The sequence below is a fragment of the Leopardus geoffroyi genome, chromosome A3 (genome assembly GCF_018350155.1).
Source record: "Leopardus geoffroyi isolate Oge1 chromosome A3, O.geoffroyi_Oge1_pat1.0, whole genome shotgun sequence".
NCBI lineage: Eukaryota > Metazoa > Chordata > Mammalia > Carnivora > Felidae > Leopardus > Leopardus geoffroyi.
Window position 1 is genome coordinate 35,481,624 of NC_059336.1, and position 485,239 is coordinate 35,966,862.

The following is a 485,239-nucleotide window of genomic DNA, read 5'->3' on the forward strand; positions in this document are numbered from 1 at the left end:
GCTCCCTTAAAGCAAGGTATGACCATGTGATTACATTCTAGGCAATGGAATGTCCAAGGAAGTATACAGAGGAAATTTTAGTAAACCTTCCTTAAAAGATTATCAGTTGTCTCTCTTTTGACCCATTTCTTCCTGTACCTTTTGCTCCTTCATGGTGGCCCGACCATTAGGAGGTCTGAGAATGAAATCCTTTCTAGGCTGGAGAAAACTGAGTCTCTGAGACCAAAGAATAGCCTACCAGCCCTAGAGCTATGATCCCTGGATTTTTCTTTGACAGAAATACACTGCTATCAGAGTGCCTGGGTGGCTCAGTCCATTAAGTGTCGGACTCTTAAATCTCAGCTCAGAGCTCAGGTCTTGATCTCAGGGTTTAATCCCCACATTGGGCTCCATACTGAACATGAAGACTACTTAATTAAAAAGAAAAGAAATACACTGCTATCTTGTCTAAGCCACAGTTATTTGGGGTTTTCCATCTTTTACAGCCAAACTTCATCATTAGTGATGAGCATTTCTAACAGAGGGATCAGTAAGAGCCAAGGGCCTGAGGCAGGAGAATGTCCAGAACGTGAACAGAATGAGGAGGTTGAGAGATTGTAGAAGAGGCAATAGTGGCCACGTCATATAGAGCCGTATAGACTTGGTTTTTTCATCTGAATGAAACAGGAAGCTGCTTCAGAGTTTTGAAAAGAGAGTGACATGGTCTTACCTACACCGTGGAGTCATTCTTGAGTCCATGTAAAGAAAAGCTATGACAGGAGCAAGACACAAACAGGGGGTTAACTAGGTTTTTATCCAGGTAAGTGGTGATGGTGGCAGAGACCAGGGAGATAGCAATAAAGATGGTGAGAAGTGGTCAGATCATGGATCTAGTTTGAAAGGAGAGATGGCAGGATTTGCTGATGAATTGAATGTGGTATCTGAATAACTGGAGTTGCTGCTAACTGTAGTGGGGAAAGTTGGGAGGAAGCGGGGATTTAGGAAGTGGGGGCAGGTGGAAATTAGAAGTTTGGTTTGAGACACTGTATTAGTCTGGGTTATCCAAAGAAAGAGAACAAGTAGAGCGTGTGTGTGTGTGTGTGTGTGTGTGTGTGTTTTGAAGGTAGTCTGGAGGCAGAACCCCTGCTTCCTCAGGGGATTTCAGGCTTTTCTCTTATGGCCTTCAAGTGATTGAATGAAGCCCAGTCACATTATGAGAATAATCTGCTTTGTTTCGAGTCTAGTGATTTAAATGTTGATCACATGTTTAAAACATACCTTTACTACAACCTCTAATCTGGCGTTTGACCAAACATCTGGACAGCACAGCCTAGCCAAGTTGACATATAAAATTAACTATCATGAACATGTTAAGTTGGAAATGCCTTTGTATATCCCAGTGGAAATGCTGAGTAAGCATTTGATTTACTTGAGGTAAACTTTGGGTCCATCGATATACACATTTCGTTTAAAGAAACAAGATGGAATGATATAACTAAGTGTAGGAAGAGAAGAGAATAGATTTGAGCACTGAGCGTTCCAACATTAACAGTTAGGACAGATGAAGAGTAACCACCAGAGGAAATTGTGAAGAAGCCAGAGATCCGCTGGACTCACCAGGACAGGGCAGTGCTCTGGAGGCCAAGGCAAAAATGCTTCGAGGATGAGGAAATGATCACTGTGTCAAATTTTGCTGATAGGTCAGGTAAGACCCAAGAATTTGTGATTGGATTTGGCAACTTGGAAATCATGAACAACCTCATACATCAGTTAGGATTCAACCAGAAAAGAGGAAATAGTAGAAGATACACATTAAGAGACTTCTTGCAAAGAATTGGCTTATGCAATCGTGAGGGTTGTCTAGGGAAGTTTGAACTCCATTGGGCAGGTCATCAGGAAAGATAGTCTGGAAATCTCAGGCATCGGATAAAGCTTGTGTTCACAGGCAAAGTTTTTTTTTCTTCAGAGAAGACTTGAGTCCTTCACCTGATTAGATGAGGCCCACCAGATTACCTCAACTATCTCCCTGACTTAAAATCAACTGATTATGATCATGGGCTTTAATCACATCTACAAAATATCTTCACAGCAACACCTAGATTGCTATTGGATTGAATAATCTAGCCTAACCTAGCTGACACATCAAAAGACCATCACACCTCAACAAGACCAGCCTCAGTGGATTATGGGAATAAGAGCCCAGCTGAAGCAGGTTCAAGAGAATGGGAAGAGTGAATGTGGAGATGGTGTCGGCAATTATTTCAAAGAGCTGTGCTATGAAGAGAAGCATAAAAATGGAGCAGGGACTGGAATAAAATTGGAATGTGGGTTAAGTGGTTGAGGGAAGACATGGCAAGACCATTGGTAGACAGAAGCTTGAGGAACTAGAGGCTTTGCTGTTAGAAAGTCATTTTAATGGACACTAAAACCACCAAGAAGATGTAGGAATGACAGAGGGTGATAGTGAGTCAATAGCTAACATATCCAGGGAATGAGAACATGCCCCAGGTTTGGGTCAGGGGGTGACAGTGCATGGTGGTACGAGAAAAAGTACTGGAGTTACAATCTGATGACATCAAATTCAAAGCTGGGGGAATAAGGAAGTTAGAAAAAAAGAAGAGAATCATCTGGGAAGACAGCAAGTAGGAGTAAAGAAGACACACATCCATATTCAAACACAGCATGGGGAGTTTGAGGGTATAGCCCTCTCTTGAGAGGGATGCACAGAGAGTGGTGTCCTCATATGAGATCCAGATCTGAGCTAGAGCAAGCAGGTGAGGGGAATTTTCAGAGAAATTAAGGATTTATGGGAAATGCTGATAGTGAGTTTCAGAATATGGGGGTGGAGAGGGGAAATGACATCAGTAAGGGGGTTTTTAGAGCCACATTAGAAACAGCTGGGGTGGGGGGCTAGTGCCCTGGGGTGTCTGACATTGGGAATAGTCTTGGTGGTTTCCAGGAAGATGGTGATCATGAGGCTGTGAGTGTTGAGGAGTATGTAAGGATGAGGGAGTCTGGCCGAGAGCACAAGTTCTGGGGCCCTGTTTTCACTCTTACTGATGGGGATATCAAAGCTGGAAGCAGGGGAGTTGTATCCCAGCACTTTATCTCCCTGGGTCTTGGGTTCCTCATTGGAACAATAATTTGGTTGCAGAAATTCTCTGCAGCAACTTCCAGCTAACCTGTGATTTTTTTTTTTTTTTTTTTTTTTTGAGAATAGAAAGAAGGGGAGGAGGCAGAGAGAGGGTGAAAGAGAATCTCTTGAACCAATGTGAGAAATCAAGAGTCGGATCAACAGTTGGATGCTTAGCCAACTGAGCCACCCAGGCACCCCAACCTGTGATTCTTTAAAATTATTCTGTATCTCGTGTTTGGTATAAACATTCAATTCCCAGAATGTTCACTTTTCGCAACTTTTAGTCGCAAAATCACTTTTAATGCCTTCTGGGCCTGTCCCATGACAACATTGAAAGAGAACAAATACACTACATGTCATTTGTACCAGGCTCCTCTAAAGAACAAGAGGGCAAACTAATCTACAAAAAAGCTATTGACTTTCCCCTGAATTTATGAAACTATATAAGAGTTCCTGCACACACTTTCACTGACATCTCAGAAAGCTGTATTCAGAAATAAAAGAGGCCCTTACTTTCCTCCACCCCTCAATCATTTCCACACCACAGGTCAGCTTATGGCAGCCTCCAAGCCATGGTACCCAAGTTGAAATGACTGACCCCTTCTCTAACCTTCCAGCCCCACCCCCTACTCCATCAGTTCTTAAAATGGGGTCCCTGTACCTGCAGCATCAGCATTACCTAAGAATCTAGTAAACATGCAAATTCTCTTGCTGCACCACACACCTACTGAATCAGAATCTCTGGGGGTGGGACCCAACAATCTGTGTGTTAACAAGCCCTTCAGGTGATTCTGATGCATGCTCAAGTTTAGGAACCGCAGCTTTAGACACAACACACAGTTTGGTCATATGGAATACCCCCTGGTTCTCCTAACTTTTGTACTCATTTATATCCTGGTACTTGACGCTATTCCTTCTGCTTGGGAAATCCTCCCCTATAGTATGTGCCTCTCATACCCTTCTAGACTAGTTTGACCATCACCTCCCCTGGGAAGCCTCCCCACTGCCAGGCTAACGGAAACACACCTCTCTCAGCTTCCAAAGAAAATTTCCTGCCATCTTCCACTTAAGCATTTATTATGTTGTTTCCTATTTTTTTCTTTTTCTTTTAATAATGTTTATTTGTTTTTGAGAGAGACAGATAGACAGATGGTGAGCAGGGGAGGGGCAGAGAGAGGCAGAGACACAGGATCTGAAGCAGGCTCCAGGCTCTGAGCTGTCAGCACAGCTCAAACTCTTGAGATCATGACCTGAGCCATGAACTGAGCCAAAGTCGGACGCCTAACCAACTGAGCCACCCAAGTGCCTCCTATTTTCTTGATCTCTGGTCTCACTTCTAAAGAAACAGGCTTTATCTTTCCACATTCAACAAAGTTTTAAATGATTATTATGTTTTAGTGAGTATTTAAGGCATTAAGAAATCAGAAGTTTAAAAAAAAAAAAGATCAGGGGCGCCTGGGTGGTGCAGTCGGTTAAGCGTCCGACTTCAGCCAGGTCACGATCTCGCGGTCCGTGAGTTCGAGCCCCGCGTCGGGCTCTGGGCTGATGGCTCAGAGCCTGGAGCCTGTTTCCGATTCTGTGTCTCCCTCTCTCTCTGCCTCTCCCCCGTTCATGCTCTGTCTCTCTCTGTCCCAAAAATAAATAAACGTTGAAAAAAAATTAAAAAAAAAGATCAAAACACTTGTTCTACTGAAAGTGGCCAGACAATAATGCAAATGGCTGTACTTCATAGTACTGTATTTTATTGATTTAAAACCACATGTTTTTCCCTCACTTTTAGGATCTGAAGTCAAAATAAGTGTTAATTGATGGCATACCATGGCTTAATTGGCATCTTTTCTTAGTGGTGCATAAAGTAATAGTGTGTTTCTACAATAACATGACAACCTTAGATTCGATGAAATACAGAATGGTTCAAAAAAAAAGTGATATGTTATATGGGGAAAAATTAAGCTACAAAGTAGGGTGAGGGGTATAGCTGTCAGGAGAGAGAGGGTGTCTTTGGAAATAGAATGTCCGGGGAAGCCCTTTCCGAGACGGGGACGTTTGAAGACAGATGTGAGGGAGGTGAGTGACAGATTCATGGACAAACGGAGGGGGTGACCAGAGCATTCCAGGTTGAAGGAATAGTAGGGGAAAAGTCTAAAGACAGGAAAATGCCGAGTGTCTTGGTCTGTTTAGAATAGAGCTTAGAACAGTCTGATAAATACCCACAAATGTTTGTTTGTATAATGGACATCAGCCATTGGTAATGTACAGATACTTGCAGAATATGATGATTTCCAAGTATTTTACTTCCATGTACCTGTGGGCAGCGTGACTCTGGGAAATAACAAAGCCTTGACAGAACTGTGTAAATCAGAAAACCTTACTTTGCATCTGTGGAGTTCCAGACCTTATTGCAGGTGTTGAGAATACAGAGATGTATTAAATGTGATCCTTGCCCTCAAGGAATTCTTGTCTAGCAGAGAAAATAGAAAAATAACCACAATATAATGCTATTCAGCTATAGTCAGAGGTGTGTGAAATGTATTATTATAGCCACTTAACAAGGAACAATACCTGTGTTCATCCATACTCCTGTGAAGGTCTATTTCAAAGGGAAAGTGAAGAGCAGCCTTTTGGACCACATCAGTTCCTGATCTCTTATCAAGCCTCCTAGTGTCAAGGCACAATAGATTGCAACTCATACACAGAACATTCTTAAGAAAAAGAACTCCCAAAATGGGCCGCTACCTTAAAAGTTACATTCCTGCTAATGTTGTTTAGAAAATAATAATGCATCAAAGGGCTTAAATGATAGAGCAAGCTGTCCAACAAATGCAAATTGCCACTCTAGCCCAGCTTGTGATACCTACAATCTTCTAAAATGAATCCCTCCCTATCTTTTAAAAGGTAGAATAGATAGCCTGAATCAAAGCTGGCTTTTAAGTGGGGCAGAGTTAAGGAATCAAGTCCCATGGGCTGGTTTCTCTCACTCACTTTCTCAGTTCTGATCTTCCCTATGTTACTAGAAAGTTTGTTTCTTCATGACAGAAGTTCAAATTGTCACCTTTAGCAGCTCCAGACCTTATATTCTCTTAACTAAGTCCAGAGGAGAACAAGAATACCTTTCCCAAGAAGACCTGGGAAATACCTCATCCTCCTTTGTAAAGTCAGATATTGATCCCTAAATCAGAAATCAATAAGCAGATTCAAGAGTGCCAGGATTGGGGCACCTGGGTGGCTCAGTGGGTTAAGCATCCGACTTCGGCTCAGGTCATGATCTCGCAGTCCGTGAGTTCGAGCCCCGCATCAGGCTCTGTGCTGACCGCTCAGAGTCCGGAGTCTGTTGCAGATTCTGTGTCTCCCTCTCTCTGACCCTCCCCCGTTCATGCTCTGTCTCTCTCTGTCTCAAAAATAAATAAACGTAAAAAAAAGAAAAAAAAAGAGTGCCAGGATCCCATGGGCTGAGTTAGAGATAGGGTTTCCTTCTAGCAAAGTAGGATATAGTTAAAGAACGTGGATGCTGGAGCCTGGGGGAGCAAAACAAGAGATGTCCCCTAAACATCCTTTCAGAACATGAACCTGATTGATCATCACACCAGTAATATCATGGCCTGGAAGAATGAAATTCATGTCCATCTCTTTCCAGGTGAAAGAATTCTCTAGACATGCCTGTCTCCTAGAGAAACCACCAGACTTGTGTGACTCTTGAGTACTTGAAAGGTGGCTATTCCAGATTAGAAATACCAGATTTAAAACATTTAATACAAAAATACAAAGTACATTTACATTTAATACAAAGTATAAAATAGCTCATCATGGGGTGTCTGAGTGGCTCAGTAGGTTAAGTGTCCAGCTTCGGCTCAGGTCTGATCTCACCATTTGTGAGTTCGAGACCCGCTTAGGGCTCTGTGGTGGCACTTTGGAGCCTGGAGCCTGCTTCAGATTCTGTTTCTCCCTCTTTCTCTGACCCTCCCCACTAGCACTCTGTGTGTGTCTCTCTCTCAAAAATAAATAAACATTTAAAAAGTTAAAAAAAAAAACAAAATAAAATGGCTCATCAGTGTTTGTTATTAGTTCAATGGTGAAATGTTGATAATTCTGGATATATTCCATTAAATAAAATCTATTCTCAAAATTGATTCTACCCTTTTCTTTTCTACTTTTTAAAACGTGGCTACGAGACTCATAGAAACAGAGAGTAGAATGGTGATTCATTACCAGTGAGTAGGAATAGAAGAGATATTGTTTAAGGGTACAAACTTTCAACTAGTCAATATAGAAGTCCTGGAGATCCAGACCACACATATAGACAACAATATTGTATCATCATGAAACACGCTAAGGGACTAGATCTTCATTATTCCCACCACATAAAAAGAAACGATAATTATATGGCGTGACAGAAATGCTAACTATTGCTACAACTGCAGTCATACTACAATATGTAAATGTATCACATTAACATATTCTACCCCTTGAATTTATACAAGGTTATATGTCACATATATTTCAATAGAAAATAAATACATAACAATTTAAGAATGAAAAGTGGCTCCCAGAACGTTTCAAGTTAGAATTGTAGTTTGCATTATATTTCTATGGACCGTGCTGCTGTAAGATTTCCACCAGGCTTGGAGCAGACCATTCATTTGGCACTGTGATTCACAGAGTGTGGTTCCCTCTGACCAGAAGCATCAGCATTACTTGGGGGCTTGTTAGATACGTAATTGCTCAGTCCCTTCCCAGACTCACAGAATCAGCATCTCTGGGTGGAGCCCAGCCATCTGTTCCTAACAAGCCTTCCAGGTATTTTTCTTCAGCAGCTTCCCTGGTGAGCCACACAGCTAAAAGCACACTTTACTAGCACTTCTGGAAGTGGCAAAATCAACTTTGCAGAAAATCAGGTTGAGTAAGTTGCTAAGCGATTTAAAATGTTAGTTTTCATGTTTAAAATGTTGAGAAATAGACGTGAATATTGAAGCCAAAACAAGCCTTTGAGCCCTGGAAGAAAGCCCCTTGGGGTGGGGGAGGGGAGAGGTAAATAAGTAGCCTGTGATTTGGGCTTAAAATGAGAGATTGAGCTATTTGGCATTATAAACTAAGATTTATTGAAATTGATTCTAAATGTTTGGTTCTAAACCTGAACCCCGCTCTTTGTGGTAGAGCATTATTATCAACTCCATTTTACAGGTAAGGAAACGGAGTCACAGCAAGGCTCATTAGCCGGCTCAAGGCCACATCTGCTGGGGCCAGAGTGAATCTGGCTATAGAGCCCAGGGGTCTGAAGCATTGTACTCACAGTATTGTGTAGGCTCCAGGGCATATCTCAGCTGATCTGCAAAGGGAGTTAATTCTCTACTAGTTCTTCCTGGCTATTAGAATCATTTGGGGACACTTAAAACTGCATTCCTGCCAGGCTCCACTAACTAGCGATTTTCATTTCCTTGGGATGGAGTGGTTTCAGGGGTTGCTGCAGAGCTCCCCGGGGACCTCAGAAACACCTCTCATGGAGCAGATGATGAAGATGAAGCGGGAGACACACCGTGTGGAGTCAGCAGGAGTCAACTCGGGCTCTGGAAATTAGGCCAGGGCTTCTCCAGCTGCAGAGGTGCACAAGTCCCCTAGGTAACCTTTTCACACGCAGGTTCTGCTGCAGTGCGGTGGGTGAGGCCGGAGCTTGTGCAGCAGCCAGGTGGGGGAGATGCTAAGGGTCCACAGACCACACTTTAGTATTGGGGCAGTGCACTAGCTTGATGCCCTGACCCTTGTGGCAGGTTCCTGGCCAGAGGGGCCTTCAGAGTGGTCCACTGTCCAGCAGGAGGGGAGTAGGGCAGGTTACCGAACCCAAGTGCACGCCCAGAACGGGGATTCCTCATGGCAGGCCTGAGGCCCTGGGATGAACACCTGGAGCACAGCCGGGAGTTCCTGCTCCTGAGACCTGGGGGAAATTCTGGCAAGCTGAAAGGAAAACACCCCACAGTTACGGCCCTGAAGCAGGAACCCCAGTGATGCCACCCATCTCCCCTTCAGTTGTCCTCACCTCGCCTAAGCGCAGCCTCGCGTTCTCCCCTCGCTCCTTGCTTCCTCACGCGCCTGGCCTGTCTGAACCTTGGAAGAGGTGCGCGGACAGGGACTGCCGACTTTGTCTCTCCCCGAGGCTCCTGTCTTTCTAGGTCTCCCTGGAGGGTAGGACAGCCGGGATGCAAGCTGCTCGGTGTGCATTTTCCCTTCTACAACACCCCTCGCCGCTCCCCTGACTCTCCACCCCTGCCCCTCTGTCTCTCTCCAAAATCCCCAGTCCGAGGCCAGAATTGGACTTTAGATGGACCCGGAATGAAAGCTTTCCCTCACCCCCTGCGGCTTTCACACCCTCCCCCCACAGGGTCCTTCCTGAGTCCTGCCCTCCTGCAGCCACCCGCAGGAAAGGATGCCAACAGCGCGGTGCAGGCGGACGCGGACGCCCAAGGAAGGAGGCGGGGCCCGGGGGCCCGGAGCCCCGGAGAGCCGCCACCGCACTCACAGTCACGCTGTCCCCGGAGACCCGGGACGCGGCGCCTGTGCCCAAAACAGAAAAAGGAGGAAGGGATAACTTCGTGTTGGGGACGGAGACAGAGGGGGCGGGGCGGGGGGGGGATTCGAGGTTTTTCTCTAAGATCTGTTTGTCGCACCCTCATCCCCCAACCCAAATCCGGCGGCCAGAGCCTCCCACCCGGCCCACGCGGCCATCCGGCTGGGTCCCGACGCGGACGGCCCCCTCCCCCAGCCCCGCCACCCCAGGTTCCGGCCCATCAAGTCGGGAAATGAGACGATCCATCAGCCGGCCCTGCGTGCCGGGCCGGAGGCGTCCCCATCTGTGCGTTTCGCAAAGTCACCCGGGAGTAACGGCGCGTCGGCAGCCACCGAGGCTCCCGACCTCCGGGTGACAGAGGTTGGCGAACGTTGCTTTTGGTGGTTTTGGTGCTTTGGGCTCCAAGGCCCATTGGTTTGGCTTGGGATTCCCGAAGCTGTGGCCGAGGCCGTGGCTACAACCTCCAAAGATCCGACTCTTTCTCTGACAACTGAAAGGAAAAAAAAAAAAAAAAAAAAAAAAAAAAAAAAAAATGGCCCGGGAGAATTAGAAACACAAAGAACGTCCCGGGGAGGACACAGATTTGGGCCTAGAGACAGCACGTGCGGGTTCCACCTGGGCTGCTGGGCCGGGGGATACCTCAGACAGCCAGACCTGGGGTGGCAGGGGCCTGGGGCATTTCACAGGCAGGGGAAAGCTGAGGCACCGCAAATTTGCTTTTGAATTAAAAGATAACCATAGGTTCGCCATACAGAAATATCCGAAGGTTAATGTTATTTTTCGTGTTACTATAGGGGATTTAATGTTGTTTTTATTTTGAGGGGACTAAGAGGAGGGTATCCACGGTGCTCTTCTGGTGTGGGGCCTCCCAGAGTTCTTACCCGGCCCTGTCCACCGAAGAGGAGAGAGGTGTTGACAGGACGCCCTCTGGAGCCGCCAGAAAGCCGGTCCTGCGTCCGGCCGGCAGACTGGACCTGCACCCCAGGCGGGATCCGCGGAAGGGGCGCAGGAGCATCGTCTGGGCGCGAGATTTGCTGCTGAGAGGCTGCCCCCCTCCCCATTGTCCCTGGGGACTCCCGTTAAGGCAGAAGCCTGAGCTTTTTTTGCACTTGCAGCCTGGGGTGGGGAATGCCCTCTGCTCCCCACCCCTTCCCCAGATTGATTGATTGATTCATTGATTAAAAAAAAAATTTTTTTTTTTTTTAAGTCGAACCTAACCTCACAGCCCTGGCCATATGAGCCAGTCCACCTACTGACCTTCTCGTCCCGGTCCGGAACCTGCGGGTCCAGGGCGGCCGCCAGTCCCGCCCGCAGAAACCGCTTGCTCCCGGGTGCTCGCCCCGAGCTGTCTGCGCGCCACTTGGGCCTCGTGTGCTGTCTCAGCTTCGATCTCCTCTCAGCAGAATCCGTTCTCCGTCTGGGAAACCTCGCGCGGGTCCCAGAATTGTCCGAGGACCGAGCTGCGGCGTGATACCCCGTGCACCCCTGGCCCTGCAGCGCGCATCCTCACGACTTCTCTTCTGGAATCCAGACCGCTGGGGCACTTAGGGGCATTTTCCTCCGGTGCGGATACAGCGCTGGCGGTTTGGTCAGGAAGAAAAGAAAGCGATGCCTGTGTAAACAGGTCTCCTCTCTCCCCAAGTTCAGCATCCTACACCCCCCTCAAAGTCTCCCGACTTTTCTCGGGTGGAGGAAGGACCCGAGAGGCCCAAGGATCGGAGAGCGCCGAGGTCTCACAGCCCACCTACCTCGCTCCAACATCGTGTTTGGCAAGATTTCCTGTGCGGCGCAGGAGCTGCGAAGAAGGTCTCCGGGGAGGCAGAGACACGCTCTGTGCTAGGAATTTTCTTCCTCCTTTTTCTAGTCCTAACGACCCTCCACGCCCAGACACAAAAGACCCCGCAGGTTCGGTCGCTGTGGCCGAATTTGCTCAGCCCCAGCACCCTTGTAATTGATCCCTCTATCCCGGCTTTGGAGCCGGTGTGGACTTGACCTTTGCATCTGGACCGGGTTTTTCTGTCCCATGTCTAGACCTGGAGCAGCTGCGCCAATGTGTCAGAAGTCCAACCCAGGTGCCAGGCTCCAGTGTCTTTCTCAGGTTGAGGTCCTTGCGAGCTCTGGGCGCAGGCAGGTAGACGCCCGCAGTGGCGCGCATCTCCCTTTGCTCCGGCAGAAGCTCCCAGGTCTGGAGTCTGCAGCCTGGGCGCCGAAGCTCCAAACCCGGAGCAACCGGGCTCTCCTGCATCGGTGCCACCCCAAGGTACTGACACAGGCCACAGGCCATGTGCCCTGACCAGCGCACACTTCTTCCACGCTGAGACAGTACGCTTTAATAATGGAATTCACAGCATGTTTTTCCCTGAAGGAATTGCTCAGATCACTTCTCAACTAAGGTCACTAAGAGACGCATTGTGTTTCGTCCTGGAGGGATTCCTTTAGGAAAGGCATTTTCGGAGCTACTGCCCTGAAATTGTCGCTCTTCATAACTAGCATATTGCTTTCTAGATTGCCATTCCAGGCACCTTTGCAATACACCGAAGACTCCTTCCTCTTTCTCTTTCTTGGTTACTGGAGCATCTTTGCAGTGTTTTCACAAAAAAGTCACAGACATATCCCAAACCTACAATATCAGAACACCTGAGGGCATTCCAGAATTCCAGTTCTGTCCAGCAATGCTTCCTTCAAAGCACAACAGACTGGCCACCCCACTCTCACCCTCCCCTCCCAGAGGCAATTAATATAAATTGTCCTTAGTCCCAACACATCTTCAAGTGATAACTTCAAATAGGCAATTAAAAGAGTAGCTAACTGGGGGACCAGAGATGCCGGTAACATGATTTTAAGGAATTGCAGCATCTGAGAATTCAGGCAGCAAACTATTTTAAATGAGCTTGCCTAACCCTGAGACACATGGAGGTAGTTGTTTTTCTTGCAGAGAAACACTCCTTAAAGAATTTTAAAACTTCTCCATTGACTCTTGTTTTTGTTTGTTTGTTTGTTTGTTTGTTTTTTGTTTTGTTTTGTTTGGCAGAGAAGTTCCCTGCTCCCACGTTAAGCTTTTCCTCTCTGCTAGGAAAGCAGAGAGGGCTGTACTCCAAGGCCTAAATCTTACGCATTGAAACTTAGTGGTAACTAACTTAAAACAAGTTTAAAAATGGTTAACTAATTACTGCCTCATTTGCTACTGAACTTTTCAGGAATGACTACCAAGCCTTACCATCTGCTTATTCAGGGTTTGCTTTATGGACTTTGTCTTCCCCTCCCCCCTCACATTTTCTCCTCTGTGAAGGCATTTATTCTAAATGAACCCATAAAAGGACATTTCCTAAGGACTTAGCATAAACATACTTTGCCAATGAAAGAGCCATTATTCTGGTGCCTTGTCTCCTCCACTGGTTACCCTCATTGCAGAAACAGCTCTTGCTTCATTAAAGTAGGTGCAGGAGAGACCAATGAAAAGAAAGGATGAGGGAAATTTTACCAAGGTCATGCAAGCTGAGTGCATCAGAGGCACGCTTCACTTTCTCATTCTTTGCAAATATTCTAGGGTTTGGAAACTTCTGCACAAAATATTCGTGTGTACACTTACTTTTCAGTTCTTATCCAAAAGGGTTTCTATCCTAGAAAGGGTTTGAAAGGCAGTAAATAAATTAAATTAAATAAGTGTTCAGTGATATGCTGAATACAAGAAAAGGTTTTGGTAAGTAGTAATTCCAGCTTGACATCTCTGTGAACCTTGTCCAGGTTAGTTAAATTATCCCTGCTTCTGTAATCCTTGTGTGCTCCCAGTGTGTGTGTGTGTGTGTGTGTGTGTGTGTGTGTTGGAAGAGTTGGGGGATAATAGGGCCAGGGTACATTTTTACATTTCACTGTAAAGTGGACTGAAACATCAACAAGCCAAATTTCAGCTGTAACAAAGCCTAGCTTTCCCCTTTTGAAGTTCACAAATATGGTTTCTAATCAGCATTTTTTCTGATTTTTGTAATTTTTTGCTTGGTTCTACAAATCCAAGTCAATTATTTGTGTGACTAAGAGATACACCTAACAATTTGAATATTTAATTTTTTTAGAATAAGGTTTGCATATGCATACCATATGTAGGGCATATTATCACATAAAGACATTAAATAGAGACTATGTAGTCTATAAAGGATTGTGAACTTCTGGGTCTAACTTCTTCTTTAATGCAAATTGATAAACATGGAAGGATGAAGAGTTACATCTTTGTACTGGCTTTCCTATTTAATATATATTTCTTACATTAGCAATGCCAAGGGCAATTGTCTTCCTTGTCTTCCTTGATACCAGGTCAATCTGTCCACGTTTTTCAAAACCCACCTTCTCCAAGAGGCCTCCTTTGGTCAGTTCTACCCCACCCTGGGGATGGCTGTCTTACTTTACCTTTTTCTGTGTGTCTATGCCCACCTTGTGCCACACAAGTCTACATCTTCATGTATCTTCTTCTATTCTCCCATCTAAACTGAACGATCTAGACACACAGGAGCCTCTTCTTCCACTACTGTGAAATAGTAACCACCCAATGGCATGTGATTCATTAAGGCCAATCCAAATAAGTAAGTACACAAATTGAAAAGAATCCTTTGAAGGACATAGAGGATCTAGAGAAGATTCCAAGGGCAACATGCATGGGTTATACTTACCATTGACATTTTGTTTTGACCACCAGCAGCAATAATGAAAATTGACACAACCGTTATCCACAAGAGTGTACTTGTTTATGCTAGCTTCTCCTACTTTCTCTCCCATTCAATAAATGAAGAATGGAACAAATTTTGGAAAACTTTGTTACTATCTTAAAATATGATTTAATGGTGAGTTTTACTTGCTCTTTGCTGATTTCAGAGAAGTGAAGATTTTTTTAAAGCTTGATTAGAAAGTTATTTAATTAATGTAGGTGAAAGTTGTAGGAAAAATGGTCCAATTGTTATTGCAACACAAGAATCACTGAGGACAGATAGATAAGTTAATGGATCTTTGTAAGCTACCTTTAAGATTAAACACCTAAAAGGAAATTTAATTATGTTTTGAGGATGATCCTTCCAGGAAGAAAGAGTTAAAACTGCTTCCTTTTTTCTTTTAACTCTTGAAGTACTCTCTGGTGTCAACAAAGAGATCATGTATGCCAGGTATAGAAAGAAACCATTTCAAAGGAACGGCCATTTGATTTATAATGAAATCAATAATCAACTACAACAACTTAAGATTAATGACCCATGCTACTTCCCATCTATGTTTTCTTATTAAAGCAGATAATCATCAATTAATTCAGGCGATCTTTTAATAATCTATAAATGAGGACATCTGCAATAATGTATCACAAGAAAAATTGTCATAATCTTTCACAGACATCTCTTCTACTTCTATAATGGTATTTGTTTATCTTTGGGTTCCCAGAGCACCAAACATAGTGCAAGTAATAGGTATTCAGTTAATGTTTATGATGAAATTAATTTGTCTTTGTTTTGAATGATGTTCTACTCATTAGTTCACTTGGCCTAACCAGCCATCCCCTGAGGTATTATTCCAGTTTTTCAGTTGAGGAAAATGATAATCTGTACAAGGTCATAAAGGTAATAAATTGTGAACACTAAACTAAAATCTATCCATTTCTTTCCTCATTAAAGTACTGGAGGGAAAGATGGAGGGAGAGAGAATATAAATGCTTCATTACATATGTCTCATTGTTTTTAAAGTTTTTATGATACTACAGGAAAATGTGTAATAGCAATTGCTAAGATGACAAATTGCAAGGCATGTAAATTTTGCAAATTGCAATCATAATAATTGACTTTTATCAATCACAAAGGCCTCAGTCCTTCTGTATATAAACATTTATGCAAAGTTCTTGAAAAATGCTTGAATGAAATATACCAGATAAAAATGAAGATATAAAATATAGTATTGATTTAAATATTACTTCCTAATTTGAATTGCTATTGATCTTATTAGAGACTTTGGGTTTCAGCTTGTTATTTGGTCATTGAATAAAGATTTTATGGAAATGAAAATATAGTATATTTTGGAGTCAAAGTATTATATAAGGAAAAATGAAGATGGTCCCTATGAAGTTAAAGCATGTGATTTTTCTATTTTAATTCTAACTGACCATGTGACACTAGGCAAGGTCATTTAATTTTTCTGAGTCTCAGTTTTGGGAGTGTACAACCACCATAAGGCAAATGTTCCCTTGTCTACCTTCTAAGGTGGTAAGGAGGATAAAATTTGACAGTGCATGTGAAAATACTTTGCAATTTCCCCCTTAATATGATATTGTTTATTTTATGACATTATATTACTGATTATTCACATAATTAAATATCCTGTAAGACATGAAATATTTGGACATCAATACAATTGATGAGGACAGCATGTTCATTGCTGAAAAAGCTGTATTCTGATTTATGAAGCAAGAAATTTTTTAAAAAGCAAGCTACCAAAAATGTAAATATAGGAATTAGTCCAGTAGTATATTTTTGTCCCACTGGATGCTATAGAGCAATATGTGTGTAATGTCTATGTTTACAAAAGTAGGTGACATTACTGTCCTAAGAGACCCTAGACAACCCTCACAAACTTCAGGTTCACTTAACATTCTTCTTGGCAGAAAAGTCGCAATATAATGAGTGAGGGTAGATGACCCCAGAGTTTAGAGCCCTCATGCAGTCAGAGAGCAGAACTCACAGAAAATAAGCCAGAATACTGCACTGACTGACGGCCTCATTTAGGGAGGCGTCAATTTAACTTTAAATCCATTAGCTCATTGAGAGCAGAGGAGAGAAGGGGATGTCTCCAAATGCAGGAAACTGTTGCCATAGCATTTCCCTTCTCTATTTCTGCCTACTCCTCCTCCCCCAAAGCAGCAACAATTTGTGTTCTACCGTTTTCTTTCAGGAACCAGAGGCATTTTCAGCAACCAGGACTCCAAGGATGTGATGTCTACACCACCTAATAACTGTACCTAGTAGGGATATCGAATAAGTCTGAGAGTGCTGTTAAGTTTCTCAGGACACAATCATCTCTGCGGATGCAATTGCAGAACAGGAAACAGACTCAGGGAGAATTTTAGCCCCCCCCAAATCTCATTGGCTAGCTGCACTAGCCAAGCCACAACAATCACTCCTGCAACACAACCGATCCCTTTCAGTACTCGCAGCCGTGGACAGCTCCCTCACCTCTCGGTCGGTTCCTCCGCAGTGAGCCGACTCGCGTTCAGCCTGCACGGGTCGGTGCGGCACCCGCCACCAAGTCTTCGGCAGCGCGCAGAGAACACGCGCTTCCCCCCGCCTCCCTCTCGGTGCCCCCGCCCCTCGCTCACCCCGGCTCACTCCAGCGGCGACTTTGAGGGATTCCCTCTCGGGCGGCCTCTGCAGCAGCACATCTGGCCTCATTCGCTGCACGGCGAGCATGGATCTCCGAGGAAGAGCCTTTTCCAGCGTCTATAGACTTCGAGTTCTCCTGATGCTGTTCCGTGAGTAGCTTTTGGGCCACAGCGAGGGCAGGGTGCACTATTTGCAGAGAATAGAACGAGCAGAGCAAAACCAGTAGCTTAAGGTCAAAATGTGGCCCTTACGTTTTGTTATTTTCTTTCTTCTTTGCGGGCGGGGTGGAGGGCCTTCCCGCCAGAGGCAGGGAATTCCCCAGAGGGCCACACACCTGTACCGCACATCCCAGACAGAATGCTATACGAGCCTGCTTTGTGGGGTCTGAGCATTGGCAAGAAAGATTTGGTTTTAAAAGCCTAAGATGAAGGAAAAGACCAGTCGGCTTACAAAATAGTAAGGATTTAAATTTTAAAATTTTATTTTTATCATAAATTAACAGCAACGGAGTTGAAATTGTCGGCGCTAGGTTAGGGAAATGGCTCGCAGAGCGCACAGCAGCCGGCAAGGAACTTTATCACCCCAAAGCCTGCAGACCACGATCTCTCCACCCCTGTGCCCGCGACGCGTGGGCTCACTGAGCCCGGAACCGAGAGGATTTTTTTTTTTTTTTTTGGTTTGTTTTTCCGCAGATACAACGGCTGGAATCATGGCAGAACAAGAAGTGGAAAATCTCTCAGGCCTTTCCACTAACCCTGAAAAAGATATATTTGTGGTGCGGGAAAATGGGACGACGTGTCTCATGGCCGAGTTCGCAGCCAAATTTATTGTCCCTTATGATGTGTGGGCCAGCAATTATGTCGATGTAAGGAACCTTTTCCCTCCGGGCTTACTCCTAGGGCTCCAGGGGCGAAGGGCATCCCCTTTCAAGGACCCAGGAAGACCTGGGTCGCCCGCCTTCCCCCTCTGTGCCCCTGCAGGCTTCTCCCGAATGCTGCATGGGGGTTCCGGCTTGTAACGCCTTCTGCTCGCCCTGCCTGCTTTGAAAGTAATCCCCCTTTCTCTGCTTCCCTAACGGCCGGGTCTGCACGCAGAGCAAGCATCTAACCGCATGTTCCGGGACCTGCGAGCGCGCGCGCAAAGGAGCGCTCAGGCGTGCCACCCCGAGTTTGAATGCGCTGCCCTTTACAGCCCCCGCGGAGGCCGGGTGCGCTGAGGGGGTGCGGGGCGTATGTGTTCCCAGCTGATCACGGAACAGGCCGACATCTCCCTGACCCGAGGAGCTGAGGTGAAGGGCCGCTGTGGCCACAACGAGTCGGAGCTGCAGGTGTTCTGGGTGGATCGCGCGTATGCGCTCAAAATGCTGTTTGTAAAGGTAACCCCGAGGGGGACGCGCAGAGGAGGCTCTGCCCACCTCTGGGTGGATGTGGGCGGGGGCCGCCCCCAGGATTTCCTCACCCAAAAGCCGCCCGCGGGGACGAGTGACACGCGCCTCCCTCTTGGCAGGAAAGTCATAATGCATCCAAAGGACCCGAGGCGACGTGGAGGTTGAGCAAGGTCCAGTTTGTCTATGACTCCTTAGAGAAGACCCATTTTAAAGACGCAGTCAGTGGTGAGTAAAGGCCCCAAAGCTGGGGAGGAAGCCTGGGAAAGCCTGGGCACTGCAGAGAGCCCAGGCATGAAGACCAAATTCCTCAGGAAATTTATGGAAACAGATCCTGACTTTGCGCTCCCAGGCCACGTCCGCCCTGGGCTTTCTCTCCAAGGTAGAGGAAGCGGGAGCACCTGCGTGTCCTCTGGACTTTAGGCCTTGTAGATGAGCAAGGAACCACGGGCCTAAGGATCAGCCGGTAGGTCACCGTAGCCTGATCCTCGATGAGACATCTCTTGAGGGCCTGTCTTCCCCCTGGCTGCTTCAGGAGGATCTCTTATGATTTGTCCTTTAAAGGAGCACCGAGAAGCTAAATTTTCTCCCCCCTGCACCCTGGTTTTTCTTCTTATGCGCAGAAACTTGAAAGGGGCAGTGTGACTCCTTTTCTCGGTTAGCCTGCAGTATCTTTTTGTTCGTGGCCCTATGGCTCACACTCGGTCTTCAGTCATTGACTGCAGTCACCCCAGAGCAGATTCTGAACCGTGTCCTAATTTATTAGCTTTTCCTGCCCATCGGTCCAACTCTCCCAGAGCCTCCAAAAATATTGTGGCAAGAGCAACAGCCATTCCCCAAATAAAAATGTTCACATGTGCAAGAGCCATCAAAGACCACATTCAAATTAATTAACCAACCTATTTATTTAGTAAACTGTGTAATCTCCTAATGAGGCCTTCCATCACCTGGGCACTGGTGTTGGGAAAAGATTTTTATTGAGCACATGAAAGAATGTACGGATCATGTCTCCCTTTCCACCCCTTTTTATCATTGCAGTAAAAAGAGCATTTTCTTCTCTTCATCAAAATCCATATTCAAACACTTCTCCCAGTTAAATTAGATACCTTCCTCTCCAAAAAAGGGAAAGAGGGGGAAAAACAACAAACATGTACCTGAAAAGGAGAAAAAGGGGCAGCCCTGCAAAGAGTGTATATGTGTGCTAAGTCTGCCCAGGGCACCAGCAACCAGCCCGGCTTTGTTGAAGATCTTTAATTCTGTGTGGGCCAGTGTGAAATGTGGAAAACCACGTCACTGTTCTGTTTCTTTGAAATCTCCATTTTCAGGTTGCATATAGTAAACAGAGTTGGGTTTTAGGTATCACTCTCCTTTTCCAGAAAAGAAATTTCAAATCAATGTTTAAGGAACCCCTGCTCCTGAAAGAAGGGGAGTGCCTGTCCTTTGTCACCACTTGATGCCCTCTGCAGAGCTCCAGCCCCAGCTCGTCAACACAGAGGATCAGAGAGGTTTCTGGAGCTGAGAGAGAGAGAGGCACAGGAGGTTAGGAGGTTAGGATTCTTCCAGAAGTAGGGGCCTAACCATTGTTTGGGGCCTTCCCTGCAGCCGGGAAGCACACGGCCAACTCACATCACCTCTCTGCCTTGGTCACCCCAGCTGGGAAGTCCTACCAGTGTCAAGCTCAGCAGACCATTTCACTAGCCTCCAGCGATCCACAGAAGACAGTTACCATGATTCTGTCTGCGGTACACATCCAGCCTTTTGACATCATCTCTGATTTTGTCTTCAGTGAAGGTAGGTTGGTGGGGATCAGTGTGGGAGGAGGAGACAGGATGGAGGGAAGGGAAGGCTGACTTCAGGGTGGATGGGGAAAGGGACCTGCCAGGGCTTCAGGCTGTTACTACTTGTATTTTCTTCAGGCTGACACGACACTTCCTCTCACTATAATATTTTAGACTGTGAACTGATCAACCTTCCTCAATGGTTCTTTCTTCTCCCTTCCTCCTTCACTTCATTCTTTCCTCTCCCACTTTCCCTTCTTTGGTCCTTCCCTTCTTTTTATTTCTTTCCTCTCTTCCTTTTTGTTTGCCAAGAGAGGAACCTTGATAGGGAAAGAGGTAACAAAGACCGTTTGGAAAAATATATATATAATTTTGATGCAAATTTCCCAATGAAAAATCAGCTAAAAATCTCAAACACTTACATAGAGAGCCATGGATTACAGAAGGGCCTCTGCTTCCATGGGCCTTCACTTCTCCATGTTATTTCAGGTAGTTTCAGCTGTAGTTTCTACCACTGTGAGTCTAAGTTTTTGTGTGGCTAGAATGCAATAGGGGTGTGTGTGTGTGTGTGTGTGTGTGCTACAGAGAGACTCATGGAGACCTGCCTCCCTCTAGCACTTACCTTTGTGAGGAGGGCTACCCTTGAGGCTTCAGAAAAGCAGGGGCCCCTGATCTTTTCCTCCTGGGGTGTGGAGAAAGGCTTCTTCTCAGTCTGTGCTTGTCTCTGAAAGGGGGTCAGGCAGGATATAGCTGAGGCAGATTCAGGACATCCACATTCTCTTGGTTCTCTGCATCCCAGCAGAAGTTGGGCACAAGGGGAGTCCACATTTCTGTAATTAACTGAGTCTAGCAACAATTTTTACCAGGCAAACGTAGGGTGAATCAATTTTTCAATTCATCTGGAGAAGGTTGTTAAAGATGGTTTGATATCCTGTTTATTCCTTGTGGCTAAGAAATGGGGAGAGATTCTCATTGCTTTGATTCTCATGCCTTCTTTTGGAGTGGGGATCCCCAGATGAATACAACTATTAGAACATACAGGATATCAGGGAATCCCCATCTGTGTCATACACAAATCATTCGATCATTTCCCAGGGAATCCAGCTTTCATAAAATTCCCCTCCCAATTCAAACTATACTGAGTAGAATATATGCTCCCCTCCCCCAATACCATGATCATTTAAAGACCATTTGAACATTCTTAAGTTAAACTGTCTTTGACAGAAGACCCTACCTCTTTTTTCATCTTTGTATTTTTAGTGCCTAACACAGTGCTTGGTCCACCGTAGATGCCCAGTTAACTTTGGCTGAATTGATATCCTGAAGCTGTGGACACAATTAACAGAGACTTCCAAATGCTTGAATACCAGATGAATCAGGATTTAATATGTTTAGTAAGTCAGTGCAGTACTTACTTCCACACACTTGGGGAAGGATGGGCTAACTGCATTTTCTTGGATCTTCACAAAATTGAAATTAAACTCACAAGCGTCAAGACCTTAGTGTTTAAAAAATATCTGTTTGATTACATAAGTAATATAAAATATATTTATAAAATATAACAGTGTCTTTCCTCAACTGAAAATATTAACTATAATTAAATGTGATTGGACTTATGATTACTGATGACCAGGAATTCATTATGAACATCCTGGACTGTGTAGAATCAGCCCCCAGGGTTCCTACCACAGACACGTTTGAGTTTATGCGGGTACTTTTCATAGTCTCTAATTACTCTTTGTTTTTTACTGGTCAGCTGTTCTTAGGCACTTCTTTACTGGTTGGTGCTATCTGTGCTGTGATGGCTGCTTTTACTAGGTCCTTACTTCAACCTCACCCCAGTTGTTCTGGGTTATTTCTACACAGTTGCTGATAGTCATTGATGAGCTGAGAAATCAAATCTCATCGGTGTTTAGAATGGTATACAAAATAAGAGTAAATGAACACTGAATCAGGCCCAGAGCTGGTTTCCTGAAAATCAGTGAAGTTCATAGCATGGACATCTTGGCCTTCTTTGTTTGAAAACCAGGTTTTATTCACTTACAGGTCCTAGAGGGGCACGGTTGCTGGGTAGACTTAGAGAGTTTGTAAGCATGTAGAACTTTCTAAATGCAGATGTATTATTAAGCACAAGCAAACTGCACTTGTCTCAGGCTTTTCTGGGTAATAATTAGGATGTCCCCTCCTATATGGTGCCCTGGGGCTCAAAGCTCCTGCTCCTGGGAGGAGGCAAGCCTCATTCAGAATCACTCACTGGATCCGTTTGCCTTTGTGTGGCAGGGGTTCCTTTGTTCCTGGCTCCTCCCATTTGTGCCTCTCAGCACCTGCCCCCCACTGTGTTTTGCAGGGGATCATTTGATTTGATTTGGTAGAATCCAAAAGATTCCTTTTAAGTGCCTTTTGGGGACCTGGGGCTTGCCCCCGCCCCTGCTTTCCCAGAAAAGAAGCTCAGGAGGCTCTGGATGAGTAGCCTGCACCCGCGTAGGGAAGCGGGGGAGTGGGGGAGGGGGCCATATCTGGTCTTATAACTGCACGCCTACTGCAGGGTATATATGTGGGTTTGGCACGTGTGTGCGGGACCTATAGCCACAGGGTTTCCAATGAAGAAACCATTCCCTGTGTAAGGGGGCCATACTGGCTGTCTGAAGTTTCACATCTGCCTGTTTAATAGACTCTAAAGCAAGAAAGGGTCAGTGAAATGGATTACTGGATACTCACAGCATTGAGAGCAGCTCAAATGGGGGTTGACGTCTTTATCACTTAAATCCCTTTAGTGCATTGAGCTCGGCTACTACGCTTATCCTCAACAGAAGTCTCTTAGCCCAGCACGTCTCCAACTGCCGTGTGCACAGGAATCTGTAGCTGCATTGTGCACGACTGTGGTAATCTTGTTAACATGCAGAGTCTGGTTCAGTAGGTCTGGGGGCGGGGCCCAAGATGCTCCATTTCTAGCAAGCTCCCTGGTGATGCTGCTGGTCTGTGGAATACTCTGTGTGTGTGTGTGTGGGGGGGGGGGGTGGTTGAGGAATCTTGAGCTGATCAAGGAAAAGATATGACCTTGAGAGGCAATAATACACAAGTTTTATTGAGTGGTGCTTGGACAGGGGTGCATGAGAGCAGAAGCTGCTCAGAGCATGAGACTATCCAGAGAGAGGCATATGGGGACCACCAGCCAGAAGGGAGGAGGGCAAAGGACCTCCTGGCAGGGACAGGGGTACTGGGGAGGGGGCTTACATGTCTAGGCAATATGGCTCAGCAGCACGGTAAGGAGTCTCTGGGTCAGAGAGCTCTGAGGGGCAGCAGAGGCCAAGGCCTATCTTATCAATGGGTAACAGCTGTTGGGTGAGGTTTGGTATGCAAAGCAGGCAGGCTCTAAATAGCTAAAAATGTGCTTCTTTGGGCTGGTTTTTAAATAATTAGATGTGTAAAAATTTGAGTTTGGCATGATAGGCTTTAGAGCTAATGGTCTCAGCCTGCAGTGAAGAAATAAACCACCTAGGGGCCGATACACAGAGGCTACTTTGGCTCATTTCTATAACCAATACACTTGTATGGTAACGACCACCCTGCAGTTCAAAGCACCTCATGTCTCTCAGTTGGGGTTGATTAACCTGTCCTTCCACAATTAAGTCCTTAAAGTGTGTCCCTTTGTGGGCCCCCTGGAGATTCCTGGCTGTGATGGATGAGGATTGCATCACTGATAAGCAACAGATCAGCCTGAGAATTTTAACGGCTTGAATTAAAGGCAACTTTTATGCATAATTTCAAAAGAAACATAACAGAATGCAAAGGGTATCTCTGTTCCCCTTTGTTTTAAAATTTTTAAAGTTTATTTATTTTGAGAGAGAAAGAGAGAGAGAAGGAGAAGGAGCAGGGGAGGGGAAGAGAGGGAAGGAGACAGAGTCTCTGCACTGCACTGTCAGCTCAGAGCCTGATGCAGGGCTTGAACCCACAAACCTTAGGATCATGACCTGAGCTGAAATCAAGAGTCAGACACTCAACCGACTGAGCCACTCAGGCACCCAGTCTCTGTTTCCCTTTGTTAAAGATTCAGGTTTAAAAGCATAAGAGACTCTTAAAAACTGAGAACAAACTGAGGGTTGATGGGGGGTGGGAGGGAGGGGAGGGTGGCTGATGGGTATTGAGGAGGGCACCTTTTGGGATGAGTACTGGGTGTTGTATGGAAACAAATTTGACAATAAATTTCATATATTGAAAACAAAAAAGATTCAGGTTTAAAAGGCATTTAAAAGTGACCACGTATAGGCTGGTCCCTTTTTAATTCTCAAGGGGGAAAAACAAGCAAACAAACCTGTAAAGAAGGTGCTGAGATCCCAGATGACGGCAGAGAAACTGAGGCTCAGAGAAGTGAAGTTATTGGTGAAGTCTGCCCTTCTAGTGGTTGCCAGGGCTGGGGCAAGAGCCTGTCTTGGGGTGTCAGATTCTGAGCGCTTACTCAGAGCCTCAGCTGCTCCTAATAAACATGTGAGCACAGGAGGCACCTTTACACAGGTTGTTGAGTACCCTGAATTCATGAGCCTTTTATTAGTGTTCCTAACAGCATGATTGGAAGATGCCACCTCATCTGTGTTTTAACCACCTGTGTTATAGTGGAAAGGATCGTGCCTTACCGTTCTCTGTACACCAGCCCTCGGTAGGGCACCCTGTGGCTGGCTGCCACGTGCAGGAAGGCTTAGCTGATGCTGATCCACAGCATTGTATAGACCTGTGACTTACATAGCACCTCCCAGCATGCATAGTTGCTCCTCAGGGTCTCCTGGGTATGCATCTAGGGGGAGATAATCCTGTTATGAACACTGCTGAGAACTGTGTCAAGGGCAGGAATGTGGAGCCCCAGTGTAGGGCTATGTAACTAGCCAGTTGTAGAATTCAGTGTTCCTGGTACTTTCCTGGAACATAGTGTTTTAGGCTGGGTTCCCCAAGGAGCAGATCCTAGGCAAGCATGTAAGTGCAAGTAGTTTATTTAGGAAGTGGTTCTAGAAAGCACTGGGAAGGGCTTGGGGAAGTGAGATAGTAAGGCAACCAGTACCCGTGCATTAGTGAGCAGGTTTCCACTGTGGGCACCTGGGGCTGACACTGCTGGAACCCCCCGAGAGTGTAGAACCCATGTCAGAGTTATCCAGCCTGAGAGGTGGGAACAATGCATTTACCCATCAACTTTTATCCACCACTGATGGCTGCTGGGGTGGGGGAAGAGCATTGACTCTCTGGGACTTCTAAGCTGCCTTGTAGGCAAAACCCATTGCAATGTGTGAGAAAGTGACTGCCAAGGACACTGTCTGGATGGGTCTGTTACACGTAGGTTCTGGGGTGTATGAAATTTCCTGCCCTGGCAGAGCTTATAGGATTGTGAGAAAGATTTATACAACTCTTTCTTGTGCATGCCATGTGCCTGGTGCACAGTGGCATCAATCAACAACTGCTTTTATTATCTTATTTTAATTGCTACTGCTTACATCTTGGTAAAATTATCTGCTTGTCTCCAGCCAAAGGTCTCCAAGGCCCATTTATGCTCTTTCTCAAAATACAAAACACATTTTGCTGCGGTTACAGGAGTCCAGAACTAGCCCAGAGAAAATGGGAAGAGGGGCAAACTCCTCCCTCCAGCTGTCCTGTCAGAGAGTGGAAGAAGCCCAATCAGCCCCTTCCTTGAACAGGAATAGTCTGGGGTGTTAGCAGACCTGGAGAGAGCAGGTAGCTTGCCTTTTTGCCTACTGCCCATCTCAGTGTTTTCATTTGGGGAACAATGAAGAGTTCTTGTGGTTGGTTCGCCTCAGGGAGTAAATACACCATTGAGATGGACATAAAACCATCAAACACACAAAAAATGGTGGTCATCAAACAAACAAGTGACCAAAAAAACCCAAAAAACAAAACCATGGACTAAAAATGAGAACTGAAGATGGATCAGAATTTCAGCAGCATTGGATTTATGGTTGAGGGTACCTTATTTGGCAATTGGCAGCTGGCAGTAGATTAACCCTCTGTTGTCCGATCTGTCTTTATCTGGTTCTTTCCAATGGCTAGACTGGTTGTTGTCTTTTCCAGCCATATGCCATCGTCTTCAGGATCTGTTTTGTGCACTTGAGAACCCTGAGCCCAGCCAGGGCAGAGGCACGAGGGACCCCACGCCCTGTGGAGGTGAACAGGGAATTAGGGGCCTCTGAGCATCCAAAGCCAGATTTAGTGTGGTCTAAGCCAAAAGATGTTCTTCTCCTAGGCAGAGCCTAGAGCCTTCCTGTTTCATAATCTGTGGGTTATATAATCAATTTATGGCAAAGGATCTTAACCTTGGGGTCCATAAGGGTTGTGGATAGAATTCTGGGAATGTGTGAATTTCAGTGGGAAAAATTTATATCTTTCTTTTCGCAAATTTCTAATTTTTGACATTCCCTTCAGTCATAAATGAAGATAACAACCCACAGTAGTAATAGTGGTGATAATTAATGAATAATTAGTGGTGACTTTCTCACCAATAGAAATCACAGATATTTTCATCCCCCATTTGCTTATGTAGATCTTGCAAAGTAACAATGATGCTTCTTGTTATTTTGCAAGCCCAACCAGTATATGTACTAATAAAGGGGTACATGTATTGCTTTCTCCCAACTTATTTAAACATATTTTGATAGCTGAATTTCAGTGTAATATCTTTCCTTCATAATTGTGTGTGTTTTATCTTTATGCATTTGTAAGCATGATTCTGAGAAGGGTTTTCAACTGGTTTGCACCAGTTTCATCATTACTGGTGCAAAAAAAGATGGCATCTCCTGCCTTAGTAGGTCATGGCCAGCACTGTTTTAAGTTAAAGAGAATAGACTGGAGTGGAAATTATCAGATGCATAGGGTCAGGATAAGTATTGTTTTGTGAAAACTTGGTTTTGGTTATGTTTGTCTACCTATGTTCTGAGTTGCAATGTAAAACACTATTTCCCCTCGGGGTCAGAGGCAGAGTTTGAAATCACTGGCTTGAGCCTGAACGCGGAATGTGTGACCCTCTTGTGTGAGCTCCCGGTCTCTCATTTAAAACCCTTGGGGATAGATGGGTTTCAGAGTTCAGGATTTTTGAGACTTTAGGAAGATAATTTAGTGCATAGTCAATATATTATGGAAAACCCCAGAAGAGTCCAGGCAGCCCCCTGTAATCAAATATATTAATATATCTGTTTCTTGCAGTGAAACACGTGAACCTTCATGCTAAGTAGGATGCATGAAATCACGGGCATCCTACATTAGTTCAAGTGTTGCTGCCAAATGCATGATACAAAGTGCTCTGGGTTTCCAGAGCTCTGTGGATTTTGAAAGGGTGGATAAGGGATGGCAGACTTGGGAATGTCCCCTTATTTGACCACTTAGTGGATGTGGATGGATGAGGATGGGGATTCAGTATTTTTCATGATAATTTTTGACATCCCCTTATTTCCCCATGATTATTTTTGACATGTCTGTAGTTTAATGCTCCCTTTATATACCCCTTTCTGTAGTGAGTTTAGTTCAGGTTTTTTCCTAAGGCACAAAAAATAATTTTTAAGAAGTAACCCACAATTATAATGCTAAGTGAAGTAAGCCAGAGAAAGATAAATGTTATGTGATTTCTCTCATATGTGGAATTTAAGAAATAAAACAAATGAGCAAAGAAAAAAGGAGACAAACCAAAAACAGACTCGTAACTATAGAGAACAAACTGGTGGTTACCAGAGGGGAGGTGGGTAGGGGATGGATGAAATAGGTGACGGGGATTAAGAGTACACTTGTCATGAGGAGCACTGAGTGATGTATAGAATTTTTGAATCGCTATATTGTACACCTGAAACTAATATAACACTGTATGTTAACTACACTAGAATTAAAAAAAAACACGAAACTAAACCACAATGGTATTTTAACCATAATTTTTTTGGTCAGAATATATTGTGCTTTTCCCCTCTGCCTCCCTTGAAGAATGGGATATGAGATGTTATTCTCCCATAACTATACTAAAGTTATTATTTAAAGATAATACTCTGGGGAGCACCTGGGGGACTCAGTCGGTTAAGTGTCATGGCACAGGCCATGGTCTCGCAGCTCATGGGTTCTAGGCCCACATTGGGCTCTGTGCTGACAGCTCAAAGCCTGGAGCCTGCTTCGGATTCTGTGTCTCTCCCTCTCCCTCTGCCCCTCCCTTGCTGGAGCTCTGTCTCTCTCGCAAAAATAAACAAGCACTTTTAAAACATTTTTTAAAAAGTTAAAAAAAAAGATAATACTTTGGGCAGTATGATTCTGATACCAATTCGGATGTGTGGGTGTTTTTCCCAACCACTGAGCAATTCTCTGACAGCAGCTGGGTGTTCTGCAATTCAACTCACTGCTGACACTACCTGAAAATACCATCAAATCCCACGGGTTAAGGGCTCTCTCCTACAAGACTGCTCCTCATCTCCATTTCAGATATCAACTGCAAGTCCAGACTGTCACTTAGGTTTCTGATCAACTTATAATCAGAGGTTTCCATGATCTTCTCCTTGAATTCTAGAGAGCTTCACAGAACTCAGAGATATATTTTACTCACTAAGTTACCAGTTTATTATAAAAGGATATAACTCAGGAACAGCTATATGTAGGAGATGCATAGGGTAAGACACAGGGAAAGATGGTGGAGGTTCCAGGCTCTTTCCAAGCCCACCACTTGTCCCAAATCTCCATGTGTTCACTGACCAGAAGCTCTCTGAATCCCATCCTTTGGTGTTTTTATTGAGGCTTCATTACATAGGCACAGTTGGTTAAATAATTGGCCATTGGTGATTGAACTCAAGCTCTAGCCACTTTCCCCTCTCTGGAAATCAAGGGGGTGGGGGCTGAAAGTTCCAACTTTCTGGTCACAAGTTTAGTTCTCCTGGCAACCAGCCCCTATCCTTAGGTGACCTAGGGGCTTTCCCAAAGTTACCTCATTAGCTACAGTCAGGTGTGCTTGAAAGGGGCATGTTATGAATATCAGGGTGTAAGTTTGCGACTAGTACATAGAAAATGAGCAAAGCCCACAATCTACGTTGACATTTCACAGGCAACAGCCTGTTGGGGAAAACAAATAGTTTTTGTTAATAAAATCCCTACCCCAAGAAACCCCATTTCTACTCATTTTTCTCTTCAAAGGGGCAGTGTGGTATCATGGGGGAAAAAGCAGCCTTCTGGGTATGGAGCTCTGGGCCCATAGCTGTTCCTGGTGCTGCTGTAACAACCTTAAGACTTTTCCCAGGGGAAATGGGTATGTTGGGCTGCAGGCCGATACTCAAAGTGTGGAACTCATTAGAATTTAATCAAATAGTCAAAAATAAAAGTCCCCTACTGATTCTTTTTAGTCCTTCTGATTGTAATAAAGAGATATGCTCAATTTAGTGCCAATAATAGGTCCTTAGCCCTTCCTTAACATTTGCCAAAATGTCTTTTTAAAAAATCTTCCCTGTAAAAAAATCTCTTCTTTTTCCAATCAGGAAATGTATGTATGTATGTATGTGTATGTTTACTTATTTATTTTAAACACTTTTGTTCAGGTTGTAATTGAAATACAATAAACTTCACATATTTAAGTGTATGATATGAGAAATTCTGACTTAGGAATACACCTATGAAGTCATCACTACAATCCAGAAAAAACAACATATCCATCCCCCCTGAAAGTACCCTCATACCTCTTGGTAATAAGTATGACCCTCACTGAATTTTCAGAAATTGAACGTACCTCTGTGACCAGTACACACAGCTCCAGAGCCCGGAAGCCCTCTTCCTGCCCCTCTTCTGATTCTGTAGCCTCTAAATGCCAGTAGGTCAGGTCTGCTACTGACCTGACCCTACCTCTACCCCTAGCTCATGTCTGCTAACTGCCCCCCCTGATTGTGCTGTTGAATTAGGCTGTTGGAATTCAAGTTGGGGCTTCATTTCCCCTGGGAAAATTACTTAGCTTCATTCTACCTTCCAGGTAATGGGTATAATAACAGTATTTATCTCATATGGTTGTCATGGGGATTAAATGAGAAAATCTTTGTGCTTAGAACTGAAAGTTAATTTAGGAACCATGTGTATTAAATATACAGCCTTTATTTTATTTTTATTTTTGACAGAGAGAGAGAGAGAGAGAGAGAGACAGAGAGTGTGCACAAGTGGGGAGAGAGGCAGAGGGAATGGGAGAGAGAATCTTAAGCAGGCTCCACTTCAACTCAGAGCCTGACTTGGGGCTCGATCTCATGACAGTGAGATCGTTACCTGAGCCAAAATCAAGAGTTGTATGCTCAACCCAGGTGCCCCAAGTATACAGCTTTTCAAAAGCTATATGTTTGTCCATAATCTTCCAGACTCTAATTACTAGAATAAGCTCAGGCCTTATTCTCCTTTCTGCTGGCCTCAGGAGAGGTGAGACAAAGGACTGTGTCAACATGGAGGAGCCTGGCACACAGCTGGTGCTCAGTAAATGTTTACTGGGTCACCCTGACTTAAAAACTTGGTCTTTATGAACAGATATCTAAAGCCTGTTTTCTCCGGTTGTGGCTCATGAGCTTGGTGAAGAGGCCATCAGTTACCCACAAGGAGCAAAGAAGCCTGAGCAAACGTTTCCTGGTTTCTAGGAATGTAGTTCTGCTCAGATCTACAAACTATGTGACCAACACGTTGCCCCAAATTGTTTTTCTGGTTCTAGTTAAAAATTGAGGCAAAGGGCTATTAAACTGTCTTGGGGGTAAGAGAGTAAAATGGAGCAACACCAACGTGCTGGTAACATTTTCTTTCTTGATCTAGGTGCTGGTTACATGGGATATTCATTTGTGAAAACTCATGAAGTTCTGCACTCTCTTTTTTAAAATTGTAGTATAATTTACACATATCAAAATGCAAAAATCTAAAGAATTTAGCTTGACACATTTTTTTAATGTTTATTTATTTTTGAGAGAGAGAGAGACAGGGAGAGAACGAGTGGGGGAGGGGCAGAGAGAGAGGGAGACACAGACTCTGAAGCAAGCTCCAGGCTCTGAGCTGTCAACACAGAGCCCAACGTGGGGCTCAAACTCATGGACCATGAGATCATGACCTGAGCCGAAGTTGGATGCTTAACCAATTGAGCCACCCAGGCACCCCAGAGCTTGATGCATGTTTACATGTACTTGCAACCATGTAACTCTTACCTAGATCAAAATACAGGATATTTCCATCACACTTGGATGTTCCCTGTCCTGCTCCCCATATATAAGCACTTTTCTGATTTCAATCACCATAGACTTAGTTTTACCTGCTCTTGAACTTCATGTAAATGGAATCATATATATGTACTCTTCATGTCTTAGAGTTTTCACTGAACATAGTATTTTTGAGATTCATCCATTTTGTTATGTGTTCATTCCTTTTTATTCATCCCTTTTTATTATTAATATTCCATTGTTTGTTTTTCCATTCCACTTTGATGGACATTTGGATTGTTTCCAGTTTTAAGCTATTGCGAATAAAGTTTCTGCGAACATTTATGCTCAAGCCTTTTTGTGTCCATATGTTTTCATTATTCTTAAGTAAACATCTAGGAATGGAATGCTGTGTTAGTAGGTAGGTAGGTGTATACTTCCCTTTATTAGAAACTACTGGACAGTTTTACAAAGTGGTTGTACCATCTTCCACTAACAATATATGAGTTCTAACTGCTCCATATCATTACCAACACTTGATATTTTCAGTCTTTTTGAAAGCTCTATATTGTGTGAAATTCTCTGTGTGTACATATACTTCAATAAAAAGTTAGAAAATTAAACCAACAATAAAAATGATGGTGGCTGTGTTTAATGCTGAAACTCTGAAAATTGAAATCAATTGTCTGGATGTTTTATTGGCACCTGCCAGGAATCCAATGACCGACTGTTGCCCTGTTTAACTGATACATTTTATTTTTACCTTGTGCAGAAATATTAAGTGGTTCATCCTTATGGTTGGTTGGGGAAGCATCATTTCTAAATAAAAGAGTCTCCCCAAATGTTCCTTGAGAAATCTTTTCACCTCCATTTCTCTTTTTGTTTTGATAGGAGAGCTTATGATTTAAAATGTTTTGACAGGAGCTGATTTCTTTTCTTCTTCTTTCCCATTTCAGAACATAAGTGTCCGGTGGATGAGCGGGAGCAGTTGGAGGAAACCTTGCCCCTGATTTTGGGGCTCATCCTAGGCCTCGTCATTGTGGTAACACTGGCGATTTACCACATCCACCACAAAATGACTGCCAACCAGGTGCAGATCCCTAGGGACCAATCCCAATATAAGCACATGGGCTAGGGGCCATTAGGCAGGCAGCCCCCAAATCCCCCTATCCCGGCTGGGTCAGGTAGAGAAACAAAAGCACTTTTCCACCTTGTACATGGGATACACCAACATAGCTACAATGCAACAGGCCTGGGTGTCCAAGGCTTGCTTGGCCTGCGTCCATGCTTAAACCCAGGGATGGGCGGGGGGGATTCTTTTGGATTCATGGGGTAAATGGCAGACATTCTCTCCACTCTGGGGAATGAGGAGGGAAGGGTCAGCCAGGCTTCATGCTCATGGTGGCTTGGCTTTGACTCTCCAAGGAGCAACACATACAGCTCAGAGGAGTATCTGGCTCGAAGTTTAGGGATTGAAAGACACTTCTTTTGGAAAGACACCCCTTTGGGTTCAGAGAAATGGGGGGTGCTTCGCTCCCTTGGCCTACCTTATACAGTTGTCAATGCACACAAAATACAGCATCATGCTCCCTACAGCAAGACCCCTGAAAGTGATCCTTGCTTCTGGCTGGCATTCTGCATGTCTAGTGATTGTCTTGGGAATGTTTCACTGCTACCTGCACCCAGTGACTTTGCAGCACAAGAACCTGTTTAATGTAACTATGCAGAGCTGTTCGGACTTCATAATGTGTCAGGTCCAAGTAAGGGGACCTGAAGAATCAATCATGTGAGTTTGTTTTTCAAAATGAATTAAAACACACTACTGTCTAACATTTGGCTGCTTTCTTGAAACAAGAAAACAAAACTAAAATGGTTTCTTTGGCATTCAGAGAAGAGAGAGGAATGTTGAAGATGGGCTTTCATTTCTGCAAGATGAGAGCAAAGAAAGGGCAGGGAAGCTGAAAGACGGAGGTTGGTTTTTCCAGGTGAACAAACATGGAATTATTTTGACAAAGATAGTTTTAATAATGGTGCCTTTTGAATAATTGGTCTACTATTGTTTTTGATGTTTCCTGGTCTTGAATTTGGCATTTAACTTCAGATTAAAAAGCTGGTCTCAACATGGTAGCCTAGGATGAGTTGTATTTGAAGTAAAATATAATTTGCTGAACCTTTCTAGAGAAATGGACATAGTTTGAATTTCACTCACTTTCTAAATAAGCATTTTTCTGAAAAATCTGAGCAAGGGTAGGAGAAATTCTTTTCTCCGGTGTTAGGTGGGAATCTCTCCGTACCCCATACCATCTCCATCGTATGAAAGCAACTCATGTGTTCATCTCCCCAAGTCTTCAACTGCTAAAAGTAGCGTATCCTTGGAAGTCCATTATCCCAGCAAATCTTGATAAATATCAGTCAATTGCTGTTTCATTACTTGTTTGTTTGCTGCTCTGTCAATCTGCTAGTTTCTTCCCCTGCACTCTCTCTCTTCAGTGCTCACTTCCAGTGAGGAAGAAGCCCTGGTTCCTCATAACAGTTGGACATTGCACAAGGAAAAGGAGATACCTTCTATCATCTGCCATCTTGTCACTCCGTGCCCCGAACTTGACATTGCCCTTTCCTTTTAAAAAAAATTTTTTTTCAACGTTTATTTATTTTGGGGACAGAGAGAGACAGAGCATGAACGGGGGAGGGGCAGAGAGAGAGGGAGACACAGAATCGGAAACAGGCTTCAGGCTCTGAGCCATCAGCCCAGAGCCTGATGTGGGGCTCGAACTCACGGTCCGCGAGATCGTGACCTGGCTGAAGTCGGACGCTTAACCGACTGCGCCACCCAGGCGCCCTGCCCTTTCCTTTTTAGCATCTCATGTATTTTTTAAAAACTTCCCATTTATTTGGAACCACCCAAGAATCTGGGGAGAAATGTTCACTTAGATGTATCAGTGAGTTACCCTTGCACTCTGTAACCCCTTCAGAAAAAAAAAATTTAGACCTGACTCACACTTCTCAATACTCTGTATCTCTTTACTTTTACAAAAGGAAATTTGGGTCTTTTAAAAATTTTACTTTCACAAAACATAGGATTCATGATTAGTTTTTGGTATTGTCATTCATTCATTTGTTCAACAAACAGGTTTTGAGCACCTACTGAGCAGTCTCTTGTGCTGAATATACAGGGGTAAACTGACAACTTTGAGTCTATGGGGGAGGGCTGACATACATACACAGGTTGTTCTAAAAAGGACAAGTGCCCTGGCTCTTTTTACAGTGTTGTCACATGGCCACATCCCTGTGTTTAAGCTGATTCATTAAATCTTTCGAGATTCCAACTTTCTTAATTCTCAAATTCCAGTGGCTTTTTTACCTGCAATATGCAGTATGTATATAAAGCCACATTACCATGCCTATAATTGCTATAATCACAGCATCTTTATCTAGTTGTCCTAAAACTAGCTCAGCTCAAACTGAGCCTAATTTAGCCTAATTTCTTTGATCCTCTCCTTATTTCTCTCAGTCCTGCCTTTTTCTTATCAACTCAGTAGAATAAAGGGGAGCCTCCTGGTGAGGGCAGGTGCAGTGGTCTCTGGGTGGATAACACAAGGTGTCCAGAGGAACTGACTCAGCCCTGGATCTCAGCCTGGGCTCCATTCATGGCCATTCCCATTGTCCTGCATTTCACGGCAGCTCCTGTACCTGAGTATAGCAAGCTGAGATGGTGGCTCATGTATCTGCATTGCTTCTCAAGCTCAGAGATAAGAGAGAAAACAGACAGACAAACCACAGATGCTCAATTACCCTGTAACTGTCATTTTTTTTTTTTTACTGCAGTTTTAAACACAACTGCCTCAGGCACAAAAGGATGCTGTGTCTGGTTGCTGGTCTGCCTGCCTGGAAAAGCCAGGCCAGATGAACCATATGCAGGTTTCTATTGGGGGAGGGGGGCTGAGTTTGAATTAAATTTTGAATGTGCTTCTTTGCAAGATTCCCCCATTATGGGGAAATAGCTCCCAGTGAAGCTGCCTCAGGGAGCAGGGGAGACTGTTCTCCAGCCTGAGAAGGCCTTCTAAGCTATAACCACTCACTTCTCACCAATTGTCCAATCTTTCTGTTAACAAAGACTTGGCAACGCCGAGTAGGTGTGGGAGACACCTGAGAAACAGGAAGGAAGAAATGGGTGGGAGAGGGGAGAGGTGGTAGGAAAGCCCAGCAGTGTCTGTTGGAGGCAGCAAGCTGTGTGCTCAGGAAGGGGTGTTTCACCGGGGAGGTGGTCCCAGCTGGCATTGGGCGCAGTCACTTCCCGGGAACAAACACCAGAGTGACCAGAACCAGGCAGATGTAGCTTTAAATCAGCGTGTCTCCAAGAGCAGTTTGCAAGCAGCTTTGGCATCAGTCATCCCAGGGGGGCCAGTTTAAAACATCAGTTCTACTGGTGCAGCCACTCTGGAAAACAGTGTGGAGGTTCCTCAAAAAATTAAAAATCGATCTACCCTATGATCCAGCAATAGCACTGCTAGGAACTTACCCAAGGGATACAGGAGTGCTGATGCATAGGGGCACTTGTACCCCAATGTTTCTAGCAGCACTTTCAACAATAGCCAAATTATGGAAAGAGCCCAAATGTCCATCAACTGATGAATGGATAAAGAAGTTGTGGTTTATATATACAATGGAATACTACTTGGCAATGAGAAAGAATGAAATATGGCCTTTTGTAGCAATGTGGATGGAACTGGAGAGTGTTATGCTAAGTGAAATAAGTCAGGCAGAGAAAGACAGATACCATATGTTTTCACTCTTATGTGGATCCTGAGAAACTTAACAGAAGACCATAGGGGAGTGAAGGAAAAAAAATTAGAGAGGGAGGGAGGCAAACCATAAGAGACTCTTAAAAAGTGAGAATAAACTGAGGGCTGATGGGGGGTGGGAGGGAGGGGAAAGTGAGTGATGGGCATAGAGGAGGGCGCCTGTTGGGATGAGCACTGGGTGTTGTACGGAAACCAATGTGACAATAAATTTCATATTGAAAAAAAATTTTAAAGTACAATTAAAAAGGGGCACCTGGGTGGCTCAGTCAGTTAAACATCTGACTTCGGTTCAGATTATGATCTCACGGTTTGTGCGTTCGAGCTCCGCTTCGGGCTCTGTGCTGACAGCTCGGAGCCTGAGCCTGCTTCAGATTCTGTCTCTTTTTTTATAACATTTAAAAAAAATATTTATTTATTTTTGAGAGAGAAAGAGACAGAGTGTGACTGGAGGAGGGGCAGCGAGAGAGGGAGACACAGAATCCGAAGCAGGCGCCAGGCTCTGAGCTGACAAAACAGAAACTGACACGGGGCTTGAACTCACAAAACGTGAGACGGTGACCTGAGCCGAAGTCGGACACTTAACCGACTGAGCCACCCAGGCGCCCCCCTCTCTCTCTCTTTTAAAAAAAATGTATCCTCCTGTCATTCCGGTGATTTCAACAATTTCCTTTATGCAAGCTTGCCCTGGAGGCACGTAGGGGAGGATCCACATTTTATTTCACGTCTGTAGCTCTATGGCCCTGGGTATAGTGCCTGGTATATACCTGGATAATGGTGGCATCAGAATGAAGCTGGCCGATATTGGAGCTCTATCTTGGCTAGTGGTTTTACCTAGAAGTGCTGTGAGCAGGGAAAGCTATGCCCAGATAGAGGATGGCACACAGCTCCCCACGCCCCCCGTGTCCAGCTGATGCTCCCTGGGACAACCGTACCCAGGTCTGAATGAGTATGCATGGCAGTGGCCTTTTGAATTCATGCACTTCCGTTACAACTGGAACTCTTTCCTTGGGAGGTGGAAATAAAATAGGGAGGTCCATAAGAGACTCCTAAAAACTGAGAATAAACTGAGTGTTGATGGGGAGTGGGAGGGAGGAGAGGGTGGATGATGGGCAATGAGGAGGGCACCTGTTGGAAGGAGTACTGGAAACCAATGGTGTTATATGGAAACCAATTTGACAATAAATTTCATATTAAAGAAAAATAAAACATCAGTTCTAGAGAATCATCCCAGACCGATAGAGAATCTCTGTGGTGAGACCTGGAATCTGCAGTTTTACTATGCTTCCCAGTTCATTTTGATGCAGGGTATGAAAACTGGTGAAAAAGCCTTTGCTCTCAGCCTACCTGCAACATTATCCACATTATCGGGCTTCTCTCTGTTTTCTCTCCTGAAAATGGAGCTTACTCCCTAATCTTTGCAAAGCTATTTGAGGATTCATGACAGTATATTTAAGTCCCTAGAACAATGGCTGGCATGCTGGAAATGCTCCATAAAAGCTAGTTTTACTGACATGCTTTCTGGCACAATTCTTAACATGCGTGTTCAAATGTCACCTGCCATCTGAGTTCAGGAAAGGTCCAAAGGGACTGATGTGGGGGGGTTTTAACCTAGCACCCACAGTTTTCCATGTCAATTTATTTTGAATTCAGAGTATGTTTCTATGCAGGGATTCCCTGCTCCCCCAGCCCAAGAAACCACTGGGGGAGGGTGTCAATTGATAGGGGTTGGGGAGACCATCAGAGTCCATGAACTTGTAAGGGAAAAAATTATACCTTTAGCCTTTACCAACCTGAAAAGAAAGGTAGCATTTGCTTCAGTTATGAACATAGGCACCAAAGCACTACAGCATAACCAGGAACCGTGTCATCAGTAGAAATCAACGCATTGAACCTGTTGGAGATATCTTTAAAAATCACATATATTATGCTAAGTGAAATAAGTCAGAGAAAGACAAACACTGTATGATCTCACTTATATGTGGAATTAAAAAAAAACAAGTTGACAGATACAGAGAACAGATCAGTGGTTGCCAGAGGCAAGAGATAGGGGGTGGGTGAAATGGATGAAGGGAGTCCAAGTTACAACTTTTTAAATTTTTATAACATAAGTAAGTCCTGCAAGATAATGTATACCTTGGTGACTATAATTAATAATACTTATTAATTAATAAGTATAATTAATAATACAATATGTATCAATAATACTTAAGTATAATTATAAAATAATACAATACAGATTAATATACCATATTGTATATTTGAAAGTTGCTAAGAATAAATCTTGCAAGTGTTCCTAAGAAAAAAAAATTGTAACTATGTGTGTTGATAGATGTTACCTAGAATTATCATTTCATAACAAATACATATACATATAGCAAATTATGCTATACACCTGAAACTAATATGTCAATTACCTCAAAAGAAAAAAGTGACTGAACTTGTCAGGTTGTCTGCTGGGGAAGGATTCACAAACACTCATATGACAAATGAGATAACAAGTATGCGTTAGCATTGACTGACCATATGTTTTCTGGATCTTGGTCTGGGTGCTGAAGACACATCAGTGAACAAACTGAGTAAAAATTCCTGCCCTAACAGAACCGAAGTCTGTGTATGTGTGTGTGTGTGTGTGTGTGTGTGTGTGTGTGTGTTCCATTCAGGTAGTAAGATTAATGTACTGACATTACCTAAAGTTGGGAGCCTTGTTTGGCTCAGTTAAAATGGATCATGGAAGGAAGATCTTGAAGTCTCTTCTAGCTTTAATATTTTTAAAATGTTGACAATGGTGAGGCATAATTATCAAAACATTTGCTACGTGGGCAAATCTTTCAGGCTAAGAAATCCCTTTGCCTTTAAAAAAGTATATTTTGATCTATAAATCAGCAACCTTTATAGAATTTCTCAAGGCTTCTCTTTGTGTCTTTCACTTTATCTATTTATGTAGGACATGTTGTCAGGGTCTCAGGGTCTCATATTCCCTCAGCCCTTCTTGGAGGCCATGTGCTGAGCGTTTCTGTACAGGCTTCCCATGCCTCTCTCTGTCAAAGGGAACAAACTTTGCCCATATATAGGGCAAGATAGAAGTTCAGGAGTTGATATCCTTGGAACAACTATCAACCAATGAGGAGTAGGAGGTGGTGGATAAATATCCAAACATTTTCACCCCCAGAAGAATGATTCTACAGTGTCTCTCCCAGAAAGTCTTCACTGGGATTGAGCCCCAGTTACCCACAGTGGTACACCATTCATTAAAAAAGGGTTTTTAAAAAACTTACCTCCCTTCTTCATGTCACTTCTCCACTCTGCCGTGTGAGAGAGCTTCTGGCATCATCTCCCAAATAAAGTACTTGTATCTAAGTCTCTGTCTTAGGTTCTCCTTTTGGCAGAACCCACACTAAGGTAATATATTTATTTGACCTGGAAATCCAACTGAAAATGCACACATGTGAAGGCTCAAGTTGACCGACTTTCCTGAATAATTTGGATTTGTACTACCCTGTGTCACTTTCACAGAACTGCTCCTGCTTGTACATCTTGTACCTGCTTCAGACTGAATCGATCCTTTCTCTGCCTGGAACCTCATTACTGTTTCTTTGATGACACAGTGCTATTCATTTGACCAGTTTGACCAAAGAATCTGAACTCATTGAGTTGTTAACTTCATGGGATGATTTTATTTTTTCAGTAATTGCTAGTGTGTTCTTCCCAGTGGGTAATGGGGACACAACCATAAGTCAGTGTGATTCCAACTGTCTAATCCATTTAAAAAAATCGATCTCATTCGAATTCAAAATAACTCCCTTCTCTTTTGCTTGGGCTAAACTTGTATCAGAGAAAGAGGCAGCAGTAGATAGGAAGTGGCAGAAGACACAGTATGCATTCTTAGTCTCCTTTTCTTTCTTCTAGACCCTTCATGCAAACTATGGGGGTGTCACACTAACACATGGCCCAAATGCATAGGGAGCAGCCAGGAAGGGAGGTTCCAGTAACCCAGCTGGGCGTAGCCAGCCACCTTGGAGATTTTGTTGGAAGAAGGGGAGAGGCTGAATGTCATTTGTGTCAGCCTGAAGACTACAGCCTCTGCTGTTTAGAGTGGTCTTGGTGTAGATGGTATATGCAGATTTTAGAGTAAGGTTCAGCTCCACCCTCAGCCCTTCACCCTGCAGAAAAGTAGCCTTATCTTCCTTTAATTTCCCCCATGGTGCATGCCTCCAATGCACTCTCCAAGGGAGGCATCTCATTACTTGGTTAATGGTTTGATATGTTCCCTGTTCCCTCTCCATTATCTATCATAGACAAAGGGACCTCTTCTTCCATGTTCTGTAATGGCTTCCTGCCTGGGGGAGGAAGCTTCCAACTTTCTCTTCCCTGGCACTTAATATACTACATCCTTTCTCATCCTGCTATCTCAGGCTATTTCCTGAGGGTTTCCACCACCTGAAATTTCCAGGTGAGAAATAAGCTCTTTATATACAAGTGTCCCTCTCAACATCACAGGATAAATGTCAATGTCTCTCTGGTCCGCCAAAGAAGAAGAGGCACCCAATACTCTCTTTCCAGCTGCCAGAGAGCCACATACCTGCTCTGATCCAGAATAATCTCCTTTTTATGTCTCTGTTGGTAAAAGCCTTCAGATCAGTTCAGCATCTTTGACACAGGAAAAAGGTGTAAGGGTCTTTAGCCATGAGCCTGGCTTTCCTTGCCCATGGCCTTCCAGAATTTAGTAATTTTGTTCTCAGTTGTGGTATCTTTACCGCAGTCTTACACCATCTGTAACCTCCAGGGATGGAAATATTTATCTTTGGTTCATGTCATCATGATGTTACATATAGCATTATACTCACTCATGTACATTCCTCAAGATCATAAAGAAACCATTCTTGGTTACTCAAGAAAACTAATTTGGGAAATCGCTGGATGTTCTAATAACACGATGGGAAAAAGGCAAACATTTATTTTTATTTGCAGTTTCTGCCAATAGTGCTCACAAAACCTCTTAAGCTACAGTAACTTTTGGTAAACTCAATGAATATTTATAAAATACCCAGTGATAAGAAAATTACAGAAAAATTTCCATTACACCGTTGAAAATGTTTGGAATCCAAAATCCACAATTTTCTGCAATGGTTTTCAATATTTGTTCTGGTTAAAAAAAGATTTCTTTCTCTTTCTACTTCTACATAGTCCTGGTTAAATTAATACAATCTGTCCCATGAACTTTTAGGACGGCCATTTTCTGGATTTAGATTTTTATTCATACATATTTATATCAATATTTTAATATTTTACATAAAACATTGCTTTGCTATGTTTTATGAAACAAAATTATAGATCCTATTTATGGTGAGACATTTCCAGTTTGGGGGAAAAACTGAAAATCTAATCTGTAGAGGTCATTTTATGCCTTCCCCCCCCTTTTTTTTTAGCTATAATAAATAATTAGCAACCTATTAATTACAAAAATTCTTAATTATGCCTAGAGCAACCAGAGCATTTTCATACATTTCAAATCCTTTTTGTTACTGTATGTGAAGTCATTAAGAAAAGCCTCTGGTTTTCCAGTTTGGTAACAAATGGCTTTTTTTTTTCTGATGCATAATTAATAGAAACTAATGATGACTATGTAGCTCTTCCAGAGTTTTTAAAGGCAAATCTATATTGGCCTACAGTTAACATGCAAATTCATCCAACAAGCAACACAAAATGTATTGTAGTCGTCATTCATTGTTATCAACATTCAAGAAGATCTAGTCAGCAGTACATCTCTCCTATGTCGGAAACACATTATAACATGGTCACAACTGAAGTCAGAGCACACCTGGTAAGATACCCCCTTCCTAATTCATCCTCAACTTCCAGCACAACACATGAACAATAGCAATTAATACTGTGGTACAAAGGTAAATACAGACAAGAGTTTGGTGTGCTAGCATACAGAGTTTTAAAAACAGTGACAAACGAACCCAAACATCTTGCCCTGTTCTCTCTCCTTTCCCTTGGTGAGACTGGAATTCTCACAGTCTTACTTAAAACATTCAATTTGGGGAACTGAGTCCAATGATCGTAGCACTGAAATTATTCCCGTGGAGGGAAATTTGGCCACAAGGGGACGCCATACCTATCTGAGAGAGGGCACTCTGGGGACCACCCTGCTGTGCAAATACTGGCTTGTGATTAATAGCCTTGAAGGAAAATTTGATTTTTCCCCATATTTAGCTTTATCCCAAGGAGTAGCATGGTGGCATATTGTGGCTCAAATTTTATTTTATTATTTTTGGTTGGATAAGTGAAATGTGTGCCTCCATCACCATCACTCTTAATTCTTCCTCCATCACATAAGACACTTGTTAAGATAAGAAAGATATTCTACTAAAGCTGACGGTGATTGAGAGTCATTCAGTATTCAAAGTTCCTAAAGAATCGTTGGTTCTCTGAAAGGGATAAAAAAGTAGGAAAGGCTTTTGTTCAAACTCTTGCTAGTAAACAATTACTTCAACTGATACAATGGCTACGTGACATCAAAGTACTATAAATTATCAAAACTATCGTACAGAAAAATTACAAATTCATTGCAAAATACATTACACTGCTACCATTAAGAAAAAAGTGCTTTTTGTTTTCCTTTCTTTTTTTTCTTTCTTTCTTTCTTTTTTTTTTTTTTTTTTTTTTTTTTTGCCAGAAAAGTATTCTTTCAATATAGAAAATCCTATGCGTTACCCTGCATGTGGCTAGGATATATCGTAACGGAGTTTGTACTGAGTCCTTCTGATTTGCTGGATGAAGGGCTGAAAAATATAATAATGACTTATTAAAGCCTTGTTCCAAATGATCATGCCAGCTGTCGGTGGAGAGATGCCTATTTAAGACACAAGAAGATGCCCTGGTCTGTTGAACCCTGCCTGTCATCACATTGTCTCACCAATCAGCTGGGTAGAGTCCACAAGACTCTTTCATGTTCCTCATGTTCTCCTGAATTATTCTTATGTCCTCATCTAGCGCTTCCACTGAATCCTTTGCTCAGTGATGTCTGTATTGTCTCATGAGGGGAACGATGCAAGATGGCGGACCTGCCAGTTTCAAGAATGGATGTCCAAGGAGTTCCTGGGCTGTGGCTCTTTGTGAGGGTTCCCTCACCAGCATCAGGTCTAGGAATCCCCGGAGCACTGAAGAAACCTGTGAGAACACAAGATTCCATTCTGACGACTAACACAGAAATGCAACTAGTTCCCCTAGAGTGGTTTCCCAGCCAATTTCCAGTTAAGTCATTCTATCAAACAACATTGAATTCTAGAAAGTCAGCTTAAGAAGATAGAAGTTATGTAAGCAAAAAGCAGGTACTGCCTTTATTAACATAAGATGTTTTCTTTACCTTCTTCCGGTTTGAAATAATATGAGCAAATGACATGGCAATAAAGAATGACAATCTGCTGACTAAAATGAATAATAATAGAAATAACAGCATTATGAAGTGCTTACTATTTATAAGGACTGGTCACACACATATGATGAAATGTGGTACAAACATGGAATAGTTTTATTTTTCTAACTGCAACCATCTCGGCTTTGTGGACTCCCCCTTCTTGAAGACAAATAAGCTTCTGTAGGGTTACCTGACACAGATAACATGTTTTTCTGTAATTCATTATAATTCACTTTTTGAAGTATATCTTACATACATTCAAATGTATAAATATGACGTGTATGTTTTACAGTAGTATTTTTCTATATATTTACACCTAATTACTCTCCAGCCCCACCAAAATACAGACCATTTCTACCACTCCAGGGGCTGACCTCTGGCCCCCTTCCTGTTAATACCCATCTCCCTGCAAAGGATTACCACTCTCCTGACTTCTAATAGCATGAATTAACATTGCCTCTTTTGTCCTTTATAGAAATGGAGTCATATACCATCAAGTCTCCTCTTTCACCCTCTTTCACTGGCTTCTTTCACTCAACATTGCATCTGTGGGATTCATCCTGATGTATGTGGTAAAAGCTTTCTCCTTTTCATGAATGCTGTGTAACATTCACTGTTAAATTGTACCACATATTATTTATCCATTTGGAAAACAACCTTGGGCAGTGTCTAATCTTTAACCATTAGGATTAAGGCTGCTCTTCTACATGACATTGAAGAACATCACACCATTCTTTTTGGATGTGGGACTCTTTTGATGTCATGCTATTTTAGCCATCTTTAATTGTGTAAACTTATTCCAATTTGGTCAAGGTTTTAACCTCCTGTTCGTTTCAAACAGTCTCCTGGTTGTTTTTTGCTTGTTTGTTTGTTTGTTTTGCAAGTTCACACAACTATAGGGGTGATTCAATTGGGAGCTCTTCTCTAAGACTTCGGTATGGGGGAAGAGGGTAATACTGCCCTAAAAGGCAGCCTTACTTCCTCTCAGTGCCATGAGGCAGAGGGCAGGGGAGGTGTGTGTCTGGGTCAGTGTTATATCATCTCATGGGAACGGCCCCTCCCAGCAAGCCCTGTCCCTCCACCCGCACTGGCAGCTACCAGAGTGGTAGTTTTCGTTTTTCTTTAAAAAAAAGTTTATTTATTTATTTTGAGAGAGAGAAAATGTAAGTGGTGGAGGAGCAGAGAGTGTAGGGAGAGAAAGAATCCCAAATGATCCCCACTATCAGCTCAGAGTTGAATGCGGGGCTCGAACCCATGAACTGCAAGATCATGATTTGAGCCGATGTCGGGTGCTTAATCTACTGAGCCACCTAGGCGCCCCAGACTGGTGGTTCTTTGACTCAGCATCATTTTTTTCTGAGCTTGACCCTACCTGGCAATCCTTAGGAAACAGGAAAGATCCTACTTGGTCCCTTAACCATGCCCTTCATGGCCCGTATGATCCAGTCCCTGCCCACCTCTCTGACATGTCTTGTCTTCCTCCTTTCTCTGGCTCACTTTGGTCAGCCACAGAATCTTTCCATTTTGGCATAAGGCCTTTGCACCTGTTGTTCCCTCTGCCTCAGACATTTTTCTCCCAGATCTTTGCATATCTTGCTCTGTCTTGCCATTCATATTCCAGTTCAGTTAATCTGTCCTCAGAAAGGGATTCCTTCACCCTTCAACCTAAACAAGCTCTGAATCCCCTCTCCTGCATACTCCACTGCATTACAGTGTTTTATTTGCTTGATAGCATGTACCACTGTCTGAAATGAATTTTGTTCCTTCATTTGTTTATAGTTTACCAACTGACTCCCCAACTAGAACACAAACTCTATGAGACTCAGGAAATCTGAGGTCTTGAGCTACAATATCCCCAGTAATTAGGACAGTCCCCAGTATGTCACAGGTGCTCGGAGAGGGAGTTCTTGTGGAGTGCCCGATTTACTCTTCTAGCCAACCCTACAAAAGAGGAGCCAACTGTATCCCATTTTACAGATAGACTTCAGAGATGGAGAGGCTAAGTACCTAGCCCAGTGAGTGAACAGGAAGAGCAGAGATTTGAATCCAAATGATTCGAATTCCAAAGTTCATGCCCATAAACCAGGATCTACTCCTGGGGAGGATAGGCAAGTCTTTGAAACTACAGAGAGAATGGAGAAGCTAAGAATGACTTTGAACTTCAGCAACACATGCTGTTTCTCACCTTGTGTAGGTCCTTCACTCTTGGAGGTAAACTGTCCCGAATCCTCCGCATTGCCTGGAGGGGGGGCTCATTGAAATAGGGGGGCTCGCCATCAATCATTTCTATCACCATGATTCCGAGGGACCAGATATCCACCTGTTAGGGACAATCCAATGGTTATCTCAGGCCAGGAGAACATTCTGAAATTCTGGATGTGTCTAGGGGACCCAACAGATTCATACCCATTCATAAATTAATGTGGTATTTGTAAACTCTCAAAATTTACAACACAGATTTATAAACTGAACTGTTGAGTTATAAAGTTTTTGCTAATGGTCTTCATTTCTTTCTAAATGTGACTTCAGTGAAGATTCTGTCATTTAGGTACACATGAATATGTTAACATTCTGGACCTCAGGAGTCCAGAACTTTTTTTTTTTTTTTTTTTTTTACTGTTAACTTTGGTGTTTACAGGCCTATCAGGACAGACGAGGAAAACACCCAAAGTTTTATACTATGAATGTAGAGAAGAAAGTTGCATTTAAAACCATAAAAAAGGGAAGCTGACATATTCATAACAAACTGCAAAAAGCTACTTTACACAACACGATATATGCTGATCCTTTTATTAATTTGATTTTTAAAAATAGTTCTTCTTTCTCTACTTTGGAGTTATTTCCTTTGCATTTTATCATTTTGAAGCAGCATGCACAACACTCTGCTTTGTAAAAACATTTTCAGGGAATGGAGAAAAGAAAAGGAAGGGATGACAAGCAATTCTTTCTGAGTAAAGAATGGGAAGTCAGGACAACGAGAAGCCATCGCTGTGCTATAAATTCCCAGTTACAGCCACTTCCCTGTTACAGCCTCATTATACCTCTTATCAGTTAGCTGCATTCCTGTTATAACCCTTGCTGTAATCTTCACTGAGAATTTATGCTCTTGGGACCACAGTGATAAAAACAAGTACTCATTCAAGGGCGAGCAAACAAGGAAAGAGAGCAGAGTCTGCCTTCACTTCTGCCAATATCCTTAGTTCACTGGTCCATGCTGCCTCTTCATGCTTCTCCTCTCTTAGAATCACCTTCTGTACCATAATGTGTGGAAATGTTGTGTGCCTGGCCGGAACGAACTCTTTGCTGCCCTGTGTGTAGACTTGTGTGTCTCAGAGCTTCACTCATGCTACTCCCTCCCTAGAAGGCTTTTCCTCCACTCCTTCTGGCCCCTTATTTTCACATTTCCAAACCTTGTCCCTTAATAGATTAAGAGCAATTGTTTCTTTTCCAAGGGAAACAGAAATTGTGCCACATTTTAAAATGTTATAATATTCATACGTAATTTGTTTCTCTGGGAAAACATTTGTTCTCTGTCCCTCTATGACACCTGCTCATCTGTGCATCTCTGGCTACTTTTCAAGTTGTACTGCCTTGCTTTGAGTGTGCCTGCCACAGAGGATGCGATTGGAGTTTGTGTGATCTACCTCCCTCACCCTCAGTGTCTGTTTAGGACCTCAATAAATGCCCCTGGGTCAATGTTGTGGTGATTTCGTCAATAACAGCTAGTCCCCTTCCCGCCACAACCTCCTCTGTGACAAGTCTAGTGAATGGGGTCAAAGGTGGAGTCCAAAGTCATCACCCTGATCTGTGGTCATTAACTCTCCCAGAACCACTGAATCCCTAAGCCTGCTGTCCTGCCACTCCCAAACAATGACTGTCACCCCCTTACCTCTGTCCCATAAGGTAGCCTAGAAATCACCTCAGGTGCCATCCAGTAAGGAGTGCCAACCAGTGATTTCCTCTTCGGCACCTCTTTAGAAACTTGAGCACAGAAACCAAAGTCAGATAGCTTTATCTGAAAAGGAAAGGAATATAACAAGGTAACAATCTAATAATACCAGTTTCCAGATGGAGAAAGAGAATTTCAAATTCAAAACAAAATAGTCTCATGAACAGGCCTTGGAAATATGGGAGGTGGTCAGACCCTTTTATTGAAAAGGCACGATCCATTTTAATGGAAAAACCTCTCATGGCTCCACCAGGGTTGACTTGCAAATGTGAAACCAGAAAAATTTACAAATTACACTCCAGACAACACATTTGTTAAAATTCAAACACACAACTCTAATACTTAATATACAGATGATGGCTTAGTGTAAGTGAATTGCTATTCTTCACGTGAGTTTTGTAAAAACTGCTGGAATTTAGGTTGTTTTGCATTGAACATATTTAGATTTCCAAGTACCATGAGATGATTAAAATCGTCAACCACATTTCTATATTTTAATTAATGCAAATATAGTGTTGGTATGGTTTGGGGTGGGAAGAGATTGAAATGCTTCAGATGGAATGCTATAGAAAGCTAGTTTAATGGAGAGATGATTTTTCTCCACTGCTTTGGCATATCAAGCATCAAACCCAGATGAGTCAGATCATAGACTTCCCATGTGGTATAAAGAGAGACCTGTGGCCATAGTAGCTGGTCCATAATCCTTGCTGCCCTATTGTAAAAGGAATCTACAATTCAGAGAAGTGAAAATCCTATAGTCCAATCCTTTTTAGCCTGGGATTATTTGCAGAAGAAGACAAAGAGCAGTGATTTGATTATGGCAGGTCCCAATTTATTATATATCACTTCCATCACCCAAGCAGATGGTGGTGGCCTTCAGAAATATCTAAGTAGCATACACCACCAAACAAACAAGGGAGAGGAGAAGCCACATGTATCTGTGTTCAGAGGTAGTATTCAAAATATTTAATAACCAGAATCATCTAGATCAATTGGAATCTAGACATAAAGTTGAGCTGTGTCCTGGAGTTATCCTAGGGCTTTACTATCTTTAATGAGGCACAGGCATCCCAGTAAAGGGCTGTCATAATGGGGGATACTCCAATCACTTGAAACAGTGGCTATTAACTAACAAGCATGAAAATATTGCAATATTTTAATATGGGTATAACATAGTAGTGAATACTGGCTGAATATCAACCTTGGCTCTGCTCAATGTGGCCCCCGTGGAGAGATGGCACAACAGAGTGGATGGCAGAGAACCTGAGGCAATGCTTCTGGCTTCCATGGTCTTGGTCTACTGTGCAGGGGCCCAGAGCTCCTGCAGATCTCAGTGAGGGAATGAGGAAGTGGTTGACATGAGGAGCTTCAGGATGGCTTTCAAGACTTGAAGAAAGAGGCTGGATTTGTGAAATGCTGCAGAAGACACCTTCCTGAAAAGTCCAGTAGCTGTGTGACCTGTTAATCATCAGTAGTCACCAGTCTTGGTAGAAGAAGCCAGTTATGCCAAGGCAGGGACCAGAACGGAACAAAATGGGTCTAATATCCTTTACTTTGAATTCCCATAAGCCACATTTGTCCCTTATTCTCCCAGACTCTTTGAGAAAGAGGGGGGTAGGAAGTGGTAAGATGGAGTAGATGGTGGCCAAATCTGAAAGACTGAGGTTCTAAGGTATCAGCTGAAACTTATAATAATGTGGTTGAACTTTGACAGACAATGTTTAAATTATTTAAGCAGGCTAAATTTAATGGACTGAATTAAAAGTCTTTTTTCTTTTCTTTTCTTTTCTTTTCTCTTTTCTTTTCATCAATGGAGTTTTGTGAAGAAGTGCAGATCAGTTTTAAGAAGCAGAGAAATTAGGGGCACCTGCGTGGCTCAGTTGGTTAAGTCTCTGACTCTTGATCTTGGCTCAGGTCATGATCTCACGGTTCATGGGATTGAGCCCTGTGTCAGGCTCTGCCCTGACAGTGCAGAGCCTGCTTGGGATTCTCTCTCTTAAAAATAAATAAGCATTTAAAAAAAAAGAGGCAGAGAAACTATAACTGATAGCGCATGCATGTGTGGTTATTTCCAAAGCTTTGGTGTGAATAAATTTGCAATCCTACTATACAGACAGTGGAGGAGGAACAATTTTGCCAAAGCATTTTTTTTGCCTGTAGATTTTAAAAAATATGAATTAAGGAGGTGAATATATCAGCATTTTGGTATTGGCAGCTTTTAATACCTCTAATGTGGCTTTCTTCTTCTAGACATAAAAAAAAAAAAACCCAAAACTGCCAGACTAATAATTATCTCGGCAATATGTAAGGTGAGAAACTGAAACTCAACACTAGGAAGCTAGGCCTGTTCCTCTGTTGTAGAAGTGCAACTGCTTTTACATGATTTTTTTTACTCATCCAAGGACATAAAAGAGACAATTCTCTAAAAGAACATAATTGCACACAACACTCTTCCAAATAAATCTGAAAGTAGATAATGGGAACTTAAGTAATGAGTATAATAAAGTACTGTAGGGAGATCTTCAAAGCAAATCACACAGACTGTAAGCTGAGCCTTATTTGAGATAGAACTGTACAGAATGGTGTATTAGGAAACACTCTGTCTCACTAATGCAGTTAGGCTAAGAGACTTGTAGCTAGAACATGGCCAACCCCTAAAAAAAGGAGGAGATGCAGCCTGTTCCCCATGGGCCAGACAAGAAACCAGAGCTCAGAGCTCAAAGCTGCTCTTTAAAGTTGACATCTTGTTCATCTCAGTGTGCCCTGGCTAGGAATCAGGGGCCACATAAAAACATGGGTGGTGCCTGGGGGGAGAGTCTATCTACAAGATAGCTACAGGTTTAAAAGAGAAGGTAAAACTCTCATTTTTTAAATTGCATACACTCTAAAGAATTCATGCATCTGCTCTAGGTTTTGCTAAGGCAAACAGATGGATGCTTTTTGTGCCTGGTTCCTGGGTTCTTCCTATAAGGCAATGGTACTCAAAACGTGTAGCATCAACATCCCCTGGGAACTTGGGAGAGATTCAGGTTCTTGGGTATCATCCAGTCTGGCTGAATCAGAATCTCTGGGGTGGGGACCCAAGAATTTGGTTTTTGGCCAAGGTTTTATGCTCACTAAGGTTTGAGAACTTCTGTTTTAAGAAGAACAATGGCCCAGGGACAAAGGAACAGAGAAGGGTAACAGAAGGGGCCAGATGGATGAAGGTGTCTCCAGCTTCTTCAACTCCTCAACCAGAGAGGAGAGGGAGGCCAACACAGCAGCTAAGGTGGACCAGTATAGTGGCCTCAGCCGGCTCCTCTGCCATTTGACTAAGTGGGACAGGGTGGGAGCTTGCCCAAGACTGTACAACGGTATTAGAGGAGGACTCAGACCCAGTCTCCTGACTTGTCAGGCTGTGTTTCCTATGTAGGAAAAGCCACCTCTGTGGAGTAGCAGGGGAGAGAGAGCACACAGAGCCTGGGTATATCTCAGAGACAATGGGAAATGAATGAATTTATGCAAGGTATGGAACATGTTCCCATCTTTCTTCATTTAGAAAGAGCTTCTTGGAGATAATCTTCAGGTCTTCTAATTGTTAAAATTCCAGTTATTTGAGAGACAAAAACACTCAAATGCCTAAGGGGGCCAGGCAAATTATCAATGAATTTAATGGGTTGGGTGGAGACCATGGAAAACTAGGGGTACATGCCTTTGGTGAAGAGACACTGACTTCCAGATGATTGTCAGGGCATAGTACAGGGGGTGTGGAATAGTCACAGGCCCTTGTTGACATCTATGGCCACTTTTCTACCCTTTACCCTCATTTTAAATCCTGTGAAAGAGAGGGTACAAACACATTACATTATCTTTGGAGGTTGGATTAGTTCAGCCCTTGCCCCCTCTGAGCACATTGTGAGACAAGGATTCAGTGCAAGTCATTTATTGGGGAGACATAGGAAACACCAGTAGTGAAACGGAGATATATAGCAGGGAAGGGAAGGCAGTCAGTCAAAGGTTAGTTACCACTGTGGGAACTAGAGCTCATTCCTGATGAGGAAGTGTGGGAGACCACAGAACATGTGCCTCAGAGCTAGTCCACACAAGGACAAGAGAACTGGGTATTTCTACAGCAACTCCCATCACTTAATCCTGGGCTGCTCCTAGGGAACGTGAATGTTAATTCTCTGGAATTTCTAGCCTTCTGTGTACTGGGAGAACAGACTGCAGTAGCTGGAGAAAGTCCCCAGAAAAAGGGATGCCAGTGGTGGCACTGGGAGGTAGAACTAGTGAGCAATGAAAGACGGAGTCTGGTGAAGATATGGGTGTGGCACCAACAGCATTCTCCAAGGTGCTATTCACCCTCATCATACCACCGCCATTACTGCCATGTGTGAATTCAGAAAAAGTGTTGTCGGATACTTAGATTTTTTCAAATGTTTATTTATTTTGAAAGAGAGAGTGCATGAGAGCAGGGGAGGGCAGAGAGAGGGAGAGAGAGAGAATCCCAAGCAGACTCTATGCTGTCAGCACACAGCCCAACTGGGGGCTCGATCCCATCAACTGTGAGCTCAGGATCTGAGCCAAAATCAAGAGTCAGATGCTTAACCGACTGAGCCACCCAGGTACCCCAGATACTTAGATTTTTTATTTTTTATTTTTTATTAAAAATTTTTTTCAGTGTTTATTTTTGAGAGACAGAGAGAGACAGAGCATGAGTGGGGAAGGGGCAGAGAGAGAGGGAGACACAGAATTCAAAGCAGGCTCCAGGCTCTTAGCTATCAGCACAGAGCCCAACACAGGGCTCGAACCCACGAACCGTGAGATCATGACCTGGGCCGAAGTCGGTCACCCAACTGACTGAGCCACCCAGGTGCCCCAAAGATACTTAGATTTTTTAAAGGAAGACAGGAATCTGAAATTTTATGTGAAACGTCCTGATTCGTGAATTGTGGCAATCAAATTTTAGTTAAAAAAAAAAAGGGCCATAAAAATCACCGTGTATGTCCCTTTTCAATATAGGCACTTGGCTTAATAGATCATGGGTTTGAATGCCATTCTAGCCAATGAATTTGGTAAAAGTTAAATCATTCAGTGTCTAGTGGCTCCTAAGTATCATCTCTCAAATGTAAGTCTGGGGCCAAAGAAAGATCATAGATGAATTTAATTAAAAAGGGGGTATCATCCTCTCTGAGCATCTACCTTGTACCTGGTTTTCTTTGACCGGTTTTACACAGATTACTTCATGTAATTCTTGCAACTGCTCTATTCATTTTCCTTTTCAAACACCAAATACCACCCCCCTCTTCCCCCCGCTAAATGCGAATTAGTGACTCACTAGACATTATTTCTGCCACAGAAAAACAGCGAACAGTTTAACTTTGATAGCAAATCATTCCCTTCTAGTCTTGGAAGAGGCCAGAAAGGATTTATCCTTTTAAAAGAAACCTGAGCAATTCACTGTCTCTTCTAGATTTTTTATTTTGAAATAATTCTAGATTCATCAGAAGTTGCAAAGAAATGTGCACACAGTCTTCCCTCCTGCTGGCATCTTATACAACTGTAGTATAATATCAACACAAAGAAAGTGGTGTTGGTACAGTCCATAGAGCTTGCTAGGATGTAATCATTTATACATGAACTCATTTATGTATGCAGTGTGTGAGTGTGTGTAAATACTTTGCAACTGAATCATATTGTAGGCTTGAGTAACAACCCCCACACTCAAGGTACCCAACTGTACTGTCACCATAAGACTCCTTGTGCTGCCCCTTTACAATCGCCCTGTAGTCCCTCACCCCTGCAACCACTAAGCTGTTGTGCATCTCTGTAATTATGTTATTTCACAAATGTAATATACATGGAATTATGCAGCATGTATCTTTTTGAGATTGGCTTTTTCCCCCCCAACTTAGCACAATTTCCTTGAGGTTCATCCAAGCTCTTACATGTATCACTCATTCATTCCTGTTTCTTTTTGCTGAGTGGTATTCCATGGTATAGACAAATCACCATCTGTTTGACCATTCACTCTGTGAAGGACACTTGGGTTGTTTCTAGTTCTGGATTTTTATAAATAAAACTGCTATAAACGTTTGTGTGGAAATTTCTGTGTGAAAATAAGTTTCCATTTTTTTTCTGGAATATATGCCTAAGAATGCAATTGCATGGAAAGTCCATTTTTAGTTTTGAAAGGAACTGTTTTCCAGAGTGTTTACTATTTCACATTCCCATAAGTGGTATTATCACTATTTTTCATTTTAGCCATTCCTCTAGGTATTAAGTGGCATATCCTAGTTTTAATTTGTACTTCTCTAAGGGTTAATGATGCTGCACATCTCCCACCAAGAAGAAAACTCAGTATACAGCTTATGTGACAATGTTTTCCAGAAAAAGCCAACAATAATATCCCCCAGCCCATGAGCTCTTCTGACCATATAACTCAATCCTCCTCCCACTGGAGAGGGTTTTACATTCCCTCCTCCTGAGCTGGAAGGCCTGTAGCTGCAGGAGAAGTGGCCTTCGGGGACTTTGAGGCTGGGTCATAAAAATTCCACATGCTTCCATCTTGTTTTTTTGGAGTCCAGCCTCCAAGCTGTAAGGAAGGCCACCCAGAGAGGTCACATTGTAGGTGTTCCAGTTGATGGCTCAGCTGTGCCCAGCCACCAGCCAGCCCTGACTACCTGACATGTAAGTGAGGAAGACTTCTAGATGCAGTGTCTCACCACAAGTCAGGGCAGTCCTGGCTAGTAGAGCCCAGCCAACCGCCAGAGCCATGTAAAAACACTGAAGTGACTTTCAAGACCCTAAGCATTGGAGTGATTTGTTACAACAACAATAAGTAAATGAGAATGTTTTCTCCACTATCATTCTAATAGTATGAAACAAATTAGTACAAAATTTTCTTGGAGTAGCCACACTCTATCCTGATTTTTATTCTTTTTTCAAAATTTTTTAGTAATTTATTTATTTATTTTGAGAGAAAGGGTGCACATGAGCAAGCCGGGAAGGGACAGAGAGAAAGGAAGAGACAGTGCAAGTGGGACAGAGGCAGAGAGAGGGAAAGAGAGAATCCCAATAGGCTCTGTGCTGTCAGCACAGAGCCCTATGTGGGGCCCAATCCCCTGAACTCATGAGATCATGACCTGAGCCAAAATCAAAAGTCAGATGCTCAACCAAGTGAGCCACCCAGGTACCCCTTGGCTCTCATTCTTAAAAAAAAAAAAAAAAATTCCTTTCTCTACGGAAACTGAAGAAGCCCACTAGAGTCAATATGGTGTGTGTGTTGTCCTGAGGTGTGAATGAGCACACTCTGGGCAACATGGCCAAGAGCCACAGGATCCACTCCACATGCTGCTTGTTGCCTCTTCTGGAACACTCTCACCCTGACAGCCATTGCACCTACTCCCTCAGTCTCTGCTGTAGCATCATCACTTCAGGGGGACTTCTATGACCCCACACCTCTATCACTTTGCACCATATCCTTACTTTGCTTAAATTAATTATCAAAAACTTAGTGCTTATCACTGCCTGCCTGGGGATGATTTTATTTGTGGATTTATCCTACCCCCATGTCCCAAATAAGCTTAATGAAAGTAGCAGTATTGCTTTGTTCACCTGTAGGACCTAGAACTCCCCTGGCACAGAGCAGATATTCAGTGAGTATTTGTGGAAGGAGGGAGTGAGCAAACCAGTAAGACTAAAAGCACTTACCATGTGCCAGCCCCCATGAACCCTTTGCTGGGTACATGGAAATGCAGGACATGTTTGAAGCATAGGTCCACCCTCAAGAATGACACTGAATGATTTAATAACCTTTTGTACATTGTGGGGAGGGGAGATCTTTAAGCTGATTTAAATGAATTATCTTAGTCTCATGTCTGATTTTGACATCTGACATGTACTTGTAGCAAGGAAGTCTTTGTCAGCAGTCTCCAGAAATAAGGGGCAAAAGTCTGGCTTGAAACGGCCCAGCTTTTTCTTTTTCTTTTTTTCTGTAAGCACCAGTCCTGAGGGCCAAGCTGTGGACCAGTTCAGTGCTTTGTAAATTGTGTTCTGAGGTCATGGAACCTTGCATAAGTACTTTCCTGAGTCCGGCCAGGGGAAGGTCCCAACCATTTCCCATAGCACCCTGTCTGGGAGAATGTGCAACATGGCCACATACCATTCCTCTCCTTGGACCCACATCCCTTTGCAATGTGACTCTGCATCTTCTCTCATCAACAGGTAGAGTCTACTTCCCTATCCCACGCATCTAGGCTTGACTGTGTGACTTATTTTGCCCATAGGGACATTAGCAAACAAGATATAAGCAGAGGGTTCAAAAGTGTGCATTGAAGCTTGCCTCCCTTGCTCCTGCTGGGAACCTTGTCATAGACACCATGGAAATAAGCCTGTGATAGTCTTCTGGGAGATGCAGGACACATGGCAAGTGCCGGTCGAAGGAGTGAGGCCATCAGCAGCAGGCTGGCCACAGAAGCAAGAGTGAGCTCAGCTGATGCCACATGGAGCAGAGACAAGCTGTTCCAGCAGAGGGCAGCTCAAATGCTGACCCAGAACTGTGAGCGAATACATGGTTGTCTTTTTAAGCCACTAAGTGTAGAGTGGTTTGTTATGTAGCAAAAGCTGACTAAGGCATACTCCCATATCCTCTTAAAAAAAAAATTCATGGGGCACCTGGGTGGTGCAGTAGGTTAAGCGTCGGACTCTTGATCTCAGTTCAGATCATGATCTCACGTTTCATGAGTTCAAGACTGGTATAGGGGCTTTGCGCTGATGGTGCGGAGCCTGCTTGGAATTCTGTCTCTCCTTATTTCTCACCCTCCCCAGCTTAGGTGCTCTCTCTCTCTCTCCTTCACAATAAATCAATAAACACTTAAAAAAATTCAGCCAGAGTAATGCAAAAAGCAGTACTTAAAACCGCCCATTAAAAAATAATTCCAAGTTTGCAAGTATGCTATACAGGGAAATGTGGGGGAAAATGGGAAATGGTATTAAGGGTGATCTTTATTCTGTCCTTTATACTTTTCTGAATTTCCTGAATTTTCCACAATAGAATTGACAATGTCTTCAAAACAAAAGAGATTTCAAAACAATCTTTTCCCTTGAGAAAAGCCAAAGTGCTTTGGCAGTTTCTTCTGGCTGCCCTCTGATCATTCTTGGGCAATTCTAATGCGACATGAACATTTTCCACATGGCTGAGGTTTTAAAAGACAGGTATATTAAAGGGACAGCTGGCTCCCTACATGCCATGGCCATTACCTCTGGGGGGAGTTTCAGGGAGGTTAAAAGGGTCTAGATGATGAAAATCTATGCTTCAAAACTCTTGCATCTAACTAAGACTGTCTTGAAACGTCAACTCATTCATCCCCTGGCTATTGTATTCTATATCCTTTTGTAACCCAGCATGGCTGATGAGTTTCAGCAGAATCCCTTGAGCAGGCTGTAGTAATGGGAAATGCAGAAATCTGGGCCTGGGGATAAGCTAGTGTGATGGATATCTTTTGTTTGCCTTTCCAGATCTATTCTCCTCCCTTCTCTGAGCCCTGGGAGGCCAACCTGTGTTGACCTTACTGATGGCTTCTGATTGGGTTCAGCCAATGAGGAGAACCTGTAAGGGACCAGAAGGAAGGAATGAAGTAAGGTTGGGCATTTATCCTCCCAGCTCCGATCCTACAGATTTACCGTGGTCTGTCTTCCACCAAAGATCAGAGTTCCTGCCAGGCATCCCACTTCAGACAACAATGTTTATTTTCAGATTCCAGTAGCCAGTTCCCTGTCTCACTTCCTCAGGCAGGGGGTAGTAAGAGTGGCACTCCATTCTAGAGTACCACACTAATCCTCATGTTCTCTTCCTTATGACTTGTCTACATCTGCCGACACGGTTATTAAACTCTCCTCAAGTTGTCTGCTGGAGTTTGTCTCGTATTTCCCTCAGGAACTCTGAGAGATATTACAGACATGCACAACCCCACAACGAGGGTGGACAAATCCCCAGAAAAAGTCTTCTCTTCTCCCCCAACAAAAATAAGAACAGAGAAGAAAAAGAAATTTTCATAGTTTCTATTACTTCCTACACTCATTGTTAAAGGGGAAAGTCATCCATCAAATTCAGATCACAGAGAATTCTGACTAACAGGATGACACAGAATAGTAATTTCCTTTTGGCGAGCCTTCTGGGAAGGGCAGTGGGTGACTTGTGAGCAAGGAAACTTAGAATTATGAGAAAGTATTCTTTGGAGGAGAATGCCCATGACAGACAAAGTGACAAGGTAAACCATGGAGAGGCCAAACATGAAATCTTACCCGGCCATCACTTGTCAGGAGGATGGAGTCACTCTTTATGTCCCTGTGAATCACTCCTTGATTGTGAAGGTAGGAAAGAGCTCTCAGAACTGACAGACAGACGGTGGCTATCTGTTCTTCATTCATTCTAGAAAGGAAATAACATTTAAGGAGTGAAGACAGTTTTAAGAACATCTTTGAAATGATCAAGAGAGGCAGTTCCCTTGGTTCTATTGTACCAGTCCATGCTCTCCAGCCCATGTCTGGAAAATCTACAGGCAAGTACAAAGAAATCTTAGAATGTGACTCCCAGAACCTAAGGCTTGGCACTGATGATGACAGGGACCAAATATAAGCCAAAGGAAAGAGACCCCCCCCCCCACTGCTGGCTTTTGGGTCATTAATGCAAATGTGCTTCCTTAGACTCTCATGGGTAATTCCTTAGGTATTGCCTAAGTCCTCTTAGGTATTACCAGAGTCCTACAGAGAGAGTGTACTGAATAGAGCCAACGTTTCAAGTATGCCTGTTAGGTGACCTTGACCAAGCCCTTTTAACTTCCTTTGGTCTCTTTTTTTCCTCATCTTGGAAATGGGGACATCTATGGTTCTCTTCAAGGCTGTACTCAGACAACACAGTCTTTGGATCTCAAAGATGCCCTAGCACTAGCCCTGTCTCTAGGGGCTAGAGATTCCTGTTGCTCTAGGTCCTTCCATCAAGAAGAAAACTGGCCTTAGTTAGTTACTAATAACTGTGAATGGATGACACTTGAACAAATGGATCATGGGTATGGGAAAGGCAAGCACAGCACTGGATATGTGCTCCCACATATCATCGCTGCACCCTTCCAAAGAAAGGTTCTGGTTTCAGAGGAGATTGAGGTCAAGTAACCTGCCTTAGGTGTCACACAGCTAAGAAACTGACCAGACCATGATTCTAACCCCACTTGTTTTTTAGTTTAGACCCATGCATTTCCACTGTCCCCATGGCATCACGCTGACATTGAAACTCATATGAATGGCTTTTCAGCCACTGAGGAACCTAAGTGGGAAGAATTATTTGAATAGCAGGGGCTTCTTGGTACCCTCAAAATGACGCAAGGAGGTATCTGCCTAACTCATCTGGGTATAAAACTTCCTTCCTGTCACACACAGCGTGAGGCCTAGACCAGATAGCAAATGTGGAAAGAGCTCCTAAAACAAACCGTCATACAAAAAGAGAACACTGTCAGGAGAGATAGAGGGTGTGACTGACCAGAGCCCAAATTTAAGGACTGACTTGAAAAACAATCCCGAGTAACTCTTAGCTCAGCAGGACAAGGAAATGGATGACCCTGAATTTGTGTCAGTCTTGTTGATGCCAGCAAACCCTGAGTAAAATTAGGATTCAAAGTAAAATCCAAAGAGATAACCAATTGGGAGAATGTTGAGCATATAAAGTGAATGGGTATCCCTTCTCTTCAAAGAGACTTCTTCCAGTAATGCATCGGTCTGTTACAAAGGCAGGCAAGAAGAAATGGTCTTGTCTGGGAGAGTGGAAACCTACAACTTCTGTGTTCTCAGTTTTGTATGAGTGGGCTGGTTGTTGCGCTTTATTGTTTTCAGATGACAACTCTCCCATCTGCCCACAGCAGAGCCCTCAGAGGTCTAGAGCATCATCAGCAGGGATAAGCTCAAATATACCTTAAAAATAATTCAAAAGCAACAATCACCTTCTCTAGTAAAATTCATTCTTCTTGATTCCATGGGATTCGAGTTATTTGAAACAGGCATAAAGATTACTTACAGGTCAACTGCAACAAAAATTAATCAAATCTGAGCCCCCATCACTGACTGAAAAATCACCTTTAACTGGCATATGTGACAAATGCTCCTGATTCTGAATTCAGTGGCTTTGAAATTTTTGTACAGGATCCACTGTAGAAGATTGTGCTTTCCTACTCTTGCAGGAAGGAAGCCTGAATTGGGATAAAGATGCTTCAGTTCTGTAGTCAATTCCAAACTCAAATCTTGGCTCTGTTTTGAAGAGGTGCGTGGTTTGAAAGGTTACATGAGTTAATGTATGAAGTGCTTGGCATTTCCTTTTGCCTTCTAGAAAAATCAGTAGGATGTAATTTAACAAGATGCTAGGTAGGGCCAAAACTTTGGCATGCATAGGAAATTCCTGAGATTCTTTCTAACAAGCCTCTAGGTGATATTATGCTGTGATTCCCAGACCACACTTTGAGTAGCAAGGGGTTAGATATTTAACTAATCAGTCAATCATTCAATGAAGCATTTATTGAATATCTCGTATAGGAAACTCTTTGAATGATTTAAGGATTAAAGTCTAAATTCAGGACTAAAAGGATTTCAAGTTCTAAATATTCAGTGTTCCTTGACATACAACTTCTCCCTGCTCTCTGGAGCTACTCCACTTTCAATGGAATATTACTGACAAAACTGGATGGAGAGAATAGGAGAACATAATGGATTCCAGAGAGACTAGCTCTTAAGTGGATCCCACTGACACACAATAAAAACTGAAAGAAAAAAAAAACCAAAAAAAACCCCAAAAAACAAAAAAAAAACCCACCTTGACAAAAAGAGGGCTCTAGAGAGACATGCATAGCTATCTGAAGCTCTCCAGGACAAGAAAAAAGTTCTCTCCTTTGGACATATTCTTATTAATTTAGACATAAGTCACATTTGCCTTATGCTTAGGTTTCTTCAGTATATTTTTTTTCTACAAGTTAAGATGATCTTATGTATTTTTTGGGTGGTTGTGTCCAATGGCTATACCAACAGAGATCTGCCATCTGAAATATCGGTGATAAACGTTCCGTGTCTTCCCTCATGTTCTTTTGTTTTTACATAGTCTACTACAGACCCAGAGCTGTAGGGGGTCACAATGGACACATCATTTGATTTTAGTGGAGAAACAGCAGCATATTCTACCCCTCACAGGGCCTCCCAATACCTTCTTGCTATTTTGCTTCCCGCCTATTGTTCATTTGGATTCACTTATGATTTAGGCACCGTCAGCTAACATTCAATGCCTCTCCTTCTTTAAAATCATCCCCTAATACTTTGGAGTTTTATTTACTACCAAGAACAAATTTAAGTTTCCCAAATGTAATGTGTTTTTTCAAAAAATAGGTCTGTTCCTTAGTCCCTTGCTTCCCCAAGGCAGTCCATGAATGAGGAGAATTGGTGTCATCTGGGAGCTTGTTAGAAGACAGTATCATGCCCCTTCCTATTGAATCGAGATCTGCATTTTACTAAGACCCACAGGCACTTTGCATGCACATTAAAATTTGAGGAACACTGTCTTAGCACACACTCTGCCTCAAAGCCCTTTTCCCCCCATTTGCCTTCCTGGGAAACTCCTGTGTATCTCTCAAAACTCATCTTGGTTATCACCTTATATTGGGAATCTTTCTTTACTCTCCCTGTTAGAGATATTCAGGTATTCTTCTTTGCTACTTGTATACATCTTTCTAATTCTGCACGGGTATTATAATGTATTTATTTCTAATCTGTGACTTCCTTGATGGAGTATCTTTGAGCCTTAATCCTTTGTATTTTTGTATCCCCAGCACTCAGGAAACAGCTTGGCACATCAAAGGTGATCAATAAACACTTAATGAAATGACCACAACTGATACATCAGGGAAACAAGGTAACAATGACAATTAACCATTGTTACTTGCAAGACTATTTAAAAATAGAATTGAAGAATTTCTATTATGTAGGTTTCTTATTATGACATAAAACTCTGACTAATTTCCCACCTGCCTCCTCCTTACCCAGGTACCCTTGGTGGCCTGAACACATAGCAATAGCATGGCAACTCATAATAAAATTTAGTTTTTTAAAAAAAATATGTAGGAATGGGAAATTCTATTATTTGGCACCAAAGCCCATTCTCAGCAGCTTTCTGATTTTAAATCATTGGGTATTAATGAATTTCTGGAGCGCGAGGAGAATAGAATGTTAATTGAATGAATGAACTACATACATGATATTACAATAGGCACTTAGGGAACATAAATAAAAAGGGTCACCCTATTCCCTGACTTCCAAGGGCTCACAATTTATAGAGTTCATAGAGATAGCCATTGAAGACTTACCCTGGAGTAGATAATAAGCACTTGGAATTTTTTGTCTGGATAATGAAGAGACATACCTGGTATGAGTGACAATGTCTGTCAAGGCACCACCTTCTAGAAATTCCATGACCACCCAGAGCTCGTCGCCAACAAGGTAGCTGTTATACATGTCAACCACGTTGTCATGGTGGTAATCCCGCATAATCACAACCTGGGCAAATGGAAAGATGCTTTTTGACTTGTGACGGTGAAATTTGGCTTTCTGTTCTCTTGTGGCCACATCTGTGCTGTGAGTACAATTGATTAAGAAATATTGATTTGGGGGGAGATTTATTCAGGAGTCTACTATAGACAAAAAGACAGCATTGAAGGCAGCTAGTAGCAATAGAAAGGAATCAAGTTAGTAAATTCAGAGAAAATGGCAGAGCACCCAGGCACTGGGTTTGGGGATAATAAGAGTGAAACAGGCAGAACCCTGGCAAGGTTTGTACTCATAAGAGGGAGTTTTGTTGACTGTTCTGGGGGGAGGCTATTAACAGGGGGGACAGGATTCTAAGAGTCTCCTTCAGACTACTCTACTATTGGTTAACCTGGCAAAAGCATCACCAACTCTAAATTATAAATGAGTAAATGATAAGTAGGTCTCACAAGTGAATGAAGTAAACACTAGGTGTGGGGCCACATGAGGCTAACTTAACATCTTGGGAGAAGATCTGGGTTGAGTGTGAGAGAGGTTTGGGCTAAATACTGATAGGTCTTGAGGGTAAAAGCAAATATGACTCAGGCATATAAAAGGCCAACTTGAACTTGCTTACTGGGGAGAGCGTCCAAGAATTGCTGCCCTGTGGCTGCTTCTGGTGACATTTTCAGAATTAGTGCTGAATAATAAATTACAAAGTTATCTATGTTATATTGCTCTGTCTGCTCTAGCACTGTGATTTGGAAATAAGTTCCAGAAATCAGCATTGTGGAAGTGACAAACTGAAGCCCACCCACCTGGTGTTCTCGATGAAATGTGGAACATAGGAAAACATGAACCCATGGGGGCTGAAGACATGTGGAGGCCACTGATGGCCTCACATGAGCCTCCATAGAAGAGGAATCCAAAGTCACATGTGATTGTATTTTTATAATGTCTGTTAGGGGATATGGGTGGTATATCCTTTGCTAGAGACTGACATATTATCTAACATTGGAATCCTGACTTGCTATCTTTAAGACTTAAATTTTCCATCCACAAAAGCTCATCTCTCTTCCCTAAGCTCTCATAAAATTGATGAATATTACTACAGAACATTTTGTGTCCTTAGACACAGGAACTCATGTTTTTCCACCTCTGTGCATTGTAGAGCTCTCAAGTGTAAAAGGGGGATGAAGAAGTGGAAAATATTTGAAACAAACACATAGAAAAAGGTTAATTCCTTAACATATCAATAGTTCTTACTTATCAATAAGACAAATGCTACCACCCTAATTGAAGACTGTGCAAAGGACATATGGTTTAATGAAGAAATAAAAATGGCCTATTAACACATAAAGATAAATTCAGCCTCGCTAGTAATAATAGTGTTAATTAAAGCAAGAAGATTTATTTATCTCTATCAGATTAACAGAGATCACATGACAGTATCCAGTGCTGGTAAGGATGACATAAGACTATATCAGTGAGGGCCCTCATTGTTACAAACTTTCTGTAAGTCAATATTTTATATTAGTTTCTCTAAAGAGAAAAAATATAGAAATATTGAAATATTAAAGTAGCTATTTCTTGGTTGTGAGATTATGGGACATTTTCTGTATTTTCCACAGGAAGAATTCATTATTACTATAGTTAGGAAAACATATCTTAAATTTCCCAAAGAGTGATAATCTGTCACTAAGCTGACCTCTGTTTATTGAGATTATTTTTTAAGTCTTTAATTAACAAAAAATTTAATGTCTATTTTTGAGACAGAGAGAGAGAGAGAGAGAGAGAGAGAGAGAGAGATTGAGAGATGGAGACAGAGCTGTCCAGCACAGAGCCTGATATGGGGCTCGAACTCATGAACCATGAGGTCATGGCCTGAGCCAAAGTCAGACACAACCGACTGAGCCACGCAGATGTCCCTGTTTATTGAGATTTTTAAAAAATGGCTATAAAGGGTATATACATGGTATCACCACCATGTGTAAAATGTATATATACATCTACATAGACAGTGTAGCATGAGGCTTTGGAATCTGCTAGAATTCAAATCCCAGATCTATCATTGACCTGCTCTATGACCCTGGGCTAGTCACTTAACCTGAGTCCAGGTTTCCTCGTTGCTATAGCAATAACGTCGGTCTCATAGGGTTGTTGTGCAAATCAGGCCATATCAGTGCTTAGCATAGTGGCTGATTCACATGAAGTACTTTGTAAATGTAGCAGCCATACATGCATAGAAAAAGACCAGAAGGATTATGGGGGCACTATTTTTTTTTAAATATATGAAATTTATTGTCAAATTGGTTTCCATACAACACCCAGTGCTCATCCCAAAAGGTGCCCTCCTCAATACCCATCACCCACCCACCCCTCCCTCCCACCCCCCATCAACCCTCAGTTTGTTCTCAGTTTTTAATAGTCTCTTATGCTTTGGCTCTCTCCCACTCTAACCTCTTTTTTTTTTTTTCCCTTCCCCTCCCCCATGGGTTTCTGTTAAGTTTCTCAGGATCCACATAAGAGTGAAACCATATGGTATCTGTCTTTCTCTGTATGGCTTATTTCACTTAGCATCACACTCTCCAGTTCCATCCACGTTGCTACAAAAGGCCATATTTCATTTTTTCTCATTGCCACGTAGTATTCCATTGTGTATATAAACCACAATTTCTTTATCCATTCATCAGTTGATGGACATTTAGGCTCTTTCCATAATTTGGCTATTGTTGAGAGTGCTGCTATGGGGGCACTATTTTTGTATTTATATTTTCATTGCTTTCTAGTATCCTACACTGTATGTGTAATATTTTTGCATGGGAAATAAATGTTACATAGGAGAGAAATAATGATCTGAACACACCACATACCTCATTAAAGAGCAGTTCTCGTCTCTGTTGCTTGCGGAGGTCCATTTTCTTCACTGCAACTTGTTTCCCTGTGTGTTTCTCAGTTGCGATGCACACAATGCCGGTTGACCCTTCTCCGATTTTGATAAAGTTGTCCAAGTATTCTCTGGGGTCTCCGGGGCTGACCACCAGCTGCAGAGCAGCCCGAAACTGTTCATGGGACACCCTGGAGGGCTGCTGGTCTGAAGAGGAGCCCCAGCTGGGTGGGGGGTAGGTACTGGATGAGATACTCAGAGAGCTCAGATAAGAAGCTGTGGAGATGTACTGTGAACTGGTCTGCAGGGAGGGGTGGTGGTAGAGGGTGGCTTTGTGGTACCCAGATGGGTACTGGTGGCTGCTTGAGGAGTAGCCTGCTTTGCTTTGACTTTGAGGTAGTTTGGTGGGCCCCCTGGGGTAGGTGTCAGACCCTGACAGCGGAGGGCTGAGGACCATCTGTGCTCGATCGTAATCCACCTGGGAAGACAGACACGGATGGAAAATATTCACATGCTAGATCTGAATGCCGCAGTCAGTGAGCCAACCCACAGTTGGCCTGAATGAAGAGTGCCATTATACAACATGGTCGTGGGTGACACTTACCTTGTGAGGTCCCAGGTTGTCCCTGCTTCCACCATTTACCTACCCTCTACCCCCATCCAGCCTCTTTCTTCCCCTTTCCCTACTAAAATCCCCAGAAGCAGACTATGAGACCTGGATTTGAATATAAATGGTGAGAGGTGATCCCAGGAGTTATGAAGTGAGACAAGGAAGGGGAAAACCAATAAAGGGTGAGTCATAGACTATGATGGTTAATTTTATGAGTTAACTTGGCTAGGCCACGGCATCTGGTTGTTTAGTCAAAAACTAGTCTAGATATTACTGTGAAGGTATTTTTTAGATGTCATTGACATTTAAATGAGTAGATTTTGAGCAAAGCAGACTGCCCTCCATAAAGTGGGTGGGCTGCATCCAATCAGTTGAAAGCTTTAAGTGAAAAGACTAAGGTCATCCACAGAGGACTCATTTTCTCTGTGTGTGTGTGTGTGTGTGCGCGCGCGCGCGCACACACACACACACACACACACACACACACACACACACACCCCTACTGGTTCTGTTTCTCTAGTGAACCCTAACAGGCACAGCAAGTTACCAATGAAACAGGGAACCTAATTCCACTAGGTAACTCTGCATCCTCAGAGACTATATTAAGCATGTACCTGGGAGTTATCCCATCTGAGGGACAGAGAGCTGGAATATTTATGCACCAGCTCCCTTTAAAACACTGTTTAACATCTGCTTCCATGGATATTAGTTTCCTGGCACTTCTGGCCTGCCATGTTCTGGGCTGGGTAGGCTCCAGTGGGTAGAGAAAGCTCTTAGAACCAGAATTTCTCAATTTTGGTACTATTGATTTTGGGGTCCAGATAACTGTGTGGGCAACTGCCCTGGATATTGCAGGATGTTTAGCAGCATCCCTGGCCTTTAACCACTAGATGCCAGGAGCAGCCTCTTCTGCCAGTCATTACCAGCAAAAATTTCTTGAGATGTTTTCAAATATCCCCAGAATATGGGTAAAATTGTTCTTGGCTGAGAACTACTGCTTTAGACAAAGGAAAGCAGTGTTGGCAGACAGAAGCAATAGGTGATGAAGGGATATGGCTGGGCAACAACTGTACCCACTGCTCCTAGGAGAGGGCTTTCTCCCCCCTCATCTGAACCACATGGAGAGTTTTAGTTAAAATGTGCCTTATCCAATGTGTATTTAGGCCTTGTTTTCTTTTTTGGGAATATAAGATCCCATTTGTCATTAACGGGTGTTAGTCTTCAATGAGATAGGGATAGAAGGCCTTTGTCCATGCTTTTGAACCCATCTACTGGAGGGGGAAATGTACTATCCACACATATAACCTAGCAGATATATGTAAAAGGAAAAATATGGTTCCCTGTGCTAAGCAGCTTTTCAGTATGGACCATAAGGTAAGTACAATGCTCTCATCAAATATGTAGAAATATAATTGAGAGCAGCCAAAATTTGCAGGGCTGTATGTGTGAAAGGAAATTTGGTCATCCTTCAAAAGGATTCTGGCAGAGAACACTTTACTCTGGTAATTAAGGATGGATTGAGGGAACTCAACAGAGGAATATAAGGAGGGAAGACAGAACAAGGGTAGGGGAAGTCATTGAGGGGTTTATATGATACTTGATGTACAGCCAGCAATTGCTCCCTGAGAGGTATCAGGAAGGATCTTTGACCAACCCTGGAATGGCTGAGGTCATGAATATACCACATCGTGCCACATTCACCTCCTTGCACAGGATAGAATGCACTAATCGATCAATGCACTCATATATAATATTCTGATGACAACACAGTGCTGGGTACACAGAAAGCTCTCCAAAAAGATTTTTGATTATATTAACACAGCACCCTAGGAAATCTCTACCACTCTACTGGGATGTACAGGAAATGACACGTATATCCCCCCACCCCCCGTCTATCTCAAGGATCTATATCTACTCTAATATATGGATACTGGCTACATGTAACTACTTAATTGAAATCAACAAAAAAATTAAAATAAAAAATTCAGTTCCTCAGTTACATTATTCAGATACATTTTAAGTATCCAATAGCCACACATTGGACAGCATGGATATACAACATTTTCACCACTGCAGAAAGTTCTACTGGGTAGTACCTTTCCAAATAAATTCATTGCTCCCATGTAGTACATTCATGAAGCCCACTGATTAATCTTTGAGCAACTGTTAGGTGCTAGGCACCATTTTAGGTGCCATGGGAAGGTCCAGCAGTAATAAAAATGGATGGTATTTCTGCCCTCTTGGAGTTACATTCTAGAGGAGACAGGTAATAAACAAGAAAACCAATAAATATACAGTATGCAGTCCAGTATTAATAAAGACATGAAGAAAATAAAACAAAGCAAGGGGCTTGAGATTAATGAGATGCCACCTTGGATGTAATGGCCAAAGAAGGCCTCTCTGAGGTGGTGCCATTTGAGCAGTAACCTGGCTGACATGAAGAAATAGGCCCAATGTCTATGTGGGGAGGGGTAGTCTGGGGAGAGGGCACAGCACACACAGAATTCTAAGAAAATACAGGCTTGAGGAACAGCACAGAGGTTCTTCTAGAGTGCAGGGGAGTCATTTTGGAAAGATGGCCAGAAAAGCAGCTAGGAGGGGATCATGTACACCATGGCAAGGGCACTGGCTGTCACTTTGAGTAAGATGGGAACCATTGGAGGTTGCTGAGAAGAAAAACATGAGCTTGATGTTGATCCTGATCTGCACGCTGGAGCAGAAAAGACCTTTGTGGAAAAAGAGGAAACAGGAATGCCTGTTAGCTTATTGTGGTCCGTGTGAGTTGAGATTAGATTGGCTATTGTAGTTGGGGTAGTCCCCTCCTACACTGTAGCAGGCTCATCTGTCTGGCCAAAAGAATTTAGTGGAAGTGATAGCAAGTGCCTTCCATGACCAAAAAAGATATTGTGGCTCCTCTGCCTTCTCTCTTGGATACCTGTCCTGGTTTTCTCTTGCTGCCATGTCTTGAGGAATTCAATAGAGAGGTCCAAGTGCAAGGTCTCCTGCCAAGAGTCAGAAACTGAGGTCTTCCACCAACAGCCATATGAGCCATCCTAGAAGTGATCGTCTGGTCCCAGTCAAGCTTTCAGATGACTAGACCTGGCTGACATCTTGACTGCAACCTCATGAGAATCTCAAGGCCAGAATCATCCAGCTTAGTAGTAAGTCACAGAGAAGTGACCCAAAGAAACGGTGTGAGGTAATAAATAAATAGTAATAAATGTTTATTATTGTTTTACATCATTAAGTTTTAGAATAATCTGTTACACGGCAAGAGCTAATTATTACATGGGGGAAACAAAGAATTCCAGCATGGCTGCATTAAGTTTGGGAGAACCATCAAGCATCTACGCAGAGATGTTGCTTAGGTGACTTAGACATGCTTTGCGTCCAGGAAAGAGATGAAGCTAAGACACGCATCTGGGCATCACTGGCGTTTAGTTGGTATTAAAGCCATGATGTTGCATGTGTAAAAGAAAATCCAAGGACCCCAACATTCAGAGACCAGAAAAGGCAGGAAGATGTTGCATAAGGGAGCATAGAAGAAGTAGCCAGTAATGTAGGAGAGAAAGTAAGGGACTAGGTGGTCCTGAGTCAAGGTACGAAAACATTTCAAAAAGGAAGAAGTAATGAAGCATGTCGAATGCCATGGAGAACTGAAGTAGGATGGGGCATGTTGCTCATTGGATCTGGCAATATGGTGGTCACCTGGAAGACAGCAGGTGTTCCAAGCTCCTGCTTCATCACACATCATCACACACCTATTCCAGAAGTCTGGCAGCAAGAGTTGAACACAGTTGGCTCCTTAAAATTCCTACCATGGCACCATTCTCACTTCTTTTGCACTGTTCATTGGCTCCCAGATGACAGTGCTGGCCTGTGCTCATCCAGCAGTGAAGTCTTTCCTAGTCATGAAAACACCAGAATCTACTCAGTTGAGTTCACCACTCAGGCAGCCTTGCACCACCCAGCAGGAACAAGGGTAATGTGAAGCCAGGGCCCCATCCTGGCTGTTCAGCAAGAGAACACATGCTTTTGAGGGACATACTTAGGGTTCAATTCTGACTCTGATGGCTTTAGTCAAATCGCTAAGCCTCTCTGAGCCTCAGTTTTCTCATCTGTAAAATGGGCATCATAAATACCTCCCTCACAGGGTTTTGATGAGGCTAAACCTAGAGCAACCTAATGTCTAAGAAAACAGGCCCTGGGTTCAAAAATGTTTTCTGCCATTTACACATTGTGTGACATGGGGCAAGTTATTTAAACTTCTGCACTCCAGTTTTCTCATCGGTAAAATGGGAATTGTAACAATAGTAACTACCTCTTTAGGTCATTGTGATCTCTGAAGGACTGAATGCACATCAAAGGATTTGAATAGTGACTGGCCAATATACTCTACATGCTGGTATCATTATAGAAAGTCCTTAGCATAGTGGGAATGCAAGAGAAAAGAAATAGTAAAATATTTTTTTAAAAGCCCAGCTAGCACTTATTGAATATAATATACTGGTAGCATATGTATTCCTATACTAATGTATAATGTATCCTCAAAACAATCAGCAAAGATGGTTTTAATTATAATCTACTGAATACTGTATTATAATTAAGATGCTGTATTTGAAATCACGCTGAATTTGTGCTATACTCAGGGAAAACTGGTTTGTTTCTGTGATGTGGGGAGGGGGAATAAAATGTCAGTGTGAATTAAACAACTGGGTTCTTCCCTTAAATTAAGTTTGAGATTAGCCAGGCCCAGGCTAATTACAAGGCCAGCATGTGAGGGGAAGCGGGGTCTATGACTTTTATTTTTGAAAGTATGTCCTGGGAACTATCACATGGCCTCATCCCGCGGTGTCTTCCGTGGAGGCCTGGCTCCTGTACTTTAAGCGAAATTGAATTCATTCCCCACAAGCATGTGTAACTGATCTCTGAAGATATATTAAAAATAAAAATCCAGTAGGAATCGCAAACACCACTCCATACCACATCAGGCCACTTCTCTCCTTTACCGACTGTCAACAGCATTATCCGAGTCTACTCTTAGCAGCCAACGTGTGGCATAAAGAAAAGGATGCCTGCCTACATGAATGGGACCATTTCCAGTCAGAGAGGGAAGGCTGAGTTGTTCGCTGGGAGCTAAACATCTTTGAAATTAGGTCTTTGAGACAAAACCGTGCTACTGTTTTTCATGCCTGCCGGTAAGAGGCACAGACTCAAAAAAAAAAAAAAAAAGTGATGGGTGAGGAGCAACCACTCTCACAAGAAACAATTTTTGAACGAAACTCGAGGTGCACCTGTAGAAGGAGAATTGACTGCTTCCAGGGAGAGAACATGTGGTCCTCCCTCCAGGTTTCCATCGGTTCAAGGAGAAGATGACAAACAGCTGACTTTGGGAAGGAGAAGTGAATGTCCTGGCTCAGGGCCACCATGTTGCTGACCTATAGCCTTCAGTTGGGTCATTAACCCACCCAACTGTGGGTTCCATGATGGTATTGCTGGCCTATTTGTGCCAGCCTCATTCTTTTTCACTCTGAGAGTCAAGAAAGGGGAAATTTATCCCATTTTATTGTGGATAAAATGGAGCCTCAGGGAGGTGAAACTATCCCCCCAACCCCCGCCACTAGCCATCCAAGGCAAATGGCCCTCCATTCCCTCAAGAGGATTGCACAACCCAGTTCTTCTTCTGCTCAGGTCAGTCTTTCACTCCGAGGGGGAGGATGTCTAGATGTCCCAGGTGCTAGGCACATTGGCACTACAGGCCTGCATTCTTGCCTGTCTTGACATTTCTACCATTACTTGTCACCTCCCCGCTCTGTGTAATCAAGGCTGAGACACTCACTCCTTGAAAGAATGCAGGGGCATGTTAATGGGAGCCAAAGCAGGGCCCCTTCCATTAACCAACTGCTCTTTTAGAAGTCTATCCCTGTAGGAGTGATACATATAAAGGTTAATAATGATAATTGACATTTGCTGAGTGGTTTCCATGTGCCAGGGACTGTTTTAAACACTTTATATACATAGATGCATTTAAACCTCAGGTTACACAATGAGATAGGCCCCATAATTGTTCCATTTTACAGATAAGGAGACTGAAGCACAGTGAGTTCAAGCAGCTTATGCAAAGGTCTGAAAGCTATTTAGAAGTAGAGTTGGTTGGGGCGCCTGGGTGGCTTAGTCGGTTAAGTGTCTGACGTTGGCTCAGGTCACAATCTTGCGGTTTGTGAGTTCAAGCCCTGTGTTGGGCTCTGTGCTGATACCTCAGAGCCTGGAGCCTGCTTCGGATTCTGTGTCTCCCTCTCTCCTTGCCCCTCCCCTACTCTCTCTCTCTTCTCTCTCTGTCTTTCAAAAATAAACAAACATTAAAATAAAAAAAGTAGAGGTGGGATTCAAATTCAGATAATGTCACTTTAGAACTTGGGCCTTTGATACGTTGTCAGAGATACCCTTCAGTGATAAAAAGGTAGACATGGTCAGAGCAGAGGTGGGCATGGTGTGGAAAGACAACTACAGAGCAAAAGCATGGTTAAAGTATTTCACCAGGGGCTCAGATGTCTGGGAGGCCAGGAGCAGAATGCTAGAAATACAAGGGCCAGAAAATGATGAATGATAATGCCTGGGGTGGTGAGGGAGGTGAAGATAAATTAAGTTTGTTTGTTTGTTTGTTTGTTTTTTTTGAAGTGTTGGCTTAGAGAAATCAGCTCAAAATACACAGCAAAGAAATAACCATCACAGCAAAATGAGCTGATCATCTATGTACAGAACTCATCACTTTCATTATTGCGTTGGCCAGACCAGAACTTTGTGTTCACCTACAGTAATTTCCTTTCTTTTGCTAAGAAGAAAGCAAGCCCAAGCTTTCTTCTGTAACAAGCCCTCGTGGCCCTCTTACATGGTCCTTAAACTGCTCTAATTATTTCATTGTCTCACTCTAAATAATCTTTCCCATGATACCCTATATTTGGAAGTGGGTGAAAAAATCTGATGAATTTGTTCATGTATATTATTTTGCACAGACACACACGTTTGTGCATGTAAGCAAGGCTTTCAAAGGAGTAAAGCTTGACCTGTGTGATCTTTTTCACAACTGATCTACAAATATATATTCTAGAAAAAAAAAAGTACATTCAGAGTGTAGTATCTTGAGACGGATATAGATTTTAATCATTTAGTGAAACCACAATGCAGTAGAAGCAGGCCAATGAAAAGTACAGATATTTAACAAGCAAATCCAATGTACCTTTCCAAAACATCTATGTAAGTGATTCACCTCTGAAGACATTGCAAGGGCACAGGACTAGAAGCAGGGGTGGAAAACAACACCAGAAAGGCTTTCTTCCCACCCCTCCTGAGAGAATGGTCCTGGGATTTTGTGAAAGAGTAACTTCATAGAAATGAGACCATGGTCCACATACTTTTAAGGGGGGGACTTCCAAATGGCAAGATGTAATAAGAGCAGACTAGACCGTTTTGCAAATTATCACCGAACCTGCCAAAGTGCTTAGCTGCAGTGCTATGAGACCAGTAATTATCATTGAAAATCGAATACGTTCTGAAAAGGAATTCTCTCTACGGGATTCTTTAAAAACACTAAAAGAACTTATATGCAGTTTTGGTTTGCTTCCTCTTTGAAATGCTTAGTAACATGCATTCGTAGTTTAGGTTCCATTTTTTAGTTGCCTTCAAGTATATTAATTCAAGAAATTAATTCTTAAAGAACTGTGCCCTTTCATGTCTCTATTCAAACTCAATCAAAACATAAGGGCACAAAACAAACAAAAGGCTATATTATAAGGGCATAAATAATCCAGGGCTAACAACTCAGCTGGACTACCCTTCGACAATGAGCACAACGTCTCCAAGGATAGGGTCAGACACAGGCTTGCGATGTATCAAAATTATAAATAATTATAGCAATGAATTCATTTAATCAATCAATTTCACCAGTGGTACGCTGGGGTGGACGGGCATAAAACTCCACACAGCTATCAATTGCTCCGATTACAGCTGGCTGTCAGCCAGAATTCCCCTGATCCATGTTCGTTAAATGCACATTAATCTGAATTTGGCAGTGTAATCAAGGACCTAACTGAACTGTGAAATTGAATTCTGCAGTAGAACATCATTTGACCATTTTATGCCAAGGCTGGAAAAAAAAAAAAAAAAAAAAAAAAAAAGGTTTGGTGGGGGGAGGGCGGGGGAAAGAAAAGAAGGGAAAAAAAAGTCCTGAGGCAGCATCTATATGTTCACCGTGGTCTTCCGTACTGGTGACAGGGAGGCTGTGGCTAGGTTGTGCTGGACTGGGTGTGTGTGTGTGTGTGTGTCTGTGCCTGCAGAATGGGGACTGCGGAATGCTCAGTGAAAGATGGACAGTGTCTCTTTCCACTTCCCACAGAGCTACAAGGGATGGGAGGCAGCTGGTTCCAGTGCCTGAGTGTGATGCTCTAATACACCTTTGCGGAGTACAATAAAGCAAAGAGACTGCTCCTCTGAAAAATGAAACAGCCAGACTGGGTGTTGTTTGTTCTACGTAAATCAAATGTGGGATAAAAGTGAATCACAGACCTCTATCATCTGAACAAGGAAAGGACATCTGAAATTGTCCTTCCTTGACTCAAAGGGAAGTGTAGCAGTAGCAGCCTCGGCTTTGGGAAAGGAGAATGACTGCCCGTAAGAATTCCAGGGAGAATCAGTAACTAACTTTCTCTGTAGGGACATGTTAGAAGCTGGCAATTAGGGGAAAGGGATTCATTAAATCCTGTGACTTGAATATGTATTTACTCTCATGTATCCCTCTGGTTGTTCTCTGCCATGCCAATTCTCCTTGCCACGAGCAGGAATGGCACTGATGGGAGCTATTCCCCATCTGCCCTCAGGTGGGGGGGAGGTTACTGCACCCTAATACAACTCTTGCTTGAAGCAAGACTTCGACAATTGCCCAGCCATGGTCAGTTTCCTCCGATTTACTTATTTCCATTTACAAAATGAAATGGCCCTATTTCATATTTGCCCTGCCTAGATGACGAAGGGACACAGCACACAATATTGAGCTGCCATTCAATTTTGGTAAGAGAAGCAAGCATATGCTATCACCGCCAATGAGCAGTGGTCATGAGCAGGTCCTACTTGGAACCTGAAGAATCAAGGTGTCTGCTTAAGGTTCTGATGCAGGGGCCTTGGGAAGTAGGTTACCTTCTGGATAGTCAGACACTCGCTGGATTTCCAAACTGCATGTAGCAGGGAGCCATGCACCATATGTGTTTTGCAAGGAGATCTCCCACGCCATGAGACTGGATTCCTATTTAGGCATGCAGGCAACTTACACCCCTTATGACATGAAGGAGGAAGAGTCGTGCTTTACCCTGCCTTACAAAATATATGGCAAATGCACACTGAGACAGTGTGGACAAGTGGGTTATGACCTCTACAAGTAGGGAAAGCTTAAGGAAGTGAATAAATCTGTGATCAGCAGGCTTAAGCATACAGGTATTTCAGGCTCTTCCTCCACCTCTGAATTGGTGTCTTCAACCCTCACCCCCTGCCCCCGCCCCCCTTGCTCCTCCAGACACAAAGAATGCATTTTCTGTTCAAGAGCAGATTACTAAGACCTGACACTGGCCACCGCCTGCAGCTACAGGGGTGGGAAGGGGGTGTCTGCACCTCTGGGGATTGGCTCCCTGCTGCAGAATATGGTTCAAGTATGTCAGGGCCTCCAAGACAGCCAGAACACATTGCCAGGTTAGATGAATTTCATTTTAATTTGCTAATGGCAATCTCACTCATAATTTACTTTGAACCATAGGAATATTCATGGGAAGATATGTCCATTCATATACAAACAACCCCTATAGTCTTCCTGCCAAAGGGACAGGTGTCTGAGATGCTCTGAATCACCTTTTTGGATGTTTTATGAGCCGGAATCAACACCCTATACGAGCCCATATGTAAAGAAAAAAATCAAAATAATACCCACTGTTATATTAAGCGATTAGCACCTCTCTTTCCTTCCCTCTCTTCCCTTGACCTCTGATTTTTGTTGCAGCTCATAAGAGTTTACCAGCATTCCCATTGCCACAGGATCTCTGAAAGTGTTCAGCTGGAATCCTTAGCAGATAAGAAGCTGAAGTTTTGTTCCTGAACCCTGGAAGAATCTCGGTGTACTAGTGTGTCACAAAGAACAGTGAGTCATTCAATTATTGATGCAGGAAGATGAAGCACATTAGTTCAGCTTTTTCCTTCCAGGTAAAGCAAAGGAACAGCTGAGCAGTGAAAAACCATTGCAGTGGTGACCCCAGATCTGGGGAATCATGCCAGTTTTCTTGCACCCTCTCTCTCCACTCAGAACTCCTTAATATGTCATCTGTTTGGGATGTCCTGGATTGCAGCACTGGTCACTTTGCTGCCCAGTGTAGACCAGATGCTTGGGGTAACATGGAGGGGTTGGCTGGCAAGAACCATCATGACTGGAGATGTAGTTACCTATGATGATTCTTGCTTAAAAGCTGCTAAATACTCTGCTCTCTTAACATCTGGCCTCTATGGGGAAGTCTGAGGATTTCATGTCCATCCTATAGAGTAGAGCAATTGGTAAGGTGGCGGGATTGGGGTCCTTCAGCTAGCTCCGTCACTCAGGAGTCGCAGGGCCTTGAGGAAGGCACATAGCTACTCTGGCCTTCTGTGACCTGCATCTCTAAGGTGAGGGCATCAGTACTTATGAGTCTGTGAGGGCAAAGTCACATGGAACTTGTTCCCATGTTTTGAAAAAAAAAATGTAACAGATTACACAGAGAGAATGTTTCTATGGCTGGTGTTAGCAGATATGGGGACATGTTTTCCAACCAAAAATATTCCAGGGAATAAGGGCTAACACTGAGTGCCTGCCATGTGATAACTCCTTTACATTTACTGATCTTTTTTAATTTGTAGAAGAAGTTCAAAGTAGGTATGGAAACACTCTACAGATGAGTGAACTGAGGCACAGACAAGATCATAAAGCCAGTAAGTGCTTAAATCCAGAGAATCGGATTTTAGAACTTGTGTTCTTAAACGTCTTTTGTAATGGGTGAGAACATCTGGACTGTCATTCATAAAAGAGAATAACACCATCACTCAAGGTAGAGTATATATGAGAGTCTCAGGGATCGTTACTTTTTTTTTAATTTTTAAAACATTTATTCATTTTTGAGAGAGGGAGAGAGGGAGGGAGAGAGAGAGAGAGAGAGAGAGTGCACACTGGGTAGGGCAGAGAGAGAGGGAGACCAGAATCTGAACCAGGATCAAGGCTGGGAGTTGTCAGAACAGAGCCCAACATGGGGCTTGAACACACGAATCGAACTGCAAGATCATGACCTGAGCCAAAGTTGGGTGCTTAACCAACTGAGCCACCCAGGTGCCCCAGGGATCGTTATTCTTAATGCCTCTTTTTGACCAGTGATCCCAGTTTTTTGGCCACAAATCAGTCTGGGTGATACTAAGGAGCTTCTCAGAGGACTTCACCCTACCCTACCCTACAGAGAGAATAAAGGACAGTTCCCATGTACCCCAAATCCGTCTGTGACTCATCACCCATTTCTCACCAGCAAGGTGAGGGCTGACTGTGGCATATCTGAGCCCTGAGGCCTCATATCCATCTTTTTCCTCCTCAGTTTTCTTCTGTGGAAACAGGAATGTTCTGGAATAGATCGACTTTGGAGTCAGATGGACCTAATTTTGGATCCTGACTCAGCTGTTTACCTTCATATCCTTGGGAAGTCGATAAAGACTTGGCTTCTGTCTTTCAGCTTTCTCAGGGTAAAAGGGAGATGATCCTGAAGTCTTCCAGAATCGTCATGAGGGCTCAATGGGGGTAATGCTTGCAAAATGTTTGGCACAGTGCCTGGAATAAGGTAACCCTCGGCTTCATGTCACAGCTGCCATCTGGTATGCTATACATACAGATACATGTGTGTATTCATAATCAGGCTGCCGCAATTATTAACTTATATAACCCTCACACAACGTGATTGTCCCCATTTTATAGATAGGGAAGTAGAGTTAAGCAATTTACTCACCCAGTTGTAAGTGGTAATGTCAGGACTCAAATCCAGGCAGTCTACCTCCAGAACCTACACCCTTGAATGCCAAAAGGTACTTGACAAATAGTTAGCCTTGAACCGTGCTTCTCAGCTGGGACTGATTTTCCTCCCTGCTGCCCCAGAGGTCATTTGACAGTGTCTGGAAATATTCTGGATGTTACAGGAAGAGATGCCACTGGGACTTAGTGGTAGAAGCCAGGGATGCTGTTAATCATCCTATAGTGACAGCTCCTCCCCTGCAACAAAGAACTATCAGGCCCAGGATGTCCACAGTGTTGAGGCTGAGAAACCCTGCTCCTGAGTGGGACAGTACCATACAACCCTAGGGCACTTCACTGTTAAAGGTATTCAAAGGAGCTTGGAAGGAGGCAGGTTGAAGGCTTGGTGCCTGCAGAATTCCTGTGCCAGTGGGGATATATCCAAGGTCTAGCAAAGGGGCCGAGCCCGGACAGCTGGATCCCAGCTTGGCTATGAGCTGACCTGGCTATTACCGAGCCTCTCAGAGCCCCAGTTTCCTCATATGTACAAAGCAGGCAAGAATTGCTGTCTTCCGGGACTGTGAGGCTCAACAAGGCAACACATGTGTCTGGCACATGGCAAGTGCTTAGTGAACTGGCAGAAGTGTGATTACACCAGGGGCTTCTCAGAGGCTGGAGCCAGAGCAAGAAATGGATTGCTGGGTCAGCACTGATACACGCGAGCTGGCAGCTGCCTGCTCCCTGGAGAGCCCGGGAATGAGCAAAATCAGAGGCATGGTGACAATATCTTCAGTCAGTTTCCCTCCCTGTAAAGCAGACTTGTCTGCAGGGAAGGGTGGAGGGCATTCTCCCTCCACATCAAGCTTTTTTTCTTTTTTTTAAAAAATTTTTTAACGTTTATTTATTATTGAGAGACAGAGAGACACAGAGCATGAGCAGGGGAGGGGCCGAGAGATGGAGAGATACAGAATCTGAAGCAGGCTCCAGGCTCTGAGCTGTCAGCACAGAGCCCAACGCGGGGCTCGGACTCACAAACCGTGAGATTATGACCTGAGCCGAAGTTAGATATTTAACCGACTGAGCCACCCAGGCTCCCCTCAAGCTGTTTTTATAGTTGTGTAGTATGAACGGGTTTTTTTTTTTTTTTGGCTTTATTTACCCCCCAAGGTTTCATCTGCCTTGTGGCAGCCAAAAACATTCAAAAGTAGGGAGACAGATGCTATATCTACAGATTTGTAACATCCTTGATTCCTGTCATGTCAACAGGAAAATTAGGTAGGCAGATAACACTGGAGGAGTTATTTCTGTGAGTTAATGTTAGTATTTTTCCTCCTTTAGGCCAAAATGTAAAACTGGTCTCTCTCTCTCACATACACACAACTTTCCTCCTCATATTTGCTCTATCTGGAAACCCACACAAATTTGATCCTTTCTCTTATTATTTGAGATGTGAACATTACCCACCAGCCTCTAGGACTTTCCATAAGGCAAAGCCAAATTATCTGAGTCGTGATCTCTATTTCTTCCCTCAGCAGGAAATCCAAATGTGATTGGTAGATTTTTAAGAGTACAGTTCTAAAGACACAGGCACCGAAGTCTTTTTAGAGAGATGTTATATTTTTAATCAAGTAAACGTTTTAATTACTAACATGCCTCCCACCACCTACCCTCCCACAAAACCTGCCCGTGAATTTCTCGTGGGTCCCGTGTGACATGGAACAGCAGCTTGCTCCTTCAGAGCCCTTGATTATAAGGGCTGAAAAACTCTTGGTAGAAGTTCCCAAGTGTGAATATGTTGTCTTTTTTTTTTTCCTGAGCCACAACAGTTTCCTCATTATTTCTGTTACAGATATATCTTTTCTGAGCCACAATAGTTTTCTGCATTGTTTCTTGCACTGTTTCTGGGTTTAACAAAACCAGATTTCAGAGTAGGTCTGCTTTGCTTTATAGTTGGAAGTCTGCAGGAAGAAGGACCCAGCAAGGAATGAAGCAAATTATCCCTTCCCTCCATCCTCTTCCTACTCCTCTACCTAGCTGAGACTTCTGGCGGCCACTGGGGCCCCTCATGGGTTTTAGTGGCAAATGCAATTAATCCCCTGAAATCACGTATGCCCTCATAAGGGGAAGAATATGGGACTAGGAAAAACACCAGATCTGGATTTTGTCCTTGTTTTGCAACCAACTAATTATGAAACCTTAAGTATGCCACATGACACTCTGGACCTCAGTTTTTCCTCCTGTGAAATGGGTGGGCAGGCACTGTTGGGGGTTATATTAAATCCCAAATGCCTCTAGGATTAGGTTAATGAGAAAAATGAATGAAGTGGACTGAGAAGGGCCTCTCTCCTCTAATGGGTCAGCCTTTGCTTCCAGCCAGTTCCATTTCCAATGCTATGTGTAAATTGTGCCCAGGCATGTCAGATCATCCCATTTTTTTAAAAAGAGAAGGCTGAAAACCAGAAGTTGAAGATACTAAATGAAATATCTTGATTTTTCAGAAGCTGGAGATGACTTATTTTGTGGACCCAACAGGTCAATGGGCCAAATATGGCCCCAGGGCTGAATGGTTATTGTCTCAGGACAAAGCTTTTTCTATGACCTTGACACAAACAGCTTCCTACCATAAGTGTGCAACTACAGCACACATGCACAAATCACATTTGACCCCAAACAGCCAAAGCAGTCCTGAGAAAGGAGAACAAATCTGGATATTTCAAACTATATTACAAAGTTATAGACATCAAAATGTATGGTATTGGCATAAAAGCAGACTCATAGCTCAAAGGAACAGACCAGAGACCAGAAATAAACCCACAAATATACAGTCCATCAAATTTCAGCAGAGGAGCCAAGAATATACAAATGCAGAAAGGATAGTGTTTTCAATAAATGGTGCTGGGAAAATTGGACAGCCACATGTAAAACAATGAAACTGGGTCCCTATCTTACTCTATACATAACTCAAAATGCATTAAAGACTTGACTGTAAGACCTGAAACCATAAGACTCCTAGAAGAAAAAGAGGGGGTAATTTCTTGGCATTGGTTTTGGCATGATTTTTTGTATTTGACACCAAAAGGCAACAAAAGCAAAAATAAACAAGTGGGACTACATCAAAATAAAAAGATTCTGCACAGCAAAGGGAAACATCGACAAAATGAAAATGCACCTATGGAATGGGAGAAAATATTTGCAAACCACATATCTGATAAGAGGTTAAAAAATATAGAAGGAAGTCATTCAACTCAACAGCAAAAAAAAAAAAAAAAAATCCCAAATAACCCAATCAAAAAATGGACAAAGGACCTGAATACACTTTTTTCTAAAGAAGATACACAAATGGTCAACAGGTACATGGAAAGAAAGGTTCTAAACATGACTCGTCATAAGAGAAAATCTAAACCACAATGAGATACCACCTCACACCTGTGAGAATGGTTATTAAATTAAAATTTAACTCTAAAATAAACTTTATTAAAAACTTACCATGTAATCCTGATTATTTTTTTCCTTTTCTATAGATCCATGTAAACTTTGTTAGAATATAGGAACCACTGTAATTACTCTATCTAATGGTTTATGATCATATGCTCCTTAATAGAGGACAGTACGATATGAGCAGACTATTTATTAGTAGTGTATCAGAACATCTTTCAAATAAATATTTTTTTGTCTTTTAATCAGAAACCCTGTAGGGGATCTCCAAAGACTTGGATTTTAATGAATAAATGTGCCTTGCCCTACATCCTCTGCCCTTGGGGCTCGTGGATAGAAATCAGGTAGGGTTTCGATATAGACTCTCACTTAAAAGGTGAAGCATCACATTAGATCTCTGTGAGAAGGTCATGTTAGCACCACCTTTGTGGGGTGCCTGCACATAAGAAGGAAGGAGGCAGTGAACATAACATTACCTTTGGAATGCACATTGTGGGCTCGGACAGGCGAGGGTAGGTGTAGGAGTTGTACGAATGTCCTTGGGGGTGGGTTTTAAATGCACTTGCTCCGAAGGGCATCATTGGTTCCTGGAGCCCCGAACCTGACCTGGACCTTTGCCGCATGGTGGGCTGAGGGCTGGTCTGATTCAAGTATGATGACTTTGGCCTCCTATCATAGTCATCTAGGCTGGGTCCCCACTCGCTTTCGCTGAACACCAGACTCTCCTTGGAACACCCGCTGGTCCCCGCAGTTCTAGAAGGCGTGAATTGGAATGGATAATCTAGAGGGGAACTGCTTGAGGCTCTCTGGTACTCCCACTTGAGCTCATTGTATTCACTTGGTTTGCTCAGTGAGTCCAAGTGTGTGTGATAATCAATGGGAAATCTGGCAATATCGGATTTCAAAGGCTTCATCTCAGAATAGTAGGCTTCCCCGTGTTTGGTCTTTGTGACATGCCCATTTTGCTTGGCGGCATGGCTGCCTTTATAAAACGGATCCAGGTCATCACCATAGAGACTCTTTTCTCGATACTTCTCAGTGCTGTAGTCAGCAGTGGTATCGGACTCGCTGGAATACTGCGAGAAGGTGATGAAGCCATTTTCTTCCCGATGGCCTTGACCGTAGCTGGAGGCTCCCTGGTCTGGGGTGGGCGGGCTTTCTTTCCTTAGGGAGTTGGAGCGAGTCACAGAGATGTTGTCGAAGTCCTCAAGCAGGCCGTTGATGGAGGTTTCTTTGCACGGTTTATTTCCTCTAACGATTGTCTGGGAACAGTAAAGGGAATGCCATTTAAAGAAAACATTTCATGCTTTCAAACTGATATTGCAATCCCACCCTTACTCCACTGAGGAAAAAAGACCCCAGGAACATCCCCTAAAAAGTGATAAAAATTGATCGTTTCAGTGGTGAAATAAGTCAAATATTATATAACCTTAATTGCAAATTTGCGTTTACCTATCTCAATAGAGATATCAATTAAACATCAAAAAGCCATTTAGAAGACTAAGCAATCACTGTCTTATTTACTAGTTAGGGGAAACCTCCTCCCTGGTTCCTCTCCTTAAATAATAAGCCCTAACCATCTAATGATAAGCTGATTATAATTTTAAGTCTATAACTGGTTTTAAAAAGCATATTATTTCTTACATTCATTATTCATATTATTTGCAAAACGAGTAAGTATTGTCACTTGAGTATTAACATACCCAGGAATGGGCGCACATTTTTTTTACCCTTTTACAGAATTCATAAAAATTGGAGTTACTAGATTTTATAGAAAAGAAAGGTATTTTCTGAACTACACTGAACAGCTTGGAGATCACTTATGAGATTTTATATGTGATCACCTGTGATATTTTCATTAAGCATCTAACTGTAATGCTTGCTAGAGCCACACTTCTGTATCATCATGGCTGAGGTCTGGATGGCTTAGTAGTTGATGTGGTTGTTGTACTTGAACCTTAGTGACAAACTGCCGAGCCCAAATGTTCCCCTTAACGAACCTAAATAACACCAGAATACCAGGAACAGAAAGAAATCACAAACCACTTACAAAGCCAGTCAGCTGTGCCTTGACAATGACAAGGTTTGCAGCAAAATACGATGGGGGTGGATAAAAGAACAAAGAACAAAGTGTTGTGACTTCAGACTTCCAGAATTTTAGGAGAAAAATACCTTTGAGCAAGTAGCAAAGGAGTTCAAAATCATCTCAGTATAATAGAGGATTTCAAACTAGAGGCAAAAGTCAAATTTGTCCTAGAACATATGATTTATAGATCAGTGAAAGACAAGGTTTTCTGTTTTTCCTATCCAATCAGTCTTGGACTAATACTTTTTGTCTATACCCCTTTCTTTTAAAGTTTTTTATTTTTTTTTTAAACATTTATTTATTTTTGAGAGACAGAGACAGAGCAAGAGAGGAGGAGGGGCAGAGAGAGAGGAAGACAAAGAATCTGAAGCAGGCTCCAGGCTCTGAGCTGTCATCACCGAGCCCAACGCGGGGCTCGAACCCACAAACTGCGAGATTATGACCTGAGCTGAAGTCGGTTACCCAACCGACTGAGCCACCCAGGCACCCTTAAATAAACTTTTAATTTTGGAATAGTTTTAAATAAACTGAGAAGTTGCAAAGAGCATACACAGAGCTCTCATATACCCCTTACTGTATTGTTAATATCTTGCACTACTATTAACTAAACTCCATAGTTTATGTGAATGTCACTAGTTTCTTTCCCCAGTATTCCAGGGCCCCATTCATGATACTACATACTTATTTGTCATGTCTCCTTAGTCTCTTCTGGTCTGTGATAGTTTCTTGGATTTTCCTTGTTTTTGATGACCTTGACAGTTTTAACAAGTGGTGCTCAGGGGTTCTGCAGAATGTCCCTCAACTGGGTATGTGTGATGTTTTTCCCAGGGTTAAACTGGGGTTATTGGTTTTGGAGGCGATCACCAATTATATCACATCGTATGCAGGGTGCATACCATTAACATGGCTTCTCCCTGATGATACTGACCTTGGTCACCTGGCCCAGGTAGTGTTTGCCAGGTCTCCACACATAAAGTTACATTCTGCTTCCTTTGCTGCTTTCTCTACTGCACCCTTTGAAGTAAGTCACTCTACCTCCTTGAGAGGTATGTCTACATAAAGTACATGGAATTCTTCTGCACAGATTTGCATACTCTTATTCATTCATTCATTCATTCATTCATTCATTCATTATGTTCATTTATTTATTTATTTTTCAACGTTTATTTATTTTTGGGACAGAGAGAGACACAGCATGAACGGGGGAGGGACAGAGAGAGAGGGAGACACAGAATCGGAAACAGGCTCCAGGCTCTGAGCCATCAGCCCAGAGCCCGACGCGGGGCTCGAACTCACGGACCGCGAGATCGTGACCTGACTGAAGTCGGACGCTTAACCGACTGCGCCACCCAGGCGCCCCTATGTTCATTTATTTTTGAGAGGAGGAGGAGAGAGAGAGAGAGAGGGAGAGAGAGAACGTGTGCTTGCAAGTGCCTGTATTCATGCACAAGTGGGGGAGGGGCAGAAGGAGAGGGAGACACAGAATCTGAAGCAGGCACCAGGCTCTGAGCTGTCAGCACAGAGCTGATGCGGGGCTCGAACTCACGGACCGTGAGATCATGACCTGAGCTGAAGTCGGACTCTTAACTGACTGAGCCACCTAGGCGCCCCCCACCCCCAGTTCTTTTTAAATCACTGAATAGTCTTCCATTATATGGAATGTTATGGTTATTTGTGGAGGAGGGGTATAAATGGGTTGATTGCCCAAATAGGTGATGTTCTGTTTGAGGATTTCTCAGAGAGAAAAAGAACCATGTATCACACATACATCAGAACCTTTTCTCAGAGTAACAACATCTATGCTGACCCCAATGGATGAACTGAAGAAATAATACCTTTGAAGAGAGAAGGGGAAGTAGCTGGGAAGAGGAAAGGAGGAAATGGACATCTTTTGATACATTTAATATGAATGCTAGCTAACTCATCCTCAAAAATATCAAGCCCATTTGAGTAGCTTTCTAGTGCATTTCAGTTGTATCTTACCTGTTTATTATTATTTCTCTCTTTCATTTGCTCAAAGTGCGTTCTCTCTCTCTCTCTCTCTCTCTCTATATATATATATATATATATATATATAGAGAGAGAGAGAGAGAGAACGAGAATGAGTGGGGAAGAGAGACTGATAATCTTAAGTAGGCTCCACGCTCTGCACGGAGTCCCACATGGAGCTCGACCCCATGACCCTGGGACCATGACCTGAGCTGAAATCAAGAGTCGGATGCTCAGCCGACCGAGCCACCCAGGCACCCCCTCAAGGTGCTCCTTAAAACCCTTTTGGACATATATACTCTTATTTTCTGTGGATTTAAACAATTGGCCTCTCCTCTTCAATAATGTTTTGCACAAATTTTTAACAAAACAGTATTAATTTGTTTATATCACAGTGGATAAAGTCTTTTCAGCCAGCATTCTAGACAGAGATTATACTCTTGCACATTCCTATTCTCTATCAACAATTAGCAGATTGCTTAATGAAATGTTCTCAGTAATTCATGGTCTTCCCCAAAAGTAGCTTCCTGGTATTTCCAATCCTGGGCATCTGTGTTGACTGATGTATAACATGAATAAAGACTGTAAGGTATGCCAAGGTCTTCAAGTAACTTCTCAGTTACTGGACCTGCTTGGATAATCCTTTAGCAAAAATGTTATCAAGACTTTCTGTGAGCTTGACAAATAATAGCTAACTATATTAGAATTTTTCATGGTCAGTGTTATCTTTGGGTATATACTGCAGGGAAAAAAAAAACTTCTCTAAATTCTATCCATCTTAAACAATATTTCAGTCAATCTTTCTTGTCTGCCTTCACACCTCCCATCTCTGAATACATGAAATATTCAACTCTGGGACCACAGAATCACTTCCAGTTTTTTAATGTTGGAAGGAATCTAGAGGGCAGCTAGGTAGGCATACTCCTTCCTTTACTGAGTACCACTAAAACTCAGAGCTGACTTTGCCCACTGATACATAACAGACCTGGGATTCAAACTCCAATCCTCTCCCTTCCAGTCTAGCATGCTCTCAGTCTCTCTCTCTCTCAAACCGAAGTATGGCTGACACACAATGAATGTTATATTACTTTCAGGTCAGTCTAGCTCTCTTTCCAAGGTACTCTTCAGACTCATTTGAATAAAATAGCACCAGTTGGCAATGCAAAGGTTTGGTGTGTGACATCATAATCCATCAACAATGGGTTAATAAAGTGCACATTTTCTATTGTGTACTCCATCCCTCTAGCGATAAATTGTTCAGTTTACAGCATATGGACAATTGCAGGTTCTGGTCTCAATTTCACCCACATTTGTTATGTGATTTACTTTCATCCTTCTTTCATTACCCATTCTCCAATTTATAAAAAGGATACTATCACTTGATATTGATACTGATTAATACCCAGGAATCGTAGAGGCTGATGGAGGGAGGGGTTACATAGAAGTTTTGAAACATACTATTGTATGCACTTCCTTCATGTGGACACAAACTTGTAAATCTGAAACAAGTTAGGAATATTAAACACAACTCCTAAATGAAGGCAAGTTAAAATGTGAAGATTATATAGTAAAGAAAAGATCAGAGAAGAACAGACTAAAACTCTTGGAAAGTTTTCAGGGAGGGGAGAATTGTGAGCTAGGTCCAGGAGGAAATAATAGATATACTTGGATGGTGACAAAAAAAAAAAAAAAAAAGGTAATTACCAGCTCATCACTTACTAAATGATTGAGACACAGAGATGATCAGAATATGTTAACATGCCACCATCTTTGGGCTATGTGGATAATTATGATAACAGAAGAAAGCATTCCCCACTCATATCAAATCAGCATTTCAATCACTTGTCCTTTGGAATTTATATCCAGAGAACTTGTTAGTTTATCTTCAGCAAATTAATAAATGGCTATGATGGGGCTGAACTATCAGTTTTAGAAATTCACTACCAAGACACAGATATTTAGAAGGGGGGAAAAATCCTTCCCTGTGTGATTCTTTTGTGATCAGAGCATTGTTGAGTACCTCCTTTGAAACTGCTCAATCCTTTAAATCTTCCAGTTTTCCAACTAAAATTTTCCAATTTCATTTATGAGCTGAATGGGCAGATGTGAAACTCAGTCACTTGGTTTCTGAGGAATACTGAGAGAAATGAATTTAGATGTCACAAAGAGGCACCCATCTATGTGTCTATCATCTATCAATGTGTCCATCCAACTGGCTATCTATCCACCCACCCATCCATACAATAACATCAAAAGCTATAATGGAGATCTGTAATATTTCTATATCCATACTATCTGCAAATATTTTTTTTAATGACTAAGTGATAACATAATGAAGGCCTGTTTGGGAGAGAGCCCTTTCTTTCCCTCATTAGTTGTGCTATAAATATACTACATTTGGAAAATGAAAAACCAAACAATCATAAACACCTATTTCACAATTTTGTCCCCCAAGTAAGTTAATTTAGATTTTTTATGGGAGATTAGAGAGTCACTGTTTTAAGACATGAATTAATCTGTGACCTCAGAATTGGGAAGTCTGCTGTTTCTGTGCACTTATCACTGCACACCCAAAGACATGTTCAGTTTACATGCAGAATTATAGCAGTAAACTCAATAAACAGAATTCTACATACTTGTTGATGTGGAAGGAGAAATATATGGTTATGAGATAACTACTATTTAGAAGAAAAAATAAAGACTATCATTGAATAAGAAACACTTTTAAAAAACAATGTAGTTTTTTATCCTAGTTTTGAATCAGGCTTACAGCATTTATCAACTGTGTGATAGTGGGCAAGTTACCTAACCTTTAAAAGCCACGGTTTCTTAATCCATAAAACGGCAAGAATAAATCTTTGTCTCATTGGGTTAATGTGATTTAATACAATAATGTGTAAAACAGCTGGCATGATTCCTGGCATACAGTAAGCACTAATAAATGGTAGTTATTTAACTATTTTATAAGTTAAAATTTACTTTAAAATTAGGTTGATAATAATTAAAGAAAAGAAGAAAGATGTAAACAATGGAATAAATCAATCTCAGCTTTATGCAATGGAAGGAAAAGAACTGATGTTTTAGACTTTTAAAAACAATTATTAGGGGGCGCCTGGGTGGCTCAGTCGGTTAAGTGTCTGACTTCAGCTTGGGTCATGATCTTGTGGTCCATGGGTTTGAGCCCCGTGTCGGGCTATGTGCTGACAGCTCAGAACCTGGAGCCTGCTTCAGCTTCTGTCTCCCTCTCTCTCTCTATCCTTCCCCTGCTCTCACTCAAAAATAAATAAACATTAATAAAAATTTTTAAAAATGATTATTAGTAACTTTAGATGCAAAATACAAATTTCCTGAGTTTAAAGATATATCTTCAGCTAATTACAATTGTTATATATTTCAAAGAAATATTCCTTATTAGATATAAAAAATGGAATACTTTCAAAACATGATCAGCACTCTACTGTAATCCTTCTTAAAGATGTAATATCTGAGTCCTAAAAATGAACAAAATTAGACTTCCTATTATTTACACTGAAAGATACATACGGAAAAAGAAGATTAATAGAAATACAGTAAAATATTGACAGTGGTCATCTCTAGGTGGGGAGATTAAGTGTGACATAGATTTTAAACCCGCACTTGTCAAATCTTAATGTGCACACAAATCACCTGAGGATCCTGTTAGAGGGAGAGTCTGATTCAATAGGTCTGAAGTGGGGTCTGGGATTCCGCATCTTGAATGGGCTCCCAGGCCGTGATAATCCTGCTGGTCTGCTGTTCACACTGTGTACTCAATGGGGTTAGTGCATTTTCCATATTTTCTACAACTAGGGTACTTTTATAATAAAACATATTAGACTGACATATATTTTTCAGTATAATATGATCCAGGACTTTATATATGTGTGTGTGTGTGTGTGTGTGTGTGTGTGTGTGTGTGTGTATGGCACTAAATATATATTTTATTAAATATATAGTATAATGTTAAATTTGTATATCTATATAACATATATCTGTATACATATGTATAGTATTACATATATATGTATTGTGTTAAAATTATTTGATGTTACAGTTGGCTGCTGGGAGCTACACTGTTCAATGTTTTCCCATTCTCTACAAAGGTGAAATATTTCCTATGTTTAACCAAAATGAATACTTTGAAAGATTTCACTATTTTGGCACACCTGCTTCTATAGCATCATGATCTTATTATGAGGCTATAAATCTCAGAGTTATTGATGAATAAAACTCGAGTACTATGGAAGTGAAGGTGTGGTTGCAGACATTTGCAAAGAAGAAAATTTCATCTATAGCAAAAACAAAACAAACAAAAACCCAAAGACACTATAATAACAGGCTATAGAAGACACAGTCTTTTCTTGGATCTCCTTTTTAACATTTGGAGATGTTTACAGATGGTGTAACTGTATTACTCTTAAAGGAGCACATGCTTTTCTCTCTTTCAGTGAAAACTATTTAGTCGGTGTTAAAAAGCAAGGGCTTGCAAAATGTAAATATCTGTTAGAAATAAACTGTTGACCTGTCTAAAAAGAATAGAAAAAAAGAAGGGTTTGGTAACCTTATTTAATCAGGAAGACCAGTGAAACTAGAACCGAGGTAATATTTGTTTCCCTAACACAGGTTTCACTTTAAGGAATCATAACACCAAAGCAACAATAGTGAAATCCAAACATGCAATATTTTACAACATGGTTTAACCAGGCTTCAAAATGTAAGAACTACTATTTATGGCTGTCAGTATCTGATGTTTATTAAAGCAAGATTGTGCACTTTTAGAGATCAATAATATAATGGCAAGAGTATCGCTGAACTTCATGCTGCGGAACAGCCAGGCATTAAAAATCAATGCAACCCAACCTATTTGAGTTTGACACCCTGGTTCTCATTGCCTTTCCATTGTGCCTGGACCAGCTCAGCGTCTGCTCTCTTGTTGACAGCGGCCATATTTCATGGTGCTCCTTCCCCAGGCTGCCGGCCAGTGATAAGCTATAATGGATCTGTCCGTAAGAACAGCTGTCTCCCCTTGTTCTGGGGAAGAGATGAAAAAGTGCCTCTGCTCTCACAGACTGTATTAACCTTGACAATAATGAAGTGTGTAATTAACAGCTTTGCCCTAATAAGACCTTGCCTTTCTTTTTAAAAAACAATGTCTTCTATCCTCTTCAAGAATGTGTTTCATTTTGTCTTTCTGGGTAAACACTTCTCAGGAGGTCAATAAGCTAAACATTCCCATGACTCAAGAACAAACCAAGACTCTCTCAGAAAGTATCTACTTTTAACAATTTATCTGAATTCTCACGCTGTTTGCAGAGAATCAGTTGCCTTGTTTTTATTAAGGAATGTGGTTGCAAACAGCTGTGTATGTAACAACAACAAACGGATTTGACATACTTGAATCCTTATGGCAAGAAATGCTAATTCTCAGCTGGATTTTTATACACTAGAAGACTCAGATCTTCTATTTTCTTTCAATGTAGAAAACACTTTTTTTTTTTTTGGTAACCACAGGGGGTAGGGCTAATTGAGTAGGTAGGTGAAATTCCATATTCCTAGAAATGTGAGAATAAGGGCAGAACATCTCCAAGGGGCAGCAGGGGTGCAGATTCCTTTAAAAAATTTTTTTTAATGTTTATTCATTTTTGAGAGACAGGGAGAGATAGTGTGAACAGGGGAGGGGCAGAGAGAGGGAGACACAGAATTTGAGCCAAGCTCCTGGCTCTGAGCTGTCAGCACAGAGCCTGACATGGGGCTCGAACTCACAAACTGAGATCATGATGCTTAACCAACAACTGAGCCACCCAGCAGGGGTGTGGATTTCTAATCATTAAGATCTTTTCAGTAAATATGTAATGATCATATAGAATACAAATAAGTCAATTCCTTTATTAACTAAACGTTATATTCTGCACAGATTATAATAAAGCCTAGTGTATCTAAGAATGACTTTGTGAATTTAGTAAAAGGCAAGATTCCTCATTAACTGGAAAACAGTCTGTTTGCCATTTTTCTCTACCTCGTTAAATACAGTGAATCTAACACATTTAGTGACCAGTTTCGTACAAGGATAATCCCTAAAGCAGACTTTCTATTTATTGTTAATCTGGCAAAGCAAATGCAGTTTATGGCCCTGGTTCTTGCTGCTTAGAATGTAAAGCAGTCATGCTGAAGTCAACTGAAGTCAGTTTGATCAGAGGTAATATAAGTGTTTCATGGATGGGTTTGAAGTCGGTTTGAGACTATGAGTGTTATAGCTGGGAATTTAACTATTATTTACTTGTGGTGTTCTGGTTTAGAGTGTAGGCAGCAATGAAGTAGGACTATAGAAGTATTTCTGTTCATTGATTTATTCATTTACTGAAACAAAAAGTTGTTTCTAAGGGCAGGGAGTACTTCGAGATGAGACAAGATTCCACCATGTATTTCTTTTTTTTTTTTTTTTTTTAATTTTTTTTTTCAATGTTTATTTATTTTTGGGACAGAGAGAGACAGAGCATGAACGGGGTAGGGGCAGAGAGAGAGGGAGACACAGAATCGGAAACAGGCTCCAGGCTCCGAGCCATCAGCCCAGAGCCTGACGCGGGGCTCGAACTCCCGGACCGCGAGATCGTGACCTGGCTGAAGTCGGACGCTCAACCGACTGCACCACCCAGGCGCCCCCCACCATGTGTTTCTTAACTTGGGTAGTACATATAAGAATTTAATGTTACTCTTAAACTTCTCATATGCCACATTCACATCTTAGTCTGGGTTACTCAAAAGCAGATCTGAGGCAAAGGCCCGCACATGAGTAGTTTATTTTGGAAAATGAAGTTAGGAACTGTAAGGGGGTGAAACAGAAAAGGGGAAGCCCATTCAATGGTATGTTATCAAGCTGACTATCTGTGGACAATTGGGGCTCAGCTCTCTTGAAGAGCTGTGAACCTGTCTCAGAACTGGCCACTCAAGGGACTGAGGATGGAAGTGTTCATCCACCTGCTCCCATCTTCTGTGTCAGAATGGCTGAGGGGATTCCCATGTGTGTCCCACAAAGTGGCAGTGAAGAAACTGCCATGTCTGAAAGCAAAGGTAAGTGGTGCAATGGGGGTGAACAGCAGGTTGCCTCAGCAATGGCCGGAGTGAAAAAGGCTGGCCTAAAAGACATGAGATGGGACACAAGAGGCATCAGGCATACCTTTTTTAGACAAAGATTTCACAATAAAAAAATTGAAAATGAAGATGGATGGGGTCCCCTTCTTGTAAACCAACTGGCACAGATACCAGTATGCTTGACTGATGTGGCAGATATTTTAAGTGGCCACCACAATGGGTACTCCCCTTCCATTGTGTAAAGGCATTGCTGCAAAGCTGTTCCCAGCCAGGGACCACATTTACCAGGAGCCTTTGCATCTAGACAGACAATGGGACCAATTCTCACCCAAAGAATGGGAGCAGGATGTGATATTTATCCTTTCCAGGCCAATGCCACAAAGAAATGCCTTTTCTTCTCTTTATTTTCCTGTCTGCCAAATGAATGGAGAGGACCTGGCAGGATCCTCTCAGTTGCTAGGGGATGCCAGGGCCACATGGTAGAATCTTCCTTGCTAAATGACCACATGGGATACCATGCACTGGTTAGGAAAATCCACAGTGGATACTAAGTGAATGATAAATAAACTTCTATTTTGTTGACTTTATTTACTAAGATGTATGGGTTAGTATGTCACAGCAGCTGGAATACCTTAAGTAGTATAATAATGATGATGACAGTGAATCTAGAATTAGAAGGCAGACCAGGAATTAAAGAGAGCAGGTAGGGACAGACTTGATCTTGATGTTCCTACCACGTGTGCCCACGCTGACTCTCTGTAACTGGCATCAGTCATGGGGCACAGGACATCCACAGCAGCTCCAGGAATACCAAGGAAAGCAATGTCAGTTATGAACCTTAACCTAATTTTCCAAAATAAACTCACATATAAGCCTTGGTCTCAGCTCTGCTTTTAAGGAACCCAGCCTAAGACATGCCTATAGTACACAGAAGGCTTAAAGAACAGTATTAAATTCTTACATGTATATGCACTGAGATTGTCCTGGTAGAAGAAATGACGTTGAGCACCTGAGTCCTGAGACAGAGCACTGAAAGCTGTGAATGGAAGTGCTTGTCTCAGCTTGATTTTAGGTATCAACAAGAAGGTGACCATGTCTGAACAAATGTTTTATTTTTCAGTATTTCAGGTTGAGATATAAACCCACACAGGGGAGAGGAAGAAGCACATTCATTAGAGCATATCACAAAACCCAACCTTGTAGTTTGATATTAATCTCTGTGATAGACAGCTTGTGAAATGGGAACAATTACCCCTCCCCCCACTTCTATGTAATGTGACTTTATAGTTCTTCATACTGGGAGCTGGTGAAGTCTATGTCCCCGCCCTTGAATAGGAGATGGCCATATGGCTGGCTTAGACAATGGAGAATGGGCTTAAGTGACATTATCAATGCTTAGTCTGGGTTATCAGAAGCCTTGTCAGCTGCTATCCTCTCCATTCCCTGCTTCTTCCAGGTGAACAAGCTTGGGCTGGACCACTGGGAGATCCAAAATGAGCCATCCTAGATCAGCCAGCCCCAATTCACCCACGTGCCCCTTTCCTCCATGATGACTGGAGCAGGGAGAGGAGGTATAAAAGCTAGGAGCTGGGCCCATTTATACTAGAGCAGGTAAAGCAGGCTGCGGGAGGAGGAAAGGTTTGTGTGCCTGTGGGCAGGGATGGCAATTCTTAATGTGGCCAGAGAAGAAGGCATTTGTCTGAATAGAATTTCGTGAGAGTTGAGTGATAGGGTGGCAGGCTTCTCTTCACTTGATCTTAGCCAAAAGGCCGAGAAGCGATGCAGGCTTCTCTTAAGTGGGGATAATCAGGAAGCCATTCTCCATCTGCTTTTGCCCACAGAAGGATGAGTCAGTACGAAGTACTAACAGGGGCATGGCCGAGGCTTATCTCTGAGTCGCTTTTAGTTTCTTGTGGCTAAAATTATTAGAATTTGCATAGCTTCATGGTTAGAATTTTGGTTCTACTTACATAGACTATAAGAAAAATCATTCAAAAGTGGGCATTTTGGCAGTTGTGCAGTTTCCTACCATCACTTAAAAAATCTTGGGCCATTAGATATCAGGGTACTGCAGTAAATTTATGTTATCTGTAAGTTGAGGTGTCTGTCTCTTCCTGTTCTAAGATTTGTTCATCCTATCTTTTAAAAGTCTTTATTTATTTTTTTTTTTTAATTTTTTTTTTCAACATTTATTTATTTTTGGGACAGAGAGAGACAGAGCATGAACGGGGGAGGGGCAGAGAGAGAGGGAGACACAGAATCGGAAACAGGCTCCAGGCTCTGAGCCATCAGCCCAGAGCCCGACGCGGGGCTCGAACTCACGGACCGCGAGATCGTGACCTGGCTGAAGTCGGGCGCTTAACCGACTGCGCCACCCAGGCGCCCCTTAAAAGTCTTTAAAAATTCATGTCTTAATAGATCAAGAACTTCAAAAATGTGGCTATAAGAAAATGTAAAATTGAATATTGGTTTGCATTGTATTTCTGTTGGACAGCATTCATCTAGAGCGGGAGATGGCAAGCTATGGTCTGTGGGCCAAATCCAGCCTGTTTTTGTAAATAAGTTTTACTGGAACACAGTCACATGCATGTGCTTATGTATAGCACGTGGCTGCTTTGGGGCCACAATAGGCAGAGTTGAGGAGTTGTGACAAGAACCATGTAGCCCATGACCCTTCACAGAAAAAGTCTGCTGACTCTTGATCTAGAGTGTCACCAGTTGTCCCAGCTCCTTTTTTGGGGGGAAAAACTGTTCTAGTATTTGATTCATGGGCTAAAGAAAGAGGTAGCAGGAGGGAGAGAGGGCGAAAGGGAGAGAGAAGGAGGGCAGGAAGGAGGAAGAAAGAAAGGGAGAGAGAGAGAAAGAGAGAAACGAAGGGAGGAGGGAAGAGAGGAGGGAAAGGAGGAGGGAAGGGAGGAAGGAAGGAAGGGAGAAAGGAAGGGAGGAAGGGAGGGAGGAGGGAAGTAAGGGAGAAGGAAGGAAGGGAGGAGGGAAGGGAAGAAGGAAGGGAAGAAGGAAGGGGGGAAAGAAAGGGAAGAAGCAAGGAAGGGAGGAAGAGAGGAAGGAGGGAGGAAGGAAGAAAGGGAAGAAGGAAAAGAAGAAAGAAGGAAGGGAGGAGGGAAGGGAGAAAGGAAGGAAGGAAGGAAAGAAGGAAGGGAGGAGGGAATGGAAGAAGGAAGGAAGAGGGGAGGGAAAGAATGGAGGAAGAGAGGAGGGAAGGGAAGAAGGAAGGGAAGAATGAAGGAAGGAAGGGAGGGAGGGAGGAAGGGAAGAATAAAGGAAGGAAGGGAGGGAGGAAGGGAAGAAGGAAGGAAGGGAGGAAGGAAGAGAGGAGGGAAGGGAGGAAGGAAGGAAGGGAGGGAGGGAGGAAGGGAAGAAGGAAGAGAGGAGGGAAGGGAAGAAGGAAGGGAGGAAGGAAGAGGGGAGGGAAGGGAGGAAGTGAGAAAGAAAGTAAGGGAGGGAGAAAGAAAGGAAGGGAGGGAGAAAGAAAGGAAGGGAGGGAGAAAGAAAGGAAGGGAGGGAGGAAGGAAGGAGGGGAAAAAGGGAGGAGGGGAGGAAGGAAGGGAGGGAGGAAGGAAAGGAAGGAAGGAAGGAAGGAAGGAAGGAAGGAAGGAAGGAAGGAAGGGAGAAGGAAGGGAAGAAGGAAGGAAGGAAGGGAGGAGGGAAGGGAAGGAGGAAGGAAGGAAGGAGGGAAGGGAGGGAGGAAGGGAGGGAAGAAGGGAGGGAGGGAGGGAGAAAGGAGGAGAAAGCCTCTTGGTGAGTTGAGTATTTCTATTTGTCAGTGGGATAGGGTCACTTGGCACCAGAAAAGCACTTGGTTCATTTATAATCTGCAATTCAACAGCAGAAGGGTACATGAAACACAGGTCTTCCACTTCTGAAGCAATTTTACTTGTGAGTCAAGCCAACTGACTAGAATAAGAGATTGTATCCTGTTCTGAAAAGAATTTTCAAGCAGCAGCAATCAGAGATGCAAGCTGCTCGAGTTCTTGTTCAGTGTTAGGCGTCACAGACATGATGGCATAAACAAAAGCTCAGCACCCGCCATGGAGGATGTGAACTTTATATAATTTGTGAGATCAATGAAATGGCTGCCAATATTCCACAAATGGGTTTAAGAGAGCTTCTAGTCACTAACATTGACCTAAACACCGTGTGCCAAGACAATTACAGGTGTTTCCCCCATACTTCATCCTGGCAAGACCCTGGGATAGATGACATTATTACCTCTTTGCACAAAGAAGGGAAATGAGGCTCAGAGAGGCCAAGCAACTTGCCCAGTATCACTCAGCTGGTAGTATCAATGCCTCCCAAAATACGTGAAAACCACAGCACAGCCCATCAGCATCCTCAACTTGAACCTCTGAGGGTGTGGGAAAGGAAGCACGGCACACAGGAACAAGCTCCACCCACTCTGTGACACAATGAGAGTAACATAAGCACACCCCACAACAGGGTCATGTTAAATATTTCCAGGAAGGAAAGATGTTTAAAACTCAGGATTATGGGAACTGGGGAAAAACAAATTGATTGCTCTTTGGAATGGTTAGCCTTTACAGCAACTTCAAAATTCCATCACTGCAACAAAGGAAACATCTTCTCACCTTGCATTTGGTCAAGATTCTGACATTTAAAATTTAATAGCTAACAAAACGTGTAGTCTACACATCAGTTGCTACCCTACCCTTGTAAAAACACCAACTAGTACATGATTCGTGAAAAATTGGGCATATGCAACGCCAAATGTCAAAATTTTTTGCTTGCCTATAGATGATATAAAGATGTACAAAGCATATTTATTTTTTCCATTTAATAATTATTTATTGATGTTATTGCCCCCACAGACCTCACATTCAAACAAGGGAGGGGGTGGACATTAAAAAAGCTTAATAAGTCAATACAGTTCACCTTTACTTAACATTCTATTTCCAGAGACATCTGTCTTCCCTTCTACTAGATCTCCAAGGGCATATTTATTTTAAATTTGGTCAACAAAATTTTACCTTTCAGTGTCCAAAACTCAAATTTTTTTCCACCTGACATTTTAAGCAATTTTAATAAACATTAAAATGATCTCTTCAAGGCATGATAAATGTTAAGAAACTTGTTAATCTGGAAATAAAACTGCTAAGCATTTAAATAACATTTTAGAGTATAAAGTTGGTATTGTAATTATGTACTTATATTTCAGAGATGGACTGGTCTTCGATGCCAAGAAAAAAGTATGCTTCTATGGGGAAAAAAGTGGAGAAAATCTGGGCTCTAAATGTTCCAAAAGTTTCAGAAACACTGAACTTCAAAGTCCATTAAATATTAAGGTCAGCTTTACCAAACATTCCTAGCTATTAGTCATTCATTTCTCTTCAGTGATTGAAGTCAGAATGATGATGATTACCTCCAGGGGAAGATGTTCACTGGGAAGAGGCCCAAGTGAATTTGGTGGGTGATGAAAATGTTCCATCTTCATCTGGGTCATGGTCCCATGAATACATACATATGTAAAATATTGCAAGCTGTATAATAATGATCTTTTATGTAAATTATTCTTTTGTTAAAATACATTGGGGTGGCACAAAAGCACATGATTGCTTGTCTTGTCCAGAAAATATGTAGCATCCTGAGGGCAGCCTCTGCAAAAGTGGGACGGTGGATATATCCCAGTATCAGTGTTTGCCAGGTGTTGGCAGGTAGGGTCAATATGGGCTACAACGTGGATGAATTATGGAGTTTAAGTTGGAAGGCAATTAATAAAGAAGGGGCTGACAGGGAAGCATAATGCAGTAGCATTAGAAGACTAGAGGTCCAAGGGAAGAAGAAGAAATCTTGTGGGGACTAAATGGGTGACTTTGTGTGGGTGACTCAGTCAGAGAGGAGGCGAATCTGATCAAAGGTATCTTTGATTTCACTGCAGGGGTACCTGGGTAGCTCAGTCAGTTAAGCATCTGACTCTTGATTTCGGCTCAGGTCCTGGTCTCATTGTTGGATTGAGCCCTGAGTCAGGCTCCATGCTGGTAGCTTGGGATTCTCTCTCTGCCCCTCACCAGCTTGAGCATGTGCACATGCTTTCTCTCTTTCTCAAAATAAAATAAGCTTTAAAAAGTTAAAAAAAATTGGGGGGGGGGCTGCCTGGGTGGCTCAATGGGTTAAGCTTCCAACTTTGGCTCAGGTCACGATCTCACGGTTTCTGAGTTTGAGCCCTGCATCAGGCACTGTTCTGACAATTCAGAGCCTGGAGCCTGCTTCAGATTCTGCCTCCCTCCCTCTGCTCCTCCCCTCCTGGCACTCTCTCTCTCTCTCTCTCTCTCCCTCTCTCAAAAAAATAAAAAATTTAAAAAAAAATTTGGGGCGCCTGGGTGGCGCAGTCGGTTAAGCGTCCGACTTCAGCCAGGTCACGATCTCGCGGTCCGTGAGTTCGAGCCCCGCGTCGGGCTCTGGGCTGATGGCTCAGAGCCTGGAGCCTGTTTCCGATTCTGTGTCTCCCTCTCTCTCTGCCCCTCCCCCGTTCATGCTCTGTCTCTCTCTGTCCCAAAAATAAAAATAAACGTTGAAAAAAAAATTAAAAAAAAAAAATTTTAAAAAAATTAAAAAAAAAACTTAAAAAAGATATGAGACTGCACACTGAATATTCTAGTAACTTAGCAAATACCAAAGAAACAATGCTATCACAAGTTGGGAGGCTGTTTTCATCCTTAATTTCTTTACCTTTCCGATTAGTGGAGTCTAGTGCTGCTCTCCCTGCTTACTTGGCTCCCCCAGAGAAACCTGGAAGTCTGTGAGGCTCTCTTTCTGCACAGCAGAGGTGCTAAGTCATTTCTTTGATTTATATAAGCTACGTACAGGATAAAATCATGTGGTTTCTCCTTTCTTTTGCAAAATGAGATCACTTTTTCCCCAAATATATCCATCTATCCATGCAACCATCCTTCCGTCTATTCAAGATATAAGAGTGTTCCCGTTGAAAAGCTTTTATGTCTTTGAAATTCAATAACAGGTTTAAGAATGCACCAGGAGGTTTTCTAACAGCTGAGTCAGTGACAGGTTCCTCTTTACCTGGCAGCTTCAAATGCAGTGGCTCTCAGCCATAGCTGCACACTGGTCACCTGGGGGAGCCTGTGAGCATTTATGAAGCCAAGGCCTCTTCCCCACACCAATTACATCGCTGGTGGTTGTTCCAGGTGTCAGTAATTTCTAAAGCTCCCCAGGTGAGTCCAATATGCAGCCAAGTTTGGGAATGGCACTACTAGTAGACCTTGTCCCCTTGCTACTCAGAGTGCGGCTTGGACCAGCAGCCTACGACACACCTGAAAGCCTGTGGGGACTGCAGATTCTCAGCCCCCTCAGCCAGAACCTCAGAATCAGAATTTGCATCTTAACAAAGACTCCAGGGAATTCATGTAGACACTCAAGTCTGAACAGCACTGGTAGACCATGTGCCTGAGGTCCCCTTTTCACAACTCAAATGATTTCAATTCAACAGAGATTTTGAAGGTCAGCCAATTGTGTGAGAAATACATACATACACACGTAGACATATACGCACACATCTAAATATGCAAAGATCTATAGATATATATTCTCAAAAGAAAAAATACCCTGTAGTCCTTAAACTCCAGATTAATAGGGTCATTTCTTTGTTTTATATTTAAGAAAAGAAGAGAAGAGAAAAGAAAAGAAAAGAAAAGAAAAGAAAAGAAAAGAAAAGAAAAGAAAAGAAAAGAAAAGAAAAGAAAAGAAAAGAAAAGAAAAGAAAGAAAAAGAAAAGAAACTGCTCCCAAACAGAAAGGGGAAAACGACTGGGGCGTACCACAAAGGGCAGCGCTGGGGTATCACGTTCCTAGAACCTGTTTTATGACTTTAATGTTAGAGCACATTTATCCCATTAAGTCTTCAAATAATCCCTGAGGGAACATTTAAGGCTAGAATGCAGGAGTCTGAAGAGTTCATTGGATAATCTTGTTCACTCATTCGAGGATATTAACAGAACAGCAAGAGCCCTTGCGCCAGCACAAAGAGATAATCATCCACCTTTCTCCTCTAAGTGGGATGCCAGCTCCCAGGACAAGTTGAAAGGGATTTTACAACTCCCCTTCTTTAAATATAACTTAGATAAGGCTGGACACACACACACACACACACCCCACAAGAGACTCAAACAACATCTCTCCATTTTCCATCAATCACGTTTCACATTATGAACAGATTTAACAAAAAGACACTCAAAAAGCATGAGATCCAGTCCTGCTTTTGCCCTAGAAACTTTCTTGAAGACACACTCACTAATGTCATTCCGTGTCCCCACAGAAAGACCTCATAAAACTTTTATTTACAAATAAGAGTTAGAAAGCTTTGTTTTCCTGCAGGAAAGACACTCCTACTCCCCTTTCCTATGGATAAATACTTAAATTTTTTTAATGTTTATTTTTGAGACAGAATGTGAGTGGGGTAGGGGCAGAGAGAGAGAGGGAAAATCAGAATCTGAAGCAGGCTCCAGACTCTGAGTTGTCGGCACACAGCCTGACACGGGGTTCAAGTCCACGAACCACGAGATCATGACCTGAGCCAAAGTTGGACGCTTAACCTACTAAGCCACCCACGTGCCCCATAAGTAAAAACTTTGTTAACTACTGGATTCTCAGGAGGCTTGAAATAAAATCAAATTTATAGCTTAACTATTATTATGTTCATGTGTGAGCTTTGCACATTTGTGTTTTTTCATTGTCTTTTCTCTCTTCCATGATTTATATTTTTCTGGGTCGTTAATCTTTTACTGTATGTATAATTTGCAGAATTTTTATTAAGCGGGGTTTCATTGTGTCTTAGTGCCAATCCTTTTTTGGCAGCAAAGTAGCTTTTTAAAAACACTCCTCCCAATCACCAGTTCTAGTGTTTAACCTTCCTTTCTTACAAAAACACATTTAAATAATTCTCAACAATTTATAAGTCACTTAACCCTACCCAGGACACTGGAGCAAGGTCGTCAGTTAGGGTCTTCTGAAGGTTGTTTTTACTCATTAGGAAAAACTAGCCTCTTGCACAGAAGGAAAATGTAATAAAAAGCTGCCATTAGAGGTGGCTCAAGGAGCTTTCAAAAATCCTTATGCCCAGACCATACCCAAGAACAAACAGGTGAGAATCTCTGAGGTGAAGCCCAGGCATCAGCATTTTTAAACCTTTCCCAGGTGATTCCAAGGAACAGCCAACATCGAAAACCAGGGTCCCCAGGGAATGTTTAACTTCTACCATTAATGCAAATGCCCTGGGCAGCAAGTTAATTTGCATACTCTAACTCAGCAGGTCTGGCATGGGGCACAGTACTCTGAATTTTTCTTTTTCTTTTTTAAGTTAAATGTTTATGGAGAGAGAGAGAGACTGCAAGCACATGCGCATGAAGCAGAGGAGGGGCAGAGAGAGAGAATTCCAAGCAGGCTCTGTGCTGATGCAGGGCTCAATGAGATCATGACCTGAGCTGAAATCCAGAGTCAGATGCTTAACCGACTGAGCAACCCAGGTGTCCCAAGATGCTGAATTTCTAATAAGCTCTCAGGTAAGGCTGCTGGTCTGCAGAGCACCCTTTAATTGAAAGGTCCCAAAGAACGAAATCAAATTCCTTGGGTGGTTGAGCTGGGGTTTGCATACTTCAAGGGGATCACTAGATCATAGAGCACTGGATTGTGAGTTCAGCAATCTGGGATCTAGTCCAAGTTTTGTTGTTGGCAACTCTGAAGGCTTCATCAAACCCCTTTCCCTTGCTAGGTCTATGGTTCCTGTCCCTACTGATATGATCTGCCTGGGTCCCTTGAGCCTCCAAAATTCTATTGTCTTGAAGACTCTCTCCATGTCTCAGCTTCTCTGAAAAGTTACAGCTCCCACAGAGCACTAAATCTGCAAAGTAGCTGGCTTGATTGGAAAAATAATCTGAGAAGTACTCAATGCCTGAGAGAGAATATTCTGGGCACTAAGTGGAATTTGTGTATACTTTTCCTATACTTTTAAATCTCTAGAACCAGCACTGCCCCGCTCCTGTAAACGACTTCTAGATTAGATACATGAGCCTATCCTAACATAAACCATTTGGTGTCCTGACAGAGTTCTCTATTAACAATGTCAAACTGTGGTATGTTGATGCAAAAAAGTTGCCAGTTTTCCTCTCCTGTCTGTATCCAGGTCATCTGCAGTGAAACTCTGCACATCAGGAGATCGGGGCCATTTCAGTTCTCTCTGACACTGGCTTTGACCACATGACTTGCTCTGGCCAACACAATGCAGCCAAAGTGAGGCTGTACCTATTCCAGCCTACCGTTTCTAGAGACTGGGCAGTTCTGGACCCTGCCCAGCTGCCTGAGCTAGCTTAGGGGAATGATGAGAGACTTGAGGAGCAGAAACAAGCGATCCCAGCTGAAGCCATCCTAGCCCAGGCAGCCCCCAGCCCCCTCAAGAGCTGACTGTAGACCCATGAGTGAGCCCAGACAAGACTAGAAGAACTGCCAGCTGAGCACAGCCAAATTGCCAACTTGCAGAATTGTGAGAGACAAATGCTTATTGTTTTAAGCTCTTTAAAAAAATACTGTGATAAAACAGAACATAAATTTACCTTTTAACTACGTGAGAGTGTGTATAATGCAGTGGCATTGGGTACAAACTGCTGTGCAACCATCATCACCATGCATTTCCAGAACTTTTTTCATCATCCCAAACAGAAACTGTACCTGTTAAAAAATACCGTCCCCTCCCCCCACCCAGGTCCTGGTAACTTCTAATCTACTTTCTGTGTCTATGGACTTGCCTATTCCTGGTCCCTCATATAAGTGGAATCATACAATATATGTCCTTTTGTGTCTGGCTTATTTCACCCAGCGTGTTTTCAAGGCTCATCCATGCTGTAGCCTGTGTCAGAATTTCCTTCCTTTTTAAGACTGAATAATATTCCATGTATACACCACATTTTGTTTATCCATCACCTGTTGGCTATTATGAATAATGCTGCTGTTAACACTGGTGGACAAGTATCTATTTGAGTCCCTGCTTTAACATTTATTCATTTTTGAGAGACAGACAGAGTATAAGCAGGGGAGGGGCAGAGAAAGAGGGAAACACAGAATCCGAAGCAGGCTCCAGGCTCTGAGCTGTCAGCAAAGAGCCTGACACAGGGCTCAGACCCACGAACCGCGAGATCATGACCTGAGCTGAAGTCGGATGCTTAACTGACTGAGCCACCCAGGCGCCCCTATTTGAGTCACTGCTGTCAATTCTTTTGGGTAATACTGATAAGTAGAATTGTTGGATTGTATGGTAAGTCTTATGTTTAACTAGCAAGAAAACACCTAATTGTTTCCCACAGCACCTGCACCATCTTGCATTCCCACCAGCAAGGCATGAAGGTTCCAATTTCTCCATATCCTTGAAATACTTATTTTCCATAGAAAAATATTTAGCTATCTACACCTATGTATACTTAATATATATCCTAATGAGTGTGTAGGAGTATCTCACTGTGATTTTTAATTTGCATTTCCCCAGGGACCAGTGATATTGAGCATTTTTTTTCCAAGCACTTATTGGCCATTTGTATATCTTCCTTGGAGAATGTCTACTCAAGTCCTTTGCCCACTATTCAGTTTAGTTGTTTGTTTCTGAGCTGTGGAAGTTCTTTATATATTCTGGATGTTAATACCTTATAAGACATTTGATTTGCCAATATCTTCTCCTACATTGTGGCTTGTGTTTTCACTTTTTTGATAGTCTTTTAAAGCACAAAGTTTTAAATTGTGACAACGTCCAATTTACCGATCTTTTTTTCTTTTGATGCCTGTGCTTTTGGTGGCATATCCAAGAAATCATTACTAAATCCATGTCATGAAGTTTTTCTATGTTTTCTTCCAAGTGTTTTATAGTTTTGTTTTGTTTAGCTCTTATGTTTACGTCTTCGATTCACTTTGAGTTAATTTCTGTATGTAGTACAAGGTAAGGATCAAACCTCATTCTTCTGTATGTGGATATACAGCTCTTCCAACACCATTTGTGGAAAATTTTGTCCTTTCTCCAATGTATGGTCTTGGCACCCCTTCAAAAATCATTTGAATGTGATATATGTGAGGGTATGTTCTTCGGCTCTACATTCTGTTCCACTGGTCTAGACATTTATCATTATGCCATCACCATACAGCTGGCTTTGGTTTTTTAATGTTGTTTTGCAGTAAGTTTTGAGAACAGAACATGTGAGTCCTCCGACTTTGTTGTTTTGAAGAATCTTTTGGCTATTCGGGGTCCTCTGAGACTCCACATGAATTTTAGGATGCAGTTTTGTCTATTTCTACAAACAAGTGCCGTTGAGATTGTGATGGGGAGTGCTCTGGACCTGTAGATAGCTTTGAGAATTACTGCCATCTTAACAGTACTTCAATCCACCAACACAGATGTCTTTCCATTTATTTAATTTCTTTCAGCAATTTTTTTGGTAGTTTTGTGTTTTAAGCTCTTTAGCTTCAGAGTGCTTTGTTATATACAACCATATTTGTGATAACAGATGGCTGATCTTTTACTGGTATTAGTTCATGTCAATGACTCTAACCCTATGGATTTCTCCATTGGCTAGAAAGCTCCCAGCAAGGGATTAACCTTCCTCATTTGCAAAACAGGTTGTCGGGGAAACCACTTCTTCCTTGTCCTCATGTTTCCATGGAGGGTCTTCCTTTGGAAGGATGCTTTTGTCCTCTCTTGCCTCCCCCACTCACTTGTCTGGATATGACTTATCTGATGGGGGAGATTGGAGAAGGGTAAGGGCACGTGCCTGGCTTGAGGACCCTTCTCCTCCTTTTTCTGGACAGTCTTTCTGTCTGTATGGCTTGTGCATCCTGCTACTTACACGGGGCAAGGACCCAGAACTTCAGTCAGCAGTCTCACTCTCATCCAGTGCTGGCTGATGATGAGTGTGTGCAAGTGATTCCTCCTACTAGCAGGCTGGGTCAATATCAGCTCTGCAGAGCTCTCCCTCATATTTAAGCTGCAAGGCGAGGTGGCGGTGCATATTGTCAGAGGTCTCATTAGTAAATGGGGCTTCATAATCACAAAGCTAATATCTGGATTGCAGTCTATCTTTCCTGCAGGCTAAATACAAGGGAGAGTCTGTAAAGACATACTCTAACCTCATGTGCAAGTATAATAATTTGGATTGGTTCTGGAAGTGAGAGAAGGCATAGCAGGAGCATTTAGGAATTAGGGGAAGGAGGTGTTGCTGGTGTGATGGCAGAGGGAGGACATCAGGAGAGGAAAAGGGTCCAAAATGAGAAGTGTGGATTCATTAAGTTACCCTTTATTTTTTAAATATTTATTTGTTTGAGAGAGAGCAAGTAGGGGAGGGGAGCAGAAGGAGAAAGAGAATCTTAAGCAGACTCCATGCTCAGTGCAGAGCCCAAAGTGGGGCTCAATCCCATGACCCTGGGATCATGACCTGAGTCAAAATCAAGAGTCAGATGCTCAACTGACTGAGCCACCCAGGCGCCCTAAGTTACTTTTTTTTTTTTTTTTTTTGATCTCTCACTATGTGCTACTCTCTATCTCTTGTTTTTTTTTTTTTTTATTTTTCTTTTTAGTGTTTATTTATTTTTGAGAGACAGAGAGAGACAGAGTGCAAGCAGGGGAGGGGCAGAGAGAGAGGGAGACACAGAATCTGAAGCAGGCTCCAGGCTCTGAGATGTCAGAACAGAGCCCAACGCAGGGCTCGAACTCATGAACCATGAGATCATGACCTGAGCCAAAGTCGGAGTCTCAACCAACTGAGCCACCCAGGTGCCCCATCTATCTCTTGGTTTTAATCTTTCCAACAGCCCTGGGAGGAAAATGTAAATTAAGCCTCACTTTACAAATGAGAAAACTTACATGATTTTCAAGGTCTATAGCTTGTTAATGGTCATAGTAGACTGAAGTATTATTTCAACTCTTCGCCTCCTCCCTGTAATGATTTATATCACACCCTTTGCATGTGCCTTTTTAGCTCCACCCAAGTGGAGTATGTGCAGTATACATTCCTGATCCATCGACTTTGGGCTGGGCCATGTGTCTTACCTTGGCCACTGGAATGTTAGTGAATGGACACAAGCAGAGGCTTTTATGTGCTTGCCTGGTTTAGTTTGGTTCCTTGAGTTCTTGCCACCCTCCCTGAGAAAAACCTAATCTGGGTAGTTGCTTACCCAAGAATCATGCCAAGAGGCATCCAGAGTAAACTTGAACCAAACCTAAAACCAGAATCAGCTGCGCTGAAGCTTGAAGTAGAGTGACCCCACCAACCTGCACACACCCGTGAACAAGAAAAATATTTGCTGTTATCAGCCATTACCTTTGGGGGTTGTTTGTTATACAACATTTTTATAACCAGACTTGACTAATAAAGTTGTGAAGTGAGGGTTAAATTCCAAGAATGTCTGAATTCATAGCTGTTGCTTGTAACTTCTCTAATATACAATCTAGGGAACACCACTGCCATGGCTAGCCCATCTGTATTCAGGGGAAGCAGAGCCTTCTGGTGTCTGGGATAAGACTAGTACAGATGCCCACCTGCCATGCATTAGTCATCTTTATAGACAGAGCTTCAGGCTGATCTGGCACTCAGGTCTTAAGAATCTAAAGTTCCTTTTGCAGTTCGTTCTATTGTTACTGTTTTGTACTGTAGGACTTTCCACGCTAGATTAGTAGCTAGTAAAAAGCTTGGTGTACATGCAACATTTCACAGAGCTGAGATGCAGAGCTGCTCCAATTCAGTCAAACATGACAACAGCATCTGAGCAAAATGCAGAAAAGACCCTCTTTGTCAAGCAAACTTGGGTTTCCTCTTAGGGAATAATCTGAACTGAATCCAAGATTCCAATTCTTCATCTTGCCTGAATGTATATGTCATGGAGTGTTTGCAGGCAAAAATATCCATTTGCTTACTCTACTCTTTAACCAGAAAACAACACAAAACACAAAAGGCAACAAACAAAAATAACATGCGTCATCAGTCATGCATTTTTGTTCCTATTCCTCTGAGTCACAGATGGTTGAGACAGAGGTGGCTTTGATGCGAAAGCCAAGTTGATTGATTTTGCCCCATTTTGTCTTGGCACAGAACCCAGGAAGCTGGGTGGGACCACTCTGACACAGAAGCATCGCAGAGCACAGCAAGCTGGTAGGTTCGGTGGCCTGGAGTGGAAAGATCGTAGATGTCTCTAGACAGAAAAGCATCCAAATTGCCTACAAGCTACCTGTGCAATGACACAATGGCTTTCTGGGTAAAGGGAGCTCTCAGGGAACAATGCAACCTTTGGCCTCTCGCAGGAAGTGCTTCATGACTGAGAGGGAGTACCCATTAGCAGCAGGCAGCTTTACCTGGGGGTGGGGGGGGTGGGGGGAGGAGGGAGTGATCCATCTTCTCAATCTCTGTCAACTCCACCTTATCTGTCTTTTCCCCCTATTTCTGAGACTCCCTTCTACTTATGCCTCCTCATTCCCCAAAGGCTTCAAGCTCTGCCCTACTTTCATCAGAGAATCAGCACATCCTGGCACCTAAGGGTTTTGGCCTCTCCCTGGCTGGTGTCCAACTCACACAGGGCTTCTGCCCCAAAGGAAAATTCAGGACTGTGATTTCACATTGTTCTTCTTGGCCAAGCTAATGCACATCCTACAGATGAGTCAGTCCAAACTGTCTGGATCCACACTCAATGACTGCAGCTTCCTGTTTCCAAACAGCTTCTGGATTCAAGTAGTCTTTCTAGATCTATGGATCACATTATGGTGCTCTTGATGTGCTACACACCGTCTGAAGTTCTGTTTTTCTCTGTGTATTTCATCTTCATAACAACTCCATGAGGTCTGTCCTAGCATTAATCCCCACTTTACAGATGTGGAAACTGAGGCCTGAGCCAGGAAGTAGAAAGCTGTGTGTCTGAACCCACCTGGCTACAGATACCACCTCTTAGCACAGTCCCATTGCTAACATTAAAATCATGCTTTGTCTCATGGGAGTTGTGTTAAAGGCTTTATATAGACTTTCAAATCTAATCCACTCAGTAACCCTATAAGGTTGGCAGAATTATCATCCACATAGGACATGAGGAAACTGAGGTGTGGAGAGGGTTAAGAGACTCAGTCAAACTCACACAGCTAGTTTCAGTGGGGCAATCAAGGCATGAAGCTCAGAGGACAGTCAAGTAGTCCAAGAACATGAGGTGGAAGATCCTGGGATGGATCTGAACTGACCATTGAGCCTCAGTGTTTTCTATGTGGGACAAGGTGTTCAGATACCCCTGGATCCCAAGCAATGTCTTTCTATTTGATTTTCAGTATCACGTTCAAAACCAGAAGAAAAATATTGTAAATACCAAATATCTTCTCTGCGAAACCTGACAGGGTATTTTTTTTTTAAGAGAAATGTGTGTACAATGCGTACATATTCCCAAATGAAAACAAGATGCATAGGGGGAAGTCTAAAGTGAATTAATTTCTAGGAAGCTGCTGAAACACTTTTGAATCATAGAGATTAAATCTGCTTTGCCGGACAAGCCCACCTCCACTGTGTTCTATTACCGGTGGGAGAGTGGTCCTGACAACTCTAATAAATTAAACTGTCCAGCTGCTGCTCCTTCGTCTGATGCCACTGCTAACCGACACAAGAATAAAAGAGGAGAAAGGGAAAACTCTAGTAATGGCGGATATTCGGGGCAATGATGGATAAAGCAAAGCTGCTGCACATTTCAGAAAGGAATGATTCCTCTTCACTGAGTGACTCCCATTATCTGAAAGTATGAACTCTCTCCCTTCCCCAGGATGGGAGAAAGGCTTGTCTCTGTAGCCAGACACTAGGCTTTGTGTAACAGGATACTGGCAACCTCCTGAAGATAAGGGTGGGGGTCCGGGGGAGGGGTGGGGAGTGGTGCATGGGAGGCAGTGGATTACATACACTTTGTAGTCTCTCCAGGAGTGAAAAGATGCCTGCCATCGCTTCCCCTGGCCTAGGCTGGTGGCTCTCATTTGCCAGCTGACTCGTCAGTCTTCAGGCCAAACCTGATGAAGTTACCCACTGAACGAGCCAAATGAAGAGGTTACCCACAGTTGGAGTCCATTTGTGTGGCCCTAAGCAACTGGGGTGGGGCATCACCTCCAGAGCCACCACAGTTTAATCCTATGCAGGTGCCCGTACATCCAAACTGCGAGCAAAGCAGAAGCATGAAAACCTTGGTATTTTCCAGGCAAAGACACCAACAGGGACTGAGCAGGCAAACCATTCCTTTCCTCCCATGGGGTGGGTGTTTACAGTGAGGGATTGTACTGGGCAAATGAATTTATAATCTTGAGCTCTGAGACCGATGCTCAGCCATCAGCAGTCAAAACCATTAGAGGTATAGATATCAGGGCTTTTGTGCATTCGGCCCCTGCACATGCTTTAATGAAAGATTTTATAGTGGCAAAACAAGAACACATTAAAAATGGCTAATTTGGGCAGATTTTCTATTCTAAGGTTTTGAGAACTGTGGCCCATATCTTAACTGGTGGATCTTTAACACAGGGAGCAATATCTTCATGTTTAAAATTCAAATGAATCCTCAAAAATTCTCCCCAATGAAGTAGAAACACCGATAGGATGGATGGATAATAACACTTTCAAAGCCCACCCACAGACGGTTTGTAATCAGCAAGTGACAGTGGAAGAAGTAAAATGCAGAATGATTTTCTCCTGAGGTAGACAAACATAGTAGGTTTTTTGTTTGTTTTAAATTAGACCTAGGTATTGTTTTGTAAGGACCACACACCAGATTTCAAGAAGACTGAAGGCTGCCCCCTGGTGTTGGAAATAGATAAAAGCAACTGCAGCTATTTAAGGTGCTTTTTTAAAAACATTTTTTAACATTAATTTTTTTTAATATAAAATTTATTGTCAAATTGGTTTCCGTACAACTGGCACCTTAGTAACGTATCTTGGTTGTAAGGCTGAAATTACCGTACCCAAAACTTACTGTGTACGCTGGGCTAATGAAGCCAACCACTGTTTTTGCATTGAGTCTATTCAGAACCAGACTGGCCACTACAGAGATTATCAAAGGAATGGAAGAATTAGTGTGTGCCTCCAAGATAAACTATTATTAAACACTTCCCTCATATGCTGCCCCAGGTACACTTTGAAGATGGCTTAGCAGACAGGTTCTGTGCTATAAGTTATCTCTGCTGTATTTTCTGGCTTTCTGAAAATTGCTGGGCATGGGGTGGGGGTGGGGTGGTGCTGTTGGGCCATTCCCTGACCAGAGAGCCAGCTGGCGTGGTGCAGTATGTTTGCAGCATTCTTCCTTAGAATCATGTTTCCTATATCTAAATGAATGTAATATAGCCTGATATTTGAATTACAAATAAATTATATTTATAAGGTGCTGGCATACTTACAACACCCTAAGGTATTTCTTCTTTCTTTTTGTACATTCCACTTTGGTCTTCATAGCAGATGCTGTTGATAGATAATCTCTTGGATCCGTGTGGATCTCTTTTACTGTTCCCATGTGTCCCTTCCCTGGCTCCTGTGTGCTTTGCTTATTGCTAATGGCCAATGGCCAATTCCTGTAAGTTATCTTTGAAGGACTGCTTCAGCACTGCTGGGGCTGCTCTGCCTGCATAGACAGACACCAGTGGAGCCTGGGCGTTCCACCCTGGGCGTTCTACCCTGTTTGTAGTGTGGTCCTCAGGCAGCCTGCTTGTTGTGGGATCCTGAAGCCCAGCTCCTTGCCTCAAGTGGGAATAAACTCTGAGGAGTGATCTATGCTCCAGAACTCCCCATGGGATCGGGCTGAGGCTGGGAATTTGCCATTAACTGCTTGATGCAGGGCTCCTTTCTTCCTTCTCTCTGCCTGTTTCTTTCACCCTCTTACCACTTTTTCCTGGGAGCACTTTCTTGGAAAATCCTTTTCACAAGAAATCTTTGCCTTAAGGTCTCCTTCCAGGCAACCCCATCTGAGACAGCCCTGTTCTCTGCAAATTCTTTAAACAAGTGTGAACAATGTCATTCTGCTATGCCCCATCCCTCAACCAACTCCTCAGGCAAAAGCTGTCTGGTCCATTATGGAAAATGCCTCTCAGTGGTATGTGTTAATTAAACTCTGGCTCAGTCGGTTAAGCTAAGCGTCTGACTTCTGCTCAGGTCATGATCTCGCGGTTCGTGAGTTCGAGCCCGCCATTGGGCTCTGTGCTCACAGCTTAGAGCCTGGAGCCTGCTTTGGACTCTGTGTCTCCGTCTCTCTCTGCTTCCTCCCACTCGCTGTCTGTCTCTGTCTCTCTCTCTCCCCAAAATAAACATTTAAAAAATTTTAAAAACAACCCTGAAGCACAATGAACAGTGAACATCCAAATCCAAAGTTGTCACTGAGGCCCGACCTCTGGGCTCTGATGGCCTCCCTGCCTTCAGCTCCTGGCATCTCACTGTGCTGCAGGCCAGCTGCCTCTCTGAGCACACCCCACCTTAATACCTTTCACCCTGCCTGGAAACCACATTTCCCAGCTAGTGTCAGACCTGTGTCTTCACCCCATTCCCATCTCCACTGAAATGTCAACCTTATACCACCCTGCCTATTACTCTCCCTGTCACTTTCTGTCCCATTCTTTGCTTTATTTTTCCTCTTGGCACTTACCATCTGTCCCTCACTAAAATATAAACTCCACAAAACTAGGAACTTTATTTTACATACCATTCGATCCCCATCACCTAGAATAGCAGTCAGCAAACTTTTTCTGTAAATGTCCCAAATAGTTAAGTATTTTGGCTTTGTGGGCCATATAGTCTTTGTGGCAATTCCTCAACTATGGCCCTTAGCACTAAGGTAGCCACGGAGCATATGTAAATGAACGAGTGAGGTTATGTTCCAACAAAACTTTGTTTACAAAAACCAGACTTCCAGTTTCTGGCCTAGCATGTAAAAAACTTGGAAGTGGCCACTCCATCCTAATAACAAGTAAAAAGCAGAACAAGCTGAAAAATCAACAACTCTTCTTAGCTCTGTCAGAGAAGCGAGGTCCCATGGCAGACTGCTGCCCCAAAGTTGTAAAAACAGGCAGATACAGAGAATCACAACTTACCAGAGCAGAAACCTCTGCCAAACCAGGAAGACCTGCACCTGACAAATTCCTGGAGGCTCAGGATAGAGAAGTCTGAGAGTTAAAAACTTCATGAGGACCCAGCCATAGGTGGGGGCTCCCCACTTTGTGTTTCACCTCTAGGAACTCAGTCTGGCTCTCACAGTGAATAAGAGAAAAACGCCCTCGTGCTTCCAGCAGGAGGTGGGGGAACAGGAGCCATTCTGAAATATGCCAGAGCATTCTTCTTAACAAGGCTTGCCCTCAAGCAAACTGATTGTGTAGCAGAGCCCAAATTCTGGAGTTTTGTTTTCTTTCCAAAGCCCAAAATTTAAGGAAGGAATAGTATGAACTCTTTACAATCTTTTCTGGATAATAGAAGCAAAGAGAATACTTCCTGACCCATTCTATGAGACTGGCATTGCTCTAATACTGAAAAACAGACAATGATATCATAGGGAAAGAAAACCATATATCACTATCTCTCATGAGCATAGATGCAAAAATCCTCAAGAATATATTAGCAAATGGAATCCAACAGTGTATATAAAGAATTATACACCATGACCACAAGTTTATCCCAAGTATGCGAGGCTGGTTCAACATTCAAAGATCAATTACTGTAATCCATCACATCAACAGGTTAAAGGAGAAAAATCCCATGATCACATCAACAGATGCAGAAAAAGAATTTGGCAAGATCTAACCTCTGTTCATAATAAAAACTCTCAGCAAACTAGGAATATGGGGAACTTCCTCAACATGATAAAGAAGGTCTACAGAAAATCTAAAGCGAACTTACTTAATAGTGAGAAAATAAAAGCTTTTCTGCTGAGATCAGAAAGAAGGCAAGGATGTTCCTTCTTAATACTCCTGTTCAATACTTTTTTTTAATGTTTATGTATTTATTTCGAGAGAAAGAGTGAGCGAGAGAACACACACTAGGAGGGGAGGGGCCAAGATAGAGGAGGAGAATCTCAAGCATGCTCCACATCAGTGCAAAGCCTGATGTGGGGCTTGAGCTCATGAACCGTGAGATCATGACCTGAGATGAAATCAAGAGTTGGACACTGAAGTGACTGAGCCACCAGGTGCCTCACTCCTGCTCAATATCTTACTGGAAGTTCCCAGGTACACTGATTGGGAAGGAAGAAATAAAACTGTCCTTCTTCACACATGACATGATTATTTATGCAGAAAATCCAAAAGAATCAACAATAAAAAAAAAAAAACTCCTGGAATAAGTGATTGCAGTAAAGTTGCAGGATATAAGGTTGATAAACCAAAGTCAGTCACTTTCCTATATGTCAGCAATAGACAAATGGAATTTAAGGTTAAAAATACAATGTCATTTACACTAGCATCCTGTAATGTGAAATACTTAGGTGTAAATCTAACCAAATATGCACTAGATCTATAGGAGGAAAACTCTGATTTAAAAAAAAAAAAAAGAACAAATGGAGAAACATTCCATGTTCACGGGTGGGAAAACTCAATAGTCAAGATGACAATTCTTCCCAACTTGATCTACAGATTCATCCCAAACAAAATTACCCCAGCAAGTTATTTTGTGGATATTGACAAATTGCTTCTAAAGTTTATATGGAGAGACAAAAACCAGACTAGTCAATACAATTTGCAGGAAGAGAACAAAGTCGGAGGGCTGGCAATGCCCGACTTCAAGACTTATTGTAAAGCTACAGTAATCAAATCAGTGGAGTGTTGGCAAAATAACTGATAAATACATCAATGGAACAGAATAGAGATCTCACAAATAGGCGCCTACAAATACAGTCGACTGATCTTTAACAAAAGACAATATAATAAAGCAAAGACAGTCACGTCAGCAAGTAGTGCTGAAATAATTGGATAGGCACATGCCAAAAAAAAAAAAAAAAAAAAAGAATCTAGACATAGACCTTACACTCTTCGCAAAAATTAATTCAAAAGGTATCACAGACCTAAACGTAAAATGCAAAACTATGAAATTCCTAGAAGGTAAATAAGGAAACCTTAGATGACCTTGAGTGTGAAGATGACTTTTAGACACAACACCAAAGGCACTACTGATGAAAGAAATAATTGATAAGCTGGACTTCGTTAAAATTAAAAACCTCTGCTCTATGAAAGACACTGTCATGAGAATGAGAAGACAAGCCATAGAACAGGAGAAAATATTGGCAAAGACACATCTGATAAAGAACTGTTAGCTAAAACATACACACACACACACACACACACACACACACACACACAAACACCCTCTTAAAATTCACCAAGAAAACAACCCAATTAAAAAATGGGTCACAGATCTTAAGAGACACCTTAGCAAAGAAGATACCTATAGACAGATAGCAAAGAAGCATATGAAAAGATGAGTAATATCACATATTAGGGAATTGCAAATTAAACAATGAGATATGCACCTATGAGAATGAAAAAAAAAAAAAAAAAGTCCAAAACACTGACATCACCAAATACTGGTGAGGATATAGAGCAACAAGGACTCTCTCATTCATCTCCGGTGGGAATGCTAGATAGTACAGCTACTTTGAAAGACAGTTGGGTGGGTTTCCTACAGAACTAAACATACTTTTTTGTAATTTTTTTTTTAACGTTTACTTATTTTTGAGACAGAGAGAGACAGAGCATGAACGGGGGAGGGGCAGAGAGAGAGGGAGACACAGAATCAGAAGCAGGCTCCAGGCTCTGAGCCATCAGCCCAGAGCCCGACGCGGGGCTCGAACTCACGGACCGCGAGATCGTGACCTGAGCTGAAGTCGGACGCTTAACCGACTGAGCCACCCAGGCGCCACAACTAAACATACTTTTACGTGACCCAGCAACTGCACTCTTTGATATTTACCCAAATGAGTTGAAAACATATGTCTACACGAAATGTGCACGTGAGTATTTATAGTGCTTTGATTCTACAATTACCAAAACTTGGAATCAACAATGATGGACTTCATTAGGTGAGTGGATAAACAGGTACGTGTCAGCAATGGAGTATAATTCAGTCCCAAAAAGAAATGAGCTATCACACCATTACAGAGGAATCGTAAATGCACATTACTGATGAAAGGAGGTAGTTTGAAAAGGCTACATACTATTCCAACTATGTGACATTCTGGAAGGACTAAAAGGGTCAGTGGTTGCCAGAGGTTGGGGAAGAGGAGAGAAGGAAGAGGTAGAACAGAGAGAATTTTAGGGAGTTGAAACTATCCTAGAGGATACAGAAATGATGGATGCATGTCACTGTGCGTTTGCCAAAATCCACAGAATCTACAACACCAAGTGTGGACCTAATGTAAACTATGGATTTCGGGTGGTGACAGTGTGTCAGTGCAGGTTTATGGATGGGAACAAAGGTACCACTCTGGTGGGGGATGCTGATAGTTGGGGAGACTGCGTGTATGTAAGGGGAGCAGGATGTAGAGAAATCTCTGTTCCTTCTTCTCAGGTTTGCTGTGAACCTAAAAATGCTAAAAAAAAAAAAGTCTATTCTATTAAACAATGACAACAACCCCCCCCCCCACACACACACACACACTTCCGCCAAATGGATGGCAGGTGAGATTCAGCCAGTAAGTTATAGTGTTGACTCCTAGCGTAGGTCCTCTGTTAAACAAGTGAAAAAAAACCGAAGTGTGTTCCAATTACTGTCGCATAAAAACAACTGCTTTATTTTGCTTATAATCATGTGGGTCAGGAATTTGGCAGGGGGAGGAGGGGTGGGAGGGGCTAGGCAGTTGCCTGTCATTGCAGTCAGTGGTTGCAAGGTTGGCTGGGCCAACCAAGATGCTCCCTTACATGGCTGGCTCACTCACCATGCAAGCAATGCTGAAAGTATATTCAACTATAACTTCACCTGAAGCAGGGGTGGGTATGTAGGGAAAGAAATGTGTATTTATCAAGGACAAACTGAGGCAAGCATCATGCTGGCACCTTACACAGGTCAGCCCCAATATCTTTTGAAGTATGCATGCACCAGAGCTCCCACATTACAGTGGGAGGCAGAGTGGGATTAAGGGACTAGCCCAAATATTACGGGCAGTAAGTGGCAGATTCTGATGCCAAAGCCAGATTGGATTGCCGGATGCTCATCCTTCCAGACCCGTTTATGTTCCTGTGAACACAGCAAGGGAAGCAGCATGTTGGGAAGGGAATCTGAGTTCTCTCTGGCTAAAACCATTGTGTCCTCTGCGATGGTGCTTAAGCTTTAACCTGCACATGCATCGCCTGGACATCTTGTTCAAACACAGATTCTGATTCAGCAGGTCTGGGGTGGCCCTGAGAGTCTGCATCTAATTAGCCAGGGATGTGGAAGCTGCTGGCCTGTGACCTGCACCGTGGAAAGCTAGGCTCTGGGACACAAGACAGTGATTGGCTGGGGTGCATGAAAAGCAGGTCTCCTTCCTTAGGAGTCTGATAACCTTAGCTTTCTGTGGGCAGAAAGAACCTAAGGATAGAAATCTGGGGTGGGTGGGAGGTGGAGGTAAAACACTGTTGAATCCCCGAGCAGTCTGTTGCTCATTGCCAGTAAGAATGGGAATTAGGGGCACCTGGGTGGCTCAGTTGGTTAAGCATCTGACTTTGGCTCAGGTCATGATCTCATGGTTCGTTCATGAGTTTGAGCCCCACATCGGACTCTCTGCTGTTAGCACAAAGCCCGCTTTGGATCCTTTGCCCCCCTCCCCTACCCGTGCTCTCTCTCAAAAATAAACATAAGAAAAAAAAAAAAGAATGGGGAGTTAGAAATTGCGATTTTCCTCTGCGAAGTCCCGTCTTTTCAATCCTTCACTTTGGTCTTCCTGGAGTTGTGTAAAAATAGAGGTAACTGCAAAACGCTGGACTAGGGCAGTTGTGTGTGATTCAGGCACAGCAAGGCTGGGAGGCACAACTGAGTTCAGAAAAAGGCCAACTCATAAATCAAAAGAGAGATCATACCAATTATTCCAAGTGAGTTGATGGGATAACATTTGCTTATCTCAGTACAGCACTGGCTTCCCTAATTAAATGCAAATTCGATTGCCTTTGTAAGTGGAAACACTGACAAGTTAAAGTTTCAATATGTCTATATCTGATGTAACAACATAAAAGGCTGCAAGGTGCCACCCAGCCACTGCTGTATCCAGTTAATTCGGAGCGTGAGGCTGTACAAACTCTTCAGGGCCACTAGGTGGCACCTTTGCCTTTTTTTTTTTTTTTTTTTCGTTTTCTTGACAAAGCCAGAATTTAAAGCTGGAATCCAGGGAAGGAAACGTGTTAGTTTAGTGGTTCTTTGAGAACTCTGGGGACTGGGCTCTGGGAATTTGTAGTTGAAGTGATTCTTCCCTGGTGACTTTTCCGTGTGGTTGGCTGATGGGCTGCCATGGGCGGCCTTGAGAAACAGCGGACACAGTTAAAGCTTTAATTGAGCAATGAAGAGGTTGCGATTTACTCAATTTGCAGCAATGAGTCTAGGACCCAACAATCCTGAGTCTTGTTTCATTGGTTTTTCTACCAAATCAGGGAAAACAAAAAATAAAAAAGTTAGATAAGTTTTACTGTCAATCATCTGAAATAACTAAACCCTAAATTGTGTCCTGAAATTCAAGATACACCATGGAAGAAAATGTTGAAGCTATCAAAAGAAATTATGCAACTGTTTAACCTGCGATGAGGCTAATATTAATATAACAAAAAATAAACCTTTTAGAAGTACGAGAAAGATGGGTAGGCTTGTAAAGTGGCCCCAATTCCAGTAGATGGCAGCATACTCTAAGGAACATACAACTCTAGTTGCCACCATCCGGAGTAAAGCAGGTAAAACAAATACAGCTTTAACAGAGGAGGTAAGTGCTTAATGTATAAAGTTTAACGTTACTTTATGTACATATATTAAAAAAAATCAGGTACCTCCCAAACGTTATCAGACTACTACATTATAATCAGATTGGAGAAACTTCTATTCCATGCGGCTGCGGTGTTTTCTTTGTTGAGATCCCCTGCCCAGTGTTATTGCTGAGGCATATGTTAATACATATGACAAACTATTATGGGCTGGAACGTATCATTTCAGTCATCAAATATTTATTGAGCACCTGCTTGGTGACAGGCACATTTCTAAAAGTGGAATGTACAAGCAGATTAAACAAAGCCTAGATAAATGAATATATTTATAACATAGCATATGTTTCAGGACTGAAGGTTTTGAGCGGAGATAAGGAAGGAGGGCCCTATTCTTTATTGCTGCTTTACTGCTGGTAGACCAGATAGGAAAACAGAAAAAGAAGTTTGGAAGAAAAAAAATTCATGGTTGTATTCAATCTTAGGGACCATAGATAGGTGTGATCCAGGACACGACAAGAGAGAAGTGAACAACGAACTCCATTCTTTTCTAACTTCTCTTTGGAGAAGACACAGCCGCCAAACTGTGGCCTCAGTTCTCGTATCTGACACCCCCTTTCCCCTCCTGTCAACACTCTTCCTTCTCAGACACTAAATTCCCAGATAGACTTCTCCACTCCAGTCCCTCCTGGCTTTGCTCCTACCCCATCTGCTGTGTCTGGGTACCTATTATGTGTGCAGTTGGGTCAATATGGGAACCTTCCTAATGATAAAGATCTCACTCGTTTCCCAGATGACACCTTCCATTGCTAGGGAATACACACTGTTTCCGAGTCCCGCTCAGCAGAGGGTGCAGTACTGAGGCCTCTTGGTGCTTTCTCCACTTAGCTCTCTCTTCTGGTTCCTCCTCCTCCCAGGGGATTCCTAGAGGATCCTGAATTCCCCGCCTATAGGGCAGCCACTGAGTGAGTGAAGAAAGCTATCATGCGCCGCCCTCTCTGGGTCTTTGATGGGAGTTATCAGCTGTCAAACTGCCTCCACTCTAGATTCTCCATCATCTTGGCCACCTTTCTTCGGATACACTTGTTAAACACTGTCCAAGGAGGAAACAGAAGGAAACTGACGCTATTACAGCACAGCCAACATGGCGGTAGGTTTTGCGGTGACACCTGTGTGGGTACTGAGAGCAGAAATGTGAACTAGGACTCACTGCCATTCTACCATACCCTTTATTTGCCTCTTTAGAACACACTACACTTATGTCTCTGGGCCACATTAATAATTATTTCCCCTCTGGAGTAAGTAATTCAAGCCTGAGTTAGTCACTGCTGTGTTCTCAGCATGTAGCACTGGGCTTGGTCCCTGGCAGCATTTGTTGAAACAAAGTGACTTGAAATAGAAGAAGGTTTGTTTGAATACAGGACTCTTCAGAAGGATTGCCGAAGGTACATGGAGTATTCTGGAATCATGACGATCCAAACACTGTTCCCCTCCTCTCCATGTTCAGTGCCAGGTTATTTCTCTCCACCAAATGACCTGTGGGACTGTGGGCAGCTGGACATTAGCAAGACTTGGGTGCTGAGGACATCTGAATAGAGAAAGCTGGTGGGCTTGTTTCTCGTGGGCTGGGAGAGAGCCTGAGGTCTGGCTGTGTATGAGTGGAAAACAGGGAGAGATCTCAGGAAGAACATGGCCCACAGCAACATGTGGACCCAGACGAAGGTGGACTTTGTCAGGCTCTAAAGAGCTGATACACACTGAAATATGCAGTTTCTGCCCTTGAGGCTGGGGGAGCACAAAGAGACTGTGGGAGAAGGGAGGGGCTTTCTCTAGGTGTCTCAGTGGGGATCTCTCAGACTGCCTGCATCTGACCATTAGTTCACTTTGCCTGCCTCTAATGGTGGACTACTGCCACTTGGAAAGAAAACAGCCAGACCTGGGAATCACTGAACTGGAGTCTCAGAGAGAGAGAGAGAGAGAGAGAGAGATTGAGTGTAAAAAATATATATTCCCAACTAAGGGGATCCAGCAGCCAGAGAGAGAAGATATTCACTCACAGCAAATTAAACTCATATCCAGCAAAACAGAGCAACTGTGAAAGACAGATAACAAGTTACATACAACATGCCAGAACATCTTCGATGACCCAAGCATGGCACAAAGGATGCATCTGGACAATTCAACGTGTGGACTGAAGAAGAGAATGATCAACTGCTGAAAACAGAGCCTAAACAAGTGGAAGAAACATCTCAAAAACTGTGCAAAAGCACAAAGAAATGAGAATCATGAGATAAAGAGACAATCTGCAAAGTAACAGCAGTGTCCAACGAATAAAAAGGAACTGATGGAGGACATAATTTAACACATAGAGGATTATTTCCTTGAGCTAAAGAAAGATCTGAGTATGCACATTAAACGGGTTTACTAAGTTCAAGGCAGGACTGATTAAAAAAAAAAAAAGATACATCTCAGCATTTCCCTGAAATTCCTTAACTCTAAGAATAGCTTACATACTTCTAGGAAAGGAAAAACAATGAGAATGTCAATGGGCTTATTTGCTAAAAACCTTAAGTTTACAGAGCATAGAATAGACACTGGGTACCTGACCATATCCCCTTTACCAGGGGCTGAGTGTGGTGGCTAACAGCAACTTGCTGCCCACTTTTTCTAGGAACATTCTGGAAAGGGGTTCATAGCCTCACCCAGCAGAGCCTGGGAGGTTATAACCTTCTTTGGGGTGCCTGCAGCCAACAACTGATTGGTAAGTGGGAGTAAGGTCAGAGTTCTTACTCCAAGATGAGATAACCCTGAGATGAGATGAGTGTGAGTTGTTCACACTGCAGAGCTCTTGTGGAGCTGGGCTGAGGCTGGACCCTGGCAGATGCCATGTCTTTGCCCAGCTCTTCCTTCTGTCCTGTCCTGCTTCCTTTATTGTCACAGATTCCTCCTGAGAGCTCCCCTTCAATTAATCCACTTGCGCAATAATCCCATCTCAGGTTCTAGGGAACCGGACCTGAGAGAAAAGGCCTGAGAAACCAATATTCAACCAAGATGTAGTTCACTTAGCAGCAAAACCCAAACCAAATTTATAGATGATCTTACATTAGAATTAAAAAAGCAACACAGGGGCACTTGGCTGGCTCATTTGGAAGAGCAAGTGACTCTTAATCTCGGGGTCATGAGTTCAAGCCCCACGATGGGTGTAGAGATCACTTAAACAAACTTTAAAAAAAAAAAGAAAAGAAAGAAAAACATTCATATACTGATTTTAGAGATAATACTAAAGTCAAGATTCTATCCAACAATAAATTATCTAGATCTAGCTTATTCTATTTGGTAGCCACTAGCCATATATGGCCATTTAAATTTAAATTTAAGTTACAATTGAATTAAAATTAAAAATTTAATTCCTGAGCTATATTTGCCAGATTTCCAGAGCTTACTATCTCTAGGTTACGAGTGGCTACTCTACTGGGAAGCACATATATGGAACATCTCCATGATCACAGAAAGTTCTACTGGATAGCACTAATCCAGAACATGCCTCAAGATGAGATAAACATGAGGAGGAGAGGAAAAACTTAAGCAACACACCCAGTGTCTCTATTTCTGTAGGTGTCTCTCTATGTATTAATTCTGAATGGATAAAGACAACTGTCTAGGCATGGTGTATAGCAAAGTTGCTAAATAAAAAATCCTGAATTAATGTAAGGGAAAGCCTAATCATAGTTTAGTGCTGGAAATGTAAAATAAGTTCACCAAAATTTGAGAGTTTTGGAGGTGTTAGAGAAAGAAAGGCATCCATAAGGAGTGGATAAGAGGAAGAAGGGGAATGGATGAAAGTTTTCTAAATACCTTGTTTTATTGGAGTGGGAGATAGGGACGAAATACAGCATCTTTCAGGGGGACACCATGAGTGTCATTGGGGGAATTAGTTGGGATTTTGTTTTGAAAATGTAATAAGGAGGGAGGTATGTGATTCCCAAAGCAGAGAAATGGGGAGATCCATTAATGAAATAGAAAAATGCAAACTCTAAGTTAACAAATGAAAAGCAACATGAATAAATAGGCAATAGAACAAGGAAAAGGAGAAAATAACAATGCACACTAATTAAAACACGAATATGGAAGAAATAAAATCAAATATATAAATCATGATATTAAATATAAATGTACTGAGTTCTTCTGATAAATGACAGATTTCATGAAGACAAAATGACATAAAACCAAATAACTCTATGCAGTTTGCAAGAAAATGCTTACCCATGCACAAGTAAAATACAGTGTTAGACAAAGATATGAGATAAGCATCAACAACAAAAAAATCAGTTTTGGAAATATCAGTATCAGGCAAGAGGTCATTTAACCAAACAAACTCTTAATAATGCAAAAAGAAGTCTTGTAACAGACACAACGGGAAAGACAGGAAACCAACAGAAAAAGTGGCCAAGGATTTGAACAGGCAATTGGCAGACTTGGTAGTTAAATAGTGAACAGTGACATGAAGAGACGATCAAACATATTAGCAATCAGAGAAAAGAACTAAAAACTACAATAACACACTTCTTGGAGCTGTAAACACTAGAAAGGCTTATATTGCTAAGGCTTGGTAAGAGTGTAAGGAGATGCGTGCTCCTGTGCTTTACTGGTGGGGTGCACTGGTACCACCGTTCTGGAGAGCCATCTGGCAGTACTCGCTCAATTTTAGGGTTTATACACCAATGACCCAACAATGTCACCCTAAGGTGACAGCATGCCTGGTCTACAGTCAAGGAAATTTTTAGTTCAAAGCTGCATCTGAGGTCCAACATTAGAGAAAAAAAGATTACAAGGAAAACATTATAAGTCACAATCCCAGGGGCACCTGGGTGGCTCAGTCAGTTGAGCATCCGACTTTTGATTTCAGCTCAGATCATGATCTGCACTGTGTGTGGAGCCTGCTTAAGGTTCTCTTTCTCCCTCTGTCCCTCTCCCCCCACTTGCATCCTCTCAAAAAGCAAAAATAAAAAATAAAATCACAATCCTAGAGAGGGACTTCTATCTCTCTCAGAATTTGGCAGAGATAGAGAAGTTTTGCTATAAAAAGAAATAAGGCATAGAAGAATTGCATCGGGAAACTCAAGTTGGTCCAATCCTAGACGAATTTCAGCCACCGCTGGTTATCAGTATCTCAGTCACAGACATACACATCTCACATCTCAGCGAGCACCAGCAGAGAGTCTAGCTTGCTGAACAAATAAATGCTGAATACCTGACAAAGGTATTGTCGGGGTAAAGAAATTAGAAAACAATAGAATCTGAACACCCGGAAGATGTTTACAGGGAGGTTTACAGGTCTTCCGGCAATGCTTAATACAGGGTGGATATATTGTAGAGATAAAGCAACTAGAGTTTCATCCAAGTTACCTGTTTTCTTGAAATTAAGGGCTGTTTTCTCCCCCTCCCATCCCCATCTTGTGATACACTATTAAGGCTGCTCTACCCTCAGCAACTACCATCCATCTCAAATGGCAAAGCTGCCTGGAAAGGCGCTGGCATCCCAGGAGCTGGGTGGAAGTATGTTCCGGCTCTGCCACTGGAGAGGTGTGTCACCTTCGGCAAATCTCTTGTGTTCTTGAGGCCCAGCCACCCGGTCTGTAATACAAGGATAACAATGCCTATCTTTGCATAGTAAGGCTCAGGTTACATCATGTCCATCCAAATAAATTAGTACTATTAGCCCCAGCCCTGCACCCCAGCGTTTGTATTCTACAGAGAAAGCTGAACTGTGAACCTGTTCCCTGCAAATCTGGAAGGAGCACACATAACCCTCCAGGCACACTGGTTTGTGGACAACTGAACATAAAATAATTGTGGGCCTTTCATTTCTACAGGTAACCTTTCCTGAGGGTTAAAAAAAGGGGGGGGGGATTATTTCTACTGTCCCCTCTCCCAACTTGTACTACCATGAATCACCTCTGTTCTCACCTCCACCTCCACTACCACCTTCAGTTTGCAGAGAACCCTGTTATTTTCAAGTTCTTTCTTGTTTGACTCCATCCACATAACAACCTTACAAGTCAGGAAGATGCAGTTTGGAGCTGAGGGAATGTTAATGCAGCACAGGGAAGGGATGTCTTCTTAAGTGAAGAGCTAATTCTAAACCTGAATCCTGGTCTAAAAATCTATGCCAAAGAGAGAAGCAAAATGCTTGAGTAGCCCACTGATGTCTCTCCTTGCAGAGCCAAACTCACCGATGGGGTAGGAGATAGTTCCGAGTTCAGTTATCAAAAGACAGAACTTTTGGAATTTTACAATTATTTTTATGTGTCTGCATTTTTTTTCTGGGTTCTAGGCTAAGTTCTCTCCAGTTGTTGCAAATTTACAAAGTCTTGTCAATTCCTTGGCTTTATTTTTATTCACTAACTTGGAAACGCGAAGCATAGCTGATGGGTTAAACAATGTTTCCTGTTATAGGTTCATTGTTCCTAAAGCTGAACCACTGACAAAACCATGAGGATCATAGGATTTGAAAGGTGGAAAATCAAAGCATTCAAGACTGCAGGTGCTACCAGCTAATTGGGCTAATTGGGCTCTGATTCTGCAAGGTGAGAATTTAACAGACCAACTGGCTAAGGGTAGGAACTATGTGTTCAGAAATTCTCCCTTCACATAGAAAAATGGAACTTCTTACCCTTTTGAGGACAATGAACTTATCAATAGCAAGCAAACTAGCAATCAAGATAAATTTCCAACAAGAGAAACATTTTAAATCATAATATGTCTGTCCTAAGAATAATGTTGCAGAAAATATAATGTTAGTTTCATGGTTCCCAAACTGTATGCCAAGATACCCCAGATGACTGCCATGAACTCACAGGGTGGGAGAGGATATTTTAAATTTTTGAAGAAAACAGCAATATGTAATCTGTCAGATTCCTTGTAAATCACCAGCTCAAAGGTCATTCATTTCTACATTTTATTCCCCTCTATGTCTTTTGATGACATCACTGAATGTAAAGCTGCGTGTTTGGCAGTTGCCAAGACAAAAAGGTAAGTTATGTGTGAAAATCAATGTGGAACAGGAAATGAAGGTGTGGTATCCAACCTGGTTCCATGGTTGAAGAAGTCATATGTGTTTTAGGAATTACACAAAAAAAATTATAATCTCGAATTTATATGTGTTACTTAATACGTTGTTTGAACTGCTTAATAAATGGAACGGATATTTCTTTTTGCCTAGGGGGCGCTGTGACAAAATTGCTGACACGTGATGGGTGCTGTGAACAAAGTTTGGAAAGGGCTGCAGTAGGTTAAAAAGTTTAATAAAAACTGCAAAGACATTGCAATCAGTCTTGCTCTCCTAGAGAGAGAGAGAGAGAAAGAGAGAGAGAGAGAGAGAGAGAGTGTGTGTGTGTGTGTGTGTGTGTGTGTGTGTTAAATGGAAAAAAAATGCACCAAAATTAAACAGTGGGCAGTGGAGATATACTAGGTCTTCCTTCTCCATAGTTTCTGTATTTACTAATGTAAATAGCTATTACTCTCCTATGCTGAAAAAAATTAAAGAAGGTTATTAAAAATGATTCCCTGGGGCTTCTGGATGGCTCAGTTGGTTAAGCGTCTTTTTTTTTTTTTTAATTTTTTTTTTTCAACGTTTATTCATTTTTGGGACAGAGAGAGACAGAGCATGAACGGGGGAGGGGCAGAGAGAGAGGGAGACACAGAATCGGAAACAGGCTCCAGGCTCTGAGCCATCAGCCCAGAGCCTGATGCGGGGCTCGAACTCACGGACCGCGAGATCGTGACCTGGCTGAAGTCGGACGCCTAACCGACTGAGCCACCCAGGCGCCCCAAGCGTCTGACTTTTGATTTCAGCTCAGGTCATGATGTCTCATGGTTGGTGAGATGGAGCCCCGAGTTGGGCTCTATGCTGACAGCACAGAGCTTGCTTGGGGTTCTCTCTCTCCCTCCCTCTCTGCCCTTCCCCCACTGTGCGTGCATGTGCATGTTCTTTCTCAAAGAAAGAAAGAAAGAAAGAAAGAAAAGAAAAAAAGAAAAAAAATGACTTCCCAAAGAAGCACATATGCTTCTAGGAATAAAAATTTCTGTTAAATATACCAGAGAATGGCATTTTGGGAGAAGGTTTTACTGTACTCTGTTAACTTCTCCAGCTTCCTGCTCCACAAATTTGGGATCTAGCTTTAGGACATTGAGATTCTGAAGAAACCTATTTCTACCTGCATCTCTCTTTGGTGCTGTTTTAAAAAGGCTCATGTCCCACCCCTGCAGCCTTTAGGAAGTGAACTTGGGTTGGGGTTTTCACGTGATAGGTGACAGTGGCCCAGAAGCTGATAGGTCTAACAATGACACCATAACTGACTGGATGGGGAGGCAGGGTTTCTCAATGTCAGATGCTGCTGCCAGGACACCCATATCTCTTCTCCTGCTTCATGAAGAAAAGAATGGCCTGCAGCATCCTTCAGGTTCTATGTGAAAGATATCACTGGAAACACGCCTTGAGGAAATTCACCCTTGAAAGCACCCATGAGTGAAAGAGATATGGGTTGTTTTGCTGTTACAATTGACCAACACCTGAGAACTCACCTTTTCTATACCTTAGAGAGTTAGCTGTAACACTAAGATATACACAAGTCTTTGTTTTATTAACTGTGAGGGGAAAACAAACTTAACACGTTGTTGTCCTCTGAAAAAGGGCAATTCTCCTCACACTCTAGTTGAGATAATTGACTTTGCTTCACTTTATAGACTTCTAATATTTTAAATCAATTAGATTGTTAAATCCTCACATTAAACTGATGAGGTGGTGCTATTATATCCACTTTTAACAGACGAGGAAACAGAAGCACACAGATTTGAGGAACTTGTGCAAGGCCAAATATTTGGAATTGGCCTAACCAAGATTTTAGAATTATTTTGGAAAGTCTGGCTCCAGAGGGCTCTTAAGGAAGACACCGTCACTTCCTCTTTGTAAAGTTATTTCCTTAATCTAGGGGTATCCTTCCCTTAGGCATGACTATGTGACTGTACTCTTTGAAAACACAAGATTATACCTTCCTTAAATTTTCTGGAAAGTAGAGCCATTCTGTTCTCAAAGCATTCATAAAAGCTTTTATATATTCTACTGTTATATATTAAGTGTTCTATATTCTTCTGTAACGTTGTATTTTGTCTTTACTAATGTGACTCCCCTACTCTATTGTGTAGTGACCAAACACTGTTTTTCTCTAGAGCTTCAGTGCCTAGAACAAAGTAGGTACACGATAAATACCTGATTAAAAAAAGAAAGCTGATGTTGGAGACCAGTTGCCATTGGTGTTGTCCCTTTATGCCCTCAGTCCACCTTGAAGGTCACCTGCAGACATTTCCTGTCCATGCTGAACATTTCCTGAGTCCTTCTACCTGAAGGCATTCTCTGGCTGCTAAGGAATGCCTGATCAAATGTGGGGCAGGCTGGGTTTTGCCAGGGAATTAACTCCTGGGAGCAACACAGAATCATTGAGGAATTAAAGTTGGTGCATAGATATGCTTCAGATTCCTTGCTGGGGCACTTCTGATGTGTGTTCTACAAATGCTCAGGCAATCCCTGGAGGACTGAGCCCCAGGTACCCACACAGCATGTTACCTGTTCATTAACCCCCTTTCTTGACTTTTCTTTTTTAGTGGTCCGAGTATTCCATTCCCTCAGAGCCACAAGGAAACAAATTCTGCCAACAACCTATATTAGCATTGAAGCAGACACTTCCCCAACTGAGCCCCTGGGTGGCCCAACTGACATTCTGATGTCAGTCCTATGAGATCCTGAGAGAGGATCGAGCTAAGCTGTGCCCAGCTCCTGACCTATGAAAACTGTCAGGATATTAATCAATGTGTCCTTTTAAGCTGTTGAGTTTATGGGAACTTGTTACACTGCAATACAAAACTAATATAGAGTTTGGTACTTGAAGTGGGGCACTGCTGTAACAAATACCTAAAAACCTGGGTATTAGTTTACTTGGGCTGCCATGATGCAAGAACCACAGATGAGGTGACTTAAACAACAGAAACATACTTCTAACAGTTCTGGAAGCTGGAGGTCCAAAAGCAAGGCGTTGGCAGGGTATTCTAAAGCCTCTCTCTTTGGCTTGCAGATGGCCACAGTCTACGTTCTCAAGTGGCCTTCCCACTATGTCTGAATGCCCCCAGGTTTCTTCCTCTCTTTGCAAGGAGACCAGTCTTATTAGATTAGGGCCCACCCTTATGGCCTCATTTTACCCTTAATTACCTCCTGAAAGGCCCCATCTCCAAATGCAGTCACAGTGGCAGTTAGGACTTTGACATGCGGATTTTGGAAGGACACAAATTAGTCTCTAACAGCATAAGGGTTTTGTAACCAGAAAGTGAGTAGAGGTTGGAGGAACCTTGAGGAATATGGTAGAGAAAGTCTCAAATGCCATGAACTGACTCTTAGTGGAAATCTGGACTTTAAGAATGTTGATGACTAGGGCAAGTGAAAAACATTACTGGAAACGGGAGGGAGGAGGATCCTTGCTATGTAGTGGCAGAAAGTATGGCAAAATCATCTTCTGAAGTTATCTGGAAAGCAGAAGCTGTAAGTGATAAACTTGGTGACAGATTGAAGGAGATTTCCAAGGAAAGTGTGAAAGGTGCTGCCTGATGTCTTCTTTATACTTACAAGAAGAAATGCAAGAGGAAAGAACTTAAAAAAAAAAAAAAAAAGGAACCAGAATCTCAGGACTTAAAAGGTTCTGAGCCTCTGTAGACAGCAAAGATGCAAAAATGCAGAGACGGACTCTCAGAAAAGGCTGAAATGTGACCATACAACTTTGTTACAAACTCAGAAAAATCAAAGGTCAGAATATGCAATCACACAAAGGACTTTTTAACATTTATTTTGAGAGACAGAGACAGCGCCAGATGGAGGGCCCTAACTCATGAACCTGAGTTCATGACCAGAGCCAAAATCAAGAGTCAGATGCTTACACATGGGAGCCATGCTGGTGCCCCCACAAAGGGCTTTTTAGAGAAGTTAAGGGTATGGCCCACAGACCTTCTCAATCAAACCAGAGAATCTTTAGGGAGCTTAAGGGCACTGTCCTCAGTCATCCTAGCAAGAGGCCAAAGTACAGGAGGGTTTATCTTAAAAATATCTATAGACATAGGGGCACCTGGGTGGCTCAGTTGGTTGAGCATCTGACTTTCGGTCAGGTCACAATCTTGCAGTTAGTGAGTTCAAGCCCCACATCAGGCTTGCTGCTATCAGCCTGTCAGCACAGAGCCTACTTCAGATCTTCTGTCCCCCTCTCTGCCCCTTCCCCTGCTTGCACTCTCTCAAAAATAAATAAACGTGAAAAAATATCTATGGATATAGCTTTTTCTGATGGACTGAACCACAGTGAAATCCATAAAGGGTCTACAAAGTTCTTGAGAAATTGTTTCAATGAAAATACTGCTAGCTCAGACCAAGGGGGCAGAGATGACAGAAAACAAAAGGAGGCTTTCAGACTCCCTGAATTCTACTGGCTTGATAAAATTGTTTTGCTTAAACACAGGCTTTTGTGATGAATAAGGGCAGAACCAGTGGGTGGAGTCCGAGCCACAGAGGATTAATCCTAAACCTTAAAACCTAATCAAGGAACTCCCAACCTTTGCCAGGCTGGATTTCAGAACAGCTTTGGACCAGTGATGCCTTCTTAACTTTTATTTCCCCTGTTTTGAATGTCTACAGCTATTATCCTAGGCCACCATCATAAGCTGGGAGGGGAGGTGGGGGAGCAGATTCATGTCTGTTTAGTTTCAAGCGTCCGCACCTGGAGAGGCATCCAGTCCTAGCAGCTGTACTTAATAGATTACACCCAAGTGCTTTATCCACACCTGCTCCCATTCTAAGTTTGAGATGACACTCTAATGGGAAACGACTTTGAGAACCAGGACTGGGGTGAATGCATTATGCATGTGGGAGGGATATTGGGGACCAAAGTGGATGAGTCCCAGGGTGGACTCTGCCCCCCTCCCCCAATGATTCCAGCCCCTTGGTGCTCATGCCATGAGTGTGGGCAGGACCTGTGACTTGCTTCTAACCAACAGGACATGGAAAAGGTGATCGCATGTCACTTCCACAGCTGTACTAGATTATAGGGCAAAGATGATGGGATGTCACTCCCATGGTGATGTGACATGATATGGAAACAATGATGGGATACAGCCTCATGAGTATGTTAGGATACACACATAAGACTGCTCTCCTTGAAGAAGCAGGCTGCTGTAAGTTCTACAAACATAAGGAGATGATTTTTGCCAACAGCTTAAATGTGCTTGGAAGTAGATTCTTCCTGAGTTAAGCCTCCAGATGGCAATGAAGCCCTGCTGACCTCTGGACTGCAGCCTTGTAAGAGCTGGAGCAGATAACCCAGTTAAGTCATGCCTTAGACTCCAGACACAGAAACTGAGGTCTGTTCTTTTAGGCCATTATGTTTGTAGTAATTTGTTAGGCAATAATGGAAAACTAATACAAAGATTCTCCACAAGTAATGGACTGTGTGATGACAGAAAACTTAGACTCGTATCATCCTGGGTACAGCTTTTTTTGTTGAAGTTTTAACCTTATACATAACAGGAGTAGCATCCAGTTAGTTGGATAATGGTGTGCTTAGAAATGATCAAAGTATTGATACACTGCTTTATTACTCATTTAAACAGAGTCAGCAATATAATTGTTTTATTTAAAATTACTTAACAGAATGATAAAGATTATAGGATTTGGCAGTGTCCCCAAAGAAGCCTGCAGCTGCCATTTTAGTGCCCCAATTTCTACAAGATGCTAAATGAGAGATGAAATTAAAGTTTTCAAGTTCCAAGCGTGTGTGGGAGTCACAGAGAGCCACATGCTTTTTCTTTCTTTTTCTTTTGATTTAGAAGGATTATTTTCAGTTAGGTCACCCCTGCCAGGAGAGAAGAGCTGGGGCAAATAAGGCATTCCTGAGAATATCATCTCCCTTTATATAGAATTTTCCAGTTATCAAAGCACAGCCATTCTCATCTGATGAGTTCAGCCGTCAGCAGTTGAGAGCAGATCACTCAGTGGGAAACCAACAGAACTCTGGAGAGAGGCTTGCGATTGAAGGGTTCATGGCTTGACCTCAGACATGATCAGCCCATGGAGTGGTGAGGCTGTCCCGGAGAGAGCGTGAGGAGCACACGTCTGGATGTGTACTCATTTGCGTCGTAGTGCACACTTGCACTGACATTTCCTATTCAAATATTCTGCCTAATTCACCTGAGAAGACTTGTGGATTACACCCAAAATAAAAGACTCTGCAAAGCATATGCAGTGCTCTGCAACTAGAAAATAAAGTCACGTGCCAATAATAAGAAATCACATTGAGGCAGGCATTTAAATGATATTCTTTCAGATTCTGGAGGGAGGGCTGGTTTGTGGGCTACAGCTAGGTGCTTGAATCAGAAGCACCCCTTTTACTCAGAAACAGTATCTGACATCTAGCACTAACCTGCTGTGACCTTGGGAAAAATTTCTTTACCTAACCGGAGTCTCAGCTATATCATCTGTTAGATGAAAAGGAAGGATGAGGTAAGTAGAAAGGAATTTTTTGACTTAGCATCATTTATGCATGCAACGCTTGTTCATGCCCGAACACACCGTTATAATCAGGAGGCAGGGTGGTACAGTGGTTACAGCATGTTTTTTTTTTTTTTTTTTTTTTTGAGAGAGAGAGAGAGAGCTGAACGGTCAGAGAGAGAGAATCCCAAGCTGGCTCCTCACCATCAATGTGAAGCCCAATGCGGGGCTCAAATTTAGGAACCGTGAAATCATGACCTGAGCCAACGTTGGATGCTTAACCGACTGAGCCACCCAGGCGCCACACAGTATAGGTTTTGAGTCAGAGGTTTAGGGTTTGAATCTGGGCCTCTTCCAGTTGCTAGCTGTGGGACCTTTAGCAAGTTCTTTACCCTTCATAAGCCTTGCTTTCCTCACCTAAAATAGAAAATATCCCCCATTTGAAAAGCTGTGATGAAGGTTGAGACAGTGTTATAAGTCAGTTGTCTAGTAATGCTGTGTAACAAACCACTCCACGCTTAGTGTTGCACAATGTGCCTGGGGCTGGAGCAATGCTTTAAGCTGTAGAGATGCAAGATGTCCAGGGTGATTCTGCCCCATGTGCTCCTAAGTCTTCTGGATTCTCCCAGCTGCCTGAGGCGTGTTTTTCTAATGGTGATGGCAAAAACACAGAGGCAAATCTCAGCTGTATATTGCAAGCCTTTGTTCACATTACCCGACTGGCCAAGGCAAGTTACATAGGAAAGTCCAAAATCAAGGGGTGGGGAAGTAGTCAGTCCTCCATGAGGCTATGGCAAGAGGAATGAAGAACTGAGTTGAATAATTCAGCCCAGCACAGATGGGAAGCTCTTCTGTAGGCTGGGCTTGATCAGAGCCATGATTGATCACTGACATCTCTGATTATGGTTTTTTTGTTTGTTTGTTTTTTCCCAACCTTCTTGATGCCAATCAATCTTTCTGTGCTACTTGAAGCACAGAAACTAGAAAAACTAGAAAATTACTCTGGCTCAAAAATACCACCATTCTCCTCACCTGTCTGACACTGTAATAGAAGCTTCTCTCTTTGGAATTATTGTCTTTTTCCTGTGGCCCTCCTATCAATAGCAAATACTTTAGAGGTAGGGAGGTATACAAAGTAATCATTAACCTGTTAGGAAAGAAGGGCAGAGGATGAAGAGAGAAATGGTATGGGAGTATGGGGCAAAAGAATGCTGCTGGGTCTTTGATATTAGATCTGGGTACAACTTAAAAATGGGGTGAATTTGAACAAATTGATCAACCATGGTCTTCTCCAAGGAAGAGGTTATTCTCCCCAACCTTTTAGGGAGTCCAAAACCTTGGCCTACATTCTGAAGCACTGGTTTTAGGAATGAACTCAGCATTTCCACTTTAACAACCTCCTCTGACTTCCAAAGTGAGGGAGAAGAAATGCTCACCTCTCATACTGAATGTGTGTAGGATTCTCTAACACTTGGGCAGTGATGGGGGAGGGGGAGATATGAAGGGTGTGGAGCCCCCCCATTCCTCAGGTCTCCTTGATGCTTCCTCCACACGTTCTTGCCTTCCCATGATTTCCAGCCCTGTCAAACTTGCGCCTGAATCTAGACTCTCCCCAATTCCTTTAATCCAGGCCAGGTAATGTCCCACCCATCCCAGCCTATGGTCTGGCCCTCATCTTCTCTTTCTCCCTAAACCCTTTTCAACCCAGACTCCCAAACTGGAAGGCTTCACCCACCAACTACCCACAAATCTACCTGTTAACAAGGACGAGGCTCAGCACCCACTTGGAGCAGAGCATGAGCTTCTTCATCTATATAACTGGTTCCTTCATCTACACAACTGGATTAAAACTATTCAGTGGTTATGGGATCACCACAAAATAATATTAAAGATTTTGTACTCTTCACAACACTCTCCAATGTTTAGTAACAATATTCTGGGTTTGGGTCAGGCCTGTTTCCCATGATATTTCTACATAATCCACAGATTACTACAGGTTTGATGCCTGCTTTGCCTCACACCAGCATCTGCTCTGGGACTAGTACTGGGTTCAAACAATCCTTGAGGTGGACACAGAACCCGTGCCTATATCCTGTCAATGTGTGGGAGCTGTTCTATCTCCTCTCTGGAGTCAGAGGAGGAGACCACGGTCACTGCAGGGATGCTGGCAAAGGCATTTTCATCTGTGAGAGGAGCCATTCAGAAACAGACCTGTCAGTTAGTCATAGATTACTTCCCAATACAACCCAATATTGACAATCACTTAGTACATGGTACATTCCATTCGTGTTTATCTTCGTCTTGAGGGTAACTACGGATACTAAACTCTTGACAGGGAGTGACTGTGAGCATTCCTTCATGAGGTCTTCATGGTCCAATATTCACTGGGAGCCTAGAATCCATCTCCCAAGTTCCAGGATCATGGACTAGGAAAGCCCAGTTATTTTGTGCTTGCTTCAGTGAGTTGCAGGTGTGGGATCCTCTCATTTGTGGTTACAGAACTGCCACCCTGGGTGTCAGGATGAACAGCCAAGAGGCCTGGAGGAGGAGTGTGTCTAATATTCTGCCCTCCTCAAAAGGGAGGAAGGGGTGATACCCGCAGTGATAACCTTCCTGTGATGGTTCCCTCTCCCCTGAAAACATCAGCTTTTGTTATTTGTGAAGTAACAACTAGGCCATCTGAGTTTAAGGCTGCCCCACCTTTGAAAGGCAATGTTAAGGCAGTTTAAATAAAACACCGCAGGGAAAGAAGAAAGATGGTACTTATAAGTGGTTGATGACAATTTTTACTTTTTTAACTTTCGGGGGCGTGGGTGTGTCTGTGTGCGTGTATGCGTGTGCATTCGTGTATCCGTGCATGGAGTGGGGTGGGGCAGGCGTGGGACACATCAAACACTAATTTCATTGATACAAGCAAAAACTGCTTTCAGAAGCTTCCAGATATGATTGGATTATAGAAATGAAGGTATACAATACATCTGGCTTTGGTTTTGGCTTGGTCTATTCCTTTGGAACAAAGGTTACCTTGTGCTCAAGTCTAGTCTCCTGAATTTAGGCAAGTGAGAGAATTTAGGGGCCAGTGTGATGTTTCTCTTCCATAGTCTCTCTAGCCGTGGGAAGGTTAAGAAGGCATACTAAAAATTGGAGGAGGAATTCCAGAACACTATAGGCACCAAAACAATGGTTACCCTCACTGGTTTTGCAAGTGTGGAAACACCAGTGATAACTTCAGCAGAGGATTAACAACCCCTTTCTCCTCATGACTGTGTTGGTTTCAGTCAACTCAACGGACACTGCTGTACATCTTTTCGGGCAGTGTTTTTGACGAGAGGTTTTAAAATACCAGTTATCTGCCCAACAGACTGCCTTTTATAATTAGATTTTCCTTCTCAAAAAAATTAGTCTTTAGAACACACACCCTATTTCTTCTGTAAGAACGTTTGTCAACATCACGTAGTCAGAAGGACTCCCTGAATCTCAACTCTTCATGACTATTTAACTAATAATACCCCTAAAACCTGTTGGATGGCATATCAAAACAATAGAGTTGGCACAGTTTAAATTGGATCTGACCTTTAAATGAATCGATTCATTTCATAATAGAACAATTTCTTGATCCGCAACGTGAGTCCCTCGTGCATGGGGGGTTAACTAATGGCAAAGTCCTGCCTGTGGCTGATGAAAGCCGCCCATCCAGACCCTCTTACCCATCTGACCACATCTCCTGCTCCTCTCCCCAACCCACTCTGCTCTAGCCCCACAGTCACCTGTTTGTCCTTTATAGTCTCCATACCTTTTCCTACCACAGGGTCTTTGCACTGGTTTTTCCTTCCATCTGTGAATTTCTCCCCCTCCTGGGGATTCTCCCGGTTCTCTTGTCACCTCCCCAGAAGGACTCTACTCAAGGACTCCAAATAGCTTCCCCATACCCTCAGTTGCTTTATCTTATTATGTTTTATATTCTTCACATTTACTGCTCCTGAAGCTGTTGTTTGCTTATTTTTAAATGATCATTGTCTGTCTTCCCGTGAGAATTCAAGGTCCCCAGAACAGGCACCTGGCACTCTTTGTTCGCATAAGCAACCCCTGACCCAGAACAACACCACACACACAGTGAGCATTCAATAAATGGATGAATGAATGAAATTAATATAAAAAATTTTTTTGTATCCTGTGGGTTTTAATGATATAGATCTTAGAACTGGCTCTGAGTTAACAAACAAGGGTTGGCAACCCTGTGCATATTCTTAACAATGCCATGATCAATATTTTTATATTAGGCTAAGTGTTAGTTTAACAACACATTCAATTACCTTATTATATTTTATGTGTTTTTACTGTTGTTTATGTGCATTTATTTTAAGTGTTTATGGTTGAAGCAGCCAAGAAAACTTAACATACCCCACCTCTGATTTTCTTGAAATATTTGAGAGATTGTGACAAATTAATATCTAACTGTATAAGGTACTATGATTTACAGAATTAATTTAATAATAAGGGATATCTTACTAAAAAAAACTGCTTAACAGATCTGTAATTTTATCACATTATTGACCTAAAGTAAAACAACGGAATGCATTCTTCTCCACATGCCAAAGCTCTTAGACAATTAGGATCTGGCCATGTAAGCTTGCAAGAGAAATATTAGCAGCTTCATTGTATGGATAAGGAGACTTCTGTTCAAAGAAGTAGGCAAACCACTTATCTAAAGCCATGCAGTTTATGAATCGGCAGATGCCGGACCTCGATTCCAGTGTGCCGGCTCCCTTCCATTTCTAAGTGCCCAGCTGGGTGAACACCAAGGTATTGAATTTCAGGTTGTAAGAAAGGCGCTTCTATGTTCAATAGTATATTGCAGTAGAAACAGATCTAAAAGGAGGAAGATGTATAGCCACAAGGACTTAAGAAGAAAATTATGAGGAATCCATGAGCTTTAAGAGGGCACCCAGTGGAAAACATCAGGATGAAAATAGAAGGGCAGGAGCCACTCAGCCCAGCTGGAAGGTGTGTGAGGCTTTCATGTTATAAGACATTAAATAGGCATGGGAGCCAAAAGGTCATGATGGGGCAGTCCTCAGCTCTCAGAATTGCTGCGAGTCATTTCAGCTAAGAGCAAAACAACCACCTGATACACACTTTAAACCCCTTGGTGACAACTCTCAAAAGGTGGAGGTGGTACTCAAAGAAAACATCCCTCCAAACTTAATTCTGACCAATGAGGAATTGCACATCAGCCACATTGAAATGAGAAGGATCTTTGGGAGAAACTCTTCCCTTGGGTCAAAAGGAAATAAATGCCAGAAAATGTCAGAGAGTTGTCTTGTACTTCAAGAAAGTTGATTACAAACATTTTCAAGGAAATGATGAAGCCCACAGAAATGCAACTAAGAAGGATGATGTGGCTCTAAACACGTAGATCCTGAATGCAAAACTGTGAATCATGAAAACAGAGAGAGGATAGAGAATCACAGAGTAATTACAATGGAAGCATTCTTTGATGAGCTTTTTACATAAGCTCTGCTAGGGGAGAATACAAAATGGTGCCACAAGTCCTCAAGAACGGAGTGGCCACACCTGAGCATTTACCTCTCTTGATTTTTTCCTGTTTCTGAGAGTAGGGCAGCTTTTGATGTGATGGCTGGGGTTGGGGGGGAGGTGGTTAATGAGCAAGGAGAGCCTCAACTCTGGAAGACTGGAAGACTAGAAAACACTGGAGATGACAAAGATGAAGCAGACCCAGAGAATTTTGCTTTGGTATTCTCTGTGCTTCTTCCAACTTAAAAGATACAAAAAAAAAAAAAAAAAAAAAAAAAAAAAGACTGCCAGAAAGGATTGAAAGATAAATTAGAGGAGGAGATGGTGAGTAAGGATGCAGGGATTTTCAATGATGCCACAAGTCTCAGTTTAGACAAATTATATTCTGTGACACTGAAAGGGATGGAGTATTACATTCAATGATCTCTGAGACAGTTGTACAGACTAGAAGATTATCAGCCAGCTAGAGAAGACAAAAATCTCTATTTTCCCCAACCCCCCCCCCACACCTAAAAAGTATTGGTAGTGTGTGAGGAGCAAGTTGTAGAAGCCACAGATAATCAAATTTGATATCAGCCCAAACTAGTGGCTCTCAATCTTTTTGCCTTCAAGAACCTTTTATAATTATTAAGGGCATACCACAAAATACTTTGGTTTATGTTGTATCTAGTAACATTTATTGTATTTGAAATTAAAACTGAGAAACATTTAAAACTTAAGAGGGGCGCCTGGGTGGCTGAGCTGGTTAGGCATTTGACTCTTGGTTTAGCCTAAAGGACATGATCTCATGGTTTGTTAAGATTGAGCCCCATGTCAGGCTCTGCACTGCCAGCATAGAGAGCCTGCTTGGGATTCTGTGCCTCCCTCTCTTGCTGCCCCTCCCCCACTTTCTCTCTGCCCCTCAAAATAACTAAATAAGTAAATAACATTAAAGAAAACAAAACCAAACAAACAAAAACTTAAGAATACAAGCACAAAGGGTGCCTGGGTGGCTCAGTCAGTTAAGCGTCTGACTCCTGGGTTCGGCTCAGGTCATGATCTCACAGTCTCATGAGTTCGGGCCCTATGTCAAGGCTCTGTGCTGACAGCGTAGAGCCTGCTTGGGATTCTCTCCCTCTCCCTCTCTCTCCCTCTCTCTCTGCCCCTCCCCCACTTACGCTGTCTCTGTCTCTCTCAAAATAAATAAACTTAAAAAAATAAAAGAATACAAAGCACCAATCCATTAGGCATCAGACCCAGTGATGTCAAGACGTATCACATAGCTTCTGGGAAACTCCACTGTACATTTTGGAGAGAATAAGAGCAGAAAATGCATATGATCTCTTAGTATTAGGAAAACAGGTTTGATCCTGAAGACTCCCTCAAAGAGAGAAGTTCTGGATCATATGCTGAGAACTGTTACACAAAGATTTCTCACCATGTCCCCAAGGAGATACAAATATAGATGCTCATAACAACATTACTTATAAATAGCAAATACTTGCCAATATCCTTTAGTAGAGAAATGGGTAAACTATAAAAAAAACCCCTCTAATTTCTAAATAAACTCATTTTCTGCCTATCAATATGATTTACAGCAAAACAATGTTGTAAAAAAAAAAAAAAAACAACTTGGAGAATATTCTATCCAGTATGACATCACTAAATAAAATTCCAATATGCCGTGGAACACCTGGGTGGCTCAGTAGGTTGAGCGTCAGACTTTTGATTTTGGCTCAGGTCATGATCCCAGGGTTAAGCCCCATATCAGGCTCTTCACTGAGCATGGAGCCTGCTTTAGTTTCTCTCACCCCAGGGGTGCCTGGGTGGCTCAGTCGTTAAGTGTCTGACTTCAGCTCAGGTCGTGATCTCTGTTTGTGAGTTCAAGTCCCGCATCAGGCTCTGTGCTGACAGTTCAGAGCCTGGAGCCTGTTTCAGGTTCTGTGTCTCCCTCTCTCTCTGCCCCTCCCCCACTCATGCTCGGTCTGTCTGTCTCTCTTTCTCCCTCAAAAATAAATATTAAAAAAAAAAAAGATTCTCTCACCCCATCTGTCCCTCTCCCCTGCTTGTGTACTCTCTAAAATACATATATATATATATATTTAGAAATAATAGTATTATTTGCCATATATATATACATATATATATACATATATATATGCCAAATAATATACATATATATATATACATATATATATGGCAAATAATACTATTATTTCTAAAGCCCTACTTGAAACTGAAAACCAATATGAAGCAAGTATTAAAATATGCTATCTGTTCATTTTAAATAGAGGATACAAAGGCTTTTTAATATTATCCTCTGTATTTTTTTTTCAGCATCTTTCAAATGATTTCCAGGCTGTTACCAAGAGTGATCATTAAGTTCTAACTTCGGGCCACCTAAAATAATGGTTCTTAAAGTGTATCCCCCCCCCACTCATCAGTAGCATCAGCCTCATCTGAGGGCTTGTTAGACCCACAAATCACAAGGCCCACCCCAGACCTCCTGAATCTGCAGCTCTAGGTTGGGGCTAGGGAAGCTGGGTTATGGCAAGCCACTCAGGAGATTCTGATGAAAGCCCCAGTTTGAGAACCAGAGTGCAAGAACAATGTGACCATTCAACCTGCCACTTAAATAAATGCATCTAATTCAGCAGAAATTTTGGTAACATTGCTTATGATGCTTTGTGGACAAAATGACATTAGACAGAAAAAGGAATTTCTCAAAGACACTTACCAAATGTCCTAAAAGGATCCCCCATATCTCTGGGGGTTCAGATTTTCTTCGTTTGTCTACGTGCCCTTGGCTTGAGTACATGAACTTTAACTTTTGACACAAATCTGAGCTAACCTGTGGCTTCTGGTTACATTTCTGACCATTTGGACATCCTGGTCAGCATAAACTTTGATCGATTACACCTTATGTGGATGAATTCCTTTATAATTACCTAAATCAAAGTTCTTAAAGTGCGGTTTCCAGACCAGCAACATCAGCATCACCTGGAAACTTATTAGAAATGCAAAATTCTGACCCCATCCCAGTTCTGCTGAATCAGAAACTTGGGGGATGGGCCCAGCAATCTGTGTTTTAGCAAGCCCTCCAGGTGACTTTGACGGACTATAGTTTGAGATACACTGACATCAATAAATCTACACAGAACAAGAGCGTCCTGGCAAGAGTGATATGCAATTTAAAGAAGGTTCCGAATAGGAACGGCTGAAACGCTAATCAGAGAATTAATCGCAATGGCGAATCTCCATTCAGAACCAGCCTGCCTAAAGCTTACTGAAGTGCTACACACTTCTTCCATTTACTGCTTTCGTGTGGTGATCTCTTATTTTTCTTTGTCCCCTTTAAAGGACAGCCTGAAAAAATTAGAATTGTTTGGTCTACTTAAATAACTTTGCCGAAATGGCTTTATCAGCACAATTCTTTACACTCCTTTCTGTCAATTCCTGCATAGCTTATTTCGAGGATTGTTCTGACTTCTGAGATAGATTCTGCATGATTCATAATATGTTAAAACTATGGAAGATTCCTCCAGAGAAGGCATTTCCAAAAAGTAGATCATGCAAACCACGTGGCATACTTTGGCCCCTTGAACGCTTTTCTGATTCTAGAGATGCTATGGAGTCAGCAGGATTCTCTCAGACCAATATTGTCCAACACGTGTCGACAGCACTGACTTCACTCACAGGATCTGGAGGAGAGGATCAATCTATAGCAGTTGGTGAAAGTATCAAGTAGAGATTTATTGGGTGTCCTTCAGTTCAAAATGTTTGATTAACTCCACTCTTTCTGGGGAAAATTCTACCTAGCTGATTACTGTTTTGTTATTCCTTGTCCGTTCTTATTTTCTTTCTCACAGGCAAAACTGCCTGAGGTCCAATTTGCATAATTCAGGCCTGGGTCTCTACTGGAGATATATTTTCCCGTCATCTTGCAGTTTGCATTTAAGTGCCTATAACAAATATTATCATTTCATACAGACTGGAGGCTCACTCATGGGCATCAGGGCTAGAAAGCCCATAGAGTAAGTAAGTGAATCATGAGGCCCAGAAGTTCAGCAGTTAGGAAACCTTGGTCCAACTCTTAGCGGAGCTGGCAAATTCTGTCAGAGAGGATAATGGGCTAGCCCATCTGAGAAATGGAAGAAATGAACTAGAAGTCCTGTTAAGTCCTACCTTCACCAAGCATGGTGGATTATCACTGAGATAGGAACCTCCTCCTTCACTGCCAGCCAGGCCCTGCTAGGACCCAGATGAATGAAAAACCACAGTGCGTAGATAATACTCTGTCCTTACTCAATAATAGACACACTCTCTAATAAGACAGTGCATGTCCTGGGCCTTTAGCTAGGATGTTTTTAAGACTCTGTCTCCTTCTAGCTTGTTCCTCATCAAATAATAATGACACTCCATAATTGTTTCACTGGGGCGCTTTTCCTTCACCATGAGGCTCAATGGCAGAAAATTTTTCTGGGCACAGTGCACATTCCATTGTTTGGGTTTTATAAAAACTTGGGATAGGAGAAAAATAATAAAAAGAAAGAGCAAATTCTTTCACTCCATTATTTACTCATTAGTTAAGCATTAGCCTTCTCTTAGGGAGAAAATCATGTTCAGTAGTAGGATATGGCCTAATATCAAGCAGTAGAGTTGGTTAATTGGTCACTTTCTTTTTAAAATTTATTTACTTTTATTTTTTCAAGTAGGCTTCACACCCAGTGTGGAGCACAATGCAAGGCTTGAACCCATGACCCTGAGATCAAGACCTGAGCTGAGACCAAAAGTCAGACACTTAACCAACTGAGCCACCCAGGCGCCCCCTTTTTTATTTATATGTTTATTTATTTATTTGGTTAATTTCTTTTATTTTAATTTTTTTTTCAACGTTTATTTTATTTTTGGGACAGAGAGAGACAGAGCATGAACGGGGGAGGGGCAGAGAGAGAGGGAGACACAGAATCGGAAACAGGCTCCAGGCTCCGAGCCATCAGCCCAGAGCCTGACGCGGGGCTCGAACTCCCGGACCGCGAGATCGTGACCTGGCTGAAGTCGGACGCTTAACCGACTGCGCCACCCAGGCGCCCCTTATTTGGTTAATTTCTATTAAATACCAGTCAATATCTGTTTTAAATGGGAGGTTCCTTTTTGTCCCCAAAGATGTATCTTCTCCAGTATCCACCTTTTGAATATTTTACATTTTAGCTGGCCTAAAAGGTTTCTAAATCTTAATGAGAAAATCAAATTCACAAAATTCAAGATTAGAAGACTCTGTATTTATCTTTGGGTGGGACAGACCTCCCCATTCAATACCAGAACAAAATGACCAAGACTCTGTGCACATGATGGAATGACAATTCTACTTTACTTAGCTCAGGTGGTATGTTGTAAGAATTTCCTGTAACTTATCAGCCAGGCCTCTTTCTCTGCATCCTTTAAAAATGCATCCACTTGTTTTGCCTAATCACTAACACACAACGTACTCAATATTCATGTTTACACAGAAGAGGCTATTTCATGCAGCTCAGATGTCTGCTAATACAATGAACAAGAGACCTATTGCATAACATGATGATAAACTTCAATGATGTTTAACTCCCATAGGGAGCTTTTGGACAATTTTTTAGTGGTCTATGGAATTCTTATTCTGAGATGCAGAAGGAAACAGCAACAACTGAATTTCCTTTGTAGCCTCTTGACATTTTGAAATTACTGTGTCTCCTTTCTGCTTTAATGCAATTATCTTCATGAACATACCTTGCCAAAAATCTACTAGCCACTTCTTTAAGGTAAATTATATTGTATTCTGGGACTCAAATGATTCATTCTTATTTGAAACAGCTCTCTCTTAGACAATGAAGACAAATATGAATATATATGTATATAAACATGATTATATATAAAAGGTACATATATGTGTGGACATGTATATGTGTGTATGTGTATATACATACATATGAATCATTTATTATTGTTAAAATCTGTTAGTGCTATATTTGATATGCAAGTTAAACATTCTAAAGGGCAAATTCAAAACACCTAAAGGTTGCCTATTTCATCAGAGGTTACTGACCACACTTACCAGAGGGGGTAGATAATATTCCTCAGTATGAAGACTAGCAAACACCATTTTATTTATTTATTTTTATTTAAAATTTTTTTTAAGAGAGAGAGAGAGACAGAGAGACAGTGTGTGAGTGGGGGAGGGCAGAGAGAGAGGGAGACTGAACTCCCTGAAGCAGGCTCCAGGCTCCATGCTGTCAGCACAGAGCCGACGCAGAGCTCGAACTCACCAACTGTGAGATCATGACCTGAGCTGAAGTTGGACGCTTCACCCAGGCATCCCAACACACACCATTTTTAAGTAGAAATAAGACTTGTCTATTTTGTGATTGCATTTTATGTGTTTGATTAAAAAAAAATCTCACATCTGAAAGTTGCAGTTCCTTTTCATGTGCTGCAATTTACAATAAGTGGTGAACATTATAATCACTGAAGAGTAAGTGTGGATAATCAGCAGATACTTAAAAACAAATACATGATTTAGGCATTTTCTAGCTTGCCTGTAAATATGGTACACTGCATTAAATGAGAACATGCTTCTTAAGCCAACATAAAGACAGAATCCTCACCATACCTTCATAGGAGCCAGCTGGATGGGTGTGATGCAGGAAGGGTCTACCATGGGCTTCCGCCTGTTGGCCGTGTCTGCTAACAGGCTGTGCCACTGCTGCGGGAGGCCCGTGAATTTCTGTTCTTGCGGATCAAACCCAGTGTGAACCCTGTGTTCAAAGTTGGATGGACCAGATATTTCAATCTTTTTCTTTTTCTTTCCGAACATGATGCAAAGACCTGGGAAATGCAAACAGAAAAGAGATAATGTTTGTATCTCGCCAGCAGAAGATGATAGGAAAACTATCCATTCGCAGTTCTGTCTTTTCGATTATTCCTCTAGGTATCAGCAGCAAAAGATGAAAGTTGGATTTTCGGGGGGTGTAGATAAGATATTTCACTCATAATTTGTTTTCTCCTTGCACTTGCCATGTGGAATATACAGTTCCCTGCCCAACTGATTTTGGATTTGGCCATGTGAACTGCCTTGATATGGACTGTGCAGCAGTCCGGTGTGGAGGCACTCTGAGTAGAAGAGTAGAAGGCACTCAGAGTAGAAGACACCCTGTGTTTCTACTTGCCTCCTTGTGCTTCTGGTGGGTGATACTCCCTCAGCCTGCATCCTGGAAGGAGAGATGCATGAAGTAGATCCAAATCCAACCTCCAGTCTGAAGCCGTGCCCAGCTGAGCCACAGGTGACTCATGAGTAAGAAATCAAGGCTTATAATTAAGCCACTAAAATTCTGAACTTGTTATGTGATATTAGCAAAGCAGAAGTTGACTAGCACACAGGGAGAAGCATGTCAAAATTTGGTGTGCACTTGAAATCTCAAACCTTTGTATGGACAAATATATGTTTATACATGAAAAATGAGGTTAGTAATCACATTCACCATATAAAATTATTATTAGGATTAAACTAGTAAACATGGGTAAAACACTCTGAAAAGTCCCTGGCACAAAGTAAGTGCTACAAATATAAATAGATCTCTGAACAAATAGAGAAGAAAGTTGACTGGCATTGCCTGCAGAGAAAGGAGCTGGGGAGACAAAGCAGGGAGAAAGACCCATTTTTTCACTGTATATTATGTTTAGAACTTCGTAGCATGTATGTTGCCTATTTGAAACAATGTAGTTTACCTAATTAAAATATACCTTGTGACCAGGATACCTCTAGAAAATATTTAAAATAGTCACTGTGTGCTTTATGGTACCGAAAACATGTCAGACAACCTGGGTTTGAATCCCAGGTAGGTCGCCTATTCACTACGATCGTGGGTAACTGCTTTTCCATCTCTCAGTTTATTGTGAATAGGACCATCATGATCATTTGGGGAACCCTGAAAAACACTGTTGCAGGCATTATAAATGATGATGGTTTGGCTTCAACGTTGCTTTGTTGGGAAAGCCTTCCCTCGGCCTTTAGGCTTGAATAGGTAAGTTATACGTTCATATAGCTCCATGTACATATTCTTCCCAGCATTTACCCACTTGCTATCAATTAATTAGGTGTAATGGTGTGCCTGGTGTCTTTTTTTCCCTACCAGACATAGTAGGGAAGTATCTGGTAATATCCACCAGAGAAGGGGTACTATCGGCTTGTTCACTACTGCAAGCAGTACCTGCTCAAGAAATACCTGCTCACAGACTAAAATCATGAGCACAGTACATTTACTCAGTGAATGACACCTGGGGTAAGAGCACCAAAGGTGTTAACATCTTCCCTTGCTCTCCCCCTCCCCCTCCCTCACCTTTACCTTCCATTAATACGTGTTTCTTCCCTTAACCAGTTATCCCTGCTTGGGAAACAGGGTCTTCCTGGTGCCTTCACGTTTTCCCAAGTTCCTATTCCATCCTCTACCCGGGTGTTGGGCCGCCATGACAAAATACCCGAGACTGGCTAGCTTAAACAACAGACGTTTATTCTTCACAGTTCTGGAGTCTGGAAGTCCAAGATCAAAGCTCTGGCAGATTTGGTGTCTAGTGAGAACGGACTTCCTGCATGGCTGTCTTTTTGCTGGAACCTCACATGTTGGTAGGGAAAAAGGAGCTCTCTCTGTCCTCTTCTAACAATGGCACTAATTCTCCATTCATGAGATTCCACCCTCATGAGCTAGTCCTCTCCCAAAGGCCCCACCACTTCCTAATGAGCTCACCTCGAGGGTTAGGAGTTCAACCTATGGGTTTTGGAGGGACACATTTAGACCACAGCACTGGATATGTATTCTCTTGACAGTGATCAGATTTTTCACAGCCTTAACTCCCTAGACTCTATCAAAACCCATTTTCCCATACATCGTGGTTGTTACTTAAGACTAATTGGGGAAACTAATATAAAGGGATAAAGAAAAATCAATGAAAGATAATAAGGGCTGAAAACACCTTGATGTGTTGTTTCTTTTGGAGAGCATAGCACAACTTAAAAAATTCTTTAAGTACCTTACTAAAGTGGGTTAATAAATACAGGTCGGCTGACTTTAAACTTTTGAGAATACCCAAGCCAAAATGTAAAGAATTTAAGGAATCCAGTTGTGGTAGACCATTAGAGGAATGGCCCCTGATGTTTCATGCCTCCCAGTGTCCATGTCCTTATGTGGGTCTCTCCCACACTGACTCTGGGCCTGAATATGTAATTTGCTGTGGCCAATGGGACAACAGAAACCATGACACAAGCATGAAATGATCTTGGACACTGGGGTTTGCCTTCTTACTGCTCTTGGAACAAACAGCCAGCTTGAGAACAAGGCCAGGCCATCCTGCTGGAGGATGACAGACGGTGTGGTCCAGTCACCCATCAGTGTATCCAATAATCAGCTCTGGTAGCAAAGCCACATAACTGACCAGCAGCTATCCACTAAGTGAACCCAGTCAAAACCAGGAGAAGAATCATGCAGCTGAGCTAGACCCAAAGTGCTGACTTACAGAATCAGAACATAAATAAATGGCTGTTGCTTTAAGCCATTACATAGTGGAGTAAATTTTGGCACAGAAAATACCAATAGCAAAGACCTGCTTATCATCCCATACCTTGTATCTTCAGGTGCCCATCATTTTTCTCTTTCTACTTTAGCTGCTTCAAAGTCTCAAGTAATAACATCCAATGTGGTAACTGTGTTAGCTGTTATACAATTGCATTAACTCAGAGGAACCTTGATTGTGATGTTACCATCTGGTTGGCTGAGGGCCTGGAATGTTTTCAGTGGCCAGGAAATTATGCCAAATATGTAAGTGGGTCTATATACTACCTCTCAGTATTATATCGTGAAAATAAAAATACATTTGAAAATATAATTTGGTCATGTGTTGGTGGAGTCCACTTGACATTTGAATAAACTTTATGACTATTTTTTTTTTAAAACAAGGTAGCAATTATCTTAGAAAAATCACTTAAGGAGAGTTATTTTGCATGAATTCATACATGAACTAGCACTGAAAATGCTAGGTCAAATATTTTTAGAATCAGAATAGAAATGTTTTACTATTCCCTTCCTATTTGTGAATGTCCCAGTGGTTGCCATGCCACTCATATGAAAATATAAAAAAGAAGATATCAATGAACTAATACTGTTCTTGTTCTAAAATAAGGCAGTTGTCCTGTGCTTGAATTAATTTACCTACAATGTATCCTGTGATACTACATAACTGTAATTTACATGGTTATACAGTTCTACACTTCTAGTAAGTTTGAGCTAAAGAGTTATAGAGGAAGAAACTAGACAGGAAAATTTTAAAGTTCTACATTTTCAAGCAATGTTTCCCTAAATGTAGAGAGAGCATCTCCATGAGGTACAGTGATATTTCATTAGCGATGGCCATTACTCTGGTAGCAATGAGGAAACTCACACTCAGGTGAAGTAGTCCTGATGCTTTTTACACCATGAAAGAGAGAGATACACGGTAGGGGGCCCTCCTAAAATCCATGATCTGCTTGGAACGGTTTCTTCTCTTGGATATGTCCATGATCTGTCTGTACCTGGCATAGTGCTCAAGGTTCACCTTGTCTATCTCACTTAGAACTCACAATAGCCCTATTTTGGTGGCAGGGGGTGATGGGGTGTTCCAAGACCACCCTCAGGTTTGATTGGCTAGGAGAACTCACAGAACTTAGCACACACTCACACTCCAGCTGTGATTTATTACAGTGAACATATGCAAAGCATCATCAGCAAAGGGAAAAAGGCACATGGGCAAAGTCTGGAGGAAACCAGGCATAGGCTTCCTGGCATTCTCTCTCAGTGGACTCACATAGGACGCGATTAATTCCTCCAGCACTGAATGGTTTCAATACGTGAAAAATGTTGTTGACCAGATAAGCTTGTGATACACTCAGTGCCTGAAGGTTTTATTCAGTATAGGTCACATAAATACCCTTTGCTTGGCCCATGCCAAAATTTTAGAATCCAGAAGGAAATCAGGGGTTCAGCATAAACAATACTGTTTGCATAAACAATTTAGGCACAGTGAATCATTCTTATCAGGGAAAGGTGGGACCCCTCCTAAAATCCAAGCTTCCATATGCAACCTTACAAATCAGCTTTTCTAAGATACGTGGTCTCACACATTAACTCTTCTCGCACAGGAGGTGTTATTATCATATCTCTATGGAGGAAACAGAAGCTCAGAAGTCAGAAAATGGCAAGTCTGGAGAATCAGAACCTCAAAACACGTGCTTTGAATCACTAGAAAAGCAACACTGCCCTGCACTAGCTTTCTTTATCAGACATGTTCACCCCTGCGATTTTTAGGAAACTTGTTCCCCTAGAGATATGCATTAGTGGGGAAGGTGGGCTCTAATAAGGTAACTGAGATTTTGGAGATTTTTGGGTTCTGCCATGTCTCTCCAGAAACACCCTTTTTCTGACTGAGCTGAACTCTGTCACTGAGTAAGTAAGGTCAAAGGGCTGCTGGGAACCTGGACAACCCCTCAGGTAGAAAAAAGACCCCTGCTGTTCAGCATCTATGGAATCTATGGATTCCAGCATCTATGGAATACCTTGACCTGCTCCTGAGTTCCAGCAGACCTACTTCCAGAACGATTTGGTAGAGACTATTCAGCACAGAAAATTTTGCTACAGGTTTTTAAATCCGGCATTTCAAGACTTATTGCTAATGTTTCCTAATTCGTTTCGTTACTAAACACGCATGTGAGCACTCACCTGCTAGTCTAAGGGTTACCAAAAGTGTGTTCCTGGGAACATCAGCTTTCTGAAAGGTGAAAAATTTAGAGGATGGAAGGTTGGTTCCTCGGGTAGGTAAATCTGGGAAACAATGGATTATATAAATTTCCTTTGTGGGACTTCTCAAGGTCTTATTATGCTACTGTGTAGTTACATTCCTAGAGAAAGAGGGTAAACAGACCCCCAAATCCCTGTTTCCAAAAGTTTCTTGCAAAACTCAGAGCAAATACTGCTTTGATGGATGGTTTTGGTCACCACATGTTCTTGTATGGAAGCTATCCTGGAAGAAACTGAAGGAAATCCAAATCCCTGGACTCTAACACAACACTCTGACAGCTTCACTGTCATCTCAGCCCTTAAGCTGCTTTTAGCAAGACCCCAGCTGTTGGCCCCAGCTTGGGGTGTTGTCCTGCTTTATACGTATGCCTAGTCTCAAAGCTCTTGTAGGTAGCATCTCCCCATTTGGGCCTATTAGCTGGGATAATGAGTAGAGATTCAAAGGACTGGCAAGCAAGAGAAGGGCATCTGGGATCAGTTGTGTCAGGCTGCCTGGTATGGTTGGCACAACACCTTACTAGGGACAAGAAAATGCTACTTGAAGTATATTTATATTGGGCTAATTGTGCCAGACACTATTTTATACGTATAAACTCACGCATCCTCCTCACAATAATTTGTGTCGTAAGGGCTGTTATTATTCCCGCCATATAGATAGGGAAACTGAGTCTCAGGGAGAGGAAGGAGTGCCCAAGTTCACCCAGGTAGGAAGAAACTGAAATGATATGCAAGACCAGGCAATTCACATCCTAGGAACAGGCTCCTACACTTGCTGCCTTGAATATCAGGGCAGTCCCCACTGCTCTGTGGGATCACTGTGACCCTGGCAGCCTGAGATAGAGTCTTCCTCTCTAAGTGCACATAATTCCAGATTTGCCTAGCTTCTGGAATAGTTGGAATTACTAAATAAGAAGGCATTGGAAGAAGCCATTTGAAAACATCAGCAACAGTAATACTGGGTAACACGAAATGAATATTTCCTGGAATCGGACATTGTCTAGGCTAAGTGGAATAGCCATTCTCTTATAGTCTGACAGTTCTGTGAGGTATTTATTTTACAAGTGCAGGGATTTAAACTCAGGGAAGTTAAATCACATAGTCAGTTACCCATGGTACCATGGTTACCAAGTGCCAGGAATGGAGTGAAACCCAAATCTACTTCATTTCAGACTTGGCTCTTAAGGGGCCATGTTTGACTGTCTGGTTGCAAAGTCCTATTCCATTTTCAGTACACAATTAGGAGTCAATTTTAGGCAACACCAATAATTGTGTATCTGGAACTAGCGCTAGCCTGGGTGCATAGGCAAGCTGGGGAACTCACCCAAGCTCTGTGTGACATCACAAAGTAGCAGGGAATTTGGAGATAAACAGAAAAATACATGTCACCTTGCAAGATGTACATTCTTTACAAAATAAATGATTATTTATAATTTTTTAATGTTTACTTTTTTTTTGAGAGAGAGAGAGACAGACAGACAGACAGACAGCATGGACGGTGGGGCAGAGAGACAGAGGGAGACACAGAATCTGAAGCAGACTCTAGACTCTGAGCTGTCAGCACAGGGCCTGACGTGGGCCTCGAACTCTGAATGGTGAGATCATGACCTGAGCTGAAGTAGGACATTTAATTGACAAAGCCACCCAGGTGCACCAATAAATGATTATTTGTAAAGAACCCATCATAAAAATAAGAGAAAGACATGAAACTTTGGGAAAACCAAAAACTGAAATAGAAAGAAAAGATAATCATATAATTCTTGGCTCATCAGTAAGCAATGACAAAAATCACAAAATATAAGGACCATTTAACATACATAATCAAAAACAGCCCACAAAATTATATTGGGAAAATAAGGGAGGTGGGCAGATTATGTAAGAAAGCTAACTTCTATCTACGTAGCAAAAAATAAAAGGAGGGAGATGCCTAAAATTGCTGAAGCTGCATACATATATTTTTGGCTATATATAAAACACTGAGGGGTGCCTGGCTGGCTCAGTCAGTAGAGCATGTGACTCCGTCTCAGGGTTGTTAAGTTCAAACAACACATTGGGTGTAGAGATAACTTAAAAATAAAATCTCTTTTAAAAAAAGAAAGAAACAAAACACAACTGAAAGGAAAAAAAAAGGTCCAAACTGAAGAAATGTCATTATGGCCTCTGGTAAGCAGAACTTGGAGTTATCATGGGGTATGGTCAGGCAATCATCAGATTTCTCGTGCTCTTTTGTAAACCACATGTGGTATATTTCTTTCCTAAAATATTTTTTTAATGTTTATTTAGTTTATTGAGAGAAAGAGGGTGTGAGCAGGGAAGGAGAAGAGAGAGAGAGAGACAGAGACAGAAAGAATCTGGAGTAGGCTCCAAGCACTGAGCTGTCAGCAGAGAGCCTGATGCGGGGTTTGAACCCACAAACTGTGAGATATGACCTGAGCTGAAGTCTAACGCTTAACCAACTGAGCCACCCAGGCGCCTCAATTTTTAAAAGTATTTTTAAACCAACAGGCAACACTTATTGAAATTAACATGTATCCAAACATATAGAAATAAAATGTTAAAAATCCATCCTTTGGGTTAATGTCCAGAAAAAGAGATTGATTTACATGGGTAACAACCATCTTTTTGTTTTTTGTTTTGTTTTTTACAACCATCATTTTGAAATATCGAGAGTAGTCATTCACGAATGACTGAAGAAGCTGCTATCCTTTGGAAACTACATCAGATGACAGCTTGGTTTTCCAAATGGCACCAGTCCATTCAGATTCTTATCTTGCCTGAGAAATGGCGGTTCATACAGAATGAGTGTTTTGATGTGTTTGAATCATTCATTAATGTGTTTGACTCACAAGTAGGTTTCTAATCCTGGGCCCTTTCACCTATATTTCTATTGTTCTACATTTCTTGCTAAAGTTTTTGAGTACCAGAAAAGCCTACTTAATTTTGTAGTGGCCATATTCACCAAAAGTGGTGTGCAGCTTAGGAAAGAAACATCTCCTCTGATTGTTGAACAAGTGGATGAGCAGATGGAGACATATAAAGAAACCACATTGGACCTAAACTGGTATCCCTTATTTCTTGCCCCTCTAGGAAGTCTTTTAGGTCATACTGGTTGAAGCTCATGGTATAAGCATTGTATTGCTCAGAGCTCTTCCAAGAATCAGAACCAGTAGGATTTATACAGATGTATATAAGAGGAGATTTATTATAGGAATTAGCTAATGTGGTAACGTTGGTCAAAATGTCCCATGGTCCGCTGTCTACAAGCTGGACAAAGCTAGTAATATAAATCAGTCTGAGTCCATAGGTGTCAGAACCAAGGACTCTTATGATATAAGTCTCAATCTGAAAACATAAGAACCAGTAGGGCCCATGTCCAAGGACAGAAGAGGATGTCTCCGCTCAAGCAGGGAGGGAGTGAATTCACTCTTCCTTTGCCTTTTGGTTCTTTGAGCCCTCAAAGAATTGCATAATGCCCACCCACCTTGGGGAAGGTCATTTGCTTTATTCAGTTCCTAATTCAAATGCTAATCTCTTCCAGAAACAGCCTCAGAGATACACCCCAAAACAGTTTACCAGCTATCTGGACATCCCTTCCCCAGTCAAGTTTACATATAATATTAAATATCAGAAGCATGTATGGAAGAATTTATAAGAATGTTCTTGTTTAGGTAGAAAATCAAGTGACCTTGCAGGTAGATTTTACAACTCTACCTGACTTGAGCATCCTAACTGGCCCAGAAAATTGCCACTAACACTTTATTCTCCTGAATATTTTTAGAGCAAAAACTCAGCATCAGGACCATGAATTCCATTTTCAACTTTCTTGCTCAAAGTTTAACTCGCTATACATGCCTGGTAATTTTATTTTTATTTTTATTCTTTTTTGCAACTTCTGCCACTCTTTATTAATTTGTAGAGCTTGAATATTCAGTAATAGTAGTGGTACACTGATAGGGAGCAGTTTCCAAAATGTTGGCATGCTCAGAAGAGGTTTTGAGTGGACTTTGGGCCACAGGATACAAGTTCACGAGGTATTGATTTTCTAATGTATTCAAAACTATTAAAAAGATACTTGAGACACATGATAAAACATGGATGAACCTTGAAGACATTATGCTAAGTGAAATAAGCCATACACAAGGGAATATAGTAGGATTCCACTTACATAAGGCAACTAAAGTAGTTAAATTCATAAGGCCAAATGTAGAATGGTGGTTTCTAGGGGCTGGTATGAGGGAAGAATGGGGACTTATTGTATTATTATTATTATTATTATTATTATTATTATTATTATTATTAACTTTAGAAAGAGACAGAGAAAGCAAGCGAACTGGGGAGCTGGGGAGCATGGAGCTTGACATGGGGCTTGATCTCACGACTCTGTGATCATGACCTGAGTCGAAATCAAGAATCAGACACTCAACTGACTGAGACACCCAGGTGCCCCAGGACTTACTGTTTGATAGTGTATAGTTTCATTTGGGGAAGATGAAAACGTTCTGAACATGGATGGAGGTGATGGTTGCACAATAATGTCCATGTGCTTAATGCCACTGAGCTATATACTCAAAAATGGTTAAAATGGCGAATTTTATGATATGTATATTTTATAACAAAAATAAAAATAAAATACATAAAAAATAATAGCTAATAGTATGAATATGTTCCAAAAGCTTTGACCTTCATGGGGGATGCAGTTAGCAGAAAAGGGTCGTGTTGAAGATGGGGAGGGCTAGGGACAAGATGAGCAGAATGGGAGCCAATCTATTAGACAATCTTTTGTTCATATTCCCCCCACTTACCATCAAAATGGTATTGGTCTAACCTTTGACGCTGACAACTACTTGGAGGTACACTTGCAGGCCCTACAGCTGAAGTGAGGAGTCAATATAATTACTGGACTATGGAGGTTTTGAGCCAGACAGACATCTGGATACTTAAAGCCCACAGAATTAAATATGGCACCTTTAATGTACATCTCAAAAGTGGTTCTTTCCTCACTGACTCCCTCATGAAGAGATTTTTCTTTTCTTAGCCTCAATTCTACTTTGAAGAACTTGGCAAATGTAATAATGGATACTTAAGTACTTCAGAAATACCTAGCCGTGTTCAGATAATTTAGGTTTAATGACCGGCCTGTCATTGGTAGAAGAAAGATGGCTGGTTGAGAAATTGTATTGCAGAGGGGATGGCACCAACTCCACTATACCCCTGTCCAGATGCCATTGCTCAGATACACATTTGTCATAGGCTCAGGACCAGGACTAAAAGGCTTTCAGGTATGTTGCTTTTAGGTAAAATATAACATGATTCACACATCTATGATTCAGGGGAAAACATAAAAAACTTGGGATGGGTTCAATCTAAAAATAAAGTTATTTTTGAAGACAAATTATTACTGCATCTAAAAATATTCTCCCTCAGATTCTTTTATTGTAGTGTCTCTTGGACATCACGCATGGGACAGTCCCTGTTTTCCACCAGGTGCTTCCCCCTCCAGAGAAACTTCAGAGCATGCTGGCTCAGTAAGATTATTCTTGTACCTGGTCCCCATTTCTACTGCACAGACACCTGTAATCCAGTTGTTCCAAGCTTCAAGCCTGCTTTTCTGACCTGAGCCCAAATCCGACTGCATCTGCCTTCTCAACGGATGGAGCCCCTTTCTTCTCATGTAGAGCTGACTCTGGATTCCAATTTCTACCATGTGCATTTGAACTCAGCCTCCATACCACACTCTTTGTTTCTTATTTGTCCTTTTCTACTGTATGACTCTCTTAGGCACTTCCTACTTATTGAGTTGTTTGAATTTCACCTATTTGCTGGTTCCTTCTACTTGCTGGTTCCTTCTCATCCAAGCTTCCTGATTCCATCCTGATTCTGGAATCTGTGGCTGTGGTTGGATTTATCACATTCATGCACCCAACTTCACACTGTCTGGACCCTCAACATTGCAAGACCACTCTGGTCCAGCCCAATTCTTCATGCTGGCTTCAATTCATCCATCTCCTTTTTCTGCCACCCAACACAGGGGACTGACAAAAGGCATCCTTCGAGGAAAACATACTTAAATTCTAATCATTTTTACACTGTCCAGAGTGATAACATAATGTTAAAACAGTAGCAAGAGGACTATCATAGTTCATAGAAGAGCATCAACAGAACAGGCACTCAAAAATTGCAGAAAATATGTAAATGTTATGGTCAAAAGCTACTATTTCACCACGGTTTTACTGCAAACCACAAGTTTATTTCCTCCTTATGCCAATGTCTCCAAATATGCAGACATAGCCCAAACTCCTCTCCTAAGCTTCTGATTTATGCAATCCAAATCTCCTCTTGGATTCTTCCCATTATTGACATTTCTAAAACATAAGTCACAAACTTCCTACTTGTTCAACTGATTCCTTCTACAGATAACTCAATCCTAGTATGCAGCTCCTATGTTACATCAAATTGCTAAAGTTATTCTGGGAATCCATTTTGACTTCCCCTTTCTCTATCATCCTCCACATCCAATCACCACCAATTCGTGTTCATTCCACTTTCCAACTATCCGCTATATCTGTACATCTCTCTGAATTCCCACTGCATTAGTTTCCTATTGCTGCCGTAACAAATTGCCACATGCTTAGTATCTTAGACAACACAAACTTATTTCTTATGATTCTTGATGTCAAAAGACTAAAATGAGTCCTACTGGGTGAAAATCAAGGTGTCAGCAGAGCTGTGTTCCTTTCCGGAGGCTCTAAGGAAGAATCCATTTCCTTGCCTTCTCTAGCATCTACAGGCCACCTGCATTCCTTGGTTCTTGGCCCCTTCTTCCATATTCAAAGCCAGAAATATTGAATCTCTCTCTGACTCCTCTTCTTCTACCCAACTCTCCTCTTCTGCCTCACCCTTCCACTTTTAAGAATGCTTGTGACCACACTGGTCCATCTGAATAATCTCCTTACATTAAGGTCAGTTTATTAGTACCCATAATTCTACTTCCAACCTTAATTCCCTTTTGCAATGTAACCTAACATGTTCATAGGTTTCAGGAATTAGTGCTTGAACATTACTTTGAAATACTACATTCACAGGAAGTTGCACAGTTCATATACAGAGATTCTCTGTACCCTTCATCCAGTTTCTTCCCATAGTCACATAATTAAAGTATGACATCAAAACCATGAATTTGACATTGGTGCAATGTGCACCAATAGTAGTATAACATTTTATCACATGTGTAGATTTGTGTAATCACCGGCACAATCAAGATACAGACATGTTCCATCACTACAAAGATTGTCTTCTTGCTACCCTTTTATAATGACCTCTACCCCCTCATCCTTGGCATCCACTACTGTTTTCCATACCAATTAATTTGTGATTCTGAGATTGTTCTATAAATACAGTGTATGACCATTTGAGATTAGCTTTTTTGTTCTCGATATAATGAGATCCATCCAAATTGTTTTGAGTATCAATAGTTCCTATTGTGGAGTAGTATTCCATGATACAGCACACCACAGTTTACCTATTGAGGGATAATTTGGTTGTTTCCAGTTTTGGGCTATTATAAGTAAGGCTAGTATAAAAAGTAGTATGCAGGTATTTTGTGGTCCATAAGATTTACTAATTTTTTGTACTGATCATATATTGAGATGACAATATTTTGGATATTTTGAATTAAGTAAAATATATTAAATTTTACTTTTGTGTTTTAAAATATGGTTACTAGATATTTAATATTAAATATGTACCTTGCATCATATTTCTGTTGGAGCATTGTGATAGAGTAACTTTCAGGAGAGTAATATCGTGGCTAGTTGTGATACATGGTTATTAGTGAAGAATGCTCAGATAAGTAAGAATATGGATGGATAAGAAGGTGTAGGTCTTGCCAAGTTGAGACAGAGCATTCCAGTAGGAGGAACACCAAGGATAATGGTCTCAAGAGAGAAAAAGACTTGCCTTTTCGAGAAACAGAAGCAGCCCATATGGCCTAAGCAGTACCAGTGGAAGGGGCAAGAGACTGGCCCACCATCTTGAGATAGTCATTGCCCAGATAGCTCCAGATTCTCTAGTTTCTATTTGTATTCCACCTCACTGATGCTAATGCCCAAATAATCTCATCAACTTTCTGAGGGTAACAGGTAGCAAACTGAGGGGATGGGTAGAAAGTATTTTCAAAGTGACTCTTCAGGTGAAACAGTTTCCCAAATAGACATTGGCCCACACATTAATCCTAGCAATACCATTGATGTCTGTTTGTTTAAAACTTACCGGAAATTGTGAGTCGATTAGTTTATCGGTTAGTTTTTGCTGCAATAACAAACCACTCAATGGTTAGTGACTTAACCACTGATTTAGCTCACCGTTGGGACTGGAAATCTGTACTGAGCTCAGGTAGGTGGTTCTTCTGGTCTTGCCTGTGCTCCCTCAAGTGTTCTGTGGTCAGCTACGGAATGGATGGAGATCGATTGGCCTGGCATGCCCACATGGACTCTAATCTTTCAGAAGGACAACACGGGCTTGTGATGGTCAGTGTTACAAGAGACAGAAGTGAAGCCTTTTGAGACCTAGGCTAGAAATAGGCACATTTTTGGTTTCACTATATCGTACAACAAATGCAAGTCAGAAGTCCAGCTCAGATTCAAGGTACAGGGAAACAGAGTCCATCTCTTTAAGGAAAGAGTTGCAAAGTCACATTACAAAGGATGTGGCGACAGGGAAAGCCAGTGAGTTAGGACCGGGCCTGTAATCTATTGCAATTAGTAACAGCACATGCTGGTAAATGTTCAACAATTGGCTCTGGGAAGCGGGTAGGGAGGTGGGGAAACAAGCTCCGACTGTAGTGTCTTGCCCATTTCTAAGGTGCAAATGTTCCCAACCATGGCTGATTTCAAGCCACCAACATGACATTGCTGAACAAGGACTTTTTAAAAGATGCTCACAATTGGCCTCTCTTAGGAGCATGGGCCCAGGTAAGCAAGCTCCAGCATAAATCTGAGAGCTGGCAGCAGAATGCTCCAGTTTTTGGCACTCACCTATTCAGGCCAGCACACTAAGGTCTCTGCCCTCTTTTACAAAGGCTACTGTAGGGAGCTACGTGTCCTGGCAGCAGGTACAAAGGCCTCCAAATTCCCACACTGATTTTAGATTTTAGAAGTCTTTGAAACAGAAACTATGAGATACACAGTGGCTGGTGTCACCATCTAATTCTCAAACTTCCCAGGGGACTGAAAATAGGATGGTATGTATTTGCACAAGTACATGTGTCTGGCAATAAAAATCAGACCTATAAATTATAATGGGCAACACCATCAAATTTAATAACATTAAAGACTGTTTTCTTTCCTTCAGTCTCCAAGATGATAAAATTTGATGCACTGGAATTTCACACTGAGCAAAAGAACCTTAATAACCTTAAGTAACCTTAATTCTACTTTATTTAGATTGGTCATATGGGTCATATCAACACATCCCTAATTTTGCTTTTTCTCATCTGAGGGTCATATGCTGACACCATCTCCTGGTGAGAATACAGGCTTTGCCTGGGCAAAGCAATGGGACCTATCTTATTTCCAAAAGTTAGTTATTATCATTCTACCAATTATTTGAAAACCTCACAGAGTTGAGCACCTGCTTGAGGCTATGGAAACAGCAAGTTGGCAAGCTGTCCACTTCTAAAGCTTCTGATCATATAGTTTTACAAATAGAGTACTGGTAAAACAAAACAAAACAAAACAAAACAAAACAAAACAAAACAAAAACAACCTCTTCCCTGTTGGATAATATGGGTCAAAACATCAAGAAGGGATTTCGCTGCTATGAATAAAGAATAGAACCTCATTAGCACTCCATACTACAAACTTGTATAATTTTAGCCAATATTTAAAAAATTCAAACAATTGGAACTATTAGATATTGCTCTGTATTCAAACAATCCAACATTTTAAATAAGAACTATACTTTTGATGGTATGTCAGCTTTAAACTGAGATTTCCATGCATAGAAACCCTGCCTTAAGGTGTAATCTGTATCTTGTGGCTCTCCTCCTCACATTTGCTTCTCTATTATAGCAAGCTTGCCAAAGGGGAAGGCCCAGAATGGGCTTGGTGCATACAGCCCAAGTCAGAACTACTAAGAGGTCCAATATTAGCAGTAAAAACAATAATTAGCCTGTGAGACCATAACTTCCTTCCAAACCTAAAGATGCCCACTCCTACTGTAAGACCATCCTAAAGTCTCATGCAATGCCTGTCACTTGCAGCTCTCAAACCCCAGAAGAGCTTGAAGACAATGCTGGCAACAAGGTAACCAGTGGGCTAAAGGCTTTCAGAATTCTACAATGAGGCAAGATGCTGCAAGCAAACTGTACAGCAAACTGGCCACATGCACAGGAGATGTGATTTGCATTCCAAGCTGACTAAATCTGTTACAGAGCAAGATGAGCTTAACTTGTCTCTCCATTCTTTCTTCCCTCCATCCACACTCCATCTTTTCTTTGACAAATATTTCATTGAGCACCTACTAATGGTCAGGCACTGTTCTGGGTGTTGAAGACTCAATAGGGAAATGAAGATCCCTGTCACCCTAAGGGGCTCATATTCCCGTTAGGAGAGAAAAACAGCATACATATAAACAGGTAAATTTCTTAGGGTATTAGAAGGTGATAAGACTAGGGGAAGGGAAAAAAGACAGGGAAGGGGGGCTAGTGAGTGGTGGGGTAGGAGCGTAGAAATTTTAAACTGTGTAGTCAGGGAAGAGAAGGGGTCCCCAAGAAGGTGCAGTGTGGGCAAATAACTGAAGGCAGCAAGTGTATAACCATAGTAATATATGGGCAACAGCAGGTACACAGGCCTGGGTATGCAGACATGCCTGGTGGGTTCCTGGAATAGCAAGCTGGCTAGTGAGCAAGGGGACAGAGAGACAGGAACAGGGACAAAGGAGAAGTCAGGTAGCACAGGACAGTGTTCTTCAAGTGTGGTCCCCAGACCAGTGCAAACTTTGGGGCCCCATTCCAGGCCTCCTGAACCAGCAACTCTGACAGGATGGGACCCACGTGACAGTATCTTATCAAGCTCTCCAGAGAATGTCTGAGGCACACTCAAGTTTGAGAAGCAGCAACTTAAGGCATCAGCTGTCACTCCCAGACTTTGGTTTGTCATAGTTATTGTTTTTTATTTTTTCCTCTGAGTGGGATGACAGATGATTTGAATGTTTGGTGACTTTATTTGACGCAATATTTGATTTGGACTAAGTTGTGATCATCTGTCTCAACGTCACTCCTCATCAGGGAAATACAAATCAGAACCACACTGACATACCATCTCACAGCGGTCAGAGTGGCTAAAATGAACAAATCAGGAAACTGCAGATGCTGGTGAGGATGTGGAGAAAATGGAACCCTCTTGCACTGTTGGTGAGAATGCAAATTGGTGCAGCCACTCTGGAAAACAGTGTGGAGGTTCCTCAAAAAATTAAAAATAGATCTACCCTATGACCCAGCAATAGCACTGCTAGGAATTTACCCAAGAGATACAGGAGTGCTGATGCATAGGGGCACTTGTACCCCGAAGTTTATAGCAGCACTTTCAACAATAGCCAAATCACAGAAAGAGCCTAAATGTCCATCAGCTGATTAGTGGATAAAGCAGATGTGGTTTACATCGGGGCGCCTGGGTGGCTCAGGTTGATCGTCCAACTTCAGTTCAAGTCATGATCTCATGATCTGTGAGTTCGAGCCCTGCGTTGGGCTCTGCGCTGACAGCTCAGAGCCTGGAGCCTGCTTCAGATTCTGTGTCTCCCTCTCTCTCTGCCCCTCCCCTGCTCATGCTCTGTCTGTCTCTCTGTCAAAAATAAATAAACATTTTAAAAAATGAAAAAAAAGATATGGTTTCTACACACAATGGAATAGTACTTGGCAATGAGAAAGAATGAAATCATGCCATTTGCAGCAACATGGATGAAACTGGAAGGTATTATGCTGAGTGAAATCAGTTAGAGAAAGACAGATACCATATGTTTTCACTCATATGTAGATCTTGAGAAACTTAACAGAAGACCATGGGGGAAGGAAAGGGGGAAAAATGGTTACAGAGAGGGAGGGAGGCAAACCATAAGAGACTCTTAAATACAGAGAACAAACTGAGGGTGGATGAGGGGTGGGGGAGAGGGAAAGTGGGTGATGGGCATTGAGGACGACACTTGTGATGAGCACTGGGTATTATAATTAAGCCAATTTGACAATAAATTATATTTTTAAAAAAGAAATCTTTACCAAACAACATTAAAAAAAAAAAAAAAAGATGTGATTATCTGTTGGAGCGCCTGGGTGGCTCAGTCGGTTAAGCATCCAACTGCAGCTCAGGTCATGAGCTTGTGGCTTGTGGGTTTGAGACCCACATCAGGCTCTGTGCTGACAGCTCAGAGCCTGGAGCCTGCTTTGGATTCTGTATCTCCCTCTCTCTCTGCCCTCCCCTGCTCTTGCTCTTAGATGAATAAATGTTAAAATTTTTTTTTTTAAGATGTGATGATCTGCTTGTATGTTTTCCAGGTATATTCATTTTCTTAGACCACAAAGGACAGAATAGTGGGGAGATGGTCATGTAGGACCTGCCTCCTGAGCATGGCCTCCTTGGGCCTCTCTTTTGCCTCTGTGGACAGTGGCTAGTCCTGGAAAAGAGGATGCCTGCCTGATGCCAATACACTGTAATGAAAGACTGGCTTTCTCTGTAGATTTCCTTCACTATGACACTTGAATCACTATAGGAGAGAAAATTGTCTATACATGGTAGTTTAAGATTTAGCATAGTTTGGTTCCTACCTGATGAGGAACCATTTGTTGACACAGCAAAATATTGCAGTGAGGTGTACCATATAGTGGGTATTAAAAGCCACCATATTTCTTGCTGTGATCACTCCTTGGTCAATCTAAACATACTGATACTCAATGTGATTATGGGTGGCTGGTATGGAATGTCAGTACTGTAGAGAAGAGTACCTAAAATGTCAACAGCTGCAACAGTCAAATGCTTCGTAATGTACATGAGTTCCACATGGTCCCCTTCTGTAATATGGAGTTCACCCTAGGAAGTGTGTGCCCAGCCTGGGACTCCATTCCCAACTCCCTTTGTATTCAGGTACTGCCACACGATTTGGCCTGGCCAATAGGACATGTGCAGAAGTCAAGTCTGTCAATTTCAGCTCAGGGCTTTCATGCCAGCTGGATGCAGGCAGAGATGAAGTGCAAGGAGGTGGTAAAATTTCAAGGTATAAGGAGAACGGGTCCCTGTATTGTTGCATGGAAGACACCCACCTGTTGACCAGAAGTAGCTGCACTGGACTTCAAACAGGAGAAAAATAAACGTATAATGGGTGAGCTAATGAAATTCTGGGGCTTAGTTATTCTAACAGTGAGCATTACCCCAACATGCATGTCATTTTCTTCTGCTACCAACACTATGCTGTCAGCAAATGGCATTAGTCTCGAATCAAACAGGGAAGAGCTGAGGAATGAAATCAGTGCCTGAGGTCACTAGGCTAGCTGATGGCAGGTATAGGGCCCATGTAAAACTCTTCCAGCTTTTAATGTATGGTTTTTACATTATATTTCGTGAGTTGGAGTGGCACATAAACACAAAGAAGCAGCAATGGTGATTATGAGCTATTATGCAAAATATCAGTAGTTAATAGTCTAAAGCAGATTGCCAATGTAGTTGTTAATAAAATCATTGCCTATTTTAGAAGACGGGCTCTGTTGTGATATATGACAGTGTTGGAAGTTTTGCTCCTTTAAGCCTGTAAATTAATAAAGGCAAAAACATCGCAATGGTACAATCTGCGGTGGTCCGGAGCAATGTTTTATATTCACCAAATCTTGATTTTGGTGTAGTTATTTTGTGTTCCTATGAAGCAATCCCACAACACAGTGGCTAGTCGGCCCTGTAAAATAACCTTGAGGAAGGAAATATTGCCAGAAGAGTAACACCTAATTTCTGCATCTTGAAACTGTGTCTAAAATGTACTTAATGTGAAGTTTCTAGAGAGGGTTATTTAAATTGCATTGTCATTTCCCTCTCTCTGTTATGCATAATAATAACCTTTTGAAATTCAAATCTTTGAAAAAATGCCAAAATGCATTTTCCTCTCAAACTGAATGCTACTGCTTAATTTGGGGAGTTTTGTTGCAGAGAATGGTGGGATTTCTGGTTTTTTTTAAATTGGAAGAGGGGCTTATTGTTCCTGCTTTCTATGATGTCAGAATTATAAACTATGTAAACTCAACAAAGAGTGCCCTTCCCTGTGCCAAGATAAGGCAAAATAGGTGAAGGAGATTAAGAAGAAGAAACTTTCAGTTATAAAACAAGCAAGCCATGGGGGTGAAAAGTACAGAAAGAGAACAGAGTCAGTAATACTGTGATAATGTTATATGGTGACAGATGGTGACAACACTTACACCATGGTAAGCACCAAGGAATGTACAGACTTGGCAAATCACTATGTCGTGCACCTGGAACTAATAGAATATTGTATGTCAACTATAATAATAACATTTTTTTTTTAGAAAGATGCTCTATAAGCCCAAGTTCAACACCACCACCACCACAAAAGAAAGAAAAGAAAAGAAAAGAAAAGAAAAGAAAAGAAAAGAAAAGAAAAGAAAAGAAAATATAAGGTAGGGCTGTTCTTTGGAGCCCATGTCCAGTAGGCTTTTTTTGAGCCCTCAAGTAGAGATAGGGAACCCAGAATACCCCTGAGAGGGGCAGTTTTCAAATAAATTTTCTCAGTATAAGAGGGGAGCTCTTCAGAATGAAAACATGTAATGCTATTGCTTTATACTTCTACTTTTTGACATACTACTGGCTCTCATGGCCTATTTGCTCAAGAGTGTCAAACCGGAAAGTGCCCATGTAGCCATCAGCAGTAGAATGTATAAATTGTGCCAAGTTCCTATACTGGAATGTTGTAGACCAAGAGAAGGAACTATAGAGAAATACTTAATGAACGCCACAAACATAATGTTGACTGAAAAAAAGCTAGATACAAATGAGTGCATGCTTGATCCTACAATAAATATGAGGCTTTACAAATAGGACAGGCACAGGCAGAAAAGTCCCTCCCATCAAGGTTACATTATGTGACCGAAAGAGCCCCAGAAAACATGTCAGAACTCTGAGACTCAATGATCTCATATTAGCAGGGCTTGGAAGAGACAGCCTGTAGATCCTAACCAAGGTGCAATGCTTTAATCCAAACTGAAAGTTGTCCAGCATTTCCCCTTATCTCTACAAAGGGTTCAGTGCACTAACACCCTCTTTTGTACGTGAACAGAGTGATCACAAGAGATTCTTCAACCTCCACTGGTTTCCTACGGTAAATCAGACCTCCAATGATCGTATCCAGCTTTAAAATCCTATGATTCTTTAATGCTTTGGGAATTGGGACTTTGAAAACTAACAAGAGGTGTACAAAAAATGTTTAGGAAATGGCAATATTAGAGTATAACCTATCCAGAAACCACCACTTTGGCCAGACAATGAAACTTTACCAGATATCCTTTCATTGTCATGGAAAATCATTTCTTTCTTTCTTTTTTTTTTCCAAAAGAACCAAGACAGTATTTGCTGTTGCTGTTGTTTGTAATTATTTCTCCCACATTCTTCTATAGTTACCACTCTGTATTCTTAGCAGTACTAAAGGCAATAGTCATGCATGGATGATAGTTATTGTCTTTAAAAAATGGTTCATAGCCTCCAGCTTCATGTTATGTATCATAGCCTCATAAATATAAGGCTAAAGGATATTTAAAATCAGTAAATATTCACTGAGACAAAGCCCTGACCCATAAATGTCAAATTATTTTACTAAAAAACAGTCTCAAAAAAATAGGCACGGGGAAGCATAGCCTGGCAGTATAGCTTGTGGGGTGTGGAGAAAAATAGTCACCACTGAGTATCCGCTATTCAAAAGCTGAGTTAATTTATCAGGCAACAATTTTGTCTATTCCATGACCAGAAAATTTATTATTTTTTTTAAGTAAGCTCTAACTATGCTCAGTGTGAGGCTCGAACTCATGACCCTGACATCAATAGTTGCATGCTCTACTGACAGAACAAGTCAGGTACCCCTCTATGACCAGCAAATTTAATTGTAGGACTAATCTTAGGAAACAGACATCAAAATGAGCAATTTTCTACAAAGATGTACATCACACTTAAACAAAATTAGAGGCAACTTCAATGTCCATCAGTAAAAAAAATGGTTAAACAAATTATAGTTCATTCACATATAGATATGTGTCAGGTAAAAAAAATATTATTCTGTAAAAGAAATTGGTATGATATATAACAAAATGTTCATAATGGGGCACCTGGGTGGCTCAGTTGGTTAAGCAACCAACTTTGGCTCAGGTCGTGATCTCGCAATTTGTGAGTTCGAGCCCTGCGTCGGGCTCTGTGCTGATGGCTCAGAGCTGGAGCCTGCTTTGGATTCTGTGTCTCCCTCTCTTCCTCGTACTCTCTGTCTCTCAAAAATAAATAAATGTTAAAAAAATTTTTTTAAATATTCATATGAATATCTATGGGTAATTATTTTATTTCTATATGTTCCTAGATTTTCCATATTTTAATTAGTATTTACTACATTAACATTTATACAAAACAATGAATATTGCTTTATTAAAAATAGATTGTGGTGAAAAAAATAATTTATCAGGCAACAAATGTGGCCCACAATTAACTGTGGGCATGACTGCTTCTCCCAATAACCTCAATTCCTGAATGAATATAAATCCCAGGAAATGTAAATGACCAGGAAAAATGGCCAGGATTAGGTGAGGAGTCAATGAATACATCAGCAAAAAGGTAATTGGCCACTTGGAAAGTGAACCCATGAACTTTACTAAAGCATAACACTGAGAGTGAGAACACATTTTTGTACATTGTCATTAGTGTCTCGCTCTAACCAATAACCAAGAGCATCTTTTAGAGCTGCATTAGCTGTTTCTGGACATGAGGGCACCATATACTTGATGATGTAATGACCTCCATCCTATTGGGAAAATTTATTGAGATACTTTCAATTTTGCTAATCCTATTTGGGGTTGCTGCAACTAAGACATAGTTACCTAAATGCAGAAATGAAAAGGAATGTCCATTTACATAATGGGCACTCTCCTGGAGAAAATATGCTGGGGTCTTCCTGCAGACCAGCACAGACTCCTCCAGGAGGCTGTCAGTGCCCAACAGCTACCACATACTCAAGAGAAGTTCTTTTTTTGGATTGCATCATCGTAAGAGATTTCTTAAAATTAATTAATTAATTTTTAATGTAATCTCCACACCCAATGTGGGGCTCGAACTCATGACCCTGAGATCGAGAGTTGCATGCTCTTCCAACCGAGCCAGCCAGGCACTCCAACGGACATCTTTAATGTATCATGGAATACAAAATCCAACCTGGTGCTAATTGTAGAAGTCAGTGGAAATTTCTTTAACAAAAGGCATTTAGCATAAATTGTAACTACACATGTTGCAATACACTTGTGACACACCTTTTAAGACATACACAGAAAGGGTACCTGGGTGGTTCAGTCGGTTAAACGTTCGACTTTGGCTCAGATCACAATCTCCCAGTTCATGTGTTTGAGCCCCACATTGGGCCCTGTGCTGACAGCTCAGAGCCTGGAGACTGCTTTGGATTCTGTGTCTCCCTCTCTCTCTGCCCCTCCCCTGCTCATGCTCTATCTCTATCTCAAAAATAAACAAACATTAAAAAATAAAGACATGCACAGAAAATATTCAAATGGAAGGCCATATCCATGTTTTAGAGGTAAAAAGTGATTTGGTTACTGTTTTATATTTATTTAAATATATTTAGGATGGTTTCTCCTGAACTCAGATTACTGCTTACATGCTATTTTAAATTTTTTATATATCTATACACACGGAATTTTTAAATATATAACTACTGTCCTTTTAGAAATATCTCAGAGACACAGTTTTCTTTCTTCCATTTTTAGGTGGTTGTCTTATTTTTAAGTGGTTCCCATATGCGGTTTCTTCTATATTTAGATGTAATCACATTAAATGTCTTCCTTTCTCTATTCTCCCGAGACTAGAATTTCTTCTTGGCTATAACCTGAATAAATCCTGTCTTGTGGGTTTGTAAGAAGGTATGTCAAAAAAAAGGATTCCTTTTTACACAAAGAAAGGAAGAACTTTATGTATCATCCAAGCACCATCCATGCTGGGGCATCTCTGCCATGGTTTCAGAGGAAAATCGGCCGTTTTGGTATGGTGCCAGAATTGGACACACAGCTGTTTTCAATTTTGTTTTCTAATTTACCCTAAGAGGGGAAACCCACACCAGTGTATGTTCTTGTAAAGGTAGCTCTGAGTTTAAAATGGACTCTGCTCCTATCACAGAACTCCTGATCCTTCCAAGAAAATCAACTATACCTTGCAGAAAGCTAGATTAGAGAAGCTTTGTTCTTAGTCTTTGAATGCCGAATTTGTTGAAGGAAGGACAAACAAAAGAATAAAGGAAAAGAATCAGAGAGGAAGGAAGAACCATACGTTCTTATAGTAGTAATGCCAGAAATGGTCATACATTATGGGTTAATAATTCAGTTTTTGAAGGCAGCCTTGAAACTAATGTGAACATGGATATTTTTTCACTCCATATTTACCCAACATCATTGGAAATGCAACCCATTGATACACTTAACATTTATTGAGTGCCTGAAATAGGTCAGTGCTTGTGGTTATTTTATTTAATTTATGCAAAATCCTGGCAAATAATAGACATTCAGTAAATTCTAAAAAGCAGAAGTTAGAAATTTATATCTTCTCTATCCTGAGATTACAATAGTGAGTTTTCTTTCATTCCCCCCCCCTTTTTTTTTTTTAACTCTGTCCACATAAACAGGTAGGAGGCATAAATACAAACAGATGGCTCTTGAACCACAGTCTTCCTTTGATAACTCTTGTTATCAGCTCAGTCTATAAGGATGCAGCAAACACAGTTGCTGCATTAGATAGGGATGGTTATGGAAACATCCATGAGGTCCCTTCTGCTAAGGAGTACAGACTCCAAGAATAATGTTCACTTCCTCTTCTATCTATTCGTTTCCATGCAAAACCATTCCCCACACAAAAGGAAGAATTATATGGACAAGAAAGAATTCTTAACATGGAGGGACAGACACAGAATGTTTTTATTGTGTTTGACATCTTACTGCATTTAAAATGACTACAAAATGCCAGTTGTCCTTCCTGTTATAACAGATGGAAGGAAGCTGACACCTTGTCCTTCATGTTTTTCCATGAAAGGGACTCAAAATGTGTTTATTATCATATTTATTGGAAAAGAGAAAAAGAACTCAAAAGAAATGAACCTCTCAAATCTCTTCCCTTAAATAAAAGAAATAACATTTTTAAATGGGCTATTCAGAACCTTCTACAATGATAGATATGTTGGATATATGAGTTGTCAGTGGAGGCTCCATGAGCCACTTGTAGCTTTTGAGCACTGGAAATATGTTCATGCAACCAAGGAAGTGAGCTTTTAATTTACTTATTTTTAAGTTTGTTGAGAGAGAGAGCGCGCGCGTGCACACACGTACATGCAAGCAGAGAAAGGGCAGAGAGGGAGGGAGAGAGAGGATCCCAAGTAGTCTCCATGCTGTCAGCGTAGAGCCCAACATGGGGCTCAATCTCATGAGTCATGAGATTGTGACCTGAGCTGAAATCAAGAGTCAGACACTTAACCAACTGGGCAACCCAGGCACCCCTAATTATATTTAATTTTAATTAATTCTATAAAATTTCAAAAGCTACATGTGTCTATTAACACACTGGACAGTATATCCCTGATGACTGGGACTTTATAGGTTATTTTAGGGGAGGTTAACAGTGCCAATAATTCCCTTATAATGTATCTGACTGATTTAATTGTCGTTTTTCTGCCTTCTAACTTCTCCAAGTATCTGTTGTTACAATAATCAAGTTGAAAATTCCTTTCTAGCTCCTAATTGTCCATCACTATACTGTATTACTGATTTTATTGGACATTTCTTCCCACAGACCCCTTCTGGGCAATTTGCTTCTACTCACAGTTCTACAGAATGGGAGCCTAATTGTTGTATAATCTATGACTTCCCCCAGCGCTCCTGGGGGGCTACTGACCCCAGCTCAGTCCATTTATAAGCTGGCCAATTAATAACTTAAAATCCAGTGAGAAAAGTTAAACTGGGTTCATCAGAGACATGGATTTGGAATCAGAAATCTGGGAGGTTCTACTAGATAGCATGCGAATGGGACCAAAGTAATACAGTATGATTTGTTGTGCTATAGAGGGATCGGTGCAGCATAATGGTACCATGTAAATTGGAATTATGAGTGAAGCAAAGCTCCAAGGAAGCAAAAATGGAACAAGAATGGCACAGTCTGGCTGAAGGAAGAACAGAACTGCCTCATCTTCTGACAGGCAGGACTAGTTCCAAAATCTTTTTTCGCTAGGGTCACTGTTTTCCATATTCCAATTCTAACAAGAACTACTCATCCCTTCTCTCCCCCCTCTCCTAGCAAAGCTGAACCTGAGCAAGCTTCTGTTCACTAAGAGACACAGATTTAACACACATGTGTGGATTGAGCCCTTCCCCCCACCCCCCACCAAAACAACAAGAACCTGAGATTCCATGGGTCCCACGGTTGAAGAACCTGCATGAATCCTGGAGGAAGAAGACATTACAGAGTGGGTTGCCTTTTCTTACAAGTCTCTCTTGAGGGTGTTCCTTCACTAGGTATTGCTTCTGAGTAATCTCTGCCACTAGAATATGATTTTGTATTAATGTTGGAAACACTCTTCCTAATTTTTGTTAGTACTTTGACTTTTTTAAGTTTTCGTAGGACCTAATTCTTATAAAGTACTTCCTAGACTGTATTGTCTGTAGGCAGATACTCCATTTTAAGGGACACAAAACAACTAGAGCCAGTATAACTGCTAAGTGACTAGAAACAGTATTAAATACACGGACTAAGAAAATCACAGAGGATCTACATTAAAAAAAAAATTTCGCCATTGGAATTTTAATTGACTCTGTTATTTGAATATGAGGAAGGTCATGTGGAAGAGGTTAGAACATCCTGGTCTGGCAAAACCTGGCATAATTCTAGTCATCTCAGGTTGGGTTTCCAGAAGCAAAGCCTGAAGACAGGATTTGGATGCTTATGATTTACTTACAGAGGGACAGTTCTCAGGGAAGCAGCATAGGCAGGACCAGGAGCTGAGCAAGGATGTCTCTGGTCTTAACATAATCCCTGTGGGCAAGGGGGAGCTCTGGAGCATGAGTTGCCTCAACAGGCAAAGGGGATCAACATTTTATACTGTTGTGTCAGTCACTGCTTATGAGCGTAGCATCTTGGGTGGAGAAGGCAATTCTGCAGAGAAGGCGTCAGCTTTGAGCTGTGGCAGCCAGCAGTCACCGCAGCTCAGGGATGGTACATAGGCCCAGAGAGAGGACCTGGGGACCCATGCAGGGCACTGACCACATCCACCACATGCTTCTTCTTACACAGGAACTCCAGTCCTCAGGAGAAAATGGTACATCTGAAAATTTTAAGTACTGAACTCAGCAAAGGAGTTCCCTCAGATTGAGCATGATCAAGGATATGGAGATCCCGGGAGATTTTTAAGTAGACAGAACTGAATACAAGAGACAAAAAAAATGAAATACGGAGAGGGCAAGGATCAAAACCGTCCAGCTGAACACCCAAAGCAGCAGAGAGGACACCTTTTTCTAAGGCAAGAATGAGAAAATGAGGGGTTATGTAACACTTGGCAGTGACAAAAGATTCAATTTGGAATTAAAAGAGCATTCAGGACCAATGGCACTTAGTGCAAGGCATGACACAGTGGGTGCTTTTAAAGATTTGCTTAATGTTTGAACATAATAATGAATAAATGAATGGATAAAACTCTAAACAGGCTAATAATTAATCATTTCCAATATTCATTTCTTCCTCATTGTGTTTACATTATTCAGTTCACATTTTTTAAATTAAAATGTATCAGAGAAAAGAAGGCTTTTAAAGAAGGAAAGCAAACATATAAGCCATCCAAAATATTTATGGATAATAAATAAATTAGTCAATGAATACCATGTGTCTTGCTGCTTATTTTGTTAGTTACAAAGCTATTTGGTGACAACTTGTTATGAGCAATGTTTATTTCCCAATTCTATAACACTTCCTTATAGCACAGGTATAACTGTAGATCAGTAAAGGCATTGAAACAAGTAACTCCTTTAGGCAATATATGAATTAGTGAAATTGGATCAATACACATTTTTTTATGAATATATAAAATACCGCAGACAACAGTTTTTAAATTAACTTACTTTTGAAAGGCCTAATCAATTGATTACTGTCTTCCCCTGCCCCAAATAAGAGTATCCAATAGGATCCTTATTCCTCAGAGCTGTGTGAACATTACTGATGTCATTTTTTAACAAGAAAGAAAAGGTGGTGGTTTCCATTTTAGCTTTGCTGGAAAATATGGTTGGGAAAGAGAGGTAGAGGGAGAAAAAGAAATGTGAATTCTGACATTTCTTTTCAGTATGAAAATTCTTTCAAAAGCAACAAATAAAAGAAAGACTTTAGGGGAGTACTGAAAGGGTAGTTCGGTGCACACACAGACATAGGAATACATATATATATATATGAAACACAGTCTTTTTTTGATATAAAATCATCCTGATTGGTGATGAATCACTTCCCAGTGGGCAAAAGAAATTGTGTCAATCAACTCTTATAATTTTGTTCACAGTTTTGCATATCGGGTGATATTCAAAATGTTTATATATTTTTATATTTTATATGCTCCATACATATTTACTTTCAAATGGTGAATTTTATGTATTAAATATATATCTGATATTCTCACAATAAAACGAGAGAAGAGTGGGTCCTAATAGCTGTTGGCTAGTGTTTCAGGGGCACTAACATTTTACCACTAAAGAATATCTAAAGCCAGAGGAAAACAAATACATCTTCCTAGAAGAACTAAGAGCCACATCCTTAGGGGCACACCAAAATTCTAATTTTTTTTTTTCTACCTGAGGGGAGGAGGGGCACATTCTCTCGTAACTCACAAAGTAAGAATATTGCCTCTCCCTTGGTAATACATTCTGCATTAATACGAAGCTCAGTTTTTCCTCCGCACTTGAACTCTCCCCTCTGCCCAATCTCACATACTTTGGCATTCTAATGAGATGCATCACATCCATACCCTGCTTTTTGCATTCCAGCCCCAGCAGCACTTGCTGGAAGAAAAAGAAGAGCGCTGGGGCTGAGTAGACCCTCCCTGACCTTTGCTTCCTCTTCCTTGTTCCAGTTTGAATGATTGGGAGGTTGGGCCTCCACCCATGCTGCAGGGGGCGGCCCTACACAGGAGTGTATCAGGAGAGGTCTGTATGAACACACTTCTAATTCTAAAACAATGTTGATCACCACAATCCCACCCTTGCCAACATTTACTGGCTCCCAGTTGCTTGTAGATAAAAAGTCTAAACTCTTTGGGGCACCTGGGTGGCTCAGTTGGTCAAGTGTCTCTTTTTTTATTTTTTTATTTTTATTTTTTAACGTTTATTTATTTATTTTTTTTTAATTTTTTTTTTTTCAGCGTTTATTTATTTTTGGGACAGAGAGAGACAGAGCATGAACGGGGGAGGGGCAGAGAGAGAGGGAGACACAGAATCGGAAACAGGCTCCAGGCTCTGAGCCATCAGCCCAGAGCCCGACGCGGGGCTCGAACTCACGGACCGCGAGATCGTGACCTGGCTGAAGTCGGACGCTTAACCGACTGCGCCACCCAGGCGCCCCTAATGTTTATTTATTTTTGAGACAGAGAGAGACAGAGCATGAATGGGGGAGGGTCTGAGAGAGGGAGACACGGAATCCGAAACAGGTTCCAGGCTCCAAGCTGCCAGCACATGATCACGACCTGAGCCGAAGTCGGCCGCTTAACCGACTGAGCCACCCAGGCGCCCCAAGTGTCTAACTCTTGATTTCCACTCAGGTAATGATCTCACAGTTTGTGAATTTGAGCCCTGTGTCAGGCTCCCTGCTGACAGTGTGGAGCCTGTTTTGGATTCTGTCTTTGCCCCTCTCTTTGCCCCTCCCCCACAGGCACACACATGCATGTGCTCTCTCTCTAAACAAATAAATAAATTTAAAAAAATTCTTTAAAAAAGTCTAAACTCTTGAACACCAGACAATTTCTCACCTATGGGTTCTTAACCTAATCCTGAAGGACTGGAACTTGGATAAGAAAAATTATAATTTTATTGTTATTAACCAATAGAAACAGATTATCTCCTTAAATTATGCATGTAGCAACAGACCGTAATAGTAATAACAGTACCTGTGACTCTTTCACTTGCTGGAATTACAGCTATTTTCACCTAAGAGTTTTTGCAGTGCCTTGAGATCTGTAAGCTCAATATGATCAAGATCACTCTGAGAAAGGCCCACAGGCCTCACCACATTACCACCCTGTGGCATAAACAAAGGCTAAAACCACATTCCAGTCCAGCTGTTACTGATTCTACCTACTTAATGCTTCCACTATAACAAGATGCATCTTCTTCCCAAAACATTCCATGGTCTTTTCATGACCTCATGTCGAGCTCCTTGCTTGAGATCTTTACTGTTGGAAAATGTACCCTTTAACAGTGGTTTGGGGAGAACAAGCTTGATGAAGCCTTCCCTTAAGTTACAAGGCAGAGTTTGAATATGAACCTTTCAGGCTTTCCTTATTTTCAGTTTTTAGTATATTGAGTCTGCATCTGTTTCTACCATTTACACCTCTGTCTCGTAAATACCATGTTTTCTCATCTCCCAATGACTGACATAGCAATTGTCACACTGCAGACCTAGAAAGATGCTAAAGGAATAAAGGAAGGGCTATCTTCCGGGAGATGACAGATTAATAAGGCATTCTAAATAGTCAGGGCACAATAGCAGAGTGATGTGACACGGTGAGGTGACAGAACCCACTTGCCTGCAGTGACAATTTCTGAATCGAGGGCAGTGCTTTCACTTCCCAACATCATTGTTTCTTGATTTTACAATCAAATTACTGACTGATGGCAAATAAAATCCCAGTATAACAAAGCATCTTTTCGTGTTCTAAGCAAGGCTGGTTCCAGGCAAAATTTTTATAGACAAAAGCCTGTCTCTGAAATCTTGATATCCCTTGTCATTCAGCCTTGCCCTTCTTCCACAGAGGCTCCATGCGCCTCTTCCAAGCCCTCAGAGCTCTTCTGACATCCTGGTACATGAACGGAGGACACTCCTTGCAGCATGCAATCCAGGCCTATCCTTCTCAGAGCTCAGAATTCTCTCTACCCTCGTTTAAAAACTCCACCTGTGTGGTCTGTTCAGGCAACCCTGCCCTGAGAGTGTGGATGATGGGTTTCACATCAAGTTTCACTCATCGATGTGACAACTGTTAGTTGAGCACTTGTTGGACACTTCTTATGCGCCAGGTGCAATGCCATGGCCTAGGACACAGAGGCAAAGACAGAATCGCTGTCCTCAGAGTTCCTAGAGGAGATGGCCGATTGCAATTAAGTGGGTTACAACTCTATTAGGGAAGCACAGACAGGGCACTTAGTTTGGGTTCTCACAGACAGACACTTAGATAAGAGTTTGAGTCCAAATCTTTTATTTGGGAGGTAATCTCAAGAGGCATGGACATCATGTGTGAGGAAATGATTCAGGAAGTAAAAAGCAGCCAAAAGAGGTGTGTTTGCCAGCAAGTTATGCCAGGAGAAACTGGGGATCCATCCTGAAGAGGATCCCAGGAAGCTGGTGGAGAGTGTACCCCAGAGTTGTCCCACCCGAGAGGTAAGGAAGTCATATATTTATGCAACAATTCTGTTTATTGGTTGGGAGCTACTCCTGGCACATTAACTCCCTAGCATTTCCAGCCTGGAATTTATGTTCTTTTCTATATGTGTCACCCATTTTCCTCTCTATGCTTCAATCTGGGGATTTTCTATTGACCTATATTCTTAGTTCTATCTTCTATTTCATCTGTTAAATTAAATGTAAACCCATTTATTGAGTTGTTAATTTTGGTCATCATAGTTTTGAGTCACATGATCTTCAGTTGAGTCTTCCAACAGATATCAGTTCTCTGAAAATGCTATCCACTGGATTATCTTTGTTCTTGAACACATTAATCACTGCCATGTTAAAGTCCATCTAAAACAGCACCAATGATGGTGGATATATTTCTATTACCTGTTTTGTCCCTTCATTTTTTAGTAATTTGATCCCATTCTTAGCATTTCTGGAAAATTTTTTATTAAATGCTTGGCAGTGGATAAGAAAATGGTGATACTTTGAAGCTTTGGCTGACATTTTCTTCTTACAATGAACTATTACTTTTATATGGTAGGTAGTTACAACAGGGAAGAAAAAGTGAGTTCTGTCTGGCACTGAGCTTGTTCTAAGCTGGATTCAGAGTGTATGCTCAGTAGCTAGTCTGTAACTATCTGCCTCATTCCTGGGCTGGAGTCCTCCTGTTTATCGGGGCTGTCCCTGGAGCTCCTATTTCATTGGTCAAGCCCCAAGAAACTGGGGACAGTTAAAAGCTCCCAGATTGCTAACCTCCTAGATATGCCTTCTGCTGGGTTTCATAGTTTCTCAGCTTTGAGGCATTATTCTAAATGATCTGAGAGAGAAATAGGGGAGAAGAAATCCAGGCACATTTTATAATTGTATTATTTGAGCTTCATTAGTATCCTATGAAACACATAGCATGACTCCTATGTTCCAGATGAAAAGACTGAATGAAGCACAGAGACATGAAATAACAGGACATGGTCACACAGCTTGCAAGTTAGTGGAATGGAGACTCTGCCCCACTTTGTTACCAAAGCCTTATGCTCAGAAATGTCAAACTTAAAAATTAACAAAATTTCCAAGATCAAAGAAAGCTGGTGGCGTTCAATTTTAATAACCAATAGGCATATGGTCTTTTGCCTGGCATACTAACAGCATGTAGTGATGATTTAAAATAAATCGTATAGCATGACTATTTCATGGCTTTTTGTTTGTTTATAGAGTTTTATTACATGCATTCCTTTTAATGGTACATAAGCAAATCAGAGCCAAGGTGGCTGGGCCTGTAAGTAGAATTACTGGTACTGACAGGTTGTGATTGGAAAATCTCAAGCAAGTTTCCCTTACCATAAATATTTTTACCACTGACCTTTTCCTGTGGCTAGAATTCCACTATTAAAATATACCTTGAAAACATTTTTTTTCAATTCTGAAAAGGGTAGAATACAAGCTCTTCCACCTAAACGACTAGCAAAGCTTGACAAGTTTTGAAATTATGTTCACAGGCACCAGAAAACTACTAAGGCACCCAGAACTTGAGAGACCAGGCTGTCAGAGAGAAGGGAACTGCATGAGGTGACATTCTGAGCTTCATTTCCTCTCAAGGCATTTACTCATACAGGAAAATTACACAACCAAAACTTCAAAAGCCATGCACAAAGCAGTGGCCAAAAGTCTGAGATGCCAAAGTGAGATTACAGCAGTCTTCTTAGTCTGGGAAATGAAAACTTCAATACTAGGGCTACAAAAACCTGAGGACCCAAGGTCCTGAGGAAATGGAGAACATATTGAGGTGAGCCCCACAGTCTGGGCCGCCTTGTGTTCTTACACAGATTTAAGAAGGGACGTCTATCGCTATGTCGCCTTAGCAGGAGGAAAAGAGGTGGTTACCATCTTGGGAACAGTTCCTTATTCATTGGAATGATAACATTCTATACATGGAAGGATCCATGATCACAAACCCTAATTGTGTTCAAGCTCTAGCAAGGGGTTTTATGCATTCTATGAAAGCAACTGCAGAGTTAGCATTTACTTTCTTCCAGACGTTAGGGTGCCAGGGTTTAAAACCTCATACTTAAGTAAACTACAATCTCAGGACACTTGGGTAGTAATTGGTTGGCTGACACTCTTTTCTTGAGGGAGTGATGCGATCCTACATTGTTCATTAGAAACCTACAGAGGCAATTTCACAAACCTACAGAGGAATTCTGCTCAAATATTCCCATGTTCTCTCTCTCAAACTTCTATTTCACCAAAAATATCTCATGCTGTGATTTAGGCTCCTGACTCTGGTTCTGTTCTCAAAAGGAATGGAAACACACATGTCCAAACACTCTGAATAATTATATTTTTACACAGAGTGAGACCTCAATTAGCCATTCTCTTGGGAATGAATTTTCTATAAACTAACTCATCCGAATTGAAGATACTTTTTATTTCTCAGATATCTCAGAAAGTGAAGCTGCTATGTTTGCAGATGCAACATAGTTTCTATTAATGCAGGACCAATGAAGATAAATAATATTTTAAAATGATTTTTACAAGACATTGTGAAACCTGGAGGGGGGTCCTATCTTCTGCCTCTCTCTTCACCTTTTATTGTACACATGCCCTGGTCTGAGATATGAATTTGTGATGGAAATGGCTTCCTTTTTCTCCTGGGCACCCCATTAAATTACACTTCCCAGCCACCCTGCAGTTAGGTGTGGTCATGTGATTAAGTTCAGATTGATGAAATATGGATAATGATTTATCCCATTGCCAGGCATGGCCCATAAAATTCCCCTGAGCGATTCTTGGCTCTTTTTCCTCATATACTAGCCGAATAAAGAAAGGAGTAGAACAACAAGACAGAAACAGCCTGAGTCCCTGATGGAGCATACGGAAGGCTGCCAAGCAGGACTTCACAGTCCAACATGAAGTGAATGAGAAATACACTTTTATTGTGCCAGGCCATTGGGAATTAGGACATTTTGTTACAGAAGTTAGCCAATTATCATTCTAGAGAAAGAGGAATCAGGATCTGGAGCTTGTTCTTAAGAGCACAGGTACTCTCTGGAAAAGCTTAGATTCAGATTCTGGGTATGCCATTTGCATTAGTCATGTGACTCTGGGAAAACCCTAAGGATTCTGGTTCCTGGATGAGTATGTGCAAGGCTCCTGGGCCAGAACTCCTGTGTTGAGCCAGGAAATGAAGAATAAACAACCTTTTGCATTAAGCCACCCAGAGTTTTGAAGCTGTTTATTATAGTGATTTACCTAAAATCAGAGAGCAGAAGGTGTTGAAGATATGGAAGTCATCAAGATACAGAAGTCTGCAAAAATGGGCAGCATTCAATGTTTGAAATGTACAGAAAGGAACCTATTGATAATTTGCCAGTTTTCTTTTTCATGAATAATTTGGGCATATTGGTTTGTTATTGCGACGTGGTGACCCTCTTTTCCCTGCCCTTTTCTCTCGTCCCAGGGATGTTCTTACCGCATTCTGAATGGCTTCTGTTGCTTTCTATAAATAAATCTCTGTTCTCTACCCCCATCAAAAAACTAATGACTAAACTAATTAAACCCATTCATGCAAAGTGTTTCTTCAATCAGGCATTCATATTTTTAAGCATCTTAGCTTGAAGTACAGAGGTCCCCCTGTTCCAGTAAATAGATGGAAGACTGTGACCAGTAGCTGGCTAGAAGGCAGATCTGATGGACATGTGGGGCCTTTGAGGTGGGGTTGGAGCATGCCTGCCATAGCAGATGCCCCTCACTCTTTGAGGAGCTGCTGTACAGAAGATCTACCCAGATTCTTTTCCTTCTTTTGGGAGCCCCTGCCAACCTCAACCTCTCAGGGTCTACAGACACATGTTCCCACTGAAGCCCCACATTTAATCTCTTTCCTTCTTGAACACAGCTTGGTCCTAATATTTCTAATCTCAATCCAACTCTGTCTTTGCCTTTCTAGAACATTGGCTCCATGCTGATTTTTTTTTTTTTAAGAACAATGGATACCCTTAAGGGATTTTCTAGTTGAGTGAACTTCATGTTACTTAAATTCTTGCAGACTCCTGTTTTCTCATCTGACAATGGTTATGGGCTCAACTGTGATCTCCTCAATTCTTATATTTAAGTCTTAATTCCCCATGCCTCAGAGCATGACCTTCTGTGAATAAGGTTGTTACAGATGTGCTTAGTTAAAATAGGGTCATATTAGCATGGGCCAAATCCAATATGACTGGTATCTTTCTACAAAGGGGACAAAAACACACACACATGGAAAACATCAGTAAAAGGAAGAGACCCACAAGCCAAGGAATGCCAAAGACTGCCAACAAACCACCAGAAGCTAAGGGGAAAACATGGGACAGCTTTTTCCCTGAAAGCTCTCAGAAGGGAACCAATCCTGTGGATACCTTGACCTTGGACACTTCTAGCCTCCAGAACCGAGAGTCAATAAACTTCTATTGTTTAAGGCAGGTAATTTGTGATACATTTTTACATCAACCCTAGCAAACTGATTCAAAATAGATGGTATCTATGTAATTGGGTGGCTTTACAGATTTTAAGAGGTAATACTGAGGGTGCTCACAGCACAGTGTCTAGCCCATAGCAAGTGCTAAATAAATGTCAGCTGATGATGCTACTTCTGCTACTTATTTTCTGATCCTTTCATCTGTCAACTGCATCATCTGTGTTCTAAAGTGCAGCCCCATTCTGCCTGTATTATTTCCACCCCTGCCCTCAAATTTTCTGATTAAAAAAAAAATCTATTATGTTGGAACCCATCTTCTTGATTAGCAAAGCATTGCTACATGCAATGAACAATATTAATTGATCCTTCAGACTTTTCTTTTAGCTAAATGAGCCTTGATTTTTTTTTCTTAATAGGGCCTAATGCTTTGACTTTCTAATCATCTCTATAGTGTCTAAGAAAGGCTCTCCAAGCTCTTTAGTAAAAGAATCTATAATCTGATATGGTATCAGCAGGAGCCAAGACTCTAGTGTGATAAGGGGGAATACCATATGGGCTATTTATTCTTTGTGTGCTCAGCCAAATCCAATTATTTGCCCTTCTCTGTGCCCTTGAAGGCTGACCTATGTGGACTATGTGGCCTAGATTCTCTTGGTGACTGGTGTCCAGATGGGTTTGGCCACTGGGGCAGCACTGGCAGATGACATGAGGGCAGGAGGAAATGAAGCTTCGGGTCTTTCCTTCTCTCTTCCTGCCTTGGCACTTTGTCTCTGGAAGTAGCTGCCTTGTTCCATAATGACAGAGCCTGGAAAAACACCTGTGGTCCTCATATCTCTTTAAGCCCAGGGACAGAAAAGGCTTCCTGCTGTTCTTAGTCCCTAGGGGCCTCACCATCTTTTGTCTGCTTCCTCAAACCACTGCTTCCACACCTCTGTAGGAATTTCTTGCATTATAGACTCTTCATTTGGACCAACGGGAGTGGTTTCTTTCTTACCTGTACCCTGACTGATGCATTTGTGAAGTTAGATCCTGAGGCGGATGCTGAAACCAGGACTGAGTGCAAGTTTATTTGGGAAGTACTGGGACCACTTTCAAGGAAGTTATATGGGAAGGGGACGATTACAACAGTGTTTGACAGAGGCTCGCTCCTGCCAGCAACTCTGGGAAAGTGTGGAAAACATGCCTCAGAACTGTCTCACCGAGGTCAGTGGGAGGAGAGCTATCACTGGGGGTGTTAATTCACTGGAACCACCAGCTTACCTTGTCCCCAGGCTGTATAGCTTTGCTCAGGATGGAAAAGAGCCTTCAGCCCTAGCACTGCACAAATTGGCAGCTGGGAACCAACTGCAAGGCTCAGAGTATATGGGTGGTGCTCAGAGACCAGCTGTTGCATACATCAAGTCTATGTACTGCCAAGATTCTCATTTTCGGGAAGCTTCAGTCACATTATCCTTCTTGGAATTATCGAATGACACTTTATCATTTTCCATCTCACTTGTAAACTACTCTTCCTCCCCAACCATGGTTTCTTGTGCTTTTCTGTAGTGGGTTTTATTCTGACACTTCCAATTTTACCTTATCATTTTGAGTTCTTATTTCCTCCACTGCATTCTAAAAATAATACTTTACATGATTCTCACCATCTAGGGGCTACTCTGGATATCGATCAGGTCAGGGTTTCCCCAGGTTTCATGTTTTTCCAAAGCATAGGGCTAGACATATAAATATATGGTGATTAATTTCAAATGCTGCAAATTCTGGCTCCAGATATGGCCACACGCATTTCTGGGTCACTATGGTGGATTCACGTATCCATTTGTGAGTTACACTGTTATGTCCACCACGCTCCCAGCACCGAGAATGTGTTGAAGGACATTATAGGGTCTTTGTCCTCATGAGTAGTCAGACCAATAAATAGATTGTTGTAGTGGAGCATGACAAGTGCTTAGATGAAGAGAAGACTGGTGTATGTTGTGTGTGGGTGTGTGTGTGTGTGTGTGTGTGTGTGTGTGAGAGAGAGAGAGAGAGAGAGAGAGAGAGAGAGAGAGAGAGAGATTGATTGATTGATTATTCTGGAATTCTGGAATTGAGGGTTGGATCAAAGAAGTCTCTGAACTGAGATGGGGGATAAGTGGATTGAGGATGCTGGGGGTGCAGGGGTGGGACAGGAACTGGAATAAGGATGTTCCAAATATTGAAACAGACACCAAGGTGAGAGAGAGGCTGGTGTTCTGTGGGGAGGTGGAAGTAGTCTAAAACTGGCTACATCACAGCCATGGTAGAAACCAAGGGTAAGTGATGGGTGAAAATGCAGAGTTAGCAGATGGCAGACGCTGCTGCTTTTCTATTTCCAAATTAGGTTTCTTCTGAGAGCAAGTGAAATGTCCTGCTCAGATTCTCTTCTTCTCCTGTGTGGATTTTGTGTTATTTAGGAGATGACAGAGTTCTCTGAACTTGATCAGCTTCTGCAAAGTGGAGTTGAGACTGTCCAAGGTCTTTAGGAACAGAGTGTGTGTTCACTCACTTGGTAACCAACCCTGACTCAGGTCCTCACCATTTCTGTGAGCTGCTCACCTGTCCTAGGGGCACAGGGGCTTCTTCCCTGGTGTGGACAGTATCCTTTTCTGTCCAGTGATGGCCCCTTTCTCTCAGTCTCCCTGCAAAGCCAGAGGCATGCAGAGTCTGGGAAACATTGGTAATTCCTTCCAACAAACAGGGAGGTAGAAACCCACAGAGCTTGCATACAGGATAGGAATGAGGAGTGAGTTAGGGGCACTTAAACATTCTCCTTGCCTCCTTGTAAAAAAACACCCAGCATGGGTGTTAAATGTGTTATCGCATGAAAACAATTTTGCCTGGCAAAAATGAAAGCTGAATTTTAACTCATCATCTTTTTAGCCAGTCCTGCAAAAGTGATGGTTGCCAAGTGATGAGAGTCTCAATTAGGTATAAAGTACAGGTGTGTCAGTGAAGATGCAGCCCCATCACTAGAGGTGTGGGGACAGCATGGATTCAGCCCCATCAGTGCAGAAGTGCCTTCTGAATCATTAGGAAACCGTCCTCTTGCACTACCAAGTTCATTTGCATCAAAGTGATATTTCAAACTGTTCCCAAAGAGCCACGAGCCTTTATTGCCTTTGTTTCTTATAATTAAGGTCTGTAGTTGAATATTTCTCTTCTCAGGTACTGCTTCATTTGTTTTGAGTCAGGAGGTGTCCCTGCTCTGTAAACACCCTCCCCTCTGCAGAAGATGTGGGAGGTTGTCTGTCACATAGCACTCCTCAAAACCCTGCTTCAGAAAGAGGAGGAAATCAGGATGCAGGATGAATTCAGCAGTCCTTTGCTTCCTTTCATTCTATGACCAGCCTAATTATCTACTCAGCCAAATACCAATTACCTGTAATCAGTGTTACCGTGAAGTTCAATGGCAGATGGGCACTCAATTGATTTCAAACAGACTTTTAATGGTGTCTCCTCCTCTATCCCTCTTCTCCCTTTGTATCTATATCTGGCAGTCGAACTCTCTTGGGTTCCCTAATCTCCATTGCAACTTCACCAAACCAACAATTAGTCCTTTCCCCAGCCTTCACGCTTCAAGTGTTTAATGACTTGGAAGCTAGTAATGAAACTTCCAATAAGCAAGAGACATCTTGCAAACTGGCTTGCAGAAAGCGATCGTTGGTAACTCGAATGAGATAAATGGATTCTAAGTCTTTATCCAAAATGACTTTTTGATCCCTTGCATCTCATAATTGTTACTGTGAGGTTTGAAGTACACTGGAATTTAGGGTGAGAAATAGTTTAAGAGCCAAATCTCTCTTAGTTATCTCTGTGAATTTATGGGTAGACACATATCCATATATGTGAATATTTATTGCCCTGTGTAGACATAACTAGAACACATCTGAACTCCTAGGCCATTTCTATGGCTATGTGGTTACTAAACTGACCTGGGGGCTCTAAGAGCTTTCAGGAACCTTCACATACAGATGCTCAGAGGTAAAATTCTTCTTTGAGGACAAGATTCTCTGTTCTAGATCTTTGAAAAAGCATACCTGACACCACCCTTTCTCCAGTGAGTCAGCCAAAAGATCATACAAATATGTGACTATTTATAAATGACTCTTTTAGGTCAGCTGATAGGAAAACTGTCAGTAGTCTGCCCCTGGTCAGGAAGACAAAGAAAAGCTGTGATCATGGCAGAAGGAATCAAAATGGCAGCCAGAGTCCTGTGGAGGGCAGGCTAACAAAGGCATATCTAAACACTTTCCTAACCCTGTGTAATGCTGGGGATTTGTGGTTGTTGCTCAGTACTGTGGATGGCTAATTCCTGAGGAGAATTCTCTTGTGATCAAATGCAACATTGGTATGGCCATACCATGTCATTTTTGAAATGAAAAATATGTGGTCTTCGGTTGGGTTCCAGCAAGAGGCAGACCCTAGCTAGCGTAGGGGTTTGAGTGCAAGTAGCTAAGCTGAAAGGTAGTCCCAAGAAGCAATGGCAGGGAAGTAGGGAAATATTTCAGGAAAAGGAGGGCACTGACACAAGCTCAGTTAATGAGCAAGTTACTGCTGTGGATGACTGAGTCTCAATCCTGCTGGGCAGCTCTGGAAGACAGTATAAAGAGCTTCAGAGTTCAGGGACAACCACCCCTACCCCTGTCCCCTACATCCCAGCCAGGAGCTAGGAAGCTGCAATTTTTATACATTAACTCTCACCTGCCACTGGCTGGACAAGGGCTGGACAAGATGGCTGAGAGATGCTCCCAGGAGAATTAGTTCCTCACCATTTCTGTCTGCAACCCACATACAGATTGGGCAGCCAGAGGAAGCCAAAGGGATATAGTCAGGGCAACAAGAGCATCTGTATGTCTTTTTTTTTTTTTTTTTTTTTTTACATTTTTTTAATGTTTATTTATTCTTGAGAGAGAGAGAGAGAGAAAGGGAAGAGATGAGACGAGATGAGACAGAATGTGAGCGGGGGAAGGAGAGAGCAAGAGAAGGACACAGAATCTGAAGCAGGCTCCAGGCTCTGAGCTGTCAGCACAGAGCCCGACACGGGGCTCACAAGTCATGAGATCATGACCTGAGCCGAAGTTGGACGCACAACAGACTGAGCCACTCAGGCGTCCCCAGCATCTATGTGTCTTACAGCTCACTCCCAGAAACATGCTCAGCCATGACTAAGAAGAGATGCACTTGTAGAGATTTAGAATGCATGGGGCCCACAAGTTACCAAGAGAAAACACATAGAGTTACAACAAGCCAGATAACATCTGTACCAAAGAATGGCTGCACTTGGTTACTGAGAACATTCAGATTGGGAGGGGAGAGGGTGAGGTAAGAAAGAAAGTACAGAAGGAATGCTGTTTGGGGGAGTGAAAAGTCATCCCAAAGACCTTAGGCAACTCTGGAACCCGAATTATAGACTCTCTGGAAGGAAAAGGACCTATGGTTGCTTTCTCAACCACCCACCCAATCAGTGACACAGTGAACAAATGGCCTGAATTTGGTATAGAGTTTAAATGGGAAAAACCCCACCTAATTTTCCATGACCACTCTAAGTAGGCTCTTTTGCATGGCATTTGTTCTTTTTTATCCTTGCTTGAATAAAAACATCTGAGAAGACACCACAGATTTCTGGTCACTCTCAGATATGAGGATCATCTAATTTTAATAATTAAGATTCACACAAATTAAGTCACAAATCTTATTCTATGACTTATAAGGAAAACAAAAGTGAAATCACCAGTACATGTCCTCTAATATTCTTTATATGCAAAGAATATTGCCCAATATTTCATTATGGAACAACACTCATTTCCTCTCAAAAGCGTCTCATAGTTGGTCTGCAGTTTATGATATTTTTTGTAAACACTTATTTGGGGTCATTCATTTTGACCTTTGATTTAAAAACAATTTGTTTCCAAAAGATCTGACAGGTGGTCACAAGTCTCAATTGTGTCTTACCTTGAAACAGGCAACTAGCCCGTCCTCTAAAATCTCCTAAGATGGATAAGCCTACCTCATTAGCAGGGCCAAGTTTAAATCCTTGTGCAAAGGGATCACTGAACCTGCTCAGGTACAGACATCACTTGTTGTTGAAACTTCGATTATATATCCTCCCTTTCAGAGAATTACCATTTAAGTAACCAGTCATTCTAATATAGTTCTTGCACATATTTAAAATTTTTCATGTAAATTTCACTCACATATGGAATTTAAGAGACAAATGATCATAAGAGGAAATAAAAAGAGGCAAACCAGGAAACAGACTCTTACCTATAGAGAACTGATGGTTACCACAAGGGAAATGGGGGAGGGGTGATGGATTAAATAGGTTATGGGGATTAAGGAAGGCATTTGTTGTGATGAGCACCAGGTATTGTATTTAAGTACTGAAATACACCTGAAATTAATATTACACTGTATGTTAACTGAAAGTTAAATAAAAACTACAAAAATGAAAAATATAAAAATTTCGCATAAAAGAAAACTGTCAGACAACAGCACCTGTTTTGCCAGTAATGCTTCTAACTTGACATTGATGTCAAGAAATACCAGAGCCACGTTCATTGTGTGAAAGCAACAAAAAAGTTAAAGATCATTGTTGTGTTCACCTACACTGCTTATTTGTATTACATCTTTTATACTAAAGTGCATATACAGTCCTGGAAGGGATTCAAAAGTGTTATTTATCCATCTTTGCTATGTCTGTGCAGCAACTTATTCAAGGTTCAACCATGATTTTATTTCAACTGGGAGTTAGGCTATGTTTTATTCTGTGGATAAACATCCACATGCTTTAAATGAAGTTATTTGATACTAAGAATTCCAACTCAGCAATTTTTTTGAAGTAGCTGATTCAACTTTATTCAATTACCTATTTTAGAGGGGGAAAACACACTGGGAATTCATCATTATTCACTTTCACACACTCATGGTGGCTTTTTATATAGTTATAACACATATATTTAACAAGCTTTGGAAATGCACAATTATGGCATTTTAAAAGATTTAGCAGTGGTAATGACAAAGCTCAACCCTCTCAGTCTCAGGGAGAATGGACGTTGTCCTGGCAAGAGTGCAAGTTTTACATGGGTCAATACCAGCTTGCCAGCTGTATGGATCCCATAAGCAAGTCCTGGATTAGTTCTTTATTCCCATAAAAAAACAAAACAAAACAAAACAAAAAACAAAAAAAAAAAAAACCAACAAGGAAATACCTCCCTCTCTCCCCACCAACACAAAAAACCTCACGAAACAAAAAGTCTACTGTGCAGGTTTACTAACAGAAATAAATAAAATTGGTATATAAAGTGACTACCACAGTAACAATGCTACTTATTCCCAACTAGTAAATTAATATAACAACATATTCCTACTTTATTCTATGTATCATGCAATTAGAGTGAATTAACATCTGGGCCCATGAATGATAAATATGACATTTATGACGAGAGAATGTAACTGACCATTTGTGAAGGTAATGTAACGGAAAGGGGATAAAAGCTTCATTTTATAAATCTGACATTATTCTTGATAACCTCAGAGTGGGATAAGACCTTCGTTTAGAGTAACGCTCTGAAACACAGTATGCCAAGGAGAAATTGATTTGACTTTTTAATTCCACCAAATGAGGAAGTCAGTGCAGAAATGAGTTTGATTAATTATAGTAAGTTTCTCTCCCTCTTCATCTCTGCCTTCATTCTTTTCCTCCCCATCTCTCACCACTCCGTTTCCATCTTTCCCTCCCTGCCTGTGCCTCTACCTTTCTCTCTCACACACACTCCAGTGTGTAATCTTAAACCCAAATAACAGTAATTACAGTCATTTCTAACTCAAAGAGGCATATAACACATTAAATTAGTGGAAAGTTATCAGTCATGTGCATTTTGAAGTAGTCGTGCATAGACACTATGTTACTACAGTGCAATCACATATACTAAAACCAAAAATGCATTTGATCAAATGAGTTTTGAGTCCTATCATTTTAGCTCATTAGTACTTATAAAAACATGCATTAAGACCAACTTCCTGCCGATAAAGAATATATTAGTACACGCATGAAGGCTTTTGAATAAGTGGTGTTGAGCAAATTATATTTTCTAAAATAATGCCTCTCTCTATATAATTTATCATTTCCATTTAATGTAAACAACTGGATGGCAACTGCATAAATGTGGTTGTCGTCAATCTTTGGAATCATACAGGATTTTTCAAATCCCATCATCTATAGAACATGTCGCTATCAAGATCCTTTATTTTTTTAGTTTTTTTTTAGGACGTGTTAAATCACATAAGATCTCTATTAGCCACATGATACCTGATTGAATATAGAATACACTACTTAAAGTTTCTGTAACTCAGTTATTATATTCCTGATTTTCAATAAGTGTTTAATGAGGAATTTAGAGTAAAATGGACTGATAGCTCCAAAATTCTTAAACAATTCAATTAAGTCAATTATAACTTATAGTTTTAAGATGTCAGATATAACCATATGTCTGTATTTTAAGGAGGTAAGTTACTTTTGGAGGGGAGTCTTGGACTTTGACTTCTCTGTTAGAACATTTTAATAAAGCATAGCATATATACAGAAAAGTGCACAAATCATGGGTACAAATCAATGAATTTTCACACAGAGAACACATTCTTGCAACCACAGGGCAGATCAAGGAGCAAAGTGCCAGAAGCCTCCCTGAAGCAGTACCCGAGCCATCAACTCTACCAAATTTAGACCACTATCCTGATTTCTCCCACCAGAAATTGGTTCTGCTTGATTTTGAACATAGAATCACATAGTATGTATTCTTTTAGGTCAAGTGTCTTTGATTGAACAGTTTGAGAGATTAATTCATGTTGTTGTAGGCCATATTGTTTCTCATTGCTGTGTAATATCCCACTGCAAAATTATACCAAAATTTTTAAGTTCCTTCTCATGCTAATGGACATTTGGGTAATTTCCAGTTTGGGACTATCAATAATAATGTTGCCATGAATTTTCTAGTACTTGTCCTTTGGTGAACACTCATATGATGCTACTGTTGGGTATATACCTACATAGGAGTGGTGTTGGGTATATACCTACATAGCAGTGGAAGTTCTGGGTCAAGGTTATGTGTATATTTGGCTTTAGTAGATAGTTTCTATCAGCTTTCCAAAGTGGTTCCACAGTTTACATTCCCACCAGCAGCTTATCAATTGCTCATATGCTTATCCACACTTGATGTTGTCAATATTTTGCATTTCAGTCATTCATTTTTCACATTGTGTGTAGTGGCACCTCATTGTGGCTTCATTTTGCATTTCCATAATGATTAATGAGTCTGAGCATCTTTCACATGCATTGGCCATTTGAATATTATCTTTTTTTTTTAATTTTTTTTTCAACGTTTATTTATTTTTGGGACAGAGAGAGACAGAGCATGAACGGGGGAGGGGCAGAGAGAGAGGGAGACACAGAATCGGAAACAGGCTCCAGGCTCTGAGCCATCAGCCCAGAGCCCGACGCGGGGCTCGAACTCACGGACCGCGAGATCGTGACCTGGCTGAAGTCGGACGGTAAACCGACTGCGCCACCCAGGCGCCCCTTGAATATTATCTTTTGTGAAATATCTGTTCAAGTCCCTTGCTCATTTTCCCATTGGATTCACTTTTTCTTACTCATTTGATGGAATACTCTAGAAATCCTGGATAAAAGTCTTTTGTTGTATATATGTGTGGAAGTATTTCTTCACACTAGGATTGTTTCACTCTCTTAATAATGCTTTTGATAGTGGCGCCTGGGTGGCTCAGTTGGTTAAGTGTCTGACGTCAGCTCAGGTCATGAGCTTGCGATTTGTGGGTTCGAGCCCACATCCAGCTCTGCACTGACAGCTCAGAGCCTGAAGCCTGCTTTGGATTCTGTGTTTCCCTTTCTCTCTGCCATTCCCCTGCTTGCACTCTGTCTCTCTGTGTCTCTCAAAAATAAATAAATGTTAAAAATTTTTTAAATAATGGTTTTGATAAACATGTACTTAATTTTAATTAGTCCAATTTAGTCTCTTCATTATAGTTATCACTGTCTGTGCCCTGTTTTAAAAGTCTTTGCTTCCACCAAAGTTGTGAATATATTCTCCTAAACTTAGATTTAAATCCATCTGTAACTGATTTATGTGTGTTACAAAAGGTGTCCCAATGTATTCAAAGAAGAGCAGCCCAGTGCTCTTTATAGCCTTTGCTTCTGAAGGACAGCAGTTCTTAGCAACTCCAAGGAACTTAAGAAAACTCAGGAGAAACTGATCCAACAGCACACATTACGATAAGGATATGGTCAAGCATCTGTTGAAAGAATCTTCTAGTGAATCTTACCTTGTTAACTAGTATTCAAATAAAATGGAATAAAGACTATTGTTGGAAAATACATCACTGATTTACAAAGAAAACACAATACCTTCTTTTCCTCTGCTAGTAATTCTTAAATTCTGAAAAAAGTTCCAAATTCTAAAACAAAACAAAATCCCCCAAATCCTCAGCATGCACATTTAGAAAAGCTTCATAGACCAGTGTTGTCCAGTACAAATATGATGCAAGCCACATGTTAACTTCAAATTTTTTTTAATGTGTATTTATTTTTGAGAGCGAGAGAGAGTGTGCACGCGTGCCAGCTGGGGAGGGGCAGAGAGAGAGGGAGACACAGAATCGGAAGCAGGCTCCAGGCTCTGAGCTGTCAGCACAGAGCCCAACATGGGGCTCAAACTCATGAATTGTGAGATCGTGACCTGAGCCAAAGTCAGATGCTCAATCAACTGAGCCATCCCAGCGCCCCCACATATGTTAACTTTAAATTTCCTAGTAGCCATATTAAAAATAAAAAAGATCAAGTGAAACTAATTTTAATAATATATTCTATTTAACATAAAAGATCTAGGGATGCCTGGGTGACTTAGTCAGTTGAACGTCGTTTCTTGATTTCGGCTCAGGTCATGATCCCAGGGTTATAGGATCTAGCCCCGTGTTGGGCTCCATGCTGAGTGTGGAGCCTGCTTGATTCTCTCTTTTTCCCTCCCGCTGCCCCCTCCCCTGGATTGGACACTCTCTCTCCCTAAAATAATAAAAAAAATAAGACCCAAAATATTTTCAACATATTGCACTAGCCACAACTGAAGAGCCCAATAGCCACATGTAGCTATTGTCTACCATATTAGTCAACCCAGCCATAGACAATGACCTTCTTCATAATTATTACAATTTACATACCTACAAATCAACCAACTTTGTATTCATATTATAGTTACATATTTGAAGAGTAACACAGTGGTTCTCAACACATAGCCTCTGGACAGTCAGCATAATCATCACCTGGGATTGTCAGAAATGCAAATTATCAGTCTTATCCCAGACCTTCTGAATCAAAAAACCTCTGGTGGTTAAGTCTAGCAATCTGTGTCTCTGTGATTTTGATGTGTGCTCCCAACTCTGAGAATAACAGGGTTATCTGTTTTATACAATCATATTAACCTCTGTATTAAACATTATAAATATGCCTTACCTGAAATAGAAGCATTTTAGGGGAATGTATAACCTCTTAGGCCTCTTGTGGCATGACATATGGTCTACTACCCTCTGCAACAGATACATGGAAGAAAATTCTTTTGTTTGCTGATGATTCCCAATTGCCACAGGCATCTATTACATTTGCAGAAGACTTGGGCCCACATAGTAATAATCAGAGCAAGAAAACTGTATCATAGAGAAAAGCAAATAACTACTTTCCCTTTATTAGCTCTGTATGAATAAAGTGAATATGTAAAGAGATGCTTAAAGAACCTTTATGTTTTTTTTTAATATTCATTTCTTTGTCTTGGGATATATGATCTTGAAAGACTTAATTTTATTAATGTTGCCTTAAAGGCAGGGAGCTTTCCCCATGTTTCTGACTGTGGTATCCCCAGCTCACAGAACAGTACCAGGCACCCAGGTTCTCAATTAAGTGTTTATTAAATGAATGGATTGATGCTTGGTAAATCCCTCTCCATGTCTCAGATTCTGGTTTAGGAAGCCCAGTTAGCTGGGCATAGTGGGGTTCCCTCATTATGTTAACACAAAACGAGCTGAATCATTCTGCCTCTTCATCTTTTCAAACAGCATTCCCCTTCTTTCCAAAAGACTTCTTTCCATCTAAAAGTTCATATAGAGGAAGATTATGAGGAATCCTCATAATAGAGGATTTTAAATGTTTTATTTATTTTTGAGACAGAGACAGAGCATGAGCAGGGGAGGGGCAGAGAGAGAGGGAAACACAGAATCTGAAGCAGGCTCCAGGCTCCGAGCTGTCAGCACAGAGCCCGATGCGGGGCTCGCTCAAACTCACAAACCTGTGAGACCATAACCTGAGCCAAAGTTGGACACTCAACTGACTGAGCCACCCAGGTGCCCCAAGATTTTAAGGAAAGTTCTTAAAATATATTAGATTGTGAACTCCCTAAGGATAAGGATTTTATTAGGTTCACTGCTGAATCCATAGCATTCAGAGTATTGTCCATAATAACATATGCCCAATAAATACCTGTTGAAAGAATACATTTTATCCTTTTAAAATGTCTTTCTGGCTCCTCTCTCTCTCTCTTCTATACACAGCCAAGAAACCCATCCATGCTGGTGTTTGTCCAGACTGTTCCACTTGCCTGGAAAGCAGTCCACTCTGTTCTCTCCACATCTACTGAGACCCACCAGTCCTCTAAAGGTGTTCAAATCTTCCCCTCCCAGACAGGCTCCCCAGAAACCCAAGGTTGTCTGAGCTGCTATACTCCCATCTAAGCTCCAAACCTCTTCCCTACTCAAATCCAACACTTGCTAACATGATGTCTTTCACTGTTTCTGTACCATTGCATTCTGTAAGCTTTCTTATATAGACTCTGGCTTCTTGAAAGCCAGAACCATGCTATATACTTAATTGGATTTTTAATCTTTCCCAGAGCTGAGTACTTAGAACATATTAGACATAATTATGATTTGACTTAAAGGGGAAACTTTCTAACGGTATTTTGTTTTGTTTTGTTTTGTTTTTTTTGGCCCAGAACAGTCCTAGTTTACTACTATTATCCTGGTGTAACTATTAAACAGCTCTCCTTTTTACTCTCAAATCAGTCTCGGTTTGGACAAGAAATAAATCTGTTTTCTCAAGTTATAGCACCAACATTGATACAATACAACACTGGCCATCAGGCATCTTCGAGTTCTTGACAACAAGCCAAGATTTTAGAACTGTTTGACCACTGTGATGCAATCAATGCCTTTGATTGCTATATTTATTTGCATTTGTAAAAGAAGAAAAAATCAAATAGTATGGCAAGTGGGACAACTGGCTTGATCAGTCATCTCTGATTCCTCAAAATATTGCTGAGAAACCTTTTTTTAAAATGTTTATTTATTCTCGAGAGAGACAGACGGTGAGTGGGGGAGGGGCAGAGAGAGAGGGAGACACAGAATCCAAAGCAGGCTCCAGGCTCTGAGCTGTCTGCATAGAGTCCGATGCGGGGCTCAAACTCAGGAACCACAAGATCATGGCCTGAGCCAAAGTTGGACGCTTAAGTGACTGAGCCACCCAGGTGCCCCTTGCTGAGAAACCTTTCTAAGAAAAAGGAAAAGTAATATGAACTCTTACGCTATATGCTCTTTTACTTTGTACTTTCAAAGCCTTTGAACACGTGTGATTTCCTTTGATATTTGCAACACTCCTCTTAAGTAGATCAAGGTGGTAGATACTGGTTTTCCCACTTTAGAAATAAAACAACTTCATTGAGTTAATACCATTTGGCCAGCCAGAAAGAGAGAGAAGAAAATCAGGATTTTAGATTATAACTGTATAGCTCCTTTGCTCCCATTAAAATGCATGCTCTTTAGTCATCCTTCCACACCGAAGTACATTCATACCCTATTCCAATAAAAATGAAAACATCAGTTGCAAGAATCAAACAGTACTTCCTCCAAGGAATGTTTGCAGACATGCCATTTGGTATGGTGGCTTTCTAAGCAACAGGGGCAATAATGATCACAACTTCCATTCACCTCATCTTTTTACTTTCTAGGGTGCCTTTCATTGTCCTTTATACCAAACTCAAGGAATATACAGACTAGGTGTTTTCACTTTGTTTCATTCACTCAGCACTCAGAGAGGTTAAGGAACAAGCTTAAGACTACATTGTGGACTCTAAGGGATTCAGCTAAAAATGACTCAGGTCACCTGACTCCCAAGTCAGGCACCTTTGGTCTTGCCAAATAAAAATGTCATGGTATAAAATGCCAAATTCCCCAGGAAGCTTACTGTAATGAAATTTGATTTGTCTTTAAAGTAAAAAAAAAAAAAATTGGAAATTGACACAAAGACCATTTAAAAAATATTTCTTCTTCCTTTATGTTACAGACAAGCAAGCTAAGTGCTTTACAGAGATTCTAAGTTGCTTTATGTTTTGAGCATCACATATTGATAAAACTAAAACTTTCCATTAGGAGCAACACCTTTAGAATACAAGCGGGAGCATCAGCCCCAGGCTGTAGTTGCACAGCACCCTTCTCTGCATTCCCTGTGCTCCAACCAGCAATCAGGCTCTCACATTTCGTGCCATATTAGCGATAGGCTGCAACAAGCAACCTGGAATACAGTCTTGACTGTGTCACCAGAAGCCCCTCCTGGCTTAAGGGCTCAGTGTGTGTTTCCACTTCTTCAGTTACTCCTTGAGTTCCTACCAACTCTCTCCTTGGCCCACTTTCCAACCAAAAGGTCAGATGCTGGACAAAACAGGCTGGGAGCGCTTTCAGGCCATTCTCAATTGCTTCCTTCTGGGACTGCACCTACTGGTCCTGGGGCATGGGAAACAATCCGTGTGGCAACACAAATTTCTAGTAGCAGAGGAAGACCGGGGTGCATATTTTCTCCCCTTAAGTCTATTTCTTAGGAAATTTTAAGGCAACATTAAGCTTGTGAGTGAAGGGAGCATGGTTATTCTATTCGCTGTATTTTTTTTAAGTGTGCAGAGATTAGCATGCTGCAAGAGAAGATATACCAGTAATGCCCCCAAAGTGCCATTCCTTCAAGTTTAGTTGGTTTTATAGAAAACTCCAAATGTCTGTGATAACTGAAGAACTCATACTATACAGGTGGAGAACCTGGTAAAACCATCACACCACATGGGGAAGCAGATGGCCTTCACCTCTATACACGTGTATTCGCCATGGAGACATCTTGGGTTGGAGGACAATGGGAAGAATTAGCCTGCAAGCACCTGGTCTGCAAACGCATGGGCAAACAGGGCTACTTGAAAACCTACTTCATATTATTCAGCAGTCATCCCTGAATGCATCCTTGAAGCTGCAAGATCAGAAGGTTAATGCAATGCACCAACCACAGCTGCTTATTTACTTATTTACTTTTATTGCACATAGAAAGCAGACATTTCAATTGTTTGCAGCCATAAAACCACTGCTTGAATGAGACAGACATCATGACCACCCTACAAGGCTCCTGTGTGTCCTTTAGAGTTCTGTCACCATGAAGTAGTTTTTTGAGTTCTAACACTATAGATGTGTTTTACCTGTTCTTGAACTCTGTATAAATGGAATCAATCACACATACATCTTTTTGTGTGTGTCCAGCTTCTTTTGATCAACATAGTAGCTTTAAGATTCATCCATGTTATTGTGTTTATCAGTAGTATGTTCTTCTTACTGTTGTGCACTATTACACTGAATGACTAAATCAAGATTTATCATTCTTCTATCATTGAACATTTGGACTCTTTCCAGTTCTGGACTATTATGGTAGATTGGCCTTACACTAATTTTCCTTGCATACAAACCTAGGTGGGCTGTTGCTGAGTCATAGTGTAGCTTTGTTGAAATTCTGAGTTGTTTCCTTTCTTCCATGTTACAGACATACAGGATCTCTGCGTGTGTAGGGTATGTGTAACTTTAGTTGATGCAGTATCCACTAGGATTTCAGTTTTGCCGAAGGGGGGAGAAACAAGCAAGATAACAAGCAAGCAAAAGCAAAATAAATGATAGGAGAGTTATTTTCTTTGGCACAAAATAATCAAACTGCCATGCAGATAGGCTTTACTTTATGAAACTGGTCAATTTTAAGCTACGTGTTGTTTATTTGAACTTGTCTGCAGGCTACCTTCCATTTGTAGGTTGCCTACAAACATGTTTTTTTCCCCTTGCACAATCAGATTCTTTGTTGTTAGCATGTTTTTGTTTTTAGTAAACCAGTCCTCAAAAATTGGGAGATTTCTTATCAGAAAATTCCAGCTTTCAAGCTTCTCCTAAAAAAGCTGGAATATCTGGTAGACCTGAGTCCCCATTCCCACAGGCCACTAACAGAGTAAAGTAGGTTCCATTGCACACATGCCCTTGTTTGCACAGCACCCACCACCACCACCTGTTTCTTACACTGCTTGGTCTCTAAAGGCATGAGAACGTCTACCTTATGACCTGACAGTCAAGTTCACTCACACTTCTCTCACTTAGAGTACAGGAATTTGGAAATTCCAAGGACGAGAGTGTTCTGGAGAGTTAAAATTTTGTCTTTTCACATGTCAAACTTTGAAATGTGTGGAAATCTTTCCAGAAAGTACAATATACTAACCTGCTTCCAAAAAATGGCTGAAATAAGAGGGACAGCTCAGAGAATGCTGAATCTGTGTGTCAAATGCAGCATAGGGAATATGGAGAGGAGAACAAGCTGGGCTGGTTTCTTCTGATGGAGAGAAACTTTACTCAGGATATATGCCCACAGGCCCAGGCTTCTGATCAACATCTGTTAACCATGTGAGCAGGATGTTTGACAACAGATGAGAAAAACGGCCCCTCTGATCCATTCAATTAAATACTTCCTGGACCAGACTCAATTCCATTATGATGAGTGCATTGGGCAGTTGCTAACTGCATTCATATATTTTCCTGGTGCCAAAGATATTACTAGGGAGCCAATGTTATCTCATTTTGGCAGTATGCATTCTAGATAATCTGAAGATTCCTCGTGCTAAACTACAAACATATCCTGGATACATTTTTAAAAATGATAAGTTTTGCTAGGCTCACTAGACAGTAAAGGAAATATCTGGCCACCCCCTACCCTGCCAAAATGAAGGACGGAAAAAAGAAATAAGAGAACTTATAGAAAGATCTGGAGACCAACTCTTGGTCCCTTTGCAGAGCAAGGCAGGGCAGTCACACCTCCAAGACAGAATCTAGAATGGAACTTGGGAAAAGGAACAGAGGAAGCAAAGCAATACTCTCCCCAGGAAAACATCCCCATTGAGGCCCTAAGTATTCCCACATATTAACATTAGTAATCAAATATCCCAATCACATGAAGAAAAATGCCAGCAAGAATAACAGTTAACAAAATGACTAGTTTTCTGCATCCTTTGTACTTCATCTACAGATTGAGCAGCTAAATACAAAATAACTATGTCTAGGGATGCCTGAGTGGCACAGTCAGTTAAGCATCCAACTTTGGCTCAAGTCATGATCTTGTGGTTTATGAGTTTAAGCCCCATGTTGGGCTCTGTGCTGACAGCTCAGAGCCTGGAGCCTGCTTCGGATTCTGTGTCCCCCTCTCTCTCTTCCCCTCACCCGCTTGTGCTCTCTCTCTCAAAAATAAATAAAAGCATTTAAAAAAAACCCATAAAATAACTATGTCTAAAAATGTAAAAACAATTGAAAATGGAAGACGAGCACAAGCTGACATAGTATCTTTGCCATCTATAAACTCAGATGTGGAAACTTGGTAAGGGACCATGATATTCCATGATTTATAAGCTCTTGACTTTTTTTTTCCTGATTATACAGATTCTGCAACATCCCCATCAGCTGTCCAATTATTTTGTCCCAAAGACTTCCATGTTGTCTTGGCCACTGTCAGATCCCAGTGGTTCAAGGCACCCTGACTGGCATTTTAATTGTGCTCCCCTATGGCAGTTGGGTCCACATTCCACTAACAGTAAGTGTAGCTACTGAGCTCTGCTATTCTGAGTCCCATCATCTCAGTGATATTAGCAAGCTCAGCTCCTAGTGAGTATCTCCAAACATCAATCCAAGCAACAGATGGCAGCCTTTACAGAGCTTCTCAAAGAGGCCAACCCTCATCTCCAGAGAGTACCTTATTGTCTTTGTGAAGGGAGTACCCTCTGGGCCCTCTTGGTCAGTTAGGAAAACAGTCAAGTGATAGATTCCCAGACAGTACCTAAAACTGTAAGCATTCCTTTTCTGTGAGCCATCTGATCCTTTATCAAGGCTCTATCAAAGAAACTGCAATTTCCTCCTCATTTGCTATAAGCCATCATAGCATAAAGACTTCAAAACACCATCCTAAGAAAACTGTCAGGGCCAACTTCAATCTTTTGTCTTTGACAAAAGATTAAATTTGAGTTATGTGTGAGGCCCCCATATTAATAAATCCTCACTGTTCCAGCTTCCATGTGGGTTTCCCCTTCCCCTTCCCGGATATACTCAAGGTCGGCACCCACGAAGGTTTCCTTAGTTTTGATGGCACCTGTTACCCAGGTACTTCAATTTTTCAGTGAGTGGGCTCTTTGTTCCCAAAGGGCTAACACTCCTTCTGCTGACACTATACTCATCGTCACCTTGCAGCAATGAGGAGTGGCTGAGAAAGATCTTAAGGAGAATGACGATAGTCTTATGAGGAACCTCCTTTAGGTAAAATACTAGGCTGTTCTTTGTCAAGGGAGAAGGGATTGCTCCTGTCTTCTGAGATAGTTTAGGGGTATTTAAATGTTCAAGGTTGTCAAGCTCATCCACCCCAATGACCTCACCCCATCTCAGCATCCTTGTCAGGGCCCTGAGTTTGAAACAGGAGACCCTAAAAAGCTATGTGGTCTCCTCTTAAGCTCTGCCAAACTTACAGTCAGATCCTGGGCTAAATTTCATCAGTCTGCCCTACAATGGCTGGAAAGAAGTCTCCTTGAAAGCTGCTGCAGATGCCCTCTGTCTTTCAGAGCATGCATTAAGTTGGCAATTAACCACCCTCAGCCTAACAATCTCTTTCTGCAGGTCAAAAGTAGACATGCTGCTGAACAATCCATGTAACCGTCACGGCCCTACGAGTTACTGTGTGCTATAGCTGCTAAATCTCCCTCCATATCAGTGTTATCTCCATTTACTACAGGTGAAAGCTCAAATAATTGTGCTGCTGCCCCATACCAGAGTTCATTATCATTCCAATTTCCCACAAAACAAATGTGAGCCCTATTGCTTTCAGACAGGTCAGTAATCCAATTCCAAAATCCAAGTCACAGGGTATCCTTTCTACAACCACTTACTTTAGCTTAGTTTCCCTAGGAAACTGACCTCAGACAAGTATTAAGTGCTAATGCTTTAATTGGAATATGAAATCCCAAGGTAGGAAAAAGAGAAAGGAAATGGGGCAAGGAAGGATAGGAAGAGGACAAGGTAATAGGTTACTAGTCTGGCCACTGCATTACCAGGAACTGTGAAAAAGCACAGGCAGTAGCCCAGCAAAGGCATCCTTGAAGTGACGTGGAGCCCCTTTAAACATGCTGTACAGAGACATATGCCCTGGAATAGGCCATCAGAGAGAGAAATTGAGAGGGAATTTAACTGCCTTGCTTCCTCTTCTTTTCCACAGGAGCAAGCTGCTAAGATCCAGGTCAGTGGTTGTCTGCCAGGTATAATTTTGTCCCCTAGGGTGACATCTGACTAGATATTTTTGTGTGTGTGTCTAGAGATTTTTGTTGTTGTCACAGCTAGAAGGAACTATTGGCATTAAGTGGGTAGAGGCCAAGGAAAGTGTTAAACACATAATAATGCCCAGAAGGTTCCCTACAACAACAATTATGAAGTCCAAAATGTTATTAGCCCTTCTGTTGACAAACCCTATACTAGGTGATGGTAAAGCCAAGAGAATCCAAAGAAGTGTCTAAGAATGTATTTGGCAAAACTTCCCAGCAGAAAGACAAAAAATGTGGAAGACATTTCACAGAAGAGAAAATACAAATGGAGAAGAAAACATGAAAAGATATTGAACTTCATTAGTAATGAGAGAACTCAAATCATGATATCATTTTACATATCAAATCATTTTATGATATCATTTATGATATCATTTTATCATTGTACATATGATATCATTTTATCAACTGATTGGCAAAAATTCAGATATCCACAACACCAAGCAAGGGTAATTCTCATTTACTGCTAGTTGGGAACAAATCTTTAGGAAAGAGTTTAGTATTATGTTGTTAAGTTGAACACATACATATTTAGGTGACCGCTTATGCCAATTTGTCTGAGACTGTCCTGGTTTTAGCACTGAAAATCCCGTATCCTGGGAAAGCACCCAGTTCCAGGCAACCTGGGATAGTTGGTTTCCTATATATCATGTATTCTATCATGCTATCTATGCAGATAGCCTTGAAAAACTTGCACACACACTAGGAGACATATAAAAAATTATTATAGTATCATTTCTTCTAGTGCAAAATGCAGAATAAACAGAAGAATAAATTGTGATATATTTATAGGATGTAATATTACTTAGCTGTGAAAACGAGCTACAGTTACATGTAACAACATGGATGAATCTTAGAAATATTCAACGCAATGAACCTATCTTTAGACTATGAGTACAAAATCATTATAAAGCTCAAAAGGAAGCAAAAATTAGTAACATATTAAACAGGAATATATTCATGTTTGGGCCAATTTTTTAAGCCAAAACAATGGTAAATGGTTTATGCAAATTCAGGACAGTGCTTCCCAAGGAAAAATTACTAATTAGTAGGTCCCCACAGAGTGTTCGTGGGATTCCGTATCTTTGCTGTCAGCTTTAACTATATCATTTGTTGTTTATTTTACTTTTTAAAAAATTAATCCTTATCTTAGTTTTTAGAAATAGGTAGCTAACAATCACCAACATATTGGCAAGACAACAATGAATCAAATACATTCCACAAACCAAAAAGGGTGGGTATTTTGGCCCTGGAATCCCCATTCAAGGGTCTGACCAGCATTTATTTCCGTAGCCTAGTTCCCATCCTGCCTCCAAGAAGCTGGTGATGCTATCTAATATCAGCCTGTTAAGGCTCACACTAAAATTTGCTGCACCTGGTGGCTTGGATGAGCACCACACTAAAACACAGGCCCAGAGGAAAAACAAAAGTCACTCGGGAAAATTATAGAATAAGGCTTCTATTTAATTTACACAATTCAGTCTCAAAGTGAAAAATCCATGAACTGAAAATTACCATTTCACACACACATCCCAATGGAACCATACATGGAAAAATCTCTTTATAAATACATCCCTGATGTCAATGGGGCCCAGCTGGCTCACAGAAACCTACCCCAGAAACCTGTCCTTGTGAGAGTCTGGAGCCTTGGTATTTCAGTTTAGGACCATAATCCCAAAATCATTTATTTCAGGCATACTTTATTCTGTGGGTTTCCACAAAAACCCACTGACCATGCTTAGCATGCTGTGGAAGGTGCATGTCAGAAAGAGTTTCTATCATGTAATCTACATCATTGCATTACCTCCCTGAAGCCACAAGATACATACACTGAGTCACATGCATTCATGCCTATTCTCAACCTCATCTTTTTCTCCAAGCATCCACCAAGGTATTTCCTTCCTCCCTCCCTCCTTTTTTGAAATAAATATCAATCCTACAGATCATTTCCTAAGAGAAAATCTTATAATTTTGTTAACCATATTGCTACAGCAATCTGGGTATCCACCCATCCATCCACTTATTAACCTTTGCTCCTCTTCCCATTTACTTAACATTTTTTTCTTAAACATATTATTCTTCCTGCAACTCAATTTTTATTTTCTAAATTTGGGTACACTTACATACTTCTAACCTTAATGCTGCTCTCTCTCATGGTGCTTGCTTCCTTCCCAGAGCTATATGCCTTCATTATGGGGCTCTGGGTGTCTTTGAACACCTGCTATCCTCCTTGCCTTCAATTCACTTCTTACTTTATTTGGCTGGGGAACACCTAGTCACCCTGTAAGCTTTAATCCAGATGTTTCTCTTCTTGGTAGATCTACCACCCCCCACCCCCCACTTCCTGTGTCAATGCCCTTTTGCCATGTGACCTTGAAGCTCCTCTTACCAAGAGGTAGAGTCTATTTTTACATCTGGGCTGGTCCTGTGATTTAATTTGGTCTATATGATGCAGCAGAAGTGACTGTTCTGAGCTGAGGCCTCAAGAAGCCTTGCACACTTCATTCACTCTCAAACTTTCCTTAGCCACCATAGGAATAAGTCCAGGCTAACTGCTGGAGAACTGAGTTGATCCAGCTACAGTCAATCCATTACCAGATATGTGAGGGGAAGCTTCTTTGACTAGCCAACTTTCAGCCAATATGAGCTGCAGATGAATGAGTGGACGCACCTAAGATCAGCTAAACCTTGCCCACATCAGACCTTCTCAACCCACCCACAGATTCAGAGTCAATAATACATGCTTACTGTTTTCAGCCATAAGTTGTGGGGTTACTTCTTACGCAGCAAGAACTGATGCCCTCCTTAATAGCAGATAATACCCTTTCATTATAGCTCTTATTACACTACATGTTTTCTTGTCTTTCTCTTCCTGTTCTCCTTGACAACAAGGGCATTTTTTTTTGTATCACCAAATCTAAATAGCTCCTGCCAACTTTCAAATAAATGGGTGTCAGAAAAATAATTAATTAGTTAATTAAGAATTACATTAATGATGCCCAAGGGATGGTGTTGAAGGCAAACCAGAATCTGAACCCCAGATATATTTCCTATATGTCTTACTCCAGAGAATTTGGTTAAATTTGTTCAACCTTACTGCTCATCTTTTTTTTAAATTTTCTTTTAATGTTTATTTTTGAGACAGAGAGAGACAGAGCATGAACAGGGGAGGGGCAGAGAGAGAGGGAGACACAGAATCTGAAGCAGGCTCCAGGCTCTGAGCTGTCAGCACAGAGCCTGATGTGGGGCTCGAACTCACGGACTGTGAGATCATGACCTGAGCCAAGTCGGATGCTTAACAGACTGAGCCACCCAGGCACCCCATACATGCTCATCTTTAAATGGAAGACTAGCATAAATATATATGCTTCAGGACTGTAGTGATAAAATATATATTTCTCCTCCCCTGTACCCGGCACTGAGTGACTGTTCAACAAATAAGAATTAAATGATGAAATGCATGTAATGCATTTAATATAGTACATGGCTTAGTACTTGATAAATGACAGCTCTACTAATATTATTATGAGCATCACTGTTGTCACTTCTTATATAGAAACTGTCAGGGCTCCATCCATATCCTCTTGGAATTCATCATTTCTGTGCATGCTGATCTGATGGTGGCCTCCAACGGGCAAACACCTGAGATTCTTTGCCTGAGGCTTCCTCGGGCTGCTGGAGTCCCTTTGGCCCACATCTATGGCAGGCCACAGTGGCCAGGGAGTTCCATTCAGGGGAGCAATCTTCCATCAAGGCAGATGGCAGAAGGTGCTATATGTCCTGATTCCCTTGCCCTTGATTAGGATAAACCCAAGGTTTGTCCTATACTATATCCCAGAATTGCCTAACGGGATCACCCTCCTCTTGGTCACAGTAATTATAATGTTCTTTTCCTGTTTTCCTTCTCTTCCCCATCTCACATCCCCACTTTCCTACAAAGGTATACTGGCATCACCTTCCAAATAAATACCAGTATCCATTTTTTGTCTATTTGATTCCAGGGAAATCAACCTAAATCAACTACTATTCTTTCTGTTTTATTTCATCTTTATTGATTTAGAATATAATTACTTTTTCCATGAAACTCTGACTTGCATTTGAAAGCCTACCCTTTTAATGATCTCCCCTGCTAATCTAGTCCAGTGGATGACCAATCACAGAATGAGTATACCCTTAGGTAAAACCTAAAAACATTTATGTTTTCTTGGGTGTTTTCGTCATGGTCCAATTCTCTGAGTACATGAGGATAGGGTTAACTTTCAATTGATCTTGGGTGGTTCTGTGCTTATGTTGAAGGGTACCTGGAACCATGGTATTGATTCTTGCCCAAGACAGAAGTGAAATGTAATAGCTAGTGATTTATAACGTGTGGTTAGAAGTCCGAAACTCCCCCAAAGGCATATGGTACCAGCCTGTCTATGCTGTTTACTGAAACTGTATGGATTGACGGTTTACACCTGTTTACCTGTTCACAAAGCCTGCTTTTAGCTTCCTGAGCTGTGGGGTCTAAAATACTTCTCAGTAGGCTTGATCCTTGGCTCCTGAGACCAAGATATCACACTTGTATCTTGATGGTTCATGATCTGAAGACTAAGATGTGTGATGGAGTAAGGACTCAGAGCTGCACCTAGAAGTCTTGGTTTCTTCTAATGCTTGCTATGTTTTCTTTCTCCTGCTGTACCCTTTCCTTTGTTTCATTAGAGCCTTACATGTGTATACCTTGTGGAATCTCAACAATCTTTTCAATTACCTGACACTGTATAACTACTGTACTGGCCCTGTTTTCTGATAACCAAAGGCTTTTGAGAAGGGTTTGGGGTGGAGAAAGGAAGGGTTCCCACAGCACCCAATTTTAGAGCCACTTCACAGAGTTACTACTAGTACTGGAAAGCAGAACCCTGTACTTTGCCGAAGTGCTTACCATACTGTTTGAGTCACCCTGAAAATTCTTCTGAACACAGACTTTGAGGTTGGCCCATTCTCCAATAGTGGCTGTTGGCTTCTTGAAATCTTAGACCTATCCACCAAGGTCATTGCACAATTCCTATCCTCTCTTCCCCTCCTCTGTGACTTTGCTTATGGTTACTCACTCCAAGACATAGAGCCCTCACAATCCATTAGGTTGTCTAGTGAACACTGCTTAAATCCACATATTCTTGTCTTTGTGGAACACCAAGGTCAAGTTGTATTTTAGTTTTTGCTTCAATATTCCATTTAGGAGTAATCCAGTATGGAAGTTATACTCTTGAAGTCATGCTTGAGTGACTCAAGCCACTAGTCCTTAAAAAATGCATAGGTTTCTTATCTAGAAGGACACTCATCACACAGGCAACCTCTACGTGATGGGAGTAACAATGTTATGAGAAGTCAGAAACCCTGCTGGAAGCAGGAGAGAAGTTGCACAAGCATCTGGAAGGCTCACAACTCCAAGTGTTATGAGATAACCTGCCTAGAACTTGAGCTTTCAGGGCGGAACTGTATTTCTTTCTCACAACTTGACATCAGCCCCCTCTAAGTTCAGAAGCACACCACAAACATACACATCATATGCTGCTCTTTGTTAATGTGAAAAAAAAACCATTTGACTGTTATATATTAAAACACAAATGAACAACATACTCTTAATATGGAACTTAGAATTATGTCCGGGGATTCATAAATAACATTGGCGATCATCTAATTTAATCTAGCTGAAGCAGACCCCAAATATATTTTAAATCCATTTATCCCCAATGCCATATCCCTAAACCAATTCATCATCATCTCTTGCCTAGGTGACGGCACCCTGTTTTCCACTGTCACTGAGCCCCCACCCCTTAGCTAAATATACTAGAAAGGCCTTTTAAAACTATAATATAAGCTCGCTTCTCTGCTAGTTAACTCTCCAATAACTTCTACCTCCACTGGAGTTAAATCCAGGCAACTTTCTATATCTAAAACGTTCTCCAACTTCATCTCCTACCTCATGTTTCTCCAAATCCCTTCTCCAAGCGATTTAGGTCTGCTTTCTGAGCCTCAAACACATATGTCCAGATCCTGGTTCATGGCACTGAAAGGTTTTCTCTCCAAACCTTCACTCACCTGGCTCTTTCCCATCATTCTACTCTCAAGCCAAGATTCTCTGAGTGGTCTTCTCTGACAATGAAACTAAAGTAGCCCCTCAATCACCCTGCATCTCACTCACTACCCTATTCACCATGTTTGCAGACATGATTAACAGCTGTTGGTTTCCTGTGCATTTACTTACTTATCTCCTCCAGCCAAAATGTCAGTTCCTTCAAGGCCATACCCTTATGTTTTCTGTTTACTACCACATTCCTTGTGTCTAGAAAAGTTTGCAGATATATAGAAGCCACCCAATGGATATTAGTTTAATAAACATTCTCCTCTGCTTTTTTTTTTTTTACCATTCCATATTTTTACTGAAATGCACTTGACATAGAACATTAATCGCAGGTGTACCACACAATTTGGTATTTGTATCTACTGCAAAATGATCCCTGCAATAAGTCTAGTTAACATCCCTCACCCCCACAGTTATAATTTTTTTTCTTGTGATGGGAACTTTTAATATCTACTCTGTTAGCAACTTTCAAATATACAATACAGTATTGTTAACTATGGTCACCATGCTGCACATTACATCCCCATAACTTACTGGCTTATTTTGGAAGTTTGTACCTCTTGACCACCTTCACCATTTCACTGACTGTCCACCCACTTCCTCACCTCTAGCAACCAGCAATGTGTTCTCTGTAACTTTTAGTTCAGATTTAAACAAAATTTTTGTAGATTCCACATATAAGTGAGATCGTGTGGTATTTGTCTTTCTCCATATGACTTATTTTACTTAGCATAATGTTCTCAAGGTCCACCCACATTGTCTCAAATGGCAAGACTTCCCTTTTTATGGCTGAATAGTATTCTGTTGTGTGTATGTATGTGTGAGTGTATAAATGATTTAAAATAAAATTTAAAAATGCAAAATCGTACCACAATTCATTCCCCTACCTTTTTATGATGGCTGTGGATGAATCAGATTCCAGAGAAGTTTCGCTATTTCTGTTCTGCAACTTTTTGTTGGATTTCTTCAGTGTTCTTCATTTTTCTTCAGTGTTCATTTTGGCAAGAGGTGGAAGCATTTTGCCACAGTGTATTTCTGTAACAACATGGTACCAACATGCGTCAGGAACCCACCAACATTATGCTCTGTTTAAAAATAAACACACACCTCACTTACTTCACATTTCCCTACATGCTGCACATCCTTTCTCTACTGTTTCAATCATTTCTGAGGCATGCGGCCGCTGACCTGTTATTCCCTGGACCCACCGGGCAGTGTCAGACTCCCCCTTAGCACCTCTCCTGCATCTGTCATAGCACTTTTTCAAATCGGTCCCCTGTGAGTCCAGCTCTCCAACAGATGGTGAGCCCAACGGAGGCTGGAACTGTTCCCATGGTCCCTGAATCTCTGGGATTGAGCCCACTAACTGGTAATTGCACATGTTTAGTGCAGAGATCCTCATTATCTGCAGCAGTCACATTCTATAAGGTAGCCACAAACACCAGGTTAGTGAATGCTGACCCACTGCTCCTCCGGGATATCCAAGACTAGGTTTCTCCAAGTCTCTGACGCTAACGTGCTCGTCTCTGCTCACCAATCAACCGATACATAACCTTGTTTGATAGTTTCAGGTGTGTTTCTGTTTAAAGACAAATTTCATATATATTGTTGATTCATCAATGGTCAACTTAGCCAATAGCACCAGAACTCATGTCTGAATGAAGACAACTGAAGACATATTATTTTTTCCATACAGCACATCACACTGAGGAGTACTAGACAGCACTTTAGCACTATGCTGGGGGGGCCGTTTCACACAGCAAAACCACCAACAAAAGCACAGAATTGCCAAAACATGTGAGATGGTGAAGTTGCAAATACAAAATCTATGAATAATGAAGACTATGTACACACTGGCTAATTCAAAGTTATATGTATATCTGTAAGTTCCTAGTCTTGCTTATGGTCCAGCACAGCACTGCCACTGAAATAATAAACACTAATGGTAAGATACAAAGGAACTAAATACAGATTTCATAAGCTTCATGAAAGATCCAAAAATTGAAAGCAGTTATTCTCTCCTATCCTATTAAAAAGACAAATTCCAGGTCCTAGTTCTTTTCTTCTTCCTGATATTAATCACTGCTCATCTAATTTTCAGACAAGTCCAAAGAAAACGTCCCTGAAAATAATTATAGGTTGACAGTCTACCCTATCCATTATGGGACAACCCAAACTGTTTCCAGAAGATGGCTCCATTTTTCTCCTTGAATAGTAAGAAATACCTGCTTTTATTTCATTACATGCATCAGTTAACTGTAGGTACACAATGTACACACTTAGTATGCTTGTATTTTCTGTAAAAATGCCAGTACTTTATGATCTAAAAAATGGAGGGAGCACACTTTAAGTATCTACTTTCCTGTGCATTCAAAAAAATGTTTAAGACTTCCTTAGGAATACAGATTTATGTTTTAAAGCTGTTGCAAGGATTTTCCAATTAAGTTTACTTCTTAATATTTAAAACTGGTTAAATTTAAACTTGATTTATTTGTAGTTCATGGAAAGCAATTTGTTGGTAAAATCATCATCTTAAAAGCATGCCCTATGTTTTAAACTACGATTGCTAAGATCAGAACTTCCTAAAAATGAATGTCTTGCATAGATAATGAAAAATCCTAGATAGTTCTGAAAGCTCAGTTGTTGCACGCTTTAATTTTTTTTAACATGCTTTTAATTTAGTTCAAAATCAGTTAAAATATAAGTAGACATAATTTCCTTTTAAAGTCTGGTGATTTTCTCTTCATATATTTCAGAGTAGCAAAAAAATAAGTCACCGTGTCAGGAAATGCAATTTCAAGCCTGATATAGCCATATGGGTCTGTCATATAACAGTAATATATTACAGAGAAATATCTTGATCCAGAAAAGTTAAGCAAAATAAATGCATGTTTTATTCCTTATTAGTACCATTATATTGCATTTTCTATATAATTAACCAATATGGTGGCTGTACGTTTATTTTGTAAGAATTGGCATGATTTTTAATTTTCTATTTATACTACAAATAACCAAGTTTAAAAAGTCAGATGCCATAAACTTAATATGTGCCTAGAGTATCACTAAAACTCTCCTCTCAAATTGTTTTTTCTTTAAACATGCAGCTACGAAACCTTTACCTATACATCTCTGTAGAGCCATATTGCCACTCGCTATTGACCTAGAAAAGGTACTCTGAATGCTCAGTAGACTATGTTCGGATAACAGCTATCCCACTCTGAACCTGCTGATAATGCACCTCTTACTATGAGGTACTGATGCCAATTAAATTTATTTGCAACCTTTGAAGAGGAAGGGCTTGACTTTGGAACCAACAGACTTGCTCCAGTGTGAACTAGCTGCACAGTTTGGGCCAATTCATCATTGCTCAAGTTTATTTATCATCTGACAAACGGAGATGGACACAATCTTCCGCAACACAGAGGGGTCCTCGGGGTAAAGTGAACATGTCCTATGTAAATTACCCAGCCAATCGTGAAGAGTAAAGAATGTTAGTTCTGGTTTTTAGGAAGTACAAAACCAACCCAAGTAGCATTTCGGACAACTAAATTTAGCTCTTAAAACCAAAAATCAGTGAATAATTTGCAAAAGAAACAAAGGAAAATTTAGAGTTTACCCACATTTTTTCTTACCAGCAAAATAAGCATCTCTATATGTGTCTGTTATAAAAATAGAGATCTACCCAAAGGAGAGTAACTAAGTTTTTATCCGTAAGTCTAAGCTAAGCCATTTTGTACATTTCATTTCCATGGATTCTCTGGTAAACTGGCCCCTCAATATTGGACTCCTTGACCATCAGATCAAATAAAAAAGCTTCACTACAAATGGCACCTGACTCAGAAATGGATATATTATTGAGCTCACTGGCCAATTACTAAAAAACTCTATTTTACGTAAAACATAAAAACAGAACAAAGATTTGCTATCAACTCTGTTAGTACAAATACTTCTAGCCCTGCACACGTTTTTCTTCTCTCATTCAAGAATAAGAGCACTTATGCAGATCATTTTAAGGTGGTTTAGACCCGGGGAGGAAATAGGCCCATCAGCCTTGCAATCTAACAATATTTGCTGCATTATTCACCCTTTTACCCACTTCTCCTGGTACCCAGAAATCTGAGTTTGTGAACTGCAGATTTTTTTTTCCTTCTTTCTCTCTCAAAGAGAAAAGGCTATGACCTTATCCTCATTAATAGTGAGTTCTGAGCAAATGAAGTCCAGCGGATTATGAAATCATGAAAGATGCTAAATACCATCAGGTCAAAGTCTTCCAACAACTCCAAGACATTGGGGTAAGAGGAGAAAAATAAATGGATTGTATGAAGAAAACCTGTAATTTATTTCTTAACCTTTTTTTGACTATGATAGAATCTTTCCAAAACAAATTAATATGGATCATCCTTCTTGAAAATATACCTTCATCACTGTGCCATTTTATAGCAGCCTTTTCTTTATGTCTACTTTATGATGTGGATAATTCTACACTTTCAACTGGATGTAGCACTCCTCATCCAATTGGAAAACTCTAGATACACAAAAGGATCTCATTACTGGGTTTGACAGTGCAAAAGCCAAGCAGAAAACAAGCTGGCAGAGACAGTTTAATATAAACCTCCTCTGAGACTTGAAAACAACATTAAATTTGTTTTCTGCTCCTCATCTGCCCCTTTGTGATCTTTGTCTCTCTATATAATAAAATATTTATACCAGAGCTCAGCAGCCCTTCCTCTTTCTTCACTGTTGGAATAAGGTGTGTTCTGTTCCCTGGGAGCAAACAAACAGAAACACTAAAAATCTGAATACATAACTCTGGGGGAGAAGAGAACCCCATACACTGAAAAACAGATTTTCTTTCATTCAAAGCAAGGTAACTGACATAGGGAACTGCATTTTTGCAGTAATTATTTATGCACCTGTCAAGTGTGCCAAATCCTCTCTAGGGAAACTTCTAGGGGGCCTATAGAACTATTTGCTGTCGTTGGATTTCCTCTAATGTGGATGGAACACTATTTTGGTTTTTCTTCTCAGGGAATAATGAACCTCGATTTTCTAAAACCAATCTCATCTCTTCCTGCAGGAAAATATCCTGTTCAAAAGTCTGGCCTCTATGAAACCTTTCCCCTGAGACGATGGAAGCTTTGAGCTTTACAGGACTAAACTGAACTGTAGGTGGTATTCTCATGTTAACGCTCCTTTCATTTGCAAGAGCAGTTTCCTTGTTGGCTTTTATTTTAGGAGTAACTATTCTTTAGGCTAAAATCTGAGTAAACAATTAAGTTTGGATATGTTAGTTTTCCAGTTGAATAGAAAAGGCACTTTGAATTTTTATTTGGGAGATACCCCAAGTTCTAGCTCCTCTGATAAGTACTTGCTTTTCAAGCTTGATTGACTAAATCATTCTGTATCAGGGCTGCCTTATCTCAAATGACTGGTAATGCCACACACACACTTACACATCTTTGAGACGGTTAAATGCAATGCTGTAGGTGTAAGACCTTTAGATACTCTGAAGTATCTATACAACATTAGAAGAGTTATTTTAATTCCTATGTGTTTCAGTTATATAAACATTAACCTGATACAGAAAAGATAACAGCTCAAAATTTGGTGATAACATCTCTGAAATATGAGGATTCTCTAACTTCCACCTCCACAGATCTGCACCTGGCCAAGCTGATGCTCCTGAGCTTAGATTTTCTGAGATAATGAAATGGGGGCGATAGTGGGGTATATATAGAGAGAGACAGAGAGAATGGGCCACCATGGAGGCAGTTTTTATAACCACTCCTCTAAGGCAGGGGTTCTTTTTTATTATTTATTTTTATTTTTGAGAGAGAGAGTAAGAGAGAGAGGTAGAATGCTAGTGGGTATGAGGGGTGGGTAGAGAGAGAGAGAGAGAGAATCCGGAGCAAGCTCCACTCTCACCATGGAGCCTGACACAGGGCTCGATCCCATGACCCTGGGATCATGACCTGAGCCAAAATCAAGTCAGACACCCAACTGACTGAGCCACCCAGGCTCCCTAAAGTAGGGGTTCTTAACCGGGGGTCTTCATTTCAAGCCCCTAGGATCATTTAGATAGGATTTACGGGTTTCATGAATTGAGATAAGAAACTACCTATTTTCATTAGCCTTTAACAGGCAACAAAACCCAGGAATATTCTAAGGGTCTGTGATTGAGAAACATAAACCTTTTCATACCACATTACGATTGTTGCAGACACCATGAAACATCATTTGCATTCATCACTACTCTAAACATACACCACTTATTAGGTCTGCCATTGGATATTGTATTTCAAAATCAAGTAACACATATCACCATAACACAAATTTATTTTTGTGTTTTATGTTTTGTGTTATTTTATTTTTTTTGTGTTTTGTGTTATTATATATTTTTATTTAGTTTATTTTTGTGTTATTTTAGGTTTTGTAAACTTTATGTCAACATAATTGGTTTCCTTTATAACCCTAGGTATTTCATTTAATGCATTTTAAAACATCATGTTGTCACTGTGGTAACCTAGCAATTCCATTCCTATCTACCCAAAAGAACTAAAAACCAATACTCAAGTTCTGGTACAGGAATGTTTATAGCAGCATTATTCACAGTAGCCCCAAAATGGAAACAACCCAAATATCCATCAACAAATGAAAAGATAAATAGAATGTGGTATTTCTATACAACAAAGTATTATTCAGGCATAAAAATGAAGTACTGATACATACTACAGCGTGGACAGAACCTCAAATATGCTAAGAGAAAGAAATCAGACACAGTCACATGTGGTAGGATTCCACTTATATGAAATATCCAGAGCAGATAAATCCATAGAAGGAGAAAGAGTGATGGTTACCAGGGCCATGGGGCTCAGGGTTATGAGGAAGACTGCTTTCGAATGGTGGAAAGGTTTTGGAACTAGATGGAAGCCGTGGCTGCATCATGTTACAAATGTATTAAATGCCAGTGAGTTGTTTACTTTAAAATGGTTAATTTTATGTCACATGAACTTCATCTTGATAAGTAAAACCAAACAAGGTGCTCAAAATTGGCTTCCAGCCTTTCTGGGACTGCCAAAGAAGTCCACGGCACAGCAAACAGATAAAATCCCTGATTTAAAGGTTCCCACAGCCTCCTCTTCCTTTGGTCCAACTGAAGATGCTAGGCTTATTCCACAGTTATGCAAAGTTCCCTAGCATACCAGAGCACCGGAGGCCTGAAGTTCAAGTTAGCAGGAAACAAGGACGTAACCAATGAGCACTACACTTGCTGTTAAGTCCTGTCTGCCACTATGTTTCTAATATAGACTTACAGGTATATTCCAGGAAACAGAGAATGATCAAAAAATTTTCAGGTAAAGATAGCGATTAGCTACCACAACAAACTACACATTTTAAACGAGCAGAAGCTCGTGGACATTACTTTGGCAGTAGGACGGTTTTCCCATGCTGTCGGTTCTCCTGTGTACCATCGACTCTTTCAGGAATATCTTCATGCCAGGTATGATGCTCCTAGAACTTTATTGCACTTCCCTTAGGTTGTGTTTTTCATTCAACAAATACACATCCACCAGTAACATATGTTACAAAGAAAGAAAAAAAACTGGGCAGGAATGAGAATGACAGCAAGTTACTAGAAAAAGAGATCAAGAAAGAGACTCCCAAGAGGTGGCATTTGAACAGAAACTTGAATATAGTATTTGATACTCATTTCCTCTGTATTACTCGAATGAGCATTAATGAGTATCAAACAGTGAGGTGAACAGTATTCTAGGCTATGGGGATAACATGTGCAAATGTCCTGAGGTCATGAATGTTCATGGAACAACATTGAAGGCCCATGAGGAACACTGGAACCAGGGAAAAAATGGAATAAAAATAAAGCAATGCCAAGTAGCCACTAACCAGACTGTGGATGGCCTTAGAGATCATGGGTAACATTTTGGATTTTATTGTAAATCTGATGGGGAAGCCATTGGAGAGCTTTGAGCAGAAAGTGGTGTGATCTAATTTACATTTTAAAACTATTCATTGGGGATCCTGGGTGGCTCAGTCAGTTAAGCGTCCAACTTTGGTTCAGGTCATGATCTCACGGTTCATGAGTTCGAGCCCCGTGTTGGGCTCTGTGCTGATGGCTCAGAGCCTGAAGCCTGCTTTGGATTCTGTCTCCATCTCTCTCTGCCTGCCCCCCCCTTCCTCCCTCCCTCTCTCTCTCTCTCAAAAAATGAATAAACATTAAAAAATAATTTTTAAAACTGTTAATAGATGTGGTAGAAACACAGCAGGTGGGCAAGGGTGAAAACACTAGTTAACAGGCTATTTAGCAGCACAAACAAAAACCATTAGCAACTTGTACCAGGGGCGGGAGTAGTGGAGACAGATGACTCTTTGATGGGTTGGCTATGGTGCAAGAAAAGGAACTCCAGCCTGAGCAGGGTGGACAGGAATGTCACTTACTGAGCTGGGAGGCAACTGGAGAGGAGCAGCTGTAAGTGGAACTATTGTCCATTTGGGCTGCTATAACAAAATATAACAGCCCGGATAGTTTAGAAACAACAGAAATTTATTTGTCACAGTCTAGAGGCCGTAAGCTAGAAGTCTGAGATCAGGATGGGAGCACAGCTGGGTGATGGTTCTCTTCTGGGTTGAGTTTTCACTGGTAGAAGGGGCTAGGAGCTCAGTGGTATCTCTTTTATAAGCACACTAAACCCATTCATGAGGGCTCCACCCTCACAACCTAATCACCTTCCCAAAGCCCCACAAATTTTAACGCATGTCCTGTGTGTTGGACACAAACATTCAGACTGTAGCAAGTGTGTTGGTCAAGAAAATCAAGGGTTCAGTTTAGAACATAATAGATTCATTGCAAACGGTGGCCCAAATTCTTTGTCTTCCACTGTATCCATGCTTTTCAGCAGGTAACTCTTGAGGCCCCTCCCTCCCTGACTCTAGGTTTAGCTATGTGACTTGATTTGACCAATGAGACATTAGCAGCTTCCCTGTATTTTCAATTACTTGCACATTTGTGACTTTTCTGGCATGTCTGACATTACCATAAAAATGTGTCCAGGATAGCTGATGTAGAGATAGGGAAAGAAACATGGCCCTGATCACCCTAGCCAAAACCACCCTACACAGGTAAATAGCCACCTGACAAATAGGCACAAGCCCAGTCAACTACTAGCAGGACCATCAGGTCATCCTACAGTTGACCCGAGATGTACAAGCAAGCCTGGCTTGGATTAGCTGAACCCTGCAGAGTTGTGAACTTAATAGATGTATGATTGTGTGGCTGGTTGTTTCACAGCATTTTCATGATGATATAAGACTGACACAGGATGTTTCCTCTTCACCCATACATGAGAACTGCAGTGGCGGCCCATCCCAGCCAGTCCGAAGAGTCTGTGTGTGACAGAATCCTGTTCTAACATTCTAAGCTGCTGTGTTACAAACAGAATGCCATAGGAAATTAGTAACCAAACCTGAATCATAAATAACGAATGAACCACAAATTCCAGGCTCCCTCACTTGTAGAAGCCCATTCTAAGAAAGGCCCAGCCTGGGTGACTGCAATTAAGTTTTTTAAAAATCTGTAGTTTAGGAAAGTTTATTAAGATTTTTAATACTGCAGTATATTTTAAGGATTATTGTTAAATTCAAGAAACTTCTCTCAAGTGTAAGATTTTAGGGCATTTCAGGACTTCTTTGGATTGCCAACATTCAACTATTAATTTGTCATCAATATCCTCAATGACTTGGCTTCTAATACCATTCTGCACAAGAAGGAACAGAGACAAATATATCATGAAGCCAAAGGCTCAAGGCCATTCACTTGTTTATGGACATCAAGACCCTGAGAAGGACCCTAGCAATATGTTCATATGGTCCTATTTTCACAAATCAGGCAAAGTAAGATATTTTAACAGCAACTGGTTAAGACAGCTGTCTCTTTACATTCCAACTTCCTACATCACACTTCTCTATGTGTTGCGTGGAGTTGGGGTGGTGATGGTTATTTTGGGGCTCTAGCTAAGGGGGAACTTGAGCTGAGGATGCATTTGATTTGTAATTAGCGGGCTCTATTTATGTGTTTTGCAGTAAATTTCCACTATGTTTCAGTATTGGTGGTCCTCTCAATGCAGCAATGACTTCCAGGAATTCTCCAACACCTCCCTGTACTGACTGACCTGGCATCACAGCACAGAGATGCAGGACTTGTGAGCACATTGCAACGTAAGTGTGCCCAGCAGCTCTGGAGGCAGGTGCATGGAGGAAGTCTGCCTTTTATAAAGCTTCTTAAGTCACGCAACATGGGTACAATACTTCATATGCTAAAATGTGTTCCAAGGGCTCACGAAATTTTTGTTTAGAAACTTGATGTTTGAACATACCATCTAACTGCAATATGGTAAGCTGTTTTCAAGGTATCATTAAAACAAGTGAAACATTAAATCTCCCTGCTTTGATCATATAAGAAAGATACCTTTTAATGTCATCACTGTATTTATTAAAGAATGGAGGAAAACCTAAGAAAAAATTGAGAATATGAGACAAACAATTAAAATAATGAACCAATAACAATTATTCTGAAGCCTCTGGTACCAAGAAATTTTCAAACCACACCCAAAGCATTTATTAGGAGGGAAATTGTCAATCAAAGTAACAGATTGGTTCTTGTTTGATAATTCAACTAATAAAGAGTGAATCGTATGAACACCGGAAAATATTTAAATTCTTCCTGATTTGACACAAATGAAGTATGTGAAGATAACACAGAACTCATCACAGTCATAACAAGGAAGACATTGATGAATTGATGAGTAAGTGGTGATGCAGGGCATTGAAGAATATTAAGATTAGTCATCGTGCAAGCAAACTTCAAATGCACTGAAATCTTAGGCCTCCTGTATTCAAAACATGTGATAGAGCTTTTCTAAAATCTGGTAATTTTAAAAAAATATTACATGTTGGGGCACCTGGGTGGCTCAGTCGGTTGAGCATCTGACTCTTTATTTCAGCTCAGGTCATGATCTCATGGTTTGTGAGATGGAGACCTACTATTAGCATGGAGCCTGCTTGAGATTCTCTCTCTCCTTCTCTCTTCCCTTACCCCCCTCTCCCTCAAAATAAACAAACATTTTTTAAAAGAAGTTTACAGGTCATTTCTGATAAGCCATAATGCCAAAATACACTTTTCTAAATATGGGTAAAAAAATAAATTTCGATCAGACATCTTAACAGAAAGGCTGCATTATATTTCCATTTGCTCTATAAAAAAAAGTTTCAAAACAATTTTTATATGTAAAGGTAAAGAGATAATCCAGGCATTTTCAGCCAAAATGTATATGGGTCAAGGTATTACTGGGGTGGAGTGGGCAGGCTATTAATAAAAGTATACTGCTTTTCTGATTTTGTGATGGTTCCACTGTTACCTCTTTAGCTTTGTAATTTGTCATGAATATTTTACTCTAAATATTCACATTCCTACTTAATTTTGTATCTCTGGACACACCTTTGAAACTCATGGATCTTTAGGTTTATGGATCTTGTTTGCTGGGCCATTGGCTACTTTTTCCTCAGTATGATTACTCAAAGTTTAAATTTAAAAAGTTAACTAAAATGTATGTACAAAGCATGACTACCAGTTCAATCAAATTAGAAATGTCACAGTCCAAAAGCAGCAGCTTGGGTAACCTTGTCTGTCTCTGTGATGGCTACACACCGCAATTCCACTTCTGGAGTTCATCTTCAGCTGGCCGTGTGTGTCAATAAATTGAAATCCTGATAAGGGTAACTAATTCTAAGTGAAACTGAAATTAATCAAATTCATGACAAAATGGAGCATAGGAATTTTTTTTAAGAAAAACATGAATAGAACTTTGATTATATGTCCGAAAGGAAAAAGAGCATAAGGATTTTCGATATTTGGTTACGGTGGTATCTGCCACATAGTAAACAGTTACCATTTCTCCACACTTTGTAATTAGTAACCATCTTGTTTTGGGGGGTGGGGAGAGATGCTTTGTGACTAGGCAAATATCCTGTTCTCCACAAACTTCATCCCATTAACTTTAGCATCCATCAGTGGATTGTGCCTGCAACAATTATTACTATGGTATTTGCCTAATGGTAATTTTCTTTCTACTCTTCCATCGGAATTTATTTAATTCCATATATTTAATTGGAATTCTTCCCTAAAGGAGAACTGTCCCTTCACTCCATGTATATATTCAATTACTTATTTATATCTGCAGGTACTTGGGGATTTTTTTTTCCTACAGGTATAACACTCTCATATATTTAGTTGTTCAACTACCCCAATTTTGTTCATTTATAACCCTGACAGGTTGGTTCATGTGGGCTGTTGATATGCTCTTGTTCCATTTAGGGTGTTACCTTACTTTTCGACAACACAAATATTCTGGGTAGTTCTCTTACCCTTCCTGGAATCAATCACTTTTGCAAAGAGCCCTCATTCCTTTTATTGGAGAATAGTGTTTAGAAATCAAGATCTTGGTGCTAAGGATGCTCTTTGCTCCTGAGGTGTCACTGACTTTAAGCTCTTTCAGTGGACAGAGCTACAAAATCTATGTATGTGTACTAACCCAGGCATATACACACACCTGCATGCATGCATACTTCAATCTAATCATGAGAAGCCATCAGAGGAATCCAACTTGAAAAACATTCTAAAAAATAATTGGCTACTATATACTTCAAGTGTCAAGCTCATGAAAGGAAAGAATGAATAACTGTCTATGCTTGGAGGAGACTAAGGAGACATGATAATTTAACATAATTTGGGATCTTGGATTGTAGAAAAAGGATATGAATGGGAAAAGCGATGAAATCAAATAAGGTTTACAGTTTAGTTTATAGCAGAAGTTGGCAAATTATAGGCCATGAGCCAAATGTGCTCTGCCACCTGTTCTTGTAAATAAAGTTTTATTGGAACACAGATACAATATGTTCACACACTGTTTTTAAGCTACAATGGCACAGTTAAGTAGTAGTGGCAGATACCTAAGATTATTACTATCTGGCCCTGTACAGAAAAAGCTTGCTAACTCCTGGCTTATAGTTTTGCACCATTTTTTAATTCCTACGTTTGGTAATTGTACTACAGTTATGTAAAATGTTAACATTAGGGATGAAGAGCATACAGAAGCTCTTTGTATTATCTTTGCAACATCTCTCTGGATCTAAAATTTCAAAATAAAAATTTTAAAGTATTCAAATTAAGTGCTGACATATAAAATTCAAGAAATTTCACCTAAAATCTCCACGTAGATTTTTTGGGGCGCCTGGGTGGCGCAGTCGGTTAAGCGTCCGACTTCAGCCAGCTCACGATCTCGCAGTCCGGGAGTTCGAGCCCCGCGTCGGGCTCTGGGCTGATGGCTCAGAGCCTGGAGCCTGTTTCTGATTCTGTGTCTCCCTCTCTCTGCCCCTCCCCCGTTCATGCTCTGTCTCTCTCTCTGTCCCAAAAATAAATAAATGTTGAAAAAAAAATTAAAAAAAAAATCTCTACGTAGATTTTTTGAAGCCAGAAAATTTCATAACATTGTCCAAAATCACAGTACAATGAACATCGGGACCTGTGGCTAATGTGTCAGATACTGCTGGTTATTGACTCACTATTGGCTTCCATAACATCAGAACCCTAATTTTGTTTGGCACAAGGTGTCAGTTAAAGACCTTATTTCCTAGTCTCTCTGAGAGCCAGGGATGGTCAATGATGCAGAAGCACAAGTGTTCCCATGAGACTTTGAGGAAAGCTCATTAGAATAGGGTATGAGCCATATTCTCCCTTCCCTCTTTCCACTGCGTCTTGTTTGGAAAATCGATGTGATGGCTCGGGTTTCACCCATTGTATTAGACCATGAGGTGAAAAGAGCAGTCATGCATCCACTTCAGGCAGAGCTGAAGAATGGAAGAAGCTTGTGGTAGATTTATTGTAGCCTAATTTTTCACGCATCCTTACATTCATACCCTTTGCCACATTTCTCATCAAGGAACAAAACCTGTTTCCCAACCCATTTTATCTGGGCTGGACTTTATGACCTGATTTGGTCAAGAGAATCCGGTAGTAGTGGCACAGTATCAGTTCTGAACCTAGACTTCAACAGGCCCTGAGAGATACTTTCTTAGAAACCTTCCCCTGATATGTGAAATACCCTGTGCTAGAGAATGGTGAGATGTCATGCAGGGTGGGACCCATGTGGTCCTAGCTGAGGACATCTAAAGTCAGGCCCCCAAATACAGGATGCACAGAACTACTTATTCAACCCAATGTTGACTGCAGATGCAAATGAAACCAGGACCAGAAAGTTCTCCCAGGTGTTGTGTAGACTTATAAGCAAGAATACATTCTTGCTTTATGACACTGAGTTCGGGAGAGTCTGCTATGTGGTGTTAGTGGCCTGACACAGAACATACATCTCTGATAACCATGAAGTTACTGCTGTGGCCTGAGACTTCTTGCGTGAGGTCATCTATGTTTTTTAAAGTAAACTCTACCCCAGTGTGGGGTCTGAACTCACCACCCCAAGATCCAGAGTTGCGTGCTCTACTAACTGAGCCAACCAGACGCCCTGATAAACCTAAGGTCACCTTTTATAAGACAAAAAAGCCATCTTGTCTAAACCACTTTTATGTCCAGTCTGTCTTTCCTGTCACCAAATAGAATTCCTGATACATAAAGGGCATGAGCTGTCTACTCTTCTACAATCCGCATTCCTCATGTGTCACCCATTTATGTCACATGCCTTGCCTCGATAGCACTCCAATGTGCGACTTCCACTCTAAAGCCACATTTTTGAAAAAGAGTTAGAAAGAGGATGTTTCAGTCTCACTTTGAACTATGAGGCTCACTTAACTTAGTGGATTTTTTTAAAGGAAGCATATTTGAGGATGGTTATATACTCTGTGTGAAACTCATACCACACCCCAAACCACCTGAGCTGGAGGACCATAGCTCAGGACAACAGTGGAAATACCCATGGGATATGAAAGAAATAACTGGAATGATGTTTTTTTAGAGTATTCAAAACCTACTAAACTTATGCCAGCCTCTGTCAACTGCTACTGGAGGTTCAATGAAATCCCTTTAGAGAGAAAACCTTTTTTTTTTTTTAAAGAACTGTATAAATGTAGAAAAAAAGTGAAAACTCAGGCTACCATTTCCTTTAACATACATACATACAATAATTCAAACAAATGCTAACCACATTGTCCTAATAGTCATAATAATGTACATGTATGATAATTAGCTATACATAAATTAGAACAGACTTAATGTAATGATTATTTAAAATATACAAGAAGTAGGGGCGCCTGAGTGGCTCAGTTGATTGAGCGTCCGACTTCGGCTCAGGTCACGGTCTCGTGGTCTGAGTTCTAGCCCCGTGTCGGGCTCTGTGCTGACAGGTCAGAGCCTGGAGCCTGTTTCGGATTCCGTGTCTCCCTCTCTCTCTGCCCCTCCCCTGCTCATGCCCTGTCTCTCTCTCTCTCTGTCAAAAATAAATAAACATTAAAAAAATTTTTTAATAAAAAAAAATATATACAAGAAGTGACAACCTATCAACTAAAACATAAGAGCAATTAATAGTTTATATTGCTAATGAAAAGTAGTACAATTCAATTTTATCATTTTATATTTACCATTTTAAAACTAAATGGCAGTTTCTATCAATAAAATTACCACAAAAAAAAGATGCTTCAATTTATAACTGGTATTCTGCTGTGTTTTCCAAAAAAAAAAAAATAAATAAGAGACACTTCTCTTTTGGAGACATCTACGTTTTAAAAAAAAATTATTTATTTACTTTAGAGAGAGAGAGAGAGAGAGAGAGAGAGAATGAATGATCGAGGGAGGGGCAGAGAGAGAGCGAGACAGAGAATCCCAAGCAGGCTCTACACCGTCAGTGCAGAGCTTGATGCAGGGCTTAATTCCATGAATTTGTGAGATCATGACCTGAGTCAAAACCAAAACTCAGACGCTTAACTTGACTGAGCCACCCAGGCACCCCTGGAGACCTCCACTTTTTTACATTAATTCAGTTACATGAGAAACTCAAGAATATCAAGCCCATGCTTTGAATTTAGGTATTTATCATTTCATTATTGATCACAAAAAAAGTAAACAGAAATAAAAATATGGGCATGCTCAAGAGTACCTTTGGCTCCAAAGATTTTTTGTAAAACATAAAAGCTCTTAAAATCTGAAAAAAGTATGATATGGGTGTGTTCTGATATGGTATGCTCTCTTGGAATGAACAGGTACATATATCCACACTAAACTGGAGGTGACAGGGGCGCCTGGGTGGCTCAGTCAGTTAAGCATCTGACTTCAGCTCAGGTCATGATCTCACGGTTCGTGGGTTCGAGCCCTGCATCGGGCTGTGTGCTGACAGCTCAGAGCCTGGAGCCTGCTTCGGAATCTCTGTCTCCCTCTCTCTCTGCTCCTCCCCCACTCCTGCTCTGTCTCTCTCTCAAAAATAAACATTAAAAAAAAATTAAACTGGAAGTGACAACAACCACTGGTAGCCCAAGCAAGTGATGGTATATTTCATTGAGCTCTTGATTGTTGAACTCATATTCTTGTCAGCTCGTTTTCTGTGCTAACCCTTTATCTAGTGTATAGAGACTCAGCCTCATCCAATGTGAAATGAGATGCAGGTATGTCAATGATTGATAGGAAATACTTCTTGAAAAAATACCTCAGAAGTACCTCTATGTGCTGCAACATATAGCCAGAAGCAATTCAAAGAGCTCCAGTGGACACTGACATAATGGCAGAGAACTTGGATACCATTTTGCCAAGTCCTGCAGTGTTTATTTACCAATAGATTTTGGTTGGACATGTCTTCTTGGGGAAGAAGTAGGCTCTAAAGCAGCACTGTCCAATAGAAATATAATGTGATCCACAAACGTGTGTCACAAATGTAATTTCACATTTCCATAATAGCTTCATTAAAAAAGTAAAAAAAAAAAAAAAAAAGAAACAGGTGAAATTAATTTTAATAAAGCATTTTCTTAAATATAGCCAAAACAGAATTTCAAAATGTATTAATAAATATTTTTTTTTAATTTTATTTATTTTGAGAGAGAGAACATGCACGAGTCGGGGAGAGGGGCAGAGGAGAGAAAGAGAAAATCCCAAGCAGGCTCCAAACTCAGCATGGACACGGCGCTCAATTCAGCCATGGACACTTAATTGAGCCATGCAGGTGGCCCAAAATAATTTTTTTCATTTATCTTTTACATAATCAGTCTTTGAAATCCAGTGTGTATTTTATGGTTACAGCACATCTCAATTTGGAGTAGCCACAACTGAAGTTCTCAGTAGTCACTGTGGTTCGTGGCTCCCATACTGGACACTGCAAGTCTAGAGTCCTCTGTGATTTAGTGTGATCATTTAAAAATCTAAGAAGTGACAGTAACTAGACAAGAAAACAATGAGATTTAAAATACAATGAGTAAATCAATTTTCCAAGAAGAATTTGGTAAAAATTATACTAGCATTTGAAAAATTGGCACCGGGGTGCCTGGGTGGCTCAGTCGGTTAAGCATCCGACTTTGGCTCAGGTCATGATCTCGCGGTCTGTGAGTTCGAGCCCTGCGTCGGGCTCTGTGCTGACAGCTCAGAGCCTGGAGCCTGCTTCAGATTCTGTGTCGTCCTGTCTCTCTGACCCTCTCCCATTCATGCTCTGTCTCTGTCTCAAAAATAAAAAAAATAAAAAATAAAAAGTTAAAAAAAATGAAAAATTGGCACCATCTAGCTAGATTCTTATTTTCATTTTTAAATACACCCACTTTAAAGTAAGTTCTTTGTGAATAGAGAAATTATTGGGACATTAAAGTATACCAAAATGAAACCCATTCAACTTTATTGAAATATACCAAGCAAATAATGAACCACTTTTATTTATATTCTGTAACACAGATAATAAAACATAATATAGGAGGCCTGAAGTGAATATAAAATGTCAAAACTAACAGCATAATCTTATAATCAGCCTCCAATCCAATTATTACTCTTTAGATCAAAATTTATCCACACTAAAAACTGACATGGGATTATTTTTTTCCAGAGTCAAATTAGTTCATTAGAATGACATATGCAACCAGTAGGTCAAATATAAGGTATAGAGGTCCAGTTGCATGTTAATAAGCTATAAAACCTCTAGGCAAAAATAGGTGCTGTGCAGAAAATGAAAAACTTCTAATTTTTTTTTTTTATGTAAAGACATTTATTTTTAAACAGCTTAAGTACTCAAACATCAATGAAACACTGCAAGCCTCCAAGCTGTCAAACTACGTGATAAGTCAGTAACAGTGTGTGCTTCTCAGGGCAGATTTTAATTGCATTTTGGTATATCGTGAAACAAACAGTTTGCACCAAATATAAATGGCAAAAGTTATACATTTAAAAAACTTTCCTTATCTACTGTTCATGTGTTCATTGTAGAAACAATGGAAAAACATAAAGGCACAAAATAGAAAAAAAAATCATTCAGAATCCTAGTACCTAAAACACTGCTGTTATTTTAGTCTATATTCTTCCATGTCTATACTATTATAATTATTACTGCCAGGTCTTGGTGATATAATATACTCATGTGGGCTCTCCTGTAGATATGAATCTCTTAACAGATCTCATAGTCCCACTTGGCACACAAGTACCCATACGCTGCCCTTCTACACAGCCATCTACTCAAAGGTTGTACAGCGTTCAGAAGCACTCTGATCTGGGGTTGATCTGTCAATGTCTTCTGTTCCTTTCCTCCAACTCCATCCCCCTCAACTATAGCCTGAACACCCACACAGTAAAACCTCAGCCTAAATACACTTTCTTCCAGGGGTGTCTGGGTGGCTCAGTCAGTTTAGCATATGTCTTTGGCTCAGGTCATGATCTCGCAGTTTGTGGGTTTGAGCCCCATGCCAGGCTCTGTGCTGACAGCTTGGAGCCTAGAGCCTGCTTCAGATTCTGTGTCTTTCTCTCTCTGCCCCTCCTCTGCTGATGCTCTATCTCTCAAAAATGAATAAAATGTTGGAAAAAAACCCCACACTTTCTTCAAGTTAGCTCAAAGATTTTTAGTGCTCTTAAGAAGAGATGGTGCTTCGTAGAAGCACAGACTATCAGTCCTGCTTGTTTAAAACTGTAAAACAGAATTTGGGAATAGACACCAACTTCTCTCTCTTGCTCACTAATAACATTGGTACTGGCTGATAAACATAACCTTTTGGCCATATTTTACTAAGCTTTACTTTGTGCCTGAAAGAACCTACTTTCTCACATGAATCTCTAGATTCAACAATAACATTTGCCAAGTGCTTTAAAGGGCAGACATTGGGTTTAGGCCCAGACAGTGAATTGTGGATGAAGCAGACATGATCCTTTGGCCTCACAGAAGTAATATTTTAGTAGAGAAAATAGTTTTCAATCAAGTCAGCAAATAAATACATAATTACCTACTGGGATCAGTGCTGCAAAGGAAATGGACATGAATGTGGACACAGAGAAGATGATATTGCCTACCTTAGTTTCTGACATAAAGACGTATTTGAAAGACTATCAAGAACCCAGGAAGTTTCCCAACCACTTCACCAACACTGACCTTTCTGCTCAGAAGCACAGCACTGTGCTAAAGAGACCCAAACAGAGCTATCTGCACTGACAGATACTATTGTATCTGGTTGTACACACTGGCCGTAGCAAATAATTTTTTAATCAATTACTAAGGTAAAGTCCTTTATATGGAGGTGGCTTTCCTTTAAAAAAAAAAAAAAAAGGAAATCCTTCCAAAGACTACCACAGAGAAAAAGGTGACTTTAGGAAGCTTCAATTAGACTTCCTATTACAATAGGGGAATGTCTCCCTTTAAAACTACTGTGGCATCCTACCTATGAAGCTGATCTCAGATATGCTTTTAAAAAGCTGTAATTGGGGGTGCCTGGGTGGCTCAGTTGGTTAAGCACCCAACTTTGGCTCAGGTCATGATCTCACAGTTGGTGAGTTCAAGCCCCACATTGGGCTTTGTGCTCACAGGTCAGAGCTTGGAGCCTGCTTCAGATTCTGTGTCTCCCTCTCTCTCTGCCCCTCCCCTGCTGTGCTCTGTCTCTCTCTCTCTCTCTCTCTCAAAAATAAACATTTTTAAAAAGTTTTTTTTAACTGTAATTGTGAAAATGACAGCTTTTTGTATTAGAGAAGATAGAAACCTGGAGACATTTTTGGATCTTTGTTGAGCAAAAGCAGTATACTGAATGTGTATATATAACAAAAGTAGGCCCACGGTGTTGATGGGATAAGGCAGAGAGCTAGTTTGGCCTCCATGGAAGAGTAAAAGGAATTTGAAAGAAGTGAGTAGGCAACTAGATAAATCAGAGAGAATAAGGGGAGAAGTGGGGGACAGACAGGGACATAAAGATGAACAGAATGATAGTGGGAGAGAGGAGGGACAATAGGAGAAATACAAACAGAAATATACAAAGAGAAAGAAAAGGAAAAGAGACAAAGGCGAGACCTAACAAAGTTGAGGCCAATAATGTTAAGCACAGAGCCAGTGTGAATTCCCCTATGGATGCAAATGTCATGTGTCTAAAATATTAATAAGTAACATTAAACTTAAATTTCTCTATCACTGTCTGATATCATTTCTCTACGTAACTCTTTAGTAAAATCTGCTAGCAATACTCCCCTTAGGATTAGAAGTGTTTTGAGAAATGAAGGACGAGTAGAGATGACCATACTGGTGGGCAACCAAGCTGGTGAACGAAGATGCTATTGGATCCAAGAGCCATGGAAGAATGAATGGGAGAAACAGCCTTCCTTGTGGGCTGACTTCAGAGTGGTGAATGAACTGCCATTTCTCAAAATTACTCTTAAGAACAATATATGCAATATACAATACTATATAAAAGAATTTATATTCATTGAGTTCCTGTTACCTCTGTGCTTTATATATACAATCTCATTCTTTGGAACAACCATACCAATTGGTTCTAGATACTTTCATTTTTTTCACATCAGAAAACTAAGGCCCAAGAGTAAGCTTCCAGGCTGGGGTACAGGTGAACCCAAGAGAGGATCAGCAGACTCCCTGAGCTGTGAGACCAAAGAGACAAAAGCAGCTGGAGTTTTCAACAGGAAATACCAGAAAATGAGAGAGAGGGAGGGAAGGAGAGGAGAGGAAGAGGGAAAAACTATATATCCACAGATTCAAAAACCTCAAAAAAACCCAAACACACACACACACACACACACACAATATGTGAAAAAAACTACACCAAGACACATCATACTTTACTGCTCACAGTGATAAAAAGAAAACCTTAGCAGAAGCTGGGGGGGGGGGGGAAGACATTTATGTACAGAGAAATTAAGATAAGAATGACCTATTTCTCATCAAAAATAACATACACAAGACAACTGTGGAATCAAATCTTGTAAGTAGTAAAAGAAAAAATGTCAATCTAGAATTCTGTCTAAAAAACATGTATTACACAACTGAAAGTGAAATAATGATATTCTGAGAACCACATTCATTCCCCACCAACCCCCCCCCCAAAAAAAACCCGAGGCAAACACATGGGACAAAAATAAAGAAATAGCAAGAGACATCAGACTTAAACTTAACGATACCAATAACCACATTAAATGTAATAGTCTAAACACTCCATTAAAAGGCAGAGATGTCAGATTGGATAAAAAGCAAGACCCAACCATATGCTTCCTACAAGAAACACATTTTACAGATAAATAAATAAATGTGAAGAATAGAAAAATATATGCTAAAACAAATCAAAAGAAAGCTAGAGTGCTGTATTAATGCCCTAGAAAGTAGATTTCAGAGCAAAGAATATTGCCAAGAATAAAATTGGTCATAACAATAAAAGGAAAAATTCATCCAGACCTAACAATACTCAATGTTTGTACATCTAAAAACAGTTTTGAAATACACGTAGCAAAAGCTGATAGAACTACTTGGAGAAATATACAAATCTATAGTTATTGTTAGAGACTCAGTGCTATCTCCATAAAAGAATCTCAGAAAGGCTACAGAGGACCTGAATAACACGAACAACCAATTTGACCTAATTAACATTTTATAGACTACTTAAACCAGCAACAGCACAAAAACATTCTTGACAAAAACACATAGAAAACTTATCAAGATAGGCTATATTCTTGGCCATAAAATTAGTTTCAATTAGTTTAAAAAGATTCAGTACAAAGGACTCACAAAAAAAATTGATATCAAGTATGCTATCTGACTATAATGGAATTAGGAAACAGTAACAGAAAAATCTCTGGAAAATTCCCAAGTATTTGGAGACTAAATAACACAATTCTAAATAAATCATGAATCAAAGAAGAAATCAAAAGAGAAATTAGAAAGTATTCAGAAGCAAATAAAATTTTAAATATATGTTTAAATATATATATAGTAGAATACCATGAAAATAGTATCTAAGGGACATCATACAGCACTAAATTATAAAGTAACATGAGAAAGGTCAAATCAATAATCTCAGCTTCCACCTTAACAAAACCACGTAAAGAATAACAATTAAACCCAAAGTAGAAGAGAGTAAATAATAAAAATCACAATAAAAACATAAACCTGGTTTTTAAGAAGACTGATAAAACTGATAGTGAAACTGATCAGGAAAAAGAAAGGTGACATGATTTATCAATTGTGATTTTTTATTTACCAATATCAAGAATGATAGGGCATCACTACAGATTGTACAAATATTAAAAGTATAATAAAAAATGTTGTAAACTTTATGACAATAAATTTGTTTGTGAACTTGGGTGAAAGAACAAATTCCATGAAAGACACAGACTACCAAAGCTCACTGAATAACAATACCATATCTACTAGAGAAATTGACTTTAGAATTTAAAACCTCCCATCAAAGAAAATTCTGGGCCTAGAGAACTTTACTGGTGAACTTTTTCAATCACTTAAATAATACCAACTCTACACAAACTTTTCCAGAAAATTAAAATGAAGGAACCCCTTATAACTAATTGTATTAAGCAAGTATCACCCTGTTACCAAAACCAAAAGGATACTTTATAATAAAAGACAACTACATACCAATAACCATCATGAACACAGATGTGCAAATTCTAATAAAAAATCTAGCAGTGAATCCAACAGTATATAAAACAGAAAATACATCATGACCAAATGGGATTTTTTTCAGAAAATCAAGGTTGGTTTATATTAAAAAATGAACATAATTCATACATTATTAAGCGAAAAGACTCTATTGTCAATAGATGAATAAAAAGCATTAACAAAATCCAACATCCATTCCTGATGAAAAATCTCAGGAAATTTGAAATACAAGGGAACTATCTAACTTGATAAAGGGCTTTTATGAAAAACTGAGTTATTACCATATTTAATAGTAAGAGGACTGTTTTTTCCCCTAAAGTAAAGAGCAGGATAAAAGACATCTACTCAACATTGCTCTGGAGAATTTAGTTAGGGGAATAAGGCAAGAAAACAAAAGGCATCTGTATTGGAAAATAAGAAGTAAAACCATCTTTATTCATAAAAATGGTCTATTGGAATCTACAGAAAAGCTACAGAATATACAGTAATTTCTCAAGATTGAAGAATACCAGACCAATATATTAAAATATATTGTATGTCTATGTACTAGCAACAAATAGTGGAAACTGAAAAATTTAAATGCCATTTAAAATATCCTTAAAAGCTATGAAATGCTACAAAAAGTTATTAACATGACAAAACTACACTGTAAGCTATAAAAGATAAATGAGAAAAATTAAAGACCTAAATAAATAGAGAAACACACTTTGCTCTTAAGTCTCAAGTCCTAATATTGTTAAGAGACCAGTTCTCCCCAGTGTGAACTACAGATTAAATACAATGACAATCAGAGTCCCAGGAGGCAATCTTTTTATAGAAAACGACAAATTGATTCTAACATTCATATTGAAAGTCAAACAATTTAGAATAGCCAAAACAAGGTTGAAAAATAACTGTTGGACAAATAATCAAGATAGTGTAGTACTGAAATAGAGACAAACAGATCGATGGACAGAATAGAGTCTAGAAATAGAACCACAGATATATGGACTACTGATTTATAGCAAAGATGGAAAGGCAATGCAGTAGAGAAAGTATTTTCAACAAATGGTATTGCAACAACTGCATATCCATTTGCAAAAACATGAACCTCAATCGTACTTATCACCACACAAAAAGATAAATGAGACTGGATCACAGACCTACATAAAACACAGATCATCTTAGTGGTCACAAGTAAGAAAAGATTTCTTAGACACAACATGAAAGGCATAAGTCATAAAAGAATTTTAAAACATTAAGCTTCATCAAACTTAAGTACTTTTATTCTTCAAAGGATACTGTTAAAAGAATGAAAACGCAAGCCAAAGACTGAGAAACCTACTTTAAAATCATAAATCTGATAAAGGACTTGTAGTGAGAATGTGTAAATATCCTTCACATTTTTATAATCTTTAAAAAATCAATCCAATTAAAAAATGGGCAAGAGACTTGAACAGACTACCTGAATATACTGCACACTGATACACATTCACATGAAAATATGTTCAATAGCATTAGTCATTAGGAAAATATAAAATAGAAACACAATGTGGTACAACTACATTATCACTAGAAGTGATATAATTAAGAGATTAACCATGCCAAGTCTTTATAAGGATGCTGAAGAACTGGGACTCTCACATATTCCTTGGTGAATGAAAAATGTTGTAAATACTTTGGAGAACATTTTGGAAATTAAAGTGTTAAACATATGTTCACTATTATACTCCAGACATTTCATGCTCAGGTAGTTAACTCAAGAGAAATCAAAGCACATTTCCATACAAAGGCTTGTGCATGCGTGTTCATAGCAATATTATTGGTAATAACACAACATAACACAACACAACACAACACAACACAACCTGGTAACAACCCAAATGTCCATCAATAGGGAAATGTATGAACCACTTGTGGTATATACATCCTAGAGACTACTGCTTAACAATAAAATGGAATAAACTCTTGATATGTGCTACAATGTGGATGAATCTCAGAATAATGATGCAAGAAGCCAGACCAAAAAAATATACATATTACATGATTTCATTCATATAAACCTCTAAGAAATGCAACCTAATACCTTGTGACAGCAATAAGATCTGTGGTTGCCTGGGCACAGATGTGGGGGTGGATAGAGAGGGAAATAAGAGACTGAAAAAGGCCACAAGAAAACTTCTGGAGTGATAGAAATGTTCACTGCCCTAATTATGCTGATAGTTTCATGTTTGTATACATATGTCAACATATATCAAATTGTATACTTTAGGTAGGGGCAGTTATGTGTATATCAGTTACACCTCAATAAAGCTGGATTTGTTTTGTTTGTTTGTTTGTTTGTTTGTTTGTTTTAGGGAGTATTTAGTTCCTCAATTGTACTAGTCATACACATAAGCTTGATAACCTTGTAAGGTTAATGTCTACTATACTATCAGTGCAGATACAAAACCTTGCCATCATTCAGGAAACCAACAATAGACTGTCTTGCAAGTGATTTTAGATGGTACTCTATTTTGTGCCAGAGATAAGTTACCTCTTTGAAGATCACGTGGCATTACTCAAAGTTCAAACCCTGGCATGATTCCCAATTTGGTACAGCTAACATGTTATGTTAATGCCCATATAGTAAATGATATAGGTAGAGATAAAAAGTAATCTCTTCCTATGTATTTGGTATAATTGAAAAGAAATATATAATGCTCCTAAGAAATCAGGTTAAATCTGAAATACAGTTAAGAATGTAAAATGCAAGTACATGTCCTTGCCTTTGGATTGTACAAGGAACTAGCCTATCATGAACAAATATGTGGAATGACGTGCTACATTTATGTTAAGATCACCACCACAGAGGAAAGATTGATTGATTGTATTGCAATGAAAAAAGAATGGATATGATGTACCTTACATAGTTATGATGACCCTTAAACAACTATGTTGACTGATAACAAGGAACTCATATTTTGTATGTTATATTTATATATACTATATTCTTACCATGAAGTAAGGTAGAGCTAAGAGAATGTTGGAAAATAAAGAAAATACATTAACAGTATTTATCAAAAAATCTGCATATAAATGGACCTATACACTTAATATTTTTGTTTAAGGGTCAACTATATTAGTAAATTTGAAAAGGATGATGTTTACATGGTCACAGACATGATACAGGAGAGACTATGCAGTTGTAGAAAGACTGTAGAATGTAGAAAGCCATTATTCCTCTATTGTATGTTCCATCATGCCAAATTTGTACCTTACTCAGCTCATAATCTTAAAAGACAAAATTTCTGCTTCTCTGAATTAAAATATGATAACCTTCAATATGTTATACAATGGAGAAGCATGTTTTGGGGGAAAAATTAAAGTAAAACATTCCCATCAAAGCAGAAAGTTCAATCAGCCCTTTTCTAAGTCCTGTATTGTAATTAAAGAGTGATAAATTTTCAAAAGCATACAAGGATTACTCTCCCTCTCACAAATGCCTCCGGTACTTTATCCAGTGTTTGCAATATTCTGCAATACATGCAAACTTCTTCAAATATCATGATGCCACACCACACTGAAAAATTCTTCATCCTCATGTTGGATCCACACAAGGTCGTTTTTTTTTTTTTTTTAATCACAGCTGGCAACCATTTTCAAAGTGCTCATTGACTTCTCTACTTGGCTACAGTCATACAAAGAGTCAAATACTCCAGCTGCATAAAATGATCTCCATATTTGACCTTCCCCGTGATAGAGATAAAAGGAAACTTGCATGCATTTGGAACACAATTCATGCACGTGAAGTACAGCAGTAAACTGCAATCACTAAAACTTCTGAAACCTCCCTTAGCATATTATGCAAGTTGAATTTAAATTCAGAAATACATAAACTAAGTTGCCTTCCCAAAAGAACAGTCTTTTTAATTTATCCTACCCTTTCTCTGGATTTTTAAACTGTCTTTACCCAGGACAAAATAACATGTTTTTAATATGAACCTGTGCCTCTGCTTCAACTTATCAGAGGACAGATTAATGACTTTTGTGATTATTTTAAAAATATTGATTATTCAGTCTCAATCTTCCAGGACTCATTTGAGAAATCCCCAAACTGAGTGACTGACACAAGGGAAGATCTTTTATCTTCAGAGAGGTCCAGTTATAAGAAAATGCCCAAGATAGAAGCATATCTTGTCACTGTAACTCTCAAACTGCAGTCAGTGAAGACAGAAATGAAAACCAAAAGGCCTAACCACACTTTGGCACTGACCCATTCAATGCAGGTCTAAGCTAACCGAACCACTGACAGTCTTTATTTCTGTCTAGCTTTTGCTCAGTCTAGTATCTCATGCCAACCAGAAGCCCTGTATGGCAGTTGCATACACTTCATATTTTTAAAGGGAAAAATAATTATTAAGAACTCTGGTACAAAGCAATTTCCAAACATGGAGCCTATAGGAACAAGAAATTATCAATGTTCTTTGGTGGTAAAAGTGTTGGAGCCACCAACGGACTTTATCAGTGAACACCTTAATTTAGAGTTAATACCGTGGCAGGGATCAGGGGGACTGTTGGCAGAGAACAAGGCCACAGCACAACTGGGGAATTAGAAGGGAGCCTGGCAGCAAATGGAAGGCTCTAAATACCCGGGGCTTATTTGGGGTGGAGGGGCATATCTAAGACAAACTGGGATTCTCTGGAAATGAAGTGAAAGGAACTACTGTGGGGGTGGGGCAAAGGCCTGGTTCTGTCCTATTTCTATTCCTAAACTGTTAGGTAACTGGGACTGACAGATGTAGTAATGATTCCGTTATTCAGTAATTACCCTTCTTGTACCATACTGTTTACCATTTGATTTTGGAACTGTTTCCAAAAAAGGTGAGGTATATTCCTCCACCCAGGTAACTTGCTTTGTCCAACAGAGTAACAGTTTACTACTCCAAGGCAAGGTCCTGAGTGAACTTGTCAGGTCCCACCTGTGCTCTGGCAGCACAACAGCCCCCATCTTGAAAATGTGCCTGGAGAGCTGAGTTGCCTCCCTCTTCCAGCTGAGGTCCACCTAGATCAGCCAACAGCCAGCCATGATCATCAAGGCGATATAGCTGACCCTTGGCTCATTGAAGACCCATGAGCAATGAACATTTATTACACTATGCTACTGAGGCTCTGTGTTTGTCATGAGGCATTACTGGGGTAGTAGAAAATTGCTCTAACACTCACATACTCTGAAATGCTTGAAAATGAGAGTTTAACTAGATGGCCTCTCAGATCCTACAGCTCAGATTTCCGCAACTGAACCAACAGGTCTTGGGATCACCTGTCAAAACCTTTTCCTTGTCACCTTAAACATACCTATCACATACTATATTGCCCAACACTACCAGCAATCTGTTTCTAGTCAAACTTATTTATGCAAGGTCCCCTCCTGGATAACCATCACGTATGTTCACACTGCCTGCAAAGTCGAAAAAACAGGAGTGACAAATGTCCAATACTGCAGATAGGAAATAGAGGAAGACAGAAGCAATTAAGACTGACAATACAATACCCTATAGAATTGTTCACACTACTTTAGATCACCCATGACCCCACCACTTTTTCTCCCCACCCAATCTCACTCGACTATGTTAATCCACAAGGCCCCTGAAGGAACATGAATATGTCTATCATGGTTAACAATAAGACTTTTGGATTAAGTTCCTCCAGCCTCCATTCTGCTGATTAAGAATGACATGACTTTGGGCAAGGTCTTTCACCTCTCCTAGCTTCCATTTTCTCATCCATAAGTTGAAGATTAATTCCTGCCCAGACTACTTCAGAGGCTTATTCCAGGAGAAAATGTGCTAATATCCATAAAAATGCAATTAAAACCCTAAGGTGCTCTACAAAATGTCAGCGTCTATCATGAGCACAGTTGCTAAGGGCAAAGGTCTTTGTTGGGGGGGGGGGGGGCTCTAAGGCAACTAGTTAAGACCTGGGTGGGGGTGGGGGGAGTCTCTTGAGGTCTGACTCAGAATCTCTGAGATACCAACTTTTTCAAGAAACACTATGTAGGATCCCAATGATCCAGCAGAGAAAAACATCCTTTTTCCTCTCCTGAAAGCAGGACTTGAAAAATGTCAGGCCAAAACTGAACATGGCTACTCAGAGATCTGCCCTTCTTCCCTTCCTTTAAATGCTTCCATAACAAGATATAAAGAGAAGGTGGAGGCCAGCAGTGGTCTTACGATGATCAGGTCATCCTAAGGCAGAGAGCAAGGAAAGCTGAATAAAACAACTTGTTCTCCAACCCTCACTGCCTAAGGGCATTCAGATGCCACACAGGGTTGACCTTCTTAGAAAAAATTCTGATAATGACTTCCTCCCCACACCCCCACACATTACTGTGAATCTTCACAGCAAGAAAACCAATAGACAGATGGCACTGTAAATATCAGGTGCCAAATACACAGTGTTTCTTCCATGCAAAAGCCAAAATCAAAGTGAAAGAGAATCATCTTACTTCTATTATTGTCTCCATAACCAAGGTTAGCTGAAACTAAAGTAGATCTGCCCATAAACAAAAATAGGAGCTCCATTACTTTATCCCAGTCATTCCTTCATTCATCAGATGGAAGTAGGTTTTTAATTGTTTTTAATCTCACGCAATGAAGGCATCTAAATATCCCATAAATAAATTACACACACTGATGATCATTCTCTTAGCAGAAGTCCCTGAGGCATCGTGAGTATAAGCAAATATACCAAGTTCTGTTCAAACAGCAGACATTACGCCCACATCCCTTGCTCTTACATAGTTCCCATTCATTCCCGCTGTGTGCACTATACTCCTGTCATAGAAAACACACACTAACGAAGTCATTTCAGGATGGACCTAAGAAAATAATTTTCTGTATTTATTTACAATACTTGGTCTCCAAATAGGTTACGTTCTGAAAGTGAATATTCTCTGCATCTAAAACATAATTCATGTGTGGGTAAAAAGAGAACTCACTGTGGGTCTATCACTTCTCCCTCCTTCTCTCCCTCCCTAGGATGTTCCTCCCACCTCTTACCCCAGGAAGTGTTGACTTGACAAAACTAAAACTTCTTGTAATAACTGTGCTGGAATTTACCAGCAGGAAGATAACCCAGAATTTCCGATCTAGGGTTTTAACAGGTCATTCCAGGTTTGCCTTGAGTGCTTCAAAACACTAACCCAGAATTTTTGGATTGATAGGATACAGCCTTCTGGGGAAAGGTAACTCATAAAGGCTCTCTACCCATGTAACTAATCAAGTATAAAAAACTGAGAAGCCCTAAAGCTAAATGGCTTCACCTGAACTAACTTGTATCACACTTTTAGGTCACATTATCAGTTACTCCTAAACCAAAATGTATCCCAGGACATCAAAACAGAGTTTTAGGAAGGTGTGTCAGAGGTTACAGACAGCTGGAGGTGGAGATTGGGCTTACGTTCTGCTCCTATTCTTAATTATTAGTAACACTTGATGTTGGGTAAGATCTACGATCCTTTGTGGAAGAACATGCTAGACACAGTATCTATTCTTCAATAAACAACATTTAAAAGTTAAATTTTTGCTTTTGTCTTTGAAAGAGAGAGAAAGACAGTGAGCCCACATGCACAAAGTGGAGGGACAGGGAGAGAGAGGGAGAGAATCCCAAGCAGGTTCTGTGCTGTCAGGGCACAGCCAGACACTTGACTCCATTCCATGAACCCTGAGATCGTGACCTAAGCCGAAATCACAAGTCAGATGCTTAACTGACTAAGCCACCCAGGTGCCCCCTGCCCCCAATAAACAACATTTTAAACAGAAATGCCCTAATTCCCTGAAGTCTGTGGAAGGCTGAGAAATTATCAGATGTCATTGAGTTAAAGGTTTTAAGATGGGGAGATTATCCTGAATTCGCCATCACTTGTATTCTTGTCAAGGGGGAGGAGGGAGATTAGACACAAAGAGGAGAAGCCCGCTTGGAAAGAGAGACTTGAAGACTGGAGTGATGTGGGCACAAGTCAAAGAGGGCTAGCAGCCACCAGAAAATAGAAGTGGCAAGGGACAAATCCCCCTCCAGAACCTCAGGATGGAGTATGCCCCTGCTGGTACCTCAATTTCGTCCCCATGATACTGATTTCAGACTTCTGGCCTTCCAAACTGTGAAAGAACAGATTTCTACTGTTTTCAGCCAACAAGTTTGTGGTAACTGATTGCAGCAGTCACAGGAAACTAATAATACATACCCTGAAGATGCCCTCAAACAGTTCCTAAAATAGAAAATCCCGAGAAAGCAATATGGCTTCCTCTAAGACAAATCATTTCTGTTATTAGCTCACTTAACTGGCAATTTTGGCCTGTGCTCCTAATAGGAGACCTAGACTGTGTAGGGGCTAGACCATGTAAGCTCATTACAAGCAAAGACTGCTCTGACGACATTGGCATTCTCAGTACACAGCTCTTCATGGGCATTTGAAATATATCCAATGAATGGATAAAAAACTAAAACATTAACAAATTAAGAGTTTGGGGGTAAAAATCAAGTTCATGCTAGGTGACTAGATGGATAGTTAGGCGGATTATGGACTGAACACAAGACTGGGAGACCATTTTGACTATCTCCCTGATGACAGGCAACACCCCAGCAGAACTTTCACCCTTGGGACAGGTGTGTGGTGGGATGACAGTCTTGAATGGTGTTCCCCAGACAAGTTCAAAGTTATCTCCATGGTGATGGGGACCTGTCTTGATCTTGCCTTTGGATTCAGCAGTTGGCACACCCACAACATTTTGCACCAGTTCTGGTTTTGCTTCCAGGTCAATATTGAGTTTTGCTTTCCATGTTTGTGATCTACGCAAAATCAGCTCATTCTGGCTACCAGGTGAGGCCTCTTGGGGGAAAGTGCATCATGCCTATGATGTGAGCTGCTGAGGAAGTTTCAATAGCAGGTAAATGGGGGCGCGGAAAGAGAGGAAACTTTCCAACCTGAGGAAGCTTTGTTCCTCTCAGGTCAGGTTTTCAGAGTATGTCCTCAGCATGTGATTTGAAATGAAGTCATCCCTAGTCAAAGGTAACCAGAACATACATTACAAAGCTAACTATAAGTAAAATTAATTATCTGACACTTGGGGTTATTCATTCCTTTTCTTCTTTCCACTTCAGAGATTAATTGAAAGCTGTCAGTACCCACTTATTTCTTATTAAACTGCCATCTTATTAAATTTCCTTAGTCCAAGGCTTAAAATGGTACACTTATCTTTTTATGTCATTTTTCACTGTGAGTGACACTACATCAAAAAGCAATTTTCACTTTTAATATATAAAATACATTTGACATCTCACATGCCTGTTAGAAAATGGACTGCAACAGTGAGTGAGAAATCCCACAAAAAGGAAACCACCTTTTACAGTTGTGAAATTTAGCGGACACTAGATAGTTAATATCTACAACTTGTCTTGACTAATGTACTACCAAACAATCAACCTAATTTATTAGTGTTGTTAATGTGCTATTCTGGGAGTGTCGTATTATTTTCACCATTAATTTCAGACTCCTACACAATGCTTCCTCTAGAGTGACAAGGTGCAAAAGAATCTCCTTTTGAGATACAGGCTCTAGCTTTCAGGTCTGGGGCAGAGCCCAATAATCTGCATTTTACCAAACTCCAGGTGACACCAGTGCTGCTGCTCCTCCCAGACTACATCTTGAGTAACGAGATTTTAAATGAATGAAGGACAGAGAAGTGAGTTAACGCTGCTGAAATCCTCAAACTCTGAGAAGGAAAATAAAAGGAGGAAGTGTCATTGTAAAAACCACAAGAGAAAAGAAATTGGGAGTCTAATTTAATGGAATCTATTATTTTCTCACTAATTTTTGCCCCAGTACTAGCCCCCATCACAAGTGATGAAAAGAATGTCTGGTATCAAATAAGCAAGGTTTTAAAATGGCTAAGAGCAAGTCCAACATTAATAAAAAGTGTTTCCACAACTTTCCCATTTCCCATGCAGAGAGTAACGTCTTTTCTGGTAATGATCTTCCAAAGACTGTTATCACTCCTAAGGTGTCCCAGGCTCTCCCTTTTAGGCTGGTGGATCTGAGGCAGGCTTTACCCTGCCCTATACACCGTTGACACCTGCTCCTTAGAGGGCCACCTGGCTCCACGGAGGGTACCTGTGGGGCAGGTCTTGATAATGCATCTTCTCTATATCAACTAAGTCCCTGCCCAGACTTGTCAGGATCCAGGAATGGCACAGATATCCCTTGAGTTGAACTGAAAAAGCCAATAGAGCCAAATCTCTATTTTCTTCTATATATACTTTTTACATTGACATATAACTTACTACAGTAAAAGGCAGAAGTCTTAAGTGTAAGACTCAATGAATACTGACGTTCAATATTTGTACACCCAAGCAACAACCCATACCAAGGTCTAACACAGCATGGTCCAACAGGACTTTCTGCAGTGAATGGAAAGTTTCTGTAAAGAAATATAACTATTTCTGCCCCATTCATTAGCTATTGGCCACCATGTCACTGAGCACATCAAATGTGGCTAGTGCAACTGAGAAATTTTTAACTGTATTTATTTTATTTCACTTTTTAAATTTTATTTATTTTAATTAATTTACATTTAACTAGCCATAGTGGTTAGTGGTTGCCATATTGGACAGCACAAGCCTAGAACATTCATCACCTCAAACTTTCTCTTGTACCCTGTCCCTTGCCCGTATCCTCCAAACATGACTACTCTTTTTTTTCCTTGAAGTATAGTTAACACACAATGTTACATTAGTTTCAGGTGTACATTTCCTCTCTTCTGACCTCCAGTATAATACCACAGGTGAATTTTGGCTGTCTCTATTTATGGTGATCAAAAACATTTTTAGTTTTTATATCTGGTGCCTTCTGTGAATGAATGATGGATAAACATTAGAAAACAACCCTTTAGCTACAACAAAAAAGCCAATGTCCTACTTTATTATTATCATTGTTTTTTATTTATAAATACTCTTAATTCTCTTTCAGGGGCAAGTAGATTTTAAAGATCTACTGAAAGCTACCAATTCTCTCTCTCTCTCTCTCTCTCTCACACACACACACACACACACACGATAAAAACATTAAGTCAACTTACTCAATATTCATTTAAGATACTATACAGACAGAGCTTTCTAATGAGCTATAATTCTTATTAAAAACAACCCTGAGCACTCACCATATCTGGTATTTGAACATATACAATTATTCTGATACCCTTCCCCACTTATGAGGTTGGAAAATCCTGATGACCACATTTACCTTAGATGTTTTTGTAAACCCAACAAAATCCAGAGTAGTGATTTGTATTTAGCACCTGTCCAAAGTTCACTTATGGCAGGAAGAGGAAAACAAGGCCTTTAAGTACTAATTTGTTTTGAAGTGAATGTTAACATGAGGTCATATTTTGCTGTTCCACAGGTTGATGTATCACTAGCTGCTTTTTATTTTTTTTTAATTTTTTAAATTTTTATTTATTTTTGAGAGAGAGAGAGACAGAGAACACAAGTGGCAGAGGGTCAGAGAAAGGAGGAGACACAAAATCCAACAGGCTCCAGGCTCTGACAGCTCAAAGCCCGATGCGGGGCTCGAACCTGTGAACTGAGTGATCATGCCCTGAGACCAAGTTGGATGCTTAACCAACTAAGCCACCCAGGTGCCCTGCTGCTCTTGCTTTTTGTAATATTTATTATCCCCTCAATTACTGCTGCTCAGAGTAGCTGATATACAAACTTGTTTTGATGATTGGTGACAAGGAACTTGCATAAGGATATAACTCAAGTTACTGTTTCTTCCAAGAAAATCTTCTACAATGAAAACACCAGCTGGACTAAACAGTGTACTGAATCATTTCTGTTCTGGCACAAATTCCTGATCTCGTGGTTTGACCAGTAACGGTGTGCAATGGCACAGGTGCATGGACCATACTTTGAGTACGGTTGCCTTAGACTATAAACTCTTGAGAGCTATTTCCTAAAGAGGAATTACTCAAACATGATTCTTTTTTTTTTTTTATTTTTTTTCAACATTTTTGGGACAGAGAGAGACAGAGCATGAACGGGGGAGGGGCAGAGAGAGAGGGAGACACACAATCGGAAACAGGCTCCAGGCTCTGAGCCATCAGCCCAGAGCCTGACGCAGGGCTCGAACTCCTGGACCGCGAGATCGTGACCTGGCTGAAGTCGGACGCTTAACCGACTGCGCCACCCAGGCGCCCCATCAAACATGATTCTTTTGTGACTCTCTAGTGTTTCATAATTCCTGGCAGTTAGTGAGTATCCAATAAAATACTTTCAACAAATAGTTGTTGAGCCACATAAATCTTCAACTATTTAATATATTTATCTTTATCAGTTTCTGCTCAAACTTTCTACCAAAGGGAATTATTCTCTTGGTGGAAGCAGCAAATGCTTGCCTCCCGGATACCTCCTAAAACATAACATGAGAATGATCAGATTCCACAGAAAATTGTTAAATAGACTAATTCTATTTAATCAAACTATTTTAAGAAAAAAGTGACATCTTTTTAAACAGAATGAAGTGTGGCATTGACTTAAAGTGCTCTAATTTAAAATTATGATTATGATTTAATAAAAGAACTTGGAAACCAATGACACAAAACCTCGAAATCCTCCTAAATAAAATTTTCATTATGTGGCTGGTACTGGGCCACACCAACAAGGGACAACATATTTAATGAAATAGAACTACTCATTGCCTTGTAAGCATTATTAATTGGAGGGAGCCAGTCACGGCTCTTATATGTAAGCAACAAAAACAGTAAAAGAGTTTATTGAAAGAATAATAAGAAACAATGCAGCATTGCTGAGAAGGCTGAAGAACAAACCAGGGAGAGGCAAAGGAGGCCAACATGGACCATGGCTACAATTCCACTCCAATCTGCCCAGTGAGGACGGACAGGTGTTGTCACATGATTTGCAATGCCACCAGCACCTGCACTGGTCACTGTTCCTCCTGGCCCTAGGGTCCTAACTGTCACTTCCTCTACCAATAAAATGGATTCTTTCCCACGCTTTCATCCCAGTCTAGGGCATGTTTATCTGATCCCTCAAACCCAAACCCAGGCCACATGCCTGTACCCTAGCTGTAAAGGAGGCTGGGGAACAGCATCTACAGACTCTAAAAGGAGGCAATTCTCGCAGCTAGAAAAGGGACTGTGGGTCCTTGGCAGCCTTCCCGAGTTACCAATGTACATTGCAACATGTTTCCAAACTATTCATGCTAAAAGAGGATACGAATAATTACTAATGTATCTATATGAATCATTACTAAGGTAGAGAGGACCTATAAAAACAAAAAGGTCTCTAGCATCTTTCAAACAGATGTTTCTTGCTCAAAATGTCATTTTTGCAACTCAAACCATTTCAGCATAAACTCTTTGAGATGGGATCCACCTAGGGGGAGGCTGTGCAATATACTCTTCCTTCTCCACCTCCCCATCTCACAATGTATTTCCCAAGGCCATCATCTAATTAACAGTCACAAACCCTCCTGCAACACAACCGCCTGTCCAACGGCTGGCTTCTTCATTAGCTCATCTCTCTCTTCATCGCTTCTGATTAACAGCTGATAAAAGGAAATCAGAAGCACCTGATACTCATTTTTCATGATGGAGAGATTTCATTTCTCTCTGAAGCACGAATAAAATTCAATTTCAGAGACTTCTCTTCTCCATTTGGGAAACAAGGCTCTGCATACAGAGGCCTTTATCTGGAAGACTCCTCTCTGAAAATGTTTACTTGTGTCATATTAAGCAAGGTAGTGATACATTTCTTCTCTAAGTATCATCTCTATAGATGCAGCATCAGATACATCCTCTTGTCATTCTTTGGACCATCCCAACTCCATTTCCATAATAAAAGATCATTAGTTATGATCCAATGTTTATGATGTGTAACTGAGTATATTGCCATGAAAATCTGGAAAATAAAACATGTTTTAAAACGAAGGTTGCAAGTATTCTTTAACTTTGTTATTTAATACAACTTTTATGGAGAGGTCTGCTCTGTAGGGAATCAATGAACATTTATTTTTGATTTTTTTTTTTGAGAGAGAGAGAGAGAGAGCATGAGCAGAGGAGAGGGACATAGGAGGAGAGAGAGAGAGAGAAAGGGAGGGAGGGAGGGAGGGAGGGAGATGAATGAATGAACCTGAAGCAGGCTATATGCTCAGCATGGAGCCCAATATGGAACTTGATCCCATAAGCCCGGGATCATGACCTTAGCTGAAATCAAGAGTTGGATGCTCAACCGACTGAGCCACTCAGGCACCCTGAGAATCAATGAACATTTAATAAGTGGTCTACTATGCAATGATGTGTATAATCAGATACTTTCTTTGACTTCATGAAGCACACATTTTGGTGAAACAGAGAAGCAATACACATGTAAGTTAACAAACCAAAGAGTATTAATAAAGAAGTGCACAAAGCACTATGGTGGAAAGTAATTGAAAAAGTCCTATTTGAGCCAAGTGGTTAAGGAAGCACCCTCAAGGAGATGTGGTTATATGAAGAAAGAAGTCCTATGAAAGGTACAGAAGGAACATACCAGGGAGAGGGTCCAGCAATTACAAAGTCCCTGAGATGGAAGGGGCATGATATGCTCCAGGACTTCATAGAAGGCAGGTAAGGGTGCAGCCAGATGGAAGTCAGATCATGGTAGGACGTTTCTGACCATGGGAGGGAGTGCAGATTTATTTTAAGAGTGACAAGAGACAAGAATTGATTTATATTTTTAAAAAGTCACCATGCCTGCCGTGTGGAAACCAGATTAGAGACAGCCCAAAGTGGAAGTAGGGAGAGATGTCAGGGAGTTACTGTGGTCAACCGGGCAAGATAGCTGCTTGGATCAGTAGTGGTGAGAGACAGATGAATTTTATTAAAAATATTTTAGTGACAGAATAGGTAAAATGACCTATTCAACATGCAGAAGCAGCATGCGGCAGACTGCAAACATCACCACCCATCCTCCATCCTGTTGTAATAGGACCTTGCACCTCCTCCTGCTGGAGGCCGAGTCCGCTTCTCTGCCCCGGGAGTCAACACTTGGACATGGCAGAGGCAACACCTCAGCCAGTTCTAAGACTGGGTTTCAAGAAGCTTTGTAGCTTCTACTCTCTTCTAGAACCCTGTTATTCCCATGAAAATGCACTCAGACCAGTCTTCTGGAATATGAAAGACTACTTGGAAAAAGGCCCCAGGCATGCCAACACCCCGGCAGAGGGCACCCTGGACCGGCCAAACCCACACTGATCTCCACCTGACCCCCCACACAAGCCAACCAGCTAAGCACAGCCAAGTCCAGCCTAGATCTGCATAGCTATCCAGAAAACCTGAAGACCAATGAGCAAAATAAAAGCTTGTTGTTTCACATCACTAAATTTTGAGGTATTGTGTGTTACACAGCAAAAACCTACTGTTAAATGGGAAAGCTAAGAATCAAGTATAAGGTTTACACTATGTAATTTATACAAGTGCAGCACCCTACTCCAGGAAGTTTGCTTACGTTTTCTTATTCCAAAGGCAGCCCTAAGGTAATATTTATTATAATCAGAGAAAGGCCATGTTACTCAAGCATATATGTATCACTGAAGGGTGGGTTTATATTAAGATATATGACCAGCTGGGAAAGATATGATAAATTCCTGTTCTTTAAATTTCATATTAACTAATAATACCAGGTAAGAATTCAGGAGTTTACTTGTTATCACATTTCGCAGAGTATTTCTTTAATTCTAGGTGTCAATTAACAGAGTTATCCACTTCTCAATTTACCAAGTAAGGACATTTTACATATGCACACATACCCAAACTTATCTGCTTCTCCTAACCCTATCATTTCATGAAAAGTTGATACTCCATAAAGACAATTCCCAATGAAAAATTTCATGGAGAGCATTCCATACTTTTCATGATTTGACAAGGCCTTTTATTTATTTATTTATTTATTTATTTATTTATTTATTTATTTATAATTTTTTTTTTCAACGTTTATTTATTTCTGGGACAGAGAGAGACAGAGCATGAACGGGGGAGGGGCAGAGAGAGAGGGAGACACAGAATCGGAAACAGGCTCCAGGCTCTGAGCCATCAGCCCAGAGCCCGACGCGGGGCTCGAACTCACGGACCGCGAGATCGTGACCTGGCTGAAGTCGGACGCTTAACCGACTGCGCCACCCAGGCACCCCGACAAGGCCTTTTAAAAACATGGTCCCAAACAGGCACTCACCTGTAGACTATTGTAGAAGAGGGCTCATGGAAGGACAAGAGAGGTGAGCACTTGGACTATAATGTGCCCTTGTGTCCAAGGTTACTGTATCCTCTGCCCTACAATTTACTTACAAAAAGAGAATATAGGATTGAGGACCACCCCATCTCTGATACTGTATAAGAGAAGGACTCCACTTTTTAGGTTCCCTCACCATGGTCCACCCAGCATACTGCCTAGAAAATAGATATGCTTAGTCTTTGATCTTTTCTACCAATAATTCATGTGGGATGCAACACAGTTACCAAGGAAATTATCTAATTACATCTCGAAGTCTCAGAATATTGTCTCTGTTTAATCCCACCATCAATTCAAGTAAAATGAACAAAAATGGATTAAGGATAAGTTAGATTTTTATTAACTTTCCTGAAGGCAGAAAAAGTGGAGGTGATTAAAAAAAAAAAAGGAGCCATGTCATAACCTAAGGTGTGTAGGGTGGGAGGGGTACTGAAGGATCAGCTGGTGGGGAGTGAAAAAAGCACGCGCACACACACACACACACACACACACACACACCCCTCTCTTTGGATACTTTCTCTGCGTGACTCAAGTTCTAGCTAAAGATGTTTGTATCACACACTTGACAATGCTTTCTCTAATGTCTTTTCATTTTTATGTTAACAACTGTCCTATCACCAAAATGTTATCTATTTTTTAAATACCACATTTGGGTATGTGCTCAGAGGGACTAAATAATCAGGACTACCATAGAAATGGAAAAGGGAAAACTTTAAGTCTGCAATGAAGACATAACCAAGAGCAAAATTCAAAGAAGAAATGGTAGCAGTTATGGTTTTAGCATTCGGTACAAAAAAAAATTGAGAAGGCTGGCATCACGGAGTATGAGTAGTTTGACATTCTGGAGTACTGTTATTTCTGTAAGTGAGAGCTTTCCCATCACGTACCAGTACTCCTTTCGTTTTAACCATGAATTGTAAGAAGTACTGAGTGGTTAAGGCCTCCCCACCCTAAAACTGGAAACTCTACTCCGTGAAGTACACCTTCTCCGTGCAGATCACAGATGACCCGGGCCCCAGTTGGAAGTGGCTGCTCACAATCTTGTTTGTAGCTATTCTAATGGAATTTGATATTCACGGGTTGTTTCTCCATTGTCAGAGATGGTTTTCTTCCTATAGAGATGTGATCCTCACCTTTAGCCTGATAGTTCTACATGACTGCTTTCTTGAGAACTCAGGTTTCAATGTATAGCCAGCAGGGAGGCCGGTAAGGACAATGCAGGAAAAAGAATGAACAGAGGTTGGGAATGCAAGCTGGTGCAGCCACTCTGGAAAACAGTATGGAGGTTCCTCAAAAAACTAAAAATAGAACTACCCTACGACCCAACAATTACACTACTAAGCATTTATCCATGGGATACAGGTGTGCTGTTTCGAAGGGACACATGCACCCCCATGTTTATAGCAGCACTATCGACAATAGCCAAAGTATGGAAAGAGCCCAAATGTCCACCGATGAATGAATGGATAAAGAAGATGTGGTATATATATACAATGGAGTATAACTCGGCAACCAAAAAGAATGAAATCTTGCCATTTGCAACTACGTGGATGGAACTAGAGGGTATTATGCTAAGTGAAATTAGTCAGAGAAAGACAAATATCATATAACTTCACTCATATGAGGACTTTAAGAGACAAAACAGATGAACAGAAGGGAAGAGAAACAAAAATAATATAAAAACAGGGAGGGGGACAAAACGGAAGAGACTCATAAATATGGAGAACAAACTGAGGGTTACGGGAGGGGTTGTGGGAGGGGGGATGGGCTAAGTGGGTAAGAGGCACTAAGGAATCTACTCCTGAAATCATTGTTGCACTATATGCTAACTAATTTGGATGTAAATTTTAAAAAATAAAAATAAAATAAAAAGTTAAAAGAAGAATGTACAGAGGTCTGTATCATACTGGACATAGTGGAAAGTGTTGTTAATATTTAAGAAAGTAGTCTGGTATAGAGAAAGATCGCAGATCCTGGAGTCAGACATAAAAGTTTGCATTCTTCTCATACCCCAGTCAAGTTATTTAATGATTTTTGCCTCAATTTCCCCCTCTGTGAAATGAAAATAAGAATATATTCCTCACAGGATACTGTAAAATAACGTAAAATATCATAACTGAACCTCCAAATAAAAGTAGAATAAATAATAAGAATATGTAAAATCTCATGTAGTAATGTCAACAAAAATGGGTGGCTTCCGAGTTCACCTACCAGAACGACATCAGGGTTACCAGTCAGATTTTCTGTGCTTTTCTTGGCTTTCCACTCATCACAAGATGGCTACCACAGCTCTAAACACTGTGTTCTCACATGACTTCATGCAAAGCAGGAAGAAAAGGTGTTGGGGGTTTCCCTTTACCCATCTATCACATAAGGGAAAAATGTTTCTCAGAAGGTTCATTCCTTAAAGACTTCCACTCAAGACCCAATGGACAGAATTGGGTCATATGCCTATGCCCTCTGTGCCAAGGATGCTGGCAAAGTCACTATGTGGCATTTTTTAGCTTCTTTAAAGAGAGTAGGATTCTGCCATCAAGGAGGAAGTTTGAGAGAAAGGTTTACCAGGGAAGCAGGCAACCAACGATTTCTGCCACCATATATGGACTAGCTAAAACAGTTGCCAGCAAATGAGAATTGGCATTCAGTAGAAAAATGGTATGTTAGTTCCTTTTGTTACAATTATGCCAACCTCTACTCCATACGTAGTAAAAATTTCCATTGATGCTACACAGCCTCCATTGCCCACGAATAAGAGTTCCCCAGCCTCCTCTCTGGGAATCATCATTCCCGCAAGTCTTGTCTGGTCTTAGAGGAAGTTAATGCTTCCCTTCTACTACTGAAGGACAGTGGACTACACCTTTCCTCATACTTTCCTGGTACAACCAGAGGGGACATGTGCCTTGGGCAGACCAATTTATACCTTCTTTCAAGATTTTGCATTTTCAGTGAGCAATGCAATGGCAGGGACTGGATCACTAAAGAGGCAGTGAAAGCAGCAACAGGGGCCTGCTCGCTGACCTTCCTATTCCCGCTGTGTGAGAATGTTCCCCATGTTCCCCATGTTGCATCAGCCTCTAGATCTTTCTCAGATCTTTAGCAGGCTAGTGTGCCTATCCCCAGCTGCTGTGAGTGTTGGCTGCTAACAGCTTATAATTGCCCCTTTCTCCAAAGACTTGCCCTCACCACACAGCTAGCCCTTCTCCAAGAGATACCTGGGAACAGTGATCTGCTGCATCCAGCTCATACTAGCTCACAAGAGCTTATTGTGCAAGCTACAGCTCACATTCCCCACAAGTGTACATTCAGTAACTTCACACTGGTAGCCTGAAAGAAGCCATAGTGGGAGTATTTACACCGTGGAAATTGGCAAATACTATAGATCTGTTTCTCTTCTCACCTAGATAACCACTTCACCAAGACATCATTGCCTGGGAGGTTATGCTCCATCTAGAGGCAATCTATAGCCAGTGACTGACTGATACAGGAGCACAAGAAGCTGGCACTATGCCACAAGTTGGAACTATTCTCTGATGAGCTCCAGAGCTCCCTCTGGAAGCCAGCTCAGGCTACACTTCACCTGAACCTTCATTTTTTTCCGCTCGACACCTTCTCAGGCCCTTTTCTGTTTCCCTCACTCCCTTACAGTTTTCTCCAGAGAGCATTCCCTAAGGCATTTGTACAAGAATCTTCATCTCAGGCTCTGCTTCTAGAAACCCCAACCTAAACCATCCCTATGGCACCCCTCGGCTCCTGCCTCTTTGCAAAGCTCGAGGCTCAAGGCTTCTACCAACTCTCTTAATCCCACTCTTTCCAGGAAGTCTTTTTTTTTTTTTTTTTTTTTTTTTTTGCTTAAGATAGCCAGCGTCCTTTTCTATTTTGCTCACAACCAGTGACAAATTAAGAAAGAAGATGTATAGAAAGCAACCCAATAGCTACTTTTGTCTACTGGGAAATGACTTAAAGAAGCTTCAGAAAGCCATACACCCTAGAAAATGAGATCTATGAGAACAAAATGTATGATCCTCAATACTGAATCCACTGACCCAATCTGATGTGTTAAAAATGTTTAAAAGTAAATGTAATCTTTTCAATTAGAATTACATTAGCATGATTCCAATAGCCAAATGAAATGCCCACACCCATTAAAGGCAATTATTATGTAATAAAACACTCTATTATACACAGCCAGTTAAATCCTACTGAAAGAATCTTCCTAGCATAACTCCAGAAATACCCTGCATATGTAATCAGCTTCAGTAAAATCTTTCCAAGTGCCAATGCTTAGAGTTAATATTTTTTCTTTGGCGTCTCCAACCTCAAAAGTTGATTATGCTTGAAAACATCATCTTTAAATTATTAAATGTTTTCACATTTCACCCAATGAATAAAACAACCTTAATTAATGGAGAAAACCATAGCTTCACTCACATTAGCAACTCAAATACCTCCTAGGGTTCATCTGGAAATACGGAAATGTAAAGTCTTTGACCTGCCCTGCTGGCAGCTACTTTTCAAAGGCCTACAAAGTTTACACCACGAAGATGGCACAGTGATTCAGCATCTGACAGCCCTGGGAAAGCAAGATGCTTAATTCCCATAAACTAGGCACCAGGAAAGGCAAAATATGGCAGTGTGAATATCTTCCTAACCAGAGTTAGTGCAACGCATTTTACAGTAAAGTCCCTAAATGTCCCCTGTGAATTAACAAATCTAAATCAAGGCTCTAAGTAAAAGGAACCCTTAGGTGACAAGTTCTGAAAAGTGAGAAATACTCTTTGAAGAAGATTTTGAATACCCACTATCCAACTTGCTTATTTTTATACATGCTGAGTTTTACACATGGCATTTGATCAAGAGAAAGCAGAGTAACACCCTGCAAAAACCATTTGCTAAAACCTCTTCCTCTTAATGTCAGCCATGGACTTTGGGTGGTAACGTGTCCATGCAGGTTCACCAACTGTAATAAATACACACTCTGGTGGGTGATTTGATGGGGCAGTTGTGCACGTGTGGGGATAGAAGGTACATGGACATCTCTGTACTTTCCTTTTAATTTTGCTGTGAGCCTTAAACCATTCTAAAGTAATAAATTATTTTTTTAAATGACCCTGTTCTTCATGGAACTTGTTTATACGGTGTTCTGTTTACTGGGTCTTCCCCCACCAAACTGTGAACACCATGGAGGTAGAGTCTTTATCTCTTTCCTGAAGGGTCAGAGGGCCTCAATTGTGCATGGCCCAACGAAGGTGCTCCATCAGTATTTGGCAGGTAGAGGGAGAAAGCAAAAGATAAATGAGCACCTAATTTTTACTAGTACAACTCCACTGATCTATTAATGGAGACTGCAGACGTATGTTTTCAAAGACATTAAAAATGTTAAAGCCTTCAAAATGTCAATAGATCACAATACTTCTGTAACATAAGCAGAAGCTTGCAATTCCTGGGGTTTATATCTTGAGAAATCCAAGGAACATAATCTAATTGAGAAAGTGAGCCTCAGTTGAGCCAAAAATGGAATTTGTGTATTTGGTTCCCCAGTGTACTGGGTAGAATTAATTTGGGAGGTGACTCCAAGTATAACGGACACATGCCCCCCAAATGCAGTTAACAGTAAGTCAAACACTGGTCCTTTCCCCGAGGACTGTACTGCTCAATACAGTAGCCACTGGCCCCATGTGGCTACAGAGCACTTGAAAAGTGGGTAGTGTGGGTTGAGATATGAGAAATGCCATCAATGGAAAATGCACACCAAATTTCAAAACCCTGGGGCAAAAAAGTAAAATAGCTCAATGATTTTTGTTGTCCACAGGTAGAAATAAGGTTTTGGATGTACTAGTCTAAAAGATATATTAAAGGGCACCTAGGTGGCTCAGTTGGCCAAGTATCTCTCGGTTTTGGCTCAGGTCATGGTCTCAGAGTTTCCTGAATTTGAGCCCCACGTCGGACTCTGCGCTGACAGTGTGGAGCCTGCTTGGGATTCTCTCTCTCTCCCCATCTCTCTACTCCTCCCCCACTCATGCTATCTCTGTCTCTCTCAAAGTTAAAAACAATTTTAATAAAAGATACATCTATTGGGAGGCCTGGGTGGCTCAGTCGGTTAAGCGTCCGACTTCGGCTCAGGTCGTGATCTCACGGTCCGTGAGTTCGAGCCCCGCGTCGGGCTCTGTGCTGACAGCTCAGAGCCTCGAGCCTGCTTCAGATTCTGTGTCTCCCTCTCTCTCTGCCCCTCCCCCATTCATGCTCTGTCTCTCTCTGTCTCAAAAATAAATAAACATTAAAAAAAATTTTTTTAAAAAGATACATCGATTAATTTCACCTGGGTCTTTTTATTACTCAACTGGCTCTTAAAAAATCCTAAATTACACAGGTACATGACATTAGTGGCTCGCATTAAACTTTTTTGGACAGTGATGCACTAAGGAATGTCCTGCCTCTGCACAGTGAAGACTCCTTACCGCAAACCCCTTACTTCCCAGAGGGCATCTATCAGGCTAAAGCAAGACAGTAATTTCAAATAGTTAATGACCTCAGAAGCCACCTTCAACCAATGGCAGAAAGTGAGATGAATAAATACACCCATTTTCTTGCCTTTTTGTTTAGGACAATCCCTGTTTCCTGAAATTCTCCAGCAGGATTGAGTACCAGGTTCCCCTAAGGGCAGCTTACTCGATAATATACTCTTCACTGACTTCTTTCACTTCCATCACTCCTACTCACCCAGATATTTCCTGGGATTCCTTCCAAGAAATTATACTTGTATTAGAATCCACTCTCAAGGTCTGCATCTGGTGGAACCCAAATTACAATACAGAAAAAACAAACCTTCTAGACACACTCTACACCTTTTAATCTGCCAAGCAGTTCCATTTCAACTCTTCATAAACTTAACTCATTAACACAAAAGTGTGGTGATATTCTTCTCCTGCTCATCAAACTTATTGCTCTGCCTTATCCAAGATGGGATAAAAATATGTGAATATAAAATAAAAACGTAAACATTAAATGTCACCAAATCTAATATGGAGTTGTCTTCCTTCTAGATATGTTATTGGATTCCACCAATCCACTCATTAAGATTTTATGCTCTGCCCTCTTTGATTCTGTTTGTGAAGTTCTGACTTTTTGGAAGAGATACCAAAGTTCAGAGATTCTGAGATTCAACAGAGGGTTTTGTCATACTTCAACATGGATTTGAATCTGTAGATCAGGTGCCTCATCACTTTCTCCCCTCATAAAATGACCCTATTTCAAGAACTGTGTAAACATATGAAACAAACCTTCCACATTCCAGGACTTCTAAGAGAATTCTTATCCCCAGTTCTACTGATTTCCTTCATGCTGCTCTGTTTTTAAACATTTACTTGAATACCTTTCCCCTTCTCTCCAAATACCTTGGTTACTCAGGTACTGACAAAAGTAAATGTGCACATTTGCTGTTCTTGGTGTATGAACATGATTCTCTGAGGAGGAGGAGTTTGCTTCAAAAATTATGTTGCCCCTGGAAGCTATTTCCTAGTCTTATTTGGATTTCAGGCTCTTTTATTCTCTCCTACAAGAGCAAATGTATGCTTTTAACGGCCTTCTAGAACAATGAAGAACTGTGCTCACATATGGCTTTTGCTCTTGCTGCAGCCTTGGCTGGGAAAAAGGGTGATTGCTACGTCATTTATCTGAAAATCTGCCATGTGAGGTCCTGCCCAGCCTTATGCTCTGTGGTAACTCATCATATTAACAAAAACACAGAATCCAACTTTTTTTTTTGCCACAGCCACCCTAGAATCCAACATTTTAACATTTTAAAGCTCCCCAACACAGGGGCCAGTACATTAGCATGGACAGCAGTTGGCTCAAATACAGCAATGTATTTTCTCACCTACTGAAAACCAGAGATCTGTCTCCCTCCCCACATGCCAAGCCTGTGAACCAAAAGTGATCTCCCCGCTCCCACCCATGTCCTCCAAGGGCTAGCTCAATTCCCACCTTCTTCAATCTCAGAGTGCTGGGAAGGATGTACTTTGGGCAGTGGTATGCTGAGGCCAGCTGGCATGGGACAGTGACAGCCGGTTGTCCCAGCTCCACTCCAGTGACATCACGTTGGTTAGCCTGAAATTGGCCACGGTGGGAGTATTAGCATCACAAAAATCAGCCAATGCTACAAACTACCTCCCCAACCCCAGCACAGCAGGTTGCTAACATTTACCAGCTCACTACTGAATTTGGACAAACTAGAAACAACATAGCAGTTTATCAAAAGAAAATGTGTTCTGTCCATGCAGGAGAAATCTCCACCACAGTAAGGACAAGAAATGCCTCAGTCCAGTCCAGAGGCTCACTTATCCATGAACTGTCTGCTTTGACTCTTGCCCAGAGGCCATGTCTAAGGAAAAGAAAAAGAAAGGCAGCGAAGCTTTTATCAACATAGGAACAGGTTCCAGGACTGAGTTTAGTTCAAAGCCTGCTTTCTAAAAGGGACTGAACCCTTTGTGATTCCAGACACAACAGTCCCTTGAGGAGTTACACACTAATGTAATCTTTGCTTAGCTCCTTAAGAACTTTAATGAGAAAGCAAGTATCCATTATAAGAAAAATTCCAGTGAGGAAGATAACGCTTAACATTGTGTCCTACAATGCTACAAGGAAATAAAATTTTAAAAAATCTGGTGTATGACAGTTCCTCTAGATGTTGCGAAATCTAACTTTGCCTCTATTGTTCTTTTCACTGCTAAGCATCTAATAATGCCATGTTTTAAGGAAATGACTTTGTAGCGCATTTCCATTTGTAACAATCTACTTCTTATCATATCTTATACATAAGTGTTTACTCATTTGCGTTTTGGGAAACAACTTTTACTTGCAGGGTAAAAAAATGATCAAGATTATCTTCAGAGAAGTGTAAAGCTGTATGTCTGATTGTCATCTCACACCTAATGGAAATCTAAGGTTGTTAGACTTCATGGAATTATCCAGGAGAGCTTGTGGAAACACACATTCCTGGGGCACCTGGGTGGCTCAGTCGGTTGAGTAGCTGACTTCGGCTCAGGTCATGATCTCACAGTTTGTGAGTTCAAGCCCCACATTGGGCTTTCCTGCCTCTCTTTCTCTGCCCCTCCCCCACTCGTGCTTGTGCGCGCGTGCTCTCTCTCTCTCTCTCTCTCAAAACAAGCATTAAATAATAATAATAATAATAAATAAATTTAAGAAAAACACATTCCTGAGCTCCACTCCCAAGGATTCTGAGTCAGTAGGTGGGGCCCAGAGCTAGCATCTCAAACAAGCCCCCAGGTGACGACGATGCCACCAGCACATGGACCTCCATTTGAGTACCTGTTCTGCACAAAGCTGCACCTTGAGTGTAGACCATACCCAGTGAACAATGTCCAGAAGGGAGGTACCTCCAGTCCCATGCAGGTGTCTTTTGTGAAGCCCACAAGGAGTGCTGTTACCACGTTTACTCAAACACACCTGGGAATGACTCCCTGGAGGCAGGAAGACAATGTTGCCTGGTGACAGAATGTTGGATCCTGGAGAAGAGGATCTTATAAAACATCAAGAGACTATTTCAAGCTTTGCACCTAAGGTTACATTCAGGTCACAATGTATACCAACCATATCATCCTCTTTTTTTTTTTTTTTTAATTTTTTTTTTCAACGTTTATTTATTTTTGGGACAGAGAGAGACAGAGCATGAACGGGGGAGGGGCAGAGAGAGAGGGAGACACACAATCGGAAACAGGCTCCAGGCTCTGAGCCATCAGCCCAGAGCCTGACGCGGGGCTCGAACTCACGGACCGCGAGATGGTGACCTGGCTGAAGTCGGACGCTTAACCGACTGCGCCACCCAGGCGCCCCTCTTTTTTTTTTTTAATACGAAATTTATCGTCAAATTGGTTTCCATACAACACCCAGTGCTCATCCCAACAGGTGCCCTCAATGCCCATCACCCACCCCCCCCTCCCTCCCACCCCCCATCAACCCTCAGTTTGTTCTCAGTTTTTAAGAATCTCTTATGGTTTGGCTCCCTCCCTAACTTTTTTTTTCTTTCCCCTCCCCCATATTTATAGCAGCACTTTCAACAATAGCCAAATTATGGAAACAACCACATCATTCTCTATTCAATATCCACCTATGAGCCATTTAGTCAATAAAACTTTTAGCTAAGTGCACAACTTCACATCGGGATAAACTGCTACTCTACTGAGAAGTATGCCCCTACCTCATTTTATCCAGGGCTTGTAGTGAAAGGTATTTAAATATGTGTAATTAAATCAAACAGTGTGGATGTCCTTGCTGTGTGGCTTTATGAAAAGCTGTGGCAGCCACAGCATTCCAGCCCTGTGAGGCCTATTTACCACAAATAATATTAAAAAAAAAAATGTGTTTCAAAAAGTAGAAACAAAAAAAGAAAAGAAAAGTAAAGTAAAGAAAAAAGTAAAGAATAAGAAAAAAGAGAAGTGGGTGGCTCAGTCTGTTGAGTGTCTGACTTCAGCTCAGGTCATGATCTCGCCACTCACGAGTCTGGGCCCTGCGCTGGGCTCTGTGCAGACAGCTCAGAGCCTGGAGCCTGCTTCAGATTCTGTGTCTCCCTCTCTCTCTGTTCTTCCCCCACTTGTGCGCTTTCTCGTGCGCACTCTCTCTCTCTCTCTCTCTCTCAAAATAAACATTAAAAAAAATTTTTTTAAAGAAAAAAGAGAAGATTAAAAAGCTCATTCCAGACTTTTAGGGCAATGACAAAATAATGAAAACATCTTAAAACTTCATCATTTATTTCTCCATGCTATTCACAAGAAGTGCCAGTATTGAGGGTTTAATGATCACTTTGATCAACAATCATCCTGGGAACAACCCAAAAAATGACTGTTGTTTTCAATTCTGAGCAAAACTATCCCACACAAATCTGCTGTTCTCACTTTTGGATTTGGACTCCTAAAAGACATGATGAGTATCAATGTTGCTTCCAGGAATCCATCAGCCTATTTCTCACAGAATGCTCCCAGAAGTTCCCAGCACAGAATTTCAAGTTTTTGATGGTTTAGAGAAAATGCATATTTATCTGAGTTCAGCTTCTTTTTGAAGTTCATCATCTGTATCAATTCAACCAACATTGATACTCTTTCCACAAAATAACAGGGCTTGTTGCAGAAGCACAGCTTATTCATTTAGCACCAGAGATTATGCTGAATCGCTTTCCTTACAACATAAGCATATCAAGTATCACCAGTGTTATTCAAGAGTTAGACAAAGATTTTTCCCCCCAGTTTTGGGTAATACCATAGGCTGATCTAAACTGACAGAAATGATAAAGGGGGAAGTTATGTCTAGTTTTACTCTTCCTGAAGTCATTGTTTCTCATAGAAAATTAATCCTGTCCAGTCATGATGCTGTATCAATCCAAACACACATAAGATTTTCTCTGGATGGGATCTTTCCCTTGTTCCACGTGTCTTCGGGGTAGAGCGCTGATTGCTAAGAATCCTTCCTCTTAAAGCTCAATTCTCACCAGATAACTAGACAAATACAGATTAAACACAGTGGAGTTGATCCCAGTAAGACGTTGCCCAAAATATTACAGAATGGATTGAGTTGTAAAACTGCAGAATAAATGGAATCAACTGCATTTTCTCAATTTTTTTATTCTGAAAAATTTCAAAACTGTAGAAAAGTTGCAAGAATACAACATTTATGCATATGTAGCCTTCACCTACATTAGCCAAAGGCTAACATTTTGCCACATTTGCTTTTTCTCCCTGTCTCTATCTCCCTAGCTCTATGTATATCTGTATGCTGTGTACATAATTAAACATACTTACATATACTGATATATACATATACTTTCCAGGGAATTATTTGAAAGCTATTTGCATATATGACACTTTACTCATGAGTATTAAGAACATTTCTCCTAAGGCCAAAGTCATATTCCCACGTAACCACAATATATTGATCGTATTTGGGAAATTTAACATTGATACACTATTACTATCTAATGTTTAGTCTATAATCTAAATCTCCACATTTTCCCAATAATGTCCTTTATAGCTTCACTTTTCCAGAATCCAATCCAGAACCACACACTGCATTTGATCACAAAGGTTCTTGAGATGCCTTTAATCTATACCAATGTGTTGGCTTTTGTGTCATTGACATTTTAGAAGAGTATAACTGAATTTTTTTCAAAAATCATCCTCAATTTGGCTTGTCCAATATATTTCCTCATGATTACCTTAAGTTTTGGAATAAACACTGCATAGATGACATTACATCCTTTCTCAATGCATCTTATGGGGTACATGGTTTCAATATGTCCCATTATTGACAGTATTAAATTCGATCAGTTGGAAAGAGCAATGTCTGCCAAATATGTGCAGTTTAATGGTATCTTTCCCTGTTGTAGGCAATAAATCATCTGTGGATGTACTTTTTTTTTAATGTTTATTTTTTTAAGGAGAGACAGGGTGTGAGCGGGGGAGGGGCAGAGAAAGAGGGAGACACAGAATCTGAAGCAGGCTCCGTGTTCTGAGCTTTCAGCACAGAGCCCAACATAGGGCTCGAACTCACGAGCTGTGAGATCATGACCTGAGCCAAAGTCAGACACTTAACTGACGGAGCCACCCAGATGCCCCTGTGGATGATAGTTTTAAGACTATGTGACTATTTCTCTTGCCCAACAACCTTTAACCCAGTGGTTTTAGCATCCACTAATGACTTGCCTACATTAATTACTATGGTGTTTGCAAAGTATTATGCTTCAAGCATTATACATACAAGAGATAGAGTCCAACATAAAAGCCCATCACTCATATATCAAAAATATTCGTTACAACTGATGCTATTATTGTTTAATAAAGAGTTTCTCTGCTTTTCTATTTGTTGAGACAATGCATTACTAGGGGATAATTCTTTGAGTACAGCTGTCAGTTATTTTCTAAAATAATTCAGATAAAAGCAAGAATGGGAATAAACAGAAATGAATTAAAAGAAGACTTAAACAAAACCAAAACACATGGCCCTGAGTGGATGGTCTCTATGTGGCAGAGACACTTACAGTGCGTCAAATATCCCAAGTGACCTCCCACATTTGCCAACTGCCTTTGCAGTGTGGAGGGACCAGGTAACCAGTTCTAGCCAATGACCTCTGAGTGGAAGTGACAAGTCATTTCTGAGCTGAAGCTCCTACACATCCATGCATAACCTTGACGTCTCTCCTTTGCTCTAATGGCCATGGAGCCTGAGTGTTTAAATGAAGAGTCCTAACACAGGACCCACCAAGGCTGCTGAATCAACACATTGAGAACAGCAGCCCTGGAGGGTTGCTTCATCTATTGAGGACAGGTGAGTGAAAAATGACTTGTGTATTGAGCTGCTGTAACTTGGGGATATAATCACAGCATAAATCTAGTATATTCTAACAGTCTCTAAAAACCAGTTTTCATCAATAGTCAGAATTTTACAAGAACAATCTTTGGAACAGAATGGTGTTCTATTAATTTATCCTTGATAAAGAACAACCTTCTCTACCCTTCCCCTGCCTTTATTTATTTATTTTTTTTTTTTCTGGCAGAACCAAACTTCAACTTTAAATGGTAAAAATGAGAGTTAATGGTATGCTGGATCCAGCCTGTACTAGGTTAGGAGAGCTGCTTTGCAAGCCAGTTGATGTAACATAGGTACCTAGAAATTGGCCACAGTGGAAGTATTTACACCAAGGAAACTGGAAAATACTACAGATCAGCCCCACTTGCCAAATCTTCATGCAGAGAGCTGGTTGTTCAATGTTTACTGGCCTATCACTGACTACTTTCTTTCCCAGGGACTGCTGCAAATAGGAGATAGGCATATGACTCAATATTGACCAATAAAGCTTGAGAGGAAATAGGATATAGAACATCAAGAAAGAATTCTCTACTAAAAATGGAACAGTTATACAGTATACCCAAAAGAAATGCAGGCATACGATCACTAAAAGATATGTACTGGAATGTTCACTGCAGCACTACTCACAACAAAACTGCTTACTATTCAAATGCTCATCAACAGAATGGACAATAGAGCACTATCAAGCAATGAAAGCAATTTACAACCATACACAAAAAATGCCTGTGAACCTCACAAACATAATGAGTGAAAAAAAGCCAACACAAGATAGTACTTAGTATGTGGTTCTATTTAGGTTAAACTTCAAAACAGGCAAATTAATCTGTGGTGTTAGAAATTTAAAATTACACAACTAGTTACACTTGGAGAAGGCAGTTATGGAAAAGGGGGCTCTGACAGACTTCTTGGGTGCTAATTATACATTGTTTCTTGATCTGAGTGCTAGATACCAGATGTGTTTAGTTTGTGAAAATACATCAAGCTGTATAGTTAGGATATGTACACTTCTCTGTGTGTATAATACACTTCAATAAAATATTGTTTTGAGAGAGAAAGGTGAGAAAGAGAAGCTACAAGAGAAAAAAGAGATGAGCAGACTTTATTTCTCCTTCTTATATTAAGATATGGCTGTGTGAGACCTGGACGCCTGGAACTATGACCGCCATCTTAACCAACACCCTGTGGGTAGCAGAGCTGGATCTCTGATGACAAGGTTGAATCACTGCACCAATCTTAGAAGTCCCTCTGGCTCTTTTGTTTTGGAAATAATAAATATCATTTTTGTTTGGCCTCGGGTAGTTGTGTCATCAAAATTACTCAGTCCGATTTTGGATGAAGGCAGCCTTTGGTATTCGATAAGGAAAAAAAATTGAATATCAAGATTGCAAAGCAGAATGATTAACCTATTTAAGTGAATAATTTTCAACACTGCATCAAATAAACAACAAGGCTGTCTTAGTCTATTAGGGATGCTATAAATACCACAGACTGGGTGGTATACAAACAAGTTTACTGCTCACAGATCTGACAGATGGGAAGCCTAAGATCAAGTCACCAGCATGGTCATGTTTTGGTGAGGGTCCTGTTCCTGGTTCACCTTCTCGCTGTACCGTCATATGGTGGGAGGGACTAGAGCTCTCTCTGAAGCCCCTTTTATAAAGGCACTAATCTCATTCATGAGGGTGCCACCTTCATGATTTAAGCACCTCACAAAAGCCTGTCTCCTAATACCCTCACTGTTGGGAATCATGACTTCAACATATGACATTTGGGGGACAGAAAGATTCAGATCATAGCAAAGGTTTTCCTAATCATTCTCTTTATTAAATTGGGTCCCCTAAGTTATTGGTCTACTCAAATGTCACCCCCTCAATGGAATTTGTAAATCTCTATTTATTCTGTAATAACAGAACTTCTACACCCAAGGCCCCTTCCCGCTGCCCTTTTATTTTCTTCAGCACACCTATGTCTCCAAAATTTTGTCTATATGTTTCTCTTCTGGAACATAAGCTCCACATAAAAATAAACCTAAGAATAGGGGCACCTGTGTGGCTCAGTTGGTTAAGCTTCCAACTCTTAATTTTGGCTCAGGTCATGATCTCCCAGTTTGGGAGTTCAAGCCCTGCATTGGGACTTTGGGCTGACAGCATGGAGCCTGCTTGGGATTATGTCTCCCTCTCTCTCTGCCCCTCCCCTGCTTGCTTTCTCTCTCTCGCTCTCTCAAAATAAAATTAAAAAAAAAAAAACTTAAAAAACCCTAAAAATAGAGAGACCTTTTCTATCATGTTTGACATGCCCTCTCTGGTATCTGAAACTGGGTCTGGCAGAATGTGGACAATCAGTAAGTGCTTTAAAAAAAAAAAAAAAAAAAGACTAAAGAAGAAACACATTTCCAGGCAACATTTACACTTTCCACTGGGTATCTATTGCCTAGTTTTAGATGTCTCAGTTGGGTAGTCCTTCAGTCCCTCTGCTCCTTCCTCTTATTTCTTCCTGCTACACATGGATACCAAGCAGGTCTTGTGGCGCTGGGGGTCTGGCCTGTCTTACTTATACTTGGGATTCAAGGGGACAGCCTGTCACCTAGTTTTGTTCTAATCATTGTCCGTGGATTTCCAGCTTTGCTATCTAATTGCCCCATGTTTGTAAGAGGATTGTAAAAGATAATCAATTATGCCTTCCAGACTGACACCTTCCCTGAATTCCCTCTAACTGCAATGTTTAAACATTTTCAAAATAAGCCAACGACCACAGAGCTATAACTTATTAGGCCTGAACGTCTAACTAATCAGACGCACAGCACAGCAAATGTGGCATAATTACCATTTGTTAGATGAATGCAAAGATAGGCAGACAGGGCGTGACTTGAACCATGGCATCACTACAGGGACACTGAAACAGACCCATTTCCAAGTGTGTGGATGTAAGATTTCCAATCTTACCTGCAAAGTTTGCCCATGGAATAAAGCATGCCATCAAAATACAAGGCAGAGAGTATACTAATTCCTCTGTATCCTGGCCAGTCTGCATCAATATACGGTGTCCCTGTGACATGCTCTACCCCCTCAGCTATCAGACTAAAAATACTTCTTTGCTACAACCGCTACAGGGTGAAGACTTTGACATAATTTATCAGATTGGGCTATAGCTCTTCCCCTTTTCCTAACTTTCAATGACGCTCTGAACTCTTCACCTCAAAATTGAATCTGACATTGCAAACCAAAGAGATTTAAGAGAACAAATGGTCTCCAAGCTTTCCTTCAAGCCCAGTTAGACAGACTTAATGTGCCTTTAGCTCAGCTGCGGGCTAGAGAGAGCACATTGAAGGTACGGAGTAAACTGAAATGCTTCAACAAAGGTGATGGAATTGAATGGTTTCACTTTTCTCTAAATATATGCCTACTCTTCATCTTCTTTTCATCTGTTCGAAACCACAAACCAGCCATTCCCCCATGTGAGTTGGCCTCTGGTATTAAGATGCATTATTTCTAGAGGGATAAGCTCTTTAAAAACTGAAACTGGTCCAAAGTCGTCAGCAGTAGCTGGTGGAATACAGAACTAGGAGACCATGCAATGATGTGACTGCAGAACTGTGTGAATGGTTCTACTGAGGAATTTTGTTCTAAAGAGGAATAGAAAAACAGGGATGATAGCTGGAAATTCTAGAGAATGTTTTATTTTTTTTTTTTTCAACGTTTATTTTTGGGACAGAGAGAGACAGAGCATGAACGGGGGAGGGGCAGAGAGAGAGGGAGACACAGAATCGGAAACAGGCTCCAGGCTCTGAGCCATCAGCCCAGAGCCTGACGCGGGGCTCGAACTCACGGACCGCGAGATCGTGACCTGGCTGAAGTCGGACGCTTAACCAACTGCGCCACCCAGGCGCCCCTCTAGAGAATGTTTTAAAAGGAAAAAAATAGGCATAAATGTGGGTGATGCAGAAAGGTAAAACCGATGGTTCAGGAGAGAGGAAGAGTTGAGAGTGCAAGCAAGAAAGGATGGCACTCTGCTTCCTAAGTGGAAGGTTTGACCCTATGGCCCTGGCAGGAGAACTAAACAGTTCATTCAGAGAAAAGGTAACAAGGCAGAGACCATAGGTGCAGAATCAAAATTGGTAGTGTGATGGTGGTGGCGAGGGGGCATTCTATTCTGATGGTTTCTCTTTTCTTCATGAAACAAGAAGAATATCAGGTACAAGTAGAAATGAGACAGAAGAGAAGGTATGGAACAGGTACCTAAGACAAGAGACCAAATGGATTCAGGAAATATCATCAGATGCCCAGCAGCTCAAAGGGCTCCTGGGTGGTTTGTGGTCATGAATGGAAAGTGAAACCAGCCAACACAGTGGTAGGGTTTTCTCCAGCTGTGTTTAGCAGGGCAAGTGCAGGCAGCAAGTGAGTCAAGAGTTGAATGTAATCAGGGCTAGAATGTGGCCAAGTGCAGAGAAAAGGAGAAAGGGGAAATGTATACCACGTGTAGGCAAGAAAGGAGCTATAATAATGGAGATGAGACTAGAATCTGAGCTGGAACAGGGGGAAAGAACATGAAGGGGGTGAGGAATGGTGTAAAGGTGGTAGGATCAATGGATGCCAAGTCACCAGAGTCTCCTATTGCTTAAGGCTGTCATGGGAACAGACAGCTCAGACTAGAGCAGTCTTGAGGGCAAGAAAAAAGTGTCCAGTAAGGAAGACATTAGAAAAGGAGAAGAGAGAACTCCTAGGAGTAAACAGATACTGGAAAGACCATTTTCCTAAGATATATATATATATATATATATATATATATATATATATATACACACACACACACACACATACATACATACATACATACATACATACATACATACATATGAAAAAGATTCCTGAAGCAGGATTTCTTGTGGCAGCCACAGCAGTGACCCACATCCTGGAGCCTTCCTGCCTCTCTTAAGATTCATAAAACCAAAGACTACTATTGTTGGAAAGCTCCTTAGAATTTTTCTAGCCAAACCCGTTTTACATGTGAGTAAGTAAGATCCAAACAGGTGGGAGGGAGACAATAAGCCACAGCCACATAAAAGCCTCATCATAGTAACACAGACATCTTGACTCAGTTTTTATTTTTTATTGTTTTTCATGGTTATTTTTGAGACAGAGAGACAGAGACAGAGAGAGCGTGCAAGCACGAACAGGAGGGGGAAGAGAGAGAGAGAGGGAGAGAGAGAATCCTAAGCAGGCCCTGTACTGTCAGTACAGAACCCAATGCAGGGCTCAAACTCACTAACCATGAGATCATGACCTGAGTAGAAATCAGGAGTCAGATGTTTAACTGACTGAGCCAGCCAGGCGCCCCTTAACTCAGTTTTTACATTGAAAATTACTGCCTTTATGACAGCAGACCCATATGAAACTTATTTTATAGGTCAAAAGTGGTCAGATATTGCTACTTTCATAGCATTCAAACTAACATAGTTCAGAGCTCTTTCCACTATGGCAGTGTCAAGCATGAGCACACAACAATGATTTTTTTTTTAAATAAATGATTGCATTTCTAACTAACTCTCCAAATTTTGTGAAGAAAATATTAGCAGGAAGCTAGGTGGAGGTAACACTAAAGAATCTCCCCAAAACTGAAATTAAATATAACCTTGGTACAGAGAGGACAAAGAATCCAAAAGTCACGGAGAAGAGAAACCATCTGGAGCTGTGACTAAGAGATTACTGGTGACTCTAAGAACTAATTTAAGGTGACCTGGGGAAGGTATAATTGGATTATGATTATAACCCTCACGCTTATTTCTGAGCAATTGCACGGTTAGGAGGAGGAGAGTGGTTAGCCACGTGTCTACAGTAAAAGGACAAAAACAGAATCAGATTCAAGACTGAGTGTTTTACAGGAGTGCCCAAGGCTGTCTCCATGAAGGAACAACCTTGCTCAGGGATGGATGCCATTGGTCTACAGAGCTTAAGGACACCAGCCAAGAAGCTCACGTCACCAGCCCTGAAAGCCCCAATCTCTGTGAAGATAACCTGACTTCGCACCAGGATATAACCACAAAGAGAGGCTGTCATTGTCAGAACACACATTTGGAATTCCTGGTGGTCAGGAGTCTCATTGAATATTAATAAAGCAGCACTATTATTTTTCATACATTAGTCTCTGTACTAAATGTGGTTAACATGCATTGGTGTTTGAGAAGTAAGAAAGCAGATGCTGTCAGTGCCCATGCATATCCCCTGGGCCCACACTGGGGGCACCAGCAGAGACTTTCCTCACTTAGCAAGTTACTCCTGCTTCCCTTGGCTGGAGGTTCAAGGAGGTGGTGCTCAGCCTGTGTGTATGGCCAGCTGGAAGTGCCAGGGAGTTGACTCCGAGAGCAATCTTCAAACAAGCAAGTGTTGATAAATATCCCAACTTCCTCACCCCTCAGTGGAGAAAACTCCAGTACACCTTACACAGTCTCCTCAAAGGTCTGCAGGGAAAACTCAAACTAAGATACAGAAGTCAACATGCTGAGAAATTAGATTCATTACCCTTCAAAATTAAAAGGGGCTATGATGAATTCAACAAGGTATGGAAGGCCACTCATGAGGATCTGTCTAGAAGATGAGCTGGCTTTACCCAAAGAACTACAACATGCAACAGTAGAAAGAGACATGGCTTGTCCTTTTTTTCTCTTTCAATTCTACATGATAAGCATTTGACAGTGAGTGCATGTTATGTTAGTAAATTATATGTTACTTCCCCCCCACCTTTGTTGGCTGTAGGTCACACTTCTCTTAACTGGTCTTATAAGTGAAAAAGAAAACCCCAAACCCTGAAGATTACATGTTGAGTTAATATGGCTATGGACTATGTAAAATGGAACAGAGAACAAAAAGAAAGAAAATAAAAGCACGTGGCAAGCAAAGGCAGAAGGTGGGAAAGAGCCAAGTTAGTAGGCACCAGAAGTGACAATAGAGACATTAATATTCTAACAGCCATCATGATAATAACAGATAGCAGAGTTGGGACCCTGAGGTACCTTTGGTTAAGTGCTTTTAATACTTTATTCTCACAATAATTTTTATCATTTTATTATCACATGACCACAACTAGGTGGTTATTGTCGGTGTCCCATTTTGCAGGTGATGAAAACACCTTGGCTTGAGGTATCCCATTTTGCAGGAGATCAAAACACCCTGTGTTTTCACAAGGTGTTTCACTTCCTGCTGGGAAGTGCCAGCAGGCTAGAGACGTGACCTGGAGGAGACCATCACCATCATCTGGTGGGAACCCTTCTGACTAGAAGAGTTTGGGAGAAGAAGGAAACAAAGACCAAAATCTCTTATGAAACTAAAGCAAAAGTTGTGACTGGAGAAAATTGGAGTATGCATATAACCTAACTAGGAGAGATTATGTATACCTAAAAGTGAAATGGCAGTCAACCTCAAATGTTAGAAGGGTTCAGCAACTGGACAGCTCCTACCCAGCTGGTGGGAGTATAAAACGGTAAAACCACTTTCAATAATGCCTTGGCTGTTTCTTAACAATTTCAACACTAACCTTATTACCCATTCCTCTGTATTTACCCAGAAGAAAAGATGTGCAAAATAGTTCATTGAGGCTTTATTCATAACAGCCAAAAAACAAAAACAACGCAACTGTTCAACAGATGAGTGGATCAACAAATTGTGGTATACCCATATGCTGGGATACTTTTTTCAAAGAAAAAAGGAAGGAACTATGGATAATATACAACAATGGACCTCAAAGGTATAGTTATAGGTGTGACAGTACATACTTTCTAGAATAGGCTATTAATGTAGTGATGACAGAAATCAGACCAAGGGTTACCTTGGGGGTTGTGGTAAATGACTGGGAAGGGGCATAAAGAATATTTTAAGGTGACAGCAATGTTCTATCCTTATTGGAGTGTGGATTGTACATATCTATACATTTGTGAAAACTCATATAACCATAAAATGTACACCTGTGCCTTTCATTAATATAAATTACACCTAGGATTCTTTCGAGAAAAAAAAAAAAAAGAACAGCATCAGCATACTCACTCATATGTTATCAAGTTTCAGGACAGCTTGGGTGAAGTCTGTTACAGTTTGGGATTCAACCAAAGTTGTTGAACAGCTCCTTTCCATGCACAGAGTCCCATGGCCTCATATGCCCTTCACTAAACAATTTTCCAAATTCACCCTGCTGTCAGTTCACATAGGAATAAATGGTGTAACTATAGATGAATCCTTTCATTTTCCTTTAGGTACAAGTATTATCACGTTCATTTCTTTTAGACAGAATATCGACTCTAAACTGCAGGTAGTCTTCCTACACTGAAAAACTGGCTGTCCATCTGACACATTTGTTAACTGTTCCCTCTATATACATATTAGAATTCTCTTGGGGGGGGGACCTAATAGCTAGGAATTATACATTCATGCTAAATCTCCCCCAATGAAATGTAAATCAATTTTTCTTCAAATACTGATCATTTAAGTAATTTATCATGAGAAGAGTTGCATTTAAAATTCTGACATCATATAGTGGAGAAATGGTTATTGTTAATAGTGTTGGGGAAAATGGCAAGACAGTGGAAAATCAGGTAAACTAAAATTTGAATGCTTACTTTGTACTGAATTCTCAAGGAAGTGCTTTGTATATGCAATCTCAGTTCATCCTCATAGTATTCCTGTGAAAATAGGTGTTAACAGAACACAGGTGACATGACAAAACTTAGGCTCATAGAAATTAATATGCTCAAAGTTCAGGGCCACTAAAAGGAGAAGGCAGAATTTCATCCCTGGTCTGAACAACTCCATACCTCCATTTTTGCTGTCTAGTAGTATATACATCCATTTACTCATTCAACCAATGTTTGTCAACATGCCTCCTTCGTTTGCTCAGGGAGAAAGCAGATGTCCATGAGGAGAACACTTGGGCAGCCCTATAGACAGGCCTATGTGGTGAGGAACGAATGGAGATTTCCTGACAACAGCCATAGAAGAAAACTGAAAAGCTGACCCCCAAACCTATCAATAGCTTCAGAAGAGACTGCAGCCCTAATCAATAATACTCTGACTATAATCTCATGAAGGAACATGAATGAGAGACCCAGTGAAGTTGCTCCTGAATTCCTGATCCATAGAAACCATAAGAGGAGAAACACTTGTTGTTTGGGGGACAGTTTGTCATACAGCAATTAAATAGACAAAAAAGATACATTCATTATAAGCCCCTAGTATAAGATGTGCCAGGAAGAAAACAAAAAGTTGAAAGAAGTAGAAAGGGGCTAGTGCTACTTTAGGTATGATGGACATGGGAGGTATCTCTGTGGGTTTAATATTTCACCTGAGACATAAAGGAGGAGTAAAAGAAAGTGTTCATTGGATTTGACAACACGAAGGTAGCTGATTTCCTTGACAAGATCAGTTACTGTAATTGGAAACAAATTACTTGAGTAAAATCAAGAGTAAATGGATAGAAATAAATAGAACTGTATGCATATGTCTTCCTAAATCTCAGGGAGAAAGGGCAAAAGAAATGGCAGAAAGCTAGGATGGAAGATGAGGGCCATTGCCAGCGGTGGGTCTTGTTGCTTTTTTGAGATAAGCACTATCAATTTATACATATAGTGTGATGAGAAAAACCTAGTGTAAAAGGAAAAATGACCAAGCTGAGGATGTGCAAAAACTGTGGAGTCAAGAAGCAAGGGTATTTCCTGCATTATAACAAGGCCTGGGAAGGCTGAGCATGAGGACAGGTCTGTGTGAAGCTCTGTGAGTATGAAGATGAAGGAATTTCTGGAGAGTGCTTTTATTAATTGGGCAAAATTCCTTTAAAATTGTGTGTTTTTAAAATATTTTTTATGTTTATTTACTTTTGAGACAGAGAGGGACAAAGTGCAAGAGGGGTAGGGGCAGAGAGAATGGGAGACACAGAATCCGTAGCAGGTTCCAGGCTCTGAGCCATCAGCACAGAGCCTGATGCAGGGCTCAATCTCAAACTGCGTGATAATGACATGAGCCAAAATTGGACACTTAACTGACTGAGCCACCCAGGTGCCCCTAAAAATGCGTATTTATTTTTAAGTCTGTAACTTTTAACTAAAATATTAATCCAAAGAACTGTAAGTAGGTTAATATTTAATTTATTGATATGGGGTTTTTTGTCTTAACATCTCTTAAGCCTCAGGAGTATTGCAAACTTACCATGATTACAAACAAGTTCTCCAATGTTATTTTTAATACTTTTAATGTTTATTTTTAATACTTTTATTTTTTTTATTACATTTGGTTCTTTAACTGACTTTTACTATACATAATGAAGCATGGATGATCTTTCTACATGGTCCCATTTACTTGATTTTTCACCCTCTCTAAACTAAATGGAAATGCTACCTAAATTCTCATATAAACAGGAGTCCATTTCTCAACTACCAATTCTTTCCACCAATATATTTGTCTATTCCTGGTTCCAGATCACATTATTTTCCTATTGTGAAATACAAAATAACACAGGAAAGGGCAATCAATTTATATGTACAGTGTAATGAACAGCATAAAGCGAACTTTCAGGTAACCATTCACACACACGTATATAAATCTACATGTGTGTATATATATATACACGTATACATATATATACACACACACATACACACACATACATATTTTGTATAATATACATATCTCTAAGCAATACAATTAAGTTTGTTCATAATTCACTTTTTAAATTATTATAGTAAATTTTGGTATCTGGCTAGGTAAACTTTCATTACTGTTCTTTTTTTCACATTTTTCATTTGTTTTGTTTTGGGAGCATTTTCTTTCGCAGATACATTCTGGAATTAGATTTTATACTTCACGAAATTACATTAGCATTTTGGTTAGTATTGCATTAAATTAATAGATTGTAATTCTTCCTTCCTTTAGAATTCTACCAATTCTAAAACTTGGCATTGGTGGGGGAAGGGATGCAAAGTCCCTCCCTTACGTATTTTCCCACCTTTGTATACTGAAATATATATATGCCCACCTTTATGTACTTTTTAAAATTATATTTACATAAACTTTAATATTTCAGGGGAAATTTATTACAGTCCCTTAAAGTCACTTTAGTATTACAACTAAACATTTAAGTAGCATTGTTAGTAGGTTATTTGCTAAAGACCTTTATTTTCAATTAGCAGCAAAGGGCAAATGTATCAATGCATCTTAACTAAAACTATGCTCTTTACTAATAGCTCAAATAACAAAGAAACTGAATTCTGAATAAAATAATACATATATTAATTTGTATTTGACATCTATTTCCAATATGTATATTCTATGATAAAATTCACATTTTAACATACTAAACTAGACTTCCAATTCTTAAGAGCACCATCTCTAAAACAATCTCTCATGGAGCTAGCTACTGTTATCATGAGGCACATTTTCTGCACAGTCTGGAGATGAGGCCAAAGGACCAAAAATGAATTTTCTAGACTCGTGGGGAAAAGGCAGCTCCTAGTGAGTTGCTATTAGTATGGGACAAAATCAGATGAAAGAGTCACATTAATAACCCTTCTCGAACTCTCTTTACCTCTTGTTCACTTTCCCAAAACACTAAATTACATCAGGAAAATTATAGATAAAAAGAGAAAGAAATAGGATATAAAAGGGTGAAATTTACAAAGTTAAGCCAATATTTACCAAAAATAAGAAAAATCACTTCATGCTTCTTCAGCTTTGATATTCAAAGCAATGTTTATTTATTCTGCTACTAACTCTATTTCCAGTTTGAATAGAAAATAATATTCTCACAACCAAAAGCAAATATTATCCAGGTCCTAGAGGATGCTGAGACATTTATACTATATACATCATCAGTCAAATACAATTAGTCCTATCCATCAATATATCTACATTTTAGTAGAACCATATTTTATTAGTGCTAATCTATATTTTAAATATTAGAAAGATTAATATCTGTATTTAGGTTAAAATATACATCTAAGCTACACATCTTAGTTATCTTCTTCTCACACCCCTTATATCATCTAGTTCACACATAACCCCTTGGAGACTGTTAGCTTAAACCATACAAGCATTGGATAGTAGCTTCCTCTGAACAAGCCTTTTTATATGACATAACCATTTTAATGTTAATCAGATAGAGATTTAACTTCCTTGGTGTTCCATCCATATATCATGTGCTTTAAAGGTTATAATCATATAGTAATTATGATTTAATCTTCTCATATATCATCACAACCCTAATGCATTGTTCCTTTACTTACCTGGCTCTTGTGATGCTGATGGTTATTTTTCTTTTATTGACAGAGGTCTCAGACTTTCTCTCTTTTTTTCAGGAAATGGACAGTGCCTATTACAGCATGCTCTGCAATTAAGAAAAACTATCTACTATCCATTTGAGTTTTCTTTTAAGTTAACCACTAACACTGACACAAATACTGCTGTATAGCATCATCAGGTGAAAAGACCTTCGCAGGGCACTAAGTCTTAATTGTCCCCATTTCTAAACAGATCCCGTCACTGATTCAATTTGGGATTTGAACAAACAACGCGGGCAGGCCTTGGAGAAAGGTACAATTGATCCTTCATGAATTTACCACGGAGAGAAAGGATAGTCTGTCTAAAATAAGGTGTAAAGAAAGGCAAAGAGAAAGTTTAGAAAGGTTTCTGTGGAGCAGGTCTAAATGTGACCACTCCCCCAGAGAAGGCTATCTGATCATGACAATGAAGTTGAGAGGATGTTGTCTTTGCTTGTTGTGGGGCTTCAAGGAGCAAGTAAGTTACAACATTTATCATACATTTGCTTAAATCAGGATATGCTACACTAAGGCATATCAAGACCAGACCTCTTTCCCAGCACAGGGACTCTAATATCCAGCAGTGCTGGACAATATCGACATTATTGAGATCACTTGCCATCAGGCTAACTCAAATTCAACATGCCCACACCTGGATTCCAGATATTTTCTCCCAAACTCATTCTATCCACAGCTGTCCTCACTGAGGTGAGGGCAAGTCCTCCCTTTTAGTTTCTTGTGCCAAGAACCTTAGCATTGTCCTCAACCCTGTCCTTCTCTCACACCAGTGTCTAGTCCCTCAGGAAGAGAGGGTGCCCGGCTCCATTTTAATAATATATCCAGGTTCCAACTACTTTTCACATCCTCCACTGTCATCACCACCTGTCCTGAGCCACCATCCTCTCTCCCCTAGATCCATGTCAGAGACTCAAGGCAGGTCTCTTAGTCTCTTCCCTTGTCCCTATATAGTCTGCTATTGGCCACCAGACAGAATACATGTTTTTTTTAACAAAGAAAATTCAAATCAAGTCAAATTTCTGCTCAGAACCCTGCATGGGCCCGTTATGTCACTAGAGCAAAAGTCAATGACCTTCAGAACCTTACGAGATCTACTTCCCCAACCTTCATTCCATCTCTGACTTCATCTCCTACTACTTCCCCCTTGCTCCAGGCACAGCTGCCTCCTATTTAGTTCCTTAGGTGTGGGGCAGTCAGGTACACTCATGCCCTTGCACTATATTCCTTCTCCCTAGAACATTCTCCTTTCAGATATCCACATATTGCTTCCCTTACCTCCTTGTAGTCTTTCTTAGATCTCCTCTTTCTCTATAATGCCCACCCTGACCATCCTACTTAACACTGCAACCTTCCTTCCCCCTCACTATCCCAACGCAACCCACTCAGTGCCTCTTACCTTGTTCTCATTTTATACCCTGATAAACACAATGTACTTTCACTGAATTTCACACAATGTACTTTCAACACAATGTACTTTCACTGAATTTCAGATGCCATCAGTTGTGAATCATACCATTATCTTGGTAGCACACACAAAACCATGGCATGCCCTTCACTGTATTTTGGGGATGTTAAAATATGAAACAATAGGTACTTTAGGATCAATGACATATGGATGGCAGGCAGTACTTTGAGAGTATCTTCCCTCACCTCTTACACAAAACGCACAGCGGCATGACAGAGGGGAGCTACTGGAGATGTCAAGTTCTGACTCCCATTCTCATTCATTCATTAAGGAAGTCTTCCCTGGGAACTTACTTTGCACCAGGCATTATAGATACAGTAAGGAAAACACAGGATCTGCTCTCAAGAGGAACTTGAGTCTAGTAGAAAGCCTGACTATAAATCGGAGATTGAATTACAGTGTGCTAACTGCTATGATGTTAGCACATCTCAGAGAAGATGTCTCAGAGGAGATCCCCAACCACGCTTCCAAAGCTAACTAGAGAGTATGCATAGTTGTTTATATTTCCCCCCCTTTTTTCTTTGCCAAACTGAAAAATGGGACAAATTAGAGTATTGACATAAAAGGCACCAATATATCAACTAAACTATCATTAGACATGTATACGTATTTATAGTTATTCCAAGTTCACATAGATGCTTTGTCCACCCCCATCCTGAAGTATGAACTCAGGTACTGTCTTTCTTCCATTTCTGCCTCTACACATTGTGTAATATTCTGAAATTCTTTCTCATCAATTCTAAGCAAGGTGCCAGAAACTCAGAACCTCTCCATATCAATATCTTGGATTCTATTATTAACTCTCAAGAAGATAGTTATTTTTACCCTCAGGAAAGGAGTCTATTTTGTTTTCTCCTATCAGGATATGCTACAGAACATTGTGTTAAGATAGAGACTAATGATATTTATTTCACAGGTTAAAAGTATTATATATGAATCTCTAAATCAAATTATAAGTTTATGAACTCTAGGACTCAATTTTTAATTGCAATACAATGTGAATACTCTAAGTCAGAAACAGAGTTAGAAATATTCTGTTGGTTGGGTCTCATTTAACATGGTGCTTTTGAAGATTCTGAAGGCCAAAAGTGCTCTCATTTCCTTAATAGATTTAATCATGCTAAGAATCTCCCATCTGTAAAATTCTTCTAACTATCCCAATTGCCCATCAACGCATGAATCAAATTATTCATAATGTAGGACTTTGGCAAGAAATGGGGTACATCAATCAACTACAATTCTACAGTGAAATCATAATTTAGGTCCCATGAAAAGGTAAAAAATAAAATTGAATAGCAGATGCTACTCTCCTCTCAATAATCTACAATGACACAACCAACCACATGAATCTTAGAAAACACAAAGAATATAGATACTAAAGATTTTTTACTGGTCTAAACTTTAATTAAAAGGACTATTCTTTTTTAAAATGTTTACTTATTTTTGAGAGAGAGTGAGCACGCAAATGGGGGAGAGTCAGAGAGAGAGTGGGAGACACAGAATCTGAAGCAGGCTCCAGTCTCTGAGCTGTCAGCACAGAGCCCAACTTGGGGCTCAAACTCAAGAACCGTGAGATCATGACCTGAGCCGAAGTTGGATGCTCAACCGACTATTACTGATAGTCCCTAAAAGGACTATTATTGATGCTATATTTCTATAATATGATACTGAATCTTGTTTAATTTTTTAATAGTTTACTTATTTTGAGAGAGAGAGAGAGACAGAGAGCGAGCCAGAGTGCACATGTGTGCATGAGCAGGGGAGGGGCAGAGAGAGAGAATCTAGTGGGGCTAGATCCCATGAACCATGAGAACATGACCTGAGCTGAAATCAAGAGTCTGATGCTTAACCAACTGAGCCACCCAGGTGCCCCAGAAGCTTAATTTTTGCTTTGGGGTCTGCCACTGCGGAGATATAGGATTGGGGATGGGAGAGTGACTTCAAAGATGAGACAGGGCTAAAAATAAATTTGGTTGGGGATGTATTTTTAAGATATCACCCAGGTGGAGACATCTAGCACAAGTTGGAAATGCAGCTTTGGTGCTCATGGAAGAGGGCAGAGTTGGGAGACACAGACTGGGTGACAGGCATTGTGGGGATCACTGAGAGCCCTAGGGCTGGACACAATTACAGAGAGAGGGGGTAGCCTGAAGACAAAGGCAGAAAAAAATCTCCATGAAGTAGGGGCGCCTGGGTGGCGCAGTCGGTTAGGCATCCGACTTCAGCCAGGTCACGATCTCGCGGACCGTGAGTTCGAGCCCCGCGTCGGGCTCTGGGCTGATGGCTCAGAGCCTGGAGCCTGTTTCCGATTCTGTGTCTCCCTCTCTCTCTGCCCCTCCCCCGTTCATGCTCTGTCTCTCTCTGTCCCAAAAATGAATAAACGTTGAAAAAAAAATTAAAAAAAAAATCTCCATGAAGTGAAGAAAACCTCAAGGGAATGATGAGGAGGAGAGTCAAGAGGAAGTAATGGAGAATCTTCAGAAGTCTGGTGGATGGAGGCTTAAAATGTCTTGTTGGGTTTGGGGGCTAGTTTCTCACTTTCAGGGAGAGCTTGGCCATTGATGGGGTTCCAAGTGGAGACCTAGAAGAAGGGAGGATGAAAAAAAGCTTCAATTGAGGCTGAAGAGAGGACAGGAGAATGCACAGGCATTTCAATATGGAGGTTTTGGAGGAAAACCACTTGAGGTTTTTCAGTTGCTTGAAGGGAAAGCCAAGGGGTGGGAAGGCTTGATGCTATTTGTGGGCTGAGAATGAGGAGGCAAGAAAACACTCTCAGTGAGCCTTGGTGGCTCAGTCAATGGAGCATGTGATTCTTGATCTTGGGAGTTTGGGGTTTGAGCCTCGCACTGGGTATAGAGATTACTTAAAAAATAAAAATACTGAAAATAAAAATAAATAAATAAAAATACTCTGAATACCCCTGGAAAATGTAAGGCTCATCTGGAGATGCAAACTCCTAGATCAGAGGTGGGGTCTGAGCTCAGGGTTTGCAGGAAGTTTGGTGTTAGTTCAAGAGCCCCAGGGTGGGCGGGTGGAAGGGAGGGAGGGAAGCAGAGGCAGTCTCTGCCAAGTGGAAGTGGACCACGAGCAAAATGCAAGGAGAAAACCACAAGACCTGGAGCCACACCACTGCTTGGCATCTCACAATCCTACTTGCCTAAATTCTCTCACTCTTTACAGACACATAAAGGGAACAAATTGGTCAAATGCTTGTTAAATTGAATAAATGCAGCTTAGTTTCAAGGGAAGAACATTCTCTTCATTTTAATATGATCCTACTTTTCCAGTAACTGCAGCACCTCTTCGTATCATATGAGATTCCCTCTTACTTACATTGTATCTTCTCAAAACACCTATATCAAGTTACAGCTTCAAATATCAAATTCCGTAAACATTCCCCCAATCTGTACCCTATGATCATGGCAAGTCCAGACATTAATCAAGTCTTCTAGGAAAGGATGTAAAAATATTCATCCATAATTATTAAACATATTGAATCCATTTTTCTCCTTAAAGTTGGCAAATGAACATACAACTATATTTGCATTATTTAAATTATCACCATGCCTTAGTATACTCACATATGACTTGTCCGAGTATAACAACAAAATGCAAACAAATAAAAAGTTTGGTGACAAATGATGGTGTGCAAAGAATTTCAATGTTCAGCTTCAAAATGGCTGTGATAAAATGTGCTAGCTCAACTGAAAAAAATCACAGCATCTGTTCTGTCAACTTTCCAAGTTTATCAAATTCTTTTCCAGTCTTTCCATTTCCCTCTGAGTATGTCTACTTGGAAAATTATCAAGTCTCCAAGTAAAGATAAAATATTCTCTCCAGTTATGGAAATGTTGAAAATGTTTCCTTCTAGAGAGAACAACTCTAAGACTAAGAGGACATGAGATTACCATCTTGGGGTGGGGTGGGGGTGGGAGTCCAAGGAGTAGGAGAGAAAAGTGTTTGAATCAGTAAAAACCTTCTGCCAGTAACTTTGAAAAAGCTGGTGGTCAACAAAACTTAGGTTAATTTGATCATGTGTTCTTGCTTGCAAGCTTATGTCCAGTATATAAAAACAAATACCTAAATAATTCTTCAAAAAAGTAGCATGTCTGTATATAAACATGTTGAAATTCCCAAAGGGCAACTTTTTGGGCAGGCTCAAGGTCTGAAAGACAGTGTCCTAAAATAGACTGACCCGCACATCTCTGACTCATGTAGCCTGCCTGTCATACTGAGCAATCAATGAGGAGAACTGGCCCAGGGGACTTCACTCTTCTTATCTGTCCAGCCTCCATTCTGAGTACACAAGCCTCTTTCCTGACACTTGTCATGGCATGGTTGAAAGACAGCTGACCTGCTTCTGGGTGCTATCACCCCATTCCAGCAGGATGAAGAAAAGAGAAGGCAAAAGACAAAAGGATTGGGGGGTATGTTTAGTGGGTCTGTCCCTTTTGAAAAGGCTTTTCTGGACGCCCTTTCAACAGCTTACAGATTGCCATGCCTAGCTGGCAAGGTTAATAAATTGAGTATTTGAGCTTTCCCAACTTTGATTTAAAAAGGTAGGCAAGGGGAATGTGGGTTGTAAATGATTTTAGGGTACCCAGCCCTCAGGGTCTTCCAGCTGGGGCACAATAAGTGTTCAGTGAACATTTACATATTGTACAATGATCCATCCCCCTGTGACACGCAGGTCACATCCATGCTAACTCCAGCCTCACCTCATTTGGTGTCTTGCTTTTGTGGTCCAGTAGAGCACACACTTTCCTCTCTGTTGAAATCCTACTCATTATTTTAAGAAAAATGGTCTTAAAATGGCAGTATAGCACACACACGGTAAAGTGCACAAAGCAAACATACATCCTGCTCAGTTTTGATAAATTGAACATACTCATGTAAGAAGAAACAGAACATTTGCCAAAACCGCAGAAGCCTATTATGTTGTACCTTTCTTAACTTATTAACTATACTCTAAGATATATCTACAAATCGATATGTGGATAAGAGGACTTGGCAAACTATTTTATGAATAATGAATGGTAAAAAATCAGAAGACCCATATTTTCAAAAGACAGAATTCATTTCGTTGTTTTTTGTTGTTGTTTAGTTTTGTTTTTTCTTTTACTATTACTGCATGAGCCATGTGACTGGCCATTGGAAAAGTGTCACAAGAGCATCCTGTTGGGATTCTACCATAGCCAAAGATAGGCCCCTGTAACCCCAGATGGATTTAAGCTGCACTGCACCGTGGATTTTACGTAGATGTAAGTAAGCTATTAGGTACTAGTTCTAAGGGGTATATTTAAGTATTTCCAAATCACTCATCATATTGCTGTAAAGATGGCAGGAAAAGTATCATTTTAAGAGAGAATGATTTTAAGTCAAAAGGAAAAAGCATCGATAACAAGCATGGTAGCGGCTTAGCTTCACTAATGGGAAACTATATGTAAACACAGTGAATTCACACATATTACCATCAGCTTATTCACACTGCAAGCATGAAGAGACCCACACAACAGATCAGAAAATTAAGTCCAAGAGAGCAAAGTCACTTGTGTGGTTTCATGAAGATGGTCAGTGATCTAGCCTATTTTTCTCACCTCTTTAAATTCTCCCCCTCTCTCCACTCCAGCCCTCCAAAACATCCTTGCTGCGCTCAGAAACACATGACCCTACTTCTGTGCCTTTGCATTGGCTGTACCCCACTCTGTCCATGCCTCTGTCTCCCCCACCCCTTCCCCCATCCCTGCCTCTTGCTCTTCCTTCAGATCTTGGCTTTTTACTTCTATTCCAGTGCAGCTTCTGTCCTCCCTTGTCACTCCCTATGCTTGCTTGCTTCCTTACTTTCAGTTTGTGAGAGTTGCGAGAGAGTTGCGAGAATTGCGGCACGAGCGTGGTTCTTTGGGCAAGTAACTTATGCTCTGAGTCTCCATTTCTTCATGTATGAAAAAGACAAACTGACACCTATGTCTGCGTGGTTATGGAAAGGATTTGCATGTACATATAACAGTGTAAGTGCGTGTGCATGCTGCCAGCACTGCGCTGGTAAATGTTGAACAACTTGGCTCTCCAAAAAAAAAAAAAGTTCCTGATGCTGCTAAATACAAGATGCACAGTAACACACCATTATGTAGTCTTTCCTCCCTATACATGCAATGGACATAAAAACTGCAAGGACGTAGTCAAACATGGTAAAATAATGAGGAAGTGAGGAGGTTTTAAATGCTTATTACTTTTTAAAATTTCTATGTTTACATAATTTGTAATAATGGCTGAAAATGAGTTGGCTCTGGCACAACACTGCGTGTGTCTACAAACACCACTGGATAAACCAAAGTCAAGGCTATTACAGAAATGAAAAACTACACTATTTTCTTTGTTTTCTCTAAACAGACCTAAATTAAAGGGAGCACTGATTTCATTGAATGGGATCTTGTACCAGTGATGTAATAGCATGTTTAATCACGGGGCTACAGCAGCAACTTCATTGCTAATGCACAGAAACGGAGATACATTATACTGAGAATTACCAAGGAATCTCAACCAAGGAACCTCAGAAAATGCGTCTCCAGTAAAAAGGCAGGGATATATCATGGCTTACCCTTTTGTTGTAGTAGATACTTGGTCTCTTCACAAAATCTCACCCTGACAGATTTCCAAAAAGTTTGTCAGGACACATTACAGACCCAGACAAGCTTTAAATCAAGGTTAGGGTCCAATCCTTCCACACCACTACCCAAGTCCTAAACCGCCAACCTGCTTCAACTATGTTAAAATCCAAGTGGGGGGAATATGATCAAAATGGGAGAAAGAAGCATTAAGTGCTGGCTGCCAACTTGAGAACCAGGAGAAAGTTAAGGTTCCTCTACTCCAAGGTACATTTGGCAGATGGAGCACACAGATGAACCTGGTTGTTACTTTGAAGCCAAAGCATCATACAAAGTGACTTGTCTTCATAGTCTCTCTTCACAGCTAAGCCACTGACATGCTTTTACAACTGTTTGAAATTAGACATTTGGGCCAATTTATGCCTGACTCCATCCAACACTTCAAGTTCTCCATCCTATTCTTCATGTGATACAAATCAAAGAGGTTCCAAGATTCAGCTTAATCCCAGAGCTATCTCATCACTGACAAAGCCAACAGAAGAGCATTTAAACCCAAGGAGTAAAACTCACCTTGAGCCAGGTACCAAGGGAACACAGCCATGCAGGTGAATTTCAGGTGCCAGAGCTTCTAATAGGCATCAAATACAAACTTGGGATGTGTAAGGATATACAAGCAAATGAAGACCCAGATCCTGTCCTCAGACATCTCTCCATGTACTCACCAAGGTGAAACTAACTCTTAGGGTGCAGCCTCTAGAAAGGGATGCACCTGTCAAGGTGCAGCCTCCAGAAGGGGATGCACCAATTAGAATAAGGTCACCAGAAGGCCTTAAGAGCATTCCTAGCTAAGCTGCATTACAAACTATCAGTATGCAATTTGGACTAAAGTGATCAATTATTTGTAGAAGTATGTGCTCACTGCCACAAAGTCAAGCCCTCAGTTACTCAAATACATCTCAACATTCAAGTTCATTCAAATACTCTGAACACTTCTAGACAATCTCTCCATGCACTTTCTTCTTTATGGAACACTACCTGTAATGGAAGTTATGCCTAATTCACAACTCTCAATCCAAGAATGTCGTTTTTGCTTCATCTTGCTGCCTAGGCTGCATTTCTTGGAGACAGATGGCTATCAAAATACACTTCCATTCAAAATACACACCAGATGCCCTCACAATTCCAGTGCAACATTAGGCTCTTCAAGGTGTGAGTATTTACCCTCTAAATTTAAAAAGTCACTTAACTTTCCATTCTTCCAACAGGAAGAAAAAAAGCTTCCTTTAACCTTTCTTTTCTGTTTTTCATAAAGTATCACTTAAATCAAATGTTAACTCTTTCCATCATCTGGAGTTAACATTCAAGGGGACTTCAAGACCACCGCAAGCTTGACCTTCCCTGGACCAGGAAGGGTTCAATACATTCAGTGGAGGTTGCTAGCACCAGCCTGAATATCCATTCCTGGTCCTATAGAGGGTAGTCTGGAGAAGACTGGGCAGACCAGGATTTCTAGGGGCAAGCAAAGGAACTGTCTCCTGAATTTCTTGCGGAGGCTCCAGGAGAGGCTGAAATAAAGCATCCCCTCTCCCTGAACCTCCAGAGACTATTTTAAAGTCACTCCTGGGACCATATGGACTATCATCAGTCAAAAACTGCCCCAGGAATGATATCAAGAAGACTAAATGGCTCATTTCCCTGTAATCTTAACCACATGAGTTTGCAAAAAGATGCTGATGCAAATCAGAGAAGGAGGGTGTCTCTATACCCAAGATGCAAGCAAATGAATAAGCATCAGCCTTAAGAAGTTGAGATGGGTGTCAGAGAATTCAGCTTAAGGAACCTTCTTCCCCATCATAACCTTCTACCCTAATTGCCCAATAGCAATCCATGACAGCTAAAGAGCCTGCCACATTCCAAGGCAAAGCCAACTGTACCCACAAAAGTTCCTATCTTGGCTCTCCTATGATGTCTGAAATTCCTGCAACCAGCTGCTTTGGCTCAAGGCTTTGAGATCCAACGTTAAGACACAAACGATACCACACCATTATTAAGCCATAGCACCTTATACAAAACAATTCATCCGATTTGTTTGCTGTCACAGAGCAAATGGAAAGAGAAGTTCTTATTTTGAGGTGAAGCGTGGGAAGAGGAAGACAGGGGAGAAAGAAATGTATTCCAGGACATGAGGGAAAGGGAGGACAGAAGGCTTGGGGTGGGAACATTACCCGCAGGGAAAGTGGCTGCTAAAATAAGCCACCTGCGAAGAGTTCTATTTTATAGTCTGATCTTGGATCAAAGATGGGGAAAGGGGAGAGACTAGTTCTGAAAATAAACTTCCCCAACTTCACAGTTGGTCTCAGATCTAATCAAGGCTAAGAGGAAAATGAAAAAGTTAAGGTGTCTCAACACGTAACAAGGAATAGCACCACAGTCTAGGACAAAGGGGCAGCTTCCAATTGGATAGGCAAGGTCACACAGGTCAAGGGATGGGCCATAGGCATTACTGTGCCCAATTCCCTTTAATGTTATGAACAGCTTTTTGGTTTTCTCCCAAAACCCATCTGGTCATTACTCCATTTTTCTTCCCTTTTATCATCAAGCTTCATAAAAGTGGGGCCATCTCATTCTTTATCACCCACTGCCACTGCCCCTTGATATCTCTAACAGAGTTGATTTTGAGTCCCTATTTACAAAGCCATGGGATCTAGTCCTCCTTTTCCCTCACCTCTCTGCAGCACTGGGAATGGGTAGGTTGCATTTCCCATATTCCTTGATCTTCCTCCTGATTTTGCCCCTCCTTCATGACATCAATTTTTTAGACCCATTTCATCTGCCCTCCCCTTACATGAGAGTAACATCCCATATTTAGCATCTCTTAGGTTTCTCTTCTCCCTCTATTGTGCTCATTAGCTGCCATTAGCCACTTGCAGATCTTAAAAACCTTAATTTTTAGTCCAGACTTCACCTCTAAGCTCTAGACATGTACTCCAAATTCCCTGATTCCTGGACACGTCCATCAGCACGACTTCAAGCATTAGACAGTCCACACATCTGTCTACAGTTGGACTCCTCACAAAGATACTCCATCTTCTCTTCCATGAGTAGTTTTAGTGAATGACCCACCACTCACCCAATCACTTAAAGGAAAATGTTCAATCATCTTGGATTCCTGTCATTCTGGCACATGTCAACAGAGGCAGGAGTGTGCCCCATTCATACCCTCTGTCTTTACCACCTCACACACACGGGACTTCCAAATACCAGCTCTACCTCTCTCTTCATGTCAAGTCTCTCTGCCACCTGTGTAGCAGGCTGGCCGTCAACCTGACTCGGAGAGCAGCAAAGCACTCAAGGGATGGGATGAGCAGGTACAAACAACACACCAGTTCTTTAAAAAAAAAAAAGTATAGCTTCAAACAAGACACTGGTGCTCAGACCAAATCACTCTTATAGTTAGTTTGCATAAACCTGCTTTATATCCAAGGGCTATGGCATGGAAATAAAGCAAAGAAAGAGTCCTTTAAAAAGGCATTTTGTGGATGAGCCATGGGCGGCATAAAAGCAACTTCCCTAGGGACCTGTCCCTACTGACTGGGTCACACCTCCATGGCTTTGCTCAAGCTGCTGCCTCTACTGGTATTGTTGCTTCCCACATCCCTGGAACGCTTTGTCTTTGAGGACTTGATCCAAGGGAAACCTTCTTTATGAAGCTGCTTCTTCCTGCAAACCTTTTAGTTAACAAAGTCAGAGGCATTTGGGAGGGAAGAGTGCATTCTATCTCAGAATCTCTACCATGTTCTTGTTCTTACTCATCTGCCTACATCCTTCACTAGACCATAAGCACCTTAAGGGGCAGGACTGGGTTTGATGACTATTTTGGATACTCTCACTGCAAACAGTACATGCTGTATTTATTAGACAGATAAATTTAAAAGTGAGTGAATAGGGGCACCTGGGTGGCTCAGTAGGTTGAGCGTCCGACTTCGGCTCAGGTCATGATCTCGTGGTTCATGAGTTTGAGTCCCATATTGGGCTCACTGCTGTCAATGCAGAGCCTGCTTCAAATCCCCTGTCCCTGTCTTTCTACCGCTCCCCCACTCACACTTGCTCTCAAAAATGAACATTTAAAAATTAATAAAATAAAAATGAGTGAACAATTTAAGAAGATAATATTTCTAACAGCTTTACACTGGCAGGAAAATGGGGATTATTGAGTATTTAAAGGATCTATTCCAAACAACAAGAAAGTTACAGAATCCAAACTACGATATCTAAGGAGGAAAAGCATCTTGATAATCCTGGTGAACAAGATCCCTGGTTCTGGCCCCTAAACTGAGACAATATTTTGTGTCACAAAGTCACAATAGTTCTACAACAGAGCCATGAGTTAAGTGCCTTTCAGAAGTGCTGTTTGCCGTTATTCCTCAGCCTACAAACAGTAAAAGGAGTTATTTTCACATGAAGATGTATCCAAGAATTGCCAGGCACCTTTTAAGTGGGATGGTAATTTCTGGAAGACACACCTCTGAACTTAATTTTCAAGAAGCGTAAGTGAAGACAATCCTTTTGAGAATACCTAATAACAGACCCCAAAGAAACAAGCCCAAAGAAACATATTTGAATAGAAAGCTGGAGAATATATTACCATTTCAGGGATGACTGACAACCCATTTATATTTTACAACATGTTATAGTAGTAACCCTGGCAATGCAGTATTTTCAGAAAGCAAGACTATGTAAGAGATTCGTAGGTTACAGGAGATAGAATTAACCTCAGATCAAGCTGGCACCTGAAATCCTTCTAGGACTCAATCATGGTATGAATCAATCAAAGACACTGGCACAAAGTTAACAGGCAGGTAACTTAGATTGCTTGCTTAGAGGAAAGAGACTAAATCAATTACTCTGTTACATCAGCAGAGTACCTTGAAAACTTAGGGGGGAAGTTTTTTAAATAACTGATAGTGTCTCATCAATTTCTCAGCACCACAGAGATGCCATTTTGTGCCTTATAGGTAGAAGAGTTTATGAATCATATCCACCAACTGGCCACTCCCTCTGCTTCTCTGTGTTCTCATTAGAGCTAACTTCATTCATTTATTCAGCAAATATTTGAAAATTTACTCTGCCGCAATGGACTAACTTCCTAGGGATATGAACTTTAATCGTAACCTTGTGATTATCAATCTTTGGTAGCAAAAGCATGAAACAAATGAGTAAACAAGTGTTTTTAAAAGATAAGAATATTCTGTAAAGGACATCAGTTTGTCCTGGATTATTTGTCCTATACTAAATAATCTGTGGGTGAGGGTACCTATACCAAAAGGTTACCTAGAGGTATCCATGGGTGACCTAAGTCAGTTTCAGGTGGTAAGAGGGAAGACTCAGCATTCTAGAATTATGAGAAGTTTCACAGGGAGAAAAAGGCACAAGAGTTGATGGAGATACATCCACATACAAGGATGTGGATGTAAATCACTGAATCTCAGCATAAATAACAAAGAGAAACAGGACAGGGATACAGAGAGAAAAATGTGGATTAACAGACCAGTGGTTTGATGAAGGAGAAATGTCACTTGTGGGAGAATACAGCAGGTGAACTAGGATAGAAGGTTTGGTCAGAAAGTAGGACATACACAACCACCTGTGTTGAAGGCACAGGTGTTTCTGGCCAGGACTCCCAGTGTGACCTCGGGAGAATGTGGCTAAGATAAAATGCACAAATAGGTCATTGGAAATGAGAAGATGAAGGAACCTGTGAAGAAATGTGGACACACATTGTGCTTGCCTTGTTTTTGAAAAGTTGGTCACAATGATACTTGTTGAAAGAGACCATTTCATTTTCCCTTAAAGTCCCCAAATCTGACAGCTGTCTTTTTCCCCCCTCCAAGTTACACACTGCCAATAAAACAAAAATCCCAACTTTAGTCCGTGAGGCTCCCTGGATGGCTTTCCCTCTGTCTCCCATTCCACCATGCCTTCCCTCTCCTACTGCATATTTTTATCTTTCTTCCCCCATGAGATGTACACTCCCTCCATCCCTCAGACCCCCACTGCACCCACTCCACTATAACTCAGCTTCCACCACATAGAGAGCTTTGCCCTTCTGGATTCAAGATGTGGCTTCCATAAATACCCTCAGGTGTGTGTTACAAATATTAGCAATTAACAGAAGATCCTGAAGCTCCCTTGGGTACTCATTTTCCAAGATGAACGTGTCACCAAGCCTGTTAAAGAAATCAGTTTCTAGGCAAAGAAAAGCAAGATTGAGTTTTGTGTTTCCTACTGGGAACCGTTGCATATTTATAAACTTACTAAGCTGTAAGTACCACACATATTTTTATAACTGCATCTACACCAAAGGTATTTATACAATCAATGTTTTCCATCAAAAAGGATGCACCTGGCTAAATAGACTGTTCCAAAATGATTAATGAGTATTTTCCCATATAAGCATTTAAATGCCTCTAAAAATAACTGGATTACAACTTTGATTGTGTTTACCATCAAAAATTTGGAAATAAGGCACAATGAAATCCAACCATAATTCCACCACCCTCAGAGATAAATCCTCACAATATTTACCTTCTTTTTCAGATATCCAATTATAGGGAAAAAATGGATCCCTATTGTACAGTAGTGCCTAGTACATAGATGATGAATATTTGTAGACTGAATACATACAGTTTCGTAATCTGCTTTAAAAGGTCTTTGTTTTCAAACAAGGTTGTGATAAAAGGACTATGTGCAAATTATAAAAGTTTAAATATCTAATAGTTCAAAAAGAGATGAAATGAGAGAAATTCTTTTCACTCTACATTGCCATTCCCTGGAAGAAATCCCAGCAGAAATCCTGGAAATTCACGCAGAAAGAGATAGAGAGATGCATGCAGATATAAATACAGGGCTATATTTAAGAACAAATGGTAAAGTCTATATGATGTTTAACAGTACTTTTTCCACTTATTATTTCTTCAGTTTCCCATATCCACACGCAAAGTTACTTCTTTCTTTATCGAGGTTTCATGTGGATTGTTCTGTAACTTCACTATTAAATTGATGGACCTTTAAAAAGTGGCCAGATTTTTTGCTGTTAACAACAATGCTGCAATAAGCATTATCCAGTCTCCCAACAAATACTTATCGAGCACCCACACACCAAGCGATGAGCCTGACTCTGGAGACTGAGATGCTAACAAAACAGCTAAGAACTCTAACCTCTAGAGTTCACGAAAGGAGAGTGAGAACAAGAAAACAAAAATGAACGTATCCTTTCCAATTTTAATTTGTACCATGAGTGGGGAGCAGAAGGAAGAGACGTAGAGCAGATAGGCAGGAAGGTCCCTCTGAGGATGTAGCCAGTCACTGGAAACCCAAAAGATGAAAATGAAGCCAGCTGTAAAGGTGTGAGGGGCATCTAAGTACCCGGAACAGCTAATGCAAAGGGCTCAGGGAGAAATCTTGTTTCCAGTAAAGACAATGAATGTGACTATGGTATAGACAATACAGAACAAGGCTGGCTTAAGAGGGAGAGAAATGGGCAGATCTTACAAGATGCTAAAAAAAAATAAAAAATAAAAAAGTTTTGGGGCGCCTGGGTGGCGCAGTCGGTTAAGCGTCCGACTTCAGCCAGGTCACGATCTCGCGGTCCGTGAGTTCGAGCCCCGCGTCAGGCTATGGGCTGATGGCTCAGAGCCTGGAGCCTGTTTCCGATTCTGTGTCTCCCTCTCTCTCTGCCCCTCCCCCGTTCATGCTCTGTCTCTCTCTGTCCCAAAAATAAATAAAGGTTGAAAAAAAAAAGTTTTAAGTTTATTCCAAATATTACAGATAATGACCGAAGAATGAGGAGTGAGGGAGTGATGATTTCATTTACATTTTTAAAAGACCCCTCTCACCGCTGTGGGGGACGCACCAGGGATTAGTACATGAGGGGAACTGTTGCAGGTTACCACAGGGCACAGGTAAGAGTGGTGGGGTTAGAACCAGAGTAGGGACAATGGATGAGCAAATACAAGATTCCTTTTTCCTCTATTTCAGAAAAAGCCAAGAGGAATAGGGTTAGGGGAAAATGCAGAGTTCCACTTTGGATATGTTGGTTTTGGGTTGTTTATTGGACGTACAAGTGGAGGTGTCAATTATGTGAATGTGAGAGTCTGGATCTCAGCACAAAGGTCTATGCTACATAGAAACAATTCCTCAGCTTATGAATGGTTGACTATCATCCACAAAGAGAGGAACTGTGGGTTCCTCTCCACAGGAAAAGTGGGTTGAGAGAAACAGACTGTGGAGGAGGTTGCTCAGGCAAAGGAGGCAGTGCGGAGATTACCTGGGTCGAATGTTACACAGACAAGAACCTGGAACTTAGAGCAGGGGAGACCACAGGGAAATCCAGTTCAGGGATATTTTGGGGGCAAAAACAGATTGGAATGAGTTTACCAGTCATGGGAAGGTAGAACAAAGTATATGAAGACAATTCTTGGAAGTTTCACTTTAAAAATCTGCAGAAGAGTAACTACAGGAGTTATAAGATCAAAAATGGTTCACAGTTGTTGCTCTAAGTATAATTTTAAAATGAGAAATCCTATAGCATGTTTGTGTATTAATGAATGTGTATGATGATGGGAGAATACCCACACCAACAATCAAGTCTGGAAAAGGTTAGAAAGGATAGGATTCAAAGTGCAGATTTATCTTTAACTTCCTTTAGGAAAGAGGGTGAATAAAGGAGAAAATGGGATTCAGACACCAGCTGATTTGTGGATTTGTGATGTCAAGAACATTTGTTCAAATTGTCTCTATTTTCTCAAGAAAACATGAGGCAAGTCATGCTCAAGTGCATATATCTATGTGCCTCTAAAAAGAGGAGTTTGAAGGGGAAAAATCAACACGCTGAATTTTTTGTGGACACTGGAAAAGGAAGCTTGGTAGGTTCTCCAGGTCATGTTTTGCTTCCATTTTAGTTGGGGCTCCTGAAGTCATAGTGACAACCACCTTCCAGCCGTGATTCTGTCAAGTAACACTTACGAAGGGTTCATCTGGGGAAATGCTTCTCAAAGTATGCTACCTGCTCAAGCACCATCAGTCTCACCTGGTAAGTTATGATAAATGCAAATATCTGGCTCCACCCCAGATCTACCTATCTCAGAAGGCCTGGGGGTAGGGCCCAGCCATCTGTTAACATGCTCTCCAGGTTATTCTGATGCAATAGAAAGTTTGAGAACCTCTAATCGAAGAAGAGTTTTTCTTTTCTTTTCTTTTTTTTTTTTTTTGGCCATGTGAAAGCAAAGGAGGGAAAGAGTGCTAATAATTAAAATGCATCTGCAAGAGTAATTATACTGATGATCCACAGAATAAGAAGTGGGTAAGCTGTGAAGACATTCTTTATAAATACCTTAGCCATTTTTGGATGGAGATTTAAAAAGTATTGTGTTTAAATGAGAGGTATACCTATTTTAAATTTTAAATTGTGATACATATTACATAATGGCCTTCCAAAAACTCTACATACCTATCCACAAAGCAAAACCATGCCCCCGGCACTGTATACTTGCCCAACAATTTTTTATTGAAGTAGAATAACAACCAATGAATGTTATATTAGTTTCAGGCGAACAATTCTTTTTTTCATTTACATCCATTTAAAAAGTGACAAAATTATCTTTTGGTGGTTGTTTTTGTGTTACTGTTGTCTATCTTTTATTGCACTTATGTTCCCCAAAATGAAAATTAGAAAAACAGTATGAGGGTATCTCACAAAAACATACAGGGAAAGAGCCAGAGGAGTCTGAGTCAAACAGGCAAGAAGTCCAGAGTATGGTATGGTTCCATTAATAGGAATGTGTGTCCTGTTCAACTTCAGCACTACTCCCACTCAGTTCTGTCCCAGGAAGATTCCTCGGGGTTTTCCTACTCAGTTCTGGATAACACACTTTGAAAAAAAAAAAAATTGTAACCTACAACTCTACCATAATGATAAAGTGCCTTCCTGAGACCACCGAACATAAGGTATAGTTGAATGGGGAATATTTGGCCTAAAATAGAGACTTCAGTGGAGGGAAGAGAATATAGAAAAAGAGACCAGCAGGACAACCATAAAGAAATCTGTGAATAACGGACAGATGATGGACGGCGTAGACTTCATCATCATAAATCTTTTTGAAAGATTCAAGGGTAGAATTTTTAAGGACACAGCTTTTAGTACCACCTATGAGAATAGTACTTCCTAATAAAACAGAACCATCTTTCCTGATCCCCCAGGCTTTTGGTCCAGGTTGAATGGCATTAGCTAAGGTCTACAACAAGGATCTTTACCTTCTTCTCGAACTTTGAGATTTATGATGTTTTGAGGGTTCCAAATTCCATTTTCATGCACATAAATTCACTTTACTTGTTTGTTATTTAAATTTCTAACAGTGCCTGTACTCTAACCAAACAACTTGAGTTTCTCATTTAGCTGTAAGCAAGGAGTTACAGGTCACTTTCATTCTTTAAACTTTCAGTTTATTATCTAACCACTATCAAAACAGCTTATATTGAAATGCTCAACTGTTTATCGTGAAGATTAACATCTATTTGAACTTTGTGCCTATGAGATAGCAGGAAAAATATACCCTGAGACCTTCTACTTCCCAATATTCTTGCACTAGGACTAGTTTTGACAAAATGATAAATAAGACCAGCAAGTAAGAAATGAATGTATAATACCAGACCCAGAGTCTGAATCTATCATGATGCAGTTCACGGTGGTTCTTTTGGTAGATTTACTTCCAACATCTCCATGGCTGGTGAAATGACTGATTATGGCCTAACAACCTCTGCTATCTCCACTTCTACCTTCTGAGAGGGGAATCTAAGTCACAAATGTCAACCTACTGCCAACCTGCTCTTTTCGTAAGGAGCCTAACCAACATCACAGACATAACCTCCCTCCGCTAAGGAGTTGCATTCTAGATCATGCTTCCAGCTCCTGAAGGACAGAGACCCCTGGGAGTGGCAAAATGCACTGCAGAAACTGAATAGTGAAAGAAATGAATATAAAGACACATGCTGAAAATTCAAAGGCTATAGGAGAATTTGAAAAGTCTGCTAACAGCATAGTTATATAAGAGAGGGATATCTAATTATCCAATTAATGCATAATCTTTTATCTTTACGGTAAGATACGGAATCAGTAAAGAAAAAGAAAACATGAATAGAGAATTCCTACTTCAGTATTACTATTGTCCCTGTGGGAAAAGATACCATGAAAACTTTATATATCACCCCTGTCAAGAAGGTTTTCAGGTCATGGCTGAGAATAACTTAGTGGGTCACTCTCCCCTTCATTGCAACCCACAAGGAGAAAAGGGACACTAGCTAGACGCATTTATTCGCCATGGGGGGAAAACACTAGGCATAGCACCCAGCTAATTCTTCCTTTTGTTCTGGCCTATGAAAAGTCTCAAATTTTCAAACTCTGCCAAGTATATATGCTAATGTCAGTCTTAAAAGTTTTGATTTGCTGAAGACAATAATTAGATAGCATACCCTATGTATCTCACAATATCCTGCTGTGTTCTGAATGAAGATTTTCTTCTTCTGTACTTAAAGCAGCAAATTTGTAGACCAATCTTCTTAAAGAGTTTATCACTTGAAAATATCTCGGAAACTCAGTTCCTGTAGAAGATAGATTTTTTTTTTCCTGTATTTGTGTGTGTGCAACACATGTAAGCAGGTAAACTATTTCTGCCAGCTAGAAAAAATAAAATTTTCCTCCTCTCCATCCCATAATGATTTCAGATTCTATTTTCATTAAATGTGATATTGATAAGATTTGTAATTCAACATTTAAGTATAATAAACCCTTGTTAATTCAGACTAGTTGTAGGAAAAGCCAGTGTAAATTCAAGTATCTCAATTCTGAATAGCTTGAGATAAATTAAGGTTCATTCTACATAAAAATAACTCAAACCAAAGGCCACCAAAATACCATGAAGGAGGAGGCAAAAGTTCAGGCAAAAGTTTGTACATTGCTACTTTATCAGGGAGTGCCAGCTCAGGAAGCGACAGTGAAGGATGTGGGAACTGAGACAGGGAAGCAAAGAGCCAATACAAAAGTACTTTCTGGTGCTGGCCACAACTAAGGGTGACTGATTTCACTTGATCTTGGGAGGCAATCCTCTGAGAAGCCTTAACAAATGTTTCTTAGGACAATCTGGGAGAATTTTTTTTTAACTGGCTCTTGTTTCCCATCTGTCAAAGATTAGCCCCTTGGGGCATTCATTTCCCTTATTTCTGGGTTGTATGTTTGTGTAGAGTAAGTAAGATCTTGTGGAGTCTCATGCTTTGGGTATAAACAAGGGAGGCAAAAGGCACGTGGCTCATGCATAATATGAGGACCAGGCTAGATGTGTGGGACAACAGGTAAAGGCCACAGTAGTGGGTGGCCATAGCAGTGACTCGAAGGAGAGACAAGTCTAGCCAAGAGGACCTTAAGTGGCTTATGAATGACACTTCAGACAGATGTCACTGGCAGAAGGAGCTAGCACATGCACATCTTTCATATGTGTTGAAAGCATATACAGGGTAGCCCAGAAATTAATAACATGAAAACATTTTTGTGTTTTGATTTTGAACCATATAAATGTGTTTCCTATTCGAAAGTGATTATCAAAATTTAGAGCTCTGAAAAAGTAATAGGATTTAAACATCTACTGTAAAGTCCTAAAGGAGAAATACATAACGTTGGGAAGGGGAAAACCTGGGGGTTGGAGAGGGGTGGGACCACAGCAGTTAGAGGTGATGTAATCACTCTTAATTCCCCATACTTCCCCTGAGTGAGGGTTGAAGAGATTCTGCATCAAGCAAGCAAGAGTGGTGTCAAAATAGCATTTGAAACAAAGCAGAAAACAAAAGGAGGGATGGGGCTAGAAGGGGTACAGTTAACTATTATTTTATTCACTTCTGTACTATTTGATATTATAAACATGTTCGTGTATTACTCTTACGTTAAAAGCACGGTTTAGTAAAAATTTTTAAAAATATGGAAGTTCTCGGGGCGCCTGGGTGGCGCAGTGGGTTAAGCGTCCGACTTCAGCCAGGTCACGATCTCGCGGTCCATGAGTTCGAGCCCCGCGTCGGGCTCTGGGCTGATGGCTCAGAGCCTGGAGCCTGTTTCCGATTCTGTGTCTCCCTCTCTCTCTGCCCCTCCCCCGTTCATGCTCTGTCTCTCTCTGTCCCAAAAATAAATAAACGTTGAAAAAAAAATATGGAAGTTCTCATCCACTCCTCAAATACAGACTAAATACAGAGCCACTTAGGTAGCTGCACCAAGAAAACCTCAAATCAGAAAATCACCACTAACCCTAAAGACACTTATTTGAAGAGCACCAAAGCTTCTTGAAACATTCAAGAAACAATAAAGGACAATAACAAACATCATCAGTGCTTATAACTCAGAACACTGCCACTATTAGGAAAGCAGAAAATGGCACAAAAAAGAGCTCATTTTAAGAATGTGGGTTTACTAGAGTTTGACATCCAGAATTAACGTCTGCAGTTGCCTGAACTGACAAAGCCCCTTTTCCAGGAAACCAATGACCACTTACTACACCAAGCCCAGCTTAGCATCAAATGATATGCAAGGACACATCTGAGCACACATTTGAGGACTTGGAAGTGCAAGCGTCACCAAAGTACTTGAGAAACAGCAGTTTCTCAGAGAGGAAAGGGATAAATTCTCCTCACGTGAAAATGGAGATATTTGGCATCCCAACAATTAGGATGACTTACTAAAAGCAAACAGTAAGAAAAGAAAAAAATCGGGAAGATTCTAACAACATTAGCCTTCAAAACAGATCATCTCCGCAATAAAGGCAGATCAAATGGATGTTGGAAGAGCTAATGTAATCCAGCACCTGTGGCTTACCTAAACCAATGTTTTAGGCAAACATGCTGCAGTTCTGTATCTGCATTCGAGTATCAACTGTAAGAGAAAAATAACCTGCCAATAGACATCTTCTGGGAAAAGATAGAATTAAAACAAATGGGAACATTATGGTCAGTATGTTGTTCAGAAACCAATAAAAACTCCCTTTCTCAATTAGGCATTCCTGACTCCATGTCTTCTAAAGTCCTGCCTTTTCAAAAAAAAAAAAAAAAAAAAAAAAAAAAAAAAAAAAAAGGGTTAGAGAGGGAGGGAGTCAAAACATAAGAGACTCTTAAAAACTGAGAACAAACTGAGGGTTGATGGGGGTGGGAGGGAGGGAGGGTGGGTGATGGGTATTGAGGAGGGCCCCTGTTGGGATGAGCACTGGGTGTTGTACGGAAACCAATTTGACAAATTTCATATTAAAAAAAAATTTTTTTAATAAAACATGTTTGTTCAGCTGAAAAAAAAAAAAAAAAACCATCCCCCAAATCTGACATGTAAGGCACCATATACCAGATAGAGAAGTTTATCACATCAGCAGTATTAAAATCAAGGAAAGCAAAGACTAACACAGAAGAAATCTCAAGTATCCGATGAAGCCTAATAAAGCCTCAGAGGCCCACCAGGAAAGCATGGGTCATGGCTATGGTAGGAGACCTCCTGCCTCTTGCCACTGACAGCATGGTGTGCGGCCAGCAGCAGTATCACCCGGGAACTCGTTAGAAGTACAGAATCTCAGACCCCAACCCAGGCTTGCTGAATCATGATCTGCATTTAACAAGAGCCCTAGTGAATCATGTGTTCATTGAAGTTTGAGAAGCACTACCGTGGTTTCTGAATCTTGACCCCGGAGTCACCTGGTGGTGCTTATATAAAATATAAATAGGTTTCCAAGAGGCTTCTCAGACTTACTGAATTTCCTGGCACTGGCTACATAGATACATTAAGCAAGCACTTCTGGTCATCTTTTAAACCAGGAAGGAAGGGTAGACATATACATCAATGGAACAGAAATTAAAGCCCATAAAAAAAACAAAAACAGGGGCACCCAGTTGGCTCAGTTAGTTGGGCACCCGACTTCCAATTTCGGCTCAGGTCATGGTCCCATGGTTCAGGGATTGAGCCCCAGGTCAGGCTCTGCGCTGATGTTGTGGAGTCTGCTTTCTCTCTCTCTCTCTCTCTCTCTCTCTCTCTCTCTCTCTCTCTCTCTCTCTGTCCCCGCCCCACTTGTGCAGGAACATACGCATGCGGTCTCCCTAAATAAACATAAAAAGAAAAAATCTATGGTCAATTCATTTTTTCCTTAAAATTTTATCTTGACAGGTCTTTAAGGTTTTTCTTTTTATTGAGTCATGACTGACATACAGAAAGTCTGTACATATTTAATGTGTATATCATGATGACTCTGAAGCATATACCCATATACCACCACCAGATACAATGCCATAACATTAACCATCACCTCTAAAAGTTTCCTTCCCTTCATTTTGAGTATTTAACACATCTACCCTTTCAAATTCTAAATACACAGTATAGTACTATTAACTACACATACTATACTCTATAGTAGATCCTTAGAACTTGCTAGTCTTGCGCAGGTAAAACCACGTACCCTTTCAGCAACACCCCAAGTCTCCCTCGCCCTGGTCCCTGGTAAACCCATCCTATTCTGCTTCGAATGGTTGGACTACTGCAGATTCTTGATATAAGTGGCATCATCCAGCATTTATTCTTCTGTGTACGCTTATTTCCCTTAGTATCACGTTTTTCAAGTTCATCCATGTTGTAGCAAATGGTAGAATTTCCTTTTTTGATGTGGAATATTCCGTTGTATGTATATACCACATTTTCTTTATACATTCATCTGTTGATGGATATTTGTTTCCATGCCTTTGCTATTATAAATAATGCTACAACAGACACAGGAGTGTAGGTATCTTCTCAAGATCCTGATTTCTGTTCTTTTGAATATATACCCAGGAAGATGCTTAGACAGAGAATGGTGTTTTCAACAAATGGTGCTGGGACAACCACATGAAGAATGAACTTTATTGCACTACCTCGACAACATGTACACAATTTAACTAAATATGGATCAAGACCTAAATACAAGAGCTAAAACTATGAAACTCTTAGAAGAAAACACATGGGATCTTCTGCAGGATCTCGGATTCTTTGGTAATAGTTTCTCAGAAAGGACACAAGCAATCAAAGAATAGATTAATTTGACTTCATCAAAATTAAAAACTTTTGTGCAAAGAACACTATCAAGAGAAAGATGATGCATTTAATGAGAGAAAATATTTGCAAATCCTGTGTGTAATAATGGTCTAGAATCCAGAACATAAGAACTCTTATTACTCAATAATTTTTATTTTGCAGTTATAAGAGTTATCAAATAGCCCAATTTAAAAATAAATTCAGGGGCGCCTGGGTGGCTTGGTTGGTTAAGCGTCCGACTTCGGCTCAGGTCACGATCTCGCGGTCGGTGGGTTCGAGCCCCGCGTCGGGCTCTGTGCTGACAGCTCAGAGCCTGGAGCCTGTTTCAGATTCTTGTCTCCCTCTCTCTGTGACCCTCCCCCGTTCATGCTCTGTCTCTCTCTGTCTCAAAAATAAATAAACGTTTAAAAAAATTCATTTTTCCAAATAAGACATACAAATAGCCAATAAACACATGAAAAAATGTTCCACATCATTAGTCATTAGGGAAATGAAAATCAAAAACACAATGAGACAGGCGCCTGGGTGGCTTAGTCAATTAAGCATCCAACTTCAGCTCAGGTCATGATCCCACAGTTTCTGGGTTTGAGCCCTGTGTTGGGGTCTGCGCTGACAGCTCAGAATCTGGAGACTGCTTCAAATTCTGTGTCTCCCTCTCTCTCTGCCCCTCTCTAGTTGTTTGTTCTCTCTCTGTGTCTCAAAAATAAACAACAAACAACAACAAAGCACAATGAGATACTACTTCATATCATCTAAGATGGCTAGAATGAAATAGATCATAACTAGAAATGATGAGGGCATGGAGAAATTGGAGTTATTGTAGGACTGTAAGATGGTACATGACTTTGAAAAACAGTTTGGCAATTCTGCAAAATACAATGGCCAAACAACCTAACAATCCCATTCTACATATATACCTAAGAGAATTGAAAACATACCTTCACATAAAAATTTGCTCAAGTATTGATAGAAAAAGCATTATTTAAAATAGCCAAAAAGTATAAACTACCCAAATGTCCATCAACTGATGAATGGATGAACAAAATATAGTATAGCCATACAACAATTATTTGGTCATAAACAGGAATGAAATACTGATAGATGATATAAACATGCATGAATCTTAAAAACATCATGCCAAGTGAAAAAAAAAGGCTAATCACAAAAGGACCACAGACTTGATGATCTGATTTATATAAAATGTCCAAAACTGGTAAATCCACAGAGACAGAAAGTAGATTGGTACTTGCCTCTGGCTGAGAGTTTGGTGGAACACAGGGAAGAAGGGAATGACTGCTAATGATTACTAGGTTTCTTTTTAGGGTGGTGAGAATGTTCTAAAACTGATTATGGGGATGGTTGCGCAACTTTGAATGTTACTGAATTGGACACTTCAATTGTATGGAATATTAATTACATCTAAATAAAGCTGTTAATTAAAAAAAATCCAGGAGTGATTATTTCTGGGGGAAAGAAGGCAATTTGGGGGCAAGTACACAGAAAGATTTCAATCATATTAGTAATATATTATTTTTTATGCTGCCGGTGGGTAGATGGGGTGCATTTTATTACTCTATATACCTTGTATGTAAGTCAGTTGTTATCATTTTATTTAAAAGATGGCCCCAAAGGGGATATCTGCACCCTGACCAGTATGGGAAACCTCATTATCATCATCATTAAGTTCTCAACCAACATTGTAAACCTTTGGTACACACCAGATACACCTAAGATGGTTACATAAAAATGCAGATTTCAGGGCCTCACACCAGACTGATCAAATCAGAGACTCCAGGAAGGTAAATGGAGTATGGAACATGGCCAGGTCATTTTGTTAAACAATCTAGTTAGAGAAAAACTCATACTACTTATCTGTTGAGGCCATCCAAAATCGTCTTATGTTTTTGGCTGCCTCATAATGATGTTGACTCAGATTCTAGGTTTTGGGGACAATCCTGTGTTTAAAAAAAATAGAAAAGAGAAAATAAGAACATGAAGCCACAAATATCTGCTTTTAGAAAGGAAAGTAACAGCTGAGACAACTGAGTGATCACACAGGCAAAAACCTCATTTTTCCTACCATCAGGAATTTAGTTGGGTATGTGATTGGATCCTATCTTTATCTAATCTATGTTGGGCTTAAATTTGGTTCTAGTTCATTCTACTTGGTGAATAAATCACACTTCAGTAGTTTTGACTTGAATAGTTTTGATTTCGCCTGCCAACTCTACCTTCTACCATTTGCCTTTTCAGAAGTAGGCTTATCTCTTCCTGGTGTTTCTTTTCACTGAAAACCTTTAAGAAATGCCTTTGCATTTTTGAAACCCAGTCTATACCATCTTTAGCCCAGTTGAATATGTTCTTGAAGGTTCAGGGCATGATTCTGTCACTGGTTTTTTGGTTCTTTCACATTTCTAACACCATTCCTTCAAAACTCTAAGCTCAGAGTACCATTTTTTTTTTAAGATGCATGGTCTTTACTGGTTTAATGTTTCTCAAATGCTTTTAAATTTATTCTCACCCCACATTCTTTACTTTTACAATATACCACCTATAAAGTTATTAACTGATAGTTTTTTAAATCAATTTTATTTATTTTTAAAGTTTATTTTGAGAGAGAGCACATAACCAGGGGAGGGGCAGAGAGAGAGGCAGAAAGAATCCCAAGCAGACTCCACGCTGTCAGCACAAAGCCCAACATGAGCTTGATCTCATGAACTGCAAGATCATGACCTGAGCTGAAATCAAGAGTCAGATGCTTAACCTGCTGAGCCACCCAGATGCCCCTGAATCAATTTTAAATTGACTCACTTTTTAAAAAATTATCCTGGGGCATCTGTGTGGCTCAGTCAGTTAAGCATCTGACTTTGGCTCAGGTCATGATCTCACAGCTCTTGAGTTCAAGCCCCACGTCAGGCTCTGGGCTGAAAGCCCAGAGCCTGGAGCCTGCTTCAGATTCTGTGTCTCCCTCCTTCTGTGTCCCTCCCCTGCTCATGCTCTGTCTCTCTCAAACACTAAATTTAAAAAAAATTTTAAATTATCCTAACCTACTCCAAATAAATTCACAACTTTCATGTGCCTCTTTGTTTAGTATGTACTATATAAATGCATAAATAACAATTTTTAAGTTTGTGAACTACATGACATCATAATGCATACCACATGTGTCACAGGAACTACCCTTTGAAGAATAGTGCTTGAAAGGCTGCAAGGTCAGATTTTTACTCTCAAGAAGCCTCTTCATCCACTTAGGTTGCCAAACTTTGGAAAGCCTCTAGCCACCAGATCCTATTTATTTTTTTCTCTGACCTTTCCATTCTGTTAAGTATGTTCCTAACACTGAAGCTCTACCTTCCAACACTTGTTTCCAAGACTCACTGGCTTCCTTTCATGATCTTACACTTGTCAGTCAGAGTCCATGGTCAGAGATGTCCCTCATTGTGTCCTCTACCTTTTGGTAGGTGGTTCTCAACCTCCTCTGCATCTAGAGAACTTTCAAAAATCCTGGTGTTCTACAAGGATGTCTACTCTCACAACTTTTATTCACCATAGTAACGGAAGTCCTAGCCACAGCAACCAGACAAGAAAAAAATATTAAAAGGCAGCCAATTGCTACGGAAGAAGTACAACATACAACTTCCACTATTTGCAGATGACATGACAATATATATAGAAAACAAAAGACTCCACCAAAAATTTGCTTGAATTGGTAAATGAATTCAGTAAGGTAGCAGCATACAAAATCAGTATACAGAAATCTGTTGCATTTCTATACACTAATTATGAAGTAACCGAAAAATTAAGAAAACAATCCATTTACAACTGCACCAAAAACATTACCTACAAATAAATTTAACCAAGGAGGTAAAAGATCTGTACTCTGAAAACTATAAAACACTGATGAAATAAATTGAAGAGGACACAAATGTAGTATTTCATTCTCATAGATTGAAAGAATATGGTTAAAATGTCCATACTACCCTAAGCAATCTACAGACTAATGCAATCCCTATCAAAATATCAATAGTAGTTTTCACAAAACTACAACAAATAATCCTAAAATTTGTATGGAACCACAAAACAATCTTGAAAAGAACAAAACTGGAGGTATCACAATTCAAGTAATGAGATATACTACAAAACTGTAGTAACAAAACAGTATGGTACTGGCACAGACACAGAGCAATAGAACAGCACAGAGAGCCCAGAAATAAACCCATGAATATATTATCAATTAATCTATGACAAAGGAAGCAAGATTATCCAATGGAAAAAAGTCTCTTCAACAAATGGTGTTGGGAAAGCTAGACAACTACATGCAAAGGAATGGAACTGGACGACTTTCTTACACCATGCACAAAAATAAACACATAATGGATTTAATACCTAAATGTGAGACCTGAAACCATAAAAATCCTAGAAGAGAACACTGGCAATAATTTCTCTGCCATCAGCCATAGCAACGTTTTTCTAGATTTGTCTCTTGAGGCAAGAGAAACAAACAAACAAAAAAAACTATTGGACTACATCCAAATAAAAGCTTCTGCACAGCAAAGGAAACAATCAACTAAAAGATAATCAACTGAATGGGAGAAGACATTTGTATATGACCCATTTGATAAAAGGTTACTATCCAAAATGTATAAAGAACTTTTACAACTAAAAACCAAAAAATAACCCAATTGAAAAATGGGCAGAAGACATGAATAGACATTTCTCCAAAGAAGACATACAGATGTCCAATAGGTACAAGAAAAGATGCTCAACATCACTCATCATCAGAGAGACGCAAATCAAAATCATAATGAGATATCACCTTATATCTGTCAGAGTGGCTAAAACCAAAAACACAAGAAACAACAAGTGTTGGCAAGGATGTGGAGAAAAAGGAATCCTCATGCACTGTTGGTGGGAATGCAAACTGATGCAGCCAATGTGCAAAACAATATGGAGGTACCTCAAAAACTTAAGAATAGAATTACCATATGATCCAGTAATCCACTACTGGGGATTTACCCAAAGAATACAAAAACACCCATTTGAAAAGATATATGCACCTCTGTTTATTGAAGTATTATTTACAATAGCCAAATTATGGAAACAGCCCCAGTGTCCATCAATAGATAAAGAAGATGTGAGGATGGAGATATAGAGATATAGATAGATAGATAGATAGATAGATAGATAGACAGACAGACAGACAGACAAATGATAGATGTAGATACACACACACACACACACACACCCCACACTGGAATATAATTTAGCCATAAAAAAGAATGAAATCTTGCCATTTTACAACAACATGGGTGAATCTACAGGATAGTTTGCTAATTGAAATAAATCAGAGAAATGTAAGAAACAAATGAAAAAGGAAAAAAATAAAAGAAAGCAAGCCAAAAAAGAGACAAACCAGAAAACAGACTCCTAACTATAGAGAACAAACTGATGGTTACCAGAGGGGAGGTGGGTGGGAGGATGGATGAAATAGGTGAAGGGGATTAAGAGTACACTTATAACGAGGAGCACTGAGTAATGTATAGAACTATTGAATCACTATATTGGACATCAATATAACACTGTATATTAACTACACTGACATTAAAATATTTAAGTAAATAAAGGCTTAAAAAAATGTTGATATCTTAGCCATACCACAGATCAATTAAACCAAAATCACTTGGAATGGGGCCCAGACATCAGTAATATTAAAGCTTCCCAGGTGACTCCAGCATGTAGCCAAATTTGACAGCTACTTCTTAGAAAGACACAATATCAGCAAGGCAAATCAAGAATGTATTAAAGGTAGTATTATCTTTAATATTATCTTAGCTGTTAAGATTATCTTTGCAAAATGGATTCTACCTGCTATTACCCAAATGGAGAATAAGTTTAATATGAACTAATAAAAAATAGTAGAGTCAGGTTTCACCATTTTTTGAGATAGACGAATAAAAATTTCACCAAGTTTCACTGTATACACACTGCCTATACAAACAGTTGGAAACATTCAGGAAATAAGCCTTCAAGTGACTCTAGTGATAAGGAAAATACTATCCAAGTCCACTCACAAAATACATCTGATAGCCACATCAGTAATGGAAGAAGTATAATGGTTTATATACATACCACAATTTGCTGCACATTTTCATACATTCTGTGCTGCCTAAGCACTACTTGAACATTTTTAATGACTGTGGAATAAACTGATTTAAATGAGCACCAGATTGTTTACAAAGAGCTGGCCATAGATCTCCTTACAAATTAATCTGCCCCTAAATCTGATCAAATGTGATTTCTTGAAATGTACTATCCTACCCAGTTTTCCTTTTCATGAGACTTACCAAACACCACTCAGCAACTCCTAAATGCTACTAAAACACACACCCTCTTTCTGTCTCCAGATAAATGTGTTCAGAGAACTTAGGGGAGAAAAGAGGGACAAAAAGCTTTTTGTTTATTTTACTAATAAAGAATACCCTCGTAAGTTAAATCTAAGCCTGAAGTATTAAAAAGCAGGTCAAAGACTGACATAGTGAAAACCATTTGTAATCTGCAAGCATCAGGTCTAACAACACAGACTGAAAGAGAAAGCAGTGACACCAGTTAAGACCAAAGGCTGACAGATGGCAGCATAGTGGTCACAGTCATCCCACTGGTCTCTACAAGTAGAAACTCAAGACAATCTTGTAGCTACTACACATCTATGTCCTTAAGTAGTCTAACCCTTGAGTACACGTACTTGTTTTAGAATATAATCTCTAAGCACCCTTCAAAAAAAGGTATATGCTCACACAGCCAATGAAACAATGCCAAGTTGGGTAATGGAAATGCAGCTATTCTTCATCCCTTCCACGTATCCACCCTTCATGACTAAGGAGTCAAGATGGATTGTTCAAACACTAGCTTTACCAGTTTCCCTCTTAGTGACTTTGGACAAGGTGTCTTCATCTCCATCAGCCTCAATTTACTTATTTTCATAACAGGTGCTATAATTACTGTACTTTATCCCCATCTCACTTCTTGTTTTTAATGAACGACAAGCACTTAGACTAGGGCCTGGCACACAGTAATCTCTCAGAACATGTTACTTATTACTACATCAGAAATTCCTTCAAGTAAACATACTACATTATAGACATAGTACACATGCCTGTATGTGTGATGTATAGGGTTCAGATTAGGGGCTCTGGGGTTTCTCATACCTGACTTGGAATCTAAGATGCTTGCCAGGGAGCCGCCTTTTACTAAGTCTGCTTTTTAAGAAACAATTTTTGACCACCAACAGGTGCCAACTACTGCTCTGGTTTCTGGCAACAACAGGAGACAAAAAGACCCTGTTATGAGACTGAAATGTCAAGCCATGGTCTGGGACAAAATACTTGTAAAATATATGTCCAACAAAAGCCTCATATCTAAAATATAGTTTTTTTTTTAATTTTTTTTCAACGTTTATTTATTTTTGGGACAGAGAGAGACAGAGCATGAACGGGGGAGGGGCAGAGAGAGAGGGAGACACAGAATCGGAAACAGGCTCCAGGTTCTGAGCCATCAGCCCAGAGCCCGACGCAGGGCTCGAACTCACGGACCGCGAGATCGTGACCTGGCTGAAGTCGGACGCTCAACCGACTGCGCCACCCAGGCGCCCCTAAAATACAGTTTAAAAGCTTCATCTCTTGAACAAGAAAAATCCAAATTTTAAAAATGAACCAAAAATGTTAACAGATACTTTACTAATTAAGATACATAATGGCAAGTAGTATATAAAAATATGCTCAACATCATTAGTCATTAAGGAAATGTGAATTAAGCCATAAGATACCACCACTCCCACTAGATTAGCTAAAATGAAAAAAAAAAATGATTAAAGTGCTGGGAAGGATATGGAGCAACTGGAACTCTTACACAGAAAGAGTTGACAGCTTCCGACAGAATTAACCAGACACCTACCATATGGCTCGGCCATTCCAACCCTAGACACATACCCAAGGGAACAAAGAGCACACGCATAAAAGCTTAGATATGCATCAGTGTTCACAGCAGCATTATTTATAAGAGACAAAAAGTGGAATCAACTCAAGTGTCTGTCAACAGATGAATGAACAAACTGTAGTATACCCACCAAAAAAATACTACTCATGAATAAAAAGAAATTACCAATACATGCAACATGAATCTCAAAACTGTGCTGTGCAAAACAAAAAATATTATTTATGATCCCATCTATGTAAAATTCTAGAAAATGCATACTAATGTATAGTGAAAGCAAGTCAGTGGTTGTCTGGGACAGGAGATGCAGGGAGAAGACGTAGAGAGAGATTGTAAGGAACAAGATCAAACTTTTGGGGTGACAGATATGTTCATTATCTTGATTGTGGTAATGGTTTCATAGGTAGACACATATCAAAACTCAAATTGTAAAACTTAAATACACAGATCATATGACAATTATGTCTCAGTAAAGCTAAAAAAAAAATAAACACTAACAGGACAAAATATAAAGTCTTTACTTTCCTACGGCTACTTTTGTTTTGTTTTGTTTTTTAACATTTATTCGTTTTTGAGAGACAGAGAGACAGTGTGAGTGGGGGAGGGGTAAAGAGAGAGGGAGACAGAATCCAAAGCAGACTCCAGGCTCTGAGCTGTCAGCACAGAGCCCAACGCAGAGCTCAAACTCACAGACTGTACGTGAGATCATGACCTGACCTGAAGTCACTTAACCGACTGAGCCACCCAGGTGCCCCTACTTGTTATATTTTAATATTTATTTATTGTTTGAGGGAGAGAGAGACAGAGTGTGAGTTGGGGAGGGGCAGAGAGAGACAGAAACAGAGAATCCGAAGCAGGCTCCAGACTCCAAGCTGTCAGCACAGACCGCGAGATCATGACCTGAGCTGAAGTCAGGCGCCCATTCGACTGAACCACTCAGGTGCCCCCAAGACTACTTCTTAACAGGGGTACAACTAGACATAAAAAGTTTAAGTAAGTGCATACCACATAGTTCTAGCAGAATTAAAATCAATTCCCGTGATACTCACCAAAATATACATTCAAGAATGTTCATAGCAATACTGTTTATAACAGTCCCAAACTGAAAACCAGCCAAATGTTCATCAACAGTAAATTAGATTAAAGACTGTGGCATAGTCATACAATACTATATGGCAATGAGAATGTGTGAACTACTACTCACAAATAAAATATTGAATGGAGGAAGCCAAGCACAAATAAGGACTTCTGACCCCAATTTTGCTCAATGCTGATAGAGGTCAGGATGGCAGTTACCCTTAGGGTGTAGTGACTAGAAGGGAACATGACAGGGTGGGGGGAGGGGTTCTGGATGGTGGGGAATTTTGTCTCTTGAACTGGGTGCTGATGCACAGGTTAAGTTCACCTGTTATATTCTTTTCCTCAAAATTTTTAACGTTTATTTATTTTTGAAAAAGAGAGAAAGAGAGAGAGAGAGAGAGAAAGCATGAGCAGGGGAGGGACAAAGAAGGAGGAAGACACAGAATCCGAAGCAGGCTCCAGGCTCTAAGCTGTCAGCACAGACCCTGACCCGGTACTTGAACTCACAAACCGCGAGATCATGACCTGAGCTGAAGTCGGATGCTTAACCGACTGAGGAACCCAGGTGCCCCTCACCTGTTATATTCTTAAGATTGTGTACTTTTTGTAAATATTTTAAGCCTTATTAAAAAGTATTTTAGGGCACCTGAGTGGCTCAGTCAATTAAGTGCTGGACTTTCACTCAGGTCATAATCTCACCCCTTGTGAGTTTGAGCCCCGTGTTGGGCTCTGTGCAGACAGCTCAGAGCTTGGACCCTGCTTTGGATTGTGTCTCCATCTCCTCTGTCCCTCTTCCGCTCACACTCTGTTTCTGTTTCAAAAATAAACAAACATTAAAACAAAATTAAATTAAAATGGAGCCACATGATGTGATAGGGATTGAGTGACTATTTTAAGTTGGAAGTCAAATACCTCTCTGAGCAGACAGCATTTAGGCTGACTCAAACAACAAGAATGAGCCAAATATGTCAAGTTCTTGGGCAAGCACATTCCAGGCACAGTGAATGGCAAGTGAACATAAATAGTAGAGCCAGGCAGAGGAAGATAAGAGGTGAGGTGGGAAAAGTGGATAGGGGCCATGTCATAAAAGGGCACCACAGCATAAAAAATTTAGATTTTATTCATATCCAATGTGAAACCACTGAAAATTTCTATGTTGGAAATGTTATGAAATTACTTGTATTCTTGTGACTTGTCTTACCTTTTTGAGCCATAGGTTCATCATCAGTGAAATGGGAATAAGAAAATATAATATAATGCATATAAAGGGCTTAACCCAGTGCTTAGCCTTCAAAAATTGCTAATGGTTGATATTAACATATTTCACTGAATTTAAGATAGCAGGGATTATAAAATGCACCACTGTTTTAGAAATTTTTAAGGAAAAAAACAAGTTGCCAGTTAAAATACCACATTATTTTTATCAGGATGTTCAGTTTACCTTGCAAAAGCATGTAATCATATGCCACTCTTTAGGTTTATATACAAAGTAAAAATAAAAGTTCTCACCAAAACATCTTCCATTCAAAATCTCACAGCTCTGAATCCCTTTTGGACTCAATCCCTCCAACTCCATGCTTTCAGCAGCTGTGCAGGCAATAGTAATGGCAGGAGGGTAGCCACTTGGACATCGTGTGACACTTTGGCTATCAATCCGATCAGCCCTCTAAATCTGGGTTAATATCTGCACTGAAAACAGAAACATGAATCCCTGCTACCATTCCTTGGGAATGAATGCAGGGAGTGGTAACTGAAATGCATTTGCAGATTGCTTGCAGTTTCTTGGGAAGAAAGGCACTATTAGGGGTCCAGGTGGTGCTACCGGGCCATCCCCCTACTCCTAGAGCAACTCTTCAAATTCACACCCCCACGTTTAGACCACACTCGTTGTCCATCCCCAATACCAGCCTCTCCCCACCCCAACATGGGATAGTCATTATTTTCATATGTCAAATCATCATTCAGCTATAATTTTATCATGGTCCTGTTCTGATTCTTAGCCTTCTGGATCTTCTGTTCTTTCTGTGGCCCCTAGTGCTCCAAAAGTAGTCCTTACTAGGATCAAAGGTCTACCGTACAGCAATTCTTTTTGTTTCTACTCTGAAAATTTTCCCTTCTTCTGCCTACTAAAATGGTAATTAAATTTAACCCTACCAACCTATTTAGGGGAAAATACAATCCAACACTTCGATTTCACAGGCCAGCTCCTGCCCACCTCTCAAACAACTCAAACCAACCTGCTACTTCTTTGGTCTTCCCTTTCTTGGGGCCAGACACACACCTTCTCACAGTACAATGTCAAGATGGCTCTTACAAAGTGGAAAACGCATGCACCATTCGGGGAACTAAAAATTCACACCACAGTGGAACCATGGTTTCAGAATACTTGCAGTGTGAAGGTCAGCCTGCTTTCATAAAAGTTCTCAATTACGGGAACTGGTACTCTGGGGACAGTATCGCTTTGTGGTTAAAAAGACGGGCTCTGGGGAGAGACATGACTGCGTTCAGAAGTGGCAGTGTGATCTTGGGTAAATAACTCCTCTAAAGCCTCAGTTTTGCCATCTGAAATATGGGAATTACTACTGTGCTAACCTCCTGGGATTACTGTGAACTGAATAGCTGTCGCAGTGAGAAGTGAAATAAAGGTTGGCCATCATTACCATTCCTGGTTTTATTATTCTACTTTACCATTACACGGACATGTTGCAGAGGGAGAATAACAGACAACAGGACACCTGAACTCCCACCTTGGACCTGCTACTAACCACTTGAACAAATTCTCTTAGCTTCTCTGGTATTTCTTTTATTGAAGCAAATTCATGGCTTAATATGAATTTAAGAAGACACAAGTAAGGGCGATCAAAGCAACAACAGTTTGTGGGAGAAGTGGAATCTCTAAGTATTTTAAATCTGTACAGCCAAAGCACTTGTATCCAAATGAAAGACTTTCAGATTTACACACAGAAGAGTCTAAGGTTTCAGCAAATGACAATGTGCATCTATTGAATGCCTTGTTCTGTGTCAAGCATGGTTTATTCATTTGTTTAATGGATATTTACTGATCCCTTAATATGTTCCAGATCCTAGAAATAGAGGGCTCAATGAAATGGACAAGGTCCTTGATCTTGTAGGGAAGAGATTTTAATGGTGAAGGAGGAAGATAACGAAAGATAAACAGACCAATGAAGGAGACAATTTCATCATGTGGTGGGGAAAAAATATGTAGCAAGTAAACCAGGGTCACATTTGGGGTCAGGGATGCTAATAACCCACAGCAACCCTAATGCTTAGGAAATCAATGCTCAGAGTAACTAACAAATTGGATCAATTTTCATGGCTTGCAATGGTCCACACTGGACCTAGAACCTACGTTTGCCAAACTCCAAATCCAATGTCTTACCCACTATGCAATGGGTTAATGGTCATGGCTAGTACAGAGCTACATAGCAGGTTGGCCCCTCCGATTTATATCACACCAAACTGTCAATTCTGAATTCATGAGGTCGAACCAAGTGAGGGCCAGACACAACCAGACTCCAGCAGCAAGACTTTCCTCCCTGGAAAAGGATCACAGAGCAGCTGGGGTCATCAGCTTACCTTCATCACATAAAACTTCAGCTTCTATTTCCAAAACAAATATTCAAACTGCTTCTGTTGTGAAAATCAAAGGCTGCAGAATTTCTTTTGAGAAGAAAAACAAAGAAATAAAGAAATGCAAACACCGAATGAACACTCCCTTGCAACACTTTTCTCCTGAGTTTTGGTCTGGAGGAAAATTTTCGGGGGGGGGGGGACTTCCCCCCCCACACACACACCCCCCGGTAGGAGGATGTAAATCTTCTCTTTTCTGGAGGAGAAAGTAGAGGAAGATACAGATTTTTCAAGGAGGCAACCCAAAAGAAGGTAAAAGGAAGGGAAAGACATGGATCTGGGACTATCAATTCAACAACCTGAGAACAGCAGCTCACAGAGTTTTCTGGAAGGCTGACTATGCAAGAACTAAACACACAAATCACTTCAGGTAAAGAAAATATATGTGAACAGATGCACACAGATATGATGTTCCAAAAGCCACTGATACTTAATCTCTGAACGACAGGTGAATTTATCATAAAGTATATATCTGATAATGTTCCATGGGAAAGACTGAAAACATCATGGTTTCAGTAGGGCTGAAGGCAATCATCAGATGGGATTCTAAGTTTGCCACTTTCTCAAGAATGCATGAACCTCCAAAACCAACATAATGGTAGGTGTACACAGTTAAAATTGAACACAGGCTGGTAGGGGTGCCTGGGTGGCTCAGTCAGTTAAGCCCGGACTTCCGCTCAGAGCCTGGAGCCTGCTTTAGATCCTGTGTCTCCCTCTCTGCCCCTCCCCCGCTCACACACTCATGCACGTGCACGCGCGCGTGCTCTCTCTCAAAAATAAAACATTAAAAAATTTAAAAAAAAAAGAACATAGGCTGTCAGGCGGACTATAGAAATCATACAAACAAGGGCACTGGATATCATTTCAACGAAATAACAACAGAGTAGCTACCAAAGGTGCTTTCCAATTTGTCTTGTCAAAAAGTTGAACACATATAACAACACATGAAGCCATACAAAGCATTACCATACCAAATCATTTAAATCATGGACAGGAAACCTACCCTGCGTGACAAAACCCAAGAGAAAAATTTCAGGAGAGGTTGAGGGCTTGGGTGCATACATTGCACAATAGTTTGGTAGGACATTACGTCCCCAGTAACCCACATACGTTCATTTCCTTGAGAGACATTTATGTTGCAATTATCACTGATTTTCTTCCCATTAAGTTAGGTTCTGAATATGCAAATGACTTTTCATTTTAATTTCATACTAAATCAGTATATGCACACAAATCTATTTCTTACCAAGGTTCCAAAATAGAAGCAGCAGTACAATGGCAAAATTGGGACACAAAGATAAAGAGCGAAGATCACAAGAGGATGAGGAAAAAGAATCTATGTATAGTATCTTTGGAAGCTAATTCATTTCCAGGAAAAATATAGATTTTCACACACAATCAGTCTAATAAATCAGAGCTGCAAAAATCATGTGACCAGAGAAATTTCACTGGGCCAGAAAATTTTGTAGGGAATATCATTACAATGGTGAGTTCTCCTTCTATCCATTCCAAGGAAGTTTTTTTCATGACCATGTCCACTGCTCCTGCTTCTGGTAACAACAGCCTGATATTCCTTATGAATCCTCTCTACCCTCACCCAGGTCCAGGTGGTTTAGGAGAAAGTAACTCCGCTCTGACTTGAGTCTAGGAGAAGGTTTAGGCCCACATGGAGTCAAAGGGCAACATATTCCCCCAATCTACAGTAATGAGATGAGGAAAAGGCATTTTCATGTGACCCATAAAAGTAAAACTGAAATCCAATCCTGAGATTTTGTCAGAATTCTTGAGCTGGAAAGCATTTTCTGGATTTTAACACTAGTAGAATCTAAACCTAGAGCTGTTAGAGGATCATGTTGCCAGATAAATGGCAGAACCTGTTGAAATCGAAGGCCACACAAAAACATTTCACAGCTGGGAGATGTCAAGAAATGGCATGATAATACTTTTGAGTTCCTGATCCAGATGTATTCCTGGACATTTCAACTACTCAGATCAGTGGAGTCCTACTTGGCTTGGTACATTTTGAGCTGGATCTCTTTGAGTTGAGTCTTTTTCAAGCAACTAATCTGGATGAAGACACTCACTCTGTTTCCCGTAGCATCAGGCTGCAAATACAACTTTAGCCTACAGGGAGTCCACTCAGTATTTCCTCCTCATAATACCATCTTTCATGAAAAATGAATCAAGCATTAGAAATCAGTAGAAGGAATGCTTATTTTCTCTAAATGCATTTGATAAAATTCAAATTTCCCCTATGTGCCCAAAGGCTCTCTGCTTTTATTTTAGATTCTAATTAAATGGGCCAAACTCATTTTTTGGTAGCTATAAAGAAAATGTATACTTAAGAGTTTTCATTTGCAGCCATGGTTTCATTAATAGAAATTGATGGAAATACATGGAAATGCTAGGGCCTCTGAGCAACTAAGTCTCTCTGAACTTCTGCTAAGACCAGAGCATACTTTATCCACTCTCCTTAAAACTGCCACCACTGCTGCATTGACTGCCACAACCTTCCTCCTCAAACTGAGAAGGTAAATTTGCCTCCTTCGAAGACAAAAAGGCTCCAAACAAGAACTTTCAGCTTCCCACCACCAAGCTTCTCTGAAACTATCCTATCCTGTTCTTTACTCCCCTTCTAGCACAGTCCTCCTGGCTACTTCTCCATGTGTCCTCTGGGTTCACCTCTCCACAATATCAATGATCACTTAAAAATATCCAACAGGGTTGCTATTTGGATCAAGGGACATCAACAGGCAAAGTATTTTACACAGAGCCTAACACATCTTCAAGCCTCACAAGTCACAGCACTATTATTCATTCATGTATTTTGTAAAGATGTACTGAGCAACTCAGTGCAGAGGGTGCCATATTAGATGCTTTATTATAAATACCTGGCTGCTTCTCTCAGGCTTCTTCTCTCAGGACTCTTACATTTCACAGGGAGGGAGGAGGAAGGAGAATAGAAAACACATAATTACAAGACATAGTGATCCACTTCACCAAGTTTGGTCCAAACCAATGGCATTGTAAGTGTTATCACTGGAGAAAGCCATTCCAGCTGTGGACTACACTATCCAGGAGGCGCTATTTATACTGACCAGATGTGAATGTCACCCCTGAAGTTTCACAACACAGACATCCTTAATATAAAGGAACTGAATGGTGAGCCCTGAAGTTCTGAATAGGGAAGGACAAAACTAGATCCCTCAGAGTCAACAATTAAAGCAACCAAAGATGGTTAAGAAGGGCTCAAAATTGATGGTCCAAAGCCACTAAGGATCACTCTTCCTCTGGCTCTTCAGATTTCTCCTCCTTACCCCTTAAGGCACACCGGAAATTATGAGAGCATTCTCTACATGTTTCTGCCAATACAGGTGGAGAGACTCCAGCATCCATGGTGCAGTCTAGTGTGGAAAAAACAAACAAACAAACAAACAAAAAAACCTAAGGGCTCCTTGCTATACCAATGAGGATGAGCTTCTTAAACCCATACCTCAAATCCAAGGCATAACAGCTATTATTTTTAAAGTGCAATGATTTGGGGCCTGCTAAGCCTGAATACCCTACTGGTGATTCTACTGAATTTGACCTCATCAACTTCGGATCCCCTTCTTGCTCCACACTGTTTGAAGCAGATGGTCTATTTTAAAGCATTTTCCCTACAATCCCACTTCAACTGATAATTCTCATCAAGGAAACCATCTGGGTTATTTTTGAAACCCCACTACAGGCTGCTAACAGCCTGCCCAGTATCCATTCTTCACTTCTTGCTGATCAAGTACATGTCAACACCCAGTTAAAATCACTAACATTTACTGTATATCCATATATAAATATGACTAAGACTTGTCTCTTAGGGCATCTGGGCGGCTTAGTCAGTTAAGCTTCCGACTTTTGGTTTCAGCTTGGGTCATGATCTCACAGTTCATGAGTTCAAACCCCACATCAGGCTTTGTGCAGAGCCTGCATGGGATTCTCTCTCTCTCTTCCCCTCTCTCTACCCTTCCCCCACTCACTCTCCCTCTCTTTCTCTCTCCTTCTCTCTCAAAATAAAAAAAAAAAAAAAAAAAAAAAAAAAGACTTGTCTCTCTGCCCTCAGCATACCTGTTACACCTTTCTTTCTTTCTCAATACCAAACTATTTTTATTTTGGGGTTTCTAGAAAAGCCCAGACTCAAGGCCATTTTTGTCATTCATGATAGATGTTTTATTATATTTTCACCAAAGTTTCCCTGCTTTCATGATATCTGTTGCTACAAAATGATCACGGCATGAAATACATTATTTGGGACACAGAGTTCCATTAATGCCTTGGAGGAGATGGCTTACCAACTGGTCCACCAGTGCCCTACAAGAATGCAATTGCATTACATGGGTAAATGATTTACTCCTGGGGAATATTTTATCCTCTGTTTTGTGACAAGGTCAATTGTAGCCTTACTTCTGTCCCATTTTTCATTATTAGACACATTTAACAACTACATGCTTAATTATCTAAGACTCCAAGTCAGCATCAATAGTTATATTACCGCATTCATTTGGAAACGACTATGAGTGCAACTTACCTCTGGCTCAATGTCCTTTTACCCACTGTACATGTGGTGTCCTTGTCTACGCTAATAGTGGTTCAATCGATACCAATACACTCACAGTTGGCTAGCAAAAGATAGCATTTTTTTTTTTTAAACATGACCTCTGAAGTTCTGCAGGCACATGCTAAGGCAAAAACAGGTATGGATATATCAAGCCCTGTGAATGCCACCCATATGCTTATTGACTTCCAATAACCTGTATCTGTGTTCCTGGGAGCATTTCCAAACCACATAAGGTTGGAAATACAGATGAATTAACATCCCCTGGGTACAGTCTTCAACTAGTTACAGATGGGAGTTGGTGTATAAATATCTCAGCTCTTCCTTTTTTGGACGGAATAATTCTGAAGTATAAACTACACACCATTTCTGGTTCCACCAGTAGTAAATTCAAATTTTGGCAGCTTTTCCTTCCTTACCTTACTTACCCCTCTCTACTAACAGTGTTCCTATAACTTTCCAAATAAACTACTTGCTCTTGAATCCTTGACTCAAGGTCTGTTTCGGGGGGGGGGACCCAAACTAAAACAGAGGAGGTGAGAGGAATTAGGTCTTAGAATTTGAGAAAATACTTACTTTCATCTTTTATGCTTGTGGGAAAATAGTCTTAATCAATAGAGTAAGGAAGATCTACCACTAGATGGGGAATCTGCCATTTATTAGTTATAAAATAGGAATAATGACAGCACCTAATTTGTAAGCCCATTGGAAGAATTAAATAAAATAGGGTACATAATGCATATAACAATATCTGGCAAATAATAAGTGTTCAAATAATTTCAGTTACTGTAAATACCATTGTTCTAACTCTACAGTATATCTTTTCTTCCTATAACCAAATAAATAGCTTCTTGAGTACCTACTAGGTGCCATAATTTCATCCTGAAGAGACAGAGCTATGGTTCAAATTTTATCAACGTCTACCTGTGTGAAAAGTTATTTTCACTAAGAACATTTTGGAGAATTAGCAGGACTGCAGTAATAGTGTCCTCAGTGGCTCAAGCATGAGGTTAAGGTTTGACCCAAAACTAAAATTATGTTTCCTATCAAAAATTTTGAAGGTCTTTGCAAGAGGACAGTCATAAATAAACTGGAGTACACTGCAAAATGGCCTCCATCTCCACCTCTGTGGTCACAGCCTTTGCAATGTGACTTTGCAGCAACTTCCTTTAAGTAGAGTCTACTTCCCTACCCCTTAAACCTGGGCTGGCCTTGAAACTTGCTTTGACTGAGAGAATGTGACTACAATGACAGGGTACCAGTTCCCAGTCTGGGCCTTCAGATGGCTGGGTGCTTCCCTTTTCTCTTGGAGACCTGCTCAGGTGACAGGTGAACAGGCTGAGGGTAGCCTGCTGAAGATCACATGACCCAGTCAGCCCCACCATCCCAACATGCAGCCACTCAGTCACCACATATGTGATTGGGCAGATCCTAGAGTAGCTGGCTCTGCTGGTTCTACTGGAGCCACTTCTACCCAAACTCTTAATTGGGGAACTTTCCAGGACTCGGCCCTTAGATTCCTTCTCTAGCTAAACTTACTTGTTTTGGTGAAGTCATCATCTTTACCTCCAGCCCAGACTTTTCTCCTCGACTCCAGACTCTCAAACAACACAACATCTTCACTAGAAGTGAGCATCCCTTGGGATCCCAAGTGGGCATCCCTTGTCCCCTGACACCTGGGTGGCTCAGTCAGTTGAGTGAACAACTTTGGCTCAAGTCATGATCTTGCAGTTCATGAGTTTGAGCCCCACATAGGGCTCGCTGCTGTCAGCCTGTTAGCGTAGAGCCCACTTCAGATCCTCTGCCCCCCTCTCTCTGTCCCTCCCCTGCTAACGCTCTCTCAAAAAATAAATATTAAAAAAAAAGTAGATGTCCACTGTTTAAACTGAACTCTTAATTCCCCCCCCCAGCAACTTCCTTCTCCCACAGTCCTTCGGTGAAGGCAATTTCATTCTGCTAGTTGCTCAGGTCAAAAGCCTTGAAGTCATCCTTGACTTCTCTCTCTCTCTCTCTCTCTCTCTCTCTCTCTCTCTCTCTCATAACCCATACCCAATCCTAAGGAAACACTACCTTGAAAATATAGAAGAATTGGGTCACAACTCCCTACTTTCATGGCTAGAAGTCTGGTCAAATCACCATCTGTCTTGCCTGAATTATTGCAGTGTTCCCCTGATCAATCCCCCCACTTTCACACTTTCCTCAACAGGGAAGCCAAAGAGATTAGTGTAAAATATGTCAGATACTATCCTCTGCTCAAATCTCTCCAGTGATTCCACATCTTGCTCAAAGTAAAGGCTAAGATGTTGTTGACCACCGCCTCTCAGGCCCTGCTGGCTCTGCCCCTCCTTCACTTTGTCCCAGCCACACTGGCTTCCCTCTACCTCCTCCCACAAGGTAGGCATTGTACCTTGGAGCCTGTGCACTGGGTTCTCTGTTAGGATGTTCTCTCATGTGCATCACAAGGTAGATCTACATGTCCCTCCCCTCCTTCAATGTCAACTTCTCAACAATGCCTCTCCTTATTGAAACCTGCACCCTTTCCTGCCACCATGCCACCCACTTCCCAACCTCTTTATCCCACTCTGTTTCTTCAAAGCTCAGATCACCTTCCAACATTCTATCTCTTAGATTATTTACTGTTTCTCCCCGCAAACGAGAGATGTTTATTTATGTTCACTGAAGCGCCACCTCTATAAACACAGCAGTGCTCAATGCATGTCTGCTGAATAAATGAATGACTAGTTAGGAAAGGTCACTGTGGTATCTACTTTTATCCTAGTTTTAAACTTTACACTTTAATCCTTTTTTTTTTATCTAGCCTGTCAAAAACAATAAAACAGAAGCAAGCAGTCACCACCCTAATAGATCCAGTTATCTTTATTTTAATCCTACCACTTAGAACCAAAGGTCTTTGTTTTACAGTGACATTGCACACCTTGGTTTATGCAGAAAAGAAAACCCTCTTCAACAGGCAGGCCTTGCTCTGTGTTTAAAATAAAGTTGAGGTCTGACAAGACCTGGGAAACCACTTTCTAAAGTCTTGTCTCACTCTTCTATCTCAAGCAAATAGTAACTCTAGGGACAACACTGGAATTTTCTATCTCATTTGTTTTTCATTACTTTTTACTAAGGTACAGTGATATCATTATTCTCAGTTGCCCTGGGTGATTCCAATATTGATTTTGAGATTCTTCCAGCTATTCTATAGAGTGTGTATCATTTATAAGGTTCTACTTCACTTCTGTGGGCATATTTGCATTCTGAATGTTTTATATTTTCCAGATGATAGTATCATATGAAATATGATAGCATCCTTCTGAGCTTTGATAATCCCTACCTCCAGCAAGCTTGAGACCATATGATTTCCTTTTGTATTTTGGTTTAATTCAAATGGAACACATGAGGTTTTTAATAATTACCCAGTATTGCAAAAATACTGAAGAAGTTGAGTTGCTGAAGCCTAACCATGCACATATTCCCACCAAATATTAAGGAGACTTAGCTCAAGATTTTTTCCCTCTGGATGGAACTGTAAAAATGCATCCTTCTAAAACCTCATATTTTGCCTATATTTAAAACCTATATATTGCCTTATATTTAAATTATTAAATAAATTGGCTTATACTTTCAGGAAATGAGATTATGAAGGAACATTGGCAGGGCATCTGGGTGGCTCAGTGGGTTAAACAGCCAACTCTTGATTTCGGCCCAGATCATGATCTCATGGTTCCTGGGACTGAGTCCCATGTTGGGCTCTGCACTGACAGCACGAAGAATGTTGGTATTCTCTCTCTCCCTCTCTCTCTGCCCCTCCCCTGCTCATGCTTGCACTCTCTCAAAACAAATAAATATTAGGAAAAAAAGGAACATTGTATAAGAATGATTCAAAACCCTAGAGCAATCCTCTCCTGTAATCCAAAGATGACAAATTCAAAAGGCTTCAAGGAAAAGAAGGTAATATAAACAATTGAAATAGCCTGATGGGACCCGATAGGGAGTGATGGAAACTGTGGCAAAGACTCCATTCATTACTGGTCCATGGCGGAGGCAGCTACTACTCAGCCACCGTGGATGGGTGCCATAAAAATACACACTATTGCCAAATTTTGAATTTGTGTATATATGGTTTTTTTTTTTAAGTGAAGAGATCTGAATTTTTAGGGGAAATTTCACACTCTGGGTGCCAAACAGAACATATCTAGGCCACAAGACTCTGCTCTAAATCAGCACTGTCAAATGTTTAATACCTAATTCACAGTGTTCTCCTACACCTTCCAGTTTTAAAAGGACAGCTCAACTATATTTCACAGATAGTAAAAGTCTCCAGTTGTTGTTTCCTGATTCCTAGTCGGTAGTGGGCTGTGGTGTTGAGTGTTTCTTTCCACCAGTATAGACCGCTGATATGGCAATGCAGGTACCCTCCCCAGCAGGTACCCTTCCCCAGGAATCCAAGCTAAAATCAACACAGTAACTGCTGTCAAGAGTGTATACGTATACTGCCTTTAAAATCCCTTCCAGTTATCACCCTAGAATCTTCTCTCTCTCGGCATCCTGCCGCAAATATCTGTGACCAGAAGCTTGATGACCCCCCCGTCCCACACTGGGGAACCTCTTATTTGAACCACTTACTTTCATCCATTTCCCTACCAAGCCTTCCTGGTTTTATAGTGCATTCGTTACTATGGAAACATGTGGTGCCAAAGACCAGGGCAGAAGTGAGTAAAACCCCAGCTTTCCAAGTAAAAAGCAACTAATATCCAAGCAGGGGTCACATCACCAACCATGTACTATTCATACCAGGTTTGGGGCAACAGAGAAGAGGAAATTGAATCTTGTAACTAAATAATTATTCTCATTTTTTCAGAAGCTCCGTTTATTTACTCTATTACTGGAAAGCTGGCTCTTAGCTTACAGTTTGCTTCATTACTTTCTTTTCAATGTATTTAGAAGGTCTGCTTTATACCCATATCCAATATTAGAATTTGTCTCTAACCAGAAACCAAGTATTAATCTTTCCTTCCACATGTTTTTCATATTTATAGAAAGCAAGGGGAAAAAGTCCCATGCTAATTAAGGAAATGGATTAGACCATTGCTAGGACCCATTCCAGAATTTTAAACCATGGCATCGCCCTTTTGCATCTGGACTCATTTTTTAGTCTCAGTAATGTCCATTTATCCACAAACATTTCCCCCCCCCCCCAACAAACATCTGTTAATGACCTGACATACATCTTCATAAAGCTGGGGTCTGGGGATACAGACACCAAGAGACAAGTTACCTGCTTTGGAAGAGTTCTCAGGCTAGCATAAGAAGGGAGCCAAGTGAGAAAACATCTATATAAAACAGTGTGATGACTGCTTTCAGAAGGGTAACCCAAAACCATGTGGAAGAAATTTCAGGGGGTGGGGCAGGGGGAAGTGGTAGCTGGGTAGGAAGTTTTCAATGAATGGTGATGATCAGGTGTTCATTTTGGGGTGGGAATGAAAACAAAGAGAACAAATAAGAGGTTGACATGAGGTCTAATTGAGAGATGCTATGGGAAGTGGCAATGGGGACAGGGAAGGGCATATGCAAGAAAGTTTTAAGTTGAAGAGATTTAGGGACTCCTCGGATTTGAGGGGATAAAACAAACTAACTCAAGTCATGAATTGCTGTTACTCAAGTATTATTAGAAATTTCTTTTTACTATTTGTTTCTATGTCTCTAAAACCTAGACAAAAAAGAAAACTCTACATTCAGTTTAAGATTTTTATTCCCTTAACCGACCCTCCTCCATCACTGTTTATTTGTATTTTTAGAGATTAAATCATACCCACATAGCAACTGTCTCTACATTGGGGGAAGAACCTTTTAAACAAGTGAAGTTTTCTACTCTTCGGTACCAGGAAGTTCTTTTCCTGGGTCAGTAAATTGCAGTGCAGCTAAATTAGGCAGGTGGGCAACTCAGCTGATGGTTAAGAACAACTTAGCTAGAAAATCAGTGTGTTATACAAACATCTATTCTCATGATTCAAATGACCATCCTTAGAAGCAAAGCGCTCAAGTTCCATCCAGAACACAGCTAAAGAGTTTCTTAAATAGTATGTCAACCTTGAACTTGAAAAGTGAAGCTAACAATTGTTGACTATCCTAAAATTTATATTCGAGACTGAAGGTGTGAGGGAGTGAGCTCACATCCATCCTCCCTCCCTCCTTCCGTAACTTGTTATTAAAAAAGTAATGGAACCACTGTTTGGATAAAGTCATCTTGATTCACTTGGACAGTGGGGAAATGGAGGCTTAGGTTTATGAACCAGTAATTAAAAAAAAAAAAGGTATTCTTCATTGCCAGTGACATAAATGCTAATTCCCTTAGAAACCGGCAAAGGGGATCCCATAACTGATATGTTTTAAAATATAAGTTAAATTTGTTTCCTATACAAGGAACCAGATATTGATTTTTGCTTTTGATCATTCAGTCAATCATAATACTGTACACATCAAGGCCATCAATGCATTTACTTTCCTTTTGCATGGGGAAATTTGCATGAACAGAAATGCTGAAATAGAGGATTGGAATCAGAGTGGGTTGATTAATCCAGCGATTTTTAAATTATTGAAGGTTCAAGGACTCCAAACAAAACTTTTCTTATCACTGACATCAGATTCCGATGAGCCAGAGTTTGACTCCTCTTCGTTACCCTAACTGCATATTTTGCCTTGAATATTTTACAGGACTCTTATAAAGATTAAGATATACAGGTAAAACACTGGGATGAGGGTTTAATACATCTTGTTCAATGTTAGCTATAATCACAGGAGTGCAATCTACTTTTCTTATGATCTGTGTTGTTGTTGCACAAGTAGCTAGTTGCGTGTGCATGTGTGTGTGTGTGTGTGTGTGTGTGAACAACTATCACCCTTCTAAAACAGTAAACTGAAGGGCACCTGGGTGGCTCAGTTGGTTAAGCATCCGACTTTGGCTCAGGTCATGATCTAATGGTTTGTGGGTTCAAGCCCCACATCAAGTTCTGTGCTGACATCTTGGAGCCTGGAGCCTGCTTTAGATTCTGTGTCTCCCTTTCTCTGCCCCTCCCCCATTTGTATTCATTGTCTCTCAAAAATAAACATTAAAAAAATTTTTAAGGAAAAAAAAAGTAAACTGAGCAGGCCTGATCCTAACATTTGAGGGAGCAAGAGCACAGAGTCTTAATTATCATATATTTAAAGATGATAAATAAGCTAAAAATTGTTAAATATGTTCTATCTGCCTAGCTTTACATCTATGTTCCTAACAACCTAGAAGACAGATTTAAATTCAGATTTCTTGAATTCCAGAACCCAGCAAAGTAAGGAGAACCAGCTTCCTGCCCGGCCACCTAGCTCTTTCCACCCTGAACCGTGTATGTGGACTACAACACCCACCTGTCTGAGCTCCAGGTGCACCTCCCACGAACGGTCTTTCCTCAGCACCCCTTGGGCCCAGGAGCCTTTTGAGCAGGTAAGTCCAAGACCTGGGTTCACATGGCAGGGCCCAGAGGGGGCCAAAGTGGCACATGGGCCCTTTGACTGGTGCAGCCGGCGGGTGGCCGTGCAGGTGCACAGAGGCTGGGGGACAGAGCAACTGAGCTCTTTGCCGTGCAGTGTCCAGGGCCGGGCCCCTCTGGGTAATTTAAGATTTTCTCTGTCCTGTTTTTTTAGTGCAACTGAAGAACAATTTCCTTCTTCCCCTGCCATTTGCAAGTCTTTCCTCAGGGAAAAGTTTACAAACAATTATACAAGCAACATGAACCTGAGCACTGAATTATCCAGATAGCCACAGACATTTCCTAGAACTGTAGGAAGAATACCAACTTCCCTACGGATGTTTGGTATTATGTGCCAAGCTATTTGAACAGGGACTGCTGTATTCATGGTGGACGAAACTCAAACATTACTATAGGACTTTCTAGATGTAAGTCAGAATTAAAAAAAAAAAAAAAAAAAAAAAAAAAAGCCTAGACTCATGTTGGTGCCCCATCTATTTCCAAACTACATCTCTTGTTGCTGCTGCTAAACTGCCTGCTTTGGATAATCCTCCCACTGGTTCTTATCTAACCTGAGAATGCAACCCCCCCTCCAAAAATCCTGTCCAGCCACAAAGACCAAGTCTGAGAAGCCACGCTCTTCAGAACAAGTCACTGCTGACTCCAGGAGAAAACAGCATCCCAGTATAACTACTGGCAGACTGTGGCCCAGCCCCAAGCAAGCTATTCTAGGCTAGAGCCTGCTTCTCTAAGCCCCTGGTATTTACAGCCTGGAGGTGGCTAGGTTCTGGTTTGCTTCCAAGCCTGTTTTTCTGTTGTTGTTTTTGTCCCCCACCACACCGCCCCTCCTTCCTGGCAATTCTTTTAGCTATCTGATAACCTTCTAGTAAATTCTTTTTGCTCAAGTTAGACAGCTTCTTTCATTTGCATGCAAACTAAGAGTCATTGATGATACACTTGGCAGAGCTCCTGACACAGAGATAATCAATGAATGTGTGTTACATAAATGAATAATTATAACCTGAATGTGTATCACTATCATATTTATAAAATAATGGGGTTTTTTTCTGATTCATAAGACAATGTTATTGACTAATTTTTTTTAAGTCGTAAATATATAAATAAAAGACAAAAGCAAAGCCCTATTGCTACCATCAGACATGGCCTAACTTTGTTTTTTGTTCCAGTTTTTACCTATAGGATATTTCCATTTCACAAAACACGTATCATTATGTGCTTGCTTATATATTTCCACTTAAAACTGAAGTTGTTTCAAGATACATAATCTTTGAAATGAACACTCTTAATATCTAAGTAATGTGTGTTATTTGGGGACCTTAAAATACCTTTAACCAGCCCCCAATTTTTAGTTTTAAAGGGCATTTAAATTTTTTATTATTGTTTTTGCCTGCATCTGATTCCTTAGCAAAGACCAAAATTAAAATTAAAGCCAGAGAAATGGTTGTGTCAAATCATTTGAACTCTGAAAATATTTGTCAAAAGCTTTTAACTGTCCTCCAGAAAGGTTGTATCCTGTAATTCTCCCACCAGCAGTAATGAAAATGTCCTCTCACTGCATCCCTGCTGGTACTGAGTTCATATATATATATATGTGTGTGTGTGTGTGTATAGCAAATATATATTTAGCAAATATATATATTTGCTTGTTTAATACATGAAACATGGCATCTCATTTTTGTTTTAATTTGCATTTCTGTGGTTAATAGTAAGAATATTTATTAAATATGTGTATTAGCCTTTTTATCTCATCCTTCCAAATCATTTATTCAGATAATTGAACAATTCTATTGGGGTGTTATTTTCTACTTACTGATATGCAAGAGTTCTTCAGTGCAATTATTCTATTAACTGTTCTGTCATGCTTGGTGTCAGTATTTTTCTCCATGATTATTTTCTGCTTTAAATGGGGTCTTTTCGCATACGAAAGCTTAAAATATATTCAAAGCTATCTTTCGCTGTGATTCTTTGCATTAATTGTTAAATATCTTCTTCTAGCTTTGTTTCTCACCTGACCGATAAACTTTCCAATATATTTGGAATTTAGTGAGTCATATAAAGAGGGTCTTAGTTCAAAGTTTTCTACCTATTTGGTGTAGCTTCTTGATTTTGTCTAATGCTTCTCGCTTTTCAAAATGCTTTATCCATTGCACTTGTTTCCAGAAACTACCTGAGATGGCTTCCAGGCTATGCTATTCCAGTGAGCTATATCTATTGATTCTCACACCAGTACTACATGGCTCCAATGGAGTTCGATGACCAGATTTATTTTTATTTCTGTAAGGGCAATCCACTCCCACATATATGCTTTAGCAAGATTTTGAGTATAATCACACAGTAATTCTTCTGGATTGATGTTAGAATCATTTTGTCAAATTTTCCCAAACCCCAAAGCAATAAAACTATATAATTGATTATGGAAAAACAGCCATTTCAGAATATCCATCTTTCTACCCCAAGAATAAGGCATGTTTTCATGTGTTTATGTGTTTGAGTAAAATTTTACAGCTTTCTACACAAGTTTTTAGACATTTCTTATTATTCCCAAGTATGTCATGTACATTTTCTATTCTTCTTAGGTAAATTTATATTTTTGTGGATTCATGAGCAAAATCATTTTCTATTGCATTTCTTAGCTGGTAAATACTAGCATTTTGGGGTCGCCATTGATTTTTTTTTTAAGTTTATTTATTCTGACAAAGAGACTGCATGCCAGCAGGGGAGGAACAGAGAGAGCAGGAGATAGAGAATTCCAGGCAGGCTCAATAGTCAGTTAGGATCCCGACTCTGGGCTCGATCCCACTAATCAGGAGATCACGACCTGAGCTGAAATCAAGAGTCAAATGCTTAATCAACTGAACCACCCAGGTGCCCCTAGCTTGATTTTTAAATGTGTACATTATAACTAACCACCTTATTGAAATATCTTATTAGTTCCTTTAGACTCAATTGTGTATCTATCACTTTATTTCAAAATTTTTAATGTTTATTTATTTTCGAGAGAAAGAGAGACAGAGTGTGAGAGGGGGAGAGGGAGAGACAAAATCTGAAGCAGGCTCTAGGCTCCAAGCTCTCAGCACAGAGCCTGACAAGAAACTCGAACCCGCTGACCGAGATCATGACCTGAGCCAAAGTTGGACACTCAACCGACTCAGCCACCCAGGCACCCCTGTGTATCCATCACTTTTAAACGAAATCAAGACACAATGTCTGATTTCTGTTACTTAGGTGAAAAGTTATACTCAAACATATGCATTAAGGGGCACCTGGGTGGCTCAGTCTGTTAAGTATCTGCCTCTTGATTTCAGATCATGTCATGAACTCAGGCTTCATGAGTTCAGCCAATATGGGGCACTGCACTGACAGTACAAAGCCTGCTTGGGATTCTTTCTCTCCTCTCTGCCCCTCCCACCCCCCCCCTCTCTTTTTCAAAAATAAACTTTAAAAAAAAAAGTGCATTAAATGTTTTTATTTGCTTTTAAAAAAATTACCATTCATGAAATGAAATTACAGGAAATCGAGGCCATCCAAGAAATCCAAATGTAATCCTGTATTCCTGCATTCCACCACATTCATTTTCCTGGGGTACTGAGTCTTGCTTTTCAGGACTACCCAAAAGTGCCCTGAATGAGACATTACGTTACTTCTCACTTGGATTAAACAGAATAAAACAATTCAGCTGCCAGTTAAGAATTTTGACAACTGTGGAAGACAAACACACCAGGAACTTGCTCCTGTATAAAGAGCAACTTGGCTCTTATTTTAACCCCAGAGACAATAGGCTGATGCTCTGCAAAGTAGAACAGGACCCACCTGGCTATATTCACAAAGCAGTTGCAAGCTCTTCTGTATATGAGCAGATTCCTTCCCCCGACCCCCCCATAAGCAGAAGTTTCCTATTTTAAAAGATCGGGATAAAAGCACCTACTAATTATTAGCTCATGAAGTATTTGTTGTGCATTTGATTTGGATTCTGTGTTACTAGGAGAGACTGGAGGGCTATCTATAGTAACCAGTAGGGACAGGGACGGAGGAGAACCTGGCATAGAACAGAAGCCCAATAAATATTACTGCAATTATTATTTACTGTTTATTTTTAATCTCTAGAAGGCTAAAAGTCTAGTTCTCCATTGTCCCCTCTAGGGCCTACCATGACAAATACAAATGTCCAACAGATATTTGTGAAATGTTTGCTGACTGATAGGTTTTTACAAAGACCTCAGTTGGCAGAAAATATTTTGACTCAATTCTTAACTGCTCGCTTAAAACCAATTCTTAGAAGATGCATTTGTTAAAGCCAAGAATACTCCTCTTTTCCAGTCAGAACGAGTTTCTCAATTGCTCTTTTTATACAAGTTAGTGGGGGAAAAAAAAAGTTTCTAAAAAATCAGATCTTTAAGTTGGCACAGAAAAATGCTATGAGAGTTTTCATTCCTTCACTCATTTGCCATTGTTGATCATCTTCTACATTCAAGACACAAAACAAATGGCCATCACGGAGTTCACAGACATTCAATAGTCAAACAAATGAATAGGAAACTGCAAATTGAGGTAAGTGCTATGGAAGAAAATTAAAAGGCTGATAAGAGAATTGGGCTGCGGGGGAAGGGAGATCAAGGAGGCCCAAAGGACAAGTACAGTTTGTACCAGCAAGGTGTAGGGGAAGTTCTTGGGAAATTCGACAGACAGGAGGTCAGTGTAACAGCAGCGAGAGAAGGAGATGCCCAAGATGAGCCTGGCCAAGTGCCCAAGGCTCAGTCTCTGGAACCCACCTCAGGTATGTAGAGGCATTTTATGCAAGGAATTGACATGATCCTATCTATTCTAGAAGAATGATTGGAAGAGCCAAGCAAGGAGCCACGGGTCTTGCTAGAAAGTTATGCCAGTGATTCAGTACGGGGAAGACAACTTGAGGATTGATAGTGTGGTGTGGTACAGATGGAAGGGAGAATCTACCAAGAGATACATGGAGAAATTTATAAAATTTTGTGATGGTTTTGGATATGGAGGGCACAAGGAATTAAGGTGTCAAAAGATGATTCTTGAGTTTCTGGCTAAAGCAATTCCATGTACAGTGGTGTCTTCTACAAAAATTAGAAAAATTAGAAAGGTGTTAATATTGGGGTGTTTCTGCCGCTTTTGTTATTTTGGTTGTTTAATTTGATTTTCTGTTGTTTGTTTGCATCGTGTTGGTCGGGTAGCAAAAGAGAGGAAGGCGACATTAACAAACCCTTTTGGGACAGGGCACATCAGGCAGATTACCTGTGGAAGACTGAGATCCTAGATTATCTGGGTTTCCAGATTAGTGACATTTGTCTAGTATCTCTAAATGCTGCTCTTCCCTACCATGTTTGGGAAGCCACAAATATGTCAGCTGTATTAAATAACTTTTAAAGTTTTTTCTGAACCCACAATACTCTATCTTTATCTTCTGCTCATATGCAGAAATAATCATGTCATTAAACACAGATCATAGGGATGCTGGCATACTGGGCTGAATAGTGTCTCCCCCAAATTCACACCTAACCAGAACCTACAAATGTGAACCTTATTTGGAAATAGGGTCTTTGCAGATATAATCAAGATGAGGTCATACTGAATTACAGTGGACCTTAATTCAGTATGAATGGTGTCCTTATAAGAAGGGGGAACTTTGCCAGATGACGATGGAGGCAGGAAATTGGAGTTATGTTGTCACAAGCCAAGGATCACCTGGAGCCACCAGAGCTAGAAAAAGGCAAGAAACGATCTTCCCCTAGAGGCTTCAGCCGGAGCACAGAACTGTCTACACCTTGATTATGGACTTTCAGCCTCCAGCACTGTGAGAGAATAAATTTTGTTTTGAGCTACCTCATTTTTGGCCATTTGTTTTATGGCAGCCCTAAGAAACTGATAGTTGAAGTGTTAGATCACTTATTTGGGCACATAGTATAGGTTGAATAAATATCCATTTCCCTTCCTCTTCCAATGTCCCCACCATTTTCCTGGTTGGTTTATGTTACCAGTAGTCCACACACTCTCCCACTTAGACAAGTCTTTCTATTCCCAGGATTGTTTTACAGGGGAGGAAACTGAGGCTCCACAAAGTTCAATAACTTGCCCAAGATCACAAAGCTAATAATGGCAGAGGCAGAGCTCAAACTCAGCTGTCTCATCACCAAAATGATACCACACCCCAGAACACCTGCCACTCACACCTGCAGTGCTGAAACAAACTCTGATGAAGTAAAGGAGAGGAGCTGACAAATTAGGTTTTCAATGCCTGAAATTAAAACTCACATTTATTAACAAAATACCAACTTGCAGACACCTAGTATAATCAATCTGTACCTAGTCCCAGAGGAACACAAAAATTGTATTCTAAGACCAATGCTATCAATAAACTTCCATCAACAATATTGCTTCCATTAGCAATGCTTCTGCTTTGCACATATGTATTCTAAGTCAAGGTATTACTGTCAGATTGGACATTTACAGCTTTAATTTACTTAAATGCATTTTCCTCAAGCACTCCCCATTTCGTTTTGATGCTACTGACTCATTCTTGCCACCTAAGGAGACCATAAGAATAAATACTCTAAGTACGGAGGAAAGTGTCTCTAAACTTCATAGTCACAGATGTCCATCCTTGGAGTAAAAAATAAAAGCGTATTCTAAATTTGCCTTCCCTCCCTAACTCAGGGAGTTGTGCTGCTGAATATAACAGATATGCAAGTATAAGGTGGCACAGCTGTTATTCTGGAGTGTCAGTTTCATAGGAATTCTGGTGTGGGAGGGGCTTTTCAAGAATAGTGTCCATCTGGACTCAGGTAAGAGAGAGGGGGTCTACATACCTCCAAACCCCAGAAGAGAAAACGGCTGCACTAAGAGATTTTGGGAGTTCCTTAAGACCCTATGGCTATTTCTTGGTAGAACCCTGTGGAATGCCAGGTTTCCTGATTTCCCCAAAAGTGTATTTAGCCTTCGAAGCTGTCATCAGCTATTAACGATGACACTTTCCTTGGGCTTGCTGCCAACTTCTCTATTTATTAATTTGACCTTTAAAAAAAAAAAAAAAGACCACCACAGATAGCCCCAAATGCTTCACATTCCCTTAACTGCTATCTAATGTTGAAGTGACTCACATCCCATGTTTAAAGCTCCAGATACACACACGGGTTCAAGAGGGGCGAACACGCCTCTGCTCCAAACCGGGCACAGATGATCTCTGGACTTTTCAAGTTAACCCTCCAGGAGGCCGGCATCACACGCGATTTTTACAAGTTTGGAGCCGAGATCCTCTTCCACGCTCTGCCCACACCCGTGCCCACGAGCAGAAGTTCTCTCTCTCTCTCTCCATTACAACCCACCACGCGCGCACACACACGCACACACACACCAAGGCAAGTAACAAAGGAAAACACAGCCCCATAAAGGCTCTGCTATTACATCTTCCAGTCCACACCTGCCAAGAGACAAAAACCATACGGAAATCCTGCCCTGGCAATATGTGCAACACTCCCGGGGAGAAGCAGGCACCGTGGCACCCCCCTGGGCGTGCGTGGCTGTACACACAAAGAACCGGTGCTGGGCTTGCGAGCCGTCCAGGGGACCAGCGCACTCCCAGAACTGGTATCCGGGGATCTCCCCCCGCGCCCTCTCGCCCAGCAGAAAGGAACTATCCTTTATTTGACCCGTAGAGAGCCCAGGCTGGGTGGCAGCGCATGGGGGGTGGGGGCGGTCCCCGAATCCCTGCCCTCCAGCCAGCCGGTCCCCAGCCTCTGGCATCTCCTAGGCGATGCACAATTGCGCGCTGTCAGATATCCCCTTCGCATCCTGCCGGCGAAGCGAGATGCCCGGGGTCCCAGCCGTGCGCATCCACGCTAGCGCCCCTCCCCGCGCCGCTACCCACCCAGGCAGCCCCGCCAGGCGCGCCTGCCTACCTGGTGGCTGGCTGTCAGCGCAGCGGCGGCGCCTCCTCCGCTTCTCCTCCGCGGCTAATACACCGCTCGGAGCGCCATGTTCCCGGTCTCCGCGGGCGCACGCCGGGCAACTACTACGGGCTGGGTAGGGGCAAGGGGGGCGGGGGCCAGAGGGAGGGGGTGGGAGGCAGAGCCGCGGCTTTCTACTCTCCACCCAAGCCTCCCCCAGCTACTGAGCATGCCCAGCTGCCCGGCTTCGCCCCTAGGAGGACTTTCCACGAGCGCACGCAGCTGTTCCGGGTTTTCGCGGCAGCCGGCGGGAGGCAGGCAGTAGCAGCTGCGGGAGGCGGGTGGGGGGGGGGGGGGGGAAGGGTCGGGGGAGTGTCTACACGCTGAGGAGCCCCGAGCCAGAGAAAGCAGCCCTTCGCCAATCCAGTCACCCAGTTGCCCTCTGCTCTCGCCGGGGTACCTCCTGCACACCCCTTCCGCACACACCCGGGGTTCGCAGAAATGTGCAAGACCAATGTGGGGCTGAGCTTTGCTCCGGCGGAGAGCAAAGACGGGGGAGGGGGCGGGGCTGAGAGGCAGATCCTTCCGCAAGCCTCCTTGCTACCACCTGGACCTGTGTTTCTCAAACTTAAATGTGCGGTAGGATTAAAATGCAAATACGGGTTCAGTTGGTCCAGACAGGTGCCTGAGATTCTGCAGGCTAAACAAGGTCCCAAGTGATGTTGCCACTGGTCCTCTGACCACACGGAGTAGCAAGGATCTAGAGGAGCCTCGGTCTGTGACCTCTCTGTGGCCATCCTTCAACTAGCCAGCCCAGAAACGGTCTGTATCATCCACAGACGTCCCTCCTGCCTACAGATTATGTGGCGGCTAGTAAGGGAAGATTCCCCCACTCCCCACCCCCCGGGTTGCTGTGCTGCCCTGGAAGACATCACGCTAGGGCTGGGCTCTGAACACCCATCCGAAACTGGCTTAGGGGAACATGGGTTCCTCGACCTCTCCGTGCTCGTTTTGCTGGTTGGCTAGCAAACTAGTTGCTACTTGAGCTGCTCTACTCGAGTCTGAACCAGCCTCCCTTGGCTGTCCCCTGCCTCTCCTGAGCTGGGCTAAAAACTCAGACTGGACAACCAAGTGTCCAATGTATTATACATGCGATGGTAAGGCCGGGCTTGCCCAATTAAGAAGACTGACAGATTATAATAAGAGTAGTATGTTTATATACCAAGGGATGACACAGGGCTTTCTGATGAGTGATGTTTGGGCTGAAGCTTGCAATGATATCTCGTGGTTCATATTAAATCCCCTAGTTGTCCACTCTCTTCCCAACCTCCGGAGTCTCCAGCACTGTCAATAATATTCACTGCTCATGCTGTAGTGAGAGAGAGAGACATTAACAAAAACCAGTTATGAGTTTTCAACCTTGGAAATGAAGTTCTACCCTTGTCTGTTTTTAGCTGCCTCAAAAATATTTTCATGGGCTGGTGATAGGGTATCTGATTCCATAACTGCATAGCAGATTCAAAATAAGGGTTTATATCTATCAGTATTCTATTATACTCAGTAACTCTTAAACAGTTTTATAGTTAATAGTAAAATATCATTTCTCTCTTGCTTGTTTTCCATTCATTCAGGACCCTTAATGTATCAGCTGCTGTATCAAAACAGGAACCATAGGATAGACGGATAGTTACTTTTCTCTCTCAGTGCTCCCATGTATAAAGGAGAAATATGTCCTGGTATATCATGCTTTGTTTTTCTGTTTAAAGGAGTAGTAGTCTCTAAGTCTACCTCTTTATTGTCTAAGCCACGCACGTAGCCATAACTAGCCACCTACCACTCGATTATTTGCATAAAGTTTCGATTTTTGACCTTCTTGTATGTGTGCTTGCACAGATGCAAAAGCTAGAAAATAATTTTATAGAGGTGTAGTTTATTTGTGATTGGTAGCCATTAGAATTTTGCTTGGAAATACTGAACTTCAATCACAGGAAAAAAGTCTCACCTGTTAAACACAAAGCTTGCATTTGCATAGTTGTTTCAATTGGTTGAATACTATGATTATTGTTGCCTCAAATTCATTTAGGAGTTATGCAAGCTAAACTTTATAAGTGAATAATAATACTATTTCTGTACATACTGCAGTGCATCAAGACCTAGAGAGTTTCTTTTTATATAATGTCATTTATTGAGAGTTTAGCAGGCTGGGTGTTCATTAAGGACCAACACATGTGACTGGGAGATACAGGAAGCAGGAGTAGACAGAGGTAGAAGTCAAGTTAGGCTGTAGGCTGGTGACAGTCTTGGCCAGCCCTCCAGGGATCTCTGGAGCTAGGATGACCCTTCAGAGTTGTCTCCAGTTGGTATGAGTTGTCCAGTCCTTTATATACTAATATTAATCATTTGGCTGCATTGGAAGGGGCATGAACTTGAAAGAAGGCAGCCCTCTGAAGCTGAGGCAGTCCCTGAAGGAGAAAACCACTGAAGGCCATCTGCCAGCAGTAGTTCCTGCAGCTGGGGTAACAGGTCCCTCACTTAAGGGGGATCTGAGCAAAACATTACTTTGTCCACCACACTAATACATTTATCAAAGACATCACTTTTGAATATACAAGGTAGGACTGTACCAATTTGTCAGAGGGATTCAAAACCTTTATTTTTAAACAAATAATAGACTTTCCCCATGGCTCAGATATTTAAAATTTGGAAAATAACATATAATTAGTAATTGGGAGTTGTTGGAGGAGGTCATCAAGAGGATTTGACTTCTGACTGACCCACAATCTGGACCTGGGCAGAGACTCCTCACCCCCTCCCCTGTCCTTGGAAGGTACATTCAGCCCACAATTCCCACAGTAAGAGCCAGTTTCAATGACACAACCTTAGAGGGTAACACACTGTTGGGTCCATCTGCTGAATATGTGATTTAACCTAGGTAATACCTCTGTAAACTTCTAAGATTCTGATGGGTAGGAGTGGAGATCTGCTCATCTTGGGCTAAGATAAACCATACCTGTAAATCCCCTTGCTTATTAAGATTGCCACATGACAGGGCACCTGTGTGGCTCAGTTGGTTAAACATCCGATTTCAGCTCAGCTCATGGTCTCATGGTTGGCGAGTTGGAGCCCCACACCGGACTCTGCTGACAGCTCAGAGCCTGGAGCCTGCTTCAGATTCTGTGTCTCTCTGCCCCTCCCCCCCCTCTCAAAAATAAACATTAAAATTTAACAAAAAATAAAAATTAAAAAAAAGATTGCCACCTGCTGTTCTGGAATGGCCTCCTTCTTCATTCTCTCCTTGCCCTCTGTGTACGGGGGCCAGTTTCAGATTTCATCCGGGAAGCTCCTGAGTTTACAAACCAACAGTACACTTTCTATTTAGGTATCTGGCTCCACACATTTTTTTTGTATATGAACTTATTAACTATGATCTCTTGTGCTGACATGTATTCATTCTCTAACATTTAAGACATGATTTTACCCACTGTCAGAGTCTGTATTTGTACTTTGTAATTTTGGAGGGGGAAAGAGCAGTTAAATATTCACTAGAAATGCGTATTTTTCTATATAACAAAGCTACCTACTAGTGACTATTTCATGAGAAACTAATCTCAACCAACCTTACTAATACAAAAAACTGTGAGAAGTTGTGCCTGAGGGTTAGAGAACTTGGTAGATTGGTTGAGAGGGATGTTTGAGACCACACCCTGGAATCTAGGTTCAGACTACCCCAGCTTACTCTCCATTGTCATCTATGCCATTCATCAGTAAATAGCTGGAATCCCTCAAAGAGGAATCACAGTTATAATGGAACCAGCATAGACTCCAGAAAGAGACAGGACACATGCTTAGATAACAGCGGAGGGAGAACAGGGGGTAGAAATGAATGTTTCAAGGACTATAAACAAAAAGCATAAGAGAAATGTTCACCTGAAGGAGATTAACCCTCAGGAAACAGCAAGATCAGATAAAAATTTCTCCAGAGGCACCTGGGTGGTTCAGTCAGTTAAGCGTCTGACTCCTGATTTCAGCTCAGGTCATGATCTCACCATCTTGGGATTGAGCCCTGCAAGGCATGGAGCCTGCTTAAGATTCTCTCTCTCTCTCTCTCTCTCTCTCTCTCTCTCTCTCTCTCTGCCTCTCTGCCCCTCCCCTGCTCATATGCTCTCTCTCTCTCTCAAAATAAATAAATAAACATTAAAAAAATTCTCCAACATTCTAAAAAATTAAAGATTATATGATCTAACAAAAAGATTTTTTTGAAGCAATACAAGGATTTAAAGAAGAAACGACATGACCAGAAATGAAAGGGACCCTGGCAGAGTTTCAGGGCTTGGGGAAAGAAGTCATTAAGCCATTCAAGAGGTAAAAGAATAGGAAATGAGACTAAACACAACTGAAACCCTGTGACAAACAGAACTTAGCTACTAAAAAAAAAAAAAGTATAAAACCAATCATAGGAAAATTATATGGAAGTCAAACAAAGGAGATCCAACACATGTACACATATAGGCTTGCACCAGCTTGCAAGAGCTCCTAATTTCATTTATAGTAACAACACTGATAGCTTGAAATCCACCATCGTGGGAGTTTTTACTGCACATAAATTGATAAACAGTATAAATCAAAGGTTTTTATTTACTTGTTTTCATTTACTAGCATATAAACCACTTTTTACAACCTATGCTATGAAAAACCAGAAAACGAAAAGCAGATTAAAATGAAATAGAAAAATTAATCAAAGATATAATAGAAGCTAATTTCATGAAATAAGGAGTCTTAAGTCTTCTGAACAAAAGGATACATTTGAAATGTACTCTGATGAAGTTATAGAATTTCAAAGACAAGTAATCCGTGGTGCATCCAGGCATAAAAGGCAATTTACATACAAGGAAGAGAAAAGCTGTCTTTAGATTGCTTCACAGCATCATACAGTGCCTGAGGGAATGTTCTGAGAAAAAGAAACAGTGACCCAAGGGTGTCTATTTTGCCTAGCCAGGCTATTCTTCAGCTTTTCAAGTCAGTAAATTGTTCTCAAACAATGGATCAAGATACAAAGTGCATGTAAACCTTTAAACAAAATTCTTTTTGATCATGAAATTCACCCAAGAGATAAATTAAAAAAAAAAAAAAAAAAACAGATCTAAATCTAAAGGGACGCCTGAGTGACTCGGTGAAGCACCTCACTCTTGCTCTCAGCTCAGGTCTTGATCTCAGGGTCTGGCTCCAGTGCTCCGCGCTGGGTGTGAAGCCTACTCAAAAATAAAAAAGTAAAAAAATCTCAAGAATGGTGGAGCTATGGTCAAATGTGATAATAATCATTATACCTATTTTTTTTTTAACGTTTATTTTTATTTTTGGGACAGAGAGAGACAGAGTATGAATGGGGGAGGGGCAGAGAGAGAGGGAGACACAGAATCGGAAACAGGCTCCAGGCTCTGAGCCATCAGCCCAGAGCCTGACGTGGGGCTCGAACTCCCGGACCGGGAGATCGTGACCTGGCTGAAGTCGGACGCTTAACCGACTGCGCCACCCAGGCGCCCCTCATTATACCTATTTTTAAATAAATTTGAGACTAAAAATTATGTGTTTGGGAGCTTTAAAATAGAACATAAATATTGTAAACCTTGACCATATTAATATTTTTGTGAAATTTACTAAATTCTGAAGGTAGAAAGAAGGGAGTTATGAGGCGGTTTAAGTACAATAGTTTCCTCATTTTCCTTGGCAAGAAGTCAATGGATATTATTCATGTTGAAGTGTATAGTTATATATGCTTCATATATACTTTTTTAGTCTTTTTTTCTTATCTTTAAAGGAATAGCTTAGAAAATTTCTCTTATGAAAATAACATTTTTCTGTGAAATTAACATTTTTTTCTGACATTTAGAAAACACTGCAGGAACATCTTAGCTTTTTTCCTTTTATTTTTAAATTTAATTTTAGTAAGGTTAAATATAATTTAGTTTTAAAATTACACGTATGGTACCACCCATATATGAAAAATCATGCCTTTTCGTTTATTTTAATTATAACTTTACACTTCTATTCCTCTCTCTATAGGAAGATTTGTGGAATATTATAAACCAAGGAATATTTCTGATAGATTGGTTGATTGTTTACTGTCTTTTTTACATTTTTTAGAATTGCTTGAATTTTTTTTTTTTTTTTTTTTTTTTTTTTTGCTTTTTAAAAAGAATTATTTTAGAGAGCAAACACTCAAGCAGGGTCGAGGGAGAGATAGAAAGAGATTGAGAATGAGATGCCAAGAAGGCTCCCTGCTCAGCACGAAGCCCAACTCAGGACTCAATCTCATAATCCCGGAATCATGACCTAAGCTGAAATCAAGAGTCCAATGGTCAGCTGACTGAGCCACCCAGGCACCCCAGAATTGCTTGAAATTTTTAATAATGAATGTATGTATTTCAAAAATAAGTCATCATTCTTTTCAAAAAATTTCAAAATATAATACCTTTTGTGATACAGTAAAACATTACAGAATATACAAATTGAATGAAAATAGATATTTAAAATCAACCTGGATTAAAATGATTCATTTAGACAAAAGCAAAGAGAGAACACAAATCACCAGTATCATGAATGAAAGAAGAGATGTAACTACAGATTCTACAACCATTAAAAGGATAATAAACAAATGCTTTGAACATCTTTATGTTCATAAATTCAACAACTTAAAAGAAATGGACAATATCTCAGAACCACACACTACCAAAAACTCAACTAAGATGAAATACATAATCAGAATAGTTTTCAAAAAAATCAATATTTTATGAATATAACCATTAACAAAAATTGAATTCATAATTAAAAAGCTCTCCTGAAAGAAATCTCCAGATCCAGATGGTTTCATTGGAGAAACTACCAAATATAAGAGAAGAGTTAACACCTCTTTCACACAATCTCCTTTAGAAAATAGAAGAGTAGAAAGCAATCCCTAACTTATTTTATGAAGCCAGTGTTACCCTGGTATGAAAACTATGCTAAAATTTATCCTAAATTTCATATGGAATCTCAGAGGACCCAAACAGTCAAAACAATCTTTAAAAAGAAGAACAAAGCTGGAGGACTCACACTTCCTGATTTCAAAACTTCCTACAAAGTTTCAGTAACCAAAAGAGTGTGGCACTGGCATAAAGACCGATATAAAGACCAATGGAATAGAATAGAGAACCTGGAAATAAACCCTCACATATATGGTCAAATGCTTTTTGACATAGATGCCAAGATCATGTAAGGGGGAAAGAACAGTCTTTTCAAATGGTGTTGGAGAAACTGGATATCTACTTACAAAAGAATCAAGTTGGATGCTTACCTTCCACCATATACAGAAATTAAATTAAAATGGGTCAAAAAGGTAAATATAAGAGCTAAAAGCTATAAAACTTTTACAAGACAACATAGGAATACTTGAATAGATATATGTCCAAAAAAGATATACAATGGCCAATAAGTACATGAAAAGAAGCTCATTATCTCAGTCAGGGAAATGCAAATCAAAACCTGAGTGAGATTGTATCTCACACCCATTAGGATGGCAATAAATAAATAAATAAATAATTTCATGTGTGTATAAAAAATACAGAGAACATATGTTGGCAAGGACATGGAGAAATTGGGAACCTTGTGCACTGCTGATGGAAATATAAAATGGTTCAGCCACTGTGGAAAATAGTATGGCAGTTCTTAAGAAAATTGAACATAGAATTACCATAGAATCCTGCAATTCCACTTCTGGATCTACACCCAAATAATTGAAAACAGGGACTTAAACAGATATTTTTACATCAATAATCACAACAGCATGGTTTATAGTCAAGAGGTGAAAAACAAAACATCCACTGACAGATGAATGGAAAAACTAATATGATATATACTCACAATAGAATATTTTCCTTTGAAAAGGAATGAAATGTGGATACATGCACGCTACAATATGGATGAACTTTGAAGACATTATGCAAATGTTGAATGAAGACATTTGACACAAAAGGACAAATAGTGTGTGGTTCCACTTAAATGAGGTATATACAACAGCTAAATTCACAGAGACAGAAGTAGAATAGTATTTAGCAGAGCTAATGTAAGGAATGGGACAGGTAGTTATTCCTATGTGGGGTAAGAAAAAAGGTCCAGATGTGGATACTGGTTATGGATGCAAAAGAAGATAAGTATACTTAATGCCACTGAACTGTACACTTAAAAATGATTAAACTGGTTTTATGTTGTGTATATTTTACCACAATAAAAACAAAATGAAACAAAACAGATGACCTAATTATGTTTGCATCTTTAAAACACCATTTTCCCCAGGCACCTGGGTGGGTCAGTTGGTTAAGTATCTGACTTTGGCTCGGGTCATGATCTCACGGTTGATGAGTTCCAGCCCCGAGTCAGGCTCTGTGCTGATAGCTCAGACCCTAGAGCCTGCTTCGGATTCTATGTCTCCCTCTCTCTGTGCCCCTCCCCTACTCACACACTGTCTCTCTCTCTCTCAAAAATAAATAAACATAATAATTTTTTTAAGCAATAAAATAAAATAAAATAAAATAAAATAAAATAAAATAAAATAAAATAAAATATGGTTCTCCCAGCAATACCTTGGAATAGAGCCAGACTCTGTAGGGAGCTATTTGTGTAGCTTCTGAGAGGAAGTATCAAAGGCTCAAAAACGGCAGTGGAAGTAGGAGAGGGAAAAAAGGAAAGAGATTAAATAAACACTAAAAAGGTAGAAGCAGAAGGATGTTGTATCCAAATGGATGTAGGTGATATGGGGTAAAAAGGAATCAAAATGATTTCCAGGCAATTGACTAGGATAACTTCCTGGATGGTGGTGCTATTGGCTGAGATAGTTAGTGCAAAACAAAGAATGGGTTTGGAGCGGAGGCCATGTGGCTCAACTTTTTTAATGGATTGAGATTGAAAGGGCTGAGAACCCTCCAGGACTCATATCAAGAGGTCAGTAAGAAGAGCAAATATGAGGCTCAGAAAGGAAGGATGGATGGCATACCATTTGGGGTGTCAATTCAATGCCAGATCTCAACACAATACAGTTGAGAACACTATATTGAGTGGGAGTGGTCAAAGAATGGAACTCAGGCAAACACACTGTGAAAGCAGTAGATGGACCAAGTGGCTACAAAAGAAGATGAGTAACTGGAGAGATGATATGAGGAAGAGCCGGAACGGTGCTGGAGAAGGCAAATGGAACATGATTCCATGAGGACAGAGGCATCTACACTGACAAATACTCATAGAGGTCCTTTTTTTTCTGGCCTGAAGGAAACAGAAATAAAAATATTTTGATATCTGCACATGAAATACATGAACAGCAACAGAAGAGTCCAGAAATAAACACAAATCTATATGAGAATTTCACTTATAATAATGGTGGCATTATAAGTCAGTGGAGAAAAGATGGATTTTTATTGGTGAAAAAGTACAGCTGAAGTTCTGTGGGATTGAGCTGTAAGTGCCAGTGGCCTTAAGCAACAGTAAATTACTCTACTCAATTTAGTGAGCGCTATCCTCTTTCTGAAAGGGAAACCCGTGTACCTTTAAGGTCATGGATTTCAGCAAAATTTGTATAAAATCCCTTTGAATGATTTAGGTTGAATTTCGCTCCAGAACAAGCTTAAGAATTCTAAACGAGACGCCAGATTTTGAAAATTAAAATATTCACTGCTTATATATTATATATACTCAGAAAGTAGAAGGCTTGCCAGCCAAGCAATTAAGGGCTTTGCTTGTGTAAATTGCTCATACACAAGTGTGCATAATTGCTTCTATCTTACTAAAATCCCAGCATGCCGATGAATATCAACGCCACTTTTTTTTTCTGTAAGACAAACATCATCATCAACACCACAATGTAAAGACTATCCCTTAATGCCTTTATAAGCCATTGTTTAATATTGAGGTTGAAGGGTGGAAAATAGCGTACAACCTCATCCACCAGAAGCATATCTACAACAACTTAGTCATGGTCCCTGGGCCATGCCTGGGTGCTGAAAGATTACAGCTCCCTGTCATTTAGCAAAGCTGTCAGCCTGGAGAGCAGCATGGATTCTTTTGGAGGGATTATTGGCCACCGCTCTTTGCTTTGCAGTGACCTAGTGGTCTAGATAGGATCAGAGAGTAGATCAGAGATTTGAAGGAGGTACCACATGCTAATACCAAAAACAAAAACAAACAAACAAACAAACAAGCAGGTTCTTTGCCCCTTAAAACCACCTCACCTTCATTTTAACTTGCTTTTTTATTTAAAATACATCCTCACTGATGCCACATAAAGCTTCAGTTGCCTCTAGGAGGGGAATTTAATAGGCTTTCCTTTTTCTGGAAAACCTGACTGTCTTGTAAGGATCTAGGAGGGATTTATTCAGAGCAAACAGATGAGAGAGCGTTGCAGCTTCTTTTCAGTATCTGGTATTGTGAGTTAAAGGAAAAGCTATTGCCAAGATCAAAGTCAGCACCATGTGACTGTCTATGCCGGATAAACTGTAGGGGGAAATCTATTATTACCATGACAGGGACAAGCTTTTATTTTCATGAGAAGGACCACTAATATAACATTAGAAAAATTTCTAAGGATAATGAGGGCATTCATTTCGTTTTAAGAACAATATGACTAATACACAAGTAAATTTTAAATGTATGAGAGAGGGTGATAGCGAGAAAAGATAAGGGGGGGCAGGGGAAGCTTAAAGCAAAATGGACAAGTATGAGCCTCAGTAATATTTAACAGCTGTTTGACCTTGGGTATGTCACTGAAGCTTTCTAAACCAGTTTCCTTACCTGCAAAACACAGAACTTACAGATGTGAGTTCTGCTTCCCTCATAGAGTTGTCATGAGTAGCAAAGAAAGATACTTGAGACAGGAGTGATGCCCTACAAGCAAAGGACTTAGACCTGGTCCAGTCTTTACTCAAGGGTTTTGAATGAATTTCTAAAAGAATAATGATCAAATTTCTGTGCATCAAAATCATCAAGGAAGTTTATTTAAAATAAAAGTGTTGAGGTGCCTGGGTGGCTCAGTCGATTTAGCATATAACTTTTTTTTTTAATGCTTATTTATTTTGAGAGAGAGATAGGGAGCCAGTGGGGAAGGGGCAGAGAGAGAAAGACAGGATTGCAAGCAACTCCTGGGCTCAAACCCATGAATCGTGAGATCATGACCTAAACGGAAATCAAGAGTCAGACACTCAATCTACTGAGTCACCCAGGTGCCCCAAGCACCTGGTTCTTGATTTCCGCTCAGGTCATGATCTCACAATCCTGTGATCCAGCTCCATATCAGCTCTGCACTGGGTGTGGAGCCTGCGTAAGATTCTCTCTCTCCCTCTCCCTCTGCCTCACTCCCACTCTCCTGCACTCTCTCTCTCTCTCTCACTCTCTCTCTCAAAAACAAAAATGAAATGAAATGAAAGGGAATGAAAAAATAAAACAAAACAAAACTGTCTGGTTTTATTCCATATCTACCAATTCAGAGTGAAACATGGGTCTCTACAGGCCCCTGAGTGATTGGTTATAAAGCACAAATGTGATGGAGTGGATGCATGATGTGCCATCCAGCTCCCCATTCAAGGAAGCCCCCGGAAGTATGGTTGGCAGATGATTTTCAATACTAAGCACGTTCAGGGATGGGCTCAACTACAGAAAGGTCACAGTCCCCGTTAGGCTGCCCACTTGCAATGACAGACTAATGTGGAGATATCAAGACCTGAACAACTCTGATGGGCCACTCTAGCTTTAGAGCTCCCTCTGGGGTTGGCCAGGGCTACTGTTGGGTCTCCATTACTCTCACCTTGTTTCTCTGCCCACTCTTGCTTCCCTCCTTTCTGTCCTTACATATTGTCTCCTTAATACACATCCCAAACACTAATCTCTGTCTCAGAGTCTGAGTCTGCTTCTTGGAGAAACCAACCTGTGACATTGGGGTATCATGGATCTAAAATGAGAGCTAATGACATTCTTTCTCATCCTAAAAGCCTTCCTAGTCCTCTTTGCCTACAAATTTCATTTCATGGAAGTTAAGGCCTTTCATGATTTAGTACCAATCTTTCTTTACTGCCCCATTTGTCCATATGCATTTCTTAATCCTTAGACCAACAAGAACAGACTGGTTTCTTTTCAACTGAGCATTTTCACAATAGAATCCGTTAAATGTTCCCCAGACACAAGCTGCTTACTCTTTCTTTTTAAATTGGAATCTACTGGCCCATAAAAGTGCCTTTTCAGGTGCTACCTGATTCCATAGGTTCTTTCTTGATTCCCCAGTCTCACTCCTGCCTCATCCCATTGCTGGGAGGTGTGTTATGTGTATGCTCTGCTCATCAACTGAACTCCTTGGAAACAGCAATCCTTTGTTTTCCAGCATTTCATTTTCCCACATCAATTAACCTGGTGCCTTGGTCATAGATACACAAAGCATTTGTTGGATTAGTCAATGGTATTGAAACAGTAACTTACTGACTTGTACTGCTAGAAGAATCCCATAGACTATATCATTGAAGATCTTGCCCCCCTTTATTGCATAGATAAGGCAGATAAAGTTTAGAAGGTTTGCCTGAAGTCGTATAATTAATAAACCATAATGGAACCATAATTCAGATCTACTACACATATATATCAATACTTAATTTTAAAATGAAAAACATACTAAGTAAACATTTGAAAACCCATTTTTGGTAATTTTTAACAGATTATACAATCAATTAATTTCCCACACACATGAGTATCTGAAACAAAAATTTGTTTGTAATTTAGTTATTTTGACCACTTCAAACACATTGGAGAATAATCAAAACATGAAATACAATATTTTATTTTGCAAAATTACTACACATACCTACTTATACATATTCTGAAACTCAACCTCATGTATTTAATTCACTTCCTCATTATCTCTATATCTACTTCAATAATTCTTAGATTTAGAGTTACTCTTGTATTTGGTATTCAATGGTTTTCTAATGTTGTTTTGGTAGCTTCCCAGAGTTTCAGTAATCTTGCATGAACATGGAAAAGAAGTATTTATTTTCTCAAACAAGCTCTAACTGATGGTTATGGACTAATTTTTTTTTAATGTTTGAAGTACAATATGCATACATATGTACAAACTAAACATACCCGTATGATCAGTTCCCACAGCAAGAAAGATAACGTTACCAATGAGCAGAAGGAGTTAATGAAGCAGGTCTATTTTATTCAGTTCTTGTTTATCTCTAAAGCCATGGTAATGACCTTTGGTCAACTCTGGAGACTAAATTCCTGGAATGTTCACATACTGACTAGGTAAAGATATTAGTCTACATGCCCAAAGCATTCAGTCAGGATGAACCAGATTACCAGCATGTTTAAAGTAAACATCAAGGATCATGATGATGTGCACCCAGGGCCTGGTTTGGGGTTTACACCATTTGGCAGAGATGTGACCAATTCTATTTAAGAACTTTGCACTCCAAGATACAAGTCAACTTTCTTAGGCATGAGAATCTCACACATATCTTTGCAATTCCCAACTGGAAAAGAAGATACACCTATGCATTCCCTACAGGGGGCATACAAGAAAGTGTGCATTTGACCTCTTCTAGCCTTTGCCTATACAGTAAAACCTTGGTTTGCATAATTCATTCTGGAAACATGCTTGTAATTCAAAACACTTGTATATCAAAGCAAATTTCCCCATTAGAAATAATGGAAACTCAGGGGCCCTGGGTGGCTCAGTCGGTTGAGCGTCTGACTTCAGGTCATGATCTCACTGTCGGTGAGTTAAAGCCCCGGGTTGGGCTCTGTGCTGACAGCTCAGAGCCTGTTTCACATTCTGTGTCTCCCTCTCTCTCTGCCCCTCCCCCACTCATGATCTCTCTCTCTCTCTCTCTCTCTCTGTCAAAAACAAATAAACATTTTTTAAAAAATAAAAAAATAATGGAAACTCAGATGATTTGTTCCACAATCCAAAAATATTCATATAAAAATGATGACAATTACTGTAATATAATACAAAATAATAAAGAAAATATAAAATATAAAGAAACATAAACAAATTAACCTGCACTTATCTTTGAAAACCTTCATGGCTGGTGTGAGGGAGACAAAAGAGAAGAGGGTTGTTATGTAGGATGACTTTCACTATCACTAACGGAATCACTGCTATCTATTGGCTCAAAGGAATCTTTTTCTTTTCATGCAGATTTAACAAGGTATCTATCCAATGACACTTGTTTTTGCCTCCTTTTGAGGATTTCACAGTAATGTGGCATTGCATTGTTCGACAGATTCATTGCTCATACTGCTACAGCCTTATTCGGGTGGTGCTTTTCCACAAAGTTTGCACTTGTTTCCCACATTTTACACATCTCCCTAATCTCATTTGAAGTGAGGGATTCCTCTGCCTCTTTCTCCTCCTCCTCTGCAGACGAGATGCAGACGTGGACTTCTTATAAAATCTTGCAATTTCAGCCACTTGCATACCTCGTTCGTACTTCTTGATGATTCCCTTCTTAACGTCCACTGTAATCATCTCCTTCTTCTTACCGCCTTTCTTTTCAACCTTTTTCCGCATGGGGGCCATTGTACATGCTCACATGGATGTTGACTACAGAGAAGTATTAATAAACTCTTGTCATATGCTGCATTTAATGTAACTGGCAATAAGGCAGAAGAGGAAAGGGTCTCTATCTGCAGACAGCCTGACCTAGAATGAAGCAAAGAATTCCTAAGCTTACTCTTGTAAGGAAAAGCAAAAAATGTCCATAGGTGCTTTGAAGTGACAAAAAATACACTGGTGCCAGTTGTGGGCACCTTCCAGTGTTCTGAAAATCACTGATTTCTGCCAAACACCGCGGTCTGAGACCAAGCATCTGAGCATGGGTGACGATCACCCACAATCCTGCAGCAAGAGAGAGAGAGAGAGAGGGAGGGAGAGAGAAAGAGAGAAGAACAATTGGCTCAGTTGTGATCATGTGACATTCAGCCTCATATAGTATTCGTATTACAAGACATCGCTCATTTATCAAGTTAAAATTTATTAGAAATGTTTGCTCATCTTGTGGAACACTTGCAGAACAAGTTACTTACAATCCTAGGTTTTACTGTGTATATACTTTGTCTGTTATTCCTTCACTGTATCCTTTGCTGGAATAAATCTTAAGCCATGACACTAACTTTATGCTGAATCATATTAGTCCTTCCAGTAGATTTCCAAACTAGCGGATGGTCTTGGGAACACTGAGACAACTAACACCTCAGAAGTCCCTCTCTTGCCCCTTAAATTCAGTATGTCTCCCAAGAATAACTACCATACCAACTTTTAATAGCATAAGGTAATTTTGCCTGTTTTTGAACTATGTATGTTTGGTATCATACAGTCTGTTTTCTTTTATATCTGGCTTCTTTCATCCAAATATTCTGTTTGTGAGACTCATGCATGTAGTGTTTGCAATTATAGTTCACTCATTTTGATTGCTGTAGAATGATAATCCATTGACTATACCACAACCTATGTTTTCATGCCTCAGTAGACAGACATCTGGGTTGTTCTAAATTTGGGGTTATCAGTATTGTTGCTATGTGTATTTTGATACATGCCTTTTGTGAACACGTGTGTGCACTTCAGTTAGTTATATATGCAGGGGTGGAGATGTTGCATCATTGCGAATGTGTGTGTTGAGCTTCAGTAAATATCACCAGAGAACTTTTCCAAACCGGTTGTACCAATTTCTCCATCCAGCAGCAGTGTATTAGAATCCCAACTGCTCTACATCTTCGCCAATACTTGGCATTATCTCTCTTTTCACTTTAAACCAATCTAGTGAGAAGATATGGTATGGCATAATGGTTTTAATTTGCATCATTCTGGTGACTAATAGAGTTGAGCACATTGTCACATGTTTATTAACCAATTAGATATAACACATGAAGAACTTCCTCACTATTTTTTTTTCTGTGGGGTTGTGCTTTTATATTTGATTTATAATATTCTGCATACTCTGGATTGGAGTCCTTCATTGGCTATGTATTGCTAATATGTATCTTCTCTGACTCTGTGGTATGCCCTTCTATCCCTAGTAGAGTAGTTGATCAACTGATCTAACTTTACTCCAATTCCCTCTCTACCACATTTTTACTCGACAAATATTTATTAATTAACTGCTATGTATTTGGGCACTTTGTAGATATTGGGGGGAAATAATAAGCGTAATGATTCCTGTTTACACTCTTCTGAAAGAAATTAATGTAGCTTGCTTTCACCCTGAGCCAATTCATCTGAATTATTTAAAGGATATGGGAATATACTCTACCCAGTGTTTTAGGGTTCTATTTTCCAAGCACATTTTTTTTTACTAATCAGTCTTTTTTTTAGGGTTGTTGTAAAGCCTTGCTCTGTTCTCCCACTGAGGACTGAAAAAGAAAGAAAGATGAAAGATACTCCAGGTCTACTTTGCAATTTATGTCATGTCCCTGTTTATTTCATTCCCTTGGCCATAAATGTTTTTACAGCCACTCACACAATATGCAAATATTATGTCTTTGCTCCAGCACCCTAGAAGCAGACCCTGAGATAAGGATGTATGTGCAATCGTTTATTTAGGATGTGAATCCAGAAAACACTGGTAGAAGAGTAGAGGCAGAGAAAAGCAGGCAGCCAATAAAGGGTATGCTATCAAGCAGGTTACTGCTCTGGATAACCAGATCTTAATCCTGGTGGGGAACTCTAGGGACCAGCATAGAACAAATGCCTTTGAGTGAATCTACCTGGTAGGACAAAGCACCTGGTATATTTATAAATGGTCTCCTTTCAGTCATTCGAGCTGCCTCTGAGTTAGGGGTATGTGTGTTAATTCTCCCAACAAATCCAGCCTGTCCATCCTCAGAAAGAGAAAGAGACAGTTCTGTTGCTAGATCAAGCACTCAGGAAAAAAAAAATCACAGGTATTGGCAGTTGGAAGTCAGATTTTTTGGTGCTGAGTTATAGAAGTTCAATTTCATTAGCTGGAATACTAAAAAGGAACTTGTAAAATAAAATAAATCATAAAGGATAAAATAATTATGCACAAAATTTCATTTTCTTTTCGTCTTTTCTTCATTTGAAAAGATATTGACTACATAATGCTTTTTCTTAAAAATTTCCATTGCAATTATACATATCAGTACTTGGATCTTAGTTGGAAATGGCATCTGCTAGAATCTTTTATTAGTAGGACAGTCTCCACTTACACACACACACACATATATATATATATATATATATATATATATATATATATATATATAATAGGCTATGAGTGAGAGCACCAAAATAATAAGGATATAAGAATAGCAATTTATTTTGACCTCACATCCAAAAAGTCTGATCCAAGAAGTCAGTCCATCCAGGGTTAAAGTGGTGCTCCATGATGTGAGAGACCCGAGCTATTGTTATCTTGCTGCCCTGTTGAGCATGGCTTCTATTCTCAAAGTCATCTTACTGTCTACATGGCAGCTGCCACTCCAGTTACCCCAGTCTCTTACTGCTGCCTAAAGAAATGGGAAGTATTATGGAAGAGATGCAATGCACTTCCTAGAAGTTGCACATCCTACCTCTGCTTAGATCCCATTGCCAAGAACTTGGCCATATGACCAGAACTAGTTGCAAGGGAGGCTGGGAAAACGATCTTTATTCCAAGTGGCCACATGCCCAGCTGAAATGGAAGCTTTACTACTGAAGAAATGGGGAAAGAGATATTTGGGACAACTCTCACTCTCTCCTCACAAATTCAAAAACAGGAAATGTGAATTTTTAAAAATTTAAAACATAAGTAACTTCTACCAGAAAGTTTCAGCTTAAAGCAGTGATTATTTAGGCTTAAGAGAAAACCAGTATTTTCCTTAGACCCTTCTGAATTTATACTTGGGTCAAAATCTTATCAACTTAAAAAAATATATATGTAAATCAAAATATAGTATTCAAACAGGATGGACCTATTCCAAGGAGAGAGGGGGTGGGTGGTTGGTGTGGGTGTGTAAATTAGGATCCTACAAGGAGTCCTTTACTTTTTTTTAAGTTTATTTATTTATTTATTTTGAGAGACAGAAGAGAGTGCAAGTAGGGGAGGGACAGAGAGAGAGAGGAAGAATCCCAAGCAGGATCTGCACTGTTAGCGTAGAGCCCAATGCGGGGCTTGAACTCAGGAACTGTGAGATCATGTCCTGAGCAAAAATCAAGAGTCAGCCTCTTAATGGAATGACCCACCCAGGCACCCATGGAGTCCTTTCTTTTTGATACCGGCAATGTTACAAAAACGGTCACACAACTTAATCCATGTGAAAAAGAGATGACGTAAGTACAATGAGCATATGGGGGAAGTTTTTCAAACATGAATGTGCTTCAACAGGTCTCATTTCTCATCAGAGTGGTATTCCAATTCAAGCCATTTATTTCACTCCTGAATCTGAGGTATCTTTAAGCTGTAATAATATGATAAGCCTTTTAAAGCCCCATACTTCCTGAAAGTAAACATCGTTCCTCAGAAAACTGAGTGAAAGATATTGACAAGGAATAGGAGAGACATTTTCAAGCCAGACTTCCCGGTCACCATATGAAAGAAACCCAAGGAAAAACAGACGGTTGGCATTGTTATTGTTCAGAAATTCAGAAGCAGATTTCATGAGTAAAAATAAAACTGTGAGCCTCTTGACAAGGATGATGGGTAGAAACCAAAAAATTGTGATTCTCCTTGGGTGATTGTGATGGATAATCAAAGGCAGCTTTTTTATATTGATTGGCCTTGCCTTTCCAGAGACCAGAAATGGAATCCATCTGGACATTCGCTAAAGGACAACAGATGGAGTTACACCACATGACAGTGAGCTGTTCTCTCTCTCTCATAACCCACCGGTGGTGTTCTTTGTAAGAATAACAGTACTGGAGATATGGAAGATCATTTTTTTCTTATGGTTTACCTCCAGATTTGTTATGGTTGCACACTCTCCAAATCAGGAGAGAAAGTTACTTAAATATTCTCAGTGCTTTCCTTTTTTAAATTTGGAAAATAAGGAGAGACCAGTCAGCACAATTCTAGTATCTGAAAAGGTTCTGGAGCAATTAATTAAAGGCTCATTTGTAGGCACCTTGAAAATAAATGTATGTTAATGAGCAACAATATTCATTTTGCTTAAGTGGGTTATGCCAAATAAAGCAAACAAACTTTCTCATACAACTGTATGAGAAACTTTCTCATACATACTGTACAATGTACAGTACATTAGTCCTCATTTATTAACATGTGTTAATGGGGCATCAGGGTGGCTCAGTCGGTTAAGCCCCCAGCTCTTGATTTCAGCTCAGGGTGCTCTCGTGGTTCATGGGTTCAAGCTCCTGGCTGGGGATCTCCATTGGCAGTGTAGAGACTACTTGGGATTCTCTCTCTCCCTTTCTCTCTGCCCTTCCCCTGCTCTTGCTCACTCTTGCTCCCATAAATAAATAAGTAAATAAATAAACTTAAGAAAATGTGTTAATAGCCTATATTAATGTGTTATTATATCATATGTTAAATTGAATTGGTTTCACCTATTCACAATTATCTCCTTTCCCAAATCTTCATCAGCACGGACCCCAGATCTGTATTTACAGCAGTGTTCGGGACCTAGTCAATATTTTTTCCTTCACTAGATCTCTTGTTATCATCTGCTTTTGTCTTCATCATCTTTAATATTAGTCATCTTTAATATTAGTCACTTCTTATTTCCTTGACTTCCATCTTCACCTTACATTTATACTTACCAAACAGGTTTCAGTCTGTTGTGGTTTTCCTGAGGTCTCCAAATTAGTTCCAAGTCTTACTGAAAGAACCTCTTTATCCACTGTCTCCTTCTTCCCAGAAGCTTATGTCCATTTCAAATCCCCATTCACTTCACCAAGACCCTTAACCTTTCTTTTGAAATTCCCTTTCCATGCTCTACAAGGGCCACATTTGGTTTTATTCATTCATTCCACAAAGTTGTAAAGATTCATGTAGCCCTTGGTTTTGTCCCTAAATTTCAAGGACAAAAAGACATGGGATAATGGCATTAAAAAACAAATCCATTATTAGGTGTTCACAAAAACACACAGAGGCTGAAGTTTGGTAAAAAACAGAGTTTTTCTCATCAAGTCACTAATCAGTCCCTCCAGGGTCCATCTGAGGTAGGCATTAGGTGGTTTTCCTCATTCATACTTTTTTGCTGGTCCCTTCCATGGTTTTATCTCTCTGGACCACCCACTGTTAGGGTCTCTCTTCCTTACATTAGGTTCTCCCTGGTCTTCTATCCACCCTGTAGAGATTAAGAATCCTTATCAGTTCATTCAATATTGTGAAGCCTTTGGAAATGGTTTCAATTCCTCCGGTTCCTTCCCAGAAAAAGGCCTCCAAACTAACAAAATGTTCTTCTGTTAATATTGAGCAACTCTCAGAACATACATTGGGGACAACTTTATGATAAGGAGAGATCTCTTCTCAGGAAGGGGGGAAAGGGAAAGCAAGACATCTTGAAGATGCTTTAGTAATCCATATAAGAATAATCATCTCTGAACATCCTGTGCACCCTCAGGCTTCTAATTTGCCGTAGTCATCATCCTCAGGACTAACTAATGTGCTTTATTTATACCCTGTTATCACTTTGCTGGAGAAAGTCAGAGATGCAAGCAGATTTGACTCACTACACGTTTCTGTTCTGTAATTTTTCTGTTATTAGGGCAGAAGGGCAATCCTTTCCTACATGGAAGCTTAACTCAGGGTTCCTTCCTATGTGTCCTTTTCTGCATCCTCAAAATTTATGTTGCTTATTCCCACAACAACATATCTACTTCTATGGTGATAAATGCAAAGTTATCACACGTACATTCACTGACTCATCTCCTCTTTCATTCATTCCCAAATTGAGCGGTTATTAGGTACACATTACTATGCTAGGAATTAGAAATAGAAAAGTGATTTTAAAAAATCTATTATAAACAGTATAGACAAGACCAAATTTAATCAGACAACCAGTGATATAAATGTAAAAACTAAAATAGTGAAAAGTGAGCATAGAATTACTTAGATCTAGAACAGTCTATAATAGATTTAACATAACAAGGCATGTTGGAAAGTTTTAGAGAAAATTACTCTGTATCTGAGGTCTGAAGAAGGATAGACACTAACTAGGCAAGGGGTTTTTAGGTGAGGAGAAGATTACAGAGAAGGATTTTTCTAAGAAGCCCAAACCATAATTACAAACATCCCATGGTGCAAGGGAGCAAGAAATTTGGAGGAACCAAAGTTAAGAAAGGCCAGATGGCAGGATAAGTGAAATAGATGATGGGGATTAAGGAGTGCACTTGTCGTGATGAGCACCAGGTATTGTATGGAACTCTTCTTTTTTTTAATTTTTTTTAATGTTTATTTTTGAGAGAGAGATAGAGTGTGAGTGGGGGATGAGCAGAGAGAGACGGAGACCCAGAATCTGAAGCAGGCTCCAGGCTCTGAGCTGTCAGCACATAGCCTGATGCAGGGCTCGAACTCATGAACCGCGAGATCATGACCTGAGCTGAAGTCAGACGCTTACCAACTGGGCCACCCAGGCGCCTTATGGAATTCTTGAATCAATATACTATACACCTGAAACTAATATAACACTGTATGTTAAGTAACTGAAATTAAAATAAAAGCTTCAAAAAAAGAAAAAAGAGAGAGAAAGTCTGGATGGCTGGAAAGTTGAAAGCAAGAGGAGTGTGGCTTAAGGTAAGAGAGGAGATGTAGGGTATGGGGGAGAGTCCAGATCATGCAAAAACTTGCAGGAGTGCTGGCTGTAATGCAAAAGAGATGAAAAGCCATTGCCTTAGTCAGCTCAGACTGCTATAAGAAAATATTATAAACTGGGAGTCTTAACTACAACAGAAAATTATTTCTCATAGTTATAGAAACTGGGAAGCCCAAGATCAAGGCACTGGCAGATTTGGTGTCTAGCAAGATCCCACTTACTAGTAGAAACAGACAGCCATCTTCCCACTGTGTCCTAACATGGTGGAAGGGGTGAGGAAGCTCTCTGAGGTCTCTGTTATAAGGGCATGAATCCTATTCATGAGAACTCCATCCTCATGACCTAATCATCTTCCAAAGGCCCTACTTCCAAATATTAGCATATTGGGCATTAGGATTTAACATATGAATTGGGGGGGATGGGTATAAACATTCAGTCTATGGTAGCCATTGAAAGAGTTATAAGCAGTGTGTGGGATGTAAAAAACAAACTTGTCTTTGAGAATTTCATCCTGGAGAGCTGAATGGAGACTGGATTGGAGGAAGGCTGTACAAACTGACATGGAAAGAAGTCAATTTGAGAGATATTTATGAGGCAAACCTACAGAACTTGATCATTTGAATATAATGTGAGGAGGAGGAATTATTAAAGATAATTTTTAGGTTTCTATTTTAGGGAATTGGGTAGATAGAAGTTTAACTGGATGTGGACTAGATTTACAGGGAAGATGGAGTCTATGTTGATGGATTCTACTTTTTCCTCTTCTGCAGAGGAATTTGGTTTCATTCTGTATGTTAGGCTCAATTCTACCAGAAGCAAGAACTTGAATGCAAGTCATTGTTTTGGGGAAGCAAATGTGGAACATGAGTAAGGAAGAAGGAAATAAGAAAGGGGAGGAAAGGAATCCATTTCTTGATGAACAGGTTAGCACTAAGGAGGCTTCTCCTGATGGGTACCTCTGAGAGATGGGTAGAACATGCCTCTGAATTGTTGCATCTGGGTGATGAGGAATCTGAAATATTTTAGTGCCAAATTCTATCCATTATTGGTTGAAGGATCCTCCTACAGAGTTAATTCATTACATTTATAGCCTGTCCTGTGCTCTAGCCAATAATGCTCCGGAAGCCAGAGGAAGCCTCAGGCTTTCTCAATAAGACATCAGATTGCATTGGCAGAAAGAAGGCTGAAGAAAAACCAATGGAGCATGGACAGTGGCTACCATCCTTGAATTCACTACTTTAAGATTTCAAAGTGCATTTCTCAATGTGCTTTTCCTCTATCTTGATGCTTTTGTCTTTTTTGATTACTGGCCCATTTCTCAGGTATTTTTCATTGCCATATTTTGAGTTAATCATTGATTCCACAAATTTTTTGAACTTCATGTTAAAATCATACTTTCTGTAACCCTCTACACCTGTAACTTTACCTTTTTTTAAGTTTATTTATTTTGAGAGAGAGAAAGAGAGAGAGCATGAGTAGGAAAGGATTAGAGAGAGAGAGAGAGAGGGTGAGAGAGAGAATTCCAAGCAGGCTCCATGCTGTCAGAGCAGAACCCTACACAGGGCTCCATTTCATGAACTATGAGATCACGACCCGAGCCAATATCAAGAGTCGGACACTCAATCAACTGAGTCATCCAAGCCCCACTATCTTTTTTATAAAATGGTAATTTATTAAGTATAAAGCCACACATGATTCTCAGAAAGTTGTGATGAAAAGCTAAGATGTACTCATAGTCGAGCATACAAAATATAGGTTACAGTGAAATAGTACTATAAATAATGTTGACTTAAAAACGCTCAAATGGAGCTATCAATGCTCTAGTCTTAAACTGGAAACAGAAAGCAACCCGGGTTCCTAAAGGACCTAAATCCAAAACTACTCCTTATTTTTATTAGTGACTTCTATGATGGGTTAGAGAACACATTTTACAACATTTGCTGATATTGCCAAGTTGGCAGGAGCCACCAGCACTTGGAAAAGTGAAAATATAATATCTAATATACCACTGGACATAGATTAGATGCTCTATAAATACTTTGTGATTGATGGATTAAAATATATTACAATCTTTGTGGACATTCCTCACAGATCTTATGCCAAAACATTCCACTCTCCCCATACTCACCCCCTCCTTCTTCAAAGATAACCTGATGCCCAACTTCATTAAGTTCAAAGTCATCTGATTTTGGCTTCTCTCATTTTCACTTTCTCCACCAAAGGAATTTCCAGATTAACCCACCATTTTTTCTGCGCGAAGCCTCTCTCCTCCTACCATCCCCCACGTCTCCCTCCGTTGTTTTTTCCTAGCCTCCTCCTGCATGTTAAGCTTTTTCTCATCATTCCTTCATTCTCCTCATTGGAAACCTTCTTCAGTGTCCCCTAGATTGAAAACTCATCTTCTTTCCCTCATGTTGCTCCTCTGAGCATCTAAGTGCTTCTCTGGACAATAACCTCCGCCCACACCTCCACGTCCTCCTCCTCATTTATTTGTAATCTCTCTCTCTTGCCTTAGAAGAAGCTGCATGTAAGAAGTCTGGTGTGTCATCTATACCCAGCCCGTGGCACAGCTCCAGTCCCCTGATAGGCGATGACTAATCGCTTAGTGAGGGCGTGCCAGTCAGCACTTTGCAACTTATCTTCTTCCTAGCCCAAAACTTGCTGAAATTTTCCTTTGCTGTCTTCATTCTGCTCGTTCAGAGCTGTTCATCTCTTGGTCTTTTTTTCTAATATGTTGTAGTTTCTTCCAAAGCTTTCTTCTGTCCTTAGCCCTTTTCCTTCCTTCCCTAAATTCTCTCACTTGGGAATTCTGCTTGGAGAGGGTCCACTATCACTCCAGATCACCTAGCCTCAAGGTCTCAGCCACCTAGGAGCTCTTCCTCTGAGTAGCTTATCTCTTGCCTTTATCTCTTGGTGCTACCCCTTGTGCAGCTTACAAGGTCTTGAAAATTTAACAACTTGCTGTTTCTCTAGCACATCTTTCTTTTTTCCCTCTAGCACATCTTGAACTTTGCTACCTCCATGCCTCTGCTTATGCAAGTTCCACTGCCTATGGTGCCTCTTTTGCCCTTTCTCTAATATCCACATTCCCACTCCTGTGTGTCCAGGAAAGCCCAACACCATACAACGTTTCATACAATCTTTCCAGTTGTCTTTTTAGCTCTCACTCTATATTATCTGAACCCCCACCCCACGGTATTTATTGCTTTTCCCTATACACAAGTTATATGATTATGTGACATCTCTTCATATTTCAGCCTGTTCTGGCTCCTGGAAGTGATCCAGGACCATCACATAGATAGAAACAGACTAGGAGATGATACACATGCACAGCATGTTTTGGAGTTATGCCAGACCCACCTACCTCTGCCCCGAGATTCTTGTTCTCCCACCTCCTGCTTTCTAATTCCCTTTTATTTCATCATATATGCCCTTGATACTCTAGTCACTGCTGACCCTCCACTTATGCAGTCTAGTTGGACACACGTCTCTACTACCTTTGGATATGATTATATTACATGTCAGGATAATGGAACAAGGATACTCCAAACCCCATCCAGGACTTTCTAACATTCTAGATTCCAATTCAGGGTAGGGTGGCAAGCTGATAAAGAAACTGAAATCCCTTTGAAATCAAGTACCAAATCCTATACATTTTTCTGTGCCCATTGCAGTTAATACTGATCCTTTAAAATAGTGAATAGCTAACAGTAAAATCTTAATCAATGTATTTACTTTCTTTGCACAGTAGATGACTAAAGAGATGGAATCTAGGATAAGGTGTTCTGAAGGGCATAAAAAGAGGAAAATTTATGTGTTTGGTGAGTCATCTGGGAAAACTTCTGTAAAGGGTTCTATACAACTGAGGAATCCGGACACCTAGAAAGTATTGGGAATTTGTACAGTTTAGTGATGAGATGAGAATGTCTGGAGTTAAATCTTGATTCCTAGAGATCTGTAACTTAACCTCTCTGTACTTCCTTCCCTCGATTGTGAAATGAGATTAATAACAGATTACACTGCATCAGGTTGATGGGGAGATTAAATAAGACAGCACCTATAATTAGTATGGAAATTAACATAATCTCTGATATATGTTAAGCACTCAACAAATGTTAATTATTTTCATCAAAGGAAGGAGAGTGTTGAAGCAGGAATAGAGAATCAGAGAAAAAATTTGCCTTCTTCCATAATTTATCCAGCAGTGGACTTATGTTGGGTCTCCTTTATAGCCACAATATGGCCATGGCATTATTTAAAATGGATCAGACACCTAATCAGTTACTGAAGGGATCTTTCCATGCATGTCTCCCATCAACATCCTGGAAGTCTGCTAATTCAGTCAGTGGATGGGAAAAATAAGATCAGTATCAGGAGTCCCAGTTATTTTATGGGTCAGTACTAGAGGAGGCACTCATGGCCTCTACTCACATGCCATTGGCCAGAATTCATCACATGATGGCTGCTAGCCCAAAGAGAGGCTGGGAGATGTAACACAGCTGTGGCCAAAGAAAAAAAGGAAAGAACACAAACATTAATGAGCACCTGTGGTTTTGGCCATCAGTGTAATTTATTGGTACCATTCCTTAGGAGCTAGGGGACCATTTCCAGGGCATAATCATCACAGGAAGTAGAAAGCTCATGCTCACAACTGTCCCCACATCCTCTGCCATGGCCCCTCCCCCTCTCACTTGCTCACTCAAGGCCACATTGGTTTCAAGTGTACTGGGAATCAAGGAACATAAAAACATGGTAGGGGAAAACTAGGGGAACTAGTTTTCCACTGAATTAACAGATGATTACAGAATGCCCTTTGCATATATGCACTGGGATAAGAAATACAAAGAAAAATAGCCAGATCCACCTAAAGCAAAATCTTCTGACCACAAAACTGAGTTGTCCTGAGTACCAAGTGTTCTGAAGATTGAGGTGAAAAATGAATATGTTTTTCTCACTATATATATGTGTGTGTGTGTGTGTGTATACATATATATGTATATATATATACATAGATATGTATATATGTATGTGTGTGTATATACATACATATGTATATACACATACACGCTTTTTTTTTTAGAAAGAGAAAGTGAGTGGAGAAGAGGGGCAGAGGGAGTGAGAGATTCCATGCTCAGCATGGAGCCAGATGTGGGCCTGTATCCCACAACCCTGGAATCATGACCTGGGTTGAAATCAAGAGTCGGAGGGTCAACCGACTGAGCCACCCAGGTACCCCTCTCACTCAATATTCTCAGAGAGAGGTTCCCCTAAATAGTCTTGAGCTATTTTCTGCCTTTGCTGCTTAACATTTTTAGAGCTATTATTTTGTGCCAAAGTGACAAAAAATATTTAAGAATAATGTAAACTATAAAATCATATCTTAATGTCCATATATTCAAAGTTAAATATCAAATTCACATTTATGACCACTTGGTTTGCTTTTGGAATCATGACATCAAGGAAAACATTCATTTCAAGTAGTATTATTTCATTGCAGAATAATAAGCATAAATAGCACTTATTGTCCAGACACTGTTTTAAGTATTATACATATATTGCCACACTTAATATTACCCTGTGAGGTATATTTTACTATCTTCATTTTAGTTTTTAAAAAATGTTTATTTATTTATTTTGAGAGAGAGACAGAGACAGAGAGAGAAAGAGAGAGAATTCCCAAGCAGGCTCCATGCTCAGCACAGAGCTCCATGCAGGGCTCAATCTCAAGAACCAGAAGATCACAACCTGAGCCAAATCAAAAGTCAGGTACTTAACCAGCTGAGCCACCCGGCCATCCCTTATCTCCATTTTAAAGATGAAATCATCCCTCAGAGATGCTAAGTACTTTGCCGAAGATCACGCAGCTAGCAATAGGCACAGTAGTTACTCAATCCCAGACAGTGTCTGTGCTCTTAAATTCAAATATTAGCTCTCTCCTTCACTCCCATCAAGATTTGAAATTAATTAAGCACAACAGACAAGTTTTGATTCAATGGAGATACTATACACATTTCCTTTTACTTTTTAAAAAAGTATCCTATAACATATTAATTGAGCATGCATAAAATGTAGTAGGTAAAATATTCAGATAAAAATAAACCACGAAGTCTGTTTGGGCTAAATAAATGTTTGTGTCCTCCAAATTGGACACTCTATAAAAAATATACTTAGATTCTTACTTTATTCTTGGTAAACAAATTAACATCTGTTATCCCAACTAGGCAAGTTTAGCCAGCCATGATGCTTCTGGTAAATATGTTCTGGAAGGTTTTTAAAATATATTTATTTTGGAGGCTTCAGAAAAGTAGAGTCAGCAGCTGGTAGCACCTAGCAAGGTTATTCTCCTCCTCTCTTCACTCCCATAAAAGAATTCTCTTTCAAAGAATCATATAGATGAATATGAAATGTTAAAATACGGAAGAGTCACAAGAGTGAAGGGTTGCAGCTCTATAAGTAGTAAGATCACCTGCATGAGATTTGGTTTTCCCAAAATTAATTTGAACAATTCCATTATTTATTTTACCCAGTACTAGACAAGGTCATTGGGAGATATATCCCAAATCCTCCACAAAAGTCACTGGACTAAGAGCATAAGGCAGTTGTATCATGAAACAGCAAAGGGCCTGCTATGTCTCTGATGAAGTTTTTCTTCAGTTGGGTTAGATATATGTGGCATCATGGTCAAGAAGCACTAGAACCCATGGGGTGCCTGGGTGGCTCAGTCAGTTGATTGTCCGACTTCAGTTCAGGTCATGATCTCATGGTTTATGGTTTCAAGCACCATGTTGGGCTGTGCTGACAGTTCAGAGCCTGGAGCCTGCTTTGGATTCTGTTTCCCTCTCTCTCTTCTGCTCCCCAACTCTGTCTCTCCCTCTCTCTCAAAGATAAACATTACAAAAAATTTTTTTAAACAAAAAACAAGAAGCACTAGAACCCAAGCTGCATGAGAACGGGGGCCATGCTTTCTTTGGGAAGGAACACAGGAAACACAAGGGGCACCAGGAAACTCTTGGGGATGATGGTTAACTACCTTTAAAAAAGGACTTCAACCACCTCCACTTTGACCTCAGTCTGTGCTTTCTGATTAAGTTCTTCTTTCCAGGTTGTCTCTTACCTCAGGCAACAAAGCATCCCATAATGGCAACCAAAACCACCCCATCAAGCCCTGATGCCAGCAAGACTGAAACCAAGACAATGATCAACCCGACCTTTCTGCCCACCTTCATGTACCCACCAACATTGATTCTACATTTCCCTCATATGAACTTAGAACTATTTTCAGCACTTTGAATACAGTCTTTGAGACACTGTCATCTCAGTGTTGGCCTCACTGAAATCAATTCCCTTTGTTTCACTAGCACTAGCCTCTGTGCCTTGAGATTTTGTCAGCAGCAAGTGGCCAAATTGGTCTGTGTGGGATCCCCGGACCTCAGGTGCTATTGATCTTTGTGCCCTGGGTACATCTTGATTGTAGATATTGTTTCCTGTTGTATGCATGTGTCAAAACTTGTCAAAGCATATCCTTTAGACATAGGCAATTTGTGGTATGTCATTTTTATGTCAACAAAGGTAGTAAGTTTTTTTTTTTTTCTTAATGAAGTTGATCTTAATGACTTCTAAAAGCAGCTTCTGGCAGGAATGATACAGGTTTTTGGCAAATTCTGGAGCTTTTCCCAGGAGGCCTGGGAGGACTCTCCCTACCCAGGCCTGAGGAGAAGAAAAAACCTTTCTTCCACAGATATGTAATGAACACTAGGTATGGTCCCAGGCTTTGAAAATAAAAAGGAAATTTTTCAAAAATAAATAAACATTAAAAACTTTTTAAAAAGGGGCATCTGGGTGGCTCAGTTGGTTAAGCTTCTGACTTCGGCTCAGGTCATGATCTCATGTTTCATGTGTTCAAGCCCCACATCGGGTTCTCTGCTGCTAGCACCAAGCCTGCTTTGGATGCTTTGCTCCCCTCTCTCTGCCCCTCCCAGGCTCTCCTTATTTCTCAAAAATAAATAAATATTTAAAAAATTAAAAAAGAAATAAAAGAAAAAGGAAATTTTAAAAATAAAAGATCATACCTTAGGATCAAGAAACAAAATCCACCAATCTGCAAAATATACAAAACAGATCTAAAGTAGAAAAGCAAAAAAAAGAAAAAACAAAAAAGAGAAAAGTGGGCAAAAGTAGAAAGTTAATGCTAAATGAAATTGGGAATCAGAGATGAGTCTTAATATCAGACAAAGTTGAATTTACAGACAAAAGTATTAGATAAAGGGCATTTATTTTCCATCATGACAGTTGAGGAGCTGAGGAACTCAGTGGGTGTGCTCCCCAGGGTAAATAATAATAATAATAATAATAATAATAATAATTTTTTAAATTAAAAATATATATGACATTTAAAGTTTCTAGAAATGGTAAGGGAATACAGCAAATAAACAAATATCGGTTTAAGAAAATCTACCAAAGGAGGTGCCTGGGTGGCTCAGTTGGTTAAGTATCCAACTCTTGATCTCAACTCTTGATCTCAGGGTCATGAGTTTGAGCCCTATTCTGGGCTCCATGCTGGGCACGGTGCCTACTTAAAAAATTAAAAAAAAAAAAAGAAAATCTACCACATTTCATTAAGAACAGTGAGTCTGTGGTATTTGGACTGACCATTCCCTCTTTGCCTTCTAGTTCTGTAGGACAAAGCTTCACTCTAGACTAGTGCAGCCAAAACATAGGGTGCCCTCTATGCCCCTTTCCTACTTCAGTCCTATCTTACTGGGAGGGGCAAGATTTCAATGCTTCTCACCCTACCCCCAGCTACTTGTTGCTAAGACTCAGTTCTGGGAGAGTTTACCAAAGAGGTGGGTGTCCCTGGTCTGCCAGCTCCCATTGGTGGGAAGGAGGTTCCAGGTTCTACCTGGGCATAGCACCTCTGGGAATGCTGAGGTCCCATACCTTGACTTGCACAGCCATGGTTCTGTGCCAGGAGAGGTGGGCTGAGATGGCCCGAGACATCTGCTTCTCCCTTTTACCTGGGGTTCAGTTCCAAAAATATACGTGCTGCCGTCCCCATCCTTAGCTCCAGAGTCCCAGATGTGGACTGGGGGACAAAGTAGGCCTTAAAACAGCTCCTTATGTCTTCACAAAGGAACTGACTTCCTTGCAGCAGAGTATAGAGACGTTCAAACCTCAGGGTACTCTCAAAAACAGTTGGAGGTTGTGCTGAAAGGTAATTGGAAGGAGATTGGTAGATTCACTGGAAATACAAATTCAACCTTGGGAGAGGTAGTTTGCCAGAGAGAACTAGAATCCCTCCTGGGCTCAGAACAAATATAAAACACTAATATTTAGTAACTATCTTTTCAAAGGAGCCTAATTTGATGGTATTACTTTGTAGAGCCTAGGACATTGTTGTAAACAATGGAGCGATTGGCCACCAAATCAGTGATTCTTAATAGCTGGGTGTGGTCAATTTAAAGAAACAGCCAAAGAGAACATCACTATGCTCTGAGGGTGACTATAGACTTACCCACCACAGCCCCCACCCACACCCCACCAACAGGGGCATCATTAGAGGCTTCACACAGTGTGAAGAGACTCCACTAAAATTCTCCATCCAGTCACTAAACAAATAAGCAAATAATAATAATAAGCCCTGGAAGTGAGGAGGGTGGGAGTAGAGGTGGGGAGAAGAACCCAGAGTGACTACATTTCCAAAATATTACAAGACATGCAAAGAAATAGGCGTGTATGACCCATGAACTGGAAAAAGAGCAAGCAACTGAAAGTACTTTTGGGAGCAACCAGATGTTGAATCTAACAAAGACATCAAAATGGCCACTATAAATATGTTCCAAGAACAAATAGAAACCGTGATTAAACAGGAAAAGAAGGTACAATGACAATGTTGCCTAAAATAGAAAATATCAGTTAAGAAATAGAAATTATTAAAAAAAAAAAAAAAGAAGAACCAAATGGAAATTCTAGTTGAAAGGTATAAGAACTGAATCCTGGAGAGTAGATGGTGTGCCATTCCTGTCTTTGGTAACTGTGAAAAGGACTTTTCCAGCATTTCCTTGTTCTCTTAAACAAGCAATTTCAATTATTTTTCCATTACTAGTTCTACTGTGTGTTCTCCCATCTAAACAATCATTTAAAAAAATATTTGCAAGTAATGCATTAAATTGATTTAGTAGGAAAAAAGATTTGCTTTAATAGCAGTGGGCTTCATGAATCTGACAGAACAATCCTACTGAAAAAAATGTTCTTAAAATAAATGATTCAAGGAAGGAGCCAAGATGGCGGAGCAGCATGGAAGTTCTCTGCTTCTCTCATCCTTGAAATGCAGCTAGATCAGCACCAAACCATTTTTGCAAACCTTGAAAATTGATCTGAGGATTAACACAACAATCTGCATAACTTGAACCACAGAACTTGGCAGGTGTGTAGCACAGGGAGGTAAACTGGGGAGAGAGAAGCCATGGAGAGTAGGGAGCTGTATTTGTGGAGAGAGGACAGAGAAAGGGGGAGAGTACAGTAAAAGCACTTCCCCTGAAAGTAGTTAGAGAGAAAGAGAAAGAGAGGGAATACCCACAACCGACTGAACAAGTAAGGGAGAAAGGAGACAAGAGAGGGTTTCAATACTATTAGGACTATATAAACAGGGGAGAGCAGTGTCAGAAATTCTGGACCTCAATACCTGGCAGTGCTCTGGTGGGAAGGGTGAACCCCTAGAAGCAGGCAGTGAGGTCCGAGGGGTCCACAGGTCACACAGGGAAAAGCAGTTCTGCTAAGAGGGCTTTTGTTAGAAGCCATACAGCCTCCCCACAGGCAAAGGTCTCAGCAGACTTGGGAGAACACAATTGCTGGTATTGCAATAAAGATACCAGGGTGCAGTGAAACCTGGCACCAGGTGTGTGTGTTGTGGATTACCATAATCCCTAAACCTCTGCTGCTACTTGATCCCATTAATTTTTTCTGGGGCAAGCTGGCACCCAGCCACAATCTCTGGGCCTCTGCAGCAGTGTGATTGCAGGAACGTTCCTGGGGGCAAGCTGGCACCTGGCCATTGCTAGGGGAGGGTCAGGTCAGAGTGGGTCCAAGCCACAAGGACCTCAGAAGTGAGGGGTTTGGAAACACGGCCCCATCTGAGATAAAATTTGGGAGGTAAATGGTGCCTGGTAGGCTGACAGCTCGGACATGGACAGTGTAGAATGAAAAGTGGAGGGAAGCCAGAGACAAAGACAAAGGTGCTTGATTGTGGGTCAGTGAGAGCACAGAGTTCTTGTGTCAGAAACTAGGAAAGTGGGTGATGGCATTTTCCATCTCCCAGGCATGTACATACATGTGCACGTGCACCACACCAATCCACCCCAGTAAGCTAAGCAGCGCCACCTAGTGGACAATGTAGCCATTACACCAAGCTCCTGTCCAATGGCACCAACCAATCTCTAGAGGATGACCACAAGTGTCTCCATCTGCTTACTGTATGGACTATAAAGTGCTTCATAGTGTGACTTCTAGGGGAAACTTAATTTAATTTCAATCGGATTTCATTCTGTTCAATGGTACATCTTTTTTTTCTTTTTCTTTTCTTATTCTTGGATACAAAGAGAGAAAAAATTTATTTTTATTTTCCATTTTTATATAAAATTAAAAAATTTACTATATGTATTTTTGTAAATATATTTTAAATCTATTGTTCCTTTTTCATTTCATTTTATTCTTTTTTATTTTATACATTTTAAATTTGTAAGCATTTTCTTACTTCTTTTTCTTTTCTTTTTTCCCCATTTTTTCTCTATTCTATCAAGCTTCTTTCAACAACCAAACCAAAACACACCTAGGATCTGGCTTTCTTTATTTGATTTTTTGTGTTGTTTTAATTTTTAATTTTTATTTGTTATTTTATTAATTCTTTTTCTTCCTCCAAAATGACAAAATGAAGAAATTCACTCCAAAAGAAAGAACAGGAAGAAATAACATCCAGGAACTTAATCAACACAGATATAAGCAAGCTGTCTGAACTAGAATTTAGAATCACGATAATAAGAATACTAGCTGGAATTTAAAAAAAGCATAGAATCCTTTCTACAGAGATAAAAGAAGTAAAATCTAGCGAGGACAAAATTAAAACCACTATGACTGAGATGCAATATTGAATGATACCATAGCGGCAAGGATGGATGAAGCAGAGCAGCGAATCAGATATATAGAAGACAAAGTTATGGAGACAAATGAAGAAGAAAAAAGGAGGGAAACCAAGGCAAAAGAGCGCAATATAAGACTTAAGAAATCAGTGACTCACTAAAAAGGAATAACATCAGAATCATAGAAGTCCTAGAAGAGAAGAGAGAAAAAGGGGTAGACGGTTTATGTGAGCAAATCATAGCAGAAAACTTTCCTAACCTGGGGAAAGACATAGACATCAAAATCCAGGATACACAAAAAACTCCCATTAGATTAAACAAAAACCGACCATCAGTAAGGCACATCATAGTCAAATTCACAAAATACTCAGGCAAGGAGAGAATCATGAAAGATTAGAGCAGAAATTAATGCTATCGAAACCAAAACCAAAAACAAAAAACAGTAGAATGGATCAATGAAACCAGGAGTTGGTTCTTTGAAAGAATTAACCAAATTGATAAACCTCTAGCCAGATTGATCAAAAAGAGAAATGAAAGAAACCAAATAAATAAAATTAATAATGAAAGAGGAGAGATCACAACCAACACAGCATAAATATAAAAAATAATAAGAGAATATTATGAGCAATTATATGCCAATAAATTGGGCAATCTGGAAGAAATGGACAAATTACTAGAAACATATGAACTACTAAAACTGAAATGAGAAGAAATAGAAAATTTGAAAATACCTATAACCAGTAAAGAAATTGAATTAGTAATAAAAAATCTCCCAAAAAACAAGGGTCCAGGGCCAGATAGCTTTCTAGGGAATTCTACCAAACATTTAAAGAAGAGGTAACACCTATTCTTTTGAAGCTGTTACAAAAAGTAGAAATGGAAGGAAAACTTCCAAAGTTCTCCTATGAGGCCAGCTTTACCTTGATTCCAAAACAAAGACCCCACCAGAAAAGAGAATTATAAACCAATTTCTCTGATGAATATGGATGCAAAAATTCTCAACAAGATACTAGCCAACCGGATCCAACAAGACATTAAAAGAATTATTCACCATGATCAAGTGGGATTTATACCTGGGATGTTTGATATCTGCAAATCAATGTGATATATCACATCAGTAAGAGAAAGGACAAGAACCACATGATCCTCTCAATAGATACAGAGAAACTATTTGACAAAATACATCATCCTTTCTTGAGATAATCCCTCAAGAAAGTAGGGATAGAAGGATCATACCTCAAGATCATAAAAGCCATATATGAAAGACCCACCGCTTATATCATCCTCAATGGGGAAAAACTGAGTGCTTTCCCTGTAAGATCAGGGGTGTTCACTCTCACCACTGTTATTCAACATAGTATTGGAAGTCCCATCCTTAGCAATCAGACAACACAAACGAATAAAAGGCATCCAAATCAGTAAGGAAGAAGCCAAACTTTCAGTCTTTGCAGATGACATGATACTCTGTATGGAAAACCTAAAAGATTCCACCAAAAACTGCTAGAACTTATCCATGAGTTCAGCAAAGTCACAGGATATAAAATCAGTGCACAGAAATTGGTTTCATTTCTACACACCAATAATGAAGCAGCAGAAAGAGAAATCAAGGAATTGATCCCATTTACAATTGCACCAAAAACCATAAAATACCTAAGAATCAACCTAACCAAAGAGGTGAAAAATCTATACACTGAAAACTATAGAAAGCTCATAAAAGAAATTGAAGAGGAAACAAAAAACGGAAAAATATTCCATGTTCATGGATCGGAAGAACAAATATTGTTAAAATGTCAATACCACCCAAAGCAATCTACATATTCAATGCAATCCCTCTCAAAATAGCACCAGTATTCTTCACAGAGCTAGAAAAAACAATCCTAAAATTTGTATGGAATCAGAAAAGACCCTGAATAGCAAAAGCAATCTTGAAATAGAAAACCAAAGCTGGAGGCATCACAATGCTGGCCTTCCAAGATGTATTACAAAGCTGTAATCATCAAGATAGTATGGTACTGGCACAAAAACAGACACTCAGGTCAGAGAAGTTAACCTGGACCACATTCTTACACCATACACAAAAATAAAGTCAAAATGGATGAAAGACCTAAATGTAAGACAGAAAGCCATCAAAATCCTAGAGGGGAAAGCAGACAAAAACCTCTTTGACATGAGTTGCAGCAACTTCTTACTCAGCATGTCACTGGAGGCAAGGGAAACAAGAGCAAAAATGAACTATTGGGACCTCATCAAGATAAAAAAAAAAAAAAAGCTTCTGTATAGCGAAGGAAACAATCAGCAAAACTAAAAAGCAACCAATGGAATGGGAGAAGATATTTGCAAATGACGTATCAGATAAAGGGTTAGTATCCAAAATCTATAAAGAACTTATCAAAACTCCACTCCCAAAAAAGAAATAATCCAGTGAAGAAATGGGCAAAAGACATATATAGACACTTTTCCAAAGAAGATACCCAGATGGCTAACAGATACATGAGAAAGGGCTCAACATTACTCATCATCAGGGAAATAGAAATTAAAACCACAATGAGATACCACCTCATACCAGACAGAATGGCTAACATTAACAATTGAGGCAATGACAGATGGTGGTGAGGATGCAGAGAAAAGGAAACTCCTTTGTATGGTGGGAATGCGAACTGGATCAGCCACTCTGGAAAACAGTATGGATGTTCCTCAAAAAATTAAAAATAGAACTACACTGTGACCCAGTAATTACACTACTAGGTATTTATCCAAGGGGTACAGGTGTGCTGCTTCAAAGGGGCACATGCACCCCAATGTTTATGGCAGTGCTATTGACAACAGCCAAAGTATGGAAAGAGCCCAAATGTCCATCAACTGATGAATGGATAAAGGAGATGTGGTGTATATATTACTCAGCAATGGAATATTACTCAGCAATCAAAAAGAATGAAATCTTAATATTGCAACAATGTGGATGGAACTAGAGTGTATTGTGCTAAGCAAAATTGGTAAGAGCAAGACAAACATATGAATTCACTCATGTGGAATTTAAAATACAAAACAGATGAACAGAAGGGAAGGAAAGCAAAAATAATATAAAAACAGGGAGAGGGACAAAACATAAGAGACTCATAAATATAGAGCACAAACTGAGGGTTGCTGGAGGGGTTGTGGGTAAGGATAAGGGCTAAATGGGCAAGGGGCATTAAGGAAGACACTTGTTGGGATGAGCGCTGGCTGTTATATGTAGGGGATGAATCACTGGATTCTACTCCTGAGTCATTATTGTAATATATGCTAACTTGGATGTAAATTTAAATAAATAAATAAATAAATAAATAAATAAATAAATAAATAAATAAATGACAAAGGAAATAATATTCGGTGAATGTCTGTATCATCTCAGGCACCTCTCCCTGTGCTTTCTCATTTAATCCTGCTTAAATGAAGAATTTCTCTAGGAATCACTAACTTGGAGGTCAGGAAACTGAAATTTAAAACCAATGAGCAAATAGTGAATGGCCACATGTATGACTCAAAAGCTTATTTCTTCTAAAGTATTTCCTTAAAACCAATTTGACAATAAATTTCATATATTAAAAAAAACTATGTATTTTACTTTATACATTAAAATTTTATAATAGTACATTTATTCTAAAAAAAAATAAAGTATTTCCTTAAACTCATGAATATTTACACTATCTCTTATACATCTGAAAGTTTTTTTTTTTTTAACTCCAGTATAATTACCATACAGTGTTATATAGTTTCAGGTGCACAATATAGTGATTGAACAATGCTATACATAACTCAGTGCTCATCACTGTAAGCATACTAACATCTGAAAATGTGTAACTCATCCTTCTAGACCCTGTGGAAAGGTTACCTTTCCTATGACATTCTGAATTCTCTGAGGTCAGTGCTATCTTGGCACTTAGGAAAGGTCCCACCGTTACCTGTTTAATCTAATTTTCTTACAGAGGTTATGAGCTCCTGAAAAGAAGGGATGATATCTTATTTGTCTTATTTAATCACAAGACCTAAGAAATTTAGTCCATAGCAAGAACTCAATAAATGTTTGTTAAATGAACAATCAATATATGTAATCCTCCTTTGGGAGATTCCTTTGAGTTATGAGAACCTTAAAAATAAAACTGTTATTTTACCAGCAAAAAATGGGTTTATTTGGGAATAGCAGAACATTACAATTTGGAACATACAACCTACAGCAAAACCATAGGCAAGTCCTGAGTTGCTGTGGTAGTTGGCTTCTTGTAGGAGATGCAATGTACATTTTTCCCTGTTGGGGCCTATCGTTGATGATTCTTTCCTATTGAGGATTCTGTTGGGGTCTGTAAATTGACAATTTTTCCTGTGATTGATCTTCAGTGGTATGGCATGAGAGCTCCCCCTTCTGGCTTCCAGACTTCATTTTAAATGAGGTTTCCCTTTACTAATTTTCACAATTAGTAGGCCATGATTTCAAAATGAAAATTGACTAAGGTAAATATGTAAATGGACATTTAATTAATTATATGATGATGATGCTTCTTCCCTATCTGACATCAGCTGCTCTGGAGAAATAGCTGCTTTACCCAAGAGCTTGTAGCCCTGACAGTGTTTGACAGGGCAGGACTGTAGGCAGCCTTATGTGAGACTTGGGATGGCAGAACACAAACTCTGTGGTGGAAACCAACAAAATCAACTAATAGAAACCAAAAAAAAAAAAAAAAAAAAAGAATGTTTGTAAATATATTTGTTAGCTTTTGGAATCAAAAAAAAGTTCTAGAGAACCAATTATCTAAAATGAACAGTAATCAAAGGGAGCGAGGTGGCTGGGAACACAGCCAAGGCTGCATCATGGGGTTCCTCTTAGGACATCAGTGTTGACCACTAGACAGCTCTCATTGAACTTCCAGCTCTCAGTCCCACAGCTGCCATGACAAATGGTCTGGGTCTTTCAAAAGCCTGCATGGGAGCATTCCTCTGTCCCAAATTAGATAACATCATCATATCCTAGATGCTTGAGAGTGAGGAAGGAGAATGATTGCCCTCTTTATCTCCCATGGTGGGAATTAAGTTCTGTATTATACTTATTTTGGGATATTCACGAAGTTGGAAGAGTATTTGCTTGCTAATAACTTCAAAAATTAATAGTCATAATAGTAGATTGATGGCATTGATGACTTAAGGCCCTTAATTCTGGTGCTGAATTCTGGAGGGAATATTTCTGTCTGTCTCTTACACTTTCTTTCTATTCCTGTGGTGTGATTTGTCCCTTCATTATTTCTGTTCTAGGAAGTGGCAATGACCTACTATTGGCTTGCTCTCTATTCCCCCAAATCATGATTCTGTGCATCCAACTTACTCTCTCATAGCTTCCAGAGTAAACTTCTTGAAGTATAAGCAATACCCATGTAATTTCTTCCTCCAAAAACCACTTCAACATTACCCTATGCTATGGAGTGAAGTAAAAATTTCTCAGGGTGCAATTGGAATATGTCTGTGATCTGGTACCAATTAATCTTGCCAATGTTTCAACACTCTCTAGTTTGCATAGATACTTTAGATACTGGTTATAAATGACACTCAAGATTACTGAAGCACACTCTTAGCTACAGGTATTCATTCCAAACATTCACTGTGTGCCTAAATACTGTAGAGGTAACCATGAATAAAGACTGGTTCTCTGTACCTGAGATGTGCTATTTGAGCTATTAAAAACTTAAATGGACATCAACTAAATATAACAGCCAAGCAATTAGATCTGAATTTCTTGTAAACAAGTTTACCAGTTTGTACCAAACATCAACCCTATTCTAATTATTTCTTAAATATCCTACCTGGGCAATCTCTACCCATTTTTCCAAGGCTCAGGCCCAACACAATCCAATCAATAAAAGATTTATGATCGTCTCCCTTTGGAGTAAGTCTATGTTCTTGCCATGTTCTTAGAGCTTCTCTCAACACACAGATCTACTGCAGGGCACATCATGTCTGCAATTTATCATACAAGCCTAGCCTTTTTCTCTCACTAGATTTCAAGCTTCTTGAGAACAGGAACCCCATCTTGTTCACGATTGTGTTATTCAAAATATGTAGCCTGAGACTTTTCACATGGTAAATAGTCAACAATTACCTGTGAAATTGAAAGCCTTCGGTTTTAAGTAGAAGACAGACAATTGAAATGCTCTAGTACAACACAGTCACTAGTACTTGAGCGTATGTCATACTGACAGTATGTTATTATTTTGGCCTATATTACAGGGTTATTGCAGGATGTCACAAATTGTGGAAAGTCACAATTTGCTAAAATTTAATTTAGCTTTGCTTAAATGTAGGGTATTTTTCAAGACCTTTAAAAATTCAGTGGAAATGTCAACATAAGTAGACTGAGGCCCACTAACAGTAAAAGATCAATTTTCCTTTGCCCAGCGAAAAGCAGAATTAAAAATTAAGTTCACTAAAAAGTTATAATGGCCAATCATAGCAATTTATTATGCATATAACATGTACCATTTCCTTTTCTAAGTCCTTTACCTAGGTCAAGTCATTGATTCTCATGGCATCATCACTCTGAGATTGAAGGTATTATAATATTTTTACAGAGGGGGAAATAAAAACTCAGAGGAGTTAAGTGCTTTGCCTAAGGCCAGTTTAGCTAGCAATTGGCTGAGCTGGGATTATGTGCCAGAACTGTCCAGTTTTATCTTATATACTACACTTCCTCCCAGTATGTTGGTAGGGGGGAAAGTCTAACTCAATTTAATTGAATGACAACAAATTTAGCACTGACTTAGATGAGATTTTTTTTTCTTTTTTCCTTCCTTTTTTTCCATTTAGGGAAAATCATAACAAAACTCTTAATACTTTTGGGTGGCACTGGTAGTTATCCCTATCTGAACAGGGCAGGGTTTGATATTAACATAAATGAGCAGTAAGAAAAGGAAAGCAAATCTCAGGCATCTTTCAGAGAAGAGTTGATGGTAGATGGTTGCTCATGCAATTAGCTGCCATCATGTTATCCTTCAAAGAGGCAATGTGGCTCATGGCTAGAAAGTAAACTCTGGAGTTGGAGTCACAATTTGAGGTCAAATTTTGACTCTACCACTTATTATGGATTCCCTTGGGCCATTTACTTAGCTTTTAATAAATTTTTATTTTCATTTATATAAAAGGAATAATGTGGTCCATATGCTCTGGTGTGATTTAAGGATTATAAATGGCAAATATAAACTACCAGTACATGGTAGTAATCATGATTCACAAGATGTACTCTTCATGGAGACCATATTCAAAGCAATTGGCTTTTTACCAGGGGCATAATATGTTACCACTTTCCTTGATTATATTGATTTTTTCCCCTCCTTAATATAAACTCACAAGAAGACCTTGCTGCTCTGGAGTAACTGTGATGTAATACTGAGAGGAACTTTATTATATCCTGCCCCTGCTGCTTTCCTCCATCCCAGGACCCAAAGTCTCTTCTCGGTGTGGCATGTGATTGAGCCTGTGTTTGGCTCAACAGTTATGTCTTACCTCTTCTACAATGTATGGTTTCTAAATGGCCATGATGTCACATGCTTTACATTAGGTTTGCTTTTGGCTTTTTTTGCATAACTTAAAAAATCTAAATATTAAAAAGAAACACTAATTTACTGAAATAAAACTTTCTGAATGAAATTTTGTATGGGGACCATTGTTCTTCTTGGAGAGGAAGCCAATTTAAACTATCAAGTGTGGGATGTGAGTAGTTAAAATGTCAGACATGGCAGAGGTGTCAGCTAGAAAGCCATAGACAACATTATTATGTTTTGGAAGGACTGGACTTTAGGTCTTTGGAGGTCCAGAAACATACTAATTACCAAGAGGTAATTAGTCTCTGACTCAAAACCAGCGATCATTTGAAAGCGGAGGATGATTTAGATTGGCTGGCAATACAGTAATAGTAATAAGCTACAGCTTTAGCTGTGTGGTTAGAGTTGTATTTTCCTTAACATCAAGCTATGATAATCTCTCTACATGTTTCAAGGGTCCTTATATTTTGAGAGCTAGTTTCTAGCACCCCATATGCTCAATAAAAAAGTCTTATCTTGGAATCCTCAGAACTGGAGTCATTGATGTCTTGTACCTGAAAGAAAGATTCAAGAAAGGAACTGAAAGCATGTCATACTTCACCTCATTGATGGAAGTGAGAAAGCTGATACACCTGGTAAGAGAACTCTGGGGAGAGGTTGGAATTGAGGGAGTACTAGAGGGAGTGAAACCTCCAAGTCACAGCCACTCCAATGCCCCTGCCCTAATTCTGCCAGCACCCATTCTATGGTGTCCCAGCCCACGGCACCAGGTTCTTCTAGCCAGTTTCCCTAAACCTCAGCCTTATGTATTTGTGTCTTGTGCCTCCCTCCTTCAGTCCCAGACTGCCAAGTGACCTGTTGTAAGATTAGGATCTGGTTATGTCAGGCCTGATCCCTAGAACCAAAGGCCCTTGCTAGTTCACAGACCATTATGTATAATGCTATTTGCTGAATAGCAAATAGCACATCTCACAATGTGATGTCCCACTCACCTGCATGAAGTCCTCCAAATGGAAATGGTGGCTTGAAACACACTTGAACTTGGTGCTCCCTGTAATTTGGATTTCCATTTCTCCTCTGTCTCTCTTGCAACTGTATTACCAAGATGCCAGCATTCCTTAACTATCTGTTGGAACTAAGATTTTTTTAAAAATGTTTATTTATTTTTGAGAGACAGACAGAGTGCGAGTGGGGGAGGGGCAGAAAAAGAGGGAGACACAGAATCCCAAATAGGCTCCGGGCTCTGAGCTGTTAGCACAGAGCCTGATGCGGTGCCCAAACTCACGAACTGTGAGATCATGACCTGAGCTGAAATCAGACACTTAGCCAACTGAGCCACCCAGGTGCCCTATAAACTAGGATTTTTACTCTCATAATGAAAGTTATAAAAATATATACAAACAGGTTTAAAATATAAATATGACTTGTAACATACAGACATAGACAATTATATCTTAAGTGGAATTTCATTAGCCCCAGGGTAAGAGCTGTCACACTCTACTCTTCCCTCCTTGAGGCAATAAGCCTCATTTATTTCAATGTCTTCTCTACATTTGCTTTTTTTAATTAAAGTCCAGAACTTCTGATTTTAACATGATCATATGCATTTCTCTCCTCCACTTCCTGAAACTTCACTAAGATAAAGTATAGAAATTTTTTTTAAAAACCCTAAACCTGTAAGAATAGAGACCAGGAGAGGAGATATTCTCAGGTGAGTAATCTCACCTGCTACTTGGAGGAGAGAGGGTCAGTGAAGAGACAGCTGACTCAGGTAGGCGGGAGGGCAGAGTAGCAAGAAGGAAGCTGATCCACTCTGTGCAACACTGAAGGTTCTGGATTTGGAGGCACCAATACATCAGAAGGAGACATGAAAGGCTCAGGTTAAAAAACAGTGGGCCATAATTCAAGACCTGCAATGGGGCATTTCAAAAGCCCCACCCACACACTACTTCTTAATGCCTCTCTTCAATAAAAGTTAATGATATTTGAAGAAACACTCTAAGATGAAAGGGAAAAGCGGGGTGGGGGGAGCTGAAAAGATATATAGAAAAAAAAGGGGGACCCAGAGTGGAGAGATAAAGCGAGGGAAATAGAAAAAAAACTTAAAATGAAAAATATCACACCCTTAGATGAAGATGAAAATGTACATTCATGGTAGAATAAATACTATGAAAAAGAAACAGGCAGGGCAAAGAAAGGAGACCTTGGGAACTTAAAAAATTATGACTGCCAAATTATAAAAACATACTGGAAGGTTAGAAAATCTCCCAGGAACATGACCAAAAAGAAAAACAGAAATAGAAAATAGCAATGTAGGAAAGTTAGTTAATTCTAAGCTGTTTTAGTTGGGTTTTGGAAAGAACATGTTTCAAATTAATATAGTTGCATGGATGATAGGATCTCATGTATTCAGAAAAACAAAACAATAACGTTGATTCTCTAGTGTGGTCAGGGCTCCAAGCTACTAACCTGAAAACTCATCTTTGACATCCAGAGCCATGGGTCCTCACAACCTTCACCTTGGCCTAGATCTGCTAAAGCCTGAAGACTTTCATAACCCTGGTCTTTTTTTTTTTTTCCATTGATTATTTTATTCAGAAAAAAACAATAGGAGGAGACAGAAACAAAAATTCTGGTCATTTGCAGTATCTATCAGCCTTCAATTTGGCTCTCCTGTCCAGAAGTGTTTCATGCAAAAATCCATCCTTCTGGGCCTTTTTGAGAATTTTACTGTCTTCTTTACTTATTTTAAGTTTGTGGACTTGGAAGCTCTGAAATTTCTTTACATAATTGATTTCACACTGTTTAACATTTCCTTTGTCTTCTTCTGGCATATCATCTTTTTTCTTAGTTTCTCTTTCAGCACAGGATCTAATCTTTATCATTTCTTCTTCTCCTGCTGTTTTACTTTTCGATTCTATACTGCCTGCTTCGTTGCATCTAATAAAACAGCTATTTGAGGCCAATAGGGCCATTTTCCCATCTTGGAAGACTGGTTCCCACTGTTCTCTTGGTCCAATTGCATCCGAATGCCCCACAACAAGTCCATCTGAATTAATACCAAGGTATTTTCCATAGCCAGATTTCAGGGCAATTCTGGAATCAGACAATTTGACAGCTGTAAACTGCTCTGGAGGACTAGGGCCCTCATCAACTTCTTTATGTGGAGCTCCCAGTGTAAAAAGTCCATTGTCAAGTGCGTGTATATAGGTTCCTTTATCCATTTCAATTGCTATGGTTCCTGAAATTTCACCAAAATTTGTTACTGTCCACCAGATTCCAACAATGTCAAGCTGAGTTTCTTCATCTTCTTCTCTTTTTCTCTTCTCTCTGCTCTTTTTCTTCTTACTCTTAGCCTTGGTTCCCTTGAGCACGAGTTTGGTGGACTTCACATAGGAGTATTCGGCCATGGTTCTGGGGACACTGTATAAAGAGGTGAGAGCAGGCTCAGGGCAAAATACCTTCACTGGAGTAGGCACGCGTGCCAACCCTGGTCTTTTCCATTCTCACTTGGGCCTTATTTAGACAATACTCAGGGACAACTGTGGCTGAGATAGAAAACAAGTAATCTCCAGTGTTATTCTTGAAATTTAACAAAGGCTTCTGGTGAAGGATGGGAGCATCCACACAGTTCACCACGTAATTGCTACAAATGAGAAGACAGGTGCACATCTCATTTCAGCATTCCAGGTAAAAATGTGGTTGATAATTCCACTAAGCCTCATGTTCCTATTGTCATCAGCCCAGATAAAAGCCTTCCTGCCATGTCATAGTCTCATTTCAATGCTAGCCATGCTTGTTCCTCCAGCCTATCCTCCTGCCTTAGACCTGCCCCTATCCTGCAAATGACACCACCATGCATCATGTCACCCAAACCAGAACGCTGAGAGTCATCCCATGGCTGTGCTTCTCTAATCTTAATGTTGTGAAAACGCAGTTTCTGATTCAGGAGGTCTGGACTGGGCCCAAGGGTTTACATCTCTACCAAGCTACCAGATCTGTGAATGCTAATCCAGGGGCTACAGTTCAAGTAGCAGGGCCTAGGTATCTGCATTCCTTCATCCATTTCATCTATGAGGTATTAAGTTCTGTAGTTTCTATCTATACCACTGATGGGGGCCAGGATGGAGTCTTTTGGATTAAAATTGTACCTACCAAACCAATTTTCCTGCCTCTTGTCTAGCTTCTCCAAAGGCCCCATTTTTACCAGAGATTGATTCTTCCCTCTTCCTTCCTCTTTCCCTCCCCTTCCCTCCCTCTTTCATTTTTTACTTTACTATGGGTTTCATAAAGCACAGTGGTTAGCCCCATAAAATTGGTTTTGACTGAAAAGGAAGAAGTCAGAAGGGGAGAAGCTAAGTGGATGAAGGATGGTGATTGGTTGCAGAACCACACTGCAAATTCAAATGGGGCTCAAACAAAATAGAGGGTAGGCACTAATGAAAGGATCTCAATGCCACTGAGACATTCCTAGAGAAGAGTGGAAGATGGAGGTAATTGTTGTTACCGCCTAGCGAGGAAAACCATGTTTCCAACTCTTCTATTAGCTAACTGCTTGGTCTTGAGAAAGTCACTTCTTCTCAAGTTGTATTCCCCTCTGTCCATCATTGAGAATGCTCTGGTTAAAGTTTCCAGTTTCATCTAGGAATGAATTCTGCATTTTTCTGAGAATGGTGCCAAGGAAAGATTTCTTGGGATGTGTTTCTAATCTTGACTCTGCCTCCAACAGCTGTGTGCACACAAGCAAATCACGTGGCCCTGAAGGGCCTCTTCCTTCGCACCTGTGAAATGAGAAGGTTAGACTAAAGGATCCAGGATCCCTTCCAGTTCAAAGACGCTGTGGCTGTAGCTCTTCTTTTTATAGAGGAGCTGTTTATTTTTCTCTTTAAAATATTTCAAATATCAACAATCGATGATCATCAGGAGATAGAAGGAGAGGCAGGGAGTGGACAATAATGGTGAACCCAATACTGCTTTTTAGGTTTCAGAATAAAAGGGGGAAAAGCCCATCAAGCAAAGCAGAGTAAGATCGATTGATCTATTATCTATCTATCTATCTATCTATCATAACAATTTAGTAGAAGGCCATGATAATATCATCTAAAAGCTAAAAACAAAAAAACAAAAAATCAAAAACAAAAACAAAAACAAAAAACAAATATACTAAGTGTCAGAACTTCTCTGTTACTTAATTCAATGCTTAGGGACAGTCTGTTAGGAATGTTTAAATAAATATTGAAGAAAAAGACATTTGCTAATAAATTTTGGTAAATGTGTGTAATGGTGTTATTAACGGTAAACTTGGGAATATTTTCCCACCCTGTACTCATCAGCTTTTTATTTAATTTGACCTCAGGTACTCAGGATGGGATTTAGCATAATCATAATTCTTGATATGCTATCACTAGTCTATACACAGCCCTCTTTAATTCACTCATCTATTCATTATTCACTTAGTTTCAGATGATATAATGGACAGTCTTGGCTCCTTCACTCAAGTCAAAAACGAGAAATTAACAAACATTTGCATCCACCCATGTGCTTCTTCCCCTGCCATCCTCCTCCCTGAAAGGAACCCCCATCCTGAATTCTGTGTTGATAATTTACATAAATTTCAAACATTTATATAGATTTATAAAAAATGTTTATATGTTTAAACCACATATTGATTAGTTTAATTGTTCTTAGACTGAGTATCATGTTCTATGTGGTCTTCTGAGACTTGGGTCCCTAAGATTCATCCATGGGATTGCTGTATAATATTTTGGGAGGTTGATCTATTTATGCCTTCGCTGTCTTTGGGCATTTGGAGTGTTTTCTCCTCATATTTTTGCATTAAACATTGTTATTGTAAATCTTTGTGTACAAGATGTGTCTGTTAAAATTGTTCTCTACTAAAAAGTTACTATTTTCTACTCTTTTAATTAATGACTGCCTTGGAAGAGATACATTGAGACTATGTAAAAATCCTATTTCTCCTCAAACATTCACCCATTAATTTTAGCATCTGTTGGTGGGTTATGCCTCTAGCAATTATTACCAATGATGTTTGCCTAATGGTAACTTTGTATTTCCCTCATTTCTTCTGCATTTATTAATTATAATATTATTAAATTATGTTAATATATTTAATGATATCACATATAAATGTTATATATTAATAGTACATTTATACTATATATTAATATTTGATAATATCATAGTATTAATTATAATTATATTATAAGACAAAGTTATCTGTGCTCCTGCACTTATTTATATATTTAAATATTTATTTAGCATGGACTCATGGATTTTTTTATGAGTTATGCAATATTATCATAGATACTTTTGGCTTTGGCCTTTGGTTGCTCATCCAGGTGGCTCCTATGCCCTTTTAAGATGACTCATCCTTTATCAAGTACTTCCTTATTTTCTTACACTACAAGATATTCTAAGGACTTGGGCTTGCTCCCCAGGAGTCTTATATTTTCCCTGTGTTGGCCTTGGTATCAATCACTTTTATAAGGAACCCTGATTCCTTTCATTGAAGGATCGTGTTTAGAAACCAAGATCGGGGCACTAGGTGTGCTCATTGCTAGTTGGTTGTCATTGCTTTTAGCTCCTTTCAGTGGACAGAACTGCATATATATTCTCTTATCTTTGAATGAAGTGTTTGCTTCATGTCCACATCTAACCCAGTCTCTAAGTCTCAGTGTAATTTTCCTTCATCCCATGAAATCAACCCTGACACCAATGCTAAAAGAAATATTTTACTTTTCTGAAATTGCATAGATCTTAATCTGTATCACATTTTGCTTTTCCCCATGGAATATGTCAATTCCTATACTTACATTATAGTTGGTGCTAGACCATAAGTGCTCTCAAAGAAAGACCCAATTTTAATTTTTTTGTATAGGACATTTTACAGGGTTTTTTTTTTTTTTTTGCATGTATAATAAACAGTAGAGCCACATTTTCTGGGGAGTCACACATTTTGAAACATAATTATTTTATTTATAAAAGTGAATTAATTTCAAAAAGCATTTTAGATTTTCTCAACAAAATAAGGCTCTTTAAGAGGAAACAAAATTACTAAAGCATATAGAACAATGTTTACAACCTTACAGTTATAAAATAGCTGTGAATTATTTCTCTTGTCCCTTATAAAACTACTTTCTCACAGAAAGGATTTAATGATTTTTTAATAATCTCAATATATTAATTCATTCTAATAAAGCAGCAAGCTTCTTATTATGTCTTAGGAAGTAAAAATGCAACTAGAAATGCACTAAAAAAATAGGATAGAACTGGTTAAATATTGTAACAGATATATTTTATAAATAAAACTGTAATATTTGTTTTGTGATTTTAGTTATGAGAAATGATCAACATTGGCACTTTCCTTCTACTGAGACTTCTTTTCCTCCATTTTTATATTTTTAGGATACTGACTTAGACTCTTTAAAGGATGTTTGATAAGCCCTTTGATTTCTTTTCTCTTTTTGCACATACTATTTAGGAAGCCTGACTGGCCATATTACCATATGTTATCTTATCAAAATTCTTTTGAGGAGTGTGTGTGTGTGTGTGTGTGTGTGTGTGTGCAGAAAAATAATCTTTTATTATAAGTTGTATTTTTCCTTTTCTCTGAAATTGAATTGGCACACTATGCCATGTATATCATATTTCACCCCTAGGCCAACAAGACATTCATTCAGCATCCAGTCAAACATCTTTATTACTTTGTGATTCTGATCTTATTTCCTGGCACTAGACCATATGTTATTGTTGATGACAAGGTTAATAAATATCACAGCTCTAAGAATTGCCAGAAAATGACCAGTTTGTCTTCTCCACTTGCCTTTTCTTCTCAGAAATAGGGTCATTTGACCCCACTGTCAGTCCTTTAGAACCAATTTTGACCTCAGAAAGAGAGATTTAAAGTGTTCACAAGTCTCTGGTGCCTAGAATCAAATCCTTCCTGCTCTAACTCTAGATGGTACTGGGCCTCTGCAATTTTTTCTTGGGGCCAGATTTCCAATTTCCACCCCAGTTGCTACTGTTGAATCTCCTGTTGTTCCTTATCATTGCAGACAGTCTGATTTCCAAATTTCTCTAGGACCTGAGAATCTGCTTTCCTTTTATATGTTAACCTCCCAGAGTCTGAGGATTGCTCCCCACTAATCTCATCAGCAACTCAGACACCTGGCTGAATTTCTCAGAAATGCTAGAAACATTGTGTAAAACATGAACTGTGTTTCAACTCTAGGCAATGTATTTTCACTTCTACTCAATTCAACTCAAAAAAGATTCATTAAGCAACTTCAGAGCCTAGTCCCATACTAGAGTCTGGGGATATGAAGATAAATGAAACATACTAATGTTCTCAAAAAGTTCCTAGGATTGTTGAGGAGACTGCAATGCAAATATATTACACAACTGTGTATTAAGTATTAGACATATGGGCTCCATACTGGGTGTGGAGCCTGCTTAAGATTCTCTCCCCACCTTGCCCCTCACACTTGCGCTCTCTCTCTCTCTCTCTCTCAAAAAAATAGACATATAGACATAGAGAGAGAAGCAGCTTTGAGGAAGCAATAGCCAACTATCTGGGAGGAAAATATGGAAATGACATAGTTTTCATGTGCAGTGGCTACATAACCATCACACCTAGGTTTTAGCATTTGGCAATTAGAAGATATGGTAGCTCACATTGTTGGCCCCAATATACAAAAATATATATACTTTTTCACATGACTTTATGGGGGCAGTCACCTGTCACATCTGTTAATGCTGAGAAAATACTAGTCATAATGCAAGTAGCGGTGTGGAATGGATTTGCATAAGGGAGTTTGTGCTTTTGTGATGTTACTGTTGTCATAAGGAGATGCTCAGGTCAGTCTTTGGGTATCAGGAGGAGATTGAGAGACAGATGGAATGAAGGTGCTCCAACTAAGCTACCTCAGTCAAGCTAGCCTAGAGCAGCATGCCCCACTGACACACAGAGGTGTGAGAAAGCCCAGCTGAGATCAGCTCATCGTTGGCCTCATGATATATACAAACAAATTGTTGTGTTCAGCCCCTTAGTTTTTGGTGGTTTATCATGCAGCAATAGCTAGTCATACAGGAATCACTGAAGCTATTGAACAGTTTATCAGGTGTATATTTTAGAAAGACCAGTTCAAAAAACATATTGACAGTAAATTTGAAGGGGAAGAGATTAGAGGTGGACAGAGAAGCAAGAGATTACAATATTTAGCTAAGAAATTATGAAGAATTGAATGACAGTGACAGTGAAAAAAAGAAAAATGGATTCAAGAGTGATATAGGATGTGGGCCATAGTTATTTATTGGATGTGGATGAAGAAGGAGATGATGGAGTTGAGGACAGCTTGCTGATTTGTAGGTTAGATTACTGACAAATCTGACTGTGATAAATGGAAAATACAGGAGTTCAAGCAGCTTTTTTAATGGACAGGAAACAGCAGCAGGCCAGTAACCCATTCCCTTCTTAGGAGAGATACCTGGAAGTAATGAATTCAGTCAAATCTTCATGTAAATGTGGTAAGGACTTGGAGACAAGACCTCCTGGTAAACATACAAATGTTTGTTGGTAGAACAATACCATGGAGATCTTACCTATGATTTTTCCCCCCATGGGATATACCTGGTCTCTCTCGGTTACTTATTGTTCACAAAACTGAAATTTGTGGATTTATAGGTCATGAATGACTGAAGAATGGAACGTTGTACCATAGACCATAATTAGCAGAATATAAAATGGGCTTTTCTAAAATGAAAATGGGTCTCTTTGTGTGAGTAATATCTCCATATATATTGCTCTGTTAAATATGAAACAAAAATTCAGTGAAATGAGGGACAAACATAGTTTTTTGTGGATCTGTATCTCAATATTTCAGATTCCTCCAAGAAATGAATGTTTCACCAGTGACACCTGCTTCCTTTGAATTATTAGTAAGTTTTGGATTAGGTAGGATCTATCACTGTGAGTCTCCTTTGACAGTTCAACACTTTGTGTTCTCAAATGTGGGTATAAGTGCTGGGGCAGGGACAGGGTATGGTAACTTGGATTGAGGACAATGTTAATAAAGGAAGCAGAAGCCACCAACAAGGATCTGGCACTTTTCTTCATAATCAATGAATATCCTCCAAAGACAGGCTCCTCCCAAGGAGTGTAATGAATAGGGCTAGGGGCCGACTCATGTAAGATAAAAGACTTTCTTTGATTACAACATGAGAACAGTGTGGATGGAGTGAGTACCAAAAGTTGCCAGAAAGAGATAGTGTACTTCTCCCAAACAGTAGGGCGTATTAAGCAAACAAACAACAGCTGTCTTAATGAAGTTTTCTCTGAGTTGGCATACAGTTTTAATGTCCAGATAGGTTTGATGTCAAACTCTTGGTTATTCTGGAATCACCTGAAATTTGTGTGTTCATCATTTTGCTCATTCAATGGGTTTGTGCTTTATTTCTCTCCAAATATTAACCTCTTAAGAGCAGGAGTGTGTTATACAACAGTAACTCTTAAACTGAGATTCTGACTCACCAAGTCTGGGGTGGAGCCTCAGAACCTGCATGTCTAACAGCCCATAGGGTGTTGCTGATGCTGCTGGTCCATGGACCACATGATAGGTCTAGATAGATCATTCAGCAGAGTAAGGGTATCTCACAGTTGTTTATTATGGGTTCTTAATTACGGAAATTATTCCAATGCTTGTCTTCCATAAAGAAATTCTCCATTTAGGTGAAGCTCCTTTACTGTCTTTTTTCTTTTTCTGGAGAGCAGAAAAGACCCTGGTATCAAAACAGTACTTTCCAGGGCGCCTGGGTGGCTCAGTCGGTTAAACGTCCAACTTCGGCTGAGGTCATGATCTCACAGTTTGTGATTTTGAGCCCCACGTCAGACTCTGTGCTGACAGCTTGGAGCCTGGAGCCTGCTTCAGGTTCTGTGTCTCCCTCTCTCTCTCTCTCTGCCCCTCCCCACACACGTGCTTTCTCTCTCTCTCTCAGAAATAAGCATTAAAACAAACCAAAACACTTCCTCCCTATCCACTACAAAGTGGCTGCTAGCTGCCTTGAAATGAGAATATGACTCCCATCAGTGGCAATATATTGGTGAATTGTACTCAGCAAACTAAATTACAAGCACAGGAAGACTTTTGCAGAAAAGTGGGCTTTTTAAATTTTTTTTAACATTTATTCATTTTTGAGAGACAGAGAGAGACACAGCGCAAGCGGTAGTGAGGCAGAGAGAGAGGGAGACACAGAATCTAAGGCAGGCTCTAGGCTCTAAGCTGTCAGCACAGAGCCCAATGCGGGGCTTGAAATCACAAACTGCAAGATCATGATTGAGTGGAAGTCAGATGCTTGACCAACTGAGCCACCCAGGTGCCCTTGTAGAAAAGTGCTTTTGAAGAAACCTCAGCGCACCTAATTTCTTTCTTTTCCACCCCACCTACTTCACAGGGCACAGTTAAAATTCTCTCCTACTCCCCAGCCCCTGCTTGTACCTGCTACACTCATCGGTCCTATTGATTTAGAGTATTACCCTCTACCAAATTTCACGATCATTTACACATTTCCCATGCTTGACTTGTCTCCCCTAGAAAATGTTAAGCTTTTGAAGATCAAAGATAGTAACAATAACAACTACGTCAGTTAACAATCAAATATTAACTATGTGTCAGGCATTTCGTATTTTCTTCCTACTCTCTATGACTAACCGCATGATGTGTACATTATACGTTCTGCTTGGTCACAAGAGTGAACACCTTATTAAGAAAAATAAATCAGTATGTTTTTTTTGTACTAAAATAACCCTTCAAAGAAGTTCCTTGAAGATTCAGCAGATAGAAGGCATCACCTAAACAGTTAGAAAATGTCATAAAGATGTTTCTTAAATATTGGAACTGTTTGTCAAGATCCTTACTTTATTTATTGGTATTTTCGCACCCCACATTTTTTCCTATTTACAATTCATATGTCTGAAGTTGCCATTATCCTGTGAGTATGCGTTTGGCAAATATTTAGTAAGCACATGTAATATACCAGGAATCAGTTAGTTGCTAGGGACAGAAGGTGAGCAAAATAGACAATACCCCTGATATTATGGTGTTTGCAAGCTTGTGGGGTAAAGGAGGGTATGGGGAGAGGACAAACAATAAACAAACAAATAAGTCAGATAAGTAAGGAGGATAGTGTTACCTAGATTGGGGTAGCAACCTGAAATGGGCAAGAGAGCAAATCAATGAACATTTGTTTTCCATATATGACTGTCCAACATAATGTTTTTAGTTTGAGATGAACCTATATCCTGTGACAGAATATTGATACATTTCAAAAAAGGTTCTACATTATTCCTGACAACTTGAAAAACCTTCTGTGGACATGCCTGAGCATTTGCTGTCCAACAACCCCAACTGGACAATAGCTGGCTTCCTTTTTCTTTTCCTTCTGCTGTGAATGTGATGACATACTATCGGGGGCCCAACTACTTCCTTCCTCAAATGGGAGTATACCTTATTAAACCAACTTGGAGAAGAGAATTGAATAAGTGAATAATCAGCAGGCATGGGCGTGTGGGTGTCTATCCCAGATATGCAAGTATATAAGAAACGGAAGCTGGAACAAAGTAATCCTAGTATTTATTTGGTCAAAATATTGATATTACTTAGTTTTCAACCCTGATTTATGTCATCCTCTTTAAATGCAAGATGTAACATTGCTTTCAGTGTTATGTGGTCTGAAGAGTAAGTGGACATGGAAATAGAAGTAGGAGGAGACTTGAAAGCACTAGAAGGGAAGATAATGAGGCCGCTGCTAACATGTTTGCACAAGGGCAGGAAGACTGTCCTTACTGTTGAAAGATATGATCTTGTAGCCTTTTCCATCTCAACTTCATTTTTCTCATCTACTGGCTAATTGAGGATCCACATGATCTGTAGGCCAACCTACAGATCAACAGTCCTTGGCTTTGTTCCAGCAGTGAAATAAGGAGTCCACATTCCTTGGCTTTGTTCTAGCAGTGAAACCCATATGCCTAGCACAAACCAACAGAAACCACCTTTCCTGTCATCGTTCACAGGAAGCTCCTCAAAAGCCTGTGGTGACTGACAATGTTTATCATTGGAATGAAAGTTAGTAATGTCTCACCTCCAATGTGGAAATATCCACACTTCTAGGATAGCATACCGTTGTCTCTAAAGAGAACTACAAATTGAATTCTGAGTTTAATTGTAATATACAAATCATTAAGTGCCATGACTATATCATTGTACCCTGATCTAGTTTTGCAAAATCCGATTGCACCCTTACAGGTTGATATTTTGATATTCTCTGTTAAGGAGACAAGTAGTAACAAAGGTTTTGTTAGTCTTTGTATGTTATGATAGTCACAATTCCCTAAAATTCTGAGCCTGAGACACGGATTCAGGAGTAGGTAATTCACTGAGGAAGAATTCTCAGGAGAAAATGATTAGAACAGGGGAAAATGTAAGGCAAGGGCATGGTCTCAGCTGGAATCTAGTCTCTGATCCCACTGGGAGTTCAGGAGAATGAGTTGTATCACTATCACTTGGTCTTTTGTACCTCTGTGTCTATCAGTTGTTGGCTGTAGGATGTCCTTTTCTTCCAAGAAGAAAGATTTATAACCTATCGTAAAAGGCAACTCTCATTGACTAAGGGCAGTTCTATGCAGTCATGAACCGTAAACAACCAATAGTTATTAGAGAAGCTGAAATATGGGTTGCACTGGCCCATGAGTACACCAGCCTTGTAGTGGTGATCTAAAAGCATCCACCACATTCCTCTTTCTTTTGTTCATCTGGGAAAACTTCCTTTTTGCCTTCTGTTACTGTATTCTGTCACCATTCCCTTTTCATTTTCCTTTAGTGTTCAAGCTCTCCTTTGTTCCACTCTCAAAAGTTATGAATGATTGCATTATTCCTTGAAAAATTAACCCAACCTGTGAATGACTAATGGCTTCTCAGGAGAGAATAGATCTCTGAATTTTGGGATCAAAGCACAATAATTTAAAGATAGTGTACTGGGACCCTTTTGATATTGTACACCTGACAACCAGGATTTTCATACAACACACAGACACACACACACACACACACACTGGCCTAGATGTTTTGATTTTTTTTCAGTCTTCTAAATGCACCTTATATTTATTTATTTATTTTTAATTTACATGCAACTTAGTTAGCATATACTGCAATAATAATTTCAGGAATAGAATCCAGTGATTCATCCTCTACATATAACACCAGTGTTTATCCTCCTTAATGTTCCTTGCCCATTTAGCCCTTCCCCTCACCCACAACTCCTTCAGCAACCCTCAGTTTGTCCTCTATATTTATGAGTCTCTTATGTTTTGTCCCTCTCCCTGTTTTTATATTATTTTTGCTTCCCTTCCTTTCTGTTCATCTGTTTTGTATCTTAAATTCCATATATGAGTGAAGTCATGTAATATTTGTCATGCTGTTACTAATTTAGCTTAGCATAATACACTCTAGTTCCACCATATTGTTGCAAATGGCAAGAGTTCCTTCTTTTTTGACTGCTGAGAAATATTCCATTGTGTATATAAACCAATTCTTGTCCATTCATCGTTAATGGACATTTGGGTTCTTTCCATACTTTGGCTATTGTCAATAGTGTTGCTATAAGCATTAGGGTGCATGTGCCCCTTCAAAACAGCACACCTGTATCCTTTGGATAAATACCTAGTATTGCAATTGCTGGGTCGTAGAGTTCTATTTTTAATATTTTGAGGCGCTTCCATACTATTTTCCAGAGAGGCTTCACCAGTTTGCATTCCCACCAGCAGTGCAAAAGGGTTCCCTTTTCTCTCCATCCTTGCCAATATCTGTTGTTGCCTGAGTTGTTAATTTTAGCCATTCTGACTGGTATGAGGTGGTATCTCATTGTGGTTTTAATTTGTATTTCCCTGATGATGCGTGATGTTGAGCATTTTTTCATGTGTCTGTTAGCCATCTGGATGTCTTCTTTGGAAGAGTGTCTATTCATGTCTTTTGCCCATTTCTTCACTGGGTTATTTGTTTTTTGGGTGTTGAGTTTGACAAGTTATTTGTAGATTTTGGATACTAACCCTTTATCTGATATTTAGTTTGCAAATATCTTCTCCCATTCCATTGGTTGCTTTTTAGTTTTGCTGATTGTTTCCTTCACCGTGTGGAAGCTTTTTATCTTGATGAGGTCCCAATAGTTCATTTTTGCTTTTGTTTCCCTTGCCTCCAGAGACATGTTGAGTAAGAAGTTACTGCAGCTAAAGTCAAAGAGGTTTGTGCCTGCTTTCTCCTCTAGGATTTTGATGGCTTTCTGTCTTACATTTAGGTCTTTCATCCATTTTGAGTTTATTTTTGTCTATGGTGTAAGAAAGTGGTCCAGGTTCATTCTTCTGCATGTTGCTGTCCAGTTTTCCCAACATCATTTGCTGAAGAGATTGTCTTTATTCCATTGGATATTATTTCCTGCTTTGTCAAAGATTAGTTGTCCATTAAAATTTTCTCTTTCTGTATCCAAGAAAAAGAAAAGGAGAAAAAGAAAAAAAAAATAGATGAACTAGCAAGCAGAATGAAACCTGAATGAAGTTACACCCAGTATCCCCTAAACTCAAACTATGAAGCACCCTATAGTTTGTACACTAAGCAGGCAAAGAGACTTGTGGTGGTCCCCTAGGGCATGTGCTAGGAGGGCACAGTTGGGTGGGGCTTGGTGTAATGGCTCTGTCCTCCACTAGGTGGTGCCGCTTAGCTTACTGGGGTGATTGGTGTGGCACACGCATGTTATATGCACATGCACACGGGAGAGGTGAAAATGGCACATGCAGCTTCCTCGTTTCTGGCACAGGAACTCTGCACTCTCACTGACCCACAATCAAGCAGCCCTCCTTTGTTTCTGGCTTCTGTCCACTCCCTGCTTCTATGCTGTCCCCTTTTACACTGTCCCTGTCCAAGCCATCAACCTGCCAGGTGGCACTTCCCTCCCAAATTTAATCTCAGATGGGGCTGTGTTTCCAAACCCCTCACTTCTGAGAGCCTTGCAGCTGGAACTCACTCCAGCCCTGTCTCCCTCTCTGGGGGAGAGTCGCGCTGAGCAATGGCCAGGTGCTGGCTTGCCCCAAAGAATATTCATGTGATCACGCTGCAGCAGAGCTTCAGAGATTGTGGCTGGGTGCTGACTTGCTCCAATAAATGTCTGTGGGATTGCACAGTGGCCAAGATTCAGAGATTATGGCAAATCACAACACACAGCTGGTGCCAGGTTTCACTGCACTCTGGTGTCTTTGGTCCAATACCAGCCAACATGGCTGTTCTCCAGAGTCCATCAGGATCTTTGCCTGTGGAGAGACTGTATGGCCTCTACCCAATGCCCTCCAAGCAGGGGAAGCACTTTTCCCTGTGTGGCCCATGGACCCCCCCCGCGCCCCCCCCCCCCACCGCCGGACCCCAGACATTGCTGCCTGCTCCTGAGGATTCACCCTTCCTCCCCACCAGAGCACCACCAGGTATTGAGCTATGGAATTCCAACTCTGCACTCCCCTGCTTATAGAACCCTAATGGTATTGAAACCCTCTCCTCTCTCCTTGTCAATGGTTTTGGGGAACAGTTTTCTTCAGTCTCTTGTGAGTGTTCCCACTCTTTCTCTTTCTCTCTACTTTTGGGGGCAGTGCTTTTCCTGTACTTTCCCAAAGTGCCAGCCTGTCCCTCCCTTTCTCTGTCCTCTCTCTGCAAAAACAGCTCCCTACCCTCCATGGCTTCTCTCTTCCCCAGTTCACCTCTCCGCACCATGTACTGCCAAGTTCTATGGCTCAAGTTATACAGATTGTTGTGTTAATCCTCAGATCAATTTTCTAGGTATACAAAATGGTTTGGTGCTGATGTAGCTGCATTTCAGGGATGAGAGAAGCAGAGAACTTCCATGCTGCTCCGCCATCTTGGCTCCCTCCTCTCTTTGTTTTTTTTTTTTTTTTCAAGAAATCTAGAATTTATTTTATTTTTAAAGTTTATTTTGAGAGAGTGAGAAAGCATGAGTGAGGGAGGGGCAGAGAGAGAGGAGAAGGTGAGATTCCCAAGCAGGTTCTGCGCCATCAGTGAGGATTCTGACATGAGGTTCAAGCCCATGAACCATGAGATCATGACCTGGGCTGAAGTCAGAAACTTAACCGACTGAGCCAGCCAGGCACCCCAAAACTTATTTTTAAATGTTGATGACTGGGGCCCCTGGGTGGCTCAGTCGGTTAAGTGTCTAACTCTTGATTTTGGTTCAGGTCATGAATTCATGGTTTGTGAGTTCAAGCCCTTTATAGGGTTCTGTGTTGACAGGGCAGAGCCTGCTTGGGATTCTCTCTCTCCCTCTCTCTCTCTGCCCCTCCCCTGCTCACACTCTCCCCCCCCCAGCCCCCCTCTCTCAAAATAAATAAATAAACATTTTTTTAAGGGTTGATGACTAACTGAAAGAAAACTAAACAACTAACATTGTCAGAACCAAGCAATACATTTATTAACTGCATTTCACCTGGATGCTTTTGATTTGTATCTTCTGCCAGGGAGTATTTCCTGATTGATGATTACTATTTCTTCCTATTTGAGTCAACAACAACAGGAAGTACTAGAGGGTGATCCTTTCTGTCATCTATTGTTATTCAAAGGTAGCTCAACCAAGAGCATCTTGTGTTTTTTTCCCTATACAATTCTGCTTTGAGTCATTTCCCATCCCAGTGACAGCTTCTTATTCTACCTTCTTTATTCCTGTCTCTATTTACTGTTATTGTTCTCAGGGCTTCAATTCCTTAACCCTCTTGTCTTCTCACTCAGCACCTGGAGTTCCCAACCACTCTTCTGGAAACCTTGAGGAGGTCCATGGCTATGCTATGAAGGGTGTCAATGAACACCTGGAAATTCCTTAGCAAATTGTGTGCACCTGTTGTTGTGCATTTTTATGTAGAAGATTTTGTAATTTTTATCAGCTTCTAAAAGCAGTACTCACTTGTCCTGGGCTATTTCATTCACTCTTGAAGCCTTATCCATACTTGCAGATACACTAGTATCTTACAACTAGGCCTTAACATGCTCCCTTCCCCTCCTTTTAAAAATATTTTAGTGGGGATGCTTGGGTGGCTTAGTTGGTCAGTCATCCAACTCTTGATCTCAGCTGAGGTCATGATCTCACAGTTCATGAAACTGAGCTCTGTGTCAGGCTCTGAGCTGACAGTGTGGAGCCTGCTTGGGATTCCCTCTCTCTCCCTCTCTCTGCCCCTCCCCACTCACATGCATGCTCTCTCTGTCAAAATAAATGAATAAACTTAAAATATATATATTTTAATGGATCCCTGCTGCCCTCCAAATCAAATGCAGATTTTTTTGACTAGCACACAGGGTCTGTTCTCATCACTTCCTGCCTTGCACCCTATGTCCCATCAACTGTAACTCCTCACAATCTCACATTTCCTCATGCTTTGTTGTTTGTGCACATGTCACCAACACTTCTCCCCACTTCTCACCCATCTGAACATGGACAGTTCATGTTTATCCTTGGGTTGAATTCTCCCAGATGCAGACCCTAAGACAAGGATGTGAGTGTGTTTTATTTGGGAGTTGATGCCAGGAACCACCAATGGGGGACAGAGAATGGGAAGCATCTAGTAAAAGATATGTCGTGAAGGCAGTTACCACTGTGGGCAATTAGAGACACTCCAGCCCACTAAGGAACTGAGAGTGTAGAAAAACTTCCGTTATCTCACCAGTAAAGTCAGGAAGCTGGTGTGTTTATCCACCAACTCCTGGAAATCTCTGGTTGAAAGCCACTCTTGGGGTGACTTCTGGCAGCAATTGGGCATATGTCAAAGGAAAAGCCCTTGGGTGGTGAGTCTTAGGTGTTCCAGGGAAATTACCTGTAACATAGGAGTGCTGAGGGAAGGTGGACAAGGCAATGCCAGTTCCACTATAAAACCCCAACTGTACACATTCATAGTAAACATATCCAGTCAAAGGAAACCAACTCAAAGGAAGTTCTCCAAAGGTTTTTCTGCTTTATTTGAGTTATGTAATTATCCATTGTGCTCTCAGTAGCTATGATAACTTCTATCAACATATTAGCCACATAATTGAGAAAATATTTATTAAGTACGTGCCATCGTCCAGGCATTGTGCTGGACAACAAGGGTGTAGCAGTGAAAACAGCAGGCATCCAACCATCAGTTGCAGGGGAATGAGTATCACACAACTATAGCAAGTTGACCACTGGTCTACCCCCAAGTCGGAACAATATCTTTTATGTCTTTCTTAAAAAATGTTGATTTATTTATTTTGAGAGACAGAGAGAGAGGGAATGAGTGGGGGAAGGGCAGAGACAGAGGGAGAGAGAGAATCCCAAGCAGGCTCCGCACTGTCAGCACAGAGCCGACAAGGGACTCAGTCTCACGAATGGTGATATCATGCCCCAAGCTGAAATCAACAGTAAGACACTTAACCAACTGAGCCATCGGGTGACCCTCTTTTATGTCTTAATTCTCAGGCCTTACTCATTATCTGGCACAGAGTGGGCATTCAATAAATGTTTCCCAATGATCAGTGAATAAGTGAAGTATACTCCTCGGGCTGATTTGGAGCCCTTTATTTGAAAATTGTGAGCCCGAAGAACAATTCCAGGTTGAGCTGGGCATTTAAACTCTACTGATAAGCACAGATCTGGGAAATCACTGGCTGCTTTGGAACGTGTCACCTTGACTGGGGACATTTAAGTGAAGTTGTAATCCTTGCTTAGCTGTCACCCAGAAGGAACACTCTGTACAGTTCCACACATCGTGCTTCCCGCTCCTCCACAGTAAACTCAAAGCAAGCCAGCTTTGCAGCCAGAATCACTGCAATTGATCGGCCATAATTAAAACTCGGCCTAAGAGGCAGACTTTTCATCTTTGAAGTAATTCCCAGCGTGAACCTTTAAGGATATCTGCCCTAGTAAGCCCAAAACAGAGCAGAATGAATCATCTCCTGACCTTTCGGTGAAGTCAAGCACAGTGTAATGAATGGAGCCTTTTCTTGATCACTTTATGTTGGCAGAACTGAATTTTTCTTCAGAAGAAATGCAGCCTAACATATAGTCTAAAGAAATGTTTTCAGATTTAAGAAGTTTCTATATGTTTCTCTTGAAGTGGCATACATTCAAATACATTTAAAAAGAGAGGCATTTGAATTATTCTAGAACTATAACTGTAGTATTTATTTCCACTTACTGCTTATTTCTCTAGAAATGCCTTGATATGCAAATGAACTCGGTTCACTAACCAGTGTTGTGATCCAGTGAGCCACCTTTTGGTCACTGCTGACAACTGCACCATAATTAAGTCCTATTTTGTTTTCCTTCAGTGTGGCCTCCCTCACACTGGAATGTGCTGGAGGGCAGTGGTTAGTACATTTTGGTGGGTCTCGGAATCACCTGGAGAACACACATGACTAAGTTTCCTAAAAAGGACAAGGGCCTGGGCTTTTGTATTTTTACCAAGTTCCCATACCCATTGAATTTGAGAATCACTGCTGTAGATTATACACACATTTTTCTCAAATATTTTGAGCAATTATTTTATGCAAAACGCCTATGAAAAAAGTCTTTAAATTGATATCACTCCAGAAAACTTTTAAAAAAACAACAAAAGGAAATCAATATAATATATTGCAAAATCAAATAGAAACAATTTATGTATTAGCCTATTAAAAATATTTCATTTTGCTTTGATGCAGAAGAAGCTATACCTGAATTGTATACTAAATGCTCATGGAAAATCTGCAAGTTATTCTCAGAATAGTGGTTTATTAAATATTATCTAGAATATAATAACCTTCCTTTCTTAATTTTCCTTCAGTTTCCTACTTAAGTGCTAACCTTAAAGCAAGGCCACCTACACTCCATATTCCAAATTTCCCTTCTAGCCCATATTTATTTTTATGGCTATTTATATAATTTTTATTTAAAAGGTATTTATTTATTTTCATAACATTGTAAACCATTTAAAATTACATGACTGAAGCACACCTGGGTGGCTAAGTCTGTTAAGCGCCCAACTCCTGGTATCAGCTCAGGTCATAATCTATCAGTCATGAGATTGAGCCCCAATGTTGGACATGGAGCCTGCTTGGGACTCTCTCTCTCTCTCTCTCTCTCTCTCTCTCTTTCTCCCCCCACCCCCCGCTTCCCCACTTGTGCATGCTCTCTCAAAATAAATAAACTTTAAATAAAATTACATGGTTGAAATAATTAAAAATAAACTAGTCCAGGGGCGTGTTGATGGCTCAGTCAATTAAGCATCAAACTCTTGGTTTCAGCTCAGGCCATGATCTCACAGTTCGTGGGTTCAAGCCCCGCATCAGGCTCTGCGCTGACACTGCAGAGCCTGCTTGGGATTCTCTATCCCCCTCTCTCTCTGTTGCTTCCCCACTTGCATGCATGCATGCACACAATCTCTCTCCCTCAAAAAAATAAATAAATAAAAACTAAAAAAAAAAAAAATTAGTCCAGTCATATTGTAGGAGACTAAAGCTCAAAAGATGATTTCCATCCATAGTAAACTTTAAAAACATTAAATAGAGCCCTCAGAATTAAATAACTTGGCTCAAATATGGACAATTTCAGGTCAGCATACCTTGGGAAAAAACTCTGCAAAATTAGTAAATGTTAGCACTCAAGCCCGCTAGTATGGTTAAAATGAAGACAACTGGCCACATGCTGATGAGGATCCAGAGCCACTGGAACGCTCATACATTTCTGCTTGGAGTGTAAAATGGTATAGTTGACTTCAACAAAAGTCTTTTATAAAGTTAAACACTTATGGTTATGATACGGGAATTGCCCTCCTGGGAGAAAATGCACCCAAGAGAAATGAAAACACATGCCCACAAAAATACTTGCACAAGAATCTTCATAGAATTTTACTGAAAACAGCCAAAACCTGAAAATAACCCAAATGTCTATCAACAGGAAAATGGATAAAGTGATTATGTTACTTTCAAATAATGGAATATTACTCAAGGACACAGCAGAATAAACATCTGAGACACAACAGTATGGATGAATCTCACAGTCATTATGCTGAGCAAAAAAAAAAAAAATACACACAAACAAAAACATAATGTTTGCTTTTATTTATATGAAGTTCAGGGACGGGCAGAACTAGTATGTGGTGATAGAGATCAGGACAGAGATTGCTCATGGGACTGACTGAAAGGAGGCATAAAGGAACTTTCTAAGATGATGCAAATGCTCTATTTATGTGATGGTACATTTGTCAAAACTCACTGAATTTTACACTGGAGAACTGTATATTACTCTGTCCATAAATTTGACTTCAATAGGGGTGCCTGGGTGGCTCAGTCAGTTGAACATCTGGCTCTTGATTTAGGCTCAGATCATGATGTCACGGTTCATGGTTTCAAGCCACACATTGGGCTCTGTGCTGATGATGCGAAGCCTGCTTGGGATTCTCTCTCTCCCCTCTCTCTCTGTCCCTACCCTGCTTGCTCCTCTCTCTCTCTCAAAATAAATAAATAAACTTAAAAAAACATTTTTTTAAATTTACCTCAATAAAATGAAAAAAATACAGGATTTTGAATCAAGTGAAATGTTTATTTTTTTTTTCAACGTTTATTTATTTTTGGGACAGAGAGAGACAGAGCATGAACGGGGGAGGGGCAGAGAGAGAGGGAGACACAGAATCGGAAACAGGCTCCAGGCTCTGAGCCATCAGCCCAGATCCTGATGTGGGGCTCGAACTCACGGACCGCGAGATCATGACCTGGCTAAAGTCGGACGCTTAACCGACTGCGCCACCCAGGCGCCCCATCAAGTGAAATGTTTAAATTGCCCATTCATTGTCTTATATTAAAAGCCTGAGAAAGTGTATGCATTGTCCTTTGCACTGCTGTGAGCAGTAAATGTGTGTATATGTGTGTGTGTACATGCATGTAGTGCGGATGCTAATATGCTTGAAGCTAAAAAAAAAAGATCTTGCAAAAGCTAGAGATATAGAGCCACTTGAATTGGGTTCAGGGGTAAAGAGAGAGGTGTTGATCAGAGACCAGATAAGATGCTCTCTGTTGAACCAAGAGAGTCTGAATATTTTCAACTTGAGTGCCCACGTCTATCCTCACAGAGTCAGAAGGCAAGTTCCTTATTCTGGGCAAAAGCCAAGGCAATTTACTTAGCTCTGGAAAATCCAGAGGTGGAAGGAAAAGTAAAAGCAGGTGAATCCCCCAGACTTCAGGTAGAGGTCCAGATAGACTGGAGGGTGGTGGGCATTCTCCTGTTTGGAAGTGGAGAGGGTGGAAGAGGGATGTGGCAGCCTTTGACACCAGAATCATACTCTTAAACTATCATCAAAGTGGTTCCTCGGGTTTCTCAATGAAGCTTCATTAGAACCCAAACAGAGGCGGTTACTATTCCATTGATGAACCAGATGACTCCCTAAGACATGGTAAAGGCTCACGCATTGGATTTGCTCATTTTTGGACAAATCTCTTCTGTTAAAGAGAAAAGAAAGGCATCAAAGATAAAAACACCGTCACTAGGGATGAGAGGTAATATGTTGCTAATTTCAGTGAACTGGTCAAAAGAACCACCTTGACTAACTGTGGTGGTTCTCAACCTTGATTGGGTTGGAATCATTTGAGATCCTTCAAAAAATACCAATGCCTGAGCCCCCCCCCCCCCCCGACAGAGATTCTAATTGAAAAGGTCTGCAAGGAGCTGAGGCGATTCTAATATGCGACCAAAATTTGTTTAGAGCTGTAGTTCTCAAAATGTCCTGAGACCAGCAGCATCACCATAACCAGAGAACTTGCTTTAGCAAATTTTCAGGCCTCACCCTAGATCTACTGAATTAGAAACTCAGGGATGGGGCTCAGCCATCTTTGTTTCAACAAGCCATCTAGGTGATTCTACCACACAATATAGTTTGCCCACTAATTTAGTTCTTTTTGGGTTGTTTCAGGTTCAAGTTTTCCTGGATTTGGTTTTAGAGTCCCTGGTTTAGAAGCATCCTTTTTTTTTTATATAGTGGCATTAATTTTGATTTTTAAAGTAGGTCCCATGCCCGATGTGGGGCCCAAACACACGACCTTGAGATCAAGTGTTGCACTTTCTACCAAATGAGTCAGGCAGGTGCACCCTAATTTTGATCTTAAGCAGTGATTCCTTTCTTATCATGAATTGCATATGCATATTTCCATTTTCTGTAATTCTTCCTCCATGTCTTAAATTCTCTGCCTGCAGGTTTTCATCTCCTCTGCAGCTGGTTGCTTTTGCTCTTTCTTTCCCCATTTATTCTCTTCGTAAATCAGCTTCTTTTACAGAGCCACCTTTCTATGTACTTTTGGGAACCCTACCCTGGGCTGCAAGGTTTTGCTTTCATTTTCCAGTAGAACTTAGCTCAACACAGTGAACAAATCTCATGTTCTTTATTTGTTCTTCCAGCCCATTCCAGGTTGTCACCTCATCACTCAGTTTGGATAGGAAATGGCCTCAATCTTTTCCAGCTATTGTTAACAAAGATTATAGCCAGGAGATATATATCATCTGTCATCTCTGATTTATTTTATCTTCTCACTCTGGTGATTTACCCATTATTTCAGCTGCCCGGTGCAATTATTCAAAACTTCAAATTCGTTTTTTTTGTAAACAAGCATTTCCTGGAGGTCTTTCTGAATTTTGCAATGAACTGATTTGGTTGGTTCCCTCAGCTAAGTTTTATTCTGGTTTTCTGCTTTCTGGAGTAACTGCTCCATGCTCTCCTTAGGTCTTGAGGGTTTTTTCTCATGAACCTGCTAGAAGTCAGTCTTCTCTTTGCTGAATGTAACTTCATTAAGGCTTTTTTATTTTGTCCACTTTGAAAGTTTTACAAAAATCCCTTGAAAATATTTGTTTTATATTTCCAATGCCTTGTTCTGTTTGATTTTGTTTCCTTTAAGTGTTTGCTTTTATATTTTATACTAACTTTCCCCAAACTAGTACACTCTCTAGAAATATTTCATTTATTATTTGAGATATTATTTTAAGGATTCTGGTCAGAACCTTTATATATTCTCTTCCTCAGAGAAATATTTATTTCAAATCTTGATTTTTACCCACCCCCCACACAAGGTATTTGCTGCTTTAACTTTTTGTTCATATTTGACAATTTTTATTTACTTTAAGTTACTTTTAAAGTCCTATATGTCTGTTGTGCTATCATTTATGATCTTCATCTATTCATGGAAAGGAATACTCTACTGAATAAAATGGCCCATGAACAATTTCTCTGGAAGTACTGTAATGATTGATTCATGGGGCCCTTCATGAAAAATCAGACATGGCTCACAGTCTACAGGAAATGTAGCTTGTTGCATGTTCGAATGTATTGTGTTAGGCCAAACTTGACTGAAAAATATCATTCTCCACACCTGAAATATGCCATGCTCTTCTGGATTTGCTTCTGTACTTTTTGTCTCTTAGTTCACATAGTTTCTTTCAGTAGGTCTGAATCACCTTTCAAGTACTTCTTAGCTAAATTTCTGCTTTCTCTAGAGGCCTCTTGTTTTCCCCTGCTGGATAATTTTCCTCATTGTACTTTTTTTTCAAGGTTTTATTTAAATTCCAGTTAACATACAATGTAATATTTCATTTCAGGTGTAGGACATAGTCATTCAACACGTCCATACATCACCCAGTGTTCACCATGACAAGTACCCTCCTTAATCCTCATCACCTGTCCAACCCATCCTCCCACCGATCTCCTTTCTGGTAACCATCAGTTTGTTCTCTATGGTTAAGAGTCTATTTCTTGGTTTCCCCCTCTTTTTCTCCCCTGTGTTTGTTTGTTTTGTTTCTTAAATTCCACATATGAGTAGAATCATATGGTATTTGTCTTTCTCTGACTGATTTATTTCACTTATAGCATAATACTCCCTAGCTGTATCCATGTCGTTGCAAATGGCAAGATTTCATTCTTTTTGATGTCTGAATAATATTCCATTACACTACACACACACACACACACACACACACCCCACAACTTCTTTATCCATGCATCAGTCATCAGTTGATGGACATTTTGTCTCTTTCCTTTGTTTAGCTATTATTAATAATGCTGCTATAAACATAAGGGTGTATGTATCCATTCAAATCAGTATTTTTGTATCCTTTGGGTAAATACCTACTAGTGCAATTGCCGGATGTTAGGGTAGTTCTAGTTTTAACTTTTTGAGGAAACTCCATACTGTTTTCCACAATGACTGCACCAGTTTGCATTCCCACCAATAGCATAAGAGGGTTCTCCTTTCAACGCATCCTCCACACCTGTTTTTTTCTTGTGTTGTTAATTTTAGCCATTCCAACAGGTGTGAGATGATATCTCATCATGGTTTTGTATTTCCCTGATGATGAGTGATGTTGAGCATCTTTTTATGTGTCTATTAGCCATCTGGATGTCTTCTTTGGAAAAATGTCTATTCATGTCTTCTGCCCATTTCTTAACTGGATTATTTGTTTTGGGGGGAGCTCGGTTTCCTTTAGACCCATCCTGCTTGCCCTCCATTCTAGCCTTGCTTTTAGGACTAGAGTCAGGGGTCACTTACTCTTTCCTATGATAATTGGAAATCTAGATAAAGATTTATAAAGCTATAAATTGGTCACTAAGACTGTAAGAATTTGTTCTACTGAATAAATTTTAAAGTCTTCACAGCTAGCATGTAATGATTATTATGTTATTCTTAAGTACCCTTTCTCAAATTAGGACAGATTCCTCTACTTCTAGTTGGTTAATAGTTGTGTGCGTGTGAGAGAGTGAGAGACAGAGAGACAGAAAGAGAGGGAGTGGAAGAGAAAGAGACAGGATGAGGGAATGGGTACTATATTTTATCAATTTTTAGTATCTATTGAGAAGGTGATTTTTTTTCCCTTTAATCTAAAATTAAGATATTTACTAAAGAGGTGCCTGGGTGGCTCAGTTGGTTAAACGTCCAATTCTTGATTTCAGCTCAGGTCATGATCTCTTGGTTCATGAGTTCAAGTCACACAGCAGGCTCTGTGCTGATAGCCTGGAGCCTGCTTGGGATTCTGTTTCCCTCTCTCTCTCTGCCCCTCCCCCACTCACTTTCTCTCAAAAATAAATAAACATTAAAAAAATTAAGGATACCATTAAGGATGGTAATGTTGAAACACCTTGTGTTAATAGAGGCAAACAGGTGGATAAATATATATTGAGAAAAGCAAACAATGGAATCTTTAATATCTGAAAAGTAGAATTAATGTTAAAATTATAGAATGAGACAATTTTGTTTTATGTTAAAGCAATAATAGTCATGAATATGTGTATGTGAACTATCAGTCCTAAGACAATATAAGCAATTTAAGAAATATTGACAAGACCTCATGTGTAACAAGACACTTAGCTAAATTCTCATAGTCTGGGATGCATTAAGAGGCCAAAATTCAATAATTAAATATAACCATTGAATAATAAATAGTACTGACTAAACTGATACATAATTGTTTCCAATGTCTATGAAAATTTGATGGAGAGGAGTGTCCAACCAGAAGTGGAATTAATACACACACAGCACATACATCTTATATTTGTTAATCATGTATCTATCCATTTAACTGAGATTTCTGAGCTGTTAGTGTTTTTAGCTGAGTTACTTATTTGTTGCAGGCATGAAGTCCTATCATTTGAAAACAGTTGTATGAATTTTGAATATTTCTGATTTTGAATATTTGTACCTTTTATTGTGTAACTGCTGATTACTTCATATAACACTTTGTGACCATTGTTAAGTAACAGAAGGTGCAAAGTCTCAGAGAAGGCGCGAGTATGCTGTTCAAAGGGAACAGTTAGTGTGCTGGAAGAGGGGTGGTACATCTGAGGAGAGAGGGAGGAGGGACACTGATGGGAGATGGTAGTGTACTGAGCAGCATGTAGGAGCAGGCAGTGCACAAATATATTCCCTGTAGACAGGGTATGCTTGGAAATCTGCATGGCCCATTTGTTAATATTGGAAGAGCCCTGAAAGCGGAAACTGTCTCTTGTGATTATTTTGTACTGAAAATAACTGTTTGCATTAGGTGAATATCGAAAAGAATGAGAATTCAACCCACGTAATTGTTAATTTTCCACATTCTGCATCTTTTGATGCACATTTTGCTCTGAGGATATATAAAGATATCCCGAGAAAGCACTCATGCAAAAGTAAAGTGCAAGAGCTCCAGAAACGTCAAAATACAATTTAAACTAGACTTATAGTTTAGCATATTGCAGCAGTTCCCCCTTATCTGGGGGGAGGGGTACATTCCAAGACCCCTGGTGGATGCCTGAAACCACAGATAGTACTGAACCCTATGTATACTCTGTTTCTTCCTACACATACATAGCTGTGATAAAGTTTAATTTATAAATTTGACAGAGTGAGAGATTGATAGCAATAACTAATTTTAACAATCATAACATACTGTAATAAAAGTTATGTGAACATGGCCTCTCTCAAAATATCCTATTATATTGTACTCACCCATCTTCTTGTGATGATATTCAACAATAAAATGCCTACATGATGAGTTGAAGTAAGATGAATGATGCTGACATTGTGACATAGCATTATACCATTGACCTTCTGATGATAGGTCAGAAGGAAAGTCATCTACTTCTGGCCCATGGTTGATCACAGGTAACTGAACCCACAAAAAATGAAACTGCAGATAAGGGGGGGCTACTGTATAGAAATGGTTCCAACTCTCTGCTCCTTCCTAAATACACTTCCTTTCTAAGCTGTTATTGCCACTCTTCCCACCAAGAGACTTCCCCACCTAATGGCTCTGGCCTGGCCTTGGAATTAGCTTTGGCCAATAGAATGAGGCAAAAGTGATATTGTACCAGTTCTGAGCATGGGCCTCAAGAGGCTTTGCTCTATTCCATTCTTACTTTTGGATCCTGGTTACCACCAGGAGAGTAAGGCTGACCTAACCTGTCAGAAGATGAGAGACCATACGAAAGAGAGCTAAATTTTCCAGGTCGAAGCTATCCTAGATCAGTCAGCTCACACTGACTAACCAGTGGACTAGGTTGCCATGAAGGACCCAACCCAGATTTTCAGAACCAACTAGCTAATCTGTAGATGCATTAGAAATAACAAAGAGCTAGGGGCACCTGTGTGGCTCAGTCGGTTGAGCGTCTGACTTTAGCTCAGGTCATGATCTCGTGGTTCTTGAGTTTGAGCCCTACACTGGGTTCACTGCTGTCAGCGCAGAGCTCACTTCGAATCCTCTGTCCCTGTCTCTCTCTTCCCCTTCGCTGCTCACACACACACACACACTCTCAAAAGATAAAACATTAAAAAGTAAAAAAAAAAAAAAAAAAAAAAAGAAAGAAAGAAAGAAGAAAGAAATAACAAAGAGCTGTTGTTTTAAGCTACCAAATTTTGAATAGTTGTTACTTAGCCATAGTTAACTGATGTAATAGTTTCTTACAAAAATCCATCAGTTGTTGACTTGATATGCTGGGCCAGCCCATATTTGTTACAAAGATATACTTGGTACTCACATGCCTTCTCCCTTTCTTTGACTCTTCCCCTAAACAAATGGTAATTCCTCAGTAACTATTTAGATACCAAAGTCCCCAGTCTGTTGTCCCCAGTTTCTCACTTCAGTGTTAGGCCTTCATCCATGTTGAAGTGTTAATCACTAACTGAAGATTAAAATCATTTCCTGAGAGGGACTTCTGTAATTCCAAAGATCATAGATGTTCAATTTTTAAATGGCTGTGTTTGTTTTCTGGGGCACCTACAGACTGGGTGGCTTCAACAGCAAAAAAAATTATTTTTTCATCATTGTTCTGAAAGCTGGAAGTCCAAGATTAAGGTGTCAACAGGATTGGTTTCTTCTGAGGCCTCTCTCCTGGGCTTGTAAATGGTCTTCTTCTTCCTGTGTCTTCCCATGGTCTTCCCTCTCTGTACATGGCTATGCCCTAATCTCCTGTTTTTAAGATACCACTCATGTTGGATTAGGGCCGATCTTCATGGCCTCATTTTAATTTAGTTACCTTGTTAAAAACCCTATCTCCAAATACAGTCACATTTGAAAGTATTGCCGGGGCGGAGGGGTAGTACTTTAACCTAAGAATGGGGAGGGGGGCAGGACACAAACCCACAACAAGTCGTTTCAGTGAATTTCATACAGCAAAGGGTGGGGACAGCAGAAAGCTTCCAGAGTGGAAGAGCTTGCAGGGAAAATGCCAATAAATATGGAAAAAGGGGATGGGGCCAGACACCAAACCATGGGAAGCTACTAGTTTTCATTGAACACTGATGACTGTTCAGCACTATACTGAGTTTATTTCTATGATGTTCATTCATTCCTCACAGCAACCTTATTAGGTAGTTCCTATTATGTTTAACATAATAGTTTTGTCCAGGTTATGCAGTGATATAAGTGGCAGAGCTGATTTTACTCCACTCTGTCTGAAATTCATATTCTTTCCTCTAGCAAATACAAATAGGATTTTGGTTTGGAAACAGAGCTAAGTAATTAGTGGGTACTTCCAGATCATATCCAGGAGCAAAATCTGAGGATAGATGAATTCAAACAGTAAATGAGGGAAGCAACATCAGAATATAATTTTCAAAAACTTCAAAAGCAATACTTTCTCACAAATATATAGGAAATATGTCAATTAATTGCAGAAACTCATCAATGGCAGTATTAACAGGATCGTAAAATGGGTTCAAAGGAGAGTTCAAAATACTGAAGCGATATTGTCAGTCAAAGAAAAAATGTTGAAATGAGATTGTTAATTAAATACAAAACTGGTTAAAGTGCTACAGGGCAACAAAACTATTTTACAGGATAGGGCAGAAATCATTTGCCACTTATCAATCTTTTAGAAGTTAACATTTAACTTTGGAAAGTCTGGGCCCTAATCATTGGTAACCAGTAAATCAAACAAAGGTACATTATGCTAGAGTTGCTATTTCCAAGATGGTGGCCAAGTCACATCTGGCTATTTAAATTTGAAATTAAATTACTTAAACTTAAGATGTGGTATATATATATATATATATATATATATATATATATATATATATACATATATATATATGTGTGTGTGTGTATATATATATATACATATGTATATGTATATATATATGTGTATATATATATATATATATATATATATATATAATGGAATATAACTCAGTAATCAAAAATAATGAAATCTTGCCATTTACAACAACATGGATGGAACTAGAGTGTATTATGCTAAGCATACCAAGTCAGAGAAAGACAAAAGATTTCACTCATATGTGGAATTTAAGAAACAAAACAGATGAACATAGGGAAAGAGAAGCAAAAATTAGATAAAAACAGAGACGGAGGCAAACCATAAGAGACTCTTAAATGCAGAGCACAAATTAAGGGTTACTGGAGGGATATTGGGATATTGGGTGGGGGCATGAGCTAAATGGATGATGGGCATTAGGGAGGGCACTTGGGATGAGCACTGGGTGTTGTATATAAGTGATGGATCAATAAATTCTACTTCTGAAATCATTATTACACATTACACTATATCCATGTTAGCTAACTTGGATTTAAATTTAAAAAATTTTTAATTAATTAAACTTACATAAAGTTAAAAATTGTGTTCCTTAATTGCACATGTTTCAAGTGTTCAATAGATACATGTGGCTAGTGGCTACCATACTGAACAACTCAGATATAGAACACTTCCATCATCACAGAAAGTTCTATTGGACGCACTTCCCTAGAACATCAGGTAAACCTCAGACAGGCTTGTTATAAAATACTCTACTATGATACTAAAAGGGCAAAATTTTGCATAATATTCTTTAATAGCAGGAGCCATGACTTCCAGGAACTTGGAGTTTTATTGGAAGAGCATTGAAAATTGAGATGAGTGTTTAGGTGTGCTGGCAGCTGCTATGACGAAGGTTTATTCTGAGATATTCATCTGGACTTCTCCCATGGTCCATACCATTTTCAAGACATCCCTACTATATTATGGCTGAGATGCTGTGTGGCCCTGGTGCTGCCCACACATGAACCTGTTTCTCCAGAAGTGACATTTCAACACAATGGTCTTGAAATGTTTTCCTGTCATATCCCAAAACTAATTTTGAAAAATTGTAGACCTTCTCACAAATTGTGAATCCAATGAGATAATACTGTTACAGCTTATTTTAAGTACTCAAAAGGAATATAACTACAAATGGCATTTTGAAACTTAGAATCATCCATTAAAAAGAAATTCTCCAGTGATAGAAAATTTACAGGGGCACCGGGGTGGCTCAGTTGATTAAGCATCTGACTCTTGATTTCAGCTCAGGTCATGATCTCACAGTTTGTGAGTTTAACCCCCGCATCAGGCTCTGCACTTGCAGTGTGGCGCCTGCTTGGGATTTTCTCTCTCTCCCTCTCTTACTGCTCCTCCCCTGCTTGTGTTCTCTCTTTCTCTCTCTCTCTCTCTCTCTCTCTCTCTCAAAATAAATAAACTTTAAAAAGAAAATTTTCATTATTTCTTTTGCTAGTTGAAATCAAATTTTTATTATGGTCTTCCTATATGATTTTATCCACAGGTAATTTGTTTATTTTTGAAAAATTCTATATTCTTCTAAGCACAAAAATATGTATAATAAGTTGAAGGTTTTTTCGATTCTTGAAGACCCTAAAGGTTAATATGTTTAAAAATGTGTTGAATAACTTTGTGATTATTGGTAATTTACAATTGATAAAAGCATTATAAATCTATCATAAATTTTGATAAATAAACGTTAAACATAAAACCAATTTTTTCCAAGTGTATCTCTTAATGAGATAAATGTGATTTTTTCCTCAATTTACATATTTGTAGATATTTATGAACACAAATATTTATGGCTCAAAGAACATGGATCTTATCATGGATTCTATTTCTATTCTTCTGTTTTATAAATATAAACACTGTGAAAGCTTGTTCTCGTGAACAAGTACACAGGATTGGAAGGAGTTTTGTTACAGCAATGGCATTCAGTTATTTGAACTTTCCAAATATATGGCAAAATCACATTGTGATCTATCATTAAAACCTTTAATGATCAGCTACCAGGCGTGAACTTGACAAACCCCTCCTTCAATTTTGCTGAAACTTCATGATTGAAACTCCCTTGCAAAAGGATTTCTATCCCAATCACTACAGTTGTTCAAAATCTCAATTTCTGGGAAGAATAACAAAGAGGCTTTATCAAGAATAATCAAATACTATTAGAAGCCTTATTACTCTTTCAACTAGAGATATATTCTGAAAAGTTTTGGGATATCAAAATATTGCTAATTTCCATACACCTTTTTGAATGAAATATGTTTATAAAATGTCTTACAGTATTACATGCCTTAAATACATTTTTCTTTTTTATCAAAATCTCAGAGCTACAGATCAAATCATGGAAAAGTCTCCTGAGTGACCCCATTGACCAAGCCAAGCCTCATTTTAAAAAATCATCAGCCAAACACGTCTTATCTGTCAGAAAAAAATGAGACATTGTTTTTCTACACAATATCCATCTTACAAGATGTGTATGGTAAGGCATATTACTGAAAACATGATGCAAAATTTATTAATTTCATGGTAAATTGTAAAAACACGATAATAAGTCAATAGGCTGCTTCTATTCCTTAATTTGTAATTTCTGAACATAGTTAAAATATAAATTATCTGTATACAAAGAGTGTGATAGAAAGCATGATATTTCTTTGAAATTCATGCTTATGGGGGAGTGTGCATGCGCACTCACACGTGTGTGTTATATTTGGGTGTTCTGTTTTTTGAGAATAATGAAATAAGACTCAGGTACAACAAATTAGAAAGAATTTCTTAAAGTTCATTAGATATCATGATCAAACTGCCTCCGTGTATTTAATTTAAAAGAATAGCTGGACTGCTGAAAACAAATTGATCTGACAACCAGCACATAATTTAATTTAATTTTTTTCAATGCAAGAAAAACAATGTGACATTTATAAGATGAAACCAGATAGGGTTACTGTAATCAAGATAAATAGCTAATGATATTATTTGATAAAGTAGGTTTTGATTCTCTTATTTAACAACAAATGTAAAAGAAGTCTTATAAAACTTCATCTCTGATTCGTACCCAGAATGAGGTGGTATTCCCAGAAAAGAGTCCAGTTAATGTGTAAATGAATTAGAGTCACTAGCCTGTCATCCTTCCTTCATTCAAAGGCTCTTTTCTCCCTTGGGATGAGGGATGAGGATTGAGAACAGACATGACCTACATTTGAACACATGAAAGAGGTGGCATTTTAGATTGTCTTATTTCTTATGATCTTTTTGCTTTGTTCTCATGGAATTTGCCTCAAGAGGAATTCCTTCTTTGACGATATTCAGGGATTTAAGAGGTCAGGTCATACCCTCCCACCTCCCTACTCTGTGATACATCTAAGTTAAGCAACATCTAGAAATAAATGGTAATGAAACACTTGTGACATAGTAAGAACTATGTATTTGGACCCTACTCCATTTCCTGGCACATAGCTCCTTAAAACACTTGGAATTTCCAAAATCACAAGCATCTAATGAGAGTACCAGAGGCTGGGAGCTCCAGATTAACCTCAGGATGGGGTCTGGTTGCCAAGGGAACCAGCCATATGATTCAAGGGTTGGAACTTTCAGCCCCACTTGAGACTGGAGGTGACATAATCACCAATGGCCAATGATCTAATCAATCATCCCTATATAATGAAGCCTCCATAAAAACCCTAAAGGAAATAATTTGGAGATCTTCTAGGTTGGTAAACACATGGAGGTGTTGGGGGTGGAGCCCCAAGAGAGGGCATGGAAGCTCTACACACCTTCCCCCATGCCTTCCCCTATATATGGCTTTAATAGAAACCTCAAGAAACCAAAGAGGGTAAAAAAAAAAAAAGTGATCTAAACATGGAAATAAAGAATATGAAAAATAGCAGGAGAGAAAATCCAATAATCCAAAGACAAATGAAATATTAAAATAATGACAGGAATCTGTGAAATTGTGAACAATAGAAATAACAGCAAATGGCAATAATTAAGCAAACCCAAAAGCTAGCTCTTCGAAAAGCTTCGTGAGAAAGATACATGTCTGGCAAGACTGACTGGGGGGAGTTAGCAAATACACAAATCCATGAGGTTTAAAGACTATATATGCAACAGAAATAAAAAAAAAAGAATGTTATGAACTACTCTATGTCTATTAATTTGAAAACCTACGTGGAATGAACAATTTCTTAGGAGAGTAATGGCAAACATAATCAATGTAGAGAGAAGTTAAATGAACCAGTAAGAATTAAAGAAATTGAATTGATTGTCAAAGACTTCTAAAAACACCCCCTGTCTAACTGGTTTTATGGGTATTTTCTCCCAAATATTTAAAAAATGATTAATTCCTGTTGTTTACCATTTTCTCTAGAAACTACCAAAAGTGAAAAGTCTGCCTCCTTATAACTGAAAAAATAAAAGAGTTTTAAAATTATTGCAACAATGGGGAACCTGGGTGGCTCAGTGGATTAAGTGTGTCCAACTCTTGATTTAGGCTCAGGTCATGATCTCACAGTTCACGAGTTCAAGCTCCACATCAGGCTCTGTGCTGACAGTGCAGATCTGCTGGAGATTCTCTCTCTCCCTCTCTCTGCCCTGCTGCTGCTCTCTCTCTCTCTCTCTCCCTCCCCCACCCCCTGCCAAAGTAAATAAACTTTAAAAAAATAAAATGATTGCAACAATCAAACATCATTAAAATAATTTAAAGAGGGGAATAATGTGACCAGATTTACAATAAAAGATCACTCTCACTGCTGAGTAAGGCATGGACTGGATGAAGCTTAAGTTGAGGAGAAGGGGATCATGTTAGGAGAATATTGCAGTAGCCTAGGTGAGAGAGATGATAAGAACCCGAACTCAGAAAGTAACAGTGGTGGTGGAAGAGATATTATAGAGCTTTTAAAGAATTAAAATTGACAGGTCTTGATAACTGACTAGCCTTGAGAAGTTATGGTGAGGAGGGCTCTAAGGTGACTGCCAGATTTCTGGCCCAGGAGACAGAGAGAGTCCCAGTTCCATTAACCAAGGTGGACGTGGAAGAGGTAACCAGAGGGAGAGGTAAACAGCCACAGTTAGGACTAGAGGAGCAGGAGGACATTTGGCGATTTTTTAGATGCCAAAAGCTTCCCCAGAAGTAGGTGTCCAGTAAGCAGAGGAATATAAGTATCCAGATCACAGGAGGAAAATCTGGGCCAAAGAGGAAGAGGATTAAACAAAGAATAGCATGTTCAAAAAGCCTGTGAGGGGAGGAGAATGGCAAGATATGAGCCTGTGCTCCAGTGACTGGAACAAAAAGAGCCCAGTTCAAGCGCTACAGAAGTAGGTAGGAGTCAAGGGATGCAGGCTTTGCTGGCCATCTTAGAGAGAGCTGACTTTATCCTAAGAGCAAGAGGAAGCCTGAGAAATCTAAGTGGGGTGGGTGGGGGTGAGTGGGAGTTAGGGTGGCATCGAGGAGTGTGACAGGATCACTCTGGCTCCAAAGTAGTGAATGGATGGATGAGGGCAATAGCGGATAAAATGAGATCAGTTAGGAGGGCACTGCAAACGTCCTGGCAAGAGATAACAGTGGCTGGAACTGGGGCAGTGGCCGTGGAGATGGAAAGCACGGAAGAATTCAAGATGTATTAGGAGATCATTAGGTCTTAAGCCTCCTGTGGAAATGTGAATTTAAATAGCCCCAACAGAATGAGAATAAATTAGAAGGAATCCAGAAGTTACCCAGGCTAGAGGGGCAAGGTGAGTAGAACATACATCATCACGTATGATGGCACAGGATGGGGTGGTAGGGTAGTTGCAAGTAGTTGAATGAATACAAGTTATATCACCCATGTCTATAAGGTCAAGTTCTGGGCAAAAGGAGGTTATCATAATTACAGACATGGAGGGATGCGTCAGGACAAGTTGAACCCACTTTAATGTCAGGTAGGTAGAGAGTCTCAATGTTCCAGGATTATCAGAGCCCTCAGAGGATCAAGAATCAGAAAGCCTGGGGGCGCCTGGGTGGCGCAGTCGGTTAAGCGTCCGACTTCAGCCAGGTCACGATCTCGCGGTCTGTGAGTTCGAGCCCCGCGTCGGGCTCTGGGCTGATGGCTCAGAGCCTGGAGCCTGTTTCCGATTCTGTGTCTCCCTCTCTCTCTGCCCCTCCCCCGTTCATGCTCTGTCTCTCTCTGTCCCAAAAATAAATAAACGTTGAAAAAAAAAAAATTAAAAAAAAAAAAAAAAAAAAAAAAGAATCAGAAAGCCTGTAATCTAGATCCATTTGCTACTGATTGGCTATGTGACATTCATTCATTCATTCACTTACTTGTCTATTAATGAATCAATTCATTCTCTTATTCAATAAATATTTATTGAGTGCTAATACAGAGAGGTTTTATGTTATATGCTGAAGAAATGAGGAAAAAGACAGACAAGCCACTGCTTTCATGGAAAACATGATCAGTGCTTCTTATGCTCCTCTCTCCAAATCAAAGATCTTCGTAGTTTATGCCAATTTCTATGGAGCAAATATCCTGCCATGGTTGATTTCAAGTTACCACCATGATGTCAACTGGTTCACAGAATTCCCAGGAATGTGACAGTTCATTCTCACAGGCTGGCAATGCCAGCCCAGCATCACTGGAATTGACACTCTAATGAGGGATACAGGAGAAGCCAATGGCAGGAAATAAAGTAGGAAAGTAAATGTTATTATTATTTCATTACTGGTAGCTAGTGATAAGTGTGAAGTGGTGCTGCGATAAAAATTATAATGTGGGAAGGGGCACCTGGACTGATGGCTCAGTAGGTTGTGTCTGACTTCAGCTCAGGTCATGAATCTCATGGTTCATGAGTTTGAGCCCCATATTGGCCTCTGTGCTGACAGCTCGGAGCCTGAAGCCTCTTTCAGATTCTGTGTCTCCCTCTCTTTCTGCCCCTCCACCACTTGTGCACTGTCTCTGTCTCTCAAAAATGAATTAAAAATGTTAAATTTTTTTTTTTTTAAAATCATAAGGTGGGAAGAGTGTCTAGTTAGTTAGAATGGGTTTCTCTACTGAGGCTCACAGATTCTTTTCTCTCTTTCTCCTATACCCACCATTTTGGTAATGCCTTCCCACACTGACCTTAAGCTTGGTTATGGGAATTGCTTTTGGACATTAGCAAACATGGGGCAAGAAGAGGCTTGAAAAACATTATTAACAATAGCCAAATTATGGAAAGAGCCCAAATGTCCATCCACTGATGAATGGATAAAGAAGATGCGGCATATATATATATATATATATATATATATATATATATATATATTACTCAGCCATCAAAAGAATGAAATCTTGCCATTTGCAACGACATGGATAGAGATAGAATGTATTATGCTAAGTCAAATAAGGCAGTGAGAGAAAGACAAATACATGATTTCACTCATGTGGAATTTAAGAAACAAAACAGATGAACATAAGGGAAGCGGAAAAAAGAGAGAGAGAGAGAAGCAACCCATAAAAGACTCTTAACTATAGAGAACTGAAGGTTGATGAAGGGAGGTGGATGGGATGGGGTAAATGGGTGATGGGTATTAAGGAGGGAACTTGTTGTGATGAGCACCGGGTGTTATATGTAAGTGATGAATCACTAAATTCTATACCTGAAACCAATTTTACCATATATGTTTACTGACTAGAATTTAAATTAAAAATTGAAATTAAAAAAATGAGATAAAAAAAGAAGAGGCTTAAAAAAGCATTTGTGCATTTCTACTTTCACTCATGATTCCCTGCCTTCCCTGTGAGAATATGGATGTGCCCAGCATGCTGGAGGATGAGGAATATGTGGATCAGAGCTGAGTTGGCTCAGTAGAGCCACGGTCCAGACATGTGAGAAGTTACTGGCAAGATCACCAAAACTACGCTAGATGGCCCGCACCAGACTGGAGACTCACAAGTGAGCCCTGCCCTGCCTAGGTCTTAATCAGCAGAATAACCTAGGACATCTGTAGACCCTGGACAATAATAAATGATTGTTATTTTAAGCCAGTAGGTTCTGAAATGGCTTGGTAACTAATACAAATGGCATCTATCTATTGATTGATCTATCAGTCTAATCTGTCTATCCATCCATCCATCAATCATCTATCTATCTAGGTAGACAGGGAAACAATATAGAGATCAAGAATTTGTGAGGAGGGACAGTATTTTTTGCTAAGATGACAATTATATAGAAACCGTCAAATATTTAGACATGTAGTAAAACAGTGTCTTTTAAATTTATAATTAAGAATTCAATGAATTAAATATATGTCCTTAGGGTAAAACAAAAATGGGAATCTGACTATGCAGAGGTTTGTCTTTCAGTTCCACTTAACTTTAGAAAATGTACCTGAGGGGCGCCTGGGTGGCACAGTCGGTTAAGCGTCCGACTTCAGCCAGGTCACGATCTCGCGTTCCGTGAGTTCGAGCCCCGCGTCGGGCTCTGGGCTGATGGCTCAGAGCCTGGAGCCTGTTTCCGATTCTGTGTCTCCCTCTCTCTCTGCCCCTCCCCCGTTCATGCTCTGTCTCTCTCTGTCCCAAAAATAAATAAACGTTGAAAAAAAAAATTAAAAAAAAAAATAAATAAATAAAAAAAAAAAAAAAGAAAGAAAATGTACCTGATGGTCTCATTTCTGGTTATTGAAATTAGACATCTGTGCCTTTATTGGTTTCTCCATTTTGTAAGGTGAAGAGAAATCTTACTTTGTAAGAGGGAGAGAAAGCCTTAGAAATAACTTACTCTAATTTCATCCAACTTGCAAAATCTGTGCTGTCTTTACCAACGTTTGATTTTTTTCCCATATACTTCCCCAGGAATTTCTCTTTATGCGCTGCTGTGCAGAAAATGGCTGTATGCTTCTTTGTATCACACATTCACACACTGTGTTAACACAGATTCCTTGGAAAACCAAGAAAGCAGAAATTTTAAAAGAAAGGTGGCATGTGCTAAATTTCTCTTGGACCTCTGCTTTTTATTTACTTTAATTATTCCAATAAGGCCTCAGTAGTTGGGCAGAGGGAAAAAAGTGAATTAAAAAATGTAATAAGGGGCACCTGGGTGGCTCAGTCGGTTAGGCGTCCGACTTCGGCTCAGGTCATGATCTCGCGGTCCGTGAGTTCGAGCCCCGTGTCGGGCTCTGTGCTGACAGCTCAGAGCCTGGAGCCTGTTTCAGATTCTGTGTCTCCCTCTCTCTCTGACCCTCCCCCATTCGTGCTCTGTCTCTCTCTGTCTCAAAAATAAATAAATGTTAAAAAATTTAAAAAAATAATAAAAAATAATAAAAAATAAATAAAAAATGTAATAAATTTACAGATCTATATCACTAACCATGACTCGTTGATCTTTATTGACTTGTAGTGAGCTTTGGGCCTGGAATATAGCAGGCCACCAAGAAATATAGCAGATCACCCTAGAGACCCATTTTAATAGGGGGGGCATTGGCAACATTAATGTTTGGATTAGTGCTTATCCCCCAAATAACATTCAGAATGTTCCTACAAACCTATGTGGTTTTATCACATTTTATCACTAAGAAATTTATAGCAGTCCCAAGCGATGTAGCAAAATAATTTTCGCCCCTAAAGTTCAAGGGGGTAGAATTGTTCTCATTAGGCACATCACATTAAACCCACATCATTCTTGTCATGCAAAAGGGACATGCTTTTGAAGACCAACTGCTGTGAATTTAGCTCTTTTATTTTATGTTGATTATTTTTACACAGTGTAATTGCCTTATAAGCTGATGATCATATTCACAGGACAGTGGTAAATTGCTAAAATGTTCACCAATGAGCCACAAGGACAGGTTTCCATCTGTATTTTTTTTATCATGATTTTAATATGCTTTTAGAAAACAAAAGCAAATTAGAAAACAAAGACCCTTTTCTCAGTACTAGATTAATTTCAAGTAAGTGGTTGTCATATGAAGACTGTACCTGAATTTTACTCAAAAAACCCACTATGGTAGAGATTTTACATTTTTTTTCCTGATTTTTTAAAAATTTAAATTCAAGTTAGTTAACATACACTGTAGTCTTGGCTTCAGGAGTATAACCCAGTGATTCATCTCTAACATATGTATGACACCCAGTGCTCATCCCCAAAAGCATCCTCCTTAATGCCCATGACCCATTTAACCCACCCCCACCTACCTCCCCTCCAGCAACCCTCAGTTTTTTCTCTGTATTTAAGAGTCTCTTATGGTTTGCCTCCCTCTATGTTTTTTATCTTATTTTTCCTTCCCTTCCCCTATATTTATTCATCTCTTGTGTTTCTCAAATTCTACACAAGTGAAATCATATGATATCTGTCTTTCTCTGACCCCAAAATCAAATAATGCAATGAAGAAATGGGCAGAAAACATGAACATGGAACACTTTTCCAAAGAAGATATCCAGATGGCTAATGAACACATGAAAAGATGCTCAACATCACTCATCATCAGGGAAATACAAATCAAAACCACAATGAGATACCACCTCACACCTGTCAGAATAGCTAAAATAACAACTTAGGAAACAACAGATGTTGGTGGGAATGCAAACTGATGCAGCCACTCTGGAAAACAGTATGGAGGTTCCTCAAAAAGTTAAAAGTAGAACTACCCTACGACCCAGCAATTGCACATGAGGTATTTATTCAAAAGATACAGTTGTGCTGTTTCAAAGGAGCACATACACCCCAATGTTTATAGTAGTGCTATCAACAATAGCCAAATTGTGGAAAGAGCCCAAATGTCCATTGACTGATAAATGGATAAAGAAGATTTTATACATATATACACACACACACACACACATATATATATATGTATATATATATGATATTTTTATATTCTTAAAATCCATCCTGTATATACACAAATCCATATATGAAGAGAAGTTTTTAAGGTTGCATGGAGCTTGGCAATACTATTTAGTAATAAAAAGGAAACAGTTACTGATACATGAAACAACACAGATAAATTTCATAGCCATTGAAACAAGGGGGGAAATGAACCCAAAAGAATATATAGTTGACCCTTGAACAATGCAAGTGTTAGGGCCACCAACCCACACACAGTCAAAAATCCACGTATAACATTTGACTTCCCAAAAACATAACTAGTAATAGCCTGTTGACCAGAAGCCTTAGTGGTAATATAAACAGTCAATTAACATATATTTTGTATGTTATATGTATTATATATCCTGTTCTTGCCATGAAGCTAGAGAAAAAAATGTTATTAAGACAATCATAAAGAAGAGAAAATATGTTTATAGTACTGTACTGTATATACTGAAAACAAAATGTGCATATAAGTGGACCCATGCAGTTCAAAGTCACTTTTTTCAAGGGTTAACTGTATACTGTATGATTCCACTTATATGAAGTCTAGAGCAATCAAAACTAATCTGTCATGATGAAATTCAAAAAGTTGTTGCTTTGGGGAAAGAATTTGACTAGAAAGGGGGACAAGAGGAATTTCTAGGGTGATGATAATGTTCAATATCTAGTTTTGGGTGGTGGTTACACAGCCCTATCCAATTGTCAAAACTCATTGAACCGAACACTCAAGAACTATCTTTCATTTTATGTAAATTACACCTTAACAACAGCAGCAGCAGTCAGGCACTCAGGAATAATTTTAGTTTTGCTACTCTGATTGTAAAGAACAAAGGTCGATTTTATAACCAGAAAACATATTACCAAATAGGGATCAGTTATTATTCAAATACACACAGCATTAAATAAATGGTGGTTGACTAATTATGTGTGCTCTACTGAGGATACTGCTCAATTATGTGTTATGTAATGAAATAGGAAAGTTCACAAAAAAGTAATTGTGAAACTTTGTAGAAATTCAAATACACATATAGAGATTATAGGTGTGCAACTGTAGCAGAGTAGACTGACCGGTTCATTCCATATGAGGTGCTTTATAATGACTGTAGCTATCACATAGGTGTGTAAATGTTCATATAGATCATTCATTTCTGTGCTTCTTCGGGGACTTAATCTTCCAACATCGTGCTCAGGTTAAGGGCCTGGGTGAGTCTCTGGGCCCATAATTTTCTGCTTCAGTTTGTAAAACTTCTCTTTTTCTGTTCTATATATTAAGATTCTGTATAAAATTTCATTTGGAAAAGAGTTTTGTGGCTAAAGTAAGGCTGAATTTCATTATAAAACTAGCATTCTAATTCTTCTAAGTCATACAAGAGAGCATGTTTGAGTTTTTTCCAGTAACATACAGTAGGTAGTAGTTGTGGGTTCTGCTAACTCTCCATCCTCTCTCCGTTAGCCAATTTTGTGACCAGAGGCATTCCTTTTAAGAATGGGAATCATGGCTCAAATTCTTAAGAGGTTGCTATATTTCTCCCTGGAGATGCTGACTGCAGATGATGTTGCTGCCATAAACTTGGGTTATGACTGTAGAGGCCAAAAGGTCTGTCATAAGGTGCATAACCAGCAGCATTAGAATAAACAGGTTTAGCATGCTTTTCAAACACTCTTTTTAGAAAAGTGATTTTTAGTTGCTAATATCTGAATCATTGTACTAATACTGTTCCATATTTAGAGGTTTTTTTAAGTTTATTTATTTAGAAAGAGAGCCTGTGCACATGAGGCATCCCAAGCAGGAATCCCAAGCAGGCTCTGTGTTGTCAATGCAGAGGCTCACACGGGGCTCTATCTCACAACTGTGAGATCATGACCTGAGCTAAAACCAAGAGTTAGACACTTACCCAACTGAGCCACCCACGTGCTCCTGGAGGTATATTTTTTAAACTTGACTTCACATCATTTTCAGAAAAATTTTACAATAAAACCTGACTTAACTAGATTAAACTAGAGCTTCTCTGGTTGAAGTCGGATTGGGGAACCTGAAGCCTCACTTATTTGGTTTTCCCATTGCTTTCTGCATCAGCCCCAAGGAGCCATACATAACTCTAGAGACCACAAAAAGATATTGATTTGGAGCAGTGGTTCTGAACTAGGGGCACTTTGTGTCCTAGGGGACACCTGACAATGTGTGTTTGTCTCACTGGTATCAAGCCAGTAAAGGCCAGGGATCCTAGGGAACGTCCAACGATGCACAGGACAGCCCTACAGCAAAGAATTGCTTGACCCAAAACATCAGTAGTGCCACGACTAAGAAACCTTGAACTGGAACAAGAGTTAAAGACATGCCAACACTTCAGTGTGATTTGTTCCATCTTTGAGGCTGAGTTCATAAAATTCATTTAAATATTTTGTTTTATTAGGAGGTGAAAATGTAGAGCTTGTCTTTGATACTAACATTTCTAAGTAACTGCTTATAGCATTTCTCTTCTGCCTTTAACTGCTTGACTAGAACTCATTAGAAAGAACACTTTTAGGCATCTCCTTAGTGCCCTCAGTTGGGTCTTGACACACTCTGTCTCCCTTTCTCTCCTCTAGCCAGGGGTCAAGAGCACCAACCTCATCACATAATTCTAAAGCAAAAGGAAACTGAACTATTTTATTAAAACACTGAATCAATTATGATCCAAATTCCTAGTTATGCTACCATTAGACCTATGTTAGAGCTAATAAAAGCAACCATAATTCTTCACATAAGAGTGTTTTTCCTGGAGATGGGGAATAATACCTCTCTGCCCATAAAACAAGTAACATATGTCCATTGTTTTTGATGACAGATCTAAGCAAACATTTCCATCAGGCTTTATTGTTACAAAAAACAATCCACCCCAATGCACAGGAAATTAAGCAATAATTAATGAAAAACAAGGGAACATTTTATTAACACTTTTTTCAGTACAGAAAAACAAGGGAACATTTTATTAACACTTTTTCAGTACAAAAAGCAATCAAGGCTGCCTGCCAGTATCATATATTACTTCTAAAAGAAATATTTTTTTTAAAAAACCTCATTATGTTGGAGCTTGACTAATTAGAAAACTAATTTGCAACAATGCTTTTCAGCCCAAATGTCATAAGCAAGTTTCCATGCTTAGAGTCTTTAAAAATATGAACCTTTTCAAGTTTTGATTCTGTAAGTCTGATCCACACACTCACTTGAGAGCTCGCTCAGTTATTGCTGCAAAAAATAGGGGCGCCTGGGTGGTTCAGTTGGTTAAGCGTCCGACTTCGGCTCAGGTCACGATCTCGCGGTATGTGAGTTCGAGCCCCGCGTTGGGCTCTGTGCTGACTGCTCAGAGCCTGGAGCCTGTTTCAGATTCTGTGTCTCCCTCTCTCTCTGACCCTCTCCCATTCATGCTCTGTCTCTCTCTGTCTCAAAAATAAATAAATGTTGGGGCGCCTGGGTGGCGCAGTCAGTTAAACGTCCGACTTCAGCCAGGTCACGATCTCGCGGTCCGTGAGTTCGAGCCCCGCGTCAGGCTCTGGGCTGATGGCTCAGAGCCTGGAGCCTGTTTCCGATTCTGTGTCTCCCTCTCTCTCTGCCCCTCCCCCGTTCATACTCTGTCTCTCTCTGTCCCAAAAAATAAATAAATGTTGAAAAAAAAATTAAAAAAAAATAAATAAATAAACGTTAAAAAAAATTTTAAAAAATAGATACTTATTTATTGATGCCTAGAAGTTATCCCAAAACTTAGTAGTCTAAAACGACTGTTATATATTTAGCTCTTAATTCAATGGGTCAGAAATTTAGGCAAGGCTTAGTTGAATGGCTATTCTTGTCTAGGCAACCACCAATATGCATGCGCAGCCAGCAATAGATCAACTAGCTGGCTTTACTTCTCGCATTTGACCATCTGTTGGCTGGTACAAAATGAGAACAACTGGGTCATTAACCACCAGGCTAGTCCTGGTTTGTTCACATGGAGAGGCAAGGGTCTAAGGAGAAAAAGAGCAGAAACAGGCAAGGCCACCAGTAGTCTAAGCTCAGAACAGGCACAGAATTGCTTTTGTCATATTATGTAGACTAAAGCAAGTTAAAAGGCCAGCTCAGATTCAAGGCATGGAGAATAAATTCTACCACTTAATGGGAGGAACCAAAAGTCACATTGAAAAGTATATAAATAAAAAACCAAGTAGGGTAATGAGGCCATCTTTGCAATAAATATACCACACTCACCCAGCACACTGCTCTCATCTTTACTTTCATGCACTTCAGCGTCCTAGGGTGACCGCCAGGAGGACAGTGCAACACAATCCAGAAATTCATGGGCCCCAATTAACACTTGGACCAATAAAAGAGAGAAGATGAAAGCAGCTGGCAGATAAATTATTTTTTCTTCCTTTTTTTTTTTTTTTGAAAGCCTGTTCCAAAAAGCTGCATACAGATTAGAAAGTGGACACTACAGCCATTGTTTCCAAAACCATACCACTTTTACTACAAGTCACATTTGCAAAATAAGTGTCCTGGGATCTGCCTCTTCCCTCTCTTGTGAACAAATTAGCTTGTAAGTGCATCTGATTGGTGGCTCCTAGCTTACGTTCAGTACCCAAGTTTAAGAAAAATCTGGCAAATCTGTTTTTTACCTTTCCATTTTTTGCATGCCAGAGTGGGTTGGAATGAAAGTTAAGGGAGTCAACCCAAAGTATCTACCATAGTCTCTACTATGCAAAGAATTCCTACAAATCAATAAGAAAAGCATGATTAACTGATTAGTGAAAGTATCTCACAAAAAAAAAAGAAATAAAAACAACTTAGGAGAAGGAGGGAAGATGGCGGCGTAGGAGGACGCTGGGCTCACCGCGCGTCCTGCTGATCACTTAGATTCCACCTACACCTGCCTAAATAACCCAGAAAACCGCCAGAGGATTAGCAGAACGGAGTCGCCGGAGCCAAGCGCAGACGAGAGGCCCACGGAAGAGGGTAGGAAGGGCGGCGAGGCGGTGCGCGCTCCACGGACTGGCGGGAGGGAGCCGGGGCGGAGGGGCGGCTCACCGGCCAAGCAGAGCTCCCGAGTCTGGCGGGCAAAAGCGGAGGGGCCTGACGGACTGTGTTCCGACAGCAAGCGCGACTTAGCGTCTGGGAGGTCATAAGTTAACAGCTCTGCTCGGAAAGCGGGAAGGCTGGAGGACAAAGGGAGGGAGAGCTGCTGAGCCCCCGGACGACAGAGCTCAGTTTGGTGGGGAACAAAGGCGCTCGCCAGCGCCATCTCCCCCGCCCATCCCCCAGCCAAAATCCCAAAGAGAACCAGTTCCTACCAGGGAACTTCCTTGCTCGCGCAAACACCCAACTCTGTGCTTCTGCGGAGGAGCCAAACCTCCAGCAGCGGATCTGACTCCCTCCCGCTGCCACAGGGCCCCTCCTGAAGTGGATCACCTAAGGAGAAGCGAGCTAAGCCTGCCCCTCCTGCCCCTGTGCACCTTGCCTACCCACCCCAGCTAATACGCCAGATCCCCAGCATCACAAGCCTGGCAGTGTGCAAGTAGCCCAGACGGGCCACGCCACCCCACAGTGAATCCCGCCCCTAGGAGAGGGGAAGAGAAGCCACACACCAGTCTGACTGTGGCCCCAGCGGTGGGCCGGGGGCAGACATCAGGTCTGACTGCGACTCCGCCCACCAACTCCAGTTATACACCACAGCACAGGGGAAGTGCCCTGCAGGTCCTCACCACGCCAGGGACTATCCAAAATGACCAAGCGGAAGAATTCCCCTCAGAAGAATCTCCAGGAAATAACAACAGCTAATGAGCTGATCAAAAAGGATTTAAATAATATAACAGAAAGTGAATTTAGAATAATAGTCATAAAATTAATTGCTGGGCTTGAAAACAGTATAGAGGACAGCAGAGAATCTCTTGCTACAGAGATCAAGGGACTAAGGAACAGTCACGAGGAGCTGAAAAACGCTTTAAATGAAATGCAAAACAAAATGGAAACCACCACAGCTCGGATTGAAGAGGCAGAGGAGAGAATAGGTGAACTAGAAGATAAAGTTATGGAAAAAGAGGAAGCTGAGAAAAAGAGAGATAAAAAAATCCAGGAGTATGAGGGGAAAATTAGAGAACTAAGTGATACACTAAAAAGAAATAATATACGCATAATTGGTATCCCAGAGGAGGAAGAGAGAGGGAAAGGTGCTGAAGGGGTACTTGAAGAAATAATAGCTGAGAACTTCCCTGAACTGGGGAAGGAAAAAGGCATTGAAATCCAAGAGGCACAGAGAACTCCCTTCAGACGTAACTTGAATCGATCTGCACGACATATCATAGTGAAACTGGCAAAATACAAGGATAAAGAGAAAATTCTGAAAGCAGCAAGGGGTAAACGTGCCCTCACATATAAAGGGAGACCTATAAGACTCGTGACGGATCTCTCTTTTGAAACTTGGCAGGCCAGAAAGAATTGGCACGAGATTTTCAGTGTGCTAGACAGAAAAAATATGCAGCCGAGAATCCTTTATCCAGCAAGTCTGTCATTTAGAATAGAAGGAGAGATAAAGGTCTTCCCAAACAAACAAAAACTGAAGCAATTTGTCACCACTAAACCAGCCCTACAAGAGATCCTAAGGGGGACCCTGTGAGACAAAGTACCAGAGACATCACTACAAACATAAAACATACAGACATCACAATGACTCTAAACCCGTATCTTTCTATAATAACACTGAATGTACATGGATTAAATGTGCCAACCAAAAGACATAGGGTATCAGAATGGATAAAAAAACAAGACCCATCTATTTGCTGTCTACAAGAGACCCATTTTAGACCTGAGGACACCTTTAGATTGAGAGTGAGGGGATGGAGAACTATTTATCATGCTACTGGAAGCCAAAAGAAAGCTGGAGTAGCCATACTTATATCAGACAAACTAGACTTTAAATTAAAGGCTGTAACAAGAGATGAAGAAGGACATTATATAATAGTTACAGGGTCTATTCATCAGGAAGAGCTAACAATTATAAATGTCTATGCGCCGAATACCGGAGCCCCCAAATATATAAAACAACTACTCATAAACATAAGCAACCTTATTGATAAGAATGTGGTAATTGCAGGGGACTTTAACACCCCACTTACAGAAATGGATAGATCATCTAGACACACAATCAATAAAGAAACAAGGGCCCTGAATGAAACATTGGATCAGATGGACTTGACAGATATATTTAGAACTCTGCATCCCAAAGCAACAGAATATACTTTCTTCTCGAGTGCACATGGAACATTCTCCAAGATAGATCATATACTGGGTCACAAAACAGCCCTTCATAAGTTTACCAGAATTGAAATTATACCATGCATACTTTCAGACCACAATGCTATGAAGCTTGAAATCAACCACAGAAAAAAGTCTGGAAAACCTCCAAAAGCATGGAGGTTAAAGAACACCCTACTAACGAATGAGTGGGTCAACCAGGCAATTAGAGAAGAAATTAAAAAATATATGGAAACAAACGAAAATGAAAATACAACAATCCAAACGCTTTGGGAGGCAGCGAAGGCAGTCCTGAGAGGAAAATACATTGCAATCCAGGCCTATCTCAAGAAACAAGAAAAATCCCAAATACAAAATCTAACAGCACACCTAAAGGAAATAGAAGCAGAACAGCAAAGGCAGCCTAAACGCAGCAGAAGAAGAGAAATAATAAAGACCAGAGCAGAAATAAACAATATAGAGTCTAAAAAAACTGTAGAGCAGATCAACGAAACCAAGAGTTGGTTTTTTGAAAAAATAAACAAAATTGACAAACCTCTAGCCAGGCTTCTCAAAAAGAAAAGGGAGATGACCCAAATAGATAAAATCATGAATGAAAATGGAATTATTACAACCAATCCCTCAGAGATACAAACAATTACCAGGGAATACTATGAAAAATTATATGCCAACAAATTGGACAACCTGGAAGAAATGGACAAATTCCTGAACACCCACTCTTCCAAAACTCAATCAGGAGGAAATAGAAAGCTTGAACAGACCCATAACCAGCGAAGAAATTGAATCGGTTATCAAAAATCTCCCAACAAATAAGAGTCCAGGACCAGATGGCTTCCCAGGGGAGTTCTACCAGACGTTTAAAGCAGAAATAATACCTATCCTTCTCAAGCTATTCCAAGAAATAGAAAGGGAAGGAAAACTTCCAGACTCATTCTATGAAGCCAGTATTACTTTGATTCCTAAACCAGACAGAGACCCAGTAAAAAAAGAGAACTACCGGCCAATATCCCTGATGAATATGGATGCAAAAATTCTCAATAAGATACTAGCAAATCGAATTCAACAGCATATAAAAAGAATTATTCACCATGATCAAGTGGGATTCATTCCTGGGATGCAGGGCTGGTTCAACATTCGCAAATCAATCAACGTCATACATCACATTAACAAAAAAAAAGAGAAGAACCATATGATCCTGTCAATCGATGCAGAAAAGGCCTTTGACAAAATCCAGCACCCTTTCTTAATAAAAACCCTTGAGAAAGTCGGGATAGAAGGAACATACTTAAAGATCATAAAAGCCATTTATGAAAAGCCCACAGCTAACATCATCCTCAACGGGGAAAAACTGAGACCTTTTTCCCTGAGATCAGGAACACGACAGGGATGCCCACTCTCACCGCTGTTGTTTAACATAGTGCTGGAAGTTCTAGCATCAGCAATCAGACAACAAAAGGAAATCAAAGGCATCAAAATTGGCAAAGATGAAGTCAAGCTTTCGCTCTTTGCAGATGACATGATATTATACATGGAAAATCCGATAGACTCCACCAAAAGTCTGCTAGAATTGATACATGAATTCAGCAAAGTTGCAGGATACAAAATCAATGTACAGAAATCAGTTGCATTCTTATACACTAACAATGAAGCAACAGAAAGACAAATAAAGAAACTGATCCCATTCACAATTGCACCAAGAAGCATAAAATACCTAGGAATAAATCTAACCAAAGATGTAAAGGATCTGTATGCTGAAAACTATAGAAAGCTTATGAAGGTAATTGAAGAAGATTTAAAGAAATGGAAAGACATTCCCTGCTCATGGATTGGAAAAATAAATATTGTCAAAATGTCAATACTCCCCAAAGCTATCTACACATTCAATGCAATCCCAAGCAAAATTGCACCAGCATTCTTCTCGAAACTAGAACAAGCAATCCTAAAATTCATATGGAACCACAAAAGGCCCCGAATAGCCAAAGGAATTTTGAAGAAGAAGACCAAAGCAGGAGGCATCACAATCCCAGACTTTAGCCTCTACTACAAATCTGTCATCATCAAGACAGCATGGTATTGGCACAAAAACAGACACATAGACCAATGGAATAGAATAGAAACCCCAGAACTAGACCCACAAACGTATGGCCAACTCATCTTTGACAAAGCAGGAAAGAACATCCAATGGAAAAAAGATAGCCTCTTTAACAAATGGTGCTGGGAGAACTGGACAGCAACATGCAGAAGGTTGAAACTAGACCACTTTCTCACACCATTCACAAAAATAAACTCAAAATGGATTAAGGACCTGAATGTGAGACAGGAAACCATCAAAACCTTAGAGGAGAAAGCAGGAAAAGACCTCTCTGACCTCAGCTGCAGCAATCTCTTACTCGACACATCACCAAAGGCAAGGGAATTAAAAGCAAAAGTGAATTACTGGGACCTTATGAAGATAAAAAGCTTCTGCACAGCAAAGGAAACAACCAACAAAACTAAAAGGCAACCAACGGAATGGGAAAAGATATTTGCAAATGACATATCGGACAAAGGGCTAGTATCCAAAATCCATTAAGAACTCACCAAACTCCACACCCGAAAAACAAACAACCCAGTGAAGAAATGGGCAAAAAACATGAATAGACACTTCTCTCAAGAAGACATCCGGATGGCCAACAGGCACATGAAAAGATGTTCAGCGTCGCTCCTTATCAGGGAAATACAAATCAAAACCACACTCAGGTATCACCTCACGCCAGTCAGAGTGGCCAAAATGAACAAATCAGGAGACTCTAGATGCTGGAGAGGATGTGGAGAAACGGGAACCCTCTTGCACTGTTGGTGGGAATGCAAATTGGTGCAGCCACTCTGGAAAGCAGTGTGGAGGTTCCTCAGAAAATTAAAAATAGACCTACCCTATGATCCAGCAATAGCACTGCTAGGAATTTATCCAAGGGATACAGGAGTACTGATGCATAGGGGCACTTGTACCCCAATGTTCATAGCAGCACTCTCAACAATAGCCAAATTATGGAAAGAGCCTAAATGTCCATCAACTGATGAATGGATAAAGAAATTGTGGTTTATATACACAATGGAATATTACGTGGCAATGAGAAAAAAATGAAATATGGCCTTTTGTAGCAACGTGGATGGAACTGGAGAGTGTGATGCTAAGTGAAATAAGCCATACAGAGAAAGACAGATACCATATGGTTTCACTCTTATGTGGATCCTGAGAAACTTTACAGGAACACATGGGGGAGGGGGAGGAAAAAAGAAAAAAAAAAAAAAAAAAAAAAAGAGGTTAGAGTGGGAGAGAGCCAAAGCATAAGAGACTGTTAAAAACTGAGAACAAACTGAGGGTTGATGGGGGTGGGAGGGAGGGGAGGGTGGGTGGTGGGTATTGAGGAGGGCACCTTTTGGGATGAGCACTGGGTGTTGTATGGAAACCAATTTGACAATAAATTTCATATATTAAAAAAAAAAAAAGGAAAAGAAAACAACTTATATACTATAAAAGAATGTTTCTTTTCACTAGCAAATAGGGAATGACTTTATCTGGTTTAAAAAAATCAAATTGGCTGAAATAAAAAGTAGTCTTTAATATTGACAGGAAGAAGGAACTCTGATTGACCACCTGAACCATGATAAGAGTAAGTTTATACAGGGCTTTTTCTCCTTCTTTTTTAAGAAGGTAACTTCAATATTTAAAATCCTTTGACCCAACAGTACTTCATCCAGTAATCTGTATTTCAGAAATACCTGTACTTGTACAAAAAATATGTATAAATCATTTATTGTATCATGGTTTGATATCAAGTAATTAGAAAGAATTTAAATGTTCGCCAGAAAGGCTATATTTAAATTTCACAACCATGTTATAGATTTTTATACAGATTTTTTGAGAACAATATTTATAAGGACTGTCATGGGAAAGGCTCATAAATTTAGTAACTGTAAAAGCAAATTGCAGAACTATATATATAGAGAGATCCCATTTAAAAAAATATAAAAATGCATGTAATCTATCCATCCCTATTTCTCTACAAAAATATCTCAGCAGTATTTACACTGCTTCTCTGGTGTGTGTGGTGGTGTGTGTGTGTGTGTGTGTGTGTGTGTGTGTGTGTGTGTGTGAGAGAGAGAGAGAGAGAGAGAGAGAGAGAGGAAAGGTTCTGGAGGAATATATGCTACATAATTAATGATTACTTCAGGATAAGGGAACAAGGGAGAGGGAGGCTTTAGTTTTTACCCTGCATATTTTTACATTGTTTGAATATTTTACTGGTTACAATGCTCTTGGAACTTAAAAAATGCATGATGAACCAAGGAAAACACTGTCAACAGTTACTCAAACTGTTATACCATTCCTTAAAACCCTCATTCCAAATGTTGTCAACAATACTTTTCAGCATTATCATCATAGAATATCCTGGAGGCCTAAAAACTTCTCTAAGAAATCTTCTGAGATTTTTCTAACAATCATCAAAACTTTCAAATTAAATTAATTAACCTTGATACCATTCCTAGGGCCTGTCCACACCGCACACAATCTTTGCACATTATAGTGCTCTGTTTCTAATTGGCAGTAGCAGTAAATGCTGCTGCTAAATTCCAATCTGGTAAAACCTTGCTTGGAACCTTATTAAAAAGAGCTAAATTACAAATCCCAGTGAAGTGTGCAATTATTTTGGCTACTCATTGACCTAAGAAAGTAAACATGACCTGAAGCTGTTCTAGATATTTAGAAGTAATAATAAAAGGAACTAATAAGTCTGCACCTACTTTTGCTTTAAATAAGCTGAGTTCCTCACAGCCCACCTGGTTTATTTTTGGCCCTGAGTATTTAATGATAATGAAAATCTTATATGGAAAATTTGGGGGGTGTTTGCTCCTTTAAGTGACCAAACCCAAACATCACTGGAAATGACATTGGCCATTATCATTATAGGCAAATGTCCTGCTCTCATCAAAGCCCTTGGGGGCAAACCCAAACTGAGAATATATTTTAAAAGAGCAATATGCACTTCTGTTTTGCACAAATCTTTACTCTGAAGCTGATTAGAAGAGCTGTCCAAACTATTTAGAGTCTAAGATATGCTGGATATTGGATAATTCTCAACTCACATGTGTATGCCTAGGGTAAGAACCATCTTAATAAGTTAATCTCTGAACTAGGTGGAAATACAAAAAATTGTCTATTGAAACAGATCATTATCATAACAAATGAAGGAGAGTTTAAAATGAAAACATCATATTCTTCCCAAATAGAATTTCATTCGGTCACCTGGAATTCTTCAGTATAAATAAACATATTCTCTAGAAATTAATGTTAACTGAAAAGTGTAATTTTCCTCCTTTGCAATTGATAGCTATCTCAGGCAAAGAAAACTTGATCCATCTTGATTTCATGATTATGATCTCATTTCTTAATGCCCCCTAACTTTTATCCTTTTATTATTTTGAAGGAAATCTCAATGTAAAAACAAGCCTTCATTCCCAAAGTCTCAAATTTTGTCACTTTGAAACCTGATTTTGAAGCACGTTTCCCATGTAATCTTTGCAAATTGCTTAGAGAACATACGACAGTTTCTTCCTAAGGATGCTATTAAAAAGAAAAATTCAGGGCGCCTGGGTGGCTCAGTCAGTTGAGCGGCCAACTTCGGCTCAGGTCATGATCTCGCGGTCCGTGAGTTCGAGCCCCGCGTCGGGCTCTGTGCTGACGGCTCAGAGCCTGAAGCCTGTTTCAGATTCTGTGTCTCCCTCTCTCTGACCCTCCCCGTTCATGCTCTGTCTCTCTCTGTCTCAAAAATAAATAAACGTTAAAAAAAATTAAAAAAAAAAAAAGAAAAATTCCCAATTCTTCGAAAGTTGAATATTCACTTATGGTACAAGTTGACAGCTGTTAGTGTGTACCAGTTAGCGAGTACTGTGTAAAAAACCAACCCCAGATTTAGTGGCTAAACAAAATTTTTTTTTATTGTTCATGAGATCTTAGGTGAACTAGGTGGTTCTGATCTCAGCTGATTTCACTCTTGTCGCTACAGTCAACAGTTGGTTGGTTGACACTTCTGCTAACCTAAGCCAGGCTCCCTCACACAGCTGTTTTAACATGGCTTTGGCTAAGACTACTAAGTTCTCATCCATGTTACGTTTTTCAACCAGATAGTCTGGCTTCTCATGGCAATTTTCATGGCAGTGGTAGGGGTCCAAGAGAAAGTGTGGACATACACATAGCTCCTTACAAACTAGCACACCATCACTTCTACAGCATTCCACTGGCCGAGCAAATCACAAGGCCAGCCCAGATTTCAGGATGGAGAAAGACTCCACTCATCAGTGGATGTTGCTACAAAGTCAGATTACATACAGAATGTATATTGGAAAGGTGAAGAATTAGGGACATTTCTGAAATCAGGCTACTACACTAATAAAATCTGAATATTCAATTAATTAAAAGATCCAATTTTCCTGTAATTCTAAGTAAGTAAAAGTTTCAATTTATTCTGCTCATGAACACAAAGCTAATTAAACTTCACACTTCATAAAAAAATTATGTACTTTCCCTAATGAAAAACTAAAAGAATTTTATTGGATTCTTTTCAATTTAATAAAATACATATAACCTGAAGACAAAACAGTACCATTGTGGTCATCTGTCAGTTATTTTGGTCAATTCCATTGAACTAATTTAAATAAAAAATATTTAAACGGTTATATTAAAATTTTTAAAATAGGGGCACCTGGGTCGCTCAGTTGTTTGGTTGTCCAATTCGGCTCAGGTCATGATCTCACAGTTTGTGGGCTTGAGCCCCACATCGGGCTAGAGGCTGTCAGCATACAGATCCTGTTTCAGATCCCCTGTCCCCCTCTCTCTGCTCCTTCTCTGCTGGCTCACATGCTTTCTCTCTCTCAAAAATAAACATTAAAAATTTTTAATAGAAAAAAAAATAAAGAGGAAGCTACTTTGTAAATTGGAATTCTCTAATATGTCTTTTCCTGAAGAGGATGATTTTATGAAGTTATACATGCACACAGTTCAAAGAGTAAAATCATTCTCCAATGTTTGTTATGAAAAACAACAGTCCCCTATATTCCTGCAAGAATTGTCCTCATGCAATAGACAAGTATTTACAAACATTTGCAGCTATTTTTTTTTTGGTTTAAATATATATATTACTTAAAATTGCATCCTTGTATTTATTGTTCCCTCTTAATTTTCAGTCTTAGGCATTACCTGTTTTTTCTTTATTATGGAAAAGGATGACTTTGCATGACCTCTCCTGCGTATTTCTGCTCCCTTATCCCCCACCAAATGCACCTTTTCCCTTCCCCCATCCTCTTAGGATAGTTATATCCCAATTTGGGTAAGAAAAATATGCATTTTATTGTACAAATGCTATCCACAGCTGATCCATGTGATATACTATAATTAATTTTCACTTCTTGCAACATTTTTGTTTATAATTAATAACTGTGTTTTGTTTCCTTAATTCTTCATGTATTTTTTTAGCAAACCAACCCCAAATACTCTGCCAATTACTTACAGCTCCTCTTTAAATATTCAGATATATCATTATCTAATAATTTCATTATCTCAAATAAATTTCTCCCCAAACATTCTGACATACTTCCATCAGGAGAGTTGTCCTGTGCCTCGTAAATCAACATCCTTCTGGTGATTCTCTTTATCTCTTCCCTATATTAGGTTCTCTGTTTCTTAAATCCTATATCTTTTTTTTTTTCTTCACTTATTTATTAGCTTTGGTGGCACTCATCCTCCAATAGTTTCTTGAAGAAAAATTTTGGAGATCTTACATATCTGAAAATATTCTGTTCTCACATTAAGTGACGTGTTGCTAAGGTATAGAATTCTAGGTTGAAAATAAATTTCACTTGGAATTTTGAAGACATTTTTTTCTGTTGTCCACAGCTTCAAGTGTTACCAAAGCTTCTAGTGTTGGTCATGAGGAGTTCAAGACCCTTCTCAACTTTTATTCTTTTTAAGTTTATTTATTTATTTATTTTGAGAGAGAGAGAGAGAGAGAGAGAGAGAGAGAGAGAGAGAGAGAGAAGAGAGAATCCCAAACATGCGCTGCGCTGAGCCAGACACAGGGCTCGCTCTCATGACCGTGAGATCATGACCTGAGCCAAAATCAACAGCCAGATGCTTAACTGACTGAGCCACCCAGGTGTCAACTTTTATTCTTTAGTTGTAACTTTGTCCTCGTGTAGTATCTTCTTTTTGTCCCATGCCTTTGGTATACCTCCAATGTCTTGGCATGAGAATATTTTCTTCCATTGTGCTTGGCACTTGCTGAGTTTATTTAACCTGGAAATTTATGTCTCTTCATTGTGGGGAATTTCTTGATTTATATTTTCATCTTTTCTGCTCCCCTGATATCACTGTCTGAAATTCCTTTTTTTTTTTTTCTTTTAGACCTAGATTGGTACTCTAGCTTTCTTCTTATTTTTTTTTTCTCTTACTTTACACCTCTGTCTCTATATTCTTCCTTGTGTGAAGGTATTCCTAACTTTATTTTCCAATATCTGCATGGAGTTTTTATATCTGCTTTCACATTTCAATTTCCAAGAGCTCTTTTTACTATCTGAATAATTGTTTTTACAATATCCTGTTCTTTTGTTCATGAATGCAACATCTTCTTCTGTGATTCTGAATATATTAATGTAGATGCTTTAAAATTTCTTCTCTTAGCATAATATCTTTCCTTCTAAATAGCTGTTTTCCCTGTTTCTTTTGGTCTTAATCTTTCATGCCAAGGATTTCCTGAATGTCTAGTGATCCTGTGCCGTCTATTTATATTTAAGCACAGGCCTCTGAAAAACTGACGTGATGCTCTGAGCTAGTAGATGGGCTTTGTCAACTCTGGGCTTTACTGTAGAAGCATCTAAGGGAGTTCTTGGGGAATCATTAATGTCAGAGTCTTTAGCTCTTTCTTCTTGGGTGGATAGGATTCCCCAGAGGAATATTTCTTGTTTCCTGCCTGGAAGACATGGTCCTTGCTGCCAGCACTCTGGGAAAAGAGGGCTGGGGATTGCAGAGTTAAGTATGCAAGTACAGTACCACTCTTGAGCCTGGTAGGGGGTGATCCACCACCATGGGTTGCCCAGGACTAAGGAGTTTCCTGGGATTCAGGACTTTCAGTGCTAAAATCAGGATGGGACAGTTGATTATTTTAGATATTCTTTAAAGGACCCTCTCTGGCCCCTCTCTGGAGTGCCCTTCCCCAAGGTTAGGGGGACCTGCCCCTCATTCCTAGACCATACTTCAAAATTCTTGCCCAAATGACCTCAAGTTTGTCTCCAGGGACTGTTTGGGCCTCTTCTCTCTATCCTTCTTATGAGGAATAATTCCACCCACCAGTGTACGTATCCATGAACCCATGCCATGGAGAATGAATGGCAGTTTGTGGAGATTTGATAGAGTTTGAACAGGAGGGCTGGGTCTCCACAGGTGCTCATTTGAGGCTTTGATAGTGATGTAAGGGACCAGGGTGGGAAAAGAAGGGAGAGTAGGCTAGGAGCCATGGCCCCACTTTGGGCTCTGCAAATGCCCAACAAAGGCCTGAGCCTTGCTGCTTTCACTGTGATAGTTACCCCATTCCCAACTGTGCCTAGAGCCCTCCAGTCAAAAGACCTCTCAATTACCTGCTCCTATGACTCACCTTCTTGTATTTTACGTATGCAAATGGGCAATTGCCCAACTACATAGAGTGGACGATTGGATCTTAGAATCAAACCTCCTTAAGAGACTTCCAACCAATTGCCTATCTTGGCCGCATCTTCATTCCCAGTTCTAGGAATACCCAACCCTGATCATTAATTGGATTGCTTCTCATCTTCCGCCACTTCAGGTGTATAATTTAGCTTTCTTTAGTTTGCTAAGTCCCATTCCTCTCATTCATCCATTTCCCAGCTTCTAACATCCTGTGGTGTATTTTCTTCCCCTGTCCTTTGTAGGTCTTATTCTTTTATATAAAAAAAAAATTGCTTAACTTATGTGTAAATAGGGCTTGGAGAGAGGGAAAGCAAATGTGTATATTCAATCACCCATTTTTGCTAGGAAGTTGAAATGTCAAAATATTTCCAGCAAAGGAGTAAACAGGAAGAAAAAGAATAAACTTGGGTAAGGGTGTGTGTGAGAAATTGGGAGAGAAACAGTCAATTCCCACTTGATCCACTAATGAAGCAATATCCTGAAACTACATGAGATAACATCTACCAGTCTGTTTGCCGCTAAATGTTTTATATCAGGCAAACATGCAGCTGCTCTGGAATAGGCTGAGAAAGCAAAGGGAATTGGGTTTCCTTCCAAGACATTATTTCCAACCTCTGCTGGGGATAAGCTATAGTGACTGTATTGCTTTATATATAGATGGAGGATAAAAGCAACTACAAGTTCTCAAATGGTGAGACACATGTTTTCAAAAAAAAATTTTTTTAGGAGATTAAATGTTTTGGGATGGCATCAAAAAAAGCAGACCATTGGGGCACCTGGGTGGCTCAGTCGGTTAAGCTTCCGACTTCGGCTCAGGTCATGATCTCACGGATCATGAGTTCAAGCCCCACATCCGGCTCCAAGCTGACAGCTCAGAACCTGGAGCCTGCTTCAGATTCTGTGTCTCCCTCTCTCTCTGCCCCTCCCCTTCTTGCTCTCTCTCTCTCTCAAAAATAAAAAATAAAACAATAAAAAAATTTTTAATAAATAAAGAAAAAACATTAAAAATAAAAAAAGCAGATCATGGCTTCACCTCAGCCTCTGTTCCTAGCCATGCTGCATTTCAGGGTAGTGAAGACTGTCAGTTGCATGTGCAAATATAGAACCCTCATGAGTGTGGAAGAACAGAACACTCCACTAGGGAGAATCTATGCATTCTCTACAGCCCATTTTTTTTTTTTGGGGGGGGGGGGTAGGGGGAATCAAGGTAGGCCCTGGCCTGACGAGCAACAGGTGTCGTCATCAAAGCCAAGCCAAGCCAGTGTTAGCTCAGAGAAAAGGCACTAACCTTGACTTTGTGCCTAATATGGACTCATGTAATGCATGATTTCATTGAAAACGTATAGTAACTCCATTCTACATGCAAGGAAATGGAAGGTCAGAGAGGGTAAGTAATTTACTCGAGGCCCATTGGCTGGTCAATGGATTCACACCAGTGAGTAGACTGACATCTCCTGGTTCTTGGCATCCTGCACGTTTATTGTTCTAATTGTGTGCTTGTTCCATATTAAGGAGCTCAGTCAATTGAAATCAAATGGCGACATCTGATAAGAGTAGGGAATCTTTTCCTTCTTGGGTTTAGGATTTATTTTTAATCATTTTGGACCACTTTTAATCCAATTCTGTATACATATGCACCCCAAACTCACTGGATTAGGTTTTTTTTTTCTTTTTCAGGAAAGGTGTTTAGATGTTATCTTTACTGCTGGAGCCCAACCGTCATACCAATAGCTGTTCAACTCAGGCCTTGAGAAGTATGTAATGACCAAGAAAGCTGGGCCTCAGGACTCCTGCAGCACAGCTCAGAGACTGCAGGATGAGGCAATTGTCCAGAGGAGAAGACACTTCTGAGCTGTTTGTAGCCGACTCTTGCAGCAGAGGGAGATGGATGCACACTGTGCAGCGAGCAAAGGGGGTCAGACCCTAATAGCATCCCCTCCTTGCCCTCATATAATGCACGGTCAGCAGCCTAATTCAGCTCCTGCTTTTTTATGATGGCTTTTTTCTCTCTGCTCCCATTACCAAAAAATTGACTTCATTTTTATTATTTGATTTTGTTCAATTTTACAAATAAAAAGTTGCTGAATATGATTTTAAAAACAGGACAAAACACCCATATGGCCATCATCCAGAATTAGAGATTGTTAATGTTTGTTTGTGTTTACTTTGAGAAATAAATAAAACATTACATAGTCCCTCTTCATCAGAAATCTCCTGGACCCCATTACCTAACCTCCTCCCCAAAGGTAACAATAGTCAATGGGGGGTATCTTTCCATTCCATGAACAAAAGCTAGAATAGAATATATGTATGTTTTACTTACATATATGATGTCAAACACATCTTTCCTTTTTTTTACTTTATACTTTGAAGATATAGCCATTTTATTTTTATATATTCATACATTTATGCACATAACAGGCATCCCTTTTGGCTGCTGTGTAGTATTTCAACATATAAATATGTCACACGTTATTCCTCCATTAATAGACATTTAGAGAGGCTAAATTTTCTGTGAATATGAAAATATTGCAATAAACACTCTCATAATATCTGCTTATAGAAATATTCAAGCTAATGTGGATTCTTATAAGTGGAATTCTTGAGTCAAATGTTAAGCACATTTTCAATTTTATGCTGCAAAATTGCTCTCTAAAATGAGTACCACTTGGCATTCTTAGGGTAATTCTTGAAAGTTCCATTTTTTTCAATACTTTGTCAAGCTTGGTTTTGGCAAAGTTTAAAATGTTTCCCCATCGGATAAATGAAAATGGTATCTCTGCTTTTTTCCTCCCCCCTCCCCCAATTTATAGAATGTTTGCTCATTCCATCACTCAGTTAATATTTATATGTCATTTATTATGGGTAGGTCCTCTTCTAGGCCAAAAGACCTAGCTCCCTTGGAGCTAATTGACAAAGACCTCAGCTTGGCTCCCTTGGAGTTTTTATTCCAGGGGAACTGAGGTAGACTGGAAATAAACTTAATGAAAGAACGAAGAAATTTCAGAAAGCATCCATGAGATTCCAGACAGTAAAGAAAATAAACACATGATGTGATCATAATAGTGAAGGAGCAGTAATTTATAGTATGCGATCAAGGAGAGACTCCCTGAGGAGGTGACATTTAAATGGAGACATGAATGACAAGAAGGAACCAACCATGCAGAAACTGTGGGTGGGGATCTGGGAAGAGAAAGCAGCAAGTGCAAAAGTTCTGAGGACACAGGTATGGAAAGTTCTAAAAAAGGAATGAAAGCCTGGGTAGTTGTATCACAGTAAGAAAAAGGCAAGGAGATAAAAGATGTCACAGGAACTTTTAGTTAATGCTAAGACTTTGACATTAATCTAAGAGCAATATAAGGCTTTAGAGGGTGCAGAGGAGTGATGTAGTCTGATTTATTTGTTAAATATGTCATTGTATCTGCTGGGTGGAAAACGACTTGGAAGGAAGAAGTAGGGAGATCCGGTGAAAAGGTCATTGAAACCATCCAGGTTAGAGATGACGGAAGCTTGGGCTAAGTTGTTAGCTGTGGAGATTAGGAGAAATGGGCAGATGCAGATATTCTTTGGAGAAAGAAGTGACAGGACTTTGTGATAGGCTAGACAGGGGCTGGAAGTTGGGAAAAATAATTAAAAAAATGGTTCCTTTGGCTTTGAACAACTGGGTGAGTGGTGGAACCATCAACTGAGGTAACCAAGACCAGAGGAAGTGGGAATGTGTGGGAATAATTGGTGCCGAATGCAAAGCCTCTTGGATAGCTGAATGTCCTGGCACTAATGCCTCTGGTAGGATACATAGTGCCCTGGCGACTTCCCCAAATCTTGTTAATCGGGGTGATGTTTCAGGGGAAATTATAGATCAGGGGTTAGCTACTGTATTATTCAAGATCTTGCTGGGAAACAGAACCCAATGCCAACTGTACAAGAGATTTTAATAAATAGATGGCTTACAGGGGTGTGGGTAGGGTTAAGGGAACCCACAGGGGGGTTACAGTGTCCAGAGGACTGGCAATGGTGGGAAGCAGTTGTCACCTTGGGTCGAGGCCTAAAAAGGTAAAGGGAGGAAGTGTTAATGGAACCTAATGAGTGGAACCTAAGAGTGCCCTGTCACTCTTGACCACAATCAAGGACTGGGGGAAGGGTTAAAAAGAACATACATTGAGAGAGCCTGGTAGCTCACATGTATTATCTCATTTATTTCTAGTCAACAATCCAATGGAATCAGAATTATCCTGATGAGGTAATTGATGCCCAGAAGGGCACGGCCTTTATTACATGTGTATGATGTCTGCTCTCACACTAGGCTGTAATGATCTCTTTTTCAGATGAGGAACTGAAACTCTGAGAAATTAGGTAACTTGCTCAAGAACTAATACCAAATAAGGCAGAGGCTAAATTCAAACTCAGCTCCATGTCCCCAGGCTGTGTATCACGGTCTCTCAGAACAGTGGAGAAAAATAAAATTACTTGTTGCCCTCTCTGGCCCAAGAACAGTGTTGAGGGCTTTCATGTAACATCATGTCATTTAAACCTAACTAGAACCCTGGAAAGGAAGCACTACTAATGAAGAGAGAAAGCAGAGCACACAGAAAAAAATCTGGACTCTAACAAAGAGTTGCTGATGGTTTTAGGTTAAGACCCTTGTCTCTAGCCCTAAATTAATTTGATCTGTTGATTAGATCACACTATGAAGATGAAGTTGTGAAGTTATATTTAAAAAAAAGTTGTCTACTTTATAGTTCTAAGCGATGGTCTTAATAGGTTTGGTAGTGGCAGGCCCTGGGAGACAGTGAAAAGTAGGTACATTCTGGCTGCTGAAAAAAACAGGTTCCTCCCTTGAGGCCAACATCTTGACTGTTAATTTTTACTGAGTCTTTACCATTCACTCTTTTTAAAAAAATTTTATTTAATTTAGTTTTTTTAATTTGCATCTAAGTTAGCTAGCACATAGTGCAACAATGATTTCAGGGGTAGATTCCTTAATATCCCTTACCCATTTATCCCACCCCCCTCCCACACCCCCTCCAGAATCCTCTGTTGGTTCTCTATATTTAAGAGTCTCTTATTTTTTGTCTCCCTCCCCGTTTTTATATTATTTTTGCTTCCCTTCCCTTGTGTTCATCTGTTCTGTGTCTTAAAGTCCTCATATGAGGGGCGCCTGGGTGGCGCAGTCGGTTAAGCGTCCGACTTCAGCCAGGTCACGATCTCGCGGTCCGGGAGTTCGAGCCCCGTGTCAGGCTCTGGGCTGATGGCTCAGAGCCTGGAGCCTGTTTCCGATTCTGTGTCTCCCTCTCTCTCTGCCCCTCCCCCGTTCATGCTCTGTCTCTCTCTGTCCCAAAAATAAATAAACGTTGAAAAAAAAATTTTTTTTAAAGTCCTCATATGAGTGAAATCATGATATTTGTCTTTCTCTGACTGATTTCACTTAGCATAATACTCTCTAATTCCATCCACATAGTTGCAAATGGCAAGATTTCATTCTTTTTGACTGACAAGTAATACTCCATTGTATATATATACCACATCTTCTTTATCCATTCATCCATCAATGGACATTTGGGCTTTTTCCATACTTTGGCTATTGTTGATAGTGCTGCTATAAACATTGGAGTGCATGTGTCCCTTTGAAACAGCATATCTGTATCCCTTGGATAAATACCTAGTAGTGCAATTGCTGGGTCATAGGGGTTACCATTTACTCTCTTGTCATGAATTATGAAGTGTATTTTTTTTTAATTTTATGTTTTCTTAAAGAGAGGGAGAGTGCAAGTGGGGGAAGTGGCCAGAGTAGGGCAGGGGGAGAGAGAGAGAGAGACAGAGAGAGAATCCCAAACAGGCTCCACGCTTAACATGGAGGCCAACACAGGGCCCGATCCTATGACCCTGGGATCATGACCTAAGCTGAAATCAACAGACACTGGATCCACTGAGCCACCCAGGTGCCCAATGAATTAGGAAGCTTAAAAAGTGCTTCACATGATTTCTTATCCTGACTTTTGTATTAAAATTTAGTAGCTTACTCAAACACATTCTGTGGGAAAACAAATATCCAGATTTTCTTGCTCCTTCATCTAATCTGATTCACACACACCCCTGCTCATACTCAGGTTGGTGTGACTTGCATCTTTATTCCCATTTATCTTTTCATTGTAATACTTGAATCTTGCCTTCCACCCACATTTTGCTTCTATGGTAGTTAAGCAAATATTCTGAGATCTACCTTCATTTTTTTTTTTTAATTTTTTTTTTCTTTCAACGTTTATTTATTTTTGGGACAGAGAGAGACAGAGCATGAATGGGGGAGGGGCAGAGAGAGAGGGAGACACAGAATCGGAAACAGGCTCCAGGCTCTGAGCCATCAGCCCAGAGCCTGACGCGGGGCTCGAACTCCCGGACTGCGAGATCGTGACCTGGCTGAAGTCGGACGCTTAACCGACTGCGCCACCCAGGCGCCCCAACTACCTTCATTTTCTATACAGACAACAAGTTTACATAATCTTAAAATATCTAACTTCATCGCTATTTCCCTTGACTTACAAATAATCTATTGCAAATTCCTGTTCGATTTAGTCAGAGTTCTAAGAGAGAACAACACTCTTTTTCTGGATGATTCAATGAAAAGACTAAGGGTAGCATTCAAAGAACTAATGAGGAAGGATGAAGCAGGCAGATACTGGCAACACTGAGAAGTTGCTATCATCCATAGGTTTGAAAGGATGTGGGGCACCGATGATGTTACTGATGGAGCCATGAAAGATTAGGAGCTCCTGTAATTATGGATGGACTCAGTCATTTCCAGAACTGAAAAACTAAAGCTAACAGAGAGTAGGGAAGAAATGCTCTAAGCTCTTTTCTCCCCATGATCTCTGGAAGAGATTCCCATTGGCCAAATTCAAAAGGGTTTCTGAATGTCTTCATTCATTCATTCAACATAGATTTGTTAACTGCATTATTAAATTATGGGAAATACAAATAAATTTAAATATAAGAACAAACTTTTCTCTTAAGGAATGTATGATCTAGACATGAAAGAAGACATACTTGGCTAAATACACTTCGGAAACATTTTCTTGGCTCTCTTATATTCTGTGGTGAGCTTCTATCACGAAATTTATTTTTTTAATTTTTAATTTTTTTATACAATTTATTGTCAAGTTAGCTATCATACAGTGTATACGGTGTGCTCTTGGTTTGGGGGGCAGATTCCCATGGTTCATCGCTTACATACAATACCCAGTGCTCATCCCAACACGTGCCCTCCTCAATGCCCATCACCCATTTTCCCCCTCCCCCACCCCCCATCAACCCTCAGTTTGTTCTCTGTATTTAAGGGTCTCTTATCGTTTGCTTTCCTCTCTGTTTGAAACTATTTTTTCCCCTTTCCTTCCCCCATGGTCTTCTGTTAAGTTTCTCAAGTTCCACATATGAGTGAAATCATATGATATCTGTCTTTCTCTGCCTGACTTATTTCACTTAGCATAATATCCTCCAGTTCCATCTATGTTGTTGCAAATGGAAGGATTTTGGAAATTTGTTTTTATAAAAATATGTTGGTATTATCTCCTGTAATCTGTATCTAAACTTTATTGTGGATCACATTTTAGTCAGTGATGAAAACCTACATATCTGGTATGTTTTAGGGAGTTCAGTATCAATTTTGTTGATCTTGGAAACCTTCCAATAGCAGGAAACATTGTAGAAACTTGAGGGCAAATTTTTCAGGAACTTGAAATTCTTTCTTAGCTTGTATTCTTAAAAGTCCTATCATTATGTTGAGTTGGTATACCCCAGAAACAAGCCCTACTAAACTAGCTTAGCTCTCCACAGAAAAGCCATCATTAAGTTATGGTTTAATACTTTAGGTTTAACTGAAGGTCAGTATGAGAAATAATCTTGTGAAACATGTTTCTGCTTATGCTACAAAATTACATTATTTTATTTTATTTTTTTAATACGAAATTTACTGTCAAATTGGTTTCCATACAACACCCAGTGCTCATCCCAACAGGTGCCCTCCTCAGTGCCCATCACCCACTTTCCTTTCCCTCCCACCTCTCATCAACCCTCAGTTTATTCTCAGTATTTAAGAGTCTCTTATGGTTTGCTTCCTTCCCTCTCTGTAACTTTTTTTTTTCCCCTTCCCCTCCCCCCTGATCTTCTGTTAAGTTTCTCAGGATCCACATAAGAGTGAAAACACATGGTATCTGTCTGTCTCTGTATGACGTATTTCACTTAGCATAACACTCTCCAGTTCCATCCACGTTGCTACAAAAGGCCATATTTCATTCTTTCTCATTGCCGAGTAGTATTCCGTTGCATATATAAACCACAACTTCTTTATCCATTCATCAGTTGATGGACATTTAGGCTCTTTCCATAATTTGGCTATTGTTGAAAGTGCTGCTATAAACATTAGGGTACAAGCGCCCCTATGCATCAGCACTCCTGCATCCCTTGGGTAAATTCCTAGCAGGCTATTGCTGGTCATAGGGTAGGTCTATTTTTAATTTTTTGAGGAACCTCCACACTGTTTTCCAGAGCGGCTGCACCAGTTTGCAATCCCACCAACAGTGCAAGAGTGTTCCCGTTTCTCCACATCCTCTCCAGCATCTATAGTCTCCTGATTTGTTCATTTTAGCCACTCTTACTGGTGTGAGGTGATATCTCAGTGTGGTTTTGATTTGTATTTCCCTGATGAGGAGTGACGTTGAGCAACTTTCATGTGCCTGTTGGCCATCTGGATGTCTTCTTTAGAGAAGTGTCTATTTGTGTCTTCTGCCCCAAAATTACATTTATAGATGACATCTATTATATTCTGTGACGTTTCTTGTGTAAGAAGTCATATAACCTTCTAAAAGTTTCTCTAAAAATGAGGTTTCTAGTTTTGCATTCCTAATTACCATAATTGCTAAAGCAATGTCAATAAATCTGGTTTCTAGAACATGGCTATCATAAAAGAATGGTTCCCCCATTCTTTTCAATATTTACTCATAACGACCTATTTTGTATCTTTGAAAAATATGTCACTGCAAATTGTTTTTAGAAAAAGTGGAATATTAATGAAGAGCTAGAGTTAGCCAGAATATAAATAAGTCACAGAGATGTAAAGTACAGCAGAGGGAATATAGTCAATAATATTGGGGTTTTTTTTCTTGTAGTTTCATTGAGATATAATTGACATAAACACTGTAAGTTTAAAGGGTACAGTGTAATGATTTGTCATACCTATGTTGCAAAATGAATACCACAATAATTTTAATTATTATCCATCACCTCATATAGTTACACATTTTTTCCTTTGTGACAACAACTTTTAGGATTTAGTCCCTTAGCAATTTTCAAATGTACCATATCGCAAAGCTAACGATTGTCATCATTTGTACATTACACCTCCAGTGCTTATTTATCTTATAACTGGAAGTCAAAAGGTACAAACTTCTAGTTATAAGGCAATTCCTTTGAAGGGTTTTAATGAAAACATGTAATGGCTTAATGCTCAACAGACCTCTAATTGAAAGCTAGTTTTACCACTACCCAGAAGTAAAGTTTGAGCAAGTTTCTTAAGCTTTCAGATCCTAAATTTACTCCTCTTGTAAGGAATTAATCTATCTACTGATTGGTAGGCACCAATACTACAGAATATAGTAAATAATACTGTAATAACTGTACGGTGATAGAGGGTAACTAACTTATCGTGGTGATCATTTTATAATGTATGTAAATGTTGAATTACTATGTTGTATACCTAAAACTAATAAAATATTGCATGTCAACTATGCTTCAATAAAAAAGTATTATTTATGATGAGGTTGTTAATTAAGCCAAACAGCAATAGAAGGATTAAATAACCACATAGGACATAAAAATGTGTACATATGTATTCACATGCATATATGCACAAAGATATGCATTTATTTGTATATGTATGTAAATATATGTGTACATATTGCACAATATATACAAAGGGAAAAATATGCAGTGAGTGATAAAGACAATTCATGAAATGAATCATAGGAGAAAAGTCACAATGTGCTGAAGAGGGCAGTTAGGGCTTCTTTCATTTATTAATGAATTTATTAATTCCACAAACATTTATTAATATGCTATATAATATGCACTTCTATGTGGTAGGCACTGGTCTAGATGACACAAAGTTGCATTAGGCAATAGCTCTGTTCTCAAGGGGTTTCCAGTCCAGTGGGACAGGGTATGTTGGGCAGACAAGTAAATTTATTATAGGAGTATGTTATAAGAGGAGCACTCTGGATGCTAATGAGATTCCAAAGCTGGAACTCAAAGCATGGGAGGGATTTAGGTAGGCAGAAAGGCCATTCCATAGAACAGTCACCATTGAAACAAGGGTGGAGATCAGGAGAATGAGGGAGTAGATTTGAAGACAGCATGCATACTAGTATGTCTAGAAGAGAGTGTTAATAGAAAGTCCTGAATAGGTATTTTACCCTAGTAAAAAGTCTATACCCAGTGTTAATTTTATATTCCTCTGAACTATTTTCTGTCACCTTGTTGTCAACTTTTATATATAATTATTAAAAGATAACTCTTAGGACAAGACTGTGCGAGAGTGCAAAATGGCCCAGATTCTCCCCACCCCCACCCCCAAATCCAAACCCTTTACAGTGTAAGCTTACAGCTCCCCCTAAGGACAGGTGAAAGCTATTCCTTCCACTCTTATCTGGGGCTGACCTGACTTCTTTGGGCCAATATAGTATAGAGGAAGTTATAGTGTGCCAGGTCTGAGGCTCAAGTAAACTTGTGTACTTTTTTCTCTCTTTTGCAACTCTGCCTTTCCATGGGAACAAGTCCTATCTAGCCTGCTGGAGGTTGACAGGGCCATGAGAAGCAGTAATAAATCATCCCAGTCAAGATCTTCAATGTGTCAAAGAGTATAGCAACAATCAATCAACTACCTAGCAGACCAACAACTGACCAGGATGAATGAGGGATCCCCACCAAGCCCAGTTCAGATGGGCAAAACCACCCAGTTGACCTGAAGATTCATAAGAATTGATTAATGGCTGATGTTTTATATCACTAAGTATTGAGGCATTTTATTATGCAGCAATAGCTAACCAAAGGAATTCGGGGTGGGGGGGGGAGGAATCAAGGTATTATAGAAACATAAGGGAAAAAGGGAATAAAGTACCCTCACAGAGGCTAAGAGACTTCCTTTCTCAGCTCTATTGTTAACTGACTAGTGCCTCTGAGTAATTTATGTAAGCTCTTTGGACTTTGTTTTCATATCTGTGGTTTAGATAAGAGTATTTCTGATTAAGGATGGAAGAATAAAAGCATTTGTCTTTCACTTCTCTCTTGAAACACACCAGAAAAAGAATAAACAGAGGGAAATGTTCCATCTACAAAGAGAAGAGGATACCCAAAAGAATTGAAAACATGTTCATGCAAAAGTTTGTACACTAAGTTCATAGCATCACTATTCATAACAGCCTAAAAGTGGAAACAACCCAAATGTCCATCAGAAAACGACTGCATGAAGAACATGTGGTATATCCACACAATGAGGTATTATTTGGCAATAAAAATAAAGAACCAATTCATGCTGCAGCATGAATAATCCCTGAAAACATGCAAAGTGAAAGAAGCCAGACAAAGAAGATCACATATTGTATGATTCCACTGATACGAAATGTCCAGAATAAGCAGATCCATAGAAACAGTAGAGTAGTGGTTTTCAGGGACTTGGGGGCAGAGACCTAAGGGAGTGATTGCTGATAGGTATAAAATTTCTTTTGGGGGTGATAAAATGTTCTGGAATTAGGCAGTGGTGATGGTTATACAACATCACGAATATACCAAACAACAATAACAGAATAAACCCTGAGTTTATACTTCAAAAGGGTGAATTTTATGATATGTGAATTATATACCTAGTTTTAAAAATGTTTAAAAAATGGTGGGGAGGTCCATGGTTGGCTCAGTCAGAAGACCATGCAACTCTTGATCTCAGGGTTGTGAGTTTGAGCTCCACATTGGGTATAGAAGTTAAAGTAAATAAACTAACTTTAAAAAATGTAAAAAAAAAAAAAAGTAAGAAAGAAAGAGAGAAAAAAGAAAAGAAAAAAGGAACTACAACCTCAAATCACAAAGAAATATAATGCCCCAAGTATCAAGTCTACACTAAAATGACAACACATTACCACAGCTGTGATACCACATACAAGAATTTTGCTTGCTGTGCTAAAGAAAGAGAGAGTGTGAATTTCAAATGAGAAATTCAATTTCTGGAATTTAGTTGAGCCTTATACTACTTGTAAGGCCCAAGGACAAACATATTTCTTGAGAGGATGCTGGAAATAACAGATTGTATTAGAACTGCAGACTGTCCCAGAGCATTCCTTCCTCACTCCCCTACAATATTATCCCTCATATAGTTGTCTCCTGGCAAAATGAGTATTAATTAGGGACCAGCTTGAGATCTGTTCTCAGAGTTTAGCTAAGTTACTCCAGGGCACTGTTCCTCAACATCCATTCTGTTTGGTCAGATGGCCCCTCATGCAAGCACACATCCTGGATAGCAGCCCTCAGCGTTCTTATAAGCAAGTGAGTTCCTGATGTGATTTCCCCACAGTCCTTGTGATCAACAGTCTGCCTTGTTTTCCAGCACCTATATGCCTTGTGCACCCCTTAGATAAGAACTAGCAGATGAAATATTCATGCACCCCTTAGATAAGGCACCATGCTCTTTGGGTTTGAATTAACCAATTCAGCCTTAGCCTGGAAACCTTAAATCACTCCACCCACAGATCCTCATAGAAGCATGTGCCTCAGGATCTGCCTCACTCTGTGTCTGCACCCTGCCTTGACCTCACCATGAAGCTCTTCAAAGCATGCTGTGCTCTTTCTCCAGGGCCTGAGTAACAAACTTCTCTATTTCAATTGCTCTTGTGGCCTGTTGTTGAACAGCTTACCATTGGCACTCATGTTAATTTAACAAAGTGTGACACCTGTTGATAGACATTACCAAATAAAACTGAGGGAAGGAAAGAACACAAGTAAAAAAGATGAAAAAAGTACCCCGCAAGAGGAATCCTCGGGATGCATATAGTTTTCCATGTTTTAAAAGAAATGGTGTATATGGTGATGACTCAAAAAGGAAAGAAAAGAAAAAGAAAAAGAAAACCAGCCTGGAATCAAATAAAATATGCACAAGTTCAAGGATATTGCAAGACAACAGATGGAGATGAAAAATTACCTGGCTTAGTCTAAGGAAAAAATTGAAGAGAAATATAAAAGCAGCATTGAAATGAAGGGCGTATTAGTATCGACAAAGTTGAAACATCACTACCAAAAATGTGATTAGGATCATGATGGACAGGTTTGAGAAAGTCATACAAAACAAAATGGGAAAGAACAAAAAAAATGATTGTAGGTGTATAGATAGATAGGAAAGACATGCAAAGGAGATGAAGTGATGGCTGACACTGTATTAGTTTCCTATGGCTGTTGTAACAAACTACCCAAATTTAGCAGCTTAAAACAACACAAATTTATTATCTTACGGTTCTGGAGGTCAGATGTCCAAAATGGGCTTCACTGATTTAAAAATCAAGGTGTCACTAGGTCTGCATTCCTTCTGGAAGCTCTAGGGCAGAATCATTTCCTTGCCTTTTCCAGATTTTAAAGGATGCCTGAATTATTTGGTTCATGGCCCCTTCTTTCACCTTCGAATCCAGAAGTTATAGCAGCTTCAAGTTTCTGACTCAGTTTCCATCCTTACACATCGTTCTCCAATTTTTTAAAGGACCCTTGTGATTAAACCGGGTTCACTTGGGTAATCTAGGATAATCTCATCATCTCAAGATCCTTAATTAGATTTACTAAGATCCTTTTCCATGTAAAATAACAGATTCCAGGGATTAGGGTATGGACATCTTCTGGGGTGAAAGGGACATTACTCTGCCTACCATACCACTCTGCCAACTAACATATATCCTGGTGAAATTTCAGAAGTTTAACAACAACAACAAAAATCACATGGGAATCACAGGCAGGAAGGGCAAGTGACATACAAAAGAAAAGTTACTTTACCTCATAGTTTTCTCTGGAAATAATAACAGAAGACTAAAGTAATATTTATAAACTGCTGAGAAGAAAAAAGTGAGACTCAAGAGTTTTATACCCCCCACCCCCAGATTGTTCTTCAAATGTACAAACAAAACAAACACTTCAAGTGTACAAGCCATCATGCCCAGGAATTCTTTTTGGAAAAAGGACATTCTTGAGGATGAAGTCCAGTCACTTCAGAGTTGAATAAAAATAACTCAGGAACAGAAAAAGTTAAATAAAATGACCGATAGTATATTTGAATGCAATTAGACATAAAACTAAGACCACAATGGTGCACTGAGGAAGCACACTTTTAGAGCGCCACCTAGAAGCCCTTTACCCAGATGCCCTAGAGGAGCCAAGTGCCCATTTCCCAGTTGCTGTGAATATTAGATGCTCATTAGTCATTTTACCAGCTGCTCCTTCTCCAGAGAACTGCACTCAATTCTTATAAGAGATGTCTTGCCAGGGAAGTTATGTCTTCCCCCATGCAACCAGGGACAAGTTTACAGCCAGTGACTGACCAACAGGGAAATCCACATTGTGATGTGGCTCTGCCATAGGATCGGGGTGAGCCTAGACCTTACTTAAGATCATATCCTTGCTATCCTGCTTCATCCGCTTTCTTACAGCCAGATTTTCCTGAAGAGATCTCTCTTAATACATCACACACACATGGATCCCTTTCTCAGCCTCTGTTTTGGGCTTGACCTACATGCACTATGCTATGATAGTCCTGTACTCACTCCTTCTTCTCTTCCCTTGCTTTTCAAATATTTATCAATTCCTTATTGTGTGTGAGTCATTTGCTTTTATGCAGCCAATATCAGGAAGCCACAGTGAGACTGTTAGCACTCAATCTAATTACTTCTTTAAAAGTCAGTCTTGGTCAGCAGATCTTTACACCAACTTTTTTCTTTTTAATGTTTGTTTATTTTTGAGACAAAGAGAGATAGAGAGCAAGTGGGAGAAGGGCAGAGAGAAAGAAAGACAGAAGATCTGCAGCAGGCTCTGCAATGTGGGGTTCAAACTCACCAAGCCCAAGATCATGACCTGAGCCAAAGTCAGATGCTTAACCGACTAAGCCACCCCTGTGTCCCACCTACCAACTCTAAAACAATCTTGACTTATATTTTATTTGATCAACCAACTTCACAATTCAGCAAAAATAGGAATAAAAAGAGAATTTCCATGCTTCCTGAAAGCAGGATCTTTATCCTTATGAGTAATCTATTCACAAAGCTCTTCTAAGATTCTATTGCATACACATACTCAGTACACTCTCTAACTCCAAGAAGTTAATATGAACTCATAACTCTAAGTTTTTTATGTCTGTCCTTACAAGCAGAAACAATACTTGAGGTTAAGGAAATAAAGCTGAATTGGGTTAATTAGCAAGTGTTATTAAGCAGCTAACTTTATGTGTCTTCTAGGATGGCTCATTTATTCACACTATACCGTAACAGAAAACTAAAGAATCTGTTATGGTACTTTTATAACTTATTATTTTGAAAGAGTTTAGGAGCTAAGATGTGGCTTATCTGAAAATTTCTTTTTAATAGATGTAAGCTATTGAACTAACCACAAAACTACTGTACAACAGAGCTGCTCAGTAGTAAAGGAGAGTAAGGTGATAACAGTCAGACCACAAACTGTATTCCCCATACCTGTCAGGAGCGTGGTTAGCAAAATCTTCAGGACAGCAAAAGAGCAGATGGATGGAGTAGGCCAATAGATGGTGCTATCGCCATGTGGAATGCTCCAAGAAAGACAAAAGGAAAAACATGCTGTGGGAAAAATATTTGCCAGAAAGAACACAGGACAAAAACATAACCCTCGTTTCTGATTTCTTCAAGAGATGGTATTGTCATTTCTTCATCTTTCCTCTGAGCTTCAACCATCACTTATCATTAACCCATGGAGTTGAAGTGTTCAATTTTTGTGTCTCAGGCCAATGCTATAGCCACCATGTCCATTTCATACAGATGTTGTAAGGAAGGTTATGTATTTGGTAGATCTCTGATATTTCTCAACTGACTTGAAAACACATCTTAACCCACATGCAGAAGTAAATACCCACTGCAACAGAGGGCTTTAAAAATAGAGGACACTGAAAGTCTCTGGGTTGGGGTTGGGGTTGAGGGCATCTGATTTCTACAACTTTTGGTAGAATGATTCCACAGTAGTTTGGGGAAAAATTAGAATGAAAGAATTCTTTAACTTCCTAAAGTAAAATGATAGACAGGTTTCAGTAAACTTCTGTAAAATTTGAAATAGCTCTCAAAAGGAGCATTCATTGTGCTGGAGGAAAGAGGGCAATACAGGTAGTTAATAAATAGCAAAGAATAAACATTGTTTTGTGCACGGAGAATCAATTTTTTCTTTTTTTCTCTGATGGGATTTGTCATTTTTGTTTGTTTTCTGAAATCAGTCTTTATGGTTCGAAAAGAGGTCCAGGTGCAGAAAGGAAGTCACCTTGGGATAAAAATTTGACACAAATAATCAACAAAATTATGAAGATTTTACAACATTTGGCACACATTTTAAGACTGATTTGTGGAGACAAATTATTTTTGACTCTCATGGTCTCACAAGAAGATACTAGTCTCATCAAATCAAGTAAGCATCCTAAACTATTGCTACCCCTCAAAGAATCACAAAGAGAAACAAGTCATGTTGTATGGCAAAGTGAGAAATAAGAAATAACAAGTCATGCTTCGTGAAGTTTGTAAAGTTCTTTTTAGGCAATTGAGTCTTGGCAACCTTTAGAGATAGGCAAGACAGCTAATGATGTTAGCTTACATTCATTGGCTACTTACAGAACTATTGGAGCATTTTACCACTATTAGCTCATGTAATCTTTGCAACAGTCAGATGAGGTGGGTCATATTATTGTTTTCCTTTCCTAGAGGAATACATTGAAGTACAGAAAAGATTGAGTAGCTTCTCAAATGTATAGAAGTAGTAAACAGTATCACTGGAATTAAAACCCAGTGCTGACTGGTGCAATCACTCAATCTTTATTTTTAGAGATAAAAAGAGCATCGAAGTTTATATAATAAACTATTAAAGGTGGTATTGAATTTAGAGCTAAGGTCTTCCCTGAATTACATTCCATTTTGATTTGGACAACCCCAGACTTGTCAAAAATTACATCCCCCTGGAATACAAGTGTCATCTAGACCTACCAGTCCAACTGGTTTACCACGGATACTTCTCTGCACTTGACCAGTATGTTGTTTGGAATTTCATGCCCCCCATCTCTGTAGGGTCCCTCATAAATTGAGGTATCCTGTTCTCCCAGCAATCTTCCCAGACACAAGCTCTTGCTTGAGACGTTTATTATGGATGGCTTAATGCTGCCGTCATGGATAAGTGGTGAGAGAGAGATCACTAGACTTTAAGATTCCAGACCTACCTCCCTTCTGTCAAGAAAAGGAGAGGGTATGAGATCCCTTTGGGTATAGGCAAGTAGCATTGCTAAACGGCAGCATGCTCAGTCTCCAGTATTTTTCAAAGGACAAATAAAAAGGATAGGCCAGTAGTGCCCTAATCCAAATCTCAAGAAATGAGATAGCACTCTCATTGGCCGAAAGTTTGCTGACCTTGTTTTGGTTTATTCGTGTTTAGGTGGTTCCTACGGTCTATAGGGGATGATGATTTTATTAGTCAGCTTAGACGGAGTTATGCTACAGTAACGAAAGACACCGTCTACCCTCAAACCTTAGTATCTTACAACAAAATTTTCTTCTTGCTCATATTATATTGTCAATCATAGGTTGGCTTTGGCTCTTCTATCTGGAGCCTGCTCGAGTTGAATGAGCAGCCTCCATCAGGGACCTGCCAGCTCCCTGCCCGTGGGAAAAGAATGATGAAATCCCACAATGGTTCTTCGAGCTTTTGCTCACAACTGGCATCTAGCATTTCTGACCACGTTTCATTGGCCAAAGAAAGTCACGTACCCATGTCAGTGGGCCTGGAAGATTTCATTCCCTTATAAGGGGTAAGAGTTACTTAATATTGGGAATAATAATACAATCATCAGACTTACTCAATTTTATTGGGCAGATTTAGGGAGTCTCCTATTTGAATAAATTAACAGGGTACAAATGCAAGCATGCTCTAGCAGCTTCAACTTAATGTCATGAAAGAAATATTAAAGAAGCCCCCACACTGAAGTTCCTCTCAACCTTTCCCGGCAGTAGTCATTTCAAGCTGTGGTAGTTGACTGGAGAGGGCAAACAGCAGAGCTCAGGGGGCTTCTAAGCCCAAAGTGCAATCACTCCTCCAGCACCAGCTTCACAGCATGGGCCAGGTCACACAGCTTCTTATCCTGTCACATTGGCAAAAATCCCGGCCTCGCTTTTAACTCACAGCATTGCAATTCTTTTCAAGTACATTACCAGGACTTTATAAAGATTGATAGAGTGCTGGGAAGCCATTGGGTTGAAAGTCCAGATGTACATAAATCACGTCAGAGCATCATTTAATTCAGAATGTTTCTGCCCAAGTCATTATGGTTGGAAGTAGAGAGATTTATAGTGAGTCTTTGGGGATTTGCTGATCTGAAAGGCAAGCGATATTAAATGTATAATTTAGCTTCAGGACTCACTGCAGTAGTCTCCACTTGACTTAAACCTTGATTGCTGCTGATTTAAAATGTATTTTAAATAATTGGAAATATCTTTGGGGAAGCACCTTAGGATGAAGAGGTGAATGTGATTTTTGGTGGTGGAAATGAAGATCTTATTTGCATAAAGAAAAAAACCTCTCCACCAATAAACATATATGTCAGCAAACCTCTTTATATAATAAAGCACTGTTCTCCACCATAACCTGTTCTAGATCTACTGATTTTTACATAAATCTGTTTTAGGATAAGAACCCAAGATCCTTGTGTTTGATGAGAGAATTCCCCATATCCTTTTATCCTACATTTCAAATCATCCCAGTTTTCACACTGTGGGACATGAAAGGCTAGGATCCCAATTTATGCCTCCGGGTCTCATACTAGCCAGACACCTTTGAGTTTTAAGCCTACAAAGTTGGTGAGGTTTGCTCTAGTTTTCTCTGAGCCTTTCTGTATTCCTTTGTTTGAATCTCTTGATGTTCTCTGATGTCTCAATCTCCCTTTCCCCTTTCCTATCAAAACCTATTCCATGGCGCGCCTGGGGGGCTCAGTTAAGCATCTGACTCTTGGTTTCGCACTCGTCATGATCTCCCGGTTGGTGGGTTCAAGGCCAGGTGGGCTCTGTGCTGGCAGTGCAGAGCCTGCTTGGGATTCTGTCTCACTCTATCTCTGTCCCTCCCCTGCTCGCTCTCTATCTCGCTCAGAAATAAATAAACATTAAAAAAAATTCTATAAATTATTTTTATTAAAATCTTTCCAGTGGATCTCAATACCTCACTGACAGGAAATTATATCTCTTAGTTTAGGTCACAGCATGCAAATATCAATTGAAAAAAAATGACATTTTAGCCAGGAATGATATTCAAATGGGAAAATAAAGATAATTAAAAGTGAGAGTGGGATATATTCCTTTCTTTTGTAAAATCATACAATGGAGAAAATTTAAAAGCAATGATTCAAAAGGACAGTTGATCTGTATTGATGTTACATTTCTGCTACTCCTCTGAAAAATTTATAGGAATTAAAAGAAAATTTTTTTAACGTTTATTTATTTTTGAGACAAAGAGAGACAGAGCATGAATGGGGGAGGGTCAGAGAGAGAGGGAGACACAGAATCTGAAACAGGCTCCAGGCTCTGAGCTGTCAGCACAGAGCCCGACATGGGGCCCGAACTCACGGACCGTGAGATCATGACCTGAGCCGAAGCCGGCCGCTTAACTAACTGAGCCACCCAGGTGCCCCTGTATAGGAATTTTTTGTATGACAAATTCTTAAGGGAAGAGAGGGTTCCTCCCCAGTGTGACCTGAAAATATACTATCAGGAAGGAAAGTCTAAGCTCGTATTTTCTCTAACTAATACTAAAATTAATTTTATTGTATATAATGAATGTGTCTGAGAAATTTTGAATATACACTTTCATTAAATGGTGTATATAAATTTAGTTTGATTAAATATTCTTTCACTGTCATTATAATAGAAAGTTATTTGAAAATTTCCCTGACTTTGTTACTTCTCTAGCATTTTTTTGAAATCAGGAGGTTGAATTTACAAGATAATACTTAAAGGTGTTTGATTTTGAAGTTCTTTGTTGATTCCTTTAGCTAAGGACAAGCTTCTTTAGCAAAGCAAGTAAGGGCACCCAGGTCCATCGCTTTGTTAAACTGGAGCACGTGTGTATTATTTAAGCTACATACACCTGTATTAACCATCACAATGCCATTATCTCTCATTATTTTACATTTATTGATTAGTCTGCAGAAAACTACCCAGTAATTCCTAACATAGAGTTTTAAGCTAAAAAATGCACTATTGATCATTATAAAACATTTTATTAATTTAACCTCCTTTCTCAATTATAATTACCTACCACTCCTTTCATTTTTCCTATAATTAAAAGGTATGTTATGTTGTCTTGTTCCTTGTTTACATTATTCTCTTCACTTTGTTCTTTTGATTTTTGCCTCCAGTAAACCCACCTAATCTATTCTTTAAAAAAAAAAAAAAGTATCATAATCTTTATCCTTTGTTTGTACTTTATTAAATATTTACTTAAAGAATTATAGATAGGGGTGCCTGGGTGGCTCTGTTGGTTAAGTGTCCAGCTCAGCTCAGGTCATGATCTCACAGTTCATGAGTTGGAGACCTGTGTTGGGCTCTGTGCCGACAGCTCAGAGCCTGGCGCCTGCTTTGGATTCCGTGTCTCCCTCTCTCTGCCCTTCCCCTGCATGCTTGCTCTCTCTCTCTCTCTCTCTCTCTCTCTCTCTCAAAAATAAATGAACATTTTTTTTAAATTAAAGAAAAGAATAATAGATAGACTTGTCAACAAAAGCTTGGACCATACAAAAGAGCACAAAATGAGCTACAAAAAAGAGCTACTTTCCAGAGAGAATTAATTTAACATTCTTTGGTTTGGGTTCTCCTGGGGATTAGCTCTAAAATTCTAGACCAATGTTGTACAGGAGAAATATAATGTAGGCAACATTTAATTACTCTAACAGCTATATTTAAAAGGGTGAAATAATTTTAATGTTATATTTGATTTAATCCCATATAACCAAAATGTAATCATTTCACATATAGTAAATATAAAAATTATGAATGAACAATTTTAAGTTCTTTTTTTATGTTAAGCGTATTTCATACTTAGAGCACATATCAAATCAGACTAGCTACATTACAAATGTTCAAGAATCACTTGTGGTTGGTGGCCACCATGTTGGATATCACAGGTCCAGATAATATACATTTAATTTGTTATTTAGTAATTTTATTATTTAAAACATTTTTATTTTAGAGAGAGAGTGTGTGTGTGAGAGAGGGAGAGGGGCAGAGGGAGAGAGAGAGAGGGAGAGAGAGAAAGGGACAGAATCTTAAATGGGCTATATGCCCAGTGTAGAGTTCAACTCAGGGCTCAATCCCACCATTCTGATATCGTGACCTGAGCTGAAATCAAGAGTCAGATGCCAAACTGACTGAGCCACCCAGGCACCCCTGTTATTTAGCAATTTTAAATAGTATCTGTTGATTTCCTGCCATGAAAATGAAAATGTTAATACCTTCTACTACCCAATCTATCTTACAAATCTTGTTAAATTTATATTTTTAGCTCTGCCATTGGTCCTTTTTATTATTTGTAAAACCATACCAAATCTTTATTTCTTACACCAATAGTAGACCAGTATCCCTTGAATTTCAACTATGCAAAACGTGGAAATCCATATTCCCTCACCTCTCTTCATCTCCCTCACTATACCTCCAAACTTTTGTCAGTTTTATCATTACTTTTAAATTGTCAAGGGTTCTAACTTATACATTCTGCTATATCACTGTAGTAAATTATCTTATTGTGTATTAGGTTTCCAGAAATATAAAACTAGTAGATAGCATTGAGAATATTAAAAGTTTAGAAATATTCGTTAAGCCAAGGAATATGATTAACCATTTTGGAAATACATTCTCACGCTCTTAATCTGTGCCACGTGGAGCAGAAGACTCTGAATATTAAGGACCAATAGATTCTTATTTCTCATATTCCATTACTCAGAATCACTCTTCAGTTTAGTTTGCTCCATTTGAGGACCACGGCTTCATCATTTAACTTTATGTATTTTCTTGGATTCTCTTATTACCTTTCATTTACCTTGTTAACTAAGAAATATCCTGGCCATTTGGTTTTTAGATCATCACACTTTTTAATCATGCCATTTAATACAGGAAGGTGACTGTCTTCTTAAAGACTTTCTCTGGTAGCCTACTAACTTCCTTTTCTAATTTGAATTTATTACCTGGCATGTCTGCTACTTAACTGTGGTTCTGGGATTTAATTCCATTTGCTCTATTGGTTAAATTCACAATTTTTTATATGCCAAGTATTCCTCTTTTTAAAAAGAGATATTTTATAGGATTATATCCTCTAGTAATTTTTTTTCCAAACACATGTAGGAGAGGTAAACTTTCTGACTCTGCATGTTTGAAAATGGCTCTATTTTTCTTTCACATTGTACCAGCCTATTTTAATTTTCCAAGAAACATCAAATTTCTACAGTAGCCTTCCATGTTATGAATGCACAACATTAGTGCGTTCCTATCCCTTGGAAGTCACAACCTAAGTGAATTGGTTACACACTTAGGGGATAAAATAAATCCCTGGGCTTCTCTCCACTACAATATTCATGGTGAAGTTATATCCCATACTTTACCTTTAGCCACTGTTTCATATCAGTTGCGAAATCAAAGTTTCATTATACAGCCCTCCTGGTAGATACTTGGAGAAATTACAACACACTTCAGCATGTTTTGAAATGGCCTTTTTCCTGCCCATATTTTACAAAGGCATAATTGCGTAGTGGGAGCCTTTGGAAATTTTTAAGTATCTTCTGTGAACGTGGAGCAATGCAGACATGTTGGCCAAGCTGATTGTTTTCGTGGTGGATCTCACACTTGTTTTGGCCATTTTTGCTATCCTCTATGCTGTTTACTTAATAGCAACTGCAGGTATTTTCATCTTGGCCGTTTTCTATATTGTCAAAAGGATGAACAAAAATTGTGACTCCAGCAAGGACATCTGGGTGCTGGATTCCAGCCCTGCTACCGGGAAACCATTTGCCAGCAACATAAGGGCAGTCAGGTCCAGGATGCTCCCTGTCCATCTTCCAGCAGCAAGAGGAGAGGCTTTCTTGCCCGAGAAGTGTGGTTCTGTCTTCTAGAAAGCAAGGAGCTATCTGTGGTGGAGGAGGCACATAGGAAGACCTGCCCACTCAACCAAAAGGTATCTTTTTTTAAATAATTTTTTAATGTTTGTTTATTTTTGAGAGAGAGAGAGAGAGAGAGAGAGAGAGAGAGAGAGAGAGAGACAGGAGAGAGACAGATTGTGAGCTGGAGAGAGGCAGAGAGAGAGGGAGACAGAATCGGATGCAGACTCCAGGTCCTGAGCTGTCAGCAGAGAGCCTGATGCAGGGCTTGAACTCATGAATCGAAAGATCATGACCTGAGTTGAAGTCAAATGCTTAACAGACTCAGCCACCCAGGCTCCCCCAAGAGGCATCTTTTTAAATACATCCTGTCCCCCAAATTATATAAGCTGCTGGTTCAATTAATTCTGGGTTCACCACCACTGAATGATACATTTTATTAAATAAAAGAAACATGGTGGTGGGCGGGGTGTGGGGTGGGCCTGGGTGGCTCAGTGGGTTAAGCATCTGACTTCAGCTCAGGTCATGATCTCATGGTTAATGAATTCGAGTTCCACTTCGGTGAGCCCCACTTCTGGGGAGCATGAGCCCCACTTGGGGTAAAACATGAGCCCTGCTTTTCAGGTGAGCTCTCTCTCTCTCGTTCTATCTCTACCCCTCATGGGATTCTCTCTCTCTCCCTCTCTCTGTCCCTCACTCACTTGTGCCCTCTTTCTCTCAAAAGAAAAGAAAAGAAAACAAAAGAAAAGAAAAGAGAAGAGAAGAGAAGAGAAGAGAAGAGAAGAGAAGAGAAGAGAAGAAAAGAAATGAAACTTGCGGGGGCTCCTGGGTGGCTCAGTTGGTTGAATGACTAACTCTTGATCTCAACTCAGGTCATGATCTCACAGTTTGAGATCAAGCCCCGTGTGGGGCTCTGCACTGACAGTGTGGAGTCTGCTTGGGATTCTCTCTCTCCCTCTCTCTCTCTCTCTGCCCCTCCCCTGCTCATGCTCCCTCCTCTCTCTTTCAGAATAAATAAACACACACAAAAAAAGAAACTTATGTATCATATCTTATTCCTTAATGAGTTTGGATCAACCAGTATATTTTCTTCTGCATGAGGTTATTTTTAAGATGAGCATGTGCAACATTCATTTTAATTATCCCTTCCGTGAATGAGCTCATACAAGTAGCATGCATGTTCAGGGTGCAAAACAGAAAGCAAATGTTTCTTATCACTGCCCCCATTTTCAAAAATGGAGTTGGCAGCCTCCATAAGGACTATAAACCATTTTTGTTTTCAACTGCAAGTCTAATTTACCCAGTAAATCAGGGAATCCTACCTGTGCTATTTTCTCTCCCAAGCATTGGTTAGCCACAGGTCACAAGTAGTTGAAACTTTTGTTTTTGTTCTTCAGTTCTTGGTAGAAAAGGGAGTTTGAGAAAATGGCTGTTCTATCTATGGGTTCTTTCCTTGACTCCAAGTGGTTACCCTCAAGTGGACAATGTATTTTCAAAATGGTCCTTGGAGCAAAAGCAGTATTTGAAACATGTGAGATGACACACAGGAGGCTTCCTCTCTTTTAGGTTGGTGTTCTGGAACACCAGCGATTTTAAGGGGAAAAATTCATGCTGGTATAAGAATAATGCTCCAAACCCTGAAACTGGACTTCTTTGGAATTACTGGGTGGCTTATTCTGTTTCACCGCTTTGGTCCAGTGGAAAGAGGGGGATCTGTTTTGTCATGGTTTTTGTCAGATAAATGGCCAACAGAGAGTCTCTTTGGGTGTTTATGGTATAAATCCAGATAATCCATGGCATAACTGTATTTTCTCAGGAGCAATATACAGCTAGTTTGCAGAAGACTGTGGTAAATTGACACAATGTTAGCCATTGTGATTACAGCTTCTTAACCAAGCCCTTGTCCTCATATTTCATCTCCATTGCCTTGTGGACTTTTGGCATCTAATTCTATTTCTTCCTGACAAACTGAAAAAAATCACTTTAGCCTCTATGTAAGATAAATGAACTCCTTACCAAAAAAAGTAGAATTTGACTCAATAAGGAAAAATAATGAGCTTAGTCCCATGAACAACAAATACTTAAACTTTTAGTAGATCTTAAGCATTCTTGCCACACACACACACAAAACAGAAGGAAAATATGTGAGGTGATGTGTTAACCAGCTCGAGTGTGGTGATTACTCCAAGATGTATACATATATCAAAATATCAAGTTATATATCCTAAATATAGACTATATGTTTAATATTGTAGGTTATTATATTGTAAATATATGCCATATATGAAACATCAAGTTGTACACATTAAATATATACAATTCCTTATCAATAAAGTGAAAGAAAGGAATAGGAAAAAAATTACAAATAAACGCAGCAAGAAAGAAAAAAAAATATACTTTTAGAAAACAATGAATTAACTTTAGTTTAATAATGTTACCCATGTTTCAGTCATGGTGTTGGTTCAAGAGTATAGTAACTGCTCCAGTGAAGAAACTGATAAATTTTGTTGAATGAGTTAAGGGATTTAAAAATAATCCTCCATTACATAGTTCCCAGTTTTACAACAAAGTGCAGTGTGGGTAACCTAGCTGGTGGGATGTGGGGTGTCCAACCAGACCACACTTTAAACTATTGCCCCTGACTGCTGACCACCTGCATTCCATTTATAATCACAGAGGCGTTATTTTGTGAAATGGTTTTTCAATTCTAAGAAAACTCAACCATCATGAAATATCACAAAAGAGGTACACAGAGTATGCACGTATTTGTCTTCAAGTCTTAGTTCACTCAGCAACTTCTCTAGAAGGCACAGAAGGATGAGAACATGGTTAGGTCAATTTTGATTCAGAAGAGGCAGAAGAACAGGCCCTGAATATGAGGCATTGCCTGAAGTCAGGGATCCTAGAGAAGAACTGAGGGGCAGGGATGAGGGAGAGGAGCATGAAGAAGGGGGGAAAGACCATGACATGTGAACATGGGGTGTGATTAAACTGAAGGACACCAAGGCGAGCATAAAACGTTGCCTTGTATAGCTTTTGGATACCTCAAGAAACTTCTACACTCAACTGTGCTAGCATTCAGGGGTAATGAGCCACAGATGTACCCCAGCAAGGATTTCTTACATGGTCTTTGCTATTTTTACCAGAGTTCTCTCATTTTCTGTGTGTTCCTGATGTAAAGGATTAGGTCAATGATAATGATCTGATAAGAAAAGAAACCAAAAGTGCTTTACATTTTGAAGATCTTGAATATCTTGAGCCTCCACTGCACACCTGTCTTACAGGTGCTTTCAGAGAATTGCTGGCCCTGCAGGGTGTTGGGTTTGCATGCCTTTCCAGATTTGTGCAGCTCCCTTGAGGTGCTTTTTGCATCCAGTGCTGTGACTATCCATTAGCCTCTATGTGGGTTCCAGAAAATTAGCTTTAGTTTAGCTGAATTCTAAATGCTATTAAGTGAGAATTCATTCCTAAGACCTATTATTTACCAACGATTCAACTAGGGCTCCTTTTAGCTTTATTTTATAGACTGTAGCAGCTCAGTCTTAAAATTCAAAAGGACCTTGAAAGTCTTTGGATACACTTCTCAGCCAATTAAGAAATACATTCTACAAAATCCCTGGAAGATGGTTGTTCAGGTCTGCTTAAACATTTTTCATGAGAAGCATAAGACAGCCTGTTGTTAAAAAGTGCTTTATAACATCCAGTAGAAATCTGAGCCCCCACAACTGCCATCTCTTTGTCCTATTTTTGCTCCATTAAGCAGTCTAGAAAATAGTTGACTAAGTACAATGACTTCACTGGAACCACAAATCCTAAGAAGAAAAAGGAGCTTCCCTCCTTATTTTCTACTTGCTACTCAAACCATGGAACAATGTTGCCCTTTGCAGTGCAAATAGCCCCATTTAAAACCATAACTTGTAAAATAAATCTAGGATGTATTGTGTACTTTAATAGAGGAGTCTTAATTTGTCTTTTCTGACTTCTTGTACATATTTGTTAATCAAGAATTTTGAAATTCATTTCTTCGAAGCTTCCTGAAGTCTGGGAGAGTTGCCAATTTGCACTGCAGAGCAGCATTTTATTAGTGCATTCATAACTATTCAAATGTAATTCTAATGCACTGACCCAATTTCACAGCACATCAAAAATTTAATTCAACCCCAGATGACTCTCCAGATGTCCAATAATCTTCCAGTGGATGTTGTTGTTTAGAAGGTCAGATGAATTTGAACATTTAGGAAAAATTGGCAAATTTGTCAATACAAGTTATTTGTATATGAATTCAGAAACAGCCACACTTCAAGTATGCTAATCACTACAGAATGAAGCCCCCTTTATCAAAGGTAGCTGAAAGTGGAGAATTGGGACAGGGTCCAGTCATCCCATTTCTGGTGATACTGGGGCCAGCTAAAACCTATCTAGGGCTGGGAAAGGGAAGTCCCCATGGCCAGGATCCCTATGGTTTTGTTGCTAGGCTGGGGGCAGTTAGAATGCTAGAAGCCAAAGATTTTCTGGCTTTGTGGATGGCTGAGGGAAAGCAAGCTTTCACAACCCCGCAAGACAAGAGTGCTCAAGTTTTGCAATGCATTCCTGGAATGCATCAACTCTTTTTTGTTTCTGCTTTTGGTGACATTGCTAACATTATATAAGTTTTCGAATCTGGGATTCCAATTAGGATCTTGACCACACTCTTTATTGGCAATTTGTGTCAAGTCGCTGCCCCTCTAGGCCTCTGTTCCCCTATCTGAAAAGAAGGAAATGTGAACCCAATGACTTGGAAGGCTCTTTCAGGTCTAAAATACTGTAAACTCTAGAGAATAACATGAGTTATAAATATGAAATGTGGTCAACCAAGATGGCAACTTGCATAGAGGATCTCTCAGCATCTCTCAAAATGCCTTTCTAATATCTGGGGGATTCATGAGATGTGAGAGCCCCCAAGGGACAAGGTGACAATTTTCAAGAGCATTTATAGAACTGAGGGAAAAACTCTTGGAATAAGTTTTCTTAGAGATCCAAAATGTATCCTGATGTTCCTATTGCACCACTTGCTTGTAAGTAAAGGGTGACATCACATGCACATCTGCATCCCACAGACATCAATTATCCCATTAGTTCCGACAGGCTGTCCAGACTTCTAAACCTGTGCATTCTTGTTGTTACCTCTAAGCAAGGCATCTCTTTTGTGTTCTATATTGATCATGTACATTACTTTTCCTTCAGGATCTCAATTTGTTCATTCACAAAATAAATACATCGTATAAATAATACTAATCGCTACTCCTGGGCTAATATTATTATTTTAAGGATTTATTGAATAGATGCTTATTGGTACTCACTGTACTAGACAGTTTGGCAAAACAAAGACATAGAATACATAACCTTTGACTTCAAATGGGTTCCTATTATGTTTCAATTTGAGGGAATCTATGAACTTGACATGAATTAGAAAACTCATGCAAAGTAATCAACTACTTAAAAAATTTTTAATACTTTTTTAAAAGTTAAAGTTTTAATAAAAGCTCCGAGTTCGCCAATTTTAATTTCTTCACTTTTAGTAGCCTGTGTTTTGAATAAGCAAAGTAATGCAGGTTATCCAGTTGATTTGCATTGTAAATCATCTTTGTGCCTTAGAAGACAGGCTTTGCTAAAAGTAAATGGATTGATTAGCAACAATTTCTTGAATATGGTGCCAAAAGCACAAACAAAAAATTAAACATAGACAAACTGGAGTACATAAAAATTTAGAAACTTCTGTGCATCAAAGAACACAAACAACAAATTGAAAAAGCAACCCAAGAGATAGGAGAAGATATTTGCAAATTATGTACCTGATAAAAGGTTAATACCCAAAATATATAAAGAACTTTTTCAACTCAACACCACCAGCAAAACAACCTAATGATAAAACGAACAAAGGACTTGAGTAGACATTTCTCTAGAGAAGATATACATATGGTCAATAAGCACATGAAAAGATGCTCAATCTCACTAATTATTAGGCAAATGCATACCAAAGCTACAGTGAGATACCACCTCACACTCATTGGAATCGCTACTATTAAAAACCAGAAAATAACAAGTGTTAGTAGAGGTGTGGAGAAATCAGACCCCTCGTACACTGTGGATGGGAATGTAAAATGGTGTGGCCACTATAGAAAACAGCATGATAGTTCCTCACAAAAGCAAAACTCGAATTACTGTATGATCCAGCAATTCAACTTCTGGGTATTATACCCCCCAAAATTGAAAGCAGGGCCTCAGAGAGATATCCATACACCCATGCTCCTGTCACTAATGAACATGAGGTCTGCCCCATTGACTGACTAGCTCCTCATGATGAATTCAATGCTGGTAGTCCCCACCATGGAAATTCTACAAATAAGTACTGTACATTCTTAGGTAAGTTGAAAATGATTCATAGCAGGTTTCAGCAGCATTTATTAGATTTGCTTTCAGTCTTAAACGAGATAAGTCAATAATTCACTTGGTGCTCAGATGCAGTTAATTGTTAGGAAGGCTATTCAAATACTTTAGAGAAAATATAATTAACTCAATTAACTTAATTAACTGAAGGCCTCATTTGAAGGCTCCTATTGATAAAGACCAAGCGGGGACAACAGAGAACAATTGCAGGATATTTACTCTGTGATTGTTCTTATTCAAGACACTCAAATGAGGTGACAATCATATTTCCAGAGGTTCAGGTTCATGATTTCCTTTGGGAATTAAGCCATCTGCTGCAAATGTCCACCTCTGAGTTATCCACATAGCAGTCCAGCCCATTCCTCATATTGCCTCATGTATGCTAAGAGTCTTGGCACCAAACTGAAATCATGTTTTTCCTCTTCTGGGTGAGGAGCTATAGGAATAAACGCCATTTGAAGTCTTTGTTTACACATTGCTGCCAGAGTAATCTTGGTAAAGGATAATGTGGGTACTTCTTTTTATGCTTGAAGACTTGATACAGCACCTACTCACCTGAACGAGAGTAATGTGAATACCATACTCTAGTAATCATAGCCTTCTAACCACTTAGCACAAATTATTCCACTGCAGGTTGGCTGAGACTCAGCTGATGTGGGCTGTACATGGCTGGGCTGGGCTGTAAGCTGTTACAGGTTGGGTCCATATCTGGTCCACAGGTCCCTCATTCTCCTTGGACTGGATGCTACTTGAAACATGATCATCTCAAGAAGGACAGAGGGATACTTGTGGACACTAAGGAGTAGGTTGGAGTTGGCACACTGTCACTTTGAATCATATTACTTTGGCCTAAGAATGTCACATGACATCAGTGGGACAAGGAGGTACCCTCCTTCTTCCATGGGGGTCATGAGAGGGAGGAGTATTTGCTGAATAATTGAATAGACCCATGAGAATAACATTTTTATAATCAATAACATTATCAATATTATTAATTGGTCCTTATTTGCTATGAAACAAAATGCAGATTTAAGATTACCAAAGCGAAGTTTATTTATTTATTTATTTATTTTTTTTTTTAATTTTTTTTTTTTTTTTTAACGTTTATTTATTTTCGGGACAGAGAGAGACAGAGCATGAACGGGGGAGGGGCAGAGAGAGAGGGAGACACAGAATCAGAAACAGGCTCCAGGCTCTGAGCCATCAGCCCAGAGCCCGACGCGGGGCTCGAACTCACGGACCGCGAGATCGTGACCTGGCTGAAGTCGGACGCTTAACCGACTGTGCCACCCAGGCGCCCCACCAAAGCGAAGTTTAATATAGGAGTTGAAATCCATGTGCTTTACTTTTTGAGATTTTCCATGATTCCAATTAGAAATAAATTGGGTCTATTTGCTAGAAAGAAGTGCTTAGAAGCCGAGTCTGCCCTTTCTGTGGCAGTTTCTCAAGGCTGGAAATTATTGCATTGTGTGTGCTCTGAACTCCTTCCTCAGCCTCCATCATCACTGCTGATGGCTCAGCTCCCCCACAAGGGTACATAGATTGGATCAAAGGTCAGGGCTGTCTTGGTAGAACAGGGGCTTTGGGGCAGGCAACATCCTAGGTCTACCATAGAATGGCTCTGAACTTGGGCAAGTCATGTAAACTCACAAGTCTACAGTTTATTTAGTAAAATTTGCCCAAACTGACAAATAGGTTGCTGTATTGATTGAATGAGACAAAATATGGAAATATATTTCAAAATATTAACCAGGAAATACAGAGACTACAATCTCTGTGGGTTTTAGTTCTCTTCCACTGTGTTTATTTAATTTCTCTTAATAGTCAAGAGTCACTGAGAGCAGAACAAAATTTTTCTCCTATGGATCAATAGTTAAATAGCATTCTTATATTAATTAATTATTCTTAGAGATCACTGACAGAAATTGATTATAATAAAAATGACCAATTGGTGAATTATTGAAATTTGGTTTTAATAATATGGGTTACCACACTTGTTCCAAAATTTCCATTTCAGAATGTCACCTAACAGATATTGACCACAAAGGAGATAACTTATTGAAGCAAGTGATTTTTCTCATTTTGTTAAAAATGATAATTATTCCAATACATAACTGAAGTCTTATTAATATTTAATCAAGTAGCACTCTTAAAGTATTTAAGAATTGTCAGAATTCTGGGGCATCTGGGTGGCTCAGGCGGTTAAGCATTCTCATGGTCTGTGAGTTTGAACCCTGCATCAGGCTCTGTGCTGACAGCTCAGAGCCTGGAGCCTGCTTCAGACTCTGTCTCCCTCTCTCTGTGCTCCTTCCCCACTCATACATACACTCTCTCTCCCTCTCTCTCTCTCTTTCAAAAATAAATAAACATTTTAAAACATGAAGAATGTCAGAGTTCCTCATTTCACTTTACATGTGGTTTGTTGAATAAGAAAATGTATGACTAGTTCATACATTCTGAATATTTTTTTTCATCTCCAGTTTTGATTGCCAGCAGTTTTACCAAATAACATCTCTATGAAACACTATGATTTCAAGTCACTGTTGGTCTTGACAAGTTCAAAAGGAGCAAATAACAGATTTCTTTTAGAACAAGATTCATGTATCTGAGACAGGCCTGCCAAATTTAAGACAAATGAACTTGGGAAGGCTCTGTTCCTAAGGGTTATTCACTTCACAGCCAGGTTTATTTAACTGGAGACCACTTATAGTATGAATGAGAAAAATAATATAAACATAACTTTTGTGGAATCATGGGATAGTTCATATGCTCACACATCTCAAATATGTAAATTAATCATTCAAAAAAAAGAACAATTTCTGAAAATGGACATGACTATAAAAAAAACCATCAGTAGCTGTATAAAATCCATCTTGCTTATATTATACTAGTGTTTTATAAACACCAGTATATGGATAAATATTAATTTTCTCCAATTCCTTTACTCTGAAATGTTATAGATGCTGGCAAAATTCTTGAGTTGCCACATAAACATTTTTAATACTCCCAGAGTTAGGAAAACCTCAAAACTCCAACATGGAAATGCTGACATCAGGATATAAGATAACACATTTTAAGAGCCTCCAAATGACTTGCTGCATGATAGGCTTCATTCCATTGTTTTAAATGGGATGAAATAGTCTTCCTTTTATTTTTTATTTTTTATTTTTTTATATTCTTTTCAATGAAGAATGCTTAAGCTCCTAAGAAAGCCTGAGGTGCATGAAATAGAGGATACGAATGCAAAAAGATTTTAATTCTAAGTAGTAGCATATCAATCAATGGCTAATGTGTTTCAATTCTTCAATCTTTCAATGCTCTTTGCACTGTGACTTTACAATCCCCATCAGAAGGTGCTGTGTCTGTTTTCCCATTTCTTTAATCTGGGCTGGTCTTTGGACTTGGTTCAGCTAATAGAACATGTTGGAAGGGAGCCAGTTCCTGGTCTATATGTTGTGGGACCTCCCCACTTCCACACTCTCTTGGACTACTGCCAGCATCTTGGGAAAAAGCCCCTGCCAGGCTGCTAGAGGATGAGCTCATGTATACAGCAGGGCTCTATTGTCCTAGCTAAGGCCATACTAGACCTGCCTATAGCCGGTGACTCCCAAACATGGTGAGAGGGCCGATCTGTCTCACCCACACCTGATCATAGATGTGTAAGGGAATCCTGTGAGACCAGAAGACCCACCTTGCTGGCTCATAAACCTTTGAGCAGTAATACCTACTTACTATTGTTTAGCTACTACTTTTGGGCTACCCTAACTCATGTTGAGAATGCAGTTTCTTAGAAGATCTAAATGTTTTTTGTTTTTGTTTTTATTTTTGGTTTTTGTTTTATTTACAGAAGCTGTTTTCATGCTAGATTTGCTCAAATTCACATTGGTTTTGTAGTTCTGAGAATTCATTGGCTTAAGGCTGTTTTCACAGAAACTCACGTGCGATGTAATTTTGTCCTGTATCTTAGGCTACTAGAAGCCTGATCATGCCACTGGCAAAGAAATAGCCAAATAATTTCAAAAGGTGAAGAATCCAAATCCCGTCCTTAAAAAAAAAATTAAAAATTAAAAAAAAGAAAGTTTAGTAAAATGAGTATTCGTTTGTGGATTTTTTTAAATGTTCATTTATTTATTTTGAGAGAGTGGGGGAGGGGCAGAACAAGAGGAGAGAGAGGATCCCAAGCAGGATCCACACTCGCAGCATAGAGCCCGATGTGGGGCTCAAACTCATGAAACCATAAGATCAGGACCTGAGCCGAGATCAAGAGTTGGATGCTTAATGGACTGAGCCACACCAGTGCCTCTTAGTTTGTGGATTTAAAGGCTGGTTCAGTTGAACTCACAGTAATGAAAGCAGAAAAGATGTCAAGAAGACAGAATTAAGTCTGAATATAATTTTTCTCTCAAAATGTCAACATGTATATTAAAATGTATACAAAATTATGACAGGTTGGGTAAACAGCAACAAATACATGTTGTATAAAATACAGATAATATGAGGGAATACAGAAAAGGCAAACTTTTAAGGGATGAACAAATCCAGACCAAGAAAACATTAGTAAAAAGTTCAAGGTGTGATATAAATATTAGAGAAGTTCAAATTTAAAGAAGAGAAGTCTGAAAGAGACAAAACACAGAAGACAAAAAGTCTAATCCACAGCAATAATTACCTAAGTAATAAGAGAGCAGAAAATGTTAAACAATAAATATCATAACAAAAAAAGTGAACCATGAACTGTAACAAATGCTAGGAAACAAAATAGATCATAGATACTTAATAATATGAAGTTCTGAACAAAATAATTGAAGCTAAAGTAATAAAATATAGTAAAAAGCTATATCCTAATAACAAGTAATATACTTTATTTCAATCAGTCATATTTACAAAAAAATTTTGTATGAATTAGAATGAAAAGTAGAAATAATATTAGACTATGCTCAAGATGTGCGCACACACACACACACACACAAAATAAAACTAATAGTAACCAAAATTAAAGAGAAAAGCTGCAACTACCTACAATCTTAAAATTTTTCTTTAGGAAAACGTCTGGGAGCAAAGAAGTAATCAGAATTGAAATTGCAGAGTATTTACACGGTTATTATAATTAAAACACTGAACATTGAAACTTAAAAGCTGAGAAAAATACATAGCTTTACATAACTATGTAACTAACAAGAAAGAATAAAAACAAAAGAATCAACTATGGAAGTTCCAAAATTAGAAAGATTAACAACATAAACTTAAGGAAAAAAATAACAAAGATACAAAGAAACTTAATGAACTAGAAAACAGAAAAAAGGTGGATACATAAATTGAAAAGCAAGTAAAGAAGGGCAAAATAGTAATATAACAGGTAACTTACTGCTGAACCTAATTAACAAAGGAGAAAATACAATACTGACATTTTAAAATAGAGAATCAAAAACACAGAGGTGCTTCAAACTACCCAAAATATTTTGCAAACTGCATTAAACTAAAAAAAATTTTCATTTCATCCCCTTTTGAGTCATGACCATATACTATTGTGTTTTTGCTTTCTAATGTGAGAGAATGCATGCACGTGCCACTGGAGGAGAGGGGCAACGGGGAGAGCAAGAGTAAAAATCTTAAGCAGGCTACACACTCAGTGTGGAGCCCAATGCCAGGCTCAATCCCACGACACTGGGATCATGACCTGAGCTGAAATCAAGAGTCAGATGTTCAACCAACTGAGCCACCCATGCCCCTATACTACTGTTTTTAATCTTCTGGGTTCCATGGGTAGGGTGCACAGGTTGGAGGTCAAGAAGTCAGGTGTGATAGGGGTTTTGGGGGAATGGAGATTGGAGGAAAAGGACCCAGAGACCAGATTTTGGGCAAGGATCATCTGGAAGCAGGAATGGGCTGAAGGAGGTGGTGGCTAGCTAGGTGTCAGCAGCCAAGCCAAGGCAGGGAAGGAGAGAGCCCATAACAGAAAACGTGCATGAAAATGGGTCTATCCTGCAAAGGGGCCTGCAGCAGGGTTATTTTTGCTGCCTCATCCTTCGGTACACTTCCCCAAGTACCCCATTGGCCATCTCTCAGAATCTTTCATAGTTTTTTTTCAAATTTATTTTCTTTATGTTCATTTATTTATTTTGAGAGAGAGAGAGAGAGAGAGAGAGTGCACGTGAGCACATAAGCAGCAGAGGGGCAGAGAGAAGGAGAGACAGAATCCTAAGCAGGCTCCACACCATCAGCACAGAGCCTGATGCAGGGCTCCAGCACACAAACCCGGAGATCATGACCTGAGCTGAGATCAAGAGTCAGACACTTAACTGACTGAGCCACCCAGGTGCCCGTCTCTCATAGTTCTAAAATGCACTATGTGTGTTTGTTTTCCAATATTTACTTAGACTTATTTTGTAACAAATATTTGAATGAGATCTATTTAACGTAATTTTTAACATGACTTGATTTGGTACTCCTGGTTTTGGAAATGCATATTACACTCCTGGTTTTGGAAATGCATATTACACAAAAAGAAGGGTCTAAACCTCTTTGTTCCCTCAGCAGGAAATTAGAAGGGGCAGGTTCCTCTGAAAGAAGCAATGTTTTGTTTCTTCCTTTGAAAGTGCATTTTAACCAAGCCGAATAGATGCTAAGCAGCTGGTCAGTTAACTTGACACTGAAGAGCAATACACAATTTGTATCTTATTTCCAGTTTCCCACAATGAGTGTTAATTCCTCCCTGCTTTTGCTTTTGCTATTTTTCATGAGCAGGACATTTACTGATTTCCTCTCTACTTGGTAAACTCCAAACCAGGTTCAAACTAAAAAACAAAGTTTTACATTTAAACTAAAACACCTCCATTTTAGTGAAGGTTTTCCTGGTAACCCCAGGCAAAATAAACCCCTACCTCTGTGAGTTCATATTGTTTTGTTCTTAAGCATGGCACTGATTTTGTATTGTATTTACAGTCCTGTCTCTTACTAAGCCACAAGCTCTTCAAAGGTCCAGTGAAGGAACCTGCAGCCCCTCAAGTGTTATAGATTTTAACATTAAGATAAATGCATTTGAAATTAAATACTTAATTTTTTTTATTTTTTTTAATATTTTTTAAAAATATTTATTTATTTTTAAGAGAGAGAGACAGAGTGTGAGCAGGGGAGGGGCAGAGAGAGAGGGAGACAGAGAATCCAAAGCAGGCTTCAGGCTCTGAGCTGTCAGCACAGAGCCCAATACGGGGCTCAAACCCACAAACCATGAGATCACAACCTGAGACAAAGTCGGATGCTTAACTGACTGAACCACCCAGGCACCCCAAATACTTAAATATATGTACCTGTTCAATTTTTCATTGCAGTAATGGTAATGGTACCTGGCTTTGCTAGATCTACTCCAAATTTTAGTCAATTAAAAGAGTTTTAATGTTTCAAGGTGATTATCTTTCCAGAGGGAATAATTATTCTCTATTATGATTATTAATTAGATTTTCCAATTGGGTTTGATTGAAGAGAGCCACATTTTTAAATATGCCAGTTCACTCCTCATTTTATCTAGCACATGAATACATATGACTATATTTGGATTCCAAATAAGTAATGAGAAAAGAGAAGCATTCAGCGTTTGAAAAGAATGAATTACACCACCCCAAGGTGATCTGTTTGTCTGCCATGATAACTAATGCAGCTTTCCCTGATAACCAAGAGGAATAGGAAATACTTTACAAATACACCATATTTAAAATAACCTATATTTTAATAACCTACTCCGGCATGGATTTTTATTTTCTCGGAGAGCTATTCAATGATTTTGCCCCTAAATTGTATCACATGTTTGTTCATTTAATTTTTCAATCAGTAGTCATGCATTAGATACCTGTCACTTTAGCAGGCACTATATGCTAAAGACACATAAATAGCACAGGCAAATGTTTTAAAAAGTAAAATTATATTATGCATTCATCACTACCTTGATCCCCAAGAAAACGTATAGCTTATCCTTGAAGAAAAAAATGCAATTACATTATATACTTGAAATGGATATAATGTTATTTGTCAATTATATTTCAATTAAAAAAAGAGAGAGAAAGAAAAATCCGCAGGTTCTCTGTATAGGGTATGGCTCTTAGCTTTCCCAACAGCTAATAATGTTTTTTTTTTTTTTCATTTTTTTTTTTTAACTTTGGGACAGTGAGACACAATTTGCCTCATAATTATAGCAAATATGGAAACAATGCCAGCAAGCATTTCCTAAGGATGAGCATGCATGTTTTGTTGAACTCATTGATTCCAGTTGGGTAAGAGTGTTTCTTCATGGTGAAAGAAATAGGCTCTCCCATTAGGGCCGATGTCACAGAGCGGGTAGGGACAGGTCTCAGGCTCACAGTTACAAGGCCTCATACTTAGATTCTGTGATCCCCACCGGAGTTTACATGTACAGTCACAAAAGGAAGCTAAAGGGTTAAAAGATAATGCCTCATGAATTCTTGAAAGTAAATATTGAAAATACACCCCAGTGTTTAACCCAATTTCATCATTTATTCATTTCTGTTCTTTTTTTCCAGCATGCTAGATACCTTAAAAAGGTAAAAATGACATGAGGATAAAAGGGAATATGGCAGTGGTACTGTATTAGCATTGTATAGCGACAGGTGGTCACTATACTTGCGAACATAATATAACATATAGACTTGTTGAATCACTATGTTGTACACCTGAAATTCCTGTATGTTGTGTGTCAACTACACTTCAATTTTTTAGAAAAAGTTTTCATCAAAAAAAAAAAAGTGAAAATGTCCTAGAACTCTTTCAATCTCCAAGAGACCCTACTTTTCAATAAAAATTAAGGTTTTGGCTAAATTATTTGAACCATGATTCTGGCTCAGCATTCTCATTGCCTCATTCTCCTCAGTTCCTAATCCCTTCTTAAAAATCAAAGCTCTGGGAAAAACAAGCCATACATAGAGCTCTCAAATGTATCCCTCAATAGAGTGCCATAAAATACTTTAAGATAGTATTTACTTAAAATTTGTGCCCCTTGAGTCACAGAAAACACACTCTCATATCCTTTCTCTTATTTTTATTTATTTATTTATTTATTTATTTATTTATTTATTTATTTATTTTCCTTTCTAAATGCCATTAAGATGAAATGAGAGGGACGCCTGGGTGGCTCAGTTGGTTGAGTGCCCATCTTAGGCTTGGGTCATGATCTCACGGTTCATGGGTTTGACCCCCACATCAGGCTCTGTGCTTACAGCTCAGAGCCTGGAGCCTGCTTCCGATTCTGTGTCTCCCTCTCTCTGTGCCCTTCCTCTGCTCACATTCTGTCTTTCTTTCTCTCTCAAAAATAAATAAACATTAAAAAAATTAAAAAAAAAAAAGATGAAATGAGAATATGGGGTACAATTCCAGGCCTTTCCTTGTTCCCAATTCCAGAGGTGCCATATATAAATACCCCCTTCCAAATTCACCCCTTACATCTTTTCACAAGTGTAATTACAAGGAGAAAATTTTTTTATTTTATTCTCAAAGGGAGATTGAAACTCTAGAAGAGTTATAACTACAAACATGTAAGAGTATGTTTTTAAGTAAATGAATTTCATTGGTTCTCTCCTTATATTTCTTAAAATTTGAAAATACTAAAAAAAGGCCTACCATATTCTGACATTAAAAATAAAATTCTATGAAAGGAAGAAGTCAAAAAGCTGTTCTCATATCCCCTGCCCTTAAGGCAAATATCAAGAGCTTGATATTTGTTCTTCCCAACTTTCCTTTATGCTTATTCTGAAATATGTATGTACTTACAAAATATCAGGCTACACATATCAGATTAAACTTGACTGTTCCATTTAAAAATGTATGCCTCCTAGGTCATTATGTGTATACCTACACATACCAACAATATTTACGATTGTTGAATATTAGCAACTTTTTTAATATTGGCAAATTTTTTGCCAGCTTGGTAGATGGAGAATTTTACTTGGCATTTTGAAAAATTACCTATGAGTTTAATGTTGCTTATATTCCAAAATATCTTAATCTACTAATATAAAACATACTCAGAATTCAGATATTTCTCAGAAACCCTACAGCAGAGAATTGCTAAGAAGTTTTTCTTGAGCAACTGTTGAATTTTTTCTATTTTTAATTTATTTGGATTGCACACAGATTATGAAATTTATAAGCCTATCTTCTCGATCTAACTGTGCATATTTTTTTTTTGGCTGAGAGGAAGATATTCAAAAGAAAAACCATAATTATTATTAAATTATACATTTATTTTGATATTATAACAATCAAACAGTAGATAAACTAAAAAGTCCTCATCCTTCCCGCATACCACTTCCCAGAGGCAGTTGCTGTGAACAGCTTGGTGTTTATTCTTTCTTTCTTAAAATATTTTTTAAATTAAAAAAAGTTTATTTTTGAGACAGAGAGAGAGCATGAACAGGGGAGGGGCAGACAGAGAGGGAGACACAGAATCCGAAGCAGGCTCCAGGCTCTGAGCTGTCAGCACAGAACCCGACGTGGGGCTCGAACCCACGAACCGTGAGATCATGACCTGAGCTGAAGTCGGACGCTTAACCGACTGAACCACCCAGGTGCCCCTTGGTGTTTATTCTTATGAGCATTTTCTATGCATAGACCTATATCTATAGTTCATTTAATCTGTGTCTGTAGGCTCCATTGGTATCTGACTCTAATTACATAGATCTCAGATATCTTCTTCCTCTTTAACAGCTATATAACATTTCACTGTATAAACATGCTGCAATTTTTAAATGATTTATTTGTGTTGATAGAAATTTAGGTAATTCCAGCTTTCATGTTTATATAAGATATTTCTTTGCAAACATATAGGAATAGATCTTTACAGTAAATCTGTAAAGTGGAACTTTTTGGTCAAAATGTGTATGCCCACTGAAAAGTTAGTAGATGTGTCCTCCAAAAAGTTTATATCAATTCATATCCTTACCAGCGTACATCAGGCTGGTTTCCCCTTCCCAAACCCTAACGTAATAATGTCATTCATTACTCAATCTGATGGGTAGAAAAGAAATTCTATCTTAAAAAAAACCACACAGATTAAAAATTCTAAATATGGTTCAGCATCATTGAATATACTACTGGACATTTATCATTTGAACAATGTTCTTTCATTTCCCAAGAGATATACTCAGTATGTGACCATTAAAATGGCTCTAAGTTTCTAAAACCTAAAAGTTTTCTCTGTGGAGCAGTACACAAATGATCAGAGGCATGGAAAATGGACCATACTAACTAAAGATCCTTTAAACCTGTAACCCAGCTTGTTTTAGAAGAAGCAAAACGTATTTTTACTAGAAATTAATATTTCAAAATATATCAATATATATTCTAAAACCCAAGTACCATGGTCATCAGGTGTCTTGAAGAGTCCAATGTGTCAGATATAGCTAATTAAGGCCAAAGTTAGCTCTCTTAAACCTTGAAATTTTATAGCTATTGAAAACAGACAAGGGCTTTTCAAACTTTAAAGTACTAATACATCAACTGACGTCTTGTTCAAATGCAGATTTTGAATTCTAGGGTGGGGCCCAGGATTTTGCATTTCTGTGCCACTGCTGCTGGTCTGAAGACCACACTACTGAGTCAGGAAGGCTTTAGACCTCAACGAGTTTAGCTCATTTTATAAACAGAAAAAATGGTTAATATACCCTGATACCCACTTTTTTAACTTAAAGAAACACACAGAATTTCCTTAAGTGTTTTAAGCTAACGAACATCCTATTTGTGTGACATAAATAATATGTGAACAGACTTATGAATAATACAACATCTGTAGCTCTTAGAAAAGAAAACAGTTAATTAGGGATCACATGAATTATGTAATAATTTTTAACGTTTAATGTTTTGTTCTTTCTAGGTCATTCAAGCTGCTATCTACACATGAATAACAAAGAAATGCTCATAAACAAGCAGAAATACCCAGGAGGCATGAAGAGTTATAATACTTCAAAAATGTGTGTCTTGTGACAGCACAGCCACAGAAACGGTAGATTTTAGAACTCTAAAAACTCAACCTTGAAGAGATAAAAATGCGATCCGACAACACAGTACTGAAACTTAACGAAATGCCTCTGGAGCTTGAAATACCTAGAGCCGCCAAAATATTCACGAATGAAATTGAAAAATGTTTCTTCAAAACGCCTTAGCTAACCAAACGTGAGCATATTTGCCATCATGGCAAAAGTGACTACTGCTTTTGCTGGTCTCAGCCTGGGCCAGGTGGGGCATCCTTCACTGACTGACTGAAGACAGTGTGAAGGCCATGCTTCCTTCTACTCTGACCAGATGTGATTTGTCTCTCCACCATATTTGTCTCTCCACCATAACATCCTGTCAATAACCGTACTTGCCACACATCACATTCTCTGTTTTACATGCCTCAGTTACTTGTAGTTTTTCCTATTTCATCCTTAGATTATTCTCTTTAAGTTTATTTGAGAGAGAGAGAGAGAGAGAGAGAGCACACGAGTGCAAGTGCAGGAGAGACAGAGAGAGAGAGAGAGAGAGGGAGAGAGAGAGAGAGAGAGAGAGAGAGAGAGAGAACACACGAGTGCGAGTGCAGGGGAGAGGCAGAGAGAGAACCCCAAGCAGGCTTGGTGCTGCCAGCGCAAAGCCTTGATGGGGGGCTCAAACCCACGAATCGTGAGATCATGACCTGAGCCAAAGTCAGATGCTCAACCCACGGAGCCACCAAGGTGCCCCAATCCTTAGATTGTCCTTATGCTATAGCAGCTGCATCTCAGCTGCTCTGTATTGTCAACAGTGCCTACCCAAGTGCTGTGAATACTCATAAGCTTTTCTTAAATCCCCACAAAATCTACAGCCACAGGGATCAATGCTGTATAATCCAAGTAAAGATGAAAATGAATGAGGAGGACCGTCAGCTGAGGAATGAGCTTAACAGAGTTCTCAAAAATTCAACAGGAAGGAGCTGATGTTCGAGTCCTAAACATCTGTTCACATCTTTACTCATGGTTAATTCCTTAAAGTAGTGAAATCAGTGGCTGAATTCTAGTTTTAAGAATTCTAGTTCCCATCTTTGTTTATTGGAAGTGAAGATGAGACTCTGACGGTGTCAGAAGAGCAGTTAGACTGAGAAGGTGTCAGAGGAGCCATTGGGAAAGGAGAAACATGGGAAGCTTGACATCCTGGAATGTGGACCAGCACTGGATTCTCAGAAAGCTGAGCTGGACACAAGAGTGTGTATCAAAGAAGTTTACTTTGGGAATTTTCATCCCAAGGAACTGGATTGAGAGACTGGAAAGAGGAATGCAAGGAAGGTGTGTTATGAAGCTCAACAAAACTGTGGGCAGTTGGGGCTTCATCCTCCAGGGGGCACTCTGAGAAGGTGTGGAACATACACTGCAAAGTTGTCCACCAGAAGGACAAGGAGAAACGATCCATCGGCTTTCTTTTCCCACTGGTCAAGAGTGATGGGAGGCAGGGGGATGATGGTGTTCATGACTTTGCACTTCCAGGATTGCCCATGATTCAGAATAGCTGAATGGTTTCCAGAAGTTATCTTTTTTTTAATGTTTATTTTATTTTTGAGAGAGAGTGCACTAGTGGGGGGGAGTGGCAGAGAGAGGAGGATGGCAGGATCAGAAGCAGGCTCTGCACTGACAGCAGAGACCCCGATGCAGTGCCTGAACTCATGAACCATGAGATTGTGACCTGAGCTAAAGTCAGACGCTTAACCAACTGAGCCACCCAGGAGCCCCTCCAGGAAGTATCTTAAGAGATGTCAAAAGAAAAGGTCCAGAGCAGAAAGCAAAAGATATGTGGCCATTGATGTAGGGTGCTGGCAGGTGACACCTTCACCAAGCTGGGTGCTGTAAAAAGGCAGGCAGAGAGGATGTGATCTAAGACACAGGAGGGTGCTGACACAAGCTTGTAGAAGCACATGAGTCTAATGCAGATCTGTCTGCCCTGGAAATAATGAGCACAGGTTGATAACCATCCCTTCTGAACAATAGTCTGTGAAGGGAGCCCAAAGACCAATAGGTAGCCAGAGAGAGAAACTAGATGGGGAGTGGAAGAAGCTAGGGCATTGGGAACATTGCCCTTGCCTAGAACCAAACTCCACCTTCTCTATGCTTCAAACACAGACCAACATGTAGGTTGGAGTTTTTCTTTCTCTCTCCTTATGTCTTTGATATTTGGTTGCTACTTATTTTAATGTGCCAGCTCTAACAGAGAGCAATGCCATCTGCCAGCCATTTTTTATCTGCTCATTAAGTTACTTTAATGGCTTTAGGTGCTCTGAGTTTTAGGGAAAGCTCTCAGCTTTTTCTGCTCATAACCAATCTTCGTTTGGGTTATTCCAAAAGCTGCCCCTGAGGAAAGGATGTGGGTCCAAGTGGTCTACTTGGGAGGTGACCCCAGGAGGTGCTGTGAGTGGGAAGGGAGGGAGGGAAAGAAGGCAGCCGGTGCAGGTGTGCACATGAGAAGGTTAGCGGTATCCAATTTTTCTGGGAGTATGCCCCACTGAGTGACAGGGTAACTGGCGTGTATGTGCACTGAGTCCAGTTCCTAATTAGTTGAAGTTTACTACTGGGAGCATTAAGCTGACTGTAGCCCTAAGCTGCCCTCCACACAGGCAGACAGAACATACTTCCCTAGTGCCAAGGAAGCCTCCAGGCAGAGAAAGCAAGCAGAGAAGTGTGGCTGGTTGAGGTGGAGGGGGTGTGTGGCTACTACCGCTACAATGAATCTAGAAGATGGCAGAAGACATCTACATCAGGGCAATGATAGCAGCTCCTACAACACACTCTGAAATTATTTTGCAAAGGGCAAAATGTCCAAACATGGAGAAAAACAACAGCAACCACCTCCTTGTGGCATCTAGATGGAAAGAATAGTCGATTAGTACAGGGTAGGAAGGAATTAAAATCAGCTTTGAAACTGAGGTCATTTTTAAAACTGCAGACAAAACATTCAAAACAGCATTGAATCTCCTTAATAAAAATTCCCTTGCTATTACTGAAGAACACATTGGGAAAGAAACCGACATGTTTATTGCTCTGGCCTATAAACAAAGGACTTCACCAACCCCTGTTAAATATCAACCGCTTGGCTCTGTTTCTCTATGAACACCCAGAAACCGGAAACCTGGGAGCTTTTGATTCTCTTGTACTCGTCATTGTTCTGGACCACCAGCAGGGTGGAGTCACTCAAAGATGAGAGGCAGTTTAACCTATTTTTTCCTCCACCCGATGCTTTCCATTGGAAAAGCTTAATGAAAACTTGCCATGGATTTAGGGGATTTCACCATGGTTAGAAGACTGCACAGAGCACAAAAGAGAGGCTACGAAGCAAATACTTTCAGTGGCTTCATACGTTAAAAATTCACCCCAACTCTTCATTTTCTGTACTCACCTCTGCCACAGCCTTTCAGTGAGCTGAGACAGCCCCTCCTTCGGATCTGGGCTTGGCCACATAACTTGCTTTAAACAATGTTAATGGACATGACAAAAATCCAAATGTTGGGCTTGTCTTCGTGGCATTTGTGATCCTCTGTGAGAAGAATATGTCCTAAGTAACTCCCACCCCTCCCTCAGCCCAGAATGAAACAGGGAGCTGACTTGACCCCAATCCCAGCCAGGAGCTTCCATGATGAAACACAACACCTGAAGCAAAGCTGCCCAGCCAAGCCCGTTCTAGATGAGATCAGAGCAGTCAACCTGAGAACTCAAGCATGCAGACAGCTGCTTATGGTTGTAACCTGCTGAATCTGGAGGTGAATTTATTATGCGACATTATTGAGGCATTGTAATCTTTCTCAATAAATACCAAAGTATCCAATATACTAATTCCCATTTATTTTTATTTATATATACAAAGCATTTATTATACCAAAGTATTTATTATCCATAGAGGAGAGAGATTGAGGGAGAAGAGTGGAGAATGAAGACTTTTTCCTTTTACTCCATCTATTTCTGTAATTAGGAATTTTTTTTATAACTATGCACTACTTGTTTAATTTATAAGGAAAATAAATCTGACAAACGTTGTTTCCACAAATGAAAAGGAAACAAAAATATTAACATGTTATAATATTTTTGGTCAACATCTAACTACCCACCTTATCATTTATACAACAAATTAAAATCTTGCTACTCAAAGTAAGAGCCTTGGACCAGCAGCAATGGCATTACCTAGGAGCTAGATAGAAATGTAGAATCTTAGGCCCCACCTCAGACCAGCAAAATCTGTAACATGACTCTTGGGCACAGGCAAATTTGAGAAACAATGCTCTAAAAAGTTGTTTTTTTCATTTTTTTCCTTTAATCACTGAAAATGAAATGGTTTAAAAAGTGAAAGATTTTATTTAAATTTCTTTCCTAAAATGTGAAAAGTATTGGAAAGTATCTTCGAATATCAAAGATAATTTGAGAAGACAATCCTTTCACAATAAGAAAAAAAATAAAACAAGAAGGTTAACATTTTTTTTAAGTTTTAGAATGAAATCATTTCACTTTAAAAAAAATTTTTAATACGAAATTTATTGTCAAATTGGTTTCCATACGAGAAGGTTAAAATTTTAAACACACAACTTGAATTTTTCACTAACTAGGGAGGCAGGACAACAGAGTAAAAGCAAAACAAAAAATAGGGTTTACATATTTCAAGAAGAGAAGGGTGAGGTTTTTTTGTTTTTGTTTTTTTTTTAATGTGTAGTTTATTTCTGAGAGAGAGACAGAATGTGAGCAGGAGGGGCATAGAGAGAGGGAGACACAGAATCCAAGGTAGGCTCCAAGCTCTGAGTTGTCAGCACAGAGCTCAATGAGGGCCTCGAACTCAGGAATCGTGAGATCATGACTTGAGTGGAAGTTGGACGCTGAACCGCTTAACTGACTGAGGCACCCAAGCACCCCAGGATGAGTTTGGTAAATTGCGCTTTTTTCCTCCCACATCAAAAATCAAAGTTTCCACTTCCTGAGTGGAAAGCCAGCCAAACCGAGGCTGTCTGGATTCTGTGTCCCCAGATGAACTTGTACTGTGCCTACCAGAGACCACATGAAGTAGCCACCTGGTTAATTCCCCACTACCAGACACTGAACAGGGGCCCAATCACATGGAAATCAAATCCATCTCCTTTGCAACCTCTCACATCAGTCCGACCCCAATTCCTGCCTAGCATTTCCCCAAATGAGGTTCCGGGGACCAGGTCTGACTCCACCTCTAATTATTCATGACTCATTTGCATGCGGGTTTCCTTATTATGCCATCATTAGCATGAGGAAAGGGCTCCTGTTGCCTGGGCAATGAGAAACAGCACATCCTTTGTGCCTATTGACTGGACCCTACTTCTAGTTTTTCTGTTATGCTCTTGGGTCTTCTTTCTTTTAAAGTCAAAAAATGTAATCTTTTCTCAGTTCTACCTCTTGCTTTGTGGCACCCTCTGAAGTGTCCAGGTGATTTATTTGATTTCTCTTGGACTATTACCTTAACTCCTCTCATTTCCACTAGCTAATGCTGCTGAGCTTTATTTCATGGGCTTCTTGGCTATTTGTGTATCTTCTTTGGAGAAGAAAATTCAAATCCTTTGACCATTTTTAAATGGACTCACTTGTCTTTTATTGTTGAAATGTAGGAGTTCTTTCTATATTGTGGGTACTATAATGTTATCAGATATATTATTTGCAAAACTTTTCTCCCATTGGGGCACCTGGGTGGCTCAGTTGGTTAAGCGTCTGACTTCAGCTCAGGTCATGATCTCACAGTTCTTGAGTTTGAGTCCTGCTTCGGGCTCTGTGCTGACCACTCAGCCTGGAACCTGCTTCAGATGCTGTGTCTCTTTCTAAAGTCTCTGCCCCTACCCACTTGCGCTCTGTGTCTCTCAAAAACGAACAAAAATGTTAAAAATTAAAAAAAAAAAGAAAAAAAGTTTCTCCTATTGTGTGGGTTGCCTTTTCACTTGACAGTGTCCTTTGAGGCCCAAATTTTTATTTTATTAAAACAAATTTATTTTTTCTTTAGGTGCTTGTACTTTCGGTGTACTTAGGTGTCACCTGTAAGAAAGTATTGTCTAATCCAAGCCCATGGAGATTTATTCCTATATTTTTGCTAAAAGTTTCATAGTTTTACTGCTGGCCACCTATATGAACTAATATGTCCACCCAGCACTCTATGTAACCTCTACCATAGTTTACTGTCTTCACAACACCTATCATTTCCTGACTGATGTGTTTTTATTGTATGTGTCTCTTCCCCCTACTAGTATATGAACTCTGTTGAGGATAGAGAAGTTGTTTCTTTTGTTCATTGCTATAGCCCCACTGTCTAGAACAGTGCCTGGCACGTAGTAGGTACTTAATAATTTGTTAAGCGAATGAGTCAATGAATAAATATCCTTTTGCACAGGACATTATGTTTAAATTTTTCAACTATTCAAAACTCCCTGGAAAAAACTGATGAATGTATTGCTGTGAGGGCAATGAAAGTCAAATGATATTGCAGTGAAGGCCAAGATCTCGCTCTTCTTATAGTCTGCCATCACACTAGTCTGCTGTGTGTCATGGTTAGATCTCTCCTAGATGTGGTTTGAACAAGGACGCACCTAATAGGAATTGGAACACAAATTCATCTTGCTCCATTATATTACTCTGCTGCATTCTTTCTGTATCACCAGGTGCATAAAGATAATTTCAAAAGGAATTGAAGAGAAAAAAAATGTTCACAGCTTAACACAATATCAATTTTTTATTTATTCTTTTTTCCTAAATGGTCTTCTTAAAATGTCTGAGAGATGCTTTAAATCATGAAAATATTGAGAATAGCAACATCCAGTAACAGTTTTCTTTCCAAAGTGTTTTTATAAAGTCCTTCACTGTTTTTTTATAAAAATTTTTTAACGTTTATTTTCTTTTTGAGAGAGAGACAGACAGACAGAACGTGAGGGGGAGGGGCAAAGAGAGAGGGAGACACTGAATCCGAAGCAGGCTCCAGACCCTGAGCTGTCCACACAGAGCCTGACACATGGCTTGAACTCGTGAACCTCGAGATCATGACCTGAGCCTTCGGATGCTTAACTGTCTGAACCATCCAGGCCCCCCCGAACAGGAGTTATTTTAAACTTTTAAGAACTAAGCACAGAAAAACAAAATTCTCAATGCAACAATCATTTCACTGCGAGGACATATGAAATGCAAATGTCGTGGGTCTTACTGGCAATGCTGGACAAGGTAGTAGGCATTATGATTGAAAGTAGGCAAAACTAATCAGACTCTCTCTAGATTATTCTGATTTCAAGTGTAGTTAACAAACTCTCAGTCCACAGTTATACCTTAAATGACATGTACTCATATACATATGAACTTATGAATAGTCAGAAATGAATTTAAAATAAAATCTTCTTATAGTACAAGACATGGCAGTCATTAAACTAAGATGAAGCAAGTGTTATGAAGTATGAAAACATGGTACTTGAATTCTATTTATTCAAAAGTCTTCACTGAGCTGAGCATGTTCTTCTAACAAATTCAATTACTGATTTGAATATGTTCTATATTTTAATTATTGCAGCCATGAAAAGAAGCACTGGTTAAGGATGCATTTAATAAAAATATCTCATCATCTCGAGTTAGTCAATCATTTGTTTTTTTCATGAAGATCTAACTTCTAGAACAATTGTGCCAATATTTTTTGTAGGTACATCCCTATACTCTGGGCTGTATAGCACACATTATTTTAGAATTATACTAGTTTATTTCAACTGCTTTTCTAGAGAAGTGTCAAATAAAAGAGAAAGATTTTGGCTTTTTCCATAATTGAAATAAATGTACAATGAAGAGTAACTTCCTGATTTCACTGCTGTGTTTTGTTTAATTAACATCACAATGTAAATTTACTCTGACTATATATGGATAGTAAAAGAAGGTTGAGAAAGAATAACTATCAATATAGGTCCTATAGTAATTATATATTTCATTCAGACCAGCTATAACTTCTGGATGGATATTCAGATCATATGTTCATTACACAGAAGGGACAGACATCAAAAGATTTATTTCATAAATGTGTCAAATATTGACAGGCATTTCATTGGGTACCAAAAGGATGCTGTGTCACAATGTTGTTGGCTGTAAGAAGACACTCATCTCAAAATGGCTTAAAAATACAGACAATTATTATCTCACTTCCTATGATGTCAGAAGTAGAGCTGGTCCAGGTTAATTCAAGTTAATGAAAGCCTCTAAGTCCTTGGACTTCAATATGCTAGTCTTAGCTGGTTGGCGATTATCTTGAGGCTCATCCCCTCATGGTCTGATGGTTGCAGTACCTCCTAAAAATGATGCCTGAATACAAGGCATAATCCAGCTTGTCCCAGTCAAACCACTGACACATGGTCACCCTGTCCTTAACCAATCATGTCATTCTATGTAAAGCCCTCTTTCTTACTTGGTGATGGAAAAATTAAACGTTTTCCTATTTAATAATCTAATCTAATCTAATCTAATCTAATCTAGGATTGTTCTGTCTAATCCTGTTATAATAATCATGAATAATTAGCAAATGAAATCCAAGTATTATCAGCATTAGCACATTGTCCATCACTGGTATGTACTGGTGGGAGGGGGAAGGAAAGGGAGAAAGGAGGATATGCTTGGATGAGTGGTGGTGACCTTGGTGGACACAGTTGGACTAAGCTGTCTTCTACTGCTGGGCTCATGAGCTGGTTCCGCCCAGGTGCTGGGCAGATACGGGTGTCTGATTTTTAAATTATTACTGACATGCTGGTTTCAACATAGCTAGTGGACATGCTTTTCTAGCTCTGTTTAGCCATATCTTGGCTGCATTTTCCTTTGGAGACCATAACCATGCATAGTCCCTTTAGGGAAGGTGTCCCATTGTTCCATTGTGCCACCATCAGGGTAGCCCACAGCTCCTGCCCCTCAGCTGATCTCAGAGATCTGTAATTCGGAAATACAGAAACTTGCGGAGTCAAATTTTCTGCCCTCCAAGAGCTTGGGGGAGTAAAGACGGGGTGGGTGACTGCTTCCCTTGAAATCCCAGTCTGTCCTGTTGGCTCGGATCCTGCATGAAACCCCTTGCCTTCAGTGATCTCCAAATGAGAAGGGGGTACCATGTATATGGCATCCGTACGTACCTCAAAAGTTTTCTGTCCAGGCCTCTGTCTCCTCTGCCTGATCCACTTGGATTTAGGACATGTACAGGCACCAAAATAACTTCCCTAAACTCTGCTTCCTCCAGAATACTTCTCTCTCCCTTATCTCCTGTTTGTATCTCCTGTATCATGGTTGTGAATTAGATAGGAATAAATCAATCACTTTGTGGCAGGCTCCACTTATCCTAGCCATGAGTCATCTAGGTTGGGGGGTAATCTTGAGAGAGAAAAAAAGCCCGATGTCTCCAGTATATACCGTAAGTAATTTTATGCACATATATTTTATTACTAACTTATCTCTTGCAACAGAGGGCGGACTCCCTTCCTTGACAGGTACGTGCCTTCCAGGTATGCTAAATCAGAATCTGCATTTTAACAAGATCCCCAGGTAACTCTTAATGCATTTAAAAGTTTTAGAAGCACTGCCTTAACAGTTCTGGGGCTTTCTGGGTCCAGAGAAACTAGAGGCAATAATTAAACAAATGATAAAATAGCATTTATTCTGAGCTGAAGACCCAAGGCTGCATACTGAAAGAGGTTCCTGACTTCTACGCGGAACTGACAAGAAAAGATATCAACCTAAACACAGCTGGTTATATGCTAAAATTTAAATAACAGCGAAATATTACAAACGTTAAGGAAAAAATAACAACTGATATACAAAGCAAAAAGGAAAAACTATCTGGTGACAGGTATCATCTGCTAGACGAGAGGAGAATAATTATCCACTAGAAGAAAATGGGAGAAGCTAGAAGGTGGCAGAATAACATTTAAAGAGTGCTGAGGGACAAGGGCCTACCCTAGAAATTCAATGCACAACCAAGATGCCATTTACCTGTCAGGGTAAAATAAAAATATTTGCGGATATGCAAAAATTCAGAAAATCTAGCATTTATGTACTCAGCTGTGGAAAATCCTGAACACAAAATTCTAACTAAAAACAAGTGACCCAGACAGAAATGTCAAGATAGGGAGATGAAAAGAAAGTGATTAGGAAACAATCTTTCCACATTAGTTGCTGGCGCAGATAATAAAAATAATAGCAAAGTTCTTTACATGCTCTTAGTCCTCAATTCCTCAACACAATTCTGGAAAGTGGATGCATTGGTACCTAATTTAGCAGCCTAACACAAAAACAGTCATGATTTCATACTTTCTGTGGGTCAAGAATCTGTGAACCGTGCTTCTGGCCTAAGGCCTTTCTTGAGGATAGAATCAGAATGTTAGCCAGGGCCATAGGCATCTGAAGGTTTGACTGTAGCTGAAGAGTCTACTTCCAAGATGACTTAACTCCCATGACTATTGGCTGGAGGTCTCAGCTCCTCACTGCAAGGGCCTCTCCACTGAGCTGCTTGAGTGTCCTTGTGGCATGGCAGCTAGCTTCCTCCCGAGGGAACATTCTGAGAGAGACAGACATTCAGAAGCCACAGTCTTTTATGACCTCATCTCAGATGTCACACACTGTCACTTCTACTTTATTCTAGTCATTAGAAGAGACTAAATTCGGGGTGTATGGGTGGCTCAGTCAGTTAAGTGTCTGACTTCGATTCAGGTCATGATCTCACCATTCGTGAGTTCAGGCCCTGTGTCAGGCTCTGTGCTGACAGCTCAGAGCCTGGATCCTGCTTTGGATTCTGTGTCTTCCTCTCTCTCTGCCCTCCTCCACTCTCTCTCCCTCAAAAATAAACACTAATTTTTTTTTTTTTAGAAAAGAAGTACACATGCAAGGTGGTGAAGAATTAGGTTCCACTTATGAAGGGAGAGTTAAAGAATGTGTGGACATTTTAACCTACCACAATTATATTATTCCCTACACTGAGCCACAAAAAAGTTATTTAACTTGCTCAAGTTAATAGGCAAGTTAAATAGGCAGGGATGCTGAGACACAAGCCCAGGTAGTCTGAGTTACGTGCCCAAGCTTGTTGTAACTATAATGTGAAACTGCCTTTCAATGAAAAAAGTTAGATTTCCTAGAAATGTGTCATATACATTGACATGGAAGATGTCTACTGCTAGTGATAACATAGTGAATGCCCGGTAATTAGAAGTTCTAAGTTAGTTTGGCCAAACCCAAGAGCTGGAGTCAACTCTTTGGAGAGATGTGGAGAAATGTGACATCCCCAAGATCTAAGAGTGAAAGAGTTTTGGGGAAAATGACAATGGGGAAAGCATTGGGAGAACAGAACATCTGGAAATAAGTGGGGAAAAGTTATCTTATTTTTATAAAATGAAAAATAGGTTATTAGTGCCTGAAAATGCAAGGTCATTATTAATGAGATGGAAAAGTTCATCATATTTCCCAAGTTATCAAGGAGGAATTTGAACAAACCAGAAAAATAAGGAAAAAAGAGTTCATAACAGAAAAAAACTAAATAATCAATAGGATTAAGAGACTAAAATCAAGTATATCCCTTGTTACACTAAATGTCAATATACTCAATTCTGTCACCAAAAGACAGAGACATATTGGATTAAGTAATAGAAACAGATAGCTGTATAGTATTTACAGAAACATATCTGTAAATAAATTGATAATTAAAGTTTAAAAATAAGAAATTGGAGGCAAACAAAAAGATCATTAGACAGGAGGAATTAAAGATTATGAACACTCCCTAAGAAAAGGAGAATATTACATAACAGTAAAAAGCAAAAACTAGGAACCAGATGTTATAAATCTGTATGCACAAACAGTATGGCAATAAAAATTACTAGAAATTTAAGAAGAACTTGATAAAGATATACTTACTGTAAATGATTTAATATATTCTAAGAATTAGATTGATACAGTAAATTTAAAAATAAACAAGTACATTGGAAATCTGAATAATATAACAGTAGTCTACAAATATGAAGAATGCTCAGGAACAAGAAAACTTTTGAGGTGTTTATTTCAAATTCACATATTTTTTTCTCTATGATCATAGAAGTCCATACTCTAGGCCAGAGAAAAGTACAGATCCTAATGTGAATACATTTATCCACAAACTACTCATATTCCAAAGGAAAAAAGAGGTGTTTTGTAATTGCTACAATATAAAAGAAGCCACGTAAGTCCTTAATGGAAGTAGTAAGTAGTGTTCTATGTTGTCAATGGATCTTTTTCCCATTTCAAAACTATTTGACATGTTTTTATTTCTCTTTTGGAAAGAAACAACTAAATATCTGTTATCAGTCCATCATTTACTTGTACAATATATAAAGCTTTAAATCAGTGTGCAGTGCAAAATAGTAAACAGCCTCCTCCATAACACAGAGGCACCCCGAAAGATTTATTTTTTAGAAGGAAAAAACACTAACACATGGGCTGTATGAAAGATGGGTTTTCTAAGTATATTTGAAAATACAACAATAGGGGCGCCTGGGTGGCGCAGTCGGTTAAGCGTCCGACTTCAGCCAGGTCACGATCTCGCGGTCCGGGAGTTCGAGCCCCGCGTCAGGCTCTGGGCTGATGGCTCAGAGCCTGGAGCCTGTTTCCGATTCTGTGTCTCCCTCTCTCTCTGCCCCTCCCCCGTTCATGCTATGTCTCTCTCTGTCCCAAAAATAAATAATAAAATGTTGAAAAAAAAATTTAAAAAATAAAAAAAATAAAGTAAATAAATAAAAGAAAATACAATAAACTCTACTGACTTTGCCTCAGTCTTATGAAAAGATCCATAATGATTTAATAGATTTTATTTCCAGTTAAATATACCATCACCCACTGGAATGCCACACCAGTTACTGACTCCTATTTCAATTATTTCCACATTTAAATTAATTAATATAGTGGTTGCTACAGAACAACTGCTCTATGTTCTGCCTCTCAGGCTAGACCTGAATAATAAATAATAATTTAAGGGCTCTGGTAGCTAATGCAATTTATTGCTGGATTTTCCTGGCAATTTTTATAAAGATATGTGAATTCAATAGAATCGCTTTACTTACCAAGCATTTTGCATAACACCTGGGACTACAGAAGAAGTACTAAATGTACAACCCCTCTGCATAGTTGTAACTTAAAGATAAAATTTTACTGAATACTAGATAGAGATGGAAGCATAAATTGCTATTGGTATTGGTATTGGTATTGGTAGGGCATCAGTCTGTCTCATAGTCTGTGTTGGTAGGAACTACATAAACTTTTCTACCACTTTTCAATTAGCTTTATTTCAAGCAGTAGGACTATTAACACCCTTTACTCCCATCCTTCCTTTGTGTTGCTAAATTTCTGATGACTCAACTGCCAAATGGCTAAGAGCAAAAATAAAAACAAAGTTCAAGTTAAGAAGCTCGGTGTTTTTAAGACTTCTGATGAAAGTGGGGAAAGATCATGTCTCTTTCCTAATCTGTGGGGTTTCTAACATTTTACCCACGTTATGCCTGCCCTCTCGTTGACAATAAACTGCTATTTAAGTAGCTCAGCATACCGAGCCTCCTCAGACTACAAAAAGTTTGAAATCAAATAGGATTATCATTGCAAAGCTACTTTTCACCTACTTGCTCAGAAAAACAGAGAGCATTTTTATGAAACTCAGGGAGTACCCATTCAGGGGAAAAGAACGTCACAGAAACCATGTTAGAACAGTGAGTAGTCAGACTGGTTAACTCCAAGATTTCATTCAACCAACAAATGTCTACCCTACGGCTAGTCAAAATATTTGCACCAATAGTTCTGATAGTCTAGCATAGTTTACACTGATCCTATTAAAATATCTAAGAAAGTTATATGGTTAAGTATGTGAGGATGAACAGTGTAGCTTGCCAATAAAGTTACACTCAAATATTTCCAAAAAATCAAGCTCTCAGACTAACAATCATTAATTAGAGCATGCAAAAAAATCATGAAATACCAATTTACATCCACTAGATTGGCAAAGAGTTTAGCATGTCAAAACCAAGTTTTGGCTAAGACACACACTGCTGAAGGGAGTCTAAATTGCTACACATACTTGAAAAACAAGTCTCCTGATGTTATAAATAACCTATGATCCAGAAACTTCACTCCTAGGCATATACCCTAGGAACACTGGAACTTGTGTATCTAAAGACATACAAACACGATCACAGCTGCATTCCTTATAATACCAAATACAGACATCTCAAATGTCCATCAATAGTAGAGTTGATTTAAAAGTGGTATGGAATGGTAACACAATTGAATAGTATACAGCTATTAAGATAAAAGAGCTATAATTAAACATAACAAAGGTATACTTCAAAGTTAGGATTCTCGTGGGGCACCTGGGTGGCTCAGTCGGTTAAGCATGGGACTCTTGGTTTCGGTTCAAGTCATGATTTCACGGTTCATAAGATCGAGCCTGCATCAGGCCTCTGCTGAGATTGGAGTCTGCTTGAGAGCTCTGTCTCTCCCTTTCCCTCTGCCCCTCTCCCCTCATCGTGTGCTCTCTCTCTAAAATAAAACAATAAATAAATAAACTTAAAAAAATAAGATTTTGGAAGGAAAAAATGTCTAAACAATACATACCATGCTACTCAATTTTTATAAATCCTCAAAATGTGCAATACTAAATGCACATTTTTTAAGGGAAGCATTCATATGAAGCAACATATTTTTGAAAGGCAAGGGGCTGATAAACACAAATTTCAGAATAGCAGTCACCTATGGGGACAAGAACCAGAGAGTGCAGTTTGGGGAAGAAATATATAAGGAGTCCAGCTGTAGAAGCAAACTTATTCAGTTTTATTTCTCCAAACTTTCCATGTTATATAGTATATTCCTTTGTGTTCATGAAATAGTCCTTAATCATATTTTCAAACAGAGTTTCTGTGTAAAAAACAAATTGGGGTGGGGGAACTATTGCTCTTAATCAGAAGCTATTACATCCTATTTTTATTTAAAAAAATTTTTTTTACACTTATTTATTTTTGAGAAACAGAGTGAGACAAAGCATGAGCGGGGAGAGGCAGAGAGAGAAGGAGACACAGAATCTGAAGCAGGCTCCAGGCTCTGAGCAAGTGGTCAGCACAGAGCCTGATGCGGGGCTCGAACCCACAAACCATTAGATCATGACCTGAGCCAAAGTCAAATGCTCCACCGATTGGGCCACCCAGGCGCCCCTGTTAAATCCTATTTTTAAAAGCATACATGTTTTGCATTCACATAAAAAAGCTGTCAGAATTTGCCTGCAAAAAAAGTGTGTTTGGGGGGCTGGGATGTTAGCGCGCACCCCCAGGCCCTGAAATAAACTGATATCCTTGTTATATTTGCTATCATTTGTATATAAATATTTTTAAGCCTATATACATCCTGGATCATGCAAAGAAAAATTCTGGGAAGATTCACCAGAATCAACAGCAGTTGTCTCTGACAAGTAACTTTTTTTCATTTTATATTATATTTTTTATTTAAGTTTATGTATAAAATTATTTTATTCTATATTTTAATTGGTTGGTTGATCTTACTATAGGAGCTTTACGTTTCGAATACAATGCTTTTCAGAATGAGGGCAGGGGAGTGGGAGAAGAGGATGAAA

At 40.2% G+C, this 485,239-nt stretch overlaps 3 protein-coding genes and 1 long non-coding RNA gene across 10 annotated transcripts; 1 reads left to right on the forward strand and 3 right to left on the reverse strand.

The window, feature by feature from the left end:
* Nucleotides 1–8,187: 8,187 nt before the first annotated feature.
* On the reverse strand, nt 8,188–10,154 carry LOC123580496. Its single transcript, XR_006703326.1, has 2 exons — nt 9,144–10,154; nt 8,188–9,061 (listed from the first exon to the last, which is right to left on the reverse strand). It is a non-coding gene; the product is annotated as an uncharacterized LOC123580496 (long non-coding RNA).
* Nucleotides 10,155–16,496: 6,342 nt separating this feature from the next.
* On the forward strand, nt 16,497–33,158 carry LAMP5 (lysosomal associated membrane protein family member 5). Its single transcript, XM_045445301.1, has 6 exons — nt 16,497–17,160; nt 17,704–17,876; nt 18,255–18,386; nt 18,518–18,623; nt 19,998–20,186; nt 32,289–33,158. The coding sequence occupies exons 1-6, from the start codon at nt 17,097–17,099 to the stop codon at nt 32,465–32,467; spliced, it is 843 nt and encodes a 280-aa protein (XP_045301257.1). The 5' UTR covers nt 16,497–17,096; the 3' UTR covers nt 32,468–33,158.
* Nucleotides 33,159–41,068: 7,910 nt separating this feature from the next.
* PAK5 (p21 (RAC1) activated kinase 5) lies at nt 41,069–359,990 on the reverse strand. Of its 7 annotated transcripts, none has more exons than XM_045445306.1 (11): nt 359,803–359,990; nt 328,567–328,713; nt 206,174–206,321; nt 143,840–144,054; nt 81,490–82,275; nt 64,906–65,397; nt 61,932–62,065; nt 57,788–57,914; nt 47,444–47,569; nt 45,740–45,874; nt 41,069–43,307 (listed from the first exon to the last, which is right to left on the reverse strand). In XM_045445306.1, exons 4-11 carry the CDS (start codon nt 144,041–144,043, stop codon nt 43,152–43,154), a joined length of 2,160 nt encoding a protein of 719 aa, XP_045301262.1. In that variant the 5' UTR covers nt 144,044–144,054; nt 206,174–206,321; nt 328,567–328,713; nt 359,803–359,990; the 3' UTR covers nt 41,069–43,151. The 7 variants fall into 7 exon arrangements, with proteins under 7 accessions (XP_045301262.1, XP_045301259.1, XP_045301260.1 ...); XM_045445303.1 differs by lacking the exon at nt 359,803–359,990 and adding an exon at nt 341,835–341,970; XM_045445304.1 differs by lacking the exon at nt 359,803–359,990 and adding an exon at nt 330,603–331,370.
* Nucleotides 359,991–371,386: 11,396 nt separating this feature from the next.
* On the reverse strand, nt 371,387–372,293 carry LOC123579663 (protein FRG1-like). The gene has a single exon (XM_045443776.1). It carries the CDS (start codon nt 372,222–372,224, stop codon nt 371,451–371,453), a length of 774 nt encoding a protein of 257 aa, XP_045299732.1. The 5' UTR covers nt 372,225–372,293; the 3' UTR covers nt 371,387–371,450.
* Between the last annotated feature and the right edge of the window lie 112,946 nt (nt 372,294–485,239).

Coding starts and splice junctions, on each gene's coding strand:
- PAK5 (XM_045445306.1), bottom strand. CDS start 144,043: ATGTTCGGAAAGAAAAAGAAAAAGATTGAAATATCTGGTCCATCCAAC. Junction 45,875..47,443: donor GGCTACCTTATGGGACAGAG/GTAAGGGGGTGA, acceptor TGTCCCTAACAG/GTGGATATCTGGTCCCTCGG. Junction 43,308..45,739: donor GAGTGAAGGACCTACACAAG/GTGAGAAACAGC, acceptor GTGTTCTCACAG/GTTTCTTCAGTGCTCCGGGG.
- LOC123579663 (XM_045443776.1), bottom strand. CDS start 372,224: ATGGCCGAATACTCCTATGTGAAGTCCACCAAACTCGTGCTCAAGGGA.
- LAMP5 (XM_045445301.1), top strand. CDS start 17,097: ATGGATCTCCGAGGAAGAGCCTTTTCCAGCGTCTATAGACTTCGAGTT. Junction 18,387..18,517: donor TCAAAATGCTGTTTGTAAAG/GTAACCCCGAGG, acceptor CCCTCTTGGCAG/GAAAGTCATAATGCATCCAA. Junction 18,624..19,997: donor TTTTAAAGACGCAGTCAGTG/GTGAGTAAAGGC, acceptor CCTTCCCTGCAG/CCGGGAAGCACACGGCCAAC.